Source organism: Nyctereutes procyonoides, unplaced genomic scaffold (assembly GCF_905146905.1).
Source record: "Nyctereutes procyonoides isolate TBG_1078 unplaced genomic scaffold, NYPRO_anot_genome, whole genome shotgun sequence".
Classification (NCBI taxonomy): domain Eukaryota; kingdom Metazoa; phylum Chordata; class Mammalia; order Carnivora; family Canidae; genus Nyctereutes; species Nyctereutes procyonoides.
In genome coordinates, this window is record NW_026575082.1 from 17,242,232 (window position 1) to 17,809,574 (window position 567,343).

Below are 567,343 nucleotides of genomic sequence, written 5' to 3' on the forward strand. Positions count from 1 at the left end.
CATACTGATGGTCACCAGAGGGGATGTGGGCGGGGGAGATGGGCGAAATAGGTGAAGGGGATTAAGAGTACACGTATGATGAGCACTGAGTAATGTTTAGAATTGTTGAATCACTATATTGTACACCTGAAACTAATACAACGCTGTATGTCAACTCTACTGGAATTAAAATGAAAAATAAAATCAATAACGGGATTGAGCTAGCGAGAAATGCACTTCTTGTCCTTCAGCCTTTAAGTTTTCCTTCCTGGAGCGTGAAGTTGTTAGCTGGAGCTCTAGCAATCACACTGCGACCATGAGGACAGCACAGAGTGGCCATCTCTAGGAGGGAGGACTCAAATTGCTGAGGACATTATAGAGCCACTGCCCTACTCCTAGGCTTTTCACTTCCTGATTTTTTTTTTTTTATTAAAGGAGAGAAAAAGAAAGTTCCAGTTTGTCTAAATCACTTGATACTGGGTACATACTGTTATGTAAGCTTTTCCTGTTTAAAAATACAGTTTCAAAGTCATTCAAAATAGAGGATCTTGTTAATACCTTCCCTAACCATGGGGCCCACTTTTGGCTGCACATTAGAGTCACCTAGTGCACCTTAAAAATGTCCACGGCTGGGTCCCCCTCTTGAGTAATTGTTCTGGGGCATGGCCTGAGCAATGCGGTCTTTAAAACCCTCAGAGGGAGTCTGATGTGCAGCTGAGGTTGAGAAGACTACGTTGTTCTCTTTTTCAAGGCAAGAGTAACTGGTTGATTGATCCCCTCCGTTGCTTTCTCATTAAACACTAATAAGCACCACAGCGGGCCAGGCTCTGGGCTCAGGGATCCATCTGAGGCACCTGGGGGATGTTAAAACCGGGGCTGCTGGGACTCTGCTTTAAAGGGTCTGGAGTGGGCCAGAGAATTTGCATTTCTAGCAAGCTCCCAGGTGACACAGGTGACACAGGTCAGCTCAGCTGAGGTTTCTTTTGTCCCTAAGCTGCTGCTTCTCTGACCTGTTCTGGTTCTGCTACCCCACCAGGCCCCATGGGCCCTCTGGTTCGTTTTACTCTTCTCGCTCTATTGAAAGCAGAACAAAAAGCTTGTTCCCTTTTAAAAGGTGAACCTTTTTTAGGTAGTAGCACCCTAGAAGCTTATGCAAATACTCTTCCCCTCCTCATTTGTCCAAAAAAAACTCTACTTGTCTTCCAAGTTTCCATTTAGGGGTCACTTCCTCCAGGAAGTCTTCCTTTGAGTCCCCAAGTCTATGCCCTCAGAGACCCTGATACTTCTATCCCCTCGTACTTGGGTGCAATTGCTCTCCTGAAGATGGAAATCTGTTTTATCTCCATATCCCCAGGACCTGGTACAGGGTGGGCACTCAGGCAATATTTTTCCTGCACGAAGGAAGGAGGGTGACTTCAGGCAGGTTGGGCCTCTGCTCCCCGTAGAGAGGAACTGGGGCTGGTCCCAGCTGAAGCCGGAGCACACAGATGCCCTGGTGTGTCCCTTGTGACCCAAAGACCACCCCCCAAACACCCGAAGCTCAAATCTGCCCTGTTTACCCCTCTCTCGAGACCCCTCTCTCTATAAGCTTAGGTCACATCATCCCCACGTCCTCTGACTCCAAGCCTAACCCTGCCCCTATTTCTCCCTTCCTCACCCTCCAAACATACTCTGCTTTGTGGGACATTCGGTGTTATCTTGCCAGCCCCTCTAAACCTACTGTCATTTCTACATTTTGTTCTGAAATTCACAGCCAAGAAGTAGCTGCTTAGAGCAATGGTTCCCAGCGGGTGGGAGTCTGTCCCCATGGCTGTGGCTGGAGATGTTTTTGGTTGTCACGGCACAGGGGATGCTGGAGACGTGGGGCAGGTGGAGCCTGGGGATGCTGGAGACATGGGGCAGGTGGAGCCTGGGGATGCTGCTCAACACCCTACAGGGCTCAGGTTGCCAGGGACCAAGAATTCTCCAGGCTGCATGTCTGCAGGCCGCAAGGGCTCGCTTCCCTTCCAAGGCCTCACTGAGAAGGCAGATGACCCTGTGGTGGGGCCAGTGGGGGGCGGGCAGGGGGAGGAGGGTTGGGGGGGCAGCCAGGGCAGGGTCAGCTCTGTAACTGGGCTGGGCCCCAGAAGCCTGAGGCTCTCAACAGGTGGTGCAGCACAGGGCGCACCTCGGGGCGGGCCCCAGGGCCCCAGGACCCAGCGGAGGCCTCCCTCGCAGCCTCAGACAGAGCCGCACAGCTGCCGCCTCAGGCGGGAGCTGCTTGGGAAGCTCGCCCTCCTGGGAGGGGAAGCCTGCAAAAGGGGGCGCCTCCAGGAAGGGCTCCCACTTCCTCTGCGAAATGAGCAGGGGCCCTGGCAGGAAACCAATCCCACACACAGATGCTGGTCAGAAGATGTAAATCAGGCCTCAGGCTCAAAGGAGGGCATTTCAAGCCTTCCTGCCAGGCCCCCCGCAGGGACAGTGTTGGGTTAGAGGCCACGTGCAAGGTTCAGCCCAGCACTTTGTGTTGCCCCAAAGGACACAGCTGCTGCAGAGCAGCCACAGGGGGGCCTGCTGGCTGCACGGGAGCCTGGGATGTGTTTACCCTGTTTCAGTATGTGGCGGGAGGGAGGAACCTTCTAGAGGTAGAGGACATCCCAGTGGAACCAGCGTGAGCACTCAGGACACAGAATGCTCGAGATGCTGGAGAGCAGAGGCCAGCCCACGGCGCTGCTAACAGTCTAGAGGGCTGGCGTGGGCTTCAGCGAGCGGACTCAGTCGCTTGCGATCACGGCACCTCAGCTTTCTGAGGGTGGAAGACCCTCTTGACGATCGGATAGCAGCTCTGGACGCTCATCCTAGAAAGATGCATCCCTGTATAAAATGTCACGGTTGTCAGCCTCAGGGGTCAAAGAACCACCCTGATTCCACCCCTGGGCCCAGGATTACGCATCCACCCTTACTACGAGAAATGGCACCATCTCAGGTTGGCATCTGGCACGAGCTATCCGGAGTGTAGATGTTCAGATGATTAACTACAAGGTGTTTGGCAGGAAAAGAGGCCAGTGGATGCCAGAGACAGACAGCTATGTAACTGTAGCAGGACCAGGGTGGGCTAAAGGAAGACATTGGTCGTCATATGGTCCAACGAGTAGGGACACAGCCCTGGAGACACGCACAAGACCCTTGACTCTACCAACCACTTATTTATCCAACAAATATTCATCACAAACCTGCCGTGTGATCAGCACTGTTCTGTGAGCAAGGAGACAGCGAGGTCCCTGCTCCCATGTGCCTAACCTTCTAGTATAGACACGGAATATAAATAAATAAGTAATGTCAGGAGGTGAAGAGTGCTATGCTGGGGGAAAAGGCTTCAGTGAAAGGCAACTTTGAATTGAAACAAGAACGAGGTGAAGGAAGGAGGTATGCATGGATCTGGGAGGCAGGGTCTGGAGACAGAGCAGTAAGTACAAAGGTCCTGAGGCAGAATGACATTTGGCATGTTTGGGGAACAGCAAGGGAGGGGGGAATGGTGTGGAGTGAGCAAGAGGAAGGGAAGGAAAAAGTTGAGGTCTGTCTGAAAGGCCTGGATGGGATCCTTGGGTTTTATTTCCAATGGGATGGGAACCCATTGAAGGATCTCGAGCAGGAGAGTGACATGATCTAACTTAGGTTTTAAAAATGAATCAGCTTCTGATGGAGAAAATAAATGGGCATAGTCAACGCTCTCATTAAAGTAACAATCAGTTTTATTCCCTTATCAGATAAATTATTTACTTTTCATTGGTCTCGATCTGAGGTCAGCAAACTTTTTCTATAAATGGCCAGACAGTAAATATTCTAGGCTTTTGGAGCCATATGGCCTCTGTCAGAACTACTCAACTTTGTCACTGGAGTGTGAAAGCAGCCATAGACAATATGCAAATGAGTGAGCCTGGCTGTGTTCCAGGTGACAACCATCCCAATTTGCCTGGAACTGAGGGGTTTTCAAGGATCTAAGATGTTCAGTGCCAAACTGGGAGAGTCTGGGCAAATGGGAACAGCTATAAATTCCAATAAAACTTTATTTATGGATGCTATAATTTGAATTGCATATAAATTGCGCATATCACGAAATAGTATTCTTCTTTGGACTTTTTTCCTTCAATAATTTAGAAAATATAGAAACCATGCTTAGTTCATATAAAAACAGGCAGCCAGGGTCTCCTGAGTGGCTCAGCTGGTTAAGTGTCTAACTTTGCCTGAGTGGTGATCTCAGGGTCCTGGGATGGAGGCCCACGTCAAGGCACCATGCTCAGGAGAGAGTCTGCTTCTTCTTCTCCCTCTCCTTCTGCCCCTCTTCTCAGTAATGCTCTCTCTCTAATAAGTAAACAAAATCTTTAAAAAAAAGGAGGGGGGCAGGCAGTCATCTGAATTTGGCCCACAGGCTGTAAGTTGTCAACCCCTGGTCTTGATGATCCATCAGCAAAATGCATGACCCTAAAATAAGGGTGGTCATCATGTCTGCCCTCTTCATGTGTCCCTCATCCATCCTGCTGCCAGGGACCAGGGATGCCAGCCCCTGCTTGCCTCTCCAGCCTAATCTTTTGCTCAGGGATCCAAACTGGAGAGACAGGGAAGGAGAAGTTATGTGGTAGCATGTGAAGAAACTGAAAAGACACCAAAAGGTGGTAGGCAGGGGGAGACCCCTAAGTAGCAGGGCCCACGCTGAGACCCCAGAATTAGCAGAAGACATGAGAAAACAGTTATAGGTAAGCAGAAACTGTAAGCGAGGATGCATACAGATATGATAGCAGGAAGAGCAGATAAAGGGAACCAGTGAGTCACCATAATGGTTGAGGCTTTATTTATTTTTATAGCCTTGGGGGTGACCAGATACCCCAGTCTCTGGAGCACTGACTTCGGAGAACCCAACTATCTGCCACAAGGCCTTATCTGGTGATTGGGAGCTTCTGTGTGATTCCTGACCCTTTACGATGTGTGGCCCCTTCCAAAAACCTTTCCCCAGCTCAGGCCTTGTACGCAGCAGATGCGGAAGAAAACATCGCTGTAAGAATGAATTACTTGAGATAATCTAAGAAAAAATTGCTTCTTGCAGTCAAAATTTCCTAACACACAACCTACATTTTGGGGTGGTTATTTGTGGCCACCTCCTTTGGTTCACACAGAGTGGCCCTTGCCATATTTTCTCCAACCCAGCATATAGCTTGCTCTAATTGCTGAGCCAAAGATCCAATTGGAGTAGCCCAAGCTCATGCAGAGATATAGGAGAGACCAGGAAAATCTCAGACATAGGGTGTCAGCGCTCAGTGAGAGAAACTAAACACAGCCTCTGGCCCACTCAAAGAGTGGGAGATAACTCTCTGACTTCTTTGTATCCAGCTGCGATTGGAAGTCAAGTGGAAAAGCAAGACAAGATGTGCTGCAAAGAAGACAGGCAGCCTTAAGAAACGGGAAGGGCTTTAATTAGCTCTTGTCTGGGCTAAACGGGCCAGAAAAGTGAAAAAGGAATGACTTATTCTCTAGAAAGAACAAGATTAGTTCTTGTCTGGTGTACTTAGCAGGTATCAACAGACACTCGATAAAACAATGTCTTCCACTTCTCTCTCCCTCCCCTTCAAGCCTTTGAAAATTTACTTTATCAAAATTGTAGCCGAACTGTGTTGTCAGGGAAGTTCCGAGTGCAATCAGTTTGGACTAGTGAGGTAGCCAACTTGAAATCCTTTGGAACCACTCATGTTACGCACATCCCACCACGAGGGGGGCAGTATGCCAAATAGAGTGTGGCCCCGGGGTTCAAAGTGCTGGTCAACAGGAAGATGGTACCCTTCAGCCCAAGGTGGAGATCAGAGCCCTGGCTTTTCCCTGATTCAAAAAGTAAAAGAAAATAAAATCCCAGTTGAATGAGGCTTTAAAGGCATTATATCCAGCTCCTTTGAGAAATTAAAATTCTTCACAAACATGTGTCCCACAAACGTACATACACACACATGCACCTGCCCCAGTTATTTGCCAAACAGCACAACGTGCTTCTTTTATTTAAAAGGTGATCTTTTTCTGTCGATGTTTGGCTTCATTTCTGAAGGGGAAAATCCCGGCCGAATGAATTCCAGGTTCATGGTTCACTTGCTCTCTGGAGGAGCTTCCTGGGGAATGATATGGAAACTTGAAGGTAAGTAACTCAGGTGGAAACTTGCTGTGGTGAACACTTCTATCCTTCACTGGCCAAGGTCACCAATTTCTCTTTAATTGGGTGGCTGCCTGGAGCACCAGAGTGCTTCTGCCCCAGAGAGACTGTCTCCTCGTGTGTGCCTTTCTCACCTGCCACAGATGGTACTTTCTTCTTAAAGGTCCCCATGACATCCATGCCTACTTCAAAGAATCTGAGGCTCAGCACTGCTATCACTCATTTGCCTGTGTCCTCACCGAGTTGCCAAGACTATATGTTGGAGGAAGCATCTTCAGCCTAACGCCTGACACATAGAAGGAGCACATGGCTGAACGTTGGTTGAATGAATGACTGAGTGCATGACTGTCTTACCCATCATTGCATCCCACGCAGTGTTTAAGTATTCTAAGCACAGAATGAATTTATGTTGCATCAGTCCATTTTTGAGAACATATTTGGCGACCCTGCTGTCTAAAGCAGGCTATCTTGTGACCAAGCCCTTTGGAATTTGCAGAAGCCAACTACTCTTTTTGTAAACTTGGATGTGTTTTGGAACTTTTCCTTTTCCTTCTGAAAGCTTCGGAGAGAACTTGGGTATCAAAGAGAAGAAATGGTGCGTATTGGGTCCATGGGTTTGTACCCAACGGCTTCCTTGAGCCTGCCCCAAGGGAGGGGCAGCTGGGGGGGGTGCATTCCAAGGCGGCCAGGGACAGGCTTTCTGTGGGAGGGAAGGAGGAAGCAATGGAGGAATGGACCCAATGGCCCTCTGGTGTGAGGATGAACACAGTCTGTGTTGTGAAAGACAACCAGCTCACATCTTACCCAGCTCCTTGAGAAATGCAAATTCTTCACACACATAACTGTAAAGTGTCCTAGTTTACTCCTTGCCCCCTGCTAAGGGCCCTGGGCACATCCTCTGCAGCTCACCATACTGCCAGGTGGCAAAGTAAAAGCAGCAAGATCTTCAGGTACAGCACTGCCACCTGATGCAACAAAATATCCTTTATCTACAGCCTGTTGACCACTCAACTTCAAAATCAATAAGAGTGACGGATGCCCGGATGGCTCAGTGGTTGAGCGCCTGCCTTCGGCTCAGGGCCTGATCCTGGAGTCTCAGGATCGAGTCCTGCATTGGGCTTCCTGCAGGGAGCCTGCTTCTTTCCCTGCCTGTGTCTCTGCCTCTCTTTTTGTGTCTCTCATGAATAAATAATCAAAATCTTGAAAAAAAAAATCAAGACGAGTGATTATTTTCCAGATAGTAACAAAAAGGGATGATAATGTTAAAGATCAGTGTTTCTTCATCTGGAAAGAAATGAAGGCCATAACGAAAGCCTCTGAATACCCTGTTGATGGCTCTGTGGTGGCATCCAGGACCCTGAGATCACTGTCCAACGACTAGATTGAGATCAGGTCAGGGAAGGGACCCAGTCTTCTTCTTCGTGTCCCCAGAGCTCAGTACAATACCAGGCACAAAGTAACCAGACAACCCATGTCTTTCCAGTGAATAGCTCCTGATGCAGGAAAGGGGTAGTATACACATGGACCCATCCTTCGAATTCTAGAATTCCACACTAGGGATTGTTTCTCTAAAACCTGAAGGAGCCATTCTCAGAGGAACTAAAGGAAAGGGGACTTTACATGGCATCCTGTCCCTCATTCAGCAAGTGCCGCTTGACTTTCTTTTGTACCTACTCTTGGCAGGCAGCAACCACAGAACACAGGGATGAAGGGATTAAGCCTGAGTCCAGCTTGGCCACAGGCCAGTTGAACGGCCTTGGGCATGTCCCTGAACCTTTCTGGGCTTCAATTTCCTCATTGAAACAAAGCCTAAACTGGTGCATAATTCTAACATTCTAGCAGGATCTGATTTAAAAAATAGGCAGCCTGGGTGGCTCAGCAGTTTAGCACCACCTTCAGCCCAGGGCCTGATTCTGGAGACCCAGGATGGAGTCCCACGTCGGGCTCCCTGCATGGAGCCTGCTTCTCCCTCTGCCTCTCTCTCTCTCTGCGTCTCCCATAAATAAATAAATAAATAAATAAATAAATAAATAAATAAATAAATAAATAAATAAATAATATATATCCAGTAGAAAATACAGATTTAAGAAGAGTTCAGAAAAAATGTGTAGAATAGCCATCTGCATCTGGTTAACTGCTATGCTAGGTCACAAAACCTCCTCCAGGGATGGACGGGACACTGGACAGCCCCTAAGTGGCAGCTGTCATGTTCAAGATACACATTGTACTAAGATGAAAGGATGCATATGGCCTTGCAGGCCTGGCTCACAAAGCAAAGTAAGATCTGGGTCCTGGGGAGGAAAACATCTCAATGTGGCCACGTGGGTGCCTCTCAACTCGACTGTGATCTTAACTGCACTTCCAAGTGGACCTTTTCATCTTTCTGGCTATATTCAGAGTCATTAAGTGTCCCCAGGAATGCTTTATAAGAGAACCATGGCAGGAATTATGCCAGGGGCAGTAGGAGAGATGAAAGCAGAGCTGGAGAAGGATGCCATAATCAGAGATTTGGAGCAGTGGGGTTGTAGAGTAGTTGGCTCTAAAAGAGGAGTGGGAGGTTTGCCTTCTGTGTGTTCATTAGAGATCTCTAGAAAGAATGGATCCCCGGTCCTGGATGCAGAACTAACCCAGGCAGGAACCATAATAAGCCATTTCGTGAGCCAACCTATTAGAAAGGATATAGAGTGTCCTTCCTTTTGCTTCCTGTTGGATTCTATATAAACAAAATCTCAGGGCAAATGGCAACGAGGAAAAGGAATGCCTGAGGCCATTTCTGGGTCGTCCCTGAGCCTGAGAACACTCTGCAGCCTGAGGCTCTGAGCCAGCGAGTGCCACATCAGTTGGCTGGTCACTCCCTGTCTGGACAGCTTGGCCATCCCCTTCCAAACCCCAACACAGCCATTTAGACGTCCCTTTCTTTCCACTTCATGATTATGGTTGTTTCGCGGTGTTTGACTTTCTCTGCATTAGGAACGCTCACAGGGAAAGGTTGTCATCTGAGTTATCTTTTTCAGTCTAGGGGCTCTCCCTCAGAGTCCCCTGACAAACAGCCAGGGAGCCAACTTCTACTTAGCCGCAGTTGTGAAGCATGATAAGCAAGGACGGCCACAGGTGAAGGATAGAGCTGCAGATTTCAGAGACCCATGGGGGCTGTGGTTGCATTTCTAGAAAATCCCAGGATCATTCTCAGTCTCAGCTTGTCATCTCTGGAAGGAACCCCCAACCTGTCATCTTTGCCCTGTGTTGCATGGATCAGACAAAAGAGTGTGCGTAGGGGGCACTTGTACAACACAGAGCCCTTGATCACTTCTCCTTCAGTCACACGCAGAAGGATGTCAGCATATTACTTATTTCAAGGGGGCTGGTTCTCTTCTTGACAGCAAACAATGCCAGAAGGAAAGAAGTAGAAGATGGAGGGAGATGCAGAGCAGGAAGGAATGGACAAAAGCTTCTCAGCACCTTGGAGCCTTTACAGTGTATCATAGATGTGTGGACTGCACTCATGTGGTGCTTTTCAGCAGGGGACTTAGAGTTATTTTGCAAAGTTCTGCTTGTTTAGATCCCTAATAAATAGAACTGGAGCAATCAGAATGGTCCCAGACAGAAAGTGAGCCAGGGAATGCCTGTTTCTGAAAGTGATGTCAGATGCATTTAATTTGAAAGTATCCCCAGGGCCTGGAGCAGAACCGGACACATGGGAGCCTCTCAATACAGATTTGTTTGATAAATGAATGGCTGAATGATTGAACGGACTTATTTCTGATGGTTGCTCCAAACCTTTCAATCTGATTAAACATCTACTAGTTCATGTAGCCACGTCGAGGGAAAGAAGCTTTAGCCCAGCACAAAAAGAACCTACTCCTCACTTTAAACGCCTCTCCGAAAAAAAAAAAGTGTATTTCAATTGAGAACACCCCAGCTGGTCCAATTGTCCTGGAAGCTTGCTCGGGTTTAAAATGTTCAGATTTGCTCTGGCAACTCACACGTAGTTCATGTAAAATTTCCTGATGGCAATTCATTGAAACATAAGGAAAAGGACTTGGTGTACAAATTCAGTGATCAGCCCCGTAATTGGTTAAAATCAGTAGAAATCAAACATGTTCCAGAATTTCTGAAAGGTCAGTTAAGCCAGGTGTAGGTTTATCAGACAGTTGTTTTCTTCCAGTGGAAAGTGAGGCCCCGCATACTTTAATTTTGTTCCTATAAGTCTGTGGTTGGACAACCGAGGTTCAACCCGCTTTTTATTTTCCGGATCTAACACTTCCCTAACTATTCATTTCAACTCACCAAGCCTGGGTTGAACAGTTCCCACGTGCCTGGCCTTGTGCTGGGTGCTCTGGGGGACACGGCCATATTTTTTATTGACTCAGGAAAACAAAAAAATTCATCACCAGCTAACGTGTTTAACAACAGAGAACATCCGAGAGGCAAAGTTCGGATGACATGCTGCTTACAAGCACCAACGGGCCTGGATTTATTCAGTAATAACAACAGGACCGAGAACACTGTTGTAAGAGGAACCTCCCTGCCCATACCACGCGGATGCCAAGGCATTTATTGAGCGGAAGGATTGCCTAACAGTAGCTATTTAGTGTGATAATGGCGTTTGATAGTTTGGACACAAACACCATTGTCACACTCCACAGCTCTGCTAAGGAAAATCTGTAGCCGAGAGGGTGCTAACTCCACCTCTGCACTCCACCATTGCCACTGATCGCCATCAGGGAAACTTGCCAGCTTCATAAAGTGACCTGAACAGAGAAAAGAGGGATCATGAGTCAGGGGTTGGGGGGAGCATCTCGAGCCATGGAAAGAGATAAAACCACCAGGCTTCTGTGTCTGGAACAGTTGAAGGTAACAGAGGGACCCGTTGCCTGGTGTTCTGTTACCATCCCACGAAGGCCTCCCACCAATGGGACGGGACGGAAACTCCCTAATGGAAATGGAAACTCTGTTTGCAACAATTTTCTAAGAGGGTTAAGAGAGAAAGCATCCCTAGAGGGAATTGATTTTAGGAAACAAAGACTGAGTGAAAGGCCGTATTATCAACTGTAGGAATATGACCAGATTAACGGGCCCTCCTCACCTCCCACCCTTCCCTCCAACCCAATCTTTTGTCAGTAAATATAGTAAATTCTGCAGTCTAAGGAAATTAGAATGATTTTGTCTGGGGATATAGCATTTGGATGTGCTGTGATTTACTCTCAGAAACATCTATTGGATACCAAGGTATCCGATGGTGCTCAGATTTTAACTCTTACTTGCCTTGGTCATTTCCACCAAAGTAGAGGGTGAGACAAGAGGGGAGGTAAGAAAAGAAGAGAAAGGGAGAGAGGGGAGTGGTTCAATTTTTTTGTTTATAATATTCATTTTCCAGCAAAAGGGAGCCTCCTATGAATAAATCCCTTCTGTTTTCCTGGCTTTCCTGTTAAAAACTGATATATGAACTCTTTCCCACCATGGAGAGTGGGAGGAAATAAATCATTTGACCTAATCCTTTATTTTCCCCTAAATGCTAGAAAAGGGGAAGCTTGGGGGCCCGTTTATTTTTCCCCAGGGTAACTGAGATGTTAACCTTTGACCAGAGCTTTGCTTTGGCCATAGAATTAGCTCATTCTTAACAACTAAACATACACCATTCTACATTTTTTTCAGTAAAAACGGCTCTTATTCATATGCAGACCATGAAATCACCCTCTTTGACTCAGAATGTGTAGTTATTGGCACACTACAAAAGTCTCTTGGTCTTCAGGGGATGGGATGTTGAACCCTGCCTCTTTTCTCCCTTACCTTCTTGACGGTGTTGACTTCCTTATCCTCCTAGGAAATGACTGACTTCCTTTGGTTCCAGTCTGTGACTCTCACTTGCCCTGACAGGGTGTGGTCATTTGCAAGGTAGCAGGAGCGTGCCATTTGGCCCACTGGTACACCTGCTCTCTTCTGGGGGGAGCTCTTCACCTGGGCAGTTTTGGCGTGACTTGCACCAAATACAAACTCTAGAATTCCAGCTGGCCCCAGTCACGCCAACCCTTGGCACTCTGGGCACAGCCATGGTGGACATACTCTTGTGATTCTTCCCCAGAGCCGGGCTCATCTGCTTTGTCTTTGTCTGAGCAACTTACAACAGAAACCCTCACTTCCTGGTCACTTTTGTGATGTTGCTGACCATGACAAGAGGCTCCAGAAATCTCTTGGCCTCAGTTGGAAAGAGTCACTGGGTGGTGAACAATTCACTGGTTAGAAAGGTCCAGGGAGGACATGCTTGGAGAGCTGTCCGCGGGCAAGGGCTTGGGCCCATTTCACCTCTCAGGACTTGATGGCACTTCTCCAGGTGGGCTCTGTATGCTTGAGGTGTCTTAATAATCTGCAAATGAAAGAAAAGGAAAGGAAGAGTAAACAGAGAAGAGAGGAGAAAGTTAATGGGTTTCAGGTAAAGCTTACAAAACCCCTCCATTTATCAAAACCTCTATCTCTCTTGTCCAAGGAATTTATCTCAAGCAAAAAGCCCTTGGATTTGTAGAAAAGATTTTCTTTTCTACCGATTTCTATACAGATTTACCTATAAGGTTGTCCACGGAGGCACTGTTTATAATAGCAAAAAAGGCAAACAATCCAAATGATAGGAAAAGGGTAATAATATATTTATAACATAAACTAGTCACTTAATGTGACATTGTAGAAAAATGGCTGTTGACTTGGGAAGAGACTCAAGGTGTGTTACTGAATGAAGAAGCAGTTTACAGAACAGCAGACACAGTATGAGCTCTTTCCCGTGACAAATACATATACGCCCAGGGCAAAAGCATCAGATGTTAACCTTGTTATCTTTGAGTCGTAGAATCATTGTTCGTTTTTTCCTCCTTTTGCTCCTCAGCATTTATCAATCTCTGCAATTAACGTCGTACTTTTGTAATGAGAAAAATAATTAGAATTTAAACAATTTTTTAAACAGTGGATCTCGTAATGAAAATTCCTTCTTGCAAAACATTCTTTTGAAATAGGGAGGTTAGAGCTTCCACTGTTTTGTCGACAGGCTTGCAAAGTGAGTGCTGTGCAGAGAGATGAGCCTCAGGCTAATTTCCCAGCAAATTATTAGTGAAATACTTTAGTATGCAGAACAACAATTTTATGGTCTTATTGCACCCATCAATAAACACATATTTATTGAGTGCCTATTATGTTCTCAGACTTGTGAACAATATTTATTTATTTATTTATTTATTTATTTCTGTGAGTGATTTTTAAACGTGGTTATAACGGCCCTCATCTTTCACTGCATCTTTGTTTCTGCAGGAGAGGCTAAATTGTCAATCGGCAAAGCAGTTTAAACGAGCAAGTAGAATGTTTTCAGTTTTTTCAAATGTCATCCAATAACGTGCCCCTAGTGAAAAAATTACAAGTGGTTAATGCCAGGATCTACTGGGATATATTTTCTGAATTTCATGGTCATTTATCATTCTGCAGCTTAAAAAAAAAAAAGTCTTTTGTTCTATTATTTTCCAATTTGACAAGCGCATTTAAATAGTACCTGTTAATAAAGAACAGTGTTTATAAGCTGGTTGGGAAATAATGACACCTGTTACTTCCTGTAAAAAAAGTAATGCATCAGGCAAAGACGCTGGATGTTATCCAGAGTAATGTGCACAGATGCCAGCACCGTTTCCACAGCTTAGAAAAGACCTCCCCTTTTCTAAGGATCCTCCGTGAAGATCCTCTGCTTTACTTCCTGAGAGAGGTCAAGTACTACGCATTCCTAAATGCCTATCTATTAAAACTCAATTTCTGAGCAATGTCCGCATCTCCCTTCCCTCACCTGGACTGAACCTCTAGACATTTCTAGTTGCTGTGGTCAATTCAGAATGCAGTTTTCCCACTGAGCCTGTGGGTATGAAGAACAGGTCAGCTTGGTTTTGCTCCTTTGTTTATGCCATGGGTTTCTTTCCATAAATGGGGAGGGAGAGTTCATCAGGGAGGATGCCTTTGTAAGTCTAACCTTCTAGCAAATTCATCAGCCTGTGAGTATTCTGTGTGCCTCACAGCTCCTTGCAAGTTGATTCCAAAGTACCAGGGCAGGACTCCCTATTCTTTCTCATGTCAGATCTGGACATGAGCAGCTTGTCTGTGCTTTCAGATTTTATTTCCCAGGGGCTAAGAATGTTCTAGGGCCAACTGTGAGGACTGAAGTGCTACCAGGGTCTGTGAAGCGTCACCTTGCTACAAACCTAACCCATCAGCACCAAGAAAAGGGGGGAAAAAAGAGTTCTTAAAAAGCAGAAGATAAATGGAGATGCTTTTCCTTAATTCCAGATCCACATTTACTGTCATTTCAAACAGATGTGTTAGAGGCATCAATTTGATTCTTTTAGGCTGTTAGAGTCTCGATGAAGGCAAAGGAAGTCAGTAGCCTATGCCTGAGACTTGTCATTTTGAAAGTACATGGAAATTTCAAACTATAATGTTCTTGTCAACAGGGAGGAAAGGCACATTTCTTTTTCTTTCTTTCTTTCTTTTTCTTTTTTTCATTGAAATCCATCTACAAGGAAAATCTGGAAAGCTCCTTATGCCTGCATTTATTAGCCACGCTTATCGCCAACCAGGGGTGAAGGGGGAGGGGGAGGATCTTTGGGAAAAGTCTCAGGCAGGCCAGGGTCTCAAAAGACTCTTTTCAAAGAGAATTGTTGAGGCCAGAGGATTCCTAGGAACTGGTTTAATTCCTGGGCAAGTGTCTGTTTTGAGTGTCATCAAGGGAACAATGCTTCGGACAGAGGAACAACCCAGAGGCTGGCTTTTCAGGAGTTATCAGAGCGGGGCACAGGGAGCCTTGGGGCTGTGCTGGCCCCAAAGTACGGGGAAGGGGAAGGCGATTCCCGCTCCCCCCCCCCCCATTCCAATTATCCTGCTGTTGGGATCTTGTTGGAAGGCTTTGGTGTTAAGTCAGACCATCCTGAGACAGGAAGTGGCTCCATGTACCGCCACTCCAAGGATACAGAATAAAGTCCGGGCCGCCTCTGGGCCTCAACTCCTCCCTAGCTGTCCTTTCCTCCGCTTGGATGAGAGGAACCATCTGGAAGGACTCCCGTGTTCTCCGGCCTTCTGAAGAAACAGAGGAATCAAGGCAGACAGATCCAAATAGGCTGTGGTCAACGCTTCACGTGGCTCTGGTGCCATGTGGGCTTTTTGGAAACACCTGGGTGCAGAGCGCCCCCCGCTTCTCAGGGTTGGGGAGGTGGTCGGTGCTCGGGGAGGGGGTGCTTACCTGCCTGTCCACGCTGGGCTCCTCCAGGCCCGGGCCCTCTGGTCTCTGCGGGCTGTGCTGGGCGGCCGCGAACCCTGAGCTTCTGTGGGGGTTAGGCCTTCCCCTCTCCCTTTATGGGATCCAGGGTTTTAAAGTAAACAGTTCTTTCTCTCTCTGATAAGTCACATTAAATTATTGATTTGGAGGCAGGGAGGGCACGACCTTAGCCCGCTAAGTCATTGTCACCTTTGGCCAGGCTGGGAAGGCCAGCGCCCCCTCTGCCGGGTGGAGGCCTGAGGCCCAGCAGAAGGGGAGGCCGGTGGGGAAGGGAGGCCGTGGCGCCTGCTGAACTCGTCCTCCCCACACCCCCGGAAACCTGGACTTCTTTCCTTACACAAAGACTGCAGTTTATGACACTGTCACCTCCTCAGGTTTCTAGACTCGGAGAAGTCACTTGGTCACAGGAGACTATTAGTTTTATTAAATTAAATATATCCTGGACTCATCCTACTTAGAGCTCTTGACCAATACTTGGAAGCCTGTCTCACTCTCTTCTTGAACTGATCATTTCTGACGTAGTTACGATCTATTTGTTCATGCCAACAATTCTTTATTAAGCTCCTCCTTATCTGCTGAGCTCTCGGCATGCAGCGGTGAGCAAGACTGCAGAGTTTACGGACTGGTAGGGAGACATGCATACAGGTGCAGGAAGGTCGACAACCCCTGGGGGCTGCCGTCGGTCCTCAGTGTGGTCTGTTAGCTGCTATTATTTTTATTATTTTATTTTTAAAATTTGTGGTTTTTTAAAATTCCAGCGTGATTAACAGTGTTGTATTAGCTTCAGGTGTACAATCTGGTGATTCAACGCATCTTCACATAACTGCTATTATTTTTAATGACTCTGACCACTTCTTTTCTTCCTCAGGCCACCTGCTCATTTTGCTTTCTTAGAAAGGAAGCTATTTGTCACCCTCCTTAGCAATAACTGCCATGTAACAGGAGTTATGGTTATCCTGGTCTAAGCTCATGGAGATCTGAGGCATTGGGCGGCCTTACCTAGTAGATGTTATCATTTTGCCCCACTCCTACTTTTAGTTATCCTAACTCTTTTCAGGTGCAAGCGGGAAGCAAAAGTGTGCTTTGTGTGTGTGTGTGTGTGTGTGTGTGTGTGTGTGTGGTGTTTGTTTTGGTTTTTTTTCCATCTAAAAACTGATCTCAAGATATGAGCCCAGGGGGCCCTGGGTGGCTCAGTCGACTAAGCATCTGCCTTTGGCTCAGGTCATGATCCTAGGGTCTTGGGATGGAGCCCCACATGGGGAGTGGGGGTGGGTCCCTGCTCAGTAGGAAATCTGCTTCTCCGTCTGCCCCTCTTCTCCTCCCCTCCACCCTGCTCCTGCATGCTCTCTCTGTCTCCCTCCCTTCCCCTCTCAAATAGATAAATATAAAAAAAATAAGAGCCCAAAATGGTGCCTGCTATTTGGTCCTACTACAGTTCCCTAAGTGCCTGTGGGAGGCCCCTCCCCTGGTTGCCTCAGACCACCTTGGGTCACCCTGCAAATTCACCCCTAGAGAAGACCAGAATCTTACCCAAGAGGGCTGAGGGATTGGCTGTGACCTTCCAAAGGCCAGCACATTCCTATGGTAAAAGCCCAAATATTCATCCCAAAAGGGGAACATTCGGAGCCCTATGGAAATCGCCAGGGCCCTGTGTGCTCTGGCTTTGTTCCATGGATGTGGAGGCAGCATCATTTTTTTAAGCTTATGTTACTGGCACTGCCTGTGGTTAACTTGCTTTGTAGTTGTCAAATGGTTCTCCTGGTTACAACAATTGTATTTCTTTTTGGAATCATTGTTGGTTTTTCTCTTTTAAAGTGAAATGGATTCCCCAGAGCCTTCCGTGTAGACATTATTTCAAAGGGCAGGACAAAACCCTTAGTGTGGGCTTCGCATAAACATCTGGGTCATTTTCATCTCTGGTCTATCCAAGTTGCATTTTTGCCAAGATAGTTTTCCCTTTGTTTGGAAAACCACAATGAAGATACACGTTCAACTTTTAGATGATTCCTTTTAAATTCCCAGACATGGTATTTGCAAGGATTCTGGATTTCAAAGAAAGGACAAATTGTGTCCTATCTATAATCTTTAACAAACTTCTTCCAGCAAATCACACAACCCCTGCCTTTAAAATTGATTTTTTGGGAAGTCTGAGTGGCTCAGTAGTTGAGCATCTGCCTTTGGCTCAGGGAGTGATCCGGGGTCCTGGGATCTGAGTTCCACATCAGGCTCCCCGCAGGGAGCCTGCTTCTCCCTCTGCCTGTGTCTCTGCCTCTGTGTCTCTCATGAATAAATAAAATCTTTTTAAAAATTTGACTTTTTTTTTTAAATAAGAGAGGATGCGTTCTTTTAAGACAAGATAGGTTTGAATCCTGTGAGGTTGGAGTTCAGCTTGGAATGTCTGCATCCCTAGTGTCTGTACTCCGATACAGGCTACAAAACTGGGCTTTGGGAACAGTCAAGATCACAATCAGGTGAGTTTCCACAGGTTGCAGCTGGAAGCTGACCCCGCCCCCTGCGGGTGACTCTAGTTTTCTCCTCCTTCTGCCAAGAGCAGCAGGCTTCTTGAAATGGAAAAAAAAAAAAAAAAAAAAAAGCCTTCTGTTTCAGTGAAGAGTGCTGAATTTTGCCAGGAAGGAGGCAGAAGTTTGGGAACTGGGAATCCTGGGTCTGAGATTCTTTGCCTTTGGATTTTTGCCTTTGTTCCAGATGCTTTATTTCTGAGGCTTTCATTTCCTCTCTGGGTAGCAAAGCTAATGGTTGCTTGCCATTTGCTCTGAAAACTTAGGTGAACAGGAGACGAATTAATTTTTATTAATGAGTAGAGAGAAACAAAAATGGATAGAGAGCAATGATGGAGGGCAGGAGCTGTGTGGACTAACTGCATGCATTGGACGAGGACAGGAAGAGACCAAAGGAGTCGAATTTACTGCACGTGAGGCAGGGCCAAGCTCAGCGGAACTGGAAGGATGCTGAATTGTCACAGCCTCAGATTTGCTACCAAGAGAATCAGTCACTTCAAACTACTGTCACAATCCCGCGCCTCAGTGAAAGCAAAGAAGGCTGACAGCCGGTACTGGTTTCATCCCAGTAGTCACACGCAGGTCGCCTTCTCCCACTAAAGGTCCTGTTCTCATGGTGGGACCAGGCTCAGAACACCAGTAAGCATGGAGGGCAGGAGCCTGACTGCCATGGGAGGTGTGTGAGTGTGTGGTGTGTGTGTGGGTGGGGGGGGTTAAATGAACGGTAATTCTTTTTTTTTTTAAAGTAATCCCTTAATAGCATCTCATTTTCAAATTTCCCAATCATCGCTAAAAATTTTCTTAGAGCTTTTCGTTTATTCTTCCTTTTTTAAAAACTATAATCCAGTCAAGATTCATGCCTTGTATTTGTTTTTTCTTCCTTCATTGTGCTTTCGTTTTTTTAAAAAAGATTTTTTAAGTAATGTCTTAAATGTTGGGTTGTCTACACCCAACATGGGGCTCGAACTCACAACCCCAAGACCAAGAATCACATGCTCTACTGACAGAGCCACCCAGACGTTCCTTCCTTATTGTTTAGATGGCAGAATAAATCTAGTTGCTCTCTAGAGCAACTCTCTAGAGCAAAATAAATCTAGTGCTCTCTAGCCACTGTCAAAATGTTTTATTTCCATGATAGGTTTTCCAAAGATTGGCCACTCCTCTGGGACTTCTAATGAGAAAGGTCTAGACACAGAACCTTTAAACTTTTTTAAATCTTTAAACCTGGCTTCCCTCCCCTTCCTGAAAATGAGCAATACTCTGTTAGTAAACCTTCCTCAAACATCAAACAAGAATCTCCACTGAGACCTCATTCATTCGTTCATAGAAGAAATATTTGTTGAAGGCCACAGTGTTCTCAGTACTATTCTAGATACAAGGTCAAGGCAGCAACAGCAAAAAACCAACCAACCAACCAACCTGCACTGAATGGCCTTGCCTCATGGAGTTTACATCCGGGAGGCAAGCAAATAAAGAAAATAATTAAAGAAAGGTAGAGTAGAGGGTAGTGATGTTGGGGGAAGGAGTCAGGTTAAAGTAGTGTGATATCTGAGGTGGGGTTTGAGCAGAGAGCAGTAGGTTAAACAATGAACCATGAGGATGCCAGGCAAAAGAGCATTTCTAGGCAGAGGGGCCCGCGTGCTTGGGGGTGTCTCCAGCATGAAGAAGACTAGTACAGCCAGTGTGGTAGGGAGAGGGGAGTTACAGGTTCCTGACCCTACGGGCTCTAACTCTGTCTAGGGGCAGGCAGTGTTAGAATTGAATTATAGGACACCCACCTGGTGTCTGAGAATTGCTTGGTGGCGGAGGAACTCCCCTGCCCTACAACACACACTCACACACATTGTAAACTTATGGGCAGGATCTTAACCACATACTTTGGACAATCTCAAATGCACTCCAGGTGCTGAATCTCTGCTATAATTTTCTTGAAGGTCAAGGCCAGGTCACAAAACATATATATATATATATATATTTATACACACTTGCATGGTTTCCTTGAAGTTGAAACTTGGCAGGAAACTCAGGGCCCTTTGATCACTATAATAACATTCCCTCTGTCTCCCTCTCCATCCAGGGTCAGGTTGAGAAGGTTGGTTTGTTCTGAGAGGGAAGGGGGGGGGCGGCAGAGGGGGAGAGAGAGGATCCTAAGAGGCTCCGTGCCCACTGTGGAGCCTGACCTGGGGCTGGACTTCACCACCCTGAGATCAGGACCTGGGCGGAAATCAAGAGTCAGATGTTTAACCAACGAAGACTGAGAAGTTGGCGCGAAAATGGGTGTGTTCATTGAACGTATGGAGGCCTTTGTGCTCGTCCGAGTGTTTCTCCTAGACCCCACCCCCGCCCCATGCACTGACACATACACACTGTGCACGGGGACTCGCTCCCCTTCTCTCCCTGCTCCCACCCCCAGGACTGCCCCCCTTTCCACAGGGAGGCCTTTGTGACCTTTGACCTCCAACCCTGGGTCTCCCCTGAGGTCTGTCCACCAGCACGTCCCAAAACATTTTTTTTTTTTAATTAAGGTAATTGGGACCCCCTGGGTGCTCAGCAGTTGAGCTTCTGCCTTCGGCTCAGGGCGTGATCCTGGAGTCCCGGGATCGGGATTGGGATCGAATCCCGAGTCGGGCTCCCTACAGGGAGCCTGCTTCTCCCTCTGCCTGTGTTTCTGTGTCTCATGAATGAATAAGTAGGATCTTTAACAATAAATACATAAATAAAATAAATAAATAAAAATTATCATAAAAACTAAGCTGACGGATTTGCCCTCTATCCTGGCTGCAGCTGATTTCCGTTGCACCTTCGTTCCGGAGGCGAGCGGAGTCTGCACGGGGTTTGCACCCAGGGCCACGGAAGCCGGAATTCACCCAGCAGGTGCCAGTTCCTCCATCTGTGGTCTTCCTGTCACACCCCGACTCCTGCGAGGACGGCACGCAGCCCCCGTCACCCCTCCGCTGCCTCCGGTCACTTCCTGCGGTGCAAACGTCAGGCCAGGGGACTGTGACCGTCACGACACGAATTCAGTCCGGGAGCGTGCGGCCGCGCACCCGACCTCGGTGGGCTGACGGTCGCCGACGTGCGCGAGGAGGCGCGAGGCCCCAAGGCGCCCCCGCGGGAGCTGACGACGCGGGGCCTTCCGGCTGCGGCCCGGCTGCGCGTCTGCGGAAGCCCGCACAAGGGAACGGCGGAGGTGGGACGCGGTCAGGGCGGCCGCTGCGGCCGGGGCGCCCAGCCCTCCACGGGAAGGCAGCCGCGACGCCTGGGGCCGGGCGCAGGCACAAGCGCTCAGCCGCGGGGCGCAGGCCAAGGCTCCGCTCAGTCGGGCAGCGGCACCGCGCGGGCGCAGCGACTACTTAGAAGACGCTGTCTGCTAAGGATGGGCACAGGGGACGACGGGAGGCACAGGGGATTGTGGGTGACGCCGGGCCGAGCTGCTGACGACGGGCACAGGGGATTGTGGGAGGCACAGGGGATTGTGGGTGATCAGGGCCAAGCTGCTGACGATGGGCACAAGGGCTTGTGGGGGGTACAGGGCCAAGTTCCTGATGAGGAACACAGGGGCTTGTGGGTGATGCAGCCGAGCTGCCGCTGATGCGCACAGGGGCTTGTGGGAGACACAGGGGGTTGTGGGTGACGCAGGGCCGGGTTCCTAATGAGCACAGGGGATTGTGGGTGACGCAGGGCGGAGCTCCCGATGATGAGCACAGGGGCTTGTGGGAGGCACAGGGGATTGTGGGTGACGCAGGGCGGAGCTCCCGAGGATGAGCACAGGGGCTTATGGGTGACGCACGGGATTGTGGGTGACACAGGGGAGGGGCAGAGCTTCTAACAATTAGCACAGGGGGTTTGCGAAACAGCCGAGCTCCTGACGATGAGCGCAGGGCATTGTGGGAGGCCCGGGGGCTTGTGGGAGCTCCCAGGGCTGAGCCCCCGCAGCGGCCCGGGGCGCGATGGCGGGGAGGAAGGCAGCGTAGCTCCTTCCCAGTCGGCTCGGTGCAGCTGGGAAGCAGGGGCGGGAGGAGGCGGCCCAGAAGCGGGTAAAAGGGAAGCAGTGGACCAGGAAGGGCGCACAGAGGGCGGTCAGGGGTCTCGTTCGGAGACGAGCGCGAGGCCGGGTTCCGAGCAGGGCGTTTGTGGCCAGAGCCCCGGGAGCCCGAGCCTGTGCGGGCCCCTCCCTTGCTGGGTGACCTCGGGCCTGAACTTCCGACTCTGTGAAGTTGAGACGCCACACCTCCTCCTCCGACCTGCTGAGGGGTGACGGCGCGATGCGACGCGATGCGACGACGTAGGGAGCAGCGGATGAGCATCACTCCTGGCGTTAAGCAGCTGTTAGGCCAGAAGGCTTGCGAGCCTCAGCTGGCCGGGGGGCGGGGGGGTAACATCCTGGGCCGCGGCCCCGTTCGCTGGCGGCTGCTGCCTCCCCTGCAGCTGGGACTGGACTCCAGGGGCTGCCAGGCCGCGAGGAGGGAGGGCCCTGGGGTCTGAGGTTCGGGGCCACCCCAGAGGACGAACGTGGGCCTGGCCTGAGCCCCGAGGATTCCCCTCTGCCTGGGGCTCCCGAGTGACCATGACAGGTGACCCGCTGATGGAGGGGCCCCGCCGGCCTGTCTGCACCACAGCCCTCCGCTCCTGTCGCTCGGCTGGCTCCTCGGGCCCGCGTGGGGCCGTCGCGGCCTCTCCCTGCCTGCTGCTGGAGCTGCCTGGGTCTCCGCCTGGACTGGACCGGAGCGGCGGGGCAGCGGCGTCCCGGAGCCGGGGCTGGGCTCTCGTCCCTGGTTAACTGGCCCAGAAACAAATCCACGGCCTCCCGGTGCTTTACTTGGCCTGAGACGGGCAAATCATCCCTTTGCACCTTTCTCAGTAACAAAATAAAACACCGGGTCTTCAGCTTGTGCAATGTCCTCATTTTGGGGGGTTCCGGAAAGCCCTTGGTTGTTGGCTGCTTTGCAAGAAAGTAACTGATTGTTTCTCTATGACAAAAAAAAATTTTTTATCACTAAAATCGTGTGTAGTCTCTTCTGCTTTGTTTTCATGCTTCTGCACAGAAAATGACTTTTCATTTCAATGCTGAATCATCGTGTAATCCTGGAAGACATTTTAAATGGCAAACTCAAACTACGCTGTGCCAACAATGCAGGTCGCTCCTCCGAGGCGGCAGCACGACCAGCAGTGACCGGGCGCTCGCAGCCACATAGATGACGGTTGCATCATGTCTGCCGCCTGCCCAACGGCGATGATGATCCTGTTTTGTCTACTAAACGCAGTTATTTTGCAAAAATATGATAGCTTAGAAACCTGCATTTTTCTTTCAATATTCTACAATCCACTTCCAACATTCTTTTTTTTTTTTTTCTTAAGATTTTATTTATTCATGAGAGACACAGACAGAAGCAGGGAGCCTGATGTGGAACTCGATCCCGGGACCCCAGGATGACACCCTGGGCCAAAGGCAGGCACTAAGCCGCTGAGCCATCTGGGGATCCCCTCCTTCCAACATTTTTTATTTTATTTTATTTTATTTATTTATGATAGTCATCACAGAGAGAGAGAGGCAGAGACATATGCAGAGGGAGAAGCAGGCTCCATGCACCGGGAGCCCGATGTGGGATTCGATCCCGGGTCTCCAGGATCGCGCCCTGGGCCAAAGGCAGGCGCCAAACCGCTGCGCCACCCAGGGATCCCCTCCTTCCAACATTCTTAAAGATAACCTTGGATTCCATTTTATTTCATTCTGTTCCATTGACTGAATTTATTATTCACCAAAACCCTATTTTGCAGTCAGTTAGGTGCTTCCTTTATTTTCAAATTAACAGTGATGCACAGGGACCTATGAGTGGCTCAGCCGGTTAAAGTGTCTGCCCGGACTTAGGTCGTGATCTCTGGGTCTTGGGACCAAGTCCCACATTGGGCTCTCTGCTGAGCAGGGAGTCTGCTTCTCCTTCTCCGTCTGGCCCTCCCCCTGCTCATGATCTGTCTCTCAAATAAATAGATAAAATCTTAAAACACAAAACAATGATGCAAAGACCATCTTTACCAATTAAAAAAAGCACACAGCTTTTTTAATTTTTAAAAGGCTTTGGTACATACTGCATTATTAATTTTTATTTTGAGACATCAAGAAAAATGGGCAGAGGTATTCCTTGCCTATGAGACCTTAAGTGTTATAGGATGACTTTCCTCATTTCTATGTTGGGAATCACAAGTTGTATCTATTGACAAGCAGTTTTTCCTCAGTTGGAATTGCCAAATCTAGTAAAAGAAAAGAAAAAAAAACCAAAAAACCCAAAAGACAAAAAAGCACAAGACATCCACATTTTAAAATTTTAAAGTTTAATTTCAAAGAAACAAATGTTTAGTTTACATATGTCCCGTGCAATATTTAGGTCATACTTATACTAAAAATTATTTATTGTTTATCTGAAATGCAAATGTATCTAGATATGCTCTATTTCGTATGGCAACCCTATTTGAATGTATCCTAGGAGTCTGCAGGATCCTGTGCTGCTACTATGCTGACCTGGCTCAGCTCCTTGGGGAAATTGAAAGTCAGCTTCCTTAGAGTTACTTTGTTCCTTGACCACACAATTATTTTAATAAGTGTTGCATTTAACCTTAACTCCTCCATTTTATGAAAGTCACTATCAACCAGGCAGACAGGGACAACTGCAGAAGGACCAGTAGACTCAGAATCCAAAGGCAAAGATCAGCAACCCAGCCTAGCCCATTCTGTGTTACCTTCATCTCCTAGAGCTTCTATTTTCCTACATAAAAAATAGGGAACAATATTACAACTCTCAGTCTCGCTACATAATAAACAGCAAGTGGGCTGATTTACATGAAAGGGTTTTTTAAATATAAACTACAAAACTCCAAACACTACAATCTAAGAACCATGGGGAAGAGTCCCATGATGCCAGAGCTATAGATGGACTGCATTTTCCCAGGTTCGTGCTGCCGTGATTTCCTCTAAATAGTCACCCCCATTCACTCCTTTTCCCCACAAGTAGAAAGCTATTTGCCAGGCGTCAGAAAAACGCCCACCACTCTTTGGATGGTTCAGCCAAAGGTGTTGCAAGCAGAAAACCAAAGACAACTGGGGAAGTCATTTCCTCCAGAAGCATTAGGGATAACAGACCAATTTTTGTGTTATAAGACCAGGATTTTAATTAGACCTGAGTTTAGGGGGTCTCTTCTTCAATCCAAGTATGTAAAGGGCAGCCAAAAGTAATCAATAACTCAGACAAGAATTTGGAACCAGGAAAAAAAAATCAATTGAATTAACCTCAAGTGTATTCACTATTTTGGCTGAATTTGTGAGTAGGGGGAAATCCCAGCTAGGACTGTCAAAGGGAAGCCGTCAGCATTTTGTTACAGCTGTGATGTCCCAATGGGGCTGAGGAGCGCCAGACACTTGGTTGAATCTTTGTAACGGCCTGCAGCAATTGTCTAGCTCTTGAAAATGTCTAAAAATATGTATAATTTCGGGCCACGGAATGCATTCTCAGTAGCACACAAAGCCTAAAATCAAGAATTTCTAACGTTAGATGCTTAAAATAATAAAGTCAGAAGACCAAAAAAAAAAAAAAGTAGCAATATAGAACACAGTCACGTTTCTTCCATTTACAGAGCGTTCCTCTGAGTCAAGATTGAATACTTCAACGTGAAAATCATGAAAGGATGTGAACATGGAGATTGCAGAAAAATAAACGCATGAAAACATGTTAACTCCAGATTCTACATTCATTGTAGAATGTAGATGAGATATCACTTATCAGTGGACAGATAAGTAAAAATTAAAAAGCTGGTCCATATCCAGTTTTGGTCAGGCTGCAGGCAACCCGCCACTCTCAAACACTTGTTGCTGGAAGTGTTAACAGTCTACTTTTTAAAGGATCATTTGACAATATCAGTTAAAATTGGAAGTACATCCCTCTTGGTCCAGTAATTCTGCTAAGGCAGATTTACCATATAGACATAGTCACAGAAGGATACTAAAACATGTATATAAAAATATTCATTGCTACACTGTAAGAGCAAAAAATTGAAGCAAATGAAATATCAATGGTAGAGTGGGTAGGCAAATCACGGAGCTATATGGTATGGCCCTATAATAATATAGCTATATCATGCCATAGTGTGCAGACATTTAAACAGAAACAGAAAAGGACTGGGAATTGGGGTTGGGATGATGACTAATGCCATGCCTCCCAAGCCTGAAATATATCAGAATACATTTGGTATAAATAAAAAAAGATCTGAATAAACACTTATGTGCATTTGTATATGTATTTATTTGGTGGTCATTTACTTTTTCTTTTCTTTCTTGAAAGCTACAAAGAACATAAGGATGGTAGGCCTGTGGGGGAGAGGTAGGGTGGGGGGCTTTTGCATTTTGGGCTTTACCTGGCTGTCCTTTCATTGCTTGGAGGGTCAGAAGCAGAGCTCCAAGGCCTCTGAACCTGGCAACAGATGCAGGAAGACATGGTCTCTCGTCCAAAAGCTGAGAACAGATGCCGCAAGACATCAAAGGACTAGGATTTCCGCACAGACAAGGCTGGCTGGCTTGGTGTTACGGGTCATGGTGCAGCTGCAAGCACCAGCAGAAGTGACCTCCAATTGGAAGCAGAGGGCCTTGACACTCAGGGGTTCCGGGGGCCGGTCATAGTGGGCGTTAGGGGAGCTTTCACTTGATCCAAAAGGGAGGCCGATGGCTCCGAGTGTTTGCAGTGTAAGTGTCAGGGGTGTCAGGGGGAGATGTGACTGTTTCCCTGCCAGCATTAGACTTTGATGGTGACCAGCTGCTAGAATCAGAACTGTTGAGTTCTAGGGGATGAATTTCCTTTGCAGATAGTGACTACATTGTTAACCACCCTTTCAGCCCCTTTCTTAACTTTTCATCAAGCGGTAAGGACAGGACCTTCTCCTGGCAGAACCATGAGTGAGGAGAACCCGAGGCCCCGGGGTTCTGAGGGTTCACTCCTGCCTTCAGGACCTTCTCCCCTCTAGGCTGCAGAAAGGAGACGCAGCAAGGGCCTGGAAACCCACATGCACACCAAGCCTTTGAAGACACGTGGGTGCTCTTGTGATTGATGGAAAAGAGATTTAATGTTCTATTGAATTCAATGTAACTTTGGTCATGATGCATTTTCTTAACCCATAGATCTTAAAAGTTTAATCTCTTACTATGTGGGTGTGTGTATGGGGTTCTGTGGATTTTTTAAAAAGGGGTTGTTATACTTAAGAACTACTAGTCTAGGGAAAAGGATCATTCAATAGATGGTTATTGAATGCTTCTTGTGTGCAAGGCCCCATTCTGAGCCCTGGAGATACACACGAATTAAACAGTCTTTGTCCTCATAAAAACGTACAGTCTGGTGGGAGACAGAAGCCAGACAACAGGTGGCTAGTGGGTGAAATACTGGAGAAAAGCTGGATTTAGGTAGAAGATAAGGAACATGGGTGGAGGTTGAGTTTTAGGACTTGGGGACATGATGCCACTGCTTCCCTGGGGATGTGCCTGTTGAAAGAGGAGCTTCAAAGGGCATGAACATTAACAAAAAGGACTCAATTTCTGCTGGTGGGATTTCAGGAACTATTTTGGCGGGTTGCAGCAAGCCATTTAACTAGCTTGACTGGAAGACAAATTATAACCTTTGATAAAATAACAAGATATTATTCATAGTATATATGTTAACAATCAGTATCATCAACATATTAACCATTTGGTGTCCGACATGGATTTATAGTCGCTGCCTGTGTGAAGGACTCTGTTTTCATATATTTAAGGATATATCTGATGATTGCATCTCTAATGCTATTAGAATGTCAAAATAATGCTTACTGGGTCTGGAATGATGCTACTGTTTGGGGGGCTATTAGCCAATTGTTGGAATTTGAGCCTGACATGCACAACAGGGAAAATCCAGTGATAAAATCACCAATAATAGAAATAGAAGTCAATTATATATTTTTTAAAATGAAAAAGAATTTAGGACCTAGCTGGCTGGTAAGAGATAGCATGTGGAGCTGGTGGGTAATAGATGGTACGGGCTTTCTTACTTAAACTATCAATGTCCTTTATTTTTATTTTTTTAAAAGATTTTATTTATTTATTCATGAGAGACACAGAGAGGCAGAGAGGCAGAGACACAGGCAGAGGGAGAAGCAGGCTCCCACAGGGAGCCCGATGTGGGACTCGATCCTGGGTCTCCAGGATCACGCCCTGGGCCGAAGGCAGGCGCTAAACCACTGAGCCACCCAGGGATCCCCTCAATGTCCTTAAAAACATTGAAATCATCCTGAAGGGTATTCTTAATTAATATGACTTAAAGTATATTTTGTTGTTAACGGTTACCATGTTGGAAGATACTCACAAAACTCCCACAGGGAACCTGTCTGCCAAGATGTATGTTCCCGAGGGAGGCTCATCTGAGTGCCACCAAGTTAGGCTTCACTGGGAAATGAGGAATGCATCCAGACCTTCCAGAAATCTTCTGTGCCTGTATTCATCCATTGGGTTGGTGTCGTAGCAAACTTCAAGGTGAAGGAGAATGTTTCAGCCATTCATTGTAAGGCAGAAAGGTCAATTTCTATGAAATTCATAAACCTCCCTGTGAGGCATCCCAAATCAAATGGAGATCAGCCCTGGATGGTGGAGACTTTGCTTTGGGATAAGTTCCCCCACCTGCCTAGCTTCAGTTTTCCCTGGGGTAGCTCTCGGAGACTGGTTGGCATAATCCCCTTGAAGCTCTAATATTGAGGCTTTCTCCGTGGCAAATATATTTAGTTTTCCAACCTCTGCTCCTTAGCTCCTTTGCTTCCCTTCTCCTCCATGAATGTCGGTCACATAGATGGCTGTTATATTTCTAGCCAGGGAGCATTTGTCACAGAAAAGATCAAGATGCATCAGGATCCTCTAGCTGTTGACAGGCCACATCTCTGCCTGTCCCTCAGGAGGGACAAACAGCATCACACAGGTAAGGGAACAGTGTTAGCCCACGACATTTCACACTGGTACCTAAGCCCCAAGGAAGTAGAGTGAACATGGCCAGAGAATTGCCTGACACTGAATGAGGGTAGCAGTCAGCTTTGTCATCAGCTAAAGAGAAGCCTATTTTGCTGACCAGAAGACAGAGGTCAGAGGTTCTTGTTGGGGGCTCCAATTCATCCAACCACTACGCAGGGTGTAGTGGGGGGAGGGGGCAAAGATGGGGGCCTCCTCTCAGACCTCATGATCTTTTCGGAGAAACCAGACTCCTGCTGGTAGAGAGAAACTAATTACCCCTGGTCCCTCAGGTACTGTAAGCTAGACAGTCAAGAGGCTACTTGTGCTTGAAAGTCAGCAAACCTGGGCCACTGCCTTTGAGCACTTGCAATTCCCTCATGTGCTTGGATTTAACTTCCCCTCAATAAGAGGCAAATATATCTTGACACCAACCTCAACGTGATTGTGGACTATGGAACGTTTCTGTTGGCTTCGCCCTGATAGGACTGAGAGGTGGCTGAGCTGGTCTCAGAGCTTCTACAGTCTCTTGTGGCAGTCAGATTTCCTCTCCTGGGCAGCCTCCTCCAGTGCCTTTAAGGTTCTCTTTAGGCACCAGAAGCTGCCATAGGACACCATGCAGAGCCCAACCATCCCCGCTAGTGACCCTCTTGCCTCTTGCCCACTGTAGAAATCTACTAGCTTTACACAGTATTGGCAAGGGTGTGGGGAACAGGCACCCTCATCTACTGCTGGTGAGCATACAAATTGCAAAGAAAATTATCAGAATTACAGATGCCCATATTTTTTGACACATAATTCCATTTTTAGGAATTTCTCCTACAGATATGTGCAAAATTGCAATATTGCTCATATAGCAAAAGGTTAAAAACATACCAAATATCTATTAGAAAGGCATTGGTCTGGGGGGCCTGGGGAGCTCAGTGGTTGAGCGTCTGCCTTTGGCTCAGGGCATGATCCCAGGATCTGGGATTGAGTCCATATTGGGCTCCTTGTGGGAGGCCTGCTTCTCCCTCTGCCTGTGTCTCTGCCACTCTCATGAATAAATAAATAAAATCTTAAAAAGAAAAAAAAGGAAGGCATTGGTCAAATACATAAGGTATATTCATAGAAATATTCTGGAGTCGTTAAAATAGCGTGAAATGTGTTGGGTTTTGTAGTTTTTTTAAACAAACCTATGAAGCAATCTCAAAGATCTATCATTCTCTAAAACTCTTAGAACAGGGAGCACCTGGGTGGCTCAGTCATTTAAGCATCTGACTCTTGATCTTGGCTCAGGTCTTGATTTCAAGGTCATGTGTTTGGTGTCTGTGCTGGGCTCCACGATGAGCATGGAGTTTATTTAAAAACAAACAAGCAGGGATCCCCGGGTGGCGCAGCGGTTTGGCGCCTGCCTTTGGCCCAGGGCGTGATCCTGGAGGCCCAGGGTCGAATCCCGCGTCGGGCTCCCAGTGCATGGAGCCTGCTTCTACCTTCTCCCTCTGCCTGTGTCTCTGCCTCTCTCTCTCTCTCTCTCTCTCTCTCTCTCTGTGTGTGACTATCATAAATAAATAAAAAAAAAATTAAAAAAAAAAACAAACAAGCAAAAAAAAAAAAAAGGACAAAAAAAAAAAAAGACAAAAAAAAAATACCCCCGAAACCTCCAAACTCTTAGAACACTCTCAAAGTTTTATTAACTAAAAAATCCAGAATATTCAGCTGTATGTATATATAACCTATTTCCATTTCGGCAAAAACAGGGGAGAGTTAGTTATGTCTTTATTTGTCTGGTGGGACACCTGAGAAGCTGCTCATGGAGGCTGCCACGAGTAGGACTAGGAGTGCTTGGGGTTTGGGGAGTGTAGAGACATCTCAGCTAAGTCTTTGTCTCCAAAGGCCCCTGGTAAGTTCCAGTATCTTGGCTGAGCATATGACCCAGTCACCCACAGCACTTCAAAATGGACTAATTAATCATAGTTCCAGCAATAAAACGGAATGGAAATAAAACAGAATGGAAAAGAATCAGAGAGCAAATCTGGTAAGATTTCTGACACTTCTTGGAGTTGGTATTATATCAACATGGCTCAAAATTGGAATTACAAAATGTAGCGTGCATCAGTTGGTGGGAGGGTAGATGGAGAGAGTGCACATGGTGGGGGTTACTGTGTATTTCTGTGGCATCCGGTGGCTCATGATTCCCTGCAGGGCACATGACTTCCACAATTGCGTGTGGAAGATAGAATCACATTCTGAATTGGAAAAAAAAACTGAGTCTGGTCCCCCACTCTACCAATTACTAGCTGTGTATGTCATAACTACAGCAGCTCCCTGACCCAAGTGTCTTCATCTACAGAGTGACTGTGATGTTTAAATGGAACAGCATATATGGCCAAGGACTTGTACATGAGCATGAGAGTGGAATCTGTGCCGAAGTTCTAGATTCAAGGGTTTCTCTGCTCCTCTTTTCCATTGGGTCTTGTTTCTTTTCCTCTGGTTTTAAGGCTATTAAATCACTGGCACCTTTCATTGTAAACTGTCGTCTAGAAAAGCTGGTGCCACACCACTAACTCTGTTTTAGAGGACACAGTAATGTGGTTGGTTGGCACCAATGTCCCCTTTCTCTGCTATATGCTGAGTTGGTGATGTCCATCTCCTTTCAATTTTGTTCATTGCTTACTTTTGCTAATGGATGTAAATGTATTTTAATTTGGCCTTCTCTCTCTCTTTTCCCAGCTTAGGGGAGGTGAATTTTCCCATTCATAGGGGCCTTCAGTGAAAGGGTGGCCCCATATCCCATCCCCAAGACAACCATTGTTACTCATTTCTTATGGAGGCTATGAACACAGACACACGAATGTATGGTATAGCCACCTTTTATTTTTATTTTTTTTAATTTATTTATTTATGATAGGCACAGAGAGAGAGAGAGAGAGAGGCAGAGAGAGAAGCAGGCTCCATTTACCGGGAGCCCGACGTGGGATTCAATCCTGGGTCTCCAGGATCGCTCCCTGGGCAGGCGCTAAACCGCTGTGCCACCCAGGGATCCCCTATAGCCACCTTTTAAATATAAATTGGGACTCCAATATCTACCTTTCTGAACCTTGCTTTTTTATTTCACAGTGTGTCTTTGAGATCACTTTGTATCAGTGCACAGAGACTCTATTCTCTTTCTTTGGTTGAGTAATAGTGTTGTGAATTATTAAAGGGGTTGGAGTTTTACAGAGAACTGGACATATTTCAATAACGGAAATTTGCAAAATCTGCCCACGTTGGCCTTACGGGAAAGTAAAGGGAGATGATCTACAGGCCAGCTGCAAGCAGTGACTTGGGGGGGACATTATGTTTACATCCCATGAGACTGCTCAGTGGACCGCTGCAAGCCGCCATGCATTCCATTGTAAGGATGGACTTTGTTTAACTAGGTCCCTGGATCCATTTGTTCACCTGTGGCAAGTTCAAATGACACTACCCTGCAACTCCCTGCTCCAATCCAGGGTCGCATGTCTGGTTTGAATCAATCTGCAAGTAAATTCCTCAGAGCTCATCTCCAGGTTTTTCTTAACCCAAACACAGCTCTTGCTTTTTTTTTTTTTTCCAGCCACTTGAGGCCTTGAAGGCCACTGTCCTGTCTTAGAGTGCAAACTCTGTAGGCAGCTATGTGCCTCAAGGCCAGACTGCTCCCCCTTGCTGGTGACCTGAACTAGGCCATCTCAGTGTGGGATGTGGGGGCAGTCTCTGCTCTGTCTAGGAGGCATCCTAGGTCCTCCCGATGGGCCATTTCTTCCAACTGCCTCATCCTGTCCTTTTAGGGACTTCCTCCTCCCTCTGCATCTTTGGGGGCAGAAATCTAACTGTTGGTTCCCTTTGAGGCTGGGTTCTGGCTCCTCCGCCCCATGTCGCTTGGCGGTCTTACGGAAGAAGGCGATGGTCCACGGCCGCCCAGCCTTTGCTTGTGCAATAGACCAGAGTAAGGAATGCTCCAGGTTTGATTTACAGAATGAGGGGCTCTGAATTCACTGATCTGTCTTGGGTGACCCCATCCGAGAAGCCACAGCAAAACCTGGCTCACCGTAAGCACCCAGAAGAAAACCTGACGCCTATTTAAGGAGAAGCAAAGAAAAGTCAGCTGCTTTTCAGAGCTTGGAATACAGCTGCTCCACTCCTGGCTCGGATAGCAGGACACCTGGTCATCTGGCACCCATTCCTCCCCCTGGGTCAGGCTAAGGGCAACGCCAGGCCCTCTTCCAACTATTGTAAAAATACTTGAATCTGACAGATGCTGCTAATAAACCAGCGAAGGATTTGACTTGGAGCTGAGGCCCATCGAGTCCGTCTGGGGATCTCCCATGCTGGAGTTCACTTCGAAGCCACAAACACCCAGCAGCAGAGGCAGGTGATTCCCAGTCACCTTCAGAAAACCCAATTTCCAACGATGTGCGACAGAACGACTATTCAATAGATGCAACTGTCATGCTTGAATATTTTTAGCCTTTCTTGTCAGTGCGTGAGTCATTTGGAATGACAGATTGCATTCAGGGGGGAGAGCGAGGATCTTACCAGAACCCTGTTCCTTCGCTAATTTGTTTCATACTTTTGACTCTCATGAACCCTCTCAGCGACTTTACAGGAAGCTGCCTGGTACTTTCTGACACCACATCACACATTTACCAAATCAGTTCAACAAAACTGTGGCTCAGTGCCCTTTAAGGAAACAGCCAAGTTCCAAGAATTGGCCCTGCCGTATCTACTCTGTGCACGTTTCAGACTCCAGCTACCTTTCCAGCTCATCTGTTTCTTTTCCTTTACAGCTGCCTAAGACAGGAAGTATTTATTTTATTTTATTTTATTTTATTTTATTTTATTTTATTTTATTTTATTTATTTTATTTATTTTATTTTATTTTCTTACTTTTTTTCTTTCTTTCTTTTTCTTTTCTTTTCTTTTCTTTCTTTTTCTTTTCTTTCTTTTCTTTCTTTTCTTTCTTTTCTTTCTTTTCTTTCTTTCTTTCTTTCTTTCTTTCTTTCTTTCTTTCTTTCTTTCTTTCTTTCTTTCTTTCTTTCTTCTTCTTTTCTTCTTTCTGGTGGCCTCAGACCCACAGGCTTTTGTTGGGAGGCTGCATTGGCCTCCTTTCTGTACAGGTGACGGGTGAGGGAGAGTGACAACGTGATGGTGCTCAGCCAGCCTCGTGCTTCTGCCTCTGCAGCAGGAGAGAGACTCCGAGGAGCCACATCAAGTGGAATTGAGGTCTCGACTTCCTCAAAGCTGTGCCCTCAAGTTTGATTCAACTGGGGAGATTTTTAAACTACCGATGTCTGGACCTCAGCCCCTGAGATACTGTCTCAACTCATTAAGGGTGACAGCACACCCCGTGCCATTTCTGAAAGGAAGGGGGAGCAAGGAAGGAGAAACCTGGAAGAGTTCTTATAGGAGCCCCTCGAAGGAAGGGATGAATCTTGTTATTGGTTCATCTCCAAGTTCTAGCCTACTGCTTGGCACACAGAAAAGACTCCAGAAAGAATAAATTAAAAAAAGGCTTCGTAGATGGTTGAGAATGTGTACCAGAAGACCAGTAAGTATTGAAGACCAATAAGAGGCCAAAGAGTGAGGTGGGACACTTCCCACCAGCTGGGGTTTGGGTGAGTGGGCTGCTCCGATTTATTGCCACCATTTGCTAACTGGGTACTTTGGGCAAGAAGCCCCCCTCCCCACCCCTACCCCACCTCAACTCTTAGTTTCTTCATCTGCAAAACAAGGGGTTTGGAGCAAATAATTTCTAATGTTCCTTCTTTATTTTAAAAATTCTCTGAGTAAATGGTTGCTATGCCTACTCATGGCATTTGGCCACTTTTATTGCTACATGTGTGATTCCAGTCAGCTCTGAATTGGCTTAAGCTCGAGAGCAGTTGTCCTTGAGCAAGAACTCTGAGGCCACCAAAAGGAGGTTGCTTGGTGACGGTTTGTGCAGCGATGACAGACACTCAGTGTCAGGGGAGAAGGCAGAGTGTTCCAGAACATTCTCTGATGCCCGTGGTAATTCCATGGTGGGTGGATGGGGGTAGGGAGGGAACACAGAAGCCTGGAGCATTTCTTTTTTGATGTGAGCTGTAGGTGTGCTGCTAGAAACGTGGAAACCAAGGCCGGCTTCAGAGATTTAAAAGCCAAAGTTGACTTTTCAACTGACCCAACTCCCTTCAGCATTGCCCAACTCTCTCCAAACACTGCTGAATGGCTGTTTATGTGCAGATGAAGAAAAGCTCTTTGTTGACTTTATTTCCAAACCCTGCCTTTTGGAATTGACACAAGAAGAGGGCAAACTGCTCACCAGGCTTGACCATCCAGTCAGCTGGCTCCAGCCCCCTCTCCCTGCTCTCTGGCTCCATCTCCTCAAACAAACTATGGAAACAGATTATCAATAACACAGATAAAAAGCAGGGCAACATGGGCTTTGAACCCCAAGGCCAAAAGTCTTATTGCAAACTGGTCAGCTCTCTGTGGCTGCCAGCCCCTGGGGGGGAAAGACCAAAGCCCCCCTCCTTCCCTGAGTCCCGCCCTGCACGGTCTGGTGTTCACGGGGCGGGGGACCAGGGCATGATCTGCATTTCCAGGGATGCTTCCTCAGTACTCCAGGTGGCCAAAACCTCAGGTTTGCTGTGGCTGCAGGTGGAGGGAGGCAGTAGCTTGGGACAGATGCCTGAATCAACACAAAGGCAGTATTCCATTCCAGTTAAAAGCACAAACTCTGGAGCCAGTCCTCTTGGTCTGTCTCTTAACAAGCTCTGTGACTTTAGATGAGATTTTCTTTACCTTCTCCTCACCTTCCTTCTCCCATCTGAAAATGGGAATAATAATGCACCTACCTAGAAAGGCTGGTTGCAGGATTAAATGTGTTCTTCTTTCTAGAGCAGCTTAAACACAGCCTGGCATATGGGGTGTTTCAAATAAATTAGTGGTTCTTGAACTTAAACAAGAATGAGAATCTCCTGGGGAAGAGTGTAAATGGAGTCTGCAGGGCTCCACTTTCTGGGTGGTTTTGGGTGAGGGCTTCTTGGCTTTTGTCAGCACCACTGATCCCTGCAGGGCCAGCAGGACCCCACTTTGCCTTAATGGTTGGCCCTGGCTGCCCTGTGGCCTGCTTGAGTCTTTGAAGATGGCTGTCTGGTGTGCACTGCAAAGTTCTTCCTCTTGACCTGTTTATCTTTTAGGTTTCAGCTCAAGCAGCATCTCCTCCAAGAAGAATTTCTTACCTGACTTTTTGACATATCTCTGGCCAGGGGCACAAGCCCTTATGTGCCATTCCAAAATTCAGATTTTATAAATGTGAAAGCAATCTCGGAGCACCTGGCTCGCTCAATCCAAAGAGTATGTGACTCTTCAACTCGGGGTCATGAATTTGAGCCCCACACTGGTTGTAGAGATGACATAAATAAATAAAAAATAAATAAATAAATAAATAAATAAATAAATAAACAAACTTAAAAAAAAAGAAGAAAGCAATCTCATTGAGGGCAAAAATCTCATTTGATGGCAAAAATTTGACCTGAACTGACATGAGGCTATTTATAGTCTTTATTTATTCCACTTAGTGTAGGTATTTGATTGCTTGGCTGTAGAAATACTAATGCGTGTGATGACAGCGTGCTGCCTCAGACTCTACGAGCAATGCTACATAATGTACGGGACATATAACACCATGCTTTTTTAAAATACAAAAAAAAAAAAAAAAGTAAATTCTTCATTCCAAAAACACAGCTGGTCCCAAGAGGTTTGGCTTGTGGATATGTAGCAAGTTTTGATTTGATTAGTGGCATTCTCTCTTTTGTTTTTTTTTTTAAGATTTTATTTATTTATTCATGAGAGAAACAGAGAGAGAGAGAGAGAGGCAGAGACACAGGCAGAGGGAGAAGCAGGCTCCATGCAGGGAGCCCGATGTGGGACTCAATCCCGGGACTCCAGGATCATGACCTGGGCCAAAGGCAGATGCTCAACCGCTGAGCCCCCCAGGCGTCCCAGTGGTATTCTCTTCTGCCTTGCCACTAAATGAAAAGCTTAAGGTCAAATGTTTGGTGTAAATAATGATGAGTTAATATTGCTTGAATGAATGAATGCTTTCTTGTAGGGAAACTGTACCTGCCTTTCTTTCTTTCCTTTTTTTTTTTTTTAAAGATTTCATTTATTTATTCATGAGAGACACAGAGAGAAAGAGAGAGGTAGAGACACAGGCAGAGGGAGAAGTAGGCTCCATGCAGGGAGCCCAATGTGGGACTCAATCCCTGGTCCCTAGGATCACACCCTGGGCTGAAGGCAGGCGCTAAACCGCTGAGCCACCCGGGCTGCCCTGTACTTGTCTTTCTGGTTCTCAGTGACATCTCCCACCACTCCATGACATTTGTGGAAGGGTTTGTAAAACTAATCTCACATGGCTCTTTGTTTTTTCCTTCTTGGGGCCAGGACTGCAATTGGGTAGGCTGTCCCCAAGCTGGGATGAGCAGGGCCTGAGAAGACTATGTTTCAAACAGCTAGACTCTTCTACTCTCTATTATTTGAGCAGGGTTTTGGAAAAGAGGGAGCATTTCTGGGGCATTGGTGTATCTTTAATAAAAGAACTTTCCAAGACTGGGGGGATGAGTTGAAGTCTTCACTCCTAGATTCTCTTTTCCTTCTCCTTCCCCAAGATAAAGCTATACCCGTACAAAAACAAAAGGAGAGGATCCTCCACCAGATGCAACCCTCCACGCTCGATGAAGGGATGAACTCCAGGGCAGGACAGTGGGAAAGACATCTTGGCAGCTCCCAACTGAGTTATTAGGAGAGGAGAGGATGTGGAGGCCTGGATAGAGTTATGAGAGACCTGGCTCCCAGTGCACAGGAGTTAAAGCCCCCAGGGGATGATATATTGTGATGAGGTGAGAGAAGGTCATGCTCTAGATGAAGAAAAACAGGATAATTATTAGATAATTCAAGCCCAGATTGTACATTGGTTCAAATTGCCTCTGGTCACGTGCCAACCCAAACGCTTACACGGCCAGGCAGCTAATGGGTTAGGTGGGCCAGATGTGGTGTAGTAGGGAATAGGGGGGTGTGGACAGTGGAAGGTCTCAGCCCCTACTCAGCTCCTGCCCATTGATGGCAGGCCTTCTCATTTTTCACGAGAAATTGGGACACTTGATCTTTAGGTGAAATGGTCCTATACAAAAGAATCCTCGCAAGGCCAAATAAAGTTCCTGGGGAATCAAGTGATGGCCCACCGATCAGCATTTTGCAGTATTTGGTTCCACATCTTCTGGGTGCTGTCTCCCAGAAGTCATGTGATCCTATAGGGAAGTCAGTTTGTGAATTCCTGAAATTTTCTGATCCATCTGAGCCGTGTGGAGGCTGCCGTTCTCATGTGCAGCTGCTCACCCTCACACCAAAAGGCAGCGTAGGCTTACCTCCTCCGGGACCGCCTCCTTTCCTAAACACAAGGGACTCTTAGCCCTGCCTGTGGTCGGGGTCCGGAGGAGACCATTGAGCCACCACCAGAAGCCACTGGCAAGGCACCTCTGCTTAGACAGCCGAGTGCGGCTGGGGTGCCCATGGGCCTCCAAGGAGACGCCATCGCTCGAGAACTAAAGTGTGGCCTATACCATTAGCTTGAAGATCGTGTCTGGAAGGCTTGGAAGCAGAGCAAAAAAGGCAACACTCTCATTGTTCACCTGCCATCGTGTTAGGCAACGAGGAGAGTTGGGGGGCACAAAACCCCCCGCGAGCCAAGGCGGTGTGACTCTCTTAGACCATTTACTTAGACCAGTGTCTTTTGTTGATTCCTTGTTCTTCCTCTCTCCCCAAAGACCCCAAATGCCTTCTTTACAGACAATCCACTGGGTCTCTCTTCAGGGTCATGGGGTGGAAGATGCTCTCCAGCCTAGCCAACATTTGATGATTACTGGGGAGTGCACAGAGGCAGGAAACAGTAGGATTCTCGAAACTGAAATCCACAGACAACGTCCAAGCTACTGTAACCAGCAGCTTCACCCCATTCTCCAGACCCCTATCCAGTTCCTTTTAGACCAGCTTTCTGGAGCATCCAAGGTACGGTGAGCACGGATGAAGCCCTGTGCCATCCAATTGCTTGTGGTGATGTGTAGGAAGGAGACCAGTACACAGATAACCACAGAACCCAGAAACAGGCCAAAGGCTGCAGGTTCAGGGGACGGCTGGCAACTCATGTGTGGGGGGCGCCAGGGGAGACTTTGTCTGCTGAGGCGACATCTGAGATGGACTCTGAATTTTGAGTAGAGTTGGATGCATGGGAAGGTCACTTGGAGCAGAGGGAACAGTGTGAACAAAGGGAAGAAGGGAAGGATACCAGGGGTGTGTGGGGAGCTGGTCTACGGGAATAGAGGGGCAGGAAGTGAAAGCGAGTCTGAAGCCTGACCGTGGCTTGGAGGGGTGGCTCAGGGACTATGTCTAGTGGGCACTGGCAGTCGTTGAAGGATTTCTGCAGGGGACAGTGGTGAGGAGGGCTGGGCTGTGAGTGAACTGGATCAGGAATGGGGCGAGGAGGAAAGGGGGTGCACCGTCAGGAGGTCACTGTCATAACTGGGACAGATCATAACTGGGACAAGTTTCGGAGGCCAGGAAGGTGGAGGAGAGGGTGCAGATCCGGACTGGGCAGGGTGTTCCTGCTGCCCTCCACCCCTCCCCTTCGCCCTTCCCCCCATAATTCCACCAGGGCCTCTGCTCCTGCTCACCGGGGTCACCATTATGGCCATTTCCAGAGGTCACAACTCTGTCCTCAGCTTGTGGACCAACCGCTGTACAGATTTGCCTCTACTCACGATGGGGTTACGTCCTAATAAAGCCAGCAGGAGCTGAGGTTATCACCGAATCAAAAATGCATTTACCCAGACCATCAGAGCTCGGCCAGGCCTCCCTCACCTGGGCTCCGAATACCGACATGAGCCTGCAGGTAGGCAAAGTCCTTGCACACGAAGCCTGTTTGAGGGTCAGGTGTGGACGGCCTCGTGTCACATGCCGACAACCCCACTGTGGGGCCAACGGAGCACTGCTGGGCACAGAGGGGGGCAGCAGCTGGGTCGCTCTGCCCAGCATCATGGGAGGAGGCCCCACTGCACGTCGCTGGCCCAGGGCGAGATCCACAGTCCAACTTCCAGTAGGTTTCTACTGACTGTGGATCGCTCTGGCACCATCACCAGGTTGAAAAATCATTAAGTCGAACCATGGTAAGTCAGGGACTGTCTGTAACTGACACACACGGTCTCCCGCCTTCATAAAGAGGCTCGCCTCTCCCTGTTTCTGGGACCCACTGGCTTTCAGTTTTCCTCCCTCCTCGCTGGCCGCTCCATTCCTGATGGTCTCATCTGCCAATCCTGGGACCCTCCTTTTCAGTCTCCGAGCTTTAAACCCCTTAGATATGCTGATGGCACTTATGTTGGTATCTCCAGCCTGGACCTCTCCCTGAACTTCTATGTTCACCTTTCTACTTGACCTCTTCACTTGGATGGCTAACAGATGTGTCACGTTAGCTTATTCAAAAGGGCCTTGACCTTATTTCCCAATCCTGCTTAGAACCTTTGTGTTTCTGTTCTTCCATGCCCAAGTGTGCTTCCCCACGTAGCCACACGGCTCACTCTCTCAGCTCCATGAGGTCTTCACCTTGACCCACTCCGTCTAGACTTGGACCCTCTCATGCTCCCTTAATCCTTCCTCTGCTTGCTTTTCATTCTTGGCTTCATCAACATTTATTTTATTTTATTTTTTTAATTTTTATTTATTTATTTATTTATTTATTTATTTATTTATTTATTTATTTATTTATTTATTTATTTATGATAGTCACAGAGAGAGAGAGAGAGAGGCAGAGACATAGGCAGAGGGAGAAGCAGGCTCCATGCACCGGGAGCCTGACATGGGATTCGATCCCGGGTCTCCAGGATCGTGCCCTGGGCCAAAGGCAGGCGCCAAACCGCTGCGCCACCCAGGGATCCCGGCTTCATCAACATTTAATGTAACATACATTTATTTATGTATCTGTTTCCTATTTGCCTCCACTAGAATAGAGACTTGCTAATCCTAATGGAAAGGATTTTTGTGTTGTTTCATTTTTAACCACTACAGGTATGTGGTACATGGTAGCCGCTCAGTGCATGTTTGCTGAATAAACGGATGGAACACTGAACTTTGTCCCTCTTTGTACTTGGGGAGCAAAGCCATTTGGAAAGGCAAAGAAGATTCCAGTGTGGATGCCTAGAAGAAACTAGGATACAGTTCCCAGAAACTTAGAAGGGAGAAGTTTGAGAGCACTGTGAGTTTAGATTGGGACGTGTTGAGGTTTGGGATAGGAGAGTTGAGGGCTCTGGGAAGGGAGGTAGACTTAGTAATTGCCCACACAGAGATGATGATTTTAAGCCCTGACAGGAGGCGGAAGTGAAGGAGGGGGGTGAGTGGGGGGTAGGGGGAAAAAGAGAACCAAGAACAAATTATTGGGGAGTATCATTTAGGGGAGGAGAAAAACTAGCAGGAGTAGTTGGAAAGGAAGAGAACAATCAGGAAGGTGGAATGTCATGGAAACCACAGAGCATTTCAAGAAAGAGGAAAGGATTGTAGCATTGAACACCTCACAACGAGGTGAGGTTGATGACTGGGGAGGCTAGAAGTGGCCACCCAGAGACCTGCTGTCCTGTTGCCCAGACACCCCTGATGGCCTGAGTGCCGGGCAGATGTACAATGGGAACTGGTGCAAATTGTGCACATAGCAGAGTGATAGGCTCAGAGCTTTGCTGGAGGCAGCCTAGCAGGAGTGCAGGTTGGCTGGGAAGGGGAGCGAAATAAGAGCACACACCCTTCAGGAAGATTCTGCAGGCGTCCTGACTAAGGGAGTTCTGGAAGCTAACTTAAGGGTTGGTGGCTTCAGTGTTTAACTCGTAGAGCAAGAAAATGACTGGCCTGAGGTCCCTGGGGCCCTTGGGTTTCCCAGACCCCCACGGTGGGTCTGACCACGGTTCTTTCCATGTCACCAGTGATGGGTATTTCCCAATGCCATGGCGCTCCAGCTCCCACAGCTAATATTTGTCTCTCATTGATTCAGTCGCCAGCCTGTTATTTTTTAACTGGAGTCCAGGGTTCAAAGGCCTGACTTTTGTTTAAACACTCATTACGTCGGGGAGGGCATGCCCCTCTGATAATCTCAACTGATGAACAAGCAAGGATCTTCTAAGTCAATATAGACAGCAAAGAAGGCAAGAGAGGGTGGGGACCAAGGTTGTGGAGGGGGCGGCGGAGGGTGGGGGAGGAGAGAGTGGGAAGACCTCAGAGGGGCCCTTAGAGTTTGGAAGAGAGCTAAATAGCTGGCACTCGAAAGACCATCCCTAACCCAAACTTTCTGCCACAAGTAATATTCACTGTTAGTTAATCTCTAAAATCCTTCATCAAACAGAAACTTTTTAAAAAGTTCAACAACATCCTGGGGTTCCCTCAGATCCTTCTCGGGGGCAGAGAAAGCAGCCCCTCAGTCTCTGGTCCTTATGGCCTTTCGACTCTGTGGGACAACGGGATGTTTGTGTTGCCCTGGAAGGGATCTGGAAAATATGCACTTGCTTTTGAGGGTGGAGAGAGCTCTGTGCTGTGGCAGGCGGCAGGCGGAGAGGCAGCGTGGTTTCCTTTGAGGGCCTGGGGTTGGGGCTGTTTCTGAGAATAGGCTGGCTTTTCAGGGGACTGTCCCTTCTACACCACGAACTCTATGTCCTGAAGCAGGGATCCTGTCCCCAAAAACCCTCCTCCACTCGGTTTGCTGAGGCCCAAGCGCTTCATTTCAGTCTTTATTTCTTTAGGTTTGAGCCAAGCGTCACCCTTGGCATTGGTTAAAATGAAAATACTTCTGGAAGGGCTCATGCATTTGGTCTTCTCAGTCACTGCATCTGAGCATCACTGAGTGATACGCTAGGGCAGAGCAAGACTGCTTGTCCCCAGACTCCTTCCTCTTGCGTCTGGCACTACCAGATGTTTCCCAGCCTCCTTTGTAGTCAGGTAAGGCCATACGAATGACGTGCGGCCAAGGGGAGGTGGGCAGTGGGGAGAGTCCTCCTCCAGACCTGGCCATCCTGCAGGTCTCCACAGGCCCCCTCCAGCCTCTGCCTGGGGGTTGCTGAGGCCCACCTGGCCCAGGGGATGGTGGGCCCATGAAGTGGGGGTGCCCGGGTTCCTGAGGGACTCTTGGAGCGGAGTGACTCCTCTAACCTATGCAGGCCCGTGAGGAATAAACCTTTATCCTATCAAGCCATGCTTGGGCTTCCTTGGTACAGCATTAACTTGCCCTGACTGATACACTCTTGCCTTCTCCCCTCCTCAGGATGCATTCGTGAAGAATGGGGCCAGGGAGCTGGGGAGCAATCCAAGCCACCCTCTCCATTTTGAGGCACTGGTGACTGATGACAGTAAAACGTGCCTGGATTTCAACCTGAAAGTTCTAGATGATCCCTGTAGGTAAACAACAGGCCTGTACATCCTACAAGGTGATTGTGTGTATTTGGAAAGTGAAGGTTTTCATGTTACATCCGAAAGAGGGGAAGCTATTTGGGTATGAAACTATCACCTTGGGATTCCTGGGTGGCTCAGTGGTTTAGCACCTGCCTTCAGCCCAGGGCGTGATCCTGGAGACCTGGAATCGAGTCCCGCATCAGGCTCCCTGCATGGAGCCTGCTTCTCCCTCTGCTTCTGTCTCTGCCTCTCTCTCTTTCATGAATAAATAAATAAAATAATAAAAAAAGAAACTATCACCTTTTTCATTGGTGAGGACCTGTGGCTTCCCACCCATTGGCTTAATGGGTTTTATGGCTCCAGGGCAGTGTGGACACCAGCTAGAACTTAAAAAGTTATTGTAACAAATCTTGCAGTTCCATTTCTGTGAAATCTGAGAACAGGCAAAACTAATGTACGGTGCAAAAAAATTCAGAACAGCAGTTGTTGAGGGGCAGGGGAAGGGCACCCGAGAAGAGATTGGCTAGGAGGAGGCACAAAAGAACTCTCTGGGGCAATGGGAATTTGGGTTACAGAGGTGCACACATTTGCTGAAACTCAGTGAAAGTATTCTTAAGGTTTTCTTTTTTGTATGTGAATTTTACTTCTGTTAAAAAGGAGACAGAAGGTCCAAGATGGAGTCACTCGTGCTAAGCAAACCAAGACTCAATACCCAACTGCAGCCTCTCCCCTCCCCCCATCCCAGGAATGTGACCTTTAACCAGCTAACCTGGAACTTCCTGGTCAGCTCTAGGAGGTAATTCTCTGACAGACCCCTTCCGTTCCCTTTAGGAGGGTGACTTGCCTGACACAATGCATTCTTTGCCAATAATGTCCATCTCCCCACCCGCTTTCTGCCTTGAAGAACCTTCCATTTTGTACTGCTCCGTGGAGCGACTTTCTCTTTGTGAGATGGTTGCTGACTCATGAATCATTTGGTAAAGTCAATTCCATCTTCAGATTTACCCAGTTGAATTTTTACTTAACACCTCAAAAGAAAAAAATCTAAATGATAAAATCTAGGTAATGATAGGCATGCTGAAGTCTCTGGGGGAGGAACAGGAGGCCTGCAGTTCACTTTGCAATGCCCCAATAGTTTACAAGGGATTAAAGGATCGGTAGACGGATGAATCAATAGGGCAAGCTGGGTAAGTGGAACGCCCCGAGCTAGGGAGTGGGTGGACTGAGGCTCAGCACACAATTCTTTTTAACGTTGTTGAATGTTCTCATAACAAAATGTTGGAGAAGAAAAAAAAAAAAAGGTGTGCTTTGGGACTCAAGCTGACAACCTTTAGTACTAAGGAAAAATGGCATTATTGGGCTCTGTCGAGAGGTGAGAGATTCTTGTTCGTTCTTAAAGCTTCTCTTTCCTTATCAAGAGCAGCTACAGCAAGGGGTGCCTGGGTAGCTCAGTGGGTGAGCACCTGCCTTTGGCTCATGTCATGACCTTGGGGTCCTGGGACCCAGTCCTGCATTGGGGTCCCCAGAGCGAGCCTGCTTCTCCCTCTGCCTATGTCTCTGCCTCTCTAATAAATAAATCTCTAAAAAAAAAAAAAAAAAAAGGCTACATCTAGATGATTTATAGCTTCTCCCTTTAGCTCATGTTTGGACAAAGCCAAGCAGGATTGAAAATGGTTAACTTCCTAATTCTGGAAACTCTGCACTGTACAATGCCTATGGCATTGCATCGCTTAGAAATCGCCCCAAAGTAGAATTTCCCTTTAATCACAGAGGGATGTGCCTCTCACGCATCACTCCTCTTGAGTGCTTGCTGCATGCAGTACCTTACACCCAAGAGAACTGGTCTGCAAGTTAGCTGTAGGCTTGGGGAGTCAAAAAAGGGCTTTTCCCAAGCATTGGGATGTAGTGAGGCAAGAAGGCTTTCAAGGAAAACCAGTGCCCTCCCTTCCCACCACTCTGGCCCCAAATCCTTCTCTCTGCCACTCTGTAGCCTGTGTACCCTGTATGCACCCAGGCCGCAGAACTGTAGGTGATGGGTGGCCCATCTACGTGTGAAAATGGTGTGTTTGAAATGGCCAATTTGCTGGGCACCTGGCTGGGAATGGGGTGAGGCTACAAGAGCCAACTCAAACTTGAAGATAGAGAAGAGCCCGCTAGGTGGACACGATCTCCCGTGGAGCTCTGCGGAGGCCCTGGGCAGGAGGGGACAAGCCAACTGGGGGTGAAATTCGTCTTTTGCCTGAGGTCAGCCCCACAGAGGGAACCTTCCCTCTCACTCAGTCCCCACCAGTGGGCGTCCCCCAGGTCATGACAGGGTCCTGCAATCTACTATAATTAATTCTTCTATTTATTCCATCACTTGTCTTTTTCCCTCAGAAAGAATGTATACAAGTTTGGAGGCCCTCTACCCACCAGCACAGCAGATGCTGCGCACACCTTCCCAGCAAGATGCCACCTACTCCTAACACAAAAAGGACTAAATTATGTGCTGGGATGGTCCCTCCTGGCAGTCCCTGAGGGGACAGGTTATGGCCACCAAGAGGAGGCTATTGCTGTAACAGGGAATTGACAGGAGAGCTGGACTTTGATAGCATCGTTCTTCTGAGAACCTCTTTGGGCTTCATGACTGACTCTTTGACTCACATTAAATCGATGGTTGGTTAAAAACCAGAGGTTGGAAAAAAAAAAAAAAGACCAAAACAAAACAAGGTAAAGTAATAAGCCTTTCTAGGGACGGACTCCCACAAATTATGCAAATGTTATATAAAGTCATTAATTCCCAAGTTTAGTAACGAGATGACAGCTAAGAACAGACGTGCATCCCAGTGAGCGTGAGACTTGTGTTTTGGGGAGGCTTCAACGACGTTTGAAAGGTGTGATATTAAGGAAATGAGCGCTATACATCTGCAGGCATGTAACCCCCCCCGAAACAATTCAGACAATGCATCAACGAGAGAAGCTTGAAATCAGACAATCCATAATACTCAATGTAGAGAACGTTCCAGCTTCCATAATTCTTTATTAAATATTTGACAAGTTGTATCACTTCTTTACAACGACTTCATTTTGTCACATTACTCTTTTGCTGTCAGGAAAACAATCTAACAATTTCTCTTTAAGATCTCTCAAGAAAAATGAAAAGCAAAAAGGATTTGTTCTTAAAAACGTTTCCTGTGTGTATCAAATTCAACCGTATTTTAAAGCCATTCTGATTGTGAAAAGGAGCGTTACCCAGAAGTTGTCTTTAAAAAATTTCAAAGTAGTTTGGTTTGTAATCACTGTATCAAATAGTACTTGGCTTTGTATTATGAGGAGGTGGGGTTTATAATAAAAAGTTATGAAACATTGAGAATTCATTTGGAATGCTTGAAACTCTTTTCACCTTAAAAGTCACTGTTTTTTTCATGTTTCATTTGGTAAAAGATCCTGAATTATGGAATGACAGCACATTAGCATCATTTTCCTGGGGTCCTCTCGGGCTCTGAGGGTCAGAAATCTCAGGACACAGCTTGGAGAAAACTGTAGAAGGACTAAGCTCTCACTCTCATTCGAAACCAGATTTCTCGAGAAAGGTGTACAAATGCCATACAAATATATACGTATATATTTGGACAGCATACGTACGTATACATGTATATACATCTCATATAAGTAGGAGTAAAGGAAAATCATAGTTCTGCAAAGTTAACATGAAGGAAACCGTGACAATCTAGGTGAAATCAGCGAGTGAAAGGGCAAAGTGGATCACAGGAACACAGATGTCTGTAGACACAGGGTCATGGTCATCAGAAAGGCTTTCGATGCTCTGACGCAAGGTTGAGATGCAGTACACAGAGGTCTATAGCCAATGCTGTTAGATTCCTACTGATACTCCCTAGAAACATAAACCCAGCGAACAAGAAGACATGCATTTTAAACATGCATTGCTCTGCGCACAGCATCTTTCACAAAGGATAGATGTCTAATGAGAAGTTTTCTTGGAAAATTTCATACCGATAGAAAGCTATCCTTTTCTGAAATAAAACATTACACAAGCTCACGTCCTAAAGCTACAGCATTGCTTCTGACACGGAAAACACTCTTGGGGTATGTGTGTGTGTGTGTGTGTGTGCGCGCACACGTGCGCATATGCAAGTGTATATACACTGTTCGTTAAGGCTTAGATAAACTAAAAAATGGTCCAAAGTGTATCACATTGTCTTCCCAGTTTTAAAATCTAAAATACAAAGTGGAGTTCATAAGGATTTTTAAAAACGCATCTCAGACCTGAAATTGGCAGTTTTGACGTGACTTCTCAGGATGTACCCCAAAGCCCGAATAATGAGACAAGAGGTAGTGCTCGATTTCCTGGGGGTCAGCAAGGGAGCGGGCCAGGCAGTCACCCTGCGCGGCACCGCCCCCTACTGATGAGGCAGGAAATGATAACCAGACACTGGTGCCCTCCTCTCCCGGTGGGTCAATACCAGGGGGTGAGGAGGAAAAAGGAAAAGAGGTTGGCTAGCACAGTGGGGAGGGGCTCGGGAATCAACTCACGCTTCCTGTAGATTTTAAAAGTTCAGAGGTGAGATACAAGACCTAGGAAGATGCCAGAGTCAGGTGTTAAGCAATTCGTTAACCGTTGGAACAATTCGTAATTTGCTGCCAATGGACTTGGCTTTCAGGGGGGCCAGTCTGGATCTGGCAAGATCAGAGAGCCACGGCACATGTTGTCTATCTCGTGATGGGAGATGTAGAATGTGGTTCAAATATTTTGCAAACCATTTCTCAGAATCCGTCACTGCATCCTTATGTGGGAGGAATAACCCACGTCAGTCGCTTTATAGCATTTGTCATCTGACCACAGGGAAAATCTGATGTTCGACCAAAGGGCCTTGTAAACGAAAATCAAAGAAGCATCTTACATTCTTGCGATGCGGTACAGGACTGGCTGTAGAGAAGTAACAAAAAATGTCTCAGAGCAAATAGGGCTTTAAAACAGACAAATGCCCCATGGCTTCTTGTTCCAGAGGCAGCTGCCAGGAAAGCAGTGCACTCGGAAGCTAATCTGGACTTTCCAAGGGACAGGGACGGAAATACCCAGGACCGACAGGCAGGTGTGCTAACTCACGTTCACATGCAGTTGTTAACTCTGGGACTAGCTTCTTAACTTCATGGCCAAATGACCCATAATAACCTGCACCTTCTTCAGGGAACTAAAATAGCCAGATCAGAGGGTGCAGAGCCCCTGGACATGGGAGAAGCGCCAGTGAAGGTAACTACCAGAAGAGGCAAACGCTGCCCAGGGCCTGCTGATGGGAAGGACCGGCAGTCTGTTTCTGTTTTCTTAGCCACCACCCATGACTCTGTCGTGAAGACGTTGGAGAGTGGTTGTCAGCATTCAGAGAAAACAAGATCTAGGACTATTTTAGACGAAGAGTGAAACACTGAGAATTGTTGAGATGAGGGAATCTTATGTGGCTTAAAAGCCGAACAAAACAAAAACAAAAACCCCGAACCCAGCAGTTAGCAGGAGATGAATGGTCAGTCACAATTACGGTCTTTCAAGTATTTGACAATCCCTATCTGCTCCTTGAACGGAAACGATTTTAGGACGGATTTTTCTTTTGTATTTTTAACTCTTCCCTAATTTGCATTTACACCGAATATTCTGATTTTTTGAATATACAATTTGCAGAACGGTAGAATCCCAGTTCTTCAACTAGAATCGTGGGCTTCCTCCCCCATGGCGACATGGATCACTCTCAGAATCCATCCCAGCACGGCCTTCGGCCCCAGTCCTAGACAGAAAGCCCCCGGCCCAGGAGAGGCTTCACGGAGGGGGGTTTCTGCCTTGAGACGTTATAGTGACTGAAGGGAAAACACATCCCACAAGTAGATAAAAGTAATGAGCAATGTTGTTTTTTTCTAATTACTCAAAATCTAAGTTCTCCGATCACTACTGGAGATTTTTAAATCAATGGGAAAAGGGAGCCAATCTTCAGCTCCGTAGAAACCCACCTTCTTTCGGACGGCTCCGACCTCTGCACCTCGTAAGGCAGCTCGCTTACAACCACAAACATTCATGGTTTCTCACAAGCCTCCCAGAGCTGGGGAACAAATGAGTTTCTTACATCAAAAGGTCCTTCTTAGGTAACAAACGGGGAGGGGCCCTGAAACCACGATTTTCTGTCTTATCTAGGACTGGCAAGAGATCAGATCTCTAGAGCTCCTGTCACGACAGGGTTTAGGACAAGCCAGGTTAAGAGGACAGCAGGGTTGCTGAGCGCCCACGTTGGCCCTCAGGCCTTCTCTCAACAACACACCACGGAATCCTGCAACGAACACTCACAAAGTGGTAAAGAATCCAACTCCATCCCGGTCCCCACCAGCTTCACAGCCTGACCGACCTGGGGGGGGGGTCGGGGGCGGGGGTGTCAAATCAAGAGTTCCCGCTCGCTTTTAATGCAGCACAGAACAGACACCACTCAAGCAGTACACAGTGTTGAAGCATGCAACATGTCCTAGGTCACGGAAACCCGGTTCGATTAAGTGTGCATTAATCTCGGTAGTTGTGTAGAAATCACAGAACAATTGGCGAGGACTAGGTCTGTAGGCTCAGCTTTACAGACAGGTTTTCTACACCAGCAGCCAGATTCACAATTGATAGATATTGCACGGGAAAGATGTGTGCGGGGAGAAAAAATATCATCACATTTAATGTCTCGGATAAAAAAAAAAACAAAACATAAACAAAACCAGGTATGACCTCCATGGAGTACATAAAGTGCCTTCAGAATTGGTGCAGTTAGAACAAAAATTGGTTATTCGGCTACCATTAGCGAACGCGTACAGATAAGACATCAAACAGATCTCAGGTTTCCACAGTTTCAAATCAAGCAGTGCCAAGGTTCATTCAAATGTTTCTACCACAAACAGCAAAGAAGAAAAAAGTGATAAAAGAAGGACTGTACAGCATCAAGGAGGGGGGAGTCATGTCTCTTCTGAGAGTCCAATCCTGTCTCAGATGTGCTCTGGCACACGGAGTTACTTCTAAGGAGTAATGGTGTGATTCCTTCGGGTCAGCGCCGAATTTGTCATGCTATTGTTACAATTCTCTCGGCCTGCAGCTAGTATGCTAAATTTGTACAAAACAATGTAATATCCAGTTTGTATTCTGAGTATGGAGAAAATGATCGTTATGCCTAATGGTTATATTTTAAATGCTTTCAAAGTCCTTATCTGTAGAAGGTTTTTGGAGAAAAATCAGTCTTCCAATGCTAATCAAGTAGGGAGTAGGGCAGGGGAGCGGGGAGTCAAAGTACTTCAAAAATAAAAATGTCACTGACATGAAACGTGGTATGAAATTCAAATACAAAAAAAAATATGCTCACTTTTCCAAGTACACGAGACATCTTTAATTATAATGAAATAAAATCTGAAAATCGGTCTAAATCATTTTTAAAAAGTAAACATGAGTTGTAATACTATACCTGTAGAGTGATTAATTCCATTCATTGTCATTATAAAGTATGTAAAATATTTATTAAGGGCTTTGCCTACAGAGGCACAACATAAATAGAATAAGTCCTCCTGAAATGTAATTCGTGTACACATCAACCAGTTGATAATTCGTGGTGGAAAATGCAGGAACGTGACCTGGGACCGGGCTCCCGGGTCTGAACCTGGGCAAGTCACAGGCGAAGGCTCGGCTCCAGGAGCCACACCAGGGCTGCTCCTCCGCCTGGTCTCTGCAAAGTCTGTTGTTAGGCAAATGCAAAAGTGCAAGCAGGACTTGCTGGACGAACAACCACCCCGAGGCCGAGGCCGGGGGATGCTTAATCCACCCCCTCAAATCCTTGAGCGTTTTCCACAGCCATGAGGAGTTTCTCTCGTAAATCTTCAAAGGTTTCATATGGAGGTAAGTCAAGGCGATTAAAGCTGCGGGAGTAACAGAAAGCATAGGTTAAAGGTCAACCTTGTTCCCCCCACGGTTCCTGGGTGTGGCTAAGGGGGAGTCTGGTATTTGAACACGAGGATGGAAGAGTCTTCCCCAAAAATTCTGAGTCAGCAAAAATAAATGCCAGTGAACCATCCACGTCGAAGAGGTTAGATAACTTATGGAGGAGAGGATCTGATGGGCCACAAAACCGCTCTACCACAACTAGACGTGAGGCCAAAGCCCAGCTGGGGAGGGAGGCCCCCGAAAGGCGAGGTCCCGGACACGCATGCCGAGTTCCAAGCACTTAACATGTTAGGGATGGACCAAGGTTGATTCTCTTTCCAATGCTCTCACTTACTCTACACTAGATCCCAAGCCAAGTGCTCTTCTGGATAGTAACTCATGCCGTTTCCACCACAGGCCTCTGAGACAGGTAATGGTTTCTCCAGATTCGAGGCCTGGAGCATTGAGAGCCCTCAACCCCAGGAAACCAGGCCCTCTGTGTCTCCAGAATCCCAACACTAAGCTGCCTTCTCGAAGCAAAGTCAAACCGAGTCATGGACATGTGGAGTGGAGAGCTCCATTTATATATAAAAAAAACAAAACCCAAGTATCTGAAGGCTTCAGTGGGGGTGTGATCAATCACTGTGGTGACAGGGAGGCCTTCAGACCAATGAAGCACACTTGTCTATGCAGCCGGGTTCACACGCTGGCTCTGCTACTTGCCAGCTGTGTGACCTTGGGCAAGTCACCTCACTCTCTGAATCAATCTGCTTTTCTGTGATGTGGGCAGACTGCTCTCAGGATGTTGGGAGAGTCAAATCAGAACACACATAAGGTGTTCCATCCATGAAGCAAGCGCCCGAAGACTGAGAAATTTTTTTTTCCTCGATTTTGTTTATTCATCAGAGACACAGAGAGAGAGGCAGAGACACAGGCAGAGGGAGAAGCAGGCTCCGTGCAGGGAGCCCCATGTGGGACTCGATCCCGGGACTCTGGGATCAGGATCTGAGCTGAAGGCAAACGCTCAACCGCTGAGCCACCCGGGCGTCCTGACAGTGAGCAATGTTATTGCTCACTCGCCGTTCACCAACTGCCCGCTCAGGGCCCAAGGAGCTAGAACCCATACCCCTGGGTGTGCACTGCTGATGTGCACCTGTCAAGAAAATGACTGTAGGCACTTGCCGCAGCTAATGATGATTCTGTAAGAGCTGACGTCCACGGAGCGTGCCGACCAGCACTTCTAAGTGCTCTCCGTCTATTAGCTCTGTGAGTGCTAGCAATCACCCCTACTTTAGGAAAGAGGAATGGAGGCACAGAGAGGTTAGGTAACTTGCCCAAGGTCACAGAGTAAACAGCAGAAGCAGAACTCAGCCCCGGGCTGCCCCTAATCCCTGCTTGTGGTGCCTCAGGATTGAAAACTCCCCCCCAGCACTGACCTGTGATTCCAAATATGAACAGAACAACAGAACAAGTCCTCACAGTTCAAGGCCTCACTGCTCTCAGCAGCTTTAAGAAAACCACGCACACCCCCGGTGGGCCCTGTAGAAATCCCTAGCGGGTTTCTAACAGGACACGCCAAGCTCTGAGGCTTCTAAGTCACTAACTGCTAAAAGTCACAGCAGAGGAGAAGGCAGTGCTTCTCAAACTGGAGTCCTCGGAAACGTGGGAATCCTGAAGACCATCTGAAAGGGTTTTCAGTTTGATAATGCTCTCAAACGTGACCTTACCAGTTCTAAGGACAAAACCCCACTTTTGCAGACTGCATGGTCACAGAAGGTCCTTCACAGTGCAGGCCCGGGCGTCCCTAGGGGGGCCTGGGTGATGCATTCTCGAGGACCTGTGACCATTTCCCCTGGTGTATGATCCTCTGCTTAGAATCATCGTGACGATTGTATGAGTTAACGCACATCAAGTGCTGAGGACAGTGCCCGGAGCACAGCATATGCTGGGTAAGCATGAAGCAGCCAGGGGCCAGGGTCTGGCCTGGCCTGGCCCTAGCCTGCTGAGTGGCCTCGGCGTTCTCGGTGAGCTTCACTTCCACACACAGAGGACGTGTGGGCTGTGGGAGGTCGTTTTGAATCTATTCCAGAGAGCAGGCGGGTCTGGGATCCTTCGTAAAGTGTAATTTTAAACATCCAAGGAGTGATCTCTGATAGACCAAGGAGGTGAAGCCCTTTAAACGGATCAGACACCTGTGAGGTTTATGATGAGTACAGTAGCTCTTGCTCTGCTGGTAAACCAGGTGTTTATTCTGAAGCTTAACTGTCGATTTTGCCTTTTCATAAAACATGGAAGAAATGAGACATGTCTACAGCTAAATTTGATGGCAGCACCACTGCCGTGAGCAGCCAGCAGAGCTCGCTCCTCCAGGGCAGTCTGGTCTGGGGCTGGAAGGAGAGGCATGCAGCGGGGAACACAGCCCACCCCCCCCCTTTTTTTTTTCACAATTAACAAAAAGATTTGTATTAGAACATTTACACTCAGGGAAGAAAGAGGTATCTGCACCATCAAATGTGGAATGTTGAAGAAAAATTTAAAATACATAAAAGACTCCAAACGCGGTTGGAGCTGGCTCTGGCTGGGACTCACAGAGGCCTCTGCACATCAGCTCCAGGCTGCAGGGGCCAATGGCCTGGCCATACTGGCCTCCTCCCCGACACAGCACAGCTGTGCCTGGGACACAGAGTCTCTCCGGTGCTGGTGCAGCCAGCAAGCTCACTCCCCACTTTCCTCACCGATCTCTGTGACAATGTCTATCAGGCTCTGCACCTGCACCCAGCGCCCGCTTCACCGGGCAGCAGTCATCTACAGAGAGCATCAGCAGGAAAACTCGTGGGTCCTTTATTTCTGTGACTCACAGAGAAGCAAAGAGGCTCTGGTAAGAGCCCCTTGGGCTGCCTCCCTGCCAGGGGCAGAGCTTCGTCCTAGGGAAGGGGCAGGGATTTTAAGCTCTAGCTTGGCCAGAACCACCTGGGGAGTTCTGAAAATCCTGTGGCTCAGGCTACCCACCAAACCAACTAAGTCTAGATCTCTGGGGGCAGGACCCTGGCATCAGTATTGATAAAAAAAAAAAAAACAAACCCACAAAACTTTCTAGGTGGTTCCAATGCACAGCTGACGTTGGGAACCACAGAATTCAGAGGTCTGATCTGGGCAGCACACCATGTTTTGGTTGTGATCCAAGCCATGTGGACTTGGAAACAGAAGAAAAGTTCGACAGGAAGACACCTGTCCCCGGGGGCACGGGAGGACACAGGATGGACACTCGACTGAACAGGGGCCGCAGATCTAACGCAGTGGTTAGTGCGGAGGCTCTGACTCTGGCAGAGCAGAGTTCAAATTCTGGGCCTCGGGCACCTGTGAGCGGCGTGACCGCGGGGCCAGCTTCCTCGCTGAGGGTGATGCCAGCACCCCGTAACGTCGCCTGGAGACGCCACAGTGCCCGGCAAGGCAGCTCTTCCTCCTCCTCATGGTCAGCAGACTGCAAGGCCGGGAGCTTGTGTGTCAATCCCAGCAGCCCCGGGGCCTAGCTCTGTGCTGACCGCCTTCTGCACGAAGGCACCGCTGACTCTGACACTGTCTGGGGTAAAAGCTCCAAGCTACCAACACGTCCTCCCTCTAGAATAAAGGCAGAGAATGATGGCAACCACCGCTTTGGAGATTTGCCAGTTTTAGCTGGAATTGCTTGCTTTCCAGGGCCGGATGGGCAAGGCCCAGAGTCACTGCAGAGAGAGTCCCCGGAACAGTAAACATGGGCTACGCTCTGTCCAGCAAGGCAAGAGGAAGGAACCAGAGAACCTCCCGCAGCCCGTTTTCCACAAATATGCATCCGTGAGAGTCCCTTCCTAGCTGGCACTTTGAGGGTGGGGAGGCGCTTCCCGTGCCCTGCAGCTCAGGGCGGGGGCTCTCAAGAGGCTTCGCTGCTGGGGAGGAGAGCAGGGCTGCGGCTCACCGTTTGCCAGAGGGCCCACATCCACTGGCTTCCCAGGAGCAAGAAATAAAAGTCTGTGGGGGAAAACCTACAGGAGGACCACTGGCGCCTGCAGCAGCAGGAGCTCCCCGAGAGCTGCTAAGCTTCATTCCTCTTGGGCCTTGCACACCTTTTTCCCCCAGCCCCCAGGGAGGGGGCGTCTGTCTCAGGCTCCCCCAAGCCAGTCATATTGTTGCTCAATTCCAGGGACTGAGAGGTGACTGGTGGCCATGAGAGGTCTTTTATGTTTAAATATTTTATTTATGTTCTCATATGAGAGAGAGAGAGAGAGAGAGAGAGAGAGAGAGAGAGAGAGAAGAGGAAGAGTAGAGGGAGGGGGACAAGCAGCCTCCCCACTGAGTGCGCAGCCCAACACAGGGCTGGATCCGCGACACTGAGAGCGTGACCCAAGCCGAAATCAAGAGTCAGACGCTTAACTGACTGAGCCACCCTGGTGCCTCCAGGACAGGCCTATTAAAACAATGTTTCCCCAGGGAATTTTATGCCTGGGGACAAAAACCAATTAAAGTCTGGAGTAAAAACCCAATCTGTCTACAGAGTTTGAGAACAGTCGTATCCAAGGACAGCGAATACACAGTGGATCCCTGCTTCCTGGATGAAGGAAGGAAGGGGGGGGGTTGGAGGAGGAACTCCCCCCAGCTTGGGTGGGGGGTTAGCCCTTTATGACCACACACACCGGGTCCATGCAGCACCTGGTTTGGGTTTCACCAGCACTACAACTCGGTCTGTCGGCATGGACACAGCCCTCCGTGACCCCCAGCCCAGCGCCAGCCCCAGCTAAGTACGTAAAACGCTATTTGTGGATGACAGTGTGCTCCTGTCACTCACCACGTGTGAGCTCTGGGCAGCTTGTCAGGACTCCCCCATTGCTCTATTGTAAACAGCTGAGGACCATTGGAACCTGGACAAAAAAAAAAAAAAGAGAACAAAGCTGGAGTGGGGCTTCGAGGAAAGGGGAGAAGGTGAGCGGGCACATCCGGGGGGAGCCGGGGACACCCTTGCCGCCTCCCAGACAGGATGAGGAGCTGCCCTTGGGAGCGGCCAGGGGCCTGTTCAGCCTCGGGGCACAGGCTCCACGACGCTGCAAACGGGGCGCAGCAGTGCAGCCTTCCAGCCGAGGCCTGCAGCACCCACACAACGCTACTTCGGGGTGCGGGGGAACAAGACATGACCACTAACACGCAGGGTGATGTTGGTCCTAGCATCTCGGTGAGCACTGTACAGGGAGTCTGTGTCCTGGGGGTACAGAGTCCTCTGAGACACACCAAAATAGAAGACAAGGAAAACAGAAAAGACCCACTTTTCTCTGCACAAAACCCCAAGTCTCCCTCCTCTCCCCAAAAGTAAGAGCACAAAGCGCCCTGGTGGCAGCACAAGGCCACCTCCCCAACTGCAGTCCTTGTGTGAGGCCTACAGGTGACACCCGTGTCTTGGGGGTGGGGGTGGGGGATGGGGAAGGTCACAGGAGGGGCAGGGAACCTAACAGTACCCCGCTCACCATAAAGTTCGGCGAATCCATTCATAGGTACCCGGGACGTCCCCGTGACAAACTGCAGTAGCCGGATCCGCTTCTCTGCATCCATGAGCAGCACAGCCTGGGGAGGGGGGCAGGGGGTCACTGTGCTGCCCTAACGCGACAGCCCCGCAACACTTCATGAGAACGACCGCAGCGTAAGCCCCAGCCAGGTGACTGCGACCGACTCTTTTTTAATGGGCGCCAGGACACCGCCTGGGTAATCTTAGGGAACGAGAGATCACCGTGGCTCTTTCTTCTTCTGCCAACGGGTCAAAAGAAATGAGATACAAAGCAAACTCTGATGGTACCGAGCTCCTGTTTCTGCAGGCGAGGTGTGCCAGCACCCCCGGGGGCCGGTTCGTGCACAGGATCCAGTGCCCGGGAAGCGCCAACCCCAGGGGAACCCAGGGAAGGAGGCGACGTTTCTGGATGTAGACACATTCTCTGAAGATGACGTTTTATAAAAGGAGAGAAGCAGAGACAGGATAGGCCTCGAAAATACCCCGTGTATGCTGCACATCTGAGTTACGACAAGAACCGAGCAGACATGTGGACTGGGCTTTGAAGATTTTTTTAAAGATTCTATTTATTTATTCATGAGGGGGGGGGGGGAAGGAGGCTCCATGCAGGGAACCCGATGTAGGACTCGATCCTGGCTTTCCAGGATCACACCCTGGGCCGAAGGCAGTGCTAAGCTGCTGAGCCACCCGGGCTGCCCGAAGAGTCTGTTTTTAACATTTTCTCTTGTTTCTGCTACTGCTTGAATTGTATTAATAATAAATATTCAGAAATTGAAACAAGTTATGGGAGTTCTTAGTTTTGTGTCACCAGCCTTTCACCCCCGCCTTAAACTGTTCTTTGGAAGGCAGTTAATAGTTTCTCCCTGGGACTCAACTCATTCCTATTTTACTTCTCTCCAAAGCTCAAGAGAAAGCAAACACTGGCCCTAAGACAGTAAATCAAATTTCATTTGCATCTTTGGCTGAAGGATATAAAGATCACAAAATGTTTGTTGGAATGAACCAATACAATGTAGAAAATGATTTTCTGACCCAAAATGGCACCTTGGAGAAGTCTGCCCCAAAGCACGTTTCACCCCGAGAAGCCACCCATATTCTTAGTTACACTTTGGCGGGTGGTTCTAACTCCTGATGCAACTACCTACTTGATCCTCCTCGGTGAGCTCTTCAAATAGAGCCACTTTAGTCAGGTGGTCAAGGAGGAGAAAGTGCTTTGCTAAGGATGGACCCTAGGCAGGAGGAGATGCCCATTAGAGCTACGGGAAAACGGCAGGGAGGGGCAGCTGTCTGTCCACAGGGGTCCCGACGCTCACAGAGCCCTGGGTCCCAGAGGCAGGACTGCGGGGAGGCAGCACAGGGTCCTCACTTCCAACCCAGGCTGAGGAGCACCCAGACAGCCGAGGCCTTACCTTCCAGAACCACTGAATGACAGGGTGGTTGGGGCAGTAGCCATTCTTGTAAATAGAATGCTGTCTCCAATCGTTCACGTCCACATCGCCAAGGCCGCACATCAGCAACTAGGAGGGAGATGACCGGGTGTGAGCAGGGCACGTCTGAACACAGAAGAATCAGCCATGGAGGGAGGAACCTTTCCTCAACACCAGCACTGTGTCACGAGCAAAGCAGGTAAACTGGCAGCTCTTAAAAACACATGATGGGGACATTTTCCTGCCACTTCAGGTCACAGAGGCAGCGCAGGTAAGGAGGGAGACCCAGTTCTGACGCGTGTTCAGGCCACAGCCTCTCGTGGTGGAGATGCCACTCCACGCCTGTGTCCTGCCCACCCTTCCAATCTGAGCTCTTGTGCTACGTTTACAGCTGCTCATTACTCCAGCCGTTTCCCCTTCTGAGATGTTGTAGGTCTCAACATCTGAACTAACCCCCAGCCCCCAGGAGAATTCGTGCACTACGGCAGCCAGAGCTCCTCTCTCGGCCAGCTCCTGTCCAGAGGTGTGTGGATGCAGACCTGTACTAAGGCAGTGACCACCAGGTCTGTGATGGAGTCTCAGGGCTCCTCTTACCACCTAACCCCCAAACCAGGAAGGATTCCTGGGGAAAAGTCAGCATGGTATTCCTGCAGAGGCAGCAAAGAAAAATGGAAGGAGAACTAGAACTAAACCAGAAGCCCGAGAACAGATCCTAGGCCTGACTATGCCCAAACCTGGGAGGCCCTTACCTGCTCCCTGCCTCAGTTTCCCCACTTATCAAACAAAAGACTCACACTACAGGATTTTGACACCATCTGTCTTGAAGTTTCTATTTCAAGAAAAATGAACAGAAGGCTAGACTATGAGAAATGCTTCATCGGATACGCGGCCCGGACAAATGGGTAACAGTTTCTCCAGACACAGCCTTCCTCCTCCTATTTCTCTCAACACAACAAAGGGTGAGAGATCCCTGTGCTTTTTAAGTTGCTAGTTTTCATCTCGGTCAACACGAAGAAGCTGAAACAATCTAATACAGACTGCTTCCTGCTACGACCCTGTCGTCTTCTGAAGTTGTTCCTTACTCAGTATAAAACCAGGTCAGGTTCTTAGAGGCGTCTGTTCTATAGCCCCTAGTGCTCACTTCCTGGCAAAGGTCGCATTCAGCTACCACCGTGTGGAGCAGAGGTGTGGGACCTCACCCAGTCCAGCCTCGCAGGCAGCAGGCTGCCACCCCAACTGGTGTCCCAACCATGACTCTATCAGAAGCAATTCTCCTTACCTGGTACATCTGGGCATGAACCCAACACAGCTTGGTGGGCCTCTACTTGCCTGGTGTGTCCAGAACGACCCTCTCCTGGGTGAAGAATCTACAGGTGGCTAAGCTCACTATTCCTTACTCTAAAATCCATGAACACACCCCATAAGAGAGAGTAGAATCCAGCCAAGCTTACTCCCTAGGACATTAGGACCAGAGAGTAATAAGATATCATTTAAAGATATCTACTTTTACAGAAAATGTTTAAAATACAAACCTCCAGCTCATTTTCATCGAAAATTTTAATCAAATCAATAGGAAGCAGTTCTGTGAATCCCTGAAAGAAAAAAAAAATCCCCTTAAATGCCCTTTTTCCTTGAAAGAGACAAATTTTACAGAAAAAAAACCCAGGACAAAACACATTCTTTGCTGATGATTTATATAAAAGCGACGGTATCCTGTAACTGTAGTTTTAATAAAAACAGCATAGTCACAAGGTAAAAATTTCGAAAAGTAGAATCTAGAAGGTTCAGGTATCTGAGCAATCTCAGAAACCCTCTGAAAATGTGGATGACTGTAGGCAGCCGCTTTCCAAAACCATTTTATGACACAGCTATGAGTCAGTGTGTCCTAAAACGTGTGAGCCACGGATGTGCAAGAGAACATGTTTAAAAATAAGGTACCAAAGGCATAGACGTGAACTACATAAGGGGGCGGTGTGACCCAGCAGAGGAGAGAGGAGCACTGAGAGCCTGCGCTAGCTCCCGAGTGAAACATGAACCCTGGGAGGTCAGGTGAGATGCTCCGTGCTGCTGGGCCTCGCAGGTGTCTGGTTCTGAAAGTGGGATCACCGTGGTGGGGGCAGGGGTGCCAGGACCCCGCTTCCAGGGTTTCTTATGCAAACAAAGTATAAAACCTGCTGTCGTCTTGGGAAGTGTAACTCACATTTCATGCTTTAAGTCCCTGAATTATTTTTGAGTGTTCTGCTGGGCCTAGAGCTTTACCGCAGGTGACTGAGCTGGGGCAAGCTGAGGAGAGCGTTTCCTAATGAGAATCTGCACTGGTTCAGTGGAAATTCATACTGTGCACTTGGGGCTTCTTCCTACATTCTCTTTACATAACTAAACCTGTTACCAAGACTTAAAAGGGAATTTTACTTTTCGCCAAAATGGACTTTTTAAAAAAAAATATATTTATTTGGGGTGGGGGGAAGGAGGAGGTAAAGAGAGCAGGGGGAGGGGGAGGGGAGAGGGAGGGGAGAGGAAAAGGGGGGAGAGGGTGAGGGGGAGACAGGGGGAGAGGGGGAGAGGGGGAGGGGGGGAGGGGAGAGAGAGGAGGAGAGGGAGAGGGGAAGGGAGGGGGGAAGGGAGAGGGGGAAGGAAGAGGGGAAGGGAGGGGGGGAGGGAGGAAGGGAGGGGGAAGGGAGGGGGGACAGGAGGGGGAGGGAGAGAGAGGGAGAGAGAGGGGGAGAGGGAGAGGGAGAAGCGGATTCTCCGCTGAGCAGGGAGCCTGACACAGGGCCTGATCCCAGGACCCTGGGACCATGACCTGAATGGAACGCAGAGGCTTTACCGAGGAAGCCACCCAGTCGCCCCCAAAAGGAACCCTTTTTTTTTTAAGTTTTTTATTTATGATAGAGAGAGAGAGAGAGAGAGAGAGAGAGAGAGAGAGAGGCAGAGACACAGGCAGAGGGAGAAGCAGGCTCCATGCACCGGGAGCCCGATGTGGGATTCGATCCCGGGTCTCCAGTATCGCACCCTGGGCCAAAGGCAGGCGTCAAACCGCTGCGCCACCCAGGGATCCCAAAAAGGAACCCTTTTTAAAAATAATGAATCCCCCCCACCCCTGCCAGGGGCCTGGGAGCATAGCTGACATTAAGTATTTGGATCTGAGGAGCATCTGCTTCACCCTCTAATGGGAGGAAAGCTGGCACAAGACAGCTCAGTAGAAGACAGAACCCAGCCTAAGAAAATGTGTTTTCCGTGGACCTGCACTGAAGCTAAGTCTGCGAGGGACTCAGGCAGAAGCAGAGCAAGCGGACACCAAGCAAAAGAGAAAGCGTGGCTGGGGGCCCTGGGCCGGCCGAGGTGTGAGCTGAGCAGGCCTGACCTCAGGTCAGGTGGTCCCCCCCCCCCCCCCCCCCCGTGGTCACCCTCCCCGCCCCCACCCCAGGGAGGACAGCCCTCCCCTCTCAACTCGCTGGGGGCAGACCACGTACCTCCAAGAAGGCGTTCATCTGCTTCTGGACCCTGTTCACAAACCTCCACTGGATGACTAAGCTGTGGGAGAAACGAGAGAGTGCTGAACCATCCTCGTCACCATGAGCGCCCTTTGTCTCCTGCCGCCTTCTCACCCACTGAGGGGAAGGCAGAGGAACCCCCGCAACCAGCGGACAGAAGGCAGGGTCAAGAGCGTGGTTTACTCAGTAATTCTCTCAGGAGTTGCTGGGAAACGTAAAACCTCAGGATTTCAAAAATATTTTATGCCCCCTATCAAGCCTCAGTTTACCAAAGTTGCATACGAATGTGACAACGTGGAGAAAAGGCATAAAAAAAATCGCGGAGTGTGAATACACAGGTGCATCGTACCTGTAGACACGTAAATGCACACATATACACATCCACCTGTGCAAAAACATGTACATAGATTTTGAAAAGGAGTATCCAGTACATTTTGTGACACATTTCACTCTAGTATCCGGTGTACTGGTTTTCAACAACGACATATAACTTGTCGGCAAAACACTAATCCTTTAATACTAAAATTGGAAGGATTAATGCCAAGACCTCTTTAACAGAAATGTACTGAGACCATTTTCTCTGTTACGATCTTTAGTGCACAGCAGAATTCAATGCCAGGCAAATCCGTGCTGGACTCCAGCTAAGGCATTTTGTCGTGAAATGGCACGAGGGTCATGTCATAAAAGGCACTCCCCTGCGAGGTGCCGCCATGGCAACGGTCTGAGTCCCAGCCACACGAGGCATCACCGCACCCGGCAACCATCACCACATTCTTGCGCCAGGGGGACCCGTGTGTCAAGGGCAGGCGGAGACTTTAATCATCCTTTCCTCTCCACTGAAGCCAGCTGAAACGCTAAGCCCACTCCCCACCAAATTTGAAACCTCAAAGAATTAAGTGCAAAGAATGATGTATAATATGTATCACAACATCCAAACCCTCAGTCTTCTGACCCTCATCGCCCTCAGGGGCAGTGTTTTAAAAAAATCCATGCAAAGCCTGAACTTTTTCTTCTTCTTTTTTTTTAAGATTTTATTTTTTATTTATTCATGAGAGACGAGAGAGAGACAGACAGACAGAGACAGGCAGAGGGAGAAGCAGGCTCAATGTGGGACTCAATCCGAGGACTCCGGGATTATGCCCTGAGACCAAGGCAGATGCACAACCACTGAGCCATCCAGGCGCCCCAAAGCCTGTACTTTCAAATGAAGACAATGGCATCTGCCAAGGTGGTGTCCTGCCTGTGATTGTCCAAATTCAGAACAAGTGTGCCAACCAATGTGAACAGGTTAAGAACCGTAGTATATTATTTCTCATTTGTTTTTAGGGATAGCTAGCTTTTAACTTGTGAGGCGGGGAGAAGTCTGCTATGTAAGAGTGCATGCTCTGTCAGCGTCTCTAAGCAGAGGCTCTAAGACTCTCCATTTCTCTCTAATGAGGGATAGGTCTTTATCTGTGGATGACCCTAAAAGATGCCAAGATTCTTGGCTGATTCTCCAAATTCAAGTCCTCTGACCAATTACGTTGAGAGAGGAGGGAACCAGCTTGTTGAAATAGAGCGCTGAGGGCAGACATGGAGCTCAGGCCGCTGTGGCAACCAGCAAGATGCAGAAACTGGGACCCAGAAACCAAACACTGCTACACTGACCTCATCCCTGTGCCAGGACTGGCGAGGGAGATCCTAGTCGGGTGCCTGAAGCACACATATGTACCAAAGAGGAAAACGGAATGTGTCCAACAGACTAAAGTCTTCTAGCTAGTATAAATGCCCTAGGATTACCTAACACTTGGATTTCCCAAAGATTAAACATTTTGTTCCACCAACTGGGGCTGAGATGGGGTTAAGAAATTATAAACATCAGAAGTAACTCATTATGTCTGCATGTGTGAATTTTCCTAGCCATTTTGACTATTTTCCTCTATTTTCACTATGGAAAAAGAAGCCAGAAGAGAGATGAAATATTTTATTTCTGGTCATTCCTAATTTTACCCCACTGGTTGTTGACACTATGTTCCAACACGGCAAATCTCAATTTTTGACCACGTAAGCACATACTCTAAGAGCATGTTTGCTGTATTACTCAGTACTGTACACGTTTTTCTCCTTTCTTGACACCTTTATAAGTAAGGCAGCTCACTGAAGATATGATACAAGTCAAACATTCCATCTTAAAATTTGACTTCCGGGACACCTGGGTGGCTCAGCGGTTAAGCATATGCCTTTGACTCAGGGCATGATCCTGGAGACCCGGGATCCAGTCCCACATCTGGCTGTGAGGAGCTTGCTTCTCCCTCTGCCTGTGTCTCTGCCTCTGTTTCTGTGTCTCTCATGAATAAATAAATCTTTAAAAAAAAAATAAAATTTAACTTCCTATTAGCCCAAGCCAGAAAGGAACTCAGATTGTTGAGAGCATGTCCACCACAACAGTCATGAGCTGTTTTGTTTCATCAAGAGACATAAACCAAACAGGCTGCTCAATTTAGTGAGAAAAAGCTGTAAATATGTGTATACGTACTCAATATATTCTCTCTTGTTTTCATTTGTCACCATTATTTCTGACCCATTGGGCTTCAGATCCACTTGATAGGTCTGTAATTGCAAAGATAAAACAATGATCACCATCATGACGTTATTTTCCACATTACGGAGTAAAAATGTCTTACTATGGAAGGCAGATAAGCAAAATTCATTCAGAAAGATTTCCTAGCAAATGGGCTCTGTATACAAAAGAATATCTAATGAGATTTTAAATTGTTGAGATGTTACACATTTAAAGATGTTAACAAAGGTGAATTATTTTGCAGTTATTTAGGAGTTTTAATTATTCTTCATACATTACCAACAGTGGAGAAGAGCATCTATTATCAAGAAATTATGCTTAATAGAAAAGACAGGATATGTTCATCAAGACTACAGAGATCCAGATTCTCACGCACTTTGTTTCTGAAAATTAGATTTTATAATCATAAAAAAAAAGATGCATGGCTTTGTTTCCTCCAAAGATTTGAGAGAGAGAGAGAGAGAGAGAGAGAGAGAGAGAGAGAATGAATATGTGTATGTCAGCAGAAAGGCTGAAGGAGAGAATCTTCAAGCAGACTCGGGGCTCAATCCCAGGACCCACGAGATCACAACCTGGGCCGAAACCAAGAGTCAGATGCTCAACTCTTTGAGCCACCCGGTGCCCCATGGATTTTCTTTCAAAAATGCAAAATGCAGGGACTTAAAAAAAAAAAAAGGCAGCTTCAAAAGCAAAGCTGAGGGATGGATTTACCTGGTGTTCCGAGAAGCCTGGCCTTCTATGTGCATGCAGACCCCCCCCCCCTCCCCAGGACAAGCTCCCTCCTGCAGGGCCACCGAGGATTGGGAACAAAGTGGCTGAAAACCAGCGTGGCCTTCTGTGCTTCAGGCTGGCCCTAGAAAGCAATACCCAGCAGAAGCCAAGGGAGGGAGGGACCCTCATTTTTTTTTTTTTAATAAAGTCTACTCTTGTAGAAATTTTAACGAAACAAAAAAAGGGAAAAAAAAAATCCCCCCCCCCCCCCCCCGCAAGCCTCCTATCTATTTGAAGAAAGCTGCACGGATGTTTTGCGGGGATCCCCTCCGGTCTTTTCCCCGCATGACTATTTCAGGGGGCGCACCAGCCCGCGGGGGAGGTTTTCCAGACTAAGTTTCCGGGTCACACCGTCACGGGGGGGTAAGGGCTTCGGGGCTGCGAGGACACGTGCTGCTCGGGCAGCGGACGGCCGGTGCCACGCGCCTCCTGGGCCCCCAGGCCAGGGACAGCCAGGCCCCCGAGACCTCCAGCGGCGGCGGGGGGAGGGGGGGTGGCCTTTCCGTCCAGGACAGATCGCCGCTCTACGAGCCACTTCAACTCCTCGCCGCCCCCCATGCGGGTTTCAGGTGCGTGTCCCTCATTACTGTCTTGCTCGGCTCCCAGGCGCTGCCCCCTTTCCCAAGGCTGCCCTCGCCCTGCCCGGTCATGAGTCACGGCCACGCGCGGCAGCTTCGCAGGGGACGTGGGGCCTTCCTTGGGGTTAAACCTCTTCGGAGGTTCGCGGCCAGGATCTGTTGATACGCCGCATTTTTAAACAAGCCCCCGATGGCTTTTCCTTTCCCTCCCCAGTGGCTGTCACGCCGTTTCCTTTGGGTGACCGAGTCCCCCGTCGGATCCACGCCAAACGAGCCCAGTTCCCAGGGCCGAGAGGCGTGCAGCCCAGGTCAGTGACCCTGAGTCTGTTCCGGGGGCTGCGGACTCCCGGGGAGCGGCGGGGACGAGAGCACCTGGGGGCCTCCCAGAGCAACACCCGACGACAGAGGGGCAGCGAGCCCGCACTGCCGACACCAGGGACACCGTTCTTCCCTCCGCTGCTGGTGGGGGCTTAATTGCTTCAACCGTTTGGGAAGAGAGTTCGGCAACGGGCATCAAATTGTAATGCACAGCATCCCTGGTCGTAATACTTCCTCTTCTAGAATTTATTCCAAGTGGAAAAAACTGGTCGGGTGCACAAGATGTATATGCCAAGATTACAATCATTCTGCTGCCCGTGTAGCACAGTAACGAGACAGCCCACAGGCCTAGCAATGGGGCGGGCTGGACAAGGGGCGGTCCGGGACGTGGAATCGGGGGGCCACAGAATGGTACACACGACATTTCCTGACACAGAAAGGCACTTGGGGTATATTAAGTTAGAAGCATACGCATCATACAATTCTGTTCTGTAAAGATAAAAAAGTCCTGTGTGCATGTGCTTACCGGGAGTAAGTCCGGAAGACAGAAATCAAAATTTTAATCGTGAACGTTCTCTGGGTGGTAGGAACCATGGATGACCTTTATGTATTTTTATTGTACTGGCTTTATGTTTACTACTGACGTTATTAGTATTTTGTCATCAGATAAATGAATTGTTTTTGAAAGAAAAAAAAGGGGGGGGGAACCCCACTCTCTGAGTTAAGTAAGGAGGTCAAGCAAGCCGTCTGTGGGGGCTCAGGGCAGGCTCCAGGTCCTGCTCCCAGAGCCTGGCAACCAGTGTCCCAGCTCAAGCTTTCAGGGGTCCATCTCCATCCTGCTCGGGCTTCTCACAGAAAACATCTTGAATCGGTAGCAGCGGCTGCTCCAATTCCACGTTTTAAAGTGGCTGCCAAGGGCCAGACATAGACGGCGGCCTATGGCCCAGGTGCAGTGCTGGGCTCACATAACGGTCCCCGTGAGGCAGGTGCCACTCTCTCTGTTTCCTCACTGAGAGGGAGACTGATTGGGAGGCGGAGCGCGGCTTCCTGCCACCCCCCCCGGCTCCCCACTGCACTGAATACGTACTTCCTCTGTTACACCTGCTTCTGGGCCAGGGTCATCGTTGTCTTGTGTCTGAGCTCAGGGACCCAATATGAAGGACATCAACACAGTGCTCATACCCAGGAGGTGCTCTGTCTGTGCTTCTGGAAATATATATATATAAGTCAACTAACTGGAGGATGATGTTATCTCTCTTCTTCATAAAGACTATGAACTAGATCAGAGGAAGCTATGAGGAGATGTGACTCACAGAACTAGGCCCCTCCTCTTGGCAGGTTACAACTTCGGATTTAACATCCCCCAGATCTTGCAGAGATGCCTTATGTCCAGAGTCTGAGGAGTTTGCCAAGAAATCGTGTGGATCCTATCAAGTAAGTCGGACGTGGACAGAGCAAGGTCCAGCTGCCTGTTGCCCCAACCTTGGATGCTGTTTGCTGTGGGACCAGCACCCACCTGCTGAGAGGACACGTGCCCCACGATACCTGTGGGATGAGCGTCAGGCGCTAGGCCTCCCTCATCCTCGCCAGCCTCTCCAAGCAGACATGAACGTGAGCCATGGTACCAAGGCAGCTGAGCCAACCTGCCCTTCTCCTGCAGTCTCCTCCAGGTGTCATCTCTCTAGCTCCTTGACCTGGTCTTTGAGGAGCCAGAGCCTCTGACATTCCCGGAGCCCCCTCCATAGTCGGCTCCTGGTCTGGTTCTTTCCAGCTGCAGCCACGACCTTGCCCGGTTGCTCACCTTCCTTCCTACATCCAGTTTCTGCCTCTCATCATTCCCTTCCCCAATTCAGTTTCTTAGCATTTTTTAAAAAATTTTCACCCCTTAAGAGCCCTTTCAGACCCCCTCCCCTCTCTCTGCCCTTTTCTTCCCAGTAAATCTTAATAAACAGATCCACCAGACACTTGTTGCCTTCTAGGAACACCACAAACCACTGTAATAGCTGAGACCTTTCTGTTCTCCAAGAACTAGTTTTTACCCCCTCGGGGGTGAAACCACCCCAGCAGAGAATGCATGCCTTAACCTAATATATGCGAGGTCCTAAAGAATTTTCCCGCAGGCTGCAGCCCATTCTCTACCCCTCCCTATTGCACAGGTTTGTAAGAGTTCTCACTTCTCTAGTCTTCAAGGCAATCCGATCAGATGCTGATCTGAACCGACAATAAAGACTTTCTACTGATTACAGCTCAAGTGCCTCCTCCTGCAGGGTGTGGGTGCATATGTGTGCACAAGTGCCTGGTTTATGCTTTCTGCTTAGCATAGGATGACTGTTCAAATATTGAAATCTATTCATCTGAGACACTCACAGTGAGGCCCCAGGAACCAGCAGCTCCAAATTCTCATCAACCAGAAAGAAAACACTGCACGGTCATGACCCACAGCTGGAGTTTCTTTCCGTGAAATGACAGCCACCACCCAACTTGATGGTCTGATGTTTTGAGAATTGAAAAAACACTGCTAATAGCACCGAGGAAGGGCAGCTGCATGTGCACTCCACGTGTGGCAACTTCATGCCATTGAAGAAATGACAACGTTCTGGCCAGAGGGAGGCCTGCGCTTCCTCTTGGGTTAAAGTCAATGGCAATGCACAGTCAACAGTTTTGCAGAGGGCTGGAAGGGAGGAGAGGCTTACACATCAGTGGATGCCCACACTGGCTCAACCGCTCTGTTCAAAGTGTTTCCCCAGTACCAGGCTCTGTGCATGTGCGTGCATAGTGGCAAGATGCACACCCAGTGATGACACCAACAGGCTACACTTAATGCCCAACACCTAGTCATACAAATAAATGCACAGTCATCCATGCTATATGCCATAGGGAGACATGGACATACTCTGAAGTATTACGGCCTGGGGTCAGGGTCCAGCTCCTTGAGGAAGGGATGTCTGACCACAGGTGGGAGGCAGTATGTTCCCAAAAGATAGGATGGCATGAGCAAAGGTCCTGAGGCCAGAAGGAACTTGGAGTGTTCAAGAAGTTCAGTGAGACCAGACCCAGAGAGCAAGAGGGGCAGCTCTGTGATGCAAAATGCATCTGGAGACAGGGCAGATGGGGCCAGACCATGTGGGACCTCATGGGGCCAATCAATGATCTGGATCTTTATCCTTCAAAGTTTCTGGCAGAGGAATGATAGGCCAATTCTTACATCCTGAAAAGTTGGGCCACTCTGCCATTACAGGAGGCCAAGGTGGCTATAAAAGCCCAGCTAGGAGTCTATGAGACAAGACTGTAGCTTAGACTTGGGTGTTGGAAGAATGGGAAGGGAGAACAGATGGATTTGAGAAGTATCCAGGAGTTAAAATGAACAGGGCTTGGGGACGGACTGGAAATGGGAGATGTGATCAGAAAGTGGCTGCTTAATTTACTCTAAAGTTCTTCCCAGGATGCAAGAGAGATAACACTAGCTCCCTGTTAATCAGGTTAGCTCTCTAAAAAGGGGAGGCAGTATTTTAACAAACAGGGCACCTAATTGTTCTCTTACTCCCCCTGTGAGCCTGTTTTGATTACTGCATTACTCTACCTGATTCAATCCAAAAGGCAGAGGAGCCTACAGCACTAAATGAGGAGGTCTGAGAACTCTTTTTAATGAGTAATTGATATGAACTATAATGATCATCAAAATCTTTATTAGAGGTCTACTTAAAAATCCAAACATCTTGTGTTTGGTTGTCATTTATTAGGCAGAAACAGTTCCATCTAACTGACTAAGGAAGCTTTCCTAGTGCATTTGCTTCCAGCACTGGCATTGCTAACGTCTTCTGAACTGTGCTGTTAGTCATATGGTTTTCTATAAGTGGATATAAGGTTTTTTTTTTTTTTTGCAGTCGACACACAAGATCAATATTAAGTCTTCCTTGGTCCTTTATTTCTACTCCTTTCTCCATGTGTTAAAAATGAAAGGAAGACACAGTTCCTGGAGAACTATCCATGTGTTACCCTTTGAAAATTGGCAGTTAAGACCCTTACATAGGTCCAGCTTAAAAAACGAAGTCACAGCAACTATTTTGTTTTCTCACACTTGGAGCTTCTGTTACAACATTATTAACAGGGGGAAGAAAAAAAACCCTAGATTAGTGCCATTCATTCATTTGCTCAGTAAGCTTTCAGTAGGTCTCAGCGGCGGCTGAGTGCAGGCAATACCCACGTTGGCTCACAGGACATAGCAGGCGGGAAATGATTAAGGGACAGCCTGAGAGAGTTATGGGAGGGGGGGATGACAAGGTGCAGGAATGCAGAGGGCACCCCCCAGACAGGGACCTGGCCCTGCGGACAAGTTATAGGACGACACTATGCTTGTCGTGGTGAGCAGATGGAGCGGTCAAAAGACAAGGCTAAAGGTAGGCAGTGCTAGGTCATAAGCTAGGCTTAAAAAAAAGGTTTCAGGGATCCCTGGGTGGGTGGCGCAGCGGTTTGGCGCCTGCCTTTGGCCCGGGGCGCGATCCTGGAGACCCAGGATCGAATCCCGCGTCAGGCTCCCGGTGCATGGAGCCTGCTTCTCCCTCTGCCTGTGTCTCTGCCTCTCTCTCTCTCTGTGTGACTATCATAAATAAATAAAAATTAAAAAAAATATTAAAAAAAAAAAGGTTTCAGACTGAAGGTCACAGGAGGGTCAACAAAGAATTTTTAAGTAGACAAACTGCACGTCTGTGTTTGTTTTCTAAGACAGTGAACCCAAGAGGGCAGGCACCGGATTTCCTAGCTTCACCCATACAACTGAGTACTGCAATGTAAAGCGACAGGTATTTTTTGACAGTGGAGAACACTTTTAATAACCTCTGAAGCAAGAAGGAAGATCAGTTTCATTTTCCATATGGCAACCCTTCACAGACAGGCTCCACGGTCTCATTAATTTCAAGGTCATGGAGATTTGCTCTGGGAGATGGGAACTGTCTATGGGCTTTCGTGAAAGGGCAGGTAGCAGGGTTGGGTAACACCGTGAGCAGACCTCCTGAAAAGCCCTGTTATCACCAGGGACAAATGAATTAAAAGTTTTGGGTTTAAGACAAACATACTCTAAGAAACTTTAGGATGGTGATGAGAATTCCAAGCAGGCAATTTTATCTTTGAGACTGACCTTTATGGTGAATTCAGCCTAATGACAGTGTGGGCGCAAAGCCAGAAGGGAATGCTAGAAAAATCCAAGCCTGCTAAGCCCCCCCACAAGACAGTTTCCACCGTGACCACAGAACCATTAAAGGCCCCCCCCCAACATCACCTAACCAGCCCATGTACTTATACCACTAAGTAAACACGCTATTTTTTGAAGTACTTAAATTCTAAAACCAAGGTCCAAATGTTCACATTCTGATTTGCTTTAGGTGAGAAGGAGATGGGCTTCAGGCCCTAGAGGACTGAGGATCTCTAACTTTGGGGGTTGTGATCAGAACTTAGCCTCTTGGCAGGATAAGGAGGTGCTGATACAATGAGATGCTAATTAACATGTGAAGCTCTCAGAGGTGGTTTTAATTTCCAGCAGAGTCCTGTTACAGCCCTTCTGAGAAGAAGCAAAGATTAAAAGTCAAAGAGGGAATCCTGGGGAGGCCCGCACGTACCTGCCCAAAGTTTTCTTCATCGATACAGAACATGAGGTCCAGTTCAGTAGGATCATTTTCCAAGATCCATTTCAAAGAGTTGTAATATTCACTATCCTAAAAGAAATGACACAGAAATTAAATACAAACTCCCCACATACAAACTCATTTGACTTCTTCAAATAATTAAGTCCTTCTAACGTAATCCCTTTCAGAATGCTCATGAACTACTTTGTCACTAATAGGTTTCCTGCTCTGCTCCAAACCTACTCTTCTCCTTCAATTTAAAATACAAACCAAACCAAAAAAGTGTTTTGGTACTAACAGGGGATTGGACTTGAATCCTGCCTTCTGTAAAGCGTAGAGGAAGCAATCTGCCCTGGCTTGGCAGAAATAACTTACCAAGTTGAACATGGAGAGATCAATATACTTCCTATCTTTTAAGGGTGAAAACATCAGAGGAAAACAGGAAAGACAGAGAATGTTCTACTTTAAATACCAATGATTTTATACCCCTTTCCTGTGCTTTGGTTGCTCTCTGCAAGTCCCATAAGCAAACAGGAAGGCTGCTCTGGTGTCAGAGCCAGAACACAAGCCACAAGGCCCTGGGCTCGTCTCTCTTGGGGCAGGCCCAGGGGCTCCACCACTGGGGATGGGCCGGACAGGCTCTGGGAAGGCAAGAGAGAATGTGTGCACCGACCATCAACAGGTGGGTATAAGATTTAGACTTTAAAAGAAATGTCTATGTTCCTAGCTTCCTCATTACATTATAATAAAGGCCTAAGTTAAAAGTGAAAGCTGAAAAGAAATTTGAGGCTGATAAGTGTAGCAACTCGCCCACAGGAAAACCAGCTGAGTGGATTCAAGGGCACTGCTGGTGTCACCCTCTTCCTTCACAGAGAGATGATGAGCAGGACCCGACTGATGCTGGTAGACAATGAGAACATGGCTCATACGCCCAACTATGTAAGAGACACCATCAACACTACACCAGGGCCAAGGCAATGCAGGTGCTTTCTGATCAGGAGACAGGATATGAAAGCAGAGCTGCAAATATCCCAAAGGGACAAAGAGCTTCCTGATGGCCCTGTGAGTGCGCAGGCACTCAGGCAAACACCCACATGCTCGACTGGAGCTCCATGGTGTGGGGCTATGGGTAAAGTAAAACAGAAGCAAAAGATATGTTATGAGAAGAGTGTCATTTTCATTTGTATAGAAAATCCTTTCAACCCTAAAATGGTGAACCTGGATAAAATGAGTAAGTTGAATGCAACGTGAAAGCCCGAATCACTTTGCAGAGAGTGTCTCCTGGCATCATTTTCTAACTGGGTTCATCCCATCCCCTGGACTGTACTGGTCACTTCCACATCTGGGGTGATGGTAAATGCTCTTCCCTTTGTCTGTTTTCTGGCCTGTGCTCCTACCTTTTTTTGAGATCAGAAAACAGAGGGAGACCAGATGGATCTCTAAACAGTCGTATTATTAGTTTTCGATGGAGAGCAGGAGCTGCAGTGAGATCCCCAGACGACCCTCGGATTTAATTTGGTTAAACCAGTTCTGGGTTAAGTGAGGTGGCCGAGATCTGTGTCTGCCCACCTCAAGCACCACTGAATCTAGGAAATGCGAACAACGATTTACTTATTATAAAAGCCAGGGAGAGCAATTAACTCCTTGGACAAATCAATGTTCCCTGTTCACAGCGAATGACAACACCCACAAAAATCACCGTGACTACAACGTGGTCTCAGCTACCTCTCCTGAAGGTGGCCCGTGACGCCCATGGGAGTGATCTATATTCACTTACCACAGATTCCATGTCATTCAGAGTTATCTGCTTTCCCAACATCATTTTGTAAAACGGTCTAATGAAGAAACCTAAGATATGGTGGAAAACCAGGGGTTAGTTTTCCAAGCTTTGATACTGCTGTGCATCAGAGCATGAAATAAAAAACTAAGCTGCCCGCAGGTTGGATGAGAGGCCAGGCCTGGCCTAGGGGAAGGCAGGGCTCAGGAAAGGGAGAGAGTACAGCACAGAGGGAAAAAGAGCTTCTTGAAGGCCAAGCAGGCGTCTGCAGCTCAAACAAGCCACATGAGCCGGAGTACAAAGGAGAAGTAGAGGGTAAGGCGCCCTGGCGAGGACAGGCCGCGAGGGGTCTGGGGAGTCAGGCTGCTGCCTGGGGATCGGGTGTCCTGGAAAAGCCAGGTGAAAATTCACCTGCACTTGGGGATCACTGCTTGGGCAGTAATGGGGAGACAAGCAGGAAGTGGGCAAGAGGGGAACAAGGGTGACCACCCAGAAGGCTGTGCTGTCTTCCGGGGAAGGGGGAGTGCACAGGATCTGCGGGGGTGGGGTGGGGGTGAGGGCTCTCCTTCTGGCCTCACACACCTGTGGGCCCTCTGGTTCTCACTCCAGAATTCCCAGGCACACTGCTCTCCCCTCTGTGGCAGTCTCCTCCTCCCTGCTGTGTTCCTGCCTCTCTCCACTCCTCCTCTCACAAGAGCCTTGGCTCTCTAGTGACCCCAGCTCCTAAATGCCTACTCCTACCCCACCCTCGAGGTGTGGCACAGGTCCACTCCCTGGACCCTCCTGCCAGGCTGCCTTCTCCTCCCACGCTCCCTCTTCCTACAGGCCCCCATTCTCCTGCTCCTCGCCCATTCGCCTATCCCCTCCCACAGAACTGAAGTTCACTGAGGCCAAGATCTTATCATCTTTCCAGATTTCTCTGCAGCAACTAAGAATGTCTTCTCACTTGGCAGAAGGTAAATAAACAGACCTTTAAGAAGGCTGAAATGGATCTATACAAGCTAAAATAATCTATGGTGTAACTCCCAAGTCGCAGAATTAAAATATATTTATACACACACACACACGGTGTGTGTGTGTGTGTGTGTGTATAAAATACATAAATAATGAGTGCAGTTTCCTTCTAATCAGGAAAAAAAAATGTTTACTTTCCCCACCAAAAATAAAACATGAAATAAGTGGATCAAAATCAGCTAGCAATTACCAGTGAAGATATATTAAAGGGAGAAGTACAGAGGGGCCATCAATTATTCACTGGAATAGTTGAAGTTCCACAAACAATTAACATAATTACTGAGAAAACCTCATTTTCTATGGTAATTATAATTTTGACCTCAAATATTACTCTCTGCTCTCTATCCTCAACTGTGTTATGCCCACATTCTTCAAAAATAGATATTTTAATTTTTAAAAATTTTTTATAGATTTTATTTATTCATGAGAGACACAGAGAAAGAGGCAGAGACACAGGCAGAGGAAGAAGCAGGCTCCTTGAGGGGAGCCCGATGTGGGACTTGATCCCAGGACCTTGGGATCACGACCTGAGCCAAAGGTAGATGCTCAACCACTGAGCCACCCAGGCCCCGCCCAAAATAGATTTTTTTTAAAAGATTTTATTTACTAGAGAGAGAGTGAATGTGCACACTCACAGGGGGACAAGCAGAGTGAGAAGGAAAAGCAGACTCCTCACTGAGCACAGAGCCCTTTGTGGGGCTTGATTTCATGACCCTGAGATCATGACCTGAGCCAAAAGCAAGAGTCTGATGTTTAACCAACTGAGCCACCCAGGTTCCTCCTTCAAAAATATTTCTGACTCTACTTCCTCACTGATGGATTTCTGTAATCCCCCCTTCCAGTTAGTACTTCTGAAGTAATGGAATCCAGAAGAGGTGTCTACTCTTAATCAGCCTACGGATCCAGCCAGGGAAGAAATCTGACTTCTAACTCCGAGGTTACCTTGAAGTTCTTCCCTGACTTATATGCTCTAAATAATAATGAGATTCTTTTGTGCCATCTGTTTAAGCAGTGATCTCAGGGTCAAGGTCTTCACTGACTTCTAGCATTGCTTTGAAATTATTTACAATCCCTTCACATTAAAAAATAATAATCTGAGGACAAACAGAACAATAGCAGGATATTGGGTGGATGAGATCATTTTCATTAACTTTTCAATTAGCTTTTCCATCTGTCACCAAATCTACCTCTTGCTAAAAAAAAAAAAAAGTTACTCTGGATAGCAGAAAATGTGCAAATACAGAATGTTCTGTGCTTCACACTGTCAGTTAAAAAAATTTTTTTTGAAACTGTAGACACTATGTCTTCAGTGCTCAAATTAGGATGACACCAGGGAAAAGCACCTTTTATAGGCAAACCATAAAACTAATTTATCGAATTCTAGAGAAATCAGTGAAACTTCTGCTTAAAATTGTGATGTGAAAGATATGAAGCCTAATAAGGAACCACAAACAGCAATGTCCCATTTTGGTTCCTTTGTGTCAGTAACTTACCATCTAGAAGTTTCCCATGAAATACTGCCAGACCAGCAACTCTTCCAATAAAAGTGAAATAGGACAAATGGTCTTCATTACAGAGGCCTGAATTGGGATTGATCTGAAGTGTGTAGTTGTCCCTTTGGGGAGGGATAGAAGGGAAAAGCACAATCATACTTTTAAATAAGAAATGCAAAGATCTGAATTCTCCTTTGCCTCCTGTCATTAGACTTGCAGAGCACACCTGCGAACGTTCTGTACCCAATGGGACAAGGCATAAGCTAGAGGACATGACTGTCTAGTTAGTCCCTTTGTGACCCATTGAGGTCTAACAGAACAGTTACGTTTCTTACGTTACACTTCAAGAAACTGTTCATATTTGAGTACTTTTTGCTCTACAGAAATGTCAGTTTCATATGGTTTAGGCGAATATCTTGGGAGGATGAGAAACGCCGTCTAACACAGAGGAACCATGTGTGGATTCCCAATGACATGAGTACCATGTTTTCTCTGTGAGGATGAGGGTTAATTCCTTTGGGAGACTTTTGGTTTGGAGATTCAAGTTTTTCTGATGGACCCAACCCTTGGTCCGACCAGCACACTCTGCCCTGAAAGGTGCCCTCCCCCTCCCCCACTCAACAAGGGCACTGGTAGCAGCATTTGGAGTCTCAACACTGCAAACCTCAAAATGTTCACATGTATCTAATCACCATTTTTTGGTCTCAAAATCTTGAGATCAGTTGGCTTCAAATGGGGCTTCATAGATTCCCCTGGCATGGGGGTGGTGGTGGTCGGTCTCTCTCTCTCTCTCTCTCTGGGAATGTGGGTGAGAGGTTAGGGTCTTACCTTCCTACCCTGCCCTCCACTTCAAAGGTTTTACCAATTTCACATAGCAGGCTTTCTCAAGGGACTGGAGAACAACAGTAAACAAAATGGGAAATTCTTGGCTAGATCAACCAAGGAGGATGCTAAGGTTGGCTTCCAAAATAGCTTCCAGGAGAGTAGCACCAGGTAGATAATGTGGGAGAAGCCATGTCCCCTTAGAGCACAGGCTGCCTTTCAGCAAGGTCAACTATTCTACTGGGGCCTCAGGTCTAGTCTAAGCCTTTGGAGACTCTACAGCCTGGAAGGAATGTGTGGCCTTGTAAGTCGCAGGTGTGGATTCCTGAGAAGGCAACTAAATCGGCCTCAGTTTCCATGTTTGGGAATCATGAAATCCTAATGCAAGGGAGAATCTGTTTCTTTCCTTACAGGACCAGGACACGAAGAATGGGTCCTCAAGGTTCACATCATTTGCCTTTGAGTAGTAGAACTTCAGAAACTATTCTTGTCTGTAACCTGATGAGTTTCTGAATTCTGACACTGACAAATCCTCTCGAATTAGCATAACATTACAAATGAAAATTGCCTCTTGTTCCCTACCATAAGTACCCAGCACATTTTCAATTTCAATGACGTGAACCTGGATGACAAAGGAAAAATTATTTTTAGGTGTTCACAGAGTACATTACTTCACCATGGAGAGTCGGAACCTGTTCTAGATCTATGAGGGTTGGGGGGGGGGCTGAAATCGGCACTGTTAATTCATCTTAAATGACTGAGCCACTCATTCTCCTGTTAAATTTAAATTCATTATGAGTAAAACTGGTTCAGTGGGGGTGGGGGTGGGTGGGGGGGGCCACATTCAGAGAGCCCTCCGCATACTCACGTTGCAGAGTACTCAAAAAGCCCGTAGTAGGGGTTGAACATCTCTTTAGACAGGAGGAAGAACCACTCTCTGGCCACACCCCCGTAGTCAAGACCTTTCTCTGATTCAAATTCGATCCACAGTCTAGCTTTCAGGACATCCGGTCTTTTCACAGACATGATTCTCCGATAGGACTCTTCAAAGATGTTATTTCTGTGAAGTTTCATTTCAAACCTATTTGGAATATCAGCCTACACGAAAGAAGAAAACAAGCCTGTAATCACACAGTAAACACACGCTTTACTCTCGAACAGAAAAAAAATCCAACAACAAAGAGCAGAAATGACGGCAGTCTTCAAATAAACAAGTGATGAAGGGTTCCAGCTGAGATTCCCTCCTTCAGGGATTTTCTTCACACAGACAGCAAGCCCCACTATGTCAGGATAAGATACACAGAGTATGTGCCAGCAGCTGGCAGATTTAGCCGGGAACACATGATGCACAAGAAAGTGTGTTTGAGGAGAAGACCGTCATCCTCTCCCCATTTTATAAACCATGTGGGGCACTTATCCACCTACGGGCCACTGAAATATGGTCAACTCTCCACATCGCTTCTGTCAAAGAAAGGGATGTTAGTCCAGGTCACAGAAACCCATAAAACAATCCTCACCTGGCCGAGATGAGCGCACGTCCAACTCTGGCAGGGACTCTAGCTGGGAGATGGGAGCCCCCATGCCTACAAGCTAATTTTGTTGCCATCAGAAGTGGGACCTCGGTTATCAGGCCAAGTTGTGGGAAAGCATTGCAAAGGTCACAGTTCATGAACATGAACGTCAGTAAGCACTTGACTGGAGTTGGGCATAACCACAGCCTGGACAGAGGAGGACCAGGGTGAGCCTTGCCCTGACAGTGGATCTGCAGAGTGAGCCTCCTGGCAGGTGACACCACAGCGGAGGTGCTGGGGAGAGATGGGCTACTACCCACAAAGTCATCCCCTGCTACTGGGGGAAATGTAGGTTCCTCACAAAGTTAACACTGAGGAATTTTACATGTGTGTGTCGAAGTCACTTCAAGGGCAGTTATCCAACAACTACTTGAATCAGGACGCTGGGAGAAGAGAACCCCAAAGTGAGAGCTCCCGACGCAGAGACGACGTCTCGTGCATCTGGGCATCCCCATCAAAGAGGCCCAGAAAAGAGGGACTGGCTGTGGGGATGGAGCCTGGGCAGACTGGGGTGAGGGGAGCCATGGCCAATACTCTCCTCTTCCTGAGGGGAGGAAGCCAAGGAACCATGGCTGGTGTAGAAACCACGGATGCTCAAATTGAAGGGAAAACTGGTAAAACATGGATCAGAGAGGTAAAGTCAGGCAGTACAACAGAAGATGCAGTGCTGAAGATCCAGAGAGGATGTGTCAGTAGAAAATGTAATATTGTGATTTAAATGCTGCCTGTAAAAAACCTCATAGGGTTTCTCGGTCTTGTAAAAATCTTACAGGGTTTCCCACTAAGAATTTTAATCTGACAATTTACACTTGCTCTTAATATGCCAAATATTAGAATTTAGTATTACAAATTGTGTTTATGTTAGCAGCAGGATTAAAATTATACTTCTGAATTGGAAGGGAAGGACGGGAACATTTTTGTAAGTGGGGTCTAGGTTTTATGATGATGACCATAGGCAAGTGCACAGGCTTCTCCAGATTTTCTGACTAGGTCCTGAATTGGTTTATATCCCATTAAAATCACTTCTATCTTTTCATGTATTACATAAGAAATGACCACTCAGGTTGATTTGATATGTAATACTAGGTTAGTCTTCACTTACCATGTCTCTTAAAAAAGAAAATTCAGATTGAAGATCCAGGTGGATCAAAGTGCAATGGAAAAAGGAAGGTAATATTTTTAGTACACACATAAAGGTGACACACGAGTCGTTCTCACTGAAGTAACTTTGGTAACTTTTTTTTTTAATTTTTTTTTTTATTTACTTATGATAGTCACAGAGAGAGAGAGAGAGAGAGAGAGAGAGAGAGAGAGAGAGAGAGGCAGAGACACAGGCAGAGGGAGAAGCAGGCTCCATGCACCGGGAGCCTGACATGGGATTCGATCCCGGGTCTCCAGGATCGTGCCCTAGGCCAAAGGCAGGCGCCAAAACACTGCGCCACCCAGGGATCCCGTAACTTTGGTAACTTACAAATGACTAGAACAGCATTTCTGGAAGATATGTTACTCACAGGTTTCTTTAATTTCTTCCTAAAGTAGTCATATTTCTGCTTAAATTCTCTGGAGTAAGGAACAGCCTGGAAGATAAATTTATACATATTGATAATGTACACAATACACTAGAAATTTTAGGTCTACTGAGCCAACATTCACAGAATTTCACAAATCATAAACCTTAAAATTCTCACTCTCCGTATAATCACTGAAATTTATATAATGTCTATAGTGTAGACAGAAAGGCCTAGAGGTGATTGCGGCAAATCAGCACTGAGTGGGGGGCTTTTACCCCTTAAAATAACTGGATTGACATCATTTTTAGAGATATGCAACATAAACCAAATACACTGTCCACGTGACTTTTGTCTAAATGGGAGTTGGGGTGTAACCTTTTTTTTGGGGGGGATTTAGATAAAAGTCATTGGCTAGGATTCTTTAAGATAAAATCCAAAATCACGTATGTGGTCATTTTGAAAAGACTAACTGTGCTTTTAGAAACCATGGGGAAGAAATAAAATGACAAGAAAGGCTAGTGAATGGATACTCATAGCAAGGAATATAAAATCAGGTAGACAGCATTTTGGAAAGGTCTTCGATTTAGGAATGGAAGGTTTGCCTCTTACTAGTTAGCAGGTCTTGGGCAGGGATTTCTGTATATCTGGAGTGGCGTATCTACGAAGCAGAGTGATGGTACCAAAGGCGTGGGTTCAGTAACTGAGTTGGCTATCATTACTTAAAAGTTCTGGAATCTCTTCTGGTAAAGTAATAACATTTTAATGTCGTCATTTATACTACTTACTTGCTATGGTGTAAAGTACTTACAATATCTGAGAGCCAGAGCCCTGACTTCAGGCTACTGAAAAGGCTTTATTATTTTTTTTAGAAAGCGGAAAAGATTGGCTTTTGCATACACATGGACATAACTGTGACAGCCTCGTACTCAGAAAAACTTGTTGCTTTTCCACAAATAGTATGAATTTGGGCAAGAATAGTTCTGCTGATATCATTTTGGGCTAAGTTAATAAAATATACTGATCCTTAAAGTGTCTCCAGACTCCAAGCCTAACACCTTATACTTTTTCAGAAAGAGGAGAAGTGACAAACAAAAGCTTCCCTCCTTCATACTATTTTAAGACACAATCACACAAACAATAAGCCAAAACAAAAATAACCACTCTTATAGAAAACAATAATCATGTCAGTGTTTTGCTTTGTAATTCAAGAGCAATAAAGACAACGTGTTTATATATCCTAAGGAGATTCTTAAGACAATTTATGGTACCTAGGATCTCAGCTTTTAAGCTATTCTTCATTGGATTTTCCATTGAACACTAGATTTGACCATCTATCATATTTATTTTGGGCCGTGTTCAGTCTGATGAAGTCAATTATGAATCCTGATTCTAGAAAAGGTAGAAATTTTGCCAATATTCAGGAGACCACCAAAGTAAGGGCAAGGATACATTGTTCTGATATAAGCCAATGAGGACATTATCATGTTTTTTGCTCTAATACTATATCCCATCATAAACTAAGGTTTCCTGTCAGTTTTATGGATTCTTTGGTGGTTCCTCGTTCAACAGATACTTCCTGAGCTCCTATTCTGTGCCAAGATTTCAGGTGCTAGGGAAATAATGGTACACCCACCAAAGATTTCTTTTCCTGTTCCCTCCAGGAGCTTGCAAGCTATTGTGTGTAACAGGCAGTAAGAAATAAATAAATGAATAGTGGTAAATGTACTGAGGGAAAACAGAGTTGCCAGTAGGCTCCTTTATAGGAGTGGTCTGAGCAGAACCCAGAGGGCAGGAAGGAAGACACCACGACAGGAGCAGTGTGTATAAAGTCTCCAGAAGGAAAGTGTTCAGCTGATGCTTTTAGCTACGCTTAACTGTGTCAGAGGGAAAGTAAGTTGAAAAAAATGCCCTTTCATTATCTCAAGCTGGCTTTAGCAGACCGGACTTCTAAGGCAGACTCCGGTGCCAACTAGCCCTGCGACATAACCTCCTGACTACAGAATTTCTTCATAGTCAAGGAAGAAATGGACTAGATGAACTTCAAGGCTCTTCCGTTTCCAAAAACCTGTGGTTCCCAGCAATTATTTTTTGTTTTTGTGTCCTCCCTGAAAATGTTGAAGGCAGGCCTAAAATACAAGTTCAAGAGTCTTAAATCACAGAGGGAGGATATATCTTAAAATGTTGCCCCCAGCTTGTGTTCTCTACTCTCCTGCTTGACTTGTACCTGGGAGGTGCTGACTGCATGTGGGTGGAAATAAAATGCTGAGATATTTCTGATCTTTCTTCTTCTGGGCAATGATGCATGAAAGCTGAAAAATCATTATCCTTCTTCAATACTTCTCTTTTCTCTCTGGAGATAGTTCTTATGAATAAGAAGCAGCAGAATAAATAGGTCTTTATACTCTCCTCCTGAACTAATGCCAACAGGACAAAGACCTCCCTGGACAAAACCTCCCTACAAGTGCAGCCTTTGAAGAGAATCACGAGTGGAGTACATGTCTGGTATTTGTTTATTGTCTTTTGAAATTCTGGCATATTATTTTCTTGTGTACAATTTAACTTCTAATATAAAGCCTGCTCCAAAACTTAACATGTTTGTTGATAAAAGCAATGAGCTCTATATTATATATGTTTTCTTTTCTGAACAGAAGTGAAAGCCTGACTGATCGCCTAAGTCGGGTCTAAACATTCTCACATCGCTCCGGTCCAGCTGATGCTGGTGCTCCTCAGAGGGGGGCTCGTGTCTGACGTGGAGACCCTGGCGCGGCCAGCACACCCATAGCTCCTATTCTACTTCTGGCCTTTGCTGGGATGGATGGCAACACGGGTGGGTTTCTGAGCTTCTGACAAATTGGGAATGACAGCATCTTCCCTATTCCTGAGTGGACTGTTGCTGAGTTTCAAAGCAGCTGATTTATAAAGTTCTCAAAAAAGTACAAAGCGTTACACAAACATGAGATAGTATTCATAAGAGCAGCAAGCATGGACAGCACTTTACCAACGCTTTCACTGGTGATGCTTGTAACACAGACTTACAGTAATGCTGTGTTGAGCTGCCACAGACAGGGAACCCTCCCCCTCCCCTAATCCAGATATTTTTAAAACTTGGGAGAAAGAGAAACTCTAGGTTCCAGATAAGCAGAAAGACTTAAAATTAAAGACGGGAGCATTGGACCTAGACTTAGTGCTTGGGCTGGGGTTTTAATCCTCACATGGGGCCACAGAAGTTGCCCTACAGTCTGTATGACTGAGCTAGGGAGTAAGAAACAGAGTTCCCTGCTTAAAACCTACATCTGACACAGGGACAAGAAAACTTCCCACCAGCCCAGGAAAGTTGTAAGGAAGCTTACCTTCTGTCCAGGACCACAAACGAGAGAAAAACAAAAAGAAACAGACCTGTAATAAATTCATACTCTAAGCCTACACCAAAGTGGGTATGAAGTCCACAGTTATATTAACTGGGCCTGCATGATCCCAAGCTAAGAAGTTAACGGTAAATACAGGTCAGGACTTATAAATGCCTCATAGGGGAGGAAAAAAAAAAAGATGAGCGCACACACACAAATTATAAACTGAACTTTTTATAAACTGAACTAAACTGAACTACCATTGAGGGGAGTCTACAGACACAACACATGGGAAATTTAGTGCCCCTATGGCCAGAGATAACAGAATAATCTAAAAGAGAATATGAAATAAGCATTTTAAGAATGATTTGAGAGCTAAGTATGAGTTAAAAAAAATAAAAGAACATGATAGAATAACAGTAACTGAAAAGACCAAGCAAAGTGAAAAAGACTCAATGGAATGATGAGTAATTAAGCATAGTTACTGAAATAATAGACATGATGAACTGGTAAAGGGTAGGTTACAAAAAGCTTAAAAAAGAATTAGCTGGAAGAGCTGAGCCCACAATATAGCAATGAGAGAGAGAGAGAGAGAGAGAGAGAGAGAGAGAGAGAGACAGGGAGACAGAGAATAGGAAAGCTAAGACATTAGGAAGACAGAATGTGAAGGTGAATCACAGACCCAAGAGGAATTACTGGTACAGATAACCAGGAAGAATAGCAAAGATACAGTATATGAGAAATAGCTGGAGAATTTTCCAGAATGGAGGGAAGACAAGGGTCCCCAGATTGAAGAATTACAATGGGTCCAAAGCAGAATATAAAGAAATGCACACTTAGGTTCATGACAGTAAAATTACACAATGCCAAAGTCACAGAGAAAATTCAAAACTGCCAGAGAAAAGAAAGACTTAGCTACCAAAAAATGACAATCAGATCAATAGCAAGCTTCTCAACAGTTCTGGAGGCCAGAAGACAAGAAAAGAATATCTCCCAGGTATTAGGAAAATAATGGTTAGTTAAGACTTCTAGAGCTATCAATTATCAGAGAGGTCATATAAGCCCTCTCTCTCAGACTAAGAGATTCCCACTCCCAGACTCAGGTGGGCACCACCATCCCTGGGAGGGTGTGTTCAAACAGATTTTGCAGGGCTCACTCTCCAAAGTTGCTTGATTCTCAGTAGGCCTGGGTTGGGACCCCCAAATTTGTGTTTCTAACAAGTTTCCAGATGATTCTGACCTGTAGACAACACTCTAAGAATCTGGAATCCTACTTCATTCAGAGGAAAACCTAGAGGTAGCAGGTATAAGAACCAATGGTTGGCAAAGAAATCTGCTTACATTTAAGGGACGTAAACAAGCACTGGCTGCTGAGAAAAAAGTTAAAATATTAACGGCTATTTGGAAAGTTTTAAAATGTTGCCAAACGATGGAAAGTGAATAGGAAGGATGATATGAGAGATCTCCCAAGTCCCATCTTACTCAGGAGGAGAACAGAGTGATCAATTTTGACATGAAGTATGTTGGTTACAAATTTTAACGTAAGCACCGAAAGAACAGAAATAGAAAATCAACTTCCAAGCAAGTAGAGGAAATGAAAGAAAATAAAGGGTATTTTATCTATCTAGGTAAGAAAAGAGAAAAAAACAGCTAATTAAGCAGGAGAAAAGATATACCAGGCAAATACTAAGGAAGAGAAAGTGATTGATAAAGCCATGCTCGCCAAGGGAGAGTCTGACACTACCATCTTGGTTATAGAACAGCCAGGAAAAAAAAAGCAGTGATGGAAATGAATAATTTGAACACCATATACTTGATATAATGGACATATAAAGAACTCTATACTCAACAAAGACAGAATACACACTCTTTTCAAACACAAAAAGAACATTTATATAAAAAAATGGCCGAGCTGCCAAGGAAGTTTCAAATATCTGGTAATCAATATTCCATAGATAATATTCTCTGACCACAATGCAATAAAATTAGAAAATTAGTTAAGAAATAGAAATGAAAAGCACGTTCTAAATAACTTGTAAGTCAAGGAGAGAAAGCAATCATGGAAATTACCAAATATTCAGAACTGAATGACAACAAAAGCCAGCTGTCTACACGAAGTTGCTAACTACCTAAATATACATGCTCTTCCCGAAAGAAGACTCCCTACTACTAATGAAAGAGTAAACAAGGCTCTTTTCTTAATTAAAAAAAAAAAAAGATCTTTCTTTGGGTCAAATCTACTTGGACTTATGATGCTAAGCAATTGTCAACATAGTAAGAACTAATGGTGTTTGAGTGAAGGCAGATGATCAGTGATAGAGATATTTCAAAAGGCTTCAGAATTATGTCAAAAGTCCTCTGTCACTTGGAAACAGCACTGATTCCTGAATACCTTGTTTCTCATGATGCAGAAGAGAAAATAGGACTCTAGCGCTTTATCGTGACTGTGAATATATCAAAAGGAAGCCATGGTGGTAAGGCAGGTGTTGAAGTCACATAAAAAGCAGCTGTTTTAACTGAGGTATGATTGGGCACTTTGCGTTACACGGTACCAAAGCAGCTGAACAAAGCCAATAAACAAATCCAACAAATTAACTTAGGGGATGTCAAATATCAGGGGAGGTTTGCATGGTATTATCTTTTAAGTTTTCAAACAGACTTACCTTTAATAACTCAAAACATAATTTGAACTGAACCAGATTAAAGCCACAAAAGCAGTATTAAAAAAACCCAAACCTACTGGCCTCTTAGCCCAGCAGTCAATATGCTTTTATTTCCTTTGGCTCCTCCAGTTTTTAACAGATCCCCAAGTCTGCAATGTTTTGTGATGCCACAGGTTTCCTGTAATTCCAAATTAGCTCCCCGGGCTCCTATCAACACTGACCAAAGATGCTGGTACATTCCCTGTGGATGACTGTGACCCAGGCAGTGCTGGGTACCAAGGAGCCGTTACTGCTGAGTGATGGGGTGGGGGTGGGCTGAACACCGCACGTGGCAGTATTTTAAGAGGGCTCTCTACCTAGCTTCCTTTTGCCCTGGGCGTATAGGCAGGGACTGTAAGGTAGTGGGTCAGCAGAGACAGAGGTTCTTAACCCTGCCGGCTTCAGAGGTTGGCTACAACCTCAACCAAAGTTTTCCAAACGTTCCACGCTAGAAGAGATTCAGATTGTTAGCATGCATTTACCACCCTTGGCCGAAAGAACTGACAAACTCTACAGATACAGGGCTTGGCTTGGCAAAAAAAAAAAAAAAAAAAAAAAGGAGGGGGGGAAAGGACATTCTGATTGTTATACTTTTCATCCACCTTTTTACACAGGAGGAAAAAATGTATAGTTTTGTTACTATTGGCAAAGCACTTTCTGTTCCTTTATAAGTGAAAGCCCTTCAGAAAGGCAAATGCAGTTGTATCCCACCCGGGAATTCCAGTGAGGAGGAAATGGGAGAGATGCTAATCTAGCCAACCACACCAGGCCCCTGGCACCAGGTGAGCAATAATATACAAGAAATACATGTTTAGATGCAACCCAAATATTAGACTGAAGAGTTAAAACTTGAGAATACTGACCGGACCAGTAATAGCTGGATTCTGCAGTCTTGGATCTTCCCACTGAGTAATTTTGCTATCTGGAAATTAATGTTAAAAAAAAAATCAGAATGTTAATTCAAATCTATTCTACGTCAAGAATGTTTTAAAAAGATTTCTGGATTTTTCAAAAGCTGTTCTGTCTCCCATAGCAACCCCCTAAATAAATGACTTAGTATTTCAGGGTTAGAAGAGAACCCTATTCTATATGGCAGCCCTCCACACACCCCCAATACTGTTTAGTTAAAAACACTCCATCAAAAAAGCACGACTAAAGCCAAACCATCTATTCACACTGTTTTTGGCAAGAAAATCTGCCAAAATTTCAATTATAAACCCCTGTTCTTTCAAGGATTTATAACTTGATCTTGATTTTCCTTTAATTGAAAAAAGGCATAACAAGTCTCAGCCCCTAAAAAGTTAAAACACACACACACACGATTTTTCTCAAGTACTTTTTTCTTCGCTCATGGTGATGGAAAACTGATTTCAATTAAGAATTCGAATGTTGAACAAATTAATAATCCATTACACATGTCACTCAGATGCACGCAAATATCAAAGCAGCTAAGAAGTCCAAATAGTGAGCACTGGATATGGCGGACAAACAGCATAGAGACAGGTTTCCCTTTTGGTCAAGGTGGCGAGAAGCAGTGTCCATTCTTCTCAAAGAGTCAACGTCACCAAGACTGTTGGTTGCTGCCTCTACACCTGCTTCAGTGGTGTAGTGATACTGTGCGGTAGCCGCCCTGCATCACTTGGGTTTCATGACTGTGCTTGTGGGTTACTACTGTGTGTGCGGGGGAGGCAGGGATGGACTTGTGGGAAAGGTATGGAGAGGGCAATGGGTCCTCTCTGGAGTATTAGGGAGTATCTAAGTTGCTTAAAAAAAAGGTGGGGGATTATTTAAGAATACTGATTCTGCTCATTTCCTGTATAATCTGTAAGTAGACTGGTAAGAATGACAAATAAATTTAGCTTTAGTGACCCTACGAGGAATTTTTCCAAACCTGGCATAATAATTATTTTAATGAAAGCGAAGATCAAGTTCTAAAATGAAACTACCAAAGCACCTGATTTTTGAGTCATGTTGGCAGAAAGTTTATGTAAAATGTTTCAATGGTTTTACAGAATTTTGATGGAAGCAAAAAGCTCCCTACCTCATGAATAGGAATTTGGAAAGGAAAAGTTGCCATTGTGATGGAGAACAAAGGAAAACCAAATAAATCAAATATAGCTGAGTAATAGCTCCCGGTCCACAATCTTATCACCTGGGAACTGTCAGAGCAGAAGTAAGTTAATGACTATGTACACATGGCGTCTCCCAAGGAGTCTGTCCAAACCCCAACTTCCAAGTTCTACCCTTGACAGGTGCAGGTGTGTATCCCATAGCGCCCTCAAATCCAACTCTACCAAAACCAAACCCATGCTCTTCCAAGACCAGAACTCGTCCCTGTGATCCTATACCCCCCCAACACCACTATCACAGCGCACTCACTGCTCACACCCAGCACTGGCCACCTCCCTATCCTCCCCGGCCATTCTTGGCTGGTGCTCACCAAGCTGCCCCCCATATCCCACTTGAGAAGGCTGCCTTCTGGAGTGTACTTCTCTTCCATGGACTATTTCCTATGCTTCCCTGGCCTCGGGCACACTCATTCCTGTTCAAGACTTCCTTTGTAGTTCTGCCAGAAGGATCTTTCTAAGGAACAAATTTGGCCACTATGACACCCCCACCCCCGAAAAATCCTCAGGACTTCCCCCTCCTGCCTGCAGAAGGGACCCAAAATCCCACCACTGGCAGACACCCTTTAACTTGACCTATGGTATCATGCTAACCTCTTCTGCATGCTGGTCACCAGCAACCCTACCTCAGTTCTCTATGGCATAGTCCACACACTTTCATACACTTGCATGTTTTTTTCCTTCCTGGGGTTGTACCCCCCTTGCTTTACTAGATAAATCTGACTCGTCATTTGGAATCCATCCAAAAAGCAAGCTGTTCCTATGGTCCTCTTGCAGCCAGCCACCAACCCTGGTATCTGGCCATGTAGTGAGAAGGTGCGGTCTTCACTTTTCCTGCTTCTTTAAAGCTGGTTCATTCCTCTACCCAAATGAAAATACCCTTGAGGCTTGCTACTAGAATATAAGTCCCTTGAGGACAGAGACTGGGTGTTCCTTATCTCTGCAGCTCCCTCTCCACTGCTGAACACGCTTCCCACAACATAACAGGAGGCTAATAGGTTATTTCTTTAAATTGTACGAAGCTGATGGCAAAAACAGCTTCCCTTTTAAAACAGTCTTAAGATTTCAGAACAACACAAATTTCTATGTGGTTACAATACAGATCGATTTTATACCTAAGTATTGTCAGTATAGGATATGAATGAGAGTGGCCATTTCTTCATTTTTTTCCCCAGAACTTCTAAATCTAAACTTGCTTTTTGTCTTCAATGTATTTGAAATAAAGGGACAAGAATGAAGGAGAAGAATGAGCCAGTTAATGTAGCTACTATTAACAGGTTTGGTAAGCCTGATGGCAAGAATGACTAAAACAGGATTTTACAGCCTCAGTGGAATCTTATTTTCTTTTTTTAAATTTTTTTTTGGAATCTTATTTTCTCTTCTAGCTTTGTCTCCAAGACACCTGTGGCCACTGACTCAGCTGCTGGGCATACCTGGTTTTTAAGAAGAACCACGTGATTCCAAAACGAGGTGTAAACTCAGTTCAAGATCTTCCCTTAACCTTCATACTCCAGTCTCGAGACGGGAGCTATGTGTTCAATACTTGATCTCTTCTGAAATTACGGCTTTCAGATGGTTATTTTTAATCTTAAAAATGTCTGACTTCAGGATCCCTGGGTGGCTGAGCGGCTTAGTGTCGCCTTCAGCCCAGGAGGGTGATCCTGGAGACCCGGGATCGAGTCCCGCATCGGGCTCCCTGCATGGAGTCTGCTTCTCCCTCTGCCTGTGTCTCGCCTCTCTCTCTGTGTGTCTCTCATGAATAAATAAATAAAATCTTTTTAAAAAAAGTCTGACTTCTCAAAAGTTGATGAAGCAAAAATAAATAGCATCATTATTTAAAAGACAAGTGCACTGCTGTATTTGTCATCCATGTGCAGTCACGTGTCCTGGGGATGACGGAAGACAAGATGGCTCTGACTCTCTTGAGACAACTGCTGGCACAGGAAAATGCCACCACACGGGAATGACCTGGTTCCCATCCTGCACGCGGTAGGCCAGCAAACGGAGATGCTGAATCTTGCAAGCAATCAGATGTGGGGAAACTGCTCAGGAGAGGCTTGTCCCTCAACGTCACCTGCCAGGTGGTGGAAGGCATTTTGGAGTGTACCTATTGGCCTGATAAAACCTCTTAAAAAGACAGGTATTCTGTACTCGTCACAGACTGGGATTTGGTGAAGCAGCATAGGAATTTAACTGTTTCATTGATACACAGCCCCTTTATAACTTTCAATGGAGCAAACTTTGACAGATTGGGGAGAAATGGCAGAAATGTTGCATCAACAGCAAACGAGATTGTAATTAAAGACATGTTTTTCTTAACATATAGTTTTTGCTCACCTAATTTCCACTATTATCTGGTTGAGAGAACCTTTCAGTAGGGTAGAGCAAAGGCAAACTTCAATCTCCATGGAAATGACCACAAATACCACCTTTCCTAACTCAGATCAAGCAGACCCTGTGTGTGGTCTTTACTGTCCCGGAAGCCAAGAGGAGCCTCCTGCAAGCTGTCTGTCCTGGCAAGAGGATGGGAAGCGAGTGAGCTCAGCACCTGGAGGGACTGATGGACTGATCAGGAACAAGGAACTACCCAGGCATTTAGCCAAACTAACCTCTCCTGCCTCCCAGCACACAGAAACGGGCCAACCTGGGGCTGCAGCCATGGCTGCTGCTTCTCCAAGGCAAGTTCTCTCCATTTTCTGACCAAGGATGTCAACCTCCTCAGCCTTCACTGCTGACCTTCCACGAATTAATACTTCATGGCACCACTCATCAAACATCTACTCTAGGTTATACTAGATCGGTCTATGCACATCACTAGAAACCCAGTCTATGACCTTTATTATTTCTAATGTGCACTAGGATGCCTTTTGCAACATAGTGTTTCTTGTTTGGGGGCTCCTGCATTAAAGAACAGTCATAAAATTCTTTTCAGGTTGACCCGAACACCAGATCACCAGTCAGAACACGGTCACAATGTTGTGTCAAAAATTCTGTGTAGCAGACCAAGGTTGTGTTACTGGTTGAGACCTTGTTTTAAGAAAAAGATCATTATTTATTCATACCTACCTTTGAAAACTGAAATTGCAATGCATGAAAACTAAAAGAAACATTTTTTGTTTTGTTTTTAGTGGGAAAGAGAGGTATGCTTGCCTCCCTTATTTTAACAAATTATGCTATGAGTAGAATGACAAATAAATGGCATTTCAGAGAAAAAAAGAGTATGCACATTTTAAAGCATTTATGGTAGCAATTGTAAAATTCTGGAAAGCATGCAAACCTTGAGTACTTTTCTGGTCATGGATAAAACTAAGCCTATGTACATTGAAATACCTAATTTTAACCAAAGGGTAGCCCATTCCCCAATACACCTAGGACTTCCACTTTTGGTTTAATTCTGAACTGGTCTTCTTAATTTATAATAACCTCTCAAGCTTTCTTGCCTGAAAGCAAAGGTGTATAATACACTCAGTATCTTCTAGGGGTTACCCTAGAAGAGGCACAAGACCTATGAGACAGTGGCAAGCCCTTTCCATGTGGATCCCTGTGGTCGGACTACCCAGCAACTGGCTCCTCGGTATACTTTTGATTAGTTAAGAGAATGTGAGGCTGGAGAAACCTGGTGCAGACTTGCTCTTTAGGAACCAAATGAAAACAAAGATCAAAATACTACCAATTACACACACTTACATATAATTGAAAACTTCTTTTAAAAAACATTTTTTTTCAGAAATTCTAAGGGATATACAAATATGTTCCCATGGAGAACAACATGTTGCCTTAAAAAAAAAAAAACCTACTGGCTAAAAGCAAAATCTTTATTAGTTTAACTTTTAGTTGAAATGAGAAACCACACATTTATTCAGAGGTGCTGGAGCAACTATACTATAATTTCAAGATACGAACTCCATATATATTAGTGTGTTGGGTGCAAAAAAACATGCTATGAATAGAAAATAAGTCAGAATGTGCTTCTTGCCGTAAGACCTTTGAGGGCAGTGTTTAAGACACTTACATGCTGCTTCAAGCACTGCTCACACAGAGATTTCTTTGACTCCATTATAACTTCTAGCCTTATTTTCTATTACTAGAGTGTATTTATTAAAAGCGCAGAAATCAAGGGGTTATGGACCCAAAAAAATTTTTTAATTAAAAAAAAAAAAACCCAAGAAGTTAATAGGTCACAAGATCAAATCGGGTGAAAGCTTGCTGGGCTACTTTCAAGCAAACTTGGGATGAAATCATAGTACCGTATGAGGGCACTGATTCTCTGGCATCATTCTCTCCACATAACACCTGGCTGCCTAGATGAAGAGTAAAATGACAAACCTTTCACTATAATATTTGAATGACTCCCCATCCCCCCATCCTTTTTCCTGAAATGCTGATGTGTCTATAAAAGAGCCTACTTACTATGGTCAATATAAAACGTTCGGCCATCCAAGTGAATTCTTTCTTCCCAACCAGGCTGGTATAGACAGAGAGAGAGAGAGAGAATGAATGAATACATACATTAGCTAAGAGTTCCAAAAATCAATGCTAAATTTAAACACTCTAAGAATGCTTTTTGACTCTTCTCTTCTAGGGTATATTGTTACATTAAGAATAAACCACAAACATTTCCAGTTAACTCTTGACAACATCTAGCAACACTCTATCACATGTTCACCAGCCTTAGCAGCCTCCACTCACTGTGTGATGAACAAGAAGCAGGGCTTGCTATTTCAAAAGCTTCAAAGGGCAACTCCAGCATTCCACGGAACAGTTGAGTTTAGGATTGAATAGCTCATTTAATTAAATAAATATTTACTGAGTACTGAAGGGAGAGGAAGGTTAATTTAAAAATGTCAGAGACAGATGCTCTAGTCCTATCACCAGGTGGCTGAATGACCTAACAACACACAGATTCTCCGGTGTGGGCTCTCACTATTTGTACTCAGGAAACAATTGGATTTGGGTATTTTTTCCCAAGGTCAGGCTGGTACGCCTTCATTATCTGAACGGTGCCTACTTGCTATCTGAAAGTCAGGAATCCCAACAGATCAGGACAGCATGCTGTCTTTTGATGTCTAATCTTGGTCTCTGGCATTCTCTGGGCTCTATCTAAACCCAGGAACCAAAAAGTTCTGGGGATTGAGGCATTCTTGTGCAAAACCTGATGAATAAAGATTGAACCCTAACCTTCCTAGATTCAAGCTGTGCCATCACATTCCACATGCCAGGCAACAGTGAAGTTCTTGAGTTTGGAAAATCCCGTTGGAAGAATGCCCACCACCCCTCCATTCTAGAAATCTCCAGTCTCCTCACCTTCCTGTCCTAGTAAGGCTTTTTGATTTGGTGGATGGGGGTGGGTGGGAAGGCTGAGAAGGACATATGGTGAAAGTTTCATTCAAAATCTAATATAGCTCAACTCCCATTTGGGCCCTTCAAAGAGAATAAGTGATAAAAAATTAAATTATATAAACAGCCCTCAACAGGGAAGAAAAACTTAAAATATCTGTAGGCTAATGACTTACAGAAACCGTCTATGATTACTTAGGCATTTTTCTCCCGCTGTTTTTAATATTTCTGTTCCAATGACTGAATTAGCAATATGGATGGAACCTATTGGTTGCTAAGTTACATAATAAATGTGTGCTGCCTAAACTGTCGCATGTAGAGAACGCCTCTTACATCCTAGTTACAAGGTCTTTCTACTCACCGCTAACAATTCAAAACTCTCTTTTATAAGTAGTGGACATGAATTCTAGTATGTGTTACTAGAATCCAGCCATGTGCCTAATTCTATTAAAAGATTACAGACCAATGGGACCCAAAAAAGCCTGGAGAAAGAGAAGGCCCACAGGGTCTCTCCATCAACAGCGGGTCAGATGAATGGATAAACATTTTCAGACTTCTCCATGTGTCTGCAGTGTACTCACAGGAAGAGGGCCAAGGTCATTGGGGTTTAAGGATGCCTTTGACCGCATATGTACTGGAAATTTCAGGCGTGGATCTTCCTGCAAGAAAACGTGAAAGGCAGAAGATGTTAAGAGTGATTCTCTGCGTGCAGTTACTGGCTCCTCCCCTTTTGGAGTAGTGTGTTCCAAGGCAATAGGTTGCGTGTGCCTGGAGCTGCACACGCAACTCCTGCCTGTGCGGGGGAGGAGAGGACCTCTCTTTGTATAGGAAGGCTGGCTGATCAACACTCAAGAAAGATTTTATATACTCTTCTCCTCATCCTTGGTGAAAGCAGGACAAAGAATATTTCAATAAAAGGTGAAGCATTTTCCCAAGACCTGTAGCAGGTGAAGAGGAAGAGTGTCCCAGCAGGGACGTTACTATGGAAACCTACCAAGAATGGAAGGTGCCAGGGCAGATGAGGATCTCCTCTGCAGAGTGTGTTGGGGGTGGGGTGCAATGGTTTATAAATCTCTCTTGGGCACTGAACTGTGGGTGAGGGCAGTGAGCCTTTCCACAGGTGCTGAGTTTCCTGTTGCGCCCTTCCACTCCTTGATCTACAGCAGAGTCTGAAATTGATCTGATGGTCAAGTCCCATCCTGGCTGGAGTTAGGTGGCCCCATCACGTAACGTCTCATATCCCTAACTAGAAGACTTTACTGAGATTCCTGGTCAAGTTCTGCAAAATGAGATTCTCATTTACATCTTAATACTTAAAAGTTTGTCAAAGATTTTTCTTAAGGGACGTGGCTCATGGGATACCACAAAGAACCAACGAAAGAGTAATATGTGCTTTGATATCTTGGGTCATGCTTTATAATTGACAAAGAAAACAGAGGGATGTGTCATCTTGCAACTACCCTGTTAGGAGGCTGTGCACATGATCTCTGCTTCTTTAACATGAGGACACTGAACTGCTGAGATCAAGAGAACGTGTCCGAAGGCTCTCGCCCAGAGTCTGGGAGTGGCTCTCACTTATACAGACCCAACAAAAATGCAATGTAACTGAGAATTTGCGTTAGAAACTCAAAAGATTATGAAACAAATGATACAACTCAGAATAGCATACTGTCAACCGAATAAGCCAAAGATTAAAAAAAAAAAACAAAACTAACAAAATCCTTTTTATTTCAATTACATGAAAGCCTCTGTTCCTGTCAAATCACTAAAAAGGTTTTCCTGCCTCAGCATTTTCCCAAGGCAACAAGAAAATGAAGTAATTGGTATAAACCGTGGAAAATAATACAATTCACTTTGTGCCAGCTAATGGGTATGAAAATGTTCTTAAACTGATTATGGCGGTGGTTGCACATGTTTATTTAATGGTCTAAAAACCACTCACTTGTATATTTTAAACAGGTGAGTTGTAGGACATGTGAGTTATACTTCAAGAAAGCTGTTAGAAAAACTTCCTAAGTCAACAGTATAAGCTGTTAGTATCACTGGATTATAACAAAGTGACAGAGTTTTGGAACTGGCAAAGTCTACCCCCCAACCCCTGTGCCCAAAAAAACCTGCCCCAAAATCAAAAAATAAAACCAACCTTTGCTTCTATTAACTATAGCTAACTATTAGCTGGAGAAATAAATCATGTTTTAGCAGTTTGGCTATTGTGATGGCTATTGACTCTGAACCCTGCCGCTGTCCTTTTTAAAGGGTAATTCAAGGCATAAAATTGGTCTGGTTTTCTGTTGTATTCTGGAACCCATATGGTGTAGTCAACAGATACACTAAGGTTTTGGATTTTTAAGGTCCCAGGAGATGTAGATTTGGTAAATATTTGTGTTAGGCTGACTTTGGACAGAGGATAAGACATGGAGCACTAAGCTCCCCACTCAGTGCTGGCTCTGAGCTGGACCCGGCGATGCCACAACCACAGGGCACCCTTCTCTCCCCAGCCCCACCCCCGACCATGCTGGCTTCCAGACGCTGCATGCGAGACCAGCCGTGCCTTGGAGTCATACACACAGGCTACTGTGAAACTATGGGGAAAAAGCTGGTGATGCAAAGCACACACAAACAAAGCAGCAGCTGAAAGTTACAGAAAAGTGCCAGGGGGTAGGGACGAGGGGCATGAAGTATAAAACCTAATCTTACAGGTCTGCTAAGATAGCCTTGCACAGAAAACCCCGAATTTGTAGGATGTGAGGGTTGGAGGCTCTTGGGGACCTATTATTTTACCATAACAAGAGCAACATCTGCCTTCCACCAAGTTCTAAGGGCTCAATCTAGAAGGCACTAACTGAGCCCACCCCGGAACAACAAAAGGTGGCAGGTACCCTCCCCCTGCCCCCCACCACCTGGGGGAGCAGGTAAAGGCAGCCAAAGCCCCACAAGACAACTTTAGGGATGACAATAGAGGCAGGAATACTAATGACGTTATAAATGATAGAAATAAAAATGGATATAAATGAATAAAATATGCAAAACCCACTTGGGAGTCTCTCCCTGTCCTCAAGTACCATGAACACATTCTTCCACCATTTCACAACTGCTCCCTTGTTACTGTCAGAAGAATTTTTAAACAGAAGGCAAAGATCCACAGTGGGGGGAGGGGAGAAAAAAGGATTCCTAGCAGAGTTTTAGAAATATATAAAATATGAGGAGGCTGGCGGGTTCAAACAACAGCTGAGCTTTTTCCCTTCCTGGAAGAGGTCAACAACCACAAGGGCTACAGTGAGTTTTATTAGTTTGGACCCAGGTAGAAAACAAACCTGTCATTTAATTAAGGGCTGTTGTTGCTTTCTTGCTACAGAAACAAGCCAATGCCTTGTCCTGTAGAAGACATAAATGCACTCTTACATATATGCTTCCAGTTGCTTCCTCAGCAGAAAGAATGGGCAACCTCAAGTCCTCTTGTCCCCTGCGCTTGGGTGCTCTGGAGGCCTCCAGCACTCCCCGCTTAGCAATGCTGACCCAGGTGGGAACAGAGGGATGCTCGCTGGATGTGGCCCGATTTTGTCCCAGAAAGACTGCTGGCACGCTGCCTGCGTTACTGGTGTGTGTGAAAGGCTGGGTTTTATAAATAGACTTCAAAGCGAATTTCCCCCTCTCAATGGATCCAAGGGAAATGCCGGCCTGTATCTTTTCATGCTGCTGGCTAACGTAGGAAGCAAAGGCACACAGGCTGATGGAGGCAAGGCTAGTATTTTCAGGACTCTCAACCTGTCCTACCAGTTTTCTCTTCCTGTTTCCATGATAAAGCTCACATTCTAAGAATAGCTAGCTATGCTGTTCTCTTAAACACACATAACACAGAGCAAACCCCAAACCAACTCCAAACAGATTCCAAGCTGAAAATTGCCTTTACGCTTCCCTCCATCTTATATCAAAATAAACACGCAGGTTTGGAGTCTGCCTTCCTCTGTACAGGCCTTTGTCTAGAAGGGGTGACGCAGCTGTGCCAGCACATCTGAGATGAGTGAGGAAGGGTAGTCACTGGTGGAATTTCCAGTTGTTACCCTAAGGATTTTCCACAGCAGCGGCAGCAGCAGCAACAAAATATTGGTTTGACACACTCAAATGTTAAATGAGTCCAAGAGTCAACAGCGAGGATCCCGGTGGAAAGGGGCAACTGGAAATTCAAACTGGGTTTCATTCAGCAACGATGCAGGCAATAAATAAAGCTGGTGCTGTTTAAAATAAAACCTGCCCAGCTGTAATTACACTGCACTTGTGGCGTGAAGGATGGTGAAAAGGTTAGGAGCCCTGACTGCTAAGCTAGTTCAGATGACTCCAATCGTAGCTTATGCTGGCAAGCCACAGTGGCTCCATACGCTAATCCATCTCCTCCGACATTCACCCTATTTCTGGAGCTCCCATTTCGGGCTGAGGGCTAGAGAGCCAACAGTACAACACCAGCAGGACCGCCACAGGCTCTGAGTCCTCTGGGGGTGGGGGGCGGACAGGGAAGGAGCTAAAATCCAATCTTTATTACTGTATTTTCCAAAGGGCTGTCTAACTTTCTGCCTAACCCTGCCCACCATCCTGTAAATATGATCTTCAGGTGAAAAGGCGCGTCCAACAAAGCGATGCGTTAGTATATGCCTTAGGAGTAGTTATGAGTTTACTAAATGAGTGTTGCCAGATCTCAATGATAAATTCCCCCTTACTTCAGAAGAGGAAGAACTCTTAGAGTGGTTCACAATAATGAGTGTTTAGGCCATGGGGGGCATTTTTGGTTATCCCTATGGTGGTGAGGGGCTGGGGAGGAATGGTGGCCGTCAGCCTTTAGTGGCAGGGGCCAAGGATGCTAGATGCCCTGCGATAAAAGGCATGGCCTTGCCCCAAATGCAGAGAATGTCGTCGTGGAGACATGTTGTAGCACCATCCACTGGATTTCAGAGGGTGAGCCCGTTAGGGACTAAAGGAACACACAAGTCCAGGCCACGTTGGTCCAGGCCTCTTTCTTACACAATACTACCGTTCTGTCAACTGTGCACACTTGGTATCTTCACTACAAACGGGAGTCCAAAGCATGTGTTCACTGCTAGCCCAAGACCAAATGGCTGGGCCAGGGACAATTGCCCGGACTCAACCAGCTTTCACACGCCGTCAGTTCTGAGCAAGCAGCACAGATGACAGAAGGGCAGAGTTAAGCTCTGTACCCAGAGAATCAGACAGAGATACAAGCGACAGGAAGAGCAAACCTCCCGTAGCATCAGAAATAGAAACAAGAATACCGAGTTGGGTTGGTCATAAGTCTAGAGATCACACAGCAGAAACATACCACTGGCTTCTACAAGAGAACTGCACGCTCTGCTAAGACAGACACCACTAATTCAGCTGGAGGAATGAAGAACTGACCCAGACATGGAGAGAGATGCGTATGCACCTCTGACTACTCTCATCGTGCTAATACAATACAGATCCTTTCTCCTGTAGGATTCAGCGCCACATGGAGGAGCAACACGATCAGAAAAATCAGTTTTGACAAAATGTTCACACACAAAAGAGCTATTAAATGTACAACCAAAGTCCTCAGTACATCTCTCCACCCATAATTAAAGGAATGAGACAGAGCACAGGAGTGTAAAACACGAATCTGACGTGAACAGTGAAGATGACAAGGACAAATCAAACAAAGGTGATAATGTCAATAGAAATGCAAAAAGAAACTGATGAGGAGAAATGATTAAAAAAATATGAGGACCCCCTAACAAAGTTACAGCATCATGGAAAATGAAGCAGGGACATCGAATTCCTGGCCTTGGGGAGCCACTACACCTTTCTTCCCAATACGGTAAATTGTCAGGACTAGAACTTTCCAGGGGTCCTATGAAGAAAAGGAACCCACTCTGGCACCAAGCCCAGAGGTAGCCACGAGCCTGAGCCCAGAAGCCACCCGCCCCCCACCGGCCCAGATGTGCAGAGTCCAATGTAGGCCGAGGAGGTCCCCTGGGGCCATGCTTCGGCTCAGTGAAATTCCTCTCCGAGAACTAGGAAATCCAGGAAGCAATGCCAGACCTCATGATGAAAATGGAACCAAATAAAAGCACAGCCTTACCCACGTTGTAGTCTTTGTGTTATGGTCAATGAAGAAGGGCCGGCCGTTGGGCGCTATCCTCATTTCCCAGCCGGGCGGCAGGAAGCTCTGTGTGACTTTGTGTTGTGGTTTGGGGGAGTTGTAAGGTGATGGCTGTGGGGACTGTGGATTGGAAAGGGTATCTTTCACAGCCCGACGTATGGGCGAATCCTTGGCACCCTAAGGAATAATAACGAGCATTAGAACTCTTACCAGCTGCTATTCCGGGAGGGTCAAAATGTACCTGGGTACACAGGGACGCTGCTCTCTGAAGAGGTACAAGGGAGAAGCTCTAAAACCCGTTTCTGTCATTCATCTACTTTTCAACCCATCTAACTTTAAAGTTTTCTGGTTGGTTAAACACATGACAATATTAAGTACTTATACCCAAGGTCCGTGGACAGCTATTCAGTGCGCACCCCAAGTATTGTTCTGTATTGAATGTTACGGATGGAAATTTTACAGAGGGTGGAGAAACACATGCCCCTGCTCTTAATGAGCTCACAGTCTAATGAAGAAGGGGTTGGCAATTTTTAGAGCACAGAAAGCAAAACCCGTACCAACAGACAGCCGTCCGGACTAGCAGGTTGCTACCCCCTGGCACTCCCATCCCAGTTTGGAACAGACCCCATCGGCTCCCAGCCAGCAGCATCGCAGACCCAGGGAACGGGCCCGCAGCTAGGTCTGAGACACCGTCAAGCTCAGAATTTCACACACTTGCTCTCTGGCTTCTCTAACTCTGACGTTTGTGATGCGAAGGGATGGCAACACCACCACACAAACAGAAGGCACCCGCAGATGCCCCGCAATGGCTTCGAGATGTGCGTGTGCATCAGAAACACATATGCCCGCACGGTGACAGGCCCTACCGTCGAAAGGAAAAGAAAAATGATCAAAGCGACAGCTATGTTTGGAAACGCAATGTAAGCATTGGTATTGGCAAGAGTTCGTATGCAAGTCAAGAGCGAAACACAAGGAGAGATGGAGAGTGTCCGGCAGAGGGGCGCCCCCTTCGGGCACAAGGAGCCACGGGGGCAGCCGAATGAGAATGGGGATCAGAGGGGGGCAGTCCACGGGTGCGAGCCGGGCGGCACAGAGAAGCATGAAGGAAGGCTGCACGACAACACCACGACCCATCAGAGAGAGAGAGAGAGAGAGAGAGAGAGAGAGAGAGAGAGAGAGAGGGACAGGGGGCTGCAACCACTCAAACCCAAGTAAGATGAGCAAGGAGATGAGAAGTCCCGGGAGGGGGTGAGCCGGTGAGCCGATGAGGCCTTCTCACCTCCAGTGGGGCAGATAAGGTTACGGTCGGCGAGCTGAGGCTACGGGGCCGGCGGATCTGAGGCTCGATTAGGTGGTTGTTACTGTTTGTGGCGGATCCGGACGCACCGTCTTCGGCGAGCTATTTCGGAGGCAAAAACAAGTTAGCTTGGCAGGAGGAGGACTCCTGTGCAAGTGATGAGGACCATGGACCCAAACAACATAAGCCAGCAATAATAAGAGGGCTGGCCTATTTCAAGCGTGGAGGAAAATGATTAAACATAATAATGGGGGCAACGATGGAGAAGTACAGTCAAAGGAAATAGAAATGAATCACTAGCCCAGCGTAAACGCCAGCCTCAGAAATCAAGGGAGAGAAGCTCCACCCTGGGATGGGCTCCCTAAACCGTGTCTAGGGGTGGACTGGCTTGAGGACCGAATTCTTCCTCCAGCAAATACTAGGCTTAGAGTTCCCATCTTCTCTGTGAGAAACATGATCTTAAACACGGGTTCTTTCAGAACAATACATTCACCTCGGGAGCACCGAGCTCACATACGTTTCGGCTTCTACAGCCTGTGATTTTAGGTTGTAGGACGATCTGCGTACCTGCATGATAGGTCGAGTCCAAGTTGTGGTTCGATTGTTATGATTGACATAGTATGTGCGTCCCTTAGCATCTTTTCTTTCTTCCCAGCCTGAAGGTAGGCCCGGCGTGGTGTGTGCATAGGCCACTGATGGCTGTTTGTGTAAGAAATCATTATTATTTAATATCCTGCATTTGCTTTTTGATCAGTTTAATAAAAGTAATGTACACGCAGAGAGTTACTAGACCAGGTAACTTAATTTTACTTGTACCAAAAACATTAGTGTCTGGAAAAAAGGCAATTGATTTCCAACGGCTTCCAATCTACTGTGAGATGACCCCCACACAGCCACAAGATCTTCTAAGTCAGTGGTAAAACCCTGAAGTCTTAAACATAAAGGGTCGTGGCTAACATGATCCTAAGAGAAACGTACAATCTGTTTCAGTTACTAGATTTTGCTGTCAAACCACAGAGAGTTTCAAGGTATTTTAAACTGTCCAATGTCACCAAGAGAGGGATACTCTGAATAGTTTTTTTCCTCAATAGAGTTGCCACAGAGATGCTCTCCTAACTCCCAAAGTCTTCCTCAGCTTAGAGCCCTTCCACTACAGCTTTCAGGGAGAAAAAAAAAATACAGTCTCCTCTCTAGGACAGCTGTATTCGCGCCAGGGCACGCAGTCATGAGGACCGACCAGGACAGCTTAGCGGCCCCAGTCGGGAAGTCACTGGGCAACGTGAGGTCAGAATTCCAGAAGAACACGCAGTTGGTGGGTTTGAGACATGTTCAGTATAGGGCGACTGGATCTGCAAAGTCCAAATTAGATTGCAGAAGGATTCCTGAGACACTTTTGCTTGTAGGGGGCAGTCTGAGAAATGCAGTCTGGGTGGAGAAACACTGGACCAGCAAGCGTGTTTCAGTGACTCAGGGAGACAAGGAGACGGACGTCTGAGGTCCGTGCTGTCCCGAGAAGTGCTGGGCATATGGACGCTGCATATAAGATCTGTAACTGAGAAAAGGGCGCTACCCCTACCCTCAGGGCGGGGACTCAGAATTACAAGCCAACCGTGGCCACCAAGGCTCCTGGGAGAATGTAAAAGCAGCGAGAGGCCACACCTCAGGAATAATCTCTTACACGAGGTGACAAAAGGAAGCCACTTCTTTTGGGGCAACAGGTTTCCCTAATTAGGATCTTGTGAGCCTCCAGGTGGTTGACCAGGTGGATGTCAGGGCCAGGATGTCAATCTCTGAACCAACTCCTGTGTGCGCCCTGTCTTTGACAGTCACCACCAAGACTGTGCTGGGGCAAGGAGGCCACAGAGCGCCCCCTGGTCTCCTGCAGGATCAAGAACTAGAAAAAGCACGCTTAACCATCCTGCCATGTAATTTGGGGACTTCAGTTAATGAGGCTCAATACTCCATAAGCTAGATAGCACGTTCCAGAGAGAAACTGAGCCACGGAGCAGCTGCCTCAACGGTTATTTCTAACACATTTACCATGCCCTGCAAGACTATTTGTAAGAGGACTTTCTAGTAAAACGACAGTAACTATTGATGGTTTTCCAGATTAAGTCCCGAAGGTCCTGAAATGGGAATTCCAAGACTGAGAGACCCTATGGGTTCTGGATCTAGGTGTGAGGCCACTACAGGAGCGGAACGGACCTGGACATGCAGGCCTGATCCTTCTGTGAGTGCTGAAGACAGATGAACTCGTCCATAGCCTCAAGCCCTTACCCGCCTCCTTCCCTGGCTGAAGCACTAATCCCAAAGAGCTCTTTCTAGGCTACTTTTCATCCAGGCACTACAAAAACTGGACTCTGCTGAACTAAGTCAGAACCCACACTGTAACTAACCTAAGCGGTCGGTTTGCATTTTTGGCAAAGCATGCGCTATCAATCCTTGACCTACTATTGCTTATCTGATAACTAAAACTTCTTGGGCTCAGTGGAATGCTCGCTACATGGAGTCTGTTGGTTTTCCTCCTCCCGGTTGAGTTAGGTTTTGGGAGTGGAAATCAGATATGTGCTCAGAAAGCTCTGTTCTGGAAACCATCAGGATAAGGTTAAAGTGACAAAATCCCTGGAAAGGATGATGGGGAGACATCGTAAACTAAAAGAAGCTGATGTGCGTGGTTCATCTCAGAATCAGATTTAAAAGCTGCAGACCCTCCAGTACCAGGTTCCTCTCACAGCTCCAGTTAATAGGACTAATCAGTTTCTGGGAACCAAGAGTATAGAGGAGAATATGGATTTTGATTAATACGCTCATTTTGCCTTCTATTGAGAATTGAATTGGCAACCTACAATCTAGTTCCATTTACGGGATATGGTGTTATTAAAATATTTCTTTATAGATTTCTAAGTGACCATGGAGAACAACTTGTGCCAACAACTGCATTTGTGACTCTAACACTGTTCTCCACACACAGCAGGGGAAGAGGCAGGACTCAGCTTCTCCCGGTAGATCGTTCAAGAGATCCAGCCCTAGAGCCGAAATCAGATTTCTCCTGCTATGTGTGTGTGTATTCACGTGTACATTCCATACGACCTCAAGAGGTAAGTTAATTAATCAAGAGACAAACTGCTAGGCAGCTCAATTTAACAATTTCCCAGCTTTTCATCTAAATATACTATCGTGCTCTGCACTGCCAAATAGCCAGTTAACTACAGCTTCCTAGTGGTTCCATTTATTTCATTAAGATGGATAAATCAATTATGTGCAAACTGTAAAAGTTTCAATATGCTTTTAAAGATGACAATCAGTTTGGTACCATTACAGATTCTCCAAGATTCGTTCAAACCCTACTATACTGTTAACTCTGTATTTTTAGGTATATAACAGCAAAGTCCAGAAGGATTGTACTCTCTCTGTCCTTTTATCTCAGAGACAGCTTCTGCTTAGCCAGCTGGAAAGTGACACCACTTTTCAAATACAAAGTATTATTTGTGTGTATACAACCAGTGTGTATTCCTAAACCAAAGGGTCATGGTTCCACAGGTGAGAATCAGGGGTTGTTCATTAATGTTACAAGAATAAAAGCACTACCATGGAAAGAGATGTACGCCAGGATGGTTAACGCAACATGGTGTGTAGTGCCCAGGGGGTGGGGGTGGAGCTGAATGTTCATTGATGGGGGATAATTATAGAAATTGAGGTGCATTCCCATCACCGAGTATTACGTAATTATTAACAGGTCCCAGGGGAAGGACCACAAGTGAAAAACACTAGGTTGCTAGGTGATGTGTATATGAGATCCCAGTTTTGCTGTGTCCACACCATGCATGCTTGTGGAAGCACAGGCATTGGAGTGAGAGGCTACGTTCCAGGGTAGCCTCAGGACAAGAGATGGTACACATCAGTATGGGGCTGACACGCAGGGGTGGGGCAGGGGCAGGAGAGGGTATAAAAGAGGGGGAAAATATGATAAGAGATGGAACTGGAAAACATACTTTCAAAATTGTCTGGTTTCTGATGTAGCCATTGGATAAATTGGCTTACTGCAGCGGAAAGATCCCCAGGTACATGGGAAGCATGAGAATAGGTAAAAGCATTTAGGAATGACTACTATCTGGTCTTTAAGAACCAACAAAACCAAACTCATGTTTTTAATTCATCGTTGGGCGAGGGGGAGGGCACAGGCAGGCAGAACACAGCAGTGGTAGGGCCACAGGACCTCATTTGGATGGGTCACTCTGTCCTGCCAAATACCTCTCACCATGGAGCCCAGTGCTCTCATAATTCAGTTTACCCTGTCACTTAATATCCCTCAGCTATCACAACGCTCCAATGCGGACAAGATTCCCAGGTTCCAATAAAATGCAAAAATGGATGGTAGAGAATGCTCATTAGCCCTGAATTCTATTAAAATTATTTAATGAAATGATCTTGTCTACCTTGCAGCTCTACTTCTGGTAGAATTTACTAGCACACAGTAGGAAATATGCCAATTCATTTAGAATTTCTTGAATTCTACTGGAGGCTGAGGCCTGGCCACCCCAACACAGGATTTTCACATAAATCACTATCGTTCAATACCTTACAATGGGCTCATTTTGGCACACTGCCAATTTGATTTTCCTGTGCACAATGCTGAGCATTAAATTCTAACAATATGACTAAATTATTCCTTTAAGTCCACATCCTGCATAAAAATCAGCAATTGCATGTGTATTTAAAGGTATTCTCAAGTAATAAGCAGTTTAACAAACCTAACAATGGTGACACAATAAGGAAAATTCTTCAAAGAGCGACAGCAGCTCAATGTGTAAACTCAAAAGCTAACATATCTTTAAGGGTCAAGCAAAAACCAGGCAATTAGAGTACATAGTCCTATTCAAGTTACCCAAAACCATGAATACTAAAAATTATTTAAAACAATGAGTAAGAATAACAGATACTTGGCTCAGAAAAACTTATTTTTTTTCCTAGACCATTTAAACTTAATTATATTCCCTCCTTTCTCTCCCCAAATTCTATGAACACTAGTTCATTCCTGTGGATAAAGACCCTTGTGGCAAAGCAGGGTCACTGGTTCATGCTCGTGATACAGAAAATCTAACCCAGCATGTAAAATCTGGTACAGGAAACAGACAAGAGATTTGGGCTGTGTGCACCACTGGGAATCCATGTGCACAACTGCGTGTAGTTTCTGTGTGGCTTCCCTCTTCTCCTCCAAACAAATTATGTTATCCAAGCATTCTAACAAATAATAAAGGCTTAACAGCAGTATAAACATTAAAGGTAGAAATATATTCTAATATATGTGCTGCTGAACCAAGTGTGGCAGAAATATATTTTTAAAGTAGGCTCCATGCCCAGTGTGGAGCCCAATGCAGGGCTTAAGCTCCTAACCCTGAGATCAAGACGTGAGCTGAGATGAAGAGTCGGATGCTTAACTGACTGAGCCACCCAGGTGTCCCAGAAGTAGATTTTAAATGGTCAAATTAAATGCTCTTTATTGAAGTTTGACAGTATTCTTAATAAAACTATATAGGACGAAAAACTGTTATTGTACCCACTCCCTTTGAATGATGTGAAAGTGAGAGCTTTACACTAAGCAACGTGTACAGCTCTACAGCATAAGGAGGCTGATCTTAACCAAAAAAGAAAAAAGGGTATATTCACTATTTTGCAAAATGTTAAAACCAACCCACAGTTTTGCTATTAATGTCTGATTAGGGGTATCATTACCGTTGGCTCCTCACCACCCGTGACGGTGGATGACCGTGCTCTCCTAGTTGGGACACTCGGCTGTTGAATGACAATGGACATCAGTGAAATGCACTTAGGGACATCACCCATTGCTTATTGAATCAGGAATAGCTGCTGCAACAGCCAGTAAGGCAGGGGCCATGAATCAGAATCCCTGAAATCCACCCTGTCCAGATAAAGCTGAGCAACCACTCACTGATGACCAAAAGAAAAAGAGGGACACAATTGCCCTCCCACCCAGAGAGGGCTCAGGTTGTAGCCGTGATTCAAGAAAACTCATGAACTGCAATCTCAGTCATGTGAGAAGTCTTATTTGAAAAAAACTGGAAACCGCTATGGTTTTGCTCCTACTGTTAAATAATTAAGCAGATTCTTAAATCTGCCAAACTCATAATTTGAGTTAAGAGGCCACTGGTGATCAGTGAGTTTGCAGCTTTATAGGGTACAAGGAAAGAGGGAGGAAAATCAACAATTTTCAGGAAAGTGAGCTCTTTGGAAGATAAAATTGACACCGATTTTGAAAAGGAGGGAACGTGCTATTAATTCGTCAAGAAAACAAATCACAGAATCATCAGGTTGAGGAGGATCCCCTCCCCAGGCTATCACAGCTGATCACTCTGGTTTTTGGGGAGGCCTGTACTAAAGCTATCCCAGAAAGGATGCTCTTGTCGAAAGCTCCTGAACAACCAGCCCATTCTGCGTGTGCCACAACTCAATCTACCATGTTGATTTCTCAGTTTAAGGGCATACTCATGAATTTGTTCTGTTACCATAAAAGACTAAAATGCAGGCAACAATATGAAGTAAAAATGTACACCATAAGGAAGATACCATGATTGCAAAACTCTAATTATAATCTTTTTTTCCCTTTAATTTCATACATGATGAAATATTAGTACCCTCAAAATGATCAAGGATTTGTACTAATAAAAAAAATTGGCCAAGGTCAACAACAAATTGAACATGCTAAAACCACAAACTATTTTCTCCTCCAAAGGAAGTAAATTCACAAAAAATGTTTACTGCATAAACCAAACCTCTCCCAAGGCAGTCCTGGTCTGCCTTCCAATGCGAATATTCAGTCTTATTTTTGCCCTAGATTGTCAAACACTCCTTATTCTTCCATATTTGCTGCTGGTTATGAACGTTACGGGAGGGTGGGAACAAATTATAGTCAATTCTTTTGTCAGTAGAGCTGCCTTTACAGAGAAGGTACAGGCACTTGTGGGTTAAGAGTTGAGGTCATTAGTGATGGGGAAAAACCCACTCCCTGCAAACCCAGAAGAGTTATTCCTGTTTAGAGGGGGTCAACATGTTCTTAAGATGCAGCTCACTGGAGCACAGCATTAGTGGCTAAATGAAGTTTTAAAAAAGTAAAAGAATTCTTAAAAGCATGCTTTTAGTTAAGTAGCTTAAGTCAGGTGAGCACATCAGAATTTGGTATTAATTTGAGTGGAAAAGCAAAGCAATGAAGTTTTCAGCATGTCAGAGACACTATGGTGGTAACTCTTTATATTGGAAATCCACTCTCCATGGGCAATTTGCTAGGAAATCCTAAGGTCCCATTTAGACAGAGAATGGATTTGCACAGGAAAAACTCTTCTTTGGCAGCCCAGATGATTTCAAATAGAAGGCGCAAGAGCCAACGGAAGGCTGGCAGGGGGCGTGGGTTACCGGTGGTAGATGAGCCTGCTCGGCGACCCCGTCGGTGACACTGCAGGACCGCAGCCTTGAGGAGGGCTCTCTTTGCTGAAGGGAGGAAAGGACATGGAACATTGTGAAAACCTAGGCATAGAAGCAAGGTTCACTGGCTTAACATGTCACTCAACCCTACTGGGTGCACTTTGGTATCAAAAGGTAAGTACACGAGACACCAGCTTTTCTGAACCAGGAGCGTTATCCTTCAAGTAGTCGAGTCATCTTGTATTTTTCAAGAGATTCAGGCAGATTGAGATTCTGATGGGTCCTTAGTAAGAAGTAACAGCAAAACAAGGCCAAAAAAAGAAAGGGTACTGAAGAGGCCCATGGAACGCTTAAGTATTGCTTTAAAAATGGAACCAGGGGTTCCTGGGTGGCTCAGTGGTTGAGCATCTGCCTTTGGCTCAGGGCGTGATCCCTGGGTCCTAGGATCCAGTTCTGGGTTGCGCTCCCCATGGGGAGTCTGCTTCTCCCTCTGCCTATGTCTCTACCTCTCTGGGATTCTCATGAAGAAATAAATAGAATCTTTTAAAAAAAGGAACTAGGAAGCTAGCAGTCTTGTATTTTGCTGTGGGATGCACCAGCGGGGGTAAATTCCAGGGTGATACAAATAGAGGAAAAAATACTAATATGGTTATTAGACATTTATTGAGTATTACTATTGACAAAAGGTCAGTTGGAGTCTAAGTCCAGAGAACTCACATATAGACTTGTGCTACTTCCGAAGGGTCAGGTATTTATGTTTTAGCTTCTCAATGGAGCTGATGTTGTGCTGAACAGGAATAAAAGATTAAAATAGTGACACTAATCTAAAACATCGAGTGTGTGATGTGTATGTTCCTCTGACTTGTTTGCATTAATATCTATTGTTAGAAAAACCACCTCACAGATCCGATCAGAGAACAGCAGGAGGTCACACACACAAAGGCCAAGTGTCTAATCAGCAACAGGTTCATTCACGGGAGAAGTATGTACACAGCACTTACTCATTTTTAGTATTTTGGGATGACCAGTAAGACGGGGTAAGGTCAAAGAAAGACTAACAGTGATGGGGGCCTAACTGTGTCCTTCCACACTGGTTAGGATGAAGGGTTCCTTCTTTAAGTAAAAGTTCAAGCTACTGTCCCTTGAATACAGAGTGACCCTGACAAGCAAAACTGCAGAAGAGTCCCGTATCATTTTTTTCCAAGACATTCTTACCTAACAGCTGAGTCAAACTCAACACAATCTTAAAATAATACTGACCCTCCAACTTGGATCTTAAGGGTATTTCATACACCTGGAATAATTAAATGCAGGCAAGTCTTCACACAAATAACTGGAGATGCTAACTTAATGCTAAAGAAAATTATGATTTTTTTTTTACTTGGTAGATTAGAGGTGGAAAATTGCTATGGCTCCTACATTACTTACTACCTTTTATAGGTTTTAAATATATGGTTTCATTGCTTCTGTTGTTTCCATAGCAACAGTTTCATCAATTCAAATATCCCACATGTAATTTTTCCCCTGCCCTTTTAGAATTAAATTTTCATCTCCGTGATATTTCTCTTTCTGAAAAACACTTACAGAATTATAATATAAACTCAAATTAATTGAGTACTCACTGCAGCTCACACAATATGGGCCAATGGAGTCTTTAAATAAAAACACTAGCAATTTTGTGAACATTTACTTGCTTTTACATTTGATGTGGTCCTCCCATCCACTTATATTTGATTTGGTTCTAATAATGACTATTTTGCTAGGATGCCGTTTTCAGTAGAGTGACTGTTATTTACTATAACACATCTTAAAAGTTCAACTTTTCGAGAAACATTCAGTTGTTTGTTCTCAACTTTACATATAAGCAGGTGTTTTTCTATGGATTTTTCTGCACATTTTGTGTTGTCAAAACATGGAGGTCTTCATACTGGTTTTGCTGCTTCTCAATGGGGGGTGGCCCCATCCAAAGTTTCTAGAAAGAGGTTCCCTGATGGTTGAGAACCCAAGTTCAATTGCTACCCTGAGGTCTGTGCCACAACTTCCTAATCTTTCTTGAGGACTTGTACTCTGGGCCTTAGGGGAGGTATTCCATCTCCCATTCTAACTGTCTTGGATGGGTCCCTTCCACATCATGCCTTCAGCTGTGAAATGAGGATGGTAAAGTGTGCAGAGAGTACAAATTAAGAGGACTAATTAAGAGGCCCAATGTCTCTTAGGTCTCAGCGTGAAATATCACCTTTGCGATGAAGGTACGATTTATGAGTGTTTGACTAGGAAAAGAAATTCAGGGTTAAAGCTGATAATAACAGAAGTCGTGGACTCTTATTTGCTTGAGTTCTTTACAAATCAAGAAAGATCCTCACCTGCTTGGACTAATTTTGGTATTGTCCTCCTAGAAAAGGAGGAACTTAGGGAACCTGTCAGAGTTCTCTGGGAGCTGGAGAACCTTGGTCTTTATTTGCATGTAAGATTCTCTTAAAGCAATAAGAAGTGATTAAGTATTTGCTCAACTTCTCATTCAAACGACTATTACTTACCATCAAAGAACCAAATTGCTCCCCATTTGAGTCTGGAGTGATCTGAAGCCTTCTGCTCAGTTCCTCAGACAGCTCCTGAGGGCTGGTCCGAGATACTGGAGAGGATGGTGGTGGGGGCAGCGCCAGACTGAGGGGGTCTCCCGTGATGTTCACTTCTTCGGAGATGGTCTCCCAAGGCTATCACAAGGAATGAGACTTTGGGGTAAATGGCAGGAACGAGCGATCCTCTCGTCACCTTGCCAACAACAATAACCATGATAATAACTAGAATTAACATTTACTGAGCACTTAGGCACATAATCTTCTCCACAACCATGAGGAAGATGTGTACCCTAATTCACAGAAGAACTGTATCCTAATTCACAGATGAGGAAACTGAGGCACAGAGAGTAACCTACCAGAGAGAAGAGAGCTAGGACGTGGCAGGGCCAGGAACAGATCTAAGGAAACCTGGTTCTAAGGGCTGTATACTCTTAACCATTTTATTTATTTATTTCTATTATTTCTTTATTTGAGAGAGACAGAGAGAGAGAGAGCGAGCACGAGCGGCACACGCACACGTGCACGAGCGGGGGGAGCTACAGAGGGAGAGGGAGAAGCAGGCTCCCCACTGAGCAGGGAGCGTGATGTAGGGCTGGATCCCAGGACCATGAGCCGAAGGCAGATGCTTCACTGACTGAGCCCCCCAGGCGTCCTCTTAACCGCTCTATCATACCACCTCTCTGAGCAGTGACCCACTTCTAGCGCTAGCTATTCCACATATGGGTTAAAATGTTCTCAGGGATTCACTCCCGATTTTCATGAGTTTCTTTTACTCTAACTGCTGAGGAGTCCATGAAAACAGCGGAGATGCTATAAACTGCAATTAAACAGTGCTATTAAGTAACTTTCAGTGAATTTATTATCATTAATTTTGCTTTTCCAATTTTGAACACTGGAACATCTTATGAATGATCTTCTTCAGAACACGTGGCCTAAAAAGGATGGATTTCTAGTAAGCAGAGTTAAGGCTGCACGCAAGTTATGGTAATTGCTAATTTGTCGTTCAATTCATAATATCCCCGCAGTAATTTACCATAAACATTTAAGGGGAAAAATACTAAACCTCTCTAAATTCACCCAAATTTCGATTTTCTTGCTAACAAATCTCTTTTTTTGATATCAAAACCACTCAGTAAAAGTACGTGGTACCCACACAAGTTACAGGGCTCATTCAATTGCTGACATACGAACAACCACGTTGCCTATCTACAGTACAGGTAGGCTCTGGGGGGAAAAGTAAATTAGAAAGTGAAAACATCTGAAGATTTTCAGCACTACAAATAAGGCCATTTCCCTTTGGTAATGAGCAGATACAGGTATTCATCAAACACGACTTTCATAAGCACGTCCTGAATCAATTAATACCCCGATGGTCACCAATCAGCTGTAGGACCAGGCCTTGGAGTCAGAGAGGGGCTGCCGAGGGGTGCGTGGGGCCCACTTACCTCTGGGCCGTCTCCGCCCTCGCCGGGCTCAGGCTCCAGGTCCTCGCTGATGTGCCTGCGCGAGCGGAAGCGCCGGTGCGCGGCCTCCTGGTTGATCTGCCTGATGTTGCTGTCGGACTCGGAGGACACATCCCTGGGAGCAGGGGGGCGAGGAGAAGGGAGACAGGAGGGCCGGCATTGGTCACCGACGCCCTGACAACAATCCGATGCGCTCCAGGGGCCTCACGGCCACTAAAACGTCAGTGTTGTCACGTCCAACCCGGACAGGCAGCGGGAGGAGTCTCCCCCACGACAGCCTGGCTAAAGCACAGTGGGAGGAGGGTTCGGGTCAAACAGATGCAGGGTTTAAATGCATCAGTCACCATGTTCTGAGTATTTATCAAGCACATATTGCAAAAGGTACTTTAGTATTTAAGGAATCACAGCCCTGCAGTCATTTGTTCTAGTGAGAGGCAGGCTTCTCGAAGGACAGGCCACGGACTTGGGGCCAGCCATCGCGAGCCTTCTGGGCTAGCAATGACAAGCGGCAAACCCTTGGTCGTTAACAACTGGCCGAAGCGTAGAAACAGTACAAACTCAAAGCTGGGATGTGGAGAGAAGTGCTCCTCATCCAACATGCGTGATTTTTGGCTGCTCTGGATCTCGCTTTGAGGGGATCTCTGAATCATGACACTGCCATTTCTCCCGATTAAACCACTTCTTAAAATTCAAACATCAGGTGGTATCATGTCCCAAATCAAGAGGGATTTGAAGAACACTATAACTTCATGTTCTATTTTTCTGTGTCATCTCTCTTGATTCAGGACCTGAAAGCATCAATTCGATCTTGAATACTTTGGTAGTACATTAGAGGCAATCATCCTTTGGGAGAAATACTACTTGCTGTCTTTTAGAGTAGAAATTTGAACGTCAAAACGTTTTTTCAGAGAAAACTCAGACTCTGAAGACGACACCCTAATTTACTTAACGGAAGTGATGCTGCAAGTTAACCTTTCAAAATATTTGAAAACACTGTTTCAGACTAATTTAAATAGTTATTAATCATGGGCCGTCCTTATAGATTCTTCCTACAACACAGCTTTTAAAATATTCTAATAGGCTCTGAAGCTAACTTATACTACCTCCCAATAAAAAGGCTGTTGGGCCCCTGTAATAGTGAATAGTTTGAGTTAAATAGCACCACACGCAAGTAAATAGGTGACTCTTTCATGTCTGTTTCTCAGAGAGTTTAAGTACTTCCAACAAACACCTTTACATTAGAACTGCTGGTAAACATGGTAGTATAAAAGTTAGCTTCCACTTAATCCACATCAGAATGACAATTACTTAATAAAATCTGAATCAGTGAAGTTTTACTATACCCGTGTCCCCAGTACATAAACTTTGGAAATCTAATAAAAACCTTGCCTATTTTCTAGTTATATTGAAGTGTAACTAAACTAGAATAGTACGCTGAAGTACCTTCAGAAAAATGGACAAAACTATGGCTATAGAGAAAATAGCTAAAATCAGAGGACAGGGAAAGGTACTAATACGTTTCTGAAACTATCAAAACAAAATGAAAAAAAAAAGACACTTTGTTGGACAGGTTAGAAAATGTAGTATCACATTTGTGATTTTTGTGTTGTCACAGTGATTTTTATACGATATTCAATTCTTAAACACATAATGATTATAAAGAGTAGTAAGTTATTACGGAACAGAAAAATACTTAGAAAGTGACCAGAATTAATTCTTTATGATATATATAAAATATTTTAGTAGTGTCTAAGAAAGCAGAGAAAGTTGACATTATCCTTTCCCTTTTTATTAAGGATGGAAGCATTACTGCTTTCTAATGACAGGCCCTTTAAAAAAATATATATATATTTTTTGAGAGACAGAGCGAGTGAGCACACATGCACAGGCCCACAAGCAGGGGGAGGGGCAGAGGGAGAGGGTGAGAAAATCTCAAGGAAACTCCTTACTGAGTGCAGAGTCCTGTTGTAGGCTCAATCTCATGACTCTGAGATCATGACTTGAGCCGAAATCAAGAGTCACCCGCTTAACTGAGCCAGGGGCCCTTATTTTAAAATACTTTATGTATATTAAAAAAAATACGTGTATAAAAGTTTCATCAAAATTGTAAATCTTCACTTGAAAGGTCAGTTAATATTCATTCAGTCAACACTAAGTGATTAATGTCTGCATTATCATTATGTGCCAGGCCTATTACATGCTTGCTCTGTTACAGGGACTTCTGAGATGTTGAGAAGAAATGGGGTTTTAGTATCACTATGCCTGCATTTTATATCTCTTAGAAATACATAAAATTCCATTGTTCCGAGAAGGACTTACTTTTTAAAAAGAGCATTTAAAATCAATCACGCAAATCTTCCTTATTCCACATGCTCATATAATTAGTAATTGGGTGTGAACCAGAAATCACTAAATAGCATAGAGAAGAGACTTCTGATTTTGACATTCCAACTATAGGCTCTTAGGGTCTTCAGTGATAAAGTGAAAATGTTCATGAAGAGGAGACCTTTTGCATGTCATTAAGCAACTGAATGAGAGGGTTGATGAAAGTGGAAATTTAAAGAGTCACTAATGGGAAGGTGATCATTTAAAAATATTTCTGAGCTGACAGATTAAAAGGGAAAATGATTTTATTAGGGGCAAGAAAATACTGTAGGAAATGGTTCTTTCAATTTTCTTCAGTCATTAATTTCATATATATTTTCTTTATTTGACTTTCATGGGAAATATACAAGTGGACAGAGGCAGGATAAATCCATCAGTTTATCAAGTTCAGTGCCAATTAACATCAATGTATCAGATCACTCACATTCACACACATTAGGGGCTGTAATAATGAATGGAGTTACTGATACACGATTACACGGTTGCTAAGACAGAAGTCGTACAAAGCATTTTGGAAAGAGGGAACAGAGTTAAGCCTTTGAGTCTCCCAAGTTCCTCTTCATTCACAACCTTAATTCCATTCATTCAACGTGTTTTTAAAACTGTGTTTTTAAAAGATTTTTATTTTTAAAAAGAGAGAAAACACGAGTGGGAAGAGCAGAGGGAGAGAGAATCTCAAGCAGATTATGTGCTGGGCGCAGAGCCTGACATGGGGCTTGATCCCAGGACCCCGAGATCATAACCGAAGCCGGAACCAAGGGTCGGTGCTTAGCGGACTACACCACCCAGGCACCCATAAAATTGTGTTTTTTGAAGCAAAAAGCTTACAGTTGACATTGAAAATAGGGTCAAGGAGAATTCTAAAATTAGAATTGTTTTAAAAGCCACCTTCAGACTTGAGAGAGCTGGGAGCACTCTGTGGCCAGCCTTTCATCCTGAGGTTCCATATCCAGGCCTAGATGGTTCACTAAACCGTGTGCCTATAATCACTTTCAGAAGGGATTCATTCGTGTCATTCATTCAGTTACAAGTACTTTCCTGAGCTCCTACTTTGTGCCAGGCAATGAGAGGTAGATCTGTAAGAAAACATTGTCCTGGCCCAGAGTGGCAACCCGAGTACTACGTGCTCCATGCTACGAGACCGGAAGCATGCGCCTTCCAGGGGGGACCTGAACACAAGTACAGTTCTCCCGGAGGAAGGTAGAGCAGCTGACCTCTAAAGGCAGCCAGAAGGGGACATTCTAGTTCTGTTTCGGTTTTTGGGTGGTGGTGGGGGGAGTGCATTATTGCATCCACAGGGCCAAGAAGAGAGTAATCAGGAAGCAGCTGCATATGGTCTGGCCACTCAACGCACTGGGGGTTTATGACTGTGGGTGGGAATCTGGCAAGAGACAGGGGGAAGAAGGACCTTGCAAGAACAGCCGGAGGGCAACGAGCCGTCACTGAAGATTATTCAGGGGGTTGAAGTTTGGAGCACAGGCCTAGCAAACTGGGAAAGACGGGAGCCACGAGGAAAAAAATCTTTCCTTCACTTTAACACGCGGTCATCACTGTCTCATTTCCTCAGAGCCTCTTAATAAAGACACTTAATACCAATTTCCCCCCAAAGCGTGCAGCAGTATTCTGTAAAAATGGAATTATGAAAATAACTGTTTTCAAATTAGAACGATACTCTGAAATAATTCTGGAAGGCTTGAGGGCTTCTGGCCAAACCATGCTAAGTTAAGGAGAAAGAACCTCCAATTCTCCGGACAGTTCAGATGGGATGAAGAGGTTATGGTGGAAACGAACTTTTCATATCTAACTTCTCTCTTGTTTTCTAGAAGCCATGCCCATTGGGAAGGAGGCAACTCCTTGGGCCCCACCTGAGCTGGGCTGACGTACTTCCTGGTTCAGCCTCTTTGGCATAGCTCCTCACGGATGGGGCAGTCACACCACTGACCACTCCCTAAACTACATGTGAACCTGAACTTGGATTAAGAGTTGCATTTTTCCCATGTCTCTCTGGACAACTGATGAGCTAGCACTGTATAAATGATCTCTCTTGTTTTGGTTTAGTTCTTTGGGACACTGCCACCAAGGTGGTATGTTTACAAAAACATATGAAGTCTCTTCTCAGGAATTTCCTCATTGGAGTTTCACAACTCTGAGAGGTAGAGTAAGCAAGGGTTTCCATTTATGCCAAAGGAAGAGACTTCAGTCTGCATGATTATTAATGAAGATGAGTATTTTTTCCATATATGTATCGGCCACCAGTATTTCTTTGTAAACTGCTGTTAGTCCCTTTTCTACAGAGGTCATAGGACACTCTGGTCCCCACAGAGTGCTGTATGTACAGTGATGCTTAGCAAAGGAAGGTAAGAGTGATTTAGGGTATGGCTACCAAGAATCTTGATTCAAGATACCTGATCACTACATGTAGTGAAGTTGGGGGGGGGGGGTCCTTTTTTAAAAAAAAAAAAAACTACAAATAGCTAGAGTAGTCAAACGGCTTAAATTAGTTTCACAATAGCTATGGTCACTGATCAAATGGAAATAGTAAAAAATAGAATACAAATAGAAGAATTAACTAAACCCATTTCCATTTATGTTTCTATGGAAAAAAATTACAACAAAGAGCAGCTCATTATCATCTGGATGTTTGGATATTTACACTGTCCTGTGAATAATGAGCTAACGCTGACCAAGCACAGCTGATATCCATAGGAACCCACTTGGGGGCTTAGGAAGGACTGGATTCACTGATGCAGATTTGGGAAGCCTCAAATTTCTTGGCTACCTTCCCCACCCATGGTTATACGCGGAATATCTCTGTAACTTCTAAAGATAAAAAGGCTTGCTGACAACACCATCCATCACACTGCTAATACCATTTATATATAAACCATCATTAGCAAATTTCTTTCAGAGCATGGGTGAAAGAGAAAATGATCTCACCTAATATACTTGCTTTTATTACATATTGAAAATTACACAACTCACCGATAATTACCCTCCTTGTCATGGCTGCTAGGGAGCTCAAATTTTCAAAGATAATTTTTTCCTTTTCCTTCAATTATTTTGTTTTGCCTTTTATCGCATACTATTAGTTTTAGGCCTTGCTGTATACTATGATTTAAAAACAAGCTGCTTTAAATCCTTTTTTAATGTAGCTGAGGTCTAACTAGTGTTTACTTTCTACCATCAAATACAAAATTGCTCTGTGAACAAAACAGTAATCAATTCACTACATCCCTGAGGCTGGTGAGGGATGAGAATAAGCAGTAATGACTAATTCTGAGTTTGCAGCCCTCCCCCTGGGTGTCTAGTTAGATCAAGGGGGTGATTTATAAATTTCCGAAAAAGGAAAAAAATAAGTTGCACTTCCAAATCAAATAACTAAAGGGAATAAATAATCTAAAAACTTGAGAGAAAATTGCATAGCTAATCCGACTGCTGTTTTTCTTTCTGGGTCAGGAAAGGAAGACGAAGAGGAGGGAAGTGATATAATCACTGTACTTATGATTAATCTGGGAGAAATAACCTCTGTATTCATGAGCCTATATAAAAAGATAAAACAAATCAGTTCATACTTCAAGTAGGCGAATAGGATACAAAGGCAAGAGCTGCTGCTTTATCACATGTGAATTCTGACGGGTTCCTGTGCTCTTTAATGAAATGAAGAGGAACCCGGTTCTGCAACAACCTCTGCAACCAACCACACGCTTTTTCTGATACAGGATTGATTTCCCCTCTTGCCCCAAAGAGCCACCAGGTGCCAACCTTGGAGCGTGCGGATGCCTTCCTGCCCACGGGACAGTACTCACATCAAGCTTGGTCGGTGCCACTGGGTGGTCCGGTTGTTGTGGTTGACATAATAGGTACGACCAAGGTTGTCCACCTTCTCTTCCCAGCCTGGGGGCAGTGGGGGTGGAGGAAGCTCCTCCTGGTGCTGAGAGGCTGAGTCATTCGAGTCCACAACCTCCCAGCCATGCTATGGGAATAAAAAGCGAATGAAGATCATTGGGGCAGACCCTTTACATGGGAGGAAAAACCACCACCCTGTGCTCTGGGTCCTTTATCCTTATTCCTTTGTACTCTGGCTCTTTCAGTAGCTTCACATGCCATGTGTGAAGAAATTCCCAAAAAGGGCCAAAAAAAAAAAAGGAAAGAAAGAAAAATCAATTCTAGAAGAGTCTCAGTAAACTCTGAGCAATGACCAAGTAGTTGTGCTGCCTTCGAACTTGACCTCACTGTACAGAGCAACACAGCTTTGGATATGTATGGTCTGTTGTGTAAAGTCACGTTACTCTCTTTTCACATTCAGGTTTGTTATTTTGACCTGAAGGCCTCCAGGGCGGTAGAGAGTCATGCCAGAGACATGGGTCATGTTCCAACTGTTGTCTTTTCGACACCTCCATACGGTAAGAGGGAGCCGGGGCGATGAGCCATGCTGCATGTGTGTTGTTGACAGAGCACGGCACGAGGGGCCAGGAGGTGGGCTCCCCAGGGAGGATGGCACTGGGCTGGGGCAGGCTCTGGAAGGCCATCGGGCTCCCCCTCTGCATCAGGTACAACCATGAGAGCAGAAGTCTGGGAAGTTGCCGTCCACTTCGGCCCTTCCCACTTGCCGCCGCCCCATAAAGGCTTCATGGTACCAGAGTTAAGAGTTGCATTTTTGCAACACATATTTTAGTCATTAAGTATTCCCTCCTAACATCCCCGAGTAAAGTCACTGGAAAATTAATTCACTGGTTAGTGCAGTCGGAAAGCTACAAGAGTGTAAAAAATTCCTTGGATTTGAGATAAAAATCTGTCGATGTGCTTATGAAACCTTAACATTCATACATGCCTACCACCTGCTTCGCTCCTCCCCATAGACAGAAAGTGCACGAGTGAAACACTGCCCAGAAATATGACCACTTGGCCTGGGGAGGGTTCCGATCACTTGCCCATAACACATAATTCACGAATCACGTATATGCCACAGCTGCAAACAGATGTGCGAGTAAGCCCTAGAGGGGCCCTGTGTAATGCACATTTTCAGAACCATAGGAGATAACAGCACTGTATGAAGCATGCTCGGGGAAAGTACAATGGCATCCACGATGTAGGTCTGTGACTAAGGAGTTATAAAAGGTAGCTATGCCAGGAGGGAAGAAAAAATCCTCTGGACAGCTAATTCCAAAATGGTATTTCTAGACGAGAGCTTTCCTAATGCAACACCTGTTGGCCCAATGCCTAAGAAACTTGGAAAAGCTTTTCTCAATCATTTCATCCACTTTGAAGCAATTCCAAGTACTATGAGCACATTTACAACGGGCTGAAAGTCCAAAGAAATAAGAGGATGAAATATGGTGAGCAGAATTTCACACACGGGTGGGGGCTGCTTGTGAAATGTGGGTACAGCATTTTATAAAGAGGAGACTCTTCAATTATCAGTGCTGTAACATAAAATGAAAAGCTTATCTTTTGTGTGTAGTTTTTTTTTTTTTTTTTTTTTTAAGTAAAGCTAACCACATTGGTAGAGGGTCAAAGATCCAGGTGAGTTTGTTCATAGTTAAGGTCTGTCCACTTTTATTTCCTTGTTATAAAGGCTTAAATGAAATATTAGTATGATCTTGGGCAAGGTAAACAGATCAAGGCCTGGAGCTCCGCAACTTACCTCCATATCATCCCTCTGTTCACTGTTTTCTTCATCTTGACCGCCATTTTTTGGCATATAGGCCATTTTCAATCGCAAAAATCCCTTAACTCGAGATTTATGACTGCGTAACAGAAGAAAATTGGTTATAAAGGATATGACTTGGTTACATCTTTCATATTTATGAGGACATTTTAAAAAGATACAAAAGGAAAAGAAGCTGAAGTCTTCCTTAGAGAAAACAAAAGACCAAAGCATGAAGGACATCTGTACCCCAAAGCCTCACCTTCTTGGTCGAAGGAGAAAGTCCTTAAATGTATAGGGTCGCTCCATGGTCGGATCTTCAGTCTATTGGAAGAAAAAGCAAGTTTCAAAACTCCTGATAGTGTCATATTTTAGATACAGCAAACTGGGTTATAGAGAACCCACATTCTTGTGTTTGAATGTGGGAAAGGTGAAAATGGGGTTGGTTCTTCAACCAGTATTTGATGAGTAATTATTGTATAGGTCACAAAACTTTATCTACCCAGGATCCACTAGATGTCACCATCAACACCCATTTTTAGGAGCCAACCCCAGCCTTCGACAAATGACAAAATTACAGTCGTCACTGCCAAGTCTAATTTCTAACTACAGGGTGTAGGCCTCAATCTCACTGATGATTAATTTCAGAGAACCAGTGGTCACTGGTGCCTTCTTGTCCCTGTGATCCAGGAAACCTAAAAATGGAGTTAACAGGAAAATATGCCTGTGAAGGCAATTTTGCTTTATTTTTAACATTAAAGTATCACATCACCAGCCTAAGACAACTGAAGGATTATCCCCTCCACAGAGACCAGTTTAGGTAGTGCCATCAATCAGCCCCTTGCTGGCACTTACTTCACGGAGCTATACAATGTAATTGTGGTTTTTTTTTTTTTTAAAGAAATAAGTCCTCATTTTGTTGTGCAAAATTCATCGGTCAAATCAAGGCGGCAGTTGTAAAAATAAACGTTACTATTTCATTAATTTTTAAATACTATACATAGTAAAACCTCAAATGCCTAGGCTCTTTAATTAGCAACAATATAAAGTATTTATAGCAAGAGAGACAAACCACGGTTTTATGATTTACTGACTGTTTCCCAGGGGGGTGTGTATGTACGCATTTCTATTTGAAATGTCATTCCCTACATAAAACTCCAATGGCTTCCTACTCTGCTTACAATAAACTGAAAATTCTTTCCTAGAAGGTTAAACATAACCTGGCTTTTCACTACCTATAACCTCACCGTGAGCCAGTCTTTCCATTCACCCCTTGCTCCAACAGTACTGGCCTCATCTCTCCTGGTGCACGTCATGTCCAATCCTGCCCTAGTAGGTCCTTCTGCTGGACAGCTCTGCCTCGAAATGGCCTCGGCTGGCTCCACTTTGCAACCAGGTATGAGATCCCAGGTCATATCCTCAGATGCTGCATCCTAACGGCCACGATTAGCCTTCCCTTACTGTCCTCTATCAGAGCGTTCTGGTTTATCTTCCCCCTTTTTGCTATCTGAAATTATCTTGCTCATTTATTTATTAATGAATTTGTCATCTATCACTTTCAGAACTAAACTCATGAGATCAGAGACTTGGATTTGCTCACCATGAAATCCTTGGTGCCAAGAATACTGCCTGGTGCAAAGCAGGCACTTGTACAAGTAGCTGATTAACTCATCTGAGCTATAGTAAATTGTCGAGGCCATGAAAATTCACTGTCACCAAGGAAGTCAGTCAGATTCTCTAGGCAGTCCTCTTTCAGGCAATACAGTTAGCCATTTTGGAAACATTTTCTGAAAAAAAGATGTTTCCAAACATATACCACTTATTACAGAAAATTTATTAATCAAGAATACTATTCTATTTCTTCCCTTTCACATTTATTCAACCACAAATGGTTTTAGAACAATACTCGTATGAAGGACGTGGCTAAAACATGGATGTATATAGCAGGGGCCATGGTATCAACAAGTAACTTGAACCTCGGGTGGGACAAATTCACCAACGTGTAGAGATGACGTTCCACGGGACCCAGGGTGGAGGGCAGACACGGATTCTCACTTGGAGATCAAATAGTTTGGGGATGTGTGGTCCACTCTGAGATGAATGGGCAAGTCTGGACAGGGGCCGGATTGGGAGGAACGGTAGTTCAAGCTGAGGAAATGAGCAAGAACAGACCTACCAGGTCCTTAAGCAGGCAGGAGGGCTCTAGGATCAGCAGAGAGCAAGAGACAATAAGCAGAGGGGACCACAGAGCTTGGAGGAACTAATCTGAAAATGAACCTGTCCACACGCTGTGCAATTTAAATGTCAACCACCACACCACCAAGAGGCAGACCTTCTAGGTCTGTGTCTGGGCTTCCTTACGGACAGAGCCAAGGGCAAGCCCCTTACCTCTCTGTGCCTCAGTATCCTCATCTAAAAAAGTGGGGCTGTAACAGGATCTCAGAGAGCTGCTGTGAGGATTAAACCCTTGCAAGGGTGCCTGGCTCACTTCACACACGCTGACCACTTATCATCGTCAGCTAATTCTTCATTTGCCTGTCACTTGTGAGTACTGCCACCTCAACGTGCTCCAACAAAAGGCAGGGCAGGGCGTTAAAAATGAAAATCCACCTCCATGGACATTTTTGCATGTGGAACAAGATGGTGATCTTGCAGAGCGTGATAGGACTCTTCCTGGCGTTATCCCACAGTCCGCTTGATCCTATTTGCTGGAAAAAAGCCCAGTGGAGGTTCCCAGGACAGCACTGGTAGAAAGCCATCTCAAACAGGCTGATGCTGATGGAATTACTGGGCAAAGTGGACGCTTTTGCCTCCTGTTCTGGGACACTGGCCATTCCAAAGAAAATCTTTTGGACGCGCAGCACTTTCATCTTAAAAAGGGTAGTAGCTTTCAGCAGAACCGCAACAGCTTAACATACAGGGAGTTAACCAGCTTTGTGGGCAAATGGAAGCCAACAGAATCATCAGGACGCTAGACTCAAAACCAAAAGCCCCCAAGCCTTAGAGTAAGCCCCCTCTGACCCCTCGCCCAGGCTCTTGACTACATCACTGATCAGTGCTGGAGACTCAGGTCTGGCCCCAGGTATCCTCATCCGTAAAACACAGGGAGCAGACAAACAGCATCTGAGGTCCCGTGAAGCTCCAGGTTGCTGAATTCTACAGGTGAGCGGGAACCATGACCTTGCTACCGGCACAGGTGCTTATCACCTGAGTCGCCTTCAAGCACAGCTACGGTGCTAAAACCAATACCATCACCCTGAAAGTGCTTCGAAACCTGAAATCCAAAGCTACCCTGACGGCGGCCCCGAGCAGCACTTGACTAAAACAGGAGAAATTACTGTTCTTAAACTAGCTGTCTGTACCACGGCTGTTTCCCACGGGTCCAGAGCTTCTGTAGCTGAGTGCGCTGGGTGCGTTGGGGCGACACAGTGGAAAGAAGATGCGAGAAAAATTTCAGAGGCCTAACAGGCAAACACCTGCCAGGAAACGTCCTTCTGTTGTTAAAATGGGTCTTGGAGCGGTTCTGTCTCTAAGTAATTAGTAAAAGCAAGTCATAAGCTTGAAGTCCTAGCACTTGAACATAAAAGTCATGAAATTTTTTACATGACACCCCCACCGCCACACTGAATTTCACAGACAGATGTAAAAATGGTAGTTGTGGAAAAATCGGCCAGAGAATGAGAGTCACGGCTGAGCTTAGGGCTGGTGCCCCCCGCCCCCCCATTCCAGCCAGCCCTGCCACCCGAGTCTCCCAGGTGACATGCACGTCATCACGGTCGCCGGTGCCTCTGCTCAGGGAGCCACAGAGCAGCAGAGATGCGCTCTCACAGAGCGGGGTGGAAACTCGGTGTCATTTAGCACAAGCCTCCTTTTACAGGTGTCAATGCAGAGGCCCAGGAAGGATGACTAACTTCTTAAGGTTACCAGGGTGACTCGCCCATCTCCCAGGTTCGACTCAACCATTCTGGAGAGATCTTTTAAAGCCTGACCTTTGGAGACTTGTGTGAACATGAACTGATGTTTTCTTAATGCTTGGATCTGCATAAAAGGTCAGGCCACCAACCTTACTGGCTCTTCCCCATTCCCCCTCTCCTCTTATTCCTCGCTCCCACCCTCAAAAACCAATAAAATGGACAAGTATGAAAGATGAGTGGCAAACCTGGAATGGGAGCAAAGGAAAGAGAGGTCCCTCCCATTCTGAGCTCCTGTGTCCTCTTGCTTTCCATGTTTAACTTTTTTTTTTAAAAGATTCTATTTATTTATTCGAGAGAGAGAGAGAGAGAGAGAGAGACAGACAGACAGACATAGGTGAGACTCGATCCCAGGACCCTGGGATCACAACCTGAGCCAAAGGCAAACGCTCACACCACTGAGCCACCCAGGTGCCCCTTCCACGTTTTCCTCCATAAATAAAACTGGGAGAGCCAACTCTGAGGGCCAAGGAAGGAGGAAAGTGAATCACAAGTCTAAAATTACTCGCTTTCCTCTGGAAGCATGTGAGGAGTATGAAGCACGGAGGGATCCATCATCAGAACAGGAAAAAGATTTTCTTTCACATGATCACTCCTTACTCTTCCCTGCTGAAGGGACAGGGATGGAGCAGACCCTGGGCTCCACTGGCCACTGTGGTGGGTAACTGAGGTGGTGACTGACACGCAGGGTACACCTGGTCTCACACAGCCCCCCGCTCTGTCCCGAGGGCCTCCTCCACTTGTCACCCTGGCAAAAATCCAACTCAGCCCCTCACAACGGCCCACAGGGCCCAGCAGGGCTCATAACTACTCCAGGGACCCAACGTCGGGCAGGAGGCCAAGCAGGACCTGTGTGACCAGGTCCAAGATGCCAAGGTGCTTGTAACTTCATGCTGTGCACCACTGGAAGGGGCTGCTTCTGGACTAGTCCACTGAGAGGCAGGGTCTCCCTGACCTTCCAGTCTTCCTGAGGTCAGTGAACTTACAGCTGCCAAGTCATGACAGCTCAGGTAAGCTGCTCCTAAGATCCTAAAAGCAAGGTTTTACACAACAGGCACGAATATCCACTGGCAGTGGAGCCAATATGCCTCTAGAATATCAGCAAGGGAGAAGCTTCTTCAGCAAACACCAATTATTATATCTAAAATATTTATTTTGCAAACATACACAAAACACAGACTAGGATTTAAACTATCAAACATAATTTCTTAACAATCACGAGGGATTACACTAAGTTTAGTTCTGCTACTTGGATCTGCTCCATGAGGCTCTTGGTTTAGAAAAGAGCTTCATTCAAATGAAGGCAACTTCTTAAACCAGAATCAAGACAGAGATTTTTTTTTCTTTTAAAGGAATAAAGGTTCCTGATTATCATTGACAGTAAGATAAAGCCTCATTCTCGGTTTAGAAGATCTTAAAATAAATAAATTGTGTGTGCATTAACATAGGGCCACGTGCAATTAGGTGTTCTGCTAACATAGATTTCAAAAAAATAACAAAAATCACCTCTTTTTAGTTTCAATGATTTAAATGACCTGGGCTTTTTATTACTACATAACCGTTCTTGGTATATCAGATGCACAGAACTAGCAAGAAACAGTCCAGGTAGGGGGGGAAAAAGGAAATGAAAAATCACTAAGTAATTAGTGGGGGGGGGGGTTGGGTCTCCCTCTAAAAGCTATAATTATTAAAAATAAAAAATAAAAGCTATACTTATTATCTGAGGAGAAGAGAATCTGAATCTTTTTTCTTTTTTTTTTAAATCCATGCCAGGGAACTGTTTCACCCTCACTGTATTATCCAATATGGTGCCACCTGCCACAGGTGCCTTTTAAAATTTTAATTAACATGAAATAAAATGATAAATTCGGCTCCTCAGTCATACTGGCCACATTTCAAATGCCCAACTGGCCACATGTGGCTACTGTAATGAGCGACAATGCCAGGCTGGCGTGAGGGAAAAAGCTGCTTCCCTGGATTCTCCTCAGAGACTAGAATCCTGTCCGTCAGCAAACAGCTATTGAAGGAATATATTCTCTATCAGCTACTGGGGCTGCACAAAATTAATAATCAAACACTCGGTCAAATACTTTCAACGCGGAAAAGGCTTGCACAGGTTGGCAATGGCAAATGTAACGCTACCATGACATCACTGCTCTTTGTATCTTCTCTCATTGCTCATGAGACAATTTTCTTTATCTAAAATTTGATGATGTTGACCAATATGGACTCCTGAGCCTTCCACAATACTTAGGGAGCCATCAAGAAAAGAGTGACCGCCGTTGACTCTGCAAAATATATTCAAATGCTAACACCCATTTCTCTCACCCACATTTGTGATCTACAAAATATAAGGACACTGTGAAATTTTCCCACGAGTGCCTTTCAGGTACAATCAAATGGACACACGACAGCACCTCAAATCCTGAGTCCCAAAGCTGCGTCTGTTCAGAAGATGCTGGTTGGGTCCTTCCACCACTTGGAAGGTGAAGAATGCACCCTCATTCCTCTCCTTCTGCTTCCTCGGTGGTCCACTTCCCAGACTGCTGTTGGCTCCATGAAGCTAGTAGAGTGGAGATTATCGCACTCCAATGTAAGCTAATGGTTGGGCAGATGCCAAACTGGGTGGCTCCATCACTCAACCAGCTCAGGTCATGTAGAAGTCCTCAGTTCCCTCCAGGCAGTCACTGGCCACTTTCTTTCATTGGCTGGTTTCTGTTCCAGCCTCCAGTTCTGGCACCACTTCCTTCTTTGAAAGCTCACTCTTGCCTCCACCCAAACCCAAAGCTAAATTATTCCCTCTACTGACTTGGTCTCTGAAAAGGAACACACTTATATTCTCTGGGAGTCCCACCCAACCTTTCAAAACCAATTTGCACTCAATCACTCAAACAAGGGATTGGCGTAACAGGTTGCTTAAAAGATTCCACTTATACCTCTTAGAGGGTATTAGGTACATAAATTTGCCTTGCCGAGATTTGGGTTTTATGTTAGGGAAAAAGGTGGTCATGAATACCCGTCAAAGAACTGGCTAACCAACACTGCCTCGAATTGTGAGATTACAGTTTCAACCTGAAGAGCCTAAACAGAAGACCAACTGATGCAGAAACAGGTGAAATCTTTCCTTTCCAATGCTGAGACTTCTATATCCTCTCATTGAGACTCTAAAAGGAGAATCAGGCTTCTGATGGCTTATGGAGTCAGTCTCATGCACACACGTGCACTCTCTGCAAGTACCTTGGAGCTTCAGGTTTTTATATAGAAACAAAAATATTTTAACAATATCACTTTTGCTTCCAATTTTTCGGAAGGGAATGTGCTTGAAACCTTTCTTCCTTAATAGCTCCCCCGAGTAAATAATAAATAGCTTGCTATCACATGCCTTCACAATACATCTTCAGAGCTTCCTGGGTAAGACATAGTCTTTCTTGGTACTTAACATACAGTAATAGCCATGATTTCAATTCAGCTGTAGACGGAGACTAGGTGATTTAAGGCATTTTAGTTTGTAGGTTATTTATGCTCTTTGCTCAAACAAAGCATTAAAAAAAATTAACAAAATGCCCTTGGAAGGCAGAAACATTTGACTTATCCTCTCTTAGGTGCTACTAGAGTCACTCTGTGCTGCCCAAAGGAAGAAGGGCTAGGATAAGGGAGGGAACAATCTAGAAAACTAAAGCTGAACTACAAGCTGATCCGCCTTTCATCACAGCCTTCAGGTCCTGCTTCCCCACTCTACCTAGATTACCCTCTGAAGCGTGAAGAGATCTTTAGCCTCAATTATTGGTCAAAAGCCCCAACTGCTCTGCTACTCATCTGAGCAGAGAGGAACGGTAGCAACACCACACAGGCTAACTCAGTACAGTTTTTAACGCTGGAGGGGGTGTTTCCAGCTGACAAGTTCACTCAGAACCCACAGCATCTTTTGTCTCCATGCTGCCTGAGAAAAGCCATACACCCAAATCTGGGAAGCACTAGCTTATATGGATATAGCCCAAGAGAAATAGAGTGTGTCATTCTAGACAAAGGGAACAAATGCCTGAATGGACCCAAAGGATAAATTTGAAAGTAAAGACATTTCAATGACAAGAAGGAGGGTTTGAGAGAGAAAGGGAGCTGTTTTATATGATGTGACAAAAGAAGACCAGAAGCTGGTGGTGCAGACAGGCATACTTGGATGATTTAGATACAGCTGGTTTTTACAATTAAGTTCTCTCCCATCCTCCTGAAACGGCCACTTTCTAGAAAGGGGCAGGACTAGACCACATGCTCTTCATTCCACCCTGCTCCACTGCCTTGAGGAAATATTGCTCTGAAAGATACCTAACCAGAATCCATTAGAAACCGCTGCTCACAACATGCACCATTAAGCAGGTAATGGTCCTTACCGGGAGGTGACTAAGGGGTATGTCCACCTGTCCCAGGAAGTCGTCTCGTGTCTGTTGGGAAAAGAGCAAAGAGTTAATATCCTCATGTAACCATTAAGTGTCAGCATTCTTAAAAAATGTTTGGTACGTTTCTTTAATACAGTGTTTCTGGGATGAGTCTCTGATGGAAGATGCAGCACAGGGTCCAGGGTACAGTAACAGTGCTGTATGATGACAGGCGGCAGCTACACTTGTGAGCACAGCATGATGTACAGACTTGTGCAATCACTATGTTGCACACCTGAAACTAACTGTAATACTGTGTGTCAATTATACTTCAATGAAAAAAAATGTTTCTTTACTAATAGAGACAAAGGGGAGGGCTTGACACTGGAGTACAGCAGGGATGGGTAGAAGGCAGAAGCCCCGGTGTGTGGCAGACAGCCACTGCCTGGAGACCTGTGAGTCCAAGGCCTTGTACACCAGATCTTTAGGTGCCTGAGCTCCTGCAGTGTGTCTGCTGCCCACCCGAAAGCAAACAAATCAACTCTTGGAATTGGGGAGCATGCAATCAGTAAGGGAAGGGACATTCAGGACCACAGAGGCTTTGGGGTCACAGCTGGCCCAGTTTACAGAGACGACAGTAATGAAACATTGGGAACATTCGAATATGGTGCTGTAAAGAGCTTCCTGGGAGCTGAGAGTCCAGGGAAAAAACAATAATCGAGTTGTTAAGAAATCTTAGAAATTACTTCTCATCAAAAAAATGGCCTCAAGTTTTCAATCTTCCAAGTACACTACTTTGGAATCCAAGTTCATGGATTAGTCTGCTGGTTCATTTCTGGACATACCGCCCTTCTTCCCCCTGTCTCTGTCCTATCCCACAGCATCCATCTTTCTGACTTGAGACCTAGAGGAGATTCACTTGGAGGAGCGCACAAGCCCCCTCAGACTCTGGGAGTCACCTGGAAGTCATACTTTAGGTTTAGGAGTCACCGAGCCTGGACCACAGGGTGTCCAACAGGTCTTGCTGACTCAATGTCCTGCTGTAGGGGTGCTCGTGTCATAGCTTCTGACATTTAGGTGACCCCAGGGTGTAAGTCTGTTACCGTCATATAAAAACATGTAATTGCTTCTACCATATTCAAAATGCCTAACAGCTCAAAAGTTCTTTTGGGTGTAATCCGACCTGTTCCACAGCTAGCCTAAGGGAAAGCCCAAGAGAGAATCCAAACTCCTAATCCCAAATCCTGGGCTCTTATTTTCACTCTTCCCTGGTTTACCGAGGAACTCTCTAAATTTACAGAAACTACTTTTTAAATGTACTTGAAAAGCTTCTCTTCTTGCTTGTAAAAAGCAGCAGCTGGTAAATATGAAAGATTCATTGAAATGCTTTGCTGCAAGCTCAAGACTTCCTTTTAGGTAGTTAAAAATTTGATTAACTAGAAAGCTATCTATTCCTCTAAATGATGCATGAAGGAGAGTAAGATATCATCTACCACTGGTTGGGTATATGTGAAGCATGAATCTAGCCCCAATCCTTACGATGGGATTTCTCCTTCCTTTGATTTTCTTGGCTACATCTGCTAAAACCCACCATGGAGAGACCCCATCTACTGCAAACCTACGGGTGCCCGTTAATGCTGTAGAGATCTGAACAAAAGCAGCTGTCAGCAGAAGGTCCAAGGAAGGCAGGCATCATTGATGTCTAAAGAGACAGGGGGACATTTCTGCTCTTTGGTTGACTGGTTTAATTACGAAGCCAGCGGGAATGTTAGTTGACTCTACTATCAAAAACCAAAAGTGTGTTGACTACCGACCATTAAGTTGGACATCTACCTGATGTGAGTGGTGCTACTGCCACTTGCCCCTGGCCCCTCTGCTACCAGCGAAGGAGGAGGACACAGATGCAAACAACCAAAGGTGTGCTCACCTGAAGGGGTCTCTCACCCTCCCATCTCTGAAAGGCTACGGTCCCATCATTAACATAAGTGCATCTTAATAAACATTCACAAAACACCTAACATGCCCATGCTGTTTTGCTGGGGAGAGGTCATGAGAGTTGTAAACTGGTCAAGTGCCTTCAATTTGGTGCAGGCACCTGCCACTAAGGGCTATGGTAGCAAAGCAGGTGGTGTGCTCAGGCCACACCTAATCCTCACAGTAACAGTAAGAGGTGGGCATTAATATGATGCCCATTTCACAGACAGGGAACCTAGAGCCCAGACAGGGGTGTGACCACTTCAAGGTTCCTATCTGATCAGACTGGTTCCAGAGTCCATGCTCTCAACTAGTACTCCGTCCTGCATCTTAGTAAGTGGCAGGGAAACACAGCGATGCACCAGCCCTAGGTTTCTAGCTGGGACCCTGGTTCAATACAGTGTGGGTCTGTACTAAGACTCGATGATGGCACTTTGACGAGACATGGTGGGGTCCTACTGAAATGTCCATTTGGGGCGTTCTCTGTGACAGTATCTCCTGTTGGGCCTCTGCTTTCCTCAAACAGAGCAGTAACTGGAAACCTGGGGCACTTGCGGTCAAGCTCGGCAGCTTCATCTGGACATTGACAGGTTTTCTCACTCAAATGCACACACAGTTGTTAAAATAGCCGAAGATGAAGCAACCTCACCCATAAGGCAAACCGAAGGCTTTCTCTGGTTTGCATCAAGTGTGATTGTAATAAAAAGCCAGGTTGTAAAAAAAAAAAAAAAATAGGGATCGAGTATGGAACAGCCCACGGTCACAAGAAATTGGCTTAAACCAACATTTCACAACATGGAACATGTTGGTAACCACCCCACTGTTGCCAGAACTATAGAAACTTCAGGCAATGTAAAGTATTTAGCTTAATGACAACATACCAATGTACCAATTTCAAAACACGTCTTCGGTGCCACAGAAGATCTCTAGTAGGGGGTCAGAAAGCCTACTAGTGGCCTTTATGCCAACACGAGAAGCAGGAGCATCTCGAGGACATCTGGGTCACGGACAGTGTGTGAGGCCACCACAACTTCCTGACGTTACACCAGTGTCATGAAAATACATTAATCAAACCAATTTTTACAATTTGTATTATGTAATTATTTCCATCAAGCATCATGTTAACTAGAAGAGCCTACAAAAACCAGTTTCAGCTCATCCAGAGAATACTGGCATTTCTGGTGCTTCGGGGGTAACTGCTGTCAGTTTCAGCCTTACTTAGTGTCACACTCTTTCGGAGGCCGAAGATACGCAGGTTAGTGACACAGATGTAAGTGTTCCCTTCTGACAAGCCACCAAATTGCTTTCCAACGTAATGACAAGGCAAAACGGAGGCCCTGAAATGTGTCAGATAAGGCGAAGCAAAAACTTCCATTCCATTCCTGGGAGCTTGCTAAGAGATGATTAACTGTATCGAAGGTTGCCCTTCCCCTCTTCAAAATAACTATTCCCATTTAAATAAGAAGCAAAGGGACAAGCATGTGCCATCGCCATGGAGAAGTATCGTGCCACCACGGTGAGTCACTGGAGCCCGAAGCTCCGGTGAAACCCCAGGACGGCCCTCGGGCTTCTCCCCGGCTTCCCTGGGTGAGCGCTGGCAGCTCCGGCCAGCACCCAAGTGGGCGCCAGGCTCTGCTGCCCTCACAAAAATAAATGAGACTCGATTTCTCAAAGAACACATCCATCTAAGAAACAAAGGAGATTTTTGATCTTTAGGTTAGAACTGTCCTCGAAGGATGTGACGTGAGGAATAGCACAGAGGTTATGGGGAGAACAGGGCTAGGACTCCGCGTGTCACATCAAAGCAGAAGGGGAGCAGACACCACGTGGGGAGAAAAGCACCAGAAGCAAGTAAGGGGTGTGTGCTGGTATGGCTGGGCAGTGATTTTTTTCTTTTAAAGATCTGTTGACGAGAGAGAGAGAGAGAGAGAGAGAGAGAGAGAGAAAGAGAGAGAGAAAGAGAGAGAGAAAGAGAATGGGGAGGGGTAGAGGGAGAGAAAAATCTCAAGCAGACTCCCTGCTGAGCATAGAGCCTGACGTGGGGCTCGATCTCCCGACTCTGAGATCACAACCTGAGCTGAAAAAAAGAGTCAGATCCTTAACCGAATGCACCACCCAGATGCCCTAGGGCAGTGATTTTTAAACACGAGTTCCAATTCCACTGGCAGCTCATGAGAAGCATTTTTCACAAGTACAATGAGAGAAAACGCCAGGGCCTCACATGAATGCAGTGATTCAAGAAAACTTTCTGTCATATACATGTGAGAACGTGTATTAAGTTATGATCTAAATTTCTTCTTGCGTCACGATCAAAAGTTTAAAAGCCTCTCAACTACTTTAAGTGGAAACCATCCAGTACTACCGATCGATCGCCTAGGGTTTTATCCTAGAAACCATTAAGTAGTGACTTTCAAGAAGATTATATTTAGAATTTCTCAAGACAAATGGAAGAGACATACAGAGGAGTCAGAACATAAGCTGCGGAAAAAGAATTTAGGAGTAGAGATACAGCAGGACTGGATTTTTGTCTATTACAAGCTAAGGTACACATAACAGCTCTAACACTGAGCCAGAAAAAAAAAAACCCCTTTGCTTTCCCATGAAATGATGAAATGTGACTTCCCCGTCTGCCGCTTCCTTCAGAGCACGTGGCCCGCGCCCCAGCACCGGGACGGAGCTGATGGGGGAAACGGGTTCTATTTTTAGGGTGACTTGGGAAGTATGCACTCTGAATGATCTGAATAATGAATGGCTTGAGAACCTTTTACAGAAGCTTTTAGGCAAAATGTTATAAATACCCCAACCCTACAGCTTAGGATCTGGAGAGTCACTAGAATGTTAAATCACGTTGCGCTGCAGGTGCCATCTCATTCCCCACTGCAGGCAGCACTGTCCTGCTTCCCCTTGTCCCATGGCCACGCGGACAGAACGGTTGTGACCCACAAGGAGAGGGCGGGTCTGGCCTCCCCAGCACCACGCACTGCAAAATCTAATGTCCCCCACCTGGTGCCTCTGGCTTTTGAGGTGAATTGCTCCAAATATGTCGCCAAACTTACCTTCATCAAATACTCCAGGACCAGTCTACCACAGATGAAAAGATGCAACAATGAAGTGCTGTCTGAATGCACACGCTCTTGCCAAAATTCACTCGATTGGCACCAGAACGTCCAACCAAACACAACTCAAAGTTTTCCATAAAACACATAAGGCTTTCACGTTGCCAGCCCCACCGCCATTTAGTTTTTTGAGTTGAGGGACGAGACCTCCTGTTCGCTAGAACAGAGCAAGGTGTGTCCTGGAGACGCTGGCTCTTATTTATGACAACAAACAAGACTTCCATGTCAACAAGATGTCAGGGCAAACCCACAGGACCTTTAGAGGCTCCTGTAAAAGCACACTGGGAAGACGCACAGAGCTTAATCATGCTGGAGGAATGTGTGATCGTGACGATGAGCCATTTTAAAGGACACTTTGCTCAAAATTCAGAGTGCAAAACAGAAGGGGGTAAATAGAGCAAAGAACCACTGTGCTGGCAAAGCCTGAGGTGGCCCCGCAAGAGCAGACTGGCTTCAACCCAGGAGAGAGCTTGCCCAGTTCAAACAGCTGTGGGAAGGCACCCGTGTGCAGGCTCCAAGGGCCTCCCAGCTGCTGCAGGTACCCGGTCATCACAGGAGCGGATGAGACGTGCTCAATGTCCCCTCTTTCCTCAGTGGGCCGAGGTGGCTCAAGAACAATCCGTCCGCTTCCTGCTCCAAACATAAGCATACTCCAGGGCATGTGTCAAAGTAGGGCCACAGAAATCACAGCTTATTGCAGGAAGCACACTTAATCTGAATTTAGGGTACAATCAACTCTAGAGGTAGAAAGACTGGGAAAGAACTGTGGGTGCTGGACACACAAAATGGGACATCCCTAAAGGGTCAGAGACAAGGTCCCCCTGGGAGAGAAACTAACCAAACCTGTACAACAGAAAGATAATGTGAGCTGCATAGAAAACTTGAAAAATTTGGGGGCGCCCGGGGGGCTTAGTGGTTGAGCGTCTGTCTTCAGCTCAGGTTGTGATCCCAGGGTCCTGGGATCGAGTCCCACATCGGGTTCCCTCTGGCGAGCCTGCTTCTCCCTCTGCCTGTGTGTCTGCCTCTGTGTCTCTCATGAATAAATAAAATGTTAAAAAAAAAAAAAAAGAGAAAGAACTCTAGCAGTTGCAGGTAAAAGTAAAAAAAAAAAAATCAGTTAACATTAATTCTAATGATGCAATGTAGTTGTCCCAGTACAACTAAAATGTCATCATAATGTGTGACGGACATAAAGGTCATTACTGAAGTGTCTTACACTCATTCATTTCACGAAGCCCTGGAGATGGGTGTGCACGCGTGGCCCGCAGCACCCCTTGATCTGGACCACACACATCTCCAGGGGGCCCATGTACCTGCAGCTCTGGGATGCGGGCACCCCATGGCCCAGCCGCCACCACGTGCTTGAGGCACACAGAACCAGGACCACGGGACCTCCCAGTGGGGAGGGACCCAGTCTGCCCGGGGCTAAGGGGACGGGCTCTGAAGCAGGGCGACAAGCAGGGCCGCGCCGGGCCGAGGGTCTGGACCACGCCCCGGGCTTGTTCGGGAGCGTCCTGCTCCTGGACATGCCTTCGTCGCTGTGTGACGAGGGGACAGGCGAGATCCCGGATGCCGAGTCCCCACCACAGTGCACATCGAGGCCACTTGCGAGCCGGCGTTACTGTGGACGAAGTGGCAACACTGACAGCGCTGTCGCTGACTTGATAGTGACACAGAGCAAATGCACGAGGAGGAGCAGCAAAGGGCTGAGGAAGGGAGGCGGTGCGGCCAGGCCGCCGTGCCATCCAGGCACTGGGCTGCCTGCAGAGTGCCACACTGTGGGTCACCCTGAGGTTCAGCTCCTCTACGTTCCTGTTTGCAAAGAGGTCTTGCCCTTCAGTCAGTCCAGACAAGCTTAGTGACAAAGACCTAGGAGAACACACTATGGCCTCATTCGTCTCTTTGGGGGAATGAAGAGGCCATGCCCATCACCCCCCGACCCCACAGGGTCTGGACACAGCCTGGCATCACATTTATCCGCTACACCTGCTGCAAAGCTGCCCAGCCATATGAAGGACACTGATGGTTTCTTAAAATGCTGTGTTTCTGGTTTTATCCTACACCTTTTTTTTTTTTTTTTTTTAAGATTATTCACATTCATGAGAGACAAAGAGAGAGAGGCAGAGACATAGGCAGAGGGGAGAAGCAGGTCCCCTGCAGGGAGCCTGATATGGGACTCGATCCCGGGTCTCCAGGATCACACCCTGGGCTGAAAGCAGGAGCTTAACCACTGAGCCACCTGGGAATCCCTGTTTTAATTTCTCAAGATTGCAGAATAATTCTCTCAAGATAAATATCTTATTTCTTCTCTGGAGAAGTTTAAAATCAAAATTTGGGGCAAGTAATTTAAATAATAGATTATATGCATAAATGAAAAAAAAGTGAGAATACTTTTGGATTCTCTCTGAACTTAGCTATCAAAGAACAGACCTGAGTAACCTAAAGAAATTCACGACATCCGCCTTTAGCAAGCAGAGCAGGGTCAAGGAATGATTGGGATATTGGGGAAAAAGGAACCTAAGTAACCAGAAGTACAACGTTTGATTTCATTAGCATGGATCCTGCTGAAAGCTCTACCTCCTAGATCTCCAGATGCCTGGCCAGCCAAGGGTTTGGACGTGTGGAATACTGTACTGAGGCAACAGGAGACTACATATAACTCAGTGTGGTCTCATTCTTGGAATTTTGATGGGTGAGGACTGTGACCTAGAGCTCTACAGTTTACACAAGGACACTGACGGACTTCCCATAAAGGTTCCATGAAAACAGCCTTGGAGTGAGCTTTGGCATCCCAGGTAGATCCTGGTTAGTCTCTTTTCAGCACTGGCCATACTCCGGCCGCATTCACATCTCTGGCCAGCAGACCCCATCAAAGTTTTGCTGAGGGAAGAGCTCCAGCCACAATTTGGTAAAGAACTTCAAAAAACTGCAAATAATAAGCTGTGTAGCTCACCTCTCATGTGCCGGAAACTGTTATTTGGAGGTTTAGAAACTTGCCCAAGGTTAATTGAGTTGGCTTGTAAGTAGTAGCCAGAATGTGAACCCAGATAGTCTGGCTCCAGAGTCCACGCTCCTACCACCACATTGTAGAGCCTGTGGTAGGAGGCTCTTCATACACCGGGTCTTAGGGAAAACCCTGAACTGGTTTCCCCTCCTTCCCTTCAGAAAATACTAGTTTTGCTATGCTGGGTCTCTAACTCCACATCTCCTCAGGGTTACATCTTACATCTGCCAGAGTCAGTTCTTGCAACCTGCAAATTTCTAAGGAACATAATCTGGGCTTTGTCATGTGCACATTCTTGCTATCTTCCTCTGTCATTTGTATTGTAATAAAACATGAAATAAGTATAAGTTTGAAAGGGAAATGACATGGAGCTGAATGATTTTTATTCTTACTAACCACCCCCTTATCTTTCAAAGTGGAGCTCTTTAAACTGGAGTATGCACACCTCCGGGGATATACAAAGACTTTCCGGGAACTTGGGCATGGGTGGTTTTCAAGAAATAATTTTCTCCATTCTTCCATATGTTCTCTTCCCTAAACCCGATCTGAGAACAGTGTCTGTCTTGCTGTTTTTCCTTTCCCACCTGCTCTTACCTAAATCACAACCCTCCTCCACTCCAGCTTTCCAAAGAAAGGTGTATGTCTAACCCATTCTGAAGCTCGCCAGTGTGCACTTAGCTGGGTATAAAAAGCACAGAATGAAGGGGAGGCTTTGAAAAATGCACAGCCTCAGAGGGAGCAGAGTGGAGAGAACATGAGAGAGACATTTTTTTTTATTTTTTATTTTTTTAAAATTTTTTATTATTATTTATTTATGATAGTCAGAGAGAGAGAGAGAGGCAGAGACACAGGCAGAGGGAGAAGCAGGCTCCATGCACCGGGAGCCTGATGTGGGATTTGATCCCGGGTCTCCAGGATCGCGCCCTGGGCCAAAGGCAGGCGCTAAACCGCTGCGCCACCCAGGGATCCCGAGACAGACATTTTTTAAAGAAAGATTTATTTATTTACTCATGAGAGACAGAGAGAGAGAAAGGCAGAGACACAGGCAGAGGGAGAAGCAGGTTCCCCGCAGGGAGCCCAACGCGGAACTTGATCCTGAATCCCAGGATCATGCCCTGAGCCGAAGGCAGACACTCAACCACTGAGCCACCCAAGCATCCAGAGAGACATATTATTGCACCACTGCCTGGGGGATAGGCTCATGGAATGGCAATGTCTTGCATATCTACCATTCATCCACCCAATTTTCCTATTTGATTTTTAAAATGAAGTCAGATTTTTATTGACAGGAAATAAGCTTTATATAGCCGACTGTTTTAAACAATAAGGAATAATTTTGTTAATTTTAAGGCAGACATTTCCCATAAAATGAGCCACGTCTACAATTACAAAATGACAAACTCCAAATTTTTCCAATTATCCATACACAAGAAACTACGTTTTTTTGCAACTACTAAAATAATAACTTATGGAGCTACTGATAAATTACAGGTGTCAAAAAAAGTATGAAAAAAATAATTTTCTAAATGTGTGACACACGGTTCTTCCAAATTCTTCACAGGGTTCACTAAGCAAAAATGTCCGGAGACAAGAGTTTAAAGTATATGATCTATCATAGCGTCAAGCCACTAACTAGGCTGTCATTAAAAAGTTTTGCTCAAAACTTATTAAGTATTTTAAGTTTCCTCTTCTGGGGTACAGGATTTTCAGATAGCAATGAAAGTAAAAACGAAAACAAAAATTGAAAGCAAGAATCACCTCCTTTCTATAAACAATGCTGGTAAGAAATAGAGTGGAGAGGAAAACTTCCAAGGTGGGGAGTCTGCTTAAGATGTTCCCTCTGCCTCACACACTCCCTTAAAAAAAAAAAAAAAGGAAACAAACAAAAAACCCTCTCCAGCTTATTCTTATCTGTGGCCAGGGTTGACAGCTACAGAGTCAACCTCTCAGTCATTGTTCACAAGAGAAACTGTTGATTACTTGCAAATTTCTACCTGTGAAACTTGGCTGAATTATGCTCATCAGCAATTGGACATTAAGGTGCAATCTCTAAAAGCATGAAATAGTTTCCCCTGCCTGTCCTCCCCGTCTCCCCTCATTTGTGCTTCTACTGTCCTCCCAAAGGAGAACTAGCTGGATCCATTTACGCATGTTGGTGAAAGAACTGCCTGGTTGGGCCTAGGATGTGGCTGAGATGGGAGAGGGGGATGCATTTTGGCTGCCCCTGTTTGGAACCCTAGCCCTCTGGTCTGATACTGCTGAGATATTATATTAATAGGAATGAAACTCACAGGTGCACAAAGCAGAGGGATTTCACTGGTCGTGGCCAAGGACTCCCTGCCTGCTGCTCTACTTCTGGGGCTAAAAAGATAAATCCTACTTCAAAACCGAATCAGAGAATGGGATTCTCAGGAGGGACCTCCAAAGTGCAAACATCTGAGACTAGAATCTCTATCCATCCCTCCCAAGCGGTTGCTCACCCTGTCTGGTTCTGACCATCCCTGATGGAGCGGGGTGCTCACTACTGAGACCGGTAGAAAGGGCACAGGCTTTGGATGCATATATGCCTACTATTAAAATGCCAGATCTATCTAGAAGTAGCTAAATAACCAAAGGCAAATTTCTTTTTTTATTTTTTTATTTTTTTTTATTTGCTTATGATAGTCACAGAGAGAGAGAGAGAGAGAGAGAGAGAGGCGCAGAGACACAGGCAGAGGGAGAAGCAGGCTCCATGCACCGGGAGCCTGATGTGGGATTCGATCCCGGGTCTCCAGGATCGCGCCCTGGGCCAAAGGCAAGCGCCAAACCGCTGCGCCACCCAGGGATCCCAAAGGCAAATTTCTTAATCATCACCAAAGGCCAATCTTCTCATTTGTAAAATGAGGATGAAAATAACTTCATCTTGCATAGTGACTGGATATTAAGTGGGACAATTAGATTTAATAAGTATTATTCCTAACCCAAGGGTTCTCAGTCTCAGCACCACTGGCATTTGGGGGCTAAATAATTCCTTGTTGGGAGGCTATTTTATGTTTTTTAGAGTTTTTAGTTTACCTACCACAAGTAGTAGCAATCCCCATCCCCCAGCCCTGATAACCAAGTGATATCTCCAAACATTGTCATCAAATGTATCTGGGGGGTGTCTGGGTGAGGGGGTGGTGGACGGATCCAGTTGAGAAGCACTGTCCAAGTCTCCTACCTTCCCCTATGCTCTGTAAGGTGTTCATGCCACCTTTGGGCAATTCTGTGAAGAAAGTTCTGGTAATCTGCTGGTGATTTTTTTTTTAACTCCCACTCCCTTAAAGCACCAGGGAGCTTCACTGACTAGAACTTTCTATAACAAGAAAGTGGCAGAGAGTTGAACCAGAGTGTGACTCCAACACTTTTATATAATATTGTTTGTTTCTATAATATTTGTTTCTATAATATTGCATCATTTCTTAGGGGCTAATCACTCCACATGGGGAATGGAACAGCTCAATCCCTTATCTGAAGAAAGTTATGTTCTTCTCCTTCAGCTGGTTTCCCTTCCACCTTCCAGAGTTTTTTTTTTTTTTTCTTTTTCTTAAAGAGAGGTCTGCAAGCCAAGCTACATGCACCAGACTATTTCCTAATTAATGGGAAGAGCAGAGAGTGTGACAGTTCATTCACTGTGTGGCTGCCAGGAAAATCCTGAGAAGCTGAGACTGGGGCTGAGTGCCCCGCCTGCCTGAGCTGTTTAAAAACAACAGCAAAAGCTATGCAGTTATCACTCAGGAAGGAACTGAAGCTCTGAGCCAAAAACCTTCCCAGAACAAGTAGCTGTATAGGGCCATAACTGGGAGTGCACAGGGGGCTGGTGTTGAAGCCGGGAGGCCCAGGAATGAGAGAGAATGAGAGAGAGAGAGAGAGAGAGAGAAAAAGAGAGAGAGAGAACATACATCAGATAAAACTCACAGGAGAAGGGCGCCTGGGTGGCTCCGTCAGTTAAGCACCTGCCAGGTCAAGATCTCTGGGTCCTGGGATTGAACCCGTGTCAGGCTCCCTGCTTTCTCTAACCTCTGCTTTCCCCAACCCCCAACTTGTGCGCTCTCTCTTCCTCTCACATAAATAAAACATTTAAAAAAAAATCACAGGAGAAAAATCTCCCTTCGATGCCACACCAGGTCTTGAACAATCAAACCACTGAAGGCAGAACTAGCATAGTAGGTACCAGAGTTTCAGTCTTTACTAATGCCTCAAAACAAAGGTAAACCTAGGAGTGGAAGTTGTGACTTTTTCTAAGAATACAGGGACTACCATCCATTGGTCACTTGTGAGGCCCACCAGAAGTAGGAAGTAACCAGTCTGGCCTCGAGAGCAGGGCTTCCCGATGCTGATGGTGGTGTCAACTTAAATTCTGAGCCTGCGTGCCTCCGTGGGGCCGCCCTGGTCCTGGCCTTGGAACCCAATGGTGGGGACACTGTCTGCCCTGCATCAACAACTCGATGAAGAGGGCGGTAAGGTCCGTGAGAAGAACATAGTCTAGAAGTTAGTCTTCTCAATTCCAGGTGTGGCTCTGAAGCACCAGCGAAGGGAACCCCCAGAGATCTGGGGGTCAGACTGCTGGGTGTCTCCCTGGTTCAGGGACTAACTTCAGGGCTGGAGGACTTCGGGCACTAGGCCTTTCCTGGACCAGGGTCCTCAAGGGGAAAATGGGGCTGTGACCACCTGTACCTCTTATTCCATAAGCAGTCAGACACCTCAAAAAGTGTATGTGGAAATCTTGGGCAAGGTATCACTGAATGTTATGACGCTTCTATTATTAGTGAATATTTTTATTTTTAAAAAGATTTACTTATTAAAGAGACAGAGATAGCGACACAGTGAAGAGAGAACATGAGTAGGAAGAGAGGGAGAAGTAGGCTCCCCTCTGAGCAGGGAGCCCGACGTGGGGCTGGATCCCAGGACCCTGAGATCGTGACCTGAGCCAAAGGCAGATGCTTCACCAACTCAGCTACCCAGGTGCCCCATTAATGAATATTTTAAACTGAGGGTTGAGAAGTAGGAGAAGTGAAGTCCCTGCCAATCCTGGCCAACTGGAAAGCAAACAGCTATTTTCAGAAAACTCGGTGGCTCCATCAGTCAAGAAAAAAACCTTTACTTGTATTGCCAAGAGTTTAGCACATATGGTTTGAGAAACCGTGTTCTATCCTGTGAGGGCAAAACAGACGAAAGAGCTTTAGAAACAGAATGGACTATTAAAAAAAAATCATCCCTTAAAAAAATAAATACATGAAAATGAAATGTAATGTTAAGGACAAGATGAAGACCAAAGAAGGACCAAAGCTTGGTCCAAGCTCAGACATGCCTCTGCCTTTGTTTTTCAAAAAGTTCATCTGTGGGGCACCTGGTGGCTCAATCAGTCAACTGCCCAACCCCTGGTTCCAGCTCAGGTCATGATCTCCTGGTTGTGAGATCGAGCCCCGTGTGAGGCTCCGCCACTCAGCACGGAATCTATTTCCGTTCTCTCTTTCTCAACCTCTCTCCTCCTCCTCCTCCTTCTCTCCCCCTCCCTCCCCACTGTGCATGCTTACTCTAAAACAAATGAATAAAGAATCTTTAAAATAAAAAGTTGATCTGTTGTGAGGCTCTTCAACTTATAAAGAAGTTACACCCAAGAGTCCATTTACACGTATATGTTGGATGGTTGGAATGTTAACCCTACAATCCTGTAGAAAACTGTAACACAGGCAGTTACCAAGGCAGACGGTAGCAAGCCAACAAAGCCTGTGAAGTAACTTGGCACGAAGCAGCACTAATCCAGGGACATCAGTGTCGCTTGCCCACCACACCGAGCTCCTTAGCTAATCCCACCCCACTCCGCTCCCCGGGACTGGGTCCATGAGGAGACGTGACGAGTCCCCACTGACATCATCACACTGCCACCTCTGCCCCAAGTGCACAATGGCAGGCTCTGGAGGTCACTGCAGGGACGGTAGGGCCTGGGGGCCATGGCTGGCAGCAGAGGTGGGTCTCCTCCAGAGCTGGATTTGGGGACAGGGCACAATCTGTGGGCATCCTGAATGTTAACAAGAATTCATTCAACTCCATGACACTTCCATGGCTTAACACAAGAGTCATGATTTTCCTGTAAAAACCTTTAAGTCAAACTATGGTTTCATGGTACTCATCATGTTTTTACCTTGTGATTTCCATTCATCAGCCTGAAAAGCACAGGCTGCCCCCCCCCACCTGCAGGAACCCCGACAGAACTATTCCGGGGTGCTGACCTGGAACATACCCACCACTGCTGTGAGCACCTCAAAGGGGTGTGTGTGTGACAATGTATATAATCCAACACACTATCACTAGAACCGTGAGAACAGTACGAATAAATCTAGCACAAGACATTGAGTAAAGGAGATTCGTGACAAGTAGATTGTCATCCTACAGAGAACTTCCCCGAAGGAACACCAGAGTCACAAACTAGAGACTGTCCTTAGGGGTTGGCGCACATGTTCACGGCCCTAAACCAAACAAAGGTGTATACAAAAAAGATACATGAAAATAGAATTACACTGCCACACAATTCCTTCCCATTGATCAGAACCCACTCATCTGAGCCTCGGTTTCCTCATCTGTAAAGTGGGGATAACAACATGGAGAAGTGGTTGTGAGGCTAACACTTCTGTGGGGAGAGGACAGGAGCTTTATCAGAAGCATCACATGGAAGGCAGGATTCAACCGAAATACATTTCTCAAGGGTACAAAGTGCAGTAAAAACTTCTACATAAACTGGAGGTGGTCAACCTCCCTAAATGTCTGCATGACACGATTCATTTTCAGCCATAAATCAACAACAATTAGCATACACTCACACCCTACCCAGCACATTCTAAGTGCTTCACACGACTCCTCTCCCTTAATCCTTCTATAATCCAGGTTACAGACGAGCAAACAAGAACAAAGAAAGCCTCAGCAATTTGCCCAAAGTCAGACAGGTAGTCAGTGGCACAGCCAAGGTCTGAACCTCTACACGACATGTATGGACAATGTGAAAGTCACATAGGCTTGGCTGCCCATATTCAAAGTAAAACCCTCAATTCTTTCCTTTCTTCATTTTTTTTGCTGGATAAAACTCTTACCCAGCACTAACATATCTTTACCTGTCCCTTCAGGAACTAGTACGTAGGACATGTGGCAGCAGATCATAAATGAACCAACTGCATTTTGAGAATTATAAATCTGAGCCTCACTTTGGATGCTACCTTGAAGAAGACCGTGAAGAATTAACCATGTGATTCTGAGAATCTTATCAACAGCAGAGTTTTTTCAAAACTCTCCACTTTGCTAATCCTGATGTATCTTTATAAGGGGCCAGTGCAGGGGGAGGCGACTGTGCTTATCTACTGATTTATGAAATACAACCTAATTACATCTGCTTCAGGACCTAGCTGTAAAGCTGCCAATGGGTAGTTAAATGGGGGTCTACCCACCCACAGAAAATAATTTAGGACATTTCAAAGCCACAGTGATGGGAGACTAGCTTCGGAGTTAAATTTTCAAAAAGAAACCAAAATTCATTGAACTTCTACAAAGGTATGGAAAAATGTTTTTGATTCATCAGTACATATTCCATTTTTCTTTTTTTTAATTTATTTTTATTTTTATTTTATTTATGATAGTCACACAGAGAGAGAGAGAGAGAGAGAGGCAAAGACACAGGCAGAGGGAGAAGCAGGCTCCATGCACCGGGAGCCCGACGTGGGATTCGATCCTGGGTCTCCAGGATTGCGCCCTGGGCCAAAGGTAGGCGCCAAACCGGTGCGCCACCCAGGGATCCCTCCATTTTTCTTTTTACGCACTGATCAGTAAAGTGTACATCTCTCTCTCTCTCTTGTCTCTGTGTCTAACTAGCCAAGAAATCTATCACAGTTATTTGTTTCAGTGAAATTCGATCTCTGCCCCTCTCCCTGCAAAGGAGTCTTTAGACCCAAGACGGCATTTGGTGTAGGCACTTGGATAATACTTTCCCTAATCGCATCTCCTGTGTGAGTGGCTTAGTGTGGAAGGAATCTTCTTTCTCTTTGCAATTCAAGTGAGAATTTTAATAAGAATTTTAATAAGAATCAACTCCAGAACACCTATTGATCAAACTAGATCAAACTGTGTTCAACCACATGCTTTCTCCAACCCTCTCACATAGAGATGTGTGTACGTGTGTGCACGCACACATCCACACATTATAGTTGAGAAGCAAAAGCATATGCAAACATTCAAGTGATCTGATTAAAAGTTAAGTATTTAGAAGGCAACTGTCATCATTAAATGTAGGAGCTATGTAATCCTCAGCTATGGTACAAATCGTTACTAGCTACGATTCACAACTTAACCATTTATTTATTTAATTTTGAGTTTTACTGGAAGAAACATGCTATGCTGCAATTCAAGAAGTCTTGGAGATGAAAATTATGGGGACACATTGTCATAGAAAACGTAACTTAGAAGCTTGGTTTATATCCAAGATGAAATGGTATCCCAAGAAATGTTGAATTTGTCATCATGTGCTTGTCGGGTGGGACCAGACAGGACAGTATTTGATTACTTGGGGCAATGTGGTCAGCAGAGCCAGTAAACTGATTTTTTTTCTATTTTTTTAAAGACAAAAGGGGAGAGAGAAGGAAAAAAAAAAAACTTTAGGGCAGTGGTCTAAACACCTTACATGCATTAGCTCATTTTAATCATCCCGAAAAGCCCCAGGCAGGTACCATTATTAGCTCTATTTTAAGAATGGGCAAATTATAGTTTAGAAAAGTTAGGTAGCCTGCTCTAGTCACCCATAAGCAGGGCTACATCCAGGTAGCAACAGACCCAGCATTCAAACTCAGACTTAGCTCATCTTTCCAAGCTGTCACTGCACATCTAGTTAAGATGACCAGGGTCCCAGAGATAAACTGAACATCATGCATCCATGAATTCTTACCAATGTCATGCCATTTGCAACACAGAGGAATTTGGGTGCCCTTTAAATACATTCAGAAAAAAAAATCGCTCTTTTTCTTTTTATTGGGTTATTTCCATAGTTTTCACTAAGATAGGTAACGTTCATGCAGGTGAATTGAGCCAGAATAAATTCAAATGACCCCAAATGATGTAACAGGGCATTGTAATAGATGAATTCTACTATAAATTTAAGATTCCTTGATTTTATTCTTATTCTCCATCACGGATTCACAGAGGTGATTCTACTGTTGCTTGTTAGCACAGAATGAATTATCCACCTTCAAGAATCTGAACCGCTTTTACTGGATAAAGAGAAGCCAAAGAATAGACAATGCACCATGGAATGCAACAGGAAAGAAGAATACACACAGGAAGGTCTGCTTGCAGGAGGCAGCTCCTGGGAAAAGACCCAGAGGCAGGAAAAACAATGGGATGGGAAATGGTCAAGGTGTGGGCTGGAGCTGATTGTCTCGATTATCTCAATTTTCCCGGGGTCAGATGTTCCGGCGCACAGGACGGGTTCGTGCCAAGCGTGCGGGCTTGGGGACTCAAACAATCACTGTCGGTGCCACGTTCTGGTTCTGAGGATCCGACGTGACCTTGTTTGTAGGACTCATTTTACATGTACAGGTCTTCTCTTTCAGCAAAATCACAACCTTGGGGCAGGCCTCGTTTTGTGTGTCTTTGTATCTTAGCAACAGCACCAACACATAGTATGTTCTCAATAATCACTCAGTTTAATTGCAGAGTAAAATGACCCCTGGAGGATAGAATCTGAACTCTTTGGCTCTGTGAGCCGTCCCAGTTGTCAAAAATGGGGTATAGCAAGCTGGAAAAAAAAAAAAAATGGCCCGCAACATATCAGGTCCTAATCCCTGAAACCTGCATATGTCACTTTATATGGGAAAAGGTTTTTACAGATGTGACTACATTAAGGATGTTGGGGTGGGGAGATTACCCTAGATTATCAAGGTAGGCCTGAAATGAAATCACAAGTGTCCTTACAAGAGAAATGCTGAGGGACATCTGACACAGCAGAGGGGGTGGCAACATGACCAGAGCGACACAGCCACAAGGTGGGGAATGCTGGCAGTGGGGGAAGGCAGAGGAGGCAGGCTGCGGGTTCTCACACAGAGCCTCCAGGGGGAGCGCAGGCCTGCTGACATCCCCCCTTCAGCCCAGTGTTGCTGATTCTGAACTTCTGGCCTCGAGAATGGGGACAGAGTAACTTCCTGCATTAAGCCAGGTTTGCAGTAAATGGTTAAGGCAGCCACAGAAAATGCAAACGCGGACAAAGGCCAATCCAAAGACATGTTTAGGAGGAAAAGAGCTGAAGGCCTAGGAGACGCCTTGCCCTTGGATCAACTGACCACAATCCTGCTGCTGTGAATCCAGCCTGCGGAATCCTATTCTTAAAGAATTTCTCAAGGGACGCCTGGGTGGCTCAGCGGTTGAGCATCTATCTGCCTTTGGCTCAGGGCATGACCCCAGGTCCAGGGATCGAATCCCACATCAGGCTCCCTGCAAGGAGGAGCCTGCTTCTCTCTCTGCCTGTGTCTCTGCCTCTCTCTCTCTCTAAAGAATAAATAAATAAATAAATCTTAAAAAAAAAAAATCCCGACTAACAATGTTGTGAGGTTACATACAAACTTTTATTCTGGGCACACCCCCCACCGCCGGGCCCAAATAATAATGCTATTCATGTACCAAACCCAGATCCTGCAAGAGAGGTCGGGAGACCGTCTGGAGGTCGGCCCCAACATCATTTGACCTCGGACTCATTAACAGGGCTGAGATGTGAACCAATAATTTTCCCATCCTGCCCAATGCTTTTCACCTGTGGTCGTAGACCAGGAAACACAAAGATGACACAAGCAAAGATGAAATACCTTTTTCCACTGCAAACCCTTTCAAAAGTCTGTTTAAAACAATGATGCCCCCCTACGCAGACACACCTACAGGATGAAGAGAATCTCAATATTATGTGCCAGTAATTTCCTTTCTCAACATCCAAAATTCTCCCCCATTTTTATTTGCCTGCCCCAAGAGCCCAGGAACAGCCATCTGGTTGTACATCTACTTCCACAGAAGTCTGTTACAACTGTCCTTCTTCTTCATGTTACTACGTAAGCATGAAGCTAATGCTGTCACCTGTCATGCTTCCGTGCTCCCTTCATCGTTGTTTCTGAGGTCAAATAACTACTTGAGATTGAAGTATTGAGGGATTTAAATTTTATTTGAACCATGGTTTATTTTTAAAATAAAGTTCCACTGGAAATTCGAAGACCTGAGGGTTTTGTTGTGGCTGCTGTGGGTTTTGTTGTGCTGCTGTTTTAGTAACATTTAACAATGGTGATCATTAGTTAGAAACGGAAGACAAAATATACAGTGAAATCACTCAATTGCTTTCATCTGGGATCTTAAAAATTGGGAAAAGAAATTACCTGGTCCAATAATTTAATCAAATATGACAATGAGGATGTCTAAGAAAAACAAATACAGCACAGAAATCACATGCTGGCAGCTGCTGGTTTTTGATACAGCAACTATTTCGTTCATTTCAGAACTGCTGTATTTTTATTTAGCCAATTTCCAAGAAATCTGTATGAACAGCTGCTTGGTTGAAAAATAAGACACTGAATTTGAAGCCAATCAGTCAAAGTGCTTCCCCTCAGGCCCAGATGCAATTTATTCTAAAAAAAAGGGAATTCCAAAATTATTCCAAGTACAACCAAATTCAGTAGTCTTAATAAGACATCCCACTATGGATTATGAAAGCCTTCTCATTATCTTCATTAGCTAAATTGAGAAAATATTACCAGAAGGTGACAGGAAAGGGGATCCTTTAGTTTATTTTGAGAAAAAGCAGCAAGCAGAAAGTGTGCCACACATTTCCATAATATTGACTCATTATCAGATTTCCCCTGTGCTAACAGGAGAAATCAGTATAAGGTTATAAAGGTCAGCATAAAATGGGCATTCTGGGGTGCCAGGCCGGCTCTGTCAGTGGAGGATGCAGATTATGAGCCTCATCTTGGAATTTTGAGTTCAAGCCCCACACTGGGTGTGGAGAGAACTTATATAAATAAAATCTTTAAAAGAAACGAGCATCCACATCACTAAAGACAAACGGTATATGAAAAATTTCCTAGGGGCCGTGGGTGGCTCTGTTGCTTAAGTGTCTGGCTCTTGATTTCAGCTCAGGTCATGATCTGAGGATTGTGAGACTGAGTCCTCACTGCCAGCTCTGTGCTCAGTGGGGAGTATGCTTCTCTTCTCCTCCTTTCTCTCCCTCCTCTCCGCCCCCACTCCGCCCTTCACCCCTGTGCACATGCTGTCTCTAAAATAAATACATCTTTTTTTTTTTAAAAAAGAAAAATTTCCTAGTATCAAAATTCCCTTTACTTGGAGTAAGCAGGAGATCTAAAATAAACAAATCGTAAGAACCCATTATTACACACCAGAGAATATGTGAGTCAAAAGCAATAAGATGTTTTGTAAAGACTAGGTTATGTTAATTAAAACCTTAAATAAATAAGAGCATAAATAAAAAGAAGTTTATTATTATATGATCATAGCACATGGCTGATATATTCTTAAGAAGAGCTTTAATGCACACAACCTGGGTTATTAAAATTACTGTGCTTTTTAATGACATGATAATTACTCCATGTGTAAGAGATGACATCTTCTTGCTATTTCAAAGGGGGATTCATTACTATTTTAGAGGTAATTTGTTCTTTAAATTAAAACCCAGCTAGATTGGTGCATTAACTATACTGGCACTGATTTTGCCAAGAACAGAACAAGCCAGTTCTCATCTTAGCTTCATAAATAATTTTATTAAGAAACATGATCCAACAGTTAATGAAGAATCCAAGGATGCAATGATCATACAACCAAAAAACAAATCTGAGCATCAGGTAATCACCAATCAATTCTGCTGGTCAAGTACAAATTTTCCTATCTCCTTTGATCAGTTCCTCTGAATCCCTCCTCTCACATTCCTGGACATCACCCAACTGGATAGGATAAACCCAGCAAAATTATTCGAGAGAAAAATATTACTTTAGGTATATCCTATCCCAAAGATAGGCGAGTCTATTTTTGGCTGCTATAAGCTAAACTCATAGAAGGGAGTAAAAAAATTTCATAGGTGTCAATTCATGTGTTTTAAGATGAATAATTCTATGGATTAAAACGATCTCACTTTCCAGACTGAATTCTGTTTTAGAGACATTCATTTTCTAAGTACACAGTATGTAATCTAAGCATCCAAAGAATGTTAAATATTAAGGAGCTAACATTCCCTACACTTATTCATACTAGAGAATCATATGTAATGAATTCATTCAATACTTAAACGAGCATTTAGTCACATTATAAAGCATGACAGTAGACAGTATGAAGTACGAGAAAATGCCAAAAACTACTGAAGCTCGCAGGAGCTTAGAAAGAAAAGGATGTGAGAGGGGAGTTACACAGAAATACCTCTATGCACTCGGGTGTAATAAGAGCCCACGAGCAAGGCAAAAGTAAAGTAACCACAGGGCAGCAGAGAGGGCCCTTGAGGCTCGGGCAGGGATGCCCACAGAGGGGCCGAGGGAGCCCCTGGAAAGGAAAGGGAAGTAGGATGGGGATGGGGATGGGGTGGCAGGATGAGAAGGCAGCAGAGAGGAGGCCCCCTCTCCTCCCATCCCCTCCTGGGAAGGAGAAAACCTAGAAGAGCCAAAAGCAAAACGCTCGCCCACCTCGTGGTGAACCTGAGCACAGAAGACCCAGAACACCTAGAGGCAACTGGATTTCAACTGGAGGGCACTGGGAAGTCACAGAGGCAGCATTGAGGATGAAGTGTGGGAAATCACTCGAGGTCAGCTCATCCTACAAAGTCCCGGTGGCCACAGGGAAATGAGAGAGAACTTACCGTTTAATTTCCCTGCAGACTTTCACAGGTGAGGCCACAGGCAGCCACGGGTCCCTCCTGTGCACACTGGAAGGCACCTACTAGCACCTGTGAGTCCAGGTTCTCACGGAGCCTCCTGTGAACCCCCAAGCCTGTGTTCTTTCACGTTGCTTCTCCCACGTGAGGCTCACAGGTAACTGATGGCCACTCAACTTAGGCAACCTAGCTTCTTAGAAGGCTCTGTCCAGTGTACGAGAGAAGTTGGATTTTTTCTTCCTAAATAAGCAGGGAGAGGGTGTGTGCGTGCACGTGCTCGCTGTGGTTTGTAGGAGGGGCGGGAAAGAAAAATTAAATACTTTTTATCTTGGCCACCCCTGGCTGCTGGCAAATGTTCACTGTATGCATGGGGGAAAATCCTTGGAAATTCCTGTTTATCAACAATTATCAATGGCAATTTTTTTGTCCCCACTTACTTGTACCCAGCCATTCTTCAGTTTTAAAAACTGATAGATCAGATTATATTTGAAAAATACCGAACGTAAAAATGAGTGCTTTCTTAGGCCAACAGTATGCCACAGGCGCAAATCCATTCGTTGTGTGCCAGTTGGTACGGTGGGCAATTAGCCATATTCAGTTATTCTCAGGGCTCAGGAAATAGCCAATTGATGTGGAATTGGACTTAAATGGGCCTATTTAAGACTGAAACCTCTGGTGAAGGGTTTATCACACCATATTCTCGTTCTAATATAAAAATACTGTTCATGAACTGCAAAAGTTGCCCACCACTTTTCAGTTCTCTCTCCTAGACACAGAGAAGGCTACGCTTCCCAGGTCTCTCTGGCAGTCGGGTAGGTGACTAGTTTTGGCCAATGCATTCTGAGGAGAGGTGACGAGTGTCACCAGAGACAGAGTGGAGGTTGGGTTAAGCTCCTCTGCAAGCTCCTGCTGCTCTGGGTCTGTGTGACCATGTGGTTTAGAATGACTGCGGACCTGGGGCTGGCAGGTCACAGGAGTAATAAACCTTTGGGGTCTTCAGCTAAGATTGGGGGGTGGCGGTGTGCTGGTATACATCTTTTTCAATGACCATCACCAGCTGGTTTCCCAGGGCACTACTTTGTGGCCAGAGGACAAGTCTCTACAAGACAGCATGCTACATGTCTGCAGGAATGAACAGTTTCTTTTCATCAAAGGGAAACTGGCTACAATTTCAGCCCCCGTTCCAGGGGTACTAATCCTGTGCTTCCAAGTCATACTAGCATGTTTTCTCGCTCCACTCTGTAGAAGACACTGCAGACATACTTTTCCCACACGTCATTTCTAATAATGTTGCTTCATATAAACACTATTTTCATATGCAACAAGATAAGGGATTACTTATCTATTTTTAGATGCTCTACGAGCTCTGGGCCTGGCTGATGTTGTTTATATACATTTGGAGTGACCTTCAAGTTTTCATGCTGGTCACTGTTCCACATTTGCCAAGAGCGAGATTCTCTCAGCAAGAGCAGTGCATCGTGCAGATGACAGGAAGTATGATCTATTTTGTCCCGCCGTTAGGAAGGCCAAACAATTGGTTTGGATCTATTTTAGATCATCCAAACAATGAATGCAGACCTATTTTTATAATATCTTGTGCTAATAAGATTAGCAGAAGGAATCTGGTCATTGCACGTCCCTGCTGAAATTCCCGATTACTGAACTCCTATCAGTGGTTCGCCCCACTGGTCACTTCTTTGCTTATCGTTCATCCAACAAGTATTTATTGTGCCTGATTGTGCTAAGAATGTAATAGGCTCCAAGCATCCAGAGCCTAATGCCAATCTAAGGGTTTGTAATATTAATTTATTAAAATATTTGTTCAACCACTAGAGACTTGGCAGTTATGGGTATTTGTTTTAGTAACACAAGCAGATGGATATTAAATATCTTACTTTTCATTGTTACATGGGTATTTGAGAGATAAGGAATGATGCTTCTGAAAGTCAATTCTATTAGTTTTACTAAGGAAATGATGAGTATCGGTGGTATATGGTGCTGGGGTAAGACCGCAGACTGATGAGAGTAATTAAGGTAGAATTTAATTTAAGGTAGAATTTGAAGGGCGCCTGGCTGGCTCCGTAGAGTATGCGACTCTTGACCTTGTAGCCCTGATTTGAGCCCCACGCTGGGTGCAGAGATGACATACACACGTACATAAATAATTTAAGGCAGAGTTTGAAACCCTATAAAGAGCTGTAGGGATATTCATACTCAGCACATACAAATTTCACGGGATGTTATAACTCTGATAGTCCTAAAAATCCGCAGAAGGCCTTGGACACTGAAGATGCTTTATAAATACTTGGTGGTGATGAGGTGTCAAGTGGAAGCTTCCTTCCCTCACTGCTGAAGACTTCTCTCACTGCAGTTGCTAGCACCCTCAGCAGCTTCCATGGCTGGAAGGAATGGGCCCTTGAGAATGTGTGTGGCTGACTCATCTTACACCTCGAGAGGCACACTCTTCCCAGACTGTGGGCAAAACATACTTTCTATTTGTAACCTTCATTTATAAGCTCTTTAAAAAGCAGATTCTAGTAATCATCCTGCTAAGAATTCAGTAAATGGAATGCTTTTGCTCGCTGGTTCTCTTACCTGGACATGACATTCGTGTTGGCCCCGCACCCCAAGAGCACCAGGCGGTTCCCAGACATCTCCTGACAGAAAACTACTCATTTCCTGCTCCCTCCCCTCTGCCCCTTCACTCAGTATCTCTGGAGATGCACCGGAGAGTCAAGTTATCAGAGAAAGGTCTTGGCTATGAGCTACTTTCTGCAAAAAGTGATCCTTTGTAAACATGAGCAGTCTGCTGTCAAATGTACTTGGGGGAAGCATTCACCTGTGATCTAGCAGTCCTGACAATGCAGCAATGTAGGTCATCTTTATAGCTGATTGAGATAAATGGATATGCAAATGAACTAAGCAGTACTGCAGAAGAAATGTTTCACTTCTCAGAATAGCCAACACTTTAGGGCAGCCCGGGTGGCTCAGTGGTTTAGCACTGCTTCAGCCCAGGGCCTGATCCTGGGGACCCGGGATCCAGTCCCACGTTGGCTCCCTGCATGGAGCCTGCTTCTCCCTCTGCCTGTGTCTCTGCCTCTCTCTCTCTGTGTGTCTCTCATGAATAAATAAAAAAAAATAAAACCTTTAAAAAAATAGCCAACACTTTACATTATAACTATACTTGGACCCAGGGATGGTACCTAATTATGGGCCTTTTCTTTGGTCTGTACACTTATTTTTATACCTCTGGATGTGTGTTATATGCAATCAAGCTGAATCTCTACTGGGAACATGGCATAACTGGAAGAGCTTGTGTATCTGATACTTCAATCTTCTAACTGGAGAAAGTATAAATCACATTACTTATTTGAGCCTTTCGGGTTTTGGTAGCAAGTTAGTAATATTTTTCTCTACTGCAGAAAAAATTATACAGTGACTATTCAAGGTTTAAGACACTTTAATTAGGACCTCAATAAAATACAATTTAAAAACCTTACTGCTGGTACATGTTTGGTTAGTATCTACTATAGTTTTAGAAATGAGGTCAATTTTGATACTGAATCAAAACTTACTTTGTGAACAACAAACCAAAGATCTCAGACAACATACAAACTACAGACAAGTCACTTTCACGACAGAACAAAATTCTGTCATAAAAGTCTTACTAAATCATGTTAAAAGCAACCTCACAGCCTTACAGAAGCTCTCTGACATTTATCTCTACAGTTTATTGCTTTTATATAATTTTATTTTACAATATGAAAATTTATGGTCAGTTTTCATAAAAACATCCTACGGTTAAAAATAAGATAGAAGACAGAACCCAACCTTTCAGCAGATGCTTTCTTTCCCTTCATGGTTTGCCAGATAAGATTTGTGTTCTCTTTTATTTGTTTATCATACCTTAAGGTATAGCATTATATTTTCCACAATGAACCTTGAAAGAAGGAGGAACATGAGCCTTCCCCAGAGCCTATTATTACATTTTTCTCAAAGTCAGTAGAAGAACAGCAAGATTTCAGTAAGAACTACTTACTGGGTGGGCAAATTAGTCAGGCATGAATTGGCAAAGTTCTACCATAATTCGATTTTAAAGGCTTATTTCCTTGTAATATTCAAGATCATGCTCGGCTGTAAATGAATCTAGAGGATGAACAGGGCACATGATTATCATTATTGCCTTTTTCTATTTCTTTTTTTTTTTTTTTTGACAGTTCTAGGAGAATTCTTCCCACCATCTGTTAGAAAGAGCAAAAGAGCTCTCCCCTTGGCTCACTCACTGTTCTTTTTTTTTTTTTTTAAGATTTATTTATTCATAAGACACCCAGAGAGAGGCGCAGAGACACACACAGGCAGAGGGAGAAGCAGGCTCCCCACAGGGAGCCCAAGGCAGAACTCGATCCCAGGAACCCGGGATCATGACCTGAGCCAAAGGCAGACCACTAAGCCACCCAGGGGTCCCCTTACTCATTGTTCTTCCCAGCAAAAAAAGACACATGTGCACACACGACTTATAAAAGGATGCTTACCAGAATGAAAACTCCAGCACACGGAGTCAATTGTCTATTGGGTTTAAGGTTTTCTATTTGACAAAATGTATGTTGCATAAAGAAGCAAGAGGAAGTATGTATGTACTACAAAACTCTTTTAGGCCTCGGTTTCAAAAATATTTACAATTTTTTTTAAGGAGGCTCCACGCCCAGCATGGGGCTCAAACTCACGACCCTGAGATGAAGAGTCATGTGCTCCACTCACTGAGCCAGCCAGGTGCCCCTCAAAAATATTCACATACCAAAATTGTATGGGGATAGCCTAGAAACATGAAAAGCACTGTGGACTGGAGTTTAGATTTTGCGAATATAAAGTCAGAACCTAATTAATTTGCTCAGAAATGTCCTGTAGTGTGGAAGTGAACTCCTGATTGGGTGGACAAATGTCACCTACAGGCTGATGGCATCCTCTGGGATGCCTACATCAATTCCACTTGATGGACCCCATGGGCAGGAAGCAAATATTAGAAGAGTAATGGTGTATTTTGCTTTCTTTCCTCGTGTGAATTTATTTCACATAAACTTATTTCAGCTCCATCTTTTAAACACGATTACTGACCAAAGCTTTGTCCTCTATTTGTAAGTCAAGCATGCAGTTGTCTGAATTCTTTGGCAGTGGGCAAACAGAAATAAATAAGAATGGAATTTCATGCTGGGTTAAGAGCTGCCTTTTTGAACATATAGACCTTGCTTAAGCTCCTTAGCATTTGTACAGGATAAAGTTAAATGAGGACAAACTTAAACTTGAACACTGTCAAACTATAAGGGTTCGGTTAAAAACTTAAAGAAGGGTTTTAAAATAGCTCCCCTAGCTTTTCTTTTCTTTCTTTTTTCTAGCTTTTCAATTAAATATCAGCACACCAAATTCCTTTTGTGTCAATGTTAGGCTGCAGTTGCTCATTCTGTACCAGAAAAAAAGGATATTTAATTACCATCAAAGAACAATTCAATGTTCCCATATATCCTTGGCCTTCTGGGAAAATCTCCACTGGTTCCCATACATGAAAATCCCAAATGCAGGTAATACATGAGGAAAAGCTCATGTCTTCATCACTGCAGCCCCAGTGTCTAGCATAGCGGCGTTTAATACTTAAAAGCTTACTTAAAGGGACTCATCTCATTAGCACCACTGTGGGCTGTGGATCGACCGTCAACTCAACATCCAGAGTCACTGGGATGATTGTTAACTTTGTGAAGCCCTGTGTGTGTTGGGTTTCACTTTTCCACATGCTGGAACACTTTGTTATTAGAGGCCATGGTATGAACAGGATAAAGAATATAAACTAAGGGTTGCCTGGGTGGCTCAGTCGGTTAAGTGACTGCCTTGGAATCAGGTCAGGATCCCAAGGTCCTGGGATCAAGTCCCCCATTGGGTTTCCTGCAGAGTAGGGGGTCTGCTTCTCCCTCTCCCTGCAGCTCCCCCTGCCTGTGCTCTGTCAAATAAATAAATCTTTTAAAGATGAACAAACTATATGAGGATAATTTATTATTTTCACAGAATGCCTTTCTAAGACACATACATCGACACAAGCTGCTGACTAAATTAAATGCAAACAAGCAGAAAAAATTGAAAGAACGTGGTATTTTATATAGACTATTTAAGAACTAGTTTATAAAATTCATTTTTCAGAGATGGACAGCACAGTTCCACAGATGTCAAACAAATGTCTGGAACATCACACCTTTACTGGAGTGTTGATGGTTCCCTGAAAGTCTGAGGATGAGAGTGGTCTCTCCTACATTCTACAGAACTCAGCACTTCTGTAGAGACATATTCAGAAAATGTTTGTAGAGTTTATTTTATATACTTGAATTAGCAAAAAATAATTTAGGGTTGACTATGGAAAGGTTTCAATGACCAAAATGTATATTCTTTATCACTCTAGACTTCAATAAATTTGCTGACCCTGCTTAGATAAGAAAGTGTACCTATATGCAAAACGCTCTGGTATTTCTGAAATGTGCATACTTAAGAGCTTTAAGAATGGAAATTATGTACTGCTACAGAGAAGTTAATTTTTTTTCAGAAGTGAGGAGACTATGCTTAATAAATGTTCTACTTAGGGTGTCATCAAGATAACTGCTCATTAAACACACTGGCTGAATGAGACATATAAGGTAAAGTGTTGAAAAACATAAGGGAACCACCACCCAGAAATATGGCTCACCTAATATTTAATTTCCATAATCTGCTTTAATAAAATAGCTTGATGAAAAGTGTTTGATTCTTGGAAAGAATCATTTGGAAAAATGAGGACAGGTTTTAATAATTGTTCTAGCGTGGGGAAAGTCAGTTTTACAAATTGGACTAATCTAGAATTTCTCCTAGATAGGAGTTAGAAGCATCCAGTATGGCTGAATGAGAGCTATTTATTGTATAGATTTTGTAGGTAATCTTTTTTTTTTTTTTAAGTTTTTGCTTCATTTTTAAAGTAGGCTCCATGCCTAGCATGTAGCCCAATGTGGTGCTTGAACTCACAACCCCAAGATCAAGACCTGAGCTGAATGAGATCAAGAGTCAAATGTTTAACCCACTGAGCCAGCCAGGCACCCCTTTTATTTTTTATTTTCATTAATTAATTAATTAATTTATTTAATTTATTACTTTATTTTTATTTTTTTCCAGGCACCCATTTCTTTCTTTCTTTCTTCTTCTTCTTTTACGAGAGAGAGCATGAGAGCATATGAGTGGGGGGTGGGTACAAAAGGGGTAGAGAGGAAGAGAGAATCCCAAGCAGGGTCCATCTACATCCAGCAAAGTACAAAGCAGGGCTTGGACTCACAACCTTGAGATCACGACCTGAGTTGAAATCAAGAGCTGGACGCTTAACCCACTGAGCGGCCGCCACTTTTGATTTCTGTCTTAACTGAGCGGTACCAGAGCCTGGCCTCAGGAAAAGGCTGAAGGCAAGGGAAGTAACCCAATATTAGAAAAATCTAGGAGGTAAAAGATGTCAGTTTGTCCGGTGTTTTTTTGTGTATTTTCCAACAATCCTAGCAATTTAGAATAATAAACACATTTACTTAAAGAGGTACTCCCACCCCCGACCCTCCTGATAGCAAAACAAAAGTAACAACTCATAGTCACTCCTACAACATGGCAAAGTTTAGGCATTCGCAGAAAAACTTGAAGAAATAAAAGATCATTTTTCCTGAGACTGACACATAGTAAGAGCTGCATTTTCCCATTAAGGGTCACAGACATATTTCATTTATTCCTTCAATCCACAAGTATTTATTGTGTTACCTTCAATACAGATTACTAGGTGGCAAACGAGGTTGATGCTGAGCAAATGAGTGAAAATGAGACAAAAGAACGAACGAACCTGCATATAAAACCCAGAAAGTTCCTGGGCATCTTCACCAACATTCTTTCCATGTACAGATTTACTTCTTTCATCATGTGGGTCAGAGTAATGAAAACAGAAACAGGTCTATGGCTCCAACCAGAAGAAAGTTAATTGGAGTACACCAAAATGACTACACCTAACTTAAAACAGTAACGTGATAGCACAGATCGATTTTTAAAAAAGATTTTGAGAGAAGCAGACTCCCTGCTAAGCAGAGAGACCAACATGTGGTTCAACCTCACGACCCTGAGGTCACGATCTTAGCCAAAGTCAGATGCTTAGCCGACTGAGCCACCAGGTGCCCCGCACAGCTGGATTAAAGAGATTTAGAGGGGCACAGAACTAGATGGAAAGACTAAGCAGCACTATTAAGAATAATTATAAAATTAAGATAAATCTAAAGAAATCTTATGTACCTTAAAGCTCAGTTATCTAGGACAGCAAGGGAACAGGAATTGAAGTTGGTAAAAAAAAAAAAATTTCAGCTTACTAAAAATTACTTTAAGGAGCCCTCCTCCCACCACCCCCCATGACTTCTCTTAAACTTAACACCAAAAATTAGTAAGAATACTATCGGTTGTGGATTTAATACATCAATAAGCCCACTATACAAGGATATCCCATCTTGAAGATACTTCTTCACATGACCAAAAATCACAAAGAAATGCAATGAGGATCAGACTGTAAAGAAATGTTCACAGGCTTCCTGGAAAACACCACTAGATCAGTATAAACTCAAAATATCAAACTTATAGCTCTCAGAATAACTGTGTATAAAGCCTTGATAATTTACTGTAGTATGAACTGGGTTTTTGTATTTTTTCCTTAAGTAATAATAAACAAGAGGGTTGAAATTCAGTTTAAGGGCAGTAAGGCAAAAACAAAGGATACATCTTAACATACTGGTTTTCAGCACGGACGTATACACCCCGACAGCCGTAACTTTGGTAGAGTTCCACAAACGAGTATATGTTATCTAACATTTGGGATGCTAGTCTTAGCTTTCCCAATAGCACGCCCACTTCTTGAGTGCAGGGTCTACTCCTTCAACTTGGAATGATGACAGTGAAAAGTCATGAACCAGGAAGACTGCCATGAAGACACGTTCATTGCGAATGCAGTAAAACTCCTCACCTGTGAGTGCGCGCAGTGCTCCTTGGGTAGGGCTGCTTAGTAACAGGGAGACAGCTCGACTGGTTGGTTATATAATGAGAACAAACAAAGAAAAAAATAGAAACCCAAGTAGTGATAAAGCCAAGTAGTATCTAGTTAAAGGAGAGAAAAAGAGTCCACAATCTTTGGTACATAATAATCCTCTAGAGGTATGTAGGCAGAAGCACAGCCTCTGTGGAAAAGAGCAGAAGGAGGCCAAAACAGAAGCTGGCCATGCCATCCTTACTCACAAAGGGGATGACTCTGTGCCCAATGGCCATCCTTAGGTTGTACAAAAAGAAATATATGAGCACCGTTGAAATAGAATTCCAAACAGTGCTATAATATCCCAAGGAATTGCTTCAACAGTGTAAGAACAAGCCTGCTATTTCTCAAAGATATTTTAGAATCCCTGAATTAAATTTTTTCACTTTCCCTGCCCTACGTGACTATGTTACAATTCCCTGATTAACTCGGTACTGGAATGAGGAAGGGCCCATCAGAGCTTTAGCCAAGTTTTTGGGTTGAAAACCACCTAGCCACAGGCCAACATGCAGATCAATCTTCATTCTGGCCATCAAGAGAAACGATAAAAGATGATCTCAAATTACAAAGAAACAGCCCACTTGATTCTTTCAGCCATCATTCAGCCATGTAAAACCTCAAACTGAATCTTTAAATCAGCTTCTGCAACATGACAACCAAGAGATGCTTTGCAATTAAGTTTGAAAAGCAGGATAATTACGTTAGCCTATAATGCTCTCTTCCAATGAGTCCAATTGCTGTTATTATCACTCTTTTAGCGCAAGATAAACCACTAGCAACTATCACACCCCTGGCTAAGAAAATTTTCAAGAAGTACTCTTGCTATATATCCCTTCCTCTTTGGTGGCTAGAAGGAAAGTCTAATGTGTTTAGTTAATTAGAACAAACAAAAGTATTTCAACAACAGCTTGGGCATGTAATTTCAGGAAAGCTCATATATCCCCAAAAAAGACCAGAATTTACTGACTTTAACTTATTAACTCTAAAACGGTAAGGAATTAACCAACAGAACAGCATTTACTCACTTTAAAAAGCATTCATTATGATGGTCATGGGAACATAATCAGATACAACTTGTCTTTAAAAACAAAAACAAAAAAACCCCAAAAGAGTAAAATAAAGAAATACACGCAGATCTTTCAAAAAAAAAAAAAATCCAGGCACCATCCAAACACATCTGGAATTCAGTAAGAATTCTCTACCACTTTGAAATGTTGACTTCCAATCGGTGGATACAAGGGCATCAAGAACACAGATGCACATGGATTTTGTGTGCTTTAAAACACGTCAGTGTACAGCATTTCACTGCTGAGCCTGCTTCTCGGGACAGCCAAAATGGTCCACTTACTGGAGACAAACCATTTTACCACTAGTCAGGAGGCCTCAGCACCAGAAGCATCAGGTAAGGAGACACATGAAATCTGGGGTTAGCTTGGTAACCACTTAGCACCTCCTTCCCTAGCACTGATCAATGAACAAAAGCCTTTGCTTAAAGCATCTACTCAGAATTTTTTTATTATGTAGATTCTGACCCTGAAAGATATTAGCACGCATTCTAGGGACACACTGTGTGCATATGTGATGTATGTAGAGAGAGGAAAGCAAGCATAGGAATGCCCCATCACACAGACACACACACACACAGACACACAGACACACACACACACACACACGCAAGACCACAGGAGGTGCCCAGCCCCCAGGAGTTAACAGCCTGGCACCTGGTCATGCAGCAATCGGCTTACACAGGACCTGGAGGTTCAAAAGTGGGATGCCCGGCAGTGTCCACAGCATCCTTCTCTATGGTGACAGTGAAAAAGTAGGTTTATGATTAAACAAAATATCCAGAGTTCAGCAAAGTAGTTTAATTTGTAAGCATCAATTACATAAAAGTTTTTCAAAGCAATAAATTAAGTATTTGGCAAAGCCTCTTTACGGAGAGTAACAGATGATGCAAAATCAGCCTGCCCCAAAGACCAGATGTTGCCACAACAGAAAGCACTGCAGATGGAAGCCGCTGGCACTTGTACCTATATACATTTCTGCCTTCCCCCATCATGGAGGCGCCCAAAGCTTTGATCCCACAAAAACATTTTCTCTCTTGATAACCACCTGCAATAGTATAATAAAGAGAGATGGTTCACATCGCTAGTACAGTCCCTAAATTCCTCTTCTCGCTAAGACTGAGTTTTCACTAACATATTTTACTCTTCATTTCCAGGGCTGTGAGATGAGGAACATTTGCTAAAAGCTACTTTCATGGGGGAATAAATCAAGGAGATTACTCAAACAGAATTTCTCCGAGAGCAGCATTAGTCTTCATCTTGGCCGGGACTCAAACTTCCCCAAGGTGGCTGTTGTCTTGATTTCCCCAGCAGTTATGCTTGCCAGACCCAGGAAAAAATGGTACAAAGCATGTTGATGAGGGGATGAGTTTGCTAAGGTTGAAGTACCACCAGCTCTACAACTTAAACAGAAACGTAACAGGTTCATCGTTCTGGAGGCTGAAGTCTGAGATCAAGGTGTCGGCATGGTTCTGGCTGAGGGATGTGAAGAAGAATGGGTTCCCAGCCTGTTCCCCCAGCTCCTGGAGGTTTGCTGGTAGTCTTTGGTGACCCTTGGCTTCTGTTTCATCACCCTGACCTCTGTCTTCATTGTGTGTGCCCTAATTCCCCTTTATTATAAGGACACCAGGCCTATTAAATTGGAGCCCACTTGAACGGTCCCATCCTCACTTGACTACATCTGCAAAGGCCCTTTTTCCAAATAAGGTCACGTCTTTATGCTCTTGACGTTAGGACTTCAACCTGTCTTCCACCCACAACAACTAATAATGATGAAGTGACTAGGTAAACTGCTTTCTAAAAAGAGATTTCTCATGAATCAAGTGTATGGTGTGGAGCACCAGCACCTGGCTGGGAGACTGCCTGCCAGGACCCTTGTAGTAAGAGGAAGATTTTTTATTGCCCCAGAGCCTCATGTTCAGTAAGGTGGATGGATGGGGTATATTGCGGTCAAAAAGGCTGTTCTCAAATATTTCATTTCTCTTCCTTCTGGGTAATGATAGGCGTTCGCTTCCCCCTGAAGTTAGGTAGAAGCCCTCAAGAGGAATGGACAATATATCATGTTTCTTTTCCCTACAACAGTGCTGGTGGAAGCACACACTAAAGTCACGACCATGGGGGCTCTCAGTGACCACGAAGAACACCGTCCCCCAGCTAACAAATGCTGGACGTGTATCGTGAACAAGGAAATAAATCTTTGGGGTCCCCTCCACTGAGATTTTTGTTTCTGAAGCACAACACACAGTCCGACACAGATGGGAATTCCCTATTCCCTGAGTTTCTCTTTCTTATGTAATCAGGGAGGGGAAGTCCAGCACATGAATCCGTACAAAGTTAACAGGCCTAACTGCAGAACGTTATACCAGTCTGAGCCACTCTGCTCTACCCACGGAGAACATTCACACCCAACTAGGCACCCAAACCTGCAAGAGAGCTAAACGCATCAAGCCCCGTCAGGAGAGCTCCCTGATGTAAGCCACGCAAAACCAAAATTCATTTGTTCACTCACTCCACCACTCAGTGGGTGTAATTTTTTTACTTAACTCAATTGATTGATCTTATCCCAAAGGTACTGACGTAGCTTTTACTGAATTTTAGTCACTGCAAATAATAATTTGGGGTTTTTTTTTTTTTTTGCAACTGACATTCATTTAAGTTTCTTGGAGTATAGATTTTAGTGGCATTTTAAACCAAACAGAGGGAAAAATGGTTTACTTAAGATCATGAGAAGTGGTCAAGCCTTTTTAGAAAGAGCTCCTGCCCCTGCTCTACGGTGGAAGAACTCGATTTACCAGCCGATGGATGGCATTTTAACCAGGCTACAAACACTCCCTGTTGCCAGAAATGCGATGAACAGATGGAAAAATAAATAGGCAGAAACTAAGTATCACTCTGACATTTTGTTGGGATCGTAAAATAAAGACTTCCACCAACTTTACCTTTTAAACTAAAAATTAAGTTTCTTAAACTTAATTTTAAAATTGTTTCAACAGGTCCTTGTATTGTATTAAGAAAGGCGACGTGTTGTTTTTTTTTTTTTTCTCCAACATGATTTTCCAAAGACACGGGGAAATTTTTGCCAATTCATTCAAGAAACACTGCTTCCCCAGGACCGTATGCAGGCATGGAGGACTAGGAGGAGAAATGACTGCCGAATGATTGACAGAAATCTTATGAACAAGGGGATCAGGAGGTCAAAGTGAAGAGAAAACCAAGATGGAAAGTAGGCAGATAATTACTGAACAGGACACAAAAGCCACCTCCATGGGTTTTAACATTCTGCACAGCACTGCTTCCACTGGAAGTCTTGCCATTTCCTTGGGCCTGTTCCCTCCAGATTAAAAAAAAAAAAAAAAGGACAGAAGTACAGAATTGAAATTACAGCAGAGTTTAGGAAGTGTGACAGAAGTAGAAAGGAATTAATTATGAAGTCGATCATTTTTTGATTAATCTTCCACTAAACTCCATCTTTGAAATTTCCTCTCAAATAGGCAGAAGAGGAACACTGATCACCCCCGAGTGATAGGAGCATGAGCAATGCTGGCTTTCCTACTTTTGGATTTTTCTACAATGAACATACATCGTGTTTGGATGCAGAAAAAAAAAAAAAGAAAAATGTCCTTAATATAATTTAAAAGGACTATTTCCCGGATTCAGCCCTCATTTACAATTCCCTGTGCTCCCTCTGCCTCCAGCTCTGCTGCCCTAACTTCCCACCGAAAAAAACACACCAGCAGCTTTCTGGAAGGGCTCCATGAGTCAGCCTGTCCAAGTGGGGAGTCTATACGACTCCCCAACCCCGCAGGCTTGTATTTATGCCTAACTCCCCCACCCAAGCAGCCTCTGGAGCGCCCACCGGCTTTTCTTTGTTTATTCAAATCAGATGAGGAAGCCTGGCACCTGCTCCAACCTCCACCGTTCTCTGCATGGTGCCCTGTGCTGGCCCAGCCAGGCCCACGCCCACCCCTAGGCCGGCCCCACCGGCTCCCCACGCTCGCTCCCCACACTCTGCGTGCCAACGACGGGCAGACAACCGCGCCGTCCGCAGGCACACTGCACAGCCTCCTGGGAGGCCCTTCCTAGCTTAAGAAAACTGACACCCATGTCAGTCCTACGTGCTGCAGACCCTCAGCTGCAATGGGAACCCCGTTTGCAGAGCGCGCATTTCGGGGATGGAGGATGCAGATTCCTGCCAAGGACCCCCAGCCCCGCTTAGGGCACGGACCAGAAACTCTGGGGCTTCCTCTCCACGATCTGTGTATTTCACAACCAACCACGTGCAATAAGCAGGCTGTTCTCGACGACTCTACACAGAGGCCTGACCTGTGTGCGCTCTGGCCCTGCACAGGGAAGTCTGCGGGCTCCTGAATTCGAAGACACTACAAATACTGGTCAAATCGAGGGGACTCCATGCCATCCCATATCCTGGGCAACGACGCAGAGGGGCAGCCCTTGAGGGGTGCAGGGGTGCTCCCAGGCCCTGGCACCCACAAACCAAGCCAACACCCTGGCCATCGGCATATCTGTCTGTACCTGCTGCCACCTCGGTCCATGCTGCCCCCACCTGTCGCCCAGCACCTCACTCCCCACCGGCCCACCCGGCTTCTACCCAGCTTCTACGCGCCGTCCCAGGCCTCCTGACAGACGCGCCGTCTGCGGGTCTAAGCCCCACGCGTTCAAGACTCACTCGCGCCGCTCCCTCTGCAGCCTGCTGGCCCCCTCGGCTGTGCGGAGCCGCAGCCTGGAGCCCGGTCTTCCTCCGGGTTGAACGCCACCCGCGTCCCGAGCCTCCGCTGTCCTGCGCGTCCCTGTGCCTGCCTCTACCCCAGTGGGAGCTCTCTGTCGCCAGGGCCCTACCGCCCTGGACTCCCGCACAGGAAGAACTAATACACGTTTTACTTTTTTTTTTTTTTAAAGATTACTTATTTATTTATTCATGAGATAAACAGAGAGAGGGAGAGAGAGGCAGACACGGCAGAGGGAGAAACAGGCTCCGCGCAGGGAGCCCGACGCGGGACTGGATCCTGGGACTCCAGGATCATGCCCTGGGCCCAAGGCAGGCGCTAAACTGCTGAGCCACCCGGGGATCCCCATGTTTTACTTTTTAAGTCAAAGAAGCCAAACGGATCATTGCTGCGTGAGCAGTTTATTCTGAAAACTTCCAACCTCGTCTTTTATTAAACTTTTTGACCTAGTCTGAGAGAAGGTGCAGTTGCACACATCGATGGGGTGGAAGGAGCAAGGAAAGGGGCACACCTTGGAGCACGGTCTCCTTGGAGAGGGGAGGGGGGCACCGTGAGCACAGGCCACGGGGTGCAGGCGGGGAGGAGCATGCGGAAAGCGCAGGGAGACTGACCTCAGTGGGAAGGGCCTGCCACTCTGTGGACTGTGGGCTTGGGGACATCACGCTCCTTCCTGGGCTACGTTGTCGTGCAGGAAGGATGAGAGGGGTCATCTGCCGAGGTGGTTAGGAGACTCCCCAGTTAGCAAACCACTCACTGCCCTAGCTCGGAAGTTGGCCACACGGTGGAGGGGTGGGGGGTCAAGAGGGGAAAGGCCACTGGAAGCGGCACAACGGGCAAGGCCTGGCCACCGGGTGGACGTGGATAAAGAGTTAAGGTGCCTGATCTTCAAATGGCTTTGGCCACCCTTAGAAGTCAGACCCCAGGGGTGCCTGGGGTTGAGCATCTGCCTTTGGCTCAGGGTGTGATCCTGGGGACCCAGGATCGAGTCCCATGTCGGGCCCCCTGCAGGGAGCCTGCTTCTCCCTCTGCTTATGTCTCTGCCTCTCTCTCTGTGTCTCTCATGAATAAATTGTATCTTAAAAAAAAAAAAAGTCATGGGATCCCTGGGTGGCGCAGCGGTTTGGCGCCTGCCTTTGGCCCAGGGCGCGATTCTGGAGACCCCGGATCGAATCCCACGTCGGGCTCCCGGTCCATGGAGCCTGCTTCTCCCTCTGCCTCTGTCTCTGCCTCTCTCTCTCTGTGTGTGACTATCATAAAATAAATAAAAATTAAAAAAAAAAGTCAGACCCCAAATTCCAGAACCAACCACATTATAAGCTGTCAGTTGTGAAATCACGCAGATTTCCAATGAAGAGAAAGCCCCCTCTTAACTTTTTAGGCCTACCTGAGGTTCAATGCTATCAAAGAATTGGACAGGACTATGGACGCACTTCAACGGGTTTTTTTTTTTTTTTTTTTTTTTTTGGTCATTAAAAAAAAGGGCTTCTTTGATATTTCTCTAACAATGACACTGTAGCTGAAAATGAAATCTAGGAAGAAAGTATTTAAGTTTTTTGAGTTTTTATGAGTCTTTTTTATGAGTTTTCATTCAACATTTGTTAGACTAAGGTTTCTCGAAGTGGACCAAGGACCACCTGGGGTGCTTATAAAAATTGATGTTTTTGACTAGAACTTGCCCTAGCTAATCCAACCAGTTAAAATATTACAGGGATCCAGAAGAAGCTGAAAATAAGCTAGCAGAATATATCAGAGTGTTTCAAACAGCATATAAAGAATCTCAAAATATAAACTATATTCACAGGATATTTTATCATTATACATTTTATATGTGTAAATGTATAATATCCACCTCCATAGCTGCTAAAAGTTAAAAACAATAAAAATGAAATTCTGGTGAATTTCTGCAAATCCTTAAAAGCAGGGACCCTGGGTGGCTCAGGTCATGATCCTGGGGTTGTGGGATCGAGTCCCATATCGGGTTCCCCGCAGGGAGCCTGCTTCTCCCTCTAGGTCTCTGCCTCCCTTGTGTGTGTCTCTCCTCAACAATGTTAAAAAAACAAAACAAAACAAAACAAACAAAACAACAACAACCTTAGAAGCAGCCAAGTCTGAAAACCACAATTTTTTTTTAAAGATTTTTATTCATTCTTAATCACCCCATTTATACCCACTTAAGAGCAGGGCGGAAATACAAATGTAACCAATGACCTGGCCAGCAATTAACACCTAGCAACTACCTATTGGAAAAGGACTAACAGTCACAATTACAAGTCAAGATCCACCACATTAACAAGTAGCTTGGTCAACAACCTTTCTTTTCACTGCACCAGCCTTCCTCTAACCAACCGGACACAGTCCCATCTGGGAGTGTACGGCTCCACCCACGTGCCCCTTCCCACCTCCACCCCCAGCAAGCTAGAACTTGCCTTTCTCTGCTACCTCGGGGATTATTCTAGAATTACCACCCTCTATTTTATTTGTTGCTTATATTTTCAAAGCATTTTTCTTTCCTTTCTACCGAGAGGGCCCCACATGATAAGAGTGTTCAGATCAAAGTCCCCAAGGGCAGAGTGGGCCCAGAGAAGCCAAGGCTAACATACTTCCCCCTTCAAAAGCCAAGTACCCTTTCTTCTCAACAAGTGTTCTCACGGAGACCTGCCATAAATTCCCCCTTCTGACCCGGCTGCATGTCTGGCAAGCGACAGCCTCGGGTAACACAGCCAGCCTGGAGCCTGGCACTGAGAAATAAATACTCTCCAGGGAAAAAACAAAGTCCCTCTACACAGAAATGTTTGATCAACAGCAGGACACGGTCTACGGGATCAAAATGCCTTAGCACGACTGTATCAAAGCTCGTAACCATAGACACCCAACACATTCCAACAATGATACACCCAGGGCCAGCGATGTGTGCACAGTTCAGGCTGACTTCGTTCATGACAGCGTGTGTCCTTCCTTAATGGCTTCAGCTTAAAATCCTTCTCAATTCATCCTAGGGGCAAAAAAACAAACGAAAAAAAAAAACCCACAAAACCTTGACATTTTCTAGTAAGCCTTTTATTATCACGAATATAATGAGCCACATCTGTAAAGCACAAGGCGTGTGTATAACGGAGTATGCCACTTACTCCTCGCAGAGACTCTAATGCAAGTGAGGTCATCTCACACATATGGAAGTGAACACTGAAAACTGTAATGGGTCACAGCAGTGGCAGAAAAAGGACCTTAAATCTGCTGTTTTATTTAATATACTCCAGGAGACTATTTTTTTAAACTGTAAACAAAACCTAAACATAAAATCAGTACTCATTTTCTTCCTATTGACTTGATGAAGGATCTTTAACAGAACATTAGTACAAGAAGTGTGAAAAGAGACCAAAGACTTCAAATCACAAGTTGTTGCTGCTGGCATGGGTCCATCAAGGGCCAGAATGAGGAGGGACAAGATGAGACTCTGTCACTGTTGCCATCAGCTGTCCAGGGGGTGAGTCTAATGAACAGCCAAGGCTGCGATTCCCAGATACTCAAAGTTTTCCTGCCCTCATCCTTCTCCAGATCAAAGACCTGTGACCCATAAGTCCGGGCCAGGTCACAGGTAAGGGGTGTGGCCCCACGGCTGTTGAGGCTGCAGGGACAGGCTGGCCAGCAACAGCCTTCAGAGGGTACAGGTGACTTAGGCCATGCTGGGATACAGGGAGGTGCTGCCACAGCTGCCACACTGTGACTCCCTGGGAATGAAGACGGAGCATCAAACTGCCCGAGGACTGTACACACCTTCATGCTCAGGATGTAGCACTTGCTGTGTAGCTTTTCTTTTCAAATTACACAAGAAAATAGGAAATCCTTTGCTTGTCCCCCAGTTTTGTTGGTCTGAAATTGTGTGTGGCAGTGGGGGCAGGGGGACACGTTAATCACATAACATGGAGAACACGTGTTAGAGTACAGAGGTATGCTTTGCAACTGATATTGTCTGTTGTGACTTTAAACACAATAGCGGATTTTACTTTGGAGCAAATCTGGTTAAATCACATGTTAACAGGAATTGAATTATTATAAAAACTAAATTAACCTCACTTCTTGAGCACCTACTCTGTGCAAAGCACTTTTCTAAGTGCTACAGCTACAAAGGCCCACGGGACACGGTAAATAAAAGTCTACTTGACACTGCAGCCCACTAGCATTGGAGAAGCAAGAGAATGGGGACGATGACCTCTCACATTAAGCCATTCTTTATTATTGGGAAGGAGTCCTTTACTACCCACCTATTAAACCAGATTTGAACAGAGAACCGGGTGCTGGAGCAGGCCTAGGCTAAGCAAGCTTCTCCTCTACAGCCTCTAAGGATATGATGCATTTCTTGAAACTGTCTTTTCCCTCTGAGTTGAATAATTCCATCGCTGAGAGCCAAACACCCACTCTTCCCGCTCAGCGGGGCCCCTGCAGTTGTTTGTCAGCTGTCCACACCAAGTGGATCCCTCAACTATTTGGTGTGCCCATCCTGCACACAGCCACCCTGCTCCAGCTTCCGGGAAAACAGCTGTCCCAGCGCTCCACGGTCCCACACCCCACCACGCTTACCTACGGGAGGTGGCTCTGTTGAACAAGCCAAGTTTCAATTCCCCAGAACTGGGTATTAAGGAAATGGATTATTTCTTCTTTTTTTGGTTATCTGTTGCTAACAATCCAGTGCAAAATTAAGGGCTCACAATAATAACAGCCATTTGTCATTTCTCACGAGTCTGCAGACTGACCGGGCAGGCAGCCTGTGGTCTCTCCTGGGACTGTGGTCAGGCATGACTGAGGCTGGCACATCCAAGGCTTCACTCCATCTGTCTGGCATTTTGGTGGGGACGGCTGGAAAGCTGCAACTTCTAGGTGGCTCCCCAGGGCTGCTTTGCCTGGCAGCTGGGTCTGACCAGCACTAATTCCCAAGAGACAAGCAGAGGCTGCCAGCCTGCAACAGCTACATGGGTGGCACCAGCCCAGCCTCACTGCCACCGCCTTCACGGGGGAAGGGAAATACACTCTGGCCCTTGCTGGGGCAGATCAAGCATCTCTCTGCCTGTCTTCTGGGTTCGCTCTAAGAAGGGTATATGGATATGCACTCTAATTATGGTCGTAGGGCAGGACCTATGATCCGCACTGAAGGCCACGTAGCCCACCACTTTGGTCTGAAGTAGAGGACCTTGCCCGTTATCCGAGAGCTCGCTGAAGGCGCGACAAGTGCATGTGCTCAACCCGTGATGTGGTCACAAAGCCCCATCTAGAGCACCCACGGTCACCAACCACACGGTGCCTGCATATTGGACAAATTAGGTGTGCCCAGAAAATGAACAGCAACCCAACAAAAACAGCTTACACTTCTCTCCCAAATGTTTCAAAAGTGAAGGTGGAGTCTAAGGATGTGGAAAGAAATCTTTACAGCTTCACATGCATTCTTGACTGCACCGCCTTTACCGGATTTCAGAAGAAGCAAAATACATGGCAGAGAATTTTGAAAAGCAAACAAAAAAGTGGGCAGCCCGGGTGGCTCAGCGGTTTAGCGCCTCCCTTCGGCCCAGGGTGTGATCCTGGAGACCCAGGATTGAGTCCCACGTGGGGCTCCCTGCATGGAGCCTGCTGCTCCCTCTGCCTGTGTCTCTGCCTCTCACTGTGTCCCTCTCATGAATAAATAAATAAAATCTTAAAAAAACAAAAAACAAAGAAGTAGCTTCTAATCCTTTGAGAGAGGAATGATGGGAGGAAGCGACCCTCTGTAATCTCAAAGGTAACATGAAATAGGGATTCTTCTTTCCTTCTAGAAATACCAAGGATCGCTACTTTTCTTATTAGCTGCTTTATTTTCCAGGTTCCAGAGGAGCAGAGTTAATTCAAGTTATTTTTATCCACCCAGGGGCCCCCATGTCATTTACAATCAGACAAATGGACAGATTCTGTGCTCTGAACAACCTAGAGATCTAGACTGTTCCTTGAAATCATCCTGGGTCCCAATCTCCTCCCCTTACTGCCCACTCTCACAGCACTGTGATGCCTTCTGTTCCTCTGACACCCAATTCTCTTCCCATAGCAGGACCTCTGTGTCCTGGGGCCTCCTGCCCAACTGCACTTACCCTGGCGTGACTCCACCCCCACCGCCGGCTCCTGGGTGTACAGTCAGCTCAGGAGGGGTTTGTCGCGAGCACCCTTCTTCAGGTTGGCCTCTATTATTTTTCTGTCTCAGCTTCCCGTTTACTTCCTTTGGCATACTTAGGAGAATATGTACTTATTTTACTTATTAGTATCTTTTTACTATTCATGATCATTACACAAGCTAGAATCTAAGCTGCCTCGGAGCAGTGGCCACATCTCTATTCTCATTACTTGCAACTCTAGAACAGTACCTGGAATGCGAAAGGCATTCAGGAGGGTCACTTATCCTGACTGTCAGTGTTTCCAAAGGTAGCAACAGCTGATGAACCACACAACCTCCCTGGACTTAGTTTATTCTTTTTTGTTAAATAGGGGGAGGCCGAATTAAGTAATATTCATTTTCTGCCAGTGTTAACTGTAGCCCATTTCACAGCTATTATCTACTGACTCAGGTGGAGGAATGTTATTTAGGTTTACTCTTTAATCAGTAAAGAGTTAACTAACAGGTTGAATACTGTAACATCTCAACGTAAGTCTGGACAGAAAAGCTATCATCTTCTAGGATGCTTGAAGCATCTTAGAAGTACATCAAGGAAGGTCCAATAGAAGGGAAAAAATCAGAAGTAATGAAGCTTACATATTTTTCGTTAAGTTTGGAATTTATCTTCCACACCACGGATGATGTCCAATCCTTAACAAACTGCAGTCCTACATTTGAAGTTGTAATTTGCTGACAATCTCATTTCAAGCACATCCAAAATTAGCAACTAATTCTTTACACACACTTTATTAATAGACTCCTGAAATTCAGATTAGAGTGGCACATTCAGTGTGAAGAAGGGAAGATGCACAAAAAGATTTTAATATAATTCTTATCAAACGGTCCATGATTACCAATGGGGGAAACTACTGGATGGCTGCCTACATTTTTATCTTACTCACAAGCAAACTACACCATCAGTAGGTGCAATTATATAACTGTTGATGAGGTTATCGATCCCCAAACACCTGCAAATCTTGATTTATGATTTGGTTTTAAAAAGTTACAGAGATCTAAAGGGTAACTCTTAAATGATGACAACTCTGTGTGAGTTTAATGAATATCAGAAAGAACTTTTTCAGAAATACATTCAGGGGAAAGGCAGGCATTAACAAAAAAGCAATCTTGGTTTGGCCTTTAAAAAGAGAAAAAGGATGCCTGGGTGGCTCACGGCATGATCCCGGGGTCCTGGGATCCAGTCCTCCATTGGGCTCCCTGCATGGAGCCTGCTTCTCCCTCTGCCTGTGTCTCTGCCTCTCTCTCTCTGTCTCTCATGAATAAATGATTTTTTTTAAAGCGAATAAACCACTGAAGTCTTTAAAGTCCTCTTAACTTTAGTCGTGAAAATAAAAGTTGCTGACACCTGTTAGTCTAATGAATCATAAAATCTTTTTAACGAATGCTTTTTATTGATGTTTTTTTCCATGGTTCTCACATTCAGCACAGTAGAAAATTTATTAACCCTCAAGGAGAGGGACAAAATCCAGGTAGCCATTAAGAAACGAAGATAAACTGAAAATGTGTTTGCCAGTAGAAATTCAGCTGATAGGCAGTGAACCGATCCAATCTCTAAACATCTGTGAAGAATTTACATCATCTCCTTCGGAGAGAACAATAAAGACAGCTAAGATTTATTAAGTACTAATATGTGCCAGGAACTATGCTACAGCTGGCACAGATTATCCCGTTGAATGTTTAAACTTAAATCTTACAATAACCTATCTGATTCCGGACGTGCTCCGAGAGGACAAAGAGGAGCGTTAACAGGCAAAGGGATGTGGGGGAGGAAGAAAAACAGATCGCAGGCACTCAATTCAAAGAGCATGACTCAAATCCCTACCCTCAGCCTATTTATTCTTCCCTCATAAACAGTCCTACCAAGCACACCCAGACACCTTCTGTGTCCTCGGCAGATAAGAAGCAGCCAATGAGGTGAGGGAAGTGGGCCAAGTGCAGTGACACCCCCAAGAAGTGGTCACTGCAAGCTCCTCTCACAGATTGCGGGCGTCCTGAGAACTGTCATGATGAAGAAAAGTGGATTATATACCTCATCAGACCCTGATGGCATCATTAAAAAGTACTTATTTACATAAAGACAACCAGATTATATAATAAATCCATGGCTCAGAGGGTTAACGGTGAGTCCAAAAAAAAGCTTACTGATGTAGGTTCCAAGTGTTGTCCTTACGAAGGTCTGAAGGAGAGCAGAGGAGGGTGAATGCTCTTTGGGCAGTTCATTTGCAAAAGATTCCCGATGGCCAAGACTGAGCAACAGTTAATCGTCTCCTGTGCTGGGGGAGTGGGAAGACTAGTGGTTTGGGTGTTGGGCCACCTGATAGCCAACTTCCACTACCACCTTCCCGGGTGTGTGCCCTTGGACAAGACACCAAACTTTACTGTTTAAAAAACGAGACACTGGTCCACATGACCTTTAAGGTCCTGTGCATTTTTAATACTTTGCTTTTAAATATTATAAAGGAGAGACCACCTATTACCAGACCGCCTACTACCACTTCTCTACAACTCATGAAGCCTGGACGACTGGTCAACACTTTTAAGAAGGGGAGTTTTCAAGTGACACAAAATTGCATGCAGTCAGTATTTACAGAAGGAAGATACTTCAGCTACCTGGAGAAAAGTGGTGTTTGCACGTAAGATAGAACAGGAGAGACCGGTCTTGCCAGTCTAGAATTAGAATCCCACTTTCACTTACTTCTTGCATTTGGAAACGGAGGAGAAAATTATCCCTTTCATTCTAAGCTATTTTGGGAGATAAGCTTTTTTTCCATATACATTTGCAAATATTCAGCTGGAACATTCTATTGTTCTTAATGCACAGGTGGTATTGTATAGCCTCATTTGAAAGGAAACTTATTTTGTGGATTGGGGCTGGAAGTGAAAATGCATGCACTGGGTCAGCACTGCCACCAAGGTTTTAATTAAGAACATCAAGATTTAGTTCTTACTAGCATTAATCTTTTAGACTAGTTGTTCTCACCCCCCGACTACACGTCAGCATCACCCAGGTAGTGGCCTCCCCAACCACTGCCCTCCCATCAATAAAACTGCACATGGCCACAGGATTCTTTGATGAGCTGGATGATGAGAATCAGTGAAATTCTTTTTATCCAGTCTGCATTACCCTTGGCAGATTCTATCCTGTTAAGGGTCAACCTATTAACAGGCAGAAGCAGCAATAAATTAAAATAAAATTAAAAACCTGATGGCCAGTGGCTTGCACTGGGCAGAAGGTCAATAATTCTTTCTGCTGTACTGAACCATTTACACATCATTCTGAATGCACAGTGGGCCATGAAAGAGAGGCATTCAACAGGCTTGGAAATACTTGCATGATTTTCTGAGAGGAGGAGGATTTTCTGAGACTCAGAAAGCAATGCCCTCCCCTTGTACAGATAAATATGGTTTAATCCCACTCTCGTCCCCAGCACGACCTCCCACTTCCTCCCCCCTTCGCCTTCCCTGCTTCCCCTCCACTTCAGGCAAATCTTCCTGCATCTGTTTTGCTTGGCAACACACACCAGCATTCCAACAGATGCCACCTGGCCACTGAGAGCCGATTGCAACATCCCAGGCCAAACAAGAAACCTGCTCAAAAGGAAAAGCAATCTGTGGGGAGGTTTCTGAGAGCAAAGATCACTGGCATCGCAGGGCTCTGCTGGGTAGGGAGGAGGCCTGGAACCACTTCATGCCCACCCCCCCCACCCCGTCTGTGACTCTTTCGTGGCCTTGAGGTGGTGAGAATGTCCCCACGAGTGTTCTCACTAATGAAACTTTCTGCTCTCTGTGGAATCCTCAGCCTCCCCCGCCCCCAAACCCAGAGCCTCTGCCCAGGGCCTCAGTTGGTCAGTTCAGAGCAACGAGGATATACATTGGCTGTGGCTACAGGGCTTCAGGACAAAGCATGACGCCTGGCATTTCCCTTTATTATCAACCACATTATACAGGAAATTTTCAGGAGCTGAGACCAACAAGCATCTATTTCCTTAAAAGTTCCCTCTCCCCACCTCACATCCTCTCCGTGAACTGAGATCGTGTGGGTCTGCTTCACGTCCTCAGCCCATCAGGGAAACAACGATGAGCCGGAGAGCAAAAACAGGGACTTTGGAAATGGGAAACCAGATGGATAAACCCCTGCTCCTGGACAACACTTTGGAAGGGGCTGCCTCTCTCCGGGGGTGAGCCCTGCGGGATAAATGAGCTATTTTAAAAGCCGAGGATCTGCTTTGTAGCCCACACATTATTCATCAATGGACAATATGCCTTATAATAAATGCAATCTGCAAATCAGAAGCAGACTCCCTGGTGCAAAACTGCAAAAATAAATCCGCCCACGTCCTGGCATGACACAGGCAGCAGAAAGCATCTTGAAATAACACTCGCTTAAGGAGAATAAAAGCTTCCCATTTTCTCGGCACTGCAACGTGAAAATGACAGTCTAAGTATGAAGGCTTGACAGCCTAAGTGCTGAGGTTAGACGAACTCCTGAGAAAGTGAGGGCTGCCCCAGTGTCTGGAAGAACAGACCTACAGAGTAGGGCACAGCACGTGGGCCAGCCAGCTCTGGCACCTCCGGGCAACATGCCACACCAAGCGGCCTGCAGCCCGGGGACAGGAGCCCGGTGGCCGGTCTACGAAGACAGAGTCGGGGTCCCATCACTCTGCTGCTCAAAGCCTCCCTCACAGCCCTTCACGACCTGTCCACCCCCCTCACCATTGTGCCTTGACATCCCTGCAGCTCAGCCCCATGGGCCCCCATCCTGGCCTCATGCTCCTCCTTAAAAAAATAAAAATAAAACCTAAAATAAAATGTAAAGGCAGTGCTCTGCACCCACCTTCCCTGCTAAATCTCCATGGAACTGATCTGGATTTTTTTTTACTTATTTTGCTCTCTCCACACTATCAGAATGTAAGCTGCATGAGGGCGAAGGGTTTTGGAGTTTGTTCCTTGCTGTATACCTAGAACTTAGAATGCTGTCTGGCACGCAGTAAGTACCCAATGAATTCACTGCATAAACCTTTATCATCTCATCTACTAGCAACCTCACAAATTATTTTTACCAGTCTCCAGGCAGCCCAACGGAGGAGTTCCACCCATCTGTTCTAATAGCCAAAAAAAAAAAAAAAAGGTTTCATCTATGAGAAACAGGGAGCCTTAGAAAAGTGTAAATGACTATTATGCTTCCATGAGTCAGAAACACAAGACCATCTCCTTCACCCCAACGCTGATTCTAAACAAAGGCATTGAAGTTAAGATCACCAGCATCTAGAACCCTGCAGGTTTTCTCTGCCCTATTACCAGGATAAGGACATGAAGTGCAAAACTGCACTGACTTCATTGGGCTCTTCAAGCTAGGGTTATCCTTCAATGCAAAGGTCATGCCGACTGGGGGAAGGGGTATGCCGGCAGATTTTTTTTCTAGCTTCTGCTTTAAAGAAACCACAAAAAACCTGTCCCCAAAAATTTCCTAATAAGTATTCGCGCTCATGCGAGAGAGAAGATCCTAAGCTTTTTTTTTTTTTCCTTCTGGATTAAGACACGGACCCAGGATCTTTGATCTCAAAGATGAATACTTTTGCTTCCTTCCAGACCCCATCCACAAGCTATCTTGTCCATCAGTCACATCTACCTTTGGCTCCAGAGGGTCACAGAATGAATGGCCTTTACAGGATTTCTGCTGTGTCATGGTCCCCAGATATCTCTCTCTCTTTCTCTCTCCAATCTAAACATATGGCCCCTTCCAGGGTCCCCCAGATGAAGCCAATGATGGTTTTTTTGTTCCTCGACTTTTCTCGGTGTTTTTGTGTTAGGTCGGAAGCTGACAGGGGTAAAACGAGAAAGGGAATGAGCCATCCTGATATGACCTCCATCACTGTGTCCTTGATTTGTGTGATTCTCCTTTTCTCATCAAAAGGATCAGCTTCTTAAGGACAAACACAGTTCCCTATAACCCCCAAACCCTAGGCATCCTTCAAAAGTTTAAAATGTGTGCAAAGTGAAGCATCTCTCTGCCAAGACACAGAACACATCACTCGTTCAGCGAGCCCCCTAGAGACACAAGTCTCAGCTCCTTACGAAGTGTCTCTGATTCTAATGAATGATGCCAGCATTACCTCTTATGGCAACAGGTCTTCATTTGAAGGGATGTGGATTTTAGGCTCCTTGATTTTCAAACATGAAATATAGGCCACTTTCTCTGTAAACTGCCAAGTAAGCTCCAAGTGGCAATCTAAACTTGGGGGTATTAATCCAACTAGAATCGGAACATTTTAGAGTACCTAATTATGTTAACTTCAGGAAGCCTCTTCTTATGAGATTAGCTTGCAGTAGCAAAAAATAATGACATACACAACTCAATTTAGCTATTTCCTATAGGTATGGGCTGAAAAGAAAATTTCACATTTTAAAATTCTGGCGACAAATGTACTCAAGGAGGGATTAAAGGAGCATTCATTTTCTGAAAGGTCTAATGGCTGAGACCTGAATGCAAATGCACAATCACCAAATTATTTTAACAGTAGCCAGTAATCTTAAAAGCCCTTCTTTCCATCCATCTGTTCTTTGTAAAGGATACAGAAAGCAAACTACTGAAAAAGCAGAAAATAGAAACATCTCTTTATAGAGGCTTCTGGTTAGGTTCATGATTTCCTCTCGATTAACTCCAATATTTCAACACACAAATTTCAGTACCTAGAACCTGCCTTATCATTTTTAAACACCTAGACATACAACAATCATTCTAAAGTCATGTGCATGAATACCACCAACAATGTGAGTGTACTATTTGCAACCACAAAGTCTCCCGCTTTTACATTAACCATTTTTATAATGTGAAAGGTACAGAGTGATGCATCTTGGGGGAATGAGCTCTTAGGCCTTTCTCGAACATCCCTCTGTGTGATTCACCTGCACATGCCTACCTCCCAGGGCAGAAGTGGGAAAAACAGGAGAAGGGGGGACTTCACTGTTTTCCCGGTATCCACTAGAACTTTTACAAGAGACATTAATCTGTTAGCAAAATTATGTAAGTAGAAGCACAGACACTGAGAAGATATACTGTGAGAGAAAGTCGTATTAATCACTAAGAAAAACATCTGTTGTTTTCCTGAGTTAATATTTCTCATGGTTTAGAAATTTAATACTTGTATATAGCTGAGTCTGTCCATCTTTTCTTGGTGATTCCCCTTTCTGCTTCCAAGGTTAGGAGTGATCTTTCACAGATACGGTTGGTTTCTGTTTTGTTTCTTAAAGATTTATTTTTTCATTCACTTTAGACACAGAGATTGCATGATGGGGGTAGAATCTCAAGCAGACTCCCCACTGAGCAGGGAGCCCAGCGTGCGGCTCCATCTCATGACCCTGAGATCGTGACCTAAGTTGAAATCAAGAATCAGGCCCTTAACTGACTGAGCCACCCGGGCACCCTCTGATTTTTTTTTTTTAACTGCTTCTTATTCTATAGCGTGTAACACTTTATATGAAACTATTTATACCTAGATTTAGATAAATCTTGAGCTTTATTTCTTGGTTTAGGTTTTAGATCTAATCAGTATTACTAATTTTCTTTTAGTGAACATATCCACATATAAGTGAATATGGTTAATGTGAATGATGGAAATGGGGTTATTTTCTGGATTTGTTTTGTTAAATCAAAATGCATATGATATCTAAATGCATATACTATACATAACAGTTCCCATATCATAATGTAGACTACAGATGAGCATTTTCTTATATTAAAATGTCGTTTCGAACAGATAGAAAGTCAGAATAATGCTGACAATATTCATTTCTTCAGCCTTTCTTCAGAATAAATTCTCCAGCACATATACAGACAATTAATAAGAATCAAGCTTACTTATTCCTGTTTGAATTATGACCCTACAATATATTACATTAAAGGTTACATGCACCGGTTTAATTTCTGTTACTACTATTCAAGGGCAGGAACTGCCTTGGTATCTCTCTGTCCTCCGCCTGGACCAGGCAGGTTTCTCATAGAACAGCTTTGTGGAAGGCAGGCAGACAGGCAAGGAAGGAGTTCATTCAACTCAACATTTGATGGGAAGGACAAGAATTATTCATGCTGATAACTACACTGCAAAACTCTTCAATGTTTCACATTGAAAAACAATTTGTTGACACTTGCTGATCATGGTCAAGGAATTTCCTGGGAAAACAACGGCAAGCACGTCACAGCAGTCACTTCTATCTTCGGTATTCCAAACAAAGCCCCTCCCACTGTGCCATGTGACAAAGTCTGGTCATCCTTCTAGGTCTGGCTCCAATCTTCCTCTCTGTGGCATCATTCTTGTGCACCATGACCCAGAGCATCCCATCCCACGAGTAAGCAACCTGTTACCCATGGTCTGTGCTGGGTACCAGCACGAGAGTGGGACCTACATGATGCTTCTGCTAGGTGTGCCTCATGTCCATTGTCCTGGCTGTCGCCTAGAAAGCTCTAAGACAACAGGCTTCCCAAGCTTTCACATTTCTAACAAGAAGTACAGTATATATACAAGAAGTACACATGTGGTATTATGAAACAATAATCATCTCATACTTCTGAGATAAAAAGAATGTTCTCTGTAATTGCAAAAATAATGCTCAGTTTTCTCATTTTAAACTGAAAGGAACTGGCTGACATTATTCCTAAGAGAACTCACAGCTCTATAAATGTTTATGCATATAAAATTCAAAAATGACTCCTGCATATATTAGCTAGAGAATAATGCCATATTATAAAATATAGGAGCATCTCTTGTTAATATAATTTCAACTGGGGATGCAGGCAGGCCCTCAGGCACACTGTGTTTATATAGAACTATTTTTACTGCTTTGTCCTCTACTACAGTATGGTAATTGGGCACCCTAATAATGCATGCTAATTAGAATGAGCAGAATGTAGAATATTGTACCAGGTTTTTTTTTTAAAAGCACGGTTTCGACTATGGTAAGAAGTTCAATCAGCTTAAATATTAAAACTGCATCAAAAGTTTAGAGTTTTATTACAATTTAGTGTCTTTTTCAAGTGGAAAACACAATCAGTATGTACATACTGAACTGACCCCAAGATTAAGGCATTTTCACTCATGAGCAGAATACAAAAGAACCCCAGAGCTAGGCTGTTAGTGTAGCAGTGGTCAAACCAGCCAAACTCCTCAGGAAAGTAAAAAAGGCTTGTTAGTTGTGCAACGTAACTCCTAGCCAGAAGCCCCCTGCTTTGAAGAAGTGCTAAGCTTCTTGGCTGGAGCTTAATATACACATTTCAATATTTCTGCTCCAACTTCACTTTTCTATTCAACTTAAAAAAACCTGAACCAAAGCAGCTTTTTCCCCCTCCTTCAAGAATCAAATATCTAAATCATGTATTTTAAAAGAATATGAAAATAAAAATGGTCAAGAAGTACAATTTATTGTGAAGTCTTAAAAAGTCAAGGAAATAGAGGAGTTATGACATGTGGGTCATTAAATACATTTTAAAGGTCTATCAGTTCTGGGCTGACCTATACAGAGTAAGAAAACAAAACTGTGAATCTATCCAACTATTTAGAATCACCACTTAATAGCCTCGTAGCAATCCTACCCTGCCCCAGCAGCTCCCCCAAGAAAGAGGTAAGCAACATGATGAAAGACCAAAGACCGCAGACTGAAAGTAAACTCCTGAATTATTGTATGAAGGATATAAAAGCCCCTTGGGGGGCAGGCCTGGTGGCTCAGCGGTTTAGCACCACCTTCAGCCCAGGGCCTGATCCTGGAGACCTGGGATCGAGTCCCACGTCGGGCTCCCTGAGTGGAGCCTGCTTCTCCCTCTGTCTGTGTCTCTGCCTCTCTGTGTGTGTGTGTGTGTGTGTGTGTGTGTGTCTGTGTGTGACTATCTCTCTCTCTCATGAATCAATAAATAAAATCTTTAAAAAAATAAAAATAAAAGCCCCTTGGCTCACTCCTGTCTATAAAAATTAAATCATGAAAGAAGGCTATACAAATTTCAGAGGCTCTGAAAGGCAGATCTGCTAGGGGAAATGCTGATCTCTTCTCCATGGGGTAATTCCCTCTCTTTGGGCTTACCCAGTAAGCAAAATATAGCACAATACTTAACACTAAAATAAACACAGAATGGTTTCAAAGAATAGGTAGTTAAGGCAGGCGCTTAAAGGAATAGATACAAAGTATCTGAACACTGAGTGTAGGGACCACAGCCAATCTGAAGAAAAGAGGGTCCTTTCCAAGTCCATTTCTAATGTTTTCATGTCAGGACCTCCCCGCTCACATTAAGCACTTTGTTCCAAAGTGTCAGAACAGTCCATGGTTCTAAAATGATCAGGGTATAAAAAGCAGGCTTCTTGAAATTCAATCTCTTTCATCCTCCATACTGAAAGCTCAACTTCCTGTAACGACGACGTGGTGATGCCTAGAGACCACCAAAGTGTCAACTCAGGACAGCACAAAACCGGCCAGGACATCAACCATTTATTCTCAGGCCACCTGTTTCACTTGTTCTTTTATAGTTCCTCTGTATTCCAGTTCGCCCAAATAAGCTGTTAGCAGAATAAACAAGGTTCAAAAAGGAACATCCACGAGAACATTATCCACCCAGGATGCCTAAGGAATCAAGCTAAAATACTTTCACTAACCTCCATTTGTCCAGAAAAATCACAGACCTCCTGAAATACATTTTATAACTAATATTTTCAACACTCTATCCCTTTAGGCTCTTTTAATCTTTAAACTGGAGCTGGGCGTATACAGCAGGATATGGGATATATTGTGCTGCCTGGTATAAATCAAGGGAAGTGGATGATCAAAGACAGGATCCTAACTTCTCAATAATCACTAGATGGACTAAGCTTTCCAAGCTTCTTTTGGCAATTACAGCGGAGAAACTTAAGATATTCTGACATTCACGCATTTGATCAATAGTTTCAACACTGTGAATTTCCTGTTTTTTCCTCATTATTGCAAATGTCTTGGTAGTATCATTAAGAGCTAAGGGGGAAAAAAAGGTCAAAATTTTTGGGGCAGTAATCTAGCTCAGCAATACTATGTGCTTAATTATTTTTATTAAAAATATGCTTTATCAGCTCAAGTTGTACAAATATACTAACATTTAGATTAACCTCAATCAGTTTTTAAACCAACTATACAGACACCCAACATTTATTAAATTTTAAGATAATTCTTACATGGAGTAAATCTCTGCTGGTTTTGTGAACTTTTATGTGGAGATAACAAATTTCTTATTAACACGTGTTACAAAATTATAGATTAATTTCAACGCCTAGGAACTCTGGCTCCAGACTCAGCCAAGAGAAGCAGCTGCGGCATCTATGAATACCCTCTAAAAGGCAGTATCTGATAAGGCCAATTCCCAAAAATTACCCTAATTGGCAAATCTCACAATGTGGAGATCCTGCACAGATAACATTAGACTGCTGCTCAAAAGCCTCAACCAATGAGCAGGCAGCCTAAACCAGTGGAAGCATTACAGCAAAGCAATATGGTAAAAACGCAACACCTGAAAAGCCAAAAAAAAAGCTTTAAAGTTTCAGACTTCAATACAGCAAATACAATTAAAGGTCCTTTTCTACAATGCAGAGCTCATGAAAGAATTCAAGTCTTTTCTAAGACCAATTATCACAGGTGGTGTTGGGGATCTGCGATGCTGATTTATCCAACAGCCAAAGACTCAGGACAGATGAGAGGACACCGGATAGCGTATCAAAGTTAGTTATTAAATATTTCCAGGCATGCCTTAAATCCATGCTGTGCCTAATGCTGATCAAAAACTGATTGTTCCAGTTAACTCAATTAGCTTCCTTGAAGAAGAAAAATTTGTACAACTATTTGGTTAAGAAGGAAAACCACCCCAACATTAATACGGGTCAGGTCCTTCAACATATGCTGCCTCATTTAAACATCACCATAAACCTGGGAGTTGGATGTTTTTATCCTCATTTTTCACTGAAGAATAAGCTCAGAAAAGGTACTTAGTTCTCCCCAGACATGTCAGTAAACTGCCAAGCTGCCTCTGCAGGTCTCTAAAGCTGCCCTCTCTCTCCATTACGCTGCAAAGCACCAACTGGGGGTACCATCTCCAAGATTTTCAGCAAAAATGTCACATCGCTGGAAGCATTTAACTGCCTCTTGGCTACACACTTTTAAGTTGTGCAAAGATATTTTTTAAATTCCCAGTATGCACATTCAAAGTGATATAATATGGCAGTTACACCTAAGGACAGGATCACCTACCTTCACTGGAAACAGAAAAATACCACTAATTCACACAACAGCAAGGAAGGCTGAGTGAGGCAATGCTTTTGCAATGGGATGTTAGTTTTAAGTGAAATAAATGAAGGCCTTCTTCAAGTGATGACGTACTACAGAGACACTTTTAACAGCTCCTATCAGTGTCAACTCTGAGCAAGGCCACATCAAAGCATCCATGGGAATAGTTGAAATTTTGTTGTACAGTATTGGAATATTCTCATACAACCTAATTAGGAGGTTGTTACTATGTTCAAGGGAAAACATGTTTATAAAATCCAATCAGAAATCCAGGGAATTAAAGAAATAGTAGCTTTTTGCTTATTCATCACAGTGCTCTTGGTCTGTCTGTAAACAAAGGGTGGTTTATGCATATAATAATAATTATTTTTTAGGGTGAAAAAGTTACTAATGTACTAATGTCAAGGCTTTTCTGTACAGTAAAATCATGATCTCTAAAAGATAGTCACACTAAAATCTTCAAATAAAAATAGTTTGAGTATTCTTTTATTTTTATAGTAAAATTAATTTTTAATCCCAACAGATGATTACACTACTTTTGCAAAGCGTATGTCCACTGAGAGGACACAGGAAAGTGCAGAGAACCTAGGGTCGAAGTAAAGGAGAAACACTCCCTTCCCTATTGATATATGCAGTGGGCAGGAGAAACCCTATTTTTGTCCCCACCGGTCCTCCTCCCTGTTTATGTTACAAACCGTGTCAGGAAGCAACTGAAGATAGCCCCAGAAACTTTCCAAGCACCCAGCGTAATGTTATATACACAGTGGACCTTACACACTTAATGACATTAAGGGGATCAGAAAATTCAGCTTGCAGAATGCAGAACCTGGCAGTGATTATGCCTGAAACTGTTTTTGAAAGGGGGCACCAATGCTGGGAAACAGGGATCCCACTTCCTCAGAAGGACTCGAATACAGTTAAGCCTTCCACAACCAAACTAAGTCAAAAACGAAGAAAATAAGTCATTCGTTAAAATACCGTTAATAACGCCACAAATGGGGGTGGCCTGGGTGGCTCAGTCGGTTAAGTGTCTGCCTTCGGCTCAGGTCATGACCTCAGGGTCTTGGGATCGAGCCCCACACGTGGGCTGCCCCTCTGCTCAGCGGAGAGTCTGCTTCTCCCTCTCTCTCTGCTGCTCCCCGCTTTTGCTCGTTCTCTCTCCCGCTCACTCTCTCTCAAACAAATAATCTTTTTAAAAAGCCACAAATGGAATTCCTCAGTTTTAAGCCCTCTGAAATACGTAACTGGTGATTACAAGAACCCATTCTACTTTACTGAATGGGTGGCACACCAGATGGAGAACCATCAGCACAAGGGGTTGCTACCTATTTCCTCCCCCCAGGAATCTAGCTGGGTAACATTTTCTGAAGTCATGTTACATCTGAGACTTCTTTGTCACAGGATGTTTGGGGGACAGAGACACAGACAAACACTCAACAGGGGAACCTTGAAATAAGGTCTAAGGCGCAGACTATGCGACACGATGCAGTTGTAAAAGGCATCCTGAGTGGTTTGCCTAATCAAGATAGATTTCTGATGTTATTTAAAAACCAGACTGCAACAGATTTTAGTTAATTTTTTCACATAAACTAATAATGAAGTTACCCTTCTGACCAAAACAGCAGGTATGTGAACCATCAAAAAAGCCTGGTGGCAGCCAGACTGCAGACGCCCCAGTGAATGTTTTCCCTCAAGATAAATAAGGCCAGGGCAGCTGCTGCCTACACTTAACACCCCTGCCTGTATGAAACACGTACAAAGTGTTGAATGGAGCAGACGGTTTTGTTACGTGACGAGTTTTGTTTTTGCTTCTTAAAGAAAAAAGTTTTTGCTTAAAAAAAAAAAAAAAGACAATGAAAACCCCAGCTACTTATCAACCATTTACTAATTTCTGCACATGAACCAAAATACACAGGTATGTAGAAATTCACATGCAAACGACACCTATGAAATTCACACAAGAGAACTTATTCTCAAGCAAGGCTCTTTATTCTAAGACTTTAAATTTTCAAATTGGAAGAAATCTGTTTTCTGCTCCAACAGTCCTTTCAAGTTAGAGTAGTCCTTGTCTCTAAGTACACATGATTTTTAGTACATCCTATTTGTTTCCTAATTACATTAGAAATCTCAAGCCAAATGAGACTTTAATTATATAAATCCATCTGTCTTCAACATCTAACTGCAAAATGACTTAAGTGTTTGGTAATACAACGGAATAGTTACTGAAACTTTAGGAATACATTCTGTTTATCAAACTCCAGCTGGTAGGTGGTGCAAGTTGGGCACGAAATTGTGTTGCCCAGTGGAGCCTACCACTGTTGTGATGTATGTTCTTGAGGAGAAGCTTAGAACTATCATAATATCAAAATGTCATTGAAATTTGTACTATTACATAAAAGTTATATCGGTTCGGATCAAGACAAAGCACTCAAACACATTTCCTAACAAAAGGGTCAGAGATAAAAGGATGCACAGAAGAGAAAGAAGAAACATTTACAGAACACTCTAGAAAAGTATCTTATTTGCATTTAGCATCTGATTATACCCTCAAAATGGTGCAAACCACTGATGGAGCAGTGTGATAAAGGTCACTCGAGCAGCCAAAAACAGTTCTCAACACACAGCAATAAAAGATAATGCAATTCCACACTAATACTCAGTCATCCACTTTGAAAAGTCACAACGTACAGCCGAAAACCCAAACAAAAAGTTCCCTCGATGTCTACGATCATATCCTCAAACTGGTCATCAACTAAATCCAGGGGGAAAAAAAAATCCATTTCAAAATGTAGGGAGCTTGCTGTTTAGATAGAGCACTCAGGGGCTGGGGGCTGGTCATTGCTACCTAAGAGAAAGTTAAGTGATAAAACTTTTCACCCCACTATAAACCACAAAAGCTGCAGAGTCATCATCTGCTTGGTGAAATGAGCAGCTGTCTTTCCATGCTCCGTCTCACCCAGAGGGAGAGACTCAGAACACAGGAGAAATAAAGGCCAAAATCTGTTGTAGGGCGCCTGTTTCCACAGCTGGGGACAGGGCACTTAGCTATTCCATATACAGCCTCCCGGGTAGACATTCAAGTGGCCAGTGTTAAGTTGCACGGCCACCGCAGCCTGACCATTAGCAAGTCCCCAAGCAGTCCTGCCCAGCTCGGGCCCACAAGCCAATCTGCTTCAAAAACACGTTTCTTACTGTCCCACAAGGATGACTACTACTCTTGTTCACCTTAATGGGTCAAACCCCAAAGACCATACATTATGTTAACAAGGGTCAACCCCCCACAGCACAGAGGCCCTTGGGAGGAACTGACCAACCCTACGAGCACTTAACTGTTAGGGAGGCGAGACTCCAGTGCCTGTGATAACCGCCCTTCACGAGAACCGGTTATTTTTAAGCAAAACGTTATCCCGGGCTCTATTTGCAAGCAGCTTTTATATGCATTTCCAACATGCACACGCTGGGACACCACCGGCACAGACTGATGTCAAGCAAGACATTTTTAAAATTCTTTCATTTCGGGAGGCTTGCGGCAAGGAGGCAGGAGCGGTCATCTGGCTCCTCCAGCGGGAGTCATCTGACTTTTAGGCTCTACAACGCACCGTCCGGGACGCAGACTAGCTTCACGGGCCTTGCCCCAGACCTGGGCTGCAAATCACGGCCCCGGAGCTCAGCCAGACGCGGCGACGGCAGCCCCAGCCCGGAGGGGTCGGGGAGGGTCGGTGTCCGGCAGCTGCGCCCCCCGCGCCCCCCCCCCCCCCCGCGCCCCCGGGGCACCGCGCTCCGACTCACCGGGGCGCCGGCGGGGCCGCCTGCGTCCTCCTCCGCGGGGCCCTGGGGGGCCTCCTCCGGGCCGCGCGTCACGAGAATCCTGAAGTGCTGCTGGCCCGCGTTCTGATCCTGCCGGATCTTGAAGGTGCAGCCCTGCCCCTGCGGCGCCCGCTCCCCCGAGCTGGTGCGGCGCGTTTCGGGGGCCCCCCTGCGGCCCCGCGGCGGCGTGTCCGGGCGCCCCCGCTCCTCCGTGGGGCTCGCGCGCTCCGCTCGGGGCTGCGTGGGGTGCGAGGTGCTCCGCTGCAGCCGGATGCGCGGGTACCTCACCAGCCGGTCCCCCTTGGTGCCGGTGAAGCCGAAGTTCAAGTCCCCGGGGGGCGCCGGGGCGCCCGGCGGCGGCGGCGGCGGCTGCGGCGGCTGCAGCTGGAAGACGAAGCAGCGCTTGCCGGGGCTTCCAGAAGCATCGGGCACGTGCTGCAGGGACCAGCGCCGGGGCTCGGGCGCCGCCCCGTCGGCCCCGCAGGGCGCGAGCCGCACCTGGCGCACGTCGGCGCTGGAGGCGCGGTGCTGGGCGCGCAGCCCCCCGCCGCCCTCGGGGCCCCGCGCGGGCCTGGGCGCCGCGTCCGCGCCGTTGAGCTGCGGGCCGCGGGCGCTGCCGGGGGCGCTGCCGGGGGGCTGGGGCTCGGGCTGCGAGGGCTCGGGCTCGGGCTCGGGCTGCGGGGGCTCGGGCTGCGGGGGCTCGGGCTGCGGGGGCTCGGGCTCGGGCTCGGGCTGCGGGGGCTCGGCGGCCTCGGCGGGCTCGGGGGCCGCGTCCCGGGCCTCGGGGGCCCCGTCGGCCGCCTTGCGCTGCAGCGAGATGCGCACGGACGAGCTGCGCGTGGGGCGCGCGTCGAGCGGGCCGAGCAGCTGCGGGATGAACATGGACGTGCTGCGCTTGAGCGCGCCCACCGCCTCGTGCAGGCCGCGCCCCGCGCCCGGGGCCGCCAGGCCGTGCGGGCCGCTGCGCCGCGGCAGCGTGTGGAAGGCCGCGGCCAGGTCCTCTTCCCCCTCGCGGTCTGGGATCTCGGACTCGGGGGCCGTGTTGCTGCGGCCGGAGCCAAAATGAAACCGAAGCCGATGGGCCATGGTGCCCGGGGGGGCGGGGAGGCGGCGGGCGAGCGGCAAGCGGGGGCCCGGCGCTGCCAGAAGTCAAAAACCGAAGCCGCAAACTCCAAGAAAAAGCGTCCCATCTGCCAAGCCGTTAGCACTGCGGCCCCGAGCGCGACAGATAGCAGAAATAACCCAAGTGGCGAGCGGCATTCCAGGCATGATTGGATAAGAGCAAGGAGCCCTCATCCGCGCTGGGGCAGAGGGTAGGATGGCCGGGGCCACATGACCGCGGTCTCCCCCTCCAATGCCAGCTTGTGGGCTCTGCGGACTTTTCCCCCCTCTCCCTCTCCCTCTCCCTCTCCCTCTCCCTCTCCCTCTCCCTCGCTCTCGCTCTCATTTTTTTTTTTTTTTTAAACAGCAAGAGCCCGAAACAGCACCTTCCCAGCTGCTGCTTTTCCATCAGACAGGAGTGGCCCCAGCAGGCAGCTCTCACAGCTGACGAAGGCAGCAAACGCAGTCCAGGCCATGCTGCCATAAATCTAAAACCGCGTCGAAGCCCCCGGACGGGCCTTTCCGAACGAGGCAGGGCGCTCGGGCTCTCCAACCAAGCCCGGGGACCCGGCCCTGGACCCAGGAGCGCTCGGCGCATCTCCCCCGGCTCCCCCCAGCACACCCGACGACCACGAGGAAAAAAAGGCCCTGGCTGCAAGGAAACCCTTTCACAAGCATCGGATATTGTTTCTCTGTTATTTATGATATCACCACACTACCACGATGGAATGCAAACTAATAAAAGGTACTATAAATATGATTACACACCCCACAGAATGAGTGTCCCTTTAATGCTAAATAATTAGACCATGATCTACAAGTAGCAAAATAGCTAAGGGGAGGGAGGCCCGGCTTACAACACTGTCAGTTCGCTGTCTGCCCACTACTAGATTTTTCGTTTAATAGGGTTGTGCGTGTGTGTGTGTGTGTGCACACGCACACGTGTATGTGGCAATCTCACTCATAATAGGATTGTCAGACATGGAAGCAGGAGAAAAAAGGAGCCCAGCTGGAGAAAACATTCTCTCCTATATGCCAGACAGGGGGAAAAAAAAAATACACCACCACACCCCCACCCTTCCCCATCCCGACCCAAAAAGGAAGGAAAACTGAGGAAGGGTGTGAATGTGGTTTTTGTAGTGAGTTAACTTAAATTCCATACAGAAACAAGGCTGCCCAGAGCTGAGAGTTTTCCAGTGAGAAGTCAGCAATATTATCACGAGCATGGAATCTTACCATTTCTCTGAAGGGCCAGAAAGGACCCAAGTAATAAAGGTCCAACGTTCCAAAAACTGTCATCAGATTTGTTGTCGACTTGGATGTATTCTGTGTGTTTCAAGCTTTCTATTTTCCATGATCCAGAAACATCAGTTATTTAACAAAGAAGCTTATTTAGGAGGGAGTAAAAAAAAAAAAAATTGGGAAGGGGGAAACACTAAGCTGTAAAGAGTGACAAAAAGTTTATTTTAAAACCCACAAAGCATGACTTTGTCAACAGCTCTAGAATTGAGGGTGTGGAGGATTAACCCTGTGTTTACATACGTGCAAACCTGTTTTCCAAAGGCATGTGCTTTAAATGCCAAAACTGATCTCCATGGGAGAAATGGAAGCTAGTCTGTTGAAATACTCAAACTGCCAAGTACCACTACAGTCATGTATTGATTTAGCTGGATTAAGAGCCAATGAAGAAACAAATACCACCACTAGCATTCGGTGCAGAGTTAAAAAAAAAAGAAAAAAGAAAAAAGCGCACAAAACACAACCAACCACAAACCCCAACCAAAAAACCCACTGTAAATAGCCTGGGGCAAACATAGGCATTAGTATCATAAAACACAATTTTTCAGATCAAGTGTGTATTCACACATGATTTCTTAGAGCTCTGCATTCAAAGGCCTTCTTGGGTTTGGAAGTCTAGTTTAGGTTCCATGGTAAGGTCACCTCAACAGTAGTCATTGTCTTAGTAATGGAAATGGGAAACAAATATTTACAGCAAATTTCTCTTGGGAAAAATAAAACTAAATAACGAATGAGAACACATCTGACAAGAGGCAATTTCCCCTCAAATGTGACCCTTTCTTCACCTCGGAGAAGTGTTGTTATACTTGGTACACGAGAGAATAAGGACTAGTCTGTGGATGTATCTGTGTCTTCAGGGACTGGCTTCTATACCCAACACTCCCTGATTGGGTATTTGCTAGATAAAAGATGGAGTGCTAAGAACTGCACCCTCATCAGAATCTCTCATTCAATTTAACAAGAAAATAACTTCATATACACAGCAAAAGTAATCTAGTTATTTGGTACTACCAATGGTCACCCAAGATACAAAACGTTGAGTTCAACATGAAGCCACCAAGATCCCGTGTATTTTAATAGACAAAACATCAATGCGGTAGGCCAGAACCTGTTGGCTTTCCAATTTGGAGAGTGACACCAAACACAGGAGATTAACTATATTCCCGAGTTCCACTGGCCTGAGGACTCAGGAGAACAAGCAGATTATACCAGGGTGCTACCACCGGCTGATGTGTTTAAATTATGCAAAGGCTCTAGACCTCACTTGTCTTATGTGCAAGGATGGGGAGTTACAGGAGTTGTATTATAAGGCTCCTCCTAAATAAAATATTCTATTAAGTTTAATCTACTTAAAAACTTAGAAGAGTTTCAGCTGAAATCAGCATCAAGAAGGGTTCACTAGAACACTTGTTTGTTTCAAGATTTTATTTAAATTCTAGTTAGTTAACATAGAGGGTAATCTTAGTTTCAGGTTTAGAATTCAGTGATTCATCACTTATATATAACACCCGGTGCTCATCACAACAGGTACCCTCCTTAAAATGTCCACCACCCATCTAGCCCATCTGCCACCTACCTCCCCCTCCATAACCTTCAGTCTGTTCTCTATAATCAAGAGTCTATTTTATGGTTTGCCCCCCGCCCTGACTCTATTCTAATAAGAACACATCTTTTAACCAAGAAATATACACAAGTTTCATGGAAAGTAAATCTGGGTCCAACTAACAACAGACTACAGGGAGTTACGATTCCACTTCTTAGAGTTCCTAAAAGGCTTACCCAGAATGTAATAATGGATTCACATTCATAGCTGGAACACTTGGTTTGTGGGTACCTGATGAATACACTCTAGTTAGTTGATTCTGCCAAAATGCTTTAAGCTAGATTTGATGCTGAAATTCCATTTTTAAAATGAAATCTTACATATATATATTATACAGATAGATTGCTATGTAACATGTCCACATCTTACGTATCAACGTATATATAAAATGTTTGTATGAGTTTTCTGACTCAGGCATACCCTTCGTTCTTTAAAGGTACTTTCCATGAATGTCCCTTGAGAAAGTACCACTTTTAAAATACAGCTTAATTTTGCCTGCTAAATATAGATTCACTTTTTTCTATATGCTGTTAATTAGATTTTGGTTTTCCCAAAGGGAATCACCACAGATTCACTACTGACTGGGAAGTGTAGTCTGATTTATATTTAAGGTTTGTTTACATGAGTAATGGCCTCTTTACAGGTTTGCCTACCATTGCGTATTCCCAACATAAGAGCACAGGCATATGGTTTGATGTATCTAATGTGATCTTCACTAATATTGACTCTGATGAAAACATACACATATACAAATAAATTTTCTGTCCTAGCCATAAAATAGTATTTGTTAGAATCATGAAATAGTAATAGGACAAAGGGGGGGGGGGGATGGGGAGGCATATATACTGCCAGAAGTACAACACAGATAGCAGAGGTCCAGAAGATGCAGCTTTCAAATTCAGTTTTTAAAAAATGAAATAAAAAATCAAGAACTAGGACCCACTTACCAATCTGTTTTCATCAAATACTTCAAACAGGAGTCTGTGATTAGATGGGTTTACCTATAAAGGGAACAAAAACAGTATTTTCAAAAATGGGCAGAAATGATGCAAAGGATAAAAGACATAGAATGAAATGCTTTATAATGCACCCAGATCATTTTGTAATCTAAATAATTAACCTACTCTCCTGGAAAGCCTGTGTCTATAAACCATTTTATATTAGAGATTTCTAGATTATCCGATGCCTAATATTTAGGCACATCAGAAGAAGAAAACGCTTTTGGCTACAAAGAGAAAATTTTGAATAGTTTTAGAGAGTTTCTAAATCTCCCCTACAAGGCACGGAGACCAAGGTGACATCTTCACAAAGGTCTATGCCTGAGGAAATCTCTTAGGCCCATAGTGACAATGAGAATAGCAGTGACAAAAAGGAAGAAAAGAGTAAAAGGACCTATTTACTATTGCATGCTGATTTGGGAGCACTACCTCTTTATTAAATATCAAAACACATGACCTCATTTAATCCTGACAGCAACCTATGGTGTGTAACTGTCCCTCCAATTTTGCAAATGAGGAATTGAGACGATGAGGGTGAAGGAACCTGCCCTGGAGCCCAGGGGTACTATGCGGGGCAACCGAGACCCCCCCCCCCCAACCAGGTCTCACGGGCTGGTCTCCAGAGCCCGCACTTTGAAATTAGAACAAAGAAATAAAATATATCTCCACTTCCAGCAACCGTGAGGTCAGTGTCTTTTTGCTTCTTTCTATCTCTTTGCTAACACCTCACCAAAATGGCAAGAATCATCATTCAGGCTCAATTATCATTTATTAAGTACCAAACACATGGGATACAAGGTAGTAGGCTTTCTGATTTACATCATTGCATGTAAGTCCTGAAACACCCCTATCAAGAGAGGACTCCTCTCTCCTGAGTGATTGCCTATCTTCAGGCGGAGCTCCAGGGTCATGGAAGCTGTACGTGGTAGAGCCAGAAATGGGACTCAGGCCTACTGCTACTAAGTCTGGGCTGCTTCACCACGGAAAGTAGAACAAAATAAAGTTTGACAGTACATCACGGAGCAAGTCCTGGGTTTCTTGCCCCTTGGCCTGCCCTCAGCGTAGTGACAGAGCAAGCAGATGGACAGGGGATTTAAATCCATCTGGAAGCTCTGTGAACGTTGGGCTGACCAATGCACCCATCCACAGAGGCTCTGGCAGGAGCGGCACACAGTAGGCACTCAATAGAGATTTGTGGGAAGAATAAAACAAAGCCCCCCATCCTTTTTTTTTTTTAAAAAGCTGGAGAAAATAGAGCTTTTTACAAACTTTTAGAGCCAAGATGAGTTGACTAAATCTTAGATGTACTAAAATTTACATGAATGTGACCCAGGTGTTAAACTGAAAGGAGACTAAGTAATTTGGAGCTTTACATGTAGAAACCTGTATTTGAGACTTCACAAAGGGCCAATAACATCTCTCTGCACCCATTAGCTTTTCGGTCCTTCACGAAGTAATTTAAAATGCATCTGGTAGAGGCTACACATAGGATCCACCAAGTATTGCAATATCGATGCCATATTTCAGCTCTGAACAGAATAGAAAACAGATGTCGTATATAGTGACTGAAGTTTGGAGCACATAAAATACTATTGTGATTGAAAGGAAGAAATCAGGACCAATTGTAAGGGTCCAACGGTATTATTCTTCTTTAGGAAACTACATTCATCTGAAGATCTCTTCTGGAACATTTCTAGAAGTAAAGAAGTTTTTAATATCACAGCTATGCAGGCAAAATATATTCATTTAGAAGAGGATAAAGCCCTCCTTCCTTGCCAATCAAAAGCTGAGAAGTTTACTATTTTCAAAAATTTTAACAAAAAATACAGCAACCACCACAAAAACTTCTTGAAAAGTAATCTCCATTAATTCAGAAAATTATCATTTCTATATATAGCACTTCTAGGTGTTAAATATACAAGGTTGGGGAAATTTTACCTAAATACATGCACACCACATAACTGAATCACAAAACTCTCTGTGACTGGAACATGACTGGTTATTTTTATGTTTCTTTTTAATCATGTTGTCTCTGTTGCTTTATCTCTAAAATCATTCATAACCCAGGTCTCATAGAAAGATTGTTTTGATTATATTTTACCTTATTTTTAAACAAAATTTAAGTAGAGAAGCTAAAATACGATACTTGAGTAACTCTTTATGTCTCTAAAATATCCTCAAGTGAAACAAGTCTGTATTTTGCTATTACTAGTCATTCTTTGAAAATTTAGGACCGTAAAGGTGGCTACCCAGTCATTTTTCAAAAAGAATTTCACATAAAAATTGAACAGCTTCCACTCAATATGAATCTATTGTGTTATCAATCTAGTTATCAACGACAATTATTACAAAAAAATGAAAAACTTACTCTAAAATAAAATTCTTCATTCCACTTTGGGTTCAGCGTCTGGAAGAGAAATTATCTTGTAATATCTTTTACAGTCTGAAACATAAACAGTTACTAGTACAATACGGTCCACAGATTTGCTTGAACTTTTTTTTGTGACTACAAATAAGTGCTAAGAGATATTCAAAATGACAATGAAAAGCATTTAGTCAATTGAGACTGTTCTGTAAATCAAACTATATGGGAAGGGGTGTATTAATGAAACAGGGAATTCATAGAGAAGACACCATAAATTGCATGCTATCAACCAAAAGGAATAATGTCGGGGACCTACAAAGAGCCATCATCATGAAAAAATATAAAAATTTTCTTCAAGAAATTCACATTCCCATGATTATTTCATCAAGAAGGAAATGAACTTTGTTCACTTCTCTCAACCTGCCACAAATCTGTTTTGGAGAGCAAGGAAGCAGCTGGCAGAAAGGCAAAAGTATTCATTATTTATATAAATACTGAAATCTGAAGAATATTTTATAAAGAAAAATATTGATGGTCAGATTATAGTACATGGAAAAAAAAAAAACCCTGCCAGCTTCAGATCAAAAGTGGATTATCCTCCAAAATAACCAATGTTCAAAATCTTCACCTTCATTTCCTTCAATCCTCCTCCTCCTATTCCTGTCTATCCATCCATCTCCATATCCATCAAGCACTCTATCTCACAAGAACATGGAAAGGATACTTTTGTCCTCAAGATGGACAAAAGACGGGCTGCCAAGCATCCTTTCCAACTAAGATGAAACAGATACTGTGCAAGAATACATACAGGCATGTTTGTGCATTTGGACAGGCGTTAAGACCCTTAACACATCCCTCAAAAACCAAATGTACAGACTAAAAAGAAAAAAACCCACCACCTCACCCAGGGCTACAGGTATTGTTTAGTCTGAACGAGATTTGCCTTTATCAATCTATCCCCTTTAACACACCAGCACGAGGAAGCAGAGATAGGACACCAATGCACCGTAACAACCACCACCACGCACACACAATTCACACAACCATGAACTGGTATTTTTAAAAAATCAGCACTTTGCCCACCCACAGCTCAGGAGGGAATCCGATCCGAATGGACGGGGTTTCACACTTTTTTTTTTTTTTTTTTAGCTGTGAATGTAGCTGGGGATACAATGAGAGAGAGAGAGAGAGAGAGAGAGAGAGAGATGCAATGAGAGACAGAGAGAGAGGGAGGGAGAGAGGGAGGGAAGAGGGGAGGGAGAGGTGCCAGGCAGGTAGGCAGGACCTGGCCTGGGGGGCGATGCGGCCCCGACTTGGGCCGCCCAGAAATGCAAGGGGCACCTGGCAGGTAGGGGACCAGCTCCCGGGGCAGGGGGACAGCAGCTCCCAAAGCAAAGCAGCAAAGCAGCAAACGGAGCGCGCAGCTCAGCGCAGCAATACTAACCGGGAGGGGGAGGCTCCGGCGACGAGGGGCGGCCCGGCGGCCCCCCAGCCCCGCTCCGTCCGGCCCACGCCCCCCCGCGCCCCGCGCCTCCCGCCTGCGCTGCAGGGCGCGCCCCCGCCCCGCCCCGCCGCCCCGCCGCCCGCAGAAGCAGGGACAGCGCCTGACACCGGGAACAATGGGCTCCGAGCTGCTCCGGAGTCCTCCCCACTGATCACAACACCGGCTCCTGTTTGCACAACAGATTTTTAACGCCACTCACGAGGCCAGGTGGAGGACGAGCCACAAAGGCTGCTCCTTACTTAGGATGACCCGGGCCAGGGGCTCAGGTGTCTGCACAATGGCAGGGAGTGAGCATTTTTTTAAAGCCCTCGTGTTCTCCAAGGTACGGTCACCACACCAAGTATTAGACTATCTACTCCCCAGAGGTGATGGGGAAAATAGCACTCCCTGATAAATAATACTCAAGCACAGATAAGAACAGTTCTTTGGATTAAAAAATAAATTCCATCTTCAATAAATGCCCCAAATATGGAGTAAATACTTAAGATTTACACACATACAGACACATACAGGGAAACATGGTGGTAGATGAATTAAAATAGAATTATGGAAACATCTTTAATGAAATCATGTAATTAAGATTTAGAAAACAGATACACATGTTTAGTAACTAAGCAAACATTTTGCTTCTTTTAGTAATATTTGCTTCAAGGGAAACCATTCCTTTTGTGTCTACCAATCTCACAAGCCACTCCGTTTCATTAAATGTATTTTAAAAGTCTACATGAAAGATAACAAGTCAACAAGAACAAACCCTTGTCAAAAAAAAAAAAGAAAAAAAAAAAAAAAGAACCCTTGTCTTACTGTATTCTTTGCAGGGAAAAAAATTGCTACTTGTAATAAAACTTATTTTAAATAAATAATACTTATTTTAAAAATACTGCCTTTAACAGTCATTTAACTAAAAGCCAGGATGAATATCTTGGGTTAATCCTGAAAAGCGTGGTCTATGTTAAATTTACAGATTTAATACTGGGAGATACTAAAAACAAATTTAAATAATAATAATACTGATGCTTAAAATAAAAATACTGCCAAACTTAAAATATAAACTTCTACAGAGCCAAAGTACTTAATTGGATTAAATTATTATTTAGACGAAGTTTAATTAAGGATGGGCACCTACCTTTTTAATGGTTTTTGTCTGTACCAAAGCAAGTTCTCTATTCTCATCTGCTACGTACAATGAAAGTTTCACATACGGATCACTGTAAGAAAATATTTCATATTTAGTGAGATTATACTTTTCATTTAAAAAAATACAAAAAAAGGTAGACAAAACCCAAATGAAAATGTCACTTAATGACCCAGTTTATGTAAATTTCACAAACTAAGCACTAACATTTTCAACATGTCTATTAAGTAAATATACAAGGAAAGTTTCTATCAACCAGAGCCAGTGATATGTATTTAAAAGCAAAACTCTCTAATAAATAAATCTTAAAAAAAAGAGGGGCACCTGGGTGGCCCAGTCTATTAAGCATCCAACTCTTCATTTGGCTGAGGTCATGATCTTGGGGTGCTACGATCAAGTCCCTGCTCAGTAGAGAATCTGCTTGTCTCCCTCTCCCTCTGCCCTACCCCCTGCTCACACTGTCTACCCTCCTCAAATAAATCTTTAAAACAAACAAAAGCATAAAAATATCATGAGGCATATGAAACATACACTGACTTTACTTTTAGGGGTAAGGGGTAGAGAGAAAGAGGGGGCAAGAGAATCTCAAGCCCCAACGTGGGGCTTGATCTCATAACCCTGAGATCATGACCTAAGCCAAAATCAAGAATCAGATGCCTAACAGACTGAGCCACCCAGGCACCCCTATGCTAACTTTAAAAATCATCTTAACTATTAATTCAAAGGAACTAATCTGCCATATTTCTTTTCCTAAACACAGATTCTGAAAAGATTACATGAAAGATTACTAAAAGGCATAAAAAAATTTTAGCTGGCTAGCAAAATCTGGCCAAAATATTTAGTGTGCATCTTACTTATATTCTGATTTCTACTATATCGGTAAAAATTATTGTTTCTTTAATGAAGGTAAAACAGGCATTGTTCATCTAAACCAACACCTACCTTTTTACAGATGAAAACAACAACTCAAAATCCAAAAAACTAAAGACCAGGAAATCAAGAGAGATTTGCCCAGTGTTACAGATTTCAGTAAGGTCTAGATTAACTGATACTTTTAGCAAGAAGCATATTAAAAGGACCACTGACTTAGACTTTCTACTAAGAGTCTAAGTCCACTCATATGTCCTAGTCTTACTAAACCTGGGATACTAGTTAAACTATCACTCTTCAAGGGTCTAAAACCCAGGTTCTTCTGTTTCACACTGGAAATCCTGAAAATCATAGATAGGGCTCACATGCAATCTACTCCCAAATTTTCACTCATCTAATTACCCATTACTAATGATTTATTTCTATCCAATTTGAAAATTATCCTTTATTGGCTATGCCATGACTATTAATCTTTATTTTGCAACTTTTAGGATATTTCCAAAGATTACACGGAGCATCATAAAATGCTTTGGATTGATTTTTATTATTACTTCGATAAATATGCCGTGAAATCCTTTGAAAGAAAGAAAGAAAGTCTGATAGTAACAGGAGTCAATATCCAAAACAGAAATCAAAAGTCAGTGAAAAACATTGTTGGTATATACAGTATTTATTACCCATAAGATGCATCTTAATGGAAGCTACAACATCTTAAAAACACACACACACACACACACACACACACACACACACACACACACACACACAAAATACAGCAACAGAATTTGCTTGGTTATACTCTATTATCAGTACATATTTTTAACATTCTGGCTTAAAGAAGGTATTAGTCAATCATTTGCCTCTTATCCATAAACTCTAAGTATTATTTGATTAAAGAATATTGAAACCAATGTACCTGCTTCTCCTTATCTGGACACTCTCAGCCTCAGAATAAAAGTGAATAAGAGCTAGAACTTAATCTAGGCCTAAAGACCCCTAAGAACACCTTCTGAATTACAACTATGGTCTGGGTGATGAATCACAAGTCTATTTCTAAGATCAGAGGCTCTTAGACTTTAGCCTGTCAGAACTACTTGCGGGAGGGGGTAATTGAAACACAGATTGTTGGGCCCCAAACCCAAAGACACCACCCCTTCCCAAGAGCTAGTAAGGGGGGGTCCCTAGAATTTGTATTTCTAATAAAGTCCTGGTGATGCTGATGCTCTTGATTCAGGGACCACACGCTGAGAACCACTGTTCCAGGTAGTTCCAGGTAGAAAAGGGTATTTTTTAGCTATAGAAATGAATTTTCTATTTCCAGCCACCAAGCTATTGCTAAAAAAAGCTCAAGGTCTGATTATCCCTGTTATCTCAAACACAGGCTCTGAGCATGCCATGGAGGGAGATGCGCACACTCACACACACAATCCCGTATTACAGAGACACCACAAACTCTGCTGACTGCCATGTCTTGTTTTCATGGCCCTTGGCTATCATGGCTGCTGCCATCACATAACTGCAATAAAGCCTGAAGTGGTCGCTTTAATAGGACACCCATATCCTTCTACTAATCATTTATTTGCTTTGGTTTGAATCCCCTGAAGAATCCACAGTAAGTGACACAAGCAGTAGGGACTTGAGAGTGGGGTCTCTGAGGGGGCCAAGGTCTCCCAGCGGGACAGCAAGGCATGTCTAAGCATGTCACGGGCGCTCATCCAGGTAGAGGCAGGTATTAGGGTGTCGGCATGAAAGATCAACCAGGAAACTCCCTGGAAGAGAACACAGCAGGGAGAGAGATCCAAAAGCGTGCAAACTGATATAAGGATGGTGAGACGTAAGTATATGGAGAGGGAGTGTAGGGCACAGGGTGAGCTGGCTGCTGGCAAGACAGCAGGGGGTAAGTTCAAGGGTGGTGGGTGGTGGGTGAAGAGGTGCGGGACAGTCACCCACAATGGTTCCCGGCTCTTCCTTTCTTATGGAACAGCACCATTCACATCAACGAATATTTACTGAACACCAACCACATTCCAAGGACTCTGCTAGGAGCAGACACAAGTGCCAGGGAGCTGGGGAAAGGAATGAAAAACAAAAACCAAAGATGATTAAAACAACAAAAGCCACCAACGGGCTTGTATGAATTGCCCTACTTTGCTCAGCTGAGTGAGGACGATGGCAGTTTCCCCATTCCAGCAAGGAGAACGCTAGAGCACGAAGCTGAGATGCAGCTGAGATGTGGGCCAGGGCATTAGGCATCAGAAAATGAGGAGGAAGATGCCAGAGCCTCAGGAACAATCACTACTAGCTCGACCCTGAGCCTAAGTGCCACCAGTACCACCACTACCGTCCTCACCACAAGGCCAGCACCCACTGCCATCAAGCACCCAATCTGTGCTGGCACACGTGAGCTTCGTGCGGGATCCCCCTGGATCCTCAGGGCAACTTATGAAGCTAGCATGTTTTTCACGAGAAACTGCGAGACATCAAGCAGCCTGCCCAAGGTGGAAGAGTAAGCAGGGGAGGTGGGAGGGGACGCCAGCTGTTTGCTCCAGAACCCAGCTCTCCCAGCGCGTGCGACCCAGCCTTGCCACAACACGCTCCCGGCTGACCACCAACAGAGCTGGCTGGAAGGAATGTCTGGGGGCCAGGAGTCCCTAAAATTCTGCCAAGTTGGAAAACATTTTGTACTGGGGCTGCTATCATGACCTACTTTTTATCTTTGTTGCTCTAGTGTCTGGAGGAAGAGCAAGACGCCTGGGCTGAGTGTCTACCTTTGGGGAAGGCCACACCTTGAGATCTGATCTTCTCACAACACCCCCAAATAACTAGCTGTATACCTCGGACAAGTCCCTGTAACACACTGAACCTCCATTTTTGTTATCTCCAAAATAAAGGGGTTCAACTGAATCGGTGGTTTTCAAATTGCAGATTCTACAGAGCCTTACTTCTGCTTAACCATCTTAGGGAAACGCCAGACTACCATCTTCTATATTGGGCTTCCATGTTAGAAATTTTTTTTGGACAGGGTTCTGGAATTAAAAAGAAGTTTTAGGGGTGCCTGGGTAGCTCCATCGGTTAAGCGTCTGACTTGGTTTTGGCTCAGGTCACTGATGTCATGGTTGTACGATGGAGCCCTGCCTCTTGGCTGTGGGCCAGGTTGGCTTGCGATTCTCTCCCCCCTCTGCCTCTGGCTCTCCCCTGACTCATGCACACACGCTCTAAAAGAAATCAATCTTTAAAAATACATTTTTAAGAACTTTTAAAGCTCTCGGACGGCATGATCCCTTTCAGGACATTCTGAATCTCAGAACAATTCAAGCTTACTTCTCATCACTCGTTAGAGCTACAGGCGAGTCCATCCTAGGTAAATGCAGCTCGACTACCTAAAGATAGAGGAGGAAGAGGGAATAAAGCCCTAATCTCTACTGAGAGGTTCTCTCTATCAGAGCATGAAGGGCAAAAGCCAGTTTTGAGTATGTGAAATCACTCTCGATCACCACTGTGCTAAAAATTTCCCTGCACGTGTTCCCAGCTTCTAATCAACCCACCTGCTAGGAAAAACATACTAACTACACAACAAGCACAACAAAAGGGGCGTGTGTATGCTTGTGCATGTGAGTCCCAGGCAAGGAACTGAAGGCTCTCTCAGCTTAAAGCAACATCCAAGCGTTTGAGGACATGCTGCTGGTCAGGTCTGCTGTCCCCATATGGCCTTCACTTCTGAACACGATGTTCTGCAGAAGTGGTGAAAGGCAGCGAGACTTCTGTGTCCAGAGTCTTTTTCACACCTGACTCCGGATTTGCCTTCCAATAAAGATAGCAGTCGCAGAGGAACCTTCTGCCTTCTGAAGTTGTACCTCTCAGATCCTCAAAACGCCCCCCCCCCCATACCTTTGCTACAAAAGACCAACTCAGTCCTGAGGTTAATGTTAAGACTTACCCCCTCACTCCTAGGCCACTAGGAGCTCATCAGAAGCTTCCAATCTGGGGAGTAGATACAGGGTGCAGGGATTGATGTAGACAGTTCTGGTTTTCATGTTACCCCTTATACACGGTTGGAAGATTTTGTTGTTGGTGGTAACCATTAACACTAATACTTATAAGAAAACACAACAGAATAGGAGGGGCATGGAGGGAAAGAGGCAAGACAACCATCCCTCCCTCCTCCCATGGTACTTTCTCCATTTGATGCCCTTAACCATCTCCGCTGGTCCCAAATCTGTTTCACCAACTCTTTGAGTGACCTTCCAACAGTCACTCAACCACTCTTCAGACTGTTCACCAATGAAATGGGAACCATTTTTAACTCAGAGTTACCACGAGGATCAGATACAATTGTGTGTTACTATCAGTACCCACTGAGCACCAGCCACACAGTACAAGTGCCCTACAAGTGACAGCCACTGTGATAGTGATCCTATTCTTTCCTCTTGTGAGACTTCTGAGGTTCTCTGTGGCTCCTTCTGGCCCCCACTTCTGCTATGATTGCTGATTTGATTGGCCACTGATTACCTCCTAGTGCAAACTGGGGTCCAATGACCACAGCACACTGAGCTCCGCACTTCCTCATCACACGCACTGCACAGCAGCTCCATGGGGACCCCGGTGGAGACCGTCAAACTGCTCATGGTATTTACAGCGGGAGCTCAGAATTCACTCCTGCCACCTAGTTCGGTCCCAACGGCTGGTGTGTAGGACAACTCAGGGCCAAGCATGAGCATTACTCTCTAAGCAGCTCCATTCTTTGTGGATTAGAAGAGAAATTCTATTTCACAGACCTTTGCCTCCTCTGCACAGTAAAATGGTGTAGGTATGACCTTCTTTCATTTTCAGCCTTAAAAGGAGACAACAAATTCATTGTAGGACTTAAGCAGCCTATTTCCTGACCACCTACTGTCCTCCAGGCAAGGAGACAAGCCATGCAAGTAAGACGCTGTCCCTACTCCCGGGTGAATGGGGCACAGAGGAGCAAAGAATGATTCAGACAGGGTGTGCCAAGTCCCCAGGAATATAGCACTCCACGGCGGTGGTTCCTGGCCTCGTGCTCACCAAGGTTACCTGTCATCGGGTGCCTGTCCCCACCCCAGGCCCACCAGATCAGAATCTCCAGGGGTGGGACCTGGGATTCTGCATTTGTCAAGCATGGAATGATTTCCGTGCATTGGTCAATCTCGGCCCCTCTCCCAGAAAGGGATCTGTGAGGCCAAGAAGGGAGCACCAAGAGCTAGGTGACGTTTCTCCAAAGGGGAGAGCCTAAGCAAAGGTCCAGTGGCAGGCTAGAGCCAGGGTGTTTGGCACAGCTGTAATCTGGAGGACTTGGGGAGAAGAGGGACTCCCAGCTCAAACCACAGGGAGCCTTGTATGCAGCTGAAGAGCTGGCCACTGGGTGGGTGAGGACGCGTGTCAATCCTGGCTTCCTTTATTTGTAGCTGTATGACTGTAGAAAACCCCTGTAGCCTCTCTGTGCCTCAGTTTTACCATTTATGTAATGGGGACACTAGCTGTACTTCCTTTTGTAAGGAGGCGAGAAGTAACAATAGTATCTGATAAACAGTAAGCTCCCAATACGTGTCAGCTACCTCTGATGACAGCGCTGTCATCATGGGGCTGTTGAGGGGGTGATTCTTTGTTCAGACTCATTACAAGGAGATGAAACAGTAGGTGGAAGGCCCCAATGGCAGGCTCCTGCACCAAGGACTGAAAAAGGGCTGAACACAGAAGCAGTGAGGATCAAAAACAAAGGACAGGGAGTAGCCCGAAGGCGTACTGCAAACACCTGGGAGGTGGCTAACTGAAGGTGGTGAGGAGGTCAGGGGAGGAGTGCAGGCCAACTGCCAACTTTCGGGCCTGGATGACCATGTGCAGTCTCCCACTACAAAAATGGGACTGGGGCTCTAATCCCTCATTAGGCCAGAAACATCATCCACGGACAAGTGGGATGCACCCACTGACAAGGCAGCTCTACCATTTGGGGAGAAGCTCATCACCAATGGCCTTGCCTTTATAACCGAAGTCCTTTTACACAGCTCTTGGAAGTTTTGGGCCATCACACAAGAGGCTCGGCAATGTTTTGCTTCCTGCCCATGATGTTGCATTTGTATCTAAGTCCACAAGGGCATCACAGGGGCTATGGTCTGCTCTCAGAGAATTCAGAGATGGGCCTCATTCCACCTTGTCACCATTAAGCGGAAACAGTGCAGACTCGCTGTTTCCCAGAGAGAAATGAAAATAAGATCTTCTGGGCTTGCCCAATACTCGGCCTCCAGGGCCACGGCAGAGGAGGACACTTAGTCTGAGGCCACAGTAATGGAGTGTGCTTGACCCTCTCCATCTGACTGGCTGAAGTGTTCTAGGACGAACAAGACTGTGTAGAGGCAAATCCTCTTGCAACAGATTATTTAGTTTTGTCAGACTCAACGGTCTTTGCTGAGATCCATGAATTTTACAGGAGGCAGGGCAGTGAGGACAACAGGTGGCAAGAGGGCGGAATTGCGTCCACTGGGCAGAGCATTCAAGATGGCTTACGATCAAGCTGTCGTTGGAATGACAAGGCTTTGTCCCCCAGCTATAAAAGTGTCCTTCCTAGATATTTGGATATCAGAGGAACAATGATAAAGGTCTTCATTTTTCGACCGTTTCTCCCTCCTAAGGGAACACACAACTGTAGCCTGAAGGAAGCAATAATTCTTTCCTGTAACATGAGATTGCCCAATATGCCACTGGGACAGCTTCCCTATTAGCCAAGAACAGAGGGATAGTGTAGCATATTACATCGTGCTGTAGATCAAATTTGTTTTGACTGCCTGATGGATCTGACACACAAAGACTTAGCTGACCCAGAGAAAGTCTCATTGGAAAATCTACGTGTTGGAGGTTTTCCTCATTATTTTCTCTGCTATTATAGCCAGTGCTGCATAAATTACTGACATCTGTAATAGCACAAAATAAGGCAAAATATTACCTAGAAACTGTAAGAGAATAAAACACATGAGTTTAGCAATATTATTGAACCTGAAGTTTCTAGTCTAACAAATTGTCAAAGATGGAAAAAAGGTGTAACACTTTCTGAAGAGGCAGACATCTGAATACTCTCTACTGTAAAGAAATTACTCCAAGTTTTCTGGAAAAGAACATGGTAGCAGGTATCCAGTATAAAGAGCTGATGCCTTTAACTCAACAAGCCTATTTCTAAGGTTTAATCATAAATAATCAGATGTGCAAACAGATATTTACCTACAAAAGATGCTCATCACAGCATCACATATAAAAAGAAATTAGAAGCAACCTTTCAGTCCAATGGAGAAATGATTGAATAAATTATGGTACAATCATGGGCTAGAATATTAAAACCATGAAAATGTTTTCAAATAGTATTTGTAAATGGGAGAAAATAATTATGGCGTAACATTAAGGAATAAGCAGGATCTAAAAATTCTTCATATATATGAGAATTGAGAAAAATATAGCTAAAGTTAATAGTTCTCCTCTAGGTATGTTTATGAGTTATGTTTGTTTATTTTTTTTTTTTTAGATTTTCTACTGTGAGCAAGTACTTTTCTTACAGATTTTATCTGAGAGAGAACTGAGCAGGAGGAGAGGTAGAGTGAGACGGAGAAGCAGATTCCCCGCTGAGTCGGGGAGCCAGATGCAGGGCTTGATTCCAGAACCCTGGGATGATGAACCTGAGCCGAAGGCAGACGCTTAACTGACTGAGCGCCCCAGCAAGTACTATTTTTATATACAAAAAAGAGTCATGAAAATACCAATAACAGTTACACACATGTTTCTACCATAATAAACTCTTCAACGAGACACTGAAACCTGTAATTTCATGGCTAATCTACGTTACAGTAACAAACCCAAAAGGGCTTCAAATTTTTTTTCTGCTCAGAAAATTGCCTTAAACGGATGAGTACTGAAGATTTTTGAAAGACTATGCATATAGATTCCAGCCCATGAGACTTAATGAAAGGCATGAACGAAATACATCACTCATCAGCAAGAGTGGCAATGAGTCACTCTATACAATCTTTCAACAAATATAAGACAGCAATGGATCCGTTTACTGACAAATGAATTCTTATGTTGTTTGAAAGCAGGTTAAGAGAGGCATTAAAATTTTACAGCTTAGTGTATTCTGTGAAACTGCTAAAGAATATAATTTTTGATGCTTCAGTTATGATTTTATTGTTGGAAGAAACTAGTTGCTTACCTCTATCCTAAAACCTTCCCCATCACCTAAGCCTTGAAAAAGCTGGTCGGGATGGACTCTCTCCTGGTCCCCTGCCATCTATAGCCGTCCCCAGGGGAGGTCCCAAACTTGGGTCATGTGAGAACCTCAGGGAGCCTGTCAGGGGGGATGTATGCCCATCTGTCTGTCTCTAACTCACAGTTTCGTTTTCGTAGACATGCAACAGCCCCTGAAAATATTCAAGCTAAAGGAATTTTTTTTTTTAAAAAACCACAACTTTGTGTAAAACCAATGTTTCCTTATGTTTTAATAGAACTATCGGTCATTTCCTTTTTTTTTTTTTTGTTATCGTTCATTTCCTATTGTCCCTAAAAACCATTTCACCTACAAAATACTGAAAAGTTCATATAGCTGCCAAAGGAAGTGAATAGTTACAACTTGCTTTTATCTCCAGCATATTCTATTAGGTCTTTCCCCCCATATACATGCAACTACCACAGGTTAAGAAAACACTTCTTTCTAGTGATGCTTTAGCAGAGCGGAGAGCAGCTCACAAAGCCACAGAAGAAGGGGAAAACAAAGACACCTCCCTTTTCAGAAACTAATAATTGCTTTAATTCCTCAAATAGTCACCAAGTGTCCATCACATGCAAAGAACTGTGGGGCACCCATGGGGGAGGTCAAAGAAGTGGGTGACAGGGGAATACAGACAAATAGACAATAGATGAGAAGGGGCCCTCAAAGAGGCTGTCTACTCCTCCCCTCTGGAAAAACCAGAGTCAGATGAATGTACAAAGCGTAGGTGTTGCCTTTATGAGTTGGTTGTGTATCTTAGGAACTCAAAGCAGCTCATCAATTTTTATGATCATTCTAAGGCCATCTGAAATGCAGGGAACAGCTTATGAACAGAAGCAGTAAGTTCCAGTAACATTTATCAAGCACTGCCTGGGTGAACAGCATTGTACTTGATGCCTTACGCATATATCATCTCTAATCCCTAAAACAGTCCTGGCAAGGAGGAGGTTGGTATCCTCATTTCATGAATAAGGAAAAGCTGTCTTCATATATATGTATACACATGAAATGCTATGCAGCCACTGAAATGGTATTAATGAACTTGATTCAGGTGCCTTTAAAGAGAAAGTCTAAAAAAATTGTATATTGCCACAACTATAAAAGCAAATAAAACTACTGCATTATAAATATACCAAACTATAAGCTAGTGTTACCACATTAAGGAGACCGTGAGTGTCTCCTCTCCTTGCTCCATATATTCCAAATAATAGAGATGTGTCACTGTTTAGCTGGGATGCTGAGGTGGGAGGGCGACCGAGCTAGTCCTGCCAGCCCCACGGTGGGCTCCAACCCCCACTTCGGAAATGGTTCCAAATGGCAGCAACTAGAAAATTCAAGTTAGAAGTATTGTATGCGTACCTATTAAGAAGGTGTGTGTTTGTGGGGGAGGGGGGGGGAGTCATTTAGAACTTCAACATGAATCTCTGATTTAATAGCCAGAGTTAGGTAAGTTAGAGTGTAAAGAGGTCCCCGAGGGCCTTGAAAGAAAGGCATACAACCCAGGAAGTGGAGGGACAGGGAGTATCTCAAGTTCCATGGCATCTACATTCAACATCCTGTTGGTGGACTATGCTCCATCACCCTTGCACCAGCACCCATCTCCCTGTGGGGCCTGTGCCAATGAGGTAATGTTTAATTGCCAGGCCAGGACATCTCCTTTCTCACCCCTTTAGGAGGTTCTAAGAAACATCTGCCAAACGCCTCAAGGGTTGTCTTCCCACGCACCTTTGAGGGAGGGAGCAAATCAAATCCACGTGCTCAGGAGGGAAAGAACTCATTCTCCAAACTGATGAGGGGAGACTTTGCACAAGAGTCTCTCTTCTGAGAAGGTCATTCAGGAGTGCGGGGGGGGCATGTGCCCATACAAACCACATACCCACATGGGGCAGGGTGCCACAGCCTCAGAGTGTCTAGAAAGCTTAGGGGGGTTTGCTGCCCACTGTAAGTGAAAACCTCGAAATAATCCATCTAGAGATCAAAGGATGTGAGGATGTGCACTTCTCAGACTAGGAATGAAACCACCAAGTAAAACGACTTTGATCGTCCTCAAGTGATATGGTGCTTATTTGTCTCTCAACGTGGAAATCTTCAGCCAAACGACCATTATATCAAACATAACTGCATCCACTAATTTCAAATGATCATGATTAGTTCAGAGGTACTTTTTAAACATTTTCTTCAACTTTTAGTGACTAGTCATGTTTGTTACCTCCCCAGGACCAGCCCCAAGTAAAGCAGTGGACAATATCCCAAATCCACAAGGGCCCTAATTTTAAGGGTCCTAGATAACCATAAACATAGGAGTCTGGCACGTATAGCAAAAATATGTAACTCAGGTTCACTTTACATAACTTTAAATACTCCTTGGATGCTCTGAACACAAATGTATGAAATGAATCATCTTCCCATTACCTCCCACCACAGTCCCAGACATGGTTCCACGAACAAAAATTCTGTCTGGAAAACAAATTTTGTAATGTGCACACATTTCTAAAAATGCACGCACACAAAGCCCTATTACTGTTAAGAGAGCATTTGGTCTTTGTCGATAAATGTGCGCATTTAGTTCATTTTTAAAAAGATCCCAGAGGAATGTCCGGGGGGTAATAAACCCATATGACAATTTAGCCTCCATATAAAAATGCATACTTTCAAATTTATCACACAATTAAATTCTATGTCCTCAGTCTTCACTGATCTGAAACACTTAAGTAGCTATTCTGCTTATTTAACTGAATAATTAGCATAACCCCAAAGCCATATGTTTTCAAAGACCAATTTATCTCTAACACACCTGTACATTCACTTACCGTAGAATTCTGCTCCACAGAATTCATTCCTGCCTGCGAAAGTGTTATGCCCTCTAAATGTTTATGTAAATTGGTTTGCACCAAGAGTTATAAAGCTTCTAGAACTCCAAAGAAGTAAAACAGACAGGAATTCCAAGAAGTAGTTCACGCGGAAACTCTCTGGGAGGGGAAAACAAGTTCATAACAGATGTGTACACGGAAGTCTGCAAATACGAATGGCTCTCGCCCTTAACATCCCAGAGGAGAGTCACACCCTCCTTCCAGAACTTTCCTTCACGCCCGGGATCCTGAGCGGGAAGAACACAGGTTTGAGTCTTACAAGTCCTACGGATCCTAAATGATCCTAAGTGCTCAATTATCCCCAAAGAAGTTTTTGAAAACCGTACAGTCCAACTCTATTATTTAAGCACTAGTTTACATTCTAGCAGAAATACAAATTTGCTCAATCTACGTAACCATCCAGGCCAGAGAAGGCGATCTACGGGGGACCCAGGCAAAGGCTCCACGTAAGAAGTCTTGTGTCACAGAGGATACTGCAGAAGTCAGTGAGATTCATCAGGGAAATCTTCGAATAGTCCCCATCCGAGCCCCGCATCCTGTCACAAGACAGCTCCCCCACCCCAAGAGCCTGCTCCTCCCCTTGCTCCAGGTTACCTACTGAAGGCTTTGCTCTGCTCTCACTTGGTGCCCACGCTCTGGTGGTGCTGGCCCACGCTCACGGCCAACGAGAATAACCACGCGAGCCCTAAGAGGGCTCAAAGGCAGACAGGCCCATGCCCTAGCGCGGGCACCACCACCTTGGCTGGGACCTGGGGATAAGGGGTTCCAGAGGTTCTCGAGCTGCGGTGGGCATCTGAATCACCTGGAAGGCTGACCAAGTAAACACCCGGGTCACTGGGCTCCCATCCTTGAGTTTCCAATTCTGATCTGAGGCAGGACAGGGCAGTCTGCATTTCTCACCATGGGTCCCCGGCCCCAGCCTGGGAAGCAAGGAGATTCCACTTCTCTCTGTTTCTCCAGGATCCCGGACAAGGGGGTTCATTCAACTCCGTGTTTCCACCCCCCTCAATCACCCCTGCAGGAGGGAGGGTGGGCAGAGGGGCTGCCTCACCTCTACTGGCTGCCAAGGTCTCTGCTGCTGACCCTGCCCCGGTTGCCTGGGTTGCAGGAAGGGCAGCCCACGGGCCTACCTGTGATTTCAACCAACCAGTCGGTACTGCTTTTTGTTTATTTCAAGGGGAACCGGGGGGGGGGGGTAGCAGGGCAAGTCCCTTCTCGCCCATTTGAACACACACCACTGTCTAACGAGAGAACGGTTACAGGTACCCTGTAAAAACATGAGCCTGTCGGGAATTCAGTTCTAGGGCAAGTTCAGCTCTAAAAGAAACAAGGGAAAAATCTGAAACGAGGCACTTGGTCAGCCTCTCTGTTCTTAGGGGAGTTGGACAGGACAGTGACACCGGCTCCTCTCGTGGCTCAAGAGAAAGGTCAATCCAACTCGAACTTCAGACAAAAATTCAAAGATTTTTTTTTAATCAATTAGATCCCTTTACCCCCAATTTATCAAGTCAGTAGCCAACACACACACACACACGAACACACACACACACGTGCATAGTCACAGAACAGCAATGCCATCAGCCAGGATGGGAACAGACTTCCAGGGTCGTCACCCATGGGTGACACCACCCCTTGGCTAATCCTACCTGGGTCTTTGTGATGAAAAATGAACCCTGCAGATCAAAGGGAGGAACCCTGAACTCGCTGCCACAGGGGCAATCAACCCGGAGCTGTGCAGCCCTGGAAAAGATGGCCAATTCTCGAGTAGAGAATGAGTCAGGGAGCTTGGCCCCAATTGATTAAACAGACAAAAAGTAGTTGTAATGAACCCTGAAGAGTGCTGGTTCCCAGGGCTGGGCCGCCCGTCTGCTGTCACCGCACCCTCCGGGGCCACTGGGATGGCAGCACAGGAAGGGAGGTATTCAGCACCCCTTGGCCATCATGAGATGGGCACAAGTCTAGACGAGACCCCCCCCACCCCATGCCCGGGAACGAAGGGGGAGCAGAGCGGATGCCACCCCAAGTGAGCCTGGGACAGACAGGGAAGTGTGTGAGGGGGCCCCAAGGCAGCTGTATACCCCTCATGTCCTAGGCACACAGATATCACCCTCTCTACCCCCCTGCATTGGCTTGTGCCAAGCACTGCCCCAAACACTTTCTGTAGACTCTTTCCTTAGACCTACTTAGTAAGAGTCTGCACTTCTCAGGGGTGGGAGTGACAGTCCAACTCGGTAGCCAACCCCAAGACTGTGCAGCTGTCACTACAAGAACCTCCTTTCGGGCAGCCTGGGTGGCTCAGCGGTTTAGCACCTGCCTTCAGCCCAGGTCATGATCCTGGAGTCCCAAGATCGAGTCCCGGTCAGGCTCCTGCAGGGAACTTGCTTCTCCCTCTGTCTGTGTCTCTGCCTCTCCCCCCACCCCCGGGTCTCTCATGAATAAATAAATAAATAATCTTAAAAAAAAAAAAAGACAACTACTTGTACCTGGATGAATAAAGAAAGCAGCAGCTCATCTTGAACCATTCCCTGTGTTTAGGGCTAAATTGTGCTCCCCTCCCAACAAAAGACAGAAAAGTCGAAGTCCTAACCCCAGGGCCTCAGAATGTGACCCTATTAAGAAATAGGGCCTTTAGGGATGCCTGGGTGGCTCAGCAGTTGAACGCCTGCCTTCAGCCCAGGGTGTGATACTGGAGTCCTAGGATCGAGTCCTGCATCAGGCTCCCTTGCAGGGATCCTGCTTCTCCCTCTGCCTCTCTCTCTCTCTCTCTCTCTCTCTCTCTCTCTGCATGCCTCTTATGAATAAAGAAAGAAATTTTTATAAATAGATAGATAGATAGATAGATAGATAGGGCCTTTTGGGGTGCCTGGGTGGTTCAGTGGTTCAGCAGCTGCCTTTGGCTCAGGTCATGATCCCCGAGTCCTGATATCGAGTCGTGCATGAGGCTCGCGGGGGGAACCTGCTTCTCCCTCTGCTTGTGTCTCTGCCTCTCTCTCTGTGTCTCTCATGAATAAGTAAATAAAATCTTAAAAAAAAGAAATAGGGCCTTTAGGCCATACTAACTGAGGTAATATGAAGTCCTTAGGGTGGGTGCTCATTCAACATGATGGTGTCCTTATGAGAGAGGAAATCTGCACAGAGACAGACATGCGCAAAGGGAGATGATGGGAAGACACATGGGGACAAGATGGCCAGGTGGCAGGAAGGATGCATCTAGAAGGCCGAGGGACACTAAGGATAACCAGCAAACACCAGAAGGGAGAAGAGGCAAGGGAGGAGTTTCCCTTCCCAGAGCTCCTGGAGGGAGCAAGTTCCTGCTGACACCTGGATTTCAGACTTGCAGCCCCCAGAACAGATAATACATTTCTAGGTTTTAAGCCACCAAGTTGGCGGGACTTCATTACAGTAACCACGGGGAACCGAGAACCCATTAAAGCCAGTCTTTCTCAGAAACCCTTAGACCCAAATGTATCCTAGAACTCTCACTTTCCTCTTGTTTCAGAGAGATGACCCTGTCTGAATTCCTACATAACGTTCCCAGGAGAGGCTTGGGGCAAGATCCATAATCAAATCTTAGATCCATGCTCTATGTATGAATAGTTACATTAAATGTTCTACACGAAACCCAGAAACACTCTCGAATCTGTTCAGGTCAGGTTTTGCCATCAAAGGAGCTTCCCACAAGACTACAAAAAAAGTCCCAGTTGCCAGGGCTTTTTGGATTTTGAAACTGCTTAAGGAAGGATTCTGAACAGATAAGGGATTACGTACCTGTTCCAAGTCGTAGACCACCAGGTAAAATACAGGTCCCTCCTAAAGCCCCCCCCCCCATCCCGTCCAGACTGTTCACCGAAACACAGCTGCCTGTGAATCTGCAATTCCTCACAGAAACAGAATACACCCTCAACTCTTTAAAAAAAATGCAAAATAATTTTTATGAAGTTTTATCTCCAAGGCTACATGACACACGCAAACAAACCACTAGACCCTTGACCTTTCCATGATGCTGAGTTCTATACGGTGTCACCACAAGGCTTTTTAAAAATTTTAAAAGAGAGGCAAAACAATTATGCTTCACAGTTATCACCACAGGAAGAAAAACAAGTATAATCAATAGGAAGTGGGCCAGGTGATGAAAATGCCCCCACCTTCATGCTCCCGAGAGAGAACTTACAGGGGAGACACTTTTTTTTTCTTCCCCCGCAGTGATGCAGTGAATGTATTGCAGGTACCCATGTTTGGACTTCCCGGCCTGCATGTTGCCAAGAAGAAAGGGAGTTTATAGAAGAAATAAAGCCTTCATCAGTATGAAACCTCTCAAGTTGACCTGCTTGCTCCTCACTGGGGTGAACACCACCAGACCCCTGACCACATCTCCAAAGCTTAGCTACATAGGGAGATTTCCCTTTGTGTTCAAGTATTTTAAAACAAGTATTTTAAAGTCCTCCCTTAGGTAACCATGTTAGATGAGACTGGCTATTGAAGGATTTCTAAAGAGAGCCTAGGGTAGGTTCTAGAATTGTTGGTAGGTATTGGTCCTACTCACACCATCCCACGTCGCAGAGGGTGTTGGAGCACTGAGGTTTTATGCTGCTAGATGACTTTGTTGTAGAGATCTATGTGTCTCTCCTGGTCCCTGGGACCCTGGAGAAGTGTTAAAATGATCAGGGGATGAGAGCACACAGAACAGATTAAGAGAATTTTCACAATAAAATGCACCTTTCCCATAATAACTGTAGTGGTCGGACGTCTATTATACTGAATCAGGACATGGGATCCTTGCTTTCCTTTTACCCTATGCTTAAGGATTTCTACCAGGCAGTAAGTACAGAATCTTAGCCACTTGTCACCAACATCCACACCTGTTTGATTCCTCAAATACACCAATCTACTGCCTTCAAAGTTTTCAGCCCTCTTACCCTGGTTGCACGCTCGCTACAGGTGCCTAGGTTTTCTCCCCTCACTCCAGGGGAAATCCAGGGAGCCAGCACCACCTCCCTCTCTCCTTCACAGAACCAACCACCATATACTAACCGGCCTCCCCACGCTCTACATTCGTACAGTTGTGACTGTTTAGACCACTCCTTTGGCACCAAATCACGTGGCCTTTCTGTATCATTTGTCCTTCCTCAAGTGTGTAAACTTAATTCTTTTAAACTATTTGCAAGTCACTTAAGGGCACTATCTACCTTCTTGGGTGGTCTGCATTTTTCACCCACAGAACAAACCCTCAATAAATGCTTCCTGGTTGCTGGACTTCCTACCCACCACTATGACAGGGTAACTTCTTCCCATGGTCACACGTTTGGAAATGTGTCTTGCCTGAGCTGCCAAAACATGGATTTCTCAAGTTTCTTAACCTCAAATCTTTATGCAGCCGGTGTGGATTGAAATGCCATTCAACAGTGATCGCAAGTTAAGTAAAATCCACTATCTGCCACTTCCGGATGCAGCAGGTGTCACCACAAAGCAAGACATAACCTCTCCCCTCACTGGGTCACTAGGGGATAAGGTACGATACTTTACCCCCAGCAAGGTGAACATGCATATGCGCTTCCCATTCTGCAGAAATATTATTCAGTAACCATCCTGGGCAAGCAGTTTGAGACCTTGGCAATTAATGTTCAGGTAGCAGCAGGACTCCTTATGAGTGAACACAAAGCCCTACCCAGACACATGCAATCTAAATTTGAGAAATCCTATGCGTGGGGATAACTATGTAGTCTAGCCAAATACCAATTATTACCTGCTAATTAGATTTATACTCTATATTCTGTAGTCTATAATTTTGAAGACCTAAGGCTTGAGCACTAGGCAAACAAATGAAGGAATCTTCTGGCCATCCAATCTCTGTGATTAAACACCTAAAGATGAAATTCACTGCAAGCCCCAACTTCCTCTATGCCCCATCTTGCTAATGCAGCCAAATACTAAGGCAATTGCCCAAGCCCAACACGTAGGAATCACCCACCGGGAGCTGGTTCTTTGTAACCCCGGAGACGAAGTCTGCAGAATACACCGCCTGCCCAGCCCTGGCCCCCATCTGCCTCTACAACACCATCACCCACATTGAGCCGAGGAGGGGGGATGATTTTTAGTTCTCTAAGCATACCCACGTGTTTCCCTCTGCTGGAAACACCCTGAGTCCACCCTGCTTGCATGTGGTCCTCACTCATCCTTAAAGCCCAGCTCGACGGTCTCCGACGGTCTCTGAGAACGCCACCTAACCCCAAACCCCTCTCCTGCTGGTAGAGGCCAATCAGTATAGTCACCCTTTACTGATGTGTCCGTTTTGGCTACTGGTCCAGAAGATCCTAACAAGCCATCCAGGTCTCAGTCACTTGTGCGTATGACACTCCAGTCACAAGGTAGGACTGCAGTAAGTAACTGCTTTCAGGGTATCGTGATGGCCCAAGAGCAGGCTGGGCCTGCAGGGCCCTGGGCACCAGAGGGGCGGGATAGCTCTGGTGGGCAGATCCTGGCACAACACGGACCAGATCGTGGGACACGAGAGGTTCACAGGCTGAGCGATGGCCAACCCTAGTACTTCCAGGTAAAATGCTGCTAACAAAGGAGTACACTGGATGGAAACAGCCTCATTTGCAATTTCTTTTTTTTTTTTTCCCTCAAGTCCTGGCTGAAAACAAAGAAATCCAATAGTCATGGAGTAGGAGCCGAAAGTGCAGGATAATCTGCTCTCAGGGAGTGGGAACGAGAGGCAATTAATAAAGGATTAAGGCGAAGTAAAAGCACAGTGGAACACGTGGCTGCAGCCGGCTGAACGCTGAACCCCACAGCGGCAACGACACAGGACAGAGCCACCACGGGAAAGCACCTGCTATGTGGGCCAGGAGCTGCAAGGAGCCCCCCGAGCTGCTCCCCGGGGCCAGACCTCGCCCTGAACCAGACGCCGGGAGGTTCAGCCCAGACCCTTAGGAAAAGCACGGCCCAGAGTCTCCGGTCAGATATGATCCCAAAGTGACGAGAGCCACCCAGCCAACCCCATCACCCCATCAGGCTGCCGCACAGGATGCAGCGAGGGGACCTCTGGACCACTCACCTCAAGCACTGACAACTCGGAAGCCACAACCTCCAGGAGAGCCAAGTGAGGACCAGGAAGGCCCTGGGGAGGCTGGGTCCACAGGCTGCCCCCTGCTCCCGGAAACCTCACTGGGCACCTCTAGGCACCTGCGACCGCCAGGCTCCCTCGTTCCCTCTGCACTTGTTGAGCTGCTGTCATCCTGCACAGCGAGGAGACCTCAGCAGGTCCCAAGGGCTTCCCCTGCTCGCAAGCAGGGCCCGAAACTCACAGCCTGGGAGCCGGGAAACCTCGGGAGCCCCATCCCCAGCGATGCCGGGTTAGGGGGTCCCTAGCTCAGAAGGGGGCTGCTCCGCAGGTTTTCACCTTCCCCTTCCCTCTCCACTGTTAGCGTCAGGTTCTAACACACTGCCAGTTTACGAGGTCTGCTTCCATGGGTTGCTAGAACAAATCTTGACTTGAGAAAAGAAGAAAACTCTGGGAGGTCACATTACCTAACGATTCCATTTGGCAAATGACAAAACTTGTATCTTGTCAGTGGTGTGGCCACCAGTTCAACCCTCTGCCTGTGTATTTAGGCCACCACACCTGTTATAGGAATAATTCACTTTTAAGCCACTTCATGGATGTAGATGCCCCTTGTTTCCAATCAGACTAAATGATACTTGAAAATGTTTGAGGGGCGTCTGGGTGGCTCAGTGGTTGAGCACCTGCCTTTGGCTCAGGGCTTGATCCCGGAGACCTGGGATCGAGTCCTGCATCAGGATCCCCACGAGGAGCCTGCTTCTCCCTCTGCCTGTGTCTCTCATGAATAAATAAAATCTTTTTTAAAAAATGATGGACATTTTCCCCCCAAGAAATATCTTTTCATTTTGCTCTAAGATCATTGACCACTTACCCTTCTAGGCACAACAAGGTATAGTTTTCTAGGCAAAGGATGTTTTACAGGATTTTCAAAGCCACCACTACCCTCACATTGGCCACAATTTCCATACTAACCCAAATCAATCATACTGGGAAGTATCTGGAATTCCCATGCAGAAGGAAAAACGCTCACCTAACTGCACAATTGTGATACCCTCCCCTTCTCATTTTTTTAAAAAAAGATTGTATTCATTTGAGGTAGAATGTATGTGTGTGTGTGTGTGTGTGTGTGTGTGTGAGAGAGAGAGAGAGAGAGAGAGACAGACAGACAGACAGACAGACAGAAAGAGAGAGCAAGCAGGAGGAAGAGGGAGAGCGAGAAGCAGGCTACCCCCTGAACAGGAGTCTAACCTGAGGCTCAAGCCCAGGACCCTGGGATCACAATCAGAGCCCAAGGCAGATGCTTCACCGACTAAGCCACCAAGGTGTCCTCTGATTTCATTACTTTAAAGACTCTCACATGCCTCCAATGACAGAAACTGTTCACTTGGTTATTGGTCTCTTCCCACCAGGCTACAGCTCCTGGAGGGGGAATGCCGGGGGGGGGGGGGGCGGGGGCAGGTGTCCACACAAGGCTGTGCAGCCTGCCCAGCACGTGGAATCTGAGTGGCCCCTGAGGTGCCCAAGGCATACTTGAGAAAATAAGTTTCACCTCAACACCGGGAGGCCATTCAAGCTCTAACTGGTGCATGCTCAGTTGGGGAGCTCCCAGATTGCTTTTCACTTTGTTCTCTGCCCACACATCTCCCCTCCCTTAAAATAACAAAACAGCAGGGCCAAATATAGATGTGCCCAAGCACAACAAAAGGGTGAGTTAATTATGACGCAGGTAACACCTAGGATTAGGCCAGGACCTGCTGCTCCAGGCAGATGAAGAGGCCGGAGGCTCCTGCCCAGAGAGGGACCCCACTGCTGAGTCTGTGGGTCTTAACCCTAGACGGGTTCTTGCTAAGCCAAGACACTGGCCTTCTCATCAAAGCTCCCCAGCTGTGTCATACTAAAATCCGAATTTAAACAGCGAGATCATTTCAGGGGTGATGTATGATCTCCTGGGAGTTGCAGCTCCACACAGGTGACAGTGCCTCCAGTCCTCTTCCGGGTCCCCCTCTCTGACTCGCACACCTCCCTGCTTTACATAACCTCTCTAGCCATCAGGTTCATTTGTACCCCCAGCAAAGCGAGTTCCATCAGCACACACGGAAAGAAAACTACTCTGCCTTTGGTGTGTGGCTTCTCATCCATGAACAAAGACTTGAAAAAATGTTTTAAACCAGCTCACATAATTAGGGGAACCTGTTTTCCTGGGCTCATGAATCTTACAAATCAATTAAGTCTTAATTGACTTTGATTGTCATCTTCACTCAGCCCAGTTCTTAACGGCTGTGAAAGTTTTTTTTTTTTTTAAACATGAGGTGAAAACAAAGGGGGGTGGTGGTGGAAATCAACCTTGAAAGAATTTTAGCTCAGCAAGAAATGCCAACTGTAGGAAAAAAGAAGCCCTCAATGTCTAGCAGAAAGACACTTAATAAATATTTGGTAACTGACAGGCTGAAAAATAAGAGGAATCATTTAAAGGAACGAACAGGATGTTACACCTGTCTTAAATAGCCTGGTCAAGGAGTTAAAACAGTCATACAAATAGAACACCAGATAGGACACTGTCCAAAGAGAGCACACCTCTTTCAGATACGCGGCTCAGTGAGGAACACAGGTTCAAACCTCAACGCAAAAGGGCAATGAGGAAGGAGTAGGAATATATTAAAATACATTAAAGCCTCCACACCATTCCCTTTAATGAAGCCAGAGACCTCACAGAGTCTCAAGCTTGCCTGCTTAGCACAGCCGATCTTGGCCACAATAAACTCAACCTTGTTAACTGAGCTGAAGGTTCAAATCCCTTCAACTGGCACATGCTCCTGAAGATCACAGCCCCAGGACTCTGCACAGCCTCTGCTCCAGAATCCATGACCAAACGCCCTCATAATGTGACGGGGTTTCCAGGTACTGACCTGAGTCACAGGTGGTTTAGAATTTCATGTGATCCCTTGCCTGCAGCAGGCTCAATGAGTAACAGATGAGCAGGACAACCCAAATCATTGCAAGTGGTGCTTTTTTATGTATGTCTATGAAGCTCTATCTACTCAACTTGGATCTGTCATCTCTGTTTCCACTTAGTGTGAAGTAACACTGTTAACTGCCTCTAAGGTGTGATGATATGTCACATGTCTCATGTGCCATTCCAAAAATTTCCATTGAGTCTTCCATGATCTAGAAGAAAATCAATCCTTTGTTTTCTGGAATGATGTCAATCAGGCCCTGGAATTCCTTTTAAACTTTTTAAATTCAAGTATAATTAATGTTATATTTTAGTTTCAGGTATATGCTATAATGATTCGACAATTCTATACATGACTCAGTGCTCATCACAACAAGTATCCTCTTAGGAGATGGAATTTTGACTTTTCTTCCTGTAATCACCTCTAAGATGAACAAACACTGGTCTCAGCTGAGAGACTACAGCTCATGGTTACCTGAAAAGATCTCAGGATTATTTGGGTTAATCCAGTTTTGACAACAACAGCAGGGCAGGAGGAACATTCTAAAAGATCTGGAACCTTGGGCCTTTCAAGGAGTCAGAAACAAAGTCCTCTTTGATTTCAAGAGGGCAGTCGCAACTCAAGCCTGAACCACAAGTCCTGGCCAGTGGGCAGGATCACACGGGGAGCTGCCTACCTGTGCTCCTGTTTACCTGTGCTCCTACTTAACCTGTGCTCCTGTGCTTCCAAGAAAAGCAGGCCAAACACACAAGGAGCACAAATATTTACAGTAGGTGAAGGTGTGCCACGTGACTCTCTTTGGAATTCTGAGCCACTGAGAACATAGTTGAGGGAGATTCTGAAAACACTTGAGAACACGTGCTGTTGCCATCACCCTGAAGGTGAATGACCTCAGAAGCCTCTGAGATCCAAGGTGAGAGATTAGCTGGCTGGCTCTGGGCTGACCTATAGAATGGGACATCCTCTACATTGCTAGCACATTAAATCATTGCTAGCTAACCCAAAATGAGCAAGGAGGGAAATCACCAGGAGGAAAGATTTCTGCCAAAGTGAAAGAAATGAAAAGAAATGCCTTCACTTGAAAATTGACTTGGAAAGACACTATACAGTATAGATGGTAGGGCAAATACTGCCTGGAATGAAATTCAAAAGAAATCAAAACCACCCTGCTATCCCAACACAACTGTCGTGATCATAAAAGCCCCCGTGTTATCATCAACTACCTCCAAGATGTTGTCAATAAGTATACAGGGCTCCCCACTATCACCGCACCCACCCACCCCAACCACTTTAAGATAAAATGTTTATGTTCCTCCGATAGCAAATTCCTATCATTCCACCCCTGCCTTCATTTTATATATTATATTCCACACTGGCAAGAGAATGTCCTAAACATGCTGTTTTACATCAACATTCAGTTGCAATAAAGAACTCAAAAAAAAAAATCTGTCACATCTGCAAGAATCATTCCACTTTCTTTTCAAACCCTAATAGAAAGCTTTTTTCCCCCTCACCTCATTTCACCAGCTTACTCAAATTCCTACGGGAATTAAAGTTCACCTTGTCCTCTCCATGAATATTTATAGGAGGGGGGGGTCAATAAAACATAGGTTCTTTAAATCTCCTTTTCTCTTATAGATTGGCTGCTTGTTTTCACTTGTCTGGCACAATTTAACACCTGTGAACAACATACTTCACAATGTGAAATAATTTATTAAAGAATGACTAAGATTTGACTATAAGCTTTGCCATCTTACATCGTTGATACACTTTTATTTATTGTCTTAAAATTCCATCCATCTTAACATTTAACATTAGGAATACCTGTCTGAAAGCAACCTAGCTCATTAATATAAAGGTGTGGCCTGCACTCCAATTTATTTCAGGCCTTGACAACACTCACCGACACGCTAACTAGTTAACAGTTTATGAATCACCATCAAATGAGACAGTAAAGAAACAAAAATCACGTGTTAATCATAAAGTGTATTCCGACATATGAGTAGTAAGGGTGGGAAAATGAGAGCAAAACCTCAAGGAAAAACTCAGTTGAATACAGACTCTCAAACCAATCATAACCACAATGGCGATAATAAATGCATTCAGGATAAGTTAGGAGAGCCAAATACTAAGGGGAGAAAGATTTCTCTCACTGCCAACTCACAATTCAGATAGAAACCGTAAATCATTCTCCAAGCCAACCATTTCCAACCTAAGATGTTATTTTCATTTGAAGCCAAGTAGAGCTGGAGTCCTCCTCTCCGCTAGGGAGATTTCTAAGTCAGAAATACCCAAAGAGAGACCCACAAGAGAACTGGAGGAAAGACAACTTGTTTCTTCCTACACCACGGACTTCTAAGCGAGAGAACATCCACAGAACCGACGTGGTCTACATTTTCCATTATTTTCAAAAAGAAAACAAAGGTATCCATGGTGCTTTCATTTTGAGAAAAAAAAAAAAAAGCATACGTTTTCCTGGTCAAGACAGAGATAAGAAAGCAAAAGGGAAGAAATCGGGAGAATTCAGATCACAACTCTTTCCAAGTTTCATTCTTCGCCGACCATCCCGTCTACACGAAGCAAGGGTGTGAGTGATCAGCTCCAGCCAACTCTGAACACTGAAAAGTCATTTATCACGGGAAATCTTGCTAGAAAAATGCCACAGATATTAAAAAAAAAAAAACACACACACACACACAACCAGCCCTACACCAAAATCAAACTCTGTGCCAACAGAGGTTACACGTTCACATAACAAACATACAGTGGCGTCTTTGTTCTTACCTGTAATTGTCCTCAAGGCTCATGAAAAACAAGCCATCTGTCCTGCCGGGAAGCGTCTGGTTGGGGTTGGGCCGGCCGTGCGGTCACTCGGCTGGGACTCTACCTGGACGACCCCGGGGGCTCCTGGCTCCTCCTTCCCCGGGCAGGAAAGCTGTCCCCGCACACACCTGTGCCGGCACGCGGGGACCACCAGGAAGTCCCAACACCACTGAGGAGGAACGCAGGGAGCTCGCTACTTATACGGATGACTCACTTCAATGACAGCTAGAAGAAGTGTTGTTGGTGGAAAAGGAGTGGAGTCGAGCTCCACCCCTACCGTAAGGATTAGGTAACTCCACCCAGCGCAGCAATTAGCTCCCTCAGCCACCCGGTGCCCTAACGTTTGGTTACCTGCAGCAGGGCCTCTGCAAGTGGCTTCTCGCCCGGGTTGGTAGAGGAGCGCACGGGCGATACCCTAACCCGGGAGCATCTGGTGCTGTTAAGAACCATAACTGGGGCTGCGCTGTTTTGTGTATTTAAAGCTGCAACTGAGTTTCCTGGGAAGACGGGGGTGGGAGGACAGGAGAGGTCTATCCTCCTCCCTCACAACGAACTCGGCCTCTTTCCAGTTTCCGTTGGGGGGACCGCACACACCAGGCAAGCTAGAGAACACCTGCTGGACCTCTAAAGCTGAAAAGAGTTCTTTTAGTTTTTAAAGATTTATTTATTTTTAATTTTTAATTAATCTCTATGCCAAACGTGGGGCTCGAACTCACATCCCTGGGAGTCGAGAGTCGTATGCTCCACCAACTGGGCCAGGCTAGGCAGCCCAAAAGCTGCAAGTCTTGCAGGGGCAAGAGGCCGAAGGAGAGGTAACTATGATGCAAACTACAACACCATTCAAAATTGACACGCCAGGGGGGTGTCGGGTGTCACCGGAGAGATAGCACCACCCTATACACCAATCCACAATCCCTGGTGTGCAAACTCATTTTCAGATCAACCAGCTGGGTGTCCTTTGGTATAGACCCAGAGCATTAAGTGAGGGCCAGCAGAGCTCACCTTGGTACTATGTTAGCACTGTGTCCCACTGGAGGGGTACAGTTTACAGCCCTGACCACCCTTTATTTACTGGACACCCAGGGACCAAGTAAAACATGTGCTCTTTCTTTGGCTCGTGACGGGCACTAAGCTCCACTTCTCTACTCTCGTCCAAAGCCACATGGAAACCCAGGTCTACAAGCCCAGCAGGTGTGGCTGAGATAGGAAGTGCCCCCCTTGTAGGAAAAGCAAACTTTCTACATTAACCTCAAATTGGGTGACACGCTCATTCATGAAGTCCTCCTGGCACGTCAGCAGAGCACCTCTAAACTAGACTTTCAAGTTCCCACAGGGGCTCAAAGGCTGGGATTCCCGGAAGTGCTGGGGCAAGGCAGATGACCAGGGGAGTCAGCGACCTCTCGTGGCTGGGGGATCACTGAGGGCTTGCTGGAGAACATCTGCCCCGGGGGGTTACCACTAGAAACCCTGTCCCTGAATAACCCCTTTCAGACCGGCTGAACACTGCAACCATTTTTAATAATAATCTTGAAACAACAAGGGAAATGCCCTAAGCTTCTAGTATTTGGCAGGTGAGGACACACAAGGTGGTAAGAGCAACGCCTCCAACTTTGACTCTAAAATTACAAAGTTAAGCTGGTTCACATTTACACACTGGTTGGAAGGTTAAATAAATAAGAACCACAATATACTATAATACACATAAAGAAGCTGAATAAGTTATTTAGCAATTTGCCCGTTCCATTAAAGATAAGAGGCACCAGGGTGGCAAGCTGGCTCAGTAGGAGGGACACTCGACTCTTGATCTCAGGGTTGCAAGTTCAAGCCCCACGTTAGGTGTAGAGATTACTGAAAATAAACTTAGAAAAAAAAGATAAAAAGTACCTATCCTTGCCATCAAATGCTACTCAACTGTTATGAGCTGAGAATCGTGTCCCCTAACTGCTTACATTGAAGTTCTAACCCTTAGTCCTGAGAACGTGACTATGTTTGGAGACAGGGTCTTCAAAGAAGTAACTGAGCCACAATGGCACCTTCAGAGCGGGCCTCTAGTTCAATATGACTGGTGTCCTCGCAAGAGAAAACACGGACACAGACAGGAGCAAAGGGAAGACCACGTGAAGAGACGGGGAGATGATGGACATCTGCAAGCCAAGGAGAGGGGCCTCAGAAGCAACCAACCCTGCTGACCCCTTGCTCTTAGAATTTGAGCTCCCTGAAGTGTGAGATCAACTTGTTGTTTAAGCCACCCGGTCTGGTACTTTGTTATGGTAGCCTTAGCAAGCTAATACATTAAGTAAACAATCTTAAATATAACTATGAATACAAAAAAAAACCCCACAGATCTCAGATTTCTGATTAATAACTATTCTCTCATAGCCAAGAAGCGCTTCATTTCTACTCCCTGTTTACTGAGGCTCTGCCTTGAATAACGCAGAGAAAACCTTATTCTGGCTGAAGGACCAAAAAAGGTCTACAGAGGACCTTTCCAATTCCAATTCTCCTGCTTACATGAACAGTCAAACTCATTGACCAAGTGATCTCCATCTACATCTTTCTCCTCGACCCACAGAAATCAGCTTCTGCTCAACCTCCACTAAAATGCAACTAAAACCATCGGCAACTGAATCGGCAGTCTTAGCCCTGAATTAAGAACTGTTAACAACAGAGGAAATGTTAGAAGTCTTAGTTCAAGCCCCTCTGTCTAAAAGAGGGAACTGGAACCCAACTAGAGCAGCACCACCATCTAGGAATAAATGCTGATGGGGATTCAACCCAGTCAGTCCTAATGAAGTGTTAGCATCGCTGCCCCACTCTACTATTAACTGAGGATAGCCTGAAATTATCAAATCTCTCCAATATCCCCAAAAAGGAAATCCACTGCTCTACAGAGCAGCTGTAGTGCAGAGACAAGGATATAGATGCTAGAGAACTAAGGGAGTGTGGCCAAGGTCGGAGAGGAAGTAAAAAAAACAGGATTTTGTTTTTTAACCTGGGTACATTCAGAGTCAGGTAATTCTTCATTATGGGGGGCTGCTCTGTGCATTGTAGAGTATTCAGCAGCATTCCTGGTCTCTCTCCACTAGACAGAGTTCTCCCCCAGGGGTGACAACTAAAAACATCTCCAGACATTGCTGAGTGTCCCCTGGGAGGCAAAGTTGAGAAGCACTGGGTTAAAAGAAGAGGACTTTGTGCAGAGAGGAGGCGTTGGTGGCCCTAGAGAAGGGATGGGGAGTGGGAGGAGCCACTTCTGAGAGGGTATAGAGGTGGTATAGAAGAATAAATGACAAATGCTGTTGTAGACAAGGCAGGAATTAGGGACAGGAGTTTCCCTGTAGACAGGAAAATACAGGCAGTATTTCTCCCTCTGACGGTTGCTTTTTTGCGATTTCTTGCTTTATTTTTTCCAAAGAAGCAGAAGACCTGATTATGGGTTGGGAGTGAGGGAATCACAGATTCAAGAGCGTCAAGAGAACCAAAGTCTGGAACAGCTAGATAGCAAAAGGGATGAAGGGCAGCTCCGAAGTCTGTTGGAAGACTGCCCCACAAACTCAGAGCAGTCCCAGCATGTGTGACACTACAGGTTCCCACCTGCATGGTGGAGGATCCAGGAAGAAGGTAAGGAAGCTGGTTGGATGAATGCAACTGGGGTCCCTAAAGGGGTGTGGACGCGGGGTGCCACAGATATGCTGTGGTCAGCAGTGGGCAGAGCAACCTAAGGTTACTGGAACCTGTCAACAAGGAATCTGCCGCAGCAGAATAAAGATGAGGAAAGCCTAAGAAAGGGGGCATGGCTGAAAAGGAAACTGAGATCCTATAGACAGTCTAATAGGCTAGAGACACTCTCCCCTTTAATAATTCCATTCCAAGGAATCTTCCCTAAGGAAATAATCAGAGATATAGTCAGGTGAGGTGACAGACCCATAAATTCATTACAATAACTAAAAAACTAGACACAACCTTAAATGACCAACAGTAGAGAAACTAAATTACAGCTATCTGTTCGTTCATGTCCTCAAAGAATATTTTACAACATGGGAAAAACAGAATGTTAAGGAACAAAGGCTATAAAACTATATAGAACCTAGTCTAGTTTTTAAATTTTACATATTTACATGCATACATTTTTATAGCTTGTGAGTTTTAATCTCTACTAAGGCAACAGCAGACGCTATGAGATTTCCAAGGTAAAAAAATCTTAATTTAGACTCCTGGAGAAGATCTAACAAAAGGAGTGGTCAGAGAGGAACGAAGAGGAGCCAGGAACTAATAAGACAGTCAAGGACGACAAAAAGGTTGAGGAGGAATGTGCTGAGCAAGTATAGGTCTCTGGATCTGATGAACAGGAAGCCGTCGGTGTCTTAAGACAGAGACTTCAGTTCCATAGTATGGGCAACATGCACTTATCCCAAAAGGAAGGGATTCTTTTCCTGAATTCCCGACGGAAGGGAAGCCTTGAAGCCTGTGAATTGGGTTGGGGCAGGAGGGGGAGCATCCTCCCAGAAGTTTGCCAATAGGCAAGACTGCTTCTGTTCTCACTTACCTCCCTTAGGGACCTTTTCTCCAAATTAAAATTTCAAAATAATGTTTAAAATTCATGGCAAGCCTTAATTCTGCATTGCCTACAATTAAATGTGTATTTGTATGGCTTCCAGCAATTCTGACATATTACCAAGAAAATTGCTCAATATTGTTTACTACACTTAGAAGACTGGGATTGGATGTGAGGTGGGATCTTATGAAATACCACCAAGGGTCACAATGGATCAGTATGTGCCAATGGAAAGCAGAGGAAGTATAGAAAAGGCAAATTTTAAGTTAATATAAACCAAAAGGAAAAAGGCTGATTTCATTCATAACGAGATCTTATTAATAACACAAAACCTGAACTTCAGAGTAGGATTCCAAAGACTTTTCAGAGATTTTGTTTTTGGTTTTTTATCTTAGCAGAATTTGCCAATTACTTAGATCATCTTAACTTTTTTTTTCCTTAAAAGCCATTGTAAATTTACCATGTGCTCTGCAGCCTTCAAAAATCATCTTTCTAATAATATTACAAGTTATCATAAAATGCTCATCATTCCAAGCAATATTATAGACTTATTCTAAATAAACTATTTCCATTTACATATATAAGTAAGCCAGTTTACACATATAACTAAAAAGAAAATAAAACGGCAACCACTCATCTTTCTCTGGTTATTCAATTACAGGTAGACCTATGTTTTATAAATATTTTCCCCAATGTCTAATTTTTTTTACAACCAGAAAAAAAATTTTTGATTGCTAAAATGCATTACCACTTGTTTTAAAAGAATGAGTAACCTTATGAAGAATCCAAATACTAGGCAGGAAAAAAACCAAGTTTCCCTGTTTTGTTCAAAATCAGTTACAGGTGGAGGGGGGAGGGGGGAAACTAGGACACTTGGAGGGGGAGGACTCACAGTGAACAGAACAAGGATGACATGACACAGGAAAAAAAAAAAAACTTTACATAACATAGGCAAGGCTTGGGGATTATGACACCAAGTCTTGAATTTCCTCACAAGGTCTTAAATCCTCCTAACCTAGATTAGCTTTTTCTTCCAAAGCTACAAAAGAAGACAGCATGTGATTTACATGCTTCACAGGTTAATAATATCCAGTCACTAGGGATTTTGCCAAAATATCTGAAATGAAAATGGTCTCATCAAGGAGGGGAAAGGTGTCTTGAATCTTTAAACATCAGTCTGTAAACATAATACTGCGAATCTCTACTCTGCTCGAGGCACTAGCCAACACCTGATGATTGGCAGCCTCAAGCATTTATAACCTGACAGCTTACAGAAAGTTCCCTGATTTATGAAATGGCTGTGTCACCCAGGATCCTGAACACAATTTCACATAGGAGAAATGCCTCAATCTCCATGCTCCTGTCCCCTGCCTTTGGCTGTGGAGACCATGTCAATGCCAATGACTCTGGTGGGCCTATGCAGCCCGGACCTGGTCCTGAAGTTCCATTCTCTCGAACTGTCATCTTCGCATCTTCTCCTGAAGGTCTAAGAAAACTAGTTCTGCACCTGGTTCCCCCAACTCAGCGGCCACCAGCCAACCAGCTGTTCAAGCTAAAATTTCCCCAACTGGACTCTCCTCTTTATCCCGTATACATCCAGTCCATGGATACACATTCTCCACCAAAGGCAAGTAAAAGGAAAATACCAAAATATTGAGAGCGATGTCCTTTCTTTTGCTGGTAGCTGTTTTTCCTTCTAATTTTTCATCTTTTTTTCAGATTTAGAAAATTGTATATGCATAGCTTTCACAACTGGAGGGGGAAACCTCATTTTTACCATAAAGATAAAACGCTAAACATAGTTGTTAGCTTTCCAAGACACCACAGAAGAGACATTCAAAAGCTCAAGGTTAAAATTACAAGCTTCTCTACAAAATATACAAAAAAAAATCAAACAAGACAAATCCTATTACCAAGGACTCTTACCAATCAATGAAAAATTAACAACCCAAAGGAAAATGAACAAAGGATGCAAATTAGCACTTGCTAAAAGAAGAAAAGGAGATACATGAAGAGACATTTAACTTCACTGATTAAAGATAGGAAACGAGACACTTTTACATCCTTCCTAATTGCCAAGACTAAAAGATGGATGATATGAAGTAATGCTCACCACGGGAAAACCTGACATCTCATCAACCATTGGGTGGACACTAGTGTGATACTTGGAAGGGCAAGGCCCTTGGACCTATGAACATCGTGTCAGTTATGTCCTTTCATCCAGTAAGTCAATTATAGGAATTTATCTACAGAAACACCTGCACATAGATACAAACACCACAGAGCACTTAAAACACGGTTCAGAAGACATCCTGACATATCAACTAGGAGGAAAAAGCATGTTGCTATCTAGTTTATTCGGTGTGGTCTCAATTTTTTTAAAAATAGCAACTTTTATGGAACTCTTTCTGTATGACAGGCCAGGTGCTATTCTAAGCCCTAAGAGCATCACTGACTCTGCTCTTCACTGTACCCCTTGGAGATAAGCACGAGTATTTATTATCCCTGCTCCACAGATGAGAAGGTAACAGAAGTTTATGTTCAGATGCCCCTGAGGGCACATTTCTACCACTCTTCTTCCACAGAGACTAAACATCCCATCCCTAAGAGTCCTAGGGAAGCAGGAAGGCTGTCGTCACTTGAGCATTAATGGGATGGGTCAGGTGGGCTGAAGAACAAAACCAGAGCCTCCCAGTAGGCAGCAGAGAGCTGCTGTATGATTGGAAGTGTTCTCTAGGCACCAGAAAGTCAAGAGTCCAAGGACACAATGGGCTGGAGATATCTGGGGTGGGGGAATTGAGGGGGGGCAACAATCAGGATGATTGATTAATCAGGAAACCTCATGTCCTCTAGCTCTTCCTGTGGCTACCATTTTCATGCAGGTACAAGCAGCGCGGTCCTGTGACAAGAAATCCAGACAGAAGATGGGCAGGGGGAACAGAGGGTAGCCACACCTACAAGGACACCAAGCCCCATGTGGCCCCAACCTGACAACTACCAGCGACAGGCTGCTCTGATGAGAAAGGGCAAGCAGAAGTCACAAATCTAAAGGCCAGCAGACAAAGAAGAATCACCAAATTTGGGGGGGGGGTTAAAAACAGCTCTATAGAAGAAGGGGCACACGCATGCCAAGGGAACACCGGTGTTGGGAATGAAAAATAATTTTAAATATATATAGAAATACTCTCAAAAAAAATCTGAGAGGGCACCGGCGTGTCAAAACAAATACTGCTGCCGTGAGAAAGATCTAAAAAAAAAGGCAACCAGGGTTTTTAACTTAAAGCATAGTGCTCTGCAGGTTCCTCTCCACAGGAAAAAAAAAATATATGGGACGTGGTGGACACCTAACCATGGATGGGTTTTTACATTTGAGCCAGGAGAGGAGGCGGCAGCGGCCTGGAAATCCCTTCTCTCCCCCGCCCCTCCCATCATCCATTTCAACCTCCACTCCTCTCTCTAAACTTAGAGAACCAGAGTTTTCATCTGCTTCTCCATGCCGCCCCTCCACCCCCATTTATGCACTAGGGCAAATAGAAGGAGAACTGGTCTTCACAACTGGGTATTATACACTTTCTGAACCTTGCTTCTCATGCAGCAATTTCTCACAGAAACCCACGCCCACCCCAAGCCAACAGTAACATAGCTCTAATTCTGTGTAGTGGCTGCATCCTGGGCCATGGTACAAATATCCCATAAGTCAGCCACTTTTCAAGCAATGAGCATTTGTATTTTCAATATTTTGCCGCTATGATGGTACAACAAACATCCAAATACATAGGACTTTGTGTACACTTTTATTTCTAGAAGACAGATATCCAGGAGAAGGGCTGCTTAGAAAGGTATATTAATTTTTAGTTTAATATGCATTGCCAGTCTGCTTTCCAAAGAAATTCACATCTTGCTAGCAAGTGTTACTCTCCTCTATTTTTACCAGGCTGATGGGTTTGAAGTAATGGCTCATTGTGGTTTTAATCTGCATTCTTCAGCAAATGTGACTTCTTTTTCATAGGTTTGCCGGCTGTCTGCATTTGCTTTCTATGAATTGCATATTCTTGGTCCATTTTCCTCCCGGAGTTATGTTTTTCCTGCCAATTTGTAAGTTATTAATCTTAGAGGCAGTAACCCCTTTCCTGTCATACATAAGATAAACACCCCTCCCCTGATGTGTCAAGCTGTAGGCATCAAATCCTACTTAAGAATTTCATAATTCTCCTTCACTCCAAGATGATTACTAGTGCTTTCTTACATTTTCTTATAAATTTGAACTTCTTGTGTAAGTTTTTGCAGTTTCTAGGATTTACTTCTGATTATAATGTAAGATATAGATTTATCTTTATCTACCCTCCCCCCTTAAAGAGATGGTCATGGCAATGAAAAATTAACAACCCAAAGGAAAATGAACAAAGGTTATGGAAGTACCACCCATTAAATAATGTATTCTTTTCTCAACAGTAGGAACTACTCATCTTATTATATCTTACACTCTTCTACTTTTTTTTATGATACACACACACACAGAGAGAGAGAGAGAGAGAGAGAGAGAGAGAGAGAGAGAGACAGGCGCAGAGACAGAAGCAGGCTCCATGCACCGGGAGCCCGACGTTGGATTCGATCCCGGGTCTCCAGGATCGCGCCCTGGGCCAAAGGCAGGCGCTAAACCGCTGCGCCACCCAGGGATCCCCACTCTCCTACTTAAACATAGCATTGGATTCTCTATTCTGTTCCACTGAACTACTTATGTTATCCTGTGTCAATACCGCATTGATTTGATCCAAAGACTTTCTCAGCACATTGTGATCAGTGGTTTTTTTCTGTATTTGTCTGAGCTCTTCTCAAGTATTATGCATTTACTCTTCACGATTATTCAGTTCAAAAAGAAAAAGGAAAAACCTACTGTGTTGGAAATTCTAAGTGGCACTGTAATAAATACATGAATTTTATGTGTTGCATGTTTCTATTTCAGAATCTCTAAAAAGGATACAAGTCCCATACTTGTTCAATGTTTTCCTAGGTCATTTTCTGCTATTGAGAAGAGGAGTACTTGGATTTCCATTTCTGGGTGCTCATTTTCAAAACAGAAATGGATCACTTCTAGACTTATTTTTTTATCCAGTTACCTTGGCAATTTTTCCTATTGATTTTATATATACATACACACATACACATTTTTTAAAACAAGGGATTCTTAAGTTTTCTAGACATACAAACACCTCATTGTCTTATTACATTCAGTAGAACCTCTAAGACAATGATAAACAACTGTAAAAGCAGACATCATTGGAAAATTCTTAATTACAATTCAAATAGTTTTAGTTATTTTACCTTTTTAGGAAACATTTGTTATCAAGGTGTTTTTGTTAAATTGTAATATATAGCCTTTTTATGTTTAACTAATTTGTTTCTAATCCTATTTTGCTTTTTTAGATTGTGTTATACTAGGAATGGCTTCTTAACTTGATCAAATATGGTTTTCAGGCTCTCTTAAGCTGCTCTTCAACTTTTCTCCTCTACTGTGTTGAGGTACAATAACGGATGATGGTGATAAAAGTTCTAATAGTCACCCTAGTTATTACTGGAATAAACTATTTTTTAAATTTAAATTCAATTAATTAACATATAGTGTATTGTTAGTTTCAGAGCTAGAGCTCAGTGATACATCAGTCTTATATAACACCCAGTACTTCATTACATCATGTGCCCGCCTTAACCTTCATCACTCAGTTACCCTATCCCCCCACCCTCCTCTCCAGTGACCCTCAGGGTGTTTCTATGATTTAGAGTTTCTTAGTTTGTCTCCCTCTCTGATTTCATCTTGTTTCACTTTTCCCTCTCTTTCCCTATGATCCTCTGTTTTGTTTCTTAAATTCCACATGAGTGAAATCATATAATTGTCTTTCTCTGATTTATTTCACTTAGCATAATATCCTCTAGGTCCATCCACACCAGTGCAAATGGCAAGATTTCATCTGTTGATGGCTAACAGTCCACTGTGTGTATATGCCACATCTTCTTTATCCATTCATCTGTCAGTGAACATCTGGGCTCTTTCCAAAGTTTGGCTATTGTGGACATTGCTGCTATAAAATTGGGGTGCAGGTGCCCCTTCGGATCACTACATAGGATCCTCTCAATAGATAAAGAAAAAGGCATGTAACAAAGTACAGCCTCCTTTCTTGATTAAAACTCCTTACAGTGTAGGGATAGAGGGAACATACCTCAGTATCATAAAAGCTATATATGAAAAGTCCACAGAGAGTATCATGCTCTATGTGGAAAAACAGAGCTTTTCCCCTAAGGTCAGGAACATGGCAGGGATGTCCACTCTCACCACTGTTATTCAACATAGTACTGGAAGTCCTAGCCTCGGTAATCAGACAACAAAAAGAAATAAAAGAAATAAAAACAAATAATAAATAAATCCAAACTGGCAAAGAAGAAGTCAAACTCTCACTCTTCACAGACAACATGATACTCTGTGTGGAAAACCCAAGCCTCCACCCCAAAATTGCTAGAACTCATACAGGAATTTGGCAAAGTGGCAGGATATAAAATCAATGCAGAGGAATCAGTTGCATTTCTATACACTAACAATGAGACAGAAGAAAGAGAAATTAAGGAGTTGAGCCCTTTACAATTGCACCGAACACCATAAGATACCTAGAAATAAGCCTGACCAAAGAGGCAAAGGAACTGTACTCAGAAAACTATAGAAGACTGATGAAAGAAATGGAGGAAGACACAAAGAAATGGGAAAATGTTCCATGTTGATGGATTGGAAGAACAAATATTGTTAAAACGTCTATGCTACCCAGAGCAATCTACACATTCAGTGCAATCCCTATCAAAGTACCATCAACTTTTTTCACAGGGCTGGAAGAAACAATCCTAAAAGTTGTGTGGAACCAGAAAAGACCTCAAATAGCCAAAGGAAAGCTGAAAAAGAAAACCAAAGCTGGTGGTGGCATCACAATGCTGGACTTCAAGCTCTACTATAAAGCTGTGATCATCAAGACACTGTGGGACTGGCACAAAAACAGACACACAGATCAATGGAGCAGAATAGAGAACCCAGAAATGGGCCCTCAACTCTATGGTCCACTAAACTTTGACAGAGCAGTAAAGAATATCCAAAGGAAAAAAAGACAGTCTCTTCAATATATGGTGTTGGGAAAATTGGACAGCCACATGCAGAAGAATGAAACTAGACCATTCTCTTACACCATACACAAAGATAAACTCATAATCGATGAAAGTCCTAAAGGTAGATACAGGAACCCATCAAAATCCTAGAAGCCAACACAGGCAGGAACCTCAGTGACCTCAGCTGCAGCCAGTTGTTGCTAGACACGTCTCTAAAGGCAAGGGAAACAAAGGCAAAAATGAACCACTGGGACTTGATCAAGATAAGAAGCTTTTGCACGGCAAAGGAAACAGTCAACAAAACCAAAAGACAACCTACAGAATGGGAGAAGGTATTTGCAAATGACACATAAGCTAAAGGGCTAGTATCCAAGACCTACGTTTGAACCAAGATCTTGATGAAGAATTTATCAAACTCAACACCCAAAGAATAATCAAGAAATGGGCGGAGACACACAGATATTTTTTTCCAAAGAAGACATACAAATGGCCAAAAGACACACAAAAAGATGCTCAACATCACTCATCATCAGGGAAATACAAATCAAAACCACAATGAGGTACCACTTCACACCAGTCAGAATGGCTAGAATGAACAACTCGGGAAATGACAGATGTTGGCAAGGATGCACAGAAGAGGGACCCTCTCACACTGCTGGTGGGAATGCAAGCTGGTATAGCACTCGGAAAACAGCATGGAGGCCCCTCCAACAGTTGAAAACAGAGCTACCCCACGATCCAGCAACTGCATTAGTAGGTATTTACCCCAAAGGAATAAACTATTGATTATAGTGCATTAGCCTTTTGATGTACTCAAGAGTCTGTTAATGAATTGAATTTTTCCATTTTTCCATTTACTTTCATAAATAACATTGGTCTGTACTTTTCTTCTTTAAAATGTATCAGGTATTAAAATTATGCTGGTTTTAGAAAATGAACCTCAAATCTTTTCGGATTTGCTACATCCCCAAATACTATAACACATTTTCTGTTTTTTTTTAAAGGTTAGATTTAAACTCAGCTGGCAACCCATGGAGCCCTGGTGGCTTTTTCAATCACCTTTCCTATCACTTCTATATTAATTGTGGTTTGTTTTTTTTTTTTTTCCAAGTTTTCCATGCTTCTGGGATCAATTTTGGTAATTTGTAGCTTACTAAGAAATCATCCCTGTGTTTTTCTAATGTGTTTTGCCAGGGGGCTACATGTAGTGCTTTCCTACAAGGCCTATCAATCCCTCCTGTATCTCTCCTCATTCCTATTACCTATGTTTGCTCTCCCTTTTCCTCAGGGTGATGAGAGTTTATTTTATTGGCCCTTTCAAATAACTAGTTACTGCGTTTACTTATTCTTTAAGGTTTTCTGCTTAATTAATTTTAAACTTTTATCTCTGGTATCTCTTCATTTCTCCTTCCTAGCTTTTTAAGATGTTCTTTTTCTAATTTCTTATGATGCATACTCAATCTCTTCATTTTCCTTCTGCTTTAATAATGAAGGTAACTTTCCTATTCTAGGGGATATTCCCTTTCGAAGTAATCTACAATACTTATACTTTTTTTAAAAAATAAAGAAGAAAGAAAAATATCTAAAATGAAATTTTAAAGAGCCACAATATAATTAAGCATTAGAACTAATCTACTAGTTGGCATGCTAAGAGCAGAGGATTAATAAACCAGCAGAGACAGGAGGAAGAGGAGTCTTCACTTCCTTAGTAGAGGCCAAGTCTCAACAAAATTCTATCTTATTGCGTTGTCAGGTTTTCACCTCGCGTGTCACACATTCGGGAAAAGTGACTGGATTCATATGTAGGTTAAAAAAATATCACCACCAGAATAAATGGCACAGTCAGTATACATTCAAGCCTAATAGTAAAACTTCTATCTGTAATCAGAACAGTGTTCCAAATCTAGGGCACCACAGATTCTGCACCAACAAAAATGGACTGTTAGAGGTCACGATGGTAAACTTACCAATGTAAGAATGTGGCCTGATGCCTTTGAGATGCATCTTCGGGACAGGTGGATGTAAACCTTCCCAGGTAATCAGAAGAACTCATCATCCAGAACCCACTCCGTTTCCAGGTTCAGCAATGTGCCATACAAGAAGCAACCTCGTCTGTGTGATTGCTTCAGACAGCAACTCCTAAAAATTGATGCCGAGGGGCAGAAAGAGGGTCTGCATATCCCAGGATGAGTGGCTCTGACCTAATTAGAAAAGTATCTGAGGCCAGAAGCAAAGCTATTTCCGGCATCCTCACTACAGGGAACTTTAGAAGACTTACAAGGTCCCAACCTGGCCTGGGGAAATTGAAGATGACACTCAGATAAAATCATATTCATTTATGCTCTACTAATTCAGAATTATTTTTATGATCTGGAAAGGTCTGGACTCAGGTTTCCATTTTTAGACCCTATGACAACAGGCAGAGAAGGAGGCTCAACCTACTTATGGGAACAAATTTTAGAAGCTCTGACTCATGTGTAAACAACCGACGTGCTAATAATTTATCTGTGGGTTAAAGCACATACTTCCAGTTGGGTTGCTACCCTCAGTCCTTTCCGAAACCAAAAAGAAATGAACATTTTCTACATTTAACTTTTTACTGTTACTGAATGTTTTCCCCAGTGATCCCAGTAAGTAAGAGGTTATTAGTAAACCCCCATTAGTAAACCCATTCCTATTAGTAAACAGGAATCATTCAGTGGTAGGAGCCATTTCATGTTCTCAAAGGTCTCTAAACCACTGACAAAATACATCCCCCTTCTCTTTGGGTTACAAGCACTGCTTGCAGGCAAGGATCACAATTGCACCCTACACGAACATCCTGTTTAAGTAACCTGCAGATCAACACTCAGAGGTCAGACACTAGTGCATGTGCTAGGTGCAGAGGGTCATGTGTGTGAGTGCACCCCAAGAACATTACTGGAAGGTGGGCACGGGCACTGCTGCTACTAAGTCATAGAGATGTTACGAAAGTGGATTAAGATTCAGAGGCCCGAGCTCTCAGGTCCCTTAGAATCTCCCGGCTGGTTCTGCACTAGACTGGCAACCCGAGTACCTTCCAAAGTTCCTACTTCCCCAGAAAAAACAGTCCTGGAGACCATGTCCCCTACACCTGGCATGCATGTATATCACCTCACTGCCTGATTCCCTTCTTCAGGGGAGAGTTACTACTCCAGACCTAGGAGTCCCAGTTCATATTCAAGGCCCAGTACTTATAAACAAATTGTTCCCAATTTCCCAGAAAAATCTTTACTAAGGGGTATTTGGTTTGCTGGGTTTTTTCCCCTCATGCATGGCTTTTCATCTGTCAAAATTAAATAATTTGTTTCCAAGGTTCAGTGGCAAGCAGCTACTTGTTGTGGTTAAGAAATCATCTGGGGCAGCCCTGATGGCCCAGCAGTTTGGTGCCGCCTTCAGCCCAGGGCCTGATCCTGGAGACCCGGGATCGAGTCCCACGTCGGGCTCCCTGCATGGAGCCTGCTTCTCCCTATGCCTGTGTCTCTGCCTCTCTCTGTGTGTCTGTCATGAATAAATAAATAAAATCTTTAAAAAAGAAAAAAGAAAATAAATCATCTGGTTGGGGGTTTTAGGGCATCTGGGTAGCTCAGTCGGTTAGGTGACTGCCTTTGTCTTGGGTCGTGATCCCAGGGTCCTGGGATGGAGATCTAGGAGGTGGGCCCCCCTTCCCTGCTCAGCCGGGAGTCTCCTTCTCCCTCTGCCCCTGCTCACTCTCTCAAATAAAGTCTTAAAAAAAAAAAAACTGATGGGGCCAAAGATTCTCATTTTATCATTTATCTCACTTGCTGGTGGAAATTTGTCTAACTCTTCTCATTCCTAGCAAACGACTACAAGCTAAGGCTCAAAGAGGAAGGAGGGAGGCGGGCTTCATCAGGCAAAGGCCAGGAGGCCCGCTGGTGCCCCAAAGAGGCTTCTTCCTGTGTAAGGAGGGGTGGGGGGCCAGTATTTGCACATCACCCCCACTTCCCATCACGCTGCCGTGCCGGGAAGGAGTGCCCAGGTGGGGATGCAGGTCACATGGGTCGTGGAACCCACCGGGACCCCAGTCACATGGCCACCTGGCCTTGCCAGTCACTGTGCCGTGGCTCCAGTGGTGTGATCGCTCCCCTTGCCTCCCATCTTCTGTCTCTCTCCACTTGTGGTTTCTCCCACAGATTTCAGCCAGAATGCCAGACCTCAGGCTGGAGGAGGCAGCGGCACCTGGGGGTCTTCCAGGGGGAGACCTGCCGTGATGATGATTGGCCTGCACACAGGCTGGAAGTCTGGGAGAGTCCTGCGCTCCACACATGGGGAGCAACCCGAGTGGGTCGCAGAGCCGCCTTACTGCAGCATAAGGACTAGGAGGTCCGAGGGAGGCCTCCTGGTAGGGAGGCTGCTGTCTGGGCACAACCTCACCAGGTAAGCAGGGTGCTCTGTGCATCCCCCTGGCCTCCCCCTCTCCCTCCCCTCCCCACACCCCCTCACCAGGGCTACAGCTTGGAGAATGGCCAGGGAGGAGAGCATCAAACATCCAGGGGTCCTGGGCAGTTCAGCTTGGCAGCAGCAAAGCAGGTAGAAAAGGGAGTGAAGGGGTCTCTGGCGGAACTAGAACCACCGCTGCCTGAATACCGTGGAAGGGGAGGGGCCCTTTTGTCACAATCTCTTTCTCTCCTTTCCTAACTACTGGTGGTTTCCACCTTGTCTCATAAGCCTTCAACTAATGACTAATGAATAGCCTTGAAATTTCACGATTCTCCTGCCTACATGGTTTCTATTCTTATTCTCTACCAATTAACTTAAATCATCTTGTTTCCCTCTCCCAATTGACAAATCCCAATTGACAAATCCAAATATCAGCTGCTTCTCCCTCCCTCACTTCGGTCAAAACAGCCCAAGCTACTTATGATTATATAACAAACTTTCAAGTATTTTTACCAAAAACATTTCTCCTAAATATAACTTCCATAATTTTGAGAAAGGCCAAATATTTTTGCCAGGTGACTATATTTATCTTTCTTTCATCTCTGTTAGTCCTTTGGCCCTTTGTGAGCACAACAGATTATGAGGGGTATTAGCTCAGTGCTCTACTGCTCACATTCCTACTGACCCATGATGTTTAAGTACCAGCTCGGAGCTGGTGACCGTAAAACCACATTAGTTCACTACCATTAAGAGGACCAGGGGTCTAAATATAATAGCAGGAAACAAAAATAGGCCACAATAAATGTGGATACCTCTAACTGACTTTATATTATTGACTACGAAGACATCTTAGAACATCTTGTGATTCTCCATCAAGTGATGTTCATCAATTAGTTAGCTTGCAACTCAAATCTTGTGTTGAGGCGCTCATAGCCTATTGGATATTTGCACCTGACACACATTCTGCTCAATACAATGCTGAGTTCCTCTCCTTCCCTTTTATGGTTTCTTTTTCTTTTCTTCTTTCATTGTATTATCAGATTCCAGAGTTGGACGGTTTCATTTCATCTCACAAGCCATTCGATCCCTTTTTTCCAGTGTTTTAGCACCTTCTTCCTCTTACACATGTGACTCTCAGAAAGATGTACAACATTTATGAAACCTTTTGTGTAATGGGTGTATACTGCTACAAATGCTTTGGAAATTCTAAGTTAAAAAAAACTAATTAAAGCTCAAAAACAGATGCAAAAAAAAAAAAACCAAAAACAGATGCAATACCCAAGTATCATGACCCATCACCAGTCAACATAACGTTAAATATCTGTAAAGTTCCAAGAGTAATTTTTATCTATCCAGATGCCTACCCATTCTCTTGGCTGGAACGACCCCATGGATCCCTGCCCAGTGGAAATTTTAAGGTTTCTATGAGACTGTGAGCATCTTGACGTTTAGGGAACTTAATCCTCTGAATTCCACATAACCACTTGTCATGTAGACACCAAAAGCAAAATAAATGCTTATTTGTAAAGACTTAAATCATCCTTATTTTGCAAATGTATGAGTGCCTAAAAAGTAATGTGCAGAGGGATGCCATGACAAATCTCATAATAAGGTCAATTCAGACTTCCAATTCAAAAAAGGCTGAATTTTTATTTAGAGTCCTTCTGGTTACTTTCTGCGGCTAGAAACAATGGCTTTTTCACAGCAGCTGATTTGAACTGGATTCACTTAAACCAGGCTAAGATTTCCTAGTACAAATTTTAAAGTACTGGAAAAAAATTCTTTAATCAATTACGCCCTTATAAATTGCAGTACATAGTTGTTATTTTTCAAATGCAACAAGTTTTTAGGGTCTGATTCACTATGTGTCTTCTCAGACAGTCTGGCAGGACTTAATTTATCTGAGAGATCAACTACCAAAAGGAGAATTTCATGTAATTATATAAAAAGTAAAAAGAATTTGAAAAATGTTTTTTACCAGTCATAGTTATTTTAACACACACTAATTTGGGTACAGCTAACATAGTTTACAAAAAAAAAAAAAAAAAGATCATCTGCTTTCTTAGTATAAAAAGCTGCCTTTAAAAGAAAACTTCTTATTCTTGTACATTTACCAACACCCCATGTTAAACAAAAGTCTTTCCTCCAATGGTCTAAACCTCAGCACTGCACCTAGACCATCACTTCCACTTTCCAGAAACTGACCTTCCAGCACTGAACTGTAAGAGACACTGGGAACCCTGAATCCAGCAGTAAAAGATTTTATTTTTATTATGCTAACGATTTCAAAATGTAGTCACTTTAGCTGCCAATTCAGTTTGTGGATAATTTAAGGAGTAATTTCCAATTAGGTTTTTATTTAAAGTATGCATTGAGGCCTAATATTATCAGTTACACACACACACACACACACTCCACAGCAGCAGCAAAGAAACCAATAATAATAATAATGCAAATGATGATGACTATGACGATGATGAGGAGGGAGCTCTTCCATGGTGGTACGCACCACCACTAGCAAGCTTTTTAAAGCCCTTAACATTGATTTTTTTTAAATGCGCAATAAACTTAAAAAATTAAAACACCCCAATTCGCACAGAGTCATGAAATAAAAGCAAAGGTCCTTGCCCAACATGTGACACATGATGTAAGAGAGAAATCCAGAAGGATGAAGGCTGTGCATGAAGGAAATGTAGAGGGCAGCACCACCCAGAAAGGACCTTAGCCCTGGAGACTAATTCTCACCCCCTGTGAGAAAGGCTGAGAAAGGCTGGCGTGGAGCAGGACCTATTTGCTGAGAAGGAGCCTGCACTGTCACTGTTGATAAAACACAGCTGTGTCCCCTCCTGAAGTAGGCCACCAGACCAGCACCCCCAAATTGGACTGTGCATGAGTTACCTGGTAGCCCAGCAAGAAGCAGACGGACTCAGTACACATCTGGGCAGCGTCCAAGATTCCATACATCTAACAAGCGCCCAGGTGATGCTGCTGGTCCACGGACCATACCGCCTGGCTAGTGGTGGGCAGAGCAAGAGTTTAACAGAAAGGCCATCAACTCACTGCTGGGCAGGGCACAGGGGAGCTGGGCTCATGCTCTCCTCTCACTTCCCGGGTCTCCAGCCCCTCATCTGTTAACACCAGAAGAACGAGCCCATCTCTAAGGTATCTTTCCAGCTTTAAAAACCTGGGGCAGAAGGGGAGGCTGATAGTCTGAAGAGCTACACCTCCTAAGTCAGGTGTTGAAGAGGAGACCAGAGCTTGAGGGAATGTGAGCTTCCCAAGCGGTTGTACTTCTACCCAGACAAGACTGGAAGAATTTACTTGCCTCTTTCATCTTATCCCTTTATCCCCACTGGAATGCCTAGACAAAAATACAAAATGATGTGTGCACAAGGCTATCTACTGAAAAACAATGGACAAGTCTGGGAATAACCCTAATGTCCATCAGTAGGGGATTAACTGAATAAATTCTAATACATTCATATTGGGGTGTACCGCACAGATGTAAAAATATGTGAGGAAATTCTCTATATACTGATAGTAAGAAAATTGTGAAAAAACAAAGGAACAAAAACTAACAATATATCAAGTTGGCGCTGTAATCATATACAGAAACATCATCTCACTTGACTTTAAAATCTGTTTTTATTGTACATCCCTAATGGGATATACCCCAAGGTAAAAAGAATTGTAAAGAAACATTAAACTGTATCCAATAGCAGTAAGTGGCAAAATGCTAGTAACTGCGTAAGCTGGGTGATGGGATTTCATGATGCTGTTGGCCATCATGCCATTTCCTCTTGTTTTTGTACACACTTGAATAATTTTTTTAAAATCGACCCTTCAAGTAACCTTTAATGTTAACACACATGCACACCAGGGGAGAATGCAAGAAAGCACACAGCTGGGCAGCAAAGCTGACCTTAGTCCAAGGTGAATGCCAAGGTTCTTCATATAAAATGTACCATGCAGGTAGGCAAGGGGAGAAGGGATGGTTGGCTGACCCCTACTACAACGTAACATATTCCACATCTGTACAGACTTTACCGTATTCAAATACATTTTGTATGACCTCATTCTGTTTTCACAACAAAATTTCTGATGACTAGCGTACTGCTAAACTAAGGTAATTGGCTCAAACTGGTTCAATCCCAAGCTCTCCTCTGTCCAGGTCCCTTGGTTTCACATCCAGTACCCACACCAGCAGAGGAGGGTGGTGGGGGCCAGGAGCCTCAGGGCACCACCAGCAACTGCAAGTCTGCAGGTCCAACTTTAAAATATGCATGCCGATTTTCATTCCCGACCGAATATATACATGTTTGACACTTTTAGTGGCTTATCAAATAGGCCCCCATGTATATTTTGTATCTTTATGAACGCAGGAACCACCGTTCCTTATTCCAGTTTCAGAGGCATTGAATTACACCAGGCTGCACAGTGACATCTGTCACCCAGATGCCTTTGGAGGCCCAGCAAAAAAAGGGACACGTCCCATTGTCCAACTAGCACATTGCTGGTAGCATTCCCAGCCGACAGTGTTTCAATTGGCACCTACAAATACACTTTCTGTTGATGTAACTTTTCAACCTGAAATTTCTGTCTGGTCTTTTAAATATACCACCTAGAAATGAGTCAGTGCGATGGCAGGCAATTAACATCACGTAACATGGCTTGAAATTGCTCAAACCGATTTGGGTGCATTTTGGAAAGAGGTACTTCATGGCTATCCTGAGCAGAGAGCTGAGAGGTGAACAAGGAATTCAGCTCTGCGGCAGCCTATTCCAAAGAAGAAAAAAAAATCACTAACGTTTACTACCATGTCCTTTAATAAAATGGTAGTTAAAAAAAAAAAAATTAGAGCCTTTTAAGAGAACAGCTTAGACTTACAGAATTATCCCAGAGATAGTACAGGGAGCGCCCATATACCACATAATCTGGTTTCCCCCATTATTAAATTTTACATTAGTTTGGTACATTTGTTACAATTAATGAATCAAGGTTGATACATTATCATTAACTGAAATCCCTGCTTTATCCAGACTTCCTGTTTGTCCCCTAACGTCCTTTCCCTGTTCCAGGATGCAATTTTGATCTTCCCACAATTTCAAATTCACTGCCCGGGAAGGTTATTTCAGCAAATATGATAAATACAAGCATAAAGGACTAAAACGATTCTTCTCAGGGGCAGAGAAATGCAAATATTGGATGAAACGTCATCAAGAATCAGCTCTTCCACAGACCAACCTTGATCTAGAGCTCCAGTGACCATCCTCTTAAAGAACCTGTCGAATAGGCAATGAATTTCCAGGTGTGAAAAGTGAGTTATGGTATCAGGAACACCAATGTGGAAGTCAGGTTCAGATACCAAGGCTGGACCAGTCATGCTAGGCTTTTGTATCATTAACTCAGGCCAACTCCTGGAGTCAGAAAAATACAAAATGCTCCTGTGGGGACTGCCGGGCCCCAAAGGCATGTCAGCCACTGCCCCATCCCCAAAGTTAATTCGATCCAATGAAGAAGTCGGAAGGAAAAAAGGATAGAAAGTTAACCTGAAAGATTTCAGAGAGCAAGGCAGGATGACAGCTCATGTGGGGGAGGTGAGCACAGGATTAACTGGAGGTGAATGCATTAAGTGCTTCGGCACAAACTGCCCTAAGAACTGAAACAGGGAGGGAAGAAACCACGTCAGAATTATTAGAAAAGGAAAGCCCACATTTCTGGGCTTGAGTTGGTCTCAAAGGAGAAGGTATTAGATTAAATGGATTCTGAAATCCCCTCCTGGGGTGCCTGGGTGGCTCAGCGGTTGAGCGTCTGCCTTTGGCTCAGGTCATGATCCTGGGGTCCCGGGATGGAGTCCTGCATTGGGCTCCTTTCGGGGAGCCTGCTTTTCCCTCTGCCTAGGTCTCTGCCTCTCTCTGTCCCTCTCATGGATAAATAAACAAAATCTTTTTTTTTTTTTTAATCCCCTTCTGTGTTGAAAATTCAACAATTTCTTCTCATTTTGGTTGCCAACAGCACAGTGGGGTTAGCAAGAGAGCCACCTGCCCCTGTCTGGGTCACGGAAGGCCTCTGAGGCAGGCACACAACCAGGTCTCCCCACCAGCTGCCAAGGTGCAATTCCACACACGGGGAGCTTCTCCTGACAGGTGAACAGGAATCAGGAATCCTCCGCTCAGGCCGATGGTGCTTAGCAAACTAGTCACTACTAGATAAACTACGTTCAAATAAGAGCCTTTGCCCGTAATCTGAACTTAAGAGACATTTTACTCTCTCGAAGCTCTGTTATATAAACCACATGCTCCATTAATTTGTTAATTCGACCAGGCCCCATTGAGCACTTTTGCAAAACAACAACAAACAAAAAACTACCTTTAACTCCTTCATGGAGAGGCTACCCAGAGATTTCAGATTTTTGGTGACATTTTAAATTTTGTATGTCCTGTATTTATAGCAAGGATTCTGTCAGAACTACTGACACTTTGGTTAGACACTTCTTCATGGTGGAGGGTCATCCGGTGCACTGTGAAAGGCCAAGCAGCATCCCTGGCCTGTTCCCACTAAAAGACAGTCAAAAATGTCTCCAGACATTGCCAAATGCCCCCTGGGAGGGAGGAGATAAAACTGTCCCTGGTTGAGAACCTCTGCCTTAAACGAATTCATGAGATCTATAAATAAATACAATATGATTTCAAGAGAGATTAAATAACATTTTAAAAAATCCTTTACCCAGTCCGTATCTCTACCCATATTGTCTCAGAAAACATTATCACCATGAATGACTGAAGAGGCAAAGTTAAGGTTTTCCTTCCACTATTGAGTTAGTACTTTTTAAAACAAGAAATAAATACAACATATAGACTTGATAATTCCCCAGAAACAAGGAATTGGGGTTAGAAATCATTCTTAATCCGTTCCATCCCCGGATTCTAAAGTAAACATCAGATTCTACACGCAACAGCCGAACCGACCAAGCACAAAGCACTTGGTCTGGGAAAGAAGCCAAAACGGACAACTCATGACCACTGGGTGCCACCCAACCTACCCACATTCCACCTCAGAGGACCATGGGCACGCCGCCCGAGGGTCATTTTGCCACTAGCGATTAAAACAGACCCCATTCCCTAAAAGAAGATTAAGGCCAAGAAAAGAAGAAAGAGCTAATTTAAGTGTGTGCCTCATAAATGCCTCAGGCTAAGGTCCCGAGGCTCCCAACATGTCACTCAGCTTCATTTGGGGGTGGAGAGGAGAGAAATACTTCTATCAACAGTGAAATAGGACCAGTAAGTTCTTTAGAGACTACGGGTTTGGTTGCCACTGGCTTTTTTTTTTTTTTTTTTTTAATTACTGGTTGTGAAAGCCGTTTCTTAAAAACCATCAACACATCCCTCATTTCTGTGGTCATGGAGCTATTCCTTATCTTCTCCTTGGTGTACAATGTGAACGTGTACAACTCACCAGCACAATGTATTTAGGTCAGGAGACAACAGTTAACTCTATCCAGCCTCTGGCCGCAAGGCCATGCCAAGGCCTCTACCCTTCAGGAGGGGAAGTCCACTGATGTCCTTTTGGAAAGAAGGTGAGGAGAGCAGGTGGTTGCCACAGTGGCTTAGAGACCCAGGCCATCGGCTCCTGGACTGGGAGATGTTGCTCACCCAACATCATCACCACCACCCGAAGGAGAGTGTGAGCAGCCCTCTCGAACACAGGCTCAAAAAAAAAAAAAGAAAGAAAGAAAGGAAGCAGGCTCAGCACCAGGGCTCTCTAGATGGATCTCTGGGTTTCAGGAGCCCTCTGCAGCTGCTGCCTTCCACTGAGTATCTCTGCTTCCACCCCATCTGGCTCACACCAAATCTGCACACCCCACCACCCCCCTGCCAGCCAGCCACCCCCAGGGAAAGAGCACACATAACGAGAGAACTGGCTGTGCCCAGTTTCTACAGGTGGGCAGATGGCTGGCAGAGAATAAACCACAGGGGAGGACCAGGGAGTTCAGCCTGTGTGGTACTAACCAAGCTAAACGTTAATCACGGCATAGGATCATTTACATTAAAGATCATTAACCAGGAGCTCAGGCTTCTTGGCAAAGAATGAAAGTTCACAAGCTGAAAAAATGCATTTAGATAAAGTCCCAGCCTCTTGTTGCCAAACACAGCATTTGGGTCATTTCAGGAGAAGGGCACCTCAATGGCAAGGAAGGCCCAGAACCAAACAGGGGCATCTGGCAAGGACTGGGCGTGGGATGGGGGCACTTTTTTCTTTTCTTCCAGAGTGTTCTCCACACAGAGCCACAGCTAATTCTTTAGGGTTTATTTTCTTCTTCCCTACCCCTTAGGAGGTGTAGCTGTCACCTCATGTGCAAGGCAGTTTCCAGGTAAGGAATTATAAACAGCTAAGGTGTGCAGAGTTTGTCTCTCCAATTTTCCATTTCTTGGTCGAAACATCTCCTTTTAAGGCGATGGTTTCGACTCCACGATTAGGAGCCACACAGGAGGAGGATGGCATTTCCCTGTTCACGAAGCTGCTCTCTGCCTTTTCTCCCACCTCCAGGGACCCAGCAGCCCTCAATTCTCACGCAAAACCACAAGCCACCATCAAGCAAACAGGGTCAGAAGTTCAATTTCACACATTACAAACAGCCACGGTTTTGAAGACTTCTGACAAGTGTTCTTTCTGACACACTGCAAGTGGCTGCACGGGGTCAGGCTTCCTCCACGCACACCGTCCTCCCCAGCTCAGATGAGCACCAGCTCCTCGGCCACCCTAGGGTGCAGGCAGCCCCACACTTCCTTGTTGCTATGGACCCACCCAAAAAGAGCAAGCACTGCCCTGGCTTTTCTATTCTGGTATTACACAATTCAATTTCCCTCCAATTAGGTATTTGCCATAAAGCATTTTTGTGACCGAAGTAAAAAGAAAAACAAAAACACCAGAACCACACTAATTCTTGCTAGTGAGATTCATCTGAGATGGACAGACAGCGGATTCATAGAGATTGATTTCTGTAGGTATTTGCAACAGCCTTTCACGCGAGGACTCTTTAACTTAAGAGTCCAGAAAATGGAAGTGCTGGCTTTTTATTTTCTCTTAAGGGGAATACAAGTCTGTCTGTCTGGAGCCCGGAAAATGTGGGGGAAAGATGATCAGTCACCTGATTCACAATTCTGCAAAGTTCCTAAGAGGATATCCATCCACAGAAGAGCAAAATCATTTAATCTGCGTGAACACAAGTGGAAAACTAAAGTTAGGAGTCATGTGACTCATCCTCAAGCATTTCCTGTAAAGGTTATAAAACAAATCCGGGAGGTGTGCGAGGAGGTCAATCTACAACAATGAAGAGGCACGCCTGTCCCACCATGACCTGACAGCATTTGCTACGTTTAAATTAAACTTAACAATGAAGTCTAACAAGAAAACATTTTAGATAAAATATCTATCCTCATTTCACCTGGAGTTTTTGTACCAAATTTCCGAACTCTGCACGACAGATCCCTTCGCTGTGTCTATTTTTGACATTTCAGGAACACAGTGATGACAAATGCAGTAATTTATTCATAAAAGGGTGTGGGGGGCGGAAGAGCGCTATCTGTAATAGTTTTTCAGAGCATTGGGAAAAAAAAACAGGTCTCAAACCAGGATGACACAGGTTAAACACGTAATTAAAATATTTCACTGTACAAATTTTGGTTTCTGAATCATGCCAAGCGTGTTGAATTGGCACAAAAGGAGAAAAAAAAAAGATCAAATAATTCCCCAATTCTGACATAATTTAGATCAAAGCTAACAGATCCATTATAAAGAGAACGTTCTCCTGCCGTTAACCAGGGAAAGCGGAGCCCTTTGTGGCACTTACCGGATTCTGGGCAGGAAGAGGAGAGAGTCGGGGAGAGGCCGGTGTAGATGCAGATGGTTGTCTGTTTCCCCTGACAACAGCAGCAGGGAGGAGAAATCCCGGTCTCTGCTGCTCCCCCCGTTGACAGGTGATCAGCAGCCTGGGCGGGAGGTGTTTCTAGGGGAGGGCTCCGCAGCCGCTACAGCCCAGGTGGGGCCACCGCCCAGGTGGGGCTCCGGGCACAGCCACCCACCCCAGGCACCCTGAGCCCTACCGGCTGGTGCTGTGCTGGAGCCTGTCTGGGCTGGAAGCTGCTGCTGATGCCTGCGCCTCGATCAAATCAGGAGCAAATTCAAATGTGGGGAAGAGGGGAAGCCGCTCATCTGAGGCAGCAGAACCAATGACTACAGGACCAACTCGGTGGCTTCAAGAGACAGAAGACCCGGTCCCATGACGCTGCCCCCGCAGCAGAACACCCATCAGGAAGGCTGACAGCCAGCCGGCCTATGAGAAACGCACACATCTGGCCTGGCCGAGGTGACCCCGGGACCTTAGGAACCCCAAGGCACACAGAATGTCCCTTTTTGAAAATCAATGGCATTTCCCCTTAAAACATTCATGTCGCTGTTGAAAGGAAGGACACTCAAGGAAATGAAGAAATCCTTCTGGATACTGGTCTTTCAGTAATTGCTCAGTTGCCCTCCTCTATGTGGAATGAGCACGTGAGGAATGAGATCCCTGCGGGGAGAAACTGATCCCGGTCCATGGGCCTGTGGCCCCGTCCACATTCACGTACCCTCCCAAAAGCTTGTGGCTCTGATCATACTGTCCTCAACTAATCACCCCTTTTACCAACCCTTGATGTAAAAGCTGATCCACATACACATCCAACAGCAGATGTTTCTCCCAATCTCTATTCTAACCAACATCTCCAACAGGTTGGGGGGGGGTCAAGGTAAAAATCATTTTGGCATCCGAGGGGCAAAAGCTAGATCATGGGGCCCCAAAGTCCACACCCTGGCAGGTGTACCAACTTGCAGCCAGAGTTAGAGGAGGTTTCTGACCCCAAATTCCTTGTAACATTCCACGCTTTAGGGCCAAAAACATTCACGTGCCCACTTCTGAGAGTAAAAACATTCACATGCCCACTTCTGAGAGTCGAGAATGTTGATGGGGGGAGAAAAGCACTTAACTGAGCCAGAAGTCTTTTTCTTTAATACTTCCTTTTCAAAGCCAATGATTTCTTCATATGAATTCAGGGGCTGGTTAGTATACTAGTCTCTCATAGGGATGACAATGGCCCAAGTACCCTCTTCGGAGCTGGGCTTATAGAGACCTTCGATGGGAGGGGGAGTCCCAGAGTCCCGCCGGGGCCAAGAAGCTGTCATCACCATCTGGTGGTGACTCTTGCATATTGCAGTCATGGGCCCCACACCATCGTCAACCCATCCTTCTAGAAGGGGCTTGCTGGAATTCCTGCTATACGGAGTTTCTGAAAAATGAGTTTGGCTGCTCAAGGACAACCCCTCTTTTTTTTTCTTCCCCACATCTTCTTCCCCCACCCTCCTTCTTTTCCATAGACTTTTGATCAGGCTACTAATTACAAGGGGGAGGATAAAGTTCTGTTCGTCCCTATCTCTTCTGTCTCCAATCCAACACCTGGTAATTTGGGTTACAAAGAATGACATCCCCAAGACAGAGAAAACAGGAGCAAAGAGCCGGTATAAAACACAACAGCCAAGAGCCAACTGGAAGATACAAGCAGGCATCGCTACCAAGGAAAGAGACCAGCTGAAGACCCAGGACATAACGAAGAACAGGCTACCTTTGAGCAAAGCCCTGGCCAGTGAGTAACACTTAGATGGGTTCAGGGGAGTTGCTCTGTGCGGCTGGAGGACAGAATGTGCTGGAAATCAGGTCACAAAGAGCGGCCCATCAGGTAATGTTTGAAAAAAAAAAAAATGTTCCTACCCACTTCACTCCTGCAAAGACTTCATCCATCCCTGGTGAATATATTTAGGTCCAGGGGGCTTTCAAAAGCAGGTGACAACCTCAGGGAAAATATGCCAGAGAAGTGAGGACCACGGAAAAGAAAAATTCATATTTAAGGAGGTATGGGATAGATAGGCTCTACAACAACAGAAGGGATTTCTAAGTACCGGAAAAGACAGTACATATGGGTTTTATAGGCAGCTGTAAAAGGCCTGGGTGACCAGCTGTGCCACAGCTGGTCACATCTTTCTTCATATAGTAGCAGCAGCTGCTTGGAATATAAAAGAAGACGTCCCCTTTACTTACAAATGCAGATAGGATTTCTCAGGACTTTATACCCCGTAAAATGGCCTTTCTTTTACCTACATTACCTCTAGAGGTTACCTGCAACAATTAAAACATTAAGTACCTGACCAAAATTTAGCTTTATTTTCTATAGGCATACCTTGGAGACATTTCAGGTTCAGTTCCAGACCACCCCAGTAAAGCAAGTATCAAAATAGTGTGAGTCAAATGAATTTTTTGGTTTCCCAGTACATATAAAAGTTATGTTTACACCAGACTATACTACGTGTGCAATAGCATTAGGTCTTTAAAAAAATGCAAATACCTTAATTTACAAATACTTTATTGCTAAAAAGCACTAACCACATCACCTGAGCTTTCAGTGAGTTGTAACCATGGATCACAGGTCACCATAACAAATATAATAATGAATACATCTGAGATATTGGGAGAATCACTAAAATGTGACACGGAGACACACAGTGACCAATGCTGTTGGAAAAATGGCACCAACAGATTGGCTTGATACAGGGTTGCTACAAACCTCCTCTTTGTGTTCAAAAGCAGGATCTGTAAAGCCCAGCAAAGCAGATATGCCTGTACCAGATTAATTCAAGAGGTGGCTTTCATTGTCTGCCAATCAAATGTATATTTTTATATACTCTCGTACATAAAATAGCTCGCCAGTATTACAATTAGTTCTCTCCTAAGTGTCTCCATGTATATAAACTGGAAAAAAGGATAAAATAGCTTTTGTTAAGAAATACAGTCCGCATACAGTCCTCCACCACCCATTACACTGGCCGTGCTCTCTTTTCAGCCACTTTAGGAACCTCGGTGGCGATCACAAGCACACCGTGGGGCCCTACAGGCTGCTGTGTTATGCTGGAACAGGACAATATCCAACTTAAATATTGATTCTTTAAAACAATCAGAACTTAAGCAAGCAGGCAGAAAGACAACTCCATGCATTAACACGTTCCCCCCTTCTTAAATGTCTGGAAATCTATGGCCTATTTTCAAGGGCCACGCTGAGCTCAGATTAGCAGCTGATGACGAATTCCTGGAGGCCCGAAACTCTTGTGTTCTCTGGCTCCCAGCACATCACCGTGGACACGAATAGACAGGAAGTTCCACGGAAAGACTGAAGCAAGGGCCTGTGGGCTGCACTCCCACCAACCAACCCAGGAAAAAGCAGCGACACAGGCGTCGGGCTAGGCAGGAAACGAAGGAACCGGAGCGTGTCGAGGCAGCCCAGTGAAGACCATGACGGTGAGCGGTACAATCTCTAGCCTGGATGAGCCAGGAGTCAGGAGACCCGCAAACTAACCCTGATGATGCCATGAACTACCTTCTCTGCTTGATTTAAGGCAACTTAACATCTTACCCTTCCTGAAATCAGCAAGAGTCGTAGAGGAATCTGCCCGCCACCTTCTCCTCGCGCTACTCAATCAATGGGCACCCTACGCATAGTCAATGGTGCTGAAGACTGGGAATCATTTGTGATCCTGAGCACATATTTAATCTCTTGATCCCAGAATGCTCGTATGTAAGGCACACAGTCCCTTGTCCTGCGGTTTCATGATCCAGGCTCATCTAGGAACCCAGGCTTGGAAATCCAGCTCCAATGCTATCTCATTCAGCAAGCACTTATCAAGCTGCTGCCATGTGCGGAGTACCATGCTGGCACTGGGGCTTCCGGGATGGAAGGGCTGGCCATCTGGGTCTTATTTGCCTGATGCCTTCAATATGTATCATCTGTGCACACAATTTAGGATTTAGCTCATACACCACATTCTACATTAATGTAATGGTTTTCTAAAGAGTCCATCTCACCAGTAACACTTTATGCTACAGAGTAAGGGCAATGTCTTCCTTAGTAATTTGCCAATTATCCCGGAGCCAGTCTTCTCACGGCCTCAGCCCAGGGAAGTCAGCTGCAAAACCCAAACAGAGAAACAGCTTCTGAACTCTGAAATTGCGGCCACCATCGCTGGGCCTCTGGGCTCAGAGCTTCACTTACTTCAGCACCATTCTGAACAGGCTTCATTATGTAGCTTCCCATTACAAAGATCAAGCTTCTAATCTTCAATAAAGTGTTGTAAACACTGCACCTTCTGCTATAAAAACACAAATATACTGGGCACCTGGGTGGCTCCATGGGTGAGCATCTGCCTTTGGCTCAGGTTGCGATTCCCGGGGTCCTAGGATCAAGTCCTGCATCTGACTCCTCTCGGGGAGCCTGCTTCTCCCTCTGCCTATGTCTCTGCCTCTCTCTGTGTCTCTCATGAATAAATAAAATCTTTTAAAAAAATCCAAACTTACCAGTAAAGAAAAAAGTATCCATTGTATCAAATGTCAACTAAAAATCTCAGCCATTATAATTATCAGTACTCCACTCAGCAACTGAGTTTGTCATTTTAAGCTCTTTTAATCACTGCTTTAGTTCTCTTGAAGGTGCAAGAAGATGGATTTAAACAACAGAGGTAAAAGGTCAATCATGAGGTTCAAATCACAGGTGCTCACTCACTAAAGAAGTAATTTTATTTTTCTAAAACTGAAGCTTTTCCGATCTTTACCAAGGCAATGTAGATTCCTTACAGGAGAATTATACACACACACACACACACACACAGGTGAAGGAAACCCAGGAATCCCCTTCTCTAGGATTATTAACACGTTAGCACATTACTACCCTTTCAGATCGTCTATATTTCTGTTTATGTGTAGGTTTCCTATAGAAAGATGGGTTCAAATTATACAGATCCATCTGTAACTTACTTTTTCATTGGCTATGTTTCCATGTCATCACATACCTACATCATTTTTAACAGCTTCATACTATTCTGTTTTAGAGCTCTACTACAATTCAACTGTTTTAGATTGTTTTAACCGTCATTATGATAAACAATGCTTTGTAGGGACCAAGGGCATGCAGCACCCAAATACACCACTTTGACATGATGATTATTTTGAGTTAAAAAGCGATCAAACCCTGTAGATTCAGGACAAGCTATTTAACTCCCCCGCAACTACCTAAAAAGGAGTTAGAGGGGCCTGCTCCAGGAACAGTGATCAACATAGATAACAGTATTCTATGAACTGGGTTGGGGTTGGTGGACAAAGAGGAACCTAACCTAGCAAGGCCTCTTTGATCAAGTCCTCTGTGTCCCATTGTCTCTGAGCGACCAAACACTGACTCTTTTTCATCTCCTTGTGAACTACAGTCCTTCCCTTGGAAGCCCAGACCCCTCGCCCCCACCCCCTTCTCCTTAGTTCAGAATGACACATACACCTCCCTGTGCTTGTCGTTGGGATTTCCCTGTCTGTGTGAATTCCCCTTACTTACCCTACTAAAGTTGATATTCTCTCGTTACTCTGTCTTATGTCAATCTGACTTTTAGTCTGGCTAGCAGGACCTTGAAAGTGACGGGACATTCTTGCTCCGACGGCTACATCCTCTGGATGTATATGTAAAATATAAATATTGTATAAAACATATATTATGCATATGTGTGTAACATATACATATATCCTTAGGATATACAGACATAATACATTCCGAGCTATTTCCTTAGGAGGGGAGTCTTCTGAAGTAGGTTAGGTAGATCATCAGGGACATACAATTTTCTTTCAATATATCAATATCATTCAATAAGATACTTAAGAAAATTTAGAAAATATAAAAAACAAAAATAATTGGTATTCCTACCCCCGATAGGTGTTAATTTTTTTATGGTGAGCCCATTCCAAGCTCTTCTATGTATGTATGTATGTATGTTCTTCTTTTTCCCAAATTTTAGTAAAACTGTGCCTAAAGGAACACTTGGTTGGTTTTTCAGAGTTTTAATTCTTAAGAGAATTCCATAGGAAATATTCAATTTATCTACTTTAATAGCATGACTCAAACATTTATTTGGGAAGTCCTACTGTGGGCCAAAAGAAAGGCAACCTCAAAGTAGGTTAATAAACACTTTATTCATGGTCTTCCTGAGGACTGTGGCCCAGGCTTTCAGTATCTTTCAGGCTGCCCTGATGATTAGCTCCAGAGCCTGTCAGCTACAGGTGAGTAAGGGACAGGTGGGGCTAGATAGGGGGCCAGGGAATCAGGCTCACAAAAATCCCAAAAATGTGGAGGTGAAAGGAAACCAGAGATAAAGAAGCAAACCAGACCATTCTGTCCTAAGTGCCAGAGGTAGGGTCTTGTTATTACAGCCACATGTGACCAAAAAGAATTACCGGACCCTAAGTAGGAAGCCATTGAAGGTGTTATCACTAGTCCTTAACTCAATGGTGATATCTAACAGAGATCTTAAAAGGATTTAGTTTCCCTGGTTGGCTTTCAATAAAAGACCAAGATCCTGGAATCACGGGATGGAGTCCCACATCAGGCTCCCTGCATGGAGCCTGCTTCTCCCTCTGCCTGTGTCTCTGCCTCTCTGTGTCTCTCATGAATAAATAAAATCTTAAAAAAAAAAAAAAAAAAGACCAATCCTACAAGCCCCCGGTGGCAACCCTGTCAGGATCCCTCTTGCTCCTGAGAGTTTTATTCTGTATCCTTGCTTAATAAACTTCTATCACTTTATTCACTCCTTTTTGTCCGTGAGATTCATTCTTGGACATTGTGACACAAGAACGTAGCTCTCTGGCTTCACAGGGAATTCTACCTGCAAAAGGGGTAAAGAGGTATACGTGCTTGCACGCCATTCTCCAAATATTTGCATGCCACAAGGTATAATCTGGTTGTAAAAATTAGAGTTTACTGATCTCCGCACAGACATGGTCATCTTAATACATTTCCATCATTATCTGATTGTTCCAAAATATTGCCTGCATGCCTCTGCTTAGCTGCTTTTCTGGTTCTTCTTGTTTTTAAGATCTCCTTGAGATCACTTGAGAGGGTCACAGAAGGCTAACAGTCCCCTCCTGAAGCTTTAGTGCACACTATGAAGTTAAAGACGCTCCAGTTCTCGTGTGGCCCACATGAAGCCAGGGAAGGAGAGAACAAGAACAGGACAAAGGTGGGAAACAGGAAAAGGCCAAGAGAAGACCTGAAACTACCCCTACCACTGCCCCTGGACTGTGGGCTTCATTCTGAATCATCACTGCCATTACGGTTACAACCTATGGGGTCATGTAAAAAAAAAAAAACACTTCTGGCCAAAGATTAGCCCAGGGCTGACCAGAATGTGCTCAGGGCCCACATTAACGTCTTAATCGCATTTTACATAGCTTGTGCCAGGACCTGAGAGCTGCTGCCATCGTAAGCTAGTAACCATCAGGTGTACCTGGGCTGAACCCGGCTGGTCAACTGTCAGGTCCAGAACTCAAACCAGATCAGCTGACAGGTGAAAGGTGTCCAGGGCAGATGGAGAGTTCCAAGACCTACCAATTCATACTCACTTTAATCCAAGGTTCACTGCTTAGAAGTAGCTTCTTACCCCCCCCTCCCCCCCACCCACCCCCCGGCCAGTTGTGTAATTTCAACCACTCTGGTGTAAAGGTCAAACCTGTGGTTTTTGGTTTTGGTCAGAGTGAAGAGATCTACCCCCAGAGCATTCCAGGGTTGGGGGGTGATGGGGGGCTCAGGTGGAGAACTAGCCCAAGGGTGCTGAACTTTTAAAGACAAAAGATCCTGGTGCCTTTCAAACAGCAGGCTAGGCAGACAGAAAAGCTTTACAAAGTCTAAAAATAGGTACTTGCAGCAGAATGGTTTCTTTCAAGAACAATTTTAAAGATTCCCAGGAGGTGTCAGGTGTTGAGTAAATATCAGAAGAGGATAAAGGCTTTCTGAGCTGAGCTGCTGGGGAACTGCAAAGCCTGGGGAGGGCTTCCTTTGCTGTGCCTGGTGCCCTGGGCAGGTGAAATACAAGTCTTTTGTTCCCATCCCTGCTGTATGACAAAGGGCCTGGGAGAGAAGGTCAAGGCTTGGTTTCAGATGCAGGAGAGCAATGCAGAGAAATAACTCCTGGCTTCTATCTATCTGGCCACACAGACTGGCAGGGAGGATATTAGACTGTGCACAACTGTTTGCATTAGGAAGCCAATGAATGAAGCCCTGTGCAACGCTAACAATAAGCAGAGATTAATAACAACTATGGGTTAGTTGTATAATAATATAGATTATTATCCACTGTCTAATCCAAGTATGTGTTAACTCAACTTCCATTATTCCAAATCAAGTGTTGGAGGCCAGTAGGCTGGTCCAGCACCCCTGCCCAGAAGTGTGATGTGGCTGGAAGGTCAAGAGAAGACAGAGGGACTGAGCAACCCCACCTGGGGACAGGGCTGGGGCTAGATTTGATGAGTCCCCTGGGTGCCTGGAACAGAAACCAGGCCACAGTCAGGAGGCTCAAGCCCTAAGCCGGCCTCTTTCTGCAACTCCGAGTCCCCAGTGTGATTCTAATGTACAGGCAGGCTGGTTCCAGGGGCTCTGAGCCCTAACATCCTAGATGAACGCTTCGACTTACATGTTTTCTCCCAGTGGGTCAGTGACGACCTGCCTGATGACAGAAGAGACACTGCACACGCCCCGTGGGTCAGCCTGAACCCTGGATGCGGGGCATGGCTCTGGCTAGACCATATGCCCTCAGCAAATGCCTCTTTGCCCCACTCTTTCTATTCTGAACACCAACTAGCTCATCACCAATCGCCCTTCTTCTATCCCTCAGAAGACTTCTGAAAATCCCTACTCTGTTGCTCTCTCTGGGTTAAGTGGGGGTCGCAAAGATGCACCCAAGAGATAAAGCAGGCCCTCTGGAAGGTGTGACTGCCCCAGGCAGCGGCCCCTTCATACTCTCTCTGCCATGAGAGCAGACCAAAGACAGATGAATCACATGTTGAGGGGCAGAGAGCGGCGGTTTCGGATTTGTTAATCCATGCTGGATTCCAGAACATAAAGTTCAGTCTGTTTTGTTTTTTTTTTTTACATGAGAAGAGGAAATAGCATTTAATCATCTCTGAATATCACTACCATACATTTCTATCTTAAGTGTCTGGCAGTTTGATTCTCATAATTAATCTTAGAATGTACGTAAGAGAACAAAAATCTCATGACACGTGGGAAGGAAAACAAAAGTGGTCCCACTTTCCATGCATTCATCTACTTCGAAAAATATTGTGCGACATGTTCATCTGTAATGAAGGGTACTGAACTCAAATCTTAATCACAAAGTTTTTAAATTTTGAATTTCTTCTAACTCTTCTGATTTATAAGAACCCTAGGACAGACCTTCCCTTCCTAAGCCTTCCTCTCTGGTACCCACCACTTCTGCATCTCTACCTGCTGATTTTTGCCCAGAAGCTTCACTCCCCAATCTGGCTGAGCAACTTTTCCAGGGAATGAGTGCAGAAAGCCAATGCTCTAAGATGAGCGTGTCAGAAAGCCAGGCCAGGGCACCACAGGTGCTTCACTGCCTGTGAAGCACCGAGTCTCTGCCCACGACTTGGGTCCAGTTCCAGCTCTGCCACTTACCTGCTCTGTGACTTCAGACAAAGTGCTTCACCTTTCTGATCCACAGTGTTTCTCATCTACAAAATGCAAACAATGTCTGCCTCCTAAGGCTGACATGATGACTATCATCTGATAGTAACACACGAAACCACAGTATCTCAAAATTGCAGTAAGTCTCAGACTCCACTGCTTCATTTGTAAAAAGGCAAGAACACAGTAACACGGGGCAAAGATGCGCTGGGGAACGTAAAGTAGGAAGGAAGACGGGAGGGGCCGCGAATCATAGAGCTGGAGCCTGTCTTTTAATAAAACTGAAAGAGTTACTCAGCTCTAGGTCAACATATAGAACATTCCATTCCTCTGCTCACAGGTAAGGGGGGGAACCCAACAAAAGGCAAGCCCCAAACTTTGCTGGGGCCTCCTTCTCTCCGCTGGGAATGAAAACCCAGGGCTGCCATCCAAAAGAGAAAACCCAGCTGAAAATAAAACCAGCAGAAAAAGCAGCCAAGGGGAGAGGGAAGGTGGGGGAGCAGAAGCAATGCCGTAGCCCCAGCACAGAATCCCGCTGGGGTAAGGAACACTTATGGGGAAAAGCTTCATCTTTTATGCCCGCCTCAGGAGGGAACGCCTAGTTTGCATACCTTTCACTTCACACATGTACACGTGTCACCTGTTGGACAAATGGACAGATTAACAGGCATTGGTCACTTTGAGAAGTATTCCCAAATTGCTAGAAGCTCCACCACTTACTTGTCCTCCAAGAGTTTAAAGCTGCCAATTTCCTCACACTCCTGTCAACACATTATGCTATTAAATTTTTTTAATTGAGCACTTGACGGGATGAGCACTGGGTGATACGTCGTATGTTGGTAAATTGAACTCCAATATAAATAAATAAATAAATAAATAAATAAATAAATAAATAAATAAATAAATAAATAAATCTGACTTACTAGTTTTAATGTCAAAAAATAAAAATAAATAATTAGAAAAAAATTTTTAATTGAAGTGTAATTGACACACGGTGTTATGTTAGTTTCAGGTGGATAATACGGTGATTCGGCATCTCTACCCAGCAGCACTCCCCGGTGCTCACCACACAGGTGTGTTTCCATCTATTGCCATACATGTTATTACAGTATTTATTCTCTAGCTTGCGCTGATAAAACTTTCATTTTTGGCAACATGATCTTTGAAAATGGTATTTTATTGGGTTTTTAAGTCGCTATTTCTTTACTTACTGGTGAGACTATCGCCATGCTCAGCTGTCACTGGTATTCCCCTCTCTCTGAACTGCTTGTACCTTCTGATAATTTTTCAGTTTAGGTTACTGGCTTTTTATTGATACATTCCTTATGTATTAAGGAAATTAGCTCTTTCTCTGTGATAGAAACTGGCATTATGTTTCTCCAGTTTACCCCTTTTTTAACTTCATGACATGTTTTTGCCATGCATACATTTTTTTTAGACAAATTCATCATTCTGGTCATTTATCCCTTCTCTCATTTTTTAAGTGAGATGAGAGGAGACTGTAAACGCATTCCAAAAAAAAATCTTGAGGTTTGTGAACATTGTTAGTTTAAAATTTAAGTTTCTGGGCACCTGGGTGGTTCAGTGGTTGAGGGCCTGCCTTTGGCTCAAGTCCTGAACCCAGAGTGCTGGGATGGAGTCCCACATCGGGCTTCCCACAGGGAGCCTGCTTCTCCCTCTGCCTATGCCTCTGCCTCAATCTCGCGCTCTCTCTCTCTCTCTCTCTCTCTCTCTCTCTGCGTCTCTCATGAATGAGAGAGAATTATTTATTTATTTTAAATAAAATCTTCAAAAACTAAAATAAAATTTAAGGTTTTGTTTTTGCTTTTAAGTAACTACACCCATTATGGAGCTCGAACTCACAACTCCTAGGATCAACAAGTACATGCTCCTCCAACTGAGCCAGTCAACTGTCCTGGACATTGTTACTTATAACATGTTTACTGTGGAAAAGTACTAGTCCTTTTGAAATGTGGTTCCAGAGACCCTGCTCACTCTGAGTTCAGCAGCAGAAACTCACAGGGAAGCAAGCCTCATCCAGGCCACAGATGTGGGTCATCTCACAACCGGGTCCTGGCAGTCAAGGCCTCCCTACCTTTCCAGTGGCAACTAGCAAAACTCGTGCTCCTTGCTGAACTGCATCCCCACAATGGGCTCTAAAACAGGTACCTTGAGAACAAGGCCATCCTTAAGCATCATCACTGATTGGCATCACTGGTGCTGAATAATCCATAAGCAACCGTGGCACCTAACCCTGTCTCCCTGGCACGGTGGCCATGCTGCTTTGGGAAAAGGGTGGGCAGGGCTTAGCAAAAGAATACCTTTTTGGACTCAAAAAGCAAGACTCCATGAAAAATATTTCTAGAATACACTACGTGCTACACCTTTAGAGAAACTTTAAAAACTGACCCAGGTCTCCTTGGAAACTTCTTGAGCTACCACCCAAGCTCCTTCTTGGACCTAGCAAGCCCCTGAGATTACCCTGGCAACACGTCCTCCTCTTGAGACAACGCCTTGCCTCAGCTCCATATTCAAAGCCATCTCAGGCAGTTTCTGGTGAGAAGCCAAGAGCAGAAAAGCCCTGCGAGAAGGGGAGACTGCCATGAAACTTGAGGACTACCTGCTCGTGAGAGGCAACTCCTCAATATGGCAGCTCCTGAGGCAACCGGACACATCAACCTTCCATTTGGAAGCCCCTCCTACCAACATAGGCAATCCTGAAGCCCACAAAGCACAAGCCCACCTCCTTTAGACAGTTGTTGCTGCTTTTATAACTAATTTCTAGAAATGAACTTGGAACTCCTTTGACATCAGAAGTCGACGTGAATAAAAAGGACTGTGGGTAGGAGTGCCTGGGTGGCGCAGTCACTTAAGCGTCTTAGTTTTGGCTCAGGCCATGATCTCAGGGTCATGAGATCGAGCCCCATGTCAGGCTCCATGCTGAGTGCAGAGACTGCTTTGGATTCTCTCTCTCCTTCTGCTCCTCCCTACCCCTTCTCTCCCCAAAAAAAGAAAAGTGTAGGGGTAAAAATTTTTTCAAAGAAACTTTTCTAGGTTAAAAAAATGTTTTTGCAAACTTAAATGAGTCAGTGTAAAACTGAGGGAATTCAAAATCAAAAAAGCAATCTTAAATAATACCCACAAGTGCCTGCTGTAGGGAATAGGCCCACAAGTGCAGCACAGAGACTCTAAGTGAATGTTCAGTCCCGTGAATAAGATGCTAGAAGAAGAGCTCTCAGCCAGGAGGGCCCTGCAGAAGCTGTGGTCAGACCCACAGGCCTGGAGAGGGTGCTGCAGTATGCTGCAGATGGGGCGTGCTGGGTCCCAGCAAAGCACACTGTCCGGGCCAATGTGCACCCCGAAGGTGCCTAGCCCAGGACAGGCAACCTCCCTGGGGAGCTTATTTGTAACTAGTAGCACACCAGGTCACGGGAGTAAGCATCCTCCAGCCAGGGCTCCCAGAGCAGGGGGGCCCAGGGTGGGGACGGCATAGGGAGGGGTGGGAGATGGGATCAGAAAATGAGGTAGGATATGGGGTCGGGGTCAGAGGAGAAGAACCTTTCAAAGTAGCTTCCTCTTATGCTGAGTGAAGTAAGTCAATCAGAGAAGGACAAACAGTGTATGTTCTCATTCATTTGGGGAATATGAATAATAGTGAAAGGGAATATAAGGGAAGGGAGAAGAAATGTGTGGGAAATATCAGAAAGGGAGACAGAACATAAAGACTCGTAACTCTGGGAAACGAACTAGGGGTGGTGGAAGGGGAGGAGGGCGGGGGGTGGGGGTGAATGGGTGACGGGCACTGAGGGGGACACTTGACGGGATGAGCACTGGTGTTATTCTGTATGTTGGTAAATTGAACACCAATAAAAATTAATTTATTAAAAAACAAAACAAACAAAACAAAAAACAAAGTAGCTTCCTCTGCAGTTGGCCAAAGATGCAGAAGATGAAGGGGGATGAAGGATTATAAACTCTGAGCAGACAGGGACCCTAAGTTCCCTCTACAGGGCCTGGACCACTAAGGAGCTAAAACAACATCTGAAAAAAAAAAAAAATCAAGGCACAGAGCAGCACGTGTTGAGCTGCGGCCAGGAGGGCCACCAAGGTCACCTCGGGCCCAATGATCCAGGAGGCCATTCTCCAAGTCCTGTCCACTCTGGGCCTGCAGGAGGGTGATGCGCCCCTCATCACAGCAGCTTTTCCACACTCCCCAACCTCCCCTGGCCACAGAGAGGAGGCAGACCGAGCTCCACAGGGCACCTGGAGTGCTTTCTACGGGTACCATGGAGTCTAATGCCATTACAGTCGTATGATGTCATTGTTGTGCCTTCCCCTCAACACACACACACACACAAAGTGCACATGCAAAAGATCTGGGGGCCTGTGCTCAGAGCGCCTGTCACAGCAGGTCCGGGGCAGAAGGCCAAGCAAGAGGGGCTTTTACCCCTGCTTCTTACAGGGCTGCTGAGGTTCCACAACAAACGTGCAGCTTTTTCCAGCTGTCGTCAACATGCATTTTTTTTTAAAGATTTTATTTATTTATTCACGAGAGACAGAGAGAGGCAGAGACACAGGCAGAGAAGCAGGCTCCGCGCAGAGAGCCCCATGCGGGACTCGACCCCAGGACCCAGGGATCACACCCTGAGCCGAAGGCAGGCGCTCAACCCCTGAGCCACCCAGGTGCCCCAACATGCAAATATGAAAGTAAACCAAAACACTCGCATCGACCTTTCTCATTATTAACCCGGGAAACAATTTAGGATATGCTGCCCCGGAGCACAGCTGGGCTTCCTTGTCAGGGAAGAGCAGGAACGCGATCCATCTCTCTCCAATGGACACTCAAACTGTCGTCTTCAGTATGTACGTCCTTAAGGCTGCAACCCAAGTTTAGGCCCTGGTAGTATTTCTAACCTCATCGGGCTCAGCAACGCTTCTTTTGCCACGCCTCACTGTTACTAGGGACCCTCTCTGTGTCGTCTACCCTGCACGTCAAGGCTCAGATTCTACACAAATGCCCAAGATGACACAGTGTGGTTAGAGCAAGGCTTGGGGAAAGCTGCCTGAGGGTGGAGCCGCGGTGACCCAAGTGTCCTCTGTGATGACAGTGGCCAACACCCTCCACCCTACCAGCCCTCTCTCTGCAACCCGGGGGGGGGGGGCGTCATCAGGTTTCTCAGGTTCTCCACCCAACAAGGGGGTGCAGAGGTACCCTGCCACTTCAACAGCATCTTCTCACTTGAGATGGTTCGGGTCTCTTGGTTTATTCACCTGCCTGCTTTGGCAGCTGGCATGTTATTCAGGGGAGGTGCCTTGAGAAAACTGTAGGACCTTGCATTTATCTACGGTTCTACGGTTTTAGCATTAGCAGGGGCTGTCACACGAAAACATTATCTCAGGAAAACAGTCGGACAATGCACCTCGGCCTTCAACTGAAAAGAAAATGAACTATTTTAATATCTGCTCAAACCAACACTCGTCTCCCTCATTTTTCTCCCTGGCGGCTCCCAGTTTTACTGTTCCACAGAAAGCGTTCGTGGCTTTCCTCTGGTTTTTGCTTTTTGGCAGCATTTGCAAACCCCAAGAAATGGCAAAGGGAGAGAAGAACAGGATTGTGACACGAGCAGATAAATGACCTAGGCCATTTTCTTCGGTGGGTGTTTGAACCACCCCGACGCTGTTTAAGTCAGTCCTTTGCTGTTACATACCCCCTCGGCAGACTGCCCCGACAGCTTCAGGACCCCTTCGCGGACACCCAACAGAACTGCATCAAAACAAAAACCAAACCCTCAAGCACACCTGGGAGAAAATTAGCCAATCTGGCACTTAAATATTTTTAAGTGTTGCTACTGTTTTTGGAAGGTTATCAGTCTGAAAAGTAATGCTATCTATGTGCATCATTAGCAATCTAGCTACAGGGAAGTAAAAAAGGCTTTAAAAGTATTTTCTTACTTATTTACTCATGAAAGACGCAGAGATGCAGGCAGAGGGAGGAGCAGGCTCCCTGCAGGGAGCCCGATGCGGGACTCGATCCCAGGACCCCAGGATCACAACCTGAGCAGAAGGCAGGCACTCAACCACTGAGCCACCCAGGTGCCTGGAGAAAAAAAGGCTTTTTATTTAAATAAACCTCTCGTCTTTTCTGAATCTAGTTCTTCAGGTCATGAATTTCTCCATGAACTTCTCTGTAGTGGTAAAGACTTCTCAACCACTTCACAATTACAGGTAAAGGATCTTTTTTAACTCCAGAGCCAAATACAAATATTTTTGAGATGATCAATACCTGTTTCCCATAATTAGCATGGAAAGAGGTACTGTTTATAATGATTATTTTTCTATATTAAACATGTCAGCCTGGAAATCCCTTTCTTAACGAAACAGAGTGCTTAAGTTCTGATCCATCCAAGGGTGAGGCTAAAAACACAGTATAATTCATTTTGACTGTGAATGTTACCTGTTCCATACTGGAACACAGTACCCCTCATCTGAAGAATTTCATTTCTTCCCAGTGTCAGTTACTTATTCTTTTGCAATCTGCGACATTTTATTTTAATGATATGACAAGCTTAGGAAGTTCTTGGGCAGAGAAAGGAAGAGAAAAAGGGGGAAATAAAGTTAATGCTACTTATTGTTTACTTTAAAACCAACCATGTAAAAAAGTAGGAATGGCTTAAAGTAAAATTCTTTCTCCTCCATGTGTCATGATCCGAGAGGGACTTAAATACCTGTTAAAGCAAAGATCTGAGTTAATTTTAAAAATCAGAACGTTAAATTTAAAAAGAACTCCAAAGGACTGTTAGACCTGAACACCATGTTCAGTCCAGAATGAACACACATCCGACGATACGGCCACCAGAGGGAGTTCTAACTCCCTGATACATCTTGGTGGCCTCGCAGAAAGAGCCACCCGGGAAGCCTTCAAGGTCAGGGATGCTCGCAATCCCTCTAACTCCAGCAAACTGGACAGAGGAGTTAAGGGTGAGGGATTTCTTAAAGGTTTTGCATTTGTAGCAATTTCAAAGGAGGAAAGAGCTGGAAATAATGCACGTGCTAGTAGAGGATTTTTGTGTTCTTAACACTGATAATGTGCACAAGGAGGAGGAGGGTCTTAAAGATACATACAGAATAAAATAAATATTATGAAATGAGTGGGTAAGGAAGACCTGGGCATGTATAAATCACTGGGAGTGCACAAAAGCAGGAGAAATAAACCCAGCCAAGTGGCAGGAAGGGCGCCAAGAGCCAAGGGGCTGAGAGGAACGTGCAATAGTTTGCAAGCACATTGGGTGGAGATGGGGTGGGGGGTGTTGGCAGTTATGGTTTGGTGGCCCTGGGCCAATGTGGGACCACAGCAGGGTGCAGAGGGAAGTTCCAACAGCATACGCCCCGTGCGCCCAAGGGCAGCTGCATAGGGTGAGCAAACAAAGCCAACGGCCCAGGATCTGAGCAAAGTGAGCGGAGACAGGGAAAGGGGGGGGGCGGGGCAGTATTGGGGGTGTAGGCATGAAGGACAATAAGGCAGCTGTGCAAAACAGGGAGATGGTGGTCGTCTGGGCACCAGCAAAGGCACAGGACAGGGAGTGTGGCTGCCTGGGGAGGTGGAGGCCAAGACACACTGGAGGATACACGGAGGGTTCCTCTATCAAGGTTAAGGAGCCAGGACTTAATCCACAGCAATGATTGATCCCTGAAAGGTTCAGCCAGGAGAACACGGTCTGTGCTGGAGAGACAATTCTATAGATGTGAGAAAGGACGGGGCAAGAGGGCAGACGCGAAAACCACCTGGGAAGGCCTCTACCCCACGGAGATGAGGCTGGGGGGCAGGAGGGATGGAGAGAACCCAGGACACCTCCCAGGTCCCCAGCTCAGGCACCTCGATCGTGGTGGGAGCCGCCAGCTAAGACAGATCATTGCAGAGAAAGAACAGTTTCAAATATTCTGACGTTTCAAGCAAAGAGTGGAAGGAGCAAAGCAAAGATCCTGAGTTATACGACCTCATTAGTCATTCAAATCTCAGGATGGTCAGACTATATATTTAATAACTGAGAAAATGACATCACACTGCAGGGAGCCCGTAACCCATTCTGGAAATTTCTTTTTCCCATGTTGCAAATTTCTTTTTTACTGGCCAGACTACCTAGGTAACATTTAAGAATCACTTCAACAAAATTAAAGCCACTGTTCACAACGAACTCCCAAGAGCTGACAAGTCAGAGGCAGAGAATATCCAACCAACACTATCATTTTCTCACTAGCAAAAACAACCAAAAAGAAACCAGGATCACATTTTTAAGATTCACCCATTTTGATTTCCCAGTCGGCCGCCCCCAAACGTGAAAGGTAGCATTTCTTTCAAAGACTTTACTGTTTTCCTACCATGAACGCTTAGAATTTCAAGCATCTAAAAATAACAGAGACTTGAAACAACAATCAGTTCTTCAAAAGCGGAAGCACAATAGTGCACCTTGATCAACAAAGGCAAGAAATGCAAACAACAGCGCTCAGAGCACATTTACTACCCATGCCAGGCACGCCAGAAGGAATGCTAGCACAAGCTCATTAAGAGGCAAGGCGTCTGTTATATCACTTGTGTTGATATTATACAGCAGAAATGCCAGTTCTTTTAATAATTGACTGAGGAGCTCCATATTGCAGATTCCTTATTAAACATTACTTGCACTCAAGGTCCCAAAGTCCCAAAAATATTCAGTGGAGCAATCGGGCAATATTTAATTGCAATACACTAATTTGTTTATTTATTTTTAGATTTTATTTATTTATTCATGAGAGACACAGGGAGGGACAGAGACACAGGCAGAGGGAGAAGCAGGCCCCCCCCCCATAGGGAGGCCAATGGGGGACTCAATCCCAGGACCCCGGGGTCACACCCTGAACCAAAGGCAGATGCTCAACTGCGGAGCCACGCAGGTATCCCATGATACACTAAATTACGTGACTGCCCATCTGGTTGTACACACAGAAACTCAACTGTATTATTCACATATTGATAGACAAAGAAGTGAGAATCATTTTGTCCAGGACAGAAACATTTTTGCAGTTGTATTCATTTGCAGACTTCAAAATCCACAGCGCACATCTAGCAAGTTCCATAAGCCATATTGTAATCATGCTGCCCTTGAAGGGGGGGAAAGAAAGAAAAAAAAATACTCCTGCACTATCTAGAAAATCCCATTCCTCCGCGCCCAAAAAGTCAACACTGACTCAATGCCTGTCTGTCGACTAACCAGCAGCTCTATGGAAGAGTTGAATCTGAAAATCATGACCAAATAATACTGGCACTCCCTGTGCTAAATATGTATGTTGTAGAAAATCAGTAACTTCTACTTCTCAGAGGGTGGCAGGCGGGGGCCCGGGGCCCTGGCACAGGGCCACACCCATCACACACCATCCCCCCTGCCTCTGTGCTCCTTGGGGACTGCAAGTCCGGCCCAGCCTACGCCCTGGACCATCGGGCCCTTCGCAGAGAAGCCCCCGGCCCCCGACTTAGAGAACCACACATGGCCCTCCGAGAACCTGCCAGTTCACTCAGGGTATAAGCCATCTTAAACATTTTATCTTCCAGGTCCTTCCCCCAAATATGAACCCCAAGTAGAAAGAATTTGATCAAATCTATTGACAATGTTTCTTAGAAGATGAAATGTGACAACACAGGAGATTTGTATCTGAGGAATGTAATAACTCTTGGCGATCCCAGAGACATGTCCGTTTTTATTTTTATTTTTTGTAAAGATTTTGTTTTTTATTCATGAGACGAGAGAGAAAGAGAGAGAGAGAGAGAGAGAGAGAGAGAGAGAGAGAGAGAGACAGACAGGCAGAGACACAGGCAGAGGGAGAAGCAGGCTCCACGCAGGGAGCCTGACCTGGGACTAGATCCTGGGACCCCAGGATCACGCCCTGGGCTGAAGGTGGTGCTAAACCGCTGAGCCACCAGGGCTGTACATATGTGTCCATTTTTAAAAGCGTAACTTCTAGGTAGACCAGGGTATCTTCACCTTCAGTGGCAGCGGTGCTGTCAACATAGACGCAGAGTGGGCGCGGGCCACACTATTCCCAAGGCCTCTCTGAGGCCCGGCCACCGAACATGTTGGCGAGTTGCCTTCACCTCCTAAAAACGGGGGAACCGGGACGCCTGTGGGGGGTGGGGGCTCAGTGGTTGAGCGTCTGCCTTCAGCTCAAGGCGTGACCCGGGGTCCCGTAGGGAGCCTGCTTCTCCCTCTGCCTGTGACTCCGCCTCTCTCTCTGTGTCTCTCATGAATAGATAAAATCTTTAAAAAACAGAAACAGGGGAACCGTTGCCTGACACAGAAACCTCTCCCTCCTCCTTTGATGAGGAAAGGGTGGTGGAGATCCTCTCCCTCCCAGCGCTGGGTGGACCTCCCTCACACGGGGTCTTCTGGCCGTGCTTCTGCCAGGCTTGGTGGTTAAGTTGTTTTTGTAAAATAAATACTGTCTTCATTGTCTTACACACTTAGAAATGCTTTCACTTCTGACTCATCTCCAGTTGGCCCACTGCCTTGCTTATACTTTAGCTTCTTACACTCTTTCCCACCTCCCCCCAGCAAAGAACATGGTGAGACAAATATGGAATGCTTTGGGACAAAGCAAGAGTGAAGGTCTTCAGGGGGTACAGGCCGGGGGGGGGGGTACCCCCATGTGAAAATCCCAGCTGAGGAATGAGGGGAAGAAAGAAGGAGGGGTAGGAAGCCAGGAGGGAGAGCGAGGATGGGCAACCCCTCCCCCTGACCAAGGCCACAGACATCCTCTCTTCACCAATCCCCAGAGGTGCCTTCTGTAATTACATGAGTTGATTAAAATAGTGCCCACGGCTCTTGAGCAGCTTTAATTTTTCAATTTTTTCAGGCTCCACTCTGACCAGATGAACAAAATTTGTCGTGCATCCATTATTATGTGCCCGTGCCCCTCATCTTCCTGAAACACCTCGAATTCTCTGCCTTACAGACTCAGTGACCAGAGAGCACTGCTCTAGACTCTGATGACAATGAGGGCAAGGTGTCCTCCAATTTTCCCTCTGTTCTGTGCTGGACCGTAGGGCAGAGCAAAGGCTCCTCTCATGATGCCAACATCTTCATGCATCAAGAGTGAAGGCAAAACAGAAGATTCTGAAGGAGGGCTTCTCATTAACACATCAGAGAATAGGATAGAAGTGTGGCCTGTCTCGTTGGCTCCTTCATTACTGAAGCTGGGATGACACCAAGACCAGTTTATACAGACAGTTTTACAAATTATCATACAATCCCTGCACAGCACAGCTTTTTCAGTGATTCAAGATCATTCTAAATAATATTACGACACTGGCTGGAGTACAGCAAGCCCTGGGGCCTGGCGCAGAATAGAAACACGCTGGCCCTATACACTGACCCATTTGCCACTTCTAATGTTGCCCTCTGGGAAGCCACACAGCCTGCATGGTGTGCAAGCTATGATCGACATACTTTATAAGGATATTCCATATATATTCATGCATTCAAAGACTAGGAGATAAGTACGAGCACATAAAGGGCTGTGTGTGTGTGTGTGTGTGTGTGTGTTTTTAAAGAAGAAGAGATTTCTATTCGAGAGGAGGAGGGTACTATCCTTTAAAGCCCTATCGGGGTAGGTGTACAGTTGGAATAAATAGAGTCAGGCTCCCTGGGGCTCTCACATGAGTCACTGTATGAGCTCTTAGGTGCAGGGATTTTAAGACAAATACTTGTAGGCCCAGAGGCCATTAGTGTTGATGTTGTGATTCTCAGCAATGCCCTGGATAGTGAAGGCCTCCAGAGAGGAGGCAGGTTTGCGAGTGCCTGCACGTCACAAGCACCGTCCCAGCGGAGTGTAAGGTGCTGTGCAACTCACCTGAGGAGATGCCTGTGCAATGGGAGGGGATGAGGAGAGCAGCTCATTATGTTAAAGACCACCAGTGCAGGGGTCAAAACCAAACACAGGTCCGTCCCTCAAGGGGCCACAGGGCTGTGCCAGGAAAGGAGGTCAGCTGCACAGAATATAACAGGAAACGTGGGGCCTGGGTGCCCAGGAGGTCACGGCCACATATAACGAGCGCATCCTATAGATGAGACCTCCGGCTATGCCTCATGTGTCTAGATGGCCAAGATTTTCCAGAAGCCTAGAAATAATGGATTTTTAATAGAAAATCTTCCAGATGTTGGCTCCGGGTTTTCATTTCTTCGTCTTAGAGCTCCATAGCCAAAGAAGCACACCTATGAGTTCTGTTTAGTCCATAGGGACCAACAGTTTGCAAACTCTGGCTGAATGATGTCCTAGAAGTGCTTACAGTTTATCAATGGGACCCAAGGGGGCCCTCAGGTACTTAGAGCCTCAAGGTTTCCCAGTTGGGTAAAAGGAAACTTATTCTGGGCAAAGTTTTCAAAAAAAGGCAAAAAAAAAAAATCCTATTTGGAAAGAAAGGGAATTGACAGTTAAAATTTACATGTGTACAGCGTGTAGCCAAAAGATCGCTTCACCCACTTCTTGCTGGTCACCTGAGGGAAAAGTAATGACTGTGGATGGAATGGACTGGCCCCACATTAAGCCTGGGATCCGTCCTATTTTAGCACCATTGGTTGTAGGACAACCGGACATTGTGTACCTCCTGAACAAACACCATTCCTAGTCCTGTCCCCAATGTTGAAACTGAATTTGATCAAGTCTTTTCTTAAAAAAAAAGATTTGAGAGAAAGCCTGTGCACACAAGCTGGAAGGGCAGAGGGAGAGAGAAAGAAAACCTTACACAGACCCCGCACTGAGCACAGAACACAACATGGGGCTTGATTGCACATGACCCTGAGATCATGACCCGAGCCAACACCAAGAGTCAGACACTGAACCAAATGAGCCACCCAGGCGCCCCAGATAAAGCCTTTAGATGCCATTTCTACCAAACAGGAAGCCCAGGAGGGGAAAGAGTACATTAAATGATACGACAGCCAACGATCAAATGTGGTCAGACAACCCACTGACCATTCCAGGTCATCTACAAAGGGAAGAGGGAAGAACGATTCTAGATTAACACGACTTTAAGAGACTTATCAAAATTAAATGCAACTCATGATTCTCAATTGAATTCTTCTCTAAATGGCCCTGTTGTAAAAGGAAAGGTTGGGGGGATCCTGGTAAGGGATAGGAAGAGAATTAGCCAATTACTGTTAATTTTGCAAAATTGTATTGTGGTTATAAAGGAATATGCTATTTTTTTCGAGATACAGGCTAAAGTACTTTGGGGCTAGATGTCATGACGTCTATAATTCACTTTTGAATACTTCAATTAAGAAAAAAACAACTGAAGAAGCCAATGCAGCAATATGTTAACAACTTAAATCTAGATAATGGGACAGAGGTGAGGCAGGGCCACAGAGCCATCACACTGTGGCAGTAAGTCTCCATCACCAGCAGACCGGATTTTTTTTTTTTTTGCCACATCCCTCAATGCCCCCAAGTGTGTGTATGTTCTACATGTCAAATCACTGCCTGCCAAAAGAAAAAAAAAATAACAGCAACCCAAACAGGTGTAACTTGATGCTAATAGCTCAATGCACAACATACACAGAAGCAAGTGTGAAATGAGAGTCTTGGAATCTTTCATTTAAAAGCATGAAATTCTAGAGCAGGTTTGTCTTAGCCGGCGTTGCTCAATTTTCAGGAGCAGCTTTATGGTCTCAGATGAGTCCAAGTAACCTCAAACAACTGGTCACAATTCAGGAGGAAAAGGGAGACGGTAGGCCTAAAACTTGTATTTAAAAGAACCTAATTCAGTTACTACTTAAGCCCATGACAAAAAGTTAGATGTCCTGAGCTACAAGCTTCCCTGAAAAATACAGTTTGAAACTTAAAGATATTCTGAGTTTAAAAAAAAGAAAACACATAAACTAAGATCTTACTTGGCAAAGTAGATCCACTCTACATCAAACGACTTTATGCTATTCACTTAGAATTCTAAGAACTTGGTCCACAGAAGACATAGGTAGTTCTTTAAATCTGATTTTTTTTGTAAAGATTTTATTTATTCATGAGAGACAGAGAGAGAGAGAGAGAGAGAGAGAGAGAGATAGGCAGAGACACAAGCAGAGGGAGAAGCAGGCTCCATGCAGGGAGCCCAACGTGGGACTTGATCGCGGATCTCCAGGATCACACCCTGGGCTGAAGGTGGTGCTAAACTGCTGAGCCACCTGGGCTGCCTTAAATCTGCTTTTCAAAAGTGTTCAGCCATTGAATTTCAGGTTTTAGAGAGACCCAAACAGTCATGTAGTCCAACGGTCTACCCAGTGGCTCAATGTTTATCATTTGGGAAGAGCCTGAACCTACCATTAGAGAGAGCAATAAAATCTGATTGATCTGGACTGGGGTGGGAGCTGGAGTGGGGGAGCTCTCCTGGATTCCCCCAACACCACACACTCCCTCACGAAGACAACTGACCCATTTCCAAGATGGAAGCAGGTACTCCACGTATGCCATGTTTCCAATATAGTTTTACTTCTTTCTTGAAGTCGCATTGGCATTTTACAGGTGGTGTGCTTTTTTTCTTTCGAGTTAGATTTTCTTTTCCTAAGCTTTAGAAAAAAAAAATCACATAGCTTTTTTTTTTTTCATAGTATGGGTCATCAAGATTGGAGGTCTTTTACCTGGGGTGACCCGTCTCCACATACATCCTATGTTCTGACCTCCCATTTGACTTAGCATCTATTCCAGACAAAAGTGTCCCTGTTTAGATGACAGATTATGGGGCTGCCCTTCTTTGACCTGGAGGTGTGGCCAGAAGAAAACATCTTTCTCTACGAGTGCTATCTCCACATGGACCAAATGCTCAGACATTCAAGACCAACAGCTCAATTACCAAATCTTCTCTAAACAAAGGCTCTTTTAATGAAGTTACATTTTGCTGGAAAGAAGCTGGAAAATGATCTTGTATTCTCTCTTGGTGCAAGACTGGGACAGAGAAATGCAGAAAAGAAGGGCATTTCAGGTACAAGCCTCTTAAGGGTGAATCACTGCTGGGACCAAGCCCCATATGGGCTCCCTTACTCAGCGGGGTGTCTGCTTCTCCTCTGTCCCTCCCCCTGCTTGTGCCGCTTGCTCTCACTCCCTCTCTCTCTCTCAAATAAATAAAATATGTTTTTAAAAATTGAAAGGCAGAAGTAGGATCCAGAATTTATGGCTCATCTTCCAGCATTTGGTCCATTAAGTCACACACTATCTTTCCAATGATCATCTTGAGGTAGTCTCTGTAATTCCTCTTACACCCTGCTGCTAAGAAATGATGCTGCCTCTTTTCATGTAAGAGGTAAAAACTCAAAGCTCAGATTTGTCTGGCTCTTCTAAGATTTGAAGCCTAATCCCAATACCAATTTTAATCTCAGATTTCTTTTTAAAGATTTTATTTATTTATTCAGGAGAGACCCAAAGAGAGAGAGAGGCAGAGACACAGGCAGAGGGAGAAGCAGGCTCCATGCAGAGAGCCCGACGTGGGACTCGATCCCAGGCCCCCGGGATCAAACCCTGAGCCAAAGGCAAACACTCAACCACTGAGCCACCCAAGTACCCCTTAACCTGAGATCTTAACAGGCTGAGAAATACAATCTGAATCCATTTCATTTTTTTTTTATGAAGGGCTTTGCTAAAACAGAAACAACCAAAATAAAAGCCGCTGAAATCTTCCCAGTCCAACCTCTTCCTTCAAAACTATAAAATTCATGGAAAAGAGTGAGAGCAATGGCATTCTGAACATAAGAGCACAATTTACTGGTCAGCATGCAGATGTTTCAATTAAAAAACAATCTGCCCATCTTGTTCATGGTGCGCTGCGTGGCAAGCAAGAGAAATGAGAGGTCTCCAATTCCCTGTCAATTTGTACTCTAGTAGGAGACAGACAAGTGAAGTATTAGGGTAATCACATGGGCATGAGTGCTAAGAAGGAACCTGCAGGTGAGATGTGCTTCCCTCCCACACCACAAACAACTCACAGCGGTGTACACGTGCACAGTTCCCGTGACAGCTCAGAGAGCTAACCCTCACCATCAGTCATCCGAGGCACGCAAAAGTATGGGGAATATTTTTTTAAGACTTATTTATTGGAGCGGGGAGAGGGCAGAAGGAGAGGGAGAGAGAGTCCCAAGCAGACTTTGTGCTGAGCGTGGAGCCCGATGCAGGGCTTGATCTAATGACCCTGAGCTCACCACCTGAGCTGAAACCAAGAGTCAGATGCTTAAATGACTGCACCACCCAAGTGCCCCAAGTATGGGGAGTTTTTAAGAAGATCTCACGGATATCACCTTGCACCAACTTTATTTATGTATTTTTAATAATTTCTCTAGGTGCTATTGTAGTATCTTATCGGGATGGGAAAAACTAAAAATGTCCATGAAAACAGGACAGAAAACCAAAAGGTCTGCCTACCCACGGCAGAAAGGGGCTCCTGCTGGGCGAACAGGAAGAGGAGGTTAGCTGGACAGAATGAGGTCCCGTTACAAAGTGTCCAGCATTGCACAGAGGCCCTGACGCCAGAGGGTGACTGTGGGCAACCGTGGGGGGATGATGGGACGAAATGAATGTTCTCTCAGCCTTACAGTGGACCCAACATGAACAGGGCAGGGAGCTGGGGGCTTGTTCCAGTGGTACTGGCATGTGTGGCCCGGGGAAGCAGTAACCTTCCTGGATAAACTTTGTCAACCATAGAATAGGCGAGTTGGACTGGAACACCTTCACTGTCTCCTCCACGTCTAATGTCTTTGTTCCCCCAAATGTGGTCCAAATCCCAGTTATAAGTGGCTCTAACCTCATGTGCTACTAGTCCAATAACTTACTGCAACACACCACAGGGCCAACAGGAACAAAAGAGCTGATTTTGAGATACAGAAATATCAGGCACAGTACTCAAAAAAAGCTAAAGACCCAGAAATCCCAGCCTGCTGGTGCTTCCAGAAAAGGCATAGGAATCCCTAAGTTCACTCACATCACCAAATCTCTCAATTCAGATTATACACGCCAGGGAATACCCAGTTCTGGTAGGAACAAAATAATGCTTTCACACCCCCTCCCCAAATTAGGGATTTTTTTAAAGGAAAGTATTAAAACGAACACACATTACCCAAACTGTATTTTTCTATGGTGAAAAACAGAAGAATCAGAATCCAGGCTCCTTGTGAAATCAACCCAGATGGAAGGCAAGACCCTTGCACAAAACGCAGTCCATGGACCAGCTGCCTTAGCACCACCTACTAGAAACTCCGTAGGTGGGGCCCAGCGATCCTAGTTTTAAGAAGGCCTCCAGGTGACTCTGATGCATGTCTGAGTTTGGAAAGTGCTTGCTTGCTCATCAGACACTGACAAAACAAAACAAAAACAAAAACTAAGCAAACATACCTGGCCCCAAAGATGTCCTTTTTGGCGAGATCAATTCCAGAAACAACCTTCACTCTGAGAATACGTGACTCTCCCTGTTGAAAGAGGAAAAAAAAAAAGTTTAAGAAATGGACCTTCAATGGGTCATCATCTTACCCAATATGCAAATGATTTCTGTTCAGACCAGTACTGGGGACACAGAGCCCATCAGCTCAGCACAGCAATTCTTCCCTACACTGAAGTTCAAAAGGCAACATTCCAGCTCTAAAATCCTACAGCCCTAGAAATTTAAAACACCCTGGGGTGCCAGGGTGGCTCAGTAGGTTGAGCGTCTGACTCTTGTTTCAGCTCAGGTCATGATCTCAGAGCCCTGGGATCGAGCCCCAAGTCCAGCTCTGTGCTCAGTGGGGAGTCTGTTTGTCTCTCTGCCCCTCCCCACCACATGCCCTAATAAAAAATAAATAAATCTTTTTAAAAAATTTAGACCATCCAGGTTAATTTAAGCACAAGTTTAATTCAAACTACATCATGCAGATCCATTATATGGGCCAGTAAAAGATTTCCCAGTTGTACCAAGAACACAGTGTATGTCTGAAACCATCTGGATCTTTAATTTTAATGAAAAATGTATTGAATAAGTAATTCTCTTATTTATAACTTTAAGAAATAATTCCTCTACGAAAATGTATATATTTGTGCCCATAGCCTGAGACAGAGATGTACTTCACGTGGTAAATCATTTCCTCAAAATTACAGTTTCATAATGTTAGTATTAAACAAGCAAAAGTAATTCCTCAGTTGCAGTGGAAAAAAAAGTATCGTTGTAAATGGAAATCATCCCAAACCATCTCAGAAATCACTCATTCGTTTATCCACCTGCTTATTTTATACACTCCAACATTCTCTAAGCAGCTCCTATTGCACTGGGCATTGAGCAACATCTTAAAATATAGATACGAATGCACTCAGAGTCTTCTACAAGGGACAGGAACACGTATAGCACAAGACCCCATGATGGGCTCAAAAAGCACAGGTTAGAGCAGTAGCCAAGAGCTAAGACATTCAGGCTAGAGGAGCTGACTTGCTCTCAAGTTTCTGGTCTGGGTCACTAAGTGTTAACGTGGATTGAAAGGCAGGAATAAGATGAATTCAAGGTGTCTATGAAACCACCAGGTGGTGGGTGAAAAAAGACTAGGTAAATGGGAGAGACACCTGGTGTGGGTCACAGGGAGGTGACCAGTGTAGAGTGATAGTTGGTGGTTACAGATGCAGAAGGACATATTCAGGAAGGGTGAGGAGGGGAAATGGCTAGGGGTGAAGCTCTTGGGCATGCAAGCACCGAGGGGGCGAGAGAAGAGGAGGGTGAAAGCCAGCTATCCAAGTGTTTGGTCAAGACCTGGCTGAAGGAAAGAAAACCCAAATGATTCTGTAGACTATGTCAAAGGAGGCAGGATGATTCCGTAGAACTATGTCAAAACATGAAGAGAGGAGGCCACCAAGCTCTGGTCTCAATTAGCTCACACAATGAGCAGACCTGCGAGCAACTGGAACTGAGCTGGAGACGTCACTTTCCAGGACTCTTCTATCCAACCATCCCCTGACATGGGGCCGACCACATGCACACACAGCAGAGACAAAGAGGTTAAAAAAAGGTTTCGCAACTTGTATGTGCTTAGGGTCCCTTTCCAAATGAGGTCTGTCTGCATTCACATTTGGATTTACTGTGCTTGGCAGGCTTCATGAAAGGGTTCAAGGCAAGCAAGGGGTAACTAAAACGGGACTCTGCTACGGCGAGCAGTGTCTCCAAGCGGTTACCAAAGCTTCCGGGTTAGGTGCCCCTTCCCTTGGTCCCTTTAAGCAGGCACTGACTGCTCTGACATTTCTCCCTTACACACCCCAACTGCCAGGCATCAAGGATTCTGCTAACACAGCGGTTATCGGGCCTACGGCTCTTTTGTCTCTGCCAGCACACTGCACCCCAGTGCCCATCATCAGACTTCTCTGATGACCTTCTGATGATCTCAACCTAAGGAATGCCACAGTAGATGCATTTTTTTACACGTGGATAAAATTTGGCAGCACCTTTGAAGAGTTTCCAGTACACCTGGGAAGAGTTCAAGGCCCACTAGCACATACAAACTGAGGATTGTGGTGAAAACAAAATCTGTGTCTGCCACACTAAGAGGTTAAGACTACCGGAGCGGGAATGAGGAACAATTCAGAAGAAATGAGGACAGGAACAGGTGGTAGGGAGCATTCTTTTCTGCCTCCCTGCCTTCCCCATCCCAGCTCTCCATCCGCTCCCCACCCCCATGACAAAGACATCCAACCAGCAATTCTCGCCCAAACACCACTGTTACAGAGGGGAGAAGTCGGATGGCGGATAGTGCTAAAGGAAGTGCTAAGTCTCCAGGCCAGTCCTGGGTGCTGGCTGAAGGAGACGGTGGATCTGGTCTGTCAGGCAGTGACTCCCTCCATAACCAACACGGGCAGGGCAGCAATCTTTCCACCCCACGCTTGCACTTGTCATCGAGTTAGGGAAGATAAACCAGGGACTCTGTCTAGGGTGGCGACCAATGTACAGTCAGTCATAGAGCAAACACAAGAATTCTGGTAAGAAACAGTCTCTTTGTCTCATAACCCTTGGGATTCTCAAAACTCCTAGGCAGTGTCCCGGACTTTCCACCAACTTCATAGTGGGCTCAACTGTATCCTGTCTGGATTCTAAAGAATAAGAGAAGCCCAGCTCACACCCAGTTGGTTCCCTTAGGTTTATATTAACATCGGGTGAATGTTCTTACACTGGGCAGACCTACTCTTCAAAAGCATACATTTTAAAGTCAGATAACATTTATATGAATAAATGAATAAAATAAACGTCACTGAAGGAGTAAGTAGAATTTTTTTAACAGAAATCCATTTATTCATTTGGTGAATATGAGCACCTAAGATCCAGAGACACAGCAATACAGACCCACAAAACACCTATCCCCACCCTGCCTTCCGCCCCCTGCCACCTTCTGGTATTATTGAAAGTTCATTGTATACAAGGGCCTCTCAACTACATGGGGTCACAAATCGGGCCTCTGGAGGGCAAAGGGTAATACATAACATATATTTTAAAATTTTGTACACACATCCTTTCACTCAACAGAGTCTCATTTGGGAATCAAACCTAAGAAAATAAGCACAGAAAAAAAAAAAAGAGAATAAGCACAGGTATGTGCACAAAGCAAACCAAAGAACAGCTAAAAGGACAGTCACCAAAGCATTTTTTAATCAAAAAAAAAAAAAAAGTCCCTCTAAAGTAGATGTTTCAATGTTCACAGCAATTCTGTACAATGAGCTGTCATTAAAAATGTGTGAGATTCTGGGGCACCTGGGTGGCTCAGTAGGTTAAGCATCTGCCTTTGGCTCAGGTCATGATCCCAGGACCCTGGGGTGGAGCTTCCCATTTAGGCGGGGGGGGGGGGGGGGGGAGGGTCTGCTTCTTCCCCTGCCCCTCTCCTTGCTTATGCTCATGCACTCTCTCTCAAATAAATAAAACCTTTAAAAAAAAAGTGTGAGATTTTGTAATGACCTTCATTCATTCCACAAGTGTTTGCTAAGTACCCACCATGTGCCAGACACGTTATCTGGGAGCACAGATATGAACAAGATGGAGTTCCTGCCTCAAGGAACCAACAATCTAAAAAGGCAGACAAAACATAAATAGATATTGCAAACAGGAATTTCTGATGGTGGCAAGTGTTGTGACAGCAAGATGAATAAAAGCAACTAAGCTCAATAAAAGCAACTAAGTAGAGGGAGAGGGGGAGGATATTTAAGACCCCTGATCAGGAAAGGCCTCTTTGGAGAGCGGACATCTGAGCTGGACCCAGAGGAGACAAAGGGTGATGCTGGGGTGGGGATTTTCATGCAGGGGTGACACCACGTCCCGAGGCTTTGGAGAGCAAGTCTGCATTGCAGGAGAGGTGAGAGCAGAGTGGTACGGTGGGGCCCGAGACCCAAGCGGTCAGCCTCTGCAGAAAGTGGGCACTATCCCAACCATCTCTGGAATGTTTTAAGCAGGGGGCTGATGGCTTCCCATAGGATTGAGATGGAGAGGTCATCATGTTCGAAATAAACAACCTGGTTTATTAAAAAAAGTTGCAAAAACGGGTTATACAGTTGAGTTAGAAATAAGGCAATCTATAGCTGTAGCCCCTTTCCACATGCCTTGGACTACATTTCCCAGCATGCCTTGCAGCTGGGTGGTCATGTGACTACATTCTAGCCGGTGGCAGGTGCACAGAAACAATGTAAGCTTTTTCTGGCTCTCTCACTCATCATCACGCATCTCCACCTCACCTTGCCCCCTCCACCATCACCTGACTGACCTTGTCAGGACAGTGAGCTCCAAACAGACTTGTACTATTTCTTGCCACTGCGTACTGAAGGCTGCTTTAGCAGGCGACCTTTGCTCATATGCAATATAATCTCAATTTGCAATAAATATCGATTATGTATATGCACAGAATAAGACATATAAAGGATTAGAGTAACAGCGATTACCTCCGGATAATGGATAACTTTCTGATTATCTACATTTTTTTTTCTTTTTGGAACATTAAATATTTTTCTTTGGGAATTAAGCTTTTGTAGAAACTTCAAATAATACAAAAGGAAAAGAATTTTAAATCACAGGCTTAGGAATCTAGGCTTCCATATTTCTTTTTTTTTTAAGATTTATTTATTTATTCATGAGAGAGAGAGTGGCAGAGACACAGGCAGAAGGTGAAGCAGGCTCCATGCAGGGAGCCCAATGTGGGACTCGATCCCGGGTCTCCAGGATCACGAAGGCAGACGCTCAACCGCTGAGCCACCCAGGCGTCTCTAGGCTTCTGTATTTCTAAAACAAACCTTTTGTCATAATAAAAAGCTACAAGTTGTATTTCAGCCAACTCACAAAGGCATCCAGTGGTCTCCCTGGGAGACGTGATAAGGACACTCTTTGGTAACACACAGGTAACAGCTGGGGGTGAAAGAAGGAAAGAGCCTTTATTGAGCACTTACTAGTTACAAGAGCCTTTATTGAGCACTTATTATTTACAAGCAGCTGTGACAGGAAATTTTACCTCCCTCTGAACTTATGGGGCAAGGGAGCAGGAAAGAGAATGCTGCTCTGTAAAAACTGTTTTTACACATGGGTTTCAGACATACAGCCAAAACATCTTATCTTTGTTTCCTCTCAATAGTAAGTGTGCATACAGATAAGCAGCCATCATCACCCTGCAAAGAAACACATGATCAGGTGTGTGACTACTTTATCAGATGCAATGGGCGACAAGTTGAGCAACTGTACTTTCTGAGGCGTTTTATTACTTTCATAAAATCTACACATGACATCTTGGGCCCTAGTTAGGACTCCAGTAGAATTCAATATTTAACTAAAGTGGCTTATGACAACAATGATATTATTTAGAGCTGGACTGTGTGCAGCAGAGAAAGCACAGGCGGAGAAGAGGTGAGGCCGAACAACTGCAGGTCCTCTTATGACTCTCAGGGTCTCTTCCGGCTACTGTTCCTCTACTGTTTTTGCATGGTCATTGCCCAACAGGGATGATTCTATGCACTGGACATGTGTTTTTCTTTCCCACTTCATTTTCTAATTCTCCCTGAAGGCCTAAACCAAGATAAAGTGCCCGAGCCACAGACGAACAGCACCGCGCAAGTTCCAACTTATAAACAGAGGGTACTCCGAAGGCTCGTTTGTAAGGCAGCGGTTTCCAACTCAGACACCTGCTCATATAAACTGTGTATAAGTGGTCACCTAATTCCCACGCCTACTTACAAAGCTTACTAAATACATCATCTATCAAAATTGCTCCTCTGATAAATTAAATCTCAAGTTCCAACTCAAAGTAAGAGACTAGAATTTACATTCTCTCCCTGCAATCAACCTTGAGAAGATAACTTTTTTAAAAATTGTATTTATTCATTTGAGGGAGAGAGCAAGCGAGCAAGGGCAAGGGTCCAACGGGGCAGGAGGACAGAGGGAGAAAGAGTCTCAAACAGTCTCTGCACTGAGCATGAAGCCTGACACAGGGCTCGATCCTAGGACCCCAAGATCATGACCAAGAGTCAGATGCTTAACCGACTGCATCACCCAGGTGCCCTAAGACGGAAAATTTATATTTTTCATATTTATATTTTATCCCTGACCCTTCACAATGGCAGCTGATCTTCCCCCAACCGAAAGGCACTATCTGGGTTAGGAGGTAGTGTTTTTCCTCCACAGGATCCCCAGTGACCCCGGTATCACATACACCAGCCTTCTTGCGGACAAGGAAGACCTAAGTCGGGGACTTGCACGTTGTAAGTCATTTGTCAGTGAAGTAATTTGTGCATTTGCCTCCCATACCCTACACCGTACCTACAGTTCTATTACCCGTAACAACTGCAGGCTTGCAGCCACCACCCTCTGGCTTAAAAGGACCATCAATATTTTTATACCCTAAAATATCTAAGTTACAGGCCTGTCCATTAAGGTCACTGCTTTAAAAATTAAATAAGCTAACATAAAGTAACCACACTGTGCCTGCTCCACAGATGCCATTCATCTTCCGGTTCCTGCCTCCTCTTGCTCCAGCCATGAGCCAAGATCCTGTTCCAGCCATGTCTTTAAATCTCGCACACCCCCTGTCGTGCCCAACCTGCCCCTTAGGCCTGTCCTCTTCAGCTCTGCCTTTCCCTACTCTGTATTTCTACCCCAATTCCGACTCTCTAAGCCTTTCCTCTCTTCACTCCCTTGAGGGGTCGGGTCCCCAGCTTCATGCTGCCGCTACCCCTATCTTCTCACTCTCTCACAGTTCTCCACTCTGACCCTCTCATGGTTCATCCCCAAAAATGTGCAGGGACACCTGAGTGGCTCAGAGGCTGAGCGTCTGTCTTTGGCCCAGGTCACCACCCCAGGGTCCTGGGATTGAGTCCCACATCAGCCTATGTCTCTGCCCCCCCCCCCATGTGTGTGTTTGTGTGTGTGTTTGTGTGTGTCTCTCATGAATAAATAAAATCTTAAAAAAAAAGTGCTGAGTCACATTTACGTTCATGCACCATGCGAACAGACCAGAAAAACACAACAGGCCACCACACACCTTCTTCTCTGCCCAGGAGGGGCTTATGGTCAGTTGCGGAGGTTAGACATCCACACTTGTACTACACCTGTAATACAACACCTGCGATGTGGGGGGAGAACAAAGACACAGGAAAGGAGCCCAATACTGAACTACGTGTCCAGCTCGAGCTCAGATAAACCCTGAGGACACCCAACAGCCGCGCTCCCAGGCCTATCCTCTGTCGCTGTTTGCCACTGTCAGCCCAACACAGAATGTTCTCAAGCACCAGTCCCAGCGATATGAGTTCTGGAGAAAACTGCAGAAACACAGGACTGTGCACAACCTCCATTTCTCAACTCCTGTGCACAACCTCCATTTCTTAACCTCTAGCTAGATTATGGCCATTATGCCTGCAGGGAGTTCACAAATGGGGAGAGGGAAAAAGATGGCCCTCCAGAGGAGAATTATAATTTTAATGCTTAAGGTAACTAACTTACAGAAATTATGTTGTGAGGCTTTTTAATTTATTCATTTGAGGGGTGGGAGCAGAGGGAGAAGATCTTCAAGTAGACTCCCTGGTGAGCACTGAGCCCGATAAGGCGCTCGATCTCACAACCCAAGAGATCATGACCTGAGCCAAAAGCAGGCCAGACACTTAACCGACTGAGGCCCCCAGGTACCCCTACGTTTTGTGGTTTGAAAATACGTCCAAAAATTCTTGAAATTCCCCTCATCAAGTGGCATGGCTTAATATTCCTCCCTCACTGGAGGTTGGACATAGCAACTTCTGAGAAACAGAATACAGAAAAAGTGACAGCATGTAACTTTGAAGATTCAGTCATTAGAGGTACTGTGGCTTCCTCCTCTCTCTCAGATCACTCACTCTGGGAAAAGCTGGCTGCTGCTATGTTACGAGGACACCCAAGAGGCCCTATGGAGGAGCTGTCCCTATAGTGAGGACTGAGGCCTCCTGGCTAAGAGCCTTGTGAATAAACCATCCTCAAGTGGGTCCTCCAGGCCCAGGCAAGCCTTCTGATGGTGGCACTCCTCACTGACAACTTGACTACCACCTCACAGTAGATCCCAGCCTGCCCTACCCCAGTAACTAGGCGAGGCATGTGTCAGAACCACCCAGGGAAGCCATTTTTGTGGCTTTACGCTGCCAAACCCAGGAATCCTCTGTAACACAGCAACGGAGAACCAGGGCATGTGGAGAAGCCCTTGCAATAACTGGCATCTAATTCATCTCCTGGTTAAGTCAAGATTTTCCTACATATTAGGACACCATTTGGGGCAGCCCGGGCAGCTCAGCGGTTTAGCACCACCTTCCGCCCAGGGCGTGATCCTCGGTTCCTGGGATCGAGTCCCACATCGGGCTCCCTGCATGGAGCCTGCTTGTCCCTCTGCCTGTGTCTCTGCCTCTCTGTGTCTCTCATGAATAAATAATCTTTTTTTTAAAAAAGAACCCTGCACTCTAGAAGTACAGTCAACATTTCAACCTGAGACAACTCCAGAAAATTTAGGATATATGATCCTCAGGGTGATTTTTTTTAATTCTGGAAAGAATGACAACATAAGAGAATAGCTGTGAAACTTCTATCTGCCTCTGAAACAACTCTAAATTCACCTCTTCTCCATCCCACAGACTCATTTTAAGTTCTACTTCTAGGGGGATAATCCAACACCAACCAGCATCACCTCAACTGCTCCTTCTTCCAAAAGCTACTGAGCATCTTATGTGCCCACCCTGAGGTTGATGTTGATGTGCAGCAGCTTCTCTTCATCCTAATTCACCTGCCACCTCATCAGTCCTACCTTTCTACAATGTCCCTTCTCCCTTATTCCAGTGGGTCTTCTCCCACGGATCAATGGGTCTAATTCAATCCCCTCCGCGCAGCAGTGCAGGCTCACCACCACCTGCTTCATCCCTGAACTACCTGTGCTCTTCGCAGGGACCCATTCCCTCCCGCACGGCACCTGCCACCCAGAACCCATTCATCCCCCGCGGTCCCTCACATCCACGTAGTCAGGAAACACAAAGTGCTTACTCTGTTCTGAGAACAGTACAGGAATGAGGAATTGAGAAGAGCTCAAGCCTATAGGACTTTACTCTCTGTGGACCAGGAGAAAACATATACACAATCACAAGACGCCACGGTGAACTTAGCAGCAGTGAGTCATACCTACGGGAATTCAGAGCAGAAAGAACGTGTAAGGGGAGGGGAGAAGGAAACCGGCCAGAAAGCTGGGGCAAGCTTCAGGCGAGCGGGTACTGGGGCCAGGCCCTACAGACTGAGAAAAAGGGAGGAACGATCCTTCAGACTGCAGCAGCAGCACGGGGTACCTCGAGGTGGAGAGCAAATCAACGTGCAGAGAGACAAGGAAAGAAGAGAGGCCCAGGCCCGGCGTCCTCGTCCGCAGGGCCCAGCAGCACATCGATCCAGCCCACGAGGGACGAGCTCACCGGGTAACAGGGGCAGAGAGAGTCGAGTCCAGAGACAGGAGGACAGGACACGAATTACACGGTCTGCTACGCCGCTCACTCCGGCGGAGGAGTGCGGTGGCCCTGGGGACGGAGGACATGGGACCGCTTCCAAAGCTCCTCCTGGGGCGGGGGAGGCCCAGCAGGCTGGGCGACAGACTGCCTCGGCAGGCAAAGGCGGCACCTGCTCAAGTTCCCCGTTGGGGTAGAGCGGGGGCTGATGCTATCTGGGGGTGGCAAATGAAGGAGAGGGAGTCTGAGGCTATGGGAAGTAAGAGAACGGGGATTTTTTTAAAAAAAGATTTTATTTATTCATTTTATACAGAGAGAATGAGAGAGAGCTCGCATGAGCAGGGGCAGAGGGAGAAGCAGACCCCCCACCAAGCAGGGAGCCCGCCACAGCACTTGATCCCAGGATCCAGCGATCATGACCTGAGCTGAAGGCAGACACTTAACCACCTGAGCCACCTGGGAGCCCTGAGAATGTGGATTTCTTGACGTGAGGTTACCTTGCAGTGTGCAGCCAGAAATGTCCAAGAGGCAGGCAGAAACCAGAGCTCCGTACAGAGGTCAGAAATGGGGCCTGAGGGGCACCTGCGGGGCTCAGCAGTTGAGCCTCCGCCTTGGCTCAGGTCGCAATCCCCGGGTCCAGGGATCGAGGCCTGCATTCAGGCTCCTCATGAGGAGCCTCCTCCCTCTGCCTGTGTCTGTGTGTCTCTCATGAATACATAAATAAAATCTTTAAAAATAAAAATAAAAGAGGGACACCTGGGTGGCTCAGTGGTTGAGCGTCTGTCTGCCTTTGGCTCAGGGCGTGATCCTGGGGTGCCAGGATCGAGTCCCACATTGGGTTCCCTGCATGGAGCCGGCTTCTCCCTCTGCCTGTGTCTCTGCCTCTCTCTCTCTCTCTCTCTGTGTGTCTCTCATGAATAAATAAATAAATAAATCTTAAAAAAATAAAGAGGAAAGGGAAAGGGAAAGGACACTGGACGTGGGAGGCCCAGCCCTCTCCCCCGAGCCTGGCTTCGCACTGACCACTAGGCTGGCATCTAAGTAATAAATCACTGTAGTCTTTCTTCCCTTCTCAACTCCACTCTACGGTCGCACTGACCAAATGGTAACCGCCAGCTACACGGGGCTATTGGAATCAAGTCGATTACAATTAAGTCAGTTCTTGGTAACGTGAGTCACGTTTCAAGTGCCCAACAGGCCCTGGGCCTAATGTCTGGCTCTCACACCGGACACAGAACACTGCCACGATCACGGGAGGCTCTGCTGGACAGTGCTGCTCTCAGGGCCCCAGCTCCACACAAGAACCAAGCAGGGTTTGAACAATATCTGGTGAAAGGGGGGAAGACAGGAAAGAAGGAAGGCAGGGGAAAGAGGGAGGAAGGGACCCCTACCCTTAGCTCAACTGTAACTCGGCATGCTCCAGGAAAGTTACCGTGGATTCAGGCTACCTGGAAATGGGGGGGGGGGGGGACATGGACACAGACATGCTAGTGTAATCCCATGTTCCGTGGTCAAGACTTCCTCTGAAATTCCAAAGACCAGCCTGCAAATTAATTCCTGTTGGATATTAATTTACGCTGGATAAAGCCCCTACTATACAGTGTAGTAGAGTCTCTGCATTTTTTAAATGCATTTTTAAAATCTCTATACAAATAGATAAAGAGCAGGGATGGTGGCCTTAGCCAGTGAATGACCAAGACCTGGGAGGGCAGCTGATGAGGCCAGAATCGTAAGCGGGTTGCTCCATCTTGCACCTTCTTTCACCACATTCACAGGAAATGCATTTGGAAGGCAAGAAGAGAGGTGAAATCCCACCACCATCCTGTTCTTGGCCCCTTTAAGAGAAGACACCTGGAGATTACTCAGAGGGAAAGGGAAAGTAGAAAAAGGTAGTGAAACCAGCGGAGGGTGAGAAGCTGACAGGCCAGGAACCCAAGTGCTGCCTAGAGGGAGGCCAACCGGATGACCGACGGCCTGTGGGGAGGAGGAGACTGCACAGGAGACCGCACAAGGGAGGAAGCCACAAGCACCTGCTCCACAAACTCCAGGCTGTTGCGGGGGGAGCGCCCGTCAAGCCTCATGCCAACGCCCCACGGCTCACACTGAATCTCACCTCCTCCCTGCCCCCTCCCACAACAGTTTTCACCCATGCCTTGAAAGTGCTAGCTTTCCAGTTATTTCTTTCAGTGCCAGCCTAGGATGTCTTGGTTTCTGGCTTCTGAATAGTCAAACCCTGGCATTCCAGGTTCTTTGTAGATCTCACCATTCGGTGTCATTTCACCCGGAAAATGAGTCCCTACAGAGGAGGAGATGAGGGAGGAGGCAGGGTTAGCAGTAGGCTGAGGAGTCAGCAGTGGGAGGTGGCAGGGATCAGCCACATGCTGAGCGACATTCACAGTCCCATGGGCCGCATCCCTAACATGACTCAAATGTACACCCCAGCAAGAATGTAAATCCTTCCATGTGAGGACAGACTTTTAGAATGGCTCTCAATGAGAAATGTTCAATTCTCGAATGCCAAGAATCCACAGTAATTCAGCGATCATGCAGACATGAAAAGAGGGTGCCGCTGAACAGTGTCCATGAAATGAATGGGCTGGCAAGAGTTCCAACTCAAAGGACAGAGTCATTCTCTTCCACTAATTAAAAATTCTCCTTTTACCAGAAGAGTTGGTAAAACTCCATGTAAAAGGTCTTCAAAGAATCCATTTATCAATGGTTTTTTGTTCCCAACCTCTAATCACAAGACAGGAAAACATGTTTAAATTCCCCCAAGATCCCTAACACAAGAATTATCTTGTGTTTATCATTCTAAAAATGATAATAAACAATTGCACTTTGTTGAAAGCCAAAAATCATAGCTCAACATCTAAAATTCTGTATTTTTCATGGCACTCATAACTCTGACCTCTCCTCTTCAATAAAGTGAAGTCTGGGTTTCTGGGTGGAATTTGTAGTTTGACTAGAAGGATCTGGAAAAGGTCTGGGTTTCAGGTGACAGGGACTACTGAGGGCCCCCAAGAACACAACCCATGGAGTGAGTTCCATGGTCCCAGATCTGAATCTCACCAAGTAGGATCAGAAGCCTGACTCATGTCAATGTGCCAAGGGTTCCTAGAACCTTGAAAAGGACACACATGAACAAAGCTGATAAGAAACTCATTTTAGCGTTGAATTTTAGATTTTACAGTGAAGAAATGACTTGTTGCATAGATCTGAAGCCTCAGGACTGGCACGTTTACTCTGTAGGCAAGTTGAACAGATGCAAATAATAATCCATCAGAAGGCTGTGTGTTGAGAATGAGACTGAGTTTGAGTATCCAAACACCTGTCTCCACAACAGGGTGACCCTGCCACTCACAAGTGCTTGAGCTCCAAGGCTCCGGACAGGCTCTCAAACAGAAACACCAAACAGAAACCTCTCCAGGCTTCCTCTTCCGGAGCTCCAGCCCATCCCTTCCCTTCCCTCCCCTCCCACTGCCAAGCTCTGTTCCCACCATGCAAAGCAAGTGACGAGGCTCCCCCTCCACAGACTGCAAACGAATGCCACCCTCACCTCCCAGAGATCACACCCCAGTCACCTCCACTGGAATTGTGGGTGTTCCCAAACTCTCCAGCCACCTATTTACAGATCATTCCTTGGTTTGCTCCCACAAATACCTTATCTGCTCCTAGCTTAAACCTCAATCGATGACTATTCCTAGGGAGATAGGAAGATCTGCTAACATAACTATCCACTCTTGTGCTCCAGCTTCAAGTCTTCTTGCCCTCAGGCTTCTGATTTCATTTGCGGCCAGAAGGAGGAAGGGGACTGGGAGAACCAGGGCCCCAAAGCAGAACTAGGAAGACACTCAAGGACATCCTGGCTCTAATACTCATCCCAACAAGTCACCTCCCACAGTGGCTAAGAGAATCTGCCATCATCCCAAAGGAATGAGACACCAGGGACGGGCAAATGTCCCAACTTTGAGAGAAAAGCAGCTATGAAACATACTGTAAATTATACAGCTTGAGCTAGGACAGCTTTTCCCACTGCCAGAGCCACCAATTGCTCTTTGGTTCCTATCTCCTACTTCTCCATCAGCCCTCAGGTAACATAACACGCTCTCCGAAAATGTCTTTCTAGGGCTCCTAGACTAGTTAGGCCTCCCACAAAAGGCTCCCACGGTGCCCTCGATTTCTTTTCTCACCCTTTTTTGTCACTGCTTTTAAAATTAGCTATCGAGGAACGCCTGGCTGGCTTGGTCAGTGGAACGTGCAACTCTTGATCTGGGAATTGTGGGTTCGAGCCCCACGATGGGTGTAGAGATGAAAAAAATAAAAGCTTAAAATTAGATATTGCACCAAAGACTAAGCTCTCAAAAGGCAGGGGCTAGACAGCAGATCACAGGGAGTGACAAGAATAAAGTTCCACATGCAGCCTGTTCAAGGCCAGAGAGCCACAGAGAAATCCTTCAGTTTGCTTATTAGCACAGCTTTCCAAGACTCTAGGAAAGAACTCTGCACCCAAATGTCCCAAGGGGAGTGAAAGACTGGGTGAATAAATGACACCAATCCAAAGCAAAGTTCTAGAATGAATTACTAAATAGTTTGCATTTCTAAAAGTAAAACAATCTACAGCTAAGGTCTGCCAAGAATAAAACATGCAAACGTATTTCCTTCTCTGATAAGATTTACAGCTCCAGCGTTTGCTACATACCTAGTATACAGAGACTTTGGCCAAACCACGATCATATTCCTCGACAAGGTGATGACATGAGGGTGAACAGATAAAGTTAGGTGGGACTCAGCTGTACCTCGTTAACTACTCCCATCCAAAGTATAACCATTAGACAATTCCAGGGAGGTGGGGTCGAAGGAGTGTTAGGTCACAGGACTCTTCTTATTAACTCCATCCCAGGCAACACTGTCAGCCTGGAAAATCTGGAAGAGGATATTGATGGCAGGCTAATACAATCTATATCTGATATACGCAACTGATAAAATGTCAGAAAACTGGATTGGAATCCAAAAAAGATTTCATCAGAATGGGCGATAGGTCAAATCTTGACGATAGGATTTTACGGTGGTATGTGTGCTTGGTTGCCTGAATCAATGTAGAGGACAGGATGGAAGAGCATCAAAGTGAGGGGATCTTTGGAGTTTTGGGAGCCTGGCTGGCTCACTCAGTGCAGCATGCAACTCGTGGTCTCAGGGTCATGAGTTCAAGCCCCAAGTCGGACATAGCATTAACTTTAAAAAAAAAAATCTTGGGGATTTTATCTTAAGTTCAGTATGACTCAACACTGTGACAGTAAACCACTTGCATTATCCAAAGTCCAGAGCAGGGAATGCGGTCATACTGTACCCTGGGTCAGCATGATGTTCGATTCCAAGATGCGTGGTTTAGAAGACTGTTGTTTTGCTTTGCTTCAGGACAAAATCTATACAGCAGAACACTAGGCAACCGTAAGAATGATGGTGTGCTGCTCTACATACAGCCTGGAAAATTCCAGCCACCCAGTCACATGAGAAGGCTGAGTGGAGAAGACTTTGTGGGGTGCGCCATCTTCCATACAAGGAGAAAGGAGATGTGTGTATGTGTTGACACAAATACTTGCTGGCATGTGTGTAAGCTCTGTAAGGACACAAGAGACTGGTGCCACCGACGGATTGAGGACAAAAGCAAGTTGGCTAGGGACCGAGGGGTGTGAGAGACACGTGGAGATGTCTCACCAAATAAAAGCTTTCCTTATGCTTTAATTTAAAACCATCTACACATATTAACTACTCAAAAAAATGTTTTTTGAGTACCTAGGGTAGTTAATGAGCAAACAAACAGCACATGAAGACTCAAGAATGTTTAACCTGGTTTACCAACAATGACCAGACTCCTTCCCTGGGAAGGGGGGCGGGGTGGTGGAAGCCAAGAAGGCATCTTCTGTTCCAAGGCTGCAGAGGGCAAACCTCAAACCAAGGAGTGAAGGCTGTAGAAGGGCAGATGTGCTTTACAGAGAGAAGGAAATTCTGGTTGTTAAGCCTGGTCAAACACAGAGCAGGTGGCTTTCTGAGGCCGAGAGCTGACCAGTTAGCACCAGCACGAGAGCTGAGGCCTGCCACCTGCCAGAAATATCACCAGGTAGGAAGACCATGAACCAGATGGTCCCCGATGTCCCTTCCCAACTGTGGGATGATTTTAGAAGCCAAGAACTCAGACCAAGAAGGTTTATGCAAGATCACACAACACTTCCTCTCTCTCTCTCTCTCTCTCTCTCTCTCTCTCTATATATATATATACTATATATACACACACGCGCGCGCATGGGTAATGTCTCTCCGACAAATGGTAATTACAATCCCATCTCTCACAGTGAAACACATAAGATCATTCATAAATCAGAATGCTTTTTTACTTGCAACCAGTTTCAAAACACCATGAATGAAATAATCAACAGAAATAAGAGCACATGTGAACAGTATGTTTTTTGGTTCCACTGGTTGTTGCTCTTATTCCACATCTTATTCCAAAAAGGTTTACGATGGTTAGCTGGCTCTTACAGAAGATGCTTAAAATTCCTTTCATAAAGAACAGCGAACCTACGATGCGCTGGTCACTGGGATCATTCTAGGAGATGACACTATATAAAAGGGTGAGAGGTCGCTGGTACAAGCGGCAGCTGAAGTTGGCTTGGCTGCTACAAAAAGCTCAACTGGAGCACCACAGAAAAGCAGCACCGCCAATTCCAATGAGAGCGTCGAGATGAACCTCACCTAGGGAGAAGCGGCAAATGGAATTGAGATGTGGTCCCACCAGAAACTTCAAGACGCCACAGTACCCAGTACCACAAATCTTAGAATGTTGTAGGCATCAACCACAGGACAGCAGATGCTGAGGTGACAAGGCTAACAGGATTTGTGTAACCATTCATGGCCTGAGGCCCAGGATGCAGCCCCTCACCTTGAATCCATCCTACCTCCTCACTCCCCTTCTGTCACCCCAACACTGAAGGGTGTTCATTTCAGACCAATGTACCCAAAACAAAACCTTCATGGTCACTGGCTTCATATTTAAAAGGAGACAAGTCAGGCTCCTGGGTGGCTCAGTCGGTTAAGCCTCTGACTCTTGGTTTTGGCTCAGGTCACGATCTCAGGTTTCTGGGATGAGCCCCAAGGCGGGCACCCCCTTTTCTGTCCCTCTGCCCCTCCCCCTGCTTGTTCTAAAATAAATATTTGAAAAAAAAAAAATAAAAGGAGACAAATACGCTAGATGTTCCATCTTATGTTGTCCAGAATCTCTGCTTCTTCTAAGGCAGAATTTACAGCCTTAAAATGTGCAAATGTGCATTATCAGATTTAACATTTCAGCTGAGCCTCATTATCCAGCAATGCCATTTTATTACAAAGCCCTAACATTAATAACTCATTAAGATAGTGACTGAAACATTCTACTTCCTAGCTTATTGGAATTTTACCTTGTGTTTTGAATCATGAATTTTTAATATTTTTAAAAACAGAAAGCTTATATTTTTTTTCAGTTTCCTCATAGGAAAAAAAAAAAAAGACCAAAGGATTTTATCTCAGTACTCGCTTTGTTTTTTTATTTAAAACTACCAAAGTCCAGTTTCCCAGCTTTTTCCCAAACATAAAATAATCTCGATTACTACATGGCTACATACAGCTTTGAAAGAGGTTTAACTACGTAGTACCAAAATGAACAATACAAATGTTATTTCCAACAGAATGCTTTTGTGGCTTTTTTGTTTGTTTTTTTAACATTTTATTTACTCATGAGACACACAGAGAGAGAGGCAGAGACACAGGCAGAGGGAGAAGCAGGCTCCCTGCAAGGAACCTGATACCGGACTCGATCCATGGACCCAGGGATCATGACCTGAGCAAAGGGCAGGGGCTCAACCACTGAGCCACCCAGGTGCCTCCCAACAGAATGTTTTTGGAGGAAAAGGTAAACAGGAATGTTAAGGTATTCCTTTTTAAATAACAGTGATGCTAGGCCTAGGTTTAACACAGCCTAGGATGCTAAGCTGTGTCGGTATGCCAGTTCTCCGCAAGACCATCTGAGATGGATTTTTAAATATTTTATGAAGTTTGATTATTTTTGAATTGTCCTAACATGGGTTTCTCCTGGGAGGGAACAAAGTCCAAAAGGAAATAGTCCCTTCAAAAGTGCTGGCACACACTTGTCCCACATCCGAACAGCGTCCAAAACTGTCTGATGAGCCACTGCCTACTGTGGATATGCGTGGGCTTAGCCGATCCTGCCCTGGCAGCAGCTTCCGAGCATCTGGACAGCTCGGTGGCTTCCCAGTTCCAGGTGGCGGTTGGGACTCAGCAGGTGTTCAAGGGAGCTGTGACTGTCACTTCACCCCTTGTGGTTCCCGCACACCATCCTGCAGCTCCCTTCTCACTTTGTGGTTTGCTCGCTCTGAAAGCACTCTACTCGTGACGGCAACAGAGGGGTCCATGGAGCCCTGAATGTACCCAAGTTTATCTACCACAGGATTGTGCAAAGCAAGGCCTGAATATGTATAGTTTTCACTATAGGGAACTTGCCTTGGATTTATGGCTTTTTTTTTTTTTTAAAGATCCACATCATATGTCCATTTTATTAAGAATTTTTCTATGGGGATCCCTGGGTGGCGCAGCGGTTTGGCGCCTGCCTTTGGCCCAGGGCGCGATTCTGGAGACCCGGGATCGAATCCCACGTCGGGCTCCCGGTGCATGGAGCCTGCTTCTCCCTCTGCCTGTGTCTCTGCCTCTCTCTCTCTATGTGACTATCATAAATAAATAAAAATTAAAAAAAAAAAAGAATTTTTCTATGGAATATTTGTATTCCATTCTTTTGTCAATCCACCTCTGCTGAATGCTGGGGTTTTTTTTCCTGTTGTTTGAAATTAATGTTTAATTTTAATGCCAAGCACTTTGTACTGGCGTTTAGACTGCTGACTTTGCCTTTGAGTCTTCAACAAGCACTTCCAACAAGCACCAATGTCAACCTCTTCCCACTTCTAGTTTAAATCTTTACAATTACAAGCCCTGGGACACATTCGGTACCTCTGCTGTTCCTCAGGTCCATCTATAAAGGGCCTGTTACATGTATGAGGGTGATCTTTTTAATTATCAAAGGAGAAACTGTGGGAAGATAGATACCGATTTACCCACAGGATGATAAAGCTTCTTATGTAAAACCATTCCACCCTCCAGAGCGGTTGAGCCAGGCCCCTTCCACAGCCCTGCATGCTCATTGAGCCTCCTCTCTCCCGAAACCTTGAGGATGAAGAACATGAGCCACCCTCCAAGTGCTGTTCACAATCAAAGAACATTAATACCAGCCGTACAATCTGTGCATTTGCCATGATGGACAAGTGCTAGCTCCCTGCACGATTCTATGCATCGTGTACTAAAAAGGTACAGGACCGGCAGGGAGCATCTCCTTGGATTATTGATTTTTCTGGAAGTCTCAATGAGTAGGCCAGTGGTTCTCAAAGTGTGGACCCCTGACTACCAGCACCGCCATCACCTGGTAACTTGGTGGTCAGGCACCACCCAGCGCTCCAGAATCATTGGACTTCTGGGCTGAAGTCCAATGGTGTATGTTAACAGGCTCCCAGGTGATTTGGAAACACAATAAACTTTGAGGAGCAATGTCCTATTTTTTTTTTTTTTAGATTTTATTTATTTATCCATGAGAGAGAGAGAGACAGAGACAGAGACACAGGCAGAGGGAGAAGCAGGCTCCATGCAGGGAGCCCGATGCGGCACTCGATCTCAGGTCTCCAGGATCACGTCCTGGGATGAAGGCAGCACTAAACCGCTGAGCTACCTGAGCTGCCTGAGGAGCAATATCCTATTAAAAAAAAAAAAAAAAAACAAGGAAATACCATGGAGTAAAAATGGGTAATTTGCACTAGTTTTGAAGAGTTCCCATTTGCAATTGGCTGCTTTGGACTTATCTGCAGGAACGAGCTCAGTCCCCTCTACCCAAGGAAATATGTGTGGAGAGCTAACAAAATTTCTAAATGCCAAGGACTCCCAGATCTGTTATCAACCCTAACCCTCTTCCTCCGGCAACCCAGCCCTGAATCAGTCCATCTCTGAGCCAGCAGTGTTGGCAAGAATGACTGGGGTGGTATGCCAAAAGCCAAACAGATCCCATGTTCCTCATTCCTCTGCTCCAAGGCCTGGCAGAGTTTAAGAGTTGGGGGTGGGGGTGGTAGTAGAGGGGGAGGAGAAGAGAATCTCAAGCACACCCCCACTGAGCGTGGAGCCTGACACAGGGCTCCATCCCACAGCCGAGATCATGACCTGAGCCAAAAGCAAGAATCAGATGCCCAACTACATGCAGCCCCCCCACCCCCACCCCATAACTGTTATCATGAATCCCTCTGGGAAAACACACCTACCAAACATTACCAATAGTTCCTCTACGGGGTGAGAACAGAGAAGGCTTCCATGTTGGGTCTCATTTTCTATCATGCCTGAACTGTTGTTTCACTTAACCTTTATTCTTCCGAAGAGTATTTATTATACTTTCAAAATTAGAAATGAAATGGTTTTTATGAGGAAGTAGAACCACTTTATGCCCCAACAGCTTCTTGTGTCACCCAATATTTACCGGATCACACCGATGACATTTTTCTATCCCCCGGAATAGATTGCTCAATGCCATCAAAAGTGAGTGAGCAGTATATTCACACACCACCCCCAGCAGTGATAGAGCTGTGATCTCATTCTCCCCGTGGGCCCAACCACAAACACTTGGGCAGCCTGGTCGCCCCAATCCTGGGCTCTCCCTTGCACAGACTCACCTCACATAACCTCCTCTTTGTGCTCTCATACCACTCAGTTGAATTACTAATAATACCTGACCCAAGGTGTCCATCAGTACTAAAATACCAGTAAGCCTTGTCCAGGCCGCCCCTCTCTCTATGTGCATGTACCCACACAGTCCAGTGAGGCCAATCCAGTCTACAGACTCACCCTTCGAAGCCATCCTGTAAGCTACCAAGCTGTGGTGAGTTCTGTATTTTCACTGGGCCTTCGTATTTAGCAACCATTCCTGGAAAACCTGCTATGCAGCAGAAATTTAAATTCTGAATTACTATATAGCTCATCCCTGACCTGAAGCAAACCGTGACGCAGGGATCATTGAAACAGGAGTAAGAGGACTGGAGCTGGGACAAGCCCCAGAGGAGAAAGAAACAGGAGGAGAAAAGGTGAATGGGCGGAGCAGACACAGGGAGAGCAAGTCTGCAGCAGCCCCCTCTCCGAGCCGGTGGTCTGTATGCAGAGGTGGCATCGGATTTACAATCGTTTTAGGCGAGCATGTGAGGAATGCACATTTGGCAAAGGAGGGACTCCAAAAATCACGTTTGGGCAGCAGAAAATGACACCCTAGGAAGTTATGAAACCCCTGGTAGGGTTTTTAAAAAGTGGGTTTAGATTCTAATCTCTCTCTGCCTGGTTGAGGTGTGGCCTGAATTCCCTAAGAGTCAAAGTTCAAAGTCCCCTTGTAGCTGGGAGTCTGGGATTTACACTAACTCACCTAAGGCAGGGGAGGCAAGATCGAGGTAGGCAGGGGGTCACGCTGGCCCTGATGAACTAAGGTCATCCACCCCCGATGAGCTAAGGCCTCTCCCGCATGGAAAATAGTGCCCTGGCCTTGATGCCCGCTAGCCCCCACCGCCATGCAGCCGCCAGCAGCAGGACCGGCCTGCTCAGAGGGACCAGTCACCTGGAGATGAATACCTGTACCCTTGGGGGGGGGGGCTCTTTTCTCCTTCTCCCCCTAAGCAAATGCTCAAAGCAATCTAGCTATCTCTGATCTAAAATGCATTTTGTCAGGCCAAATAATTGGTGCTTTGCATTTTCTCCTCCATTTAAGCACTAGAAACAAAGGTTTCAAACCAGTAGTTAGAATATTTCCCCACACAGAGGTGGATGGCGCAGGCCAGCAGGGCAATAAACAGCAGATAAGCAGACACGTCCCACTGCAGAACGAAAATGCACCACCCCATACTCAGCCATTTACATTTAATTCTTCACGATAATCTTTTAACAAATGAGGAAACATTTAAAACTTAAAATCTATCTTTTTTCCAAAAAAATAAAATAACATTCAATATTCAGTACTGGGAAGAGCCTTACTCAGACAAAACGCACAGAAATAAACTCCTGTCCCCAGGAAAGCTTCAATTCTCAAATAATTTAAGAGAAACATTCACAGGTGCCCATTTCTTCCTCCTTCAAGAAAAATTCTCAACTTCTGCAGTGTGCGTACATTTTAAATCCACTCATTTTCTTAAATTCTCTCCCCACCCCACCCCACCCCACCCCCAAGCAACATCTCCATTTAAGAAAACCAATCAGGCTCATTTAGACTCGTTCCTAAAAAAAGTTCCCAATCCTGAGGCCTGAACAAAATCCTTCCAGAAAGCAGTAAACTAGGTCAAGTATGTTGGAGATGAATTACCAGCTCAAGAACCTTGAGGTCACCTAACACTGCTATGACTGTAGAAGAATTTCCAGTTTTATTAAAGTGTCCCGGGAAGGCAAAGCCACCTCCCCGACCGAGGCAGGTCTTACCAGGTGGCATTCATCCCCTACACGCGAGACGTCTCATTTGGGAGACTGCAAATACACTCAACGTTACAGGTGAGGTGAAGCTGGCACACCCGAGGGCAGCGGCAGTTCTGAAGAGTATGCAGAAGGCTCAGCTGCCACGGAGGGGCACCTTCCACTGCCTGGTGACAGGTGGATGGACGGCACCTCGACTCAGCCCCCAGGAAGGCCTGCCTCTGGTTTGCTCCTCTCCAAACCCTGTGCTCTTGCCCATCTCCGGTCACATGGCAGGTGCCGCCGGGACTTACCACCTGGCCACCTGAGATCGCCCGAGCCCTGCAGGGCTACCTCTTCGGGAGCCGGAGCCTGCACTCCGGGCAGGTGACATTAGCTGTTGGTGCGCCTCCGCCTTCTGTAAACGGTGACCCTTTCTTGGGAGTAACACTTTCAATGGTCAGCTTTTCCCTCTGCAAAAGCTTCCTCCTCTGCTACTTCCAGGTTGTGCAATCACACAACCGGCTGGAGGTTTCTCAGAAACAATCTGCCTTGTCCCACTCGAGATGAACACATGAGGTTCCTTGTATGTGTGAGACTATTAATAAGTATCACTTAGTGAAGGGGTGCTGAAGTTCTTACCAACCTCTTAGAAGCAAAATCAAGTAACGAAATCTTAAAATACAAAAACAAAAACAAAAAAAAAAAAAAAGGTTCACCTTTCTTCCAAGAAAAATTTAATGATCCACCGCACACTGGCCTCTTCCCACAAAAAGCATATAATTTAGTGTCACGGCTGACATGTATGACAACCTCTACCTCTCCCTCAAATTCATATGTTGAAGCCCCAACTCCCTGTACCTGAGAATGTGGCTGTATTTTGAGAACAGGCGTTGAGAGAGGTGATTAAGATAAAAGGAGGTCGCTTGTGTGGCTGGAATCCCACCTGCCTGCTATTCCTTAGGAGAGGCCACGTGGACGCACACAGAGAAGACCACCTGTGGACAGACGGAGCACACAGGCATCTACAGGCCAAGGAGAGAGGACTCAAAGAATCAATCCCACTGGCACCTTGGTCAAGAACTTCCAGAAATAAATTTCTGCTACTTACACCCCCCAGCCAGGGGTACTTTGTTCTGAGCCCAAGCAGACTAATAGGGTTGGGAAGAGAAAACAAGACTCAAGTGACAGATTAGTTAAGCAAGACAACACGTGTAAGATGTAACATCACACAGGTGATTCCAGGAGGACAAGGGGAGAGTGCCTCAGGTCCAAGGCACATGCCTTGACAGCTGAGCCCCACTGTCAGCCTGGCCCCTTCTGCAGGGCACAGAAGTCACCAGGGCCAGGAGCAGACCCAGCAGGCGGGGTGGGGGCTGGCAGGATAGGATGGGATGCGCTGGTGGAGAAGACAAGGGGTAACAAAGGGAGGCCACATGCAGTAAGAGGACATTCAAAACCCCAAGTGAGAAATGACCAACAAAAAAACTGGACAACAGGTAGGAAGAACCAAGCCTGCGCTATACAATCAGCAAATGTCCACTGGAAATAGTGGCCCATCTCCCTCCTCACTGTATTCACATTACAATGTGACTTAATACCTCTGAATTTAGGAAAAAATGAACCATTTTAACAACGCTGTTGATGCAAAAATGAGCCTTCAGAGCCGTGGTATAAATAATGACCACCGTGATAACTCACAGACAGGAGCACTGAAGCTCAGGGAAGGCTGTAACTGGTCCCACATCACGGGGTGCGAGAGGCAGATCTTTCTACAACAGTGCTGCTCAACCAGGGGGCGACTCGGCTGTAAAAGGGGAATTGGTCCACGGGTTGAGACATCTCTGATTGCTGCGGGGAGGTGCTATCTCTGCTGAGATCTCCTGGTACGGACTCGCAGGAAGTGGGGGGAAGTGGGGGCCCAAGCTGCTGCGGCAACACACACCGTCCCTCCCCTCTCACCCAGTCCACGGGGACCCCTTCTCCTTCATCCTTCCCCGGAGCGCTCCCAAACTTGCCACACGTGAAGCTGGGCTCTGCATGGAACACAGGCCAGGGGGAGGCCCACGGTTGTCCCAACACTTCCCAGGGCCAGGGCTGATGGCCAAGCCCAACTCCACAGCAGCCTCCGAACCCCTGCTCCTCCACTGGTCAGTAAGAGGCTTCCTGCCATACTATCCACAGACCACCTGGCCCATCACTCAACACCCCTGTATCCTATCCCTACTTCAAAGGGGACACTGGAGCCTGGGTCACCATCTTCCTCACTGGTCCAAATCCTGCATGATCTTAAATGATGTCAGGGCCCACCGCGGTGGGGCCCCCTCAGTTACCTAATAGCCTTTGAGCCCCAGACCTGGGCTCACATTCGGCCTCAACCACCCACAGCTGTGCTGGTCTTCACTACGGCTCAGAACCGCCCAGCCTCTGCAACCACCACCCCAGCACCACCACCACCCCCCAAACTTCAGGTGTCCCCAGTTCCCTTTTCTGAGGGTCAACAGAGCAACCAAATAAGAGGAGGTGAAGTTAATTCCATGATTAATTAAAGGTTCACTCCAAAAGTCTGACACAGAGTCAACATTTTTCTACATTGAGTCTTGCAGTCCTCCCTATGGCTCTGCGAGATGGGCGCTGCTACTACCGTCTCCACCCTATGAAATAGAGATTTTGAGAAAAACGCTCTTGACAACTGAACCAGTGAGCAGTCCAGGCCCCCAGAGCTTGGACACAAAGCACAACTGCTTCCACAGGAGTCAGTGAAAAATGCTTTCAAAATCACTAACAATCAAAGGGATGCAAATAAAAAACAAGAGTATAGGTTTTCAGCTCAGCAAACTGACAAAGAGCAAGAAAGAGCGACAATACCCAGGCTGATGAAAATCTCGGGGAGGGGACAGGTACTCTGTTAGAAGACAGAAAATTGATATGGTATTTCTAGAAGACAATTTGGCAAAAACATATGAAAGCCTTAAGTAGCAAAGAGCCTGATGTAAACACTCCATTTGGAAAAATCCACCTGACAGAGCCACACAGACAAATGGGCCAAGACGCATTTACAAGAATATTCATTAAGGGGAAAAACCAAACAATTCACTAGACATCATCTACTGGGACTGGTTAAACCCATTAGACTCATAATTATCATGACTACTGTTAGCATTGTTATGCCAGGAAGGGTTCACTGCTAACGCTTGGACTTAATTTTATTTAATACTCACAACTTGGTGAACTTTACAAATAAGGAAAATGTTGCCTAAGTCGTAACAGACTGGTTGTCAGGCCATAATGAGTAGCTCAGCTGGAATCTGACCCCAGAATCTGTATGACAGAAAAGATAAAGTAGATGTCCTATCTGTTGATACTGGAAAATGCCCTTGACATATATATAATTCACAGTAAAAATAGAAGGCGACATTAGAACAGAAGTCCATTCCAGATTTAATTCTTTAAAATGACACTCAGTGCTGGATACTGACAGTCTTCTCCACTCCAAAGCCACCGTCCCTTCTCTGCTCTGTGACACCTGGCTTAGGACCCCACAAACTGCACTTCCTGATGCTCTTTCCAGGTGGCTCCCGGTCAGGGCCCAGAGGAGGCTGTGTCCTCCTGTCTGTCCCTCCTGCCTCCCCACTGTCCCTGTCTCCTGCCATCAGCAGTGAGTCCAACTCCACCCAGCACTGACCTTGAGCCCGCCCGCCCCCAGAGGCTGGAGCACTTGCCCTCTGTCCCCCAGGGGCTCAGCACCCTTCCCTGCTGGGCCTCCTCCCAGCCCTGTCTGTGGTTCAGATCACCCCAGCTCTTCCCTCGTTCCCACAGCCCCGGGGGTGGCACCTGTTTCCTACAGATACCATTTCTGGGTTATCTCGGATAACCTGGGTGACCCCCTTTCCGTTCATCCTCCACACCTGTGTGAGCAGTTCTTTTCCGTTGGAGCCTGACACTACCAAGCACACAATCACTTAGCTGCTCAGTAGGGGACACTCCCAGCTCCTAACCTCACACCAGGGGCTCCTCCAGGCACCTGGGACACACACCTGGAAAGAGAGGCCCCATTCTGCTCTCGGGTTAGACGTCTCACAAGCAGGTCTACCTGCCTGCAGACAGTGGGGTTCACATATGCTGGAAGATCAACTAGCTGCTCATACTTCTGTCTACTGAGATTGGTGGCTCATTTTTATCTCTTCTTTTTCTATGGGTTTTTTTTTTCCTCCTAGTATTTACTTTCAGAGTCAGAAAATTTAGTAAATAATTTTAAAATAAAGTAGAAAAGTAAACCTGCCTCCCCATAATGCTTCATCAGTAAGGTGGCCCTAGGACTAGCCTGGAAAATAAGAGACACCTTGCTCTCTGTATATAACCATGGTCCTTCGCCATATTTGGGATAGAACAATCTGTTCTGGACAGAGAGGACAAAACCAAAAGGGTTCCTAAATGCCATCACAGTAACAACAAAGACTAACCGAAGCACCAGCTATTTTTCAGCAGAAAGCTATGACTTAACACCTAAAGTGGTATTTGAGATACTCCACGTTAGACCACAGAGGAAAGGCCTGCCCATTTTATGTCTTCATTAACCCTCTCCTTCCCTACGTGTGAGATAACAGGGCCTCATGGTTCTGGACCAGCACCTGCAGAACCCTGAGCTGGCCCCCCATCCCTCCCCTTCTCCCTTCCTCCGACGGCTGCGGAAACCCAGGCTGGCCCGCTGCGGAAACCCAGGCTGGCCCGTCGCAGAGCCGACCACGGTGTCGAACCACCCTGCCAGCAGGAGGGATCAACTACTTCCTATTGCCTCCTTTCACCATCCCATCCACCGCCTCCCTGCGGACCTGGATGCAGAACACAGGCCAGCACAGTTCACTGGAGCTCCGAGAACATAAATATCCTGCTGGGTGCTCTCCTCTTAGCTTACTTCTGATCCCGGAACAGCACCGCGTCATTACTGGCACTGGGTCTGTAAGAAGAGAGACCTTTAGTCTTCCAGAGCCTGCTGTCATCACTGCAGAAAAGGAGGAAGTATGGAAGTTAAGAAACTGCCTTTTTGAGAATACTTAGGAGAACTGTCCAGTTCAGGAGTTACCGTCAGTGATGTGTCCTCAAACCCTTTTTGCAAGATCAAGGCAACTGAGATCGGTCGAACAAGGCTAGTCAAGTGTTACATGTGAAGTCAACAGTGGAGATGTATTTTTCAGCTCTGTAACCCTAGGCATGGTATTAAGCCTCAGTTTCCCTATCAGCAAACGGGGATATAATCCTCTACCTGGGAGCCCTGGGATGCCACTTACAAAGCGAGTAGGACAATTAGTAGCCGCCACACGAGAGGGGAACAACACAGGTCACTTCCAAGTCAGAACTGGGAGCCAGGCCTCCCGACCTCTAACCAGGATCATACCCCCCTGTGCCTCCTGCCTTCTCTCCATCAACGGGGTGGTTTTCAATGCCAATCCAACCCTGAAGCCTCATCTCCCCTCTCCCAATCTTGGCTTCTAAAGACTCTGCCCGAATCCAAATATTGGTGGCTTGATAATCAAACACCTGAGATAAAGTTTCCTCTTAAAAAGAGTTAAAACTGAGGCAGCCAGGGTGGCTCAGCGGTTTAGCACCGCCTTCAACCCAGGGCATGATCCTGGAGACCTGGGATCGAATCCCAGGGCTCCCTGCATGGAGCCTGCTTCTCCCTCTGCCTGTGTCTCTGTCCCTCTCTGTGTGTCTCATGAATAAATAAAAATGTAAAAGAGTTCAAACTATTAGAATAACAAAAGACAAGGTTTGTCATTTTCAAGTTCTCTCTGCTGTTCCACAAAAGATGTAAAATTAAATTCTCATTTCAAGGCTCTTCATAATCTGAGCCTCAACGTTCCTTAAATACCTGGCATTAAAATGCTAAGTGCAAAGATCTTTTCCTGAACAAACAGGCTTGGTTATGCCAGTAATGAGAAATTTATCAAATGCAGTTGTTTCTACAAAACAGAATAGAGTGCAAGTGAGATTCCCAAAACTCCTTTTATACAGCTGGAGTTTAAAATCCTGCCACTCGGAAACCACCGGAGGTTTACAGCATGTGATCGCCCAGATACCAGGCTACCACATGCCGCTCCTCTATGCCCCAGTAGGAAGACACAGGGTACTCCTTTTGAGAATTGAAGGAAATTGCAGATGTGAAGTCAGAATCAGAATTTAAAAGTGAGTGATTCAAATTCAATTAGAAATTTTGCAGGGGGGGCAGCACCTGGGTGGCTCAGTTGGTTAAGTGTCTGCGTTCCACTCGGGTCGTGATCCCAGCGTCCTGGGATGGAGCCCCACATCTGGCTCCCCATTTGCTTGATGGGGTGTCTGTTTCTCCCTCTGACCCTACCCCCCTACACCTGCTCATGTGCAAGCTCTCTTTCTCGCAAATAAATACGTAAAAAATAGAAATAAAAACATAATTTTGCAGGGGAAAGAGTGACAAAACCTGTGCCTGCCTGCACTATGTGCATGGAATTTGCCATGACCACAACCTCATTCTTGTCCTCACAGGATGGTCCAGCACTGTTTCCACAGCCCTGTGAGTCTCATCAGACAGCGGCTGGGAATGTGAGCACCGAGCCAGGTTCACAAACCACAGGAGCAGGCTCCAGGATTCAATTTAGGAATTTAGGGAAATTTTCCAATACCCCTACTAGCTACATTCAATCTAAAGGACATGTACACACACAAACGTACATATATGTAATCCTAATACTTGTCACGACACACATTACACTATAGTGTCTGGGGGAAAAGTAGAACTTCATATGAATTATGATTATTTGTATAGGAAATAGGGACCAGCTTTCATACTCGGGAGTAGGAATGACGAGACCAGAGTAAACCATCACCGAAGTGATCTAGCACTTCAGTGTTCAAAATAAGGGCACTCTGTAGCTGGATGTTCAAAGAAAGGAGCAATGTTTTGTCTCATTTCCAACCCCACCCCTGATGGATTAGAGGAATCTTACTTTATGCTGTAACTTGAGATTATTTCGCCACAGCCCAACAAACCCTACTTGCCTCTCAGTGATAATACCACCGTGTAAGAGCTCCTATTTTTCTCTAACCTGAATAATTCACATTGTTTTCTGAATAATTCACAGCCTCATGGGTGGGAGACAATCAAAGCTGCTTTTAAAATTCACCACCGCATGTCCTGTAAGGTGAAGACCCAGATGACTAGTAGGAAAGAAGAGAAGCCCCTCATCCGCTGAGCACTAGCCGAGGCATCGGCCACTTGTGCCAAGACAGTGAGTGTCCTCCTCCCACGCAGGAGAAAACAGAGGCCCAGAGGAGAGAGACGAGCCTAAGGAACTCGTGGGGCAGCGGGGCCTCACAGCCAGGTCTATCTGCCCACAAAGCCCACCCTCCTCCCCAGGATTCTGAAGACAGCATCAGTTATCACCAGTGTGACAGTCGTCTATAGCAAGGTGAAGTCCTGAATGCTTCCCCCACAGGCCTCCAGCAACCGAGAAAAAGCAGCAGTGACTCAGAGCAAAGGCAATTTCACCTGTTTTATCTCTGGCAGAGACCTGCGGGTGGCAGAGGGTGGCACAATGGATCCATTCAACCATTCAAGAGCCGAACTTTGCTGCAGGGGGTGGGGGGACTGGATGAATTACACGAGGAAGCCAGTCCTTCTCCTCGAGAAAAACACTGAAAATACACCACTAAAAATGGAAAGGAATCCTTTGCCCAGAAGTGTACAAAAGAATCCACTGATGACTATACAAAGGAACCAATCTGATTGGAATTCTTGCAGCATGCAGCACCAATCTGCATTTTTGTAACACGACCAGGGGACAGGCTGTGTATTTCCTAGTGCGGCAGCCCTTCGCCGGACAAACAGGGGGCTTTTTATGAGCCCTGGGAATTAGGATTTTCATCAAGAAAGAAAAAAATCCAACTTGAGCTGTCCTTGATCTTTGCAACTGAATCTCCCTGTTACACATGTGCCAGGAAGCCAGCCCGCTGGGGCCAGGTGCAGATACCTTAGAGCTGAGTCCACTTTCTGAATGCTCCCTCCCTCACCTAGATGACCTGCCCAGCTCCTAGCTGGTGTCCCTGCCTCTGCTCTCACCCTCCTCCAGGACGAGGCCAGGGAATCAAAATATAAATCAAAATATAAATCTGAAATCAACACCCTGAGGAAAAGACTCTATCTCCAGGAGCCCTTGACAGGTCTACAAAACCCTGACCTCACCTGTATCATTCACCAGCCTTGCTCCACTGCTTTCATCCCACGCCCTGCGCTTTGGCCATAAGCCTCCCCTCTCCTGGAGTCAGCAAGGGAAGCAGATGTGTGAACACAGAGGCTCTGCAGTGAGCTGGCTCTACCCAGCCAGATCCAGCCAGCTCTACCAGAACGCAGAGGGACTCTGTTATCAAGTAACTTAGACAACAGACATCTTTCACCTGTCCCTACCTACCACCAGATTTAGGAGTTTTTCCCCTTTTATTTGTATTTTTTTTCAACAGATGTTCATTACTTTAAGCATATTTTTTTCTTTTTGAAGATTTACTAATTTGAGACAGAGTGAGTGAGAGAGGAAGAGCACCTGAGAGGAGAGAGGGTCAGAGAGAGAAGCAGAATTGCTGCTGAGCCGGGGGCCGGTGCAGAACTCCATCCCAGGATCCCAGAGTCGAAAGTAGATGCCTAACCCACTGAGCCACCCAGGAGCCCCTTAAGGTATCATAAAATAATTCTTTTTTATTACAAAACAATAGGATGTATTAAAATGATAAAATGGATTATTCTCTAAGTGGATTAGCCTCATTCTCTCCATGTCATCAAAACAAAGTTTCAGTTCATTAAGGATCATGTCCCTTGAAATGAATAACGGAGGGTGCTGAGAAATGTCATTGAGGATCTCCTATTTGGCATGAGAGAGGCAATAAGGAACCCGATTATCTGCTCCAAATTACCCTCTTCTCCCAGCTCGGCCCTAGGAAATGTGCAGCTCTTGCCTTTTAAGCAGAGTAAAAGGAGTTTAATTTGCATTGTTGAATGACCAACATATTAAGGGAAAGTCAGTAAGTATGAGCACTTCAGCTTTAAGGGCTACACGGCAAGCCGAAGGCAGAGTACGAGGACACAGGAGATGGTCCAGAGAATGAGCAGACACCAGGCGGCAGTGATTGGTGGCTCCTGTGAAACAAGACAGCAAGGTCCTTGTGAGATTCTGGGATCGTGCTGTGTCAGCCATATGGTGCCCGATCCTGCCCCTTAGCCAAGGAGCAAGAAGGCAGGGGATGGAGATGCTTATTTCCTACAGTTAGTAATTTATCAAAAAGAGTAAAGGGACTCACTTGTCGGGACAAGTAAGTATCAGCTGTGCACATGCTGAGCCCTCCGCCTGGAGCGCCTTTCCCTACAGCAGCCCCAGCACGTGCCCCAGCTCCCCGCAATAACCTCAGTCCACACAGTGATGGCAACACCACCCTTTATTTCCTCTGTGATTCTTAGCTCTGCCACTTGTTCTTTCTGAAGAGCTTTAGAGAGGTGGGAGAGGGGAGGGGGAGAGGAGAGAGGATGGGGGAGGAGCAGGAAAGGGAAGGGGGATGAGGAAGAGGAGGGAGGGGGAAAAGAGAGGGGAGGAGAGGGAGAGGAGGAGGAGGGGAGAGGGAGAGGAGGAGGGAGGGTGGGAGGAGGAAGAGGGAGGGGGAGGAGAAGAGGGGGATGGAAGGCGAGGGCACGGGGACTCACCATAAGCGGTCACCTAGCTTGGTGTTTTCAACACACAAGCCACACAACCCATGGTTATGAAATCAGCTTATTAGCGCATCCTATTTAATGAACCAGACAGAAGAGAGTAAATGAGCAGCACTAAGCCAGAAAGAGTCAGCACGCACGGAAGAGAGGGGAGCCACCATCCCGCAGAGGCCCCAAGGCCAGGGGAGGCCAGGGGGACGCAGGCAGAGGGCCCTGTCCAGATCAGGCCGGGGCCTGGAAGGGTCTGGAAGGCTCTCACCAGCACAGAACACCTCCTGGGACTGGGATCCTGAGGAAGGGCTGGGGAATAAGGACGGGCCAGGACAGGAGAAAGCACAGCCGCGCAGGTCACTCCCCAGTCACAGTCCAAAGTCGCGGCAAGGTCCCCACGAAGCGCCACCTGACCGCCAGGGCAACGGACGGGGGCTGCGGGGGGCAAGGCCCGGCCTCCCAACCAGGAATCCCGTGTGAGGCCACCAAACCGCGCGGAGAGCTGGAGACAAGCTACAAGCACGGTCCCCGGCGATGAGCGGCCACCTCCCAGACAGGCAGCGGGGATGCATTTAGGGGCTCCCCTCTCTCCCCCCACGTTATTACCTGTCAGCGGCGAGCCTCTCCTTCCCAGCTTCCGCGCCCCCCCAAGGCCCACGTCCCACCGGTGTGCACCCTCCCCTGCCTCCTGCACCCAGGCTCCCGCGGGGCCCCAGGCCTCCCACAGCCCCAGGGCTGCCCCACCAGGCCCTGCTGAACCCCCTGGCAAGCAGACCCCCCCCCCAAGTCTTCGAGGCGGCCTGGGCTGGCCTTCGACGGAGTCCAGGGAACCCATTTCCCATATTAACAAAAGAAGCCCGGTGGGCAACACAGCCCAGACACGACACGGGATGCACGGCTCACCAGCAGAGCCCCGGCCACAGCCTGCACCCTGACCGAACCTCACACCCACCAAGGTTAACTCCCGAAAGCATCGAGGTGCTCGGGGTGGCTCGGCGGTTGGGCATCCGCCTTTGGCCCTGGGCCCAATGCCGGATTCCCAGGATCGAGTCCCACATCGGGCTCCTTGCACGGAGCCTGCTTCTCCTCCCCGTGCCTGGGTCTCTGCCTCTCTCTCTCTCTCTCTCTCTCTCTCTCTCTCTCTCTCATGAATAAATAAATAAAATCTTAAAAAAAAAAAAGACTTGAGGTGCTCTCTGCTTTTAGAAAGCCACTAAATATTGCTTGTCACACTCAAAATAACTGTTTTTGCCAGATGGTACCCCTTATCGCCCTTGAATTCACCGTAAATATATACACAGTCCCTGACTTACAATGGTTCAACCTTAAGATTTTTCAACCTGGCGATGGTGCCAGAGCGATCCAGTCAGTAGAAACCTACTGGAAGTTGGACTGTGGATCTCGCCCTGGGCCAGCAACGTGCGGTGGGGCCTCTCCCATGACGCTGGGCAGGGGCAGGGACCCGGCTCCCAGGGGGCCAGCGAGCGACCCAGCTGCTGCCCCCCTCTGTGCCCAGCAGCGCTCCGTTGGCCCCACAGTGGGGTTGTCGGCACGTGACACGAGGCCGTCCACACCTGACCCTCAAACAGGCTTCGTGTGCGAGGACTTATGCCCACTTATACAGATACTTATGATTCTTATCCATTTTATTGATTCTTGCTCATCTCTTTTCTTTTTAGTGTAAAACTTTACTACCCATCAAAATCAACTACACAAAACCAACCATTTATACAAAAAAAACTAAAAAAAACAACATTATCCCTATCTCATCTCTATATAGCTCTTCTCTTCATTCCCTTTTCTTTCTCCTCTTCAAATCTATATTCACCTTTATCACTAATTTTCCCATCAATCTATTTTCCTTCTTATACCCCATCTCCCCTTCACTCTTTTAAACACCTCCTTACCAAACCTACTCCCTTAATACTAACCCCTAAACCTATCCACATAACCTACCACCTTCTCCAAATATCAAAAACCCAATCACCAACATCCAAAAATTATATATCCACCTCCCCATCTCATCACATAATTATTACCCACCCAAACAATTAAACTTTTTACATAACTATTATTTACCTCTAATATCCCCATCTTACATATCATCTACTTTTCTCATATTAACCACCAATCCCATCAATATCACCCATCATACACTAAAATAAACTACTGAAGTCATTCCACATTTTTGTCTACTTCACCAAAATTCTCCTCTGCATTCACTGCTCTCACGCTGAGTCACCCCTTCCCACCCTTTGAGCATCAATTGCTGCTCACGCTGCTCTACGCTCTTCGCCCGCGGCACGTCACCCTTTCCAAACATCTTTCCCCAACGTAACACTACTACGCTCACCTGCATCCTCGTTTCTCGGTCACCTCTGCAAAACCACAAACGTACCCCCCCCCACCTACTCTCAGTCGGCCCCTCCCAATCACCAATTCCAACTCTTACCTATGTGAATGCCCATTGTCAATTTTATGAGTCAACCAAACCTGTAACAAATCTCCATAACTCCCTCTTCTCATAAACCTTTCCATGGCTATACCATCCCTTCCTCCCTTCCCTTCCCCCTCTTGAAATTCCCACTGCCTCATACCCTTAACTTTTATTTCACAGCGCCCCACCCCCAACTTGCCTCCTCGGAAGGAAACGCTCCCTTGCACGGATCGACCCTGAACCAAGCTCCGCTACCCAGCACCATCACACGCCAACCATTCCAGCTCTGAGCGGGGACCACGGGCACTCAGCAACTACGAAACCAAGGCGGCACTTGTGCCTAGGCCTCCGAAACAAAAAAAAAAAAAGCCGGACCGTTTGTCATGAAATGCTCATCACGCAATGCACACGCGCCATATGATGCACACCTCAGGCATCAGTGCACTCACTCCACCTGAACTGCGCAGGCGCACTCGCGGCCACCTCGAGTGGAAAGCCGCTCATATCTCTGATATTGATATAGCGAGCTAGATGCGCAGAGATATGCACTGAACGAGAACAATCACCCCTTTTTTTGGCCAAGTGATTAAATGCTGGAAACTGCTTCCCACCGAGAGCCAAAATTGGCATTAACCTCCACAATAAACGCACAGGAGACATCCTCAGCATGTGCACTCTTCTCTCCTTTATTTACTTGCTTTACCTCGAAGACACAAAAAGCTTCACATGGAGCCTGCATTTATAATCTCCCTTTGATTCCCTAGCGGATGCAGCGAGCCCCGGGTTTGCCCGTCCAACTACCTGTGTTCAGCGTCGGTGGGGGAGACGGGGCAGGCAGGGCGAGCGTGTAGCTCCCGGCCAAGCTCGCCGAGGGCTGCTGACATCAATGAGCAAACTGGAAGTCCAGTGTCTTCTCTAGGAAACGGGCGCAGGCTGTCTGAATAAGCTGGGATCTCCCTACACCAGGCCCGTTATTCCCCTGCTCTCTCTGGCTCCTCTCTCACCGTGCAACCCAAAGGCGAACAAAACCACCCCACAAATCAAGAGGGGGGAAGGAACACTCAAGGCCACGCACCAGGAATACCAATGAAGAAAACTTTCTCAATGCATTAACTCCAGAAGAAAAGCCAAGAACCAGTGGGGGGAATTTACTAGAAAGAGGTTGGCTGCAGCCAAGTATGCCAAAGGTTAGTTTTTGCAGAATGCCTCAAGATCACACGACTCGGAATTTTTCACACTCGGCACTCACGGAACTTATAGGAAGAAAGAAAAAGCGATTTTTCCATCTCTGAGTTCAAGGTCAGATGGCCTCTGCCTCAAGGTCAATAGACAATTAGAAGGGCCAACCAAGAAAGAAGACCCCGCAAACACAACCCAGCCCTCTCAGAGGAGACACAAACACTGGTGATTATACAGCAAACTACACTTTAGAGAGAGAGAGAGAGAGAGACAGAGACAGAGACAGACATGAAGCTCCAGCAGGAGGCCAAAGTCACCACGGATCTCAAGATGCAGGGACAATCTGCCATCATCAGCCCTTCCCTCCTCATCCAGAAGGCTCAACACTCACTTCTCCTTGGGTCACTCCTATTCACCACACAGCATGGGAGGGGTTACTCCAGGCAGGCATCCCAGCAAGGGGGTCACACTGCCTCCAGGGAGCCAGGAATACCTCAGCAAGAAATTTTTTTAAAAGGGGGGTGGGGTGGGTGGAGTACAGTCCCCTCACAGCAAATGCAGTTCCGAATGGAAAGACAACATAATTCTGAAATTCCACTTAGCACGTGGAATCGCTTTGATGGATCTGGGGGACACAGGACCGCAAAACTTGAATCTCAAGAAATGAAGTTCTAATTCCCTAATACCTCACAATCTCATCTCCCCCAAAGGGGACAAAACTAATACCGAGACTTGTTAGGAGGCCTACAGGAGCTCATACTCCACTTGTGAAGCACTTAGAACACAGAACAGAGTGAGCGCTCACTATGCTAGCATTTTCCTCACCATCGTGAAACATACTGAAGGAAGTAGTCTACGTGCATGGAAAGGGAAAGATCCGTTTGCTTCACTGGATTGGAAGATTAAGGGAAAAATCAATTTGCAGTTTTTAACTCATTTAAATACATGCACTTCTTTTCCATGTACACACACGCACACATACAGAGGTTAATGCTAGGAGCATATGATCTAAAGTAAAGAAGATGTGAATTCAAGTCCAAATCCAGCCACTCTTTATACTCCTCTGAGCTCCAACCTCCTCCACAAAAGGGTAGTGACATCTATCTCTCAGGGGCAAGGTTCAATGTGGGTCTGGAGAAAACCCTTTGTAAACCCTGGGGCTGTGCAAACATTAGAGAAGTGAAAGGAGCCCATTCTCCCAATTATCCCTTTCCTCAAAGCTTTAACATGTTAAATAAACAGTAGCATTTAAAGCATATAAACCTGTAAGAATTCTATGAGGGTCAAAACCATGTTATCTCCCAAATAAATCAGAAGAAACATCCAATTCTCAGCTGTTACTCGTGTTTCTTTCTTTCATGCATTCATTCATTCACTCAACAAATGTTTCCTGAGTACCAAGTATCAGATAGGTAAGAAGAGTAAGCCCCTTAAGACCAAGAAAAACCAAAATCCACAAACAGGCCCCTCCGTCTGGTTTTGGAATCCACGCTACGGGTTGTTAAAGGCAGTGTGAACTCCTAATGTTAGGAGTTAACTAACATTTGCTATTTGAGTTTAATGATTTCCTAATGGACCTCTCTCATCTCTTAATATATTAAGGCTCACAAACCGCTAGCTACAGCATCGGTTAAAAATCACTTTTCACAGATTGCCTTTTAACTTTGGCATTTTCCACAAAAGTTCAGTGTTTGTAAGTTCAGATCACAGATAATCTCATCACCTTGGAGAAACAAATCAAATCAAATCAAAACAATAAAAAAAAAAACAGAGAATACCACTGACTGCTCAGTTCAAAGTCCTCGACAGCTCTGAAAGGCACCTGCCATTTGCCACCACCAAGTTGCAAAAACTTATGAATTCTGGAACGTCGAATCATATCATTATGCCACTTTAGGGATGAGAAAACTAGAAACTACGATAGATTATTTACTAAGAGTGCTCTAGAACCAAGTAACCTTGCCACCGCCCCATCTGACGGTAGAAAGTTCTTAGGTAATGGCCCTAAATCACTGGAGCACCCTTTGTTATGCTGCAACCCAAAAGGAGAATGTTCACAGTATTATATACTCAATTCACATCTGCAGGGGGCATGTGGGTGGCTCAGTGGTTGAGCATCTGCCTTTGACTCAGGTCATGATCCCCCTGGGTGCTGGGATCAAATCCCACATAGGGCTCCCCATGGGGAGCCTGTTTCTTCCTCTGCCTATGTCTCTGTCTTCCTCATGAATAAATAAAATCTTTAAAAATAAATAAATTCATATCTGCAAAATAATCATTTAAATACGCTATCCCTCTACCCATCCCATGTGGCCAAGCCACATTTAATTCACCCTATGGAAGTCCCATAGTTTTCCTTTCCTAATCCCCTTTGAAGTGAGTGGAAAACAAAAACAAAAAAAACACAGAAATGAAACCTTTTCAAGCAAGCCGTAAGAGCCTAGAGGGTGGGATGAGGCTGAAAAGCTTTTAGAACACCCAGTAGGAGAGAACAGAACTTGGAGACCTGGTCAATCAGCCAGCCTGTTCAATTAAACAGAAACAGAATCTTCTGTTTCTCACCTTAACCTGGCACTTTTAAAGCTACTTAGTCTTAATCCTCTGAGAGATGGAAGAGGACCTGTCTTAGAAAGTGCATGTTTTCTCCCATCTTTTCAGAATACTTTTGCCATAAGAACAGGTCTCAAAAAATATAATCAATTTGTTAAGAAACACATTCAAAATTCTATATTGTTCTTCCCACAACTTTCCAAGTACACATCAACATAGGAGTTCAGGAAGCACCTGTTTGTTTAAAAAAAAACACACAAAACAAAAATTCAAGAGCATGGCTTGGTGAAAAGCATCGGGCCACGTGCTCTACCATCAGCAGTTCTGCTAACAAGCAAGCAAATTACAAAGAAGCTGAAGCTGCAGATGCACAAAATGAATCTGGGACTGCTGGTCCATTTGAGGGTTTGTTTGTGACAAATCTTCCAAGAGTTACATTAAGAACACACACACACACACACACACTTTAGTGTAATCACTTATGGATCACCCTCTCCCACCAGGAAAATTACTTTAAAACTCTAATACTTGATGGGCCAGAAAGAAAAGTGGAAACTAAAGATGGGTATTTTGTTGAAGTGGAGAAGCTTCTAGAATGGAGAAGACGACCAAGCAAAATGATGAGCCAGATGAACTATGAGTTTCCATTCTTGTATCTGATCCCAGGACATGATGCACATAGCTACACTCGAATTCCAGGGCAGTATGCATACTGAAGCCAAAAGCAGATGACTTACATTGCTCATCCAAAAAAAAAAAAAAAAATCAACAGTTCTGCTTCCCTCCTACTATTGATAACTGAGAACAAGGCAAAGTGGGGCCATGGCCTCCTTGGTTAGACTTGAGCGGAATGAAACAAAAGCAACTGGCCAGACCACTTTCTGGAGACGTTCTCCATCAGCAACCTGGGCTGAACCAACCATGCATGTACATGTCCAATAAAGCACACAGCTATATTAAAAAAAAAAAAACCCTCCCATGCAGAACCTGGATTTAGTACTTCTGTGGAAAAAAAAATGCTAGAAACTCTAACCACCCCCTGCAAAACCTCTCCTTTTGATAAGAGAAACCTTATACACGCATGACAGGCACTTCATAGCTTGGAACTAACCACCGCATACTGGGTATGTATGCACAGCAGACCGGCTTACTGTAAGTAGGAAATCATTAACTGAGTACAGTGAGATCACTCTCTGTAATCCAAAGGCCAAAATCAACCAGGGAAAAACAAAAGCATCACTGCCCCCAACATCCGAGAGAGGCGGCATTTTACGCTCCAGGCATTCCGATGTGCTGTTCAGCCACAGCGCATTAAGCAGGGAAGGTTTTTAATCTGTGGAATCCCCGCGTTATATAATGGAAACAGCAAGTACTATCCAGCCATACCCTGCCTCCAAACCTAGAAAGGCAAGGTACAGGCAAAAGCCAGGTCTCCTCTACTGGTCGTGGGTCAGGTGGGACCCTCGAGAACAAAATAAGGGTACCCAATGGAAGGAGGAAACAGAGAACATGCTTTAGGTTGCATTTTGTTGACCATATTATGGAATTCGCATTTTTGGACTTGAAACTTCCAGTTGCCTAGATGCTTGCATCATGTACACAGAGGCAGCTGGACATAAATATCTTCACCCGCCCCCATTAAAACCATTTCAGAGATTGGGTTCTTTCACCTGTTAAGTTTCCTAGGATAATCACAACCCAAGATGTTGAGATGACTAAGTGGATCATCATGGAAAATGTCTATCTTAAAGCTTCATGCAGCCAAATTACTGTATTTAAAACTGCAACCACACTCTCCAGAACTTTCTATGACACTGGCAATGCCCCACATGATGGCTACCAGCCACATGTCATTATTGAGGATTTGAAGAGCAGCTAAGGCAACAGGAGGACCTGAATGTTAACTTTTATTTAGTTTTGGTTCATCTCAATAGACTAGCCTGACGTGGCTAGTGCTTCCCGACTGGCAGGCACAGCTCTAACTCCCAGCAAGTGGCGGAGCATGCCATGCTATACGGTGTTACGGAAGAAAAAGCACCAAAGCATCAGCAGGTGAGTAGATAGACCACAAGAGCAAAGAGCTATCCAGGTCTTGCCCAGCCCAGAAAGGCAGGAGACGGGAATGCAGAGAACCATGAAAATGTGCTCATCAGTCAACAAAGAGGCAGGACGGAGCCGGAGAGATAAAAACTCTATGGTGCCAGCATGAAGGGGAGCAAGATGGCAGGAGGAGGGCCTTGCAGGTGGACATTCCTGAGAGGAGCGACAGACTTCCAATTTCAGGGGTTGGGCTAAGTGCTACACGGAAGCCTCCGGGCTCACGCAGGACAGGGCCTGTGGGTGCTGAGGTCTGACAGCCTACCCGGGTGACATCCTCGGGCCCTCTCCAAAGTGACCACTGGTCATGCTAGTCATCAGAGGAGGAATAAACACGCTTCCAAGCTTGCAAGGGGAAGGCCAGAAGGTGGCCCATAAAGAAGAATCTATCCCTTCAGAGAATCTATCCTCTGAAGGACACTTTCTATGAAGTGAAGCACAAAAGCGGGAACACTCAGAGAGGGACAGAAAATTTTTGCAGTAATTTTAAAAGAGAGATGTTATAAGGCCTACTTCCATGCCGTGTGGAATGATCCTGTAGAAAGGAAGAACTGACTGCATGAGAGATCTCCTCGAGGGGGTGGGAGGAGAGTCCTCGGGGTGAGGGGTGGCTGTGGGCAAGAACAGCCCACTGGTTCTGCGATTTTAGGTGACGAGGCAGAGACAAGAAGGGAGTCTCCCCAAATGGCCTCCTCTACTCAGTGAAACAAGCAGCGAAGTCATCAGCTAAGAAAAGGGGGAGGCAGGTGCGAGAGAACTGATGAGCAATCAGAGGTGGTGAAATTATTCAGCAAGTATACAAAGACGCCTGTCAGATGCCCCTCTGAGGCAGGCGGTCACAAGTGTGACAGGAGACCCACCAGCGCCATTTTGGAACAATTGCAAAAACCAGCTGAACCACAGTGGAGATTCTAACCGGGGCTGATGGGGGTCTCATCAGGAAGTACAATGGGGTAAGAGGATTGAGGTGGCTCAGCTGATTACAAGGGAGAACCTTGAAGTCCAGGCTGTGGAGAGAAGCCACATAAGCGTGGTGTCCAGCAGTGAAAGGGGGCGGGTGGGTGGAGACGTCCACAGTTCTTCAGAATGCCCAGTGGTGAAGTGACAGGTTGACATGGAAGCTTGACAAGGGAGGTGCTGTTATCACCATTCTGATCCTGATCAGGACAAGACCTAAAAAGGGTCGCTGAAACAAGGGGACAGGCCAATGGAGCCGAGGAGGTCAAGAACGGAGAGGCCAGAGGCTGCTGGCTGGGGGGGGGGGGGGGGGGGATCACCAACGTGCACACCAAGGTCTCCCACGTGGCGAGGGGGTCATCTGTGAATGAGGGCCACTGCCCAGGAGGCAAGCATGGAACCAGGTGGACAAAGGGGAGCCACAGGCGGTAGCACAAGTTCCAACAGGGTTCAGGTGAGAAAGGGGGAGAGACAGGTTAGTTGGAAAGAGCAACAGGGAAAAATGAGTCCTTGGGGAGACTGGAAGGGAAGCAGTGTCCTCTGGGGACAGGAAGCCAGGTTCTCATCAGAGCAAAAAGTGCAAACAGTTGTTGGAATAGGTGGTGTCCCCTGACTACTGGTTTGGTGGTGGACAGGACGCCCAGCAGGCAGAGCCTCCTAATTCCCAGGAACCTCAGGGGGCCTCAACTGAGAGGCTCCCACGAGCTTCAAGAGCAGGCTGGAAGTATAAAGGTGATGGCACCTCCGGGGCTCACTGAAGTACGGGAGCACCTGCCAACAGCCAACCCTGTCATCTGCTTGTTGACCTGGAAGCAACCCCAGCCCAAAGACCCAGCCACCACTAGAGGGCGACACAGCCCAAAGACCCGAGCAACTCCCAGGCACAAATTTTAATTAAAACTCTAAGCGGGAGGCGATGCTGGTTGAAATGTCGCTCAAGTTCAAACTTCACTTGGTTCAGTTTTGAGCATGGAATAGGACAAACACAAAAAGGACCACGTGTATGGGTAGGTCCAGAAAAAGGTGTCGAAGGCTTTACGCCAAATCAGGTAACACTGGCTCTCCTCCGGCCCAAGGGGAGGGGCTGTGCACAAAAAGGCTCCCTTTCACTTTTTCATCTACACACTGTGGATTATTTCTCAAGAATGCGTTCACATGTGATTTGTCTCACTTAAAAATACATTAAAAATTAGGGGTGCCTGGGTGGCTTAGTCGGATGAGCCTCTGTCGGTTTTGGCTCAGCTCATGATCTTGGGGTCCTGAGATCAAGCCCTGGGTGGGCTCTGCGCCCAACTCAGAGTCTGCTGGAGGTTCTCCCTCTCTCACTACCCGCCCTCTCTCTCAAATAAATAAGTAAAATCTTTTTAAAAAAATTAAAAAATAAAAACCATTAAAAATTGGAAGGTAACAATTATCGACAGAAAACCTATTACAGGAAGCAAACTTTAGGAAGAGTCGGAATAACAGCAGACACTATTCGTGACCATCAGGCTAGAAGAGCAGCACTGAGCAGCAATCAGGATCTAAAACCCATCTCATCTAATTCTATATTTCCTCCTGGAGGAAAACAGTGCCCCAGAAGGATTAGGTAATTTGCTCAAATAACAGAGGCAAAATTAAAATAACATCCAAGTCTCATCCAAGGATCCTAATACGTGGGAATCCTGTCTCGTCCTCCATTAAAACAGTCAGTGCTCAATGTTGAGCAACCAGTTCTCTGTTTCTCCATGGTCACTCCCATCCCTCTTCTCTCCCCACCCAAAGCAGGCAGGGGGCACTTAGAGATCATGTACCTGAACAGTAGACGTCTTCCTTCAGTTAAAACTTAATTTTAACAAATACTGGTTGATATTTTCATCTCTTGGTGGAAAACATCATGTTCACTTGACTAGAGTACAGAAACACTAGAAACCTACCTAGTCCCAGGGCACCTGGGTAGCGCAGTTGGTTAAGTGTCTGACTCTTGGTTTCAGCTCAGAGAGTGATCTCAGGGTCATGAGCTGAGCCCCATCTCGGGCTCCAAACTCAGCACAGAATCAGTTTGAGATTCTCCGCTCTTCCCCCCATGCTCGCTCATGTTCACTCTCCCATGCTCACTCTCAAAAAATCTTAAAAAAAAAAAAATACCTAGTCCTCACCTTACCCACAGTTGATTAAAACAGCACAAGTGGAATATGGTAATCACCATTCAAGTATAAAGGGATTCAACAGGGGGTGAAATATTACAGGTGATGCACTAAGGAATATCTTTCTGGATTAGAAGGACACATTTTAAGGAGCATCTGCTGAGCACTTACTCTGGGCTAGGCATGTGCTAAGACCACATGCTATTACCACATTCCATCATCAAAAATCCAATGTGGTAACTATGATGGACTTCCTTAAAGAGGGAGGAAAACCACAGCTGGGCAGTGAGTAGCAGAGTCAGGATTCCAACTCAGGACTGCCTAATGCACCTCTCCTCTAGTCTTAGCCCCTGGCAAGGAGGTCAGTCAGCACCCTCTTTGCTTTCCCTGATATGCACCCCATTTCCTTCCCCACCACTCTCTGCCCTTGCTTTCACAAGACTGACGTTTTTATCTAGGTTGTCCAATGTGGCTGATGTCAACACAGACAGAAAAAGGGTTCGCAGTCCCAGATCCTGAAGACAGCAGGTGGGGGGGGGGGGGGGAGGGTCCAGGGCAGGCAAAGGTCAGATGTGGACAAGAAAAATATATCTTCCTCAAAGGATCAGCAGAGATCTTAAAAGACCAGCAATCCTCTTAAAGGAGGCTAAAGAGCAGACAGGAATAGACCTTGGCTCTCAACTCTGGCTTCTTAGAATCACCTATGCAAGCTTCTAAACACGCCCACCAGAGCCCAGCCTGCCTGCCCAGTGAAATCAGGACCTCTGGGCACGAGCCCCAGGGCTTCAATAAAGTTTTAAACCTCCCCCAGGTGACTCTAATGTGCAGCTGGAATTAAGAGCCACTGGGCCAAACCAATGACTAAGAGGACTAAAATCCTGCAGTAATAAAGGCAGGTGGGCAGGACTGCAAAGTCTCAGCACCAGTCCAAAGTTAGCAGCATGTACTTGTTCTAAAGCCATACAACTCAGCTTGGTGACATTCACCAGCAATTTTCTGCAGCTAGGAGCAGGAAAAACACAGCAGGGTCATCTAGGACAACAGGTCAGCGGGTCAAGAGTTAAAGAGTATGGAGGGAGTGCAAAGTCACTGTGGCAGCAGGCAATGAAGGAGTCCCGGCTGAATACAGAGCTAAGGCCCGAACATGAGGGACGGAATCCAAGGAGAATCGAAGCTGGGAGGCAGGCAGAGATGTCAGAACGGCCTAGGCCACCCCTTCTCTCTACAACATCCCCCATTATTCTGGTATTTGAGAAGGTCTCCCAGGTTTTTCTGGTACCTCTGTCCCACTGAGACCACTGAGATAGGACAAGAGAAAGGTGGAGCACAGAGGTAAGGCCAGGGAGGGAAGGCTGCAGAGCTGAAGGGCCTCCAAAGGCAACAAGGGCCTGGATTAAGGAGAAGTACCTTTGGACTTAGTTAAATTACAAGGCCGGGGGATCAGAACACCCATCCACAAGAATATCAGAGGCCATTACAAGGTTGTGCAAGGGGAGGGGGGCATGTAAACTGAGCAAGGGATGCAGAGGTGCGGCCCTGGGAGAGGCGTAGCAGGTGGCGTGCGTGTGTGTGTGGTGAGGTTGGTCAGGATCTCCACGAGAAACCCTGGCTCAGGATGGGAGCCAAAGGTGACTGGATCCAGCACTGGCAGGCGAGAAACATGGCAGCAGGAAGACAAGCTCCCACGGGAGGGGGCGAGGGGGGAATATCCTCACAGTTGATTTAGGTGGAAGGAGCAGCAGCTTCCTTCAGCTGGAAAACTAGGAAATCAGGCTTCTCCTAGGCCCGAGTGGCCTATGGCTCGGTAAGTATTTCAGGAAATTCTGAAAGATTTGGTGAAGAGATTATCTGACCAAAACAACAACAAAACACAAGTGAAAGAGGAATACAAGTTCACAGAGTAGTGAGCAGGCCTAGAAATAGAGCCATTCTGACAACGTTTTTTTCATCAAAGGGAGGGAAGATTTTAAATTCCTGTCATAAGAAAAACATGTTCTGACTACACGCACACTGTTGTTTTTAGCACATTGATGAAGCAGAACTTCCAGTGAAGCCGGTAAATGGGATGGAAAAAAAAAAAAGAAAAAAACATGAAAGGCCAAGTTTGCTTCAGCATTTCATCTAGCCATAGATGGCCAAGGACATGCTGTCTCCAACAGCCTCACCCTACACGCACCAGGCACGAAGAAAGCACCAGTGGGACGCATGGGGAATGGGAAGTGCATTGTGCAGAACTCACAAGACTGTGTCCCGCTTGTTAACAACACGTTCCTTGAGCACATCTATGTGTTCATTAACAACAGATGTGAATTTATAAGGCATATCACGTTTTAGGTTTCTCGAACTTTTTTGTAATTCGTGTTGTGCTTTGGGGAGCGTTTTGTGAATGAGAAGTGAACTAGTTAAGGATGTGGTGCAGCCTCAAGCGTTGGGTGCACAGTCACTAAGTTTGGAACAGCTGAGGAAGGAAGGGAGGGAAGGGGGGAAGAGAGGGAAGGAAGGATGGATGGATGGACGAACAGACACCTGATAATAGGACAAGCAGCCATTACCCAGAGGCAGAGAGAAGGCTTCTAGGACAGCCTTAATGAAGAAGGGAGGAAACTTTCTGTGTGCGTCACAGGTAAGGGTGTTGGGGTAACCAGAACCAGAGTCGCATCCTTGCACACAATGGGAGGAAAACACATTCAACGGTGACTGTGGACAGAGATTTTTCATACTTACAGACCCAGTCTCATGAGCATGTAATTTTACCCTTCCCACTATGACAGGATTCCCTAATAAAGAGCAAAAAATGGCTGATAGCTTCCCTGTAAAATGAAGATTAAAGTATAGGAGCAAACATGGCTGACACCCAAACTCAAAAACATACTTAAATCAAATCTGGAAATGATAAAAAAAAATTAATTGGCTGCATATTATCTTCAACATAAATTATTCTAGTTGGGAATAAGGATGGGCTATTTTTCCTGCTCAAAGGCGACCTGAGCCTAGATAAATTCCTACATCCTCAATAATAAACGTGCTCATTTCCATTAGCATCTGGAACCATGACCTTAAATGTATCTGGAGAAACCAAAGCTCTCAGATGGAAGAAGTAGTTCTACAAATGCTGTGGACCAGGAAAACCTACTTTTTCTAATTCTTAGTTCATTCTTCAAATATTTACTAAGCACTTGTAAGTGAGGCTGGGCAATGCTTCCTCCTCACCCTGGAACTCCCTTCTAGATGGAGGGAACACCAACCAACATATTATATTCCTTCTGTTTTACCTTCGCTCACTCCACCCAAAGGCAAGAAATGCCTAGAGTGTGGATAAGGAACCAGGCCAAACCAAAGGCGAGAAATGCATGGAGTGTGGATTAGGCCAAACCTCTTCCTTTGTTTCCATCTTACCCACCAGATAGAGATCTTCCCTCTACTTAAAAAAAAGCGACCCAAGCCCATGATGGCACTGACCAGATGGGAATGAAGAGGTGTTAAGTCTGCCCAATTCTGCATTACCAAGTCCACTGCTGGGCCACATAAGCCGCATTCTCCTGTGTCAAGCTTTAGCACTGGTAAAGACAAACTATAAACTCTTCTGTTAGAGTCAGAGGATGCGGTGGATTGGGTGGACCTCTTGAACTCTAGCACTATACTATGCACAGAGCCAAGGAGTTCAGAAGCCAGGAGGTGGGTCCAAATTTTGAGTGCAAAGGCCTATCTGGAGAGGCGGGTTTTTTTAAATTTTTATGTTTTTAAAGATTTTATTTATTTGAGAGCAGGAGAGAGAGAGAGAGAGAGAGAGAGGAGAGAGTGGGTGTGCACAAGCAGGGGTGAGGCGCCAAGGAAGAAGCAGACTCCCCACTGAGCAAGAAGTCCTATGCAGGCATTGATCCCAGGATCCTGAGATCATGACTTGAGCTGAAGGTAGAAGCTTAACCCACTAAGCCACCCAGGAGCCCCTGGAGAGGCTATTTTAAAATGCAAATTCCCAAGACCTAGGCCCATAAATTCTGATGAAGCCAGCCTGGGAGGGCTGAGGCATCCGCAACTTCCGACAACCACAGCTAAACCAAAACCACACTTGGAGAAAGCCTCTGAGGTAAATTCATGGCTCTTCACTTCTGGGCTTAAAAGCACAGTATGTTAATAATAAATCTGAGTTTCCATTTCTGTAAGATGAAATGATTTTTACGGTCGATTCAGTGACCCACAGAAAACGCTCCCAGGACAGGAAGACAGCAGGTGAGAAATGAAAGCCTGAGTGTGCTTAAAGTAACCAGACACACCAGTTCGTCACCAGTTCAGCCAAACGCCAGCCTGAGTCACCCAGAGCCCACAGACAGGAGACACAGCAGCTCTGGGGAAAATCTGGCAGTGCCGGCTCGGTATGATCAAGTTACCTAAAAATCACTGGGTCTAAACATCTTTCTCCTCCAACCACCCCCCATCTCCAACCCAAATGTGCAGTTAAATGCAGTGTTTCGGGCGAGGGCCCGCCAAATAAACACACTGCCTTGATTTTTCTAACCCCTTAGCAGAGGAAAAAGAATCCCACCCCAAGATCTGTAATGTCAAGACTGCACAAAAAGTCAACTTTAAACTCACAAACTTTGTGTTAGTATCATTCACGGATGTTCTCTCATTTATCAACGTTTGGCTTAGGTCCCAACCTTCCAAATACATTCTTGTACGCCACATCCAGAACATACCTCCTTTCCATTTAAGGAGCGATTAAAACAGGACTAATAATGAAAGTGTAAGTCATTCTTTCAAGAGGTCCTAATTCCTTTCTCAATTACGGATGTGTCACAGCCCCTTCCCCCAACCCAAGCACTGGAAATTAGAATCCAATTTCTTCTCAGAAACTTCTATAATTACGATAAACCCTCAAACTAAGCATGGGAGGGCGGCCATCCTTGGGCTTTCCCTGTAGGGTTTTAATATGCTGCATAAATGAGAAAAACCCAGAGTAACCCACTGTTTCCTAAACAGACAAGTCTTGGTGCCTGCCATCTCCCCTAAGGCTGCTTTAAAAACCTCTCTCATTTTTTAAAAAAGATTTATTTGAGAGTGAGAGAGAGCATGAACTGGGGGAGAGGCAGAGAGAGGGAGAGGCAAGACTCCCCACTGAGCAGGGAGCTTTACCCAGGGTTTGGTCCCAGGACCCCTGGATCATGACCTGAGCCGAAAGCAGATGCTGCAGACACTAAGGCACCCATGCGCACTAAAACCTCTCTCATTTTAACTACAAATGAATTTCAGTGGAGAATTATACACATTCCCAGAAGGTAAGACCATGCCACTACTGTGGCACCTACTGTGTGCTCAGAACAGGGGCAGGGAGAAATCTAAGGGTCAACACCAGCAGGAATCAATGAGCCCATTTCCTAGTATTAGAAAGCTTAAGATTAAGTCTACCCCTATGGGAGGCAGAGCAATGGCCCCGGAAGTTGGCCATGTCCGTGTCCCTGGAACCCATGACTCTCGTAAATGGAAAAGGAGGATTAAGGCTGGTAAACTGACCTTAAAACAGGGACACTGTCGTGGACTATTCAGAAGGGCACAACGTAATCATGAGTGCTTGTACAAGTGGGAGAGGGAGGCAGAAGGAGACAAGAGGTGCCTACACAGAATGGTCAGAGAGGCTACCCAGGGAGCTTTGAAAGCAGAGGAAGAAAGCCATGAGCTGAGGGACATCGGTTACCCTAGAAAGAAGCTGGAGGAGGGCAAGTGGTCTTGCCCCTGGAGCCTCCAAACAAAGCCCTGCTCACACTTTGCTTTTGGCACAGTGAGGCCCTGTCCGACTTTTAACTTACAGAACTGTAAGATAATAATTAAATCTGTGTTTTATTAAGCCACAAAGTTTGTGATGATCTACATCAGCCATAGGAAACCTACCTTTGATGCTACAGAAGGTCCATGGCTCCGTCCTCTTAGTATCAGAATGACTTGTCATTTATGCTACATGCTAACAAAAAGAAATACTGGATTTTTAAAACCAAAAGAGAGTAAGATAAAGGCATTAAAAAATATATATCCCAATCGATTCCAACAGAAAAAACATCTTTACCCAACAACTACTGCCCAGCAGCACAACTGTCACTAGAAGTCACACCTCAGCTCCCCACAAAAAAATAACAAATTTGCCCACGTGTCAGAAGCTTGCAAAAACACATTTTCTAATTTGGTTGAGGAGTTTTAATTATGGAAGGGTCACTCAAATATTTAAGAGAAAGCACGGCCCTGGAAGCTCAAAGATGACTTCTGCCTAGACTTCTAAAACGTGTGCAACAAAGACAAACGTTATGGAGACAGCTCCCTGCGACACAGACTAGCAGATGAGACCTGCCACTAGCATGAGTGTGTGTGCCCTCATGGAAAATGAGGACTAAAACAAGGGTGCTGGAGCCCCAATTCACAGTCCCAGTTCCGACGCCTCCTGTGGGGTTGCTGGGCAGGTGGGTCCCTGACCCTCTGTCTCCCTGCACCCCTTCTCGCCGCCACTCCCACCCCCAAATTGCCATGCATTTGACACACAGCAACCAAAGTGTATTTTTTAAATTGGATGATGCCACTTCCCTGCTTAAAACCCTTCAACAATACCTCACTGCATCTCGAATAATGTCCAAATTATCAGCACATCCCCAAGAGCCCTGCCCAATCTGGCCTTGGTCTCAGGCCTCCTCTCTTGCCCTCCCCCCACCCTCCAACCACCCTGATGTCACCATACTTCCTCTGAACTGCCAGTGCTTCCCTGCCTCCCACGGTCACAGTGACCTACCCCTTCCCCTGGGTCTCAGATGAAGTGTCACTTCCTCACAGAGGTCTTTCCTGACATATCCCCTACCAAAAAGAAAGTAAAACTCAACTTGGGAGCCCCTTTCTCCTACGGAGGACTCCTTGCATTGACAGCCCTTTCATGATTTGTGAAGCCTTTATTCCTGAAAGATCTGTCCCCAGCTAGACCTGACCCCCCAGGAAGGCACAGACCCTGCTCAACACCATCGGCAGACTAAGTTACTCAAAGGGCCTGTTCATTTAGCACCTGAACTGCAGGGGATCCTCATTTCTAGAATCACACCCATTTATAGAAACCATGTGACTTTACAACACAAAGATTCAAATATATACTGAAAATACACTGGAGTTTGCCCATCATATGGCAACTCAAGAGTTGAAGACAAATAGGAAACCACCACCAAAGCTCAAGAGTGAAGACAAATAGGAAACCACCACCAAAGCTCCTCACTTAAGTGATGGGAAATGATCTTCGTGCTCCAACAAGACTAATTCTCATTTCAGTTTAAGCTTCAAAGTTTCTCAACCAGAAGAAGCCATTGGGTCTACCAGTGGATGAAGCCAAAGAACACAACACTAAACAAAGTACCGCATTTTAAACTGAGAATATAGGTCTGTTGGTGGAAGGTAAGCATGTCCCTACAAAACATACACACTGACGCCATGAATAAGTGAACACAAAGTCACAAAAGCATAAGCTGCAAATGAAAAAGAGTGTGTGTGAAGACAAGAAGGCAGAACTATGGCTTCGAAGTTTCACGTTAGATGATGTAAAACAACATGTGACACCCACCAGGATGGTTCTAATCGAAGAGAAACAATACCAAGTGTTGGTGAGAACCAGAACACTCATCTACTGCTAGTGGGAATGTAACATGGTATAAACTGCCTAGCAGCTCTTCAAACAGTTAAATGTAGAGTCCTCATAAGACCCAGCAATTCCGCTTGTAGGTATAAACCCAAGAGAAACAAAAACATGTTCACAGAATAACGTAAACAGGACTATCCAAGAACACACACAGATGTTCATAGCAGCATGACTCATGACAGTCAAAGCAGAAACTCAAATGCCCATCAACTGATGAATGGATACCCACAACTCTAGAGGTGTGAGCCCTGCTTCCAACTTTAGAAAGCATATGGTTTTACAATACACTATTCCATACCATGGGATATTCTTTGACAGCGGAAAAAAAGGAAATAATGATCCAAGCTACAGCACGGATGAGCCTTGAAAACATCCTGCCAAGTGAAAGATGCCAGTCGCGAAGGACCATACACTATATGACTCACTGTATATGAAAGGTCCAGAAGAGGGAATCCGTGCAAAGTAGATTAGAGCTTGCCTGCGGCTGGGGAGGGTGTGTGTGGAAGGACTGGGGAGTGGGGGTAATGAAAATGTAGAATTATGGTGATGTGAATTCACCAATCTGGGAACCTACTTAAAACCACAGAACTATACACTTTCAATGGGTGAACTGTATGCCATGTGAATTAGGATATCTCCATAAAGCTGTTTTTGAAAAAAGAGCATGTGAGTTTCTGACATTTAATTCATTTAAAAACACCAGTGAAAGTATAATGGTGACAAAGGAATGCTTTTGGTCACAGCTGTAGTTATCCATCTGTATGTTGACACGCATGCACAGACTGGCCAAAAAGTCCATTCAAGTCTGATTTACAGTCTAGGAAAGGAGAACCAGCAAGGTTCAGCCTCTCGTAAAAACAACTTTAGAAGCCTGAAGCAAAGGTTTCTTCCTCAGTGCAGGGTCATCCCGTGTGAACTAGAGTCTGGTGTACACAGGCACTGACCTCGCTCGGGACCCAGGCTCCCTGCACAGCTGAGCTGCCCTGTGGAACAGACCCAAGAGCACTCATGAGTCTTGCCTTGGCTCAAAATCAACAGGAGTCTCATCTGTTCACTTTCTAACTCATTTCTAGGTGGTCATATGACCATGTCTGAGCTCACTGGGGCAGGGAGACCTAATTTCGCCCTGTCCTGAAGAAGAAAGGTCCAAACATTTGTGAGCAATCATAACCACTGCCCCAAACACCAAATCTCCACCTCTCCACGCCCAAGTCTCTGAAGAGAGAAGGCAGTCATATCCACTGTCCTCTTTCTTATGCAGATGGTTCCAGACCCCAAGGAAGGCCAGCTCCCTCTGAGAAAGGAAAACATGTGCTGCCCCCTGACATCTCCAACTCAACCAAAGATCCCAGTATCGGCTGACCTCCCACATACACCCAGCATGTGTATGAGTGGCACCGTTAGCCCCCCCTCCAAGCCATCCAAGCTAGAAACCCAGAGTCATCCCAGCTCCAGCCACATACACTCTGACTGCAACCACAGTAACAGTTCTGGAATCTGTCCTCTCCTCCAGGCTCCTGCACCTGCAGCCGACGTTCAAGATCTCAGTTTCATATGGATCATCAAAAAATTCTTTCTAAATCTCTTCCTGGGTCTCCACCCTGCTTGCTTTACAAATTATCCTCCACACCACCATCAGGTGAGACTTCCTCAACTGCAAATATCGTCATGTCACTTCCCAACTGAAAATTCCACAGCGGGTCCCCAATGCCTGTGAGATCTGTCCCCTTTTCATGTTTTGCCTTCCTCCACTCACCTCCCCTGTGTCATACCACCCCCCCACACACACTGCTGTTTCCTAACCATGCCATGCCCTCCAGGCTCCTCCATGTGCCATCAATCTGGTCTAAAATAACTTTTCCACTTCTCTGGGTGACCAATTTCTCCCCAGAAATTCAAATTTTAATGCTAGTATATGCTCACCTGTGAAACCTCTGGCAAAAATCCTCTCTCCTGAAAAGCAACCCTCTTCAACACCTGCATGGCAATGTGAGCACACCTGTCAGCAGCACTTGGCACAGCCTCCTGGTCTTGCTCACCTGGCTTGGAAACTTGCTGAGGGCAGGGGCCTTGCCTTTTTCTACTCCCTAGCACCCAACCACTGGCTGGTGCTCAGACCTTTTTTTTTGTTGTTGAATGAATTAATTCATCCAAAGTTCACTGCTATTTATTTTCCTCTATTAAAAATGTCTTTTTAAAAGACCCCTAATTTATCTAGCCATAACCCTCCTTCAAATATCATTATGATGAGTGCTCACCATGGGAAAGACGCAGGCTAGAACCCTCACATACATTACTGCATGCACACTCTCCATCAACTCAATGAGATATGTATAATTATCCACTTTTCACAGCTGAGGAAGTTGAACCTCTGCCAATTTAGGTCATATGATAAATCTGACAAGACTAGTAAATGACAAAGTCAGGATGAAAACCCAGTCAGTCTCAGCTCTAAATTTAATCTCGACTACTCCACAATTTTCTGATTAAAATAACATTTGTTAATAAAATTAAGGCATATTTGAGAAATTTAATTTTAGAAGATTTACATAATCTGTTTCTCTACAACCACAGACCAAAACAATTTTTGGCATTAGAAGCCACCTTGAGGGATCTACCCTGAGACCCAAATTCTTTCTCCCCTGACAAGAGCCGCACTACGTCCCTAGACACAAGGTGCTCCATAAAGCCTTGGCTTGATAAAGAATTCCAATGCCTCACAAAGCAAAATACAGATTTCTCAGGCTCACATTTCCCACCCAGTGCCTCTTTCCCACTCACCCGCCTCTATCCAAATCAGGGTGCCTGAGGATCCCACAACAGCTCTGCTCAGTCCAGATCAGTGAGTTCGGGGGATGCTCTTCTCACCCACACAAAGTCCACTCCTCTTCGTGGTTCGAAAACCATGTCCACAGAGGGCCTGGGTGGCTCAGCTGGTTAAGCATCTGCCTTCCGTTCAGGTCATGGCTCCTGGGATCAAGCCCCACATCATGCTCCCCGCGTTGGGGGGCCTGCTTCTCCCTCTCCTTCCCACTTGTGTGTTCTCTCTCTCTCTCTCTCTCTCTCTCTCTCTCTCTCGCTATCCCTGTCTCTTTCTTAAATAAACAAAATCTTTTTTAAAAAAATGAAAACCACTTCTGCAATCAAAACTCAAATATCGCCGAGACCAACCATCTGCTCCTGACTCTGCCTCCACTCCAATTCCTGACATAAGCATTTGACCCCTCTCAGGTTTTACCACTAATCATTTCCTGTTTGGGGCTTAACTGAGTTTCCCGAAAATTCGCATGTTGAAGTCCTAGCCCCCTGCATCTCAGAACACGACTGCCTTTGGACATAGGCTCTTTAAAGAGGTGATGGTGTTCACATGAAGTCATCAGGGTGGGCCCTAATCCAACATGACTGGCGTCCTCTTAAGAGGAGGAAGTGTGGACATAAGTACACAGGAAAAAGACCATGTGAGCACACAGGGAGAAGACAGCATCTACAAGCCAAGGAGACCGGCCTAAGAAGAAATCAACCCCGCCAACACCTTGATCTTGTTAGACTTTGAACCTCAGAACTGTGAGAAATAAATGCCAGCTGTTGAAGCCCCCCATCCTTTACCATGGCCGCCGGAGTAGACTAACACCTTCCCTAATCTTGTCCTGCCAGGTCAGTCAAAAAACCAAGAGCAAAGGGTGTGGGGACAAGCTCACACCCTGACTCAGCCCCTTACCAGCAGCGTGACTTTCACCACGTGGTTGAGACACTCAATGTGACACCACTTACTCCACATGATCGTTTTGAGGATTAAACGTGATCAGGAATTTGAATATCCTTTAATGCTATGGTAATAATTTTCATTAAAGAAATTTACCACTTGGGGCACCTGGGTGGCTCAGTCGGTTAAGCATTCAACTCTTGGTTTCGGCTCAGGTCATGACCTCAGAGTTGGGCTCTGTGCTCAGAGGAAGTGGGCCTGAGATTCTCTCCCTTCCTCTCCCCCTCCCCTCCCTCTCTCACGCTCCCTCCTTCCCTCTTTCTAAAAATAATAAATCTTTAAAAAAAAAAAAAAAAAAAACGGGAATCCCTGGGTGGCTCAGCAGTTTGGCGCCTGCCTTTGGTCCAGGACACGATCCTGGAGTCCCAGGATCGAGTCCCACGTCAGACTCCCGGCATGGAGCCTGCTTCTCCCTGCTCCTGTATCTCTGCGCCTAACATAAATAAATTAATTTTTAAAAAAAACTTACCACCTAGCCAGGCACTGCTCTCAGCACTTTGTGTACATTAAATTATTTAATCCTCATAACAACACTATAAGAAGGGCCCTCCATTAGCCCATTTTATGGATGATTTGCCCAAGGTCAGAGCTCATCTGAGAAGAAGAACAGGCCCTCCAGCCCAGCAGTCCAGCTCCGTCCTGACGACCGCTGTGCTAGACTCCACCACCCCAGAGCACAGGGTCTGTCTTGCTCTCCTCCTTGAACTCACAAGTGCCTGGCACTCAAGAGACTGAACAGGGGGGAGCTGTAACCTCCCCAGGAGCAACAGTGTTTAGGGTTGGTTGGCTTTGTTATCTTTTCGCTTAGTGATAAATTCAAAATTATCTTAAATACCTATAGATAAATTAGGCTTGTAGTAGGATTTTAAAAACCTGACCTGGAGTCAAAGGTAAGACTGAACAGAACTTCCACGACCCCAGAATAAATTCTATCCGTGGTTCCGGACACAGGCTCCCAGTGTGAAAGCTGATCTGGACAGTCTCTCGAGGATCCCAGGCCACGCCTGCAGCATGAATGCCCCCACGTAGAAGCTGTGCCTAGGTGAGAGCCACCTGATACCTGGGATCAGACCTCCAGGGACCAGCAGGCCTGTCCTTCTGGTCAGCCAACCTAGGGACGGTTCTCTTTCTACATGGCAGAAAGTGAACTTCGCTCCATGGCTAACTGCTGTAGTCATTACTTGCTGGGTGTTCCAGAGTTTCCTTTTTCAAGCCAGTTCCTGAAATCTAAACCTTCTGGAAGGCTGGCCCTGGAAATGGCAAAGAGTGTGCTTTACAAGCACAGCCAGCATCACTGCCTGGGACCGCTACCAGATGATTTCTTGTGGGCCAGCTTTCATATTTTTTCCTTCCACAAAGCCCTTTGTGAAAATATGCATGCTGTATTAGATACATCTCAGGATTCTCCATGGAAGAGTCAACAGTTTACACTGCAACAATGCACCATGATGAAGATGTACAAACATCACATGTACCTACATATATGGTACAATATGCATATAGGCAGTCCTCAATTCTTCACGGTGGCATGAGACTATAAAAATGACCACGGACCTGAAGCTGTGTTAAGTGATCCTACTAATCAACAGGAAAAGTTGCAATTGTCCTGTGACCCTTAAATGTTAGTCAAAACATTGAAAACTTCCTGTCACTTATAATTGTACAGGGAAAAGGAAAAAGTCAAACGAATATTTAAGTAAAACATCATTTAGAATGTTAGGTTTTTTTATTTTTTATTTTTTTAAGATTTATTTATTCATGAGAGACACAGAGAGAGAGAGAGAGGCAGAGACACAGGCAGAGGGAGAAGCAGGCTCCATGCAGGGAGGCCGATGTGGGACTCGATCCCAGGACCCCAGGATCACGCCCTGGGCCAAAGGCAGATTGCCCTAGAACGTTAGGTTTTTTAACAAAGAAATCAAACACTTTAATTTCTATCAGTTTAAAAGTGCTTACCTTCTTCTTGAAGCATAATTTACAACACAAAGAAAGCATCTTTTCTATAGCTTTGGCAAGCTGTTATACTCTTCCTTTTTAATTGAGATGAAATTCATATAATAATGAAATCGTTTAATTAAAATGTTTACATTTGTTTAATTGCAGTATAGTTAACACGCAGTGTTATATTAGTTTCAGGGGTACAAGATAGTGATTCAACAATTCTATACCTTACTCAGTGCTCATCAGAGTGCTCTCCTTAATCTCCTATTTCACCCACCTCCCTCTCCTCTGGTGACCATCAGCCAGTTTGTTCTCTAAAGTTAAGATTCTATTTCTTGGTTTGTCTCTTTTTTCCTTTGTTTTGTTTCTTAAATTCTACATGAATAAAAATCACATGGTATTTGTCTTTCTCTAACTTATTCTGCTTAGCATTATACTCTTTAATTCCATCCATGCTATTGCAAATGGCACGGCTGAATAATATTCCATCATACGTATATACCACACTTCTTTCTTCATTTATCAATCAACACTCAGGTTGCTTCCATCATTTGACTATTATAAATAATGCTGCTATAAACACGGTGATGCATGTATCCCTCTAAATTAGTGTTTTTGCATTTTTTAAGGTAAATACCCAGTAGTGCAATTGCTAGATCATAGGGTAGTTCCATTTTTAATTGAGGAAACTCCATAGGCCATAGTGGCTGCACCGGTTTGCATTCCCACCCATAGCACAAACGGGTTCCTTTTTCTCCACATTCCCACCAACATTTGTTTCTCGTGTGTTTGATTTTAGCCATTCTGACAGGTATGAGGTGATACCTCATTGTGGTTTCGATTTGCATTTCCCTGATGAGTGATGTTGAGCATCTTTTCTTTTGTCTGTTAGCCATCTGGATGTCTTCTTTGAAGAAATGTCTGTCCATGTCTTCCGCCCATTTTTAAATTAGATTATTTGCGTTCTGGGTGTTGAGTTGTGTAAGTTCTTTACATACTTTGGATACTAACCCTTTATAAGACATGTCACCTGCAAAGATCTTCTCCCATCCAGATTACCTTTTAATTCTGTTGATTGGTTTCTTTGTTGCACAAAACTTTTTATTTTGATGTAGCCCCAAGAGTTTATTTCTCTGGAAACTAGAAACTTTTTGCTATGGTCAATATCAGAGAAATTATTACCTGTGCTCTCTTCTAGGATTTTTATGGTTTCAGTAAAAGTAAACATTTTTTTAAAGATTTTATTTATTTATTCATGAGAGACACACACAGAGAGAGAGAGAGAGAGAGAGAGAGAAGCAGAGACATAGGCAGAGAGAGAAGCAGGCTCCATGCAGGGAGCTCGACGTGTGGGACTTGATCCCAGGACTTCAGGATCACTCCCTGGGCCGAAGGCAGGCGCTCAACTGCTGAGCCACCCAGGCATCCCAAAAGTAAACATTTTAAAGTGAAGAATTCAGAAGCACTGAGCACATTCACCTCTGCCTAGTTCTGAAATATTTTCAGCTCCCCCAAAAGGACACCCTGAACCCATTAAGCAGCTACTCAACCTTCCTCAGCCCCTGACAACCACCAATCTGTGTTCTAGCTCTATGGATATACCTACTCTAGATATTTCATATAAATGGAACCATACAACATGTGATCTTTTATATTTATACGTGGCCTCTTTACCTTGGCATGTTTCCCAGGTTCACTAAGGTTGCACCACGTATCAGTACTTCATTCCTTTTTATGATCAAGTAATATACCAATCGTGTGTCTATACCACGAGTTGTTTACCCCATCATCCACGGATGGACCCATGGGGTTGTCACCAGCCTTTGGTGATCGTGAATACTGTTGCAACGCAGGCCATGGTCCTTCCTAAGACGGAATACCATATTTTTATCTACTGCATTTTCTACATTGGGAAGTAATCTGAGAGTTCCTCTGATGTGAAGTATTTCTTGTTTTGATGCTTTGCTTCAGCTTTGCTTCCTCCAGGATCTCCTTATTTTCTCCTTCACAACCATGTTCCTCATTTATGTGGATAGTTCACTTTCCTCACCTTCCCCAGACTGCACTCCAAATCCCTCCTCCAACGGCGGGAACAGCAACATTTCCAGGTAAGAAACGGATGGCTATTTCTTCTACAATTCCATGTAGGTTCTGAATGTCACTTTCAGCATTTTGGAACTGCTTTAACGCACTTCTCTGCATTAAAAGCAGTTCTTTGTTGGCCAATCCCCTCTCAATCTTTGCTTTTTTTGTGAAATGTCATATTGGTGTACTGCTGGAAGACAAGGCGGCAACCTAACTACACACTTTGCTGCCTGTGCATGAACAGAGCAACAGGTGCAGTGGCCAATCACCGACAGACTCTGAAAGAAGGGGTGTGATGGGTTACTGATCACGACTGATGTTAGCTATACATGTAGTAACTCGTGGACACAGTCGCAGCAAAATCTGTGTACTTTATGCAATTACTCTCAGATTAGGTAACCCACTGGGATACCTGAAATGTGAATTGTACTGCTGGGGGACTGATATTTATAAAGGGGGATAACTGAAATTCATGCATATCAGAACTTCACCAAGTGAGGACTGCCTGCATATGTGCGCAGGTAATAACATATATGCACATATATTTGCACAACATAGACATTACTAGATATAGTAAACAGCTTGAAAATAAGTAGATTGCAACAAATCAGTGACACCGTTGCTCCACAGAGAAATAAACGTGCAAGGCCCAGTGCCTCCCCTCCATTCTCCTCAGGGTGCTCTGCGTGCAGTTGCTGAGCTGCTCCTGTGTGACAAGTCAGAACGGTCCTCCCCTCAAGAAGTAGCCCCTTTGACTTTTCTCATTTGCTGTGCTCTTAGACGCCAATTCACATGCCCGTTTTGAGCCTACAGCAAAGGTTGAGCAGCCAGAAAACAGGAACTGATTGCCACATGATCCAACTTTTGGTGTTTTTCACAACATTTCATTTTATATTTCATATTCTAAGAAGGAAAACAAAATGACGCAAAAATTGGTCCTAAGGGAGGGCCCTGAGAGAGACCTGTCTAAAAGCAAAGTGCAGGATGTTTACCATACAGAATTCTGTCCTAGTTTCAGGAGCCAATTTTGTTTGCTTTCTGGTTCTGATTAGGTTATAAAATAAGTATCCGGCATAGGTGAGCTGTTACGCTAGTTGGATTTTCTTTTTTTAAAGTCAGATTTCCTAGGACCTGTGCCTCTGTAAATAGAGGAGCCACAGTCCTCCAAGTACCCAACCCTCCCCCGGTGGGAAGGCTGCTTCGCACCCAACAGGAATGCCATTAGGATGGCAGCAGTGATGAAAGGGGAAGAAAAGGAAGAGGAGAAAGGAAACTATATCCCCAGTTCTATTTCAAAATGAATTACCAGAAGCTTAAGAAAATGTTTAGGAAAAAAAAAAGGGAGAAAAGGATAAAATTAGGCTTGGAGGTAAGTTAAGTAGATACATTTAAAACAACAACAGGAACAAGGAGCACATCGCAAAAGATCTGACACCTCCTGGCAGCCAGACCAACACTAGTGGCTTCATAAATGGGCTAACCATTTGCTTCTACACAATTTCAAATAATACCCCCCATTCATTTCATCATGAATAATTCACCCACTTTCCAAGAAGCACCCAACATGATCCCATTCAACAGAAAGAAAGTCTTCCTCCCTGGCTCCTCCCGTTCTTGGTTTACCACTGACCCTTGAGATGAACTGACTGACAAGGGCAGCAACGAGCATCTGAAGAGGTTTAAAAAGACATCTGTCCCAGAATAAAAATGCATGTAATAGGGAGAGAACTTCCATTTGTGAACACAGTTTTCTCTTTAATGATATCATTCTGAAATCCACTGATGCAGGGGGTTTGCGAAAATCTAATCTGTAAATGGAAACTCGCAGGACCTCAGAGCGACGGATAAGCAACACAGTTCCTTGTTACTCAAATAACACTTGACACTGGGTAAACCGAGAAACACTGATTTGAAACCTCAGCCCTCATTACCCAAAACAAAGCGCTGGCTCTTTCCATGACCAGGCACTCCAGACACCAAATGCAAATTAAACCAGCAGAACAAAAACCGTATTCACAAAGCACAGATTGCAAAAGCCTTGTTCTAAGTTCAGCCATTCACAGACCCTAAGGAGGACAACGTTGGGAGGGAAACACAGCTGGGTCGAGCTGAGCTCGCCGAGAAGCCGTGCTCCCTTTACAACCAGAAACGTCTCATTCCACTTATCCCAATCTCCTTCATCGGCTTCCTCCTCTTGGTTGGCTCTATCCCGTCAAAAAATTGAAATTTCACTTCTAAAAGAGGAAGATGTGGGACATTTGGATGGCTCAGCAGTTGAGCTCTGCTTTCAGCTCAGGGTGTGATTCCGGGGTCCCGGGATCGGCTCCCACATCCCAGGACCCTCATCCCAGGAGAGCCCTCATGAATGGGATTAGTGTCTTTATAGAAGTGATCTCTGTGTCTCTCATGAATAAATAAAATGTTCCTGGAAGGAAGGAAGGAAGGAAGAAGGAAGGAAGGAAGGAAGGAAGGAAGGAAGGAAGGAAGGAAGGAAGGAAGGAAGATAGATGTGCATTCTGGCAGGCATTTTTTGAAGCTATAAACTTCCTCGATCTGAAGTCCATTGTTTCTGTTTTGCACCCTGATAAGAACTTTTGCAACATCCACTTCCATCAACTCCCCTATCAGCTAGGTGGGTGGAAAGAACTCCCGTCAGAGTTCGAAAGCAAGCCAAAAAGATAAGGTTCTGTTTTAGGCCTTTCCTCCCCATCAGGGAGAGTGGTTTAGAAGAGTCCCCAGAAGAGAGATTTGGAAGATTTCAGCCAAGTTGCAATGGGCCTGGACAGGGAGGTATCTGGGCCTGGAGCACCAGGCAGCATTCTTTGTGTGGGAAGGGTTCCCAAGGGTGTTTCAGTCCTACCCATAAGTTTAAGCTAATGGGCTGGCATGGAAAGATCCAGATAATTTACATTATACTCACTCATTACTCGGGCCTGCAGGAGAGTTAGCTGTGGGAGGCTACAGTCCAAGATTAGAATTCTCAGCTTTCCAAGAGGAATTTCAGAATAAGTCAGGATGCTAAGGGGCCTTAATGACTCTACTGGCCCAAGAACGCACCCCAGCCCGGGCCCACAGGTGCAGGCTGGTGGAGACTCCAGCATCTCTTCCCCTGAACCCACAGCAGCCTGCAGGGCAGGGACCCCTCTACCCTTTCTTCACATAGCTTGAGGATGCATCACCCCAGCAAGCTGCTGCCTCTGCTGTCCAAGCTGCCAGAAGTCCCTGAGCCACCCCAAATCCATTTTTTATCCCTTCCTTGCTAATTCCATCAATCATTCTCATTTTATTGGGCCTATACTGGTAGTATCAGCATTCTCAGATTATTTTCTATGGCAGGCCGACTATCAGGCAAGAGAAATGGAATATTACCTCTCTTAGACCACAACCATAATCCAAACTGGAAAGTAAAACTCTTCGGGACAAGTCTTCTAATGAGAGTGACCTGGTGCTTACTAAGAATCTCTGCTTGCCCTGTGGCTTGGCATTTACTCACAGAGGTGGGCAGGGGATCACCAGCCCTCTTTCACACGTGGGGACACAGCGGCTCAGGAATGAAAGCAACCTGACAAGATCCTGAGCCTAGTAAGAACAGCATGATGGCCATGAACCATCATCTCCTGACCCTACGACCCTCTACGCCCTGACAGGGAATGCCATAGGCTGAGTATTTGCTTCTCCCCAAAATTCATGTGAAATTCTAATTCCCAATGCTTTGGGGAAGTGATTAGATCATGAGGAGAGAGCCCTCATGAATGGGATTAGTGTCTTTATAGAAGTGATCCCAGGGGTACTTGGGTGGCTCGGTCAGTAAGGGTCTGCCTTCAGCTCGGGTCATGATCCTGGGGGTCCTGAGATCGAGCCCCGTGTCAGGCTCCTTGCTCAGTGGGGAGCCTCCTTCTTCCTTTTCTGCTTTTCCTCACCCCCACCCTTGCTTGTGCTCTTTTAAATAAAATCCTTTAAAAAAAAAAGGAAGTGATCCCAGGTGAGGACCCAGCTAGAAGTGGCCTCTGAAACACAATGCCAGTCCTCCTCACCCTGACCTAGGGCCTCAAACCATGAGAAACAAATTTCTGCTGTTTATAAGCCACTCAGTCTATGGAATTTGGAGTATAGCATCCTTAATGGACTGGAGAAGAATAAAGGGTATTCGTGTCCTTTGGTGGGGCTCCAGAGATGATTCAGGGAAGGGTGTGGGTTCATGTGGAGAGACAGAGGATGAACACAGCAACAGCCAACACCTGTACAGCTCCAGCTCCCCGAAAGACAGGTACTGTTCTGTCCCTAGTTCATGGGAGGAAACAGAGCAGAGTTCACACGGCCAGAAGCAGCAGAGGCAGGGCTGGAACCCAGACTGTCCGCCTGGGGACTCCTGCTTCCAGCCACTCAGGACGAAGCTTCTGTACCTGGGCCAAGATGAAAGGCCCAGAGGCAGCGCCTATTTGGGGAAAAGAAGGAAACACAACATGAAGAGGGGGAAGGAGGTGGGGGCAGGGTTCCAGAAGCATCTCTTAGGCTCCTAGAGACCCAGGAGCCTGACCCTCATCAGGCAACATGGGACCTGAAGGGAGACACCAGACTGACATCTGGTGTCCTGGAAGCAACATGTATGCGGCCACCGCGGCCACCCTCTGCGCACCTGCAGGATGCAGCGACACCGTCTGACCCCCATAACTGTCCCGCTGCTGGCACTCCCCCTGCACCGCTGGGCCACGTGAGCCTCTCTTCCCACTTCACAGCCAGTCCTCCTCTGCTGGACTGTGACCCTACAACTCCCCTTCTCACGGCTCTGCACCCCACCTTTGCCAGACTCCTCCCCATTATTCTAGGGCTGTTTTCTGGGTAAAATTAAGGCTTGGGCGGGGAAAAGGGAACCATTCACTAGGATGGCTATTGTCTCATGCTTCTAAATGCTTCCCGTAAACCCTCTCCAGTTTGCAACTACTTCTGCCAGGGTAGGGATCTGAAACCGCTCCTCTCTGGCCGTTACCATCTGCACATCTCACTTCCGTGTGTGTCCACTAGAAGTTAAGGTCCTCGGGCTCAAATAAAACTTCAGATAACATGTCACAGGGTCCAGATAAAGAACTGAGAATTCCTGCTCCCGGACTGCAAACAGCTGAGGATAAAACGAGAGATGGCTCTGACCTCTTGCTTCTGATGACCTTCACCAATTAAAAGGTGAGGCCTTGGTCCGGTATGGTATTAATTCAACTACACATGCACTTGCTTTAGGCTCACTGTTCACCCATCGTGGGACTGGGATGCTTCTCCCACTTGGAATGGTCCCTGCATCAACCACCCGCTTGCCAACTGCAAACTGGCCCAGGGATGATTCGGCAGCTTCTCCACATTCTAAACAGCACTTAGTGCAGAGCTGGCACTAAAATGTTATCCCTGACAGCAAGTTATAATGGCCATATTTCTCTCCCATCAGGATAAAAGCCACAGGGCCTGTCATATGTCTCAGAAACAAAACAGTCCTCATGCATTTTTTTTTTTGATAACTTAAGAAGAATTCTAAATGGTTTGCCTCTTGAGATGCCATGGCTTGATTTGAAATATTTTTAAAAGATTTTATTTGAGAGAGAGAGAGAGAGAGAGAGAGAGAGAAGCAGACTCCCCACTGAGCAGGGAGGCTGACAGGGCTCCATCCCGGGACCCCAGGATCATGACCTGAGCCGAAGGCAGACACTTAACCGACTGAGCCATCCAGGCACCCCTTGATTTGAAATGTTATGAAGCACCGACCTCGCTAGTCTGAAGATTAGAACCTTAATTGGCTATTGCAAAATCTGTAGAGGAGAAAAATCTCAAACTTCTAATTGCCACCTGCTATTGCTCCACATGTCAATTTGCAACATTGATAATGACTTTGCAAGGCTAAGAAGAATCCACATCCCGACACACTGCACTCCAGGATTTATGGGCCTTCAGGACCGATCAATTGTATTTTTCCATTGTAAAGGAAAAACCCATTACAGCAAGTGGAAGCATGGACCTGCTTTCTGAATTTACTCCTTGTTTTAAACAAAAACCACAATGTGAAATCTAGATTCACAGGGAAGCACAGGTACGTTTAAGATAAGCACCACCACAGAATGACTTCTCATCAAACCTCCCTGATGCAGGATTCAAAAAACATTCTCCCATGTTTTCAGAGACACAGCTGCCGGCTGTAAAGCACCCCTGCAGATGAACACAGTACCAAATGCTAGAGTCTACCGAGGAGTGCCCACTGGGGGAGAAGCGAGCGCATCCCAATAAACAGAGCTCCAAAATGCAGACACCAAAAAGGCAAATCCGCAAAACCTAAAGCCTAAAACTCTAGACCATGTAAGTGGAAGCTTTCTAGCAGAATTTTTTCCCCCCAAGAGAGGGAGCATGCACATATGGGCAGAGGAAGGATGGGGAGAAACAGAATCTTAAGCAGGCTCCACGCTGAGCACAGAGCCCAACACACGGCTGGATCCCAAGACCCTGAGATCACGACTTGAACCGAAATCAAGAGTCAGATGCTGGGGACTCCTGGCGGGCTGAGCGGTTGAGCATCTGCCTTCGGCTCAGGGCATGATCCCGGGGTCCTGGGATCGAGTCCCACATCGGGCTCCCACAAGGAGCCTAGATCTCTGCCTCTGTGTCTCATGAATAAGTACAATCTAAAATAAGAGTAAGATGCTTAACTGACTGAGCCACCCAGGCACCCCTTTCTGGTAGAATTTAAAGCATGAGGCACAACCTTACTTTAGGTTCAATGTGAGAAAATTCTCCTAAGAAACAGAAGAAATTATGTACACAATTACAGGGAGCCTGGAGAGATGTCCAACCCTGAGGATTTGAGGCCCTTACAGTCTCAAAGTCCAGGAGGGTGAGGAGTCCACGGGATTCGGGGAGGTAGACCCTGGTGGGCCTCATGCCACAGTTTCTGGCCCTGGCCCTTCTGCCTCCAAGCCAGAGCGAGCCCCAGGAGGCCTCGGCCAGCCAGTCCCACCAGCTGCCCAGGCCTGCTCTCAGCCCCACCGCCCTGTCAACCATTCCCTGCAGGGCCCCAGTAGCTCCCCAGCCTTCTGCCTGTGCTTAGCTACTCCCAAAGGAGGAGTAACCCAAAGGATGGGCTCATCCTTTCACTTTTCAAATTCCAACCCCACCCCCGCAAGGCCAGCTCAGACCTCACTGTGCCACAGCACAGCCTGGTTGGCTCTGTGAGTCTTTCTCAGTGGTGGGGTGGAGTGTGGAGCATGCATCAGCTTTTAAAGAAGGGCTCTCCTTTATAATATATACTAGGATTTCTTGAGTGTGTCAAAACGTTCATTACATTTTCAGAGTAGAGAGAAATCCCCTCCGGAGTGAGTGACACAGTGCTTGGCCTCTGCATCACCAGACAACATGAAAGCCCACACCAAAGGAGGGCAGGGTCACCAACTGTAGCACACTTCTTTACAGCACAGCATTTCTTCAAGGAAACTACCTGAAAAATGAACACACACACACCATAGGGGCTTGAGCACAGCCACCTTCATTCTGGGTGAGGTAGTAGGGGTTTCCAAAAACACCCCACCCCCAGTCTGGAGAGAACTCTGTTTGCTAGTCCTGCTTTCCAAGAAAAACTTGCTAAGCTATAGTACTAGTTACTCCCAGGGACAAGGGTAGTTAGGAAAGGTTTTATTACTAACCAGCTCCAGTAGATTGGAAAGCAGAGTAAGTGTTCAGCAACTTCCACACTTCATACCAAACATCTTGCTATTACTCAAGATCACCGTGAAATAAATACTTGTTGAAAAACTCCCATGTGAAAGCACCGTGCTAGACACCATGAAATCAAAAAACTAAATCACTGGGGATCCCTGGGTGGCGCAGCGGTTTGGCACCTGCCTTTGGCTCAGGGCGCGATCCTGGAGACCCGGGATCGAATCCCACATCGGGCTTCCGGTGCATGGAGCCTGCTTATGTCTCTGCCTCTCTCTCTTTCTCTCTCTGTGACTATCATGACTATTGTAGATAAATTTTTTTAAAAAATTAAAAAAATTAAAAAAAAAACTAAATCACTATGTTCAGCAAAGTCCATGTTCCCAAAAGCTTACAACTCTTTTATAAAGGAACATACTCCCATATCCATTGCACTGAAAGGTCCTTTTGCCTAAGTGACACTCATACTATAACCCCCCTCCACCATGTGCCTTAAACCAAATCTTTTTTTAAGATTTTATTTATTTTATTCATGAGACACAGAGAGAGAGAGAGGCGGAGACACAGGCAGAGGGAGAGGCAGGCTCCATGCAGGGAGCCCGACGTGGGACTCGATCCTGGGTCTCCAGGATCACGCCCTGGGCTGAAGGCGGCGCTAAACCGCTGAGCCACCTGGGCTGCCCTTAAAACCAAATCTGAACGGGGGCACCTGGGTGGCACAGTCTGTTAAGTATCTGACTCTTGATTTTGACTCAGGTTATGATCTCAAGGTCATGAGACTGAGCCCCACATCCAGCTTTGCACTTAGCACAGAGGTCACTTAAGGTTCTCACCCTCTGCCCCTCCTGCTAGAGCTCTCTCTCTAAAATAAATAAATCTTACCAAAAAAAATAAACGTGAATCTGAATATATTTCTGAAACCCCATTCAAAAGAGGAAATACAGAGATCTTTTTCTTTTGATACCAGGGTGAGGACTTTTGTAAAAATCTGGATTCTTAAATTCCACGTAAGTGCAAACACTGGCCATCTGTACAGCATGTAGGTAAGGGCTATTGCTTTTAGGGGCACTGAAGGGGTGCAGTCAGTCAGGCGTCTGACTCCCGGTTTCAGCTCAGGTCGTGATCCTGGGGTTGGGAGATCCAGGCCTGCATCGGGCTCTGCACTAAGCAGAGTCTACCTCAGGTATTCTCTCTCGCTCCCCTTCTGCCTCCGGCTCATGTGCTCCTGTTCTCTCTCTCATTCTCTCTCAAATAAATCTTAAAGAAAAACAAACCGCTATTGCTTTTATGCTTTTTAACTGTCAGCTCTTCTAGATCAAGAGCTTCTCCCTTAGTCCCCTCCGCCCCTGGCCGTGACACCTTGGCACAGTGCTGGGCCAAGTTGCAGCCGGAATCCCCTCTGCCGTCCCAAGCAGGGTAGCAGCATTTCCCATAAGAGGTCTGTCCTTGCCTATCCCAGGTCAGAGTCTCAGTCCTCCTCCTGGTCCTAACCTCCTGGCCAGCACCCGTCATTTCCGCTATACCTCGTGGGTGCCTGGGACCTAGGAGAGTGGTGGCCCACCACACCCAGCTCTGCATCCCAACCCCAAATTCGAGATGCTTGGCAGTCTTTCCTGGGCTCTACACACAATCCCCCCACCCTGGGCCTGCCAACTCCCCACACGGAGACCTGACCCATCTGTGAAAGGTGGTCCTGTGGCCCATCCCTACTTGCAAAACCTGCAGCTGGTGCACCCACATTTTTATCTATGTTGCCAATGCCTTCCAGCTAGTCTCCGATTTAAGATCTCACCCTGAAAGAAGGATGCTGGCGGCAAGTCACAGCGCCTGCCCGGACCCCTGTCCCAGGCCATCTCCTCTTTTATCCACATCTTTACCTTGGAGCAGAGCAAGAGAAAACACCTAATACACAGAATGCCAGAATCACAAGTTCCAGAGACGACATTTAACTGATAAATCCAGTACGTGAGCCAAAACACGGTGATGTGGGGGCAGTGGGAGAGTAACTCAGGGCCTGGGGTCCGCAGGGGCCTGAATTTCCTAAGAGTGACACAAGCCCAGCATCCTATGTGGTCGCCAAAAGAGCTTCTGTGATCTTAGGCACCATTCGTGACAGTTATCACATGTTTATTTACACAAAGTCTGGTGCCCCGGTCTGTTAGTAAAACACAGCACGAGTTAGGGGAGCAGATCCCAGAGGCCTCCAGTCATACAGAAACCTGGCTCCTTCTTTTATTAGCTGCACAAGCCTGGACAAGTTACATAATCTCTTGGAGACTCAAATGCCTCATTTGTAAAATGAGGCTAAGTCTACTAGCTATACTCCCGCTGGAGTGAAGATTAAAGGGTAAATCCGTGTCAAGCCCTGAGCAGCAGTACCTGGTACAGAGCGAGCCAGGCAATGACCAGAACAGCTGTTAGCTGTTTGCCTTTCCACACTGGGCACCAACTGCACCTGCGTGCCCATCAGGTACCACGCACACTTTATCTCATTTCATCCCCATTTTATGAATAAGGAAATGCAGGTGCACAAAGATTTAAAGATTCGTCCAGGGGCAAAAAAAAAAAAAAAAAAAAAAAAAAGTGCAAATGAACTCAAAAATCTAAGGAACTCCAAGGCCTGAGCTCCATCTACCCTGCTGCACCCAGAGCTCCAGCACCTTCCCTTGTTATGCCAAGCACTGATCACCACATTTGAAGACAGATACAGACAAACTGGTACCCAGTCGGTGAAGGGCAGTGAGGATGGTTAAGGGGCTTGAGTTCCAATGGGGAGAACTGCAAGGGGGAGCAAGAAGGTTCTCAAAAGGCTCAACCTGGTTCTCTTTTGGCTCCTATGATGATTAGAGTTCAGTGTGTAAAGTTTTCAGAAGGTAGATCTGCCCCTGTATCAGTCTCCTAGGGCTACCATAACACAACTCCACAGACTGGGTGACCCAAACAGCAGGAGTTTATTCCTCATTGTTCTAGAGGACAGAAGTCCAAGAGGAATCCGGCAGGTTGATTTCTTCTGAGACCGCTGTCTCAGGCTTGCAGACAGCCACCTTCTTGCTGTACTGATCCTCTCAGGACCTTTCCTTTCTGAATCTTCCTACTGTTTCTTCCTCTAAGGACACCAGTCAGATTGGATTAGGACCCACCCTGATGGCCTCATTTTAACTTACTCACCTCTGGGACCCCTGGGGGGCTGAGCAGTTGAGCGCCTGCCTTGGGCCCACAGCATGATCCTGGGGTCCCAGGATTGAGTCCCACATCGGGCTCCCAGGGAGCCTGCATCTCCCTCTGCCTGTGTCTCTGCCTGTGTGTGTGTGTGTGTGTGTGTCTCATGAATAAATAAATAAAATCTTTAATACACATATATAACTTAATCACCCCTATCTCCAAATACAGTCACAATTTAGAAAAACTGAGAACTAGAGTTTCAATGGGGGGGAACGCACAGAGGAGGTGGAGAGGACTATCAGCCCATAACACCCATCAAAATAAAAAAGACCTTTTTCACCTCCTACCCCTCTCCAAGGATGGAATAAGGTGCTTCAGGAGGTAGCAAGTTCCCAGTCGGCAGGGAAACGCAAGCATCCGCAGCATACATAACCAAGATGACCACTTAACGGAGAGGTTACCTGTCTGGATGTTAGGCTGTAAGATCTTTAGGTTCTCACCCAAGCTGTCAAAGTCTAGCAATCAGTGTGCTTTAGGTTATTGTTTCTGTTTTGTTTTGTTTTTTAAACAAAATACCTCTGTACAAAAAAATTCTACAGAAAGAACAAGAGGCAAAGTTGGAAATCACAAATGCAATGAGTCATGGACGTTATCTGGATAATATCACCATGATGGGAAAGCCTTATTCACCCAAGAGAATGGAAGGAACCAACCAAAGTTCACAGGAGTTCATGTGCCAAAGAAAAGGAAGAGGTGGTGCCAGCTGTGCTCAACACACATCACGATCCAGTGACAAGGACTTCCAAGTTCCCCCACTGCCATAGTGATTTATACTTAAAGCAGTACTTGTGCTGAGCTGCTTCTCAACTATTCACATACAGTTCAACCAATCTGCCTTGAGAGCCACGGCCAACAACCACCAAGTATAACAGCCTCAGAGGAAAAGGAATGGCAGGGGATCCTAAGAGCATGAAGGGAGTCACAGGCCAGGAACAAAGCACAAATCCCACAGGTCTTACATTCTTCTTCAAAGGCTAGTGACTCTCGGTGGCAACTCTTATTCTCAATGGATGGTATCTCCCATTACCTATTACCTTCTTGAAATGCACAGCAAACCATTCAAATCTGGGACCTCCAAAGATTCTGAATGTCATTACTATAAACATCACACCCTTTATCCAGCACCCAGCAGCCACTTCCAAAAGCCTTGTCCAAAATCAGCTACTTGTATTAGCTAAATTTTCTCCTGTCGTTGTTTTCTATGAGCAAACTATAGAATTAGGAAATAACAGCTGAATGGATAAGAAAGCAAGATATGAATCAGGCTTTCTGAGGCTGAATCCTCCCAGAGCGCAGGAGGCTGTATTTTTTCTTACTGGACTGTAAGCCAGAGGACAGTGGAGCCTCATCTGCTTGTACACTTCGTATCCACAGCTCCTGGAACACAGTCCAGCAAATGAATGGAGTTCAAGAAGTATTTGTTGCAGGGGTACCTGGGTGGCTCAGTGTTAAGCATCTGCCTTTGGCTCGGGTTATTGTCCCTGGGTCCTGGGATCAGCTTCTCCCTCTGCCTCTCTCTCTGGTGGGGAGGGAGGGAGGAAAGGAGGGAGAGAGGGGGATTTGTTACATTTAAGCATATTTGGTTTGGGGGTGCCTCAGTCAGTTAAGCATCTGCCTTTGGCTCAGTTCATGATCCCAGGGTTCCAGGATGGAACCCCACGGGCTCTCTGCTCAGCAGGGAGCCTGCATCTCCCTCTCCCTACACTCCCCCTGCTTGTCCCTCTCTGTCAAATAAATAAATAAAGCCTTTAAAAAAAGAGAGAGAGAGAGTATCTGGTTTTTACCCTACAAAAAATCCTAAAATATCTCACAACAATACATCAAGTAGTAATAGAAATCTCCAAGTTAGTAAGGATCAAGATCCTTGTCACATCTGAACAAACACCACTTCTAGTTCCCTCACAGCCAGAGCAACAACGGAAATCAAGCTTTTGCTTACATCGATTTCTGGGGGGAAACCAGTAATTATACAATCTACAATGGGCACCAAGTAATATAAACAATGTGCTCATCTGCATTTATTAAAAACGCAATATTGAAGTTCATGGGTTTCTTTCACGTGGCATCCATTCATAAAAGCTTTGGGCTTATAAGTAACATGACAGAAACTAGATGACCCGTGCTTAAAGCAAGACATTTCCACAATCAGCTGTCCTCAATCACTGGATTTCACAGAAATGGTGTTGGTCTCGAGGCTGACATCATCATCTCGAGGCCTCCATGGCGGAGGTGAATTCACGGCCTTGTGTGGTTACCTTCCACGGCAAGCACTGATCTAGAACCAAGAGGATAACGTGGGAATGACAAAGCGTGACTTTGGAGATTAGATCACAAAACACATCGCATCTTTTGTCTCCCTTGGATCTCGCCTTCTGAGGAAAGCTAGCCTCCACACCACAAAGACCTCCAAGCAGTCCAGAGAGGTCCACGTGGAAAGAAAGCAAGGCTTCCTGCCCAGAAGCACCAACTTGCCAGGCACGGGAGGAAGCGGGAACGCCAGCCCCACTCCAGCCTCCAGATGACTCCAGGCCTGGGCACCACACTGTGCCACCACCTCAGGAGACACCCTAAGCCGTCGTCCCCCAGCGGAGCACTCTCACGTCCGCTGACCTGCACTGTGAAATAAGGAGGAGGTCCATGGTTTAAGACCACTGAGGTTTGGACTAACTTTTCCTGCAACAATAAACAAGTAATACAGGTTCTGGCAGCTGCAGCTGACAAGCTGCTGTCATAACCTAACATGCGAGAGTGGCTTCGGAGCCTGGCCTTGGAAGGAAGCTAGGAGGACTCCGACGGTGTTAGCAAAAGCCTGAAGCATCCTGAGAAAGCTGAAAGCACGGCCCTCCAGGCCTTTGAGGCAACTGAGAAAGCTGAAAGCACCGCCCTCCAGGCCTTTGAGGCAACTGAGAAAGCTGAAAGCACCTCCCTCCAGGCCCTTGAGGCAACTGTGAGGGATGGTGTCAAGTGAGGGAAGTATCAGAATCTGGAGTAAAAGAAATCCTGGTTACCTACTGTTGGAAAGTTTAGCAACACTGTTGCCTGCCTACAGTAGTGTTAAAAGTGAAAATGTATGTAATGAAACCTGGGGCTCCACCTCAGGAGGTATCCATGCTGAGTGCCAGGTTCCTGGGAATGCTTCCAAAGTTCCTTCTTACAGATAGAAATAGGACAACCTCACCCTATATTCTCCCGACAAAACAGGCAGTATCTATTATGCACTTTTCTACATCTCAGGGAACTCTAAGTTAGCGGAGTGTCCATTCAAGGCTCTATACTCTGACAAGCATCTGGATGATGAATGTTCTACAGTGCTTGATGCACTTCAAGTCAAATGTTTTAAAGGATTAAAAGTCAAAATGAAGTATGTATGAAAGTCAACAGCTCAAACTCCAATTAGCTATCAGCAAAGCTTACCCAAACCAAGGAGTATACCCCCCACCCCCAGGCCCTGAGGATTATAAACAAGGGTAAACAAAAAAGTTGGAGGGATCTTAACCATCACTTGCTAAGGAACCAGCTGCAAAATCTGCTCAACTATACCACATTAACGAATGCAAGTGATAACAAATACACTGGTCTCCATTCCACCCTTAAGGGCTGGGTTCCTGAAAACTCGTAGGGGTTGGTGTAAAATAAAAGACCCTCTTTTCAATACAGAAAGGAAATAATTGGTTGCAAAGATTCGGCCTGGAACAAAACTTTCTACATTATTGTGTTTTTAAAGTACAAATACCACCCTGAGGAAATAACCTTTTACATACCTTATCAACAATGGGATCTATATTTTTATTCGCCCACATTTCCCTATTTCACATTACTGTGTTTGCAAATGCCCAGTTTTAAAACTCTGAAGTCAACTCAGACTCTAATTTCTGAGTTGACTTCAGAGTTTTAACTTCAAATTTAAGTTCCTCCTAAAAATAAATATGCTCTTTGGCTCATTAAGAGAAACTGATAAAGGATATCCAAAAGGAAGAACATGATGATGAATAAAAATGCTTCCCACAGCCTGTTTTGTAATATGGGAAATACCAGAAACAACCAGAGTCCAAGAATATGTAAGAGACAAGTAAATAAGAGAACATCCATATGATGCAATAGTTTATCATTTATAATAATGTTTATTAAACACTGATTTTATAAAAAGGTAATGTGCAAAATTTATCAATAGAGGCATTTCAATGTGTAGACTACTAGAAGCACTGAAAACTTGTAACTTGGGTGGCTCAGCGGTTGAGCGCCGCCTTCAGCCCAGGGCATGATCCTGGGGTCCCGGGATCGAGTCCCATGTCGGCCTCCCTGCATGGAGCCTGCTTCTCCCTCTGCCTGTGTCTCTGCCTCTCTCTCTGTGTCTCTTGTGAATAAATAAATAAAATCTTAAAAAAAAAAAGAAAAGAGAAAAGAAGAGAAAGAAGAGAAGAGAAGAGAAAGAAGAGAAAAGAAGAAAAAGAGAAAAGAAAGAAAGAAAAGAAAGAAAAGAAAAGAAAAGAAAGAAAAGAAAGAAAAGAAAAGAAATCATCCGTGGGCTCTGGTTTGTTGTTGGTTTTTCCTCCCCTCTTCTTTTTCCTCCTTTCACATTTTTCCAGAACATATCCCTTAAAAACATCAGGCTGTTTAGACCTGGAGTTTCTATCTAAATCTGAAAGCTCAGGAGCAAAGGAGTTAACAGGATGGGACCTCAACAGAAGTGCAGGCAGTGGACACACGGGGTCAAGGTCACCGTGGCACATCTGAGCTGGAAATTTTTGTTTCATATACTTCTCCGTGTATTATATTTTACAGTAAAAAGGTCCAAAGATGCTTAAGTAATCTCCTTCAAGGCAGAAATCACCACTTAAGTCATTACGTTTCCCACATCCTTTGCACATACTACTAGCTACATACACCCAATAGACACTAGATGCATTTAATAAAACACATTATCAACCAGTTCTTAAGCTTGAAAAACTACCCCACTTACTGTGACACATAACTTAATGTCTCTGCTGTGACGCCAAAGCCTCTTACATTTGAGCAAAAAATTCCATGTTACCAACCGCCCCCTCCACCAAACCACCACCGCATGTTGTACAGGCGTCTCTGGTCTCTTCAACTCAGAGATCAATCTGCACCACCCACTCATGGAAAAGTCCCGTCTCCCAAATGATGGGTCACTAAGTGACAGAGTGAATAGGACAAAACGTGAGAAAAGCAGAATGTACAGAATCAAGAAAGAACAGTGGAACGTACAATACCGAGATAAGGAAGGAAACGGATAAATTACGAGCACAGTACACTTCCCCGGGCTGAAGCTAAAACCATTTTTCAAAATCCAGCTAAACAAACAGCTGAGATGTCAAGCTGCACTTTTAGTCCTGGGTATCCATCATTTTCTGTGCCATTCCTTTCTAAAATCAAAGAGATGCATTACTGGGCAGCCCGGGTGGCTCTGTGGTTTAGCACCCCCAAGGCCTGATCCTGGAGACCCAGGATCAAGTCCCATGACGGGCTCCCTGTGGGGAGCCTACTTCTCCCTCTGCCTGTGTCTCTGCCTCTGTGTCTCTCATGAATAAATAAATAAAATCTTTATAAATAAATAAATAAATAAATAAATAAATAAAATGCATTACTTCACTCTTAAAATATAAACAGCCTGTCCAATACAAGGAGGTATGATTAGATTAGGTGGTCACCACCAACTCCAAAGTGAGGGGTCACTAAAAAAAATTAAAAATTAAAAAAATAAAGTGAGGGGTCACTGGGGAAACTGGCAATCCGAATTTTATGCAAAACACACCTCCGAGGGAGAAAGGCCTGGAAAAAGCCGCAAGTTGAGCCGAGTCAGCCAACTCTTAATTGTTTCTCTAATAATTAAGGCAAAGGCTCGGAGGCAGGTACAAGGGTTCACACAGGTTCAGAAGTAGCAAGTGGGAAAATGAAAATACACAAAGCCTGAAGTTCACAGCAGGGCAGCGGAGAGACAGGATGGGTTATTTTTGTGTTTTGTTTTGCCTGTTCTTTCCAGCATTCAGACTTCCACACCTGTTCAAAAGGCCTCTTGCACAAATAGCGATAAACCCCCTGCTCCCAAACACCCACCGTGTTCCACGATTTCCTTTGTGAGCTTCTCGGTATCTGAAACTTGGAATCCATTTGCCCCAAACACACATGAAATCTCCAAAGCTGATCCACAACTGTCTTTCACTCCCACAGTGGCCGATGCACCACACGCTTCATCCTCTGGAAGTGGCCGAGACCCTGAGGCCCCCACAGCTGTTCCTCGGGGAGTCAGCAGGCCTGGGGCCCGGCCGCTCACAGCCCGGGCATCTGCCGGGGCTCCCACCCACCTCCAAAGAGAGATTTTTTTGCATTTTTTTTTTTCTTAAAGGCTTGAGAGCCCACTCTGCAGGCCTGTTGCTCTCTCCTCCTGCAAGAGGTTGGGAGGGGAGTCAGGGAAAGAACAGTTGCCTCCAGTCCCCGCCAACAGGCCAGGCCAGCCACCAGAACTTTCTATCTCCCCTCACACAGGTCAGCTGGCCCAGGTGAGGGGTCAGCCCCCAAGTTCCAAAGCTCACTCTACCGGCTACTAAAGGACTGTTTCCTTCTTCTTGCTTGCTTCTACTTGATGGCTGAAAACAAAACCAAAAAAAATCCTATTTAAGAGAGGGCCAAGCGTGGCTCCTCCAACCAACATGTGGGGGGTCCGCTTTGCAAATGAGCAGCAGGTATGAGGATGAAGCAGCTCCTGCGGCTCTCCCTCGCCTGGCTCTGCTCTCTGGAGGGACACAAGTATCCCCACTGCTGTGTCTCTCCCACAGGCTATCGGTGAGGTGGCTCAGGCTAAGGCATATATGGCTTCTCACACCTTTCGAGACCAAAATGGTCTCTAGGGGAGCTGGGGGAGCTAAGCTCACAGAAAGAATCTCCCCTGACTCTCCCCATCAAACCCACAAGCTTCAGTCTATCCGACTTCACGAGAACCAAAAATCTCAAAGATGATACGTCAGACCTAAAGGTCTTACCAGAACGCAGAAACCTGAGGGAGCCTTGCTGCTCATCTGAAGCAGCTGTACACATTCTGGAGCCAGGTGTCCAAGTTGACCCCCACCCCCAACATCTAAAGGGAGAGCTGGATCCCATGCCCTCCCACTCCCCAGGGACCACCTCACCCCTCATCCCCCTCCCCACTGACACATTCTCAGTACCTACATACTCACACCTCAACCAGCTTGAAACAAAAATAACTTCTATAACACCACCCACTGCAAAAGAGCTCCTCAAATTCTACACGCCCACCCCCCCACACACCCCATCAACCCTCACCCCCAAAGCTCACAAGACCCCCCAACTCTTCAGCCTTCTCAGGGACCTCAGGCAGGGAAAGGGCCAAGTATTTAAGATCCAGAAGCAGGGGCGCCTGGGTGGCTCATTGGTTGAGCATCTACCTTCCACTCAGGTCATGATCTTGGGGTCCTGGGATCAAGTCCTGCATCGGGCTTCCTGCATGGAGCCAGCTTCTCCCTCTGCCTGTGTCTCTGCCTCTCTGTCTCTCTCATGAATAAATAAATAAAATCTTAAAAAAAAAAAATCCTGGCTGCAGACTGTGCACCTCACCAAAGTCTGCCCCTTTCTAGCTATGACCAGGGGTGAGTCATAAGCTGAGCCTCAGTTTCCTCATCTATATAAAGGAGATAATAGTAATTAATACCTTCATTATAGAGTTTTAAAAAAAGGATATTTCTAAAGTCCTGAGGAAAGGGCCTGGAACACAGGAAGTACTGTGTTAAGTAGAAGAGAAAGTGTATGCGCACTGCCATCTATGACCACTCTGGTCATTACTGCCATTCCACTCCCAGAAGCTTTCCTTCCAGAAAGCTCAACACCACAGCACGCTAAAGACAAATGATCTTTAGGATGGTCCCAAGTACCTCCACTTCAGATATGAAGAAATGAAGGAAGTTAAGAAGAGAGAGGTGAACTTGCCCAAGGACCCACTATAATTAAAGCCCAGGGGGGCACATTGTGGCTCAGTCAGTTCAGAGTCTACCTTCAGCTCAGGTCAGGATCTCGGGGTCCTGGGATCAAGCCCCCTCCCTCTGCCTCTGCTCTCTTGCTTCCCCTCTTTTTCGTGATTATTTTTTAATTATTTCTTAAATAATTAAAAAGCCGAGCCAAGACACCCAGGGGGTTAACTTCATGAACACTCCCTGCAGCACATCCAGCAGGCTATCATTCGTCCACAGTGACCCAAGTCAAGTACATCTCTACACACCTTGCAGGTACAGAGTTTTTGTCTACAACCACACAGCCCCAGCTGCTCCCTCTGCCCAGACACAGAGAACCTTCTAGCAAAGTATATTTTATCAACTCACATTCGCATCCTGTTTAATCTTGCAACAGCCATAGAGTGTTGCTCTTTTTCCTCAAAGTAGATGAGAAGTGGTCAAATGAACAGACCCATCCAGAAGCAAAGCTGGGTTTCACTCAATCCAACCCAGCCAGCTTTTCATTTCTGCCAATACTGTCTCAGATCCGGAAACTGAGCAGGAAGGAACATCTGGCTCCCATCTTGCTTGTTCACCCTCATCTTCCCGCTCTTTCTTGGAGCCAGCCCAAGTCCTGTCTCTCACCTGACCAAGCATTCTCACCTCAAGGAATGATCTCCCCCATGCTTTTTTAAAACCCTTCTTTTTTTGTTTTCTGGAAGACCAGTAAAATATAGATGAGGAGCCAGAGCAAGTCTAGAAATGCATCATTACCAAGAAACATTGTGAAGTCAAATTAGAGTTTGTGAAGAACAGCCCCATCAACTTCTGAAACCCCAGAATAACTACTGAGATGCCTCCCCGGCCCCCACCCAGTCTTCCTTCACCCACCTTCATCACTTCCCTGCCCACCTGCATGACAGGCCCTGGAACGCAGCCACATGCAAAAAACGGTTTGGTTTGAAGCTAATTACTGCAATCCCAAAACACAGTTTTTCTCTGCTTATAATATTTTTAGATTAAAGGAAACTTGAAAGGCCACAGAAAACTACTTTTTTCAGGCAAACTCACTCAAAGCTCAAGGTAACTGACCCTTGAAACAAGCTTTTGGAAGTCAGATTTTAAATTAGGAACTTTCTGGAGAAATCTGTGTTCTGTGGACAACAGGTAGATCCTGATTATAATACCATCTGCAAAGGTCCCACCCAACCCTGAAATCCATCTCATGGTTTAGTTTATTTTAGGCAAAAAAAGAAAAAAAAAAGTTTCTCAACCTCAGTACTACTAACATTTTAGTCCACGCAAGTCCTCATTGTGGGGGCTGTCACATGTAGCACAGAATGTTCTGCAGTATCCCTGGCTTCTGCCCACTAGATGCCAGCAGCTCCTCCCTCCCCAGGTGGGACAACCAAAACATTCCCGGTTGAGAACCAGTGTTTTAAGCAAAAGATCCCAAGGAAGCCAAAAATGTTAGCTGCATGGTCAAGAAAAGGGCAATCAATACTCCAGAATCGTACCCTAGGTGGAGGATGAAGTAACCAGGAAGCACTTCCTGGAGCAGAAAACCCCAAGGCTGGTTCACCATGAGAAGCACCTGGGAGCTTTTCAAAGTACAGACTCCTGGGCCTGCCCCCACCCTTCTAAATCAGAAGCTTTGACACCTGAGAATTTCATTCTGAAAAAAAAAAAAGTTCCTGGAAGAGCTCCATAAGCAAATACCGAACTGTACTTATGGACAAGCACATGCAGTACACAGGAGTCCAGTGTACTGAGGTGTATCCGTGTACTCTAAAATAGATCCACAAGGGGCACCTGGGAGGCTCGGTCGGCTGAGCATCTGCCTTCAACCCAGGTCACGATCCTGGGGTCCTGGGATCGAGTCCCCCATCAGGCTCCCTGCTGAGCACAGAGTCTGCTTCTCCCTCTGCCTCCCACTCATGCTCGCTCCTTCTCTCTCTCGCTCAAATAACTAAAATCTTTTTTTTTTAAGATTTCATTTATTTATTCATGAGAGAGACACAGGCAGAGATACAGGCAGAGGGAGAAGCAGGATCCACGCAAGGAGCCTGACATGGGAATCGATCCAGGGTCTCCAGGATCACACCCTGGGCTGCAGGCGGCGCTAAACCGCTGCGCCACCAGGGCTGCCCTAAATAAAATCTTTTAAAAAATAAGTAAAATAGATCCATAAATAAGATGGACAGGGGTCATAAATAAGTAATAAAGCTGGTCAAGTAGAATGTTAATTGTAAAATCCAGAAAGTGGGAATATGAATGTACATTCTCTCACTTTTTCTGCAGACTTGCCATTTTTCATAATAAAAAGCTGGGCAGGGGGTGTGGAAGTACTTCTGATGATCAGCAGGATTTGAAAAACCACTGATACAAAGTCTGCCCAACTTCTCTCTGGTTGAAGGACACAGGCCTAATCTAACCTCTCACTTTACTCATTACACAGTAAGCCAAGGTAACTGAAGAAATTCACAAAAGTGGATCCAAACCTCAAACGGGATTTTTAAAAGTCTGCTGGCCCTTTCCCCTCTGCGACTTTTTATTTTAATGGAATATTATAATATAAAGCAGAACCAGCTTGACCGCCTTTCCTAATTTTGTTTAGCTTTTCTGGTGAACAGCCCCAAGCCTGAGGCAGGCTCTTCACAGCCTACTGGTGCTTTAATCCTTCACTGTGCCTCAATTTTAGAAAGGAAGGGTTTGCTTTCATAAGACACTAGCCACTAACTCCGCCTCCCACACTGCAGTTTATACAACTCAAATTACTAACACCACGCCAGTCTGGCTTCGGCCCAAAATACACCATCTCAGGTTCACATACTTGTGGGCTTCTCGACTTACCAAAAAATCCTGACCACAAGAAAGTGGACGGACAGGTAACATTTCCACGGAACCACAATTCAAGCAATCAAGGGAAAGACACTTTGGTAATCTAGTGCCTGACATTTATCAGATGGCATAATCATTTCTCTTGGTAACTGCAATGGTTATTTTCCACGGTGCTTTGTGCCAACCTGATGATTACTTTGTGCAGCTCAACCAGAGGAAAAACAGTAACGAAGTCCACGATCAGCTACCTGAGAAAAAAGTTCTTAAAACCACCTCCTGGAGTCTTAATCCCTTTATCGCCCTTTCGTTGTCTACTACAGGAAATCCCTGCTACCATGATGTTCTCTGCTCTTGACGCTGTTGGATAAAGGGGACCAGGGCAAAACATTCTCCCTCCCAAGGGAGCAGTGGGGAAGAGGAGCCCATAATAGAAAGTATTTGAGACAAGGAAGGTCATTACGTAATGATCAAGAGGTCAATCCAACAAGAGAATATAACATTTTGTAAATATTTATGGACCCAACTTAGGAGCATCTAAATATATAAAGCAAATATTAACACACCTAAAGATAGAAACAGACAGCAATACAGTAATACTGGGAGACTCTGACACCCCACTTCCATCAATAGATCATCCAGACAGAAAATCATTAAGGAAACATCAGCTTTAAATGACATGGTAGACCAGATGGACATAACAGATGCACGCTGGATGCTCCATCCGATGCAGAACACCTTCTTCTCAGGTGCACACAGAAAGGTTGGGAAATACATGCAGGTTTTTTATTATGTCTTACCAACCGTTTGTCCATCCAACAATTCACCAGAAGTCTTCCTTCCCTGCACCTCCTGCTTTCACATTTCCCATGTGTCCCTGAGCCAACAGTCACATACTGAAATTTTACAGCCAATACTGGCTGGAGATCCTTGGATCCTCTCTTCTATGTACCTGTCATTTGGGCTTCATCTCCTTGCCTTAATATGCAGCATTTCTTCCCCATAGGGTAACTAGCAAAGGACAAGAATCTGTTTGTTTTTTTGTTTTGTTTTAGTTTTTAAAACAAATCATCCAGGGTGCCTGGGTGGCTCAGCTGGGTGGGTGTCTGCCTTTGGCTCTGGTCATGATCCCAGAGTCCTGGGATCAAGGCCCATGTCGGGTTCTCTGCTTAACAGGGAGCCTGCTTCTCCCTCTCGCTCTGTCTATCCCCCTGGCTTGTGCGCTCTCTCTCACAGTCACGCTCTCTAATAAATAAAATATTTTTAATAAAATTATTCTGGGGCGTCTGGGTGGCTCAGTGGTTGAGCATCTGCCTTCGGCTCAGGTCGTGATCCCAGGGTCCTGGACGGAGTCTCGCACTGGGCTCCACATGGGGAGCCTGCTTCTCCCTCTGCCTATGTCACTGCCTCTCTCTCTGTATGTGTCTCTCATGGATAAAATATTTTTAAAAAAATTATCCTTGCTTACTTTGTAATCATTTGCTGAGCACTGGGGTCTCATGGCATCCATCATGCAGAAGCTTTTTGACAGCCTCAAATTACCTAAGACCATCTCTACAGCATTGTGCTAATTTTTTATATCACATGATTTGGGGAGGCTAAGAACAGAATGATTCACTACGTATAGTGAGAACGGGGAGAAACATCACTATATCTAACACCAAAGGCAGTTCAGGCTCATGTGTTAGGTAGAGGTGTACCAGTGACCCTCGGCCCCTAGGTCCCTCTCAACTGCAGAAAGGAAGCACATCACTACGCTGCTCCTTTAATCCAGTGACATGAAAGCAGGCCCTGCCAATGGCAGTAGGGAGGACAGGGCAAACAAAATGCAAATTTAAGAATTCTGCACAAGGAACAATGCCCAAAGTGTGCACAAGCCAGACAGTGAAGCCTAACGCACTGTTTTCCTGACACCTCAGCTGCATGTGATGTGCCCTTACTCTTAACTTGGAGATTTAACTCAGTGTTCACCCTTTTCAAGTATACAATTCATTGATTTTTTTTTAAGATTTTATTTATTTATTCATGAGAGACACAGAGAGAAAGGCAGAGGGAGAAGCAGCCTCCCTGCAGGGAGCCCGATACAGGACTCGATCCCAGGACCCCCAGGACCATGCCCTGAGTCAAAGGCAGATGCTCAACCACTGAGCCACCCAGGCATCCCTACAATTCATTGATTTTTAATATACTCACAAAGCTGAGCATCCAGAACCTTTAGATAATCCCAAAACATTAGCATCACCCCAAAAGAAACTCTATACCCTTTACAGAAACTTCCCACAAACACTAAACCACCTGCCTGTCCCTGTGGATTTGCCTTTTCTGATCACGTCAAATCAATGTGGAGATGGCACCTTGATGGCTCAGTTGGTTGTCTGACTCTTGATTTCAGCTCAGGTCCTGAGATGGAGCCTGCTTAGGATCCCTCTCCCCCTCCACCCCTCCCTGCCCTCACACTCTGTCATGAGCCCTCTCTCTCTCTCTCTCTCTAAAAAAAAAAAAAAAAAAAAAAAAAAAAAAAACACACACAGAACCTCAAATAAATGTGTGGCCTTTTGTGCCTGACTTCTTCTATCTACTATAGTATTTTCAGCATTGGCCCGTACTGTACCATTTATCTGTCGCGTACTCCTTAATGGCAGGATAATATTCCATTGCACAGAGAGAACACATTTTGTTTATCCATGCATGTCCTAGCACTCTATTAAAAAACAACAGACCGTAAACCTAAGGATTTATTTCTGGACTTTCAATTATTCCACTGATCAATATGGCTGACTACTGTAGCTTTTGTAGGAAGTTTAAATTGAGAATTGTGATTACAACCATGTCTTCTTTTTCAAGATTGTCTGGCTATTCTGAGTCCCTTGCATTTCCATGTGAATCTTAGATCAAGCTCGTCGGTTTCTACAAAAAAAAAAACAAAAAAAAAAAACAAAAAAAAAACAAAAAACCCAGATGGGGTTTCATAGGGAACTATGAACCTGTAGGTGAATTTGAGGAGTATTGCCATGTTAACAATGTAAGTCTTCCAATCCATGAACACAAACGACAATGTCCCAAAGGTCGCTACGCTTCTGTTCATGTTTCTATTCTCTTCTTCTTGTTCCTCATACTAGAAAATCTCAATTGACCTGCTTTCAAATTCATGGATTCATTCTTGGGCCAGCTCAAATCTGCTGCTAGTCCCTCTAAGTGAACTTTTCAGTTACTGTACTTTGCAACTCCAGAATTTTTTAAATAATCTGTACCTTTTCTTAGATTCACTACCTGGTGACAAATCACTCCACTTTTTTCCTTTAATTCTTTAGACATGGTTTCCTATAGTCCTTTGAACATATCCATCATAGATGATTTAGGTTTTGTGCAGACCACCCAACATCCAGGCTTCCTCCAGGACCGTTTCTATTAATTGCTTTTTTCCCCCTCTTGTATGGACTGGCCATATTCTCCTTTCTTTTCTGGATATCCCATAATTGTCTATTGAAAACTAAACACTTTCAAGAATATAATGTTTCAATTCTGGAAATCCGCTTCCAGAATTATCACAGATCCAGCAGTTTGTTATTGTTGCTGTTTACAGAATCAGTCTAGGAAAATCACTAAAGTCTGTATTTTTGTCATACGCAGCTCCTGATGTCTCTGCTTAGGTCACTCAGTGGTTTGCCAATGACAGGACGACTCTGAACCGGTAAAACTTTCCAGCCTTTACCAAGGGCTTCTGCATGTTGCTGGGGTGTACCTTCTGTGCTGTCCGACAGCTTGTAACCGCCTCAGTCTTCCCTTCTGCTTGCACAGAGCATCAGGGTCAGCCCCAAGTGAGAACTTCGGGCCTTCTCAGGTCTTCCCTGGGCACGTGCAAAGCCTTGTGAATTCCCAGAAACCGGGTTTCTGGAGTTTTTCAAAGTCCCTGGTGGACATTTCACTCTCAGGTTTTTCTTGTAGCATATTTTGCTCAGTTACTTGTTGCCCCTAACCAGCAACACCATCTCAGAGAGCGGGGATTAAACAACTGCATCTGACTGTTTGCAACAAACGCTGCGTAGCACCCCCTACACAAAGGGAATTCTAAGTCAGGTCAAGTAAAGACAAGCCTTAAGACTGGAGCTTTTTGGGATCCCTGGGTGGCGCAGCGGTTTGGCGCCTGCCTTTGGCCCAGGGCGGGATCCTGGAGACCCGGGATCGAATCCCACGTCGGGCTCCTGGTGCATGGAGCCTGCTTCTCCCTCTGCCTGTGTCTCTGCCCCTCTCTCTCTCTCTCTCTCTCTCTCTCTCTCTGTGACTATCATTTAAAAAAAAAAAAAAACACTGGAGCTTTTTTTTTTTTTTTAAGATTTTTTGTTTATTTATTCATGATAGACACGGAGGGGGAAAGAGAGAGAGAGAGACAGAGACACAGGCAGAGGGAGAAGCAGGCTCCACGCAGGGAGCCTGACGCGGGACTCAATCCCAGTTCTCCAGGATCGCGCCCTGGGCCAAAGGCAGGCACTAAACCGCTGAGCCACCCAGGGATGCCCAAGACTGGAGCTTCTAAGCAAGCTGTCAGGCAAGTCAAATCGGGACATTTCTTGGAGGAGCAGGCTTTGAGGGAGCTCCAACCTTCTTTTCTGCCCCATCCGGGGGCTACTCAAAGTTTCCCCAAGTACCACACTCGTAAGGCTGTCAGCTTTCAAAGCCACAGTGCAGCTGAGGCCAGGTGAGGAGTGGGATTGGCACAAGTTAAAACACCGCTGTTCCTATTGACGTTCACTATTCCTACTGAGAGATCTCATGGTTTTTCTTGAATAAGTATTCCTCAAATTGTTGCAAGTCTTTAGCTAAGTCCTGAGAAGGTTGGTATTGATAGCTGTTGCCATTGTTCTCAACGCACTGGTGGTGGCACACACTTTCAGAGGCCCTTCCTACTCTGCCCATACTGGAATTCCAGAGGCCTTCTCTTTAGGTTTCCATGAAATCTTAGCGGAGTACTTACCATCATTTAAAACTCAGTATAACTGTGTCACCCAGCATTACAACATTCACACTTCCTATTTGTGTTCTGGGATACTGCTACTTTTAAAAGTATGCACAAGAAAGACGTGGAAAATTTATAATCACTGCCTTCTATCCAGCAAAACTTTCTTCCCGGCGACTCCCTAGAACCGACCACTTCCTAGGGCTCAGCTTAGGAAAGAGAAAAATGATTAGAATCTAGAGTACTTTTAATAAGAATTTTCCCACACTGCTAAATTTATATCGACTTCAATTTCTGAGAGTTGGTTCCTGGCAGGATGGCCCCAAGTGCAACTCTTAACATTGCTACTGCTCAGCTACTTGAAAAGTTGGGGAAATAAAGCCTTCACACAGTCGTACTCCTCATGCTGTTAACACCTGCTGGGGAAGGGCATAAGGAGATCATCCTAATTCCTGATAAACCATTCTAGAGAAGAGAATGTAACCAGGAGCTGGAGAGGAACACATCCTTTTCAAAAGAAGGAAAGAGCCAGTGCTCCTGGAGGCCCCACTCTGTCTCCTACCAACTGGGCACTGCCATCACGTCAGGCCCAACGCTGGTCCACAGCCATCCACCTCACTGACCTCTCTGCAGTGTCTACCTTTCTTCGAGGAGTAAAGGGCAAAAAAGAGAGTAAATGGGGAGTGACCCTGCAGGTTTCCTTTCCGTCTCTCATATAGGAACTCTAAGCAACACCTAACACAGGACAATAAGAGAATCTGTAAACTTTTTATCTCCTTTATCACTTATCAGAATCCTATTCACTCTTTTCCTCACCTAGCACCCCCCACTTTGCAAGTAACCATCATTTTTCTCTCTGCTAAGACTACAAACAGGATGAAGGACAGCCATGGGGATGCTTCTGTTCTTTGTGTTTAACAATTGTGCTGCCTGGTTGCCCAACAGTGTGATCCCACTTTGCCTACAGGAAGCTCCACCCCCCTGGGCCCAATTCCCCACCTGGACGTGGCCGCCTGCACTCCCCTGCTGCCACCACCAGCTGTCATCTAGAATCCTCGTTCCCAGCCTGGCTCACAAGCGCCAAATGCCCAGGTCACCTCACTTCACCTCCGATCTGCATAACACAGTAAGCCACTTCTCTCTCCAGCTGCCACTACTCAACAGCTCCATGGGACGTGAATTAGATATCAGAGAAAGAACAATATATGTGGGCGGTCACAAAAGCACTCAGAGTCCTCACAGAGCTTCTGGCCTCCTAGCTCAGGCTCATTTCTGAGCTAAAAGACCCCACTCCATTCCATTCTGTAAGTGCACCAGGTGATCCAGATGTCCCCTAACAGCCCCCACAGCCCCCACCAGGTGTGCTAGAGGGTACCAGGGAAGGCAGGTGTGCTCCCACAGGCCCTTACAGTGATTCACCTCACCCTCCCCTCTAGCCACTGCTTTGACTCAATTTAGTTCACACCCTGAAAACCCCTCAAACAAGAACAAAGGGTATCCAAGGGCTGAGCAGTGATACCAGGATACTCTATCATTTCCCTTCATTGTCACCCTTCATGGCATCAGCTGCACAGACACATCCTCACTGGTGGGTTCAAACACATGCAAGTGTGGTAGGTGAATTTGGACTTTCATCCAGGCCTGTTGTAAACCAGGACTAGACGCCACACCAGAGTCTCCATGCCACTCTGCTTCCACGCTTGGTGGTGCGTGCTCCTCACCTCTTCTGCTGCTGCTGGGTCTTGGCAGAAACTAAAATGCATTTAAGTTCACTTTAAAAGAAAGGGCTTTAAGATGCTTACACTGGTGAGGGTACTGAGGATCATTTAAAGATGACAAATTCTGAATCCACCGTGGCGTGTATGAGGGATCTAAGTTCAGAAACCTCACAAAAATCAACCCAATCCCCAAACAAGCATGTAGCACTCAATGAGGAAAGCACTCTCTCAGCCAGTTACCAAATTTCCCAGTGCCTAGAAATCAATGTCCCAAGTAAAGCTCCAAAGAACCACTGAACTTCTACGAAAACAGACTTCAAAACAGGATTTACAAAAGGCTTCCAAAAATATCATGAGATGTAACAGGAAACAACTGAACTGACTTGGGAAGGGAAGGGGGTGGTGGGCAGAGGGGGGATGTGTATTTACTTCTACTGTGTAAGAATTAGGTAGTTTCTGCTTTGACTTTTGTGTTTTTTTTTGTTTTTTGTTTTTTGTTTTGCTTTGACTTTTGTTAAAGAGTTATGCAAAGTTTCTTTCTGAATTACAGCACGAATAACTCTGGTGTGCCATCCTAGCCACCCTGGGACTCTAAACACTTTTTTCAATAGAAAGTCCTCATTTAGCACCTTCTCAGACCTTCTCTAACTGGAGGAGTCGCCGTCAGAGCCCATATCCCGTTATATCCAACACCCTGAGGGGTGGACAAGTATGCTTCTCCCAGGGGATAAATTTAATTTCTAGAAACAGCAATGAGGCTGATGTGGCCAGTAACCTGGCTGAGAAAGCAGTTTTGAAAGAATGAGGATTACCAAGAAATTCACTGACCTACAGTTACCCTGTGAAGAGTCAAGATGAGGCCTCCCAAGAACCCACCTTGAATGGCAATGCTCATTTGGATGAGCAGCATCCAGCATATTTGTTAAGAAAATGTTACTTACTGTCATCCCTAGTTAAAAGCCAAGGGTGAGGGACACCTGGGTGGATCAGTGGTTGAGCATCTGCCTTTGGCTCAGGTCGTGATCCTGGGGTCCTGGGATCAAGTCCCGCATCAGGCTCCCTGCAGGGAGCCTGCTTCTCCCTCTACCAATGTCTCTGCCTCTGTGTGTCTCTCACAAATAAATACATAAAATCTTAAAAAAAAAAAGATAGCTTGAAAGCCAAGGGTGAGGGGAATTATTTTAAGAATACCAAAACTATTCAGGAAACGTGTGCAACTGTGTGTAGCTGGTGCCTCAGCTACCACTATGCAGGGCACAGAGACCCAAGCTACATCATGCAAGGGACTCCAGAGCCAGTGCTTGATTTTTGGCTGCCTTGGCGAAAACAAAATAAAACAAAAGCATTTACTATTTGGAAAATCGGTAAGGTCATCTGATGTAACAGTGGAAGAAAGGTTGCTAAAGGAACGGAAAGAGGAGACTGAATGAATTATTTTACCAGGGAAATTTTCAGTACCAAACGTAAAGTACCAGTAAAGGAAAGATCTGTGTAAGATCAAACAGCAACAAATGCTTAAGGTGTATTAGATCTAATTGGCAATCTCAGTGTAGGCACGCTGCTGGGGCCAGGTGAGAGTCCTCCACGTTCTGACCCATCACAGCTGTGTAAGGGCAGAGCCAAGAGACAGACTACATCAGCTTTCCAAAGAGGCCCCACCGCCTACCATAGGAATTCCCTCCCTGCTGGATCCTATGGGAGAGCAGGGATCACACCTTGCACAAGAAGCCTCCAGCAATGATGACCTTCGTACATTAATACAAGCACGTTCTAGATCGTCTACAGGGCCACCTCATGTAACTGGGCACCCCACTGGTTTCTAGAGCTTCCACTGGTGCTTGTACTCATGGTCAAGAAGGCAGCAGTTCTGCTGTGTTTCCAGCTAACAGGACTAGAAGTCAAAGTTTAAGTCAAAGTCTTCGTGCTCCGGCACAGAGTACAGTAGAAGTCTGAATAACAGAAAAAAGGAAAAAAGTAATGACCTCCCCGCAAACTTCCCACATGTGGTAGGTCAGGAAAGGAAAACTCGTCCTAGCAGCCAGTACTTCCTGAGCACAGATGATAGCTGTGGTTTTAACAAAACAGCATCACCTGTCACCTTAAAATCACAGTTCAAAGGAATTAGGTTGAGAATCAGATTTGTAATGAATCTGTACATTGGTTTTCAGGATCATGATGGTGATACGCTCATTACGAACATGTTTATTCCTTTGATGTTTAGACATATTTTAAGAAACATATGACAAACTAATTTAAAGCAATGTGGAGTTCTTACTAATGTTTTCTCTCTACAGGAGGTCTACTTTAGGGACGCCTATGTGGCTCAGTGGTTGAGCATCCGCCTTTAGCTCAGGGCGTGATCCTGGGGTCTGGGGATCAAGTCCCGCATTGGGGTCCCCTCAGGAAGCCTGCTTCTCCCTCTACCTATGTCTCTGCCTCTGTGTGTCTCTCATAAATAAATAAATAAAAATAAAGGAAGTCTTTAGAAAAGCTTTAAAAAATACTGTATCATGCTGCCTGTGATCTTCCCAGCCCAAAAAGGAAACACAATTAATTGTTCTTCCCAAGGCAAGGAATATAGAATAAGGTCTTCCTCAAGGGGAAATCGTTGGGCAGAAAAAAAGCTAAGCCCCACCAGTTAACCACTGAATAATATTAACGTCAATATAGTGAATAAACGTTTGTTATCTTGATGGTTATGCCTCAATATTGAGCCAAATTTACAAGTTCCTTTCATTGATCATGACCTCAACTTATCAAAACTTCCTATTACTATTTTTGAGTTATGCTTGTGAACCTAACCAGGGGTCTGAAAAGCAGAAACTACATGAGTTCAAGGCTGAATGTGGTATAATCCAGGCTAGCAACCCTTAACACGAAGATGGCAGCAAACAATAAAGTTTTAAGTCCTCCTTTTCTCATTTCCCCCACTTTTACATCCATCGGTGCCATCATGAAAACATGAACTCTCCCAACATAAAGCTTGTGGCTCTGCTGTTGGCTTCCCAAACTCCAGGACAGGCTCACCCTTCAGTACCCTCTTAACCATCTACTTTCTGGCAGAACCGACAACAGATTAGCAGGTGCAGCAAAGAGGACTTCCCCAAAGCTTGAGCAGAAGAGCCCCATCTGCTTCAGGACGAGAGATTCAATGGGTGAAGGACAGATACTTCATGTTCACCAAACGGTCCCAGCAGCCCAACCACTAGGGCATCGTGTGGCCAGCGAAAAATAAGATTACACAACCCAAAGACTGTTTCAAACAAACAGATCATGCCCATAAAAGCTGCTATTCCAATTTCAGTGGGGCAGCCTCCTTCACATCACCATCCAAGACTGTATCCTAAAATACATAACCTTGAAAATATCAATAATATGATATCCTGGAGGGTTCAACAGTAAGAACTTGGTCTCAAAGCTCTAATGTCACAAACTACCAAGGCAGGCTTTGAATACATGCAAAATCTCCCTGGGAGCTGGAATAATAACCACTGAAAATGGGCAGCCCCTGGCAAAATTAGAAACCCCATTAGAAAATTAGCAATTAGCCACTGTATCCTTAGCTACCAAAAGCGATCTGGTCACTCTAGACCATGCTAAAACGGATTCTCAAAGAGGCTCCTTAACCTCTGGCAAATCAATGTATTTTTATATTTATCTCTAAATCCAGAGCAGTCCTGGAGGGTCTTCCAAATTCCCCTCTTCATGTTATCCCTTCCCAAAGGGATAGTTAGTAATTAAATTACTAAGAGGAGGGGCTGTGATAGTTCATACGCACAAGCAATAAACTGGGCTTGGAATTAAATTTTCGCATTTTTATCTTACTGTAAATTAACAGTAGTCTTTTTAAGGGAAAAGATAGTATGTGTTCCCATATTTAGACCTGCAGGGGGAAGCCAACATCTAAATGATCACAGTTCTGTGAAACCCTCGCCATAAGACCTTCAGCATCGGAAAATGCAGAGCTATTCGATCCTAGGCAGAGCCGAGTATAAATAACCACCTTCCTTCCTGCCTCCTCCTGTCTGGAGCCAGCGCCACAGAGAAAGAACCCCATGGTCCGATGTGCCTCTTCCTTCACAGCAGTGTGAGGAATAAAAGCAGCAGGGAGAACTGAAAAGACGTGTCTGCATTCTAACATGCAGAAGACACGGGTTCAAATTCCGACCCTGGCACTTGCTAGCTCCCTGGCTTAGGCCCCTGTTTCCCTCTACGCCTTGGTTTTCTCATTGGAAAAACGTGAAAGATGGGATTTCTAAGGTCTTGTGATTGGTTATGGGGTCAGTTAGGTAGCAATGTGAAACTGAAACACACTGGGGTGGGGGCTCCTCGGCCTGGGCACGACTGGCTTTTGGGGCCAGGTATTTCTTCGTTGTGGGGGATGCCCTGCACCTTGTAGGATGTGTGACAGTATCCTCTGCCTCTACCCACTAGATGCCAGCAGCACCTCCCAAGTTGTGACAACCAAAAATATCTCCCGACACAGCAAAATGCTGGAGGGGGTCAAGTTCCCCAGTCTAGAACCTTTATAGTAGGTATTTAATAAATGTAGGTTTCGGGGGCACCTGGGTGGTTCAGTGGTTGAGCATCACCCTTCAGCTCAGAGCGTGATCCTGAGGTCCTGAAATCGAGTCCCACATCAGGCTCCCCATAAGGAGCCTGCTTCTCCCTCTGCCTGTGTGTGTCTCTGCCTCTCTCTCTGTGTCTTTCATGAATAAATAAATTATTTAAAAAATGTTAATAAATAAATGAAGATTTTGGGGTGCCTGGGGGGGGTTCAGTCAGTTGAGCAACTGACTTGATTTTAGCTCAGGTCATGAGGTCAGGGTCCTGGGATCAAGCCCCGCCTTCGGGCCCCAAGCTCAGAGGGGAGTCTGCTCCAGGATTCTCCTTCTCCCTCTGCCCCTCCCTCCATTCGCATGCACTCTCTAAAATAAATAAATCTTTAATAATTAAAAAAACAAATGTAGGTTTCTCCTTTCCCATCCATGCAGCTCCCTGAAACAAGAAAAGGTGGGTGATTATGCCAGAGTCCTTCCTTTTTCTCAATCAACCAGTAACCAATCCAATGCCACCTGCATCCTAAGTACCTCCTGCATTCACCGCGCGCCCCCCTCCCCGGGGGATGGCCTCATTCCCACCACCTCCCTGGCCAGGCCAGCTGCATGACCGCCTACCGTTACTCACCTCACATCCACTCTCCCCCTGCACGCGAAGTGCTAGGCAAGCACAAATCGACACCAGTTTCCCAAACTGTCCCAGAGGACCAGTTCCTGGACAAGATGCACAGGCCTCCACACACAGCCATCCCCTCTTTGCCTTTCGGCCTGGACCCCAGGGCCTCAGCAGCATCCTCCTCCCCCTTCCTGATGAAGTGCCCTGAGACACCACGGCGTGCTGGTTCCACCCACGGGCTTGGGAGCCGGAATGCCTGGATACAAGTCCTGGTTCTGCCACTTACTAGCTCTGTGACACTCTGAGCCAGTCAGTTCACATCTCTGTGCCTCAGTTTCTCACCTGGCCGCAGTACAATGGAGATAGAAGGACCCACCTCAAAGAGTTGACATGAAGATGAGTGTTCATTTTTCAAAGGCCTTTATATCAGCACCTAGCAGGTGGAAAGTGCTCAAACTTTAGTTGTTCCCTTATTTTCATCTAAAACTCAGCTCAGGGGATCCCTGGGTGGCGCAGCGGTTTGGCGCCTGCCTTTGGCCCAGGGCCCGATCCTGGAGACCCGGGATCGAATCCCACATCGGGCTCCTGGTGCATGGAGCCTGCTTCTCCCTCTGCCTGTGTCTCTGCCTCTCTCTCTCTCTCTGTGACTATCATAAATAAAAAAAAAAATTAAAACTCAGCTCAGGGGGCACCTGGGTGGCTCCGTGGTTGAGCAACTACCTTCAGCTCAGGTCGTGATCCCAGGATCCTGGGATGAGTCCTGCATCGGGCTCCCTGCATGGAGCCTGCTTCTCCCTCTGCCTGTGTCTCTGCCTCTCTCTCTCTCTCTGTCTCTCATGAAGAAATAAATATATATATGTATTTAACAAAATAAAAATTAAAAAAATAAACTCAGCTCAGAAGATCACTGTGTGAGGCTGGACACCCTGGTTTTACCTTTCCACCTATCTTCACAACAGACCCCACAGCAGTGTCCTGCACAGTTTCTGCTGCTTCACAGACCGCAGCATGTGCAATCGTTGTTTACTCACCTGTCTCAGATCAGACACCTCCCGGGAGCCAGAGATGCAGGCCCCCGGCCCCGACCCTCCCCAGGCCCAGCACACCATCCAGCCCTGAGACTGTGTGCTCCATCCAAGACTCACACATCAATCTCATCAGATACAGCTACCAAAAAAATAAATCAGTTTTAAGATCTTTTTGAGGGATCCCTGGGTGGCGCAGCGGTTTGGCGCCTGCCTTTGGCCCAGGGCGCGAGCCTGGAGACCCAGGATCGAATCTCACATCGGGCTCCCGGTGCATGGAGCCTGCTTCTCCCTTTGCCTATGTCTCTGCCTCTCTCTCTCTCTCTCTCTCTCTCTCTCTCTGTGACTATCATAAATAAATAAAAAATTAAAAAAAAAAGATCTTTTTGAACCCGAATTTGTTCATGTCACAGAGATTATCCCTTTTTTTCTAGTCTATGCCATTACTTCAAATTGTGGGGAAGGAGAAGAGGTTAAGAGCAAAATTCTACGTGAAAAGACTTCTTGCCTCTTCAAGCCCCAAAGAGGCAAATTCATTCAACAGAAGGCCATTGACTCGCCTTTGATCGTTCGACACACCCTGGGTTTTATTTTCCACAAGTTTCTAAAAGGGCAAAAACAAAGGCTGCAACTGTCATTGTCCATACTGGAGCACCTGCCTGAAACACCATTTTGCAGACACCAGAATCCAGGCTGCCTGGCAAAGAAGGGCATGGTCCTGGTTGCCTGGGAGTTAAAAATCACCACAATAATAAGACTGGGAAACCGATCAGTTGCTCCCTCCTGGAGTAACAGGGACATTATGGAATTTGGACTTGCCAACCCACCCCCCCTCCCCATCCTATCCATAAAACTGTCCATTAGTGGGCACTGCTGTCCTTTCCTGCAATTATTAACCTTTTTGTGTATTGAGACCAACCTCGGGACGCCTGGGGGGCTCAGTGGTTGAGTGTCTGCCTTCAGCCCAGGGGTCCAGGGATCGAGTCCCACATCGGGCTCCCTGCATGGAGCCTGCTTCTCCCTCTACCTGTGTCTCTGCCTCTTGCTCTCATAAATAAATAAATAAAATAAATAAATAAATAAATAAATAAATAAAACAAACAAACAAACAGCCAACTTAACAAAACTGCAGTTGCTTTAAAGAATATATAAAATATAACACTATAAAGGTGTTTTAAAGAGTCAGGGCCAGGGGAGAGAGAAAGTCAGAAGACCCCAGGAAGGGCACTGTGGCAACCAACTACTCATTATAGTACTTTTCAGGTTTGACACCCTATTTAAAAAGTGGAAAAGCCTCTCTCAGTTCCCCTCTGTACTGACTTGAGGTCTCTGGTTGGGATTTCATCCAGGAGGCATTAACTAGAGGTACCCCCGTGGAGCTGGCTGCCCCAGGCCAGTTCCGGGGCCCAGCGCTGTGCTAGCTCCACCGTGTCTTGGGCTGACCCAGGGCTCGCGCCTCCTCAACTGCAGGACACTTACACTCGTGACCTCCATCCACCATCGTCTGGCCTCGCAGGGCAGGAGGAGGACAGTGCTGACAATGTTAGCATTTCGCCTCCTCGGCCTGAGACGGCTGAAGGGCCACCTTTGCCAACACAACCAAAGAAGGCTTTGAATGCAGACCCAGAAACCCCAAAGCAGGATCATGCCAACCTCCCTGCCCAGGCTGACCCCTTCACTGCTCCAACTCCTCCCTCTGTATCTGCTGTCTCACCGCCTGCTAGGCCCCCATGCTCCAGCCACTTTGGTTTCCTTTTGGTTCCTCCAGCTTGGTTTTATCTTGGGGCCTTCATGTTTGCTAAGCTCCCCCCACCCCTGCACCCCCATCTGGAATAGTCGGTCTCCAAACCTTGAGGAGCTAGCAATACCTCATCCAGTTTCAACTCCACCCCTCGTCTATCCCCTATCACCTCTAGGCCTCTGGAGAGGGCCAGAACCTCTAAGCACCAGGGATAGGAAGGAGGGGGCACTCAGCCCCCATCGAGGACATGAAAACACGTCATAGGCATCTTCCTGATGCATGGATGGCAAATGCTCCAAACACACACCATGTCGCCTCACTACTGCAACCACTCATTGAACATTCATAACGGGCCCAATTCATGCTTAGTGGGGTCTTCTTTTTGGAAGAAGCATGAAAACAATCCCTATGTCTGGGTATCCCCCCCCAGTGTGACTTTTGGTGGATAGGCCAGCCCCGGGTCCCACTACTGAAACCAAAAATTGAAGAACGGAGGAACAAGCCCCTCATATCCCCTCCCCTGGCAGCAACGGTGGCTGGGCGATGGGCCTCCAGGGCCTCCAGGAGGCAGGATGCAGAACAGAATTCGTGTGGCAGGCCCCAGTCTGCTCTCCTTAGAAAGGCCTGCTTTCAAGATCGGCCCTTGGCTGGTGTCTAAGACCTTGAATGGTAAACAGTTCCCTCCACAGATACAAAATGTTCCCTCAATAAGAAGCGTGCCGCACTGTGCCAACCATGTGGTTTATGCTGAACACCTACTTTCTTCCCTGGAGCTGGGAACGGTCGTGTGTGCTAGGCAGAGGGAGCTTCCATGAGCAGTCCCTGATAAAAACCCTGGGCGCGGAGGGTCTACTGAGACTCCCCGGTAGACAACACTTCATACACGTTGTCACAACTGCCACTGGAGGAATTAGGCGCATCCTGTGTGCCGCCACTGGGAGAGGACCCTTGGAAGTTCGCAATCTGGGGTTTCCTCTGCTCACTACATGGAGCTGGTCCTTTTGATTTTGCTCTGTATCCTTTTACTGTAATAAACTCTAACTGTGAGTGTAACAGTTTCTGGGTCTTGTGAGTCCTTCTATTGAATCACCGAACCCAAGTGGTTGTGAGGACCCCCAACATGGGTAAGAAAGAGGAGACCTGGAGCAGCCCCAGCCAGAGGAGTGTCGCCACACAGCATTAAGACAGATCTGGAATGGGGTCATAGGTGGCATTCAGTGCCAGGGAGCTGGGGTTCTCTGGCTGTGATCTGGGGTGCCCAGCTTCCCTTGGTCCCTGACTGCTGTCTAGGCCTGGGTCTCCAGCTTGACAGGTACTCCTATGCTATCTAAAATGCCGGGATGCCTGGGTAGCTCAGCGGCTGGGCATCTACTTTCGGCCCAGGGCGTGATCCTGGGGTCCTGGGATCGAGTCCCACATCGGGCTCCCTGTGTGGAGCCTGCTTCTCCCTCTGCCTGTGTCTCTGCCTCTCTCTGTGTCTCTCAAGAATGAATAAATAAACAAAAATCTTTAGAAAATAAAATAAAATGCCTTCAGTAAATCCCTTTGTACTTAAATTCACCAGAATTAGTCACTGTTGCTTGCAATCAAGAGCCCTAACTATAACAGATCTTGTATAAAAAGAAGTGCTATAAATAAAATGAAATAGCTGAGTCAGGGGGCAGGTAGAGAGTCCTATGGGCCCCACAATCCCAGTCTAGGGAAGTTGGTCATTCTGAATAGACAGAGCAAAGCTAGAGTGGGTTCAAGTGCCCGATTGGCTGCTGGACCCAAACGGTGTGCCTCTTCATTCAAGGCTACTTTCAAATTGCCTTGAGGTAGAAGCCATGGGAATGAACAGGGCAGAGAGACCAGTTACCAAGAACAGAAATTCTCAGAACCAGAGACTTCGCTTGGATAAGGTCACTGGCTCTTGCTACCAGTCCAAGGAATTGACTAGAAGCAAAAAACTCAGATGCTAAGTTTTCACAGGAGTAATACTGCCAAATATTCAGGTCAGATGACACTAGCCCAAGGCTGTTCAACCCCTAGACACACAACCCTAAAGCCCCAAACTCACACCCAGCAGGGCCCAAGAAGAGGCAGTCTGCCAGTGCCAGTTCAATCCAAGGGCAGCTGCAAAGGACAGGGACCATGGGAGAGTCTCATGCTGGGTACAATCCAGCAGAGCCAGGAGCTGCAAGACTGGCTGACCAAGCCAAGGACTCCTTGCTAGTCCTGATCTGCCAGCTACAACACAGAGTTTTCTTATTTTTCCCCCCTCTCCAAGTGGGGGATTTATTGTATCCTACTCTCTCTTCACTGCTGTAGGCTAATGTCTGGGGGGGCACCTAACCTATTTAGGTGTAAGTCACTAGACCAGTTTAAAAAAAAAAAAACTCTCAAACATAAGAGAAGGGACAATGTGTAACCCAGAGATCCTCGCAATACTTCAACAAATATTTGGGTTGTCTCCCTAGGGAAAGAGAGCGCATGATTTCACAGAGCCATGGGTATTTCTGAAGTGTATCGATCTGAAGGTAGATGAATTATCCAGGGGATCCTGGGTGGCGCAGCGGTTTGGCACCTGCCTTTGGCCCAGGGCGCGATCCTGGAGACCCGGGATCGAATCCCACATCGGGCTTCCGGTGCATGGAGCCTGCTTATGTCTCTGCCTCTCTCTCTTTCTCTCTCTGTGACTATCATAAATAAATAAAAATTAAAAAAAATTTTAAAAAAAATGAATTATCCAATGGGTGGACTGTAGGGTCATCATGGACTTCACCTCAGCTCAAGAGGTAGACCCTTAGAATGAAGGTCATTCCATCCCTTCCCTGGCACTGGCTAGTTGAGAGAGAAGCAGATGGGAGCCTCTGTGGCAAATGTGACACCGAGATTGCCTGGGATCGAAGTTTCTGGGAATGAAACTTGTATAATCCTAAGACCCAGGAAGCCACTCTGTTTCTTCTGCAAATTAGAAAAAAGAACATGGCTCTGATGGCCACTGGCAGCCAGCCTCAGACCAAGAAGGTCTCTGAAAAGGGCTAGACTTTAGACGGTGGAGTAGATGGAACTTGATTCCTTAATGAGATCACCGGGCTGACGCATGTTCCCATTGTCCAGGTGGGCGCTTAACAGACACCTCGTAACTGAACGAGAGATAACATTCGTCTCCATGACCACTATCAATAACCCGCCACAATACACAGGCTGCCCCAGTGCACAAATTAACATTGGCCACAACTCAAGCACCACAATTCTGTAGGCTGCACCTTTGGGGGCAAGCAGGAAGGAGTGTGGTAGGAGTGCAAGGAACTCACGCCACATGGCACACACGTCTCAACCCTAGGACACATCCTTAGGTCAGAAATATTAAGAGCAGCAGGAGTGGGAGGGGAGGGAAGACATGCAGAGACCAGTGTCAGATGACACATAACTTTCCCTTTTGTTCAAGAAGGGACCGCCACGAAACATGGACACGCCGATTACAGGTCTGCTCCAAGGGAAAACCAAGGACAGCTTCTAGACCCTCAGGTATTTGCAGCAATGACTACAGGTGTGCGCAAGTATCACGCTGACATCTAAAACCATTCAGGGATACACCAAGACTCTAAAGCAAAACCCAAAGACACAAAAAGAGAAAACAGATTTCAGTTGGGTTTTCACAGCACACGCACAAAGTCAGGACACACAATGCTACTGAAAGATTTAAATTACTCTTATGCACAGAAGGATGAAAATACAAAATTTTAAGTGCCCGCGGTGGAGGAAACGAAAGCTCTGTCCTACAAGCTGCAAGTTGAAAAGAAGTCTAATTTCCTGGTCACTGTGAAAAGTGTCCAATTCCTTCACCTGTCCCTCCACTTCCCACCTCGGTGGGGAGCTCCGAAAAAGCACAAGTGACCGAGACCTGATGCCTTTAAATAATGGACACACAGCGGGCCCCTGACGAACATCTGCGCACCTGCACACACACCATCAGCATCTGTTCTGAGCAAGTGCTCTCGCTTTTACCCAAAGCCTGATGTCCTACAAGCGTATGGGAGGTTTCTTTCCATCACACTTTGAAACTTAACTTTTACATTAAGAAAAACCTCCCTGTGGAAAAATAGAAGAAAAACATAAAAAGGCAGTGGAAATCACCTGTAATCCCTTTGCTCAATGATAACCACCGTGGACATCCTGGGATACACGCCCAGTCATTTGTCTCCATCCAGATATACTACTAACCACTGTACTGCAGCCACGATCTTGTAACCCACCTTTTCCAGGGATGGGAGTGGCATCTCCATGTATTAAATACTCTCCAATACCTCCCCCCACCCTGCCAGCCACCCCCCATGGCTGCAAGGGGCGCCTCTCTACCTCACTTCTCAAAGAAGGGAAGGAAAAGCTCTTAGTCCAAGGCCAAAGTGTTCTCTTTCGCTAATAACAGTCAGTGAAATGAAGACATCCTTCCAAAGGTGGGCAAGCATGGCACATACCAATTTCTCCAATATCAGCATAAACATATTCTAGAACTCAAAAATCACAGGGGTCAGCTCCTTCCAGACAGAGCTTAATTCAAGAGTCACATTCATTTACCCTCTGGAGTTATTAACAAATGGGGGGGGGTGGGGGGACACACAGCCGGTTCAAAGTTTAGAAAAGACCTGACTGCCACTGATGCTTGCATCCAATTTTCACACCCAAGCCACAAAGCACAAAAGGAAGTGGAGGAGGATAAAAGGAAGCAAAGAGATTCTCAGTTTTGCTTTTTCTTTAAACCTCACACACTCCTTCCCCTTTCCAACCCAAACTGCCAAAGATGGAGTTGGCACCAGGAGAAGCACCCGAAGATGAATCACTTATTAACTGGAGAGAGAAAAAAGATGGAGCCTTAGGAAAAAAGTAAGCTCGGGTTTTCAACATGCTCTGGTTCCAAAGGTAGCTGGGAGATTTGAGAGTAAGTATGTGGAGCTTTTAATTCCAGGAGATACACACTGAGAGCTTACGAAGCAAATTCTCTAAATAGCTTAGGCTTGTTTTTGTTGGGGGTGGGGGGGACAACACCAGACCAAAACAACTTCTAATATTTAGGGAAAAAAAAAAAACCACACATGCACACAAGACCTACACATGTACATAAAACTAACCCATTCAACAAACATCTTCACCTGAACAGGAAAAATTCCAAAGAGATCTTCATCTTCTATGTTACCTGTGACCCAAGCTTGTCTCCACTAGAATCCTCACACTGGTGACTTCTAACACCGTTGCCCAAATGGACATGGGACACGTGAAATCCCACAGATCACTGAACAGAGCCAAGTTTGCATATTAAGGCGTCAGTTCTGAACAGATGTGCCGCAGAGGCGACCTGGTGGGACTTCTTGCCAGGTAGGCAGGTGCTGGTGACCTTCCCCAACGGCCATTCTCTCCTGCCACGAGGACCACCGCGACGCTTCATGCACAACGGAAGCCCAGCTTCACCAAGTGCTCTAAAAGGCACGCTGCAACAGGTGATCCAGAGCTGCACCCAAGGAGAACGAGGACAGCAGGCTTTGAATGCAGCTGAAACTGAGAGTGCAAACTGTGCTAAGACCAAGACTCACAGGTGCACACAGCTTGGCCTTGGTCACTGCACCACAGCGTCCCCTCTGGGGTAGAAAGAGTACACGGCCTCTTCCCAAGGGACAGGAGGTGGACACGGGCCTGAGCCCCCCAGGCCATCCATCACAACATCACTCAGTGTGCCCCGGGAGCCTTGGTCCACCAGCACCCTGACACATCCCGGGTAATGGAACAGCACCCTGACCGGTGATGGCGAGTCCATCCTCTTCGTGGGCCCACTATCCCTACAAGCCCTTCCAAATTCCATCTTGGATTTCACATCACAGCCTCTCACACTAAAAACAAAGTCACTTTTGAATGGCCCCTTTCTCTTGGTGACTAGGAGGTATAAAACTATGAAATCTCTCAGTGGCCACCTGCCTGCCAAGAAGTCACCCAACACTGAATTTGATGACAGCGAGGGAATCAAATAGTCTCACCACGAAACCTGGCAAGTTCTGAATCAATACAGGACTTTGGAGTCAAGGACAAAAAGTCGACTAGAGGGGCAAATTTAAGCTAGTTACCCCAGATATGCTAACAGAATATAGCTTTCTCACCTAAAGGGCTTACAGTCATAGCCGGCATCCAGGCCACTCAGGTTCAGAACAAATCCTCACAACCATAACGAGGTCCTAGGTATTCACGAAGTAAGTGTCCCAGACCTTTCCACCACTGGTTTTCTCTCTGCCAGATAGAGCCTGAGCCACAGTCTGCCCTCAGGAATCAAGAAGTTCCCCAGCAATCAAATACTCAGGAGTGGTGATGATTGCTGTCATTGACCTTCTCAAAGTCAATGACAGCAATTCCAGAATGGTCCACACAGAACTAGCATTTTTTAGAAGTCCCGACACACCCAAGAACAAAGGACCTGATCGTGGTTCTCAAAGGAACGTTTCTGTGTGCACGTTTGTGGGGGTTCTTCCCCTAGATCCAAACGCCTATTGTTCTTGCAAGTTAAATGTGCCACGGATAAAAGGAGGTCTCTTGATTGAAATATCGCATTGACAAACATCACTTTCGGTGCTTTTGCTAATTTTTTTTTTTTTTTTTTTTTAGTTTGTAGGAAAATACTGGTTTCTAAATCTAGTTCCTTTATCTTCATCTCTAAATTCAGCTCTCATTGCTATATTCCCACAACAGGCAACTCCCAAACAAGAGTAGCATCATGAAACAGTACAAACATTGCCACCTATAGTCAGAAAGTGAGATAGATTTGTTGATACGGTGACCTGGAAGAGAAACAATACGAAAAACAGAAAGTAACATTTGGCCACCCTCCTAGTGGCCTTCACCAATCCTACTATCCTAATTCTTATTTTCATCATTATTCGTATATTATTTTGATACTCTTTCACATGGATCGTCAAAGGTATAGTTGGCTTTATTACCAATTAAACAGATCAGTGAGGCAAAACCACCTCAAACACCTAAAACATCGAAAACACTTAAGTTAAAATCTCATTTTCCCCATTTTCATCTAGGACCTGAAATTCAAGGGCACCAATAAAATCTGTTCAAACAGACCTATTAACTCAAAATAAGAATTTTAGGATGATCTCAATCGGTCCAAGAGAAACTGTTTTGTTTGTCTCACCAGTCACATATGGCCACGCTCCTATGTTGAGTAACTGCACAACACAGAAAGGCGAGTAAACCGGCAATAAGCCTCAAGTTTCTTCCCTCGCAGCGAGTGCAGAAGCAACACGAACCCAAAAGCACTGCTGCAGTGATGTGTGACGTCATTCTCTAACAGCACAGATGTCTTCCTGGAGGTTCCTCCTGAATGCATGTCAAGCACGTTGATGCTCCCAGTATCATGAAACAACTTTGCAAGAAGTTTCCTGGAGATGTAGGTCCTCCCTGCACTGAGATGCCCAACCAGTTCCCTTGTGTTCTGCTACAGTAAAGAAACCAAGATCGTCTGGGGATTCCCGTTTTGCCACGGTCCTCACCCCTTTGAACAAAATCATTTTTACTCTTTAAGGAAACTGCTTTTCAGTAATGAGAAAATTTAGCACTTAATAAAACTGAACATAAATTAAGACGTCAGTTTCTATAAATTCCATAGGACCCTTGAAGAAAACAAAAATTCAATAAGAGTAGAATTTAAGACAATACATTATATTCACCAATTTATAAAATTGCTTTTAAGTGTCACAACAAAACCTAGTCCCTTTTAGGGTTTTTCTTAAACGTTAGCAATCACGATGCAGACTGTAACTGGAGTAAAGCACATCAACCTAGGCATAAAGCACATCAGCCAGCTCTGCAAGGCTGGACTCAGGCATTTGGAGTTGGAACAACTGGGCAAGTCTTACCTGCCTCTACAAAACTGTTCAGCACCACCTATAGATCCAAACAATATCTAAACTAATTTCCAAACGTAATCTTGTGATTGTTTTGCACAGCTGCAAAGATGGCACGCAGGATTTCAAGGAATCTCTTGACATGGACCATTTTTTAAAAATTAACAGCTACTCTCAATTACTTACAGATGGCTATTCGGGTGGCCTATCTCATAGGCTCCCTGTTTCTTCTCCGCCAATGCCCAGTGAAGGGCACTTCCCTTATGCTACCCCTTTTCTCAGAAACAGAAAGGCAGCGATCTGACTGGCAACTGACTTCAAAGTGAAGGACTGGGGTACTGACACTGATGGCCGAGAGCTGGCCCTTAACGAGAGTCTGGAATTCAGCAACAGCCTGAAATAAGGATGCTCCATAAAATGAACGGTGTAAAAAAAAAATAATAAAATGAGCGGTGTATCATAGTGCAACAGCAACTTTTTTCTCTCTTAGAGGTACAGAAGATAATGGTGCATCTTAAGGTTGACAGCATCTTCAAGATAATATACCTAGGCCAAAGGTTAACCTTAAATGTTCGTTCTGGAGTTCAAAGAACCCTAAAACGATAAGCAGTAGTGGGGGTGGCAGGAACTGTAGCACAGCTACCACCTCCCCGGGACCACAACGTGGACACAATTGTTGCCAGGTGAGAATGGAGCCCCAGTGAGGTCAGATTTTTGCCATTTTCTGTAAAACTTCCCGAGCTTTAAAGCACAGCAAAGACCATACTAAGCCAGCCTCCTGGTCAACTCAGAACTGCAAGTCTTCAGTTTACAACTCCTGATGTTTATCTCCACTGCAAATTAACTTCAACAACCCAGCTATGAAGACATCTCATGATACCTGGAAGACAGGAAGAATGCTACAAACCAGGCCTGTGCAATCAACAGAATGGAGTTCAAATCCTGACTCCATACGCACTTACTGTGTGTCCTTCTACGGGTCACCTAACCTCTCTGAGCCTCCATTCCTCATCTGTAAATCCTGGCACACCTCTTAGGAGGTTCGTGAGGATTACCCGAGACAGCAAGTACATAAAGTTTGCTAACACAGTGCTAGATGCAGAGAAAGCATATGAAACATTAGCCAACTATTCTTGTTTGTATAGAATGCAGAGGAAGGCTGTCAAAGTGCTATCCCACATCAGCCCGGCCATCTGTCTCATGTAACCACCAAAAAACTGCCGCATCTAATAAGCTGTCATTCAGACTTTAGTATTCCACCCAGAAATCTTTTCAATAAACGATACCTTTCTAAGATGTTCCAACAAAAAGAATTCACAAGGTTAACAGTAACACTCCGGAGTAAACTGCCAAAATGTGCTACAGATTGCCAAAAAAAATAAAATAAATAAAAACAAAAAGCACAAAAAAAAAAAAAAAAACTGCCCAGGAACCAAGCCAGATGCAGCAACTAGTCCAACTGTTCTAATTCCAAACCAAATCTGATGCTGGGCCCAGAGTCACAAGTTTTGCTAATTTGCTAATCTCTCAAACACCAAAGCCCTTCATCTGATGGCAATTTCAAATTTGGTTTCCCTAAGGTGACCTGATTTAAATCAGTAAATAGGAGCTTGAGCTCACTGAGGAACCTCAACAAGACACACAAAAAATAAACAGTACATGCACTCACACAAGCAAAGCCCATATTTAATTCCTCTCTTTCTACAAGCTGGAGAGACCTGGGAGCAAGATCCTGTCTTGGCATCCCCCTGCAATGCTTCATCACCAGTAGTACTTAGAGCTAAAAAATCTTTCTGAGATGGGACAGAAAGCCAAGTGCGCTCCAAACACGCAATGCTTTCCATCAACTTCCAACGAAAATACAAACTCACTTTTAAGAAATGTGCTAGGTATACGGACACCTAGTTTGCTAAGAGATGTGTAAGATAGCTCTTATGTAGCAATCAAAGTATCTTCACGTGTGATGTTCGGCAGCACACCAAGTGTGTGAACTGAAGTGCACTCATACTTAACACGCCTTGGAAAAACAACCCTGCCATTGGTTTCATGAGCCAGTCTGCTTTAAGAGCCTGTTAAGATCTTTCATTTGTTTTCTTACACAGACTAATTCAGGGAGACAAAACAAGCTGTGCAAATTCAACAATTTGTTAATATTCTACGAAGGCATTCCCTGATTTTCCAAAGGCTAACCTGACGGTGTGATACCTCCCATAAAAAAGGAAACACCATAGAAATGTGAAGTCATCAAAACAGTCCTAATTTTTTTTTCCCCCACTGGTAGGAGAAGCTGAAAAAAGACAACAGATGCCACTTGTCTTTTGTAATCTAATGTGCGGGAGGAACTTAATAGTCCCAGCAACATAGCCATCGCTCAATCAAGAAAATGTCTTTAGCACCTTGGGCTGTTCCCGACACCAGCCCCAAACACCGGTCCAGCGACGTGCAGGAGTAAACCCAGTCATACACATACACACGTATATACACACACATACCAATTCTGTTTATACTCCACCCTTCACTTTCACACTAGACACCAGTTAAGGAGATCTGAGTTAACTAAAGAGGCAGGATGTGCCCTAGGTAGATGGTGACACTAGATATAAATGTAAACAAAGAACACACAACAGGGGCACGCAGAGAATCCATTCATCAAGTTGAATTTCTCCAAACACTCTTAATATATTTTTCTTTGGTGCGTTACTAAGAATCACGTAATTTAAAATTTACGAGAGACCAAAGCTAAAGTGCAGCTGTCTTCCCCCCACCATACCTCAAAAAGCCCTTTGTTTAGGAATGTCAGTATCTCAGCACCTTTCTGAAAGCTCACTGCCTGCCATCTAGGGCTGCTAATTAAATGGAGAAGTACCGAATGAAAGGGAAAGCTCTTCAAAAGGGTAGAGGAGCCGGGGAGGGGGAGAAAACCCTGGGTGAAAGCAACAACGATCCTTTTCACCACCCATCCCCAGGTAACTGCCCCCCCCCAAAAAAAAGGGGGGAAATTGCCTCACCCTGAGTACAGCAGGGCAAAATAATCGAAAACGTAAATCACACATTATTTGCATTGTGATCATTCTTTGATAAAATACATACCGAGGCAAGCTTTAGGTAACTCTGGCAAGAGAGAAAGAAAGAAAGAAAGAAAAAAAAAAAAAAGTCCTACCCCCAAACACTCTCCCGACCCCCAGGTAACTATTCCATTACACACTTGCAAAGTGCACACACACACGATTCCATTACAGTCACAAAGCAGACACACACACAAAGCACAGACACACGATTCCATCACACACTTGCAAAGCCCACACACACGCACCACGCACACACCCCCAGCCCCGGGCAGGAAAGCTGCAGAGAGAGAAGCCATCTCGGGGGCAGGTCCGGGTAATAGCCTCCCCAGCAAACCGAGAAAGAGGGGACCTCGGAAAAGAAAGGAGGGGGAAGAAAGAGAAAGCCCGAAACCCTCGAATCTCCAGGCATCAACTTTTCACGAAACGCACGACCAGGAGAGGAAATACCTCCCCGCTGAGTAATGCACCGAGGGCCTTAAAGCGCCCCCGGGAGCCCCGCGCCCGCGCCCCGCCGACGGGCCCCCCTACCTGTCCCCGCCCTCCGGGGCCGGCGCGGGCGCGGGCGCGGGGTCCCCTCCGGGCGGGCGGGCAGGCGGGCGGGCGGGCGGGGGCCGCGGGGACTCCTCGGAGGCCGCGAACAAAGCTCACCCCGCGCAGCCACGGCCTCGGGGGCGTGGCTTCCCGCATCTGCTTTATTAATAAGGGGGAGCGATTGAGCTTTTGTCTCTCCACCTACCCCGGGGTGCCGGGCTCGGAAGCCGGGGCGGGGGGCGGGGGGGGAGGGGGGAGGAAAAAAAGGAAGAAAAGAAAAGAAAAGAAAAAAAGAAATGGCAGGGCTGCGGGCTCCCTCCAAGTTTCCGGCGGCACCTGCCGCCACTGGCCGCGCCCCCCGCCCCGGGACCCCTGGGCGCGCCGGCCTCGGGCCCCTGCCCCTGCGCGCACGCACCCCCGGGGCACCCGCCGCTCGGCCCCCGGGAGTTCCCGGGGGGCACCCGGACCCCGGCCGACACCCGCCCGTGACACGCCGCGGGCTCCCGGGCCGCAGGGCCGAGCGGCGGGAAGTTGCCGGGAGCCGGGAGCCCGGGAGCGCGGCCGAGGGGCGCACGGCGTCTCCGTCTCCGTCTCCGTCTCCGTCCCCGCGGCCCAGGGCGGCGCGCAGCCCCCTCGCAGACCCGGCGCCCGGCGGGACCCGGGAGCCCCGGGCGGCCGCCGCCGCTCACCTCGTCCTCCGAAAGTCCGTAGATCGGCTCCCCGAGCCCGGTCGCCATGGAGCCGGCGCCCCCCGCGGGCTGCGGGGCGCTCCAAGGCGGCTGGGCCGGCGGCTCCTGCGCTCCTGCGCTCCTGCGCTGCTCGGCGCCCGGCCTGGCGCGTCCCGCGGGCGGGGTGCGGGGGGGACCCGGGCGCCGGCAGGTGAGGGAGCCCGAGCGCCCGCCCCGAGCGCCCGCCCCGGCCGCCGCGGGCGCCGCTTCCTCCCGGAAGGCCGCGGGGCGGTGCAGGCTGGCGGCCCCGGGAGCGCGCCCAGCCCGCCGGCCGCCCTCCCCGCCGCTCCCCGAGCCCGCTCTCCGCGCGCGCGAGCCCGGCTCCCCGCGGCCCCGCTCGCCCCGCTCTCCCCGCCCCGCCCCCGCCCCCGCCCGGCGCCCAGGGGGACCCTCCCCGCTCGCCGGGGCGGGCGCACGCGCCCCCCAAGCCAATCAGAGGCCGCGCGGCGGGGCTCGGGGCCCAGCCCCCCCCACCCGCGGGGCTCGGGGGCGGCGCTCGAGGGCTGGCGGGGGCGGGGGCGGGGGCGGGGGGTGCGCCCCGAGCCGGCCCTCCTGGCGCGCGCAGTGGGGCCGGGGCGGCCTGGGCGTGGGGGGCTGGGGGCGGGGGCGCCCGGGCCACCCCCTTCGCGCTCCCTGCGCCCCGAGCCCCGAGCGCGCCGCGATGGTCCCGGGGGGAGGCGGGCATATGCTTCCGGACCCCTCGGCCGGCCGCCCGCGGGGGAGAGGCTGCCCCGGTGTGGCCGCCGCTCGCCACTGCCCGGGTCAGGCTCGGGGGCGCAGGCCGAGGCCGAGGCCGAGGCCGAGGCCGCGCCGCCCCGGGGCGCACCCGCCCCCCTGAGCAAAGCCGGCTCCGCTCGCCCGCGCGCCCCCGCGGGAGACCGTGCAGCTCGGGGCGCCCCCGCCCCCGCCCCCCGCACGTGCAGACCCCGGGCGGGCTCCTCCCGCGTCCCGGCCGCTGTGCCTCCCGGAGCACATGCCCTCCTGGTCATCCCCAAGACCCATAGGGACGCCGCCGACGACTTTTAAACAAGCGAAAGAAATGCAGCCCTCCACTTTTTCCAGGAAGCCTTTCCTTAAATTTAGCTGGTAAAGGCAGTTGCGAATTTTTTTCCTTTTTTTTTTTTTATAAGCACAATATGCGATTTTTCCTTTGAAAAGAAGCCTCAGAATGTCTACTTCGGAATGAACAGGGCGCTTTTAGAATGTTTCGAGGAAGAAAGGAACTCACGTGATCCATGAGCGTCCTTATGCCTGTTTCCAGCTACTTTGCTAAAATATCTGCTCGTGGGCCCTGCTAGATCGTTTTCGAAAGAAAATGGGCATCCCCCACCTCACCTCCCCCCCCTCCCCCGCCTAGGCCTCCCGGTGACACTGCTGTGGCTTAAAACCCTGTGCCCTGCGTCTGTATGGTGGGTTTCTTTGCAAGACTTAACCCCGTGGAGCCAGCACTGTCCTGCGAAGCCTTCTTGTCTGCAAATCGTGTCCTATTAAATCAACTGAACTTAGATGCCAGAAAAGCCCAACGGAGGGGGAAAAAAAAGGAAATTACCTTTATGAAGGAACAGAAATGACCTGTCTGTTCTTTTCGGGCCAAAGTTTTTTCACTTTTTCAGACCTAGATTGTTTTTCTTTTAATAAACAAAAGGTTCTCTAACATGCACACCTGTGCACATACATACATTCCCCGCCCCCCAAATTTTAACATGGTGCCTGTGACTCCCATAGGCTTCGCTGCTTCTTTACCCTCACTACCCCAAAACTTTGCCAAGCGTTGTACCCTGGGAGGTGGAGGGGGCGTAATAGATTTTAGAGTTTTCAAATAGAGAATTGTAATTTCTAATGATATAGGACACCTTTCCTGCACCCTGGAGGTACACAGGTTCCAGGCTTTATCTCTGGGGGAAGACATAACTTCTGGAAACCATAGAGGTGTCTCGTACTTCCCTCATCCTCTCTTCATCATTCCTGCTCCCCCGCCCCTACCCCAACAGCCTACACTGCTGGCACTCCTGGGTCATATCCTTGGCTTTCCCTCAGGGATGGCAATTAGAAACTACGATGTGCGACTGACCATATGTCATTTATTGTAGGGGTGCTTATAAAACCGTGATCCATACGTGGATTATTCAATGGCCCCTGTTAAGAAGACTCGAGACATTTCAGACCTATGAGGAAAAGCTTGCTTTCTTCCAAGGAACTGGTAAGCTTTTACATACGATGAGAACTATTTCAAATGATTGTTTTTCTATTTACTTTGGCCACCAGGAAACTCAGGACCAATTTTAAGACTGTGAGCCATAAGAGAACCTATAAAAAATTGAAATCAGTACCCGTTGTAATTACGAATCGGCTTCCCCCCAAGGCAGTGGTTCTCTATGCTGAATGCACATTGTTACCATCTGGGGAGCTTTAAAATGATCCAGTGCCCAATACCAAGTGCTCAGCTGCCAGCATACGAGACTATGATAACATTGGGTCAGGGGAGGAGTGCAGGCATCAGTAGTTCCAGTGGTTTCCCAGGTGATGCTAATGTTTATGTTGAGAATGGCAGCCTCTGCCGGTGGTTCCCAAACTTTACTGCACATGGGAACACCTGGGGATCTTTAGAACTACTGTTCTCTGTCTCCCTCCCTCATACACGGATCTAGTTGATGTGGGGTGCCAACGTGGGCATCAGGATTTATAGAGGCGCTCCAGGAGATTCTAAGGCAGAGCAAAATGTAGGGATCTCTAGCCTACTCTCTACATATTTTCTATGATCCTGATTTTTTTTTAATTTAGAGAAAACTGCATATTATAAACATATTCAAATCCTTTGTGGAAGGAGGTAGGATATAAACATATGTACTTAATGTGACTATTATGGACTGCCCAGTTCTACATGCCCCCTAGCACCCTGAAGTCTCAGAATAGCAATCCACTTTTTTTTTGGGGGGGGGGGTAGGTAGTGTGGGGAGGACAACCCTTAAGAGAAACTGTTTGGCATTCTCGTATAAAGCCAAAGTGTTCTTGCATCCTCCAGTCAGGTTCCCGTCTACCCAACAATTAGCATAGAATTTGTTCCATTTTGTTCCCTTTGGAGTCTGCCTTTAAACATCTAAGATTTGATACCGTGGGTGTTTGGTGAATGCTCTCCATTAGGTCATCAGAAATGAAAAATTAGCAAGAACAATTTTAAAGTACAACAGGTGATCACAAATAGGGAACATTCTAATGCTAAGCCTCTTTACAAATTGAGTTGGTTTAGTTAACTATATGTACCTTAATTGAGCCTGGGAAGAACCCAAAGCTGAAAACATAGTGACACCTATTTGCATAAATTTCATATAAATACCACGACATTTTTCTCTTCCATTTTGCAGGGACTTGGGTTCTTTCAAAAGAAAGCTGGTGAAACAGGCCTTTTTGACGATGGCCACATACCTGTAAAGACTGGTGCCGTCTTGGAACTTGGCTGCGTTCGCTGACACATAGAGAAGTTGTACACGTTTAAGGTGTTTATGATTACACACGGAAATAAACCATGCTTCAAACTGCTGAGCATAGAGGTAGATAGCAACGAGGGGCATGTAAATAATGAAACCTTTTTGTATAAAAATAGCTAAACTTTTTAAGAACCACATCTTGAACATCGAGGTGCCCTTCATTCTAGTGCTCCAAAAGATATCTGAGACGTAGATATTAGATTCCTGTTTTTTTTTCCCGTGTGACTAAACTCTTTCCTCTTAACTATGTTAGCTATTTTCTTTGTTTCTTTTTTAAGATTTCATTTATTTGACACAGTGAGAGGGAAGATAATTTCATTTATTTGCACAAGCAAGGGAAGTAGCAGAGTGAGAGCGAGAAGCAGGTTCCCTACTGAGCAGGGAGCCCAACCCCAGGACTACAGGATCATGACCTGAGCCAAAGACAGACACTTAACCAACTGAGTCACCCAGCTATTTAGCTATTTTCCTTTTTAATAATATTTCTAAAATATCTAAATTTCCACATTTTTATTTTATCTCTTCCTTACTTTTAAATGAATCTTTTTATTGAAATGTGCTGTTGTTTTCTTACTGTATTTGTTTCCCCTCTCCCAGTTGGGATGTCAATTGATGCATTTCTACTGTTTATTTTTTTTAAAAGATTTTATTTATTTATTCATGAGAGACACACAGAGAGAGAGGCAGAGACACAGGCAGAGGGAGAAGCAGGCTCCATGCAGGGAGCCCAATGTGGGATTTGATCCTGGGTCTCCACGGTCAGACCCTGGGCTGAAGGCAGACGCTCAACCGCTGAGCCACCCAGATGTCCCTACTGTTTACTTTTAACATTTAATATGTGTGCCTAATTTAACAAATCGAAAGTTGGTATCTTAATCCCCCATCTGAACAATGAAGCTTAAAACACTATTCATTGACTCTTTCCATGCTATTACTATCCGGTTTCATTCTGTCATTTTTTTTAAAACCACCAAATTAGGTATTTTAATATTATACTTTTTTTTTCAGGTTTAGCAATGTGTTTTGTGGTTTCGTTTCTAGGGATTCCTTGTTGCTTCTTAGACATTCATCTGAGATCATTTTCCTTTCTCCTGAGGAACATACTTTTAAACTTTTTTAGTAAAGGTTCATTGGTGATAAACTTTATCTGAAATGTCCCCATCCATGGAAGATGGTGAAAATTATACATTAGAAGCAGACTCAAAGTGGTTATGGGATGTAGAAAGATGTAAATCTATGTTCTCCGTGTGACTAGCGTCACCCATTTTATCAACCCACCACTCTAAAGTCTTAAGATTGTGAATAATTTCTGTGGTGACCGGGGGACAGAAAAACCCTTAAGAAAAACTCAATAGAGAAAAAAAGAAAAAAGAAAAAATAGTCTTTTCCGAAGTAAAAAATGATGGTCTCATTCTCTGCACTTTGAAGATACTATTCCTCTGATTTCTGGCTTCCATTGCTAGTGATGAATAGGCAGCTCTTAGTTTAATTATTTTTCCTTTGCAGATCATTTGTCTTATTTAGCTGCTTTCCATTCTTGGTGTTCTGAACTTTGCATAATTTGTTTTTACAGAGACGCCTGGGTGGCTCAGCGGTTGAGCAGCTGCCTTCAGCCCTGGGCGTGATCCTGGAGTCCTGGGATCGAGTCCCGCGTTGGGCTCCCTTCATGGAGCCTGCTTCTCCCTCTGCCTGTGTCTCTGCCTCTGTGTGTGTCTCTCATGAATAAACAAACATAATTTTAAAAAAAATTTTTTATACATGGCTTTCTTATTTATCCTGCCTAATATATTTTGCACCTTATTATAAAGTTTTTTTTATTATTTCTGCAAAATGCTTAGCTTTTATCTCTTCAAATACTGCTGCTCTTTCTCCATGCTCTCTCTTTGTCCCCCTGGAATTCCAAATGATCACATGTAGACTTTCTCATTCTATTGTCAGGGTCTCTTACCCTCTTTAACTTATCCCACCTCCCTGTCTGTGCTGCTTTCTGAGGGATTTATTCAGATCTTTCTTCTGCTTTGTTAAATAACTACTTAGTTGAGTTTATTTTTTTTCCATATAGCCCATCAATTGAGGTTTTTATTCAATAATTGTTGTTCATATCTAAAAGTTCTAATTCTTTTTCTAATTAGCCTCATCATTTGATAGTTTGTGTCCCAAACTTTCATTAAACAAGTCATAATTTTTATGCTTTGCTAATATCTAAAAGCCAGTTCAAAACAGATAAGAGGCTTTGCAAGTTTTGCCAGTTCTTTTGTGCTCCCACCCTGCACCACTGAGAACATAACTCAGCTGAGGGTTGCTCCTAAGCCGCAGTCTCATCATGACACTCAAGAAACAGACCTAAAACTGACCTGCATAAAAAAAATAAAAAATAAAAATAAAACTGACCTGCATCCTAGGGCAGGGTCACTCAAGTTAGCTGCCAACATACAGTATGAATCAGAGATAAATATTGTAAATATTATAGCCACTGAGGTTTTGAGATTTTTGCTACACATCTTTATTGAAGCCTAAGCTAATATATGGAACCCTTGGGGATTAATTTATGTTATAACTGCCAGCCTAACAATGCACTTAAAAAGTCAAGATAGGAGGCGCCAGAATGGTATAGTGGGTTAAGTGTTTGACTCTTGATTTCAGCTCACGTCATGATCTCAGTGTTGTGAGATGGAGCCCCGAGTCTGGCTCTGTGCTGGGCATGGAGCCTACTTAGGATTCTGTCTCTCCCTCTGCCCCTCCCTGCTCTCTAAAAAAACTAAAAATAAGAACACAATAGTCAAGATAGTTTATAGGAGGGAGAACCTTCTGAACAGCTGGACAACCATCCTGCCAGGTGAGGAAGCTCCGCTGACCTTATTTACAAGTGAAGCACTTAAAAAAATTTAACATAGTTACGTGTTTCTGCCTAAAAGAGGGAAATCTGTTCTTTTAAATAATGCCTTTACAGTCTTATTCATGCCCACTGATTTGGTCAATTTTAAAATCAGAGACCCAAGTTCTTATTTCCTAGAAACTGGGAAGTGTATTGATTGCCTATGGCCCCTGTAACAAAGTACCACATAGGGGCAAGCCCGGCTGGCTCGGCAGTTGAACATCTGCCTTCGGCCCAGGGCGTGATCCTGGAGACCCAGGACTGAGTCCCACGTCGGGCTCCCTGCATGGAGCCTGCTTCTCCCTCTGCCTGTGTCCCTGCCTCTGTGTGTGCGTGTGTGTGTGTGTGTGTGTCATGAATAAATAAAAAAAAATCTTTAAAAAGTACCACATACACTTGGTGTTTTAAAACAACAGAAATCTGTTCTTTTATAGTTTTGAAGGCCACAAGGCTGAAATTAGTAGCACTGGGCCGAAACCAAGGTTCCCATGGCTCGAGGGGAGAATCTTCTCACTTCCTCTGCTCAGGGTTGCCCCACCCCACCCCATTTTCAAACCTCTTTGTTGAAATCATCCTGCCTCCTTCTACTCTTCTACCTATAGTCAAGCCTCCTTCTGCCTCCCTCTTAAAAGGACACTTAGGATTACATTTAAGGCTCACCCAAATAACCCAGGAAAATCCCTTCACCTTAAAAGCCTTAATTTAATCACACCTGCAAAGTCTCTTGCCAAATAAGGTAGCATTCACAGATTCTAGAGATTAAGACATAGATATTTTTGGATGCAGTTATTCAGCCAACCACAAAAAGTGTGGTGATAAATTTCAGTCTAAACTTTTCTGGGTGGCACAAATGCTCAATTATTTGATCTATTTTTTTTTTCTTGGTAGAAAGAGGAATAATTTTTTTCCTCCTTACATTAGCATTTTCATTTGCCAGAAGCAAAATAAATTATGTCCTTCAACTCAGTGGTAGAAGGTCTGAAACAGCTGCTTTAATGAACAATTTTAACAAGTTCATTGATTGTTTAAAATAAAAAAACCTGAGTGACCTGAAAACTACTTAATTTAAAAGGTGAAATGTTACGTTTCATTTTAGAACTCCTTTACCCCACTAATAAAATTTTAAAAGTATGCTTCTAAAATGACATTCTTTGCATTTAATATTTTATTAGAAACAGGAAAATTGAGGCAAACTCCTTGAACTCAACCCACAGTGCCAAAGATTTTCCTAACAATGTTGATACAGCCTTCTGCTGTGTGCTGGAGGAATGGTGAAGTGGACGAGGGACATTGGGATTATTTCCCAAAAGATCTAGTTCCCAAAAGACTGGAAAAGAGAAAGACAATTTCACATACTGGAAATATTCTTAAATTACCAGTGGTTTTACACTCGATGAGTTAGCACTGGAGATAAACCAAACCAACTCGCACAGCTATTAGCAGGGAGCAAACATCTTATGTTTTCTCTACATTTTTTCCCAAATTTCACCTCCCAGTGTAACCCCGTGGTGCTCACTGCCACCACTTTCCCGGCCTCTACTCCTATCTCTATCCAGTGTCCTAGGCTACTCTCCAGTATCACAGTTAGGTCACGATCTGCTCCAAAACACAGATAAGCCACTCTGGGTTTGCTTTGCCAGCATCTCTGGAACAGAACTCAGTGAATGTTCCATAGTCTTATCAAGTTGATGTTGGTGAGAAGCTGCCTTGCCTTTCTAAAGAGGGCAAGACTTGAGAGAACAGGATTAAAATTCTGGAGAGAGGAGGCGCCTGGGTGGCTCAGCGGTTGAGCTTCTACCTTTGGCTCAGGTCGCGATCCTGGGGTCCTGGGATTGAGTCCCACATCGGGCTCCCTGCAGGGAACCTGCTTCTCCCTCTGCCTCTCTGTCTCTCATGAATAAATGAATAAAATTTAAAAAATAAATAAAATGCTGGAGAGGAAAAAGCCAAAGGTTTGACTACACACTCCCTTGACCAGATTGTAGAGACACCAAATTTTCCCACATTACTAGTGAGCATGCAAAATAATCCCTGTGGAGAATAATTGGTCCATAGACGCACCTGGGTGGCTCAGTTGGTTAAGCATCTGCCTTCCTTTCGGGTCATGATCTCAGGGTCCTGGGATCAAACCCCACATCGTGCTCCCCGCTCACTGGGGAGTCCGCTTCTCCTCTGCCTCTTCCCCTACTTGTTCTCTCTCAAATAAATAAATCTTTTAAAAAATGGTTCATGTCTTAACAAAAATTACACTGATTCAGGAATCCAGTAATCCCACTTCTAAGACTAAAATAGGCACTGGAAAAATATGAAGTGTTGTTTATTTGAAATATTGAAAGACTGGAAATAACCCCCAGATGTCCATCAATAGAAAAGGGATTGAATCAGTGATTGATACATCCACACAATGAACTACTGTGTAATTCTAAGAATAAATGAGGGTGCTCTTCATACACTGACATAGAGTAATCTCAAGGACATGTTGTTTAACTAAAAAGGGGGAAAAAAAAGCAAAGTGCAGAACTGTGTTTATTCTGGGTTACCATTCATATGCAAATAGGAAAACACGCCTGAGTCCAGAAGAACAGATAATGTCATCAGGGCTCTGATGCTTGGCTCTGCTTGGCTTTACTGTGCAGTCTGGTTCTTTCCAAATGAGAAGATTGCTCGCAGCCCTGGCTCATCAATCAATGAAGGAAGGCCCAGCCTGCGTCACAGCCCCGCCCCTGTGCAAGGGGGAGAAGAGGACAGAGTGATGACAGCCCCATCAGGACCAGATGGCATGATGGCAGGGAAGGCCCCCAAATGAAATGGGGCCACTGAACACAGAAGGACAAGAGAAGCCCACTAGAGACTCAAACCTCTAAGAATAAGACAATGGGGAGGCACCTGGGTGCCTTGAGCATGGTTGAGCATCTGCCTTTGGCTCAGGGTGTGATCCCAGGGTCTTGGAATCCAGTCTTGCATGGGGCTCCCTGCAAGGAGTCTGCTTCTTTCTCTGCCTATGTCTCTGCCCCTCTCTCATGAATAAAATCTTAAAAAAAAAAAAAAAGACAATGGGAAGAGACCCTCTCAAAGTTTGTTCATATTTCAAAATTCTGTGGAATAGCTGAGCCTCCTTCCCTTGGAGGTATCAGATAGAAGCAGCTGTTTAAACGTTTCTTCAAACCTGATATGCAAGAACTCCTAACAATTTATTGAGTTATTTTGGGGTTGCCATCATAGTTTGCTTCTGGTTTCTCCACTTCACCTACCAGATTTTTCTGGGAATCTGAAGCCTATTGCCTGGAAACAAAGCAGGAATTGAGAAAGTGAATACTGAACTGTGAAAGTGGGATCAAAACACCAGCACCCGCGCCTGTACAAGGACAAAACAGCTTTGGGTGTTATGTTTCACACCCAGAGAGCTCTCCCTCTGCCTCCCCAGCGTGGATGCCTCTGGGATTCTCTGGGGCCAGCTGCTGTAATGGAAAGCTGTAAGGAAGGGGCAGATGTGGCTTATTGGAAGAAGGCTGATGACCTCAGAAGCACTTTGGGACAAGCTGAGAGCCTCCAGCAAGCCTTGTCACAGGCTGCCGCCCCCACCGTAGCATTTACAGAGACTGGCAAAGCATCCAAGTGACAGCCGAATTCCTGGGCATCCAAAGGTTGTGATGGCTGAGCAGCTCAGACCGGGGGCTCCGCACCTGTTCCAGTAGGAAGAGCATGCTTGCAAACTACTTTTATGGAATTGTACAAAAAACAGTTTCTCTTCCTTTCTTTCTCTGTCTCCTAAAACCAAACATCTTTGGACTGCAGGTAGAGACATCTTCTGCTTCCCATGGTTGAAACCGTGCCTGGGAAAAAGGCCTTGTTACCTTTTGATAACTAATTCCAGTAAGCCCTGCTAGCTAGTGGCCACTCGCTCTGCGGATCTGCTCGACGGTGCCTCAACGTCAATTACTAGAAAACCAACATCTCCTGTGCTTTTACAACATAAAGTACTCAATCACCTGAACTCAAGTTCTTTTTTTAAAATCAGAAATCTCCTGTGATTTTTAAAATCTGTGACCAGTTACCCTATGTTAAAACTGCAGCACAGGGACACCTGGGTGGCTCCGCGGTTGAGCATCTGCCTTCGGCTCAGGTTGTGATCCCGGAGTCTTAGGATCGAGTCCCGCATCGGGCTCCTCGCAGGGAGCCTGCTTCTCCCTCCACTCATGTCTCTGCCTCTCTCAGTGTCTCTCATGAATAAATAAAATCTAAAAATAGATGAAAAATAAATAAAACTGCAGCACATTAAAAATACATCCCATTACATTTTGTAGTTTACCATTAAAGTTTAATATTGTAAATCCCTTCTTTGAGGCCCGTGTCATTGTGTCTCTCTTCCTTCTTGTTGCCGAGGGGGGGGGGGGCCTCAGATCCCTCCATCCACGCATCTGTACTGAACAAAGACTTTCGTGCCTGCATCCCCTCAGTGTCCGGCTAGAGTCTTCCTGGGATTTAATGAATGGCTGTGGAGATGCCCCATCCCATCTCCTGGCTTCTCAGGTCCTTGACCTCCCCATTTCAAAGTCTTCTCTTCTCTACATCCTAGATTTTGTCAACATCCCAAACTACTCCACCTCAAACATCAGTGACTTACAGACCAACTCTCTCCTCTCAGCCTCCCCCCATCTCAATCTGGGGTCTCACAAGTCCTCCAACATCACCAAGATCGTTGTCCCGCCTACTGTTGGCTAGCTCTAAGACCTCGGGACTTCATGCCCCACCTTCCCGGTCTGGCTGAAATTCCAGTCCCTTGTGGGTGTTCCCCTCTGTCCAAGTTGTGCTGTAGCTGGGTCTGCTCCCTGTCTCCGGCTCTTTCTGCTTTCCCCCAGCCTAAACCTGGGTAGCTGAGAATCACTGAAGAATGTAAAGAAGCTCCAGAGTTTCCCCACCCTGTGGATCCCCAGTTGCCAGCCTCAGCTGTGCTCCCCTATTCCTGACTTCCGTCCTACCCCATCTCTCTCAGCGGATAGCTTTGCTTCGTGTTTTAGAAAGGGCTCTAGGGGAAAACAGACACCATCAAACAGGGCCCTCACTGTCATACCTGCAAACACCTCCTTATCCACGGGCAGGTCCTACTACCGCCTCCTTGTCCATTCTCCTGTCAGAGATCGTTCATCCCAATGAGGCCTAAAGCCCATGGCTCCCAGTTATCCCCTTTACCCTACTGGATCCGTTTTTATCATCATTTAAATTTTCTTCCAATGTCAAAAAAAAAAAACTCAAAACAAACAAACAAACCAAACTGTAAAGACAAAGCTTTCTCTGGACTTCACCTCCCCTTGCTATTACCAGCTTATCTCCATTCTTCCCTTGACTATCAAATGTCTACACCTGCTGTCTACCCTTCTTCACAACCATTTATTTCCTGACCCCTCCAGTCTGGTTCTTACTAATTTCAACAAAGACCTGCCAGTGGATACTCTTTAACCTTTTTTATTTGTTCTCTTAATGGCATCCACCACAGATGCTCTTCTTTCCTCCAGAAACTTTCTGTTATGCTTCCTTTCTGTTATGCTTCATTGACAGGCACACTCACCTGGTTTCCCTCCAACCCTTACAGCTTCTCCTATTCCCTTTGCATTGTGGGTTCTTTGTCCTCTAGCCAGTGAGCTCCCAAGGGGACTCACTGCTGGGCCCTCTTTGTACCCCATATGATGCCCCCTGTGAGCTTGTTTTCTCCTCTGCTTTCAATTACTGTATTTTCACCAAAGACTCTGAAATATACGTCCCCGTCCCAGGCCTTCTTTTGGATCTCCAAACCTGGGTGTATGCTTTAAAAAAATTTTTTTTATGGCAGCCCAGGTGGCTCAGTGGTTTAGCACCTGCCTTCAGCTCAGGGCATGATCCTAGAGACCCCGGATCGAGTCCTACGTCGGGCTCCCTGCATGGAGCCTGCTTTTCCCTCTGCCTGTGTTGTGTCTCTGACTTTCTCTCTCTCTCTCTCTCTCTCTCTCTCTCTCTCTCACGAATAAATAAATAAAAAATCTAAAAAAAATTTTTTAAACCCCTACAAATTAGGGATGCCTGGCTGCCTCAGTTGGGAGAGCATGCAACCTTTGATCTTGGGGTTGTGAGTTTAAGCCCCACATTGGATGTAGAGATTACTTTAAAATATAAAAATCTTTAAAAAAAAAAAAAAGCCCACACCTGAATGTATGAACTGCCCACATAACCACTGGAGGATGTCTCAAATTTCAGTATGTACCCCATTGAACCTATCACCTCCCCCCACCAACCCATCCCCCAAATAATCCCCAGACCAAACAAGTAGTATGCTCAGAGACATAGAAGCCTGAATGCGAAAGCCAGATGTAGGAGCTGTAAGGAAATCTGTGAGGGTATGCGTGCTAGGAAGTGATAAAGCGAAGAAAAAGATTTTAAACAACCACTTAAACATAAGCCTATCCTTTTCCTGCCTCATAAAGAGGCTACAAGAATAAATGAGATAGTATTTCTGAAGGCTGAACTGTATTTTTAGCTTCCAAACACTCAGTAGACTTCAAGGTGTGCTTATTATAACACACATCCAGGCCCATTCCTCTCTGTGGTAATTACATTGTGTAAATGCCTGATATAGATGTATTTTTACATAAGACCTACTCTTGAAAATGGTGAGTCTCCAGCCTGGAAAAACAAAGGGTCAAGTTAAAAGGAGTGAAACCCATAAAATCACGAACACGTGAGACAGAGAGAGAGAGAGAGAGAGAGAGAGAGAGAGATGAGTCTGTTCACTAAATTTCAGAACACCCAAAAGGACACTTCCAGAGAACACCTGTTGAAGCATAAACGAAGTCATTTTATTAGACACCATGGCCAGTAAGCTTCTGAAACTCAGCCCCAGAAGTGATACAGCCTCAGAACAAAGAGAAACTCAAGATATTGTTTAATTGAGGGCGTGGGGGACAGGATAAGAGGGGCTTCTACCATCACAGCAAACACCTACCAAGTACCACTACCTGATGGGAACGTCGCCAGGGTCCTTTACTGTTTCAAGTTCATGGCACGAGGACAATGACAGTGTCCCACGGCATAGGCCTCCTGGGCTGCTCTCAGACCACGGGCTTGGGTGTCAGCATGTGACCCGGGCCCACGAGCTCTTCATCCCCGCCCTGCAGCTCCAGCACTAGAAGGACGTTCAGGAGTGATTTATCATGTTATGAATCCTGCAAGTTTAGACAAACCTTTCTTGTCTTGGTCTTCAAGCAGAAACACGAGCCTTTGCATGCTTTGCTCCAGGCCCAACTCTGAGTACACACGTGTACGTGTGTGCCTACAGACTTGTGCGCCTTTCCTTCCCACGTCCTGCTTTCCCACACATATAAGCTTGAAGATACAGGTAGCATTCACGCTCTCAAAAGCCAATTTTGCAGTCGTCAAGTCCCCCAGGAATGAAATGAACGCCTGTTATCAGTTAACAAAATCATTTGATTAAAAAGCAAGCAATGGCCCGAACTGCCTGGAAAAATATCACCAATTCCCAACGTTTGGGGAAAATAGTCTCTAAGAGATACCACGGCATTTTTAGCAAATAGGACTTCATATTTATTGGTCGATCAATATAAAATAAGACTTCTGCATGGGAAACAGTAATGAATTTTGTGTATTGGTTTGGAAGGAGGCAGGGAGCTAAGCGTTAGCAGAAGAAAGCATGGTGAGAGAACACAGCCTCACAGAGTCCCATCGTTGTCTCCTGATCCTAAAGAAATGCACTTGGGAAAGCTTCGCAGCGTAGCCTGTTACAAACCTTCCTTCCATCATAAGAGACTTCGGCTTGGACCCCAGTTAATCTGCTTTTGTTTATGACCTGTTCAGATGCAGGCAACTGAAGGACATGGGGAACTGAAGTATTTCCATGGCAACAGTTTTTATGATGAGAAGAAAATGCCAGAATTCTTTTTGATGACTAGACTGTTCTGCAAAAAAAGTTATTCAAGAGTTGTTTGGGGTTTTGTTTTGTTTTGTTTTTACCAAATAATGTTTCAATGATTAGTTAATATCGAAGACTTATATTCAAGACTCCTGACCCCTAATTAAATGTATCACTTAATCACTCTATCTCCCATCCTCCCAGCAGTAAATAGAGGTCCTGATAGTCATAAATCACTCCTAATAGGAGTGATTTTAAGATTTATTAGCTCATGATTGCAAAGTTTTTTTTGAGGTAGTAAAGTGAAAGAACACTGCAAAATTTTATAATGTCATTACCACAGTTTTATAAAAAATAAATATCTAATGTGCTTTGCCCCCTTTGGGTCTGTAATTTATGGACTTTAGCTCTTATTTCTAAAATCCTTTATTTCAGTAGCTACGAGCTCATTTTGAAGTGATGTCATTAGTATCTCCTGAATCCTAGTTTAAGAAATACATACACAGGGACGCCTGGGTGGCTCAGTGGTTGAGCGTCTCCCTTTGGCTCAGGTCATGATCCTGGGGTCCTGGGATCAAGTTCCACATCAGGCTCCCCACAGGGAGCCTGATTCTCCCTCTGCCTGTGTCTCTGGCTCTCTCTGTGTCTCTCATGAATGAATAAATACATCTTTAAAAATTAAAAAAAAAAAAGAAATACGTACACATACACACAACCTGTCAGCTACAAAGTCACAACATACAAATTTCTTGAGCCTTCTAGAGAAACACCCAGAATCCCTGCTCTGATTCCATTTCTTGCTTCTACTCCCATTTTTCACTGATTTAGAAAATGGAACCATATTTGCAACTCTGAATTCTTCAGCACAGTTCCTAAATTTGACTTTCAGATTACTTAAATATTCAAATAAGCAGGAAGACATCATATAACACACTCAAATTATTATTTTTCTAACAATAAGAATTCAGTATAAAGATAACAATTAATAAACTATACTAAATACAACATTGCTGTTTATATTGACAATTCAGAAGGTACCCTCAGAGGCTATAATTAATGTTAACTATCCTTACATTCTATTGTGGACTGCCAGATAATAAGATGCACACAGTAAAAGAAAGTTTGCTTTAGGATTTTTTGGCCTTTTTTTTTTTTTTTTTAGATTTTATTCATTTATTCATGAGAGACACAGAGCACAGAGAATGGCAGAGACACAGGCAGAGGGAGAAGAAGGCTCCATGCCGGGAACCTGACGCAGGACTCGATCCCAGGACTCCAGGATCGCTCCCTGGACCAAAGGCAGGCGCCAAACCACTGAGCCACCCAGGGATCCCCCTCTTTTTTCTTTTTGTAAATCTCTTTTTATCTCAGTACCAAATACAAAAATCTATACTTGGGGAATTTAATGAGTGCTTTTTAAAATATATATATTTTATTTATTTATTCATGAGAGACACAAAGAGAGAAGCAGAGACAGAGGCAGAGGGAGAAGCAGGCTCCCTGTGGGGAGCCTGATGCGAGACTCAATCCCAGGACCCCAGGATCACGACCTGAGCCAAAGGCAGACGCTCAACCACTGTGCTACCCAGATGTCCCTGGACCCCAACTTAGTAACAAATATTTCTGTTCTGTAGATAGCTACTGTATTTTTGAAACTTAAAAAAAAAAATCATTACTTACTTGAGAAACAAATGTACTTTAGGAAGAATGAGACAAATCATTTAAAACCTTGACTTACTCATAACAATGCAGGAACTGTGATCCCCATACACTTGCAGGGACATGCAGCCTCCGAATGAGGGAGCAGGTGTAGTGCACCCATTGACTGGAAGCCAGGTGTGGGGGCTGTGTGACCTTGGTCACCTTGTCCCACTTATCAAATGTTTTCTTACTGCATGGTCCAAGGGAGTGCAGGAGACATGAAGATGGCTGAGATCAGCTCCTGCTCTTCTCCGATGCCTTGTTTACTTACTTCAAATGAGGTCCTGCCCAGTCTAAAAGATCTGTGAGTCAAGTGTCTTTTACTGAGGACCAAGGAAAAATTAAGGAAGGGTGTTCTCCTCAAAGGTATTTATCACATTCTGATACTGAGCAGTGAGTAAGCTAAACTTTAAATAAACCTGTAGATAATTTGGACCTTGGTTTTCCCGTCTGTAAATTGGGGATCATAACATCTCTTGTACCATCAGCTGGGAAAATGCTTGTCAAGCCTAGGGGCGATTCAGAGTTTCTTCACAATAACAAGAGGCTAGGTCAGCAGTTATCAGCCTTGGCAGCGCATTACAATCACCTGGGAAGACTTAAGGAAGTCAGTATGGGAAGGAGGGGCCCTACCTCTATAATGCAAATCTAAACCAATCGGGAGTGGGACCCAGGCATCAGGACATTTGAAAATCCTCCTGGTGACTCTGATGGGCAGTTAAGGTGAGAAGTGTTACTCTCAAGTAATTTTAAGGACAGTGAGTCCTCATTTGGTTTGGATATCATGATTCATCAATTTAAAGTCAGGATTTTTAAAAACCTCTGCAAATAACCACAAGCATGCTATTTCTTCCCTTCGCCTGTGATTGGCAGCACGTTGGCAGTGTGATCGTTGCCCCAAGCTGGCTGACACAGTACGTGGGGGCGTTCCTACAGCATGGGCAAAACATGTCTTTGTTCGTTTTTTTTGGTGTTTGTTTTTTTGGCTTTGTTGCAGCTCATCTCAACTCAAATAACCACCACATTACGGCCTTACTACAGGAGAGTATCACTGCTTTATATCATTCCTCCTTTTTTCTTTAGACCTTGAGGTAGGAAAAGGCGGTCTGAGATACACCTGAGGACAGAACTCACTTGCATAACATCCCTGAACAGGTAAATATGACACAGAAACCTCCGATTCGGAGGTGGCAATATACACCAATGACATTTGAAATGATGGTAAGGTCCACACAAATGCAAATCAACTCCAACCTAGATCTGTAAGTTTATAAGACCTGACTGAGGCTGATACATAGACAAACCACAGTATTTTCAGCTTGCGTTTAACGTGACTAGGGTCTTATTCCCCACAAGCCTGGGAGGCATGTGTATTCCCAAGCTAAGAAATGTATTTTCTTCCTCCTGTTCCTCAGGACACTCTCCTATTTGGCTCTGGTGACTTTTTATAAAAGTTTATAATCTATTTCACTAAATGTAATTCAAATGGTGGAACCCAATGGCATAAGAGAAGCCCCAAGCTCTTTCTATAATAGTGTGTATGTTGTCTCTAGCTTAAGCGCTAAAATGAACACCCTGGAGAATGAAAAGAATAACAGCATGGGTGCATGAGATACACTTTTCTGCCTTTCATCCAGACACCGTGTCACCCATATTTTCCAGAAACAAGAAAAGCTAAAACATTGCCATACTCCACCTTTCCGGGAGATCCCTGGTCCTTATTTCTTTTAGCCAATGCTTTCTTACACTGGACTGTTTTCTTGAGTAACCAAAAAAGAAAGGACAGTGGACATACTTGCATATGGCATTTGTCATGTTCTTACAGCCTGGGCTCCGTACTGAGTGCTTACTTAACCTACAAGATGGGTGCTGTTGTTGTCTCCATTTTGCAGACTAAGAAACTAAGATACAAAAGGTTAGTATCTTCACACCTGGCCCTGATTCCAGAGCAAGGCGCTTAATTAGAGTTAGCAGCTCCCCGTTCAAGCCCTCTCCATGTAGAGACTATCCACATTCCATATGTACTCCCTCAAAAACCTAGAAGTATATGTCCATTAATTCAACAGATGTTTGAAGAGTTGTTGGTGAGTGCCTAAAACAGGTCATGCCATACACTAGAAACTGTACATATGCACTCCAGACAGACATGGGCCCTCCTTCCTAAACATGAGTGGGGAACAGATGTTACATAAGAGCTATAGAAGCCATTCCTTTCAACTGTGACAAAAAGCCAAGAGGGAATGTTGAGTGAGAAGTGAGAACAGCTGACAGCGGTGGAGGAGCTCATCGGAGGTTGGGAAAGCAGGAGACAACACGCACTGAGTGTTTACTATGTGCCAGGCATGTTGTAAGCATCATACATTTGTCATCTTAGGCGTGTGTCACAAAGGTTCTTAGTGTTAGGCATTCTTATGGTCTCCAATTTACAGAGGAGCAGACTGAGCACAAATAGGTTAAGTAACCTGCCCAAGGTCGCTCACTCAGAACAGACTTTCATTGCCAGCACCAAGGCTGATGGGCAGTTCTGACCAGCCGTCCTGCAGAAAACAACTAAAGAAAGCCTTGGGGACACCTGGGTTGCTCAGGGGTTGAGCATCTGCCTCTAGTTCAGGTCGTGATCCTGGGATCAAGTTCCGCATCAGGCTCCCTGCAGGGAGCCTGCTTCTCCCTCTGCCTGTGTCTCTGCCTCCCTCTGTGTGTGCTCTCATGAATAAAATCCTTAAAAAATGAAAAATAAAAGTAGCCTGAATAAAATACACATTTAAAAAATATTCTTTTTTTTATAAATTTGTTTTTATTGGTATTCCATTTGCCAACACATAGAATAACACCCAGTGCTCATCCCATGAAGTGCCCCCCTCAGTACCTATCACCCAGTCACCCCCACCCCCTGCTCACCTCCCTTTCTACCACCCCTAGTTCATAAAAAAATATTCTTGAAAACATTTAACAACTGATATGACCAAAAAGAACTATTAAGCTAAAATCGTTTTTTTATTTTTTATTATTTTTTATTTTTTAAATAAATTAATTTTTATTGGTGTTCAATTTACCAACATACAGAATAACACCCAGTGCTCATCCCATCAAGTGTCCCCCTCAGTGCCCGTCACCCATTCACCCCCACCCCCCGCCCTCCTCCCCGTCCACCACCCCTAGTTCATTTCCCAGAGTTAGAAGTCTTTATGTTCTGTCTCCCTTTCTGATATCTCCCACACATTTCTTCTCCCTTCCCTTATATTCCCTTTCACTATTATTCATATTCCCCAAATGAATGAGAACATACACTGTTTGTCCTTCACCGATTGACTTACTTCACTCAGCATAATACCCTCCAGTTCCATCCACGTTGAAGCAAATGGTGGGTATTTGTCGTTTCTAATGGCTGATATTAAGCTAAAATCTAAGAAAAGGCAGAGACTCAGATGAGTAAGTGGAACATGGAGGCTGCTTTTTCACTGGTGGGGGGATGTTTGAACTTGAACTTCAGTAGTCAGGGACTCTTGGATAAAAAGGCACAAAAGACAAAGCCCAGGAGTCTAGCAGGACATCTGCACATGTTGGGATCCTAATGACCTATGCCCCTAATGCCTAATGATGAGTCAGAAATAACTCAACCCTCTCACCCTCACCCCCCAAGGAAATTCCTCTTGGGCTTAAGCATATCAGGAGGAAATAAACCCCTGGCCCAGAAAAGCCATGATAGAAAACAACTCCTGGGTTGTGGATTCATGGATTCGTGGGCCAAATTCAACATCACCTGGGAACTGAGAAAGCCTCAAGCAATGACTTCATTTTAAAGTTGTCCCAAACTCTTAGTATCTTCTGAACCCAGCAGAAACAAATGTACATCTCAGGGAACCACGCTTTCATCCTTGGCCTCAAGCTATTCCCTCAAATAATTTAAGGAGAATGCATAGCTTATAATAATAAATGAATGCATGCACACACAATCAAGTAAACTAGGTACCATGTGTGAAAACCAATAGGAAAAAAACAGAACAGACTTGTAAAATTTCAAATGTTGAAATTTATCCAAGAGCAATTATTATTTGTTTTAAAATAAAATTATTTGTAAACACACTATGCCTATTAAATGAGAAATAGGCAAGCTTGAAATAGGAAACACTAACAAAACAATGACAGGTTTTTTGTTTTCTTTTTTATTTATTTGTTTTTTTTATTGAGGTATAACTGATGTGTAATACTGTATATGTTTAAGATGGACAGCATATTCATTTGACACGTTTATTTCACAATATGATTCCCATTGTTGTGTTAGCTAACACTAACGTGTCACATAAATATAATTTCTAGTGGTGGGAACAACTAACAGCAGATTTTAAAATTAGAACTTCTAAAGGTAAAATCAACGATTGAAATTAAAAACTCAGTGGACATGTTAAGCATTACATTAGGCATGGCTGAAGAAAGAATTAATGTGGTAGAAGATCGATCTGAAGACGTGATGCTGGACGTAACACAGAGCTGGAAAATATAAATAAGAAATTAAAAGATACAGAAGACAGAGTTAAAGAGCTCACATTTGTCTAATCAGAGCTTGAGAGGAGAGGAGGACAAGATTGGGGCCATAATACGGAACCTGAATTTTATCTTGAGATCAATAACCATTGAAAGATTTCAAGTAGAGCATTGAGTGGGGTTGTTATAAAAGATGATGTTTATTTGCTGTTCAAAAGTGTCTGGCTGAGGGCGCAAAGGGGCTAAAATGTGCCTTGTGTTTTATTTACCAGGATGCTTATTAGGGGTTACACCTGACTCAGCACTTTTCTAACTCCCGCAGAGACACTGCATGGCTATTCCCAGTGCTGGGCCTGGCATAATGGGTTGCAAGCTTTTCTTTTTGGATGTACTTTAGAAAATGGATTTTCCCAAAGAAAAGTGATATCAGATACATTTTTCCATCATTTCTGCAAAGGTCAGATTTCCAGACTTTTCTTCCCTGTAGGCAGCCAAAAGGTCACACTGTTAAGAAATGATAACACACATCCATGTTTATTTATTTCATGGGGGATTGATTAAAGCCATTTTACGTTCTTGACCTGGATTTTGCCTTATGCTGAGTTCTGTATTGTCTTCCTCCATCGCGGCTTTCTTTCTCTTCTCATGCCTCCTGAATACATTTTGGGTGGAAAAGAAAATTTATCTTCTTTTCCATCTTCTTTCCCATCTTTGTGGAGTATGTGATGCAATTTTGAGCATTGCTTTGCGTTCTAGAACATGTAAGCTATTTTCTTTAGTGATCACATCCAAGAGATGGCCGTGTTCCTGTCCCTGTGCCTTGTCTGAAGTCTCTGATCAAGAGAGCAATTGGACATTTCATCAGCTGATGCATTATGTCACATGCGTTTTGGTGAAAGACAGATGGTGGTTAATGCTCAACCTAAAAATTATGAAAGAGGGACTGTTAAGGTTGAGATAGTTTACAACCCTCAGAATAGGAATTGGTGGTAGAAAATAAAGACATTAATGTGGTGCTAATTATATGGAAGGAAAGGAAAGTAGGTAGTTGGAGTTCACTGTGGTGTCTGTCAGGATAGAGAAGCTGGACTCTGGGTAAGAAATGGGTCCCTGCGTAGTTAGTGGGAACAGGGTGACATCTGCTCAATCCTAGGTCTTGAGTAAGGGAGTTGAGAAATGTCTCCTGAACTAGGCTAACTAGAGGAAACCAAAGTTCCCCCAAACATCCAAATCTTCTGGGTCACTCTCCTGTCAAAGTTCCAAGGGCCAGTGCCCACCCGTAAGATCAGAAAGGCAGCAAATACTTGCTAGTCAGGAAACCAAAGCATCTTATTTGCAGCACATGAGGACACATGTATGGCATCCCATGGAAACCGCAAGGAAAGGAAATGTTTCCACTAAAGAAGGGATGATAACTTGAATTAATTACATATAGCACCCATTAGCACTAATTAAAGATGTATAATGTTTTGTTGGTATTTTCTTATTGAGGATGCTCTCAGGCTGCCTATTTTTCTCTCCATGAACAAGGAAAATATTAATAAAGGCTTTCATAGAATCCCTTTAAACTTTGGGATCCAATTCTCCTTTTACCATAAAGCTGAAAGTGTTTAACTTCCTAACTTTCCTTTTTATGGGGGAAATCCTGAATCTTGCTCTTTTAGTTGAGGTCTTACTGTATTTTTATTTATAAAGAACAGCTTGTTAAATCCATCACTAAGATATTTGTAGGCAGGGTTATCCTGCTCTCATCTGTCATCGCACTTTCCCAACAACAAAAGGATTAGCTGAACCTATAACCATCGTGTCTGTGCCAAAAGAAATAATGATAAATAAGACACAGACTCTTTCTTTAAAAAACAGAGCACTGAAAGGGAAATAGACATATAAATAGATAATACAATTCAATATGGTAGTGTTTAAATAGATAATTGCATATAGTTGAAGCACAGTGGAAAGTATAATCTATTCATTTTTAAAATATTTATTTGCACACAGATGTTTATAGCGATTTTATTCATATTTACTAAAGCTTAAAAGCAACCAAGATATCCTTCAGCAGGTAAATGGAAGCCATGAAAAGACACGAGGGAAACTAAAATGCATGTTATGAACTGGAAGAAGCCAATCTGAAAAATTTATATACTGGATGATTCCAACTATATGACATTCTGGAAAAGAAAATTATGGAGACAACAAAATCAGGAGTTGTGGTGGGGAGGGTAGGAGAGTATAAGGGGAGCACAGAGGATTCTTAGGGCAGTGAAACGACTCTATATGCTACTCTAGTGGTGGATACAGGTCATTGTACATTTGTCCAAACCCATAAAATGTACAACGTCAAGAGTAAACCTAATGGAAACTATGGTCTTTGGGTGATAATGACATGTCACCGTAGGGCTCATAGACTGTACCAGACTGTACCACTCTGGTGGGGGACATTGGTAATGGCAGAGGCTATAGATTTCTGTGTGTTTTGGGTAAGGGTAGGGGATGTGGGCCAGGAGGACATATGGAAAATCTCTGCACCTTTCTTTCAATTTTGCAGTGAACCTAAAATTGCTTTTAAAAAACAATTAACAATTTATTGTTTACAGTATTTATTATGTACCTACTGTGTAGAAAACACTATGTTAGACATTGAGGGGGATGAAGGACTAATGTAAACCCTTGTACCCTTTATGTGAAGGTAGGAGCAAGCTTGAGAAGAATAAAAGACTTTTTAAAAATATTTTATTTATTGGGGATCTCTGGGTGGCTCAGAGGTTTAGCACCTGCCTTTGGCCCAGGGCGCGATCCTAGAGTCCCAGGATCGAGTCGCACATTCGGCTTCCGACATGGAGTCTGCTTCTCCCTCCTCCTGTGTCTCTGCCTGCCTCTGTCTCTCTCTCTCTTTATCATGAATAAATAAATAAATAAAATTTTAAAAATATTTTATTTATTTATTTATTTATTTATTTATTTATTTATTTATCTATCTATTTGAGAGTGAGCACAAGCAGAGGGAGGGGCAGAGGGAGAGAGAGAGTCTCAAGCAGGCTTCATACTCAGCTCAGAGCCCAGCTTGGGGCTTGATACCAGGACCCTGACATCATGACCTAAGCTGAAATCAAGAGTCAGACACTTAACTGACTGAGCCACCCACATGCCTCAAGGAAAAAAAATTTTAAATCTCCTAACAGAGGGACGCCTGGGTGGTTCAGTGGTTGAGCACCTGCTTTTGACCCAGGGCATTATCCCAGGGTCCTGGGATCAAGTCCCGCATCAGGCTCCCTGCACGGAGCCTGCTTCTCCCTCTGCCTGTGTCTCTGCCTCTCTCTGTGTGTCTCTCATGAATAAATAAATAAAATCTTTAAAAAAAAAGCAAAATAAAATCTCCTGGCAGATCCTACTACCTTGAGCCCCCTGGTAGAGAAAGAAACCGAGGAAAGAATTCTCTCTGCCAGTGCTCATGGCCCAGAGGAATCTCTCCTGCAGGAGCTAGGCTGGGTTGAGTCTGGCAGTTAGTGCTCCCGACGTTCCAGAGCACTGCAAGGACACATGGCCAAATTAGGTTCATTTTTTATCAGAGATCACTGGCAGGGCTTTCAGCAAATGTTTAACCACAGGTTTGCATTTTGCCAGGAAAATAGTTGCCGTAACCTCTCCTCGTTGTTAGATTTGCTATCAGAGGTCAATAGTAGCTTTGAGAATAGTTATTGGTTTATGAAGTCAAATATCCTTCGGTCCTTGCCAAACATAGATTCCATTCCTCTTCCAGATGAACTGGTATCGTGTAGTAGCTACCCGGAGAAAGGAATTCTTCTAAACCCCATTGTATCATGGAACCGAAACAACGAGCACGGTCTGATTTCATTCAACACCCAAATTACTCGCCTTTCAAAGAATGCGTTGACTTTGCCACCACCTTAGTCAGTATTTACTTTGGGATCAATAACTCAAGTCAAAACTTTAAAGGTGGAGCTGAAAGCCTGCAGATTAAAGAAGCTCTTGACAAGGAGGAACAGAAGCAACGTAATGAGGAAACTGAAAAATCACACATTGACTTTTACCAGCAACAGGTTAGTTTTGGAAACCCGACCAGATTCCTAGTGAAGCCAACACTGGACTGGCTCTCAGGATTTTTTTTTTTTAGAAGGAAGAGTAGACACCAGCTGCCCAATTCAACGAATTGTGTGCAATGCGTACGGTTTCTTTCCTGAGACGGGAAGTAAATGGGAGTAAAATTGGTGACTCACACTTTTATTACCCGCATTTGCTGAGCATACCAAATGTGTGCTGTACATGTCAGTCACCCTTCAATCCCACACAATTTGGACTGAAAAAAGCTTTCTGTCAGAAGCTTGTTACAACAGCTTATCAACCAAAGCCTCAGTTTGTACTTAAGAAAGCTGATCCTCAGAAAGGTTAGGTTACGGGCAACTGGGTGGCTCAGTTGGTTGGGTGTCTGACTCTTGCTGTCAGCTCAAGTTACATCCTGGGATAGAGCCCTGTGTTGGGCTCCCTGCTCAGTGGGGAGTCTGCCTCTCTCTCTCCCTCTGTCCCTCCCCCTGCTTGCTCCTCACTCTCTCTCTCTCATAAATAAATAAATCTTTAAAAAAAAAATGTGAGGTTAAATCTGTAGGACTCCAAGCTGCCCTGCTTTCCATCTACTCTGCAACCCTTTGTGCCACCCACTGCTCTGTTGTTAATGGGAAAATGCTGCAGACCCAGTGCTTCTCAAACTTTATCTGCATGCAAGTCCCCTCAGGAACATTTGATTCAGCAGGTGTGTGGTGCGCCCGAGATTTGGCATTGCTAACAGGCTCCTGGTGAGCCGCTGTTGCTGTCCTGTGACCGTTTTGAGCAAAAAGGCTGTCAGTGTTATGTGCTCTACATTGTTCTCCCCAGGTCATTATTGGCATCCATCCATGGTGCCCCTTTCTCACTCACTGTATGTGGATTTTGAGTTCGTTGTGACATCATACCAAGTATTAAATCTGCTGCAGGCTCTTGTGTTCTGAAATAATGTCTGAGAGATTCATTTATAATCTCTTAGGGAGATTTTTAAAGTATCTTTAGGCCATTTTTTCTTTAATGTCATTCCTGCTTACTGTCGAGACATGTCACCATGTACTGGGACTAAGGTAGAAAATCTGGCAGCTCAAGACACAACACTGCCTGGTACAAATACATAAAGTTTAGGGAAAAAAAGTGACAAAGTCTTTTGAAAATATTTTGAGTCAATGCTGAGATGTATTTTTCACAGATACAACAGAGAGGAAGTGTCATGAACTTAGACTCATGATTTCCTGGACACCAGTGTACCTCTGCCCTTCCCACCTAGCCGTGTGAGTCTGGGCTCCAGCCCTCTGGGCTTTGTGTTCTGGATCTGTAAAGGGAGTGGTTGGAAGAGATAATCTGGAGGGGCTTGTAAATTCTGAAGTTTATGGCTGGTAATGATTACCACTTTTTCTCCTACATTGCCTACCCCCAAAAATGTGATGGAAATGTTTGCCAAGGGAATATTTTATCTGATCAAAGTTGTTTCAGGCAATGTGACTGGGACAAATTAGTAGGGTCAAATGATAAGACTAGTACAAATGACAAGTAGAGTACAAATGACCAGACCAAATTGTCCTCTGCTCATATCTTTGTGTTTTCTCTTTTTTAAAAACTGTTATTGAGGTACAATAAATATAAAGTTTTAAAAAAAAAAGATAAATGTTTACCAAAGAAAGAAACAGCCATTTTTCTTTTTTTTTTTTTTTTTTTTTTTTTACAGTGAGAGCTCATGGGCACAGGTGGGGGATGAGAGGCAGAGGGAAAGGGAGAGGGAGAATGTTAAGCAGACTCAGCACCCAGCACTGAGCCCAACATGGGGCTTGATCTCATGACCCTGAGATAGTAATAGTAACCTGAGTCATAATCACGTGTCTGATGCTCAACCGACTAAACCACATGGGTGCCCCATGGATAACCAAAAAGATTTTGATGAAAAAGATTGGTAAATATAAGCCAAGTACTGGCTTCTCTAGGCTTGCCTGTTGCTATAGTAGGAAGAGTTACAGATTTGGAGAAAATAGGCTGCATGATGTTGGGCAAGTCACTTCATCTTTCTGAGTCTGATTCTTCACCTGCAGAATTGCCACTTATATCCATGTTGGTCTACTGATCCTTATAATACATGGAAACAGTTACAAAATTCTTGAACCTAGTTTTTCTTTCTCCCTAGTCATCTGTATTTAGCTATGATGAAGAGAATGGGTCCCACCACACCCTCTAGCTTTATGGATGGAGCAAGTATAAACTCTTGTAGACAAAGACATATTTTATTTTCCATCCTTCCCTTCATCATCCTTTGAAGAGTTGGTGCAATAAATAAATGAATGAGTGATTCCTAGCATAGGACAATAGGAAATAATCAGACATACAGAAGGCAGTGGTGACCACGAGATTCACGTCTCCAGGGCTACTGGCCAGAGGGCAGTGAAAGGTGTTTTCAGCACCTGAGCTATTGGTGTTCAGATTACCCTGCTTGCAAGATGAGTCAGTGAAGGGTGCTATTAGCAAAGCTATAATGGTGCTAGGGACCCCAAGAGGAGAGAAAAATTAGCAAATTTGGGATCCTCTTTAGTTTTTATCTCAATCCCTAATGCTGCTTTTTAATTTGACTGGGGAATGGGGTTTAATCAGAGATGTTTCCACAGGGAACAGAACCTGTGAAATTAGAACACATATGTGGCTGCTGAGTTTGGTTTCAAGAGAAAAATCCAATCTTGTAGGGAGGCTCTGAACGTTTGGGAATTGTGGGCAGATATAATTAATAGAATCATAGATTCTAGAGCAGGAGAGATCCTCATAAATTAGTCCTACCCTTTGTTTGCTGTTCTTCTCAAAGGCAAAACTGGAATGTGGAGAAAGATAAAGGAAATTCCCTACAGGAGCATGAGCAGCTGCGGGTGGGCCCTTTCAGGCACAGACCCTCATTTGGGGGCCTCAGCTAGGGCCAGGTATCTGCATTTTTACCAAGCTGCCCAGGTAATTCTCACACACTGTCAAGTTTGAGAACGTAGCTTTGGGCGACTACCAGTCATTCATACATTCATGTGAATCGATTTCAGTTTCTTTGCTTACTGCCAATTATATTTAAGCAGATGAAGGAGAAGAGCCTATGGTTGAGCACAAGAAGGAATTTTGGAGTGGTGCTGGAGGGAGGTAAATTTGGAAAAACACAGCACAAATGGGAAGGCAGAAAGCACCTTTTTATCAAAGCTGTGCTCAGGGTTAGCTTTGACTTACAAATACTTGAAAAAACAGCTCAGAAATATCCCTTTAAAGATGTTTCCAAACAATGAAGCCATGGAATTGCTCTCTGATCCCCCTCACCAGTTCAACTCTTTAAACTTCTCCCGCTGGGGGTGAGGTGGGAGGAAGGAGGCCCTTGAAGACATTTTTCAAGACCGAACCTTCCAGAGAGCTACCCGAGCATCCGTGAGCACAGCCGAGTGCCCCCGCCTGTGTCTCCTGACTTAATTTCTCCCACTCCTCGTGGAGACGGGTTCCTGAAAGGAAGAAATTTCATTAGACATCCAGCCGCCTTCTCAAAATCATACTGTGTATCTTGATGTAAAAGGATGTTGTGATAGCAGGATTGACAGACACCTTTCAGAACAGACTTTTTCAAGAACTGGTGATCATTTAGACACAAGGGCCTCAGGAATTCAGGTATTTGGAAGCAATGAGTGGGGTCCCTCTCTGGGGACTAGCAATACTCAAGGAATATAGAAGACATGAAAGACAATGGCTCTTCCTTCTAGAAGCTAATGGTCTGGTCAGGGGGATGAAACAGGTGCGCACAAAGCAGAAAGCCATACCAGACTCTACATGCTCAGTGCCAAAGGGAATTTCACTTCACAAGCTCCTATATACCACTAACGAATTCCCACTTCAAAATTCAGCTCAGATTAAAAAAAAACAACAACAACAACCTTGATTGAAAAGGTTTTCTAAAAAAAAAAAAAAGAAAAAAAAAAAGAAAATGTTTTCTCCCAGATTAGGTTCATAATGCGCTTCCCACTTGGCTGTTACTATGAAGCAGTACTCCCTCATGCCATATCTTGGTAAAGCAAATCAAAGCCTGGAACAGAAGAAAGAAGTGTATTTTGCCTGGGGGAGGCACATGAATTGTTGTGGCCAGCAGGCAAGCAGTGGGCAAAGTGTATTTCCTAAAGACAGCCATGCCAACGGATACCCATTCCCACATGCTTTTCTCAGGAGGCAACAAATACCACTTCCATTGAGATGTGGGATCTATTCTCCCTCCCCCTGTATCTGAGCAGGAGCTAAAGATGGCCTCCAGCTGACAACCAGCCAGAAGCCAGGACTTTCAGTCAAATAGCACAAGGAAAAAAATTCCGTCAACTGCCTGGATGAGCTTATGCACATATTTCTCCCAGTTGAGTCTTCAGATATGAGTGCAGCCCAGCCAACACCTCAATTGCAGCCTTGTGAGACCTGAAGCAGAGGACCCAGTTAAGCCATGCAGACCCACGGGAACTGTGAGGTAAATGTGTGTGTTTAAGTTACTGAGTTTGCGGTAATTTGCTCTGCGGCAATAGGAAACCAGTTCAGCTGGCCATGCTGAAGTTGCCATGCTGGAGAGACCATATGGAAAGGCCACGCAGAAATAGACAGACAGACCGAGGAGCCCCAGCAGCTTCAGCCCCCAGCCATTTGCATCTTCCCAACATCAACCACCAGACTTGTAAATGAGCCTTCAGATGTTTCCAGTTCCCAGAGTTTGAGCCCCCTCAGGTGACACTGAGTAGAGCAGAGACAAGCTGTCCCCACTGAGCCATGTCCAAATTGTAGATTCACGGGATGCCTGGGTAGCTCAGTCAGTTGACTCTTGGTTTCAGCTGGGGTCATGATCTCAGGGGCAGTGCAGAGTCTGCTTGGAATTCTTTTCCTCCCTCTCCCTCAGCCCCTACCCCTGCTTGCATGCTCCCTCTCTGGCTGAAATGAATAAGTAGAATCTTTTTAAAACAAACTGTCGATTCATGAGCAAAATTAAAATTGCTGTTTAAGGCACCCGGGTGGCTCAGTCGGTTAAGTGTCTGCCTTCAGCTCAGGTCATGATCTCAGGGTCCTGGGATCGAGTCCGGTATTGGGCTCCCTGCTCCATGGGAAGCCTGCTTCTCCCTCTGCCTCTCTTTTCTTTGTCTCTCATGAATAAATAAATAAAATTGTTTTTTAAAGATTTTATTTATTTATTCATGAGATACACAGAGAGAGGAGAGAGAGGCAGAGACACAGGCAGAGGGAGAAGCAGGCTCCATGCAGGGAGCCTGACTTGGGACTCGATCCAGGGACTCCAGGATCATGCCCTGGGCCAAGGCAGGCGCTAAACCGCTGAGCCACCCAGGGATCCCCAATAAAATATTTTTTAAAATAAAAAATAAAATTGTTGTTATTTAAAGCCACTAAATTTGGGAGCCATTTGTTATGTAGCCATAATAACCAGAACAGGTATAGGTGATTTTCTAGACCAGCTCCCCACTTAACTTTATCTGCTCGTGCATTTCCTTGACTTTCTTTTCTTTTTTCTCTTTCTTTCTTTCTTTTTTTTTTTTTTTTTTTTTTTTTTTTTTTTTTTAGAATGGCTTCTTGCCTCTTGGTATTGAATTCCTGTTAGATATTGTGTTCTGGCTTCTGGATCTTGGTTACCAGTCTGGCAGGCTTACCTTTGTGTCCCATACCTTGTATGCTAATCCCACTTTGATCCAACAGAACCATTCTTAGAGCACAAATAAGATTCCGACAGCCCATGACACTCAGTCTTACTTCTTCTAGATATTTATCATCGTGTATTTACCTATTTCCATAGCTATTAGCCCCATCAGACCATGAGTTCCTCCAGGTCAGTGCTTTTGTAATTCTGGATCTAACTCAGGATATAGATGCTCAATCTGCTGAGTGAATGAATGAAAAGATCTAGGTTATCTTACAATGTGGAAATTCAAGATCTGTACAATAAGAACTTTGCCCATGAAGAACTTGCATTTCAGGATTAAAAGACATCCCCCAAATTATAAATGAAAGGAAAGAGAGTAGTATTGGCTTGGAAGGCTTCAGAGAAGAGAAGAAACTTGAACTTGACATTAGGAAGAGGTTTATTGGGTTTGGGTGAGGGTGAAGGAGACGGAGGGCATTTCAAGCTAGGAGAACAGGAGGAGAAAATTACGTAAGGGTGGAGAGAAGGAGCAGACTGGCATTTTAAAGACCATAAAAAGACGCTCCTACAAATTCTTTTCTAGGGAGAAGTAATAGGTATGGCCTATTGCTTCTACTGTCTTTTCATGGCTACTGGATTCATAAGCACTTGTTTATTTGCTTGGCCTCAACTCTATAATCTAGACCCAGTTCACATTGAGTATCCAGATTTTTTTTTTGTCAGTGGAAACAATACATTTTAGGGTGGATTATTCATTACATTGTTAGTGCTATAATAAATTCATTCTGTATCAGTCCACACTGGGTGAAACTCCAATTCATCACTAAGCAGATTGATTTGACATACGAAGTAAGATCTACAAATTGTAAAACCAGAACATTTAAATTTCTTCAGCATTGAATTTTATGAATAAAGTAGAATACCATGATTAAAGCCCGCCCATACCTCTTGGGATTTAAAGTTCGTGTAATCCTAGATATTGCAAAGGTAATTCTGACCTCATCAGAGCTAGCTGAGGTGTGATAAGAACAGCAAGTGTGTGTGTGTGTGTGTGTGTGTGTGTGTGTGTGAACTTGGGAAATCTGAATTGCACGGTTGTTACGGCAATGAATACTACGCAATGTACGTCAGAGGTTTGTCATGACGTGAAATGGGAAACAAGTCCATCATCATGGAATCTAGACGTTTAGCTCAGTGGCAAAGCAAAACTTCTCATGCAGGAAGAGTGATCAGGCCTTACAGTTGGGGCACAGGAAACCCTTCACCTGAGGAGGAACCTGGGCACAGGTTAGTTGCTCAGGCTCTTCTACTCTAGGTAGAAGGGCCCGAGCAAAGTTATATGCGACGGGGAGGTATGTGCTAACGTTCAAATGGCAGCCATCAGTCAGGGTAATCTGAGACATGCTACGGAACCAACTCAAACTCCTAGGGGCTTTAAAGTACATAGAATATTGGTGTCTCAGCCTGCTTACCTGTCATTGGTCATCCAAAGAGCTCTGTTCTGCTTTATCCTCACAGAAAGATCCAGTCTGGGAGAAGCTCCATCTTTGTGCTTCCAAGATTTCCAGGATGGCCAAAGTAGAAAAAAGGAAATATGGTGTTGTTTAAAGTTTTCACCCAGGAGTGACACACATCACTTCTGGTGACATTACGTTAACTGAGCAAGTTGGTGACTAGCACATCAACAGGCCCCAAACCCTGGTTTCCCATTCCCAGCATGAGTGACATCTGGCCTGGATACTTTGTTGCTGTGGGGCTGTCCTGTGCCTTGTAGGATGGAGACCAGAATCCAGACAGGCTGCTGCCTAAGGAGAGCCAAGTGTGGTCGCAGAGGGGAATGGGCAAGAGTCAGGGTTGACTCAAAGACCAGGAGACACACACCCTCCCCCGGCCCCCCCCACCGGCAGTGAGCCCGGGTCTCTCTCTTTAGAACTCCATGTTGCTGCAGTACCATTCAGCAAATCTCTATTCAGGGTCTATTCATTTGGATGACCTTGGTCTAATCAGAGACACAGTAGCTGCTCAGTAAATGTGTAATTAAAGCCCTGTGCTTTGGAACAGCTAGACTGGCGGGGGGGGGGGGGGGGGGCGGACAATGAGGGGGGAAAGGAAGCTCATTTTCCGTTTGGCATATAAAAGGATGTGGGATTATACAGCTACTTTTGCTGCCTCTTGAAACCTCATTAAAATAACAGTGGAGGGATTTTTTAAAAGACATTAACCCACCAGAACAGGGAACATGAGATGGGAGACAGGAGCAATCACATTTTGGAAGTTGGAGAAATGGTCAGTAGAGCGGCTTTGAAAACCAAAATAAAAGGGGTGCGCCTGGGTGGCTTAGTTGGTTGAGCATCTGCCTTTGGCTCAGGTCCTGATCCCAGGGTCCTGGGATGGAGCCGTGTTGGGCTCCCTGCTCAGCGGGGAGTCTTGCTCCTCCTCCCTCTGCCTGCTGCTCCCCCTGCTTGTGCTCACTCTCACTCTCTGTCAAATAAATGATTCAAATCTTTTTTAAAAATTCTAAGCTGGCAGTGGGGAAGATTAAGACCCAACCTGACTTATAATATAGAATGAATGCTTCAAAAATTCCAAAACTGGCAGCAGCAGGCACCTTTGAAGGCTAAAAAGCTGTGGCTAAAGTAAGGAGGCTGGCCTGAACACCTGTTGGAAAAGCAGTCAGCAGCATGGATTTGCCCCATTATTTGCCCATCCTAGCAGAAGACTTGGGGTTTTACTCTGAAGACGGTCTCTGGATTAAGGACAGGAGTATTGAACTGAAAACAGTGGGAGGATTAAGTGAAGCCAAGCATGCTGACTCCCTCTGCTCTCCTCCTCTGGGGTACCAGAAACATCACAGCCAGGCCAGTGGCTTCCCACAGGAGACTAAGAGAACCTGCAGCAAAGAGTCTGGGGTGAGGAATCTTACCAGCGGAGGAAGAAACACCTCAAGACACAGATGTAGCAGGTTTTCCAATTAAAGTCCAACCAGATCATTCCCCAGTGAGGTTAATGGATGATAAACCCCAAGCGTGTCCCAGAGCTTTCTAAGAACATTTTAGTCCCAACTATTATCGTTGAGTCAACAGCCAAGGATTATTGACTGGCAGGAAAAAGCCTCAAACAAGACAGAGACCTAAGCAAACAAACAAAAAAGCAACTTGGAGGAAACAGAAACTATATAGGTAGAAGAAAACTTATTTTTAAAGATCTATCGGGGGCAGCCCTGGTGGCTCAGAGGTTTAGCACTCCCTTCAGTCCAGGGCGTGATCCTGGAGTCCTAGGATCAAGTCCCACGTTGGGCTCCCTTCATGGAGCCTGCTTTTCCCTCTGCCTGTGTTTCTGCCTCTCTCTCTCTCTCTCTCTCTCTCTCTCTCTCTCTCTCTGTGTGTGTGTCTCTCATGAATGAATAAATAAAATCTAAAAAAATCTAAAAAAATAAAAAAATAAAAAAATAAAGATCTATTGGGGTACCTGGGGGGCTCAGTCAGTTAAGTATCTGACTCTTGATTTCAGCTCAGGTTATGATCTCAGGGTCATGAGTTTGAGCCCCACGTCAGACTCCATGCTTGGTGCTGAGTCTGCTTGAGATTCTCTCTCTCCCTCTCCCTCTGCCTCTCTGCCAGTGCACTCACACATGCACTCTCTTTCTCTTTCTAAAAATGAATGAAAAAAATCTTTAAAAAATAAAATAATAAATAAAATAAAATAAAAATAAAATAAAAAATAAAAATCTATCAATATTCTTATAGAGTTAAGGGAGATATTGTAACCATGTAACAAGAACGGCATGTTATCAAAGGAGAACATGTGGAGAACAAAAATATTTGCTAGAAATTTAAAAATTGAGGACATAAATCTAAAACTCAATAGAAGGATTAGAAAATCGAGCTGGAAACCTTTTGAAGGAAGCAAAGCAAAAAGAGAGCTGGAAAGGGAGGAAATAACATAATAAAATTAGAGAATAATTGCAAGATGTCTACCATTTGCATAATAGAACTTCTAGAAAAAGAGAACAGAAAAAAAAGGAAAGATAGCATCAGTGAAATAATCCAAGACAATTTCTCAGAGCTGAAAGACATGAATTTCCATATTGAAAGGGCCCATCAAGTGCCCAGAACAATGGTTGCTAATAGAACTACAACCAAAGCACCGCATCAGGAAGTGTAAAAACAATTGGGAGAAAGATGAAACCCTGAAACTTTCAGAGGGCAACAACAGATAACAATGAAAGTAGTGCTAGAAGCTAGAAAGATATGGAGTACTATCTTCCCAATTTAAAGGTAAAATTATTTTTTAAACTAGAATTATGTTCTTAGACAAACCATAAACTGTGAAGATTCAATAAAGAAATTGTTGAAGGGGCACCTGGGCAGCTCAGTGGTTGAGTGTCTGCCTTTTACTCAGGTCATTGATCCCAGGATCCCAGGGTCCTGGGATTGAGTCCCACATCGGGTGCCCTTCTCCCCTGCCTATGTCTCTGCCTCTCTCCTTGTGTCTCTCATGAATAAATAAATAAAATCTTTTTAAAAAGAGAGAAATTGTTGGAGTATAAGGTCTCAAAAAATTACCTCCCTAGGGCGCTTTCACTGGAAACTACTAGTGGTATGCTGTCTAATATGATAGCTACTTGCCATATGTGGCTATTTAAATTTACATTCATTACAATTAATTATAAATATAATTTGAAATTTAATTTTTTAGTTGCACCATTCACATTTTACATGCTCCATTGCCATTTGTGACCGCTGACTACTGCATTGGACTATGTAGAGGAAGAACCAATGCATCACTGCAGAAGTTCTATTGGAGCGTGCTACGCTAGAGGATGTGCTCTCCCAAAAGGAGTGAGTGAACCACGAGAGAGAAAGATGTAAACAGGTAGGAAAGAAAACATTGACTGAGCCCTGTGTTAGGCTCCCTCCTCAGCAGGGTGTCTGCTTGTCCTTCTCCCTGTGCCCTGGCAAATGAATACAGTTTGCTCTAAGAAAACTGGCTACATCACTAGGTGGTGACGTCACTAGGCTGAATATAGATAGCATTTTACATGAACCTAAGCATCAGTCAGTTGTGCATGGGGAGGGGAGTGGCTGATGAGGGTTACAGAGATGCTACGCCCCTTCCCTAGGCCACCCCTGTCTGCCAATGACAGTTCTTTCCAATTTCCTGTCCTTAGCCCAGAGTCGTTGGCTACATTGTTCCCAGTTCAGTTTGCTTTTAACCTACATGGTGCTACAGTTATTCACCCGTTCTTTCTAAACTCAGATGGGCGGTGTGCTATGGCAAAGAGGGCACATTTGCCCTATTATCTACCTGGCAGGTGCTCTGGCTGGTTACTAACATCACTCCTTCCTGGGACTACTTTTTGCTCACCTGGTTCCTCACTGGGTATTTTCTTTTCCAGGTTGTGTTGCCTCCTTCCCAAATAGGCTAGAGCTTTTCAAAGCCCTTGAATCCTGAAGAAAGAGGATTTTTGTGAATTAGTTTTTGAGGCACTCTCTCTTTTATTTTCAACCTCCTGCAGGACAAATTCCATTGCAAGTGACTCTCCTGTCCCCAACTGCCCAATAGTCCAAATTTCACTCTATCCCCTCTGATTTTAATCCTGGTATTTCCTGTTGCCCCATCACTCTCTCAGCCCTGCTTCTCCCTGTAGGTGAGGCAAAACTCTACCTTTCCCATCTGAGGGTCTCCAATGGGGCCTGGGAAGGAAATTGATATGAGACAGAGTAATAAGTTCTTACATGGACATGGGGGCCCCATAGAAAAATGGAGACCCCAATGGGTAGTCCCAAGAGCTCCCATACCATTAAAGAATAACAATTATAGAAAAGTAACTAACATGTATAGGGAGACTATAGGAATATAAGAGTAATTAAAAAAAGACATTTTAACAAGGTCTATTTGTACAGATTTTTTTTTTGGCCTTGTCTCCCATCTCTGGTGATAGGAATGTTTCCTTCCTTCTAAGAAAATCTTTCTCCTGGAAATTTTTTCTCTCCTGCTTTCAGGGAGAAAGGGGGAGGTCAGAGTGCCCTTCCCACACCTCCTGTTTTCCAAATATCTTTAGGTCAGAATAATCTTTACGCCAAAATGGCATTTTGGGGGATGGCATACTTTGCTCTCCTTCACTGTCATTTTTTTCCCTTATTTTTTTTAAGATTTTATTTATTTATTCATGAGAGACGCAGAGAGAGAGAGACACAGAGAGGCAGAGACACAGGCAGAGGGAGAAGCAGGCTCCCTGCAGGGAGCCCAATGTGGGACTCCATCCAGGATCCCAGGATCACAACCTGAGTCAACAGCAGACACTCAACTGCTAAGTCACTCAGGTGTCCCATAGTCTCAATTCTGTATCGCACTCATCATCCTTCCTTGTTCTCTCCATCCTTTCTCCCTTACTACCTTCTTTTTCCATCTCATCTATAAACATTGGCATTCTGCTTTGTGTGGGATGGATATTTCTAGTCGGTCCCTATTAAACTCACTCACTTACCAGAGTGGCACAACAAAACAGTGGTCCCTCTGTTTCCTCATGAAATAATCAGGACAAGGGCCATTGTCCCAGTGGGTCCCTCCCTAGTTGTTTACTCTCCTTCTTCAATGCTATTGTGGACTCTTTATCATCTAATCATTTATCACAAGGGCATTTTCCTGGAAGTTTGGCTATTTTTTTTCCTGATTTTGAAGGCAGGGACTAGAAGAGTTCTGTACATTTTAGTGTAAGGAAAAGCAAGGAAGTTTGGAAAGAGAAAGAAGTCAGGTCATACCTTCTATGATATATTTGGCCTCCAGCAACAGAAAACACTATTAAACATGAACTAAGCAATGAAGGCATCTTATCATCTCACCGAATGAGATGTCTGAAGGAATGCAGACCAGAGCTGGATGAGCAGCTCAGTGATGGCATCAAGAAGTTCGGCTCTTTCTGTCTTGCCTTGTCCACCATCTTCCACGTGTTGGTTTTGCATCTTTGTGCTTGGGGCCTCATGACTACAAAATGGTTGCTCCAGCTTCCAACATTGCAACAGAATTCCAAAACAGGAAGCGATCGAGGAGAGGCAACAACTAACGATAAAAGAACTTTTCCTCAGATGCCTGCCCATAAAGTAAGTTTTGCAAAAGATTCTGTCCCACATTTCTGCATAGCTCCTTGACCTGGGTAACGTGACTGCCTCTAGCCGCAAGGATGGTCAGCTAGGCAGGCATCTCCCTTTTCAGGTTCTCTGGAGGAAGTAACTCAAGGAAGAAAGTGACTGGAGTGGTGATGTTTTAGCCATATGTATTACACCTGACCAGTCAACCGTAAGTATTCTAACTCTTTACCCTCAAAGGCTCTTACATCACAAACATTCTAAATTTCACTCTATTCAAAGTCCTTACAGGATCAAAAGGTAGAAGATGGGGATGCCTGGGTGGTTCAGTGGTTGAGCATCTGCCTTTGGCTCAGGGCATGAACTCGAGTCCCGGGATCGAGTCCCACGTCGGGCTCCCTGCAGGGAACCTGCTTCTCCCTCTGCCTGTGTCTCTACCTCTCACTCTCTGTGTCTCTCATGAATGAATGAGTGAATGAATGAATGAATAAATAAAATTTAAATAAAATTTTTAAAAAAGAGAGAAGACATGATAAAATTGGAGGAAAGATGATCTAGCATTGCCCAATTCCTCTCTTTACATAGTTAAGTCCGACCTCAACGTTTTGTGCCACAGCTACCCCGATGGGGAGCTTTGTTTAGCAGTGCTAAGGCTGTGCATAGGCCCTGGGGACCCCGGATGGCTGCAATGGGGGGTCAATGATCTCTCGTGCCTGGGCCCTTATTACCAAGCAGAACCCAATTGGGGTCTATGAATCTATGATGAAGACACTGGCTGTGTTCTGTGAGCCTGCCATTCCTGAAATATAGACTCAGTCTCCAGTCCAAGCAGAAATGGTCTCAAGGGTTCAGAAAACACACATAATCCATTCAGTATTAGACTAGAGCTAGTGAACATTTGCCAGAAGAGAGAGATTACATTTATTGTGAGCACTCTGGCCCCAGACAGTGGTTGGAAGGAAGGTTCTAGAGGCAACAGCTTGTCCTAAAAAATATCCAGCAGACTTTGCAAAGGAGATAGGGAAGAGCATAAACCTTGAGGCGGTGTTGATAGGTATGGGCGGGATGGCACAAACGTCATCCTGTGGTCAGGCAGGCCTGAGTAACCTCAGACCTTTTAGGTTTCAGTTGTACAGGTTAAAAAACAATAATAAGAAAATGTTGTTCATTTATTTCCAAAGATAATATTGATGACTCACATCGGTAGGATGCCTTCTACTTATTTTTTTCTGTAAAAGCAGATTTGTGTCAGCTGTTCACTCTCTCCCTGTCCCCTCACTACTAGAAGAGCCTGTTCTTTGAGAGGATTGCACAGAGTTAGGGGCAGACTGTCTTTGCCCAGAGCAGGTAAGCTCCTTTGTAATCCCCCTAAGTCCCTGCTTCCCTCAATTATGCCAAACATTGCCCGAGATTCCTGAGCCTCAAGAGCAGGCTCTGTTTGTCCAGCACTGTGCTCTGTCCCTAGCTCCTTCTCCAAAATGACCCCTCTCTGATCTGCCCTCACCCCATGCTGCGTCTTCCCACGTCCTTCCTAGTCCTGGATGAACTTCTGCAGCCCATCTTGGTAAAATCAACCCATTTGTCAAGGCCTGTCTCAGTTGTCATGTCTATGTAAATCCTTCTGGGACCATATCCAATGGAGCAAGTTGTCCTATGCTCTTTGTGCACGAAGTGTATGCACTTGAACTTTAGGACTTCAACAGGTGCTATATTTTTTCGTGAATATGCATGTCTCTGTCTGAGACTATGAACCCTGCAGATTGGAGACTGAATCTCAATATGATGATTATTGTGCTTTCCCCAGAGAAGACTTGTCCACTAGAAATCTGGTGGATGAAGAAGTAAATGTCTCTGTGTTGAGAAATTAATCCATGTCAAGTCTCGATCACAGTGTGATTTGATCTCGAGCTTTTTTTTTTTTTAAGTTAAAAAGTAACTTGGTATTAATGATCACTTTATCACAAAATAATGATTTTGAAAAGGAAAAACAATGTGGGAACCTATACTATCTGATTTCAAAAGTTACTATAAATTACAATTAAGAATACAATATTTATGTAAAGATAGAAAAAGATAGAAAAATTAATGAAACAGTAAGGTGCCAAAACATTTCAATGATATTTCTCTTCTGCAAATGAAAGGTGGACAATTGCATATTTATATGCAAAAAAAGAAAAAAGAAAGGAAATTTAGGCACTTACCTCCACCATATACAAAGGATTATAGACCAAACGGAAAAGTGAAAAATATAAAGTTCTAGAAAGAAACATAGGAGAAAGTTTTTGTGACCTGGGCTAGGAAAAGTGTTCTTTGATACAACACTAAAATCATGAGTCATTAAAGGAAAAAATTTGATATATTGAAGTTTATTAAATTAATGCTTCAAAAGATATCATGAAGAAAATGAAGACAAGCCTAGAAGAAAATATTTGCAAATCATATATCTGATTCATATTCACAATATATAAAGAACTCTTTCAATTCAATGAGAAGATAAACAGCCTGGCATACCTGGGTGGCTCAGTTGGTTAAGCATCTGCCTTCAGCTCAGGTCATAATCCCAGGGTCATGGGATTGAGCCTGCTCAGTGGGAAGGCTGCTTCTCCTTCTCCCTCTGCTGCCTGGTGCTCTCCCTGCTTGTGCTCTCTCTCTGTCAAATAAATAAATACAATCTTTTTTAAAAAGTCAAATAAAGGGATCCCTGGGTGGCGCAGCGGTTTGGCGCCTGCCTTTGGCCCAGGGCGCGATCCTGGAGACCCCGGTTCGAATCCCACATCGGGCTCCCGGTGCATGGAGCCTGCTTCTCCCTCTGCCTATGTCTCTGCCTCTCTCTCTCTCTGTGTGTGACTATCATAAATAAATAAAAATTAAAAAAATAAAAAATAATAATAAAAAAAGTCAAACCAATTAAAAGTGGGCAAAATACTTGAATAGATCTTCACCAAAGAAGACATACACATGGTTAATAAGTACATGAATAGATGCTCAACACAATTAATCATTACGGACATGGGAATTAGAGCTACTTTAAGATGCCACCTCATATCCACTAGGTTCTCTATAATAAAAAGAGACAATACCAGGGGAGCAAGGGTGCTTGAGTGTGGTAGTAAAAAAGAAAGAGAGAGAGAGAACCAAGTACATAGAGAAACTGGAATCCTCATACATTGCTGGAGAGAATAATTTTTGACAGCTTGTAAAAAAGTTAAACACAAGCCTACTATCAAATTTACTCAAAAAACTTACCCAAGAAAAATGAAAATATATGTCCACACAAAGACTTATGCGTGAATGTGCAGAGCAACATTATTCACAGCAGCCCCAAACTAGACATCAATCCACAGGTCCATCAACTGGTGAATGGATAAACACAAGTGGTGTATCCATATGATGGAATGCTATTCACCAATCAAAAGGAATACAATAATGGAACATGCTACAACTTGGATGAATTGCAAAAACATGATGCTAAGTAAAAGAAGCCAGGCACAAAAGACCAAATAATGGGTGATTGCTGACATTGGATAGGAGTTGATCATTTTTGAAGCTCAGTGGTGAATATGCGGGGTGAACTGTTCTCTATAATTTTGCATATGCTTGAAATTTTCCTTTATAAAATTTTTTAAAAGCTCCTAGTTACCACTTTGTCAATTATGTTTCAGAACTACAAAATCCATTTCAGACTTTATCTGTCATTACTCATTACTTTCATCACTATTTCCTTTCCTCCCTTGACCTGGCCTATGACACATTCAGAAACATGCACACGCACAAGCATGCTATGCTCCCTATCTTAGCTCTTCTCAGCTTAGACACGCTCATTAGTCTCCTAGGTCATTTCTCTCTCAATGCCACTTTCCTTCACCTTCTTCTCTTGCTTGTTTTTCCAGAGAAGGTCCATGTACCTTCCTAGACACCATCTGCTCACACTTGGCCCAGATGATAGTTTTTGCTGCTTAGCCTATATCTGGCTCAGTTGTCCATTTCTACCTGGTTGGAGCTCTACAATCTTCAGTTGTGCTTTTGAAAATCATTCTGGGGCACTTCTTCTGCCCTTTAGAAATGCCATACTTAAGCTTTCTTCCATTTATAAAAGGACATATACTGGGCCAGTTTTTCTTTTTATAGATGTATCCTTTTGGGGAATGGATATTTTATGAGCATTTTGTTCCTACCATTTTACACATGGTCCTAATGACAAGTGTCAGACTCTAACTCTATTGAGCAGATAGGACATCTACCCTGATGACAAAAATCAACAGCTCTTGGTTGCGATAGGTGCTTTGGATGCAAATTCTCATTTAATTTATGCTTCACCACAACCCTAGGAAAGAGAGTTTTTATCTTCATCAAATGGATAATAAAATGAAGGTTTGGGGAGATCAAGTAACTTTTTCTTAAGATGATACAGGGAGTAAGCAGCTGAGACAGGAGGAACCTCAAACTTGTTGAACACCTAGCTCTATGTTGACAACACAGACTACCATCTTTTCTTACCAGCCTGAAATGGGACCCACCCCAACACTGGGGATTGAGAATGAGGAGGAAGCAGAAACACTAATGTTGGCGCCTTATGTATCTATTCTACTCATCTCTTCAACTAGCTAGAAGGATTGAAGAAATGACTGGGGAACATTCTACAGGGATGGAAAACCCAAAACACCCAATTGGCAGTAGGAAGACACAGCTGTGGTTTGAACTCAGGTTTCCATGACTCTAACATAGTTCTTCTGCTATAACACGCTCTCTCTCTCTTTTAAGATTTTATTTATTTATTCATGAGAGACACAGAGAGACAGGCAGAGGGAGAAGCAGGCTCCCCTTGATGTGGTACTCGACCCCAGGATCATGACCCAGGTGCCCCAGCATGCTGTCTCTTGAGGAATTATTTGAAATGCGAATGGCATAGTCAAAGCATGGACTTCCAAGGCAAACTTAGTGATTAAAATCTAAAGATTCTTTGTCTGAAGGGAGGAGATTCTGGAAGATTCTGATAAATCTGGTAAGAGGGCCAGCCCTAGTCACAGGCAAAATAACTGGTAGGATGATTTCAGACTTTCATCCAAAATAATTTCCTAGATACATCCTCATGAGATTCCAGAATAATAAGCATAAAGACACCATCCTGACCTAGGTTTAGAGACGTAAAACCACTGTTCCTTCTCTCTGGATAGAATCTCACTATTTTTTTTTCAAGTAGCGAAGAATATTTATGTTATCTAATTATGTATTATTTATACTTTCATCACATAATTATAGTATTGTAAATGCTGCTTATTGGCTCTTGATTTTCAAAATTGACCTGCAAAACAAAACAAAACAAAATTGACCTGCAGATACATTATAGGATATTTACACATACTGAAAGAGATCAAAATATTATAAATCTTAATTTCATAAAAATAATAGCATAGCTGTCAAAAGGTGGAGGGAATGAGATTAGGGAATGGTGGGGTAATCTTACAGAACGGGGAGAAAGAGAGACTGTTTACAATTGAAGGATTAAGAAATAGAAATTTAATCTATTTTAAGATATAAGTTTTGAGAGTCTGATTATACAAATTGGACAATGGGCAGACTATATGTAAAAATAGAAATTTGAGGGGCACCTGGGTGGTTCAGTGGTTGAGCATCTGCCTTTGGCTCAGGTTATGATCCTGGGGTCCTGGGATCAAGTCCCACATCAGGCTCCCTACAGGGAGCCTGCTTCTCCCTTTGCCTGCGTCTCTGCTTCGCTCTCTGTCTCTCTCATGAATAAATAATAAAATCTTTTTAGAAAGAAAGAAGAAAGAAAAAGAAAGAAAGAAAGAAAGAAGAAAGAAAGAAGAAAGAAAGAAAGAAAGAAAGAAAGAAAGAAAGAAAGAAAGAAAGAAAGATAGATTAGATCCACAACCTGCAGCCTAGGTAGCCAATGTCTTATTTATGATAAGGAAGCCAGCCCGCTATAAGTTAAGCTTGCAGGAAGCCAGAGTCCTATCTCTAGTAATAATTCAGGGTGCTACCCAATAACTTCTGTACCTATCAGCTCAAAATGGCCAGGATGATTAATAACTGATAGCTTCCCTAATTTTAGCCCTCTGTTCAATTTAAGACCAATCAGAAGAAGCCAAACACATCCTTAACCATTTATATAGGATGCCCCACTTCTAGTTGGCTCACTGACAGCTTCCCAGACCAACAGCCCCCAAACAGGACACTTCTGAAGCCTTCTCTTTTTTTTCCACTATAAAGCGTTACTGTTCCTCTGGCTGCCTTTGAATTTCTGCCAAAATGCAAGTGATGGAGACTGACTCCCTTGCTAGAGCAAGCTCAGAATAAATAGGCTTTGCTTTTCTCATTTGGTTGGTCTTCACTTATTTCCACAGTTGACTCATAGAAGGACGAAAAGATAAAAATATGATAAAACTTTGGTGAAGTAGGAAAAGGAGAAAAGACAAAGTAAACTCCTCATTTTCATAATGAGAAGTCAGAAGATGCTATTTAGAGGATAAATCAGGAACCAGGAGTATATCACATTATTTAGAGTTACAGGGGTGGGCAGCCCGGGTGGCTTGGCAGTTTGGCACCTGCCTTCAGCCCGGGATGTGATACTGGAGACCCAGGATTGAGTTCCATGTCGGGCTCCCAGCATGGAGCCTGCTTCTCCCTCTGCCTGTGTCTCTGCCTCTCTCTCTGTCTCTCATGAATAAATAAATAAAATCTTAAAAAAAATAGAGTTATGGGGGTACTTTCTCCTTTACAACAGCAAATGGTCAAGGGCAGCTCTCCTGAGCAGCAGGATGGAGAATGGGGAAAGTAGAGGAGGATGTTTTCTTTTTACTGAAAAAGCTTTTGTTTACTATTGATTCATTACCTTTATAACTAAATACATTTCTGGGTTGTTGCCTTTTGTTTCTCTGGATAAACAGCTTACTTTTATTTATTTATCTATTTATTTCTTTTAAAGATTTATTTATTTATTTTAGAGAGAGAGAGAGAGAGAGAGAGAGAGAGAGAGAGAGCACAAGCAGGGGGAAGGACAGAGGGAGAAGGAGAAGGAGAGTGGGTAGTCCCAGGTGCTGACCAGCAGGGATCTGGGAAGGGGTGAGGTATTGCCAATGGGTGTGGTGTGGGGCAATGATGGTAGGCATGTGGTCACAGTCATGTGGAGGGGTATCAAGACATTCAAACATTTCCACTCCACACTGTTCCTGGGGATGTTTGTTACCTAGTCCAGTGACAGGCACACAAGGTCAGACCCACGGCAGTGACTGCGAGTAAAGAAGAGGATGTGAATCTGCAGAGACAAGATTAGAAAAAAGGCAAGATTCAGTACCAGGCAGCGATGCAGGAATTGATCTGAAATTCTCAAATAAATGTGTTTTAAGAAAAAAAATGTTAATCCGGGTGGGGGGATGGGGTAACTGGGTGACGGGCATTAAGGAGAGCACATGATGGGATGAGCCCCATGGGTATACTGTATGCTGGCAAATTAAATTTGAACAAAAAAAAAAAAGAAAAACATTAATCCACTTTCACTTAACGGTCTAAAATAGAACCATCTGTTCTACTTTATATTTTCTAAAATTGTATCTTTGATTATTTCCCTTTTTATCATTTGTGGGGGTGAGGTGGAGGATGAATACTTGAGTAGTGTCTGAAATGTTCCTTGAAGCTCTAACCTGATCATTGAGTTGGTGTCCAGAGCTGACTAAGGAAGAGGAAGTCACAAAAGGCTGCTGTATTATTGAAGAGGCCATAGGGCTTGCTCCTGGCAAGTTAACACTGAAGAAAGAACCCCGTGTGGGTACTCGGGTATCTTTTCAATACCCCAATTGCTTGTTACAGTGCCTCTGAGAGTGGTGTTGAAAACACAATGTGCGTGGTCACACCCAGGAGAGGCCCCTGCATACCAGTGCAGAAGGTCTGCACCACTTCAAAACTAAGACTGTATTTTTAGTGTTGGGTATAGAGCTGCGAAGGACCAATCCTTGCTGGTCCATGTGATTCTTAAACTAAGATTCATACAAATATACATTCATCCCTGGCGCCATTGCTCTTCGGGAGGCACCAAAGGCCATGAACAACTTGTTGCCCTTTCTAGTTCTGTGGCTGGAGCCTGGCAGGATTCCATTGGGCATGGCCTCTTGGCTTTGGGGTGACTGCTGTAGCCATTCTCAACTCCTACCAAGAAGTTTATTGAAAACATAGCCACTTTATAAGGGTGCATGGTAGAAAGAGAACTGCTTTGGTTACCAACTCACTGGGATCTTCACCAAATCACTGAGCCTCCCTTTCCCTTACCAGTAAAATTCTACCAAGACTTTCTACTCCGTTCTCACCCCCATGCCCACAGCTTTCCTGGTGTATTTTATAATTTGCTTGTAAATCATAGATGTTGAAGAAGCATAGAATCCCAAAGGTGGAAAGAAATATAATCGAAGTTACATAAATAAAACTCAAGGCTGGATGCTCCATAGAAGCTTCTATTCATACCCCTTTGGTGTGATTTTTGGGAATTCAGTGGACTTTGCTGCCAGTAATAATCTTTTACTGTTGTTCATTGTTTTGCTTACACTGTTGTTCTATTTTATTATTTCCTATTCTCTTGTCAACAGCTAGAATCTGTGGCAAATTGAACAGAATTTTCAAAAGACTTGGATCAAGTACAACACAAAGCCTGCTTTCTTTGAAAGGACAAGCGGGAAGGTTATGGTTAACCAGGTAATTCAGAGGGGGACTGATATCAATCCTTCGAGGTTGTTGGCAACCTTTGAGGGAGCAGTTTCATTAAGTCTATTCTTTTATTCCCCATGACAAATTTGTGTGGATTACATTACATCTGTGTATAGATCTCTGACTCAGGGAATCGGTGTCATGATTTAAAATCCAAAATCCACCCCAGCCCTGCCCCTTGCCTTTTGCAAAATATAGTCTTAATTCAGAGTCTCACATGAATACATGACTGGCAGGACCCAAATTAATCAGGGAAACCTAGCTTTGAATGGCATTTTTTGCTTCCCGGCCTCTGCTGTGCTGGGAGGCACAGTGGTTGAGAGTATGAAGAGTCGTAAGTAAGGCAGCCCACAGTCCACCCCTCCCTGTCCGGGCTAGAAACTCAGAGATGATTTATGGCATTTCCCTGTCACTAAAGACGCCCAGTCCAGCTCAGGTGATTGTCCTCTAAGTATGTAACTATGTTTCCATATGAGATGCAGTGGGAACACACAGGAGGGAACGAGTCACTGCCATGGGGAGCCATAGAAAGTTCTACAAACAGGGTGGTGATGTCTGTGATCTGAGTCATGACTGTGAGGGGAAGGGTGGAAGAAGCATGACAAGATGTGAGACACGCAGGGACTTCAGCGACCACTGCTGTGGGACAAAGGGGGCAACAGGGGACTTGCTTGGCTGGACACTGGAAGACATTTCAACCAACTGGGCAAGCCCTGCTCTTGTTCTACGCAGCTGCAGGGGAGGCAAGTGGAAGCTGTTGTGGGGGTTAAGAGCTAAGGGCTGAAAGTCCAGCTCTGCCCCTTACTATTTGGGGTCAAGTTACTTAAACTCTCTAAGCTTTAATTTCCCCCCTTCAGCCTCCCATACAGGTGGAGCCTTCTAGGCTCTATTAGTACCGCATGGAGCTACATCCTCCCTCCCTCTGCTGGACCCTGTCATCCTGCCTGCGTTCACTTTGATGAAACAACCCCAAATTGGAAAAAGCAGGCAGCCTACAGCCATAAATGGGAAGCAGGCCAGATGCCCTGCTGCCTTCCAGCTTTTTAACAGATTTCTAGATATTTCTAAAGCTGCCTCCAGCCTATTCCTTGAGGGGGCAGGAAGAAAAAATGAGGATCTTAGCATCTGCCTTCTGCTCTACCTTGAGTATCCCCTTACTTCTCCCCCACATTCTTCTGGGGTGGAAGGGACAGGCTTTCTCCTCTCCCCTACACGCTGGTGGGAGCTCTGTAACCTAAAACTCTATGGTGCCAGGGGCCAGGCTCCTGGTATTCTCTTGGAGGAAACAAAATAAAATATAAATCATATTTCTTAACACAACGTGGCTTGTAACACTATGCACTTGGGCAAAAATCCTATTTCAGATGCCAGAACCTGAACACCACCTCTCTCTCCACTTCTGTTGTAACACCCCCTCCACTGGTTAGAATCCCACCTCCTTCGCTCCCGCCTCCCCCAGGTGCCTGTACAGATAGGTCAAAAGGGAGAAGGTCATAAACACAAAGATGCAAAAAAACCATCATGTTTCTTAAAAATATTAATGTCAGGAGCTCAGAACTCTTGCTGCAAGGGGATTTGCTAAGGGGGTGCCCTTGGAATGTGCATGGAGAACACAGTCTTGCAAGGACGAAGGGAGACTCCAGGACAGAGACTTTCAGGGAGCATGGAAGGCTTCACAGTCTGACTCAGGGCAGGCACCACAAACACTTTCTGGTCACTCCTGCCTGCCACGGAGGGAAAAAAAAAAAATGCAAGTTCAAACACCAACCGAGTCGCTGCCCATGCTTGCCCAGCTGACCTGCTGGCTCCCTCAACACAAGCTTTCCCTTCAGCCACACTGCTATCTGTATCTTTGCTGTCCGCCTCAGTTTCCTGACCATTTGTCCTCTATGGGATTTTTTTTAAGATTTTATTTATTTATTTATGAGAGACACAGAGACAAAGGCAGAGGGAGAAGCAGGCTCCATGCAGGGAGCCCGACGTGAGACTCGATCCCAGGTCTCCAGGATTAAGCCCTGGGCCAATGGCAGATGCTCAACCACTGAGCCATCGGGGGTCTCCTCTGGGAGAATTTTTAAAGGACTTTTAAACATGTCATTATGGACAATTTCAAATGGGTGTCGAATATAATATGCTGATCCCCTGGGTCCTCATCAGCCCTTCGACCACGATCAACTCTTTACCAATCTTGTTTCATTCATATCCCATATTTCCACTCCTCCTGCATCCAGGTCGCCTTGGAGGAGAGACCTCAGATCCCAGGAGATCACATCATCTCTGCAAGCTTTTTACTATCCTCTCTGGCAATCTGGCACCTCACAGAAAATGTACCAACCCCTCCCTCGATGCCTCGACTAGATTCTTAAACAGTTATATTCCATTTCCGTGTCACATGTCTCTAGGAATTGTGCGTGAGTCTTTAGTAATGAGAACAGTAATCCCATAGTTTATCCATTTTGACAAATAAAGAAGGTCAGTGTCCCGATGTCTTTAAAAGAAGTAAGTGCTTCAAAAGCACTTTAGAGTAAAGTTTGCTTCTCTATAGTCCTTAAAATTCCCACCTTCCTCCTCCTCCTGCTTCCTCTTTGCTATTTACCTTATTCGTTTGCTTGATGAAATACGTATATTTTTGGTAAGGTTTTCCTGAAGTGGAGAGAAAGTACGTATAACGTATAACTCAAACCAGTTTTTTGGCTCTAATTAATTGGGAAGACTAAAATGGCAAGAGAAAAAGTCATAGGAAGCCTGCTTCATTTTGCGGATGGACTTCAAGCTGCTCCTGCCCAGGGACAAATTTTATTAGATAAAATTACAGTCTCTGCTCTTTCTAAATGCCTTCTCCATCAGAAACTGTAACATGAGAGTCGGTAACAAAAGCCTGGACTCTCATTTCCCATAACGGTAGAAGTGGCTAGAGCTTCACCCCTCCCTCAGGAGTTTGTTTGGCCTAAGAACTCCAGAGGCTTGCTTTTTGTTGAAACACTCCAATGTTCCTAGGGTGGTGAGTGTACACACTACGTAGTGACTGTGTTTGGACCACATGCTGCCCCAAAATATGGCTCCTTGGCATATCAAATATTATCAAGCTTAAGGAATATGAGAAATAGCAGGTGCAGGAAGGACTGTCCAACCTTCTCTTGATGCAGGTCATAGACCCTCATGTGAGAGGCACCCTCCCTAAACAGACCCGGGGGAAAGGAACATCCTTACCTGCCAGAACAAGGGACTCCAAGAGGAATCCAGATGAATAGGCTTTGCTAAGTGTCCTCAGTTTACTACATTTAGCTCATTCCTATTTGTCCTCTCACATTTTCCCACCACTTCCCACTCTTCATCTAACCTAGTATAAAGCATCCAGGATGAACCATTTTTTGGAGTCATTTCTTTAGGGAAGCTCCAGTATCACGTGAATAAATGCATAGGCCTTTCTCCTATTACCCTGTCTTTTGTTACAGAGCCCCAGCTGAGAACCTAGATGGGTAGAAGGAAAAGATTTTTCCCCTTCCCTACAGTAGTTTGTATCTAAATTCTGTATTTAACCCTTGCTGGCATGATTGCAAACTGCCCCTCTATGTTTCCTGTTGGCTAATGGCTAGGCAGGTGAGCTGGCCTAAGTGTTTAGTGTTGAAATATGACATATTCCCAACCAGGCTTGTAGGTTTAAGTGTTGAGTGTGGCCAATATTTTGACAAATAGTCAACAGTTTTCCAATACATATTTGCAGGCAAATATTTTTATTACTAATATTGCTTGGAATAAAATGTAAGGTGCTCATTCAGAGGTTGCATTAAATGAAATGATGACTGGTATATATTAACATATACCATGTTGGAGAGGTACATTTCCTATCTTTTTAATTTTTTTAAAAAATATTTATTTATTCATAGACACACACACACACACACACACACAGAGGCAGAGACACAGGCAGAGGGAGAAGCAGGCTCCATGCTGGGAGCCCGACATGGGACTCGATCCTGGGTCTCCAGGATCACCCCAGGTTGCAGGTGGTGCCAAACTGGTTTTTTATCTTTTAAAAAGATTTATTTATTTATTTTGGAGAGAGAGAGACAGGGAGAGGAGGAGAGGCAGAGGGAGAGGAAAGGAAAACCTTAAGCAGAGTCCCCGCTGAGTAGGGAGTCCACAAGGGGCTCGATCTCACAACAACCCTGCGATCATAATCTGAGCCAAGACCAAGAGTCAGATGTTTAACCAACCGTGCTACCCAGGCACCTCCATTTTCTCTCATTTTATAAAGAATTCTTATTAATTTTTTCAACGAAGTTTTTTTTTGTCAACTATTATATAAAAGATAATTTCTAAATCTTTTTTTTTTAAGTTTTATATATTTAAGACAGAGAATTAGAGAGAGACCATGGGGGGCAGAGGGAGAAGGAGAAGCAGACTCCTCACTAAGCAGGGAGCCCAACTTTGGGCTTGATCCCAGATCCCTGGGATCATGACCTGAGCTGAAGGCAGAAGCTTAACCTGCTGAGCCACCCAGGCACCCCATCCAAATCTTAACCTCTATTTGCATTTTGTACTATTTGGTTTTAGGGCCAACTATGAGGTTGATTCCTGATTTTTTTTTTCTCAGTACTAGAATTTTTGAAAATGTTTAAGGTAATTGCTAGGAGACAAAATGAAGGTAATCTAGTGAAGCCCAGATCCCTCATGTAATGGATAGAGAAGCTGGGGATTCCAGAAGTTCATGCTGCCATAAGAGGGAAAGACCAGCTCTATGATCTGCAAATTCTGTCACCAACTCTACTAGGCCCCCAAACTCTGCTTTTAAAAATTGATTTCAGCATGATTTTATAGCTCCGTTGCCTTTTAGCTAACTTAAACTGGGATTACATGCTAAAATATATTTAGCTTGTTGATGATTCCCTTCCCTTTATGGAAATAAAATGTGAGAGAGTCAGAGTAATTGGAACAATGGAAACTCTGGGGGGTAGAGCAAGCTCAAAGCTCTCTGTATTCCCTGAGCATTTGCTTTTCTGGGGAGAAAGGATCTGTCCTGTATTTAACTCTGGTCCTTTGTCAAGGAGGAGGATAATGGCCACCATCCTCCTTCCTGGTGAAGATGACTGAGCCAATGCTGGACATTTGGTAAATAGTGATCAATCGCTGGGTGGTGATGGCAAATGGGAGTGCATGTCCCAGGTTCCACGAATGCTTATGACCTATTGATTATAACTCTGGTAAAGTCAGGATTGGAAGCCTCCAGAAAGAGCATCTGATAGAATTCTCTTATTTGATAGATAAGAACCTATGGCTCAGTCAGGAATGAGAAATGCACCATGTGGTCCCATCCTGCAAGCAAGAGTGGAGAAGAACTTGCAGAGTGAGTTGTGGAGACTCACAAAGCAAGAACACGGAGCAGGAGACATTTCTTACTACTCTTCCACTGCCCTCTTTCTGTTCGTATTTCTCAGCTTAGTGGGTGTCTGCCTCCCATGGTACACAGGATGCTGTTAGATGATGTGGATGACTTCAATAACATTGAGTCCCATGGTGACAAAGAATGGACTCCCTTTGTAATGTTCTTTCCAAGTCCCTCTGATTAGTTAAGGAAAAATGGCTCTAACATTCACTGATCTTCCATTTTTCCTTGGCCTCAAAGCCCAAAGGCAGCAGTAGCCAGCTAGAGTTTAGGAAATAAGTGCTGCTCTAGAAACATAGTTTTTTTGTTACCTTCAATTTGGCTCAAACAATACTGTTTCCTATTTATGGAAAGCTTTTTAATTAATTAATTGATTGATTACTTTATTTATTTATTTATTTATTTATTTTATTATTGCTGTTGTTGCTGTTGCCCAGCATGGAGCCCAACATGAGGATCAAACTCATGACCCAATTATGGCTCAGGTCATGATCAGAGGGTCCTCATGGTGCTTATGATTGAGCACCATGTCTGGCTCCCTGTTCAGTGGGGAGTCTCCTTCTCCCTCTGCCCTTCCTCTGCACTTATGCGCACTGTCTCTCTCAAATGAATAAATAAAATCTTAATAAATAGATAAATAAATAAATAAATAAATAAATAAATAAATAAATAAATAAAAGACCTGAGCTGAGGTCAAGAGTTGGAGGCTTCACTGAGTGAGCTACCCAGGTGCCCTTTAAAGATTTTAAGTAATATCTATACCCACATGGGGCTTGGACTCACAACACTAAGATCAAGAGTCACATGCTCTGACTGAGCCAGCCAGGTGCCCCAGAAAGCTTCCTTTTAAAATAAATTAACTTATGGACGCCTGGGTGGCTCAGTTGGTTAAATATCTGCCTTTGGCTCAGGTCATGATCCCAGAGTCCTAGGATGGAGCCCGACATCAGGCTCTCTGCTCAGTGGGGAGTCTGCTTCTGCCTCTGCCCCTCCCCCTGCTTGTGCTCTTTATCTCTTTCTTTCTCTCTCTTACTCTCTTTCAAATAAATAAATAAAATCTTCAAAAACTAACTTAATTTAGATTTAAAAAGGGACTAATTCACAGAAAAAGTCTATTAAAAATAGCATCTGTGGCATGAAGATGAGTTAATATCAGAAAGGTGGCAGGTGACATGACTTGGGAAACACTCCACTAAGAAAATGAGAATGAATCTGAAGGACAAAAATGGAATTTAATACTGGTCAAGTGACAAATATCTGTGCAAGAACTGGCTCATGACTTTGAGGAGCTTAAAATATATTTGAGACAATAAGGCATTATATATGAAAATAGAATTAAATAAATGTCTCCCAAGTCCAAATGTGAACAGAGAAGACCATGTCTTTCTTCTTTTCTTTCTTTCTTCCTTCCTTTCTTTTCTTTTCTTTTTCTTTCTTCTTCTTCTTCTTTCTTTCTTCTTCTTCTTCTTCTTCTTCTTCTTCTTCTTCTTTTTCTTCTTCTTCTTCTTCTTCTTTTCTTCTTCATATATTTACAGGTGTATCAGGGCACAATGACCAATGACATGGCAGGAAAAAAAAGCACAGAAATCTTAGAAATTACTTCCTTTTAAGTGTGCTGAAACAGAAGTTTTTAGTAAACTTGTAATTCCAGATGAGTGCTGTGACAAGTTTATTGACTTTGTCATTTGTTAATTTAGGAAAGAGAGAAGAGCCAAATCAAGTACAAAAAAAAAATTGTTACCAAATGGTAATTTTTGGATGCAGTCAAACATAAAAAGAAACTAAAAACCTAAAGAAGATAGAAAGGAATTAATTATCTCCTTTTAATAATGTGTTATGAGTATGCAAGATGCTACTAGTGGGGGAACCTAGGTGTAGGGTACATAGAACCTCTCTGTATTATTTTTGCAACTTTTTGTAAGTCTGTAATTATCTCCAAATAAAAAGTGAAATAAATAATTTTTTAAAGATTTTATTTATTTATTCATGAGAGACACAGAGTGAGAGAGGCAGAGACACAGGCAGAGGGAGCCTGATGTTGAACTCAATCCCGGGACTCCAGGATCACTCCCTGAGCCTAAGGCATACACTCAACTGCTGAGCCACCCAGGCATCTCTGAAATAAATAAATTTAAAAAATAAAACAAAAAAGAAGACATCAGGAAAAACGGTAAACAAAGAAGGAGGTTTTAGAAAGAGAATTTAAATATACATAGTTTGAATGCTTGCTTTGCCAGATTTCCATAGGTTTGTAAGGAGTTAAACAAAATTTTTTAAAATGCTTCCAAGACAGAAAGACAGGTCTTTCTGTCTTTCACACAGTTTACTAATAAAAATATTAGTCTCTGAAAAGTGACATCCTATTTTGAATGTTTGAACTAATGATACTTTCCAGAGACACGTAGAGAATGAAACATAGCACTGTTTGCAAAAAACAACTTAATTTTGTGAAAACCACAAAAATGAGTGTTTGTTATTGATAAAGGAAAATTTTTATTTCTTGACATCATCAAAGAAAAATGTGGAGGGACGCCTGGGTGGCTCAGCAGTTGAGTGTCTACCTTTGGCTAAAGGCATGATCACCGATCCAGGGATCAAGTCCCACATCAGGCTCCCTGTGGGGAGCCTACTTCTCCCTCTGCCTGTGTCTCTCCTTTCTTTGTGTGACTCTCATGAATAAATAAGTAAAATATTTTATTTTTTTTAATATTTTATTTATTCATGAGACACACAGAGAGACAAAGAGGCAGAGACACAGGCAGAGGGAGAAGCAGGCTCCATGCAGGGAGCCTGAAGTGGGACTCGATCCCGGGGCTCCAGGATCACGCCCTGGGCAGAAGGCAGTCTAAACCTCTGAGCCACCCAGGGATCCCAAGTAAAATATTTTTAAAAAAGAGAAGAAAAATGTGAAAGATCTGATATGAAAGGAACAAAAATATACAAATCCTACCACCTCATTCCTCAAAACTATATAGATATTTGCAAGATTTTCCTTCATCCTTTCAGTGTCCCTAGTGCAGTCGGCTTATACAGACCTGGAGGCATTCACATGTCATAATATCCCATAACCATCTGGGAACATATTATTATTTTTTTTTTGCTTCTTCTTTTCTATAGGAGAGAAATAATTGCTTTAAGCACATAGAAGAGAGTTATTTCTTTTTATTTTTTATTTTTTAATTTTTTTAAAGATTTTATTCATTTATTCATGACAGACAGAGATTGAGAGAGAGAGAGAGAGAGAGAGAGAGAGAGAGAGAGGCAGAGACACAGGCAGAGGGAGAAGCAGGCTCCATGCAGGGAGCCCGATGTGGGACTCCATCCCAGGTCTCCAGGATCATGCCCTGGGCCAAAGGCAGGCGCCAAACTGCTGAGCCACCCAAGGATCCCCTCAAGTTATTTCTTTTTAGTGATTTATTTCTTTATTTTGGAGAGAGTGAGTGAGTGCAGGAAGAGAGAAAGAGAAACGTTAGCAGACCCCACACTGAGGGTGGAGTGTGATGTGGCTCTGGATCTCATAACCCTGGCATCATGACTTGAGCTGAAACCAAGAGTTGGATGTTTAACTGACTGCATCACCCAGGAAGAGAAATGTTTCTTTTTTAAAAAATTTTGTTATTCATGAGAGACACACAGAGAGAGGCAGAGACAAAGGCAGAGGGAGAAGCTGGGTCCCTACAGGGAGCCCAATGTGGGACTCAATCCCCAAACCCAGGATCACGCCCCGAGCCAAAGGCAGATGCTCAACCACTGAGCCACCCAGATGTCCCAAGAAATATTTCTTTTGAGCTGAGCATAGAGAAGAAGTCAGGAAAGAGGGAGGCCCTTCCTGGCCTAGAAACATAGGACTTGAAAAAAAAAAAAAAAACAGGACAGGGAGGGTATTCCCAGCAGACCTGTTGTTTCCAGCAGTTTTTTTAAGATTCTTCATAGAAGCCTATGATCCAAATTTCATTTTTCACAATGGATTTTTTCCTACTATTTTTTTGGAAGTGTATCAGCACACATTTGCATATACTCCAATGTGACAGACACAGATTTAAACATAAGGGAGGCTGCCAATGTGTTAGCTGTGCCAAAAGGCTGAACTGTTTTGTGCTGACCCCAATCTCTTTATTATATGCCTATAAGTGTAAATAATACACCAAGGATGAAAAAGCAATATAAAATTTAATACGGAAAGACAAAATAAATGTAATTGTTTTAAAACTTTTAAGAGTCATGAACGAACCTTGCGATTTTTGAGTTTCTTTTCATTTATATCATTGAACATTTCATGTTATAAGATATATTTGGAAAGAATTTTTTATGAACAGCAAAAATTTTAAGTGGTTGAGAAAGCTGTTCATTAACACTCTCAAAATTAAACAATCACCAACTAAGGATTATGAGCTGTTCTTAGATACGCTACATGCTTCCATGTTGAAATGGAAATTTCCTCTAACTTTACGCTCAGGCTTTTGGAAGACTTCTGTGTATCCTGAGATTGCAAGACAAGCTGTTAAATTACTACCATTTACAAAACTTAACTGAATATTGCAACCCTCTTGATACCAAACAACAACAAAAACCACCAGAAATAAGTAGTATGCTGATTCAGTCCAGAGTCATTATTTTAAGAAACAAAACCAATACTAGGTTATGCAAAAAGAAAAAAAAAGAATATTTATTGCAAGAGGGCTCAGAAGGGTCTCAGAAAATCAACAGGTGAATGATGAAACTTATCCTGGGAGATGGTAAAAAGCCAAGGGGATTCAGAAGGGTGGGACAAGCAGAACCTGAGGAGAAGTTGCACTGCACACTCTTGTCTTGGGGATCACCTCCAGCTGTCTATGTTCCTGTGATCGGTATCTGCTCAGGATTTAAACTCACAGGGGAAAGCATCCGAGGGACTGAGGCTTAATCATTTGGTTCTCTGGGAATAAGGAGGAGCTAATGGCCCTTTCCATTAGTGATAAAGTGATAATATCACTACCTCCCACCAACTATACGCAACAGAGACAGCCCACAGAAGATGGGGTAGTAGCAGGAGGAAGAGAGGGCCGGATGCTGAACTGCCCGAAATGCCAATTATTCACTACCTGCAGATTGTGAGTCTGATGAAAGACCAGAAACTGTTAATTCTAACCCCAAGTTCAAAGTTTTCTGTTTATCAAGCTCACAAACTAAAGCTGAGATCTGGGTCTCTGATATGGAGACTGATTCCAGGGCTTGAGCAGAGCAGGAGCAAGATGGCCAAGAACAGGCTGCCTCCCAGTATGTGGAGCATCAGGCCAGTCAGTGCTGAGGGCTGTCTATATAAAATTTTGGTTAAAAAATGTATTACAAAGGCACCTAGGTGGCTCAGCGGTTGAGCGTCAGGGAGTGATCCCAGCATCCAGGGATCAAGTCCTGCATTGGGCTCCCTGCATGGAGCCTGCTTCTCCCTCTGCCTGTGTCTCTGCCTCTTTGTCTCTCTGTGTGTCTCATGAAAGATAAATAAAATCTTTAAAAAAAAATGTATTGTGGGATCCCTGGGTGGCGCAGTGGTTTGGCGCCTGCCTTTGGCCCAGGGCGCGATCCTGGAGACCCGGGATCGGATCCCACATCGGGCTTCCGGTGCATGGAGCCTGCTTCTCCCTCTGCCTGTGTCTCTGCCTCTCTCTCTCTCTCTCTGTGACTATCATAAATAAATAAAAATTTAAAAAAAAATTTAAAAAAATGTATTGCAAAATTCATAAGACCACATAAGGTATGGTGGTTTCTCAATGAGGATTTAGGCTAACTGATAGAAAAGAGGTTGTTAGCTTTGTGTGATTGGTCAAAATCAGGAAGATCTTTCCTAGGATCTGGGCACCATCTCTTCCTGTTTGCCAAAAACACTCTCCTTGGCTAAACTCCTGCATCTCACCACAAGATAAAAGGTAGCCCCATAATTGCAAGAGCCATGGCTCTTTAGAACCTGTTCTTACTGAAACAATATAGATTTTCTTGCCTCTGTATCTCCCTGGTACCATTTGCTGGTGATGCTGCATCATCCATTGAGCAAGCCCATGAATACTGACTTCCGGTGATTCCTCCAAAGATGCTCTGTTGATGATGTTCATGATGCCTAAAGTGTGCAGAGAAATAGAATCTATTTTATATGTTCTGGGCATGTTAAATTTCCATTCTGAATTTTGTAGAATGTAGAATGAGGTCAAATAACATGTCTTCCTGTTATGTCATCACCTGAACTCCTCAGGCCTTACCCTCAGCATTCCTGTAATTTGCTCTTTCAGTGTAGCCTGCACCGCTGCCTTGCACACACCATCAACAGGAGGGGGGAGTCCACAAAGAGTCCATGGGTGGAGTAAGAAGAGCAGCACCTATCATGTGAGAAATGATTATCCCTGCTCTAGAACAGCTTGAGACGCCCTTGAGGCCAAAGAATGACAGAAGGTAGAGAGGCTCATGGCCACTGGGGTGTGTAGTGAAGGATTAACCCCACCCTGGGAGAGGTCAGCCTTTCCCTTCGGTTACTGGGAGGTGATCTTGGGGCTCTGGAATGTCCTGGCTGCTGGGAGTGTCTGTTTACCTGTGAGCCTTGGCTGCTGGACACTCTAACAATGGGATCTGTGGATGGGGCTTTGGGCTGTGTCGTACCAGTTCTGACCTCTAGAGGAACGAGAGACTGAAGGTCAGCGTGTGGGCAGTGTGTGATCGAACATGAGCACGAACTCCCTCCACTGAAGTCTCAAGTGACCTTCCCTGGTTGGCATCCTCTAGATGGACCGTCACACATCACGGCTGGGAGGAGGCCATGCTGCCCAGGACTCCACGGGGAGAAAATGACCAGAGTTCTATGTCTGGAACCCTCCTGGGCTTCTCCCCTTCCCTGACTTCAATTTGTATCCTTTCCTTGTAATAAACTGTAACCGTGAGGGGTGCTGAGTGCTTCAGTCAGTTAAGTGTCTGCCTTCAGCTTGGGTGGTGATCTCAGAGTCCTGGGATCAGGTCCCATGTCGAGCTCTCTGCTCAGTAGGAAGTCTGCTTCTCTCTCTCCCTCTCCCTCTCCTTCTGTGCTCTCTTTCTCTCAAATAAATAAAATATTTAAAAAAAAATAAAAATAATCACAAATATAATAGTTTTGAGTGAATTCTGAGCCCTTCTATTAGATAGTCAAACATGAGGGTGGTTATAGGATCTTCCTAGACTTACAGTTGGTGTCGGGAGTGAGGGAAGTCTTGTGGGGACTTCCCTCAGAACTTGCAGTTTGGCTAACTCTGATTACAGGGCAAGGGTCTCGAAAACCCTCCTCAGCAAGGCCCATGATCAGAACCTGGTGGGTGGGAGCTGATGCCCAGGTGCATACATCAGGCTTCAGCCCAAAAGCCTGCAGGGGACATAGGTGGCCCACATCTCTGAACTCAACCTGTGTCCAAATGAGTGCGTGTCACCCCAAATCAGCATGTCAGCACCATGTTGGTGGCCCAATCCTGAGTGTCCCCATGAAGGATGTAAGAAGAGATGAGACTGAGGTTGGGGAAGTATAACACAGGTAAGAAATAAGACAGGGTACTCTGCCCAAGCTGACAACCAATAAAGAGTTCTTGAGACATCTTTGGTTCAAAAAGGGTAGTAAAGCACAGGGATGGGACCTGTGAGCAGAAAGAGATACTGCCCTGGGGTTGTGAGGGGTGACACTGATTATACGCGTGGGAGTGGGGGGGGGGTAAGGAAAAGGGAAGTGTCCAAAACGACTTTCATATGCTAACGAAGACCCTCAGGAACCTGGGGGCCTGGCTATTGTCAAGCTAAGGTCGTGTTTCCCTCTAGCAAAACATTAATATTAGAAGAGTTGGGAGTTTCCTAGGAGGAAGATTATATTCTGCTTATCTCAAGTATTTGTCAATGGACTGGTTACAAGGGCATTTCGTTTTATTTACATTTATTTTCCAGATCACTAGGAGTCAGACGAGAACTTAGAAAAGTTTGAAGATGGCGATTTTTTTTTTTAAGATTTGTTTATTTGTTTATTCATGAGAGACACAGATAAAGAGGCAGAGACACAGGCAGAGGGAGAAGCAGGCTCCCTCCAGGGAGGCCGATGTGGGACTTGATCCCAGGACCCCAGGATCACAACCTGAGCCAAAGGCAGATGGTCAGCCACTGAGCCACCCAGTGCCCCTGAAGATGGTGGCCTTAAAGCACATGACCCCCTAAAGCCCTGACCTGGAGCTTCCCTGGGTCTAAGGATGCTACTGATGTAGGAAAGATGTTAGAGTTCAAAGGTGAGGGCCAGAAAGAATTCTTAAGACATCTTTAGTGCAGAAAGGTGGTTTTATTAAAGCACAGAGACAGGACCCGTGGTCAGGAAGGGCTGCACTGGGTCACGAGGAGAGACCTATTATAGACTTTCAGGCTGGGAGGGGGTTAAGGAGAGCAGAAGTTTCTAAGAAACTTTCTTCCTATAATATACTGGAATATATAATATAATATCCTATAATATACTGGAAACTTTCAGGGTTTCTAAGAAACCCTGGAAGCAAGGTTTCCAGGACCTTGAGGGGTCTAGTTATGCTTCAGTAAAGGTCATTTAGTACTGTCTAATAAAACCTGAGTCGTGAAACCCTTCAGATGTATGTTGGTGGGTCAAACGCTTGGATGACTGCCAATATGTATCTTGGGAAGTAGAGATAAAGGAAGTTTCCAAAAGAATTTTTATATGTTAAAATAGACCTACAGGATCCTGGGGGATTGGGCTAAGACTGCCTTTTGCCCTTAGCAAACTGCCAACATCCAGGCAGCTGAGTTCCTAGAGAAATGTCACTCTGCCTGTTTGAAAGACTTGTTGATAGGCAGTAGGTAGTATGGAAATTTAATAATTTTCCTTCTGCCCTTGTTTCCCACATCAGTACTGGTCTAGAACATTCCTTTATGCCAGAAAGTAAGAAAGTGCTCCAAACAATGGTGAGCATATCATGAGGATACAGGAACCAGCTTGAAGAGACTCCCAATCTGAGCACAAAAAAGGTTAAGCACGGTAACAGTTTATAAACCATTAAAAAAAATAGGAATTCGTGAATCTAGGTAGAGAAAAAAGAAAGAAAGGAAGAAGGGAAGGAAAGAAGAGCAGGGCTATAGGCCAACCAGTAAATGTGGAGAGAGTGCTGAAGTTGAACATGTCTTCTAAGGAATCAGCGTTTCACAAGCACCAAGGTGAAGATTAGGAAAGACAAGAATCCTGAACGAATGCTAAAGCCAAGGGGATGTTTTGATGAGGAGCGGAGTAGATGTACAGCCTTAGAGCATCTTCCCAGAGAAGCTGTCATAGTTACGGGGAGGAAGGAAGAAGTTATAATATACTGGAAACTTCAGGCAACCATAGACTGAGAGACCAGTCTCACTAAGGAGAAATAGAGGGGTGCCTTGTACCTCCAAGTGATGAAGGAGCAGAAGGCAAGCTGCGGACGAAGCACAAGCTGACACCCTGAGCACCCCCACCCCTGGGTGGGACACGTGTGATGTTCTCCCAGGAACCTCCCAGCTGTCTTAACACTAATGTTTTGCTAGAGGGAAACACAATCTCCGCTTGACAATAGCCAGGCCCTCAGGATCCCGAGAGTCTTCTGTAGCAGATGAAAGTCCTTTTGGACACCTCCCTTTGTCCTTATCTCCCACAATTTCCAAGTATATAATCAGCCACCCCTCGCAACCCCAGTGCAGCAGCATTTTCTGCTCACGGATCCTGTCCCTGTGCTTTAATAAAATCACCCTTTTTGCACCAAAGATGTCTCAAGAATTCTTTCTTGGCCATCAGCTCTGGACCTCACCAACATTTCAAAAACTACATCACAAGTATGATGCTCTGAGAAGGACACAGCATCATCTGTGTGGTCCGGCCAAGGGTACGTAACCTCACTCTAATTCTAAAGGACATCAAGCAAACCCCAAATGTGGAATGTGCTATCAAAACAAAACAAAACAAAACAAAACAAAACAAAAAACCAATGGGGTGGGGGGGTGGGGAAGTAGGCAGTAACTATACTCTTTACAAATGTTAATAATATTAAAGAGAAAGAAAGGGGCACCTGGGTTGCTCAGTCAGTTAAGTACTTGCCTTTGGCTTAGGTTCTGATCTCAGGGTCCTGGGATGGAGCCTCACATGGGGCTCTCAGCTCCTCAGGGAGCCTGCTTCTCTCTCTGCCTCTGCCTCTCTCTCTCTCTCTCTCTCCCTACCTCTCTCTCTCTCTCTCTCTCCCATGAATAAATAAATAAAATATTTTTTAAAAATGAAAGAGAAAGAAAGAGGAAATGCTCCAGACTCGAGGCGGCTTAGAGACATAAAAACTAAATGGAATAACTGACCTTAGCCTGGATCTTGCAGTAAGGGGCACATTAGAGGCATTATTAGATTAACTGATGAAACTGGAGCACGAATGGTGGAGTATTGGATCAATGAAAATTTATTTATCAAGCTGATAACTGTGCTATGATTACATAATGCAATATCCCTAACCTCAGGAAATCCGCACTGAAGTATTTAGGGGTAAAGGGTCATGACATGTAACTTGTCCTCAAATCCTTCAGAAAAAAATGGTGTGTGTGTGTGTGTGTGTGTGTGTGTGTGTGTGTGTGTGGAGAGAGAAACAGTAGAGCAAATGATAAAGCACACAGGGCACAAGGTTTAAAATCAGTGAATCTGAACAAAGGATACACTGGCTACTCTGGGACATTTTTATTTCTGTAACTTTTATAAGTTTGGCATCACTTCCAAATAAAAAGTTAAAGTTGTTTTGTGTTCATCAAACCTCCCTAACTCTTCTTCTTGATCACCTTTGTTATACATAAGCATCTCTAACTCATAATTAAGTATATCTGTCTTATACAGTTTATGCAAGATTTTGTCAACTGCTTTAAAACATAAGAGGTCTGGGGTGCCTGGGTGGCTCAGTCTTTGGGCTCCCCACTCTTGGTTTTGGCTCAGGTCATGGTCTCAGGGGTTGTGAGATCGAGCCTCATGTTGGGCTTTGTGCTCGGCATGTAGTCTGCTCAAGATTCTCTTTCTCCCTCTGTCCTTCCCCCACCTTTCTCTCTCTCTCTCTCAAATAAATAAATAAATCTTTAAAAAAAAAAAACAAAAGAATAACATCAAAAAAAAAATAAGAGGTTTGGCATTCAGTGATGTAAAGACATAATCCTTTGATTATGAGATGAGTATGAGATGCTGTCGTAGATGGTTGAAATTGCTGCATTAAAAGAGCATTCACACAAGTCCAGACCCACGCATATACAAACAGATATGTGTAGACTCCCACATACCAAATGTGTTATGGAGAGAAACACAGAGAGCCATAGAAACTGTATGTGTAGCATTCGTAGATTCAAAGATTTGGAAAAAATCCATGAGAGATTATTTGGTCAATTCTCTTACCCTAATATGAGTATCTTGAACTAAAATATAGGTCCCTATAAAATAAGACTCACGCCTCCCTAAACACAGCCGTTTCCACATTTAACAATCCCACTTGTCAATGCCAATCACCATACCCTTTGGTGCTAGACTCAAATCCTTATCTCCCTGCCCTCAAGGAATAGGCAGAAAGAACATTTTCACTTTAACAATCCCAAAGATGGGCAGCCCGGGTGGCTCAGCGGTTTAGCGCCTCCTTCAGCCCGGGGTGTGATCCTGGAGACCCGGGATCCAGCCGCACATCGGGCTCCCTGCATGGAGCCTGCTTCTCCCTCTGCCTGTGTCTCTGCCTCTCTCTGTGTGTCTCTCATGAATAAATACAATAAAATCTTTTAAAAAAAAGTTATTTATAAAAAAAAAAAACAATCTCAAAGATCTCCTAGAAGTAAAGGCATTTTGTAAATCCTTAACTTGGGCAGTGTGTTCTCAGAATTTCATTACTTCCTATGGAGAATGGGCAAACAGTGGGGCTCTGGGCTGGCTCAGTCAGCAGAGCATGTGACTCTTGATCTCAGAGTTGAGTTTAAGCCCCATGTTGGATGTGGAGCCTACTTAAAAACAGGGGGCAAACTTGCCTTGACTTGCCCTACAGGCACATCATGTAGACTAAGTAGTGAGTATACAGCATTAGAGAACATGAACCTGGTCCAAGATGGGGTTTGGGGCATGGGTACTGGTTTGGGGGTGGGGGTGGGGGTTGCCAGCTAAAATAGTTTTGGAGCAAGAGTTCACAACCTGGCTGCTCACTGGCTCCCTTGGGGTCGTTTCAATATCCCAGATGCTCCAGCTCACCCCAAACCAATTACATCAGAACGCAGGCATTTCAGTGTTGTCATGGCTTCCCAGTGATTCCAGTATGCAGCCAGGGCTGAGACCTTGGCCACAGAGGGATGTGTCCTGGTATTAGTCTCTACTCTGCATGGCTCCCCTGGCTCTCCTGTCTCATCACGAAAGGACTTCCAGCAAGAGGCTGTGCTGGAAGTTTCCAGAGGGTTCTTCCTCTCACCGAGTGAAGAGAGATCATCTCTAGGCCAGCATGTCTATTTTAATTGTTTGTTGAGTCCAATCTACTAGCACAACCTCACACAACTCCAGGGGGCACTGTTCACCCTGATTTATGTGACAGGCTCCCCTGTGAGTAGAACTCCCTGTGAATGGTGCCACCTGGTCATGGACACCTGGTCAGCCACGGTTCAAGTGCTGGCCCAAATCAGATGTATAATTAGTTTCACGTTTATCATCCCTCTGAGCAGAAACAGGCTAGTGTTCCACCACCGTGGGTATAGCACGAGGTCGGCCAGTCTCACTCCTCATGAGGCCTCTGGTGGAGATGCCTGAGTCACTCCCTCGGTCATGTGCTGAAGCTGGCCTGTATGTGGTGAGCTCCACAGGAAAGCCAGAGGCACAACCATCGGTAGGGTGGGTGTGAAGAGGTGTTGGAAAAACACCCTAACACCCCCAATATCTTATAACTTTGCCCTTGGGCTCCGTTTTCCCACTGTTGGCCTTTTGATATAATCAATTATGAGAAATATATATATTTGGTCATTCAGATGTATTTGGTCTTCATCCACAGTTCCCAAATGTGCTTCTAATGGAGAAGTGACGTGGGCATTTCTTTATTAGTGAAGGTGACTTTTGGACCCCACCCAAGGGTGGAGACCGGTTGCCAGGAGCACCAATCATGGATGGAGGGTTGGAACTTTCAGGCCTACCCCCTAGACCTCCTTGGAGGGGAGACGGGCTGGAGGTTGAATCAGGCAATGGCCACGACTTCACTCACAACTATGTAATGAAGCCTCCTTAGAAACTGCCGAGGAAAGCGTTTTTATTTTCCGGGCACTTCCACTCTTGGAGCCCGAAGGCTCCCACGTGCCACCAAGCCGGCTCCAAGCTCTACTGAGGACAGAAGCTCCTCCATTCAGGACCTTGCTCCATCTCTCTTCACCTGGCCGTTGATTTGTATCCTTTATTCTATCTTTTAGTAAACAAGTAAACGTGTTTCCCTGAGTTCTGCAAGCCACTCTAGCAAATTAAGACAACCTAAGAGGAGGTCATTGGAACAGCCAATCTGAAGCCAGTTGGTCAGAAACACAAGTAACAGCCTGGGCTTATAACTGGCCTTTGGAGGGGGGCCAGTCTTGTGGGACCAAATCCCTTAGTTGTGGGATCTGATGCTATCTCTGGGTAAGTGGCGTCAGAATTGACTTGAATTCTTGGATACCAGTAGGATGTCTGAGAAAACTGCTTGGTGTCTTGCATGGTGGAAGCCTCTCCCCCGCCATGTTGGAACTGGGTCTAGGAACCCTACAAGTGACCTCTTTGGTTAAGCATTTGCAGATAGCTGTAAAAATGGACATGTGGTTTGGGCGGAATCTAAATTAAGGAACTAATTATTTTGGTGCAATTGGTTAATAATATTGTTTGCAGTGTGTGGGACTCTGGAGAGAAGGCCAATATAAGGAGCATGGAGAAGGGGAGAAAAATGCTGTCCTCTGTCATTTTGCATCAGAAGAACGTAGGGGGCCTTATGGGCATGGTGGGAATATATAGGAGGGGAGTGATGAGAAGGGCGATCAAGAAAGAGGAATATTTTTTAAAAATTCATTTCCTTTACCTTCTGCATCCTGACTAGATAGTCTCTCATTTATCTGCTAAGCAATTTTTGAGCCCTATCTAGCAGAGTTTTTAGTTCAGAGGATAAAAGTGAACAAGACACACCCTTCTTTTGAGTCATTTGCAGTTTAGTGTCAGAGACACTTAGGATAATGTAAGCTACAATTGTTAGAAAACCAAATTCAAAATGTCTTGGACAATAAGGGAATTTGTTATTCAAAGCCCTCCCCCTCAAACACATACAAAATCTGGTTTGGCATTACTAGGGTGGGGGCTGACTCAACCAAATCCTTAAGGACCAGGTTTCTTGCATTTTTCTCCGGTGTGCTCCTCAGGGTCTTCATTTCAAACTCACTCTACTGGTATGCCTGGGTGGCTCAGTGGTTGAGCATCTGCCTTTGGACCAGGGCATGATCCTGGAGACCCGGGATCGAGTCCCACATTGGGCTCCCTGCAGGGATCCTGCTTCTCCCTCTGTCTCTGCCTCTCTGTGTCTCTCATGAATAAATAAAAAATCTTAAAAAAAAAAAAAAAACACTCTACACACCCTGACAAGATGGCTGCTATAGTTCCAGGCATCTCTGGGAGACCACAAAATATCCAAGATTGTTACTTCCCTACATGACTTTTCTTCTTAGAGTGCATAAACCTTTCCTAGAACCACACAGCAGATGCTGCCTTGTGGCTTTGTTAGCTGTGATTGCTTTAAACCATGATTTACCTGAGACTGGGGGCACGGAATGGACATTAGCAGAAAATCAAGGCTCTGATGAGTATGAAGTGGTAGACTATTGTGATTAATTTGTGTTTCCCTGGTGACTAATAGGAGGGTAAGCACCATATCATATGCTATTGACCACTCCCATTTCCCCGTTCTGGAATGATCTGCTTATTCTTTTGTCGTCTTTCCAATTAAGCTAATCTTACTGATTTGTAAAAGTTAGTTAAATACACTGGGTACTACCCTATGTCACTTAATGGATTACAAGTGGCTTTTTCCAAAGGGCCTTATCTTTTTTATATATGTATGGCGTTCCTGATTATAAGAAATTTTATTTTATTTTTCCCCCCTTTAAGAAATTTTAAATTGTAATTTAGTCAAACACCTGTAACTTCTGTTATGATTTATGTGCTCTTACATAGGTAAGATATTTTCCTATTCATCTATGATTTCACTTTTCAGATTTAGGCTTTTAATATACCCAGAATTGGTTTCTATATGTGATATCCAATTTTACTTTTTCATACAGACAACTCATTCTCCCTGGGCTGTTTATTGAGTGGGACATCCATTCTCCAAAGGTTTGCAATTCCACCTCTGCCACAAACCAAGTTTCAGATATGAGTGCATTCATCTCTGTTCTCTTCCAGTAGTTCGACATTTTTAACTCTTTTTCTTCCTTGTATGAATTTTAAGATCAACTTGGTAGAGCCAGCAAAAACCCTGTAGAGATTCTTATCGGAACTCAATCAAATTTATGAATTGCTTTTAGAATGGTTTCCATCTTTGTGAAGTTTTCTCTTCCCATACGCGAGCATGATGTATGTCCACTTATTCGGGTGTTTCTGTGTTCATTAATAACTGATATGACTTTTTCCATTTTGGTTTTGTTCATCTTTGAGATTTATTATTGGGCACCTAGCAGTTTTTGTTGCTCTTATCAATATACTTTTATACTTGGTTATCATTGGAATCTGTGAATACTGTTGACTTTTTAAATTTAATTTTGATTTTTATCATAGTAGCACCTGGACATGACTTTGAAAGTCAATTTCACAAGACTTACAACAAAAACACTTATCTGTTCCCTATTCTGGTTTTCAACTTGGCATGATTTTGCACCCTACCTCCCACCCCTCAGGACCTCTATAGTATCTGGAGAGGTTTTTGATCTTCACAATTAGAAGTGGGGGGGGGGGATGATACGGACATATACTAGGTAGAGGTCAAGGATGGGCTAGCCAGCCCGCTACAACAAACAGTTCTCCAAGTGCACAATACTGACAGCACCAAGGTGGGGAAGCTCTGTTACCTTCTGTACAACCATTCTCGTAGCTGTTTCTTTGGGTATTTAATCTCCACATTTCTAAATAGTTTTTAAACTACAACATTTTCTTTTCCCTCTCCTTCTTTTTTTGTTTGAAAAGTAGCTGTCACTGATTTATCCTTCAATCTCTGCCAGAGATTAAATCTTCCAATATATTGATCAAGTAAACTACCATTTGCATTTGTTCCTGGGGAATCCCTTTATCCTCCTGTATGCTCCGAAGAACTGCTGTAGAGATATTAATCTGGGACTACCCTTCAGTAATTTTGGGAATCTCATTTCTCCCCTGTGTTGGATGACCAGTTTGCTGGATCCCTGTCTTGTATTTTTGTGATTTCTTCCTTCATTTTGCTGAAGCAGATGCTTTAGTGTGCACTCTAAAGAGATTGATAATTTGGTTGCATGTATAATTCTGAACTGCGGATAATTTTCCTTCAGAATTTTCAAGACTTTGCGCCATTGTCTTCTGGTTTCCAGTGTTGCAGGTGAGCTGTCCAATGGATTCCTGTTGCCCAGTTCTTCATAAGTTATTTTGTTTCTTTGGAAGATTTTCGGGGTTTTCATCACATAGGTTTTAAAACTTTCCAGATCTTGATGTGGATCCTCATGTATTGGTTTAAGCACCCCGAGGCGCCATTCAATCTAGAAATTCATGTCCTTCAGTTCTGGAAATCTTTCCTTGTTTTTGTTTCTTTAATTTTGTCTTGATATCTTTCTTTATGAAACTCCCATTTTCTATTTTTTTGAAACTCCCATCTTCTAAATTAAAATTTCTTTTATATTATGAACCCCTTTTCACATTAACACTTTTATTTTATTTTTTTTTAAAGATTTTATTTATTTATTCATGAGAGACACAGAAAGAGAGAGAGAAGCAGAGACACAGGCAGAGGGAGAAGCAGGCTCCATGCAGGGAGCCCGATGCGGGACTCCATCCTGGGTCTCCAGGATCAGGCCCTGGGCTGAAGGCGGCGCTAAACCGCTGAGCCACCAGGGCTGCCTACATTAACACTTTTAAATGGGCAATATAAAATGCATAGCATTTGTGCACTAAAACCATAATGCATGAAAATAGGAAACTATTGTCAGCCTTCTGTAACCATCTCAAGTGACTTCAAGGAGAATCCATAAATAAGAATCAGAAAACCTGTTAAGCAGAGGCATGCAGGCCATACTTGTGAATAATCATTATCAAAACATAATGTGTTACAATGACTTAAGGGTATTTCATGCATCTGTGTGAAAAGCAATAAACCTTAGTTTATACAACTGGACAAGTTATACCTGGTGACCCACGAGTGTTTGGAGAATTGCTTGCAAACACATACACCCCTTCCCCTTTTTTGTATATATATAATCCTCTGCAGCTAACCAGCTTTGGAATGATTCTTTTCCTTTTTAAGATTGTATTCATTTATTTGAGAGAGAGAGAGCACGAGTGGTGGGCAGGGGGATGGGCAGAGGGAGAAGCAGACTCCCTGTTAGGCAGAGAGTCAGATGCTGGGCTGGATCTCAGGATACTTTTTTTTTAAGATCTTATTTAGGGGATCCCTGGGTGGCTCACTGGTTTAGCACCTGCCTTAGGCTCAGGTCGTGATCCTGGAGACTCAGGCTCCCTGCATGGAGCCTGCTTCTCCCTCTGCCTGTGTCTCTGCCTCTCTCTCTCTCTCTCTCTCTCTCTCTATCTCTATCTCTATCTCTATCTATCTCTGTCACTCATAAATAAACAAAATCTTTAAAAAAAATAATTTTCCTGTTCCCTAACATGGTGACCTCAAACATCTTTATTTGAGCAGAGTCTGAGTTTCCAGTTTATAAATAAATGAGGAAAAAACAAAATCTTAATGCCCGTTCCGGGGGGAAAAATTAACCACTTTAAGAATCAGAAGGCAAGAAATAATTTCCTACCTCACTGTATGGGTTTGGAGTATAACTGTGAGAAATCTTGCATGAATAATAATAATAATAAAAAAAGAATTGTAGAAGGCAGTTTGGATGATTTGATGAAGGGGGAACAGCCTGATGGATGCCCTGAATGAAGAGCTGGATCAAAGGAAAAACACAGAACAAAGGAAAATTATTTGTTTGCAAACTTTTTTAAATCGGGGAAAAAAGGGGGTTTTCAGTCTTGTTTCAGGGGATCTGTTTCTTTGAGAAGCTGTAGAAAAATCATTACTTTGGAATAGCTTAAATGCAGAGCCACATCAAATTTGGAATAATTTGAAATGGTCTGTGGAATCCTTGAAACGAATCTCTGAATTCTTAGGACTCCATGGGCTTCAGGTTAGGAACCTCTGGCTGGGAGTTAATGAGAACTGAAAGGATGGAGTTTATCTGGGCAAGATCATAAACACTTCTCAAGAGCACACTTAAACCAAGCAAACATGAAGGACCCAAGTAAAGATTGCTAACAGCAAATATCGGACCTGAGGGGACCTCGGTTCCTCCCGTGTGCCTAGGAGAAGCTTCAGGAGCATCTCCAAATTGAAGGCTGCTGGGATTTAAATTGCAAAGCACTTGCCTTCCCCACCCCCTGTCCCCCCTTTGGTTAAGGAAGACACCTGCCTTGAAATTCCATTAAAACAAGATGACCAGGGGCTGGGTAAGAAAGCAATGAGGTCACATTCAGCCATTCCTCAGGAAAATTCTAACACTTCCATTGACTGTGACTTGAGTGAAGAGAAGACAGCCTGTTTAAAATAAATAGATGATTACATTTGACAATAGTCCCTAATTGATTGGGACTTTGACTAAGTAATGGAGTAATTGCTACTGCTTGGGAACTTGCGCTGGACTGTCACAGAAAGATGACACCCAATTAAAGTACCCGAGGAGAAGAAAAGGATTCTGAATAATGTGACCTTCCGGTTTGAGATGTTTTGACATGCTTATTAGCTTTAAAAAATCATTTTTCATGAATATTGATAAAAATCGTCACGCCTCCTTCGCGGAAACAATTACTGAGATGAGCTTTTATGTGTGCGGTGTTCTCTAGCTGGGGACGCTGGCAAACTTGGAGAGTCTAAGAGAAGCCCTCCTCTTTCTTGCACCTCGGCTTCAGCATTTGTAGAAGAGGAACATTTCTAGAACTTCAGGTCTATAGATAGACCTTGAGAAAGTTACCTAATCAGTGTTGAGGCAGCAAGTTCCCCAGAGAAGCAAATCTGACATCCCTTAATGATCCATTCAATCCTACTGAGATTCCAGAACTGGAGGCATCCACTACTATTGACTTGGGACCTTCAAAAGCTGTGACAAGTGCTAATAAGCTCTGCTCCTGGTCATCACTCGGATCAGACCACTGCCTCATCTGGTTATGTGCTTTTTTCTTTGTGACCTTAGAGTCAGCTATGAAATTGGCCCTTTGGCTTGGCTCCCTTAGATACTAGCACCTCCGTGTGTTATCTGGTGACTTAACTAGGTCCCGACTCTGTTTCTAGTCTTTCCCATCAATATACCATTTCAGCACCTACCAGCCTGACTTCTGGTGGCCAGCAGCTGCCTCTTTGCCTGGGGACTTCTTCTGGCTGACAGAAACCACTCTGCTCAAACGTACGGCTGACCGGAAGTGCCAAGGAATTAATAACTGAGGAGCACACATAAGAGTGGTCGACAAATATTCCAGCATCCTTACCTTTTGGGTGGGACCACTCTGCAGAACATGCTCTATACTGCTTTCTAGAGTTCACTGGCAATCGTAAGCTCCGGTTGTCTCTACATCAGTAACTTGCTGGAGAAAGTACACCCTATGGGCTGCCTTCTCTTCCCTCTCTCCCTATTTGTGTTTCTCCCCCTCCCTATTTGTGTTTCCTTGGACCCTCTCTGATTAAACTATGGCACTCAAACTCTTGTCTCAGAATTTGTTTCTGGGGAACTGAGACTAAGACGGGAATCTCAAACTTACCAATTCAAGTCAAATCCTAACTCATTTGCTCTTCTATCCTCCACTCATAACTGGCCACACCCAAACTATTTCCATCTCCCCCACCCTACTCTCCAGCCCCCCATCTCCCCACTTGGGCAGGCTACGGTACCTAGGAGTCCCCTTTAATTATCTTTCCCCCTCAAACCCGATACCCAACCAATCAGCAAGACCCATTGGCTCTACTCTTTAGATAAATTCCGATTTTGACCACTGCTCATCAGCTTTCCTGCCATAACCCTAATCCAAGCTACTGTGCTCTCATACCCAACCTGCTACAACCCCTTACTGCTTCCCTCCTGCCACTCTTCACCCCACAGCCCACTTACACCTGACGGTGTGATCTGCAGAAGTACACATCAATCTTGTTTCACTCCTGCTTTAGCCCTGAAATGGCTCCCATTGCCACCAGAATAGACACAGAACTCCGGCCCAGAAGCTCCTGCCTCTCTCTCCACTCCTATCTTCGACCATGTTCTCTTCAGTATACTTTTATTCCTCCTTTCTGTTGCTCTACACACCGAGTGAACTCTTGCCTTGGGCTTTTGCATTTGCACTTTCCTCTACCGGAAATGTTCACGTTCTTCCTCCAAATATTCGCATTCATTGTTGTGGATGCTGTTTCCCACTGCTGAGAAGAGGGATCTTCAGAACTGAAAGACCTGCTGCTCAAGTTGCTCAAAGTTTTGCTGGGCAGATAGCCCAGCAGCCGTCAGTGTCCCTGGGAGTTGCCCCAGTAGGAGAGCTGCCTCTCCTTTTTGGAGTAGTCCATACGGTCCCTCTTGCCCTAGCTTGGGGCCACTCTGAAAGGCCGTCTCCACTCCAGAGGCCTTATGGGATTGTATCTGCCAATGCTGCTTCCTCTCTCCGTTCTGTGGGGGTTGATCCCAAGCACACACTGTGATCATTGTCTTGTGTGCTAATTTCCATCCAGAGTCTGTTTCTTGAGGAACCTGACCAGCAACACTCACCATGGAGCTATCAGCCCAGTTTCACCTGTCACGGGCCTGACCATGCCATCCAAGGTTGTATCTCACCACTGAATGAGTGGAGACAAGCACTCATGAAACATTATGGGATCCATGTGACTGCAGTAAACGTTGAGAGAAGGTGCAACTCAACAGGTGCAGTTAGAGATTACAGAAGGAGGACATTAGGGGGGCCAGATAAATTAGGGAAGCTTCACAGAGGGCTTCGATTTCCCATGGTCCTGATGAATGCAGGGCTGACATATCAAGATTCGGGTCTCTTCCTTTCTCTCCACCCGCTAGAGATTGGACAAGCATGATTTCAATCCTGTCCTTCACTGGGGGTGATTGATAGGCCACTTGGATGGCACTGGTCCCTGATTCATCCATTAATCGGTGACCATGAAAAGGGCATCTTGATGGTGACATCACATCTTTCGCTTGCCTGTTAGGGGAACTGATACAAAAGAACGGATGAAAGACTTTTTTTACATGTTAGAATCAAAGTGCTATGATAATGTAAGCAAAGCAGGTTTCTGCATGGGCGACAAACCCAGCTGCCTCTGCCTTCCCCCAGCAAATGCTGTTCAAATGCTAATCCCCAACTCAATTCCTCTCTCAGGCAGCATACTTCCTGGCCACTTCTCGGTAGCATTAATTAGTGCACACTGAGAAATGTAAGCTCACTTCAGCACCAGCCCAACAACACAATTAAAAGAAGGGCACACCAACTGTGAGAGAACATTTCATGCGATCCCACTCTACAGATGAACTAGTGGGTTATTTCCTTTCTTTTTCTTTTCTTTTTTTTTTTTTATCAACCATGGATACATAAAATAACCAATGAAGAATATTCATTAGATATCTGGGTTTACAGCAAGAAAGTTATAGTATCGCTCTCTTCCCTTACCATTGATGATTAAAGAGACATTGAGCCATTGTAGATATTTGGCATATTATCTCTTTGGTCTACCTAAGATTGCTAAGATCCATGCTCCACGTGAATTTACTAAGCATTATTATATTCTACCGTAGAGGGCTCATTTTCACAGTCTAGCACAGAATGTGCAGAAAACACAGGGATCCACTCTGGATGTAATGCACAGCTTTGGTGCCTCACCCAACCTGAGGGCCCTGACACCAGGGGACTTTAGATGATGTAAGAGCTGGGCTCATTCATGTCCTATGTGGACAAGGAAAACTCACTGTGGCACCAGAAATGGCTCACTGGGCATCTGCGACCATTCCCTCACTCATTCAGTGGTCCGGGCTGCAGAACTGCAGGTTGTCTGCTCAACCTGGACACTTGCTTTAACCAGACAAAAGGATAAGCCTCCATCCCAGCTGCTGGAGCAGCTGCAGCAGGAGGGAGGCCCCCTTACCCCCTGCAGTGGCCCACATGGTGCTCAGCTCAGAAGCACTTCCAGATCATTGCTGGCAGAGCTGACCACCTGGACCACAGGGCCAAGGAGCTCATTATCTCCCATATGTGCTAAAGCAAATGAATGACTAATAATGTGGCTGGATTGCTGCTCTCAAAGTGCTTTCTCCAGCACTCCAAGCCCTAGCACAGTGTAAAAGCACTAAGAACTTTATTTTTCCAAATAACATTTCCTTTCCACAAATTAAAACTACTTAGCATTTGTTCTAGCAGAGACTGTCCAGGCTACCACTAAGAGACCTCAGAGAGGTGGTCCTGCCCTGAGGCCTCGCTTCCCAAACTTGTCAGCCACCTCACCCAGAACATAAACCCAGAAGAGACAGGTGTCCAGGGGACACTAATCTGTATTTCTCTGATCGCTAGGGAGCCTGAGCTTCTCCGTGCATATTCGCATCACTCTTTTGTTGCGGAGTCAGCCCTACAGTTTTACAAAGAAACAGAATATACCTCTGTTCAACAAGGTATCTTCATTTTCTGAAGTATGGATAAAAGGCAAAAACTGAGCTGAAGTTGTTGATGGCATTGGATCATTACGACGCACCCTTTTGGTGGCTCGTCACAGAAGTCTTGTTCCAAAGGTTGCGTGGATACTGATGAATTCTAATTTGAACAGAAGATAAATTTGTAGAGAGCACTTCCTTCAAGCAAATCTGATCTGGAATATGAAAATCCAGATTCAGAGAGAGATCATAGGGGATGATTATTTGCTTGACAAATGGTTCACCGTAGGGTTCCCTCATGTAGTCATCCCCTCTCCCCCGCGTGTGTTTAAACTAGAATGCCCTCTTAGAGCACACGGTGTTAATGCCTCTGATATATCTGATACATAAAGGTAGGTTTCCTAAAGTACGCGTTGTTCTTACAAGTGAGGCCCTTGCATTTTTAAAGATGTCTGTTGAGTTGGGAAATGGTACAGGGTGTATTTTCTCTTCGCTTTCAGGCCATAAAGGAAATAGACAAAGGGTGAATGTTCTGTTATTGCTGGGACCAACTGGGGCATGACACAGCCCGCTTCCCAGCACAGCTGGCACCCAGCCCTAGGATTCTCCTGGAAGACAATCAGTGAACACGTGGCTTCCTTGACAGTCCTGGGTAATGATGATCTGATGGGCTTCTCTTCTCGCCATAGGTTTTCCACCCCAGCTAACTGCCTGAGGTCCAGACTCACTCCCAGTGTGTCATAAGAGGTATAATGGAGAAACAACCCGAACCTGACTTCCAGTTGTAGAAGGGTCCTTCAAGGCCCTCCCTGTATCCACAGACAGGTTTCTCTGTTGTTGTTTTGCCTCCTGTGCTAGTGTCTCAGAAAGCTGCCTCACAGACCTCTCTGCTGGTGCCTCCCTTCCCTTGGAGAGTAGCCACTTTATCTTGAAACAGAAAACCTCAGGTGCTAAGCTGGTCACCGAGATGATTTCAGATGCTGGTACCTAAAGTTGGACAGGCTTCCTGTCACCAATGGGAAGGTCCCTGGGCAGCTTTGACCTTTCCTGTATACACTCCATCCCCCTGAAACTAAGCAGCTATGGTTCCCTGGGACCCAGCGGTATAGTTATTTCCAGAACCTTTCAGATCATGAAATAATAAATTCTTTCATAAGGAAAGTAACATATAGAATAGGTCTCTCCCCTGATCTTCTAAGAATTTATTTAAAAATGTCCTTTGCTGTGGGCACCTGGGTGGCTCAGTTGGTTAAGTGTCTGCCTTGAGTGTCTGCTTCTCTGTCTCCCTCTACACCCTCCTCCCCGCCCCCACTCTCTCACTCCTTGCTCTGTCTCTCTCTTTCTCAAATAAATAAATAAAATCTTTTAAAAAATGTCCCTTTTGGGGGACAAGTTTTTCTATTGCTTGAAAAATGCTTATTAATTCTTTAATCATTTTCTGTATTTTTGTTAATCTTCACATTTAAAATAAAAACTTATTCTTTAATATCCTCGATGAGAAATGTGGGTTCAAATGAATTTTTCTACTTACTGATATTTAATCACACAGATAACCATTGTTATATGAACAATAATTCTGTGGTTTGTTTTGATTTCTTACATATTAAATTTTATACATAAATTAAAACTATTCCATTTCTCTTTGGTTCTGTTGGCTTATGTTTTAGAGCAAATCTCTAAAACATCATTTTGACTATTTGAGTATTATAAAAAGATCAATTTTCAGATAAAGGTAGTTGTCTCTCACTATTCTTTTTATCACTATTCCTTTCATTTTTCCCAAATGAATTTTAGGCTTATTATATTAAGGTCTGTAAAGTATGCAATTAGAATTTTAATTAGAATAGTGTTAAAACTCTGGTTTAGAATTAGAGAGAACGGCTATATTACCATATTTCCGCTCTCTTTTAAGGAGTATGGTATTTTGCTCCAGTGGCAGTAGATCCTCAACTATTTTATATTTTTGCTGGCCTTTATGAAAATTATACTATTTTAATTATAGTTTCTCTTTACATATAGTACTAAAAGTTGAAGATGACTCTCACAACCAGACATTTTGTTGAACTTTTTTTAAAAAAAGATTTATTTATTTGAAGAGAGAGAGAAAGAGAGAGGATATAAGAGCTGGAGCAGGGAGGAGGGGCAGAAGGAGAGGGAGAAGCAGACCCCTGGTGAGCACAGAGCCCAACTCAGGACTGGATCCTAGGACTCCTGGATCATGACCTGAGCCAAAGGCAGATGCTTAACCAACGGAGCCACCCAGGCTCCCCCTTAATGAACTTTTAAATAATATTTACTAATGTTTGTGTTTCCTTCTTTGGGTTTATTAAGAATACATTTTTGCCAGTTGAAAATAATATTTTTATTTCTTTTTCTGGGATTTTAAACTCAGGCCTTTCTTACCAGGTCCCAGAGGTATGGAAAACAAAGGCAAAAGAAAAAAAAATTGATTTCCTTACTCCCTACAGCCCTGGAAACAGGCAGAGTGACATTCCTCTAGGAATTCAGCTGCCTGGATATTGACAATTTGCTAAGGGCAACAGAGGGTCTTAGCCCGATCCCCCAGGATCCTGTAGGTCTATTTTAACATATAACAATTCCTCTGGAAACTTCCTTTATCTCTACTTCCCAAGATGCTTGTTGGCAATCATCCCCCAAGCATTTGACCAATCAATATACATCTGTAGGGTTTCAGGATTAGGGTTTTACTAGACAGTAATAAATGACCCTTTCCCAACCATAGCTAGCCCCCTCAAGGTCCTGGAATCCTTGCTTCTAAAATTCCTGGGAGACTTCCACTCTCCCTAACCCCCTCCCAACTTGAAAGTCTATAATGGGCCACCCCTCATGACCCCAGTGCAGCTCTTCCTGCCCACGGGTCCCATTACTGTGCTTTAATAAAGCTACCTTTGTGCACCGAAGACATCTCAAGAATTCTTTCTTGGCTGTGGGCTCCAAACCCCAACAATTTCTACATCACTAGGACTTTAACCACCAGCCATAAGCAGAGGAAAGGATGAAGCCTTATGCTAAGGACTGATTATCCAGAGATAAGAGGATCCTGAAGGAAAGAGTGACCAGAAATCAATGGAAGGAAGAATTTCAGGGTGAGGGGATTCGACCCAGGAATTCCACTTCTCATAGTCTCCCATAAAGAAATAATAAAACATATGGCCAAAGCTTGATATGTGAGAATGTTTGGAGTATTATTTATCAAAGTCAAAATTTGGGAAAAACCTAAATGAACTGCAATTAGGAAACTGCTAAATAAATTATGGGCATTCCATGTAATGGAAGCATTTGTGAGCATTAAAATATAATGGAAGGAGTATTTGACCATTTACCAAAATGGACGCAAGTTATTTATTGAAAATGCAAGATATGAACTATATATAATGCAAGCTACAAATGTAAATATGTATGTGCAGAAGAAAGAATGGAAGGATGTGTTACTTGTGCTTATCTCCAGATTGTGGCATTATGAGTCATTTTCATCCTTCTATTTTCTACAGTGAGCATGTGTTACTTTGTGATCAAAAAGAACACTGCTATGGGCCGAAGGCACAGCCCCCACCCCCACCCCCACCCCCACCCCAATTCATGTTACAGCCTGACTCTCAAGGTGACAGATATTTGGAGCTGGAGCCTTTGCCAGAAAATTAGATCAAGAAGGTGGAGTCCTCCTGAATCCGATGAGCACCCTTATAAGAAAGGACATGAGAGAGATGATCTTTTTCTCTCTGCCATGTAAAGATACATGGAGGGCAGGTGTCTATGAGCCAGGAAGCAGACCCTCGCCAGACACTGGATCTTGGTCCTCCCAGCCTCCAGAACTGTGAGAAATAAATGTTATTGAAACCACTCAGTCTACGTATACTTGTTATAGCAGCCTGAAGGAATTCAGACAAACACCATATTATTTATTATTAATAGAAAAAGTAGAAGGATGAATGAGGAGACACAGAAATACTACGGGCCAAGCAGCAAAGAGAAAATAGGCCACAGGATTTGGTCATTAGAGTTAAGTCACCAGCATTTGGGTGTTATGTCCATGGAGGTGAAGGCCCAGTGCCCTTGACTGAAGCAGGCAGTCCTACACGGTAGCTGAAAACCCAGTGGACCTGCTATAGGTATTTCTCTTTTTGGGGTGTGGGGTGGGTGTGGTAAGTTAAAGATGGCTGCAAATTCTTTGCTCCTCCCACCGAGAGGTGGAATTTAGTTCATCACTCCTTGAATCTGGGTTGGCCATGTGAATTCCTTCATCAGTGGAATGCAGTGGAAGTGATGTTCTGGTCTGGAAACGTCAAGGCTAAGATTGTAAGTTTTATTTTCTACCTGGCCTCTTCAAATACTCTCTGTGGGAACCATGATTGCTGAGTAAGAAATTCAAGAAACTTAGACCACTCTGCTCCAGTCAATGGTCCCAGCTGAGCCAAGCCATCCTTAACCAAAGCAGCATACCTGCAAGAGAAGCCGTCTTGGGCACCCCTCCTCCTGCCCTGGCCCCAGACCAGCCGGCCCAGCAACAACGAAATGACCTCTACAGATGACTCGTGAGGTGGAATAATCACCAGCCACGCTCTTCCTAAATTCCTGACCCACATAATTGGGAAATACGATAAAGTGGTTGCTGTTTTAAGCCAGTACATCTTGGACTAGCTTTCTATGCAACAGTAGATAACTGGAAGAGTGGGGTATCTATTTTTACATAAGCAGCTCTTTATGTGAGCAGAAAAGTAGCTGGCCTTCCTTTCTCCTTGGGTTTCCTTTTGGCATCCCTAGGATTCACAGAGGCCTCTGGGAGGTAGGTACCTGGGCTCCTTACTGGGAAATTCCAGTAAGAACAATTGTTCTAATTTTCCCTGGCCTCAGCCTCTTAAACCACCCTGAAAAAGATCTCCCAGGAAAACTTCTATGCCTTTCTTCCTCCGTGACCATCTGCTAACTACCTTAATTGAGCTGTGATATTAATCACAGGCATTTGGACCGGGCCCAGAAGATGCTCTGAAGAGGAGGGGCCAAATGAGAATGCAAGAGCAATTTGGGGACTGCATGCCAGGAGGGCGATGGTTCATCGGTGGGGTGGAACGGGTACTCTCGTTGTCCCCACTGCTGAGCCCTTCTGTCTCCTTTCATAGGTATGAGGTGCAGCGGGTCTGGCCCTTGAGCTGTTTGAGCTGGGCTAGACCCCATGATCATCTAATCTTACCCCCTCACTTTACAAAAGAGGAAAGTGGTCTCAGATGTGTGAGGTGTTCTAAACCATGCTGTTTGTAGCAGAGAAGTAGCAAAAAGCCCCGGCTCCTGACTCCAGACTGACCTGTGTGTGTGTGTGTGTGTGTGTGTGTGCACGTGTGTGTGTGCACGCACGCATGTGCACACCTTCACATACCCTTGCATAGCGTCAGGATATGATGACAAAGTAGAGGAGAGGACAGAAAACCTTGATTTTTAGAATGCATTCAGCAGCTTCATTCACTTGTTGGTTTATTAACCCACCCCAAAAACAAATGCTGGAAATATCTCCCTCATGAGCACTGATCAATAGGCAGGGACTTATGGGACAAGGGTCAGTAGGGCCCGAGTGGCACTGAATCCAACAGGAAAGGGTGGAAAAGAAGCCCCCCCCCAAAAAAAAACATGGGCAGGGGGAGCACCAGCCCCTGGGCTTCCTGGCCCTGACGCTGATGGCACCTATCTTCTTAAGGCATTTGGAACTGCCACCGCAACACCATGCTTGCTGGGAACATTCTCTCTGAAAAATCTTGCTCTAGGTACTAGCTTTTTGTCAACCATATGTTGTTTGCTCTTTTCAGTTTGGGAGTATGAATGTGCAGTTCTTTGTGTGAACAACAAAAGAATTACATGAGGAAGGATCCAATAGGTGGTATTAACAACAAGGCTAATTAATGACATCGTTGCAAGGATTCCCTTCTTGAGACTCTGTACTCCTGGCTTGTTATCTTTACATGGTGTGTCACACACTTTCAGCTTTTGGTCACCTTCATCCCATTACTGAGACGAGACAGAAATTAGCCAACACTTTATCCTCCCAGTCTTCCAAGTTCTCCCTGACATTCTAGATGGAGGGGGAAGAGATGTTGAATTTTCATCTAGAGCTCTCTATCTCTGACAGGTGTGTGTGTTTATTCAGGATGCTCGGTGTACCCCCAGGTTGAGCTCCAAGATGGTTTATGCACACTACTCTTAAAAATTAAATGATTCGGAGCTAATATAGTCACCAAACAAAAACAATATGCGAATGGTCCAGGAACTAGATGAATTCTGCACCCACATCCCCCTCCCTGCGGGCCGTGTACGTGGTTAAATGGTGGGTTTGTTCTGTTTGTTCAGACCTGGAGTTTGTTTTGTGGCACTGGCATTTCACTTCATGTTCCAGGCGACATCTGTCTCGTACAAAATCTTGGCCAGTTCCTGCGTTACCTGGGCAAAGGAGACCGTGTCAAGTGCCCTCAGAGGCCCATAAATTAGTTCTGAAAACACCAACACAGCTCCCTGGGGCTTCCCGTGGGAATGCGTGATCCTGGAAATAAGTCCATGTGAAAAGAATAAAATAAAGTTTGGAGTTGTGTAAGGCAACGATCTTAGCTAAATTTAATGCTCAAGAAGAGGCGGTTGAAATAAAGGCTCTGAGATTATTCCTGCCTTCCTCGTTTCTTAAGAGTCTCTCAATCGTGCGGAGTAGTTATTTCTTACCAAGCCCTATGAGACTTAACTGTTGGAGTAAGTTGATAAAACCATACTGGCTCAGGGAAGCGATGTTCTCACTAATTATCATTTCATACCAGCACCTACCTGCCCCTGTGGGCTAAGTAGACCCTGCTTGATCCCACAAACAAAGCAACTTGATCACCATCTAGGTAGAAGTCAACATTGCCAAAACAACAAGTTAAAACATCTAATGTAAGAATTCTCTAGGCTAGAAAATATACAGTTGGCAGCTCCTTCTGGGGAAAAAAACGTGGTATGACATTTGTGCGACTATTTTAAAATGTAGTCAGGGATTTCAGAACCCAACATTTGGCAACAGTAACTGGGTCTTGAAAATGCTCTCTGCAGTGATAGGAACCTAGCTAGGGACCTGAGGGGCCCTGGGGCCCAGATCAAACCAGAGTAGGGCACTGTGCAGAGCCAAGACATGCCCACAGCCCTCTCCCAATTATGATAGCGTTGGCATCAGAGTGCTGGTCTAAAGGCAGGTGCCTGTAATATTCGGCATGATTGGCCCGGAGGGGGACTCTGGACAGAACTCAAACCTACTGGTGGGTGTGGTCAGTATAGGCTGGAGGTGGGTGACAAGCAGAGGGAAACTGGGAAATGTTTCAAAATGAGCTCTGTGAAAAAATATATGTTTACCTGATAAATTTTGCTGATATAAAGGATGGGTAGCACACAGTTTATAAATAATACTAATATATATAATACTACTTATTAGCAATTCCATATAGCCATTTGATGCTTTCAGAAAGTATTCGTGTTTTTGTCAAATTCTCATATCCATGGTTGACCTCTGGGTATAAATCAGCCATCACTGATTGCATGGAGTTGCATCCCAAATCAGAATTCTTCCAATAAGTTTGTTGTCATTAATTCTTTTTTTTTCTTTAAGATATTATTTATTTATTCATGAGAGACACAGAGAGAGGCAGAGACACAGGCAGAAGGAGAAGCAGGCGCCTTGTGGGGAGCCCTCTGTGGGACTCAATCCCAGGACCCTGGGGTCACGACCTGAGCCAAAGGCAGATGCTCAATTACTGAGCCACCCAGGTGTCCCTGTTCTCATTAATTCTGATAGGTGATCTACTGTTAAGCTTTCTCTCAGCCTTGTAACATTGTATTAATTACAGTAAAACCTCCTTCAGCTTCACTACAATGTCACTGTCATTTTGGTATTTTAGGTATTGGAATCTGAAAAGTAATTGTATGTCACACCTGAAGGTTACTATAAAATTTTCTGTCAATGGTTTCTTCATATAATTTTTTTCATATCATTTTATTTTATTTTATTTTATTAATAATAAATTTATTTTTTATTGGTGTTCAATTTGCCAACATACAGAATAACACCCAGTGCTCATTCTGTCAAGTGCCCCCCAGTGCCTGCCACCCAGTCACCCTCACCCCCCGCCCTCCTCCCCTTCCACCACCCCTAGTTTGTTTCCCAGAGTTAGGAGTCTTCCATGTTCTGTCATATCAGTTTAGAAATAAAATAGTTTTAAGCTAAAATGCTCTCCATATTTTTCAGTTTATACTTCTACATCAGTGCAAATTGGGACTTCATTCATTCATTATAGCATGAGTGGCTCCTCTGCTGAATCAGGTAGGAGTTTTCAATACCAGAAGAATATTTCCTTAATATTTTTGTGCTATCCACAATGTAATAGCTACAGACAGCAAGTACTTATTTACTTTTTTAAAGATTTTATTTATTTATTTGACAAAGAGAGCACAATCAGGGGAGCAGCAGAGGGATAAGGAGAGCAGATTCCTCATCGAGCAGGGAGCCTGATGCAGAGCTCAATCCCAGGACCCTGAGATCATGACCTGAGCTGAAGGCAGACACTTAACCGACTGAGCCACCCAGAAACCCCAAGGAAGCGCTTTTAAGTGTAATCCTCAGTTATTAACATTTTCTCTATCTAGACTTTCATAAATCTAGACAATGGGCAAGACAACAAATCAAGTCCCAATTTACAGCATTGGCCACTGCCTTTAGTGTAAGCACTTCCACCTTATCCTACTTCGAGCTGCCAGTGTCACATTGCTGAACTTTGAGTTGAAAAGGGTTGGGCAGTAGCATGCCCTTATATGTTATTGTCACCATACAGACTCAACACATGTAAATAAGAAAAAAATGTAGTAAGATAACCAAGTGGTAGGTTTTGGGTCTTTATTACCTTTGTTTTTAATGGTATTTGGTGGTATTTATATAACTTAATTCTTTACTAATAACTATATTTAACAATTGGCTCTCAGAATTCCTGAGCATTTAGTCACCAGCTCTCACAAGCTGGTAAAAGCCAGTTCTAATGCACCACTGATGGGTGGAGAAGAGAGAGGAGGGAAGTACCAGGAGACCACTGTATGTTCCCCCGTATCCCTGAGCATTAGATTCTGAATCTGCTTGGAAATGGAGGTGACTCAAGATGTGACATGGAAACACCACTCTTGGGGATGTGAATGGGTATTAATTCCAATGGAATGTTTGGGTTCATCATGCCTTTGCTTGACTGGCTTGAAGCAGAAGTGGTTGCTCTAAGGCTGTCAGTAGGTTACACTGAGAGTAACTATAGCGAAGGCCAAGGCAAGAGAAATTAGGCAGAGCCTAAGAAGAAGAAATGTCAAAAAGAAATGCCTATAGCACTTGCCTCTGCTCTGTACCTCTAAGCTTGCCCAACAGACTTATGCACATGCTGCTCACCTGCCGGCTCATGAAAAGTCTTTGAAGATATCCAGGGGCATTAGAGTATCTGCAGAACCCTTCTAAACCTTTCTTGTGTGCTCCCAGCTCCCCTTTCACAACCTCACTCAGGCCTGCTGAACTTGGCATTCAGCCTCCGAAGCCCCAACTCTTAGAGCCATCTCAAAGTTCTGGATTGAAAAGCACTTTTATAATTATATTTGTTGGTGGCCAGGCTGCAGGGACATTTGCATCTTACAAACTGTTGGCAGGAATGTATATTAGTACAACTTTTCTAGAATTCAACTTGGTAATACCTGTTGAGTCTTAAAAATGTCCATAGTCTTTGACCCTCTATTCCCACCTCTAGGAATATACATTACAGAAATATTCAGAACGGTAACTAAGGGAAGTGATGGATATACTAATTAGTGTGAATGTGATAATAATTTCACAATGTAGACATATGTCTAAACATCACGTAGTATACCTTAAATATAAATCATTTTTATTTGTTAAAAATTTTACAAATGGGCACCTGGGTGGCTCAGTCAGGTCATGCCTTCAGTTCAGGTCATGATCTCAGGGTCCCAGGATAGAGCCCCTCATAGGGCTCCCTGCTCAACAGGGAACCCGCTTCTCCTTCTCCCTCTGTTGCTCCTCCTGGTTGTGCCTGGGGAGGCAGCTTCTGCTTCTCCCTTTTCCTCTTCCCATCTATGCTTCCTTACTCATTCTCTCTCAAATAAAAAAAAATTTAATATTCAGAGATTTTGCAAAGGTATTTATGATAAGGATATGCATATTTGCTGTAGCAAATAATTAGGAACAACCAAAATGCCCAATAATAGTTTTATTTAAATTAATTATATATCCATACTAGAAGATGTTATCCTGTCACTGAATATCATGGTTTTAAATAATAGTTTAAAACATAGGAAGTGATGATGAAATAATAAACAGTGAAAAAAGCAGGAAACAAAATTATGCATACAATATGATCGCAACAGTATTAAAAATTTACACAAATAGGGGCGCCAGTCTGGCTCAGTCTGTAGAGCATGTGACTCTTGTTCTTGGGGTCATGAGTTCAAGCTCCATGTTGGGTGTAGGGCTTACTTAATTAAAAAAAAAAAACTTCACAATATATATGAGAAAATTACAAATGGTTATCTATATATCTTTTTTCCTTTTCATAAATTTTGTGACTTTTGATATTATATTAAAATAATTCCCAGGCAGCCCAGTGGCTCAGTGGTTTAGTGCTGCCTTCGGCCCAGGGTATGATACTGGAGACCTGGGATCGAGTCCCACGTCGGGCTCCTTGCATGGAGCCTGCTTCTCCCTCTGCCTGTGTCTCTGCCTCTCTCTCTCTCTGTTTCTCACGAATAAATAAATAAAATATTTTTTAAAATAAATAAAATAAAATAAGTCCCTACATTTTTCGATCTTTCTACAATTACATGTATCATTTTTAATATCAGAAAAAATGTTAATGCTAATTTTAAAGGATGTTGGTTTGCCACAATCTGTAGCTCTGTAACTCATCATTCTGAACATACAGTTTGCAAATCTAGGTTTTAAAAGCACTTTTTCAAAGAAATGCTCCTCTAATTTTATAAGAAGTGGTAAATGATAAGATTTAGTTTACTGAAATTTAAGTCAAATTTATAATGTAAACAAGGAATTTTAGTGACCGTAAAAGAAGAGGTTGATGGGAAACAGTAAAAATTACAATATAATATGGAGTTTATATTTGGAGTCCCATGAAAATTGTCTAAAGGAGCCTTTGAAACTAAAAGAAAGAGATGCAGGGCAGAGGAGAAAATTGTTCCTCTAGTGGCCCCCCCTCACCATTCAGCAGCTGTTTGGGTAATGTTGAAGGATTCTCTCTGTGACACCAAAGTCCCCGTCCAGGACACTCACAACACTTACCAAATGACATTAGGAAACAAGGTTCAGTGTCTTAAGAATAGTAGCATTTTAATTCTTAATGACATTTTCTGCTGCTACAATTGATATTTATTTAATTAGTCTAAAAACAAAAATAACAGTCTGCTAAGGGCTATGAGAAGCAGAGAAAGGATTTTAGCAAAATAAAAGCAAAAGACCTATCATGTAACCTTCACAATTCCTGATTTTCCTCCTCACTCTGCTGCTCTTTTGCCCTATTACCCACTTGCATCCTGATTGCAGCCCGGCACACTCTTCTGACTGCCTTTGGCTCTCAGATTTTTCCCCACTCTATTTCAAGCTTGATTATAACCTGTCTCCTACTGTTCCCTTTAGAAAATGTTTTTATCTTAATGCATATGTCAGCTCCTCAAAAGATGGCGTTTCACTATTTACTTGTAACCCCCTGGGTGCTTGAGCCAGAATTGAGCAGAGTTTGCACTAGAGAATCTTGTGGGCTTGAATTGATTTGACTTTTCTTCAAAGGCTGATGTAGGATTACATGTCTCTGTGGACTTATGTGATATTGGTAGTATTCTGGGGACTCAAAGGATCTGTCAAAAGGACTGGACCCATCTATTGTAACTCAGTACTTTTTAAAAATTAAATCCAGACTATTTGCAACTGGAACAAAGACCCTTATAAGCCACATCTCTAGTAATTGACTCTTAGGGTTTATTTTTTCCCATTCAGAAAGCTCCCTCCATGCTCCCAAAAGAAGGGGAAAAGAGAAAAAGTGAATGAATGTAATTCCAATTCCCCATTCCCTCAGCCACCAAGTGCAGGAAAAAAAAATTCTGGGCAGGATATAAAGGTGTTTACCTCCAAGGGAGCAAGAAAAGACGCAGAGGCAAGGGTCGGGGGGCTCTCATTGATCTGCGATGTTTGAAACAAATAAGGCTAAATGTTAACAAGCATTAAGTCTGGGCCCTAGGTACAAGGATGGCCTGCCATGTGAATTCCTGTGCTTTCAATTATGAACAAAATAAAGAAAAGGTGCTAATACTTACATGTTGATTGGTCAGAGAACTAGGGTCTGAGCCCTGCATCTTGCATGAAAACCATGTCAGCAGGTGGGAATCTATACTTTTCTGAGCTCAAGGGGACCTTAAATTATATATAGATCCAGGATAAATGAAAATCCTGAGAAAGTGTTGTAGTAACCAGTGGGGGTATGTGCTGGGCCTGGCTGGATCTTCCCAGTAGGTGGTGGCAAATGTGAACAGAGAACGTGAAAAGTACTTGATTCATTGAAGAGGCAATTCTTTTTTTTTTCTTTTTTTTAAATTTTTATTTATTTATGATAGAGAGAGAGAGAGAGAGAGAGAGAGAGAGCGAGGCAGAGACATAGGCAGAGGGAGAAGCAGGCTCCATGCACCGGGAGCCCGATGTGGGATTCGATCCCGGGTCTCCAGGATCGCGCCCTGGGCCAAAGGCAGGCGCTAAACCGCTGCGCCACCCAGGGATCCCGAAGAGGCAATTCTTGAGGAAAAACATTAGAAGGGAGTTTAGGAAATTCAGCATAAAAAAAAATGGGCAGTAGAAAAACATATTCCAATGGAGAAAGAAGATAAGCAAGAAGCTACAAATTACAAGCTAAAAAAACAGTATAGGGAGGGCTCTTTCCCACCATAGGGTTCTGGATGTTGAGAAGAAGTGGCACCGTACAGTGGTCTAAAGGAGGCTGAGCATTCTCAATCTCCAACAAGCAGAGATATTTCTGTTATTATTATTATTCACTGGAATAATGTCAGTGTCCCACGGAAAGACATCAAAGTGAACCTGTCCGGTGGAGACACATCTTCTCCAATTTGAGTGGAAGTGGTATTAAGAGTCAGCCGGGGACTGAACCACTTAAGACATGGAATGAATGATACTTAGGAGCAATCTGGTGTTGATGTTCTTGGCAGAAAACCAAAGGGCTTCTTCTAGTTGTTAGCTGCTTCTTTGGGTGGGTCTATGGGCAGTAAGTGGTGGTCTGCATAGATGGTGGAAGAGAGGATTGGGTCTCTGGGATCTGACATTAATGCCCTGACAAAGGGGTCTTGGAATCTCATGAATTCTAGAAAAGATTTTGTTTGCCAGCACAAGCTGGTCTGTTCAAAAAAAAATTTTTTTTTTCCTGTGGCAACAGAAGCAGGCTTATTGAAGAAAAATCACTGTGTCCCAAACATAATAGGAACTACTATTTACAGCACTTTCAAGGGGCCAGGCCCACACAATCTCCATGGATTTGATTTTACTTGATTCTCACATCAACCCTTTGGGTAGGAACTATGATAACTCTAGACTTAAAGATGAGACAGCTGAATCAGAGAGAAGTTAAGGAGTGAGGAGTGTCCTAAAAAAAAAAAAAAAAAGGAATGTCCTCAAGGCCACACAGGTGATAAGTGACAAATCCAGGTCTTGAATCCAGGTCCCTCAGACCCATACCTCCACTCTGATTGCTGATGTGACACTAGAAGACACCCCAGAGGGATACGAATTCTTCCTTATTCCAAAATTTAGTAATTTAAAATTCAGGTTGTTTTGACGACTGCTTACCCTTATAAATAATGTTGTGTCATCCTTTATACCTCCTTCCTCAAGAACTATGGTTTTATTATGTATTAGTATTATTACGTATTGTGCTTTAGCTTCCCAGGGCTGCCATAACAAACCTATTGGCTTCAAACATCAGAAATGTGTCCTCTCTCAGTGCCAGAGGCTGGAAGCTTCAAATCAAAGTGCCAGCAGAGCCCACTCCCTCTGAAGGTTTTAGGAAGAATCCTTTCTTGCTTCTTGCAGCTTCTCATGGTTGCCAGCAACCATGGCCTTCCTTGGATTGTAACCATAGTACTCTGGTCTCTGCCTCCGTTGTCACATGACTTTCTTCCTTGTGTGTCTGTGTCTCTTTCTGGGTCTCCAGATCTCTCTCTCTCTCCCTACAAGGACACCAGCCATTGGATTTAGGGCCCACCTAATCCAGCATGACCTTGCCTTAACCTGATTACATCTACAAATGTCCTTTTTCTTTTTTTTTTTTTTAAGATTTTATTTATTTATTCATGAGAGACACAGAGAGAGAGAGAGGCAGAGACACAGGCAGAGGGAGAAGCAGGCTCCATGCAGGGAGCCCGACGTGGGACTCGATCCCAGGACCCCAGGATCATGCCCTGAGTCGAAGGCAGGCGCTAAACCACTGAGCCACCCAAGGATTCCAAATGTCCTGTTTCTAAATAAGGTTATACTGAGGTTGAAGATGAATGTGAATCAGGGTGGGGGTGGAGGTGGGGGTGGGGAGACACACTCTTCAACCCAGTACGTGATCCAAGAGGTTTACCAGCTGATGGGTCAGTGCCACAGCCATGGACAACTATGTTTTGGAACATTCTGTGATCTCAAGGGTGAAGTTACAGGTCAAAGTGGCCTTCAGAGCTCCAATCAACAAAGAGTAGCCCCTGGGAACCTCTGAAAGTGGTAGGTCATGGACAAGAATGGACTCTATTCTATGTTTGCTTCCAAAAAGTTCCTGGACTCTCTTCTAGCACTAAGGCCTTCAATCTAGCAACATATATTATTGCTTCTCCATAAGTTTATGTACCAAGAATGCTTTCTGAGGGATGATAATTTGATCCCAGCAATGCAAACCATCACCTTCCATGCAAATGAAGGACACAGGAGTTTGAAATACACAACTTCTTCCCAGCTGAGACCACTCTAGTGCCTCATCAGCTAGAAAGGGTACCATCTAAGGAGCACCTGGGTGGCTCAGTCAGTTAAGCACCCCACTCTTGATTTCATCTCAAGTCATGAGCTCAGGGTCATGAGAAATAACCCCCCGAGTCAGGTTCTACACTGGGTGTGGAGGCTGCTTAAGATTCTCTTTCCCTCTGCCTCTGTCCCTCCAGTCCCCCCCCCACACCCCCTTCTTTAAAAAAAGGGCACCATCCAGAGGATCAGGCCTGGAATAATAAGGCACTGCGTCCTTCCCCTAACCATTCAGCATTGCACTGGAGGAGGGACCTTGGCAAGAGATGAATGCTGTCTCCCAATCAAATTTCTCTTGTATGGGGTTCCTGGGTGACTCAGTCAGTTAAGCATCTGCCTTCGGCTCACGTTGTGACCCTGGGGTCATGGGATTGAGTTCCACATCAGGCTTCCTGCTCACGGGAATCCTGCTTCTCCCTCAGCCTCCCCTCTCCCCCCTGCTCATGCTCTCTCTTGTGATTTCTCTCAAATGAACAAATAAAATCTTCAAAAACAAACAAACAAACAAAAAACCCACCAAATTTCTCTTACAGGAAATCCATCCCTCAAAAGAAGAATAAGACATGACCCTGGGGATTGGTGGGAATGCACTTCTTCACCCCCTGCCTCATTTCCTCTGTTATTTCTGACCTTAACTCCTCCCAGTGGGAACATTCATGTCCCTGACTTGGAGGCTTAGATCTGCCCCAGCTTCTTAACCAGCTGTGGCCAGAAAGAAATCCTATCAGGTGCTTCAGTCACACCTGAAAGGGCTGAGTTTGAATTTGTCCCTAAAGCCTGAAATCCTGTTGACACCACCCAGTGCTCTTAACTGGGCTGAGCCCAGGGGGGCTCCCCACCCCCTTCAAGGCTGACTCCCCATGCATCTGGGATTGAGCCCTCTTCCTCTCTCGCAGCACTTCCAGCAGCCCTGCCCAGTGCCCTGAGCCCCCTCTGGACCCTACTTCCTGTCTCCCTCACTGCAGCGTGGAGCCGGAGCTCTTGCCAAGCCCTGTTCTGCTGGATTTACACGTGGGCCAGCTGCCTGGTGTTCCTGCTCCGCCCACTGCATGGGAACTTCTGACAACAAGAACCATCCCTGGTGCTCCAGGGTCCCGTACTCTCTGCTTGGTTCATCCTGTTGCCCTTGCCCACACCACCTTCTCTACCTTGCAAGGGTCCACCAGCACCAGGTCGCAGTGATGGGGTGTGGGACCCCGTCTTTGCCATCAGCCCTGTGTCGCTGTGATTCCAAGAGGTCTCCTGTCCCAGCATGGCAGATATGGAATCCTGAGGGCACATCACTACCTCCGGGGACTGGCTGGAGGGGTCTGGCATTGAGCAAGGCATGGGTCCCGAGGAACTACCGATGGTGTCTTCCCCCACCCCCGCTGGGCTAAGCTCCCACCCTCTGCTTGTGACTCTTCCTTGGATCTCCCTGTGGCATATTATGGTCTCATCCTGCCTCACCTCTTTCAGGGATGGCCCAGCCTCACCTGAGAACAATCTCGCTACCAAACCCTTAGTCTTGATGCAGAGCCTTAAAAGACCCCAAAGGAACTCGAGGTGGGAGCATCTAATCCTGAAAGTTGATTCTTTTTTCCTTTTTGCTTACTGTATCTTGAATTTCCTTCCATGTCTGTACATGCACTGAGTGCCAGGCCCTGTGCAAGGTGTGGCGATACAGCCCCTTGGACTTCACAACAGCCCCTTGGAGGTATAACAGTTGCTCAACCTTTGGTTCTTTACCTACTGCCCTGTGGTTGGGGATGTTGGCCATTTTCAAGGTTACAAACTCCCCTGCAATTCACATTCTTATACATATATCTTTGCACAAGTGTGCAAAGAATCCCTAAAGCTGAATTGCTGGATCAAAGGGAATGCATTTTCAAACTTTTTTTTAAGAAGATTTTATTTATTTATTCATGAGAGACACAGAGAGAGAAGCAGGCTCCATGCAGGGAGCCCGATGTGGGACTGGATCCTGGACCCTGGGATCACGCCCTGAGCCGAAGGCAGACGCTCAACCGCTGAGCCACCCGGGTGCCCCTACATTCTCAAAGTTTTAAAATCAACTTTGTTGAGATGTAATTTATATACAGTAAGTTGACCTATTTAAAAAGTTTAATGAGTTTTAACAAATTATATATGTATGTGTACATATACACACACCTGTGAAAATCGATATCTGTGAAACCACTTTCATAATTAATATAAGGGATATTTCCTTCATCACAAATCCCCCTTTTTTTCTGTTTGCAATCTGTGCCTCCATCCGCTGTCTGCTCCCGGCAAGCACTGATCTGCATTCTGTTACTATAGATTGGCCCACATTTTCTAGATTTTTTTTTCAGAAGTGGAATTATACAGTAGATACTCTGGTATTTGGGCTTCTTTGAGATTTATCCACGTTGTTGTACGTAATAGCAATTCCTTTTTACTGATGAGTAGTATTCTCGTGGTTGGAAAGGATGGAGGGGCATGCCGTGATTTGTTTACATATTTATCTGTTGAGAGATGTTTGGCTTGTTTCCAGTTTTGAGCTGTAATGAGTAAAGCTGCTACGAATATTTTTGTGCATGGTATTGTGGGGACACATGCATTCGTGTTCCTGGGGTGCCTAGGAGGGTAAGGTTGGGTCATATGATGGATACGTTTAACTGTGGAAGAAAGCAGCTACTTCTCAAGGCGGTTGTACCATTTTCTGGTTCCTACCAGCAGTGTATTGGTAAACTTCTGATACTTATTACCAAGTTCTTCTCCAGGGTAACTATACCAACACCCTCCAACAGTGAATAAGAGGGTCTATTTCCTACCCAACATTGTTGATAATCTTTTCCATCATTTCCAATCTGATCATTACACGTTATGATTCATTGTTTGGAAACGCATGAAATAATTCTTTGAGAATTCCAGCCTCTCTCTGTACATGTATTTGACATTGCATTTTGCCCTCTTTGGATTATTTTCATATCTTTTGTCCATTTTTCAAATGCATCATTCATGCTTCTCTCAGAGCTTTTTTTTTCTTTTCCATGAGGACTATTACTAATATTATTTATATTTAGATCTTTGATCTGGCTGGAAGATGTTCTAAAATAAGGAGTGAGGGGGTGGATCTACGGAAGGGTTGTGAGATGGGCCTGAGGTCTGGTCCTGCCAGAGAATAGTCACATCTCTAAGGCCTGGAAGTTGATCTTTCATTTACCTTGTCTTGCAGTGAACAATCCAGAAAGTCCAGGAGCCATTTTGAATAAGTTACTTAGACTTGATGAACACTAGGCACAGACTCAGAATTTCCAGGACAGTTAGCAGAACTCAGCAGGCAGGGCATAAGGACTCCCCAGGAACAAGAGGGTACGTGTTTCTCTCACCAGGACAGAGGTGTCATAGGCATCTGTGGGTTCTCATGGGGGGCATGGGGGCTGGAAAGTCATCCACCTGGGACCATGATTCCCTAAATGCCACATGGTATGGCTCTGTTGTTTTCAGACACATTTCAGTATCACTGCCATCAAAGAAAGTTTATATACCCTTGGCTACATTTGTTGGCATCTTCCCATCAAGCACCCCCTGCTCCCATGTTGGGGTGGGGCCTGCTGAATTTTTTTCCCAAATGGCTGGTCAATTGTCCACGTATGCTACCCATTAAGTCATGCATCTTTCCCTCCTGACACTGATTCTCATTTTGCAAGCTCTGTTCCATTGCCCTGTTTATTACTGTGATACCTATCTTTTTTTTTTTTACATTAGTTTGCTTTCTCAGATATTATCATTGCTGGTAGGACAAATCCCTTCCATTACCTTTCTTTCAGAAAATTCCTGAACATCCTGCTCGTGCACATTTGTTCTTCCAGATATACCCTATCATAGGACCGATTCTTGGAGAACCTTTCCTGATAGAATGCTCATAAAACATCTATATTTAGTTAGTAATAAACCCATAAGCACTTGGCCACAGAGGATTCTTTGGTCATTGCTGCCATGCCAGGCTTGGGTGAAAACCATGCTGTCAAGAGGGTCAGTGCTATCAGGAGAGTCAGGCCTGGTACCTGGCTTGAAGAGGGGAGGAACACTTGGTAGAAGGGGATTAAATTCAGAGAAATCCTCGATGGCTAGGAAGAACAGAATCACTGTGGTCAAAGTCCTAGGAGCCGGCAGCAGAATCAGGAAGCTAAATTTACAGAGGCACACAGGGTTCTGAGCATGGGATGTGGGCACCAAGATGTCATAAAGTCTAAGACACAGGTTTGATTTTCCCTTTCTAAAGGCTAATTCTCAAAATGTAGTCTGTGTAAAAGACAGAATGGCAGCAACAGAATGAAATTTTGTACTTATATTGAAGCCAAAACTTCAGTTCATAAATAGGCTGTGTTTATGCTGGGTTATGATCCTTTACAACATGCTGTGGGGTCCATCTTATTTCCCCATAAAACAGGTTTTTAAAAAAGATTTATCTATTTTGAGGGGCACCTGGGTGGCTCAGTCAGTTAAGCATCTGCCTTTGGCTCAGGTCATGATCCCAGGGCTCTGGGATGGAGCCCCACATTGGGCTTAGTGGGGTGCCTGCTTCTCCCTCTCCCTCTGTAGCTACCCCTGCTTGTGCTCTCTGTCAAATAAATAAATAGAAGTCTTTTTTTAAAAAAAATTTATTTATGGACGCCTGGGTGGCTCAGTGGTTGAGCATCTGCCTTTGGCCCAGGGTGTGATCCTGGGGTCCTGGGATCGAATCCCGCATCGGGCTTCCTGCAGGGAGCCTGCTTCTCCCTCTGCCTGTGTCTATGTCTCTCTCGCTGTCTCTCTCATGGATAAATAAATAAAATCTTTTTTCTAAAAAGATTTATTTTGAGAGCACGTGTGTGTGCACACACACACACACACACGTGGAGGAGGGGCAAAAATAGAGATAATCAGTATGGGAGCCCCCTGTGAGGCTCAGTCCCCAGACCCATGAGATCAGGACCTGAGCTGAAACCAGGAGTCAGATGCTTTTTTTTTTTTTTTTTTTTTGGAGTCGGATGCTTAAGCAACTGAGCCACCCAGGCGCCTCTCCCCACAAAACAGTTTTAACAGGAAATGGAGAGAGTCCTAATCAATGCCTGCTGCTTGGTTTTAAAAAGAGATCGTTGTAAACACCCTAATTGACAAGTGTGACAGTCTGGGTTTCCTGGTGACAGCCAATAGAGGTCACTGGCAAACGTAAGTAGGAACAGCAATGTATTGAAAGGATGACAGGTGCCCACAGAATCCCCGGGGTCTAGAGAAACAGGGCTCGGGAAGTGGCTGGGACTAGAAGGCACCAGCAACTGGGCACACGGCCAAGATCTGCTGACAGCGAGGTGGCTTGGGCCTCTGCACCTCTGGGTGCCCCCGGGCTGCCGGACACCTTGCTGCCCCAGCCAGCGGCTCACAACCCGGGCTCTTGTCCCTGGAGCAACTACAGGGGACACCTGGGTTCTGTCTCCTGAAACGGGGAGGGGGCTTCTAGCCTCAGAAGTGGCACTGCTGCCCACCAGGAAGGGCGTTCAGACATAACGTAACAAAAAACAAGGGATGGAAAATCGCATAACTGAAAAAAAAATATCTACTGTTTAGGACTAATCTTTCTAAAGTTTTCAAAGCTGATTAAAGAAGTTAGAACAGGGGATCCTTGGGGGTCTCACCAGTTGAGCTGCCTGCCTTCGGCCCAGGGTCTGATCCTGGGGTCCTGGGATCGAGTCCCATGTCCGGGTCCCTGCATGGAGCCTGCTTCTCCCTCTGCCTGTGTCTCTGCCTCTCTCTGTGTCTCTCTCTCTCTCTTTCTGTGTCTCTCATGAATAAAAAGATAAAATCTCAAAAATAATAATGCACATATTAGACTAGTTACATGTCTGTGGTTTCCTTCTCAGATAGCCACCTTTTGGAGCTCTTATTCCAACAATTTGGACCATGACTCAACACTTCTCTCTTACATGTGTCTTGAAATGATCACCTACGAAACTGACTAAAATTAAAAAAAAAAATTAATGCCAATGTTGAAAAAGCTAGGGTAAATTGCTGGCCTGTATCAGACAGTCATGAACAAGAATGCCCCACAGCAGCACGGACAGGCAAGAAGGGGCCTCCAAAATGTCGCGGGGACAAAGTAAGTGAGTTACAGAAGAACCCAAAAATAGCATTCTGATCACGAAGAGGAGAAAATCATATACGTTCAGTCAGATATGCACACGTGGTCAACTTATGAAGAAAACTTAGGGAACATTCACAGTAGTGGTTTCCCTGGGTGGGGGTGGGCAGATGTGATCAGAGAGAGACCCGAAGAGGGTTTCTAAATGATAGAAATCTTGGGGCATCTGGGTGAGTGGTTGAGCACGTGCCTTTGGCTCAGGTTGTGACCCCGGGGTCCTGGGATGGAGTCCCGCATTGAGATCCCCACAGGAGCCTGCTTCTCCTTCCACCTGTGTCTCTGCCTCTCTCTGTGTGTGTCTCTCATGAATAAGTAAAGTATATAATAAATAAATGATATAAATACTATTTAAATAAATGATATAAATACTATTCTACCATCGATATGTGATTTAATGAGATATGAGCATTAATTTTCATCTTTTAAGCCCATATATATGCTTATATACTCTTAAGCATGTAGGATAAATCAATAAAGGAGATAAATAGATATATCCAAAGATAACCTTTCCACCTCCAAAAGAAGAAAGGAAAATATATGGTGTGAGGCCCTTAATTGAGGTGGGAGTGCAAGACTCCTCATCACAACATAATTGATACATTGGGAAAAAAAACCAGAAACAGATCTCTTAAATTACTGTCCACATGTCAGATAATGATAGCTGCTACTCAGAAAAGTCTTCCAAAAATCTTTCCTAACGTGGGAAAATAGTAATTTAACATTATTGTTCAATGAAACAGGCCATATATCATCTTTGTTTTGATAAAAGGAGATGTGTAAGATCACATGGTAAATGAAAGACTAGAAAGAAACAACATAATATTTACAGAGTGATGCTACATAGTGGTGAATTTTATGTTTTTTACTGTGCTCTACAAATATTTTGGAAAACGCGCATGAATGAGTTAGTTTCATAATGAAGGCAGACATCATTTACAGGGAAAAAAATCAACAACGGTTCAACTTTCTTAAAGATACATTTTTTATTTTTTATTTTTGTTTTTTAAAAAGATTTTATCACTGATTTATAAGATTTTTTAAAATTTATTTATTTGAGAGAGTGTGCTAGCAAGGGTGGGGGGAGGGGCAGAGGGAGAGGGAGAGGGAGACGCCAACTCCCCACTTGAGCAGGGAGCTGGATGCATCGCTTGACTCCACAACCCTGGCATCATGACTTAAGCTGAAGGCAGATGCTTAACTGACTGAACCACCTAGACACCACTTTTTTTTTTTTTTTAGAGAGCCTTGATCTCAGGACCCAAAGATCATGACCTGAGCCCGATCTTGACAAGAGTCTGACACTCGACAAGAGTTTGACACTCAACCGACAAAGACACCCAGGGGCCCTTAAAGATATGTTTTATTGGGGTGCCTGGGTGGCTCAGATGGTTAAGTGTCTGCCTTCAGCTCAGGTCATGATGGTAGGTCCTGGTGCCAGCCAAGGAAGCAGGACTATGACCAGCCAGGCACAGTGTGGACATGGGGCTCAGAATGAAGCAGCATAGAGCATCCTGGGAGCTCAGCTTAGGCAAAGTGTTTCCCCTGGAAGTTTCCCCCTCACTTGTTTGGAGAAGAGAAAGCATCCCCTTGGGAGAAAGACAAGCCCCTCCCCTATGTGGGAATCCTGCATGCCTGTCATGGGGTCATGGCTCTTCCCCCAGCCCCACGGCTAAGGGGCGGCTGGGTCTTGGTGTAGGGAGGTGATGCTGTCCACTTCACTGAGCTCAGTGAGAGGTATCTGCAGGAATGCTGGCTTTCTTCTTTAGAATGTGAGTGTGTAATTTTCCTGGGGCTGCTATAATAAATCACCATAAACTCAATGGCTTAAAATAACAGAAATTTATTGCCTTACAGAGCAGGGCTGAGTTCTTTCCTGGAGGCTCTGAAAGAATCTATTTCCTTGTCTTTTCCAGCTTCCTAAGCCCACCCACATTCCTTGGCTCATGAACCCCCTTTTCTCCCCTTTGAATGCCAGCAGTGTTGTATCTCGCTGATGGTCTTCCATAGTCATATGACCCCCATAAGGAAAGGGTCCCTTAAGGATTCATGTGACCGTATTGAGCCCAGCTGAATAATCAAGTATCTTTATCCCCATCTCAAAGTCTTTATCCTTAATTATACCTGCAAAGTCTTTTTTCCATATTAGGTAAATATTCACAGTTTCTGGGGATTAGGATGTGACCATGTTGAGGGACCATTATTCTGCCTACCATAGTGGATGTACTTGGTACCTTTTTGTGTGTGTAGGTTTCAATCTTAATCATGATTCTAGAACCATAGGACAAGTTCCACTCAGCATCTCACCATACATTCCTCCTGCTGTACAAGATATTTTCCAATAAATGATATCTTTTCCATGGGGTTGTCGCGAGAAATACATGGCAGGGTGCATATTGCCGGGCATATAGCAAGGGCTCAACAAATGGTGCCAGTTGTCATTCTTACATAGAAAGATCGTCAGGGCCAGCTTGATGGGTATGTGGCCTGTGACACAAGCCTACTCTCAAAAAAGCTCTGTCCTTGGTTTAACACTCTGCTGTCAACCATCTTGAAATGCTTAGTACATTTTCTTCAACACAGCACCTCACATTTTCATGTTGCGCTGGGCTCCATAAATTATAAAGCTGGCCCTGACGATTACTCATCATTGGAAATGCACTTACAGGCTATTTCCTGAATTCGCAGCTCTTCCTGAGCTTCTTGTAAAGCTCTTTTCTTGTACAGCATGGTTGCAGTTTGATTTTCCCCAAAAGAAAAATCCTGAAATAGAGAACTGGGTGCAAATAGTGTATTTGGGAGATAATCACAGAAAGCATAATGAGGGAGCAGGGCAGTGAGAGAGTGTAGGAGGAAAGCAAATAAAGGGCACATTAATGAGAGGGTCACTGGTGGAGCACCTAGGATGCAGTCTTCTGAGGAGCCTTAGAGACTGGCAGCAGATTATCTCAGAATTGTTCTTTTGCAGAAATGGTGAGGAAACAGGGGTATTTATCCATCCATTCCAGTCCTTCAATGGGTAAGTTTTGTTTCTGAGGAATTAATCCCTCAATCCTGTGGTCTGCCTGAGGCATAGATATGAAGCTCTTGGGCAAAGAAATAGGACTTGAGATAGGAAGCCATTGATGTGTGTTGAAAGTGACCCCAATATGTGTTCGGTTCTGGGTGTTGTCTTTTTTTTTTTTTTTTAAGATTTTGTCTATTTATTCATGAGAGACACACACACACACACAGAGAGAGGCAGAGACACAGGCAGAGGGAGAAGCAGGTCCATGCAGGGAGCCTGACACAGGACTCGATCCCAAGACTCCAGGATTATGCTCGGCGAAGGCAGGTGCCAAACCATTGAGCCACCCAGGGATTCCCCGAGGGTGTTGTCTTTCATTTCAAAATACACCTATTGTTGAAATGTCATGGTCTATAGGAAGGAACTCTGAACTAAGAGGTAGGAGAGTTGAGTCTTAGCTCTGGTTTAGCTGTGTGGGCAAGCTAAGTCCTCCAATTCCCTAAGCCTCTTGCGCCATCTGTGAGAAGTAAGAGTTGGATGGTATCTAAATTCCTTCTATTCTCAATGTCCTATTCTCAGTTGTCTCTGTAACCAACAATGTTGGGCTTAGGGGGGAAGAAGAATGCCAAGCCACCAAACAAGTAACTCATTAAAATAGAAGAGCCTCATTAATTTTTTTTTCTGGAGAACTGAATTCTTAAAAATAGGGAGGCATATTGAATAAGAGAGCAGGAGCAGCTGTTCTGTTTTTCTCTGAGGCTAGAATGAAAGGGACTGGACTTACATTGTGCCAAAAGGGATTTATTTAAATTAGACATTTAACAAGTTGTGAGACAATGCCACGTGTTACCCAAGGAGATTTTGGAAGCTGCTATCTAGAAAAATGTTTAAAAGAATGTGTTTTATTTTTACTCTTTAGAGTGTACATATATGTTTCCATCTAGTCTTTTGTATGTACACTGTACCTCAACCTAAAATGAGAAAGAATAACTAGGTCTTTCTAGGAGAAAATAGCAAACAGGAGGCACATACTGTGTACCACTGTGGCCATGGCAGACATTACTAATCAAGCATTGCTCTCTTTCTGTCCAAGCCTAGGCAAAGCCTCAGAATTTATCTCAACACTGTGATCTAGGCAGCCACTACCAATCGATTACAATTGGTTAGTGAATTGAAACCTATCTGCCCTCTGGGGTCTCCCATGATTCTGGGGTCTCTTGGTTGATGGTCATGATGACTTGACTTGTCTTCATGGGTGGCTCAAAATAATCTGTGGAATATCTATGAAAATACAGTGTTCCTGAGCTTCCCCAAATATCCCAGCTACAATGTTCCTGCTGGCTGGGAATTTCAGCACTTAAGAATTATTATCCCTTCTTATTAAAATATAAATTCCAGGACTCTGTTCCCAGGAACTTCTATTATTATGGGAAGAGGTCCAGATCCTGCATTTTACTAAGTGATTCCAGTGCAGCTGATTAGGCATTGCCACCGAAGGAGGGAGGCGAGTCATAGGCTTGTAGCACTGGTTCAGGAAACCATGTAGGAAATAAGTGGACTGTATTTGCATGTTCAGTTCTGGTTTGTTCCTGTTTGGTCCCATCTAGAGTTCTACATCTGGGCCTGGGCTGGACTCTGACTTCTCTTTCTTGCACAGAAACAAGCTCTTCCTGGTTGCTTCCCAGGCTGCCTCTCTAGTTGGGATCCAGATCACACTGAAACTCCAGAAAGCCTTCTATCAAGTTGCCTGATACCTGCTCAGTGGGTCAAGAATGTTATTATTTTCTGTCCTGTGGCTTTTCTCTGAATTGTCTCTGATATTCAGACCTATGTCACTGATCGACCCCTGGACTTTTCCTGTATTTGGTTTTCCTTGACTCACACCTGATTTTCTTACAGGTGAGCACCAGTTTCACACATTTTTGAGCTCACTAGCTGTCAGTTTCAACCTCCTACAAAGTCATATTTACTGATCATCTTAACAAAGAAGGTTGAAAACAAGGACGATATTCAGAATATTTGGCAACTGAAGAGAGTCAAAATATAGCCCAAATACAGACAAATGGCAGAGGCCCGACCAGTCAGGGGAGACCCTAGCTCTAATTGGCCAGTACAGCCATACCAGTCACACCTCATTGTGGTAGGCTGAATAACGGTGACCAGAGATGTCCCCGTTCTAATCCCCAGAATCTCTGAGTGTTCCCTTGCAGTAAAGTGGGATTTTTACAGATGTGATTAAGTTTAGGATCTTGCGATAAATTGTCTTAGACTGTCTGAGTGGGCCCTAGATGTAATCACAAGTGGTATTAAGAGGGACTGGAGGGAGATTTTACCATAGAAGAGAGAGGGTAATGTTAACATGGGGGCAAAATACTGTGAAGCTGACTTAGAAGGTAGAGGAAGGGAACGTGACAAGAGATGTAGGCCACACTAGATGCAGAAAAGGCAAGGAGACAGATTCTCCCCAGAAGGAACCAGCCCTACAGACGTTTTTATTTCAGTCCAGTGAAACTAATTTTGGACTTCTGGCTTCTATAACTATAAGGAAATCAATTTGTGTTGTTTTATTTTATTTTATTTTATTTTATTTTATTTTATTTATTTTATTTTTATTTGTGTTGTTTTAAACCACTAAGTTTGTGGCAGTTTGTTACAGCAGGAATAGGAAATGAATACACCTGGAAATATCAATTTGAAAATGGTCCAACATGTGAGAAGCATTAGCCTTTACGTATTCAGGCAGGCCTGGACTGTGGACTTCACTGTAACGTGGAGTCAGAGAGAGGCTGAAACTGCAAGCCTGAGACCTGCTGGAAAAAGAGGAGAGTGGGCATCAGAAAAGTATCTGGTGGCCAAAGTCAAAGCAACACTGCAATCTGGTCCTATACTCATCCTGTATGTAACTAGAATACCATTTGGCACTGTGTAGGGTACAACTAATATACCCAAGTTGGGTGCAAATGCTTGCTTGCCTCCTCTTTTTGGTAAGAGGAGCACAAAAAAAGTCAATCTATTCTCTTCCAAGTCTCCCATCGCCTTCCCATATGCATCTAGATACCTTCCTCCGATACTTTTTAGAGTCTCAAAAAGGTATCGTGGAAAGCTGGCTTCATGCTGAGACTTTCCCTATTGGATGCTTGGGTGGATTCCCATTGCTAAGAACCCTTCTGTTGCTGTTCTCTTGCTTCTTGATACTTCACAGGAGGTACTGGCAGAAGGATAGACATTTAGATCAATAGAATAGAATTAAGAGTCTAGAAATAGACTCTTATGGTTAACTTATCTTTGACAAGGTTACAAAGACAATTCAATGGAGAAAAAAATAGTCTTCTCAATAAATGGTCCTAGTATAACTAGATAACCACAAGCAAAAGAATGAACTCTGATCCCTATCTCACACGATATACAAAAATTAACTAAAAATGGACCACTGACCTAAATGTAAAAGATAAAACAATTAAACTCTTAGAAGAAAGCATACTATCTTTATGACCTTAGATTAGGCAATGGTTGGGGACGCCTGGGTAGCTCAGCCGTTGAGCGTCTGCCTTCAGCCTAGGGTATGATCCCAGAGTTCCAGCATCGAGTCCCACATCGGGCTCCCTGCATGGAGCCTGCTTCTCCCTCTGCCTGTGTCTCTGCCTCTCTCTGTGTGTCTCTCATGAATAAATAAACAAACAAATAAATAAATAAATAAATCTTAAAAAAACACTAGGCAATGGTTTCTTAGATAGGACACCTAAAGCACAAGCAATCAAAGAAAAAATTAATAAACTGGAATCCACCAAAATTAAAAATGTGTGCTTCAAAGGATACTGTCAAGAAGGTAAAAATCTGCAAAGTGGGAGTAAATATTTGCAAATCATATATCTGATAATGGACTTGTATCAAGACTATATATATAGAAACCTTTCAACTCAACAATAAAAAAATAATAACTCAATTTAAAAATGGGTAATAATTTAAACAGACACTTCTCCAAAAAAGATCTACAAATGGGCAACAAGTACATAAAAAGAAGCCCATTTGTCACTAGGGAAATGCAAATAAGACCCACAATTTCATACTCATTAGGATGGCTAAAAGAAAAAAGAGAAGAAAAAGTGTTGGTGAGGAAGTGGAGAAATCAGGACTCTTACACATTGCTAATGGGAAAGTAAAATGGAGCAGCCACTATGGAAACAGCTTGGCAGTTCTTGTTAAATACACAGTTACCATATGAGTCTGCAATTTCACTCTTCAGTACGTACAGGAGAGATTTGAAAATGTATATCTACACAAAAACTTGCACATAATTGTTCATAGTAGCATTATTTGTAATAGCCCAAAAGTGAAAATAACCCATCAATACATGAACAGATAAACAAATTTTGATTTTTCCATACAACACTAATCTATGTTCCTGCGTAACGAACCTTGTAAACATCATGCTAACTGAAAGAAACCAGACACAAAAGGCTACATACTGTATGATTCCATTTATATGAAATGTCCAGAATAGGTAAATTCATAGGGATAGAAAGCAGATTGGTGGTTGTCAAGGGCTGTGGGCAGGGGCGATGGAGAGTAACTGCTAACCGGTATGAAATTTGCGGGGGAGATGATTAAAATTGTCTATAATAGGACAGGTTTTTAAAAAATATTTATTAATTTATTTAGAGACAGTGTGTGTGTGAGTGGGGGGAGGAGCAGAGGGAGAGAGAAAGAATCTCAAGCAGACTCTGGGCTCCATCTCATGACCTCAAGATCATGACCTGAGTTGAAATCAAGAGTCCCGCACTTAACCAACCGAGCCACCCAGGCGTTCCTATAACTGGACAGTTTTGATGAGTGCACAGCTCTGAAAATATTCTGAAGACCACCAAATTGTATTCCTTAATAAATTTTATGCTATATAAAGGTCATCTCAATGTAGCTATTTTAAAGAGAGAGAGAGAAATGGGATGGTTCGCAGAATTATGGAAGTGCTGAAGAACCATGCTCAGGGGTCAAATCACTGGGAACATTGCCCAGAGTCTGCTGCAGAACTGGTCCCCCAAGCCCAGCCAGTCTTGATCCCTGCATCCTGGAGGCCGCATGCGGCAGTGCCTTGAGTGCCCTGTTGGCCCCGGGAAATCAAACGTGCTGCCACTCTAGAATGTTCCCCATTCAGTGCCTCGGGTGGAGTGTCCAATTAGAGGATTCTAGGCCATGTGCTTATGCTCAGCTGCAAAGCTGCCTGGAATAGTGAACATCAGTAACTTCCATGTTGGTTGTTAGATCAAATTCATAAGTGAAGAACCCCAAACACAAGGAGATGGGTCAGTTGGTAAGCTGCCAGAGAAGAACAAATGACTCTTGCAGCATCACATTTATTTTTTGGCTTTTCCTGAACTTCTGCAGGCTAGAACAAAACAACTTTAATCATAGTTTCTCTCCTTTCTCCCCATTATGGTTTCCTTGCCCCTCAGCTGTCCCCTGATAATTGTCTACACCGTTATCTCCATTGGCTGCCAGCCTGTATTTCAGTTGGCATAACCAAGACATCAGCTCTTAGGGTTTCATATTGTTCCAGAGCATTTAATTTTAATTGGAAACTATTGAGAACTAAAAGGCTTTTATGATGGAGAAATCTGAAGAGCATAGTGGAAAAAGAACAGATTTTGGAATAGAGCTTGAATATAAATTTCAACTCTGCTCTCCAATGAGTTTCTTGCTTCCTGAGTCTGTTTCTCCATATGAAAATGGGGATAATGTTTACCTTCTCAGGTGGGCAGGAGTACTAAAGGGGTCATATCTGTAAAGTGCACAGCACTGTGGCCAGCCCCTGGTAGATGCTCAGTAGTAAATGGAAGCTGCCATAGGAGTCCATTGGTGATGCCAAGGTACTTTGAGAACAGCTGCATGCTCGATTCCACTTGGTTACTGCCTGAAGCAGGCACCTGAGGAATGAATAGGCCCAGGCACCCCCAGTACAGCTTAGAGAACAGGAGAGAGGAAAGCACATCCAATGTGATGTGGAGGCCATTTCCAAAGATGGTTATACTGGGTGTGAAAGCATACGCATTTCACAATGGTGCAGAGTTAGGAGACAGCAGATTCTATCCCAAGAAATGGAGGATTTGGGGGGCACCTGGGTGGCTCGGTCTGTTGAGTGTCTGCCTTTGGCTCAGGTCATGATCCCGGAGGCCTGGGATCAAGCCCTACATCAGGCTCCCTTCCTAGTGGGGAGTCTGCTTCTCCCTCTCTCTATTGCTCCCCCTGCTTGTGCGCTCTCTCTCCCTCTTTGTGTCAAACAAATAAATAAAATCTTTTTTTTTAAATGGAGGATTTTGTATATTACAAAAATAGAGCTATAAAGATGGCCTACAGAGAATGAAAACATATTACTAAATACTCTTAAATTACGTGTTTATCCATTCAAATACGTATTTTGGGGAGCCCCAGTGGCTCGGTGGTTTAGTGCCTGCCTTCAGCCCAGGGCATGATCCTGGAGACCCGGGATCGGGTCCCACGTCAGGCTCCCTGCATGGAGCCTGCTTCTCCCTCTGCCTGTGTCTCTGCCTCTCTCTCTCTCTCTCTGTGTGTGTGTGTGTGTGTGTCTGTCATGAATAAATAAATAAAATCTTAAAAAAAAAAAAAAACGTGTTTCGAGACCCTGCTGTCAGATGGGGTTGAAGCTACCTTCCCCCTTGCCTCATGTTCCCATGTGAGAGATGCTGGGGTTCAGGACACATGACCCCAATATGGTGCCTTGGCATATTGAATATCCCAAGATGAAGGAACTTGAGACATGGCGGGGGCAGGAAGGACTCTCTGGTCTTCCTCTGGAGCAGCTCATGGGCCTCATTTAAGTAAGAGGTGCCCTCCCCGTCTACACTCAGAGAAAAGGAGCATCCTTATCTCCCAAGACAGAGGAACACCCAGGAGAAGCTGAGCAGGCCTTGGGTTTCCCCCCATTCACTACACTGACCTCATACTCTTGGTCCTTTCATATCCCACCATGACTGCTTAATCTTCATCACATCTAGCCTAAAAACAGTCAAGCTTAGCCGCTTCTTTGGATCTTCATTTCCTTATGAAGGCTCCTATATCACATAAAATTCATACTAAATAAACCTGTACATGGTTCTCCTGTTAGTCTATCTTTGTCATTTAAATTCTCAGACCCAGCCAGGGCTATGAGAGGGTCAGGGAAAACTTTTCTCCCTACCAGACAACCACTGGTGTAACAGTGTGACTTCTGGTATCTTTCTATGCACTTTTCCCCCGGAGATACACATGCATAGACACACACACATGCATACACATACATGCACATACATATAAATACACACATATACATAACTGAGAGAGAGACTTAGGCTGGGGGTAGACACTTTCTCCCTGCATACCAGAGGGCTTACCTCTCCAGCTGTGGGAGTGAACTTGATCTGAGGAGAGAAATTATTTAAAAAATTTTTTTTAAATTTTTTAAAGCAGGCTTTATGCCCAATGTGCTTGAACTCATGATCTTGAGTTCAAGATTTGCATATTTTACCGACTGAGCCAGCCAGCACCCTTGAGGTGAAGAGGAATTATAACAGGAGACACAGAGGGGAAAATACAGAGGACTTCCTTTTTTTTTAAGATTTTACTTATTTATTCATGAGAGACACAGAGAGAGAGGCACAGATGCAGGCAGAGAAAGAAGCAAGCTCCCTGGGTGGAGCCTGATGCAGGACTCGATCCCAGTACCCTGGGATCACGACCTGAGCCAAAGGCAGCTGCTCAACCACTGAGCCACCCAGGTACCCCAACAGAAGACTTCCTGTGGGCTGCCTCCCTAGGCCTACTTTCTGGCCAGGCCCTGCTTTCCACTCAGAGGCCTCTCAGTGTTGGGACTGAATTCTGTTCTTTCCAGAATGACTTAGCACTGCCTCTCAGTAGCAGAGACACGTCCTGTCTCCCTGGCCACGTTTCTACTCTGAGAGCAGAATGACTCTTGTGCCTTCTCACCACCACCATGTTGGCTTTCAGAGTCTGTCAGGCCTGTGGACCCTTCTGGCCCATCCTTTGGCGCCAACATCTCAGAGCCCCCCTTCCCACTGGATCACAGGCCCTGCTTCCCCCTCATGCCCTGGAGCCTGCTGGCTGGGGCCCCTTCCCTGCTTACTGCTTCCCATAAGTCTCTGTCTTGGCCACTCTGGTCCTGGGATTTCACTGTGTCTCCCCATCCCCCTCCTCTCTAAAGTCTTGGCAGGAGAAACTAGAACAAAGGGACCAAAGGGAAGGGTTAAGAACTCTGCAAGAGGAAGGGAGCCTTTGTTGTCATCTGCGTCGTCCGTCCTCTGGGCTCTGGCCTCTTTGAAGAGCTGTACCCATACACTGTAATGTTAACATTCACCCACTGATCCATAGCACATGGCCTTCCCTTCACTACCATCTGTGCAGCAACATAGCTGCCTGGCTGTGCATACTGCAGACTGTAAATAAACCAGTAGTCTCAACTTCTGAGGGGAAACCAAAGCACAGAAATTATGTTAATTCCATTCCTAACCCATTTACATGCATACATTAATATGAATCATGTTACTGCTCCAGCTGTTTCATTGTTACAAATCATCTTCGGTGATAAAACCATCAAATATAAATAACCAAACATCTCCCCTCTAGCCACAATCCTCCACAACTGCCAACACAATCTTGTTCAACTACAGTAAAAGATCCAGCAGAGCGATTGGGGATTTAAAGCCCGCCCCAACCCGTCATGATGCAATTGCCCAAAATGGGTATTAACTGTGATGTTCCAAAGAAAATGTCAGAAATGACAGGTTATGGTGTGTGGATGGAGCTGGAGATTATTTTAGAAGAACCTGAATCCCAAGCATTCGAGTTTCTACGCTCATTACGATCAACGCACGTCACATTCTATTGAGTGTTGGGTTTTACATAATTGTTGAGCAGATGGGCTATAGCCATGATTTCGTGCAAATGTAAATTATCTTCTAAATGAAATGTGCTTGGGAAAGATACACCAGGCTCAAATTTCCAAACACAGAGGGAAAAAAACATCTCACCAAAGTCCCATTATTTACTCAGCTGGTTTTGAATGCAGTTCTCCTAGCCAATGTTTTGAAAAGTCTATCCCACAGTCTCAGGAGTAGGGAGAGGTAAAGTATGCTGCCTGGGTTCCTCCCACTTTCACAGGCCTCCGCAGAGACAGAGGAACTTTGCTTTTCCTTGGGCAAAGTCCAGGGAGGTTAATATTCTAATTTTTTTCTTTTTCTTTAATGTATTTTAAACTGGGGTATCATTAACATACAATGAAATGCATGGCTCTCAGCTATTCAGATAGGTGGATTTTGACAATTGTATATGCACATATATCCAACACCCAAAACAAGATACGGAACATTTCCATCACACCAGAGAGTTTCTATCCCTATCCTCAACCAGACAACCATAGATTTGTTTTTTGTCACTGTAGAATTAGCTTTGTCTGTTCTAGAATGTCATATAAGTAAAATCATATGGTAATAACCTTTTTTGTATTTAGCTTTTTTTCACTCAATGTTTTTGAATAATTCATTTAGGTTGTTACAGGTATTCATACTTTGTTATTTTTTCTTGCCAAGTCTTATTCCATTGCATGAATATACTATAGTTTATTTACCTATTTATCTGTCAATGGACATTTGGATTCTTTCCAATGTTGGCACTAATTCAATGGAGAACGGAAAATAATTTTTATAATATTGCTAGAACAACCGGATATATATGTAGAGGGAAAAAATGAACCTTGATCCCTATCTCACGCCATAGACAAATGCTAATTCAAAATCAATTATGATGGGGATCCCTGGGTGGCTCAGCGGTTTGACGCTGCCTTCGGCCCAGGCCGTGATCCTGGAGTCTTGGGATCGAGTCCCACATCGGGCTCCCTGCAGGAAGCCTGCTTCTCCCTCTGCCTGTATCACTGCCTCTCTCTCCCTCTGTGTCTCTCATGAATAAATAAATAAAATCTTTAAAAAAAAATCAATTATGGACCTAAATGTAACACCCGCAGACACAAAGATGCTAGGATGAGGCATAATAACTTAATGACCTTGGGATGGGCAAAGAATCCTTGAACAGAATACGAAAAGCACTAACCGTTAAAAAAATAATAAGTTGGACTTCATCAAAATTTAAAATTTCAGCTTAGGAAAAGATACCATAAAAAAAAATGAATAGGCAAGCAAGACTGGGAAAAAATACTCCCAACATATATATCTGACAAAGGAGTTGTATCCAGAATATATAAACAATGCTTATACATCAACGACAAAAAGGTAAGCAACCCAACTAAACATGGCTAAAGACTTTGATAGTTACTTCACAAAAGACGCATGAATGGCCAAAAAAGCCACAAGCAAAGTGCTCAAATCGCTAATCATTTTTTAAAATTCTTGCATGAGGGATGCCTGGGTGGCTTAGGGGTTAAGCGCCTGCCTGTGGTCCAGGCCGTGATCCTGGGGTCCTGGGATTGAGTCCCACGTCGGGCTCCCTGCATGGAGCCTGCTTCTCCCTCTGCCTGTGTCTCTGCCTCTCTCTGTGTGTCTCATGAATAAATAAATAAAATCTTTAAAAAAATAAAATTCTTGCATGAAATTCATCTGGTCAGTCATTCAAGGCTTTTTTCATTCTCTCTCTTATGTGGGGAGGACCAGATATCAAATGCTTCATCTTGCAGTTGAAGACTCAGTCCTCCAACCCCCTCCCTGCTAGTCTACATGTTTTCTGCTTGCTTATTACAAAGCATCTTCTAGAACTGCTGAGGTGAACAGGCCTGCAGCTGCCAGAACACTTTGTGTGGCTCAGTGCTGCAAAAGGGAAGAACTCCGAGAGCTCGCAGCCTCGGGCCCTGCATGGGACCAGACGTGGGTGTTTTATGGGCTGGCAGGGAGAGCAGGTCAGCCCAGGAGGGAGGGAAAGTGGTGACAAGGGCACCGGCACTCTGTCAACACAGGGCTGATTCTGTCCCTGTGTGAAGTTCAACTTGGTGCCACTTGCAAAAGCAGAATGAAATCGAAATCTCCAAAGGGCTAACTTTTCATCACGGTTTAAAAGTGAGAACATTGTAGCCTTCATGCTTCTTTTTGTGAGGGGACTTTAGCTTTCTGAAAGAAAGCAACATTTATGATGCATTAATGCAACGACTGACTGAGCACCTGCGATGTGTCCGGCACTGTTAGAAGCGTGGTAAAGGTACAACTGCACGGTACACATCATCAGGAAGCTTAAAAGATTCGAAATAGGCTGTTTTGATCTAATGGGTCAACCGTCCATACCAGATGGCTAAGGAGAAGGAGTTCCCACTGCACGAGGAAACTGAATAGTGACCAAAGTGTCCCTGGCCCCCGGGGGGCATGTGAAACAGAAATCTGCCATTGGTAGGTATGCGTTTTTTTTTTTTTGTTTTTTTTTTGTTTTGTAGGTATGTGTTTTGTATCACTCTCTGAGCCTGGGAAAATGCTAGAATAAAGAACAAGCATTTTATATGGAGCTTGATGGGAAGCAGAATTAGATTAAATTCAGGTGAAAATAGTCTCTGTCTTTGAGCTCCCTTTTAAGGAATGCAGCAAAGTGGCAGAGAAATAGGTGTGCCAAGCAGGAGGGGGGCTCCTGAGAATGGTGCTCCCTGGACGGCATGAAACTGAGCCCGGGCACAGTGACATCTAATTAAACATCATTCAGTTGTGAGGGCTCCCACATAAATAAAATGATCAGATAACGGATTCCTGTCTATTTAAAAGCAAGTTTAAAAATTTATGAATATATTTTGTTTAAACCATCATACCCCAGGATATTCTAACATGTATGAAATTTACTGATGAGGTAATTTACATTCCTTTTTCTGTTCCAGGCTTTGGAAGCAGGTGCCTATTTTACACACCTGGCACCTCTCAATGTGGACTACATTTCAAGTGCTCAGTAGCCACATGTGGCTCCTGGCTGGCTCGCATTCGGGCGGGCAGAGATGTAGGACTCCTGCTCGTGCTGGCATAGCACCGCTTTGCACATGAGTATTTCCTTTGTAAAGCTCTAGCTCCTAGACCCGGGATCGAGCCCCGCGTCGGGCTCCCTGCATGGAGCCTGCTTCTCCCTCTGCCTGTGTCTCTGCCTCTCTCTCCCTCTGTATCTCCCATGAATAGATAAATAAAATCTTAAAAATAAATAAATAAATAAAATAAAGTTGTAGCTCCTCAAAGGCAAGGTGGACATCTGTTTAACATTGTACCTTCAAGGGTGCCCTGTCCAAAAGGGCTGCTTATCAAATACTGGTGAACTAAGGTTAATTGAATAAAATCTTGTTGATTAATCAATTGCCCAATTTAGTCTCATGAATTTTTACTCGAAATGTTACTATGCTTTAAACTGTCATTGTATGACTCAAAAAATACATTTTTTAAAGATTGTTTTATTTATTTATTAGAGACATAGAGAGAGAGAGAGAGACAGGCAGAGGGAGAAGCAGTCTCCATGCCTGACGTTGGACTCGATCCCGGGTCTCCAGGATCACGCCCCGGGCCGAAGGCGGTGCTGAACCGCTAAGCCACCGGGGCTGCCCAAAAAGTACATTTTTCTCTGCTCGGTTACCTTGGGTATATGCCGAGCTGCTTTTTCTGTATTTTATTTATTTGCTTTAGAGGCAACTTCTATTTTTCCTGTAAGTCAGGGATGAGTATGCCAGACACTCTGCCTCCCCATCTCTCCATATGCTGCCACAGGTGGGGAAAGTGGAACTAATAACCAGGGACAGGTGTCACCTGTGTTTCCCACACCTGCTGGACAGAGTCCCTCAGAGTGACTGTTAGAGACACGGCTCATCAATAAAAGCAAAAATTTTTTAACATTTCATTATTTTGGTTGAAAACCTTTCAAAGATGAAATAATGCTTTGCATAATATTTTGAGCTGACCTCTTTTGATCCTTAAAACAACCTCAAAGTCTGGAGGGTAAATGTTAGATCTCCCTCCTGCTAGGTAAGGAAATCGACCCTGAGTGGCCCTGGGTGGATTGCCTGACATCACATAGCCGGTATTGTTGAACAAAGTCTTCTGATTCCAAGTCTCTCCCAAATGTTTAAGCCCAGTGGTTTATAATTAGGGTTTGTTTCCACCAAATACTCAAATTACATTGGCTTCGATCCTATCTTGCTAATCGTCAGGAATTAGCACCCTTCACTGTGTCTTCCAGAGAGTTCTGTGAGCATCCTGGTGCTGCACCCCACTTTGCCTATCCTAGATGACACATCCCGCTCCACCCTCAGTGGCTAACACCCTGGAGAGCTCACGGCTGTTGCACACCTCTGCCCTCTGCTGGGAGCCCCCGATTTTAGCACCTCTGGCCACCTTGGCTGCTTAGTTTCATAATGGGACCCTCCTTCCCTATTCTTCCCGAGGCGTTTCAGGAGCCCAGGGGGCTCACTTTCAACCCAGCTTCACTCACGTGTTACTCAGGAGACAGAAAAAAAAGAAAACGCAGCCCAAAGAACAGCTGATAACTTCAAGTAGGTGTGGCTACCTGCTGAGCTTCAGCCTGGACCCATCAGAGTGGCAAACCATGCTTGGTTCTCAACCTACTTCCAAATGTTGAGTGCCTGCCTGCCCCCGCAAAGCAGTACATGGGGGCCAGAAAAACTGATGTGGAATTGCAGAGGGAAAAGGGACTTTTCTTCCTCCCTCCGTCTAAAGTTCGCCTTTCAGGATCTCATCTCCTGACCCAGTGTCCCTGGGGTAGGGTTGACAGGAAAATGGCCACATATCTCAGGGAAGTCCCTCTTTCTCCACAAGAGCTTGTATTATGGCCTCGAGTGGGACGCATGAAATTATACCAGAGATTGGCAGCCCAACATCCTTATGCTCTGGGGCATTCAGACTTGAATGACCCTGCGTCCACCATATGTCCACTTCCTTTCATGTGAGGTCAAGTCCAAGTCTTGCAGAGCCCTCCTGTTCCCATGGAAACCCAGATCTGGATCTCTTGCTTGCTCAAGAACACACAACTCTCAAGAATAGGCAATATCGTACAGACTTGAACAATGTAACTCCCTACTGAGAAAAATAAAATCTCCTCTAAGAAAATAGCAAATCTCCGCTTAAAAAAAAAAAAAAGATAGTTCACAAAAGCAAGAAAAAAGCTTAGCTTTGCAGTCTGAGAAATCTGTATCTGGACCACTTTGCTCAGTACGGGGTTTTTTTTTTTTCCCCCCAAATAGGTCTGTGGATCACTAGCTCCACGTTTGCCTTGCACTCAGCAAGGGGTTTCTCTGAAGAAGGGACAACCTGCCCCAATGAGAAATTTCATATCCACCTCTTAGGAAGTAGAAACCACTTCTAACTTCAAAGTGATGCTTTCACCAGCTGCCATGCCCATCAAGGTTTCCAAAAACAGAACACAGCTCTAGTGGGGGCAGCCTGTTTTACTGGGGTGTGATCAAGCCCAGTGGTGTGTCCTGTACTCTTCTGCCCCCAAAACAGAAGAGCACCTTCGTGAGATGACTCAGCCATCATTATAGACATGAATTACCGAGCTGCTCTAATCCGGGCCTTCAGGGACACGGCGGGGCGGGTCAGCTTGCCCTGCTATCAAATGGCCCCAGACAACTCTCCTTGGAGTTCTGTCTCCTGCTCTTTAGGGTTTGTATTTCTTCCTGGCTTTTCAGCCACATTTTTCTTGCTTGCTGCTGTTGGTGAATCTGCTTCTGAGAGTTCCATCTTCCCTGTGTCATCTTGCTGTGGCCTGGGAAGCCCGACCACTAACGTTAGTGCAACTACTTCCAACTGAAGGCTGTAGGTATCTACAGGGTCTTCCATCAGAGGAAGGCCATCTATTGCTTCTTACTTTGTTTCTCTCCTTTTCAGTTCTGTTGCTGTTATTCATCCTTGTGGTTGGCACGTATTTACTTAGTGGCTCTGTGTTGGGCACTAGCGCACTGGTCCCCATTCTTGGCTGCGCGTTGGAATCACCTGGAGAGCTTCAAACACTCCCAATGCTAGGCTTCCACTTCCAGAAGATTCTGATGCAACTGGTCTTGGATCTGGCTTAGACATCAGGGTTTTTAGAAACTTCCCAGGTGATTCTAGTGTGTGGTCGGCTAAAGAGCCCCTGCTCCAAAGGCTAAGGGACCTCTCCAGAGGTCTCTAGCGTTAATACCCTGTATGAGCTCATCATCTTCTTCTCTCCATGGCACCTCCAGGTTTGAATAATGTATGGAACATAATGATTAGAGACATTAAACCCTTGGATGAGAAAAATCTGATATTATTGTAGACAATAAACGTTAATTGGTCTTTGACTTGTAAGCAGATCTTGATATTTAAGAAACCTGAGCTTCTTCCTAGAGCAGACTGTCCTCTTGAGCTATGGAGGGCACAGTCATGCTAAACACTGATTTCTTCTTCCTCTTCAGCATAGAGGTGTGATCTAAAAGCCCAAAGACAAGAGTTGTAGTTCTAGTGTGACCTTGAGGAAGCTGCCAGTCTAGGCAGTCCTCCCCCGTAACACCTGCTACACACAAGGGAAAAATACCCAGCAGCGAGCACGACACCTGCCAAGGTTATGTCGCCGGGACACAGCGTTGTAATGCAACTCAGGCTGCAGATGATGCATCTACTGGAAACGTGCTGTGCCCAAGTCCCACCTGTGGGAGGATGTAGCTCTTACAGGGCTAGGGAGGGCTAGTGGCAGAGATCGACACTCACAGTGTCAGAGGACCACTCTACCTGGAGATGTCCAGAGCTGACACACACACAAAAAAAAAAAAAAAAAAATCAGGAGGAGCCATGTGGCATCAAGGCCATCTGATTTTCCTTTCTCTACTCCTCCATCCTGAGGCGCAAGGCTCCCCCTTCCCCTCCACACAGCAGCTGTGGCTTCTGCAGCAGGGTGGGGCCTGACTTCCATGGCCCGGATGGAGACTGAGGGGGTGGGGGGAGTGAGATGGCTCAGGAGATGGTTCCTGAGACCAGAGGGAGAGGAGATATTGAAGGATCCACACTGCATGGGGATGGGGGAACTGGGGAAGCAATGAGGGGACCAAAGTGTACCCATGAGGGGACCCTGTGGCAGCTGCACGTGGCACCACTCCCATCTTCCCACATCTTCTGACCTGCCCCAGCCTCACTCTGGGCTTCCTCCCTCCACCAACCACCCTCCCCAGGCTCCCACCAGCCAATGACTCCACCTGGTGGGAGCACCCTGCCAGTCACACCTGACCCAGGGCTCCCCATCTGCCCGGCTGCCACCCTCCTCCCTTCTCCTTCTCCCTGTCCCCTCTCTTTTCACAGGTGCTAGATCAGAGTCCTGCTCTAAAGGCTCTCCCCACCTCCCCTGCTCCTTGTCTCCTTTGTCATTCACAGACACGGCCCCAAGAAATCCCTTGGGCAGCTCATTCCATCTTGGCATCTGCTCCTGGAAGGACCCAACCTGACACAGACCCTCTGGGACGTCCAGGCAAATGTCTGTGGAAGGCTAGCCCAGGGTACGTACAAGGGGTCTTCTCCCTCTGCCTGTGTCTCTGCCTCTCACTCTCTGTCTCTCATGAATAAATAAATAAAATCTTAAAACAAGAAACCACACTCCTGTAGGGGAGACAAAGGTTTTCCCTGACTCCTTAGGGTCTGAAAATTAAACTGATAAAGACGGAGTAACAGAAGAGGAGCATATATATGTATTTAATGTAAGTTTTATGTGACTTGGGAACTTTCATAAGGAAACAAAGACCCCCAAAAATGGTTAAACCTGAGAGTTTTTATTGCTGGGTTTGGAGAAGTGTGGACAGTCGTGGCAAGACAGGACAGGACAGAGTATGAGCCAGTGTAAGAAACTGGGGACAGTTAGTGAGGCCTGTTTGTCCTAATTCCTCTGGCATCTCTCCCTCTCAGAGATGAGGATGCTCCTTTCCGCAGGTACATATGGGGGGGGGGGGCGGGGGGCGGGACACCTCTCACACGAGGGTCTACGACCTGCTTTGGGGAAAGGTCACAAAGTCTTTCTTGCTCCTGCCGTTTCTCAGATTCCTTCAACTTAAAATATGCAATATGTCAAGGTGCCTTATTTTGGAGACGTGTGTCCTGAACCCCACCATGATGAGCTCGAGACTGGTCCAGTCTTAAGCATATTGCTGTTAAGAAATGGGGTGTTCTGGCCTGTGCCATCATGTTCTTGTTTGTGATCTATTAAAGACCGGGGCATGAGAAGTAATGACAGTTTTCATATAAATATTTCCAGGGGTGGCCACAGAAGCCACCTCATGGTCCTGCAACTCTAGGTGGCTCCATCAGTTAAGGGCCCAGTGACATTACTGCTCTGAAAGCCATTGCCACGCTGCCCATGGGCTGCACTCTTCCAACCACTGGGTGTGACTGAGATACTAAGGCAGACCTGGTCCTGGGAGACCCAGCTCTGCCTCCAGAACTTTCTGATGGCCTTCCAATCCTTTATTAGACTGCACGGCCCCCTAGGATACTTCTACCCACTCTCCTTCATGTGGCCTCATGAGGTCTGAAAGGTCTGTCTGCTTTCTCTCATCCAAGTTTTCCCTAATAAAGTCTTTGCACTTTCAAGCCCATCTTGCCATCTGCACCTTGGAGAACCCAGGTGACACACTGAACCTGTTTGTCCAAGACGGCTCTCCTCCTTGGACAGAAGCTCGTTATGGCAGCCGAGCCTTCCTGTCACCCAGGCACCGTGCTCCTGGCAGGCTCCACGCCTTAGCTCTCCATCTCTCTCATGTGGAGGAATCTGAAATCCAAGGTTGCCACCGTGGAGGACACAGGCTAACAGGATGATATAAATTAAAAAATAAAATTGGACTTTTTCTAGGGGAAAGTAAGTCTGATGTGGCCAACTGACTTGATGGTGGGGACTGGCCTTGTCATTTGGATTATGTAGCAGACATTTTCTGTATATTGAATGAGCTAAACCTGCAACTCCTAGGTTTGGGGGAAAACACACACACACACACACACAACAACAACAAAACCCCCACATGTTTAAGCGTGCAACATAAAAATTATATATTTTAAGCACATTGTTAAGCAAGAATTGAAAGTTAATGGTGTTTCCCTTTGTCCAACCTTTTTTGAGCATGTTAGGAATGCAAATATGCTCCTAAAGTAAGGGTAACTGGTATAATTAAGAGTGACTTGGTAAATCTTGGAAAAATTTTTTGGTGTACTTCCCAGACAGGGAGAAAAATGAATGACTCTAATCACTAGGTAGCAAATCCTTTTGCAAGTCAGATGGTTTCCAATTCTCTGCCTTGAGCAAAATTGAAGGAATATTTAACTGAACTGTCAACTGAGAGATGAAAAATATGATTTTTGGTGTATGCCTAAGAGGGAGCTCGAGGAGTTGAGTGCGATCACTGTGAGATAAATCCTCTGCTCCTACCTACCTATTTATGTAAACTAGCCTTTGCCAGCACCTGAATCTATACAGAGAAGGGTAAGAATACGATTGTTGCTAAAGCTCATGTGCCTGCGTTCACTGGAGGAAAACAAACACAGAGCTTCACGTAGCCCATTGAGATATGTGTTTCAAATGCAGTTTTACTTTTCCTGCATCATTCCAGTCTCTGCCTCCCTCTTCATATTGTCTTCTTTGTGTGTGTCCAGTCTCCCTCTGGCTCCCTTTATCAGGATAACGGTGACAGCCTGTAGGGCACAGATAATCCAGGATAACATTTCCATTTCAAGATTCTTTTTTTTTTAAGATGTTATTTATTTGAGAGAGAGAGAGAGAGAGAGAGAGAGAGAGAGCATAAGCAGGAGGGAGGGTAGGGCAGAGGGAGAGGGAGAAGCAGACTCCCTGCTGAGCAGGGAGCCCAATGTGGGGCTCGATCCCAAGACCCCAGGATCATGACGTGGGCCAAAGGCAGATGCTTAACTGACTGAGCCACCCAGGCGCCACTCAAGATTCTTAACATAATCAGATCTGCAAAGACCCCTTTTCCAAAGAACATAACATTTATAGGTTTAGGGGATTAAGACCTCATATCTCCGGAAACAGTCTACCCCGCCTAGTGAAGTGCCGTTAGTCAGGTTGTAAGAAGCTGTCCATTAGTAACTGAAACTCATCCACTGTGTGGCCCCTGGTTAAGGCATCCCTCTATAGGCTTGGCCTCTGGGTTCCTTAATGTGTCCTGCTACTTCCAACTACCAGTAACACTTTGTTTGATGGCCCCTCAAACTCCAGCTGTCTGCCTGAGATAGGAATCTGGAGGACTATGTTCCAGACACTTGTTATTAGAGGGAGGTGTGGATGGAAGTAGGACAATGGGTTCCAAAACTTGCTCTGGGAAGGAATGATGTGGGTCCATACGGGGAGAAAGGGGACTCCTTCATCAAATACTGCTCTATGCCAAGTGTGCCATTTTATAATGGCAAGGGATTCTTGGAAGCCCAGGTGTCCCCAGAGGGGTTCTGTGTGGACGTGTGACAATTTTCTAGGCCATAGGATGACTCTTAAAGGGACCCAGTTGGACAGGATAATGTGGGGAGAAAAGAGAGAAGAAGGGAACAGGGAGAAGCAGACGGGAGCGTGAGCTTCTATTTGTTTTTTTGGATGCTGTTGGAGAAAAAAAGCCAAGGGATGAAATACACATGTTACAAAATCTTGATGGAGAATCTGTGCCCCTTGATGGAGCATCTATGTGGCGCTTCTGGTCAACAGCTCTGAGGGGCAGTTCTTTGATGTATTGGTGCAATTATTTATTAAATGTCTTTCAGAACAGCCACAAAAATGGGCTGCTATTTTTGGACACTTCTCTGTGAGTACCTTACACGTGGTAAGCCCCCACTGAATATTTGTTAATGCATTGGTGTTTCCATTAGAGAAAGAAGGGCTTCGGCCATGTAAGACATTTTTAACTTCAGGTGGTCAATTATAGATTTCATTCCAACCTGGCATGGGTGACACAAGAACTCTATGGCTCTAATTTGGGCAGCTTCACATTGTATTTTGGTTAACACTGACCTCTTCTAAACCAACACCGATGGTGGATAAGGGTTTTCTGTGGGTTTAGGAGCATATTTGTGGTGTCTAGTCCATTCTCAATCAATCAAATAATTTCAATAAATGACTCTGTGCTTTTCTTCCCTGCTCATCTTTTTTACTTATTTTCTCAACCCTTCCAAGCCATTTTGGCTTTTCCTTTATCCATCTCTGCATCCCTCCCAGCCCCCCCACCACACACATACATGCACCACAGAGTGTGCTGTCCCTCATAAATTGACACCAGCTGCAACACCACTAATAGGCAATCACAGTTCCCTCTTGAGAATCAAGGGGATATTAAATATTAAGAGTCTTCTGATTGGGTGCAAGTGTCTGGGTAATGATTTTAATCATGTTGGAGCTGAAAAAATAGTGACCTACAGCAATCCTTCTAGAACAGACCTGAACCTGGGGCTCTCCTGACCGTCAGAGGGAGTGCAGAATCAAATTCTGGGCTAGCTCTGGTTCTAATTTACCACATGACTTCTCTGCTCATGGGACTGACCCAGTGGTTTTCTCTGCCTGGAGTTGGTGCCTCACCCTTCTACCAGACTCTCCTCACCTATATGTCAGGGCCCACCCTTCAGGTCATTCCTCCAGGGATGTCTTTCCTGCCCCTTGAGTCTAGTGTAGATTCCCCTGCTGCACTCCCAGGCTCTTATCACCCCCCAGCCCACTCATGTATTCATTCAGCTGAGTATCTAATACGGCAGGCAGTGTGCCCCCTGCAGGGCATAAGGTGTGAAAAGAAGAATGCCTGTCCTCATGGAGTGGGGAGGAGATGAGGGGGCAGCCCCACAGCCCCACATCCAGAGTTCAACCATGATAGTGTACTGGAGGAAGAGTGGGGCATAATGAGAATTTCCCTAAGGACATAATGGGCTGACCCAGACCTCAGGTCCCACCTGAAAAAGTGGGAGCTCTATGGCCATGGCTCTTGCTCTGACCTTTTGTTAAACACTGTGTATGAGGCCCACCGGGTGCCAACCTGAGATGTGGCTCTTCTCCTAGCCCTGAGTCTTGCCAATCCTAGATGTGTCTAGCCTGTGGTAGGCACAGGCTTTGTATTAGGATCAGACACTTCTGGGAGTTTAGGAAATTTCTTGATGAGGTTCAGAAGGCACAGTGAGGTCAGTTGCTGTAAACCGGCTGTGGTGAGTGATTAAAGAATCCACTTGGAAGCAGGAACAGGAAGCCAAGTAAAGGGAAGGGTCTGTTTGTAAACATAAATTGTGGTGGGTTCTTAGTTTCTCTTTCAACGAATACTGAAAAGATGGCAGCCAGTGGCCCTGTCTGTGCTCTACAACCTTACCCTCTGACTGCAGCTAACAGCCCTACAGCTAAGAGACAAAGTAAACACCCCAGCGACTTGGGCTGGAGAAGTCAGTCTTCTGGCCACAGTGGATTGGGCCAGAAGCGGGACCCATGCCAAGGTGAACCAATCAGAATGTTTCTCCAGTGTTTCCCAAATTAGAACCAAGAAGAGGATCCAGCAGTCAGGTGGGAGCTGTCTGGAGGAACCCAGTCTACAGTATTGAAATCCCAGGTTTTAGGTATTTCTGAGCCCCAGAAGGACCCCCTACTCTTACTATGACTTGTTCCATTCCTAAAAAAAAAAAAAAAAAAAAAAAAAAAGCCTTCTTTTTCTCTAAACTGAATTGGGTTGGGTTCTTGTCACTTAATATCCCGAAGAGCCCAGACAGGCATGGATTATCTTCCATGGGCAAGAGACAAGGCCAGGAGCCACACAAAGCTCCAGCCAATTACACCAAGGACTCAGTGACACAAGTCAGCAGGGTCTCCCCACGTCAGTAATTATTACTTCATACTTAAAAAAATTTTTATTTATTTGAAAGAGAAAAAGAGAGAGGAGGTGGGGGAAAGGGGCAGAGGGAGAGGGAGAGAATCTCAACCAGACTCTCCAATGAGTGAGGAGCCTAATACAGGGCTTGATTACAGTACCCTGAGATCATGACCTGACCAAAATCGAGAGTCAGACACTTAACCTACTGAGCCACTGAGGTGCCTCAGTAATGATTATTTCAGAGAAATCATTTGAAGATATTATCCATTGAAGATATTATCCTCACAAATATCCTTTGTTGACTTTCATATTTTTATTATTACGCTAATTCAACCCAATGTAGCAAATATTTCTTAAGCATCTATTAAGCATCTAGAACATAATCCTCTTTTAGGGTCCTGAGAGAAGGCAATGGCCAAAAAAAGACAAAAATCTCTATCCCCCATCCTAGTCAAGGTAACCTTGAACACATACAAGCACATATCTAATCTCCTTTACCTCCTTTCGCTTTTAGCTCTTACATAAGCTGTATGTGAACTATAAGACCAAAATGCATTTACAGATTTTTACAAAGCTACAAAGTTGATCAAATTCAAGTTAACAGTGCAACTTCATGAGGCAAGTTACATGATTGTGCTAAACTTAAATTGACTTCATGGGGTTTAAAGAGAACCTGAAATCTGGTTCTATACTTTGTCTTTTTTTCTATGTTTTAACCTCAGTAATGCTAATGATTAAGTGTACCATGAAGAATTACATAAATATGGTCAAGACTTCGTTAGTTTAGGATTTAAGACTTCACACTTCTACCAAGCTGTCTTGCAAGCAGACTTCAAACGCCAGTTTTAGGTGTGGGTCACCTGATTACTCTGTAAAACTATCTTACCCATCCGAAGATAAGGCTAGCCAGCTTGAATTATTAAACTCAGCTTTGAATGGTAGCTTTTCCAAATACTGCTGGTACTAAGAGCAGAAAATATTTTTCTAGTTACTACCATAGTTATTCCTAATGAACTGTCTTGACAATTGATATGCATAAAGAGGTACAATAAGCATCTTAGCGTGTGATTATGACAGTTGTTAATACTGAGTAAGTACCAGGAGCTGTTTTAAGTGAGTAAATCAACTCAGCCAAGCCTCCCACAACCCCTCAAAACAGGTCCTTCTGCCAGGCTCACTTTATAGATGAAGGGACACTGAGACACAGCAGCTAATATACCTGAGATCAGACATAGAGCAAGTGACAGAGCGGAGATTTGAACCCGGGTAAGTCTGGCTCCAGAGGTGCAGTCCGAATCCCCACCATGATACTGCCATCGAATGTGGTGCCAACTGCCACAAGGTAGGTACCTCATAATCTGGGTTGATGATTACACTTGGTGCCCTGTCATGACTCCATTTCCTCACCAATTTTCTCTCTTGGAACAACTGAGAAACATCCATCCACCCATCAAAAGTTTCTGCCATTTGGCTTCTTGGGCTAAAATAGTTTAAAAATGTAATTGCGCACTCTGTACTAAAATCACATCAATCAAGGATCAACAAACTATGACCCATGGGCCAAATCTGGGCTTTTGCTTGATTTTGTGACAGAAATTTGATTGGAACACAGCCACACAGCCATATCCATTCACGTATGCCATTAATGTGTTGTCGATGGCTGCTTTTGTACTACAGGCCGGGTTATGTAGTTGCAATAGAAATCACATGGTCCCAAAAGCCTAGAATAGTTACTGTCTGGCCCTTTATATGAAAAACTTGATAGCTCTTAATCCAGATGAAATACATTGTATTCATGTTATTTTTATAGGCTCTCCTCAAAATGAGAACGTATAATTACTCATAGAAAATGCAGGGGACATGGATGACAGTTTGAGAAATATTTTTAAAGTTATTTACAGGAAATGCAGGCTTTGAGTATTGTAATGACTATGAAAAGCAGAGCAAAGTGAATCATCTCTCTCTTTGGAGGAATTTGTGAACTGAATCTATTCACCAGCTCAGAGGGGCTCCATACATAGCAGCCACATTTCCCATTTAGACCAGGACCTGTGTGCTCCTATAATACCACCTCCCAATACACGCCCTATTCCTCCCTCAGCCTGATGGTTGGAGGGGGCCTTGTGACTCCTTCTGGCCAGTGAGTGGTGTGAGCAGAAGTGATGTGTGCCATTCTGAGCTAGAGCATTTAGTTGTCAAGAGCTGAGCTCTCTAGCCCAACAACGTCTCTTGTGAGTTCAGGATAGTGGCTGCCCCATTGACTCTGGCTCCCAAGTGACCATATAATTAGCAAAGCCTTCTTGCCAGTCCCCAGTGGATGCTTAGCATGAGCAAAAAATAAGCCTTTCAGTAGTTTCTTGGGGCGATCATAAAAAAAATTATAGATTGAATGGCTTAAATAACAGAAATGTATTTTTTTTCACAGTTCTGGAGGCTACCGGTCTGAGAACAAAGTGTCAGCAGCATTGGTTCTCCCTGAGAGCCGAGAGGGAAAAATCTGTTCCAAGGCTCTCTCCATCTTCTCTCTTTATGTTCATATCGTTTTTCTTCTGTGTGTTTCTCTGTCCAAATTTTCTCTTATAAGAGCAGCAGTCATATTGGATTAGAGCCCATCCTATGATCTCATTTTAATTATCTCTTAAAGACCCTATCTTCAGGGCATCTGGGTGGCTCAGGTTGTGATCCCCGGGTCCTAAGATCAAGTCCCACTTCAGGCTCCCTGCATGGAGCCTGCTTCTCCCTCTGCCTGTGTCTCTGCCTCTCTCTGTGTGTGTCTGTCATGAATAAATAAATAAAATCTTTAAAAAAATAAAATAAAGACCCTATCTTCAATTATGGTCACATTCTGAGGTACCTGGTGTTAGCACTTCAACGTGTGAAATTTTGAAAGGACACAATTTGAAACCTTCACTGTTTTAAGCTACTGAGATTTGAGGGAAAGGGTGTTACCACAGCATAATCCAGACTATCCTGACACAAAAAACCAATCATCTGTACACTGGAAATGATAGAGTTGTTTGTCCATATTTATGGCCCTATTAAAAACCACACTAGCAAAAAAAAAAGTTACATGTATTGCAAGCATGAATAGATTAGCCCACAGAAGTATTCTTAGAGCTGAAATATCATTATTTCTTTTTCCATTTCAGGAAGCTGAAGACTAGAAAAGATAAATGTCTCTTTCTGGCCAATAGGAAAGTCCCAGGTAGGGTGACTCCCAGTCACATGCACATTCCAGCCAGCTTGGTCACCTTCCCACCTCACTGGGATCCAAGGTGGCAGCACCAGTCACCCAGGCAGCATTTCTTCCCTTCAGGCCAGACCTGTCAGTGACTCTCCAGAGCCTGTCAGGCCTTGATGGTTCTGAGCTAGGAATGCCTCTTGTCCACCGATGTTATCATCTGACTTGTGACAGATTAATTCCTGAATCATCTGTTTGGGTTTGTCCACTTAATATTAAAGTTCTCGTCCTATCTCCACATTGTTGTGAGAATGTCAGAGAGCTGGGTTTGCTGGGTTTATGTCTTCCGGGGGAGGGGGGGTCCTTCAGACTGAGACACGTTCCCTAGGGAGGACAAATATCCTCTGCAGTTGTTTCCTGTGGCTGCTTTAACACATTATCACAAACTTGGTGACTTAAAAAGAAGGAGCTGTATCCTCTCACAGATCTGGAGGCCACACATCTGAAATCAAGGTGTCAGCAGGGCCACGTGTCCGCTGAGGGTTCCAGGGGCGAATTCTTCCTGGTCTCTCCCTGTTCTGCTGGCTCTCCAGCATCTGCCTCTCATCACATCGCCTTCTCTGGAGTCTCAGATTTCCATCTGTTCCTTTCTTAGAAGGACTCTTGTCATTGGATTTAGGGTCCACCTGGATAATGCTGGATGATCTCATCTCAGGATCCTTAACTTTCTTACATTTGCAAAGACCCCTTTTCCAAGAAAGGTCATAGCCACAACCTCCAGGAATTAGGAGGGAATCAGCCTTTGGTTCACTCCACTCTCTGTGGAGTGTCATGAAAACTTCCTCCCAGAACAAGTGTGGGACGTAAATGAACCCCGTGCTCTGCCTCTTTGCCTCTTACTTCCCGGTTTGTCTCCTCTTTGCCTCCTGCTTTTGCCTTCCCTCCATGACCCAGGACACTCATGCTCGTGACTAATTCAGTCTAAGGTTTTAAGGGATTCATATGCGCTTCCTCCCAGATATTTGCAGCTTAAATTTGAATAATAGGGGGGACAGTGCCACACCAGTGCACGATTTTCTCCTTGTAAAATGTTGGATGCTGGTGAGAGATCTATTTCTGGCTGGGAAGGGGGAAACAGAGCGGGAGGATTCCTTCCCAAGGGTGCATGCTTCGCATACCAGTCTTTATCAGATTCTATCATCACGTTAGTTTCTGAGACCGATGCACACTGGGCAATGTAGGCTTAGGTCTAAGTTGGGAGGGTGTGTATGTGTGTGTCCGTGTGTGTGTGTAAATATGATAAAATTACTACCTAACTTCAGCAACCTAGATTGTTGAAACCAGGAAAATTAAACCACACAAGGATAATACTAATATTGCTAATAAAATACTGTCATTTATTGAGCATTTACAACTGGCTAGGCACTGTGATAGTTACGTATCCACTTTTCCTGTTTGATTTCCAAAATCAGCAATAGATGCTCAGGATGGGGACAACCTGTTTATTTTTATTTTTTTTTTTAAATATTTTATTTATTTATGCATGAGAGACATATATAGAGAGAGGCAGAGACACAGGCAGAGGGAGAAGCAGGCTCCATGCACCGGAAGCCCGACGTGGGACTCGATCCCGGGTCTCCAGGATCGCGCCCTGGGCCAAAGGCAGGCGCCAAACCGCTGCGCCACCCAGGGATCCCGGGACAACCTGTTTAAAAGTGGTTCTCAGGGTGTCTGGGTGGCTCAGTCAGTTAAATGTCTGCCTTCAGCTCAGGTCATGATCTCAGGGTCCTGGCTTCCCTCCTCAGCGGGGAGCCTGTTTCTCCCTCTGCCCTCCCCCCTGCTCGTACACTCTCTCTCTCTCTTTCTCTCAAATAAGTAAATAAAATCTTAAAAAGAAAAATTGGTTCTCATGGGGCACCTGGCTGGCTCAGTGGACAGAACATGCAACTCTTGATCTCGGGGTTGTGAGTTCGAGCCCTGCATTGGGTGTAGAGATGACCTGAAAATAAAATCTTAAAAAAATTTTTTTTAAGAGATAAAAGTGGTCCTTCTGAAAAAAAAAAAAGTACAGGTTTCAGTCACCAAAGCTTAGTCAATGAGTAACATGATCACTAGGTGTGGCTGTAAAAGGAGGGGGGGTACAAATTAAGGCTGTTTGCATGACACTGTAGTGCCCAGATTGAGGGTGATAAATAGACCCAATTTAGCAAGACGGTCCCTCTTATACCACATTAACTGAGGCCAGGGTCTTGAGAGACACAAGATAAAGGAAGTATCTTCCAATGTCACGGTCACTTATTTGTGGGCAGAGTATCTTCACTGAGTCCTGGAGGAGGCTTGAACATTCTAGGAGCAAATCTCTTCCTATAGCTCTCTCTCCCTCCATACACCAGAATCCTGGAACAGCCACTTCTCCCTTGACCCTAAACCTGACCTCCTCCTGGGCACCCCAAAGACCTCCTCCACCAGCATGGCCCAGCCCCCAGAGTTATAATCCTCTTACTCCAGAAGAGCTGCATACCTTTTTGCTTGAGTCTATATTCATTGCCAGCCTCTCCAGGACAAGGACCAATGGAGAGTGGGCAAAGCAAAGAAGAAAGAAAGCTTGGAGGCCAGCATTTGAAGAGAGGCACCCAGAATGGGGGCAGGTGCTGGCCTCCAAGCAGGTGCAAACAGCTGGAGGAAATGGAGATACTGAACATTGAGAAGACTTGGGGGGGGGGGAGGCATAACCATACCAACTGCTGGAGAATTGCTCCATTCCAGACTCTATTCTCCATGCTTTGTCTACATCGTGTTCACTGACTTTGACCTTCACAGGAACCTTCTGGAAAGTCAATACATTTATTTATTTATTTATTTATTTATTTATTTATTTATTTATTTATTCCCCTCTTTAAAGAGAAGCAAATCAAGGCAATGAGAGTTTCAGGAACTTATATGAGGGCCCGTAGCCCTCATATAAGTAGTTAATGTCAAGGCCAGCGCTCCACCTGGGGAGGACTAGCACCACGGTAGCACCATCAAGGGGGAGAAAGCAAAGAGATTTATTATGTTTCACACCAGAAGATAAATGTAAGGGCGAAGGGCCAACATTCCAGGGAGGCAGATTGTTGGCTCCGTCTAGGGAAGGATTCGGTAACAGTGTAAGCTGCCCAGTGACGAGTGGGTGGCCCCGAGGCTCCCTGGGGCTCCCACCAAGGAGCATCCAAGCAGAAGCTGGGAGACCATCTGCAGTGGATAGAATAAGGAATTCTGCCCTGGAGTGAGGGTTGGGCCAGGGGAACTTGATGAGAGGATATATGTGCCCTCGCCGATTCTAGGCAGTTCTAAAAAAAAAGCCTGACATTCTAAGATTTCCCCAAACCTGACAAACTTTCTTGCAATATGAAATCCATAACGGTTGACGTCTTCAACATCTTACCACCCAAACCAAAGAAAAGTGGTATTTGACCACGTTCGTTTCCTAGGCTGCTTCTCCTCTTCTGTCTCTCATTTAGGATGAATTTTTCGCTCATTATATTTTCTTTTCCTTTACTTTACACTGAAGAACAATATGTACTTAAACTCTCATTAGAGCATTCCTGAGACATGAATAAGGCCCGAATTCTTCATTCCCATAATGAATGATTCCATGTGTGCCAAGTATCAATTCATAGGCTTTATTCCACAGTAAGCTTTTGGTTTCTCAGGCTGGGTGTTCTAGAAATGTGGTAAAAGAACTTCCTGGCATCCTCTGTTTCATTATGATTCTCCATTTTTCATCATTTTAACGACCTCATTCTGGAAGCCTGAGAACACTGACATAGGGCAAGGCAATCTGAACTCAATATGATGATATGACAAGTGCTAACCCTTCCCTGGTGCTTACTGTGTGCCAGGCCCTGTGTGGAGCCCTTTTAATATAGTAGCTTATTTCATAGTCATAACTGCTCTATGAGGTCGGTACTATTCTAACTACCCCCATTTTATTTTATTTATTTTTAAAGATTTTATTTATTTATTCATGATAGACATAGAGAGAGAGAGAAAGAGGTAGAGACACAGGCAGAGGGAGAAGCAGGCTCCACACAGGGAGCCCGACACGGGACTCGATCCCGGGTCCCCAGGATCATGCCCTGGGCCGAAGGCAGGCGCTAAACCGCTGAGCCACCCAAGGATCCCCATTACTCCCATTTTAAAGACGAGGAAGCAGGGGCATGGGGAAGTTCAATAATTTGCAAGGAGTGTGGCTGGGATTCAGATCAGGGCAGTTGGATCCTAGCATCCTCACCCTTAATCCACACTATCCTACCTCCAGCGGTGGATCCCGCAGAAGGCCAAGAGACCCTGGGTGAGTTGTCTACTTCACCGAGCTGTGGTTTCTTTGTCTGTGACACGCAGGACTATTCAGGGACTTGGCAACTTCCAGCTCTGAGGTTCTAGGAAGCAGCATTTCCAGGTTGCTACACTGTGTCCTCAAGAGGCTGTCCATCGACCCAAGAGCCAGCCAAGAGCGTTCAATTCACCTAATGGGAGAGACTTGGTGGTCTGTTTTCAGAACTCTCCAGGCATGGAGATGACCTTCTTTGACTAAGAAGTCTATTCTGGGCTGTGGCTATCTTTTTCTCTATGCTAGCTATAATCCATTTTCCTCATTCTTATGTGCAGCTGAAGAACCAGGGGCACACCCTCCACCCCCTAAAAGTTGTTTATTAGCATTTCCTAACTTCCATTCAACAAAGTATACCATTAAATAACGCTCTTTAGATTCATGTATTCATTTAGCCAGTGAGCATTTACTGAGTGCCTATGGTGTGCCAGGCACTGCGATGGGCTCTGTGTTTATGTATTTAGGTTTTGGTGAAATCTGATTTTGACAGCTATCTTGGGGTGATGCTAGCCACTATGACAGATACATCTCCATTTTTTTAAAGATTTTATTTATTTATTCATGAGAGACAGAGAGAGAGAGGCAGGCAGAGACATAGGCAGAGGGAGAAGCAGGCTCCATGCAGGGAGCCCGACGTGGGACTCCATCTGGGGACCGTGAGATCATGCCCTGAGCCGAAGGCAGATGCTCAACCGCTGAGCCACCCAGGCATCCCCATATCCATATTTTAACACCTTAATAGGTAAAAGTTGATTTCTTAATTAGATAAAATGTTAAACTGGTTCTGACCCAAGTTCTTTCCCTCTTGTGGCTCCACCCTCCCCGGGCGGGGAGGGGAACATGAGAGTCATTTCTACTCAGCTTCCTGATAGGAAATGTGCCAGAGTAATAGAGGAGGCACTCCCTTCTCCTAGTCACCTTTGCTCAGAAGTGACACACATCTCTATTTACATTGGTGAAGATCTAGACTGGTGAGGTCTGGGGTGGGTGGATAGAGGTGGGTGCTGAGAAATATCCTAGCTTGACAGCCCCCTTCCAGAGGGTGGCTTCTCTGGTGGGTGGCAGCAGTGTGACCCATCTGGGGTAAGGACCCTGAGATGTGGCCATCAAGGGACCACTAGGCTCTGCAGTGGAATTTCCCTAGGCAGGTGTGCCCTGTGTCAGCGATGCTGACATTGCTCAGTACATCTTTGGCAACTCTTCCTTAGAAATTACTTTGAAAGCAGTTTGAGAACAAAAGACCTTTCTCTATAAATCCTTCAATGGTGGCAATGTGCATTCTTTGTGGGCTGATTTAATTCTTGCAAATTAGCCATGAGTCATTCAGAGTCAAGTCTGGAGCATAAAGCAGAGACTCAGTAATGCTGTTTTGAATCAAAGTCAAAATTCTATCAATAAAGTGAAGAAATTGATTCTCCTGTGTGCTGGCTGAATTGGCCCTGAAAGCAAGTGGAGAGGAGCCGGGCTCCCAGAGTGTTTTGGGCAAAGGTAGGACCATTCAATTAGGGCTACAAGAGCATGAAAGCTCTCCTTGGTCTCAAAGGATCTGAATATTAGATTTGTAACCCAGGATGAGACTCCCGACTCTCAGCCTGTTTCCTCATCTGTAAATTGAGGATGGGGGAGTGGATTAGGTCGCCTCTCACCTTCTTTGAAACACTGACATTTGAGATTCTAAAGAGAAAGCTTCCAAATACCACCTTTCATTTGCATAGGTCAATGCCAGGGAGGCTGTTTTAAATACTGCCTCATTATTGCTAAAGCTCGGCCTGTATTTCTGGTTATTTATACATTGTTTGTTCTAGAATCAGAGGAGCCCAGGCTGGAAGACCATCCATCAAGGTGACACTGGATGGGCCTTGGAGCCTCCACTTCTCCCAGTATGAACTGGAAAAATAATAGTCCCTTCCCTGGAAATAGTGTGAACTTGAAAATAAGGGAATGCAGTATCTTAGCACAATGCCTGGCACTCGAAAGTGCCAGTCAATGCTCCTGCTTGGACTGGGTCACTTTGATTGTAACTGTCACCCACTCTACTTCCAGAACCTCTCTGTGGCATCCCTGCCTGTGATCTGGTGGGGGATCCTTCAGCATGCCCCTCAAAACAGGACTCAATTCTTCCCCAGGCAACATCCATCTTTGAATAGTGTTGTTTTAAACATTTATTTTATATATATATAAAAAAATAATAGTAACTACTACCACACAAAGCCTGCCAGACAAAGAAGTCTCTTCCATGAGAAGGCTCTCAAATGCTGAATGCCAGCTCTAAACTCCCTCCCAACTCTCTCTCTAGTGTCCTCATGTTTGAACTTTCTCAATTATTCCTCTTATAAAAACAAACTGTTATTCTTTCACAATTCTGACTCCTCCTTGAATAGGAACCGGCTTGTCTTTATTTCCCTCAAGTGGAGCACATGGATGGAGCAGGAGGTGTGATTGGGCCTGAGCCCAGCATGACAGGGACATCTCGGGGGCTCAGCCTGGGCTGTGCACTGGAATCACCTGGGAGCTTTTAAAAAATCGTATCTCAGAGACCATTTACATCAGCTTCCTCGAGCATTTGATATCAATATTTTTTTAAGCTTCTAGATGATTCTAATGTGCAGCCAAGACTTAGAAGCAATGTTCTAGATGCTTGTTCCTATTGATGTGGTCTAATATTACAGTCAATTTTTTCTAGGCTCATTCATCACAATGTTGAGTCATATTTAGGCTGCTGTTAAGAATTACCATATCTTTCTCTAGTAAGTCAAGGATCTCCAGTTCTTTACTGTGTACCTGGTTATATATGTGTGTGTGTGTGTATACATATATATATTTATATATTTTTTAAAGATTTATTTATTTGAGAGAGAGAGTACAAGCGGGAGGAGGGGCAGAGGGAGCAGGAGAGAGAGAATCTCAAGCTGACCACCCCCCCACCAAGGGCAGAGCCCAAAGTGGGGCTTGAGCTCATGACCTTGAGCTCATGACCTGAGCTGAAACCAAGAGTCAGTTACTTAATTAACCAACTGTGCCACCCGGGTGCCCTTGCACTTGATTTTTTTATTACTCAAGTACAAATACTTTATACAGATGAAATCTTTTCTGGTAAATTAGTCTCTTTTGTATAACCCAGAAGACAGCAAATTTTATGTTATGTTTTACCACAATTAAAAAAGTAAAAACCACTCAAAGGCCGGCTCTAAAGACCTCCCTCCAGTTACCATCAATGCCTGAGTCAGGACACTTCAAATATAACCACTGAGTGTGCAGCATAGAGCAGGTGGTAGAAAGTTGTGAATTAAAATAAGTAAATGAACCCGATGTCAGCCTCCCACGTACGTCATCATTTCCCCTGGTAGACCAGCTCCTAATAGAGCGCAGCAGTGCCTGAGCATGCTCACTAATCTGTTAGTGTGTCTATTAATCTACCAGCTTAGTCACCTGTCAAGAAAGGAACTGTGGCTGGCTTTTCACCCTGAGAAAGCGCAGTGGGAGGAAGGCATCAGGACAGGCCGCCCGCCTCGCCAGCTCAGGAGACCCCGAGGGCGGCCGCAGCTTGCAGACCTGAGCAGACACCTGCAAGGTCATGCTGGGCCCCTCCCGACAGGGGTGCGATGGAACCAGGCCCTCCTCTTCTGTATTTTTGCTTATTTCCGTGCAATGAATGTAAATACCCAAGGAACAGTGCGGGAGGGGATCCTGTGGGTGAAGGGAGCCGGCTCTGCGGTTTGCAGCTCCCTCTACTGTTTGTGGTGCTTCCCTTCTTAGCTCAGGAAAAATCTGGGCTGTGGAAACTGTTTTGCATTTTTATTACACAGGCTTGTCCTGCATTTTCCATCAGCCATTGTATGAAGTGGTTTCACTTTATGAAACCTTCCACGTGGTGATACAAGAACACCTAGGATGGTTGAGACTAGCCTTCTACAAAAAAAGAAACAAAACAGAAACTATGATGCTTCTTTTTTGTTGTTGTTGTTCTTAGCTTCCCAAGACACTGCTCTATGGAGGTAAAAATCCTCTTAAGACACAGGATTCATCAAGTAGAAAAATCGGTTGGTTCCCCTTGTGCCATGAGGCATCCCTCTCTTATTACCATCCCGTAGAGTGTGTACAATGTCTTTTTTTAAAATTTGTTTATTAATTCATGAGAGACACAGAGAGAGAGGCAGAGACACAGGCAGAGGGAGCAGCAGGCTCCCTGCAGGGACTCTGATGTGGGACTCAACCCCAGGACCCCGGGATCACGACCTGAGCCAAAGGCAGCCGCTCAACCGCTGAGCCACCCAGGCGTCCCAAGGGCATTACCACAAAGCTAGAGGGGCCTTCCAAATGTGAACTCCAGCAACAGATCTGCTCCGATGGCGAAGTTTTTAGAGGCCAGACCCTTAACCTCTAAGATCTGATTTGAATACTTTTCTCTTAAAAAGAAGTGGCTTACCCTTGATATATATTTTTTGAAGTCACAAACTCTTGAGAAAATAGTGCAAACGATGGATCTGACTCCCTCCTCTGCCCCTCAAATGCACATTCACACACTAACACACACAAGTACATGCGCTAAGTGGGAGATTCAGTCTCCCTAAAAGGCATTCATGGTCCCTAGATTCCAGGTTAAGAATCTACGGGGTAGGGGGATGCCTGGGTGGCTCAGCGATTGAGCATCTGCCTTTGACTCAGGGTGTGATCCTGGAGTCCCAGGATCAAGTCCTCCTACAGGGAGCCTGCCTCTCCCTCTGCCTGTGTCTCTGCCTCTCTCTCTGTCTCTCATGAATAAATGAATAAAAATCTTAAAAAAAAAAAGAATCTACAGGGGGTCCCATATGCCCCATAACATGGAGTGCAGTGCCCTCTTAGAACCAGCTGGCTCCACTCCTTAGGTGTGTGTGTAGCCAAAGTAAGATAAGGACGTGCATGTTAGAGCCACTTACTGTTTTCAGAGTAGCTCACCAGCATTTTCTCTGACCCCTCTGCACCCACCCTCTGGTGTGATCACAAAGGGCAGAACCACTCAATGCAGGGGTGACAGCCACTAAGGGAAATATGGGACAGATTATCATAAATCTTCAGAAAACATTTGCCCCTCTTCTTCTTTCCCATGAAGCCATTTGCTGGTGGTGACAGTGAAGGGACACAAAGGTAGGAATTGACTTATAATGCCTTGAGGAGGTGACATCCATGGAAACTGTGCTCATTCAGTGGAAATGCTGAGCTATACTTACCCAGGCTTTTGTGGGGAACCCTCAGAGGCTGGCAATTGGACACCAGGCCTATCACCAGACTAATGGGAGTGTTTTCAGCTGGTGGGATATCCATTGTACCCAAAGTGCCATCTTTCCCTCCACCTTAAGGGATGCCCAAGTCAACTCCAGGGTGGCTGGGACTGCCCGGGGTAGACCCTACAACAGATCTTCCTGTACTGTCCTGAAATGATCAGTTTTGAATCTTCATCTCCTACTTCTTTTTTTTTTTTTTTTTAGGATTTATTTATTTATTCGTGATAGACAGAGAGACAGAGAGAGGCAGAGACACAGGTAGAGGGAGAAGCAGGCTCCATGCCGGGAGCCCGACGTGGGACTCCAGGATCGCGCCTTGGGTCAAAGGCAGGCACTAAACCACTGAGCCACCCAGGGATCCCTTCATCTCCTACTTCTCTCTCACATAATCACAGTTTCAAACTCAACTCCACAACCATTACCTCTGTGTTTGTCTAGGTCCTCCAAGAAGCAAATGCCAAGCTGGGATTAAATGTGCAAGGATTTTAACAGGGGAAATGCCTGTGTGAGGAAAAAATGGCAGTTGGATAAGGCTGGGAGAGCTGTAGGATGGAGCTTAGGATAAGTCTAAGGTGAGTGAAGAAGAATGGAAAAGAAGGTTGGGTGGAAGATTCTTGGACTGTCCTCTAAGGAAGGTTCATCAGAGCTGAGATGGGGAGGTCCTGTAGCCAAAGTTCACCATCTAAGGAGCGTGTGCCTCCCAAAGGGTCCACTCTTAGTATCCTTGCTACATTCATCTGCTGGTGGGAACAGCCCACGGTAAGTGTGGTCTTGGGGCAAACACAGGGCCATTGGTCACTTACGCTCCCTGTAGTTGGAGATCTGTGCATTTGGTCTCATGGTCATCACACCTTTGATCCTTCCAGCTCATTTTTGTTCACCAGCCTCATGGGCTCTTAAGTTTGCTAACTTCACTTCTCCACTATCCATCATTCCTCTGTGTCATCTTTTCTCTTCTCAAGCAATTTAGATTTCAGGGCCCATCCCTATAATGGTTTTCTTTCTTTCTTTCTTTCTTTCTTTCTTTCTTTCTTTCTTTCTTTCTCTTTCTTCCTTCCTTCCTTCCTTCCTTCCTTCCTTCCTTCCTTCCTTCCTTCCTTCCTTCCTTTCTTTCTTTCTTTCTTTCTTTCTTCCTTTCTTTCTTCTTTCTTTCTTTCTTTCTTCTTTCTTTCTTCTTTCTTCTTTCCTTTCTATTTTTTTCCTATAATGGTTTTCTTGTAAATACCCCGCAGTCTGCTGACCCTGTCTCCCTCTGGATGCTCATCTGGCCTAGCAGATTCTAGTAGATGTCTATTCGCCACACCCTTCTAGCAGAACCCTCATATTGTTCATGGAGTTCACCACACTATCCTAAGCCTATGCCTCAGAAACTTTGCCGTGCCTCGGAATCACCTGAAAGGCTTGTTAAAGCACAGGTTGCTAGAAGGCCCTCACACCTATTCTGACTTGAAAGGTCTCCACAGAGGCTCAAGAATTTACTAAGATCTCAGGTGATATTAATGCTAAAAATCCCACATTGAGAACCACAGGTCTAAATCCATGTAGTAAATCCATGGCCCTCGTCCCATGGTAATTGTCAGGATCTGAAGAAAATGCCCTGTGCTCCCTTACTGGTGAAAGCTTCTCTCTCTCTCCTGCTCCACATTAACGAGGAAGCAAGTGGACCTAATTGCCAGCTGTAATCATGTCACAACCACAAGACACAAGCCATAGGAAGGAGCCAATATGTGAACAGCAGAGTAGAGTGAAAAGAACCTGGGTCCTTGAAGAAATCACTGGGCCACAGAATCAACCATCCCTGGAGCTTGACCTACCTCTGAACCTCCCTTTAAGTTAAATAATTCATTTTCTTATTGTTTAAGCTGGTTTGAGAAAGGTTTTCTGTTACTGGCAAACAAAAACATCCTAGCTGGTACACCTAGGAAACCAAACCCTGATCAAACCCAACTGATGTTTGAGTGTGTACCTACACCTAAACAGATAAATACTTTTTTTAAAAAAGATTTTATTTATTTATTTGAGAGAGAGAGAGAGAGCACGAGCAGGGGGAGGGGCAGAGAGAGAGAAGCAGACTCCCCGCTAAGCCGGGAACCCGAGGTGGGTCTCAATCCCAGGACCCGGATCATGACCTGAGCTGAAGCCAGATATTTAACTGACTGAGCCCCCCAGGTGCCCCCAAAATATATAGTTATCATACTATTAGACCGGCTCTACATACTGTGTAGTTGTTGAATAGAACTCTACCTACCTTAGTGCATTTTCTTATATACCCACCCATTAGGCATAATTTTTTTTTATATTTCTGGAAGCAAAAAAATCTTCCTTTGGAGCTAGTTTGTTGACATGCTGTATGTCTTGCTTCTCAACAGCAGTGGCGGGGGAGGAGGTACCTGCTTTCTACACTGTTGAGTGTCCAACCCAGCTCTGTGGTCTAGCTGGCAGCTATTACCATATTGATAAAATACACATAACATAATATCTACCACTTTTAAAAAGATTTTATTTATTTATTTGAAAGACAGAGATAATGACGCAGATGGCAAGAGAGAGCATGAGTAGGGAGGAGAAGGAGAAGCAGGCTCCCCACTAAGCAGGGAGCCCGATGTGGGGCTTGATTCCAGGACCCTGGGATCATGACTCAAGCTGAAGGCAGACACCTAACAAAATGAGCCACCCAGATGCCCCAACATTTACCATTTTAACTATTTTTTTCCATTTTAACTATTTTTAAGCATACATTTATATTTTGTATTAGTCTGTTCAAGCTGCCATGACAAAGTACCATAGACCCAGTGGCTACAACAACAGAAATTGATGCTTCATAGTTCTGGAGGCTGGGAGTCTGAGATCTAGATCTGGTGAGGTTCCATTTCTGATGAGGGCTCTCTTCCTGGCTTACAGATGGCTGCCCTCTCCCTGTGTCCTCAGTGACCTTTTTTCTATGTCTGCACAGGGGGGTTGGTGAAGGAGTAGGGGAGAGAGAGACATGGAATAATATGGCATAGCGTTTGGACCAGGGCTCTTTCCCATGCATCCTCCAGGGGTAGATTTGTTCTTTCCTTTCCCCAGAGGTGATGGGTCCTTGGTACAGGTTTCTTACCACTTCCCCAGGAGTTTAAAATTTTTGCTCTGTAATGCAGAAGAGTCCCGGCAGGGAAGCTTAATGCCCTATGACAGTAGTGGCCAAACCCCTCCCACAGGCCCACATCAGTGCCTCTCTCTCATCTCCCACCCAGTCCCCTGTGTTGTGAGCACCCAGTGGAAGCTGCTGGAAAAGAGCTATATAAATGAGTGCCAACTTCCCTTGTGTTTGGGTTTCTCAGAGGTTCTATACTGTTATGCCAGTACATGCTCATCCTTCTGCAATTTTAGCTGATTTCTTCTTACTTGCTTATTCAGTGCTCAGTGGCTCTCCCTCCCCTGCTCTGCCACAGATAGAATAGTCCATGCATCTATCTCTACTTGGTGGATCCTTTCCCTTCTTGGAATTCCAGTTACTTAACTGCCTTGCATCATTTGCTGTGTGAAGCACTCAGAAAAGTTCTGATGTAGATTACCCGGCTTTCTCCTATTGTTAGGGCGAGAAGAGTGTTCTTTCCGGCTTTCATCGTCTTCAGTGGGAGAAGAGCCATCACACAAAGGTATGTTGAGGTCCAAATGAAGGAATGTGAGGGCAGCCACTTACTAGATTTTATCATCTTCTTAAAAATTACAGTTACGAAACTTAGACGAGGGCCTCAGGCAAGATCTGTAAGGATGCATCTGACCTCTAACAGCAAACAAGCAAACGATGGAAACAATCAGAATTTTTGTTGACAGCAGAGCAGATAGATAGTGAGGTAGCCCACGATGGGATGCCACATGGCAGTGAACACTAAGTAATACATCAAGCTGAGGAAGCCAGGCACAAAAGAGCACATACACTGTGATTCCATTTAGAGAAAGTTCAAAAACATGCAAAACACTAAAAAAAAAAAATAGATGTTAGGGTATATCATCTCAGGTACAGCTAAAACAAAAAGCAAAAGAATGATTAGCCTAAAATTTGGAATGGTGGTTACTTCTTACTTTTTTGAAGTAAGAAGTTGGTAACAGGGACATCTGGGTGGCTCAGTTGGTGATGTGTCTGCCTTCGGCTCAGGTTGTGATCCTAGGGTCCGGGGATCAAGCCTGGCATCAGGCTCCTTGCTCAGTGGGGAGTCTGTTTTTCTCCCCCCAATACCCCCCTGCACACACTGTTCCCCTGCTTGTGCTCTTGCATGCATGCATGATCTCTCTCTCTCTCTCAAATAAATAAAATCTTAAAAAAAAAGAAGTTGGTAATAAGCCAGTACAATTTAGGATTTCCATTTCCCCACGACAATTGTTCTTATTGCTTTAAAGGACCTTAGGGAAGGTCAGATGTGATGTATTGGTCTGATTAAACATTAATTTTCTAGCACCACAGGTGCAGCCTGAATTTGGCTCTTTTCTTCTTGCATACAAGGACTGTACTTAGCAACACTGACTTGCAGAATGTGTGAGCTTCATTGTCATCTCTTGCCATTTGGACACCCAGAGCATTATATATGGCACCTGTCCAGTAACAGAGGGCATTAAGGACTCAAGTTTCTCCTGAATCTAGCACAGTTTGGTACAAGTTGAGTGTAGAAAAGGGTGGATGTGATCTAATATAACAGCTTAGGTGTCTTCAGAGAAAGCTGGGTCCCATCTTGTCGCACTAGAGGAAGACCAGCGCCTGGGTCAGTGGCTCTCAGTGGATGGAAGAGCAACATACCAGTAAGGACCCAATAAAGAAAGTCATGTTTCAAAGCAGCATGTGTTTTGGTAGGTTCTAATCAATCATTCCTTTAAGAGACATCAGGAACCCCTTATCAAGACAGGTGGAAAGTGCTTGAAAAGCATCTAATAAAGCACTTACTCAGCATTTACCAACTACTTACTGAATGCCAGGCACTGCTCTAGGTTCATTATAAGTATTAGCCAATTTAATCCTCATAACAACTGTAAGAGGTGGGTAATGTTATTATCCCCATTTTATAGAGGATAAAACTTGCCCAAGGAGGTACAGATATTAAAGAAGGGATGGGATGCCTGGGTGGCTCAGCAGGTTGAGCATCTACCTTTGGCTCAGGGTGTGATGCTGGAGTCCCGAGACCGAGTCCCACATTGGGCTCCCTGCATGGAGCCTGCTTCTCCCTCTGTCTGTGTCTCTGCCTCTCTCTGTGTGTCTCTCATAAATAAATAAATAAAATCTTAAAAAGAGAGAGAGAGAGAGAGAAAGTAAAGAAGGGGCTGGAACATGGTCTCAGTGGTCCAGCTCCAGAACCCAGGCTCTGAACCACCACCTTGGGCTGCCTGAAGGTCTCCAGCAGCACTCACAATGCCAGTGACTGGTCTCTGGCTCAGGAGTTCTAAGGTCATGTGTTTGAGTAGGCAGAGGAAGGGTCTTGTCCAACTGTAGATGTTGACTTGTTTTCATAGAATTTAACTACTGGCCTGGAGTCATCAGCTAAATTTGCATAGCCCAGAGACCAGCTCCAGGTGCAGGCCACCCATGGCCCTCAAAGCTAGGAGGGTGTCTCTCCTCCCTGGTTACAGCTGCCCCAGGAACAAAATCACAAGAAAGTACGAGAGACAGGGTTAAAATCTGCACTAAGATGATAAATTGGATGAACGATCTAGTGAGTCTGGCAGAGGACCAAAGGTCAACAAAAAACCACTCTCGGCCTTGACTGCTTGTGGACAACTCTTTCCAGGCCCCACCTGTGAAATGAAAAGCCAGACGGGGAATTTCCAAACACAGCTATGCTTCTGGATCCCCCAGAGAGCTATGGAAAAAACACAGATTTCTCCTCCCAACCCCCCAAATTCTGATTCAATACAGAGAGCTAGGGACAAATCATTCTTGAATGATTGAAGATTATCAGGTTTTAGCATATACCAGGCTCGTCTGAAAGACAGACTTCTGCATTACTGTGAGATTTGCATTAATTACAGAGTTAAAAAGAACTCCTACCAAAATGTCCACAATTCCAGTAGCTGATGTGACAGTTGGCTTGGGACAAAGAGAAGGCTAGATCCCCTTCACTTATGAAAATACGTAGTTTTAAATTGTGAATGGACAGGAAAAGGAGTTCTTTTCTAGCTCTCAGCATCGATCACATGCCAGACGACATGCCAGGTACCACATCCTCTCAATAGGAACTGTATAAATGATGAATGTTCTATCATCCTCATTTTGCAGGTGAAAGTGAGATTAGGAAAAAAAAATGAGTATTTCATCAATGACCACAAAACTCAGAAAGTCTGGCAGTTACTAGATAAATACATTTCCACAGAAGCTTTCGATATAGTTCCATATATTCACTTGCACATCTTCATGTGCATACCACGTCTTCATCCATCCATTCAACAAATATTTATGGAGCCATTTGTTTTTCTTACTACTGAGAATATGAAATGTGTCAAGTGCCCCTGTGGACAAGGTATCTTCCTGCTTGATTAGTTGCCTACTTCAAAATATCCCCAGTTTTTTTCAAAATTAGGAACGCAGAGAAGAAGGGAAAGGATTCAAACCCTCCCCAAATGAACCTGAATAAACCCTTGACGCTCTACTGCTAAAAAATCAATTTTGTGCTTTCAGAGCATCTATCTTCATTCCACGGTCAATACAAATTTTTGACAATTTTTAAAGAATATTAATATTAAAAGAAATCTTGAGAAAGGAGCACTGGAATAAGCCAAATTCAGCCTGAGAGAGAGAGAATTAGAATAGATGTCTTTCAAAAAACTTTTTCTCTTAAAAAAAAAAAAAAAAAAAAAAAAAAAAAAGCTTTTTCTCAAACAGCATTGATAGTATTGGGCTCCAGTCATAGTTAATGAGTAACTGGAATGTACACTACTCAGTCTCTCCCCACACTCTGCATATCCAGGAAAAACTCCTGGTGTAGCATTGTCCATCTAAGCCACTATCATTTCAATTTGTTTAAATATTTATTACTAAAACAACGTTTAGAACAAGTTACGCAACTTAAATTATTTTCGCCCAGACTTCTTTATAGCCCAATGCGAAAACTTTCCACAGGGTCACATACCTTTATCATTTTGAATGGCAATACGTAATTTTACCTAACTGTCCTCACTATGTGTATTTTACACCCAGTGTAAAAAAGCAATAAAACACTACCCATGGAGTTTAGCTCCACAAGTTTCCTTAGAGAGTATCTGGGCCAAGTGTGCTATATGTCCTATTGTACGCTTGATAAAACTGAAATCCAGAACTTGCTCAGTCCTTTGCCCAAGGCTCCTTCTCTGTATGCTGCTTTTGGAGCTCTCCATGAGAACCATGTTCCTCTGACTTCCTTGGCTGGAGACTGAAGCCGGAGGAGGGGAGAGGGGCAGTAATGAATAAAAGACAATGATGAGCCATCTGGGATGTCTATGCTGGGCCCCTGCAGCATGGTGGTATAGACCGGGGTGGGATTTGGGGAAAAGAGGGCACGCATGCATGCATATGCACACACTTACTGCAGGATCCCAGTTTACTTAGACAAGAAAACTATGGTTGAGACAAAGAGGCACACGCATAGGGGCAGGATCTGTGCAGAGGAGGCATATCTTTGTGCAGTTTTTCCTGAGCTCCCTTTAGGATGTGTGGAAGTTGTTAGATGAAAAGAAAAGTCAGGAACTTCATTCTCTCAGACCCTCAACTGTATGTGATAGATCCATAATGTCATGGAATTGTAGTTGGGAATATGTTGGAATCGTGGCCAGAGGGGCATGTAGCTCTGTGGTTTCCAAGAACCAGAGTGCAGGATAAGCAGGCAAGTCAGGGGTGAAGGCCCAGAATCTAGAGTATACTTTTAAAAAAAACCCTTTAAATGGTTCTGATGGGCAGGCTGGTTTGTGAGACACTGACATAGCCCATTGCCCACCAAGGGTGGGATTCATTTCTCGTGCAGTTGGGAGCTTGACTTGGATGACAGGGGTGCAGGGAATTAATTTTTATCCTCAATTTTGTTCAAGTTTATATAACAACCATTGCTTGGATATCAGGAATTATATAATAAACTGTTGGTTAAAATTTCCATTGGCTCAGTATTGCCTTCTAGGTATATCTTGATATGATATGCCTGTTGGGTATGACCAAAGCCCCAGCAACAACCAGCTTCCTCCTGAAACAGCTTACCCTCCAAACCATCTGATACACTCACCTTTCCTGCTTCCCTCTGGGTTTTCGATGGGGGTGCCCTCAACCACCCCATTTCCTTTCCATAATTCTGCATCTCTTTTAAGATGAAGCTCTGGTGCCATTATTTCTGGAAAACTTCTCTTACCACTATGGCCTGTGTTAGAGGCTCCTCCTTGGCACGACAGCCTATGTTTTCCCCCAATGCTGGAGGAGGAATAGATTTGGGGAAGTAGAATCAATACCCAAGTTTTGTACATGTTAAAGTTGAACTTTGAAAAAAAATAAAAAATAAATAAATAAAAAATAAAAATAAAGTTGAACCTTGGAGCACTCCAACATGTGGAGGTCTGGAAGAAGGGGGAAACCGTAAAGGATGTTGGGGAGGAGTGACCAGTGAGAAGAAGTGTCACACATAATTGTCACCATCTCAAACTTTTGTGTCTCATTCATGTCAAGTCCAAAGCAGTGCTCTTGGCTGGTGTATCAGACGGGCTCTGTTACACACAGTGATTCAGGGACCCAGCTGACAGAGGCTTTGTCATCTGCAACAGTGGCTTCCAAGGTTACTCTTGGCCATCCATCCACAGCCAGATGGGGAAGAGCAGGGTAAAGAAGGTGCTTAACAACCTTAACCTGGGACCAAGACTCAACCCTTCTGCTCATATTCCATCAGAAGAACTAGTTTGTGCCCTGACCTAGGTGACAACGGGGTCTGAAAACTGTAGTATTGATCGAGCAATTTTGGGCGAGTGATGGAGTCGAATATGTGAATGGTGTAAATGTGTGTACCCCTTCACAAATCAAAGTGCAAAAAAGGTGATTTTCATGTACTCTCCCTGGAAGATTGCGGGATTCTTTTACATTTATCCTGGATTTTTGGTTGCAGTGGTGGATCTGATTCTGGTCTCAATATAACATGGAGACAAGCAATCGGCAATCAGAACTTTCCCCAGCCAGTGCAGCCCATGCAGAGAAGGCTAGACGATTTTCTGATCGTAACTCTTCTCACAGATCAGATCTTGCCACAGACCCAAGGACTTAATTCCCCTAACTTCCAGCCTCTCTGTGGAAGCCATTATCTTCTGTCACCTTCTCTGATCCCTCAGTAGGAAAATCCCCACTCATCCAGTATTCTGGCCATTAGAAATCTGAAATTTTACCCCAGAGAGTGTTGCTTATAGAGAAAGGAGCAAGTTGCAGCCCATTTATTGTACCCTTTCTTATTTGTTATTCTAAAGAAAATTAGGTCATTTGCCCTGATCTTTATTGCTGAAAGTGAATTGACCATTAGCAGGAGAATATTAGCTGCTAAGTGGAATCTGTTGAAGACCTTTCTCGAAGACCATTAGCCTTTCAAGGGGAGATTGGGGGGGGGGGTGGGCATTGGTGTTTACTCTTTACTGTGTAGTTCAATCGCATGCATCTTCCCCCCTAGGGGTTGTAGAACCTTTGGAAGCAATGAAGACTAAGTTTTCAGAGCCACATGAAAATGTACAAGCAAGATGGAGATAGAGTTAGCTAGTAGGAGGAAGAGCTGCTAGCAAGGGCTTTATGTTACTCATGATCAGGCTGATTTAACTGCCTCTTGACTCCATATGTTATTCCTCTTCCCCTGAGCTTCAGAGTTAATCATAAAAAATGTGTATCCATCCATTCATTTCACCCTAAATGCAAATATCAGTCCTGGAATAAATATTTAAATAGTGTCAATCAGAGCCTTTTATGTTCTTTTTATCAAACCTCAAAGTAAACACAGCTTCAGAAGATACTTTCTTTTCTGCAAATGTTATTCTGAAATCTGGCTTCTAGGCTACAGGATTTTAACTTAGCCTCTGGCTGTACCACAGAGAAAACCAAGGGCTCGGGCAGTTGTTGGGACAGGCTCAAGGAGTCATATGGTGGTAGCACTGGAAACGAAGCCCAGGTCCCTCTACTGGCCCAGTGCTCCCCTCCCCGCCCTCCCTAAGTGCACCCATTCATTTCAGGGGTGGGGGAGAAGGGATAGGGGTGCTCATTCTCTCCTAGAGCCTGAAGATCTCTCCCCTATCTGTCCCCTCCTTTGTGGCAGCGCCCCACTCTAATCCAGATCACCATCCCTCTGTACCAGGCCTGGGACAAGTGTTCCAACTGGACTCCCCTCTGGGCTCGCCTCCTCCAATCCAGCACCCACACAGCAGCCCCAGGGAACTGTTTAAAAACACAGATCTGATGACTCCCTGCAAGAAATCTCCACTGGAGCGGAAGGAAGCCCACACTTGACAGCATGACTTCCAAGGTGCTTGGCCATCTCACCCTGGCACTCCTTCCAGCCTCATCCTCCCTCATTCCTCAATGGAATGTTCCAACAGACACTCTCTCGCCCCTACACCTCTGCTTCGGCAGGTCCTGTAGACTGGAGTGGTCCCTCTCCCACCTACTCTTGGTATAATTGTTTTTTTAATGTTTGTCTCCCCCGATACCTTGTAAGTACCATGAGGGCAAGGTCACATCTTTCTCTGTTGTTGCTGTCCTCCTAGCTTTAGCATAATGCCTTGGGTTTAAAAGGTCCTTTGGAAATGCATAAAAATTAAATGGACAGATAAGGGCCATTCTACATGTCTTGCTTGCCCAGCTCATAATGCAGTTCCTTCTACTGGGGAGCCTTCCCACGATTCCCAAAGCATAAGAAGTGCCAACCTGCATGTTCCCAGCACATCCTGTGCCAGCATGGCACTTCTCACACTGAGGTGTCCTTGCCCATCTCCTCTGTCTCCCCTCCAGGCCACATGCCGATGCTCGGGGGGTGAGCGGGGGCACAGAGGACATGTCAGTCTTCCTCACTGGTCATTGCCCCGCCTTGGTCAGGGCCCTGCGCAGTGTTCATTTTTTTTTGTTGTTCATTCTTAATATTTGTCAAATGAATGACTATTCGCTGAGCTTTTCCGATTCCCAAGTGGAAGCCAATATGTTTGCTTTCAAGAAGAGTGGAAGACAATAGTATTAGTGTCACCATCACCCACTTATTGATCATTTTCTGTTGGGTGCTGTGATACGCACTTCACACACATCATCAGGTACGTCCAGGCTCCACGGCTTGTCAATACAACCCAGGACACTTGTCTCATTATTTCCCATATTATCCGGAGTTTGGAAACCCATCTCCCCCAAGTACCAATGTCTGTCTAGCTGTCTTTTCCTTCATCTGACTGCATGTGTTCCTGCCTTTTCTGGTTTGTGAATCTTCATCTCTCTCTCTCTCATATTTTTTTCTGTGTCTTTATGTAAAGCTAACATTCTGGCTTTGGGTAAATTATTCCACTTCTCTCTCTTTTACTTGCATGACTATAAATTGGAAATAATAATGATACCTCATAGGATTATTGCAAGAATGAGAATCTTATACATATTAAACATGGAGGGCTGCGTATGAAGTTATGTGTGGGTGTTCTTGCTGTGTAGACCTGCCAATCATGCTTGCCCCAACTTGGTCTCACATCTCTTCCCAGGAAGCAATCAGCACAGATAGCCAGCATCTCTACCTGATTCCAAACTCCCAGAAAACCCAGCACAGGTCAGGTGTTTCACCAGCTACAGTAGGGGTCTGGGTTGGGGAGTGGGGTAGAGATAAAGAGGGGGATTATATTACTGGATACAGCTAAACTGTATCCTCACCCGCCCCCAATTCATATGTTCAAGGCCCAACCCCCAGTGTGACTGAATTTGGAGAGAGGGCCTTCACTCATTCCCCTGCCCCCACCACCTCTGGCAACCACTGCTGGCAATCTATTCTCCATATCTATGAGCTCTTTTCTGGGGTTGTTTTCTTTTTCAGATTCTTTTTTTTTTTTTCTTTTTCAGATTCCACAGAGAGATGAGATCATATAGTATTTGTCGTCTCTGATTTATTTGTTTTAGCATAATGCCCTCAAGATTCACCCATATTGGGATGCCTGGGGCTCAGCGGTTGAGCACCTGTCTTCAGCCCAGGGCATGATCCTGGGGTCCTGGGATCAAGTCCCACATTGGGCTCCCTGCATGGAGCCTGTTTCTCCCTCTACCTATGTCTCTGACTCTCTCTCTCTGTGTCTTTCATGAATAAATATATAAAATCTTAAAAAAAAAAAAAAAGAAAGATTCATCCATGTTGCTACAAGTGGCAGGATTTTCATCTTTTTACGGCTAAATAATATTCTATCATATACAGAGGTAGATAGATAGTATCATATATCAACAGGCTCTTAGATTGTTTCCATATTTTGCCTATTGTAAATAATGCTGCAATGAGCATGGAGGTTCATATCTTTTTTTGAATTAGTGTTTTAATTTTATTCAGATAAATATCCAGAAATAGATTGCTAAATCATATGGTAGTTCTATTTTTAATTTCCTGAGAAGCCTCCACACTGTTTACCATGATCATACCACTTTACATTCCCACCAACAGTATACAAAGTTTCCCTTTTTCTTCATATCCTCATCCACACTTATTTCTTGTCTTCTAGAAAACAAGAATGTTATGGAAAACAGCCATTCTAACAGATGTGAGGTCATATCTTATTGTGGGTTTAAAATTTTTTTTAAATATTTATTTTTAAAGATTTTTTATTATTATTTTTAAATTTTTTACATTGTTTTTATTTAAGTTTGATTTGCCAACATATTGTATAACACCCAGTGCTCATCCCATCAAGTGCCCTCCTCAGTGCCCATCACCCAGTTACCCCATCTCCCTACCCACCGCCCCATCCGCAACCCTTTGTTTCCCAGAGTTAGGAATCTCTCATGGCTTGTCTCCCTCTCTAATTTTTCCCTCTCAGTTCCCCTCCTTTCCCTTATAATCCTTTTCACTATTTCTTATATTCCACGTATGAGTGAAATCATATGATGTTTGTCCTTCTCTGATTGACTTACTTCACTCAGGATAATACCCTCCAGTTCCATCCATGTCGAAGCAAATGGTGGGTATTCATCCTTTCTGATGGCTGAGTAATATTCCATTGTATACCTAGACTACATCTTCTTTATCCATCCATCTGTCGATGGACACCGAGGCTCCTTCCACAGTTTGGCTGTTGTGGACATTGCTGCTATGTACATTGGGGTGCAGGTGTCCTGGTCTTTCACTGCATCTGTATCTTTAGGGTAAATACCCAGTAGTACAATTGCTGGGTCATAGGGTAGCTCTATTTTTAACTTCTTGAGGCACCTCCGCACAGTTTTCCAGAGTGACTCTACCAGTTCACATACCCACCAACAGTGCAAGAGGGTCGCCCTTTCTCCACATCCTCTCCAACATTTGTTGTTTCCTGTCTTGTTAATTTTCGCCATTCTCACTGGTGGGAGGTGGTATCTCATTGTGGTTTTGATTTGTGTACCTTTAAAGATTTTATTTATTTATTCATGAGAGACGCAGAGAGAGAGACAGAGACACAGGCAGAGGGAGAAGCAGGCTCCCTGCAGGGAGCTAATATGGAACTCAATCCCAGGACCCCGGGATTATGACCTGAGCCAAAGGCAGATGCTCAACCACTGAGCCACTCAAGTGCCCTATTTGTTTGTTTGTTTGTTTTTTATTGAAGTATAATTAACATAAAATGTTGGTTTTGGGTGTACAACATTGATTCAACAACTTTTAAAAAAGATTTTAAAAAATATTTTATTTATTTGAGAGAGAAAGAACAAGCAACGGGACAGAGGGAGAAGAAGAGAGATTCCCAAGCAGATTCCTCACTGACATGGAGCCCAACGTGGGGCTTGATTTCATAATCCTGAGATCAGGACCTGAGACTAAGAGTCAGTCACTCAACTGAGCCACCCAGGCACCCTCTGATTCCACAATTCTATACATTTCTCAATACTTACCACATTAAGTGTAGTCACCATCTGTCACCATATGACAATATCACAATATTATTGATTGCTTTCCCTTGTCCTCTCTGTGACTTATTTATTTTATAACCGGGAATTTGTACTTAATCCCCTTGAACTATTTTATTGTTTCCCCACCATTCTCCCTGCTGGCAACCATCTATTTGTTCTATTTAAGTCTGTCCATTGTGGTTGTGATTTGCATTTTCTTGATGATCAGTGATGTTGAACAACTTTACATGTGACTTCTGGCCATCTGGATGTCTCCTTTGGAAAAATGTCCATTCAGATCCTCTGCCTAGTTTTTAATTGTTTGTTGCTTTGCTATCAAGTTGTATGAATTCTTTATGTATTTTGGCTATTAGCCAAAAATTATCTGATACATGATTTGCAAATATTTTCTCCCATTCAATAGTTTGTCTTTCCATTTTGCTGGTGGTCTCCTTTGCTGTGCAGAAGGTCTTTAGTTTGATATAATCTGACATGAGATTTTTTTCAATCTTGAAATTCCATGGGTGAAATTGAAGATAATTTGAATTCAAAGTTAGGATGAACAATAATGAAGATAGTAAAAATGGGGAAAGCATTTAAAAATGAAGGCAAGAGGGTAATTGTGAACAAGGGTGACAGGGAAATCTTTAAAGCCAACAATAATGGAGCAAATAGGAAGGCATAAAATCCCTTTGTTTTTTTTTTTAAGATTTTATTTATTTATTCACGAAAGACACAGAGAGAAAGAGGCAGAGACACAGGCAGAGGGAGAAGCAGGCTCCACACAGGGAGCCCAACATGGGACTCGATCCTGGGACCCCAGGATCACATCCGGAGCTGAAGGCAGGCGCTCAACCACTGAGCCATGCAGGCATAAAAACCCTTTGGATAAATAATTGATAAAAGGGTATCCTGCTATATATTTGTCTTATCAGTGTAACAATATACTTTCTGTATAAACTTTTTTTTTTTTGAGACAAAGGAAAGGTTTATTCTCTTTCCCTTCAGTGTGACAAAGCACTGTTAGCCTTCTGAGTCACTGTGAATTATGTGGACTTCTGTTGTTTGCCTCTGAATCTTGCCATCATTTTTATATTGTTCTATGAGAAAATTGTGTTTTGCATTCCAAGTGGATTTTGGATCACAACATGTCTATAAATTGAGACAGCTGATTTCCAATTTTAATAAGAGGCTGCGGTTCCTGCCAACACTCAGATTGATATATCACATCCCATATTAGGAAAAAAATAATCTATCAGATCACAGCTGAGTCGAAATTCATTTTCTGACTCAGAAATGTGTTCTAAAGGAGGAAAGCTAACTTTACCCCTGTTAAACTCTGACATCCATGTTAGTGAATTTCCTCTTTAATTTTTGGGTATTCCAAAATTCCTACGACAATCTCTATTTCTTTTTTTTTTGTAATCCGAAATGCAATATAACAAAGACTCTGGTATTTTCTTTCATGTGATTAAAAAAAAAATCAAAGTTAAAGAATATTCCTTTTGGCACTGAGAAAATTTCATTTATTCCTATCCCTCTGGAGCAGTGCCACAAACTTCATTTGTAATGTATCAAGTTTATCTTTAGATGGAAGATTGTAGAGGAACAGTGAGGAGGGCAGGTGTCCTTTATTTGCACATAACCTCATAAACTTCAGCTTATTCTCTGACCTTTTGTCACCAACACCTGCATGATGAGCTGGGGCTAACAAAGGAGGCATTCAGGGGCAGAAAATGAACACTACAGCACTCCAAAGCCAAAGCTGTGTCTTTGTTGGGTCCACTCAGTTCGCTATGGATTTCTTTTCTCAGTGATAAATAATTCACGTACTTCGTGAACTTAAAAATATGAAACACTTTACAGTGAAAACGTTTGGGTCCTTCATCTGTGCTGTTTCCATCTCTGAGACCTCACAGGTCACTAATTACTTGTGTCAGTTTCAGGGATAGTCTTTCAGAACTTCTTTAGGCAAATACAAGCATATATGCGTGACCTCGTGTGTATTTTAAGCCGTGGATCATTTAAAGAACACCATACCTTGTGGAAATGATCTTCTTCCAGGATTTTTTCCCTTTTGGGTGTAAGAAAAATTATTATTATACTGAACCTTATTATATGGTTTAAATTTTCTAGCAATAGTAGAGATAGTCCAGCCTACTCACCAATGCTTGGCTAGGCATCAATAGATGTGCCTTTAGTTTAAAATACAACTCTGAACTTTAGTTTTTTGCGCTTCAGTTGAGAAAGAGAATACGCATCTGTTACTGTGAATTGGGGATGGATATGTCAGCGCTCTGAGAAGTATAAGCTCCCAGTCAAAAAGAAGGAATTAATGATTACCTTCATGTGGACTATGATGTCTTCTAATCTTTTCTCGATGATAAATGAACAGCCTTAACTTGTGGCTCAAGATTATTAAACTAAATTTGCAAAGCAAGACACAGCTATCAGATGTAATCTCCATAATGAATTCGTCAACCAGCCTTCTTGTGTGGCTTGCAAATGCCACTACCATTAGCTAAAGTTTATTAAGCCTCCGTAATGTGCTTTCTACCATCCAAAGTGAGATGACTGAGTTGGGAGAGCTCTCTAGACATCTAGAATGTCTAAAAAGGCCATTGGTAACTAGCCATAGAAGAGATCTATGGGAATTGCTAAGGAAGCAATGGTGGGTGCCCTTTTTCTCTCAATGTATCTGAAGACACTCATGTACCTGAATAGGATTTCACAGCATTGTTTGTATAAATCAGTATTAACTTATAGGTTATATTTTTTAAAAAGCCTTGTTCAGTATCTTTGATCAATCTAGTCTATGGAAAACATTTGCCTCATTTGTCTTATTATTCATCTATCTAATTTTATTATATATATGTTACATGATATGTAAATATATAAATTAATATATATAATTATTTTATATATACATATCTCTAAACATACATAAAACTAAATTGTGGACATCAGGCCCTAATCCTAAAAGATGAAAAGATTATTTCCTAGGAACAAGGGCATTCATTTAAGTAATTGTGGTACAATTATTAAAATCAAAAATAGAATCTTGTGCTCGCTTCGGCAGCACATATACTAAAAAAAAATAGAATCTTGAACCATGCCATTATCTTGCTATGGATCTTACCCAAATTCCACCAATTGTCTCAGAAATCCTCCTCTATAACAATTTTTATTTCTTGGGTAGAATATAATACAGGGTCAGTCAACACATGTGGCTTTTATGTCCCCTTAGTTTTCCTTTTTTTTTTTTTTAAAGGTTTTAAGTAATGTCTTCATCCAACATGGGGTTCAAACTTATGACCCCGAGATCAAGACTCACACACTCTACCGACTGAGCCAGCCAGGCGCCCCTCCTCTTAGTTTCCCTTAAAATGGAACCACTCCTCAGCTTTTGTCTTTCATGATATTGGCATTGTTGAAAAATATAGTTATTTTGTAGAATGTCCCCCACTTGGTGTTTGTCTAATGTTTTTCATGATTAAGTTAGGTTACGATAACTAAAAAAGATATGGTATAATGGATGCTGTGTTCTTCTCGGTCCTTTTGATTTTCGTCTTTCGTGCATGTAGTGTCCGTTTGCGTTGTAATTTTATGTATTTTTATTTTTTCTAAAGATTCTATCTTCAAGTAGTCTCTACACCCGAGGTGGGGCTACAGCCCCCAGATCAAGAGTTGCGTACTGTACCACCTGAGCCAGCCAGGTGCCCCTGCATTGTAGTTTTATTTGGCGTTTCTTTCATGACTAATGAGGTTGAACACATTTTCACGTTTCTTAGCTATTTGAATATCCCCTCTTTTGCCCAGTTCCCCCTTTATTGTCTTTTTCCTATGGAACTGTATCCGTGTTCTGCATGTATTCCAACTACAAGCTCTCCTCGGTGTGTGTCACGAATATTTCCTGCCACTTTGTGGCTGGCTTTTCGTGCTCAAGGAAATTTATTAATTTTCGCCCTCTGCCTTGCCCCCTGCTCCTGCTCTCTCTCAAATAAATAATAAAATCTTTTTTTAAAAAAAAGAGCTGTTAAGGATGCCTGGGTGGTTCAGTGGTTGAGCGTTTGCCTTTAGGTCAGGTTATGACCCTGGAAGTCTCCGGATTGGGTCCCACATCGTGCTCCCTGCATGGAGCCTGCATCTCCCTCTGCCTGTGTCTCTGCCTCACTCTCTCTGTTTCTGATGAATAAATAAATAAAATCTTTTTTAAAAAAGAGCTGTTTGTAATAACAATAACCAGTAAAATCCTTTCATGTGTCTGTCTCACTCCTTACAAAATTTGCAAAAATAGATCTTTTAAATCATCAGGATTGCATATTACCTTGGCCTTTTTTTAAAAAATGAAAATCACTTTAAAATTATTTATTTTTGTTACAATAAAAAATTCTTATCTCCCCTTTCCCCCAAAATAAAACATTGTGCCTTGCTTTAAAAAGTCTTTCCAAAAAAAAAAAAAAAAAAGTCTTTCCCTATTGTCTGTATTATCCTCTACAAAGACTGTTGTTTTGCCTTGCACAATCTATGATCAGCCTGTACTAACTTTTGCATATGATGTGAGGTAAGGTCAAGTTTCATTTTCTTTATATGAAGGTCCAATTGCCCAGTACTGTTTATTGGAAAGACCATCCCCTCCTGCTCTGAAGTGTCATCCTTGTCATAAATCCATTGTCCATATTGCATGGTCTGTTCTTGGAGTCTCCATCCAGTCTCTTCCATTAGTCTTTATCCATTGTTAATGCCAGCACTATCCTACCTCATTACTGTAGTTTTATAATAAGTTTTGATATTTCGTAAAGCATGCTTTCCCACCTTATTTTTGAATAATATTTTGTCTATTATTTTTTATTTTATTTCTAACTAACCTCTACACCCAACATGGGGCTTGAATTTACGACCCCCAGATCAAGAGTCGCATGCTCCTCCTACTAAGCCAGCTAGTGCCCCCTACCTTGCCTATTCTTAGACCTTTGCATTTGATAAGATAGAATTAGTTCGTTAAATTCTATCTCTTGTTCTTCCCTCCCCTCTCCTTGCCATGGGTGTCAGAGCCACACTGAGGCCTGTGGCTTTCTCTGCCCTGTCCTGCTCCCTCTTGGTCTTTCACAAGTATCACCTCCAACAAATATGCTGCATTTCCAGAGCCATCTTGGCATCTGCTTCTTGGAGATTAGTCAACACTTTATTCTCAAAACCAAAAGAAAAAAATTTTAACATTTAACTATTTTTTAAAGGAAATTTCTTTTTTTTTTTTAAGATTTTATTTATTTATTCATGAGAGACACAGAGAGAAAGAGAGGCAGAGACACAGGCAGAGGGAGAAGCAGGCTCCATGCAGGAAGCCTGATGTGGAACTCGATCGCGGGTCCCTAGGATCAAGCCCTGGGCTGAAGGCAGCGCAAAACTGCTGATCCACCCAGGCTACCCAACATTTAACTATTAATTATGGTGTTTCCTATAAACTTTTTTGTGGGTGCTCAAAATGAGATGAAGTGATCTCACTCCCTGGATTGATAAAAGCTTTCTTTTTAACCATAAATGGACGCTGACCTTAATCAAAAGTTTTCCTGCCCCTGCTGAGATGATTATGCAATTTTTCTCCTCCTGTTAAGTTAATATAGAGAATTATAATGGTTGATTTATGACTGTTAAATACATCTTGTTTTCCTGAGGGAAAAAGCAACTTGATCATGATGTATATTGACCTTTTGCATTTTGCTAGAATCTGTAAATATCTTGTATAGGATTTTTACATCTAATGTTCATGAGGGAATTAGCCTGCAATTATCCTTTCTCACAGTGTATTGTCAAATGTTAATATCAAATTTATACCAGGCTCATAAAATGAGGTGGGAAGTGTCCTCTCCCCCAGCATAAGTAACTTACTGTAAACATTCTAATGTTGCATTAGTGGGCTTAAGAGTTCACTCAGGAGCACTCTGCATGGAAAGTCAGGAGGTAGAGAGTGTAATGAAAATGTAGAGTGTGAAGACAGCTTGCTGAAGAGCAGACTTTATGCCATAGCCTTGATCAGCTAAGCTATGCTAGGAAGGAGAGAACTAGGCAAGGTCAAGAATCCTCAGTTCTCCATTAGCCTGCCTACTCAAGGTTTCTGGCCCTTCATTTCTGCTTCTTAATTCGTGGTCTTATTGGGAAGAGGGAGCATGAGAAGGCAAGAAGCTCTCTAGGGGCACCTGGATGGCTTGGTCGATTGAACATCCAAGGTTATGATTTTGGCTCAGGTCATGATCTCAGGGTCCTGGGATCAAGCCCTACACATTGGGCTCCATGCTCGGTGGGGAATCTACTGACGATTCTCTCTCTCTCTCTCTCTCTCTCCCTCTGCTCTCCCCCCTCACACGCATACTCTCTCTCTCTCTAAATAAAATAAAATAAATCTTTATTAGAAGGAGGAGGAGGAGGAGGTCTCTAGCTGCCAGGCTTGTGGATGCTACCAGCTGAGCTTTAGGTCCCCAGTCTGGTCTTTGGCTGGGAAGACCTCCAAGAACTTGGGCCTTCGTTGTAGTGTCTTCAGACTGGTTGAGATGAGGGATGAGGCCTTGTCCTTGGGCTGCCCTCCCTCTGTGGCATCAGGAGTTGCTTGATGTAACAGAAGGTGCCAAGAAACATGGTTTATATGCTGAAGAGGGGCCAACAAAGAACTTCCTTCATGATAAACCTTATCCCGTAGCAGTGCATATCCTAGAAAATGGAGTATGTGCCATCATGAGTTGCCTTCACTGTCAAACAACCAATGAAGTCCAGTAGACTCACCTTGACCAAGCCAAAGGTTCTGCGGGCTACCTTGATCTTCTTGGCAGACTTATGGGAGAGGGAGAATTAATACCTAGTATTTTGCATCAAGACAGGGATGTAGTTAGCATCCCTTAAGGACTTCTCCTAGGCTTTCAATGTTCTCCCCCAATAGGTAGGACCCCACCTGATGGACACTGCCATTTCTGCTCCTTCTGGAGGACCATGAACATTGTCTTGTCCATCAGGGTTTGGAAATACTCCTCTGTCTTTATGGGTCATGCCATCTTCCTCCAGCAGGAAGAGGGCTTGTCTGCCAGCATCAGCCTGTCCCAGACCTGGAAGGAGACCCTCAAGACTGTCATGATGCCCTTCTGCGCGCTCTGGTAGGCAGTGCTTACCCTGCAGAGCTGAGCCTTAGAGCCCCAGACTGGGCTCTAGCAGTGGCTACAGGGTCACCACCAAGGTGCTCACTTCCACACACCTGGAGAGGGACTTATGGTAGTAAAAGTTGAGGAACTTCATGGCATATTCCATCCTCCTTCAGCTGGAGTGCCTTGTACCCCCCACAGCCTCCTAATGTCCTTATGGTTCTGCCTCTGGGAAATATTTTCTCCATCTTAATGTCTGGGAGAGATTGTGTAAGCCTGGAGGAGGAGAGAAAAAAGAAAAAGAATGCATTAAGTAGGATTCCATTCATCAAAATTTCAAAAGCGGGCAAAAAGAAGCTACTCTCTGTAGTAAGGCATACATAGCTGGCAATGCAAGAAAATGTGCATCACACGTGTCAGAGTGGTGGCTGTGCCTTTAAGGGAGTGAGGATTTATCATCTAGCATGGGCACCCAGAAACTTCTCCACTGTTATCTGTTATTGACCTGGGCGGTGGTTGTACAGAACACTGTTTTAAAATTCCTTTTTAAAAAAGATGTTATTTATTTATTTGACAGAATGAGAGAGAGCACAAGCAGAGGGAGTGGCAGGCAGAGGGAGAGGAAGAAGGAGGCTCCCCGTAGACTAGGGACCTCATCCCCACCCCAACTCAGGGCTCCATCCCGGGACCCTGCGATCATGACCTGAGCTGAAGGCAGACGCTTAACTAACTGAGCCACCAGGTGCTCCTGCTTTATAATTCTTTAAACCTGGGATAATAATTCTTTTGTAAGCCATAATCTTTAAATGATGACCTACAGACCAAATCCAGCCCTCTGCCTTTTTTATAATAAAATTTATTGGAATACAACCACATAAATTATGTGCTTTAGTGCTACAAACAGACTAGAGATGTTTTGACAAAGACTGTATGTCCTGCAAAGCCAGAAATATTTACTGTCTGGACCAGAAGAATTTATAAAACATATGCATAGTTTCAACCAGAGGCTGTTTAATTTTTTTTATTTATTTTAATTTATTTTTAAAGATTGTATTTATTTATTTGAGAGAGAGCATGAATGGGGAGGAGAGGCAGAGGGAGAAGTAGACTCCCCACTGAGCAGGGAGCCTGACATGGGGTTCAATCCCTGGATGTAACAGGAGGTACCAAGGGACACCTGAAATCAGGACCTGAGCTGAAGACAGATGCCTAATCGACTGTGCCACCCAGGCTCCGCAAGCAGAGGTTGTTTCAAACCTTACATATAAATTGAGTGCACTCTTCTGTATGGATGACATATTTCACATTTTTTTAAAAGCAGAAAAAGATGAGAAATGAATGGGATTAGTTCCTAATATGGTTACTATTTATTCATTAGTTTATACAATCTTTGTTTGGAAGATCTCCTCTGAGAATCTGATTCAAGGATTATTTGGTGTCATTAACTAAAACTCATTATGCTAGTTCATGTAGAGGGAGCTTTACTGCCAATAAACAAGGCCCTGAGGAGCCCAGTTGAACTTCAGGATTGGGAATACCAACTCCAGGCAGTTTCCCTCCGTCTCTCCTCCTCTCTCCTGGTCACCACCACCTCCCTGGCCTCCCATCTTTGCACTGTCCCCAAGTGATGATTTAACCCCATGTCTTGTAGTCTTCTAACTGGTCCTTCACAGATCATTTGTTCAGCCCCTATGTCCAAATCCAGAAGAGACAACCTTCCCGCCTCAACTCCAAATTCCTGGGACAAGTGCAATATCTTCCAATTTAGGTTACATTCACCAAGATCCAGTTCACAGGGGGTCTAGTTTGTAGTAATGGGCAGGTAGGTGTGGTGCTTCTGGCCTATGGGAACAGAAGCATTCCTAAGAAGGGATTGTGTCTTGGGGGAATGATTTCACACATCTAACAAAATAAGAGAGGAACAGGGATGGACATTGTACAGGGCTGGGGGCGGGGGCAATAAACAATAGGGGGTGAGTAATCGATGTTGAAAGATATAGGATCCCTTTAAAATGTGTATAGGGATTAATTTGCATCCAGTATTAAAAGTATAAATACTTTTTTTTTTTTAAAAAAGATTTTATTTATTCATGAGAGAAGCAGAGAGAGAGGCAGAGACACAGGCAGAGGGAGAAGCAGGCTCCCCGTGGGAACTAGACCCCAGGACTCCAGGATCATGCCCTGAGCCAAAGGCAGATGCTCAACAGTTGAGCCACTCTGGCGTCCCTATAAATACTTTTAAGCCCTTGAAATAGGCTAAATTTGGGGACAGGATGGAAGAGAATGGTGAGATGTCAGCAAAACAAAAAACAAGCAAACAAAAAAACTCCACAAAACCCCCAGACAGAAACAGCTGAGAAGGAAAGGCAAAAGCTAACAATGCCATTGAAGAAACGTCTTTGAATAGGATTGATTTGCAAATGAGCACAGGAGAGTGTACACACTAACATGATTCTTACACCAAAATAGTGGTCCTAGGAGGTGAGCATTTATGATTAACATGCTGGAAAACCAGAATTATTGAACTCTTACTGCAGTACGTGCCCCAGGCTCTTTACACATGCAAAGCAGAAGTTGGCTGTGACTCTACCTCCTACTTAAAGATGCAAATGAAATTCCCCAGCAGTGGGGTGGGTGTGGTGCACTTTTCCCAACCTCCTCTAGCTGAGATCCTGCAGCAGGGCATAATGGGTGCCTTTGATGGCTCTCCCAGGTCTCCTCAGGGGAGAACAGAAGTAACCTTACAGTAAATCAGGGGTTAGAACATATTCTGTAGGCAATGGACTAGGTTTCCATTATCCTCTATTAGATATCTGCGGCAGTGGACATCACTTTGGATAAAGTTTAAAATACAGGATACATGCCCAGAAGTAGAATGCCTCCTTAAAAAGTCTGGATATTTCTAAAGGCTTTGGATATATATATATATATATATATATATATATATATATATATATATATATATATATATATGCCAAATTCGTTCCAAAAGCTCGTAGCAAGTCATACTGTCCTTGGTGGTGCAGAGGGCTCCTGGCTTCTCAGCATCCTTGCTGGTACCGGAGATGAATTTCTGTAAGCCGACAAGTAGAAAATATTACCTCTCTTTAATTTGTGTTGAATTACTTTTTGTGACAGATCTAGGTAGGTAGGTAGATAAAGTTCTAAACTTTAAAAGGTGAAAATTTTCCACAACTGAGAGCAGTTGAAAGAATATGCCACAGAGTCCACCTACCCCAAAAAAGCCCCTACGGTGCTGTGAGCAAAAATAGTGTTGCTGGAATAACAATGTTCATGGACCATTTATTTAGATAAATAACTTCTCATGTTTATGTTTTAGGAAAGGAAGAGAGCATACTTTCAATTGGATTAAAGTGAGTCCTAAATAAGCTAATATGTGCAAAAAGTGGCCCATAATGGGAGACCAGAATGGTAATATGAGCTTTTAAAAAGTCACATAATTTTATGTATTTATTTTTATTTTTTATTTTAAATAATCACACCCAGAGTGGGGCTCAAACTCACAACCCTGAGATCAAGAGTCGCGTCCTCCACTGACCGAGCCACCCCAGGCCCCCCAAAAGTCACACCATTGTAAATACACACTTCAAGTATATCCTGTATTAGCAAATATGGAAAATATAATAAAAGTTAAGTTGAGGAAGTAGTAGTTATGAAAAATACTCATAACCCTCCAACCCCGAGGCCAAGCAAGTTTTCTACCACCATGGGGAAGCAAACAATCAGTTTGCTTCTAACTGGATCTACCGTGAGATGTTTACAAAGGTAACCACGTTCGTTCAAACCAGTTGACCCACTTAGTGCATGCATATAATTTCTAGACACTGCTAGCAAAAACCTAGGAAGTCATAGTACAGTCCATGACTGTCATACCGAAAATGCCATAAACACTATGTTTAAAAGAACAGAACAGGGCACTGACTGGCAGGATAGATTTCTAAGTAGATACACTTACCAAAGCAAATTAGTATTAGATGCAAAATAGAGTTCTATAAATATATACCCGAGGGAATTCCAAATTAAAAAATTGTTTCATACCCAAGTGTAGTTTTTATGTATTTTTTATTTTAAAAAATATTTTGTTTATTTATTTGAGGGAGAAGAGAGAAAGAGCACTTGTGCACCGATGGAGGGAGGGGCAGAGGGAGAAGCAGGGAGCTGGAGGCCATGATGCTGGGCCTTGATCCCAGGACCCAGAGATCATGACCTGAGCCGAAGGCAGCCGCTGAACTGACTGAGCCACCCAAGTGTCCCCTAAGTACAATTTTTAAAAAACTTTTTATTTTGAAATAATCATAGATTCACGAGAGGTTGTAGGAAAAAAAAAAAAAAACAGAGAGGTTCAGAGAACTCTGTCCAGCCTCTTCCAGTGGTAACATCTAGAGTATGGTATCAAAACGAGGAAACTGACTGCACATATGATCCACAGAGCTTATTCAGATGTCACCAATTTTATAAGCACTCCTCTGTGTGTGTAGGTCTATGCAATTTTATCTCAGGTGTAGCTTCATGTAACCACCACCATACAGTTAAGATACAGACTTGGGGTGCCTGGGTGGCCCAGTCTGTTAAGCATTTGCCTTCTGTTCAGGTCATGATCCCAGGGTCCTGGAATAGAGCCCCAGCTGGGGGTGGGGAAGCCTGCTTCTCCCTCACCCTCTGCCTCTGCTCCCCCTGCTAGTGCTCTCTTTCTCTGTCAAAAAAATAAATAAATTTAGGGCAGCCCCTAAATTTGGCTCAGCCAAATTGGCTCAGCAGTTTAGCACCTGCCTTCAGCCCAGGGCCTGATTCTGGAGACCCAGGATCGAGTCCCACATCAGGATCCCTGAATGGAGCCTGCTTCTCCCTCTGCCTGTGTCTCTGCCTCTCTCTCTCTCTCTTTGTCCTCCATGAATAAATAAATAAAATCTTTTTAAAAAATAAATAAAATTTTAAAAATCTTAAAAAAAAAATAAGACACAGACCTGTTCCATCACCACACAGCTGTCTCATGTTTCCCTTTTATATCCTCCCAACTCCCAGCCTTAACCCCTGGCAACCACTAGTCTGTTCTTATCTATAATTTTGTTATTTCGAGAATGTTCTATAAATGAAATCATACAATATGTAACCTCTGAGCTTGGCTTTCTTTCATTCAGACTGACTCCCTAGGCCCCCGCTGCTGTGTGTATCAGCAGTTGGTGCCTGGCTATTGCTGAGCTCTCTTCCACCACATGGAGGCACGGGAGTTTGTTTTACCCATTGAAGGACATCTGGGCTGTCTCCAGTTTGTGGCTACCAAGAATAAAGCCATGACAAACACTTGTGTACAGGCTTTGCGTGAACTTATTTCTTGGGATAAATGGCAAAGAGCACAATTGCTGGGACATACAGGAAGGGCGTGTTTAGTTCCTTAAGAAACTGAGAAATTGGACGCCTGGTGGCTCAGTCAGTTGAGCATCTGCCTTCAGCTCAGGTCCTGATCCCAGGGTCCTGGGAGCAAGCCCCAAATAAATAGATAACATCGTTATAAAAAAAAAAAAAAAAGAAGAAGAAAGAAACAGACAAATTATTTTCCAGAGTAGCTGGCCCATTTTGCATTCCTATCCAGTGACTCTATATCCTTGCCACATTTCGTGTTATCAGTATGTTTTATTTTAGTGATTCTGCTTAAGTTTGTCAGGATATCTCATTGTGGTTTTAATTTGTATTCCCATAAAAGCTCATAATATTGAACATCTTTTTGTGTGCGTTGTCATTTGTATATGCTTTGCAGGGAAATGTCTGTTTATTTTCTAATTGGATTGTTTGGATTTTTAAAAAATTCATTATTTATATATGCTTTCCAGTAAAATATCTGTTTATCTTCTAACTGGATTGTTTCGGTTTCTTGAGAACTTCTTATACTATATGTAAGTCCTTTGTTAGATACGTGGTTTGCAAGCATTTTCCTCCAATCCATAGCTTGCCTTCTTCCTCTCTTCCACAAAGCAAATCTTTTTAATTTTGATGAGGTCTAATTTATCAATTTTTTTCCCTTTTATGTATTGTATTTTCAGTGTCGAGTCTAAAAACTCATCATCTAATCTTAGATTCCATAAATCTCCTCCTATTTTTCTCCTAATAGTTTTTAGATTTACATGGTACATTTTTTTTTAATTTTTTAAAGATTTTATTTATTTATTCATGAGAGACACAGAGAGAGAGGCAGAGACACAGGCAGAGGGAGAAGCAGGCTCCATGCAAGGGGCCCGATGCGGGACTCAATCCCAGGTCTCCAGAATCACGCCCTGAGCTGAAGGCAGACGCACAACCACTGAGCCACCCAGGCGTCCCTACATGGTACATTTAAATTTAAATTCAAACCCTCTAGCACCATACACCAAGCACACCACTGTCCAGGCAGCCACCTCTCCAGCCATACACCCTCCTTCCCTGGTATTGAAACATTGCCATCTGTGAAACAGATGAAGGGACAGGTGTGCTGGGGGTTGCTGGCTCGTGAGGCAGATAACTGATATTTGCTTAAGGATCTAAAAGTAGCTTCAGAGGAATAGTCATTATTTTGATGTTTTAAACAGGAGAGTCTGCCCAAGGTTCTCTGATAGAATTATTGGTTTTGAACTTGCTCTTTTTACAATAGGAAGCAAGAACACTCATAGTTGGAGATCTTGCAAAATAAGAGAATGGTAGATGGGCCACCCACTCCCCATAATCAACCAAAATAAACCAAATTTCAACCCCAAAGGAGAGGTTGAATGCCTTTGCTCATGTGGCTCAGGAACCCCACCTATTTTGAAAACACTGGAATTATGAGAGAGCAGCAGGACTGATCTTCTTGCCAAAAGTTGCATCAAAAACTAGTATTTAAAAAACTAGAATGACTTGAGGACAGGCAAAGGGAAAAGTATAATTTTTGACTGAAATGTTCTTGAGAACAAAAGAACCAGCAGATTCCAGGAGATGGTCCTCTGACAGTTTAGTTGTTGCAAGAAGACATCCCCACTTTCCCACCTACTTCGGCCCCCCCCCCAGAGTTGGGCCTGGTGACACCATACGGCAACAGGCTTGAGCACAAGTACAAACAGCTGCACCAGGCTGCTGTGGCTGGTGGACCTTCCCCGGAGACAAAGGTCAACCTCCACCCTCCTGGGCAGGGGCAGGGTCTTACGTCCATCCGTGGGCTGCCTACAAGTCAAGTGACAAAAACAGACAATTGGAGATTTCTAGAAGAATTTCATTCTGAGACAACTTTGTATAATCTTGAGAGTGAAAGATTAACCCGGTAGCATTATGAAAGCAATCACCTTCATTTATTCATGTGGGCATTTGCTGATTCATTCATTTATTCAGTAGGTGCATCCTTGTTCCATTGCTGTTCTGGGCACTGGGTTTACAGTGATGAGCCAGGCAGAGGAGAGGCCCCAGGCCACAAACGGCCATCTAGAGCAGAACTGACTAGCAGAAATATAATGTGAGCCAGAAATGTGAGACACATGGAATTTTATTTTATTTTATTTTATTTTATTTTATTTTAGACACATGGAATTTTAAATTCCCTTCTAGCCACATTTGAAAAAGTATTAAAGAAAGAAGAAAAAAATAAAAAATAAATAAAAAAGGAAAGGGGCAGCCCCAGTGGCACAGCGGTTTAGCACTGTCTGCAGCTTGGGGTGTGATCCTGGAGACCTGGGATCGAGTCCCACATCGGGCTCCTGGCTTGGAGCCTGCTTCTCCCTCTGCCTCTCTGCCTGCCCCTCTCTCTCTCTCTCTCTGCCTCTGAATAAATTTAAAAAAAAAAAAAAGAAAGAAAGAAGAAACTGCTTATAATTATATATTTTGTTTGACCCAATATATCCAAGAGTTTGTCGATGTTAAAATTCCTGATAAGATATCTTACTTGCCTTTCCTTAAACTAAGTCTTCAATATCTGGCATCTATACTCAAGGTTTCAAGGCAGGTTTCAAGTGTTTGGTAACCACACATGGTTTGTGGCTATAGTTCCAGATGCCACAATTTACACTGTGTACAAAGAAACTTATTTTATTTTTAAAAGACATGTTTATGAGCATATCCACAGGAGAATACATTGTAGTATATATTCATACACATATTAAATAGCAGTGAAAAAGTTAATGAACTAGAGCTTCACATATCAAGCTGATGGACCTCTCAATGCTGAATAGAAAGAACAGTTGCTGTAGGATGCTTATCCTATTCTATTCACATTCAGAATATATAAAATTAAATAATACATTTAGAAATACATGCATACTTTTTTTAAAAGTTTTTATTTATTTGTTTATTCATGTGAGACACACACAGAGAGAAGCAGAGACACAGGCAGAGGGAGCAGCAGGCTTGATGTGGGACTTGATCCCAGGACCCCAGGATCACGACCTAGCCGAAGGCAGACGCTCAACCACTGAGCCACCCAGGTGCCCCCATGCATACGTATTAAAAATATAATATAAAGAAATGCCTGGGAATGATACATCCTAAATTAAGGGTAAGCTAAAATCAGAGAGAAAGAAATGGGAGTGGTGGCAATATGTTATTACTTCAGCTCAGGGTGGGTACATGCATGTTTTTTGTAGCACATTTTACCCCTTTACAAATGTCTTAAATATTTCATAGCAAATTCCTTAGAAATGTGGAAAAACATCTTACTATTATTATCTTTTAATTTGAAAGCGAGAGAGCACAAGCAGGGAGGAGGGGAAGCAGGCTCCCCACTGAGCAGGGACCCCCCCCCACCAATGTTGGGTTCCATCCCAGGACCCTGAGATCATGACCAGAGCCAAAGGCAGATGCTTAGCCAAGTGAGTCACCCAGGTGCCACAAAAATCACCATATCTTAATACTACTATTACTATTGTTATTTTGGTAATAGCTTATAAAGCTAAGTGAGCCTAAGGACTCTACTTCAGGAGGAAAACCCCAAGAAATAAAAGAAGGGTGAAGATAGGATTCCTGTACATGAAAAAGTCAAGTCTGTATGTCCCCATAGTGCTTAAGGGCTAGACATGAACCTGCAGCTCTTTCTACCCATCCGCTTGGTACAATCCTTCTGGTGTTAGGAGAGCATAGGATAGAGGGGGTAGGAAAGCAGTACGTGTCGTTCCCCACTCCTGACAGCAGACCCCCGAGGAGAAGAGAGGCTTTGCAAGGCGGGGCTTGAAACCACCTTGTCAAAAACCACGTCTGATGACTCAACCTCCATAGTCGCCTGGCAGTGCCGCGTGGAATGTGAACTCCAACCAGATAAGCTCTTGGTCATTCACCTTCAACTCAGCCCTGGAGTGAAACTGTGCAGGATCACGTGTAGAAAAAAGCCCACTCGAAACACAAGGCTTATCTGCTTCATAAGATGGCCAACACTACAGACTTAAGGAATGCATGCTGAGATGAGAGAATTCGGGAACCCTTGAGCTGGTGAAAACACTGGCCATGCATCTATCCTTCCGGTAGAGACCAAAGGACAAGATTGCCAAACTGTAACCTGAGAGCAGAGGTCACTGACATAAGCTGGCCATTGGGACGTGGATCTGAGTCTTGACCAATTCACAAGAGACAAAATGAAAGTAATGACATTTGTCACTTGAGGAATTTTATTTCTCTGATGAATTATAGTTAGTTGCCACATTCTTACACATAGTCGACATGGTTTTTGAGCCAACCTATGAGGTTGACTCAAATTTGACTTTTGATCCTCTGTCCCTCATTCCCTCCCCTCCTCTCCCCTGTCCCTTTTTTCCTTTTGATGGTCCTTTGATGGTCTTTTTTCCTTTCGATCCTTAATTGGGATACCAGGTCTACTGCTATAATAGACAGGGCTCCAAATAATATGGACTTAAGTAACGTAGAGGTTTATTTCTCTGACATCTGGAAGTCCAAGCTCGTATGGCAATCCCAGTCATACCAGGGATCACTTTCCTACCTGGATTACTCTGTAATCTTCAACGTGTGGTTGTTAATCTTCTCATGATCCAACCTGGCTCCCCCTGACCCCGCTGACTAATCTGTACTCCATTCTGCAGGAAGAATGAAAGAGCAAGGTGCATCACCTGAAAGTCATGTCCATCTGTAGATAGACCAGTGGCCCTCAAGAATATTCTTGTTCCATTCCCCAGAATCTGTGTAACAGCACAGAGGACTTTCCAGATGTGATTAAGTTGAGGATCTTGGTGTGAGAGTACGATTTCTTAACTTGAATTTACTGATGGTGAGATAAGCTCGCTGGACTATTTCTCTCAGGGGAAGACACACTTTTTCCCAAAGCGGTGGCAATAGGAAACCAAATGATGAAAACAGAAGTTACTTCAAAGAAAGGAGAACTGGAATAGTAATACTAATTTGGCTCAGATATGCTTGTTGGTCTATTGGTTTTGGTTTTGTAGGCATCATTGACAGGAAAATGCTGAAACGATGATGTGTTATTTGTAGAAATGGACATTCTGATGAACCAATGGAACCACCCAAACAAGCAGCAGTTACATGCAAAACATGAACAGTTCAAAACCCTTTTAAGGAAAGAGTAAGATTAAAAAGCTGTTGGAAGTAGCTGCACAGTATTTCACTTGAAAACACTGGTACTTTGCCAATATCTTATGAAGTAGCACTTTGGCTTACTCAGATCAAAAAATACGATTGCTGGGGTGCCTGGCCAGCTCAGTTTGTGGAGCATCTGACTCTTGATTTTGGGGTCATGAGTTTGAGCCCCACACTGGGTGTGGAGACTACTTTTTAAAAAAATATTTATTTATTTATTGGAGAGAGCCCGTGAGCCCGTGATTGGGGTGGGGGTGGGGGTGCAGAGGGAGAGAAGCAGACTTGATCTCATGACCCTGAGATCAGGACCTGAGCTAAAACCATGAGACAGAAGTTTAATCAACTGAGCCATCCAGGCGCCCCTGTATAGAGGTTACTTTAAAATAAAATAAAATTTCAAAAACTACAATTGCTGAGATGCTAGCAAAAGACTGAATCAAAGAGGTTTGCTTGGAAATAGGTGAATGTGTGGCAAAGAAGATAGTTCAAGAACCATTTTTCTAGGTTACCATAGCTCAATGTTTTCAGGAACTAATACTATAGACCAAGTAACTGAACAAGTAGAGCTCATGTTTTCATTGCAACTTGATAAATGAACAGAAATTGCTAATGATAATGTTTAAAGTATATTTTGAACACAATGGTATTATAAGGGAATTATTTCTTTCAGCTTCATTGGCTATAGACACAATTAGCTCTGAACTATATAAAACTCTGAGGGATTATATTGGCAATTAAATGAAGCTTGGAGTTTAAGATTTATGCAGGAATGAGTTTTGATGGCATTGCTGTAATGACCAGAAAACTTCTGGAGTATTCTATGGATTAAGAGTTTTACTCCAGAATGTAAATTGGCATTTACATTCCTTTATCAAAGTCTTTCCACAAAAAAAAAACAAAAAATGCATGACTAGTGTCATAGTGAAAATTATGAATTAAATAAGAACTGATGTGTTAAAATTGAGATTAGTCTTTTTGTTAATAACATGAAAGCTGATTGTTTACAATTATTATTGCGTGCTGCAGTACCATGTTTATCAAGAGGAGGAGTTATGTCAAAAATGTTTGAACTAAGAAACAAACTTCGTGCCTCTGAAAGATGAGAAACTAGGTGGGTCTCAAAATTTTAAAGAATGAATTAGGGGGCGCATAGGTGGCTCAGTCAGTTAAGTGTCTGTCTTCGGCTCAGGTCATGATCTCCAGGTCCTGGGATCCAGCCCCACTTTGGGATCCCCGCCTGGTAGGGAGGCTGCTTCTCTCTCTGCTCCTCCCTCTGCTCATGCTCTCTCTCTCTCTCTCAAATAAATCTTTTTTTTTTTTTTAAAGAATGAATTAGAACATGAAACATGTATATTTGTCTGATATCTTCAACATTTTTTTGAAGACTTATTATTTTAGAGAGAAAGAGAGAGGGCATGAGAGAGCAGGGGAAGGAGCAGAGAGAGGGAGAAGCAGACTCCCCGCTGAGGAGCTAGATCCCAGGACCCTGAGATCAGGACCAGGAGCCGCATTCAAGAGTCTGCCGCCCAACCCAATGAGGCATCCAGGCGCCCCATATCTTCAAGATTTTTAATAATTTTAATGCTTTCATGCAAAAAAGGAATGCAACATATTTTTCAGCAGGAGCAAAAGTGAAAGCTAGATGCTTCCCAGCACCAAGTTTCCATAGATGTTATGATGATACATTGTGATGACATGGTCCATATTTATCAATAAAATAGGTGACCATCTTGATGTTACACATCTGGGAAACATTGTCACCAAATAGTTTACGAATTTGACAAAATGGTTTGAATTTTATTTTCTATCAAATCAAGGCACACAAATAGGAAATACTTGGGTCTAGAAGCCAATTCTTTCATAAGAGATCATTTAAACTGACCTATAACTGTTGAAGATGAGCTGTTGGAATTGTCTACTGATAAGTGTTCAAAAATAAATTTGAAAATACAGTTTATCTTTTTTTCTGGAATAAAGTTAAAAATGAATATCCTAAGCTTAATAAAGTTGCTTTAAAATTTCTTCTTCTATCCCCCTCACCATACATCTATGAGATGGTTTCCTATGAATATCCTCAATACCAAACATAGAAACAATCTCAACATATTATCTCCTGCATCCATCCCATCTAGATTAAATAAGTTGAAACACAAGAAACAATATCACTTGTCTCATTAGAAACTCTAAGAGTAGATAGATATCCATGATCTATATTCAAAGTGTGGTTATTGACAGACATTTGATATTCCGAATCACTATTTCCCCTGTGGCTTTTTGTGTTTTATATTTGCAGAACAAGTTTTGGATTTAATGATGATTCTCCATATTCTCCATCATGCCTGCTCACATCCTTTCAAGGAGCAACAAATGTCATTGTTTTTGTAATTGTTTTCCTTATCCTTATGTTATGGTCTGATTTTCTTTTTTTTTTTAAGGTTTTATTTATTTATTCATGAGAGACAGAGAGAGAGAGAGAGAGAGAGAGAGAGAGAGAGAGAGGCAGAGACACAGGCAGAGGGAGAAGCAGGCTCCATGCAGGGAGCCCGATGCGGGACTCGATCCCAGGTCTCCAGGATCACGCCCTGGGCTGAAGGCAGGCGCTAAACTACTAAGCCACCCAGGGATTCCCCTGGTCTGATTTTCTTTATTGAAATATCATTTTATGGGATGCCCGGGTGGCTGAGTGGTTGAGCGTCTGCCTTGGGCTCAGGTCGTGATCCCCGGGACCTGGGATCGAGTCCTGCATCAGGCTCTACCCGCAGGGAGCCTGCTTATGTCTCTGCCTCTCTATGTCTCTCATGAATAAATAAAATATTTAAAAAAATCATTTTATGTCTGACCCTAATCAGATTTTGAGCCTGTATTTTAAATGTCTTTGAGTTTCCCCACTTTTAATTTTTCTATTAATTGATCTTTACTGATGAGTTAAAGAACTGGCCCAAAACAGAGTGGAAAAAAAAGAAAAATTAACCACAGATAGTTTGAGACTCACTGATGGATGATGGCAGCTCTCAAATCTGTTCTTTTTTTTTTTTCTTTTACATTTTATTTATGTAAGTAATTTCTACACCCAGTTTCTAGGGCTTAAACTCACAACTCCGAGATCAAGCATCGCATGCTCTTCTGACTGAGCCAGCCAGGCACCCGCCAAACCAGCCTTAATTTACTTTATTTTCCTTCATGACTCTTATTAATACCCAACACACACACACACACACACACACACACACACACACACTGATAATGAATTGATAACTTGTTTATTGTCCATCTCTCCAACTGGAGTGCATCTTGATGAGGATAAGGACTTCCTAATTCACCAATATACCCCTTGATCTTGACTCTCATGGAGTAGATGGGTCTATTTGTGTTTTCCTGGAGAAAACCTCAGCTGTCAGGTGTGACAAATGAGGCAAATGCATTTGGCTAACTAAAAGTTGCCCAGGATTTTTTTCCTAGCAAGATGAAGTCCTCATTGAATATGACATCTCTGTTACCGAATATTTTCTATTAATTAGCACTGATTTTCCTGATTTTCAGAGTCCTAGGAATGCTAATAATGAAAAAAATACCACCAGAAATATTGAATAAGACCTGAACATACCTACAAATAATTGAATAAGTGAAAATAATTCTATCAGGGAAACATAGGTTCACTCTAAAAATATGTATATCCAGGGGTTCCTGGATGACTCAGTCGGTTAAGCATCTGACTTCAGCTTGTATCATGATCTCAGGGTTTTGGCATCAAGCCCAGAGTCAGGCTCCCCACTCAGCAGGGAGTCTGCTTATCCCTCTGCCCCCCCCCCACCTTGTGTACTCTCCTCTCTCCCTCAAATAAAATCTTTTCTTAAAAGAGAGAAATATTTATAGCCAAATGATTTAAAATCTTTAGAAAAATTGTCACAAAAGGGGTAAGTTTTGGTTATCTAGAAAACTGAGCAATATAAAATTTTTCATGCCCCACTGATAAGTGCAATTAGACAAGAGGTCACAAGGATTTTCTGTCATATGAATTTAGATTATGAAAAAAAAACTCAAAATGATGAGACTTTTCAAACAGAATCTCAGAGTTTTCTTTTCAGAAATAATGTCCCAGGGCTGAGGTAAGAAAATCAGGAAAATGCTGAAGTGCTCAGTCTTAGAAGAGAGTCCGGTTGGGTATTTCTCAGCTTTGGCTGCAAATTAGAATCCCCTGGTGGGGACTTGCAAACCCTGCTGCCTGGCCATACTCAACAGGGAAATCAGTATGTTTAAGCTCCCCCGGTGATTCCAATGTGCAGTGCCTCCCAAAACCCACAGATCTTGTTAAATGCAAAGTCCACTGCAATAGGTCCCAGATGAGCCTGGGCGCCCAGCTGATGGTGAGGCTGCTGGTCCAGGGACCTCACTCTGAAAAACAAGGTTCAAGGCAGTAGGAGGCATGCTACACCAGAGTGCAACTGATGAACAATTAGAAGGACAATAGCCAAGACTTTCAAAAAAAAAATTCACAGACACATTGTTTTTTGTGGTAAAATATACCACATGAACATGAAATTTACCATTTTTATCATTTTAAATGTACACTTCAGTGGTATTAAGTACATTCACATTGTTTTTGCAACTGTCACATCATCTACCTCCAGAACTTCTTCATCTTCCTAAACTGAAAATCTGTACCCATTTAAAAACCCACTGCCCATTTCCCCTCCTTCCCTTAGCCTCTGGCAACCACCATTCTGATTTCTCTTTCTGTGAAGTTGACAACTCTGGGAATCTCTGTAAGTGGAATCATATAATATTTATAATATTTGTCCTTTTCTTTTTAAAGTAAACCCTACCCCCGATGTGGGACTTGAACTCATGACCCCAAGATCAAGAGGCCCATGCTTTACCGACTGAGCCAGCCAGGCACCCCAATAGTTGTCCTTTGTGACCAGCTTAATTCACTGAGTGTAATATCCTTAAGTTTCATCCATATTATAGCATGTGTCAGAATTTCCTTCCTTTTTAAGGCTTCTGAATAATATTCAAACGTCTGTGCAGACACATTATTTTTTAGTAAATTTATCTCTGTTGGAAACAGCAGTTTTGGCTGCAGAAGAACATACCCAGAACATGCCTCAGAGCAAAAGGAAACTGTTACGTTGGGCAAAAGTCACTCCCTTAAATGGGCTGTCTGTCCTTTGTAGTAGGAAGATGGCCTACTGCCAAGGACCTCGCCTGACCATCCTCTGCCCATTTAACATTAATTGGGAAATTCCTGATTTGAAAGAATTATTAATGACATAACTATGTCATCAAGAAGTCAGCCACTTGAGTTATGATGACAAAGCTTGCAGCTGCTGGACCAGGTCCAGGAGGGTGTGATCAAGGATGAACCTTGGGTCACATGCTCTGAGGCCACATCAAAATGATGGAGAACCTTTACATGCCTCAGTGACAACTATGCAAAGACAGCTAACCTCTGGGGCTGGCTCTGGGAACCAGTTTTTCTTGGTGGTGGTAATGCCTCCCTAAAAAAAAGAAAAAAAAATCCCCCAAAGGAAATGCACAGTGAATTATTTGCAGGACCAAAACGAAAGAGGTTGACACCCAAAAATAAAACAATGTAAGAAAATTCCAAAGGAAATACTCGGTCTCCATTTAGAAATGTGAAAACAGACTTCCAGTAAGCCAATAAGAACAAAACTGACAAACAGTGGGGAGGTTCTTTTTGAGTCTCAAGTATCAGGAAGCTTTCCCCCTGAAGGCCCTCATAGAATCTCCCTGGGAGCTCTGCAACCCTTGGTTTATGTTTTCCTTGGAGGGTACATTTTGCCCTGTTGCTCTCTTTCCGTGTTTAACTGGCATTTGTGAACAGGGGCTTATTAAATAATTCTTGGATGGGAGGGATTTGTCTTCTCGATTCCAGAAACAACCTGGTAAAAAAATCTTAGAACTGAAAATTCTGTAGGCCCAGGAGAGCATCCTCTGCCCCTTACCAGCTTTTGGCAGCTTATTTATCTGTATTGTCTCAGCTTCATTGATCTCATCGGTAAAACAAAACTAACAATACCTCCCAACAGAGTTAGTGTAAGGATACATGAGATACAGTTGGTAGAAGTTTCTGGTTATAGGGGATACTTTATAAATTTTGGTACCTACATCCTTTCTGTGTTTCTAGTACACTGTTAAGTCACAGGGACTCAAGGTGAGCAAAACTAGACCTCAAAGAGCTTAAGTCTAGAAGGGAGGCAGATCTTCATCGAACAATCATAATTGTCCAGTTGACCTGGGATTAAGCTCTGTGACAAAGGAAAGATACAGAGTGCTATCAGATGAATGATCAGGGTGTGGAGGTGACTGTAAGGAAGGGTTTCTCTTGAAAGGGACGACCAGCCTGGGATCTGAAGGATGAGCAGGTATTAGGCAGGAGAATACTGTTCCAGGGAAAGGCCTCTAGGCGGAGGGTCCTTGGCAAGTAAGAGAGTCAGGGAAGATAGGAGCTGGAGCCCACAGGGAGAAGCTGAGATGGCAGTGAGGGAGGCCCAGCCGGGGCTGGGGGTGGTACTCGGTCACACCCAGGAGTTTTGTCTTTATTTTTAGACCAGGAGAAGCCATTGCGGGTGAAGAGGCTGCTGTTGAAGGCTAACCTTTTACTCTGGGCAAATTCTCTTGCCAGGCAGATGGTGGTAGACTGCAGTGGTGGTGATCAAGATGGTGACATGGACAGGAGTTGGAAACCTTTTGGGGACATAAAGCTGTAGGCATCACATAGTATGTGCTTTACACATGTTTGTAGAACAGCTCAATGAATCAGTGGCATTTTTTTATAGGACTGATGACTGGGGACACCTGGGTGGCTCAGCGGTTGAGCGTCTGCCTTCAACTCCAGGCGTGATCCTGGGATCCGGGATCGGGTCCCACTTGGCTCTCCTCGCAGGGAGCCTGCTTCTCCCTCTGCCTGTATCTTTGCCTCTCTCCATCTCTCATAAATAAGTACATAAAATATTTAAAAAAACAAAAACAAAAAAAGGACTGATGATTGGCCCAGATGCTAACCTGAAGCTCATGCAACGTGATACGTGTATAACTTGGCTGCAGGAAAGAGTGAAACACAGATGAACCTTGAAAACATTAGGGTGGCTACAGAAGTCCGTCACAAAAGACCACATATTACATGCTTCCATTTACGTGAATATTTGAAATATTAAGAATAGCAAAAACTGGCGTGCCTGGTGAGGTCAGTCGGTAGAGCATGCGACTCTTGATCTCAGGATCATAAATTTGAGCCCCATGTTGGGTGTAGGGATTACCGGAAGGAAGGAAGGAAGGAAGGAAGGAAGGAAGGAAGGAGAAAGAAAGAAAGAAAGAAAGAAAGAAAGAAAGAAAGAAAGAAAGAAAGAAAGAGAAAGAAAAAAATGAAAAGGCCTTGGGGACCCACCTGGCTGGAGCACATTGCCTTTATCTCCAGCCACAATGGCTCCTTTAAAAAAAGTTTTAAAAAATGAATAGCAAAAACTATAGAGACAAAGCAGTTAGTGGCTGCCAGGGGCTGAGAGAAATTGGGAGTTTGAGGGGGCTACAGCTAAAGGTTCAGGGTTTCTTTTTGAGGTGATGAAATGTTCTAAGATCGTGGAGGGTAGAACAGCTCTGAGGGTACTAAAACCCATGAAATAAATACACTTAAAAAAAAAGATTTTATTTATTTATTCATGAGAGACAGAGAGCGAAAGGCAGAGGGAGAAGCAGGCCCCACGCAGGGAGCCCGATGCGGGCCTCGATCCCAGGACACCAGGATCACGTCCTGGGCTGAAGGCAGATGCTCAACCGCTGAGCCACCAGGTGTTCCAAAACCATACACTCTAAGTGGGTAAATAATACTCGTATAAATTTTATCTCAATAAAGCTGTTACACACACGCAGGGAGATACAGTCACAGACACACGCACGTGGGAGCGAGACGGGAAGAGGACCCGCAGGCCACACACACGGCTGCCCACGGCTAGAACAGCCCAGGGCACGAGCTCCCCGGTGCTCAGGTTGGCACTTCCTGACTCCGTGTCCTCGGAGGAGGAAAGCATCCCTGGCCCTTAGTCCCACTGTCGCCCCGGCTTCTGGCTCCTTCCAGAGCTAATGAAATAGTCCTGTCTGCAGACCTCAAGGGAAGGAGGAGGGAGGGCATTTTAGGTCTCTAGCCACGCATTGCTACTTGGCTCTATGGACCTGGAGTGAGGAGCTGTCCCATGACAGCAGCTGCCACTCAACAGTGACTAAGGGGAGGACACAAACTCCTACTCGCCCTCTACGTCTCTGTTGAGATGTCACCTTCTCCGAGAAGGCTTCTGTAATGTCTGAGGAGTCAGGGCCACTCCTGCCATCCTACCCACCTTACCTACAGGTGGGTTCGGATCCCTTGTGTCCTTACCCGTGCCCCCCTGGGCTGTCACCTCCTGCAGAGCTGGCCTGGGGCCTGTGCGCTGGCTCTACCCCCAGCTCAGCTGCAGGGGCTCGTGCATAGACGTGTCCGGGGAGCCTTTGGGGAAGGAATGAAACGCATGTGGCCCTGAGTCCACTCCAGAGAGGATGGGAACCCAGCTTCCCGGAGCTGGGGCAGGTGCATGGAGTCCGTGCAGAAAGGTTTTGCAGCCACAGCAGCCAAGACAGCTTGGTGAGAGGGAAGCGCCGGAGCCCCATGAGAGCATGAATCAACGCGTGCCCATGACCTCATGCTTCCCCGAGCAGGGCTCGCTTTGGCATTGCTCAAGCTTTGGGAATCTCTCTTGCTCCCCAAACAATTCCAGGTTGGAACACGGGTGACACTTGTATGACCAACTTCTCCTCTTCCACCGTGTGGGGGAGGAACAATAAACCATCAGTGCTGATACAAAGGTGTTTCCATTCCTTTTTTTTTTTTTTTTTCCTTCCTTTTTTTTTCCTTTCCATAACACACAGGCTGAAGTTCTGGGACTCAGGGTTTAAATTCCTGGTCTTCTTGAGTGGTTCCCCTCTCCTAGGAATACGGTATATACCAACCTATTTTGGTTTCTTTAGAGCTGCGGATGTTCAAAATGCCCACCCCTCCCCCCCCATCTTCAATAAAGTGTCTTTTGGCTTATTAATGGCTAAAACTCATTGATGAAAAATAAAAAAAATAAAAAAATAAAACTCATTGATGTTTTAATGGAACAAGTTGCACCTGTCTACTTTAAAAGAGCAAGTGAGCTGTGCTGGGCTCTCCCATCCCATCCCCTGAGGCCTCAGTTTCTCCTCCACAAAATGGCTGGTTGGTTAAGGGTTTTAAGGTTGTTTCTACCTCTCGTAGTGATGTAAGTTCTTTTGTTTGTTAGGTTTTTTTTTAATTCAGATTTTTATTTATTTAAAAAAGATTTTATTATTTATTTATGAGAGACACAGAGAGAAAGAGAGGCAGAGGGAGAAGCAGGCTCCATGCAGGGAGCCCAACATGGAACTTGATCCTGGGCCTCCAGGATCACACCCTGGGCTGAAGGCGGTGCTAAACCGCTGAGCCACCTGAGCCACCCAGGGCTGCCCTATCTATTTACTTCAAAGAGAGAGAGCATGGGGAGTGGGGCAGTTTGTGCAGAGGGGTAGGGAGAGAAGTAGACTCTCCACCAAGCAGGGAGCCCAATGTAGGGCTTGATCCCGGGACGCTGGGACCACAATAGGAGCCAAAGGCAGATGCTCAAGCGACTGAGCCCCCCAGGGCCAATCTCACAGTGATGCCGATTTTTGAATGTTGGTGAGGTCTGCAGCCTAAGACCAAGAAAGAATTCTTGAGAGATCTTGGGTGCAAGAAGGTGATTTTATTAAAAGCACAGGGGCGGGACTTCTGGGCAGGAAGAGCTGCTGCAGGCAGGTTGTGAGGGGTGGCTGATAACCTACTGGGGAGCCAGGGAAGGTAAGGACGATGGGAGGGGTCCCAGAGGACTTTGATGTGCTAAAGAAGATGCTCTGGGTCCTGAGGGCCTGGCTATTGTCAAGCTTAGGTTGTGTTTCCCTCTAGCAAAGCATTAACCTTAAGACAGTTGGGAGTTTCCTGGAGGAATTTTATACTCTGTCTGCCTCCAGTACTTGTCAGTGGGCATCAGGTTATTAGGAAATTTTATTTTATTTACCTTCCTTCTACTTTGTTTTCCACGTCACTGTGTGGGGGGGGTGACATTAGGGCTCCAGGAAATTGAGTTATGGGTCTAACAGAAACCTAACTTCCAGAAACCCATAAGAATGCTTTTTTTTTTTTTTTTTTTTTTTTTTTGTAAATCACTAAGACCTTTGTCAACTGATGGAGACTCATATCTTGCAGGACTGTGATCTCTATTGGTTAACCTTTTGTTTTTTTCCTTCCCTTAGTTCTAGGGCAGGTAGTGCCTGAGGAATGTCACACATATGCCACCTGGGAGGGGGGGGGCTGCGGGGTATCAGCCTGTGCTTTGCCCTCCACTTGCTTTCTGCTCCCTCATCAATAGGATACATTCTAGTTTTGCTTGCTGGACTCTTTTTCAAAAAAAATGGAAACTTTAGTCTTATCTTACCTCAGTGAGGAATTGTATTCAGCTATAAGTGACAGAGAAGTGAAAAATAATGATTTAAACACAGAAAGTCTTCTTTTTTCACATAAAAAGGTCCAGAGGGAGGCAGTCTGGGCTGGTGAGGTGGTGCCGTGATGTCCTCAGGGACCCAGGCTCCTCGCATCTTCCCGGTCCACCCTCCTCAGCAAATGGCTTCCATCTTCAAACTCCCCTCGGATCCAAGAAGGCAACCAGCTCAGCAGTTATCGCGACCAGCTTGCAGGTAAGAAGAGGAAGAAGAAAGGAGTGTTGACTTTTAGGGCCTTCCTGGAAGTCCCATCCAACAGCCTGCCTCCCCCTCATTGGCCAGAACCTAGTCACATGGCCACATCTAGTTGAAAGGAGCTGGGGATATTGGGTCTTTTGGCCAACACGTTTCTGCCCCAAGTAATGTCAGATTGTGTGACTCTGGAGAAAGTGAGGAATGAACGTTCAGCTCAGCAAGTGCAGTCTCTACCGCAGTAGTACGTGGCCCCAACAATTGTGTTAGTGCATGTGACCTTCCAAGGGAGATAAAGTTCTCCTTCTACCTATGTTGACAGGACTCTTGTGTCCTTCAACCTGGGTTGGTCTCTTGCTTCCGGAACAACGGCAGGTGGCCTCTTGTGACTAAGGAGTTCTGAAAGAATGCCTGCTCCGAGAGGTCAAGAAGAATCGCTTCTCCTCAGACTTGGCTGTCGCCGCTGCCTCAAGTCTCACCACTCAAGAGTTATGTCATGGAGATAAAACATTAACTTCTATGTAAAATGAACATAATCCTGAAGGGTTCACATGTGCGTCTGTGATCTGTCATTTTTCTCTTTCAACTGACATTTAGCAGGAGAAGAGGAAGCTTTTCTGAAGTCCCATCATGCTCTCCGAAGTCCTTGCTTGCAGACGGTGGGCCTAGGCCGAGCCTGGGCCAAGCCTGGGATGTCAGCAGACTGGGATGAGGTTTTCTAGCATCCCAGGGAGGAAGCACAAACCTGAGGATGGATGCTTGTGCGAGACAGGGCACATGGACTTTGGATCAAGAAGGTACCTTGATGGTCATCTGGCCACACACCCCCCCCCATTTTATGTGCAGTGACACCCAGTCTGAGAAAGGTCGGGGGCCTGACAAAGACGCACAAGCAGCCCGTAGCAGGTACAGGCCTTAGACCATCTGCCTCATTCACAGTCTGGGAATTGTACCGTCTCATGGATGGTTTTTTATTTTGTTCCCCAGAGGTTTGGGGTTCCAGGGCAGGGGCTGAAGGTTTGGCCAGGGGTGGAACCAGGTTTTGAGGGGTGGGCCTCAGGTTTATACAGTGGGTGGAGGGATGGGTTCTTTAAAAAAACTATAAAATTAAGAATACAAAATTAGGCACAAGGCCTTTTGAGGATCACTGATGTCTGAGAGCCATTAACTTCATGGTACACCTGCCACCGGGGTCCCATCATTGATGTAAACAGGTCAGCTCCTCACATGATGCTCCTGCTTTAAGGTGTTACAGTTAAAAAGAGAGAGAGAAAATTTTGTAAAAAAAAGTTTGAATATCACTGCTCCTGGGACACCTGGGTGGCTCAGGGGTTGAGTGGCTGCCTTGGGCTCAGGGCGTGATCCCGGGGTCCTGGGATCGAGTCCCACATCGGGTTCCCCACAGGGAGCCTGCTTCCCCCTCTGCCTGTGTCTCTGACTCTCTCTGTGTGTCTCATGAAAAAAAAAAGTAAAATCTTAAAAACAACAACAACAACAGAAAATCACCAGGTTCACTTGGCATTGCTTAGGACTAGTCGGCATAGACCTAATCACCTGCCAATGTTTAATTGTCAACATTTTTGAGAAATTAATTTTAAGTGAGTCATAGGACATATGCTTGTGTAGGACTTAAGTGCTGAGAGTTAGAGAAGCACAGTAACATTTGACTCACAAGATGGAATTTGAGTAATTTTTATCACGTGCCCCACAATCAGATGTCATAGATTATTTAGATTTTAATACACAGGCGTTTAAACATTACTTTTAAGTGAAGTATACCTTAAAAAGTCTTTTGTGGGGACAGGGCATGTGTTCTAAATCCTGGCATTTGTTTTCATTAGCGGATGGGGGAGGGAAAGTCAGCTCGAAATCTTAATGCATGAGAATGTGAGGGACATCTTGGGAAGGTCCTCACCCTAAGGAAAGTTGGAGCAACAGGCTCTATGTACTATCAAGTCCTCAATAATCTAGAGGATAGGCTGTCCTGAGGGTAGCATGGGTTTTATCAGGTAGCTCTAGGCTTTGACCTTATGGGTCATTCTTGGGTTCTAAAATTACTGTTGTTAGGAGTGAGTCGGACAGTTAGGGAGTCAGGGCCAGGGTCCCCAGCAAGAAAATACGGCCCTGATATTTTGGCCCAGGACGGCCAAAATAAAACAGCACCAACATCCTGTTCTGCAGCTTAGACAGGACCATGCTAGGGTTCTGCTTTGCAGCCTTTGCCGAAATGACTTTGGCAAAAGGTCCCAAAATAAGGCAATTAACCACAAGGCATTTGTTGATCTCACAGGCAAGGGGCAGTTAAGACATGAGCCCCTAGGTGCCAGCAAAAAAGACCATCAGCACGTGGACCTTAACCTAACAGGTAGACAGACATGTGACCAGAGCCCTGATTGGCACGACTCAGCGCACCCTGATTGCTTAAGATAGTTCCGCAAAAGAGCTCCTAAAACCCTTTAAACTTAGAAATTCCAGGAGCAACCCTGGAGGTGGGGATGCTCCCTCTCTGGGAGCTTTGTACTATCGCTCCATAAACTTTGCTTTGCTGCCCACCACTCTTCATTCTTCAAAGTGGCGTGACCAAGAACTGTGGGTACTAAAGGCAGAGAAATCCTGCAATGCTGTTGGATATTGGAGTCCATGCGGCACCTGGGTGGCTCAGAGGGTGAAGTGGCTGCCTTGGGCTCAGGTCATGATCCAGGGTCCTATGCATCCATGCACCATGCATCCCATCAGCAATGCATCCCGCTCCCTGCTCAGCAGAGAGGTCCCTTCTCCTCTGCCCCTCCCCCTGCCCATGCTCTCTCTCTCTCTCTCTCTCTCTCTCTCAAATAAAAAAAATCTTTTAAAATAAAAAAGATATTGGAGTCCACAGGTCAATGCTCCCACCCTCCTTTGAGTAGAACAAGGTGGAGGGAGGAGAGGCCTTTCCTCTGTGATTGTATTTCTCTTCTTTTCTTGCAGACTCGGGGGCAGGTTATGTTGCTTTGGGATCCAGGGCCTGGGTGGGGGGCGGGGGGGGGCGGGCAGTGCCTGATAGCAGACAGCAGTTCTCAGCAGACAGCAGTTCTCAGTGGACGCAGTATACTTCAATCCACTGGTGGCAGCAGGAAAGAAACGGAAGGTACTTTGCTAGGTCCGCCTATGCATTCTCACAAGCTGCCCCTGGGGGCTGCGGGTGGGGTGGGGTATACAATCTGCGGGGATCTGCACTAGTGGGTGAGGGTCACAACCAGGAAAACATAGGAGAGATGATTTTTCTGACACCTCCAGTTTCATTTCCACTAGTCAAATCCTGTTCCAAAAGGAAACAAGAAAGGAAACACTACCAAACCCCAAAGCTTTAGGCCTATGCTGATCAGGAGACAGAGCTCTGCCACAGGACCTTTCTTTTTCTTTTTTTTTTTGCCTTTGAAGGACTTTATTTATTCATTAGAGACACACAGAGAGAGAGGCAGAGACACAGGCAGAGGGAGAAGCAGGCTCCCTGCAGGGAGCCCAATGTGGGACTTGATCCCAGGACCCCAGGATCACGCCTGGGCCGAAGGCAGATGCTCAACCACTGAGCCACCCAGGTGCCCCTATTTTATTTCTTTAACATTTTATTTATTTATTTGCTAGAGAGCACAAGCAAGGGGAGGGTCAGGCAGAGGGAGAAGCAGGCTCCCCACTGAACAGAGAGCCTGATGCAGGTGATCCCATCCCGGGAGCGGGGATCATGATCTAAGCTGAAGGCAAACGCTCAACCGCTGAGCCACCCCGGTGTCCCGTGCCATAGAGCCTTTCAATGAGCAATTCCTGGTAACCCTCAGTAAGCTTGGGTGTCTTAAGGCTGCAGGATGAGTCAGAGGCATCAATCATGGGAGAAATAAACGTCAAATGTACAATAAATAGGCTCTGGCAACTGTTGGTATGGTGATAAAAATATGTGTTTTGTATCATTCCCATGTGTAGCATCTTTGAATAAAGGTATGTAACATGTTTCAACCTTTTTTATTTTTTATTTATTTTTATTTTTTTTGTTTTTAAAAAAGATTTTATTTATGTATTTATTTGAGAGAGAGAGAGCATGAGCAGGGGAAGGAGCAGAGGGAGAGAGACAGTGAGAGAGAATCTTTTTATACATTTATTTTTAAATATTTTATTTATTTTTTTTAGAGAGAGAGAGAGCACACACACAAGTGGGAGAGGCAGAGAGAATGAGAGAGAGAATCCGAAGCCAACTCCATGCTGAGCATGAAGCCCAATAGAGAGCTCCATCTCACGACCCTGAGATCATGACCTGAGTCGAAACCAAAAGTCAGACGCTTAACCAATTGAGCCACCCAGGCGTCCTTCCACCCTTTCAACCCTTTCTTGATACCCAATTTTAATTTGTAAAAGGAGAAGGAGAACTTGTGTTAGTTGACCTCATTGTGGAAGACATTTCGTAATATATATGTGTATCCAGTCCTCACACTGTGCACCTGAAATGTACACAGTGCAAATGTCAATTATATTTCCAAAAGGTTGCGGGGGGTAGAAAAGCTATGAGAGAGCATGGGCTCCAACAGATGTGAAATAAAACTAGAAAGGCTTTCTAATTAACACAGTGTGGTGTTGGTGTACAGAAGCAAACAGAGGTAGAAGAGAAACAGATGGAACTGTTTGATTAGTATATGATAAAAGTGTTATCACAAATAACTAAGGCACATGTTGGCTTAAAAAAATGAATCGGGGATGTGGGTTAGCCACTTGAAAAAATAAAATTAGAGTAATACATTTAAAAAAAAATTTTATTTATTCATGAGAGACACAGAGAGGCAGAGACACAGGCAGAGGGAGAAGCAGGCCCCATGCAAGGAGCTGGATCCAGGACTCCAGGATCATGCCCTGGGCCAAAGGCAGGCGCTAAACTGCTGAGCCACCCAGGGATCCCTAGAGTAATACTTTATCATATATAAGACATAAATTCCAAATGCATCAGGGATCTAAAAAAAAAAAGAGAGAGAGAGAGAGAGAGGGACACCTGGGTGGCTCAGCGGTTGAGTGTCTGCCATCAGCTCAGAGTGTGATCCTGGAGTTCCATAATGGAGTCCCACATTGGGCTCCCTGCTTCTCCCTCTGCCTGTGTCTCTGCTTCTCTCTGTGTGTGTCTCGCATGAATAAATAAATAAACAAAATATTAGAAAAAGAAAAAGAAAAAGAGAGAGAATAAAGAAAGAAAGAAAGAAAGAAAGAAAGAAAGAAAGAAAGAAAGAAAGAAAGGAAGGAAGGAAGAGTGTGTTAGAAACTGATTAGGAGATATGATTTGAAGAGTAAAAAAATATGAACTTTTTTTAAATTAGTTTCAAAGGGAAACATGAACTCTTAATCATCAGTTATTATTGTGAAATTCCCACTTTTTACCAATTCATATGGAATAAAAATACTGAAGACGACAAAGGCCTATATGTTTGATGGAAAGACAGCTCATTGAAGTATTTCAAGTTCTTGATACCTCTCTGAATTAATTTATAAAGCTGCTACCCTGATTCTAAAGGTAAGCATTGGTTTTTGGTTAGTTTTGCACACAAATCAAAGGCAATGAGGACAGGTTGGAGTGAGGCAGTGGAGGGTAAGAGACTGAATTTGGGGTTCCATACTAAGACACATTCCAGGAAAAGTTCAGAACTAGAGAAAAACTTCCCCAAAAGTAGAAAGCTTATCCCCTGCAAAGAAGTGGGAATCAGAATAACATCAAACATCCGAAGAACAACACTGGAGTCTAGACTCTAAGGAATTTTTTTTTAAAGATTTTAATTATTTATTCATGAGACACAGAGAGAGGCAGAGACACAGGCAGAGGGAGAAGCAGGCTCCCTGCGGGACGCCTGATGTGGGACTGGATCCCAGGACCCCAGGATCACACCCTGAGCCAAAGGCAGATGCTTAACCACTGAGACGTTTGGGTGCTCTGACTCTAAGGAATTCTAAAAAATTCTTTAAAAAGCCCTCCTTCCAGACAGCCCAGATGGCTTAGCGGTTTGATGCCACCTTCAGCCCAGGGTATGATCCTGGAGTCCCGGGATCGAGTCCCATATCGGGCTCCCTGCATGGAGCCTGCTTTTCCCTCTGCCTGTATGTGTCTCTGCCTCTCTCTCTCTCTCTCTCTCTCTCTCTCTCTCTGTGTCTCTCATGAATAAATATATAAATTCTTAAAAAAAAATTAAAAAAAAAACCTCCTTCAACCTTGAATTCTATACCCAGTTAAAGTATGAAAGTAAAATAAAGACATTTCCAGAAGTGGAAATGTACAGGCCCAGTGGATTGCTTATCCCAGTTACTCCCCCAAAACTCCATCCTTACTGATGGAGACCAGTTCCCACAATGAGTACTGATAATGCCTTATACTCATTCTCTCAGTCTCCTACCAAGCTAGGATCAACCAGGTGACCAGTTTCTGGCAAATGTAATTGGCTAGCTGTGGCAGCCGCCTGTGACCTGAAAGAGGGACATAGCCACCACTGTGATGAGAACAGAGCAGAAATATGAGAAATACTTGGGCTTTGATGGAATCACTGAGCCACTAATCACACTGTGAACCCTTCTTCTCCAGACACTTACAGGTTTGATGATGATGATGATGATGATAAAACAACCCATCTGTATTCCAGAACACTAAAGCCATCCTAACTGACATAGTAAGCCTCAACACATTCCTCTCCAATGTTTCCTTTTTCAGATGTGCTCCACCAGAATTGGCAGGTCCAACAAAAAAGAAAACGTGAAGTAACAGGACGTCTTAGAAGGATGGTGAAGGGAAGTCCTGCAGAACAACAATCTATTTACACAGGAACAGGGGACTGAAGGCTCCAGCAGGGGATATCCCAAGGGAGAAGAATGTAAACTGATGAATTATGTGTTTGACAGTCCTGGGAGGAGCCTTGTGGTTATGTGAGCAATTTGGGCCCTGAATTAATGGTAGGAAAAAGATGAGGGGTAGTAAATGGGGGTTGGGGAGGGGAGGCAATACTTAACCCAGGTCAAAACCAAACACTTTATGAGAAAGGGAATGTAATCATAGAATACCATGTGGCTTAGATGCCAACAATATTTCCATAGTCATAATACTGTATCTACTGAACACAATTTAACTATAAACGGCAATCTAGTTATGATGGGAGAGAGAGCGAGTGAGGGTGCTGGAAATAGGGTGCATGACAGTTAACTCTTCTTCCCCTATAGCAGGAAGGCCATAGATGATGTCTAAGACAGAAAAACATCAGAAATGGCAATATAAGTATGTTACTGGTATTATGAAAGTAAATGCAAGAACCAACCAGAAGTTCTCTGGAGAACATCATTGAGCATGAGAAATGGTGGGGCAGGGGGATTATTGTCTTTCATTAGCAACTTTGTAGTTTTAACTTGAGCTGTTAAACTATAGGTATTTATTACTTTGACCAAACTGAGTTAAATTCAAAAATTATACAGGAACATAGTAAAAAAAAAATTTAATTGTACAAAGACATTTGTGAAAAAATAGTCTCCTCCACAGAGATGAGCACTGTCAACAATTTCCTTTGCATTCCTACAGGTTATCTATCCTCTATCCATCCATCCATCCATCCATCCATCCATCCATCCATCCGTCTACCTACCTATCACACACATATAAAACACACATGTGTATTATTTATATGTTACACAAATGGAGATAACCTGTAAACATCACACGTATATTTTATTTATACACACGCACTCTTCTGTACTTTGCATTTTTATATAAAAATAAATCTTGGAGATGTTCCAAACAGCAGCACAAGTAGATGTCTCTAACTTAAAAAAAAAAAAGAAAAGGCTGATTATTATCCCATTATATGGCTTCAACCACTATTAATGGACATTGAGGTCACCTCTGGACTTTTGCAGTGAAAAGCATGGTGCAATGAATATTTATGTACACTTACTTTTGTGTAATTGCTCAAATACATCTCTAGGATAAATTCTGAGATGTGGATTCTTGGGGCACAAGTCACATATGTTTTGATATAAGTTTCTGAATTTCCTCCCAAAAGAGTTGCACAGTGTAAGTGTCCACCAACAGCCTATGAATGCCTGTTTCCTCAAAAACACCGTCCATGCAGGGCAAGTGCAGACTTTTTTTTGTCTTTGCCAGTGTCATCAGTGAAAAATTGTTTCTTACTGTTTTGCTTCTGCATTTAATTGGGAGGGACAACCATTCTTGCTGGCTGGCAGCTTAGGAAAAATAAAAAGGCAGTATTCATACACAGCATAGGCTGCTATAACTTTATGGGGGAATTTGAATACCATTCTTTTTGTTGCTCCAGTGATGGCAACAAAGGCTTAATCATGTCCTAATTCTAATAAAACACAAGCTTGTCTTGTACTGGCAACACGCTGTTCCTAGAAGCAATTAAAGAAGGGCAAATCACAACCACTAAATAATAAGAATTAGAGAAAAGGAAGATATTTAAAAGATTCTTAAATAGTGGTGGGTTGTAGTTGGTCAGATATTTCTGGAAGCCAATCTGGTTAATACATAAATATTCAAGAATAGCAATGATTAGGGGGCACCTGGGTGGCTCAATCAGTTGAGCATCTGCCTTCCACTCAGGTTGTGTTCCCAGGGTCCTCGGATAGAGCCCCATGTCAGGCTCCCTGCTCGATGGAGAGCCTGCTTCTCTCTCTCCCTGTGCCCTCCCACTACCCGCCGCCCGGGCTCCTGCTCTCTCTCACTCGCTCTATCTCAAATAAATAAATACAGAAAAAATTTTTTAAATTAAAAAAAAAAGAATAGCAATGATTAAATAAATTGTGAGCAGAAGAAAATACAACTGTTGAGAGTGATGACTATGCATACCATTCTACAAGAACAG

The 567,343-nt window shown here is 44.8% G+C and overlaps 1 protein-coding gene and 3 long non-coding RNA genes across 14 annotated transcripts; 2 read left to right on the forward strand and 2 right to left on the reverse strand.

Moving 5' to 3' along the window:
* Positions 1–10,266: 10,266 nt before the first annotated feature.
* Positions 10,267–15,507, reverse strand: LOC129514573 (uncharacterized). The gene is made up of 3 exons (XR_008665458.1): positions 15,405–15,507; positions 11,939–12,512; positions 10,267–10,899 (listed from the first exon to the last, which is right to left on the reverse strand). It is a non-coding gene; the product is annotated as an uncharacterized LOC129514573 (long non-coding RNA).
* Positions 15,508–39,736: 24,229 nt separating this feature from the next.
* Positions 39,737–43,619, forward strand: LOC129514442 (uncharacterized). The gene is made up of 4 exons (XR_008665443.1): positions 39,737–39,888; positions 41,058–41,244; positions 42,770–42,965; positions 43,288–43,619. It is a non-coding gene; the product is annotated as an uncharacterized LOC129514442 (long non-coding RNA).
* A 2,784-nt stretch (positions 43,620–46,403) lies between these two features.
* Positions 46,404–383,086, reverse strand: LOC129514443 (E3 ubiquitin-protein ligase NEDD4-like). 9 transcript variants are annotated; one of them, XM_055333006.1, is made up of 31 exons: positions 382,853–383,086; positions 275,736–275,809; positions 197,790–197,871; positions 195,163–195,201; positions 192,744–192,797; positions 128,624–128,674; positions 120,527–120,588; positions 120,262–120,364; positions 118,424–118,590; positions 112,215–112,347; positions 110,728–110,904; positions 108,182–108,256; positions 106,487–106,546; positions 101,321–101,452; positions 100,736–100,855; positions 99,436–99,633; positions 93,911–93,988; positions 92,403–92,457; positions 86,730–86,788; positions 79,818–79,883; positions 77,604–77,833; positions 75,914–76,035; positions 73,407–73,477; positions 71,624–71,719; positions 64,300–64,373; positions 61,764–61,824; positions 59,823–59,882; positions 58,273–58,380; positions 56,826–56,922; positions 56,156–56,228; positions 46,404–51,332 (listed from the first exon to the last, which is right to left on the reverse strand). In XM_055333006.1, the coding sequence occupies exons 1-31, from the start codon at positions 382,898–382,900 to the stop codon at positions 51,230–51,232; spliced, it is 2,928 nt and encodes a 975-aa protein (XP_055188981.1). In that variant the 5' UTR covers positions 382,901–383,086; the 3' UTR covers positions 46,404–51,229. The 9 variants fall into 9 exon arrangements, with proteins under 9 accessions (XP_055188981.1, XP_055188982.1, XP_055188985.1 ...); XM_055333007.1 differs by lacking the exon at positions 382,853–383,086 and adding an exon at positions 306,076–306,099; XM_055333010.1 differs by lacking the exon at positions 110,728–110,904.
* Positions 383,087–383,523: 437 nt separating this feature from the next.
* LOC129514603 (uncharacterized) lies at positions 383,524–388,080 on the forward strand. 3 transcript variants are annotated; one of them, XR_008665463.1, is made up of 5 exons: positions 383,524–383,977; positions 384,740–384,820; positions 384,982–385,091; positions 386,254–386,439; positions 387,950–388,080. It is a non-coding gene; the product is annotated as an uncharacterized LOC129514603 (long non-coding RNA). The 3 variants fall into 3 exon arrangements; XR_008665462.1 differs by having other exon boundaries at positions 384,740–385,091; XR_008665461.1 differs by lacking the exon at positions 383,524–383,977 and having other exon boundaries at positions 383,992–385,091.
* Positions 388,081–567,343: the final 179,263 nt, after the last annotated feature.

What these genes read in the sequence shown, in the direction of transcription:
- LOC129514443 (XM_055333006.1), bottom strand. Translation starts at nt 382,900, where the DNA reads ATGGCGACCGGGCTCGGGGAGCCGATCTACGGACTTTCGGAGGACGAG. An exon ending in ACGGACTTTCGGAGGACGAG is followed by an intron (nt 275,810 to 382,852) that starts GTGAGCGGCGGC and finishes CTCTTTCAACAG; the next exon opens with GGAGAGTCACGTATTCTCAG. An exon ending in TGAATGACATGGAATCTGTG is followed by an intron (nt 71,720 to 73,406) that starts GTAAGTGAATAT and finishes CATTTCTTTTAG; the next exon opens with GATAGTGAATATTACAACTC.